This window comes from Parasteatoda tepidariorum, chromosome 1 (genome assembly GCF_982258835.1).
Source record: "Parasteatoda tepidariorum strain Cologne lab strain chromosome 1, Ptep-v5.0, whole genome shotgun sequence".
NCBI lineage: Eukaryota > Metazoa > Arthropoda > Arachnida > Araneae > Theridiidae > Parasteatoda > Parasteatoda tepidariorum.
In genome coordinates, this window is record NC_141755.1 from 48,899,053 (window position 1) to 49,475,768 (window position 576,716).

Genomic DNA, 576,716 nt, shown 5'->3' on the forward strand with positions numbered 1-576,716 from the left:
TAACAATATTTTTATAGCCGAAATAATATCATAAATAGATTCATAAATCCGACAGCATTACTCTTTTTGATTAATTTTCCATTGCCTGTATCATATTAAAACGTATTGTTTAAGTCAGTGGCATTAAACCAAGAGTGAGGCTAAATAATTTCAGATAGACCCTCTTTCCATTTTTTCCATACCATTTTTTAAAGCCACTGTTACCGTTAATTGAGTCTTAAAATAAGAGATTTTGTTATCAGGGAAGAAACGCATGGAGTTATCAGAAGGTAACGTCACGTAAAAAGAAAAAAAAAATGCTTTCAATTATTTTTACTTTTTGAATATCTCTCACTCATGCATGAATTTCTTCAAGACAACCTGAAAACTTAACAAAATATTCAGTGGATTGCCTCTTTCTTTTCAATCACTTCTTCAACGGGATAAAAACCAGAATCTACCACCTTTTGTAATACTTCTTTTTAAAAAGTACCTTTAATTTCTTACATAGCAAGTCTTTTAACATATTAACAATTGGAATTCTATAAATGACTTCAACAATTAATATTTTTCGACCTTAGTTGTGCTCATGTAGTTTTTTCAAAATAATGCATACTCGAAAATTTATCCGTATAATTTTTCTAATATCTTCTCAGAATTGCTTTTGTTAAAGGAAGCTGATTCCATTTTAATACTACGATGTTGAGCGCAATTATAGCTCTATGATAATTGATCAATGACATCAATATAAATGCTTTTTTTTTTTTTTTTTTTTACCAAAACAGGTTTAAAAATTTTGTTTTTTTTAATTCTAAGTCAGATGATGATTCTTAAAATAGCATGTCTTTTGGAATCTTTTTACTGTTTATTATGTATTCGCAGAATGCCCGTTCTTCGTACGGGGTGGGGGAAAAAACACATCAATAAATCTGTTCTGAACAAAACTACAAAATCATGTTCAAAATTTGCAGACAGATACCGTCACAAATAATAAAGTTAAAATAATTCCAATGTTTTTTATTTATTATTTGTTGACTTTCTCAGTTGCTTTACATTGTTAGATTAAGCAAAGCAATTTTTTAGTAGTTCATCTCATCAAAATAAAGGCTAACTGCATTCAGCATCATCTAGCAGCATAATGATATAAATAGAATTTAAAATTTGCCACAGTCAAGCTACTCTCTCCTGTACATATCTATCTGTATAATAAATCAATCATAAAAATGCACAGGATTGTTGTTGCTGTAATCAGCACCAAATTTTCTCTAAAATACATTGTACCTATATAAGAGTATATTTGGTATCGATCAAAACTTCACCTATTAATGCCAGTAGTGCCTATAACCGAAATTAAGCATCATTCGTGTAACAATAGTATGTCAACGGCAGCACGGCTTTTTACGGTACCCTGCAATGAATATTCTCCATTAATTTTTCTTTTTAGTCCATAGCATTTTTTTTGTCATTTAGTAATTATTATCAAAATTAATTAAGCATCATTGACATCAATAATAGTTTGCTGATTTTTTAAGCTCTCTTAAACGAACTGAGTAACATTTCTTCAAAAATTTTGCTTTTTAGTATATAGAGTATTATTATACTTTAATTAGTAATCTGCCAAAATCAATTTTTCTCGACGTCAATAATAATATTGATGTTTTTAATGCTTATTCCTCTGCGAATCAGTTCTATTTTCTAATAATTTCCAACAATTTTTCCTTTAATTTTGTCTTTCGGATCAAAACTTTTTTATTGCAATTACCGTCGATTTTAAATGATAATTTGATGGTGTAGTTTGCTTATGCGCAATAAACAACTTTTTTATTAGAGCTATAAGTATTCTTTAAAATATTTGAAAAAACTGAATCATCCATAGCTTATTTTAAAGCACGAGGCTTCCAGTAAGTCAGTGAGAAAATGTAATTTTTTAAATGTCTCTGAATTTAAAATATAATTGAAAAGAAAAATCAAAAACCGGGCAACGTAATTCGTTTATAATTTTACTTATTTAGATTCACTTTAAATCTCGTATTTTTAGAGTTTACGATAAATCCGCAATTTGGTATATAGACAGACACACACAAATTTTAAATTTTAATTTATGTATAGAATATTTGTTACCCTTCTTGGTGGCTTTAACATATTAGATTGATTAAAACGTATTTTTAATAGCTTATCCCACCAATATTACAACTGCATTATATATATATATATATATATATATATATATATATATATATATATATATATATATATAAATATATATATATATATATATGGGTCATTCTCACAAAAGCAGTCATTTTCATGTCCCCAGTATATTTTATGTTTGTTTTACAGCTTACGAAGAAAAAAAATTCAGGGAAAGTGTCCTTCAGAATGAAAAAGAATAAGAATAAAATTATCAATTTTTATTTTTTATTTATTTTAGGTAATCAAAATATACCAATATGTCATTCCCTCACTTGTCCCCACTGCTGATTTAAAAAAAGAAAAAAATTGTTTCAGAAATAAAAAAATTTTTTTTTACAAATTCGTATTTTTTATTTCAGAATACTGAAATATAGAATTCAGGAAATCAATTTTAAATTTAATTTCCGATAAAAATATTAACACAGCACTATTTTAAACTTTGTCCCCAGTGTTTCGCGTCATTCCCTCACAACAATGTTCTTATCACCTGCAATCTTCTTAGAATAAAAATATTTTAATAAAAACTTCAGAAGTTAACAACTGGCATCATAGAACAAAATTGCAGTATGTTTCCATTTTCAACTTAAAGAAGCTTTGCTGTGGAATAAATTTGAATGAATCAAACCAGGTAAAATTTTTTACATTCGTCATTCCCTCATGTCATTTTTTAGAGTAAAATAAAATACAACTTCATCGAGAAAGTGGATAATTATATGTTGCTTTCTTGTATGAATATAATTGTATGCGATTGACTTCAGAAATTAATTAGGCCTAACAGTTATTTTTAAATTTTATTGAATTCGTCATTCCCTCACTAGTGTATAAAGTGAGGGAATGACGCTGAAGTGAGGGAATGATTCAAGATGAGTATATTATCAATTTTTTTTTGTTCAATCGTGCCAGCCAATTTTATTTCCCAAACCTGTAAAAACTATTAAATATATAAGACTAAATTCTAATAAATATTAGATATACTTGGTATGTTATAATTTTCAAACTTTAGGTAGATGTAACTTAGATAAAAACATGTATTAAAATAAAATATCATTCCCTCACTTTTTAAATAGTGAAAATAATTAATTTACTTATTAATTAATTTGAAAAATGAATTAAAAAATTAATTAATTAAATTAAAATTAATTAATTAATTTATTTATTTAATTAATTTATTTATTAAATTAATTAATTATTAATTATTATAAATTAATTATTTAAAAAATTAATTAATTTAAATATTAAGTATAATTTATAGGATATATACTTTCTTTATAATGCCATTACATATTTCTATTAATATATATATATATATATATATATATATATATATATATATATATATACATATATATATATATATATATATATATATATATATATATATATATATATATATATATATATATATATATATATATATATATATATATATATATATATATATATATATATATATATGTGTGTGTGTGTGTGATGACAAAAGATGCAAATCTTGCACTAATATTGACAAAAAACATACTGCTCTTTATAACGTTAGCTCCAAATCTTTTTGCAAAATTAAAAATGTTATTTATATGTTAACCTGTGGTTTCTGTAATATGAAATATGTTGGACAAACTAGTAACTCACTTAACATTCGAATTAATCAACACCGTTCTGATATTAACAGTAATAAGACTATCAATAACCTGGAATTGAATCATTTTAGAGTACATAAATTTAACAGTGTCAAAATTAATATTTTAGATATTATAGAGGATTTAGATTTACGACTACAGAAAGAAAATTTACTACATGCTTTTATATAAAACAATTTTGCCGTATGGGCACCTTCCAACATACACAGATTAACTACAATAACTCATCAACTTATTCACTTTTTCATATTAAAGATAAGCGTACAAATCGAGGTAAACGGGGTTCAAGAAGTAATAGAAACTCTCTTAATAATGACAAATTAAATATAAAATTTCTTTCTAATATGGAAAAAGACTTTAATAAACAATATAGCATTAAACCAATTAAATATTTTGTCTTCTCCCTTAAGAATTATGAAGTATATAAGTTCTACGATCTAATTATTAACTTTTCTTTCATTAATTTGCATTTCAAAATTCTTTGTTTCGATCTTATAAAAGCCAAAATGAGCAAAATTTTGCCTAATAAAAAGAAAAGTTTAGATAATTTATATTTCGTTATTAACTTTCAAAATCCTATTTTCGATAAGATCAAATTTCACAACATTTTTGAAAATTTTAAAGCTTTATTTCCATTAAAAGATTTTAACATTATTAAAAGTTTTAAATATAACAAATCTCTTGGTAGAACCATATTTAACTATAATGATTTAAGCAAAAATTTAGGGAGTATTAATATATCCGATTATGAATGTCACTGTGAGGAGGATAAATATTTTGATTTTGTTGATAAACATCATAAACATATTATTACTGGTAATTTAAATATTATAGAAAACTTGGAACTTAGGAATTTAATGATAAAAGGCACAAAATTTAGACCCATTTACCATATATCAATCAATAAGATTCTAAAATACTTTCTTAATGATCTCAATAGTTTTTGTTTAAAGATATCAAATAGATTCTCTTTACCTTTAGGTATGCTAACAGAATTGAAATTGGGAGTTTATTATTACTTTAAAAACTTTATTTTCAATTATAAGGATAATTTAAATAAGTTAACAATTCAACAAATTTTTCTAATATTGCTCAATCAATTAAGCAACTTCAAAAAAATTTTGTAATTACTCCCATAGACAAAGCTAACAATAATTACGCTATATTGTGTAAAAAATTCTATGCTGAACTTTTAAATACGGAATTAAAAAATAGTAAAAATTTTGTACTTAGTAATTTCAATAGTAATATTGTCATTAAAAAAATTTTAGCTTTTTACAAGAGATTAAAAATTAAAATTAGCAATACAATTTCCTTACTTAATTATCAGTCCTAAATTTCATAAAATTCCAGTAAAATTTAGAACTATCACATGTGGGTCTAATACTTATTTAACTAAACCTGGCTCCATTTTCTCTAACTACTAAAATAAGATTATTAACTATATTACTAAAGAGGGTTTCTCTTGGATTATCACCAATAATCAACCGATTTTAGATTTCATTAAACATAATAAAATTAATTCTATTGCGACTTTTGATTTCCAGGATCTTTTCAATAGCATTCCCCTTTCTAAACTAAAAGATGTCCTTTTGAATTATTACTATGATTTTAAAAATATCCTTTGTTGCGATTTTGATTATTGGGAAATTCTGATCAATTTTTGTCTTTTTAGTAATTATCTTTACAATGGAAAGGATATTTTTCTTCAAATTAATGGAATACCACAAGGATCTAATTATTCATCTCTCTTAGCTAACTTATTTTTGCATTATTATGAAAAAAATTTTACTCTTAGTATTAAATTTGTTTTTAGATATATTGATGACTTAATTATCTTTAATTTCCAAGACTTTACTATTTTATTGAGTGATATATACCCTGAGGAATTAATCTTACTTCGTAATCATGATGATAATATTAATTTCAATTTTTTGGATTTGGGTATTATGAAAGTTGAAAATATCTGCTTTGTTGATTTATACGATAAAAGAAATGATTTTAATTTTAATATTAATAAACTAGTTACTTGGAATTCTAATGTTTCTAGGAGTATCTATTTAAATACCACTTTTAATGAAATGAACAGAATTAAAAGAATATGTAGTAATATTTATTTAACCAAAAAACAAATCGATAAACTATTTCAAAATTTGATAAAAAACAATGAATACCCAACTAAAATAATAAAATTTTATATAAAATCACTGAATTAATCGTATATTTTTGTGGATATATTTAATAAACATTTTTTTATTGTTAATTTTTATAATTTTCCCATGTGCAAATCCATTTCAGGTAAATCCATTGCCAAAATTATTTACTAAATAATTTCTTTGTTAATTTGTATAATTTTTCCATGTGCAAATCCATTTCGGGCAAATCCGTGGTTAGAATTATTTACTAAAATTTCCTTTACTAAATTATTTCCTTTGTTAATCTATGCAGTTTTTCCATGTGCAAATCCATTTCGGGCAAATCCGTTGTTAGAATTATTTACTAAAATTTCCTTTACTAAATTATTTCCTTTGTTAATCTATACAGTTTTTCCATGTGCAAATCAATTTCGGGCAAATCCGTGGGTAAAATTGATTGCTAAAAATTTCTTTATTAATTTATACAATTTTTCCATGTGCAAATCCATTTCGGGCAAATCCGTGGCTAAAATTATCTACTAAAGGGTTTTTCTTTGTTAATTTTTCCATGTGCAAATCCATTTCGGGCAAATCCGTGTTAAAATTATCTATTAAAAATTTTTTTCTTTGATAATTTAAATAATTTTTCTATGTGCTAATCCATATTGTGCAAATCCGCGACTAAAATTATTTGCAAAACAGGCAATTTATGTTTCTCTTTTCTTTTTAATATTTTTTCTTAAATAAACATCTATCTTTTAAAACTATTTATGATCAATTTTTAAAATTATCCAGTATAATATTACCTTGCGCACATCCATTTCGGGCCCATCCTTGGTAACTAACAAATCAAAGCTCAGAATAACAAATCACTTCAGCAGTGCAGTAAGAACGACACTTTAAAACCCTCTTGTTACACTCAATTTGCGCTTTTGCTTTCATCTTTTGTTTTCATATTTTGTAATCTGGCAATCTTTCTGCGAAAACATTTTTAAATCATTCTTGAAATATTTTCTGTCCTTGTAAGTTGATCTGATTTTGCTACTCGCTTTATAGTCCCTTTTAAATGTTTTTTTATTTTATTTTCTGTTTTTGCACGCTATTTTTACTTTTTGTGATCTTTTTTATTTGTTGTTATTTTTATAAAAAAAATTTTTGAGTGCTCCTCACACTATTGTATTAATATATTTTGCTTTGGCTTTATTGACACAATATCAGAAAGCACTCTGTTTTGCGGATATAATCGTGTGGGCTGAAGAAAAGATTATCTCTTTTTTTTCCCGGTTTTTTAAATAAAATTTCATCTTTTTTTTTTTCTTTTTTTTTTTTTTTCATTATATATATTATATAAACTGTTGTTTGTTATTTTTTACTTATTATTCCCCCCCCCCTTTTTTTCATATGTCTATAATTTTTCTTTGTTTTATTCTTCATTTTGAACTTATATATATATATATATATATATATATATATATATATATATATATATATATATATATATATATATATATATATATATATATATATATATATATATATATATATATATATATATATATATATATATATATATATATATATATTAAATTCAGAGAAAGTTTTCCACATTCGAAGTTTTTGTGTCTGATTTCATAACTTAATTAGCAGTTAGCGCCAATTAATTAGCATATTTGAAATCATCTTCAGGAACCATTAAAATTGACACTTAATACGTGAAAATTCAATCATTAGAACAAAAATTATTCAAGGTGATGTCTTTTTTATTTTTCTCACTATACATTTCATAGAAAGGTTATTGTGGCAGTAACAATTATGTTAAAATGCTAAATAGTAACGCGATTTTATTCAAACGCCCATTTTGTTATTTTTTAAAAAAGTTCGTTCCTTTTTTTTTTCTTTTTTCAAAGTGAATTTCGCCGTTACAAATACTTTTTTTTATGAAATAATTTTTTTATGTATCGAGCAGGGTTCACGACAGAGTGACCACATCGCGACAATTCTCGCCAAATTTCATACGAATACCGCTAAAATAATATGCATGGGTGGCAATATAGTCGCCTTGAAATATGTTTGGAAATTACAAAATAGTAACGAAAAATAGTTTTTATTCTGCCTTGAAATCCGTGCTTTTTTTTTTTTTTTTTTTTTTTTTTTTTTTTAAATTTGTTCTTATTTTATTCGACGCGTAGGTTAGATTTTAATTTTAAGATTTTTGAAATGGAATACCTATTATTTTTAATCTTTTATTATGTCGCTTATTGATATATGTGAGAATAACAATTATAATGTATATGCATACTTCTTTTATGTGGTACCATAAACTCGGGTATTTCCGCATGTACTGACGGCGTCATTCATTGTTTATCAATAAAACATAATTTTTTGCTCTTTTAAAATTTTACTTTATTTAGAATTCTTAATATAGTATTTTGTTAGTTTTTACTTCCTTTGTTTTTCTCATTTGTCTATTTATTTGGCTTCAGCATTTTGATCTGTTACTGAATGCATTTACTAACATTATTTCAGCTTTTTTTCACTTAATTTTTCACTGCACTAAATAAATTCTAATCATCGATCATTATGAGGTAATGAACCAAATTAATTTTAGGCATAGATGGCATGATTAATTTTAATAGATGGCAATTAATAACTTACCATACATGACCATAACATGAATCATACAATTGTAAAGTTTGATATTTTCTTTCTCAAGTTTGTCTACCATATTACTTTTTCAGACCTTTAAATGAATATCTAGGTGTCGTATTGGACCACTAAATTTACATTGCTGATGTAAATATTAACTTTTTTTTTATTGAAAATAAAGCAGAAATATTATTATTTTTTTTTTAAATTTTGCGTTCAGACTTCCTAACTATTGAGGGGGTCAGGATCCCTTGGACTCCCCCCCCCCCATTTCAACGCCCATGCAATGAAGTATTCGTGGAATTGGTGCTGTTTCTTCTATTCAGTAGATTATTCTCTCAGAAACTATTAAGATTATCCCGTTGAAGAGAGCCTGTTTACATCAAGTGCTCGCTTAATGCATGCCAAGCTCCAAACACGTACAAATATCAACATCGCTAACTCTTGAAACGACGGCGCGCGGCCTTCCATTTGCCTGTAAAAAACAGCACGGATTAAATTTCTGTCCGACGAATTTAACTTTAAAGAGCTTTTATAATTTTTTGAAAGCATAATTATATAATTTAATAGCTAAATAAAACGGAACTATATGCAGTCGCGGATTATTACATAAATCCTATACAGCAATGCTTTTTTCTTAACTTGCAGCAGAGGAGTAATTCTTTCCTTCGATATTTTTTTTTCGTGTCGAGTTAAACCAAAACTCAATCATTGTAAATAGACCTGAAAATGAAGCTATCTTTTTGTAATGAAAACAGCTGATGGACTGCTACTTTCGACAAAAGTATCTTGGAGACACTTAAAATGAAATAAAAGGTTATGAAATATTAAGCGCTAAATACAATTCATCAAATTAAATAGAAGAACTTCATCCTTCATCAGCTTTTCGTTTCATACCGGTAATTTCTTTCAAATTAAAAAGATACATATATACGTATGTTTATATACATGTATATATCTAAATTAACCTTGTTTAATAAGTTCACATGCGCACATCCAGTTTCGGATCTATCCAAGGTAGCTAACAAATCAAATGCACTTCTGTACTTCAGCAAGAACGCGCCATAAACTGCATCCCGCTATCCTCTATTTAAGCTTCTATTTTTATATTTTGTAATGTTGCGAACTTATTACAAAAATATTTTAAATCATTTCTTAAAAATGTCGTTAAATTTTGTGTTTCATTCGTAATTTTTCTTGAATTTTTAATTTTCTATTTTTGCTTGATATGTTTTATTTTGTATTTTTAGCTTAATATGCTCTTTTTCTATTAAATTTGCTTGGTGCTCCTCACCCCATTGTATTTATATATTTTACTTTAGCTGTATTAATACAATATTAGAAAGCACTTTTTTTGCTCATATAATTGTGTGAGCTGTTGACGAGATTATACCTTTTCCTCATTTTCTTTTCCAGTTTTTTTTTTTTTTTTTCAAATAATTTTTTAAAAAATTATTTTATTTATTAATAATTTTTCTTCTTTTCTTTAAAACTTATATATATATACTGCTTTTCTTGTTTTATTTGTATTTTTAACTTCTTTTAGGGGTTCTATGTACTTGCAGCTTATGCGCAGTAAATAAAACTTATTAATATTTTTCTTCATTATTCTCTTGTTCTTTATTCTTTTTTGTCTCTCTATTGTGATTATTATCTTTATTTGATTATTATCTTTGAGATTATTATCTTTTCATTTTGTCTATTTAATATATATTAAAGATCCAGAATAGATTGCGTGGTAAATTTATTTCTGATTGGTAGAAATTATATGGTGTTCCCTAACTGGTTCATCTTGCATAGGTAATCTTCCTCTTTTCAAACTGATTCAATGCTAAACATTGCACCTCTGGCGAGAAACTCAGAAAAATGAAAATGAAACTTAGCATCTCTAGCTGGGAAAAGCATCTCAATATAATGAAAAATATATATTGTTTTATTACCTTGTTAGTCATGACGACTGATTCATTTGCGAATAAATAATAATATGATGTTTTAACTCGCATATTTGTGGTCAATCAATTCGATCTGAGAGATTGAAAAAAAAATTACATTTCTAATTTAAAAAAACATTTAATTAAAAAATTAAATTTGAAATTTAAAAAAATATTAAAAAACGAAAGTCGAAAATTTTTTAAAGTCTTAAAAAAATGAAAAACCTATACGTTATAGTTGAAGGATTTCTTTTTTTTTTGGCGGGGGGGGGGGAGAAGGTCATGCTCTCTCTGACTGTACACCAACAAATTCTCTCATAATTCACAAAATACAAGGCATGATAACACCCTTTTGCTACGACTTACTTAAACTTACAATAACATTCGAACAAATTGGAATTTCAAAATGAAATTTGCGTTAAGTTCACAAATGAAAATGGCATTTTCAGTACATCAATTTTTGACTACGTAGTTGCATTTCATCAGGCTACAGATCAAGGCAGACTAGAAAGTCGGCCTTGCTACAGATAAACAAAGCAGATAGATCAGTTAATAAGAATCGAACTCATTGTTGAAAGTTAACTTTTTTTTATTGCCTTATATTTCATGTGTTTTTCTACAGCCCATCATAATTTCAAGCTTTTAAATCTTATAGTTTTTGCGCAGTTAAGAAAATTATAAGGGAAAACAAAAAAAAAATCGAAATAAAAGCACTTAAGATTGCAATTACTTTCAGTCAAATTAGAATTTATATCTGAGTTAAGTTTATAAACAAATATGGCCCTTTCAACATACCAAATTTCAAATTTAACAGCCAATAACTTCTCGCACCAATAATCGCATATTATATTTTTTTTTTATTCCCCGTATTCCCTGTACTCCCCTACTCTCCTTTGTAATCTAAAGTTACTAAGTTTTATAGTTTTTGCGCATCAAAAAAAAATGTAATACTAAGCCTTGTAATGCTATACCTAATGCTATTATGATTTTTAATATAGAGAGTGTAGGGGAGTCCTAGATTGAAGGTAATACCGAACTTGCAACCTGTCATCGAGCACATCCTGATTTTCTTTCTGCTGTCGCTGTCGGAAATTGACTGTAACCGACTGCAAAATACAGATATCATTTTTGTTATCGCACACTTTTCCTAGGATATATCTCTGATTCAAAACTAAAACGATACATCTGCAAGCATAATACGTGGCAGATGTGTCATTTTAGTTTTGAACCAGCGATATAACTCTGTAAAATCACGACGTATTTACTACTACTCAGTGTGTTATACACTTTTGTATTTTAATTTATTTTAAGTTAGCCACTCAGTTTTGTGACTGTACCTTTTTCCGGAAAATAAATCTTTTATTTTTATCCTCTGATTTTAGTCATGTTGTCTTTGGTTCCCTCAAAATGTTAGAACGTTATGGATGGTGTTTTCGACACGAGGGAGCGCTGCAAGTTGTATGCCGCTTATGCTTCGGGGTTACTGTTTCCGGTGTATTTTAAAGCCATTCGGCTCACAACGTGATCATTGTCTTTTAAGATTCTTGCAAACATGGTATTTGAATGTTTATTACTAAACTTAATCTTACTCCTCGAACAATATGCTAACACTAACGTTAGATGGTGCACAGCTTGCAACACGAACAAACAGTTATAAACAAATGGAAAGGGGCCAAATCAAGACTGACAAAAAAGCGAGTTATTCTAAATCTAGCAACCATGTCACCTTTTTAAACAATATATCACTAAATAACTAAAACAAATTTTCACTTCAAACTCACCCGAACTACATAATAACATTAATATCTTATGAAATACGGCAGATTTGAGATCAGAAATTATCTAATTTATTTCTTTTATTGAAAACAAAATTGTCAGTTTGAAAATATCGCCTCGCAGAATAAGCTGTAGTAAGCAGTTGCGAACTTTCGAACTGGAAGAGTATAGCAGGTATAGAGATCAGGAAGAGTATAGCACAGGGGCATACGCAAGGGGGGGTTTAGGGGCTCAACCCCCCCCCCCCCTTGAGCTCAGACAAAGTGATTTTACAAAATAATACAGACAAAAATAAAAATTTTAGTAGAAATTATGCGGGTTATTATTTTTTAAGACTATATATTTTTATTTGCCTTATGCCTACTTTTTTTTTTCTCACGGTATTTCTCAGAGTACTGATAAAACATTTACTATAATAGGGTTGTATTTTTGAAACCAAATTCACGTGATACTGTTACGGGCGAGCCCCGATCACTGGTTCCTTTCTGACCTGCCAGTCGCGATAGTTTTCGAGACTGGCTGGCATTCGTGAGGTCTGGAATCCTTGACGTTCTGTCGTCTTTGAGACAATTCGAGAATTTTGTAGATGCGGTTAAAAAAAATTATATGAAGGGGGGTTACATTTATTTTCGATTTTAGTCAGACAAAGAGTTATCTCTGCCGCTTGTCCTTCGGAGCTTGTTTCTAAATCTGTTTTGTTTTGGAGACTCTGTGCTCGTTGAAGTTATTCATTCCAGCTCGAAACTTTGAGATTGTAGCTTAGTGGATATTTCTGTGCCAATATATATGTATATATTTTTGCTGTTCTTGGATCTTTAGGATGTCTAAACGCAAGAATTTAACAATTTTTAATTACTTTGAGAAAAAATAACGACCTGAAATTAGTGAGGTGACAGCATCTAGTACCAATGTAAGTTTTTCTGTTGAACAGAAATGTGATACTTCCGTTGAAGAAAACGTTTCTAGCGTAGCAGAATCTGATGAATGTGAAAGCGGCCCTCAAAGTGTTACTTCCCACCCATATGACATTGGACTTTTTTCAGAAGATAATTCATGCGAGGATAAAAAACTGGATATACTTAAAAATGTTTGGGAACCCAATCCAGCATTTGTTTTTCCTGAAAAAGGAAAAAGAAAATTGAAATTTCAGTACAAATGGCTTTATCGCTGGAAATGGCTTGCATATTCAGAGGTTAAGGGTGGTGCTTTTTGCAAATTTTGTGTACTTTTCGCCCCAAGTGGTGCCGGTTCTGGAAAGCAACCTTTAGGCCAACTGTGCAATGTAAAATTTGACAACTGGAAAAATGCTGTAGAGCGATTTTCTGAACACGAGAAATGTCTTTATCACAAAAAATCGATCGAAACTGCTGGGACATTAAACGATATTTTATTTGGAAAGATGAAACCTGTGGATGAACAAGTTGACAGTGCAGCAAGCAGAAGAAAATTAGAAAATAGAACAAACATTACTCCAATCATTGAAACCATCCTATTTTGTGGAAATCAAGGTCTTGCTCTAAGAGGACATAAGGATTCGGGAATAATTGCTGAACAACCAGGTGAAGAGAACGACGGAAATTTTCGGGCATTGCTTCGCTTCCGGAGTAAGAACGATTCGACTCTTAAGAACATTTTAGAGTCAAGCAGAAAAAATGCTCAGTATACCAGCACTCGATTTCAGAACGAAGTTATTGAGGTTTGCAATATTTTAATCCTGCAAAAACTAGTCAGCAAGATTAATGATGCAACTTGCTTTTCCATTCTTGCAGATGAAACAACTGATATTGCAGGTATAGAGCAATTATCGTTATGCGTTCGATATGTCGATAAAGAAAATTTTAACATCACCGAACAGTTTTTGCAATTCATTCCGTCCGGTGCATGACTTAACCGGAAAAGCAATAGCAACAACAATATTAGACCAATTACAGTCTATGAAAGTTGATATAAAAAAGTTAAGTGGACAGGGGTACGATGGTGCTGCATCAATGAGTGGAAAAATTAATGGTGTACAAGCCCACGTAAGAAGTATTGTCCCATCAGCACTCTATGTACATTGCTCTGCTCATAGCCTCAATTTGGCTGTATCAAATGCATGCGAAATAACTGGCATTAGAAATTGCTTAGGGCAATTAAAACATTATACGACTTTTTAAATACGCCAAAAAGACAGTATGTCCTATCTTCAGCAATAGAGGAGATGGAAAGCAGCTCTAAGAGGGAGAAAATTAAACAGCTATGTGCAACCCGTTGGATGGAAAGATACGACTCAGTAACCGCTGTGGTAGAACTTTTCGAGCCTATCGCCGAAACACTACAAAAAATATCAGAATGGAAGGATAAGGAATCAGCTACCCAGGCTAATTCTTTACTGTGCACAGTATCTAATTGCCAGTTCGTAATATCTCTTTTGTGCATTTACAAAGTTTTCACCATAACAATCCATCTCTGTAGATACCTACAAAAAACAAGCATAGATTTGATAGAGGCAGTGAGTCTTGCAGAAGATGTCATTAAAGATCTAAAATTAATGCGTGAAAATGCCACTGAAACATTCTCTGAAATATTCAGCTCTTCTTCTCTTATGCTAACAAGCATTGGATCTTCCACTTCCATGCAAATCTCTAGAATAACAGGAAGACAGAAAAATCGCGATAATTTTCCCTCATCGACACCGGAAACATATTTCAGAGTTAGTGTTTTTATTCCATTTATAGAAAATTTTATAACACAATTAAACTTAAGATTTGTATCGCATCGTGATATTTTGAAAGGATTTCAGTGTCTTCTACCTGCCGATCCTTTCATTTGCCAACCTTCAAACATAAAGGCTTTTGAAGCATTAGTGGAATTTTACGCTGGAGATTTGGATACCTGTAAAGAAAGCCTTAAGTCTGAACTAAAACTCTGGTATAAAAGATTAAAAAGGATTAGTGAAGACGAAGGTAGTGTTCCAAAAACTGCGGCGGATGCTCTTGGAATGTGCAATAAAGATATAACACCAAACATTTTCAAACTCCTAAGAAATATTGGTCGTTCTACCTGTTTCAACGAGTGCAAACGAAAGATCCTTTTCGACTTTGCGCCGTTTGAAGACTTATTTACGCAACTCAACGGGAAATAATAGAATGAATGGATTGACGCTCTTAAGCATTCATAGAAAATTTACCCCAGCTGTCGAAGACATTTTAAACGAACTTGCAAAAAAAAACCCGTCGTTTAGATATTACAGTATAAATCAATAAATTTTTAGCGTGTTTGCATACTGGTTTAATTCCCTATTTGTTGGTAAGTCATTTTTTAGTTAAATTCATTGGTTTTCTATGGAATATTCACATTTATATGGTTATTATTTAGGTAGCTGTTACAGTACGAGTAGTTTTTTCTGGCTTGATTTATTCCTACTTTTTAATAAAAATAAAATATTTTACCTCTTATTATAAAAAAAATTATATTCGTAAACTTAAAAAATAAAAACAAAATTTAACTAAACAATGTTGTCGAAATAAAAAGTCAAAATTGTCTAGCTGTCTAAATTAGGGAAGTAATAGTGCTTTATTACATACTCGAATTTCTTTTAGTAATTTCTGAAAATTATGAAAAAAATTCTGCTTACGCCACTGGTATAGCAGGTATATATATTGCAGGTATAGAGATCAGGATTGTCATTGTTTACATTTATATTGAAAACACCATCAATTGAAGTTGTCTTAATGTTCAAATTATAGAAACAGAACTGATATTGTGATCGAATATAACTTTATGATTTTTCTCTTTCAATTTTGGTGAGCTAAAAATGATTTCAATTGTGAAATATTACTTTAAAAAATTTGATTAATTTATTAGATGTTATCCTCCAGTGTTTCCCAAACTAATAACTGTTGTCTACCCTTTCTAAATTTTTCGTAACGCTGTGTACCACTAATAAAAAAATAAAAAATTTTACTATAAAAAATTGCACAAAAGTTAAAAATCACAACTGGCTGTTGAAGCCACTAATTATTAACTGTTAACTCTGCAAAAAATAGCCAATAGAAAATTATGTAATCGTAAATTTTCATGGCTAGCTTTGCTTTTAAATAAAATGTTTTGAAATTTTCGTTTGTTGCAAGATATTTCGCATAAAAACGCGTACCCTCGGTAAACTGTTCCCATACCCTTTGGGGTACGCGCACCACACTTTGGGAAAAACACTGTCCTATACCAAACGCCACTTAACAGCTTTAAATTTCGGCAAAATGATTGTGTAGGCAAAAAAAAGGGGGGAAGGAAAGAAGGAAAAAAACATGGAGCTAGGAGTAGTTACTCCTAGCTCCATGGAAAAAAATTGCTGTTACGAAAAGCGGTGATGTGAGGAATTTGGGAGCATTCACACAGCATGCGATTACACAACAAGCTTGCGTGTGATTTTGTACCTTATAAATTACTTATTAAGATTTGGTATGCATGAATCGCATTGACGTACGATAGCGTATATGAACCACATACAGTTTGTTTGCTCCAGTATACGCGATGTAATTCTGATGCTAGAGATATGGTACCGCAGATACGGTTTGGAAAGTTTGCCTGGTTGGTTTTCAGAAATAAAGTCGGCTGACTTAGTTAGAACTAGTCTCTTATGATCTGATTGCTTTTTTGTTTGAGAGAAGTATTTTGTATATAAATTGCATAACATTATTAAAATTAAGCGCTTAGTGTTCCAATCTTTGATTTATAAAATCCACCGGAGCTGAAACACACTATCAAACATCTGATCAGGGTTCGCAAAATTTAACTGTGACTGCCACAAAAAAATATAAAAAAAATGAAGAAATAAAAAAAAACAACGGTATTTTGGAATTGGAATTATAATGTTGTTGATGCTTAAGATGCATTATATGTTATAAACTGACATTCCTCCTTTTAATATTAGTATTGCAACTGATGACATCTAATAAAGATCTGAATATTCCACCATTATTTGTGGAGTTCGTCCAAAATTTTGTGCAAGAGTATTTGGAGGTTTTAGAACAGGTAAGGCTTACTATTGTAAATAACGTTTTCGATGTTATCTATGAACTTTGACTTATGTTTTGACATTAAACATGCAAAAGATCTCCTACGAGTTAGGTGATTTGCTGATATTTAATTTTATTATTGAAAAGGTAAAGGGTGTCATATTTGACAGGTAATAATAGTTCTGTGCTTAACGTATGGTATATGTTCTTATGCATTATTTCAAATTTAAAATGAAAAAAATCTTCAAGAACCTAATGAATGATGATTACTCTTCAATTTTTTATTTATTTACAGTTCAGTTTTGTGTGCATTATATATATTGTAAACAAAATTTCTGTTCAAGCTAGGTGCTTTGGTTTAATGTCAATCTAAGTACCTCATGATTCATGTACTATATCTCCACCGTGTTGTTCATTGTTAGAAATGCTGTGTTAAACTTGCTAGAAGGTTGCATCAACTCATGGGAGGATTTCTGTTTTGTGATTTGCAGAGTAATCGCCAAGTGTTGGCAATTTCTGAGCAGTAGCTCATGAAAGACTTATAACAGAAGGGGACCAACTCCATGGGTATAACGTTGGTTGGGTAAAGCGTTCTTTGAGCAACCTGAAAGAGTTTTTGAGGTCACGTTCTGTTTGTTTTTTCAGACATCATAGAAGAAGAGCAATTTCTCTTAATGTATATGTATTATATAACAAAAGTTTTCTGTATTTTTTATTTTATTACCGTTGTTGAATAGCCGACCCAATTTTTGGGTTTACGACTTCTAATGCTCAACTCTGAGGCCTTGTAACTTTGAACCCAATCCAGAAGACAAGGGAACTCCTGGATCAAGTATTGGAAGAAATTTTTCCTTTGTGGAGGACTTTTTGAGGGAACTAACTAATGTTTGTGTTACATGGAAAGAAGACCTAGAACCTCCCACGGTTAGCCTGACGGCAAAGATACTCTAACGCATGATCCGTCTACCATTGAGGATATTTCATGTCAGCACTGTGGTCGGTGCAAGCTGGATGCGGATTCGTATCAAACAGCCATCGCCAGTTTCGAACCCGATTCACCTCATTGAAAGGTGACTGCTTTATCCCCTGAGCATGGGTGCAAGTCTTCCGTCCCTAGGACGGATTTCCGTCTTTCGAAAATGTCCGCGGACGGAAGTAAGACGGAAACAAAACTGACTCGAAGACAGAAATCTGAATTTTTTTTTTCTGTCCGTAAAAATATTTTTTAGGTCTACGTTATTGGTCTATTTTCTTATGTCCTGTTGTTATTTTATCAAAAGACAGATGAATAAATATTTTTTGTACAGTAGTTAATCTTGATGTATTATGGTAAAGCTTTCTTAGATAGTTTGCATATGTCGAGGGGGTATTGTATATGATAGGTATTACAGTCAAAAAATTTTCAGTCTTGGCCTTTTTTCCAACTTGCACCCATGCCCCTGAGCCATCGCAGCTCAAATTCTACTGTATGAATGAAAGCTACACATATTATCCTTTTTTCTCTATGCATATAAATCTAATTTATTTATCTTTGTTTTAAAGTGTACATTATTATGCCCATTATGTAATTAAGACAATCGATTTTTTTTTTTTTAAAGTTAATCAGCTTTTCAATAAGATAATTTTTTTAAAAATAGATCTATAGCTGATGAAGTTGTAATTTCAAAGTGTAAGTGGGGCAATTAAGTTATGTTCAAATCTGAATAAACTTATTTATTTGTTTGGTAATTAAGTATGAAGACTAGATGCTTGCAACAATTTTCCTGTTTACCAAACAAATTTGTCTTAAGGCTGTTTTATCATGCAATAATGCTCTCTTTTTAAATTCTAAGAATTGTTTTAGCTACTTATCCATGATTATCCTATGTAACTAAGTAAAAATGTTATTGTTATACTATCCATATCATTACCATACTAGCCACTGCCCTCTCAGCCACTGAGATTTTTCTTGTTCTGTTCTTTCGCTACTAGTTATGTTTCTCACCTTTATATTTCCATTTTTGGTTAGTAACTTTAAGTTTTTTTTTATTTCAAATCACTTTTGTTTCTTCTCATTCATGTATGGCAAATATGAAAATAGGCCTTTAGTTTTGAAGAGCTTGAAACCTGGTGACTGTTATTTTCTATTTGTTTAATTTTTAAGCGAATGAAGTTTTTAATTAGGCAGCTCTTACTATTCACAAATTTGTTTATCTTCATTATTGTTTCGTTATTGGAATAAACCCTTCCCAGGAAAGGGGGGGGGGAGACAGGTGTAAACTAACTAAATTTTGTCTTCAGCAGACGCTTCTTCCTTTATTCGTCCGAAATGAATATTTTGCGTTGAGCAGTATAGTCTAAATACCAAATATTTATATGTTGCATCGCTAATATAGTAGCTGCAATTGCTGCTTATTTTTTAAAATTAATTTTTTTTAATTATAATTTTACAGTGTTGAGCATAATCTTGTATGTCTTTACAATTTAAAACTCCTTGAAAAAGTTTTTTTTGCAATAACGGACCCTATTTGCACAAATTCACAAAAGCGGACCCTGGTTTAAAGAATGTGACTTAATGTTTATTTTATATTCACAAATTACGAGTAATTTTTTCACAATTTTACAGAAACGGACCTTTTACAAAATGTCCGGACAGACCCCTGCTATTATTTAAAAATAATAACATAGCTAAAATAATTGATATTTCTAACTAAAATGTTTCAAAGATTATTTTTTAATTATTACAAGGAAATCACTAAATAAATAAAATCACTGTTATTTTTCATCAAGCTAAATTTCCTAAAATTTTAAAGGCAGGGGCAAATTGCAGTTAGATATCCAATGAAGAATAAATTAGTTTACACCATTTAGAATTCGAAGCAGAAATAGTTTTTTTTTTTTTTTTTTTTTTCAAAGTTAGAAAAAAAATTGTGTCAGGTTACGAAAAATACTGTTTCAGGGCACAAATCTTTGCAGAGAATGTACATGAATATTTATGAACAGAAGATTCATGGGGAATTAAAAATGTGTCCATATTTAGAGATGTAAGTTTTGTAGGAGTGTCCATAACAAAAGGCCACTGATTTCTTTAATTTTGGATAACGTAGCAAGCTTTAATTATGTATTTTTCTTCAAGATTTCATGTGCTTGTATTTTTTTTAAAATTTTGCAATGATGGTGTTTCTATAACAGCATGTGCCATGATCACACGATGAAAAAAAATGATTTTTGATGGAATTTCATGTTTTTAATATGTCTGAACTACATAGTGTCAGAAAATGGTAATTCTTTTCAAGTCACCCTGTTAAAATTGTCAAAATGTGGAAAAAAGAGCCAAATCAGTACTCCCCATTCTCAAGTCAATACAACACACAGACTTTTGCCTTATATTCATAGAAGATGAAAAAATTGTGTTTAAAGCAAGAAAAGAATTTAGTTTAGGTGGTGAGTATCCCCGTCTGTCATGTGATAAACTGGAATTCGATTCCTCTCCGGAGAGGATTATATTATACTCCTGATAGATGCTTTTTGTGGGGCATAAATGGTGGGTCGTACGCTGGCCTTGTTGTTGGTCATCCGTATAATTTTAAACTTTTGCCACATTTTTTTTTCATAATTTATATTGCTCTACTTATTGAAAACAAAAGGGTACACTGTATCAACATAAAGTCTAAGTATTTTTAATTAATGATAAACTGCAACAAGCAGAAAAATTAAATATTTAAAAAAAGTTTCAAAAAAGGAACATAATTTTAAAAAATTTATTCTGCAATTTAAAAGATAAGATTTGAAATAGTTTCAATGTCTACTGTCATTTTGGAACTATTACAAATCAATCTTTCAATTTTTATTTATTTCTTGTCAGTGATAGAGTAGATAGATGAACCTACTGCCAAAGCAAACTGGTATTTATAGTAGCAGGGATGAGATTTTTCCGCTTTTTAGCGGATTTCCGCTTTTTTCACTTTTATCTCTTTCTTTTCAGCTTTTTTATCAAAAATTCAGATTTTCTAAAAATTTCATTTTTTTTTAAGTATTCCGCTTTTTCAGAAAATTCACCGATTTTCAAAGAGAAACAGAAAATTCAAACTACATAGCTACCAATCATTTCTCATTTTTACTTATTTTACCTATTATCTCCCCTTTTACGCGCAGCAGATAAGATTTTTCGAATTTTTTACCCGCTCTCCAGATAGATCCGATTTTCATAGTTAAAACGACGCTGCTTTTGACAAGCCTTTTAAGAGGTCCCAAGCCTGGAATCTGCTAATATCTTGATTCTTATTCACACGATTTTAATATCAAATTATCGCGATTCTTGTATGAAGTAATTTTTTTTTTAAATTAGTTACTATAAAGGTGACTGTTTTTCTAACAAAGATTATTAGTATATATAAGTGTTACAACATCAGAGAAACTGGAAGGGAATATATTCAGAACTTACATTCTGTGCTTGCAAAGAAGAAAAAATAGGACTTGTCACAAGATGTTTGAAGATGGACTAACGACTAAATATAGCAAACATAAAAGATATAGCAAACAAAAGCAATCACTTAGAAAGGGATTGAATTAAAAAAAAAATTTGGGGGGAAAAAGAGTTAATTAACTCATCAAAATTTTATTTATAATTGCTGTTATTTATGCTATAAAATGCAAAATTCTTATCAAATAAAAAAAACAATTATCTAAGCAGTTGCTGATTGTCATGTAATTTTTCATTTCGGCTGTAGTTAGATTAGACTATAATATGAACATAATGATATATGATGATGAACATAATGATAATGATTAGACTATAATATGAACATTATTTATGCTATAAAATGCAAAATTCTTATCAAATAAAAAAACAATTATCTAAGCAGTTGCTGATTGTCATGTAATTTATCATTTCGGCTGTAGTTAGATTAGACTATAATATGAACATAATGATTCGGTCCATTGTTAAAGTTTTTTTTCCCCAATATAATTTAAAAAGTAATATTACTGATATATTTGCTATAAATCACATAACAGTATTTATTAAAAGAAATGAAATATTAATATATATTCTCAGTAGTTTTAATTTGCTAAACCAGGTAGTTTTTCAAGTAGTAATTGTCTCTTATGTGAACTGAGGAAAAATATAATTTCCAGCTTTATATTTTCAATTTGTAATTTTTTTTCTTCACTAAATGTTATGTAATCGTTTTTATAATAATAGATCAGTACACAATTGTATGTCAACACATTATTTATTACCTTAAACTGTCTGGAATTTATTATTAAAGGGTTGCTGTTGCGTAAAATTTGCTATCGTGGAAATTCAGCTTTTTTGCGTTTTGGCTAATCTCATCCCTGTAGTAGGGCAGGTAAAGTATGTAATATTACACAGTAGTTAGTAAATGTATCCCTTTAATTAAGCTTTAATATTCTTCTAGTTAGTATAGTAATTGTATTTTATCAGTAAAGCATTATCTCAACAGCCCATTGTGGGCCTGGGAGGTCATGAAGGTTAAGGTTCCATAATTTTGTGGTTAGCTACATGATTGTGGCACTGTGGTCGACACTGCGGACATGACGTCTTTACTTCCCAGACAATGTAGTACCTATCGATCTAATTTATCATATAATGGAGCTAATGAAATTCAAAAAAATTTTATATTTTTCTGCCTGTGTTGAATTTGTTCATTTTTTAAGTTAATTATTTGTCCTCATGATGATGATTTGTAATTCCTTTTTATTTTATACAGTAGCACTTAAACGTCTTTATTTAGAATTTATTTAAAGTGTACCAAACTTAAATTATATTTTGCATATTACAAGTAATTACATCAAAAAACTACATTTGTTGCAGTACTTAGTCATAAGAACTGTTGGTTTATTTTAATTTTATCGAATCAAATTCTCTTTTGTGGAAATGTCCTTTATTCAGTGAAACTGCCTGACTTCTGTGGGATTTAGCATTATTGACAAAGCAAGATTTTCTTATTTTATGTGTAACATAACAAAATTTTTATCTGTAAAAAAAACTGTATTAGTCAATTTGTTTAATTATTTGTTTGAATTTTGATTTCTATTATTTTTACAGGGTGCGTAGCATTTGTAAAAAGTACTTAAAGGTGCTTTTTTGGGGATTTCGTTTTTAAAAGCTTTTAAAGGTGCTTTTTTCAGCTGGCGTTTTTAAAAAGTGCTTTTTTTCCGAATAATTTTTTTTCTTTCCTTCAGTGATATCTGGTGGATCCCATGCATTTCACGAAAAATGGGGAGTTTGCTACGCAATTATTGACGCGGACTTCATGTCGTACCCATGTTATGACTTGCGCATGCGCCCACTTGAAACCGAAACCCGAGTGCTCCAATTCGGATAGAGAATATCAGATCCTTATGAAATGTTTTTATTTTTAATTTAATTTATTTTTGTTCTTGTTTATTTTATTTTACTTCTAACACTTTTTTTGACGTTGGGGGTAAGGGTACTTTTATTCTGAGTTCAGGGTCAAGTTGAATTCACTCAGTGATGCGGGAAGGTACTGATTGTTTTGATTTACGCCCGTTTCTTTTTTGTTTTTTTTTAACGCTAAAACTGTTTATAAAAAGTTTTTGTTTTTCAATTATATCATTGATAGAATATGAATTTTTTGAGTGCTTGAAAATTTTTGTAAAGTGCTTGAAAAGTTTTTAAAAAGTGCTTATTTTTGATTCAAAGATTTGGCTACGCACCCTGTTTTAACACATATGTTAGCTTATTAAAAAAATTTGTGAAATCAAATGAATTTTTTTCTATTAAAGAAAAAATTATTAAAAATTTCTATCAATATATGAATTTAATTTTCTAACAATATTTTTAACTGAAAGGAAAAAGCGATATAGTTTTGGAGAAAATTTTTAACCAAATAAACTGTGTTCTGGGGAAATACTAAACTCACTCTTAGAAATCACTGTTCAGTGTTTAGCTATTTTTTACGAATGCATGAGAAAGCCATAAGTTGATTTTGATTGTTATAACAGCATTATGCTTAGTGGTATGATTAGGGAGTTTTGAGATCTTGTTTAGTGAGAGAAAATAACTCATGTAAAAATTTCTTCTTCTTTTTTTTAAACTATAAGTATAAGAGATAATCAGTGTTATAAGAGATAATCAGTTTAATTTAAAACAGACAAATATGTAAAATTTATAAGCTAATTGATGAAGATTATACAGTTTACCTTTTTTGAATGATTTCTCTAGTTGAAAGACTTTGTTTTGTCCTTGATTAAATTTTTTATTGATCATACTTTTAATCTAAACTAAATTTTCTAATTTTGGTAGCTGAAATAGCATAATATGCAAAATAATTAGCACACAAAGCGAGGTTTTCACGAAAGACTTTTAAGTGATACTGTTGTTTTTATTACTTTTCTTAAAAATTGTCGTATTACAGAAAAATTTGGGTGGTTATAGAGCTAGGCAGACTGCTTTAAGTATTTCTCCTACACGGTAAGACCCCATTTACCTACTTTTTTAAATTCTTCTGTTATTTTTATTTATTTTTTTTAATTTATTTTTTTTTTTCCCTGTAAATTTTTATCAAGGTTTAAAATTTTGAAAATAGCAATTTGTGCAGCTCATCATTTTGTAGTTAATTCTTTATTAATTTTTTCCCGGAAATATTTTATCATCCAAATGACATAATATAATAAGGGGGGGGACAAATATCTTTATATTTAGTTCAATGTCAGTTTTTTCCGAAAGTAATAATAATTTTTTCTTGGTCAATTAAAATTAATTTAGTATTATGTCTTATACAGATGAATATACATGGATGTCCTACACATTTTGATAATCGTTCAATATTTTTCTGGTATTTAAGATTTAACTATTATCCATAATTCTCATTGATCATTTTTTGTCGTTATATTATGTTTGTTTGTCAAAATGGTACAAAAAGACCTATGAAGCTGCCAAATTTATGTGAGCTTCAAGATTACAATTTTGTCTAATTAACAAAAAATGTATTAAAATCGGTATCAATGTTTGACATGTTGCTTGCAATAACATGACAATCCAATATCATGTTATTCCATGAAAAAATTATGCATGAGACAGTGTCAAAGAAATTCTATGCAAGCTGTTAAATTTTATTTCTAATAATAATAATATAACTGTATCTGAAACTCTTCCCCCTAAAAGTATTATTTGCTTGTATGGTTTCTTTTACTTCCAATAATTTATATTTTGGTATAATCCCTTCAAATTGGAAAGGTTAAAATCTCCAAAGAAAAACAATGTTGCTTGTGACAGCTTCTAAAATCATAATTGAGCATTTCCATACAACTCTTATTTCTTCATAAAAAGATAAATTCAGTTTTTTGTATTTGCAAAACACAAGAAACTGCTTGCAAAACACAACCCTTTTAAAGTACAAATTAAAGATATGTGCATTATGTGTCTTACATCATTTGTACATTAAATTTACAGCATAATTAAATTTTGAAATAGTTTTTTTTTTTAATGAGAAATCAAACTTTTTTAAAGACCCAGCTTTTAATGATTGTTATCCCCAGAGTTCACCCTAGAAATAAAAAAAGGGAGGAGTGCTTCCTCACAGAAAAGGGCACTCACCACTGTTAAAATTTATCAAAATGTATAAAATTATGTCATAACTGAATTTGATCCTCAACTTTTAAATTACCCTCTACTATTTTGTGTGTATATTTCACAAAGTAATTCTCACTCATCAAAATAACAGAAAATTTTGAAACTTTTTAAGAATAATTAAAGAATAATTAATAATTAAAAGACAATCCCTGTATAAAATTTTTTTTTAATAAGATATATTTATTTAAAAAAAATGGTAATATTTAAAAACACTAAAATAATCTTTAATATACCCCTAAATAAAAGATATAAATATCTCTGGGACAGAATATTATGCAAATTTTTAACTATATAACTAGACAACATAAAAAAATCTTATTAAAATAAAGGATAATAACTATCAATAACTTAATAAATCAGAAATCGACATTTCATTAAATTAGGTGGTTTAAAAAAGCAACGTTTTACTAAAAAAAATTAAATAAAAAGGCGGTGTTATTAAGAGATGATGGATTATTTTTATTTAAAAAACGGGGGGTGGACGCATTTATAGGGATCAAAGGGCAAGCCGCCTTTCTAAAAAAGCTCAAAACACTGTTATCCCATCACTAGATTTATTAAAGCTATGTAAAGAGTTGTGTAAAACAGTTAAAATGTTTTTATGTTTATATATTTTGCCAGCATAGGTTAATTAGATCTAAGTAAATAAGTAACTGTGAATCATTATAAGTTAATAAGTCATTGAAAATCATTTGTTAGCAAGTAAGTGCAAATATCTGTTCGCTCTAATGTTTATTAAAAAAATAATAAAGTTTAATTTATGAAATGATGTTTTAAAGTTAGATTTGTGGGATGGGGGACTTAGTCAGTTCAATGTTTTTATATAAAATATTTCAATCAATCCATTAGTTTTAAAGAGTATAAATTTTTTTTCTTCCAGTTTTCTTATAAAGTTTTTAGCATAAATAAATGAAAATGATAGATATTAAGCATTACTAATAAAAAGATAAATCTTTAGCTAGAATCATTAGTTAAATAAGTAATGTTAAAATGTAATTAATTTTAAATAAAAATATTTTTTAAGAACTGTCTTTTTCCATTTTCTTACTTAAATATTTGTTGAATGCAAGTAACTTAATTAATAAAATAATTAAACATACTTTTTGTTTCTTGTGTCATTAAAAAAAAAAAAAATTCCAGACTAAATTTTAAACAAAAGAAAACTATGTATATATATTTATATATATATATATATATATATATATATATATATATATATATATATATATATATATATATATATATATATATATATATATATATATATATAATCAACCAAACGCTTAATATGTGCTGCTGTTAATTAATTTCAATATAAATACATAACTCTTATATATATGATGCTAGAATTATACCTTATGATTGATGCATTTTTAGAAATTCCAACTAGCTGTGTGTGTGGCAACAAGTGTTCAAAAGCGCCTATGTTTATGCTGTTAAAAATGATGAAATCTATTCTTTGGGGATGAAAGATTCCAGACAGTTCTGGTTTTAACCTTTTCAAATTTATAAAAAAATTTAAAAAAATACTAACAGTAAAGTTTATAGTAAACAATCTGTAACTTGAATGATTCATTCGGTTTGAAATGAACCAAAATAGAAAGAGAAAAAATCTTATTGGTGCCATTCAGAGATTTTTATTAAATTTTTTTTACGAAAAAGGACTAATAATTAGTTTAAAAAAATTTTAACCAGAACCTTAATTAAGTAATCCTTTGGAATTTTGATACATTTTAGCATGGCTTAACTAGTGTAGGCGATTTGCATGTGCTAAATATCAATGGCCTATTTATTTATGAGCCATTTTGGTATCGGTTGAAGAAGAAAATGCCTTTAAATTTTGCAGTTAAGTATAAAGTTTCTCTATCTGAATTTTTTTTTTTTTTTTTTTTTTTTTTTTTTTTTTTTTCTTTTTTTTTTTTTTACACTGTGCTACACATTTCCACACGGGAAAAAAACCCATAGTCATGAAAATGTAGCTTTAAGCTCTTGACTGGCATGTGGATTTAGAATTTTTTTAAGTTTTTCACTCATTTCTGAACTGTCCTGTGACAAAATCTTTATTGAAAAATGTGAGTAATTGCTTTATTTTGACATGCCTAGAGTATTGGAATAATTTGTTCAGTATTTACTTGATTAATTTGAAAAGTTTCTCAACACAAAAGTGTACAATTACTTTAACATAGTGAATTTTTTTTATATGAAACACTCTTTACAATTGGAAGCTATAAAATTAGATTTAATGTTCAATGCTTGATGTAAAGTAATGTGGTCGGAGAACACCTAACTTTTGAATTTTTTAGAGATGCTTAAGTTGATTGTTTAAGGTAAGCTTTTGTGCCAATGCAAATGCTAATTTCAAATAATCATTTAAACTACCTTACGTGCTTAGACTATTTTACTTTCTTATAGGGGTGTTGCTAATAGGATGAAATCTGTGCTTCTTCCATCTTCAATGACGTTTGGTGGATTATTTAATAATATGGCTTACTCTGCCGAAGAATCTTCTCCCATACCTTACAGCACTGAATCATGCTGCATATGTGATGAAGAATTTTCTTCTGATAGTGATCTTGCAAACCACCTAGTAACTCATGCTGATGAAGAAGTTTTTAAAGCTGGTTTATTGGAGCTAGAGAAGAAAACTCCAACCAAGCATCCTCCTCCTCACAGTTCTACTCCTGTAATTTCCAGAACAGTTTCTCTTAAAGAACCTCTCAAAAGAACTGCATCACAACGCTCTAAATCTCCAGAAGTTTGGGAGATTATAAGTGATGATTCAGATGATGAGAGCAATAAGAATAAAAAATCTGCAAAACTGTCAAATAGTTTCAGACTGGTAAGTACTCCAAGTAAATCTGCTGAAAATACTCCAGTGCAAAATAACCAATCTAATAAACTTTCAGCAAACCAATCTAATAAACCACCTGGCAACCAAACTAATAAGCCCTCTGGCAACCAAACTAATAAGCCCGCTGGCAGCCAAACTAATAAGCCTGCTGGCAACCAAACTATTAAACCATCAGTCAATCAAACTGTTAAACCACCTGGCCACAAATCACATAAATTGCCAGTAAACCAATCTGATAAAAATCCTCTCAACCAAATTAAAAAACTTTCAGCTGTCAATAAAACTAATGGACCTCCAGGCAATGAATCGAATAGAGCAGTTAACATCAATCCATCTAATAAACCTCAGTCGCACAAGCTTTCGCAAGTTGCACAAACTTACAAATGCCATACATGCTCAGCAGAATTCAAAAACATTAACCTATTGAAAGAGCATGTTTTAACTCATGAAAATAAAGAGTCTTATACATGTCACATATGCAAAAAAGCATTTTTACACAAAGGAAGTTTAAGGCAGCATTTACATTTGCATATTGGTGACAAAAGTCACAGTTGCAAGGTTTGCAATAAAAAATTTACTGTTAAAAGCGTTCTTCGTAAACATGAGTTAGAAGAGCACATGCAACCAGCTTCGCAAACTGTTCAAACCAAGCGTCAAAAAAGTACATGATGATCATTGTTCAAAAATTTATTACATCATTATCATACTAATTCAACTTTTTTGCCCTGCATTTATTTTATTATTTTTTCAATTACACTAGCATTTCTTTGTCAGTCATTTTTATTTAAATATCTTGATTAAGGTTATTTATCTTAGTCAATTATTAAATCTGGTCAAGTCTTTTGTTTATTGAATGTTCATGTCTTGATTTTAGACAAACTAGTGAGCTTTTTTGCTGATTTGATTGTTTTAAGTTTTTCATGATCTGGCAAATGTTTTACAACGCTAAATAACTGCCTTGTATTTTAAACTGGTGGAAGTTTTTTTGATGTAATATTCCGCAATTTTGTAAATGAAAATGTTGCCTGATTCATTTCTTTAAAAGCAGCATTTAAAGTGCTGAAATTTATTATCACTATTTTTGCATTATTGTTTTTTTTTGTCTGATTATCAGTGAATAATTTATAAATTAGTTTTATTTTTTAAATATGCAATTCTACTTTAAGATTTTATATGACATTTTGAAGTTTCCATATTTTATTTAGATGCCCTTTTTAGTTGTGTACTTTTTCATTATTGGTTTTGGAATACAAATCAATAGGTGCACTAATAGCTTAAAACATTTCCAATTTTAATGATATGTTATCAATTGTTAAAAATCACTTAACAATTTAACGACATTCCTTTTGAAGTAATGAATTTCATAGTTTTTTTTCTATGCAATTAAAAATTCCATCAAGTGACAATGTTCAACAACTACCTGGGCAGCAGAACTGTCATGTCTCCAATATTTTCTTTTTTATATGAAAAAACTAGATGACATAAAATAGTTTTCCAAATACTTTTTTAAAAATAGAAGTAAAATTTGTGCTTCAATCAGTTTTGTTGAATAAGAAAGTGCATAAATATTTTTCACAACATTAGTGGACACTGGACATAATTTATTATTTTATTTTTGCTGTACAGGCAACTGTGTAGTTTTTACTTTTTCCATTGTTTATATCATTGCTTAAGTATAGTATAATGTTGCCTAAATATCTTTCCTATTGTTATATTATTACACATTTAACAAATAGCGAGTATTATAATTTTAAAATTAAAAATTTTCCCTTTCATCAAGTGTCTCTGTGTGTTTCTTTATGTGATGTTTTGTTTTTAGCTGTTTCTAAAAATTAGTTACTGCTTTGAAAAGTTGCCTTTTTAAAAGAAAAGTTCTTTTTTTTTTCGGTGGGGGGATTATATGTGCAGTGTATGTCTGGAAAAGACAATAAACTTTTAAAGTAATCATTACTGACATTATGCTTTTTATTTATCAGTCTTTATTTAATTTTTTCTGTTTAGTTCAGTCTTCTAAAACTGTAACTTCAAATGTATATTGTTTTTGATTTCCAAGCCTCTCATAAAACAATATAATCAACCAATTGCAATAAATTCCTCATAAGTTGAAGGATCTTTTAGATTTCTTAAACTATTATTCCCTACCGGTAAAGTTTCTTATACACATATTTATCTTATAATGGTTAAATGTTGGGAATTTTTTTAATAGCGAAAACTTAAAAATATCAAAGATACTGTTTGAGAGTCTCACTTTTTGTATATTAACAATATTTCATAAAATATTGTTTTACAAAAAATTATACAATTTGAAAAAAAAAAAGTTTTTTTTTTTTTTTTTTTTTTTTTTTTTTTTTTTTTTTTAAAGATTTGTTGACTTAGTGATTTTTCTGCTATCAAAACTTGCTTATAGCTATGAACCATATTAAACTTGGAATTAAGATACAGTCTACGATCTTCAATTGTGTTCCCTTATATTACAATGACTGCAGCATGAAGTCTCAATTGCTGTTCCGTAGGCGCAATGTTATTTTAGCACCCATTAGAGTGTCTGAACTGAACTGTTCGTTCCAGTATAGCGACCAAAATTTTGTTTCATTTTTTTTCTTTCTAATAAAATCACTGCAGTGTTATGACATTTTTGAGACTAATATTTCTTCATTCACTACAAAGTCAATAAGAAAAGTCTAGAGAAAACTAGTCTAACCTCTACCTCCCAATAAACATCAAACATCGTGGATGAAGAGAGGGTGACAGGATCACCTTATCTTAATGTATGATGTCCTGGGCATAATCTATTCTCAGGAAGATTGTGAAGTAACAATTACTTACCATCATTAAGAATTTGAAGTGTATATTGCACCGCCATTTGGAAATAGATGTTTCCAAAAAAAAACTGTTCCTTTCAAAATTTCAAAGCGTTCAATATATTCATTTATCATATTTGAAAATTGTATTACCTACCTGCCTATCCTCTTTCCTCCATGTTTGAAACTTTTATTCACTCTTTGTGTGAAATGTTGTAAAAGCTGGTTTATTTTGGAGTTAAAGCACATGGTATTCACATTCTTCTGGATTTTACTTATGCTTAATTTTCTGAACGTATGTTATTGAACTGAAGTGGCTGTCAAAACCAATACATAATATAGCGGGGAAATTAAACTTAAAACGGAAATAAAATTTTTTAAAGAAGGTGGATAAAAGAATTTGAAGAATAACATCAGAATCATAAATTGTTAAATTACTCAAGATCCCGAAAAGTACTTAGTTTACAATTATTATGTTTTTCTAAAGGTAAACAAATGAAGTTCCAATTTTGTAGCATAGTTTTCATTACTTAACATTTTTAAAAAAAGCATTAAATAACTAACTAAATTTTATGTGCAAAGATGTCATGTGAACGATTTTTTTAAAATCTTTTATATAATATATTATAATACTTGTACTTAAATGACGTAAAAAAAATTAGTATTTCTTATTTTCATAATTCTATTTAAAGTATAACATGTTTTTTGCTAAAATAAGTCCTGTTTATGAAAATATAAGTATGGTGACCTCACATTATAACGTCTGTTTTCGCTTGGACCACAGGGGTTTATATATCTAGTGCCGACTGTATTTCCTTTTTTTATTTTTTCCTCAGCCATTTTTTATTTATGTTAGTTATTGCTACTGTCTGTAGAAAGGTTTTCATTTGGTTTATCTGTTAAATGTGACATTTGAATTTCTCTAAGGAATTGCACCTTTAATAATTTATTGCATTTTTTTTCTCTGTTCTTGAATAAATTATTTAAATAAAAACTATTTTTCTTGTTATAAAAATTGACTTGAAATTGTGATTGACTCTTTCAAATAGTATTAGTTAAAATTTAATTTTGCAAACTTTAACTAATAATACTGTTGAATTAGTGTTTATTGAAAATGCCATTATTGCAATATTGGTTTTTCTTCCTATAAAAGCCTGCTTCTGTTACATCATTACAGGTTGATTTTTTTTCACTATCAAAATCTATGATTGCAAACTATATATCTAATGAAATAAATAATTTAAAATTAGCTTTCAACATTTACATTATATGCAAACTATGTAAAATAATGTTATCCAAAGTGAGGAAAATAACATCTTTTTTAAAACAAATACTCAATGTTTTTACCTTTTTTTAAAAAAAATTTATGTAAAAATGAGTATTGCAAAAATACTTAACATTTATTAATAAACTATACAATTGTCAAAAGTTATGACTGTGACTGACATCCATATTTAATTCCTTACATTCCTTTTTTCTTCTTCAACTTTACCTCTCTCGAGTTTTGAAGACTGTCCGTTTCATGGTTTCTTATTAGGCTGAATAGTCAAGATCTTACTGTACTGCGGAATTTAAAAGCTAATGTTTTAACATACTTTTTTTATTAAAAGTGTTAGTGTGAAATTTATATTTAACATTTAAAGATTAATGATCTAGTTTTTTTTTTTTTTCTTTTTGTCAAATTTTAAAATAACCAAATTAATTAAAGCACAATTATTTTACTTTTTTTTGAATATTATTTCAATATTGACCAAATGATAATTAAGTTTTATTCCTTTTTTTTTTTTTTAAGGTTTCATTCCCTTTTTAAATCTTTTACTTCAATATTTTGGTTGCCTATTGTTTTGACAGCATGTAAACTCAATGTTTTTAACTCTGTTTTTTTTTAAAATTAATTTATTTATTATCTTTATTTATATCTTTTTGTCATCATTATTAGCACATTTTAAAAAATCTTAACCTTATGTTACTCATAACTAAACATTGTTAATTCTGAACTTATTCATCAGTTAATGTTATTTAGAGTTGAAATAATTTTTCATTAACACAAATGTAACACTTCTCCTATTCTTAAATTTATTGATTTAACTTGGCAATGAAAAAAATATTTATTCTTGAAAGATAAAGCAATTGTTATTATTATTATTATTTTCAAAATGATTTCTTTATTGGATTTTCTTGCTTTTATTCTTCTTATTAATAAATGCACAAAATTTCTGTTAGCAGTTCCAAGCTACCTTAAATAGACTAAATTACTTTATTTGACCTATATAATTAAATTTACATTTAATTCTATTTTAATTCAATCTTATACATCTAAGAGTAGGTCTAGTTTAATATTAATTTTTGTTTAATTTTTAATAGGATCGCCCCACCTTATGATCAAAATGCTTAGAACTTTTAAGTCCTGAAGAAATTCTCTTTTAAGAAGCTGAGCTTTTTAGGAAGAGAACCAACTTTGTGATTTGGATATCTAACCACTGTTCTATTGTGCGCATCTGTAAATTTTTCATATATATTACTCTAATTGCTCCGTAATATGATGTAGGGATATTTTAATAAAAATGCTTCTTATTTTTAAAATTGTATTGTTTAAGAAATAATTACATATCAATACATGTGTGTAATTTTATATAAACTAAATTTAATAATGTGACCTAATATTTTCTGTTTTAATTTCCTAAGATATTGTAGCTTTTTGAAAATGCCTTGTAGTTATGCTAGTATAACACCTTAGATTTTTTTCTTATAATTAAAAGTGTTACTTCGAGAAAAGCTAATTTGCTTTTAATCTATGCATTGAAAGTAAAGATTTCTTTATCTTTTTTATTATTCATTGATATGGAGAATTAAATATTATTGATATAATAATGTGTTAAAAGTTCATTAAAAATTCAAAAAAGATGTTTAAATCTTATTTGATAAAAAAAATTATAATTGCTAGATAAAATTGTGATACCATAAAAATGATGTAAAAGATTTTATTTATATATATATAAGTTGAAATAAACGAAGATTAGATATAATCATTTATGCTAACCAATAAATCATTTTAATAGTATTGAGAAAAAGAATTGTAATAATTCAAAATTACCTGCTTTAAATATAAATGTTTGTTTTGTTTTCTATTGTTTAATATAAATATCATCAATAATTGGTTCAGTAGTTTACTATTATCAAATTTCTAAATGTTTCCTAAAATCATTTTTCTTTCAACTTGTGTGTTATATGCACATCTAAACTTGAGAATCAAATAAGGCATCAAATTTTATTCCAGTTTCTATTACTTAAATATACATTTCCCCCCCTTCTATATAATTAAACTATGTTGCTTATTTTGAGTTTATTTATGTTGATGAATATTTTTACTTTTATTATAAATGGTAATCAGCATGTAAAGAAGAATACTTATACATTAATATCTATTTTGCTGATGTTTCCATATTGTATTATTCATGTACTGCATTGTGAATGAATGTTGTTTCAACTGGCACAAATATGTATTGTTTTGTAATAAAATATATTGTTTTCAATGATAGTGTATCTTTAAAAAATAAATAAATAAATGGGTATAAACTCATATTTCTTCTTCTTTTTTTTTCTGAAAAATTTGAGTAAAGAGTGAAATTAAGTGTGTAACTTTTTTTCTGTAAGCAAACATAATTTTTTATTTTATTTTAACTTGCATAAGAGTAATCATCATTCATTATAGTGTGCGTTTGTTTTTTTAAAAAAGTGTTATTAATAACATTTCCAAAGCAAACCTTTGTAATTTTATTCGGGTTTACTTAAAATGAAGTAGCATTCTGCAATTTTTATATATAATGCAGAATTTGTTGTTCTTATTTTTCTGTTGAAAAATACTTTGTCCTGATTTTCAACTTTTGTATATGTGTCCCTATTTGCAAGCAGTCAGAAAAGCAAGTTATTGAATTGATTTTTTAATTGTTAATAACAATCATTCTATTTTTAATGCTTGCTAACTAAGATGAAAAATAAACTGAGGCATCTTCTTTGAGCAGAATGAAAGTTACTCTCACAAACAGAAGTGTGTTAACGATATTGGAAAACAATGAATGTGCTCTTCATGATTTATTATGTTGAAATAATATTCAACCAATAAGATGTATGCTTTGAACAACTAATGTAAGATCATTTTTCTTGTGCATTTAAGTCTGTAGTCTTGCTCGTTCTGCTCCGTGCCCCCCCCCCCCCCAGCTTCTTTATTAACCCCTTGGGGACGGGTGATTCAGAAAAGCATTCGTACAAAATCAGAATCAGGATGTAATTAAATAAAAAAACGGTAACTTTAATGTAGTCGTTTCTAATTTGACAGACTTACTTTGCTTTTATTTTAATTATTGTTAGTTTAATCATACATATAATCAATGTTAATTCAAAGTACAACTAAATAGTTTTATTTTGAACAAAGTAATGGTGAATAAAATAAATCAAGCAATTATAACTCCGCCCACAAATAAACTGCTAAAGAATTGCTTTGATTACCAGTTTTATCTTTTTACCCTGGTTGATACGGTTTCATGCTGTCACGTATTTGTGACAGTCGGCGTGAAAGGGTTAAGAAAAGCAGAACTTTTCCTAATCGAAAACGATAGCACAATTTAATTAGTAACCAACCAAGAAGTTAATTTCTCCTAGAAGATTATGTTATATTTGTTTCCTTTCTTCTCAGAGAATGAGTCATTTTCGTGTTTTAACATTTGTCTAGTTCTATCTTGTTTATCATTAAAAAATATATTTTTTAAAATTGCAATTCATCCAAAGGCAGTGCCTGATTTACCATAAGACCTACGAGGCCTGGGGTCCCTCATTTCTGGGGTACCCTAACCCCTTTCTTCACGTGATTTTATTGCAAATCCACACTGTTTTGTCCACCTTTTCTTTGCAGTTTTTAGTTTATGGCACAGATTTCGTGTAATTCCGTTTTTTATTTATTTATTAATGCGCTGATGAATTGTAAAAGGGGAAAAAATTTATAATTTTTTTCTTTCAAAATGCTGGAATACATCGCCCATAGTACTAGAATCTAGATTCCTTTGTGTGTTGACGAGAAAGATAATTATCCGAAAATATTTTATTATTTTATAAATTTTATTTTTATGTATAAATATGATAATCTTTTATGTAATATATTTTTTGCTTAATTGAACAGAAATAACCTGTATACAAAATAAATAAGTAAAGTAATTGAGAAAAATTGTTTCATTTGAAAATGAAACTATCTCGTAAGGTTTTTAAAAAAAATTTCGAATAATTTCTCCCAGCTTTCACATGTCTGTATGTGCTTACAACTATTTTATTTATTTATTTTTTTTTAAAGATTTCAGTTTCAAGGAATTTATTAACATAGATTAGTTGGATAAAATTTTAGTCACAATTTTCCTTGGGTAATAATGTTTTAATTTTAGTTATAAAGCTTGCATACATTTTTTATTATTGTTATTATAATGAATTAAACGAATAGTTCGTTATTTGCTATTATAAGATTTACAGATAAATGCATTTTTAACTTAAAAGGAATGGATTTTTCTCAGAAAATGAAAAATAAAATCTTATCGTGTTTTTTTGGTTGTTTTATCTTATTAAAAAAACAGTTTTTAACGGATCTTGAAAGGAATATTTTATTTACCATGAATTTGTGTCTACCTGCTACAAAGTTTTTAATTATTTTAAGCTACAAAACTTACTTTGTAAATGATACAAACTGAATTTTATGTGATACAAAATGAGTTTTTACCGATACAAAGCCTACATTTTTCCTGATTCGAAAACTGATGCAATTTTTCAAAAGTGAATGGGACCTCTGATATACTACTAATTAATCTGTTAAAACGATGTTTTAAGTTACGAGTTACAAAAAGATATTTTCCCTGAATAAACATAACCTTTTTTTTTCCTCCATGAATTCGGATTCTTGACTGTCACAATATTAGGGATAGCCTTGCCGCAATCTGGATGATAATGGTTTACAGAAGAGCGGATGGCTGACTCCATATCGTTAATTATACTTTTTGCGTATTTCGCCATATCTCTGGAACTACTGAAGCTAATCAAAAAAAATTGCATGCAATTATAAAAGTTGTCCATCTAACGATAATTTCATGTAACAAAAACTGCAATAATTAATTATTTAATTTACCAATGATCTAAGAAAATCGAAATTGTAAACAAATTTAATGTAGATAATTTTAAATGATAAAATCCCAACATTTAAAGGGAATCAGCTAAGTACATCAGAGCTATCTGCTGTTTTTAGCGATAGACCCCGAGCTATCATCAAAGGGGGCTCCAAAAAACTGTGAATTTGATAGCCTTTTTTTTCCCTTTAAATTTATACCGTAAATAATCTTTTAAAAATGAAGTGTGTCTGTGAGAGAGATTAAGATAACATATTACAAAAGAAAAAGCGCTCCATGTGCATATGTCTCGTCCGTGTTAAAAGATGCAAGTAGAATTTTGCGAAGGAGGAAATACTTTTTCAGTTAGTATTTAGTGTAGTAAATTTATTTAGATATTGAAGTTCTTTGCCAATTTAATATATTTTTTTTTTTTTCCTTAAATATTTTTTCAATTTAACCTGCAATTATTATAGTTAAAATTTTGGAAAATGTCTTCATGCTTTTTTTTAGGCGGAGGAAGTTTTATTTCTGCTTATTTTTTTAAATTTCAAATTAAGATTTTCAAAACAATAAAAAACGTAAATTCTGTTTTTTAGGCTTGAAAAAGTTTCCAAGTAATAATATCAGATCTGAAATTTTCATTTGTAGTACTAGTTAGCAAAGAACGAGGTGCAAAGTCTGAAAAATTGCACATCAACGCTTCTTTAACAAAGTACATTACAGTTTATTTCTGATCATTTTTTTGAGATTTTCAAAAAAAAAAAAAAAAAAAAATCACTCTTTTTCGTTTGGAAGAACAAAGTTTGAATTCTTAATAGTAGCGATCAGTTTTTAAAATTTTATTTGTAGTGTTAGTTTGCAAAGTTAGAGATTGAAAAATCTCACGTCAACACTTCTATTACAAAGTACATTTATGTTACGTTACACTTATCTTTTTGGGGAGGAGGGTTTATTTCTGACCATTTTTTGATATTTTTAAAATTAAGATTTAAAAAATATAAGTTCTCTTTTTTTAGGTCGAACTTTTTTATGTAAAAACAGAAAAAAATGACTTAACTTGTGAAAGTAATTTTGCAGAGAAATTTTTGAAACATGTTTTTAAATAGTATTAAAAACTGTTAAAAAAAATACTTAATCGGACGAAGGAAGTTCTTATAATAATTTAAAGACTTTTCTTTTAGGGAACGCTCTTCTATATCATCTTAAGAGCAATTATATTTTAATTTCATTTGTAATTGGTAAGTTAAAAGTGATTACTTTCATCATCCAAACTATAAAATCTCACAGGTTTGTGAATTTACATCCAAAAAAAAAAACTTTTCCTAATTATTAAGGGTAGTGCTGAGAATTCATATGATCTTATAAAATAAAGCTTATTTATTTAGTTTTTTTTTTTACTTTTTAAATAGTACATAAAACTCATTCATTTACTAAACTTTTGAAAAATGAATTTTTGAGTTTGAAAAATTTAAACTTAGAGATCTCTATTGACGGATGAAATTTTAAAGTAAATAAAAAGAATTTAAAGATTATTTCATGTTGCATATGCTTTTATATAATTTGCTTTTAAAATGAAGCTTTTTTTTTTTCTTTTTAAAAAGCGCATAGAAACATTCATTTACAAATTTTTTTGAATTGAAACATGAATTTCAGAGTTGGAAAAAAAGGTCACTTTATTTTTAAAATTTTCTTAAAAAGCAAAATAAAAAAATTAGCAAAGAAATTACTCAGGGGAAATTTTAAAATATGGAAAAAAGTTGAATTCGGGGAAAGAAAAAATTTCGTCGTCGAGAGTCAAAGGTCAACATTTTTGAACACAAAAAAAAGAGAAACACAGATTTTTTTTTTTTTTAAGGAATGTTCTAATTAAAATTTTATAAAATAAACTAAAGACGTAAACTTTGTTTAACGCAAAGTTACATATCTTTATTAGAATTTAATCCTAAAATTGTATTACTACAGTCAAAGTTAAAGCAAAAACTAACCTTTAATTTTTCTAAACGTAAATCATGATACTTTTTTTAATTAAGAAAATAGGTTTCAGACTCTAGTGAAAGATTTTTTACTTGGTTTTAATTGTCATTCACATGAGTAGTTCATACCTGCCAAGTCTCCTGTTTTTTAACGAAGACTCCTGTATTTTACGACTATCTCGTGTTTATTACTCAAATTTCTCCGTATTTGTTGAAGAATTTTAAAAGAATGGGTGGTAAAATATCCACTGGCAAAAATACTCAACAGATAGTGCTATTGCCAGTACTGCAGTATGTTTAGTGTTAATAGTTTAAGTACCTCTCGCGGTCAGGCAAACCGTGGGACGTTTTCGTGATTTTCCTCTCTGTATGACGAAAATGCGGTTGCATCAAAAATTCCTCAACTAAAGGCTTATTTCTCCTGATACTTGATCCAAGAGTTCCCTTGTCTTCTGGATTGGGTTCAAAATTACAAGGCTACGGAGTGTAACATTAGTAGCAGCGAACCCATAATTGGGTCAGCTGTTTAACAACGGTTATAAAATAGTTTAAATAATTATAAATAATGATTTAAAAAAATCTTCTTTAGATTAAGATTTATATACAAATTTTTTACTTCGCTAACTGATATTATTTCCAACTTTGAATTTCTCTTTTTGACTTACATGTTTATGCATGATGTATCAAAACTTTACGAGTAGCCTAAAATATGTGGCTAGTAAAATTTTCGTTATTTTATTTCCTCCAATGTTGGCAGGTATGGTAATTGACGAATAATTTTTACTTCATAAATATTTTATTTAGTCGGTTTTAATGCCATATTTAAATCAATATGCGATTAACAATCAATGAATCTTTAATTGTTAATCACATTGGTAGTTGACGAAAAAATTTTACTTCATAAATATTTTAATTATTCGGTTTTAATGCCAAATTTAAATCGGTATGCAAGAGCAGTAATGATTGACAAAAGTTAGTTGATTATAAAACTGAGCTCCTCATGTAATTGAAAAAAAAAAGAAAGAAAGAAAAATATTATCAATCTTCATAACACATTTTATTATCAATTAATTATTCAGTGAAATTGAAAACAAGCATTGAATTACGTTTAATTTAATCGATTTCTCCATTTCATGATTCCAACACAAATAACATAGCTTTAATTCCTATATCTTTAGCTACAGACACCGTTAAGACATCCATAACCACATCAGTTTTATTGTTAGAGCCGGATTGGGATGTCGTTATTTCTTGATCTGTAGCTTTCTGCATTTTTCACCACCTTATTCCGACTGGCGCGTTGCTTTAAAGATAAAAAGGTAAGAAAAGTGGAGTGAAATCTAATAATTGCGAATTCAAATGACGAAAGCCTGTGTACTATGTCACGGGGGGTCGCTTTTATCTATTTAAAGTCGAGTTCATTAAACTAATGAGACGCGATATATTCCCTTCTCTTTTAGCGTTCCGGTGGTGGCACGCCAGATAAAAGGGGTGGGGGTTTTATCAGTTAATTTCAGCACCTTTGCCCGGTCACGTGGCTAATTACGAGACGAAACTCATTAGTGGTGGCGGGGATCTTCGCACGATTGCTCTTCTGCATCTTTCCCGAGTCCGAAGCTGGATGCTTTAGAAGAAGCTTCTCGCTCGCATCTATACTTTTTTTTTATGTCTCTTTCGCTTTTTGACAAAAGATGAAGTCAAATTATTAGGTTTAATGTTAGTTTTTTTCTCCATGTATCTGAACTGGTTTATTCTTGTCTTAGTTTCGTTATTTTGAATATTATAACGAATGCGAACATTTTCTTTTAAAAAGATCTCTTATTTGCCTCCCTGTATGCGGTTTTATTAGTTTCGTCGATTGCGTGTCATATTGCAAATCATATGATAGTAATTGATCTGCGAGCAGTTATTCTTATTTATTTTAATTATATATTTTATTATAACTTATTTATTTTATTATACTTACTGAAAGGAAGAAAAAAAATTAAATTTTTATCTTTCTGCATGTGCCTAATCATAATTAGAAAAGTTACAAGTTATTTGTACACTGTAGGCTCCGTATACTTTTACTATTTCCTATATACAAACGCAGTTCCAGTATCTTTTATTCGATTGGAATATTCAATTATGTTAGAACCTTAATCTGTGAGATTCTAAAAATGCAATTGTAAAAAATAAACTTCCTTAAATGAACGAACAAAATGAAATAATGTGTCAAATTAAATTAGACCAATGGGTCTATGCAAGTAATCTCCTCGAGTAATCTAGTCTTTTTCAAGTACTCGAATAAAAACATTACTTTTTATAGTCACATTAGAATGGTCTTTATTGTACTATCCAAGTCAATCGGTCTATTAAGCCGGAATCTTGAACTTAACGTTGATAGTTTGGATCCTGAATATTTGATTTCAATAAGTGAGTTATATGCTTTTCAATTACCCGATTGTACAGAGAACAGAGATAGCAGTATTAACCCTTCTGAAAACTATTATTCTCCGACAATCAGCACGTGCAACATGCCTGCAAATAATTGCACATTCATAAAAATTTTAGGGACAGGAAAAAACAATCCCGGTCCTTAGAAATACACTTGTACTTTGTATTTAGAGGGTGCACGCCAGGCAGCACCGTGCTTTGTGTGCAATGTTTACTTAATTATTTTAAAGAAAAACGCAATTTATAATATAATAAATGAAGAGATAATAATATCGATATCGTTTTTCATAATTTAGCACACGGTGATCAAAACTGTTTTTAATTTGTAGCATTTATGCATCAAAAATTTCACTGTTCAAATAAAACACTTATATCACAGTCAAATATTAACACACTGATCTATCTATGTCAGACTATGTATCACTGATTAATAACAATAAGTCTAACGGTCCAATACCACAATTTCCGTGGTCTTCTTAATTAAATTATTTCTTGATAACATTTGTAGAGCATTTTTACTTCTAACTTAAGGATCTTTGAAGCTGTTTGACCAAGAAAAATGGTGAGGGAACAGTTTGTATGCCTCTTAACTCTGAGTAGGGTGCAAAGCTTTATGTTTAAATTGTGTACTATATTTCTTGAGAAAAAAAATCTTTATGAACTTTAAAACGAACAAATTACTTCAATATTTAAAAAATACTTTTAAAAAAACGGTCAAAATACTTTTTTGCCACACCAAAAATGTAGGGCGCGTCTCTTTCGAAGAAATTTTTAGTGGAGATTTAAGTTTCGTACAAAAAAGATACTCCCGATAAATCTGGCAAAAAAAGAATAATTTTTTCCTTTCTAGTGCTCCTAAAAATATAGTTCTTAAAATTCTTAGTGTAATTTTGTTTATGTCTGAAAGTGGTCGAAATTTCGATTAGCGAAAATTTTTATTTAATCATTTAGGAAATAGTTGAAACTTGTCGTGACAAGTTCAACCAGACCAGAGCTCCAGTTAAAATTCAAGCTCAATAGTTGCTCAAAAAACAGGCTAAACTTCGACCGAAGATAATTTTTATTTGGCGATAAATGGCAACATCAATTCCATTTGTAGCTCTCAAAAATCATCAAAACTTGTGTTATCATGTAGAAGTATAATACTCCAGTTAATATTTAAATTTGAATGAAATTGGCCAAAATGTCGGTTGACGATAATATCACTTTGGCGATAATATGACGATAAGTTCTGCTTGTAGGAGTGAAGAAACTATCTATACTTGTATTGCCATCTAGTAAGGGCGAAAATATTAGTGCATTAGCTGTTCGAAATTTTTATTTCAGGTAATATCATGCTAAATTCTGTTTGCAGCGGTCTTAAAATCGCAAATTCCTGAGACACATAGCTTCTATAGAATTTAAATGCTCCAGCTAATGGAAAGTGGTAGAAATGTCGTTTGTAAAATCGTTAGAAGCATGAAATCAAAGAAATAAAATATGGTAAAAAGTATTAAACTTTTCATAAAAATTTCCAGTTTTTGTGACATAAGTTGGCAACCTAAGTAAAAATCTGGAAATAGTTCTCTGTATTCGAGTATTGAGACACCAAACGGCGTAGCGTAGGGGCAATTTACTTCACAAAATTAAATCAATTGCGCTTTTTATTTCAATTAAAAAAATTGGATCACATTAGCCTTTTTATTTTTGCACAACTGGGGGTCTTCATTCATATTGACCAGGGTTGGCAAGTTTTCGACACGTGACGGTTTTTACCGGTTTATACCATGGTTTTTACCGTCATGTCAAAAACCCCACTGTCAAAAACGTCGAAAACTGTCAAAAACCCATAGATTTGGTAAAACTGTAGTTTTGAGTTTAACTGCTTATAATTTAAAATTAATTCATTTTTGGGCAATAAAAAGTTAAAAGATATTAGATAAAGTTGTTAAAAGATATTTAAGAACAGATTCTTGCATTTTCCCAACATGATTATATCAAAAACATACTATTTGAAGTAAAATATTAGGATACTAAGCAAAATTTTCAACATTTCCAAGCATCATTTTGTTTGGCATATTACATTACTGAAGAATGTCAAGTCATTCTTGGCTTAGAGTTTGTTAGTAGTTACAAGCTTTGAAAGTTTTGTTTAGCTTATTTCTAATATTTAAGAAATGCCAAATTTTAAATTCTTCTTTTTAGTTCTTGAATTTATTAGTAGTTCCAAGCTTTTTTGTTTGTTTGTTTATTTCTAACAATTAAGAAGTGCAAAATTTTGAATCCTTTGCAAATCAAGCTATAATGATAATTGTTTCTTTCTAACAATTAAGAAGTGCAAAATTTTGAATCCTTTGCAAATCAAGCTATAATGATAAAAGTAAGTATCACTATTTTCAATAAGTATATTACAATATTTCTATATGAATGTATATCCTTCTATAAGAATACATGTTTATAGTTGCAAAATCAATAGCAATCATTTACAACATTCATTTAACAAGGCAATTATGTGAAAATAATATATTGCCTGCTTTATGCCATAAATTAAAGAAAACAGTAGGTTTTTGACGGTTTTTACCGGTAAAAACACGGTTTTTACCACTGTCATGTCAAAAACCAGTTTTTGACGGCAAAAACCCAACCCTGATATTGACATTATGTACCATTTTCATAATTACCGTAAAAGGCTCTGTCTGAAGATAGAGAAAACCTTATATTTCTGAATAACTGTTACAATCAACTCACTTTAGTTATAAAAATAGTACATTATTTGCCGAAAAGGCTGATTTCATATGACGGCAGAGAGCTTAATGTATTAAATTTTTCATGTAAAATTACTAAGTGTCACTTTTAATCCATTTCTCCTCCATTAATGTTCTAGCTGAATGAATTTTACTATGTACGAGCCGCCTTTGGTGATCAGCTTACAAAATTATCTTGTACAACATATAAACTTTAAACTAAACCTAGCTGAATGCACATCACAACTGTATTTAAATATTTTAATTCTTCAATTCCTCCTCCCCAATCCTAACATTAATTAGTTTTAAACAATATATTAATGAAAATTTTTCACCTTCTAGCTGTTGCCTATGCGGAAGTATTTTATTTTCTCTGAACTATTTTCAAGAGATGCCCGCGATATTATCAAAAAATCACGTGAAACATATTAAGTATGAGTTCGGGACATTTCAGCATAGTATAGGCAGCAGAAATATTAAAATTATTTCCATCTCCGTCATGAGATAAGATAGAAAACTCATCTTAATGCTCCATTGCGTGCTGTACTACTTCCTCGCTCACCATTCGAGCCATAGCTTGAGTATCGTATAATATATCTATGTTATTGCTCGAAAAAGGCAAACTCTGCGACCATTAATTGCTTGCTACGGCAGTATGCGGCACCATAAGTAGCACTATTTATGTTTAAAATTTTTACAGTCAATTTAGTAAGAATAAAAAATAAATCTAAATAATTCTAATCTTTTATAAAAATACAAAATTATTGAAATTAAATACTTAACGTATAATTAACTATTCAACACTACTAATTCTTACTTAAGACGACCTAACAAAATGATTAAAAACTATAGTGTTGCCAATAGATAGAGAAATACCTCAGTTTATGGTGCCTTGTTAAAGAAATATATATATATAGTTAGATTAATGTGAACTTTATTATTTTTTTAGTTAAAAAATACTAAATTTTTATTCTTTTTTTTTCTGTTCACTTTAATTAAGTGTGTATTCATAGGTAATCATTACCTCCATTTTTTATGTGTTTATCAAACTATTTTCGACGCTTTTTTTACCATATCAGATCTCGCTCATTATTTCGCATGGCACAATTTTCAAGAACGTCAAATTAGCTCTTTCCAGAAACCGTGTAGAAAAGAGTGGATTTCCTCTTCAAAGTTAGAAAAGATCTTAAGATCTTCTGAAGTTTATAAAGCACCACTTTTCCTGTTTGATGTCCAGATCGAGTTTATAACTCTTTTACCTTTTTTATTCTTTTTTCTGTTCCACCTACCTCCTGCTACAATCTCACAAACAGCTCTCGACACTACCGTAAATTGCGATATCTTGTTTCCTTTGCAATGACAGGGCTCCCACTTCAGAAAGTACCCCTCCCACCGCTTAGTCTTTAAAGAGGGTGGACAATTTTGAAGTGGGCCACCAATCTCTCCTAAAGATTATTTTTCAAGAGACCCCACTTCTGGTGTGCGGCTTTGCGGGAAGAAGAGAATCTTCGAGAAAAAGTAATTCTGCCTTGTTCTCTAATCGCCCTCAAGTAGAAGGGGTAGTTGAGTTTCAAAAGGTAACCAGAAGGACCGCAACTGCAATTAAAAAGAAAGAGTGGGGCGCTAACTGCTGGAAAAATGGTTTCAGTCATTAATTGGCAACTTTAAGAAGGGACTTGGGGGAAAAGGTGGTTAAGGCTTTGTGTTTCAACCATATTCTGTGCCGTATCCAATGAGGACTTCCATTCCCCAAGGCTTGTCCTTTGATGAAATTTCCGTTAAGAGAATCGGTAAATGTGAAAAATTAAACCGATTTGAGCAGAATCTTTAATTAACATCATGCTCTAGTTACCAAACGTTTCAAGATGGAGTGTTTTCACTTATTAATTCGCCATTTTATTCAGTTTGAATTGGCATGGCATTATATTGTTTAAGAATGAATCCTTTTAAAGTTATAAAATGATTGAAATTTGTTTTATCCATAGAAATGTTTTCTAAATATATAACAGATAGAGAAGAATCTGTTTTATAATCAACAACAATTGTGGTGAACAATGTAATACTTAGATTAGATTGGTTAAAAGTCGTTTTTTCTCATTAATTCCTTGAGGAAATAGTTGTCAGCGTGAAAACTATTTTCCTTCCATTATATAGCTTCTGCTTTTTTGTTTTAACTTTTTGCACTCATATTAAGTTTATACATAGTTGCCATACTGACCGGTATTAATTTTTTTTGGGCGAATTCAATAGGCAGGAGGATAATCTTTTTTTAAGAAGGGAAAAAGTAACACACTTAAACACAATATCTAACATGCTATTTAGACTTTTATGCCTCTCTGAAACCTAACGAATTAACTGAACAATGCTATAGGAGCTGGATGATTCCTTGCTGCTATGGTTGAGGATAAACACACGAACACCTCCTAGAAGAATGAAAGTCTTCGCACGGACTACCATAATGAAAAAGTAGTTCCTATCCTTTAGTAGTTCGAACCTTGTAACATTTCTCTTATTTATTTCCTACTTCATAGTTTAGTGTCCGGACGCTGTGACATCTTTCTTTTCATGTTCCACCTCTAAGCAGTTTATGTTCTTTTCGTCAGGCCTTTTATCTTCTTGGAGGTGTACTGAAACGGAAGAATATTTGGTTGTTGAGAATAGATATACGACCTCAAAAAGCTTGTATATCATGAACTCAATTCAAATTATGTTATCCTTTTTTTTTCAATAATTCAAATACAAAAATTTAGGTAGATGTTTAAGCCGGCTAACTCTGGAACGAAATGTACACGCGTTTTCATGTTGCCTCACCTAAACAGCAAATTGATTGCATTTTTTTTTTATCTTAAACGCAAATCTTTCTCTCAAATATCAAATATTCCAATACAATTTTCCTCCAGTCCTGTCATTGCCCAAGCTTTAGAAGCGTATGTCGAGACTGGTCGGACAAGAGTTTTGTAGATTAAGAAATTAAAATGTGACCACTGGTATTGATTTTTGAATCACGAATAACTCTCTCATGTACAATATTAAATAGAAGACAGGAGAGAGAATCTCCCTGTCGAACACCTGTAAATGTGTCAAGATTTTCTGACAGAGACCCCAGAAACTTAATCTTACACTTTGTATCTTTCAATGTAAGTCGCGTCAATTTAATTTTTCTCGTTTTGAAGGTATTTTAAAAGTATTCATTGTTTCAACAACATAATTTCTATAAATACTATCAAAAGCAGCCTTGAAATCTATAAGAAGATTATGTGTTTCAATGTTAAATTCCATTGACTTCTATTCAAAAAGTCTGATCTTTAGTTGATTTTCCAGCTCGGAATCCACATTGATATTTTCCTATTTGTGAGTCAACGAATGGTAACAACCTGAGAAATAAAATTCTAGATGGAATTTTATAAGTTATACAAAGAAGATTAATGCCACGATAGTTGGCACAGGTCATAGGATCTCCTTTCTTGTGAATTGGACACAAAATGCTAGTATTCCAATCCGTTGGCATAATCTCAGAGTGCCAGATGTCAGTAATAAGTTCAAATAAATTCCTCAATAAGGTAGGATCACAATTTTTTAGTAGTTCTGCTGAAATAAGATCATGTCCTGAAGCCGTCTTATTCTTTAAGTTGTTAATTGCAGCCCTGATCTCCTCAATAGTTGGAGCCTCAACTTCTGTGTATTTCTGAATTCAGGTGCAATTATTTCAACATCCTCACAGTTATCTTTAAAACTAGTGGGCTGCGCCCCTTACTCGCTAACGAAAACCAACCCTAACGAAAGCCAACCCTCGAAAATTGCTACGCAATCTTATATGGTTTGTTTCGCAAACCAAGCTCGCTTCGCTCGCTACTAACTTAGGTACATTGCAAATGCACAAAATTCTAAGAATTCAAAACAATCATTCAAATCCATATAACAACTTTTTTTTTAAAAAAAAATTACATCTTTTTAGTAAATACTAAGTCATTAAAATAAATTTGAATTCAAATAAATGACATGTAATTCGTTAAACCTATTAGAAATGTGCTATAGTATGAAATCTTAAGATAAAATTTCTAAAACTGATATCTCTTTTAAAAGGTTAAATTTTGGCTATAATTAAGTATCATTAAAAAATGAAATAAGTGAATTGCAATGGAAAAACCGGCATGAACAAAACATGTTTTTTAAAAAATAATAACCATGAACGATTCACAACTTTGTTAAAAACATAAGTATAAGTCTTAGAACTTTGACATACAAAAGAAAAACTTGCAGAAACTAAACATTAATTTGCAATAAATGCGTCAATTAAATTCGTAATAAATCGTGAAAAAAAGCGCTTTCGACAAAATACTAAAATAGAGATCTATCGACAAAGACTACTCACTTCTGCCTAGCTTAATAGTATGAGATTGCCGCAGCTGATAGGGTGAATTTCGGACACATTTAGTGAGAATGCTCTCTCTGGTTATTTCAGTTTCCGTTTTTAAAAGCGCTATATGTTGAGCTACCTCAGCTAGATTTGGCATGTGACGTTTTTAGCGGCAATCATTGGTCGATTTTCTAACGTTGCCATTCGGGGAGTTGTAATGAAGCTTTTTTTTGTTGCCGTGTAAGAGAAATATATATATAGATGTTCATGCCATCATTTTAAAATGTCTTGTTTATCAGTAATAATTTCGCCAAATTTGTTTTTGCTTAGACTAGAGGTCTGTTTAAAGTCCAATCGACTGCGGTTAATTTTCCGATAGAATGCTCTGCATTCATTAATGGTTTTCAGATGTTCAACATCTTTAAACAATTCTTCATCAAAGACCCTTCTCTTTTGCCTAAAGAGTTTCTTCACTTCTTTTCTGCATCTATGGTACTCCTCTGCACTATTTCTTGTGTGTGCTTGTATCATATGTTTATATGCAACATTATTTTTATCATTAGCAATGGCACAATCAATATCATGCTAATACTTAGCATGTTTCTTAGTTACTTTACCAATCACGGTATTGGCAGCGTTACAGATACTATCTTTTATACATTTCCATTTATTTTCCACAGTACCGACACAATTCATTTAATTCAACTGTTCCTTTACTTTTTCGCAATATTCCATTTTTAAGTTTATTACAGTCATATTCTCTTAAGGTCTTTCCCTTGAACTTTTTTGCGTTTGATAATCTTGCTCTGACTTTAGCAATAATCAAGAAATGATCTGAATCCACATTAGCCCCACGATAAGTTCTCACGTCCATCAAGTCATGTCTTGCGTCAATTAGTACGTGATCAATTTGATTAGCATAAGTGCCACATGGGGCACGCCAGTAGCTTTATGAATATTTTTATGTGGAAAGGACGTGCTTCCTATAACCATATTATGTGAAGCGGCAAAATCAATTAATTTGTGTCTATTTTCATTGGTTGTATCATGTAAACTAAATTCAACAGTTACGAATTTAAATTCCCTTTCTTTACCTACTTTAGCATTTAGATCTCCCAAAAAAAAATTTTACATCATATTTTGCACAACTGTAGTAAATTTTGTCAAAATTTTCTTAGAAAATTTTCTTTTCTTTTATCTTCAATTGAAAGGGAATTTACTTTTATCTCCAACTGAAGAAAAATTTTTCTTTTATCTTCAGTTGGTGCATAAGAAAAGATAATACAGAAATTAAAGAACTTACCCTCAATTCTGAGCTTGCATAGTCTAGGAAAGATTGCCTCAAAATCCAAAATCAGGTGTCGTATTCTTTTGCTTATGATAAGGCCAGTGCTCTCAATATGTTTTTTGGAGTGACAACTGTAAAAAGCATGATTCCTTTTATTCAATGTCCCATTGCCAATCCGTCTAACCTCTAGAATGGCAATCAAATCAATATTGTATTGTTCCATCTATTCTAACACCAAATGCAAAGCATTGGCTCTATAGAGAGACAGAACTTTCCAGCTTCCAATTCTCATATCCAAATTTCGTTTTCCAAATCGTTTCCATGAAGTTCATCCGGGATTTTTCTTCTAAGGATTTCGAAACAAGAAGTTTTTACTGGATAGAGGTGTCAACCCTATGCCCAACCCCCAACCTGGAGGGCCAATCCCCTGATGTAATCCCCAGGGGCAAGGTGCCCGGTTATACCCCCAGACACTGGGTACCCATTTTAGTCACCTTTTACGACATGCATGAGCTGCATTGGGACTATTCTTTCACACCCGGTCACCACACGGATAGTATATATGTGCCATTATTATGGAAAGGCACATTTTTGAGTCAGTAAGCTATTAATATCTGAAAATTCCGGTAAACAACGTTAGATCGCGTGTTTTGCTCAAAAAATAAGTCCAGTCTTAAAATTTTTTTAAAGAAGCACACAGGAAAATTATACTCAGTATTTTACAGCTACTTTTTAAATAGAATGAAATTTAATGATATTTGTATTAAACATCATATGAATGATTTGATTTCTTTCAGAAGCGAGACCATGTTAGAGAAAGGAAAAAGCCACCTGCTTCCTTCACGAGGGAAATAAGATGCATTATGTAAGTACCTTTTGAATTTTTTAGTTTTATTCCTACAGAAATCTAACAAGTACTGTACATTTATTTTATTGTTTTATTAAAAATTTTATTATTTATTCGTAATCATTGCGCGTAATCTGTTGGAGGGTGTGTTGCTCAATCGAGCATATTGAATTATCAATGGCAACAGGTATATTTTCATATACTGATAACGTGAGTTATGTGTGCATGTAATTACTAAACTTGACGCCTCGGGGATTTGTAACCCCTTCCAGTGAGGTGAACCGGGTTCGAATCCCAGCAATGGCTGGGCGATACGAATTCCGCATCCGGCTTGCTCCAACCACAGTGCTGACGTGAAATCCTTTGTGGTAGACGGATCATGGGTTAGAGTCCCATTGCCGTCAGGTTGACCGTGAGAGGTTCTCGTGGTCTTCCTCTCCGTGTAACGCTAATGCGGGTTAGTTCCATCAAGAAGTCCTCCAAGAAGGCAAATGTCTCCCAATACTTGATCCAGGAGTTCTTTTGTCTTCTGGTTAGGGTTCAAAATTACGAGACTACGGAGTTGAACATTAGTAGTCGTAAACCCAAAAAACTTGGGTCGGCTGTTCAACGACGGTTATAAGTCATTGTTTTCTGATGATACGTGATGTCATTTTTCTATGTTTAAGCTGTATTATAGTTAATTATTTTTCAGTTGTTTGTTATCTCGAGATGGTACTGTATTTAATAAAAAAAAATTTTAAAACTTCACGTTTCATCCTACGACTATCTACACTCAATATCCACTCTGCGTGTTTTACCAATATAAAAGAACACTTATGAGCCACGCCCCCGCCAACCTTTGGAATATTGGCCAACCTTTGGTCTACAATATGGAATATTTAGTCACGAAGGTTAAGTGCAATTATATCTTCAATTTTCGATGTGACTGAATCTACTAGTGGAGCAGTGTTTTCATTTTCAAAGCTCAAAGATTTTAATTACGTAAGTTAGAAAATTAATACGAAAGTTATGCTAATGAATGAAAAAAAAGCTGGGATTTTATTGCTAATGAAGAAAAACCACTTGATGATAAACCAGCTAAGCGAGACAAATTGGCCTACCAACTCCGAAAACAACGATCGTTCACAACAGTCTAAATGGAAATTGAAAGAAAATATGAATCCCTTTGTTACTAAAGACGGTAAGACACGCTGAAAATGAACTTCGAACCTACGCCGAAAACTCTTTTGGCCAGTCAAGTGGACGACTTTTTAACACAAGAAGAAACCATCGGAATATAGAGCAAAAGAATTACAGAGAAAAATAAGCAAATCGAAGATATATATATATATATATACACCGAAGAGCCATTACATTATGACCACCCTGCTAATAACATGTAGGACCACCTTTAGCCCTCAAAAAACTGCTAGCACCCGCCGTGGCATTGATTCCACAAGGTGCTGATAGGTAGTCTGAGGTATCTGGTAGCAAGCGCTCACCAACTGGTCCTGCGATTCCCTCACATTGCGAGGGGATAGCGTGGCAGCACGCACCAGTCCATGACGATTCGACTCTTATGACATGGTGCGTTATCCTGTTGGTAAACATCATCCCCCGCAGGAAAAACTGTTGCCATGAATGGGTGAGCCTGATCTGCAACTATGTTCAAGTAGCTTACAAACGTCAGGGATTGTTCTATGAGGATTATGGATCCTGATGTGCCCCATGAAAACATTGAGGGTGGTTATAATGTAATGGCTCTTCGGTGTATGTCTATATATATATATATATACAGGGGTCTGTCCAGGCCGAATTTACTACCGTTTAGCGGTACCTTCACAAATTCAACTTGAGGAAAAACGGTAGTTTCACAAATTCAATTTTAGGAAAACCGGAAGTTTCACAAAATACTTTTTCTTAAAATTTTATTTTTGTATCCCTTAAGAAACGATAAATCCATATTTTTGTGTTGATTTTTTAATATAATTTTTAATTTTTCACAAATTATGTCTAAATTTTCACAAAATAGGTACCTCTCAGAAAAGCCTAGACAGACCCCTGATATATATATATATATATATATATATATATACACTATTTTTTAGTACTATTTCGCTCCCAGGTAATTAAAAAAGCATTACCATAGTGATAGTTTAGAGTTACCAATGATAGTTTAGAGATTTTTCAACGTTCCCCAAAACGGAATAAGTACCCTTTGTTTTATTAAAGAATGTAAAATATAAATTATTTATCTGAAGCAGTTTTTAAAATTAGAAGGTTAAAACAAAAAAAAACAAAGAAAAATTTTATATTGCAGAGAAACTTATATTAATACTTTGAAAAATTAATTCTTTATATATAGATATAGAATTGAATTCCACCCCTTCCCTAAAATAATCCCTAACACTATTATTTTTACGCTCGAAGGAATTTTTTAAATAACCGTGCAAAAACGTTAAATTCCCTCTCTTTGTTAAAGGTTAGAAATTTCCTTGGCTCAACGTTTCCATAATAAGACAAGATAACTGCTGCATGTTTCCCCCCTCTTATTTCCCTTTATTTAACTGACATATTGCAGTACGATTAGAAAATTTTAAATAAAATAAAGGCTGTTCTAAAGGGGGAAATGAGCGTAAAACCTTTACCCTATCCCCTCGGGTAGTGGGGGGAATTGTTTTCTTCAGCGTCAATTTTAAAAATAAAAAAAAATAAAAAATAAAAAAAACTGCCAAGGGATTGAAAAGTTCATCCTTATTATAGCTGGCAAGAGTGACATTTCTCACGTAATTTGAATAAAATAAGCTCAAGAAAGATTCGAGAAAATATATCGAACTTCGAAGGTGTTTTGGAAGAAATTTTGATTGAGTCGTTTGGGGCTTAAAATGGTTCAGCCCCCTTGTTATTAATGTACTTGACGCTTTCGGTTTTCCCTACAGCAGTTGCGTTTTTCGTGTTTAACCTTTCAAGATATTTCGTTTTTGTCAGTTCGAAGAGATTTTGGATTTTTCTGAGTTAAGGTGGTGCAAGTTACAAGAATGGTTTTATTTGTTTTTATGGATGATGTATTTCTGCAATATTAAATATTTATTATGCGATAGATAATTAAATTTATATGTATTAATCTCTTTTATATGTTTAACGCTTTGTAAAATTTCGTACGTTTAACGTTTTGACGAAGATGGGGTACCTGTGTCCCTTTAATATATTCTTTTCTGACATCTAAATGCAAACGAAAATGTATTTTGAAATTTTTAATTATAAAAAACAGTCTAATAGATAATTTTAAAAAAAATCCGTTAAAGTATCGGAATTGTATTTGTACTAAAATATAAAGTACCAAAAAAAAAAAATTTGGTTCGAATTTTTTCATTTGTATTCAAAAATTTATCAATAATTGATTTTGTAAATTAAACAAATTTCAATGATGAAGAGCTGTTTCTCTTAGATTTAAATAACTGCAAATTGGTGTTAATTTGAAAAATTACTTTTTGGAAGTGAGCCGTGTTTGGAAGATTTCTCTTTTAAAGCAGAAAGAGACTCCGGTGTTTCATGTTGCCTTTCATAACCATAAATTATGAAAATACTAAATATATAATTTTTTTTTTTGCTTTTTTTGACCTAAATTAAAATAAAATAATGAAAAAAGTGTGAAAAATATTTTTAATAAAAATTCTGCTCCCAGGGGTTATTAAGTAAAACTCTCATAGTTTTGAAAGGATTCGAAAAATGCATTGACAATTATATTTATCATTTTTAATAAATTGAATATGAAAACTCTTGTCGCATTGCAAAGTGTTAGTTCATTATTGACCTATGAAAATACTGCATGAGCGCAGTTAATATAAACTCCTATTTGTGAAAATTGCAACACCATGAAGGAATCGTCATAATTGAATGAAATTTAATGCACAGTTGAGTGGTAGTGGTATAAATAAATGATTAAACTTTCAAAGCAAACAAACAACAACAAGAGATCGAAATCAGTATTTTATGTAGCCACCACGCTCCGCAATAAGTGCTGCTACACGACGTGGCATGGAGTCAAGCAATTTTTGAATGTCTGTCTGAGGAAGAGAATTCCATACTGTTTGTATGCATTACCTGAAAATTTCAGCTCACTTGCGTAAGTCCTTCATGGTGTTGCAATTTTCACAAACATGAGTTTATAACTATGCACTTAATGACCTATACACGAAAATTAAATACAGCAACAGTTTGAAATAAATATTCTGAAGTTGATGCCGAACTTTCAATGCATGATAGCAAAAAACTTGAAAAACTATAATTGTTGTAAATGTATTACTTGAATCAATAAAAATGTTACGTTGTACAAATAAAAATATTGTAGTTACTTAATATTTACAAATTATAATAATGCCAATTATAAATACACAGTTATAATTAATTATATTAAACGTCAAAAACATCTGTTTAAGCTTTCCACTACTTTTTCAGTTATGCGATTTATGAATTTGTTGTTGTTGCTAATTCCCATCTGGTCTGACGGGGTCAGACCAGATCAATGAATCCGTTGACATTCAGAAAATCCGAAACCAGAATGGGAGAGGAATGAATGTCATTCCAGCCCTAAACAGTTCAAGATGTGCTCAGGTGATGCCTGGTTTTGTTGGCATTTAGGGCAAAGAGGAAAGATTTTTTGATTTGCAGAAAATGTGAGACTTTTTAGGTGTCCACTGGCCAGTCGGGATAAGCAGGTGTTGGTTTGCCTATCACCAGGGAGAGATAGAGAGAGTCCTGGTCTTTCTGCTTTATACCAGTAGTGAATAGGTGGAAGCAGCCACTTTTGTTTGTTCTGGATAGTTTGTTTGCGATTTATGAATTTAAATTTATTTAATATTATTAATTTTGCTTTTATTTCATAAATATAGATTTTTTGTATTATATTTATGTTTAAAAAATACTTTTAAAATAAATTATAAACATTGTACACTAACAAATTTCGCAAATGTTAGTAAACCCTTAAACCTTAATAAAGAAAAAAAATTATTAATTCGACAAATTCAAAATGATTGTAATAAAGCTTGGTAAGTTATTTAAATATGTTGCATGTTTAAACAAAATGATGAATACGCATTTCACAAAACTAAATTACCAAAATTGGTTATTTAATACCTTTATCTATCCAAAACATTTCAATATAAAATTAACGTTTCGTGAGATATGTCCATATAAAATTCGCAATACCACTTATATCATAGCGCATTATTTTTTAATTTAAAAGCTTGGAGATTATAACATGCAAAAATATGCGATAACTTTTTATGATTTCTTAACGATCATCAGCTATTACTGGTAATCGTTTTTTTATTATTTTAATTTTTTATCATAAAAAAATAAGAACCGTTAAAAATATCTTTTTCACATCAAAAATAAAATAATAATAATAAAATAAATCCTAAATAGAGTTATTTTTATGATACTTGTTAGCCATTCTTACTGTGATTCATTTATACATCGGCTTCCAATTTTAACGTTTTCCTGCTATACAAACGGAAAAAGAAAGAAGGGATCAAATGCACGGAAGAAAAGCAACAATACAAACCTGTACTAACTCTAGCTGTGCAGTGAAGCTCTTTCACATTTTCCTTTATTATTTTTCTCCGTCAAATCTTCTTGTAAATTAATTTTTAATTCGCCTAAATTAGTTTTCATTATAGTACTTATAGCTCACGAATCTAATTTTTGGATTTAATTTTAAGCTCAAAGAATATTATTTAAAACCAGCATTTCACTTGTTTGTTTACTAACACAAAGTAACACTGGTGCCGTTTTTAAGAAAAATGTCATTTGATCTGATATTGAGAGTGTGTTTGAGACGAATATTCTTAGTAGATAATTAGTCACTGAAATAATTCGGCAAACAAATTAGCCCGTATGTTTTAAGGAACTTTTAATGTTGCAACTTAAAATGTTGTGTCCTTATCATTTTAAGTTGCACATATTTCACACATTTTTTGCAAATTAGAATCAAATCAAAGTTGCCTATTTTTAATCAAAATAAACTTGGCCATCTAATAGCTTTGGTCCACGGTTATATAATAATTCCGTTTTCTTTCTTTTTACCTTAATCCTGTTCATGCGTTAAAAATTGATATTTCTTATAGATTTTATTGTAGAATGTGATTACTATGATCATACTTCTATGCATTTCGATGTAGAGTGTTTTCATTCAGCATATAATTTAGAGAAATGTTAAATAGTTGTTACAAGAAAAATCCCGTATTCATTTAATGATCTTTAATAATTGTTGGAATTGTAAAATTAGTTATATTAAACGAGAATTAATTATTAACTTTAGTTTTGTTAACAAAAATCTAATATTAATGATTTTCCTTTTCACCCACCTATTTCTGTTTTGGACAAAAACTATTACATATTCTGTTGGTTAATACTAAATAGTTACAATCATTTTTATATTCGGTGTCGCACGCAAACATAAGATTTATTCAATTGGATTTATTTTTGAGAAATAGTTATTTATCATGATAATATTATCAGGAAGTTTTTTTTTATTAAAAAGTAAATAATTTTTTTAACTAAAATGTAAATGTAAATTTTCTAAAAATTTTTTATAAAATATAAACATTGTACATTTTTATTATTTTTACATTGTAAATTTTAATTATTTAGAGTGCTTTTAAAAGTGTGTTACAAGTTATTTAGATAGAAAAATCATATTTTTAATTAAAAATTGTGAATTTTATAGATTTTTATAGAAACAAATTAATCTTCGCCGACTTTCTTTTCGACAGTTTTTTTCTTTAAATTTCCCTTTTCCGCACACATTTTTAATTATTTGTAAATAAAATTATATTATGCTTCATTTCTATATATTTGTATAAAAGATTCTTTAAATGATATTGCATAATTTTTGCTGTCACATCTTTACATATTTTTTAACGACTTATAGGAAATTTATTTTTACTCTCTATATACCGATCTATATTTGATTGCGACTAAATCATTCTTGCTGTGTGTATTACTGTAAATAATTTAGAAATGAGATAAATGTATGCGATTAATGAAATGTTAGATAATTTTCACATATTTTGTTTCAAATTTTTGTTTAAAAACCAAACTTTACGACCAACTTAATTCAAGAGTAATTTTCTTCTTTATTTTCTTCACTTCTAAAATAAATGGGAAAACAATGTTCCTAATTAAAATTGCTCTATCTATGTTAAAATGAGATGAAATAATATTTCAAAATGCTTTTAGATGCCTGCCATGAAAATTATATCAAATTTATCGTTAAGCATAAGATTGATACTTTAACACTAGAAAGACTGAAATTTAGTATATACCTATATTGCCCAAAAGCAGTCAAAATTACTGGATTGTAAAAGAATAAATAATGAGTAAAGAAATTTGTTTAAAATTAATTTTTAATATTTTTTATATTATTTGCAGTTATATAACAAGTTATTAGTGAATATTAACAATAAAAAAATTATGTCTTGTACAAAAGTCTAAGAAATTGTGTCATTATATACATCATTGTTTTTCGAATTGAAATTAAAAGCAGTCAAAATGACTTCCTTAGGCAATCTAGTGTTAAACAAGCTAATATTAAAAACCTTGCTAATATTTTTGCCTAAACCAATAGTTATGATAATTAGTGAACGAGCATGAAGTGATATAGATAAAATTGCAATTCCTAGTAGAAGCAAGTAGGAAACTTAGCCCTCTAGTCTTCTATAATTTATAAAAAATTTACAGTTATACAAGGGTTATAAATTAAATAGTGGCAACTTAACCTTGAAACTCACAAAAGGGCGCGCATGCGTAAATAGGGTATGGGTGCGGTGAGGTGGCGCTGTTGCCGATGTGTAGAGTGCAAAAAACAGTCGATTTGCTTAGAAGGGTAGTTGTTGCGTGGCGTTAAAGTGAGGAGTTTCGTTTCCATCGCTCTAAAGCATGTTGTGAAAAGGCTTAATGACGAAAAAAGACGAGATGCTTGAATCCATCGTGCTACTGTCCTATATGGTAAAGCATTTGCTCCAAAGGCTTCCACTAATCCTCGATAGCATTCTGTTGCATTTTTGCCACGGGCAACCTCGATTGTAAGCCACGACCGCTGATCACCTTTTGAAAAAATGCTTTAGAGCGATGGAAACAAAACTCCTCAATTTAACGCCACACAACAACTACCCCTCTACTAAGCTAATCGACTTTTTTTTGCACTCTACACATCGACAACAGCCCCACCTCACCGCTCCCATATCTAATTTGCGCATGCCCGTCCTTCTGTGAGTTTAAAGGTTAAGTTGCCACTATTTAATTTACAACCCTCATATTAAGGCTTCTAAAGCAAAGATCTTCTGAGATTTGTGATTTCGAATTTCTTTTACAGGTTTAACTCATCAACAATGGCATCTTTCAGATTCGACCAATATTAAACTTTAGAAAAATTGTAACTGGGATATTATTATTGTGCGACATTGCACCATTTTAGCACCAAAAATACCATGGCACATTATGCGCTCATTAAAGACCCGCATTTCCCAAAGATGCCGAGGTTTAGAATAAGAACATCATCTGTCTATAATGAGCTGTCAAATGTGCGGCCGGTCTTCATTAAGACGTGATGCTGAGAATCCCTTCACTGTAACCGTTCTTCGGACCTATTATATAAATGGGATGAGGGAGACCCCGACGCCCACTGGGAAGCCCATTAAGATCATTGCTTTCATCTTTTTCAAGTCAGAGTGGAAAATGTCTTTTTGGACTTTTTCGTTCCATTGTTCTGTGTTATGGAAGGCTGACAGTATAACGAGGAAAGTGGAATTGGTTTTGATGTGGTAAAGGGTAGGAAGTATGCTGAAAAATGAGGAGCCAACAACATTATTTTTTTTTCTTTCCTTCAACTTTTTAAGAGTCATTTTCTCTGATAATGTGTCACCAAAATCTTCTGAGAAGCTGATTGAATTTTTATTTTATTTATTTTTTTTAAATAAATGTTTGTTCTGCTCTTTCCTCGTTTATTGAGAATTCTGTCGAGGCAATTGATTTCGCCTGAAATTAAATCTTAATAAGTTGTAAATTTAAATTAATTGGTGTTTTGGAATTTATCAATGTTTAATTTAATTTGCTGCAAAAAATACGAAGGTTCATTCGAATTATCATAAAAGCAGAATGATACTATTGTTTCCGGATATAATAACTTAAAAGATAAGTCTGATTTATTAAAGAAGCAGTCATCGTGATATATTTTTTCGTCATCTAAATTAACGATCTAAATTTATTTTTGATTGTTGTGGGTGGATTCTTATTGGTCAGAAAAATCACAGGATTATACGCAGCTGGCACCATGCCACATTTTTGAGTGTCCAGCAATGAGTGCTAATCTGAGAGAAATAGGAGTCTTGCCGTCATTGATAGACCTTTATGACGATAATATCAAGCAAATCGCAGAAGCAGTAATCAAGACGCATGGAAACATTTAATTCGGCTATGTCATAGACACGACAAAAAAAAATTAAAAAAAACAATCACAGGATAAATGTCTCATGACTTTAACTAACAAAGAAGAGTATAACGCTGTCAGTTATTTATTTAAACTCATGTTTGTAAAAATTGCAACACCATGAAGGACTTCGGCGAGTGAGCTGAAATTTTCAGGAAATGCAAAGTAGAGCATAATATGCAAATGATTAGAATTTCTGACCCGTAGCGCATGCGTATGCTGAGCAGCGCCCTCTGAACGGCGGATGGATCCGAATAAATAGATGGCTGTAGCGAGGCGTTTATGGTTATCGGTGGTTATCTGCTAGTGGTAAACGTTAGCTCAGACGTTACTTATGCCTCTTTGACGAAAGAGAGCGAGATTTCAACAACTTACGGAGTTTGAAAGAGGGAGAATCATCGGCCTTTGTGAAACTGGATTGTCTTATCGTGCAGTAGCCGCTCGTGTGCAGCATAACAGAAGCACAGTGATGCGTGTTTGGAAGCAGTGGACGGACGAGTGTCAGACAACTCGGAAATCCGGGACATTAAGGTTAGGTAGGATTTTCGTTAGGTAATTGTCATCGGAGTAAAGTTGCTTTTTGTCAAGTGAACAGTAGAATGTGATATAATTAGTTAATCTAGTGGTGCCATCTAGCGTGAAAGATGTGAAATGCTAGATTTTTGTGTTAAGCAACTCTGTGGTCATATCATTTGTGCCTGAATGAGATTTTCGTATTCCTATTGTTCAGGTTCATTAATTAAGAAATAAAAAACAAGTAGTAGAAGTAGAAACTTCTCATGTGTTGATGGAATGGAGGAAATATTTGGTTTCGACCCCCATTCAGTCGGTAATGAGATAGATAGCCCTCTAGGCTTAAGTATGTACCCAACTGCAGGGAACTAAGGGGCTTTACAAGGTGTTCACCATACACTTATCATCATAAGATTATTACGCTACCAATTAAAGGAAATAAATGTATGCATTCGTAGTCCTTACCGTGTGGCTTAGCTTCAGCTTTCGAAGAACGTGCTTTCGATTCTCATTGACTGTGAGCCTAGTTGATACGGATAATATTTTAGTTGTTAAACCGTGTTCGGTGAAAACAGAAAATGAATGATTTTTCCCCAAGTTAACTGTTTGAATGGATGGTGTTTTCAATAGAAATGTAAACAATAACAATCTCGAGCTCGGCACCTACTCTAGTTCCGGTTAAAAAGTTTGCAGCTGCTTACTACATGTTATTCTGATAGGCGATGTTTTCAAACGGATAATTTTGTTTTCAATAAAAGAAATAAATTAGATAATTTCTGAGCTCAAATCTGCCATATTTCATAAGATATTAATGTTAATATGTAATTCTGGTGAGTTTAAAGTGAAAATTTGTTTTAGTTTTTTAGAGATATATTGTTAAAAAAGTCGACATGGTTGCTAGATTTTGAATAACTCGCTTTTTTGACAGTCTTGATATGGCCTCTTTCCTACTACTGTTTGTTCTTGTTGCAAGCTGTGCACCATCTTACGTTAGTATTCAACACTTTTAGCATTGTAAACACAAGTAATAAGTAATCAAATACATTGTTTGCAAGAATCTCAAAACACAATGATGCGAAATGGCTTTAAAATACAACGGAAACAGTAACCCGGAAATTTAGGCGGTACCGAGCTTGCAGCGTTCCCTAGTGTAGAAAACACCATCCATACCTTATTTTTTATGGTTATTCGACCGTTTTAGTTGAACATAGTAAAATCTAATATATATAATTCTCATACGTGGCTCCCAAATTTTGGCTGTATTTCATTTCCGCCGGTGGCAACGTTTGCTTTGTTTTGTTTACGTTACTATTTCTCTTACACAGCGAATCGACCAATGATTGCCGCTAAAAATGTCACATGCCAAATCTAGTTGAGGTGGCTCAACATAAAACGCTTTTAAAAACGAAAACTGAAATAACCAGATCCCGGCAATCTCATACTATTAAGCTAGGCAGAAGTGAGTAGTCTTTGTCGATAGATCTCTATTTTAGTATTTTGTCGAAAGCGCTTTTTTTCACGAATTTATGTATTACGAATTTATTTAACGACTTTTGATTTATATCACGAATTATACTATAGCACATTTCTAATAGGTTTAACGAATTTCATGTCATTTATTTGAATTCAAATTTATTTTAATGACTTAGTATTTACTAAAAAGATGTAATTTTTTTAAAAAAAGAAGTTTTTATATGGATTTGAATGATTGTTTTGAATTCCTAGAATTTTGTGCATTTGCAATGTACCTAAGTTAGTAGCGAGCGAAGCGAACTTGGTTTGCGAAGCAAACCATATAAGATTGCGTGGCAATTTTCGGGGGTTGGCGTGCAGGGGGCGCAGCGCACTAGTATCAAATAAATTGTTATTTAACTATTTTTTTTTTCGAGAAATTTCTAACCGTGCACTGCTTAATTTTAATTCGGGTCTAATAATGTATTTTAGTCGGTAGTTCTCATTAACTTGATGGTGTTATGCATTAGTATACATAGCTTAAATCTTTTAATGAATCTTTTTTTTTTGTATTCACGAAAGGTGTTAATTAAAAAAAAATCTTGCAGTGTTAAACCAAACGCCAATTTTTAAATAGCTGCAGACTAAAAATTTTAAGATTTTTCCTATGAAGAAAAACTCATGACTCCATCGCCTAAATTCCATCTTCCACCTCCACTAAAAGGTGATAATTAAAAAAGAAATAAATAAATGAACTATCTACTAGATAGAGTAAACCAACCAGTGAAGGAACACTACCCAGTGAATGAATATTTCATATATATTGATTAAAAATAAGAATTTGAAAGTTTTTCTTTAGATTGATTGGTACCAATAGCTTACTGCCAAACTATAGGAAGTCATCTAGCAATGTTTTGGATTACCTGGTCAAACAGACTTCTCTGTAAAAATTTTTGAATTTGTTATTATCTCTGCAACACCTTGTTTCTTCGAAAAAATTATATGGTGAGTGTTTGTATTTATATGTTTTAAGTGGAATTAATTACATGTAAGAATTTTATTTTTCTCACTGTGAAAAAGAGAATTCAAAATAAAGTTATTGAAGTTACGTTTTTTTTTTTTCTCAAGCATCATAGCATAATAAAGTACTGAGATAAGGGGGTGTTTAATCACTGGATCACCAAACGATGAAAAACCAGTGAAGGAGCAAGTGTTCCTTTACTGTTTTTTTTTCTAAGTTAATGAAAATAAGAGATAAACTTTAATTTTCTTGTACCTTTAGTGATGTTCCGCATCAAAAGAATGTTACAAATACGAAAAACAACTTCTAACCAGTGAGGGAACAGGCATGTTCCTTTGCTGGGCATAGATTTCCCAGTGAATGAACAGTATGTGTTAATATGTTGACACTTTAATTTTCAATTCATGATTACAAAAAAAAAAATTACATTTTCCAAGTATTTATATGTTATAATTTCAAGTATAGGCTTGTTTTTAAATATTTGTATGGCTTATAAATTCATAAAGAGCATTAAAAAATAACCAAAATTAAGTGTTCCTTTACTGGGTGTTCCTTCACTGGTATGAGCTGTTCCTTCACTTGGTCTTCTTACTACTTGTTATTTGAACCTCAAAAACTTTAAAACAATATTATGTAAGTTCTCTACAATTTTTTTTTACATAATTTGCAATTAGTAACAAATATGTTGACACTGTCATTTAACTAAAATTACGAATTTTGAAATTAATATGATTTTTTAATAGGCAAGCGAAGCTTAAGTGTTCCTTCACTGGTTAGTTTACCCTATTTTGCAGAAATCAAAATAAAACGTACTGGACGTGTTATTTGGATCGTGTTCCGCACTAGACGTAGTGCAAGTTTTAAGATTTTTGCACTATCTTACATTACTTGGTGAACTTACAGGTGACAATTGTTCTTTATAAATGTTTTCTAAAATTTAATGTAACAACAGGACATATAGTGTTTTACGTAATGTGTATTTTTGGAAAAAGAAATAAAATGATGTATTCGATTTTACTTAGCTGACTTGGAAAAGAAAATAGGTTTTTTAAAGTATTTCAATTGCATTATTGAGGAATTAAAGTATTTAAATCGTTTAAAATCACAGTTATTTCATTCTGTATATCTTTTTCATTGGTAACATTGTTCTAATGTTATTGTTTGTTTTCATGGATAATGTTTGTTTACTAAGAGCATTCATGCATTTTTTTTTATGCATAATTCTTGTTGCATATATTTCATTAAGCAATTTTAGCGTTTTAAAGCACTTGGAATATTTGAATTAAAAAAAATAAAGTCTCTTTGAAATCTATCTATTGCTTAGTAGTTACAAAAATTTCTTATGAAATCAAAGCATACAATTAGGCTTATAGCGTTCTTTTTTTTTTCCAGTGCTTTTGCAAATTTCCGCTTTTTTTCCCGTCTGCTTCCTTTCTTCCACAATCCGTTTCCATCATTCTATGTAATAAAAACCTCTACTTACTCGAATTTCGAACTTAATCCCGCTTCCGGTTTTAATTTTTCCAGGAAAAAAAAGTGGACTGCAAGCAAACGCAAAAAAATACACAAAGTAAGAATAAAAGATAAATGCTAAAACTTTTGAATTAAGAGGAAAAAATATACAAAGACACAAAGAATCTTAAAGTCGTATTTTTCAAAAGAGGTGGATAATGAGATGCATTAAAATAAATGCGAGCTCCAGAAAAAAAAAAGGTATTTAAACGCAAAAAATGGATATCCCGAAACAAAAGGATTACAGCAAAGTTAATTGTGCTTTTAACACGTTTCTCTTGTTTAATTTTTTTTTTCTTCTTTGGAGAGTTTTGATAAAAATAATATAATACCGAACTGAAGAATTAACTGTGAAAACCGCAACCGTAGCTCGGGGATTCTTTTTTCGAAATCACTGATGGTGATTAAGAAATTTGGACGGTAGTAATTGTCTGGCATTGTTTCTGTCGACAACTTTTATGCATGAAAAAGAGAGGAAAAAATATTTTCACAACAGATTAGGAAAAAACCTGAAAAAAAACCGAAATTAAAGGAGTTCTTTGTCTTAAGAAATGTTTGGTTGAGACAGAGAAAGAAATTTTTAACGTGATCAACTAAAGTAAAAATTACCACATTTTACGAACAGCTTTTTATGCTTTTCAAGTTCAAATGAGCTTCAAACAGGTATTGAAAAACGGTTTTTTTTTTATCCGCTTTGGCGATGATAATTTGTTATCTTTTAAGCTGTATTTAGGGTTCACGAATTTAATTAGGCCTTACTTAGTCTAATATAGCTTTTTTTTTCTATGCAAACTTTTTCGAATTATTGAATTTAAACTGGTCTTTAAAGAAAGTATTTGCATAAACTAATTTCAGCGTATCAAATTGAAAAAGAAAGCTAATACAAAGATCACTATCAGGAAAAAAGGCTACAAATTTGAGAAGAAAAAAGATTTTTGTAAATTATTTGAAAGAGCGTAATTTGTTAGGATTTTTCAAAACATCTGTAACTTTAAATTAAACGCTGCACGACACCATTGTTACAAAAGTTTTGAATTATTTTGAAATTGTGTACATGCGATATTCACGCTTATAAGAAGCTTATATTATTAAAAGTGCGGCTATGCAGTCTAAACAGACCACAGTTTCGATTTTTTTACTTTCTTCAACGAAATAAAATATCAGTTAAGAAAATATTTTTAATTCATTTGTTTTTAAAATAATTTAAACGTGCTTACCAAATTAATATTTAAAATTGTTTTTAAATTTATTTGGTGGTGAATAAACTAAAACAATCTAAATCGCCAAATTGACTATTTGTTTAATGTTACTCAAGCACCTTAGTGGATGGTATCCTATATGCTAATACGTATATTTCAGAGACAGTATTTAATCACAGTTGTTTTTTTAATGCCCACCCAGATCATGTTCGTTCCACATCTTTTGTAGTTTCTCACTTAAATTGCTCAATGTTGCTCACAAACATTTTTGTTCCATTTTTTTTCAGCATTAGTGACCTATTATCTGGGGTGTACGGGGGAGACCTTTATTCACATGACCACCTAGATCCCTAAGCCTTGCGCCATGAGATTTCTTTTTGTAAAGTTACGTCAAAGGCACTATTTATAAGCTATCATCGGTGCCTGAAACACTACAAGAACTTAAGAGGACGTTATACCACGGGAAAAAAACAAATTCTGTTTCACCTCCATGACTAATTTAAAGTATAGAAAAAGTGAGTTCAGGCAGAACTTGAGTAAGCCATTAAGTTTCAATTGCTGTAAAAAAATTAAAATATCAAAAAGGGCGAATAAATTATTGGAAGAAAACTTCCCTGCCTAATCCTAACTTATCCTCTCATAAGTTGTTTTCATTTTGATATTTTAAAATTTTCTTTTCAGTATTTGAAACTTCATGCTTTACTTTATGTTCACCTTCCCGTGGTATAGCATATTCTTAAGGAACACATTTTTGCAGTAGAAAGAATCATTGCCCGTGTGGTTAGATTAGAGATGAGCTGTTGGTGTTTAAAAAAGTTGATTTTCCTTTTTCGTATATCATTTATTGTATAAATAGTTTCGATATTATAAATACTGAAAAATCTGGTATTTCATTTGTTTTAACCTTGTATATCATTGCTAGATGGTAACAATATCTTTACTATTTAAATGAATGTTTTGCGTGAAGAAATCAAACCATCCTCCTGTCCTTTTTTCCCTTATAGTGGGAAAGATGAAGCACTCATGTGTGACCTTATCGTTACAGGACAAACATCTAATCTGTAATCAAGTTTGTTCCACGCCTTTTGTAGTTTCTCACTATCAATTGCTCAATGTTGCACAAAAGCATTCTTGTTCAATTTAGTTTTCAGTATCAGTAATCCATAAACACTGTCTGGGGCGTACGGGCGACAATATTTTCCTTTACTCATATGACCACCAAGGTCCCTCGACCTTGCGCCACGTGATTTCTTTTTATAAAGTTACGTCAAAGGCACTATTTATGAACTTGAGAAATTAAAAGAACTTAGCGCATTTTCGCAGCATTAGGAATCAGTGCCAGTGTGGAACGAACTTTATTGCAGATTAGGTGTTTGTCGTGGGGGAAAAAAAATTGATCTCACATCAAACTTTTGTAAATTAAAATTAACATATCATTTGAAAAAAGAAATTGTCACTCATCAAATCTTTTTTGTAAATGAAAAAATGACATATGATGTGTATCATTTATTTTAACATGTTAGTATAGTTTCGAAATTTTAAATATTTAAAATCGGGTTTTAACCTTGTATGTCATTCCTATATGGTAATTTTATCCTTAATATTTAATGTTTTTTTTCTTTCATTTAAGTAAAGAAATCCTGATCTCATTTTTACCCTTATGGTGACAGAGATGAAACTCTCATGTTAACTCTATTGGAAATAATACAAATTAGATTTATATATTCATTTTCCTTTCTTGTGTCTATTGACTAAGGAGAAAGGAAAGTATACTTTTTAAAACTACATACATCAAAAATCTTAGATATTTTTCGCAAAATTTATGTAAATTATACCCTTTTTTTTCTTTTTTTCGTTACAAATGTTTGATGATGATGATAATCATCTAATCTGTAATCAAAATCGTTCCGCATCTTTGGCAGTTTCACACTATCAATAATTCAATGCTGCATTGATCGTGAGTGGTTTAATGCTGCGTTTATGATCATTTTTTTTTTTTTGGCATATGTGGTCCATAAACAGTGTCTCTTGAGCGTGTGTGTGACAGTGATTTACCTTTAATCACTTGACCGCCTAGATCCCTGGACCTTATGTCATGTGATCGTTATTTCTTTTTATGGGGATACGTCAAAGTCTCACCGAAAACGGAGCCTGAAACACTGCAAAAAAAATTTTTGACAAAATTCTCTGTGTCAATTGGTAATAAAAATTCTAAAATATGCTGTCTAAAAAATATTTTCCGATGACGAAAAAAATCATGAATTTACTTTGAAATTTATATGAAAAATAAATCCCTGATAGTATTCTGATATAATTGTTCACAGCCTTGATAAATTGTTTAGAATAACGATTAAATCCTTAGTAGCTTTTAGATTAAGTGACTTGGCAATTCAACTAAGAAATTAAAGAGAATTGAGGGAGGAGAAAGTAAACTTTCTTAAGACTTAAAACTTTTAAGACTCAAAATTTCTTTTCGGTACAGAGCACATGTCGCATCTGTGGATCACCGAATTGCACTTAAGCCGGATATCAAACTTGGCAGTATTTGCAACAGAGAAAAGGAGCCTTTTTTTTTTTCAACTTTATAAAAAGCTTTTTCTTTCCCTCCTTTGACAATGAGAGTTGATGGTTTTAAAAACCACATTGCTTTTAATCGCGGTTATAAAAAGAAATAATTTTCTTACACACCAATGAATTTGGTGTATGTGATTGAATGCTCAAAGAAAAAAGTGCTGGGAGAACTTTTTCGCTTAATTGTGGAAATTTACTTGGCACTATTATTACATGCCACAAAGAAGTAAAAAAGGGATTAAAGGATTACAAAAGAAAAAACGGCAGGAGTACGATATTTAAGAAATTGGAAGGAATTTTTAAGGTTCTTCAGCGTACGAAGAGCAAACTGGCTATAAAAAGTTTAAAAATTCTATTTAAGAATCTTTGTATTTTTAAAAATAAATTGTCTGTAGAAGGTCATTAAAATTTAAATATTCTTAATTTATAATCTTTTTTTTAAAAAGAAACGTGCACCGAAAAGTATACCAACCAAGTTCTTTGGAAATTAACACTAGAAAGACTGAAATACCTATATTGCCCAAAATGACTGCATTGTGAAAGAATAATTAATGTGTAAAGAAATTTGTTTAAAATTAATTTTTAATATTTTTTACATTATTTACAGTCACACAACAAGTTGTTAATAAGTATAAACAGTAGAAAAAATTATATGTTGTACAAAAAGTCACAAAACTCTAAGAAATTATGCCATTATATACATCATTGTTTTTCTAATTGAAATTAAAAAAAACAATCAAAATGACTTTCTTAGGCAATCTAGTGTTAACGAAAAATTAATCGCCAAATCATGAAGTTGCGATGAAACAACAATTTCTGACAATAAATATTAATAAACATAAAATCAACTTAAAATTTAAATTATTTTGATAAATAAAAGTACGAATTCAAAAGCTCATGATCTAGGAATTCGTAATAAAGTTACTCACGTTAATACACTCATGGACAAAAAAATTAGCGCACCAAGAAGGAGTCATCAAAATGAAATGAAATTTTACATACGTAATGACTACTTAGATATAAGTAAATGATTAGAAAATCAAGGAAAAAGGATAATTTATTTCAGAGAAAAAGGCGAAAGAATGGAGGAGTTAATACCCCGTTGGACCCCTTCTAGCGCGAATGCACAATGCGATACGATCGGGCATTGAGGCACACAAATTCTGTATGATGTCTTGAGACATTTCGTTCCATATTTGCTGCAACCTTGCCTCTAGTTCGTTCAAACTCGTGGGATGCCCAACTCGCCGTCCCAAATGATCCCAGATATGCTCGATTGGAGACAAATCTGGGGATCGGGCAGGCCAAGGAAGGGTAGTAACAGTACGGAGACAGTCTTGTGACACCCTTACCGTATGAGGCTGAGCATTGTGTTGTTGAGAAATGGCTTCTGGGGGCCGTTGCATGAGTGGCAACACATGTGGTTGCAGGATTTCATGGACATACCGCTGGGCTGTCATGGTGCCACGGAACAATACTAGGGGTGACCGTGTATTGTAGGCAATGGCACCCCATACCATCACACCAGCTGTGCGGGCGATGTGTCGCTGTACAGCAAAGGCAGGATTGAGGCATTCACAGCTGGGTCTCCACACGCGAACACGATTGTCATCACTGCTGAGATTGAATCTGGATTCGTCGCTAAAGACGACCTGGTTCCATTCCGCTGCAGTCCAGTTTCCTCGTGCACGGCAAAACCCCAAACGGAGGCGTCGATGGGTGGGCGTCATGGGCAGCACACGTAATGAACTCCGCGATACCAACTGTCCTTCAACCAGGCGCCTTCGTATGGTTCGAGAAGACACAGGGGCCTCTAGTGAAGGTGCTACCTGTGCCTGGCGGCCGATGAGACACTTGGCCGTACGCGTGCATTTCTTACGATGTGGCGGTCTTCTCGACAACTGGTCTGTCGAGGGCGTCCTGAACCTGGTCTTCGTGTACATGACATCTCTCGGGTCCGCTGGTCCCAACACCTCCTAACAACACAATCAGAGCGGCCTAACTGACGAGCTACTCGCCTAGCTGACCACCCAGCTTCCATCATCCCGACGATTCTCCCTCTCTCAAACTGCGACAACTGCTCATATTGTCATCGAACACGGCGTAATGGCATGTTTACCTCAGCTTTTCCTTTGTAATTCAGCACACTCAAACAAGCTTTGGTTACCTCTTTTATACTCCACAGAGTACGACGTTCAACGCCCTCTACTGGCTATACGTATTGCGCAATCACGCTGTTTTTTTAATCATTTGCATATCTCCCCGACATGTACCTTCATTGCAAGTTTCGTTACGATCCCGTAATTATTTCTTGGTGTACTAATTTTTTTGTCCATGAGTGTATTTCCAGTCATGGTTTGCTATGCAATTCTTCTCAATACTTCTGTTGTATCATCACCCAATATATACAGTGTGCAAGAAAAAAAAATTAATAAATACGTAACATTCTGAATAACTTTTGATTTGATGATCGGATCTTCACTTTCTAGGACTCAGTCTTAATGGTTTTAGGGGTGCCCTCAAATATGCTAATTAATTAGTGCGAACGACATTTTAAGTTAAGAAATCAGACAGAAAAACGTACTCTCTCTCTAAATAAACAAACCTTTTTTTACGGCTGATCCGGATTCCAGATTCCCGAAATGTAGGGGGTAGCCGCAAACAACATTCTGATCTTCTGGGAAACATTCCCCTGATCAAACTGAGAAACGTTCTCCAGATCAAACTCTTGGTATTATATTTCCCAGATTGCTGCTATATATTTTGAAAGTCTAAAATCCGAACCCGTTCAAAAAAAAGATGTGTTTATTCAGAGAAAGTACGTTTTTATGTCTGATTTCAAAACTTAACTTTTTTTTTGTAAATTTTTAAGCCACATTGATATTGTTCTTTTCACACTTAGAAGCAATAAAGTTGTTATCGATTGGTATAAAAACTGAAACTGTTGATACTCGTGTCCAAAAACAATTGACGTATCCTTCATACGTAATCTTCAAAGTGTGTCACAACTTCTTCAATTGCTTTGGAATTAAAAGGTATTTATTTTATAGCTTGAATTCTAGCGTTTCGAACCCACTCTGTATTTTATTAAAAATCCGTTCCGATATCTTTCTTCGAATTTTGTTACACCGCAAATATTTTCCATCAGCCACAAAATCGATGAATAACTCCAAACCAACAGAACTGAGAACAACTCAAATATGCTGAAAAGACTCGTCAGATCATTAGATTATCGATCACCTTCTTGTAACAAACGTGGAACATTTTTAGAAAAATGGAATAATAAATAAAAGTGGACGCACAATAACCGCAAGCATCTTGATCGATGGAGGTAAAAAGAACGAGAATTTTAAGTGAAGTCCTGCCTCTCTTCATTAGTGTGTAGGAAATATTTTCCCCTTTTTATTTAGTTTAAATGGGTAAATCGATTATTGAACACATAATCAATATTCTTCAGTTTTAAAAATAGGTGGGGGTGGGGAGTTGTTCGGGATACTGTACGTTGTCAGGATAAAGATTTAGTTAGCAAAGAAATATACAATTTTTTTCCATACCATTCCAGCCACAGAATCAGACCTATAGTTTTTCAAGTAAATAACACTGACTTAAAATAATGATAGATTGAAAGACCAAAACTTCAACAATACGTGAATCATTTTCAGGCAATTCAAGCAAATAAAAGAGTTTTGTGCGGAGATTAAGTTAAATGCTGAGATAGAGTCGGTAGTTGAAATGTTCGACTCCGGATTTTTCTGAAAGACTAAAACTTAAACAATAAGTGTAATTTTTAAGCGAGTGAAAGAGCTTTGTGTGGAGACTAAGTTAAATGCTGAGATAGAGTCGGTAGTTGAAATGTTCGACTCCGGATTTTTCTGGGAGACTTACACTTGAACAATAAGTGTCATTTTCAAGCAGGCGAAGGAGTTTTGTGTGGAGAGTGTTGAATGCACTGCTATGGGGTCTGCAGTTGAAATGTTCGAAATCGGATATTTCTGTGAAGCTAGCTGTTTCACCAAATCCTTGGAGAAAAATTAAATATTGTTGCTAGATAAACGTTATTTTCAAATTATATACAATTCTATTTTTTTATGTACGATTGTAATTAAAATTATTCCTTCTGAAATTACATTTTATGCTGTAACAATACTGGCCTTGCGATAAGTTAAATTAATAAATGAAGTAGATCTAAGTAAGTTTGTAATTTAAGTAAAAGCTCTGTAATATTCATTCGAGAAATATTTTTGTTCACTTAATAATAAGTATTTGTCTAAATAATTTTCATAAGATTAAGAAATATTTTAAAATCTTTAAGACCTAACTTTTTTTTTTTAACCGGAGTTAGAATCGGAACAAATTTTTTCGACTCTGACTCCAGCTGTCTTCGATAACTCCTTGATCAAAAAGCTTTTAAAAACACTTAAATTTAGGAATTTACAGATACGTCATAACAAATTGTATATTTTGAACATAATTCTTTTTCGGAGAACGCTCTCTCTTAACTGCTACTTATGTTTCGATATATTATAAAAGTTTTTTTTTAATTCCCTAGTTTGTCTGTTAACAAGTTTTTCCATTCAGCTCTTCAATTACTTAAGCAAATAAGGTTTTGGAGGATTGGTTAAATACCATAAATCTCTCATTCATATAGATTGCGCCTTAGGTATTCAATTATTGTGAATATTCTTCCTTAAGTTTCTCTTGAAAAGTTGGCAACCGTTTCCAAATTTTCGTTCAATGTCGCCATTTGTGCCACTAATTCCCAAGAGCCAAGTGGAAGAGAACCGCGAAAATTTATTGTCTACCCTCCTCTCACTTGTGATGCGGTCTTGTCCGGTTTCCTAGGCAACCTAAATCCTTATTTTACTCCGGATTTCTTTTCGCTTTTTGACCGCTTTTCTGCACATTTCCAGACACAGTGCATCAAGTCAAACCTTTCAGATAATCGGTCTCTAATAGTTTTAAATTTTGCATTGATACTGCTTAAATTTTTTTTCGTGACATCTTATTTCTGCCGTATATCTTTCTGGTGCTCTTATATACACCACAATAAATGAAAAACTTGCTACATCTAAGAAAGTATCGGTGGTTAGTATTTGTTTTTAGTTCTGGCTTTTAGCAAACCATTCTCAGTTTCTAAGTTTAGAAAAAGTTATGTTTGAATATCTAAAACTATTAAGTGGCAACATTTGACAGAATTGTTTTGTTAACTTCTGACATATTACATATTCAGTTTATTCATCATTTTCTTCTTTTTTTTTCCAACTTTTTTTTGAAATTTATGTATAATTATAAAGAAAACACAAAGCAAAGCAAGGTTTGTTTGTAAAAGTGTGCTAGATTTTTTTCGACCTATAACACTTATGTAGCTTGCTTTGTTTTTAAGTAACTTTACCAAGCATGCATATTATCTGTAATAAGAGATTATTTCAGATGAATCACATCCCAACAATCCAGAGTAATAGTTTTTTTTTTTTTTTTTTTTTTTAATCCAAAGTTTTGAGTATTGCTATTGCCTGAATTCTTTTCTCATTCATTTTTTTTAAAATTACTTTATTACACATTTCATTTGTTAGGAGCAAAATCGAAGTTATCCAATTAAGGATTAAGGGGTCATGAAAGTTAATCTACACAATTTTGAGAAAAATGCCATGATTGTGCCAATGTGGTTAGAATGGCACTTCGGCTGCCTTCTCTTCTCAAGCAAGCTGCAACTAATCGATCTGATTGGGTAGGCTCCAAGCCACCCCTTGGTATAAAATTCTAGCTCTACACTTTGGTAACTGGTGCTATAATCACTGTGCCATCATAGACCGATTTCATTTATTAGATTATTATTGATAGTAAATTTTTTGCAAATACGCATAAGTGACCTAAAATTGTCAGTCATGCTTGAAATTTGTCAGAATCTCACCTAGTTCACTAACATATAAAAAAAAAACTATTTTAGTTTGTAATTCGTGTCAGATCGTAAAAAAGTTTAGAATATGGCAGCTTTAATGCTGGGCTAGCTTTACAACTGTTTACTTCAGCCCAGAATCCTTTAGCTATTCAATTCAATTTTCCGAAAATGCCTTTGTGGCCATTCAATTTTCCAAACGATACTGTTTCTCAAGATAGGCACATCATAACTAAAAACTGAAATTCTTAGAGAATTTATACAGTCTTGCAACATATAGGCTGTATATTTTAATGCTCCCTAATGAAAGTATAAAGTAGTGAAAATTTTCATCTTACTTGATCCTTAAACCATTCCAAACTTCTTAAATACCTATACATGTATAGTTTAGTGTATCCTTCTGTAAGATATCACCTGACTAAGCTATATATCAATCAAAATAGTTAAATGCAGTTTTATAAATACAATTTAAGCAACTTATTTTCTCAGAGATTTTTCTTTCCCCTCCTTTTTAAGGAATGTCATGTAGTTAGTCATTTTTCAAGGTTATGATCATTCTCTTCTAAGATGACGCGTACCATTCTTCAACTGAGTTATGGAAACGCATCAAAATGTGAGAAGGTGTGGTTCTGCTCCCATTTCCGCTTTACTTTATTTTATTTCCGCATTCCCCAATCCATGGGGGACGAAGGGATTTTGAGGTTTTCCTTCATTTCCGGAGATCTTTATCCCGTCCTGATGGGATCCAGAAGAGACGACGTCCCGCTGCGGTTTGCTCTTTTTTCCTTTTCCCTCCTTTTTTCTCTCTCTGTCCGTCTTCTTGTACCCTGATCGCTAAATTTACGAATACGGAGGAAACGTTAGGGATTTCCTCCCTTTATCTTACACTGCATCGAAAGGTTTCCGGAGCCTTGGGGAGGGAAAAGGAGCATAAAAAAGGGAAAAACTTTTTTTTTCTGGAGATTTGGAGCAAAAGAGTTCGGATTCTTTTTGAAACATTGTAAGATAGTCTAAATTGCATTTTATTTTCCTTAACGGTTGCTAGTGATTTTTACTTATAAGACATTAAATAGTAAATGCGAACATTCGTTAGTAAAGCAATACGGAAAATTGTACTTCAAATACAATTGTCATTTGAAATAATAAATTTTTGAGTTATTCAATTAACTAAAATTCTGTAGCAGCCGTCCGGACTGTGTACGGGTCAAGGAACTGACCTTGTATTAGAAAGGTTCTATGTTCGAATCCCGGACAAGACTTGGATGTTCTTTCATTCTCTGTACTATCTGTCCTTACTATGGGAGCAACCTTGGCCCACCTAATATGGTGCTTCTGAAAGAGTGGCTTTCAAATCTGCCCTAATATGCCTGAATTGACGAATGTCTACCCAGGTGGGTATTAGATAAAAAAAAATCTGCAGGATTTATGTTAGCCTTTATTTTCGTATAATTTAATTAATATTAAGGCATTCAAAAGATTATTATTTATTGATACTAATTTAAAGTAAGAACTTAGCTGAATCATTGTTTCAGCTTGAGTCTTTACAAACCTAAACTATACGCAGGGTGCGTAGCGTTTGTAAAAAGTACTTAAAGGTGCTTTTTTGGGGATTTCGTTTTTAAAAACTTTTAAAGGTGCTTTTTTCAGCTGGCGTTTTTAAAAAGTGCTTTTTTCCGAATAACTTTTTTTCTTTCCTTCAGTGATATCTGGTGGATCCCATGCATTTCACGAAAAATGGGGAGTTTGCTACGTAATCATTGACGCGGACTTCATGTCGTACCCATGTTATGACTTGCGCATGCGCACATTTGAAACCGAAACCCGAGTGCTCCAATTCGGATAGAGAATATCAGATCCTTATGAAATGTTTTTCTTTTTAATTTAATTTATTTTTGTTCTTGTTTATTTTATTTTACTTCTAACACTTTTTTTGACGTAGGGGATAGGGGTACTTTTATTCTGAGTTCAGGGTCAAGTTGAATTCACTCGGTGATGCGGGAAGGTACTGATTGTTTTGATTTACGCCCGTTTCTTTTTTGTTTTTTTTTTTAACGCTAAAACTGTTTATAAGAAGTTTTTGTTTTTCAATAATATCATTGATTGAATATGAATTTTTTGAGTGCTTGAAAATTTTTGTAAAGTGCTTGAAAAGTTTTTAAAAAGTGCTTATTTTTGATTCGAAGATTTGGCTATACACCCTGTATACGGTAAGCTTATTTTATTTTTGGTAAATCTTTTTGTTATTTATTAATGAGATGGATCATTGTGTGATAATTTATGACCCAAAAAGTAGTATCACATATTGATGTGGCTATTGGAGCAATAGCTAAGTGGTGAAAGATTCTTAGTTATAAGATACTCTCAAAGTGACTCAAGACGAGTTTTGATCCACTTTGGCTGCTGATAAATGCCAGATAAAGTCTCGGTGTAATGAATAATTCAATCAAGATGGTAGCGTTATTAATGTTTAATTGGATTGAGTTTGAGGAATTCAGAAACTAGAGAGAATCAGATAAATATTTGTCTTAGTTTTCTAATCATTCATGTCTACTTCTATCTGAGTTGGGCTTCAGATTCCATGCCGAAAGATTGCAATATGCGTACTAGTTTATGTGATCAGCAAAGATTGATAGATTCTAAAATTCTTAATTGCCCTTTACCATCTGAAAAGTGGGGAGGAACCACACCAACACTATAACAGTACGATAAATATTGAATTAGGTAATAAAATAATTAGTTACGGAGAATATGATCAGAAGTGCAAAGTGCACTCGAGTCAAAAAGTTAAGTGAACAGACACACTTTTACGGATAACTCAAGAAATAGTGTACTAAATCTAATTAAATTACATACAAAAACGAAAGAAATTATATTATCGAATGGAATTATATGCGATGGTACCTACTCAAAATCACGAGTTAATAGGCATTTCTTTAAGATAATCTAAAATGATGTCTCGAAATTGCACTTGTAGAGGATTTAATGCGAGAATCGACCCTCTCTCCTCTGACGGCAATACAGGTCACACCACGAACTCCTATGCTGTTAATGAGGTTCGCAAATGCTTTAAAACATCAAATCTAAAGTCTTGCAACAGTAAATCATACTTCTCCATTGACGCAATTTTTCTCCCAGGAAGTTTGCTTGAGGGGGTAAATAAAAGCATTCCTGCATCATCCTGTTGCAGACCAAGGGATCATGGAGCTTAAGGTTCTACAATTTCGTGACCAACGGCAAAATTGTGGCAATGGGTCGGCATTGTGCGCAAGGCGTTTTTACTTCTCAGATAAGCTAATACCCATCAGTCAGAAGCTGGGTAGCCGCTTCTGAGGATTGAACTGTAGTTCCTCACAATGAAACATCAGTGCTTTTAATCACTGAGTAATCGCGGCTCGTGAGAGTGGGTAGTTAACTTCGAATTCTCTCCCAAGGGCATCCCAGTCATGTTGGATGGGACATAGGTCTGAGGATCTGATTGCCGCCTCAATCCTTCGATAATATATTTGACTTCAAAGTATTCCTCGACCAGACCAGTACCACGTGGATGTGTGTTGTCATCCATAAAAATGAAGCATAACCAACGAACTCTGAGAAATCTTACATCGAAATTGAGATTTCATTCCTACATCTCAGAAAAATCTGAGGGTACCTTCTTGATGTAGTCATACTTGCCTGCATAGCGGCACTACATCATGCCGATTCACTCCATAACACCTCGTTTTACATAGTTTCCCACTTTCATCATGCTTCGGTTCCCTGGCTCTCTCCATTAGTGAACCTGTCGAGAATCATTCAGCAGACGCACGCATCAGTGAAGAAAACATAAGTCCTCTGTCCTATGTTGATGATACTGATATAATGTTGATGTTGTGAATTTCCCTTGTTGATTGGTCTTGATAATGGGCGTCTATATTGGACGCATGAAACATGTGATTTTTCTACCTTAATTTTTGAAGCTAATGAAATGTCTCAAGTACGTTTCTCCTCTTCAGTTTGGAATTGTTCATTTCATGATTTTGAATTCGTGCCATTAATTTTTATTATCATCGTTTGAAATATTTTGGTGTATTTCCTACAAAGTTTTAATAAAATTTTGATGTATTGATTGAATGTAATGTTTGTTCCATAACTTTTGAGCATGAGTGAATAAATAATACGAGGAAAATCGAGCTTACAATCTTCCTTGGATGAATTGTAAGTGCCTTCTCTATAAAAAATGGTTTATCTCCATTTTTTAAGGGCATTAAATTTGTATTCTTTGGGATGCGATTAAAAGAAATTAGGAATTGTATCGATTTACTTTTGTAAACAAATAATTTTATGTGTTATATTTTAGACAGTTTTAATGAAGAAAAATTCCTTCAATTTAGTTTGTTTAAAGTAGATTAAAATGGATTGAAACTTATTCGAAAGAAATATGTTTTAGCTTATAAAGTTTTTTTTTTCCTTTAACAACTGAAACAAAAGATTTCCAATGTATTTTTTTAAAATTAAAATGCAATTTTAAAAGATATAAGTAATTTTAACAAAATTCTAAATTGTTAATGATGGAAAGAGGTAATAATTATTTGTTATTTATCTAGAGCCAATTAATATTTTTGAAAAGATTATCAGATGGATAGTCTGAAAATAAACATGCAAGGTTCTCTAATATTATCAGCTATAGTCCACAGCATGTCCTATTTTCTCTTTTCTCTAAAATTGATTTCACACTTTCTTCCAAACAAAATGCAGTTTACGTTTTTTCTCACCTCTCTATTTTAAATTAATTTACTTATTTGGTGTCAAAACTTTGGTCCTGATATGTTTGTTAAATTCAGATAGTAATAGAATTAATTATTTTTAAATTCAAGTTTGATTTTTATAAATTTATTATTTTATGTTATTGTGTGTATAGATAATATTATTAAAATATTTTTTTTAATAACATTATTTCATTTATTACAAAGAAAATCTATACTGAATAATGCAAGAAAAAGTGTATTTTTCTTATTTATTTATTTATTTATTTTGTATATTAAAAATATACGTCTTTTTAATTATGATTATATGTCTTTTTGATTAAGAATTCTTAGAAATCATCGTCTCTTAAGGAAAATTTTAATTTCTTTTGGTAAATTATCCTGAATTTTTTAACTGTCTAATATACCAGAAAACTTTTTTTTTGCTTTTTTTTTAAATCCGTATGGAATCTACCCTTAATTTTTTTTTTTTATTTATCCCTGATAAGATTCCTAATTAATAACATCGAAAGCAAACTCCTGATTACTAGTTTTTTTTTTTTTTAGAACATCAAAAATTAATGTTTTATCATCCTTATTATTGTTAACATTTAGTATTTCTCTTTCCCCAACCGTTAATAATGTGTGTAAAATGCTGACATTTCAATTCTCATGTTAACTGCAAGTCTTTCTCCTTGAATTTTAACTTTTGGATAAATTATTGCAGTGTGTCATTTTGCTGATTATGGTAACTGCTGCCATCTGTCGCAATTATTAAACAGTTAAGACTGACCCTAACTATTCTACTTCTGAATTCGAATTCCGGAATTTATTAATTTTTTTCTTTTATTATTATTGTTCTAACTCTATTAAAACGTGTTTATATTCTTTTTTAAACAAACTCCAATAATATCCAAATAATATAAAGAAACGGTAATTTCTAGTTTTGAGTTCAGCTTTTTTATGCTTTTTATGGTGCATTTGTAATACTTTATATAAAATAAATTTTACATTTTAACACTTAAAGAAGTTCCTTTTACTAAGCAATTTTGTTTCAAAAATTTAAATGTCAATTTTAAAAAAGAAAAAATAATCCTGGAAAATTGTAAAACAGTTTGATTTTACACAAATGTAATAAACATCTAAAATAGTCCCCTATACAGTATAAGAAAGTTTTAAAGAGAGTTTTCTGTATATATTTATTAGCTGCTGGTCTTAACGAACAAATGATTTAATAAATTGATTTGTATTTCCCATTCATTTAACTTTCAGAGCATTATTACAACTTAGGTAAAAAATTTGGATCAAAGGATTTATTTCTTAGTAACAATTACAATTATATTATTTATAATCTTACACTATTTCTTATAGTTATGCAAAGTAAAGCTTACGTAAACACAATAATTTTTTAATTTTACAATAACACAATAATTTGTAACACTAGTTAGTTTTTAACTTATAACTAAGTAAAATTTTTCTATTTTTCATAATGTGTACATGTTTAAAACTTTTTTTAACCAATCCAGATTTCAAATTAATTATTTCGAAAAATATGATTCTAATTTTTTTTTTTTTTTTTTTTGTCGTTAAATGTTTAAACTGTAACTGTCTAAAACTCTATAATTAAATTTATCTAAAAATGATACAATTTTATAATTCATGGATATTTTGCTTCGACAAATACATATCTGTTAAAAAAATTTCATAATAAAAATTGTAAATAAAGTTTTATTGTAGTCATTGATAGGATTTTGATACGATAGCCCTTTGGTTAAATACCTGGTCTCACTATGCTACTGAATATTATACAAATCTATTCTAATTGCATAGATTTCATTTTTTTTTTTTTTTATTTATTTATTTTTTTTTTTATAGTTTTGTTGTCTGATTAAAGTATAAATCCACAAAAGTTTGGTTTTATCTTCAACGAATTTTATCATATTCAAGCTATCAATGTTCTCGGCTAAACTAATGGAGTAAGATATTTTGCTAAGAAATCTATACTTTTCTTTCCTCCAAATGTGATTTTCAGTAGAGAAAAATTTGAATAGCTTATCATTTTATTCTTATTTCTTTATAACCGGCGTTGAACAGCTGACCCAATTTTGAGTTTACATTTATTTATGTACAACTCTGTAAGCTTGTAATTTTGAACCTAACCCAGAAGACAAGGGAACTCCTGGATGAAGCATTGGGCAAACTGACCATCGTGAAGGACTTTATTGGTGGAACTAACTCGCATTTGCATTACACGAAGAGAAAAATAATTACGAAAAACTTCCAAAATTCATCCGACGGTGAGGGTATTCTGACTTATGGTCTGTCTACCACTTAGGATATATTATGTCAGCTCTGTGGTCGATACGAGCCTGGAACAGAATTCGTATCAACCAATCACGCTGGAAATCGAACCTGGGTCACCTAATTGTGAAGCGAAGGCTCTGTCTCCTGAGCCAACGCGTCTCTGAATAACTTATTGTTTTATTTTATAACCGGTGTTTTCGACCAAATTCTTAGTTTACGACTATCAATGTTCAAATCCGTTAGCTTGTAATTTTGGACCGGAAGATTAAAGAACTCTTTGATTAAATATTAGGTAAAAACGCCTTCGTGGAGGACTTTTTTAATGGAACTAACCCGCATTTGCTTTACCTGGAGAGGAGAACCTTCCAAATTTCGACGACCAGACGATTCTAACCTATGATCTGTTTTACGTAACCTAGGATGTTTTACGTCAGCACTGTATCGTGGCGAGCCTGGAGCAGAATTCATATCAACTAGTCACAGCTGGCATTTGAACCTGCGGCACCTCGTTGGGAGGCGAACGCTCTATCTCCGAGACTTTGAATATATTTGGATAATGACTTTATTTATGGTTCAAAAGCGTTTGAAATATTTGTTATATAGTTTGTCTAAGCTAAGAACTCCTCCCGCCACAAATTCTGAAGCCGTCTGGTGCTATGGAAACAAGAATGGCGCATTTTAGGGAGGGTAGTTTCACTCTAGGACTAACACAATAGACCGAAGAGATTCCAAAACAATGACCCAGCACCCCTACTTGAAATAGTCATATCTCGTTACCATGGTCCCTGCCACGGGTCCAGACTAATGTCTGGAAGAGTTCTTATTTTAGACAAACTATACTACTCATGAGAAGAGGATTCGATGCAGCTTTTTTTTTTTTTTTTTTAACAGTAAATGCTTACCCGGACGACATTTTGGACTGCTTGCAATTATCCCACAATGACTTAAATAGAGATCCTCTAATCAGGGCCGGATTAACCTATAGGCACACTAGGCACGTGCCTAGGGCCTACGAAATTCAGGGGCCTACGAAAAACTTGGGAGAAAAAAAATTGTTAACAAAAATAATTTAGTTTTAAAAACAATAAGTGTATTTTGCACAAAATTATGAAGATACAAATAAAAATATAATATTTTTCGGTAATAAATTATTTTGCAGAATCTTATGATATAATATATTACTTTTTTGGATTCAACGAAATCTTGTATTATGCTGTCGAATTCCAAACCACGCAAAATGTCGTATTCAATAGACATAAGGGCGAGCGATGCCAAACGATCTTGATTCATTGTTGAACGCAAATAATTTTTTATCAATTTTAATCTGGAGAAAGATCTTTCTCCTTCTGCATTTGATCCAGGAATCGACAAATATATTCTTAATGCAATGTGAACGTTAGGAAAAGTATTCACAAGTTTATCTTTAACATAGTTATCGATCGAACTAATCATAATGGTATTATCGAGATCAACTGCAATATCGGCAGTATGTCGGTATTGCAGATAAAGTTCGATAAACAGATTTGTAAATTAAAATCCATATTAATAAAAATGTTTAAAAAAAATATGCAAGAAAATTTTAGCATATATTTTGAAAAGAGGGAAGGAGTGGGGGAAGGAAGGGAGAGCCCAAAAACGGCTATGCCTAGGGCCCACGAAAGGTATAATCCGGCTCTGTGCCTAGGGCCTACGAAAGGTATAATCCGGCTCTGCCTCTAATGATTTTTGACTTTTTAGAAGTATATAATGTCATGGAACTAGTCTAACTATCACTAGACATAGAATATGTGACAACAAGCAACACGCGTTTTAAATGCATGAAGTTTACCTCAATGATACTTTGTTCATTTGAATTTATTTTTTATTGTTTGAACAAACACATTGTTTGTTTCGTTAGAACGTGTGTCTGTGTGCTTATCTTACACTAACCTTTGTTTCAGGCATTCTTTCGGAGATTGTAAGAAGCCTCTTTGGGAAACTGTTCTTTACGTAGAGAAAATTCTACGCCAGCAAATGAATCTTTTGGTAATTTATATTTTTTTTATTTGATAGAAAATTTCTGGTTTTGGTCACATGTTGCATGGATTATCAATAATCATTTAAATATCAATAGTTACTTTGACATAATACGCGTGATATACAGTCTAAAACAAAACTGCCTAATAGTGACCAAAAACCTATAATTTTGAAAATATCTAAAGCTGTTGCAACTTAAAATGTGCAATAAATGTGCACTTATTGTAATTAAAAATCATCGTTTTTGCTGATATTTACCTTCAAGTATTAGTTCAATATGAATTGAAATCCCACAATTCTCTATCTTTGTAAGATTATGTTGACAAGTTTTAAAATATATAAGTATGAAAAAAGTATATTGCATAAACTCAAATAATATCTTTAAAATTAAAACAAAACCAGGCAAGCAGCTATTTTTTTTTTAAATATATGTATCAAAGACAAAATTTTCTGTTAAATTACAGTATCATATTTTTTTTTTCACTGTTAGTTTTAGTTTTTGCCATTTTCTTAACACTTAAAACTACTCTATATTACTTAATTTTGGATGACTCAAGACATAAAAGATAAAACGATGGATTTTTTTAATAAATAAATTTTAATGACTTAGATTCACATTTCATAACAGTTTAATTAGTAACAGTTTATTTTGCGTTGTAGTTTGTTGCAAAATTTTTCCATTCTTTAAATGAAACTTCACCAAATCTAGCTGTGGACAGACGAGTTAGGGGAAATTAACAGAAAACTATTTAAAAGCCCTTTTTTCTCTCTATCTATTATTTTAGGTGTTCTTAACAGATGATTTATTATAGAGCATTCATGTTGTTGCATTATTGCACTGTATCTTTCAAAGTGACTTAGCTTTCTAAGATAGGGAGCAAAAATAGACCTTGAAAAATTCTATCTTCTTCTGTATAAAAAATTTAAAGCGATAAAAATTATGCGTTTAGTAATTGGGAATGTGTAATTTAATGCTGTGTATTTGGTTATAAGACTTAGTTGGTTATAAGACTTATGCCCCCCCCCCCCCCCAAAAAAAAAGTTTTTTTTTTTTTTTGCCCGCCAGTATCATACAGGGCTTTTAAGCTACTGAAAATAATTAATTTTAAAAGGATATAAACAAAGCGAAATGGTTTTGTCAGCTTCCTTCTCTTGTTTATTTAAATGTGAAATTATAAACTACCTAATGTTTAGATAATAAAATTTATTTTTATTTTGTTTCGTTTTATTTTAATTATTAGTTGACTAAATCCTCTGAAGTTAGTCATCTCAGAAAAGGTGAATGCATTTCCCATGAAGACCTTCTCTTTCTTCTTAGAAATAACAAAGTAAGCCTACTTATACATTCTTCAAATATTGAACAAATTTCAATTAAAACTGCATAAATTAATTGTTCCCCATATTTACATACAGCTATTGTCGTTATAAAGTTTTTTGGGTGATGTTTTGAAATTGATAGTTTTAATACCCATAAATATTTAATAAGGTATTTTAAATGAGAAAGCTTTTAAACAAATAAACTGCTTTTAGTTTTATAAATTAATATTCGCTTCTAATGATACATTTGAATTATTCTACTTAAAAAATTGCATCCAGAAGTGGTTCCAAGAAATGTGTCAAAGCTCATACTGAATTATTATTCTTTAGATGAATGTAACTTCTTGTGAATATACATGTGAGTTAAGCACTTTAATCTTTGCTTTTGATAATTGATACATTTGAATTACTCCACTTAGAGATTTCTTCAAATGCTTCTAGAAGTGTTTTTAATAAATGTATGAATCTTACTTAATCATTCTTCTTATTGGACTGAGTCTCTGCTCGCAATCATAGTGCTACTGTCGTATGTGTATCGGGACCTTGTGCCAATGAGTCCGCTATAGACAACTAGTCAAAATTTTCATTTTGTGACATAGCTAATTTGTTTGCCTACCGTAAGAACTCCCCCCGCCACGATGTCCGAGGCCGTCTGCTGCTATTGAAACAAAAATAGCGCATTTCAAGGATTGTAGCTTCTCTTCACTGTTAGGTTTGACACTATAGACCCTTTCTCTCAAGACCCGCGCCAAAACCTGTCCTAAACAATAACTCCACACCCCTATTTGAAATAGTTATATCTCGTTACCATAATCAGTGCCACAGGTCCAGACGAATGGCTAGGGGAGTTCTTACTTTAGACAAATTATTAAAACATTTTTTCTGCATCTAAACAAAAACCGGTTCGAAAGCGTGCAAAGAGGTTTTCCCTTTTTTGTAAATATACTAAAGTTGTTGCTCAATAGAGCTGGTCGAATCTCTTTCCTTACTCCGGAGATCACCTTACTTATGAGGCAAACAAACATACAAAACTAAACAGTTGAGAGGCTCCGATTTGCGTTGTGCTTTGCTTGGACCTTTTGTGCATTTACAGATGCTGTTATAACTGTGAGATATCTAATATTAGGGTATGGGCTTCACGAACTCGGGTTGCATAATTAATTAATCTCAATCATTCTTCTTCACATGCAGTTAATTCCTCGTGAATATACGTGAGATTTAAACAGTTTAATCTTTGTTTCTGATGAAGCATTTAAATCAATGCTTCTAGAAGTTTTTCTGATAAATGTATGAATGCTCTTACTGAATCATTCGTCTTCAAATAAATTTAGCTCTTCTTGAATAGACATGAGAGCTAAGCAATTTAATCTTTACTTCTGATGATAAATCAGAATGATTCCACTTAGAGTCTTCTTCGAGTTAATCTTTTCTTCTTTTTTTTTTCAAACAGCAGGCACTGAACTTCTCGTTCTTGGCCTCGGAAGATGCCGGAATAATTGCTCATTTAATTTTACCCGGTTGGTACTTGTAAATCTAAGTCACGGAGGCAAGTAACATTACCCACGACACTGCCACAGATCTGTTCATGCAACATACAGAGAGAAATATCCATGTCCTGAGCCAGATTAGAAGACACAATCATCGGCTTTGCCGTTGTGCACGCTGACCACTATCACCGCAGCACTTGGAGCTAGGAGTTAGTCTACTCCTAGCTCCATGCCACAGCGTGCACGCTGGCCGCCTTCTTTTTAATCTGGAAGTGCGATTCTAACAAATTTATTTATGCTCATTATATTATGTTATTCGACCTATTTAGACTGACATCTGGGCTTTATTTTTACATTTTTAGCAACATCACACTTTTCTATGTCTCTTCCTAAAGTTCTTTGTATTTTTGGATACTTAGCAAAATTGTATAATCTTTGTCATCATGCAGTTTACATAAGTACAAGTAAATGCAACTACTAGGTACATCAAGGCTGAGGCAAGAGACATTGAAAATACTCGTCTTTGTTTTTGCATATCTATCATCAGATTGGTGAAAAACTTTTGTCAGTTTGCAGTATTTTAATTTAAATTATTTTTTTATTGTGTTCCTTACTGAAATGAAATAACTTCTTATAAACTGAATCTTTTGTGTGATGTTCTAAAACGTAAATCGAGCAACTGATTTTATTCGTAGCAGTAATTTGTGATAATTATTTTTAAGAAACATTCATAAGAAAGGCATTTATAGATTTATATTAAACTTTTCCATTTTTTTTTTTAATTTCATTCTAAATAAACCTCTGTATTTTTGTTAATTGCAATGAAAATAATGTTTGTTTGATATTTTTTACGTCATTGTATACTATAATAATATTTATGCAGCTTTAATATCATTGCTGGTTTGCATAAATAAGACCAACTTCTTCTATCTGTCAATTTCATACCATATTTATCTATTTATTTGTTCAATTTTAGATAAAATTAAAGCGTTTGCTGCGATACCTTAATATCAAAGATGCTAAAGAAGTGATAAAACTACCTTCAAGACTCACAGGTTAGTTTTCCTATTATATTCTAATTTGTGCTATAATTTTGTTCTTATTTTATTTGCATTAGAAAAGTGGGGAAAAAATCCTATTTCATTCTCTTAATATTTTAACCAAGGTTTGCACAGTATTTGCTGTGATATGGTTTTCACCTTGATTTCTCATGATTTTTACCCCCCCCCCCACCAAAAGAAAAGACTTTTTTTTATTATTTTTATATTTTCTGTAAACAGCTATTAACTAAAATTAATTAAAAATTTAAAGCAGTATCAGGAAGATAAACTTGGACATTATTAGATTATTCTTATAAGTATTAGTAGTATTCACAACGCTTACCCATTACAATGCTCAATAATACTTATCTTAACTTGCAGTTAAAATTTGGACATTGACAGAAAAGGATAAAGAATTCTAGATTTGTATTGTAGATTGCAAGTCAATCTTATTTTATTGGTTTGTAGTTGTACTCTTTAGCTACTGCAATGAAAAAATACCTAATAACTGTGTTTAAATTATAGATTTGGTTAGAAACCCTGCCTGTGGTAAAAGAGTGAAGAAATGTATGAAATTCTTAAACTCAATCGATAATTTATTCATGTATGAAGACATATTAAATGAAGAAATTCCAGATCCAAAACTGGAATTCAGAAATAAGGTTTGTATTTTAAGTAGTGTAATTTTTATTGATATAACCCTGTATATTGTTATAAGCATAGTTAATGCTATTTTCAAAGATACATCATTTCTTTTTATTCCCTAATAAAATCTACTATTATTATCTAGGAGAAAATAAAACATGTTGTAGTAACACATTATTGAAAAATTTGCACTGAATTCCAATGTTGCTTCAATATTTCAATTTCATTAGGTTATTTACCTTTAAATTTGCATCTTTGTACATTGATGAAATCTAAGAAAGAGAATTTAAAAAATCTTAAGTAACATATAAATCTCTTACATTTATGTACTTTTTAAATACTTTGTGGAATTTTAAAGAAATGCAATATATAGTGTTTTTCACAACTATAGTAACAAACTTGAAGGTACAGTGGAGACAAAGACGAATAACTAGCACATAACATTGTAATGTCCAAACCGTGTCCATGTAATTGAGGGCACTGAACTGCAATTTCCAAAAGTAATAATTCTGTTAGAAGGCAGCATTTGCAAACTGGTTTCTAAGGCAGGAAGATGTATTGAAAGGGATGGGGATTTCATTAAAATGAAGTAAGATAAGATAAGTGTTTATTTTTCTTAGACTTTCTTATTATTCACAATTATGGTGAATTTCTCGCTGCTATACTACTGTTAATCAAAAACCATCTGCACTTTCAGTACCTTTCGTCTCATCCATTAAAAACACATTGACCTTCAAACTGTTAAATATGTATTTCTTTCTACTATCATTGATTACAACTATAGAAACATTTTTTACACACTCCAACTAACTCAATGTGAATATTTTATGAAAACTTCTGCACAGAAATTGTAGTTTTTTAATGTAAATTTTGCGTTCACATTTAGAAATAAAATAAAACAATTTCAAACTCAAAAATATCTTTTGAGTCATGATATAAAAATTTTCATCTTCATGTATGAAATGAAATTCTGCTTTTAATTTTTTAGAGGAAATTTGATATGGTATTTTCTATGAGTACTGAAGAATACTTAGAATTTAAAGATACCCAGCAAACCACGTTCTGTAAGTAAACAATTTTAAGGCCATTTTTTTTTAAACTTTACTCTGTGGTGTGCAAAGAGGCTAAGAGGGTTAAAACCCCAGACCTCCAGCCAAAGGGAGCATCAAAATAACCATCACAATGACTTAAAACATTATAACTTGAAATCAATTACAATAATTTTATTGTAGGATTAATTTTTTTACGAATAAATATTTGACTCTTTGAAAATATTTTATGAAGAAGTATATAATTTTCAGATAAGTTCCACTTTGAAGTTTTACGGCATTCACAATAAAATAACTCATCAAAATACTAAAAAGAAAGATCGCTTTTAATATTAGAATGTTCTTTACATGTGATGAAAACAATCAAGTGTACGATGTCCTTTAAAATACACGGTGAATTATTAAGCTGTACCACTTTAATGTAAAATAGAATAAACCTTTTTCTCAACTACTTTTTAAGCTAGAAAAATGTTTTCAAGAAGTATCATAATTTGTAAATTTCTTTTCTTGCTCAATCTCATTGGAGTTCTGTAAAATAAGTTTAAATTTCTGATAAACATTGTTGATGCTTGTTACTAATAGTATTTTGTACAAAATGTTTAATGTACAAGAAAAATGAATAAAAACTTGCTTATTTTTCTCCTTGTAAGGGTGAGTTTTTAATTGAAGAGAAATAACAGTCATTGAAAATGAAACTAAATTCTTTTTGATTTAAAGTTCTTTCTTTCGATATGCTAATTCATTGGATTAATTTTATTTCTGCTGTACATTTTTTTATAAATATTTCTTCTCAAAAAAATTATTTCTATGAAGCTAAATGCATTCATGTATCTTTCCCAAGACTGCTATTGTGTGGTGATGAAATAATCATGCTCAATAACAACAACTTTGTATTATCAGATGGTGTCAGAATAATGACTTTATATTACATCATTATCAGATTATATACCATTTTCAGATGGTATCAGGATAATAAGAGCTTCATATTACACCATTATCAGATGGTGTAATGTAAAATCCTTATTTGAATAGTGTGCCATGTCTATTTTGAGATACAGAGCCTTAAAGTCTGATGAGAGTATTGTTTTTACTATCTTATCTGTTTGTCTGGTGCCTCTATCCAGTTCTAAAGCTTTCAAAATTTATGATTGCACCATTATCAAATGGTATCAAGATAATAAGAACTTCATATTACACCATTACCAGATGGTGTAATGGAAAATCCTTATTTGAATGGTGTGCCATTTCTATTTTGAGATACAGAATATCGAAGTCTGATGAGTGGATTGTTTTTCCTATCTTATTTGTTCGTCTGAGGCCTCTAAAGCTTTCGAAATTCACCACTACACCATTATCAAAATAATAAGAACTTTGTATTGCACCATTATCAGATGGTGTAAAGAAAAATCCTTATTTGAATAGTTTGCCATTTCTATTTCGAGATACAGAACTACGAAGTCTAATGAGTGGATTGTTTTTCCTATGTTATCTGTTTGTCTGCTGTCTCTATCCAGTTCTAAAACTTTCAAAATTTTACATACCCTTCCAGGCATGCTAGTCTACAAAATGCATGCTTGGAAATTTTTTGGTGAGCATATCAACAAAATGCACTTATATTTAATCTGTTACCATTAACAATGCAGAATCTACACTGCACTCTTACTTTAATGATAAACTAGAAGCCTTAAGTATTATAAACAAAGAAGTGTTTGACAGAAATAAGGATTGATTGCATTTTTTGCACCATTGATAGAATAAATTCTGCAGAGCATTGTTTTTAACTATTACTATCAGAAGCATGTGCAATTATGATAGATGAATCAAAGTTTAAGTGTTTTACTCCATTAGTGTTTATTTGCATTGAAGTATTGCATATTCAAGCTGTGTCATTGTTATTTTGGCGATTTTCACCAAAATTTGAAGAGGTGCTTCGATAATTCTGATTAAATCTTTACATGTTAAGCCAGAGATGTAGTGGTTAAAATCCTCCAATGGCCCAATCAGAGTTTTTACCTGCCAAGAGCATGTCAAATAATAACATTTTTGAGCCCTGGCTGAAGATTTGGATTAAGAATTCCAAAATTTTAGTATATTCAATAGTCCTGATAGAAATTAACAAGCCTTGACACATATTTTAGGGGTTCCAACACAAAGTTTTTGCAGCCCTTACATTACAACACAAAAAGTCTTTTTTTTTCTTTCAGATCTTTGGAGAAGGAAAAAAAAATTTTAATTGTAGTTTCCACTTTGATTCTCGGAATATCTGTTTACATAAACATTCTACAATAACTTCTACTTGTTTTATTAGTACTTACTTCTGCTAAACAGTAAAAAGCTTACTGATTTATATTACATATTATTTTCTTTATGTGTGTATGAAGAATTTTTTGTTCAAATTTATTCAAAAAAGGGCTACAATTTTAGTAAAAAAAGAATGTTTCTGGAGGCATTTGTCTTAGTCTTTCCATTTTTGAGTGCAGCCTTAAGAATTGAGATCTTCTTGAGAATAAAGTTTGGAATCAATACATTTTTTGGACATGTATTTATATTAAAACATGCAAAAGTTTGTCATGGTAATGAACTTTATTTATACTTTTTTTATTTAGTTCCAAAGGGAGGAGCTGAGGAATTTACAGCCTGGCTGATGGAAGATGGCATCACAGACTTGACACCATCATCTTTTGCTTTGGAAATCATAAACTTCTTTGCCAGAGAAACAATTTGTGAAGTAAACTATTGGAGAGTTTTCTAAATGCTCTTTTTCATCCAACTTTTATTTTTAAATTTATATTTTTTATAGGCAGAAATAACCTGTCTGTATTCGAAAATTTTTGATAGAAGTGCAGAAAACTGTTTTTTATCAACTTAAATCATGGAATGATATTAAATTAATTCTTTATATAAGTTGAAATTTTGATTAATCTTAATTTTGTAATATCTTTTTAATGATAATAAATAAAATAATACTGTATTTATATTTATAAAAATATACTAAAATATAATACAAGGAGAATAGTATTGTAAAAGTGACTGAAAATGATACAGTGAATATTTTAATGAGCATGATATTATTCTATATCTTTATCTTCTACCACTAAATGTTTTTGAGAAAAGAGTTTTTCTTATACCCAATGGCTATACTTATCTTGCCAAATTTTTTATTGTCCTAGAAGCATTTTTATTGAATAAACGATTCACCTTAATAAATTAAAAGAATTAGTTTTAACTGTTACCAACACAATTGTAGAAATCATACCTTTATTCTATCACATTCTTATATAATCTTTGCATTATAATATTGTTTAGATCTGGTATTATTTTAAACTTTTTTTAATAAATAGCATTCTTTTTTTAATTATTTTCTAGTTGAGGTCTTTTCTGTTGAAGAATAGCATAATTTTATGACGCTGTCACAAAAATTGGATTCTATAATAACGGTTCTAGATACACAGTCAAATACCAAAATTAAGAATTTATAATTTATTTTATTAAGTTTATAAATAGTTTTTAACTCCAAATAATTGTATTAAAGTTTATACCAACGTTAATGATGGTTGTAACTAAAATAAGCATAATATTTTTTTTAATAAATTCTTCACTGTTTATTTATTTATTTTTTTTTTTTGTCTGAACTATACCAATAAAAATAATACATAACTGCATTACATTTCTGTTGGTGACATTATATTTTTTACACTCGTTTTTATTACATTTTTACAGATAATAGATTTAGTGATGATGCTGAGAGAAGATAAAATTTCTCAGACTGTTCACATTCCATCAGCACAAGAATCAATTGAAATGAAAGAAAGTGATTCAAATGTGGAAGAAAAATGCTCTACCAATGTAAGTATTATATTGAAAATGTAATAAATTTTCTTACTAAGCTATTTATATAATTTAATTTAAATATATTGTAATTGAAAGATGCAATGAAGTGCTTATGAGAGAACCAAGTGCAAAAAATATTTAGTGCATTTTTAATTGCAAACAATGTAACTGTTTTAATTAGTGCAAGAACCTTCAAAAACTTGACATCAGCTTCCTCTTATGCACGGCAGCAGGTATCGCAGATTATTACTACATCTGCACTTTATTTTTCCTATGTTTTTTTTTTAATTTTTAAAAAAAAAATTATCAAATTGTGAGGAAACTGCAAAGATTTCTTTTTAAAAATCTGTAAATTTATTTTTAATAAAAATTAAGACACCAAAATAACTATAATTTTTAAGAGCTATAATTTACTAAAAGAAAAAATTTAAATTACTTTAAAAAAATGTACTTATTATTTAAAATTACTAATAAAAATATAATTTTAAAAATAAACTGAAATTCGCAAGTTATATTACTAATTTTTCAACTCTTTCTCTATAAATTGTTTCTAACAGGATAGCAAAGATGCTATTACTGTGTTGGAAATACAAGAAGCTTTGCAGCGATATGTAAAGATTTCTGACAAGAATAAGTTCTTTTACAATGTAAGTAAATTTCTTTTTTTTTTTAATATTTATTTTTCCTGTTTCAGCAATTAATATCAGGTGTCTACAATAATGCATTCCTTCAAAATTTTTATTAGCTAATTTTCTTTAGAAATATGTGTTATATCTTGTGGGGAGAAATCTATAACCGATAGGAACTCTTTAATTCACTAACAGTATAAAACTTTTAAGTTGGTAAATGCAAAAAAGTGGGGAATTGTATTTTTTTTCACGAATCTTTTATAATTTTTAAACCTTTAAAAAACTGGAGTGTTCCTACCAATTGTTTAAAAAATACCTTGGGATCAATAGCTCACTTTTCCAGATATAGCACTGTCATGTGCATAAATATGTACGAGTCAGAAATTTTTCTCTATTTATTTAAAACTTAAATAACTTCTTAAATACTAGATATATTGCTTTGGGGGGGATTTCAGTGTAAAAAATTACATCGGTAATATATTTTTTACCCGCACTCCCTCGGTAAATTCCAGATAGAGACTAAACCTCACCTCGTTAGAGGGAGTTAAATTGAAATATTCATATTGGGCCTAAAGCACCAATTGACCATTCTAAGGTTTTTGAATGACCTTTGATGCATAGATTCACTGAAAGTATATATGTCTTAATAGTTAGTGTGGTAAGCAGTCAATGCCCAAAACTTTGGCACTGACATCACGCACATTGACATTAAAATAACGGTCAGTGCCACGATTCACTTGTTTCCTAAAAAGTATTGCCACATGTAAATAGATGTGTTTTTCTTATAATTCCTGAAGATCTTCAGCTTTGGCTCCCAAGCACGTTGAAAAAATAATTTATTCAAATATCCTAAAAATTTTAACAAAATCAAAATGTCAAGTATCCAACCTGCCTGACTCGTAAGAAAACTGGCTGTAAAAATTCAATTGACAAACTGTAGATTATTACCTAAAAATAAATTAAATACAATTTACATGGGAAAAATATTTCAAAAAATTTATTTAAGCAATGAAGTACTTCATTATTTAAATTGTCATATTAAATTATATCTGTCCAATTTTATTATTTAACTTCAAAAGCTTGGTTTTTATGACATTGAATATATTTTCAACCAACTTTTGTGTTCGTGAAGTTATATAGCAAAACCTTTTGTAGGCATAATTTTTTTTAACGTTTTGTTAGCACTTAAGGACAAAATTTTTCCAATTAAAATTAATTAAATACTAAAGAATAAATTTTGCTAACACTGGGAAAAATCTTTTATAGCAACTATAAGAAATGCCATCATTATATTAAAACAGTAAAATATTTATCACTCAAGATTTTACAATAACTCCTAGTAAACAATTTAGTCATTTACAAGTAAATGACTAAACCCAGTTCAGGTAAAACAAGTGAACATAAGCTTGAAAATTTTATGTTAGTAATTTTTTGCTTAACCGAGTCTGTTAAATCTTTCAAGAAAGCTATGGATTTTAGGATTGATAATTTCAGTCCCCAATGGATGGTTGATCTATATAGATTATTTTTACTAATGATCAGATTTTTAATACTGCCAAACTTAATCATTTGAAGTTATGACCTCTAATATGCAAATTATCAGTAATAACTAAGTAACAAAATCAGATATAAAAATCAATTTCTTAAGTTACTAATTCAGACATAAAAATGATTTTTTTCAATAGATTTGAGTTCTCTACCATCAAGATATGGGGAGGTATCTGAAATCGGAAAAATTAAGCTCTTTACTGATAATTTCTTTCACTTTTTACATATTTTGCTACATTTCGAGAGCTTTTTAGCGAATAAAAAACATTTTGCAGACAGCTATAAAATTTTGTTAATACAAAGATAATTGCACTTCCTTTTGGTAATTTATCAGTTAACTACTCAACTGCATTTGTCAAAAATATGTCATTTAAAATTACCTAGCTTAAAATTATTTAATTTTTAATAAAATTATATTTATTTTTTTGCTTGGTTACATCTTATTGTATCAATAACATCTTACTTTTTTTATAATTTGTTTTTGTTTTACAGTATAACAATGCCAGTGCACAACCTTGCACCCATGCTCCACAAAAAGCGTCATCAGAGAAATAGTCATGGCCAAAGCGACAAGTTACATATAAAAAAAATTTCATTCCCAATTTGCACGACATCCAACTATTAAACTCTAGCCCTAACTTTATCTTAGATGTACCTTATAAGAAAATTTACTTGAAACCTAATAACATTTACTGTTACTTGAAAATAATTAAAATGATAATTGTCAGGAAATCAAATGTATATAAGCATGTGACAATGTATGCATACAATGTGTACTGTATAACATTGATTCCTGTAAAAGCCAAAAATAATAATAATAAAAATTAGGAAAAAGAAAAAACCTCTCCAGGAAAATTTAATGTTTGTTCAGTTATTAATTTCTTATTGCACCTTTTTTTAAGGCATTTTTAGGGGAAAGGAAAGAGACTGCTTACCACTGAAAACTTGACTTTTTTAAAATAATAAAAGTGTAGGAATAGTGATCCCTCTTCTTTGAACCAAGATTTTTTATTAACTGTAATAAATGTACAGCAATAAAATAAAGATTTTTGATAGATTAAGCTCAAATTAATTGTACTGATAAATAAATACAACCTGTTTTACATTTCTTTCATCATCTTAAACTATTTTCTCTCTTTATTATAGGATAACTTGAATGTTTTGATTCCAGACGATCTTCTATGTTGCTAATATAGAAGTGGTTGTCATTGAAAATTTATTATTCATTTGTAAATTACGTTTCATCCTTATAGTAATAAAACACATTGTACATTTCTGTAGTTTTATTTCCTTTATCTGAGAAATCAATAATATAATTTATATAGTAAATAAAGAAAAGCAATAAATAACAAAATTTTTTAAATTTTCATTTTCTACTAGGTTGTTAATAGATATATTTATTATATAATCACTTATATATTAATATGTATTCTTATTTGAAGTTACTTTTTATATTTTAACAAGTTGAAACTATTAAAAAACATTATATTCTTTTTAAAGAACATTTATAAATTTGGTATATTCTTTTAAAAAATTTGATGGAAGAGAAATAAGAAAACTTAAGCATTTGTCTCTTAATAGAATGAGACTTTTTTTTGTTTTCATAATTAATTTTAAAAAAATTTTTGAATAGTGTTTTAGATAAAGCTTTTATACATTTTGCACTTTTTTTTTAGGAGCAGAAAAACAATTATACCTCATTTAAAATCACATAAAATGAAAGCTGGAGTAAAAATAAAATAAAAGTTGCACTAATTATTCCACAAAAAATTATCTTGGCCATTTTCTATTTTTTAGAATCTTTTCCCTTTGTCAGTATAATTTATCAGTTGTATCATGTTAACTTCAGTTTTGCATCCTTATCTCACTAATCTTTTGTATGCATTGTAATATTTTTAGTACATTGGGACTCTAGACCAGGTATCGCAAATTAGGCACTAAAAATTTTTAATCAAAAATTGTGCACATACAATGTATGAAAACATAATGAACTGATGTTTGAAATAATTTGCGAGACATTTTATGAGGAAAATAGAAGCACTGAAGTTTCCAGATTTGAACGGGATTCAAGTTTTTTAAAAATTGTTCATTACATCATTTTTCCACACATTATTTGCCTTGCATTTAAATATTCTGTCTATCAATATGTAATCGTAGATAAATATTTTTTTCTAAACCATAGCAATATTCAAAAGTTGTGTTGTCTGTGGTAGTAATAAAATAATATAAAAACAAACTATCAAACCTTTTCTGCTATCCATGTATTTTCAGTTAATTCTATGTTTGATCACTGACATAGAATATTGCTTATAGTTTTGAAATGGCAGTCTGCAACTCAAACTCTTTTATTTATGATTTATGCATTTTTACAACATTACTTATTATAATATAAACTTTTGGTAAAAATGATGCAACATTAGTCCTACTCATTTTTGATAAAATTATCTATTTTTCAAATCTTTTAACTAAATCTTTATTACTACTTTTATTTAGACATATTTCTAAAAGAGAATAACAGCTAATTATAACAACATGTTTCAACACAGACTAACTCTGCACGGGCATGTGATTTATAAAACTGAAAATATCGCTATGCCACTATCTATGACAAGAAAAGGCAGCTGAAAAATAAATACATTTCACAAATACGATTTATTGAACATTTACCTATATTACGTATTAAATTGTGTAATTGTAACCTAAAAGTGAAAACTAAAGACAATGTGTAGAAGTACTGCATAATAACTTTTATTTAAAACCTAAAAAAGGTATACAAATATAACAAAATGACTAATTATGCATTTACTAAATATGCACTTAATATTAAAACATAAAAGTCGATTGAAATATATGCTTCTTTCAAAAACAATAATAATCAAAAATTGGTCCAACACATTTTTTATATCTAATTAAGAAAACATAATTAAAATGTGTAAAGTAACAAGTATACATAATCATCAGTTAATCGTATTAAATTGTGGAACAGTTTATATCACAAAGAAAAGCAAATCAATTAACAGAGAAAAGTGATTACAACTTAAGGCAAGTTAAAATTATAAAAATAAAAAGGTAAATGCTTTATAAAATTATTTACAAACGATATAAAAAGTTAGTAAAAAAAAATGACACTGCTAAAGTTGGAATGCATGCCGACATAATATAAAATATAATAATTTTTTTTTTTACAAAAGCACTATAGCAAGCAGAAATATATTCTAATTTTTTTATTCATAAATTTTGAAATTTTTATTCTTATAAGAATTTTTAAAGTTGGTCATTATTTCAATTTCTGATTGAATCTCTACATAGCTTAAATATGTCCGAAATTTATTAAAAACATTATTCATCAGATAAAAATTCTGATTACCTTGTACCATTACAGGATAAATCTAAAATATGGGTAATATTTTTTTATTGAATAACTTTTATTCATTACCAAACAAAGCACATTACTATGTTTTTACTAAAACATGGCATTTATCAAAAGATTAAGGCAGTTCAAGTAATAGTTTGTACTTAATAAGTTCATTATTTTTTTACTATTCAAAAATTTTTATTTTTTAAAAAGTCAATATTTAACTTCTTTAGAAATCTATTTTGATAATATAAAAGTATGTGCTGTGGCACACGTTTTACGCACATATTACTGATCTGCATCCTTTCTACTCACTCCACTCTAAGAAAGTAATTTTAACACAGGGGTTTATAACATTACCAAAAAAGTAATTTTTTCAAATCAAAATCATTAAATTTTAAGAAACACATTGATTTAATACAATGCCTTATAAATAGCATACAAAAATGTATATGAAATTAGTAATTTCTAATATGAAGAAGTAAATGCATTTCACCGAAATTCAAGGAAGGCAAATTAAAATATAATGAAAGAGGGAATGTAATTTCCCACACATTATAACCATATAATAATTATTGTATAAAAACTTATTACTTATGCTTATATAAATCTAAAACTGGTAATAAAATAGGTTTAAAACACATGTGATTCCCTTACACATAAATAAAAATCAGATCAAAAATTACTAAATGCGTAAGTCAAATTGTTTAAATGCACAGCAATTGTTAAATTATAATAGTAATGATGAAATTTTATAACAAAACTTTTGCTTAAATAATTAATCCTCAACTCAAAAAAAATCAATTTAAAAAAGTTTAAGCAGGAAATTTTGCTAAGTGCCATGAAATGTCACACATCAGAATAAATAATCTATCTCTTAATTAATTACAATTATATTGTCATTTATAATTTCTACAATAGAAAAGCCTTATTAAATCAAAATTAATATGATTTATGTCAGTTAAGGAAAAATAAGGATGACTCCCATTTCTAAGAGTAAAATATTTAACTAAAAGATTAATTCATTTAAAATTTTCATGAAGTAAATGAAGGTCATATACTCAACAAATAAAAGTACAATAAAAAACAATCTGAAAAAAAAAATATTTAATAATTTTTATGATGCAACTAAAATAGGATTTTAACACACAAATTAAAGACTTTAAACGTTAAAAGAAGAGCTTTGAAAGGTTAAGTTGCAAATTATGATAGAGATATCTGTAATTATTTAATAAGATTTTAATATTTAGCAACATACCTAAATTCTGCTCAGACTATGTTTATTTATCCTACTATGTATATTTGTTATGTTATATTACTTTTTTAAAATAAAACTTATATCTCTCAGATTTGATTGATGAGCAAGTTTAGCCTATTTTGTGAATAATATTTCCAAAGCATTCACTTTTTAGAAATACTCAAACAAAACAGTAACAAAAACATAAATAACAATACAGACAAAGCTCGCAAGGATGAGCAGTTCTACCAATAGTAGTAATTGTGTATATACAAATTAAAATACTTAAAATAGAATAATAATATAAAAATCCTCACAGCTACCCTAATTTATAAAATAATCCATAGAAGCTATTCATGAGCTTCTGTCAGCATCCTTATATTTTTCACACTGAAAAAGAAAAAAATAATTTTTGATTGAAAAATAAAATCAACAATAAAAACTTAAGTTCAAGTTTTTCTCTTCAAATTACAGTATATTTTGAATGAATAAAGATAATAACTCTGAATAGCAATCATAATTATTTTCAATTATAATCATAGTTTTTTTATTCGTAATACTATTTTTCCATAGAAATAAGTAATATTATTTTATCAATCTAAATAATTTTACAAAATATACTGCAAATGTTAAAATATAGGGTATACATTGTATTCAAATTAAGTTCCTTTCAAGGACGTTTGTTTGCAACAACTATAAACTATTTTGTGAGCAATTACAAAGAATTTTTTAAAGGCAGACTTTTTGTAATTGAAAGAAACTGATAAAGGTAACATACGTGATACTATATTTATGCAATCCCTGATATAGTTTGTGTAAATTAGAGGCCTCCTGATGACATATTCCTGAGCAATTGAACATTGAAATCAGTATGAACATTAGAAGGGAATAAAAGAAAAATAAATGATGCAACTCTCTGTGATCTATTAAAATTAGATAAAGAACTCTTAATTGCTTCTTATCCCACAGTTGAAGAGAAAATGAACAGCCAGGGTGCATAGCTAAATTTTTTAACAAATTAAAAGCACCCAAAAAATAATTTTAAGCATTAACAACCGGCAAAATTATTTTCAAAGATTTTACAGAATCATGATAAATAACTTGTTTTTTTTTAGCAATTCTTAATTTCATTAGCTACTCTAAAAAACAAAGTGGCCCCTCAACTCAGGTTTCAAATTTTCCTGATTTTCCCAGGTAAAAATCTTTAAATTTCCAGGTCAGCATGTTCTTTTTTTTTTCTCACAAAGTGTAGATTGTGTACTAAACAGACAAGAAAAACGCCAATAAAATATTTTGTTTAAAATGTAATTTTTTTTTGTAAATATACTATTGAAGAAAATCATTAGATTTATTTTAACAACTTAGCAAGATTTCGTTTACAATTTTTTAATGTTTTGGTACAACATTAATTTTTACAAAATCAATATAGATATGGAGAAAATATGTTTAGCTTGAATATATCGTTTTTATTGAACGAAAAATATTTTAATGTGTTACCTTTAGTTTTTTTACAAAGGGTACCAAATGGCAAGTACAGGGTGACCCAAAATATCTTGAACAAGTATTGTTCAATGTTGTTTTATTAAGCAAAAATAATGATAATAATTACAATCCCAGGCAATCACACATTGATATATTATTAAATTTATTTCCGCTTTGAAATTTAACAATTTATTTATAGTTAAATATAGAGCCATTTTACTGTATTTTGTCTTTACAAAATTCTTTGATCATATTTTCTTTCACATTTTCTTCTTTCCAATATCTAAAGTCAAATGTTTAAATAATTTTGTTTGTCTAGAATCAGCACTATTCTTTACAAAGATATTCAGTACTTAAAAAGAAAGTAACAAATGCAAAATTGTCTAATTTCTTTTTGCATACTCTATAGAAAAAAGCTAAAAATTCATAAAATTTATTATTTTTCTAATTTAGGAGATTTTTTTTTAATTATTATTACTTGAAACCTATTTCTCTATAATGCAGAACAAAAAAAAATTTTTTTTTCTTTCCTTGTTCCTAAAAAGCACATATCAATAAAAAAAAATTCTATATTTATAAGTCATCCATACATTCCTTAGTTTTCTGCTTGCTTTTTAGTGGAAAGGGAGAAACAGTTTCGAAAATATCATCTCTGGAATGCAAGCAACAATTACAAACTTTCAATATTGTGATTGACTGCTCAATTTGAATTTTGTATCAAAAATCAAATATTTACCCGCAAAACAGTAAAATTAAATGTAATAAACATAGTTGGTTCTTAAAAGAACTTTTTTTTAAATTAAAATGTGCATTAAAAGGTTAAAATGAAATTTAAAAAATTAGCATCACTGCAACAATTATAACGATTGGTCTACAAAGATTGCTGTTAGCGATTCTAAAAAGATTTGGTATTGGTTGGCTCAGCAGAGAAGAAATAATTCAATGATTTCATTGGATGGGAGTAGCTTGCAGAAAAAGAGTGTGAAATAAAATCAACTGTTTTTAAATTATAATCTCATAATTTTTGAAGAAAAATATTGAATCATTTTGTCAAAAGAAAAAAATGCCTCAAAAGCATTGGAATGAACTTGAAAAGAAATGGATTTAGCTCCCAGATTAGATAACAAAAAAGAAAAATCCCTGCTTTTATAATCAGGATCCTAACCCCTTTTTTCACCCCCATCACATTCTTTGCCTTCTATGAACTGCATAGTCTCCAAAGAGGTCAAAGTTTTCAACCATTTATTTAGCAATCATGGAAGAATTTTAGATGGTGTTCGTATTTAGTTTAATATGGTTACAATGAACCAAGTTTTGATGCAAACGAAGTATTGCTAAGTTGATGATATTTGGACAATTTTTATCAATAAATTTCCATCTAAAAAAAAGTGGGTATAATAATTGGTAAAATTAAGAAAAATTGAGGAAAAATATTCCAGTTTCTCTTAAAAACAGATTTTTGCTAAATTTTATCAAATTTTCCAGGTTTTCTCAAGAATAAAAAAATTTCCTGATAATTTCAGGTATTCAAGTTTTCTAGGTTTTATGCCTTAATTTAACTATATTCAGTATGGAGTTGCTGATTCTAATTTTGCTAATTCTAGTTGTTAATTCTATATTTAATATATTATTATATAATTAGTTGCTAATTCTAATATTAATTCTATTTTCTAATATTTACTTTTTCCAATTATGCAAAAAAAATTACTTTTATTTAAAATAACTGAGTTACACCTGCATTTAAAAAAATATATTGAGGTATTTTTCAGTATTAAATAAAAATTATTTATAAAGTCATACAAAATAAAAGCATTTATAAAATTAATATTTTTGATCATACAGATTGATAAAAATGAGTAGACAATAAGCGAACAAAGAAAAAATATATTACAACTATAAATTATTGTATGGCACCCTATTAAATTATTTCAATCTGTAATTTCGTTCAAGGTTTAATGCTTTTTTAAAAAAATGATTAAAAATAGTTATAATAATTTTGAAATGAAAATTCAAAAAATATTGTAACTAAACAGTTTTGTCAAAAGAAATTTATTATGTGCTTCACATACATCATTATAGCAAAATATTATGCCATTGTATTTAACAAATCTGAGATTAGTGAACAATAAAAATCAAATGATAAAGAGATGAATGATTTTTTAAATTACATAATATTTTCTACAATGTTTTCTAACTATTAAATGTGTGAAGAGTCCCTCAATTCACACTTTTGCAAAATCTTGTCTCTTGTAATTTTTTTGCTCTGATTTTTTTTCTACATAAAATAACTCGAGTACTGAAATTTTAAATAACAAATCCAGTAAAAAAAGACCAAAATAAAAAGTCTAAAATACTTAATACAATTAGACAAAAAAAAATTTCAAAAATATCGGAGAATTATGAAATCTGAATCAGTAGATGTTCCATCAGAAAAAAATCAAGGACAATTTTGCTTTATCTACCTTCACCAAATTTCGGCCAATAGTGATAAATATTTCTTAGTTGCTCATACATAACTACATTATTATCTCTACCTTAAACCCAAGAAACAGAATTTAATTTCAGTTTCAGAATTTAGAAACAAAAAGTTTCTTTTTGTATAGAAGAAATACATATAAAAGTTTTTCAATTTTGTATTTACTTAACTTTATAACGATTTAACTTGAATTTTTTATATATCACAATAAATATTTATTATTTTAATGGATTAACACTAAATGACATCACATTTTACAGCTAAAATCTTTTAATTGCCTTCGTGCACTGGGCATTCAATTTTCACACCAAATGAAAAGCTCATTTTTCTTTTTAAAACAAAACTAAATAATCAATAAATCAACAATAATCAAAATTTCAATATCATGCACCCAATTAAAAAAACGCAATCAAAGGGCATAATTCTATTGCCCAAGACCAGTGTTTCTCAACGGGGGCGATAACGCCCCCCTGGGGGCGTTGGGAGTATGCTAAGGGGCGGTGGACTTGTTTTGGGCGGCAGGGGGGCGTTAGGTACGTTTTGGGCGGAAGGGGAGCGATGAGCAGGTTATGTTATTCAAATTTAATATTAATACTCCCAAATAAAATTATTAAATTAAGAATCATTTAGTAAATAAAATTAATCTAAAATTAATGATAAAGAAAAAAAAGATTAAATTAATATAATAAATTTAGAATATCTGATACAACATTAGTACCAGCAGTAAAACGAACTTATGCAACACATATTCTTCGATCCGAATCACCACAGCACAGCGCATGAGTCAGTAGTTTTTGCCTCTGACATTCAAGCCATTTGAGGAGAATTAAAGTGCATGTACTTTTTGTAAAAATGTTCGATTTGACCCGCGTTTCTTATGATGGTTTAGTTTGCTTCCTAGCAGTTTTTTACCCAGTTTCGATTCGATTTCATTGTTTATTTGTCCAGGTACGTTTGTGAATTAGTTCTTAATCGTAAATTATTTATTAATTTGAAAAAAACAGTTGATTTTCTTTCATTCGTATTTTGCTGCCACCAACAATGTCGGTTAATATAAAGAAGTATATTCCATACAGTGCCACGTACTTGAAGTTTAGATTTGTTCAATCGCTGTCGAATTCTCAACTACCCGTGTATTTATTTTATAACAAAGTTTAATATAATGAAACAATGGAGCCTTCGCGTTAGCAGAAGCATTTGCAAAATACTCATTCTCACAAACAAAACAAATATTTGTCATTTTTCGCGAACATCAAAGACAAGTTTCTGAAGGCACCTTTGGCCTCTGGCTTACTAACAACCTAATCACAAAAATGCGATGATGGTTTGATAAGTTCTTATAATATATCAAAATTAATTGCTAAATCTGGGAAATGTCATACCATCGGCAAAGAATTGAAGGAAGTTTTAAGAACAGTTTTACACTATCCAGCCTCATCCGATTTAATCAAAAATATCCCTTGCAATAGTGGGTCGACATGGTGGGTTTTTCGCCCTTTTGAAAAGGGTGGTACCAGATATTTTAGCAGTTCACTGCCTGATTCACAGACAGTATTTAGTAAGAAAAAATCTCAGCGACCGTTTGTATCAGTCATTGCAATATGTCATATCTGCTGCGAACAAAATTCGCAGTAATGTTCTCAACGATTGATTACTCAGACAGCTGTTTAAGAAAAACTATGAAGAATATCGCTTGCTACAACACCGTGTTTCACTGGCTTTCCAAAGGAGCCTTGTCTCAATGGGTTTTTGAATCGTTTCGACTCTGTGCTTGAGTTCCTCGAAGACAGAATGTAGCTTTGAGAGACAGATTGCTAGAATTTAAGATAGACGTTGGTGGATTTATTTGCAAAATTTAATGGCGTTAATTTGCAACTTCAAGGTGACAAACTCAAGTTGATCCCTACGAAATCAATTATTTCTACATTTCTAAAAAAAACTTATTTTTTGGAAGCAGAAATTTGGTAGGAATGAGTTCAACCAATTTCAAATCTTATCGTATCTTGCAAAGAATGGCGAAATTTCCTCTGATGATACACAAGAATATAGTTAACACCTTGACTCTTTGCACATGGACTTTTCTGACCGTTATAAATGTGTTTTGTTCTGTTTCCTTCAATGGGTTATTAACCCTTTTTTGAATGTTGAAACAGAAGAGGTTCAGATTCAGGAGGAATCGGGCAAACTTTCAACTAATGAAGCTTTGAAATGGTGATAACTCACAGAATTTTGGCTTTAAGGTAACATCAGTCGTCTCTACTCTGGACTGTCAAAATTCTTTTGTCAAAATTCATTCTTATTTTCAAAATTATTTTTAATTTCCTTCCCTTTCTCCTATTCGTCGAACGTGGATTCAGTGCTGTTATGGATCAAGTCACAAAAAAGAGAAATGGACTCGAAATCATGCAACGAGGGGACTTGCGTCTTCACCTCAGTAAAAATATTTAACCGAACATTAAGAAATTGGCTATGAACCATCAAGTACAATCATTCCACTGACATAGTAACTTGATTGTTTCGTTAATACTACTTTTATTTTTGGGTGTTTTTTTTAATTATCTAATTAAGAACAAGTTACTCTTTTTAAGCGTAGTTTTCTTCGTTGAACTTTTTTTTTCATTACCGTATTTATTTTTATTATGAAAAATAGACTGCAATTACCTGCCGGGAGAAAATTATACAGTTAGCGTAAACATAAAATTTTTTAAAGAAAAAAACATGCAAATTTAACGCTTAAAAAATTGCCTAAAAGTGCATCTTATAATTCAGCAACCCCCCCCCCCCGTCCTCATGCTCTAAATAACTGGATTATCACAAAGGGGGGCGTTGATATGTTTTTTGCTTATTAAGGGGGCGGCAACGTTAAAAAGGTTGAGAATCTATGCCCAAGACCAACTCCTGACAGTAAAAAAATAATCAGAATCAACAATTTTCTCCGGTGTAAACACCGGAGAAAATTGTTGATTCTGATGCTGAAAATTGTTGATTGTTGATGCTGTGTTGATTGTTGATGCTGTGTTTTGCAGCATACCAAATGGGATAAATCCCATTTGGTATGCTGCAAAAACCTATTTTACCAGTATAGTAGGTATCATGATATATTAGTAAAGAAGTAAAGTAAAGAAGTATCATAGTAAAGAAGTAACATTGTAAAGAACATAGTAAGATAAACATAGTAAAACAGCACCAATTAGCTAGTATTAGTACACTTATTAAAATAATGTTACAAAAATAATATAAGTTTTACCTTTAAGAGCCTCACTTTCTCCTGTTTCAACATTGCTCAACATCTAAAAAAAGATGGAATGCATTAATATATGAAGTCTAGTCTATTTTGAATATTTTTACTATAAAAACTTCATTTTTAAAACAAACTTCACATAAATATAAAACATAAACACATTGGTGCTAAATGAACTTATTAGCAAGTGTCTAAGGTCACATAATACAAACATTAATTTGAGAAAAAGCTGTGGTTTGAAACATAATGCCCTTTTAATATAAACATTTTTATAGTTCCAAAAAAAAGCAATTCATTAAAAAAAATTCCAAATATATTCCCACAGCCAAACTTATTCATTGCGAGCTCTGATTTAATGAGATCCTGTGTAAAATGAGAAACATTTTAAGAAATGGCTGACATAATATAAAAAAAAATTTACACAAAACAACTGTTATAATTAGATTAACTAAGGAACTTTCATTGGGGAAAATCAATTCATAGAAACAGATAGAAAGAAAGAATCTTGCTGTTTCAGAAAATTCCATTATGAAAACTTTTTACAACACACCTTCAAGTTAATTTGTTCAAAAATTAAATGAGCAGAGAAAATAAATAATGTATTGTTGTTGACGAGTGCCATTAAGGCAGAGGGGGTGCGATTGTTCTTGTTTTCAAACGGCGCCATCTATGGCCAAGAATTCGACTTTAGCCACACCCATACGTCACACCGTTTATAGGGCAGACCCATTCATTCATCCACAGATCGTAATTTTGACCTGAATCAGAAAACGATCAATCTCCAATTCAGTACTCCCAGAGGTATTGATCTGTTATGGGAACATAGAAGACTATGAGACTCGACAAATTTAATGTGCATCAGTCACCATTTACTACACAGGGCAAGCCACCATTTACACTTTGGCCAGCAGGGATCGAACCCACAACCTCTTGTACTTGGGTCCAGTGCCCTACCAACCAGGCTATCCCAGCGTGTACTTCCTTTTTCTCTCACACTATGAATTGCACAACCAATTGAAGCCACATGACTATAGCATGACAACAGTTGATAAAATACTGCAACATATAATATAGACTATGCAAGCCATGTGTCTATACTATAAGTTTCTGACCAAATGTTTTAAAATGACCAGACAGTTTTAAAAAAGAAATATATCTACATGGGGTTTGCCAAAAAAAAAAAAAATCAAAAGGTATTAGTTATACTCTATGTCATGCCTATGAACCATAATCAACAGGTAAAAAAAATAAAAAATCCCAATCATGTTTTTCCTCTTTCTTATAAAATCTATTATTTACTTAAATATTAGTTATCCTTTACCCTCTTGATACATTAAAAATGAGATGGAGTGTAAACAGACATCAGTGATGTACAGAAATCTATGTCAGCACAGTTTATGTATTTTTCTTTTATACAATAAATTATTTACTATTTACTTTAATATAATTATCTCTTACCCACTTGATACATTAGAAATGAGATAGAGTGCATAAACAGTATATAAATACAATCACAAATTATAAGTAATATAATTTTTGATTATTTCCTATATGAAACAGAAATACTTTAAAGTCTGTTATACATTTTTGATTGGGATGTAAGAGAAATGCTTAATTGTTTGTGATACAAAATATTGCGGGAAATTTGTTCAAGTACTGGGTATAATCTTGAAAATTTTACCTACCACCACTAAACCAAAATGCTTTAATAATTTGGTATTAATACAAGCATGAAAATTATATGGTTAAAAAAGTCTCTTTTTTATAACTCTTTTAACAAGATGAATTAAGCAAAGAAAGCAATAAAAGGTCTTTTACACATATTTAATGCTGAATCAGGGTGACCACTCAAATCACATTTCAAATTTCCCTGATTTTTCCAGGTTTTCCAGATAAAAATCTTAAAATTTCTAGGTTTTAGTTTCTTTATTCTAATAAAGTGTAGGATGTGGGTACAAGAAAAGTGTCTATATTATAAAATATTTTATTCAAAATGCTAATTTTTTTAGCATATCTTGAAAAAAATAATTTATTTTGACAATTTGGCAAGATTTTTTTATGCTTTGGTACAAAATTTTGAATCAAAAATCATATATTGACCAACAAAAGAGTAAAATTAAATATTAGTATATAGTTAGTTCTTAAAAAAAAACTTTTTTTAAAATTAAAATATGTTATATAAGGTTAAAATGAAATAGAAAAAATTAGCATTAATGCAACAATTGTAACAATTTGTCGACAAACATAGCTGTTAGCGATTGTAAAAGAAAATGTGTGATTGGTTGGTTTGCTGAGAAAAAATAATTTACAGATTTCTTTTAATGGGAATACAAAAACTTTCAGAAAAAGAGTGCAATATAAAATCTATTATTATTATTAAATTATAACCAACTAATTTTTGGAGAATTTTATAAAGTTAAAAATACAAAAACATTTTGTCAAAATGGAAAAAAATTACCACGGAAGCATTGGAACAAACTTAAGCCATAAATGGATTCAGCTCTAGGACAGAATTTAAAAGCAGAAGCTAATATCCTAATCCCTTCTTCCACCTCCACCACAATCTTTCCTAAATTGCACAGTCCATAGCTGGCAAAGGTTTCCACATTCGTTTAGCAACAGTGGGAGAATTTTATGTGGCATTCCAGCTTAACAGAGCTGAGATGGAGCAAATTTTGCTGCAAGCAAAGTATTGCAAAATTGATGATATTTCAACCGCTTGGAGATACATTTCCGTCTAAAAAAAGTGGGTATAATGGATGAAATAATTTAAATTAAGAAAATTAGTAAATAATTTAAATGAGTGAAATTAAAAAAATTTCCAGCTTTTCTTTAAAATTCCTGGATTTTTCCAGGTTTTTTCCAGTATAGAAAAAAATTCCCTGAAAATTCCAGGTTTTCAAGGTTTTCCAGGCGGGTGGCCACCCTGTGAATATTTTTGTCCAAGCTTTTTACAAAGGGAAAAAATTATTATCAATTTTGCATTAAATAATATGTAAATAAGAACATAATAAACACTTTTTAAGGATAAATAAATAACTAGCACAAAATAATATCTACTTGATTAGCGATATCTTCCAATTGTGGAGTTTCACTGGTAAGCTTTAAGAATTGTTTAAGCCGATCATCTTCATTGGCAGCTTCAAAATCTTCGAAATCCTATTTAAAAAATAATATAATTAATGACAAAATACGTAAGTACCTATAAAATAATTCTTCAACTCATATATATATATATACATAAAACAATTCAAAATCATCATCAAAAGCATTTTGCCATTTGTGCAGAGAATCCTCAAGACCTAATATTTACAGAGCCCATACGTTTTTGAGTATGAAATTTCCCCAAAAAGCATAATGCTTTTTTTTTTTACTGTGAAACCTCCAAGACAGACAACCTCTAAGTAACCGCATTCTCTATTTACGACTACTTTTGGAAGGCACAAAATTTCTTCCATAAACTTCGTATTGAAGAAAACCCTTAAAAGGAACCATCAAAACCTCTCTTAGCAACCGGGCAATCCTTCACAAAAAAGGCGGAAGAAACTAACTAAGGAAACCCGGAAAAATATCAAAACAAAAATATTAACTAAACAAATAAATAGATTAAAATGCATTCAAAATATTTCTGTGAGGCTCTTACTTAGAGAGCTTTATTTGAAGATCTTAAAAAAGAGATTTAAAACTTTATGATGCAGCTAGAGTGCACTAAAGATGATGCTAACAAAGATTTATTTTTTGAGTTGAAAGTTAAATTGGAAAAAAAAAGTTATTTTAGAAAAAAACTAAACATCACATATAAACAAGCATTAAAGTTAACAAATTTTTATGATATAAAATTAAATGCAGATTTAAAATACATGATTGTTTATTTATTTCAAATATCAATTATTTATTTCTTCCATCTTTCATATTTGGTAAATATGTTAATACACATAATCATATCAGTAGGGACCATTTTTATTGACACTAAAATGTATTCACCGATCTTGTTTTCACAACGAAAACAAAAGTGTAATTTCCGCACCAAGAAAATCACACTAAAATTAAAATGGCTTGAAAAAAATCCTGCACCTTTGATAACATTTTGAAGTCAATGGAGGTCACTCTTAAGAATGACCAAACTACATCAACAACCATTTACTGTGAAATAGAGAGTGGTCGTTTCCGAGAGGTTTCACTGTAGTTGCAATATTTTTAGAAAATAATATTGGTATTTTGTCAAAACTTCCTAATAGCAATTTTTCTTTAACAATAATTAATTCTACTTCACACGATCCATGAAAACTAACGTATATGTTATAAATAACAGAAATCGAAATACAAATCCATTATTGAAAAAGAAATAATTTATAAAATCAAATTCATGTCCCACTTATAAATTTAAAGACTTCAAACTGACTTGCTTCATATTTAACACAACAGAAAAAATTCCTTTTCTCTTTGAACAGTTAGTTAGTAAGACCTAAGGAATAAAATTTCCCCAGTGCTACCAGGCTTGAGTTTCTCTCTGGCATATTTTGAACCCTTGCAGCTAAACATATTTTAGTCATAATTGTCACTCAAAACCATCAATTTACCGAGGAAGAATTTACAAAATTAATTTATACTTTCAAATATATATAAAAAAATTTATGTTATAGTTTACAATTTACAGGGTATCTGCTACATTTTAGGTTTTCAAATTCATGACTGTCCATGACTAATTCCAAGAACTTTTCATGACCTAACGAAGTTACTATTCTCTCCCGACAAAAACAGAACAATAAATTTGAAAAGCAATATAATAACATTCATTGAAATGATAGGTATAACCAAAACTTTTATACTCTGCATCTTCATATTTATAGATTTTAAATTTAAAAAACAGAGTAAAAAAAGAGTTGAAACAATAAAATAGCTGGGAAAAAAAGCAAAAAAAATTTTTTTCAGCAGAATTATATTCCAAAGATTCTTTTCTCGTTCATCGGAAAGGAAAGAAATACTCCAGATTTTTCTGTTCTAATTTCGGAATAAAAAAATTCGCCAATCACTGGCTTGCTTTAGTTAGAATTTTAAATTGATAAAATAAAAAAATAAACAAAAATTTTGAAATCACGGAAGTTTAAAAGATAATTCATTCTAGAAATAATGTTTTTTCCCTCATTTTTTGAAAAAACATGATAAAAACATTTTATATTTTAATAAAATATGACTGTGAGTGGGGATTTTCATAGAAATTCAGATATTCGGAACACCATGACATTGGGGGGGGGGGAGGATTCCATTTTAAAAATTAGACCAATTTGGCGACCTAAATCCAGACTTTTTTTTAAAAAATAGTTAAAATCGTGACATTTTATGACTAATTTTGTTCAATACCGAAATTCATGACTTTTCAGGTGTGCGGATGCCCTGAATTTAACAGATGCTTTTAGAGGTAAATTATTATCAATAGAAAAACTATGAGCATTTTAAAAAAGACACTTTAAAAAATCATTTTGTACAACAAATAAAGGTACAAATAATTTAATAAAAATAAATAATCATAATAATTTACTCCGCAATAAACATCTTCATTGAAAATTTGAGGAGGTAAGGCATTAGATTTGTCATGAAGTTTGCACTGAGTCCTCATGAATTCTCGATCATTTTCTTTCCCAATTTCTGTAATATCAATTACTTCAAAATCTATTTTCAAGGAGGATAAGATGAACAAAACTCTTTGTTGCTGTTTTCTTATCTGAAAATACATATAATATAATAAATTCATAATATTTCTGAAATATAAAAATATATATATCCAAAATATTCTGGGATAACTATGTAAAAACATTATTAAAAATGAAACCTAAATTACTGTGAACAATACAACGAAAACTAGATTTCTATTAATCACCTAAGAAAGTAATTAATTTTTTTTTAAATACAGTATAAGTAGTTTTCTGGACACTTTTTTAATAACAAAACAAACAATTCTTTTTTCAAAAAAAAATCTTTTTTTACATGTGTGATCTTAAAAAAGAGATTAATAAAAAAATTTCTTTCTTCTTGTTGCTGTTCCATACCTAAATATTTATTCTGCTTTAATAAACAAACTAAAATAGTTGTTGAAAAGATGTGCTAAGAAAAACAAATTTGGATGAAAAGCATTCATTATGAATATTAATGAAGCTGAACATTAATAATGTTTGAAACAAACAGGAGCAAATCAGCTTAGCTTCCCTTTAAATTATAAATGTTTTTGATAACAAAATTTACTCAATTCTTCTGTTCCTTGCTTTATACCATGCTCATTTTATTAAATTGGATAAATTTTGTTTTGGAACGTAAAGCTTTTTTATAATGTTACTTTTATCTATCCAGCAAGTTTTTCACACAAATGGGGGGAAAAAAAGAAGAGAAATAGATATTCATAAAAGAGAGTTCATATATTATTTCTTTAACCTAAAAGAAAATAGAGTTGTATGAAATTGAGGTTAATTATCCAATTATTGTTTATTTGTCATCTTTTTATTGAATAATGCACATTATGATGCTTATTTATCTTAAAAACCGATAACCCAGAAATTTTTCGGACTTACCGAGCACCCACTCTACAATTCCGAACACAGAACTTTCCACTGTATTATTTTTAAAAGCCTGAGATTTGCTTCTGAATATCATTAAAAGAGAAGTATTATTTGCTGCGGTTACTTTAAAAAATTGTATAGAAATTCAGCAAAACATGTCTGAGATCATTTAATTAATGAAATGCTAGACTACTCTAAGAAGGTATAATTGATAAAGTGATATTCTCTTCTAAGCAAACAGCAGAATCTTTTAAGTAATAATTTCATGTTCATAGTGTTAATTTTATTAAAATAAGTGATTTTCTTATAATTTGAAAATTCAATATGATTTTAATTTTTTCTTTACTTCTTTCAAGTCAGAGATATCAAGATTAAGCTGTATATTTAATTTAATAAATTGAAATAGATATTATTTCTCTTTTAAAGGGATTGAAATTAAGAAAATGTAGTCACTGGTTCACAGGTCAGAGACTAAAATTTATTGCCATTCTGTACACATTTTCATTGATTCCTTCATACGTTAAAGGGCAAGAAGGAAAGTTTATCTCATGTCCACAGACCACTTAACTTATTGGTGGCCACTACTATTTTGTGAAGACAAAACAGACCTAAAAACACAATTGAAAATTTTAAAAAAAATATTAACAAAACCATCTCTTTATGTTGTCTGCTGGTCTAGGTAGGAGTCCACATATAATTATTTTTTAGTGGTCTAAGACAAATTTAAAGTGGTTACAGACCAACACACTCTACTGTTCATTTCAAGTGCTGTTTTCAAAATTCTATTTTTTGCCAATCTGAGAAAATTTTAAGTTAAAAAATGAAAGTAAAATAAACCTTTCTGCTCAAGTAGTATTATTTTTCAATCTTTTCAGTGCATTCTCAAAACTAAGAAAAGATACTAGTTAGTAATGAAATAAATAAGTACGGAAAGTATAAGTTTACTACTTGCAGTACATTGCTTTGGTATTAAACTTATAGGGCGGATTAGGTGATATATCATTACTCATATCATGTAAATCTTATAAGTGATCAAACAAAATAAAATATATATAATTAAATTTCCATTATGTGTAATGAAAGTTATATTACATGTAATAAAAATTATATTACATGTAATTAAATTTTTAATTATAACTTAAAGATTTTATTTATCAAATATCCCATTAATCTTTAAAAAAAAAGGATTATCATAATCATAATGAATGTTAAGTGTTGATTAGGTATGTTAGGTATTTGTTATTAATAATTTCTTAAAATATCAGTATGTATAACCTTATCTGTAATTAAGAAAACTTTAAATATTCAACTTCAACATTTTAAAATGTATTTAGTTATACATCCTGATAAACCTATTTGTTACTAAAGCACTCTACAATTTTCCCTTATGGTCAACTTGCAAAAAGATTTACTTTAATACAATTTCACCAATTTAGTGAAATTTTTTTATGTAACATAAGAGAAAATTTCCTAAAAAATAATTTCTTTAGAAAAATGTGGCAACTTATGAATGGCTTAGAGATAAAATTCAATAGCATTCCTAGATGTATTTGACTTATTCCAGTAATCAACATGTACAGTAGCCAACCAGTCTGTGTAGGGGCAGGGAACTGTCCTTGCATCACAAAGGTCCTGGGTTTGAATCCCGGGCAAGGTATGGATGTTTCTCTCTCTGTGTGTGTGTTCTATAGCCTTTCTCCTTTGGGTATGAATGTGACCCGCCCTATAAACAAATTGTGCTTGTGTGAATGGCGCGGCAGAAGTCAAATTCCTGGCCATAGATGGCGCCACTGAAAAACAGGAACAATCGCACCCCCACTGCCTAAACAGGCATACGACAAAAAAAGAAAAAAATAATAATACATGTACAGTATAACCATGCAATCAAATTTCAAAGGTTCACTTTAAAAAAAAACTTTTTTTATTCAGGATAATTACAGTTCTTTATAACTAAACTCAGTGGCATGACAGCCCATAGAGGGCCAAGGCCTACTGTGGCCATCTCAGTTTTCTTGACTTTGGGCTCTGGGGTGCTAGAGCAGATGTTGAGGTCAGGTGGTCAGCCGAACCCCCATTGTTTAGTTCCCAAGCATGCATGGTACTCATTTATCAACCAACTGAAGGGATGAAAGGTTGAGTCAACCCTGCCCGGCCTGAGGATCGAACCAGGGACCTGTGGCACAACAGCGCGAAGCGCTACCGCTCAGCCACCGGGTGTCACAGTTCTTTATAATAGAGTCCTAAGCAGGTGGTTAACTTGACAGGTTTGACTGTAGTATGTAGTCATATAATTTCAAAAAAAAATTAAAAATACTTACTAAAAACTATTTTGTTGAGCTTAAATAATTTTGTATTGATTTATTTAAATAATTTTTTTTTAAAAAAATAAATCAATTTAAATAACATAAATCTTTACAAACAGTAAATAAAAAGCTAGATAGATGAATTATTATTAAAATATTTTTAATTTATTGTTAACTATTAATAATAGTGTGTAACTATTAAAGGGAAATAGTTCGTAATTATCAAAATGAAAAAAATGCTAATAAAAAAAATAATTAGAAAATTGTATGCAGTTTGGTCAATATATTCCTCGCAATCAGTTTAATTAAAAACCAGTTGAAAAATAGTTCTCGTTTTCTTTTTTCTTTTGTGATTCTCCCAAGGGGGGGGGAGATTCTGTATCAGTACCTGTTTGCGCCCATTCGCCGCAAATTCCAATTCGTCACCCATATCTACGCCACTTCGTCAAATAGTTCTTTTAACTTGCAAAACTTTAACATTTGCCTATGCCTGGGGGTAGACACGTTATACCTCTCTAGTTGGCTCTCTTTAGTGATATTTTTTTCTTTTTCTTTACTTTCTTGCCGTAGATACCGATCTGAATCTTCTCATGTTTTATCGTAGGAACTCATGCCTAACATGATTCATTCCAGTTTGAAAGTCTATTCATTTTCATTCGATGATTAAATATGATATAATTATGTTTACCTATATATCGGTGAATAAAAGGGATACACATACTCAAATACCACTAGAAATTACAAAGGAAGCAATTGAAATGTAAAATATTACCTATCTATGAGTGCAAAATGTAAGAGAATAATTTTATATTACTAAACATTGCATCAGATTAGAATTTGAAATTCAACAAGGATTATTTAAAAAAAAAGAATTCAAAACAAATTCATACCTCATGATTTCCGGAAATACCAGATACATAAACTTTTATAGCCATAGCTGATGGCGATGTCGAAATAAATGAAAATATTAACGTTTAATAAATATTTCAATAACACAACCTGTCAAACTAAATCCAAACAACTTGAGCAAGTGGTAATCGGGTGTTGCTCTTCTTCCTTGATGTTTTTAACAAACATGCACATCAAGAATGTGTAACGTTTTAGTTTAATAAGTTCATTTGTAGCTGCTGTAACTTACACCTTTTCGACCATTTAAGAACGACAACGTACTCAACTTTTTCGAGCTATATTATAAAAGTGTGCAAAAGTAGACAGCAGGAAACGTACTAGAATTATCAAAACTGTGAATCGAGCAATGAATAATGCTACTGCTGCTGTTATAAATAGATGACACTTGTTGATATAAACTGGGGAAAAAATCGTTCTTACTACAACAAAGTCTAAAAGAAGAAATAAACGTGTAGAGATGACTTTAACTTATAAATATTCTGAAATATCTAAAATGGATAGCGGGAACATTTCCTTATCGGTATTTACATCAAAATAATCGTCAAATATGGGCAGTAGTCTTCGAGAAACTAAAAAAAAATAATAATAATAAACATCACAGATTTCTTTAGAGCGTTCTGTCGCGTTAACCAGCCCATAAATGTCACTTTTTTTTTCTTTGTGTCTTTCTTTAAGAATTATCTTTATAAAATTATAATTTAACAAAAACTGAAATAAAGAAAAGCACAAATTTAAAAACATATTATAATTTACTTATGTTATAAGAAGCATTTTATACCTGGGATTACTATGATCATCATAAAAATTCTAAATTGTTTTTACCATGTATTCCTTTTTATATGATTGAAAAATTGCATGTTCTTCTAACATGAGTTATCTGTTTTAAGGAAATTAATGCAGTCATTAAGAAATGGAATAATGAAATGAACACAGATGAATGATTTGAAATGTATTCATATTATGCTAAAGCAAATGGAAGATATTTTTGTATTGTGATCTCTGGTGCCAGCTACAATTGTCAAGGTACCAAATGGATTTTACTCTTGCAATTTAAAAAAGATATAGAGGGTAGCTACGAGTTAGTCCCCTTCTGTGATTTTTTTTTTTTTTTAGTTTTGTGGGCCACTGCCCAAAAGCAGTGCCGGATTACCAATTAGGCCAGACTAGGTCATGGCCTGGGCCCCCTTAAAATGGATTTTTTGAAAATAAATTTTAAACAATTAGGAAAAACAATGATTTTTTTTTTTAAATCAATTTCAAATATATATGTTATGATTATTTTTTTGTTCTAATTTAACAAAATAAAGTAAAATTTAATTTTTTATTTTAAATATGCTTCCTTAAATGAAAATATATATAAATACTTTTATATTTGAATAAATAAAAAATATACAAGAAAAAAAATTTAATCTAAGGGCCCCAAAAATTTTAATGACCTAGGGCCCCGCGTACGCTTAATCCAGCACTTCCCAGAAGTTCCCAAGACATGGAAATTATTTTTTCCATAGATCAGAATACTTAAATATTCCCTATTATTAAGATAATTTTTTCCTTTAAATTTTTAAGTTGAATTTTAAATTTTTAAGTCTAAAACAAAGATAAATCATATTAGTTATTGATCATGATATGTGTAAACTTACTTTACCTTGAATCTTAATGATTTATTCAGGGAAATTTATAGTTATTCCTACCACAAATTAACTTAATATGACACTAAGCCATAATTATGTAATTTTTAATGATCTCCTTAACATTTGATTAAATGGTAAATTTTACAAACAATCATTACAAAATAATGTAACAAAAGAGGATATTTCCATATTGGTATCTGTTCAGACCAACTACAATAACCAATATGGCAAAGGAATGTATAAAAAGTTTTTAGAAAATATGTTGAGGTTTACCCAGGGATGATGAGATTATACCATAAAAGTTGGTTCCTTTCTAGAATGTTTTTTTTTTTTTCAATATACATTCTTCTGTATCATGATATTTCCATATCATGATAAAAAATTAAAAAAAAGGCAAAATATTGGACATCCCAGAACTACCTGATATACCAAAGAAATCAAATAAATAAAAAGATCTCGCTTCTAAACGAAATTTCTAATAATTTGATTGCTATTGATTTTAAATAAAGTAGTAATATGATTGATATAAATGATAAAATTCATAATATCATTGAACTAATAATAATGATATGCATGATAATAATAAAATTGCTCATAACTATAAATAAATTTAATACTTAGGATTTTCATTTCCTCCTAAAAAAACTTCTTAAAAACTACAAATTATAAATTTTTAGAGATATTTTTATGCTTTTTTGTCTCTAATATATAAATCAGAAATTTGCTAAAATTCAATGTGCTTTAGTTGACTTTTAAGGAATAAGTTAGGTATCACAAAGTTATGCAACCCAAGGTGGTAACTCTTTGGCACAGAATTGTTTTTTAATTTCCTTACTACTTCGACTAAAGAACTTAATGGTAACTGCTGATTATCAAGATATTGTAGAAAGAATTTAACCAATGAAATTAACTTTTTTGTAATGATGAACTACTACTTCAATATTTAAATTATTTAAGCTTTATCACTTACAGTAGTTAAAAATTACTCAGATCTATAAAAAGGATATTCTTAAATCGCGAAAGAAAGTAAGGTAGTATCACTTTCCATAAGTAAAATGACAACTTCTTGTAGTTGTTTATTTTTTGTAGTTTTCATTGATACCATTACCAAATAGATCATCCATTTATTATAGTAACCATACAACTTTTTTAAATAAAGAATTTTAAAAAAGAATAACTAAGAATTTTAAAAAAGCATGAGTTTTATTAATTTGCATGTAATTAAAAATGCCAATAACTGTTAATTTTATGGTGTTGAATTATTGAAATAGTTTTTTAAAGTTTCTGTAGGCATACATAAATATTTTTAAAAAAATATATCTATTCAAATTTCTTAAAATATTTTAATGCAATTTTCCTAGTTGAACCCAGCAAACGTTTCTGTGACAGTCTGAGATAACATATGGAGATGAATCCAGAGAAGAATTTTTATACTTAAAACGAAACGCCTGTAATGAAAAGTGTAATATTTTACATCAATACAAAACAAATAAAAACAATCCAAAAAGAGCTCTTAAAAACATTGAATTTTTACTTTTTATTTAACAAACTTAAGTAAATAAATTTTCTTTGTAATATTTTTAAAAATAAATCCAAAAACAATTTTGCTGACTTAAAATAAACCCTAGTTAAAAACATCCTTAAAAATTTTTTTAAATTTGAAAATCTAATTTCAGAGAATTTTAATATAACTGCTTAACTATTAACATTCTGCTCTAATTTCATCTTATAATGGCATTAAGCGCTGCCGTCAGTTAAGGTTGTGCTTACACTGCTTTGGGAGAGCAAGGAGTCATGAGTTTGATCCTAGTAGCAGACATGTATGCAGCAAGCACATTAAAACTGTTGCAGCTTAAAGTACTTTCATTAGTTGTAGTACCTATAGAAGCTAGTAGAGTGGAGTACCAGCCCAAGTGCTGCCTATTAGCTCTATAATCAGAGCTAAGTGCTTACATAAAGATACTGAAACTTAATTGAGACTTAAAGCTACAATTTAAGAGACATGTAATTATAGATATTATGTTCAATACAATAAAAAATAAAAGCAATTAGGAAAAGCTTTAAAAAAAATATTAAAAGGGTTAAACTATAATGAAATGTACAAATTCAACAAAGATTTACAAGCATATTAAAGAAACAAGCATGTTAAGTAATAAAAAAATTACAGATTAAATATATTCTTGTATAAACAAATTTATTTTCATTTCATTACAAAATTATCTTTTATTTTTATGGAGAAATTTTTATTCAAAATGTTTCACAAGTAACTAATTTTTACAACAAATTTGAAACATAAAATAAATTTGTACAGACTTTTTTAACTGTTGACGACAAGTAATTATTCTTTGATGCTGTAAACAAGTCTAGCATTCTATTTGAGAGAGCTGACCATTGACATACTTTTTTTTCATGAAAATGATGGAAATGTATTTTTAATTGATGTTACCTATATTTTGTCACAAATATTGCATGCATAATTTGTTTTTCTGAATCTGAAGGTAAATATATGTTTTAATAAAAACTTTTACAACAAATTTAAAAAACAAAAGGTTTTTCACTTGAGTGATAATTGCTGTTACCTTTTTAGATTGCTACCTTTTGCAAACCTCCGAGGACAAATATTACAAGAATGAGGTTTTTTTCCTATATGAACATAATAAATTTTAAGATAATGGTTTTTACTAAATCTCATAAAACACAGATCACATGAGTATGGCTTTTCATCAATAATCACTTTTGTGGCTCTTAAGTTCAGATGTTCGATAGAAACTTACTACACGAATCAGTTTTTTTATTCAAATGTCAAAGAGAACGAGCTTTTACGTATATTTTTAAACGAAACGCTTCACCACAAGGAAATGATTTTACTCTCGCATGAACCAAGTAGTGTCGTTTACGATAGGTATTTGTTTTGTTTTTATCACATACAGTGCAAAAAGTTGAGTTTTTTACATGTTGGTTATTGTGTTTCCTTTCACTTCCATTTGATATTTTTATTTAAGGTGATAAGACATCAGATGTGGTTGTATCATTTGTGGAAGAAAGCAAGTTCCTTTTCAAATTTCCATGACTGCAAATATCACATGAAAAAGAATGCATATGATAATGATCTGCAAGTTTGTCAGCAGCTAAAACTATAGATATCACAGGGAAATTTCTTTTGGTCGAGGTGAATACCTGAATGTTTTTTCACCTCTTCTCTGGTTTTCAAACATTTTTCACAAACAGTGCTATAATGAGATCTATCAGATGAATGTCACTTGATATGCTGGTTAAAAATTCTTTATACGATTAAAGGTTTTAAAACAAATGCTACAGGAATAGCATTTCTCATTGTTAATATGTCGGTCCTTTGTGAGCTCTCTCCTTGTAGCGAATTTCTTCAAGCAAAAGAGAACATGAAATTTCTAACTTTTTCTGTTCATGAGTATCTAAATTTTTCCCCATTTTTGAAAGTTTCTGATTGCTGGTTTTACTCCGATCTAAAACTTTGTGCATGAGAAAAAATATTGTAACTTTAAGAGAAAATAAGTTATTTTGATTTCACTCAATATTACCAATTTAATTGCATTTAAACCAAACAAGAACAAAATTATTTTATTTTGAATTAATTACGTTTATGACAAACACGGACTAACATTTTGATTGAGAAGTAAAAGAGCTTTTAGCTCTTATTGCACTAGTCTAAAACTAGGTTTTACGATTTTAAGAGCCATTCTCACTGCAGTAAATTCTTCCGCATGTGAATGAGAAGCAACCCTCGATTGCGTCACCTGGAAGGAAAGCCGATTCCATGTCTTGCGCATTCTTTAAAAACTATTTTCAATACAGTTTTGAATTTCACGTAGTATACCACTTAAAAACTACTTCTTAATCTGTTTGAAAATCAAAATAGAAACTAACGCACTTCCGTGTCCTCTGACTATCCACACGTTAATGGTGAAAGCAAGCTCTACTCTGCACCACCTGTAACCCTTTTCAATCACCAATTCGATACGATATCCCACATATCGAAAAACAAATTATTTATTTAATGATTGGCAATATCGTTGAATACTGTATATAAATAAAATAAAAGCTTTAAAATGAAAATATAATAACAAATTACTCATAAACAAAAAATTTGTTTAAAATACATTTATTTGTCGAATTTAAAAAGTTAATAATAAAAGTAAATACAGATGTAGTAAATAAGATTTTATGACTAATTTTTCTAGTTACATATATTGCTCCGGAGCCGAAAAAAATTCGGAAACGCTGGATTAGAGCATAATTATTATTTTTTGGGGGGTGGGGGAAGAGAATCCTATATGTTTAAGTAATTTTATGAGTAATTTTTATTTTTTTGTTGCTGAAAATGTTGTTGACACGGAGAAATAGATGCATTTAATGATGAAATTGATGCGATTTTTTTTGTGTATATTATGTGGCTGTAAATCCTAGTCATATATATATATATATATATATATATATATATATATATATATATATATATATATATATATATATATATATATATATATATATATATATATATATAATGTCCTAGATGGGAGACTGTTTTATAATCCATATAAAAATAGGTTATTTGGAATATTTTTATATAATTTGGAACATTTTAGGAATATTTAAGGAGCATTTTAATATTAAAATATAAATGATATTTTTAAATAAAAATCTGAAATTCTTTTACTTAAATCTTAAGATTTTCATTAATTATTAAATAATTCTTCCAATTATTTATTGCATTTTTTTCCAGATTTCGTGATGTTAGGTAAAAATTAATAGTATTAATTATAAAAAACTAATTATATTTATTATATATATTAATTATATTTTATTCCAGCCCTTTCTCTTTCATTTAAATAAAAAAAGATCTTGTCAATTTTTTTTCCTAATTTGAATTAATTTTGGAAGTATTATCTTACAAAACTTGCTTTACCACTCTTTTTCATGAGATTCATTTATATAATTTAAAAGGTTTAAAGAAAAAATATTATTTTTTGTCCTACGTGGCATCAAGATGTCATTTAAATATTTTTTTTTTCTTTTTGATAATTTCAATTAATGGGCTGGGTGTTAACAGTTACGTAAATAAACATAGATTTTCAAAATTCTCTTGATTGTTCTCATTTAAAAGTGTTTTTGAAGTGTTTGCCAAGATGTTCATTCCTTTACTGGAGAGAAAGAGCGAAATTTTACGGATTAAAGCAGGAAGTGAAATTTCAGTTCTAAAGGTACTAGCATGATAAATATTTTTGTTTTCCACTATCATCACAATAATTATGAATAATTTTTCAAATGTAGGATAAAGATTTTCTTTAAGTAAAAAACCATAAAAGAAAGTAGAAACTAAAAAATTAAATCATATTTTTTGCAAAATAAAAACATTAATTTTAATTTAAAATTAGGTTGCCATAAAGTTTTAATAGTTCCATCATGAATAAGTCATAAGAAATCTTTAAAATAAGAAAATCACCAGAAAATTAAAATATCAGAAATGCTTTAAACACTTTGTGTTTGCATACTTCTGCCTTTGGGCTCTAAAATGCTATTTGTCAATTGCAGACTATTTCAAATTCTATTAAATTCTATTTTATCAAATTCTATTATACTAATTCTATATTATATTATTAGTATCTGTCCATTTATAGAAATTTTGAACGAATAATTAGATGTCTCAGTCTACATAGAGCTTCTGTATGCTGTCTTTAATCTATTGTTACATCCTGATCTATAGAGACTGAACGTAAACTTCTTAATTTTACTAAACAAAATTTACTCGTCAGCCATAATTATTCGATCACCGATAACGAACAGAAGCTGGAAAATTTTGCAACCTGGTTTGAAGTATAAAATGCCAATCGCATAAGCAATGACAGAAGCTGAATTTTCATGGAAATTCTCAAGTTTTAAATTCAAACGAAAGGAACAAATATCAATCCACTCCAATAACTTGATATTTCATTTATTTATTTATTGGACGCTTTATCGGTACTCCATCCCACTATGGGTCGAGTAGAAGAAATGAGGCATGGAAGTGATTTGAAAAGGACTTAACAAACAATTCCTTGGGTATGTGAACGATTGCGAGCACTGTTGAGTGAATTCTAATGCATTTAAAATAATGCACAAAGGAATTTTCAGTATAAAAGAGAAGTATTTAACAAAATTAAGAAACTTAATAAAAATGTGCCAGCAAAGCGACAACGCATCTCAAAGAACTGTGTAAGTAGTGGCGGGGGTTGATGAGCGAAAGCAGGCGAGGAGTTCAACCCACAAATTTTGAAGGAAAAAATTGTTTAATAGTAATCATGAAAAATTGTAATGCAAACTTTTTTGCTAATTTAAAATTATTAACATCTACACTGTATTTAATTAACTTAAAATTTAAAACAAAAGAAGTACAGACGCTAAAAACACTAAAGTGGCACTTTCTCTGTTGCAAAAGTGATAATAAGAAATAAAAATATATTTCCTTTATTTATTTAGAATGCTTTAAAAACCTTCTGCTTTTTTTTTTTCAAGCAGCCTCAGATTTTTTTCTTCTTTTTAATACAGGAGGCTGATTTTGTTCGCTTAATCAACCGATTCTAATGTTTTTCGAATTCGTTAACATTTTATTAGTTATTTACAACATTAACCGTTAACTGGTACAAATTGTTTTGCATAAAAGGCATTAGCTCTTTCAAACTTGTGTGAAACAGACTCCATGCCATGCTTGAGAATGTGCATTATCGGGTATAAATGGGAATTTAAGCACCCTAAAAAAACAATCTGAAAAATAAAGCGCAAAAAAGGTGAAAAAAGTACCGAAAAAAGAGTCTTTTTCGCAATGCGAAGAGCTCAACAACTCGAATTTATTTAAATATTGTTTCAAAAAATTCGTTTAGCTAACGGAAAAAAAACTTACACAAAGATTTTAATTAAATTATTAGGAATCTTAAGGAATTTAAAAATGTTCTAAATTCCAATAACTTCGCCTATCGTATTGTGAAATAATATTAATGTGCAAATAAAATTTTAAAAATTATCTCAAAATCAAATGCTTTTAATAATTTAATTTAAAAATTAAGTACAAAATTAATAATTTTAATTTAAAACACGATTAACCCTCTAAGAAACTAGGGTTTGGTTAAAAAATTAAATATTGCAAAATGAAATTTGCGAAATTTTTAAAACAAGCATATTAGTACTTTGTGGGTTAATTTTACATTGCAATCTTAAAAATACTTTTTTTGGGGGGACTTTTTTTTAAATTCTTTTTTACGATGTTAAATTTGTCTACTGAAAATAATACTTTACAAAGTATTATTCACAGTTAACAGTGAAGTAAACAAGGGATTAGCATTCTGTTCAGATTGCTGTTAAAATTAAAAAAATTGTCCCTATGTATTTGTGTTTGCTGGAATGGGAAGGCTTTTTCAATTTTTTTTCTTTGGATGTTTCCATCAGCTTTTGGGGTAGGGGGGGTGCTTAGCTTTATACGGTCAACCATCTATAAGCATATCAAACGCCAGGATATCCTTCAAGAAAATTTCCGGATGGAACGTCACTACTAGTTTGTTGTTTATTCTACGAGGGGATATTTTCGAACACATGATTTTGTTTTTATCTTTAATACTATTACATATTATGCTATTATATACATACATACATGAGTTAATAACATAAGCAGTAAAGAAAACTCCATGTTTTAAATAATTTCCCATGCATTTTTGAAAAAACTGAGTAGAACCCTTCATATCTAAATGTCTTATCGACGTCTTATATAGTAATGTTTTTCTCTCGTTGTCATGACAACAAAATGAAGGTGCATCACTTTAGCTGCCAGATTCCTGAAAGCTAACTGTAATGCATTTCTTTAGAGCTCTCCCAGATAAATGTGTATATAGATGTATAAAAGAATTTCACTCCATCCTACTTTCTTCTTCTTTATTTTATTTCGTTATTCTTATGTTCCATCCAACAGAATTCAGAAATAAAATAACATTAAATGATGCTTCAACGAATATTTTTTGATTAAGTTACGAAGTTTTACGCAGATAAATATTTTTATTAATTGTATTATTTTATAGAAGTTTTATTTTTTGTGAGAAATATAGTTGTATTTCATAAACTAAACTCATAATTATATTAGTATATTTCAGTTTAAATTAATTTTTAGTTACGTAGTTTTTTAAAAAGTTTTCACCTTATAACTATTTATTTATTTATAATTTATTGTATTTTGTAGTTTGCATAAACGTTCTTCTGACTATCAATTTTGAGATTTTTCCATAACAGTAGCACAAAGACATTTGACTTACTTAGCGCAATGACATGTTTCCATTGAGATTTGAAATTCTAGTAAATTTCTGTAGCTTAACAACCGTAGAGTTAATTACGTATCAATAGGGATGATCAAGAAAATTTGATAAAATTTCGGTTGAATAAAATATTATTTTATTTTATATTTTATAACCGTCGTTGAACAGCCGACCCAATTTTGTGTTTACGACTATGCTCAACTCCGTAGCCTTGTAATTTTGAAAACAATCCAGAAGTCGAGGGAACTTCTGAATGAAGTATTGATGGAAATTTGCTTTCATGGAAGGCTTTTGGTTGAAGCTAACCCGCATTTGCGTTACATGGAGAGGTAAAGCACGAAAACCTCTCATGGTTAGCCTGGCGGGTAGGGGACTCTAACCCATGAACCATCTACCGTCGGGGATATTTTACGTCAGTACTGTAGTCGGTGCAAGCCGGGTGAGGAATACTTATCTACCAGCCATCCCTGGGATTTGAACCCGGTTCAGCTCATTGGAAGGTGAACGCTCTAATCCAAGCCTCCACGACTCCATAGAATATTGTTTAACAAATTTTCCTCTAAATACTTTAGAGTGTTTGGGAATATTTGTGTCGGTAAGAGAGATACGTTTTTTTTAACAGAAAGCTGTCCGAAAAAGAAAGTTAAACATTTAAGTAAGTGATAATCGGTTAGGTAATTAAAAACGTTTACACACAGAAATCAAAATCAAATTAAAAATCTTTTCCAGACAAATATTCTTTTAACGTAAACAGTTTGAAAAAAGAAAGAAAAAACGTTCGCATTTTTATCATTTATTTACCTGCCTTTTCATGGTGATTGCAGAATTAACGTTTCAATAAAATGCTTGAAATACTTATAAATACTTCGCGCTATAACTCCCAGACTGAGGTAACGACATTGCTAGGTTGGTGCACAAGAAATGACGAATTTTCTTAACATGTGAAGGTTTGTCTTTTTTTCTTCTTTCTTTTTTGTGGGAGGGAGGTGGAGTATCACCTTATTCACAGTCATACGGACATTGTCAAAGTCACATTAACATCTGACAAAGAAGATTTTCTCAAACCGTGTCCCATTTTGTTTTGTTTGGCGGAGAAATAGTGTTAACGATCGAAAAATGCAGTGTTGTGGTTTGAAAAATTTCGGTCTTGTGATTTTCCTCAACAATATGAACCAAAACTCGAAATGTCTATTAAAAATGATGTACTGAAAGCAGTGGTGGAAAAGAATCTAAAAGTATCTGCAAAGAAACTTGGTACCAGAATGAAAGTTGTCCACAGAACAATACTGCGACACGTTTCTGAAGTTGGCAAAGTGAAGAAAAAAAAAGAAAGAAAAGAAAAAACAGCTATCACATGAACTAACCGAGCGAAATAAGCTGGTTTGGTTAAACGTATGTTCATTATTACCATTCCGATTTATTCGACAGACAATTTTCAATGAATTTTTGCAGAACCCAGCTTATTCACCGAATATTTCGCCAACCGTTTTTCATTTTTATAAACATTTAGAACTGTTTTTACTGACAATACAGAATCAAACTAAAGACAGTCTAAAAAATTTCCTGTTTATGTTTATGAGTTAATTGATTCTGAAGATCAGAATTTATTTAAGACATACATCCATGCATTAAATCTTATTGGGCACTGTGTATTAAAGCAAATGGAACATATTTTGATTCAATAAACCGTTTTGAAAGAAAGATAACCAGTTTTACTTATTCTTTTAAAAATCTAACTTTTCATGCGTACTAACCTAACATTTGTTTCGAAAAAATACTGCTATGTGAATTAAATAGCAATAGTTTAATTATTTGCGAATATTTAATGAGGATTAATAACAGTAGGGGAAAGTTGGACAAAACGGGATACCATTATTGTTTTTATTTACTACAGAAAATCTGTTAAAGAGAACTACACATTATTTTTTTTATAGCTACATCACTTATTGAAGCACAGAAAAAACATATTTTAAACTAATTTTAATGACTGTGAAATAGAAAAAAAAATCATTTTTCAAACTCTTACATATCCCGTTTTAGCATACCTGGGTCGGACAAAACGGGATAGGGTTTACAATGTTTAATTTTTTGTGTAAAACTAGCTAAAAACATAATTAATTGACAGAAAACTGTAAAGCAAAATTTCCAAAAATTGTATTTATGGGACTTTATTGTTTCTAACATTTTTATATAAACTGTTGTTTTATAATTAAGTACACAAAAATTCTGATGCTACATAAGTTTTTAAAGATTTTATGAGTTTTCTACCATGAACACCTATTCCATAATTTTCACTGTCGAGATGCGTCTGGTGCCCTTAAGAGGGATTTCTTAGCAGTCCTTCCTTCAATTCTCTTGGTTCATTCTTGTAGTTTTATCATCCTTTTTTTTCTTCCATTTATAGTTCACTTTTAAATGGAGATGATGTTATTACTACAGTTTTCTTCTTTCCCTTATCTGTCATTTTTTCTGGGAGTGGTCCTTTTACTTGAGGTACATGTACAACACACTTTGGAAGGATGGAAAAGGGTAGCTTAGGTCGATAACAAGAGAGTATAATCCTAAAACTGCACACATCAGCCTGGTGCTCAATGCCTGGAAGTTCCTGCTGTTAAATCCTGCTGCTGGGAAAACGTCAGGATTGTAAGGACTTATACCAGTTTTACTAAACCCTTTAATGGTAGTTTCTGCAACGGCTGCCCGTGAGTAGGCTGCGTTGAACAGTTTTGCAACCTCGTAAATTATAACACACCTACCTGGATTGTTGAACAGCCACTTTCGAACTTCTTGTTCATAATACGCGCTCAGTGGAGCCTTGAAACTGATATCCAGGGACTGAAAGCGATGAGTTGTTAGTGGGGAGAAGGCCATTTTTCCCCTATGTTAAAATTATGCTAAATATTGTTTCTCTCAGCTAACTCAAATGCTAGCACTCGTATGCCCGTTAGAATTATACCAAAATAATCTCTCTTCTAGAGCCAATACATGCTCACGCGTTTTTTCTTGCTCAGCATTGAATACTGTCTCTTATTTGTCCAACTTTTTCACTGCTGCCAATCCAGTGGTCAATGTATTTGTATGAGCCTTTTTTACCTTTCCTTTAATATAGTAATAATAATATAGTAAAAGTATTAGGCCAACAAATAAATAGGTGGATGAAACGGGATATAAAAAAACTCTATCCCGTTTTATCCAACTCATAAGTATCCCGTTTTGTCAGACTCAGACACTTTTCAAAGCAAACATGGCTGCTGCCTAAACGTGAAAGAAAAATTAGATTGACTAGACATGAGAATACTCGTTAAGAAATGCTTCATCAAATGTAATATTCAACGGAATTGTAATTCTATATATATAAGCAGTTCAATGTGAAAAACAACGTGCGTAACTGTGGAAAGTGGCAAAAAAATGGAGTAAAAAAGTTCTGACTCCTACAACTTTCTATCAACTAGTGATCTCGAGACTGTACGCACTGAAAATGATATAATCACAGTCAAATAACAAGTTTCTGTCGTCGTCCGCTAGATAGCTGCAATAGTCTGGTCTCTAGGCGAGATATCCCGTTTTGTCCGACTATCCCGTTTTATCCAACTCTCCCCTATATTATAAAGTTAACACTATATCAAGAGATTTCTCAACTCTGTACTGTGCTATATAAGTAAAAAAAAAGTAGCTGCTTACGATTTTCGCACAATCATAAAATAGTTAGTGTGTAAATGCTACATACAACTTTTGCTGGTTCTTGCACACGTAGCACAGCATTGCACAGTGGGCCAACATCCAAGGTTTCGTGGCCAAAATTAGTATTTCGATAAAATTTGTTTCAAAATTTGGGGTTTTATATGTGCAGGTGAATTGAATTCATAGTTGAAATTTTGAATTACACAAAAAATTAAATAAAATAAAAAAAATGACGGCTGAAATATGGCAAGCAAAAAAAATAAATAAATAAAAATTAGATAGTACGCTTAAATAATTAAATAAAACAATGAAAATATAATAATTTTCGTAATTTATATTAAAAATGAAAAGTAAATTTTATTTCCGAAGTAATATTACAAAATAACGCAAAAACATGAAAAAAAACATAATTTTTGCTTTCTGGTATATTTAGTCCACCTTTGCAATATGTGCAAAATGGGGCAGGTGTTTTCGAAAGAAGAAACATCATAGAAGACAACAAAAAAAAAGTTTAGCTAATTACCTCGTGGAACTTTTTGGAGATAAGTTTCGAAAGTGATTCAAACATTGTAAGATGTCAAATGATAAGATTTAAACTATAAGTTTGTCAAGAGTATTAACTAATCCAACAAATTGAAAAATTGTACTATTATTTCAGACTAATTACTCTGATAAAAATGCAACAGTAAGGTGAAATTCCTATATCTATTTCTGAAATATAAAGTTGAAAGTTACATTTAAAAAAAAATGTTACATATTTTTCACTGCATTGTACTCTTGTCGGTCCAAAATGTAAATTATAATGTTCGGAATGATTATAAATACTTAATTTGGGCGATATTAAAACTGCCTACACATGTTTTAGTTGAAAATTTAATTTTTACTTTTGGCCAAAGATCATGGTCTTCTGGCCCACTGTGCATTGATGAGAATTCCAGATGTCTTTCGTAGATTTCACAGCTGTTATGGTCATGAAAATTTATGTATAAAATTTCATGTATGGATAGATAGAGGAATAGTTTTTTTTTTTTTTTAACATTTTGATGAGAATAATACTGAAATTAAAAAATAATATTGTTGGCGCATGCGCGCCGTTCCCTAGCGTAACGAGAAAAAGAGGGAAAATTATTATTCTCCTGTCAGACTCGATAATCATTGGATGTGGATAATCACTTCAACCCTTTCGAAATCCACAATATCTCCAGCTGTTGTTGTTTTTATACCTAATGTTCTTGTTATTAATAAAAAACAAAAAGTGCAGCTGGTGGTCCGTCGTTATTTACTAAAATACCAAGCGTGTTGGTTTTAGGCCGACAAATATTATATTAAATAATATTAATTAAATACTAAATATTAATTAAATTATATACATAATAAATAATATTAACAATATCGGTGTATATGAGTAATATTGGAAATAAAAATATTATTGATATATATCGGTGTGGGTGGAGGCAGCCGTGGAGTCACAATTGTACAGAGAGTACATTTGAATAAAAAGCTTAACATTCGATAATTAGTTAGAGAATTACTAACAATTGAACTTGTTAGAAAAAATATCATACTGCCGGCTCTACAGGCCGCAGGAATGCAATTACAGAGTTTAAATTTAGTATACTGAAAAGGCCATATTTGTTTATGAATTTAACACAGAATTTTTTTTAATTTTTTTTTAAATTTCGATTTGTTCAAAGTTATTGAAATTTTAAGTGCTTTTTTGCGAGTCTTCCCTTTTTCGTTTTACTTATCTATGTATTTATTTTTTGTTGCACAAAAACTATAAAATTTAGAAACTTGAAATTATAGAAGCGTATGGAAAAAGTACAGGGAGTACAACGAAATAAAAAATTGAACATTCGACAATTAGTTCGAAAATTTTTAACTATTCGACACGTAGGGTGGAAATATCATGTTTGGTCGATCTGTAGCCCCCCCCCCCGTGTTAAAGGAACTAATTTTATTTCTGAACTTAAAGCAAATTTTGTCCCGAAACTGAAATTTGTTCGAAAGTTATAGCAAATTAAGAGCTTTTTTATTGATTTTCCCCCAGTTTTTTGCTTTAAATATTCACTATTTATCAGTTGTTGTAGAGCTTTCTTTTTTCCTCCCGAGATCTTTATTTCTTTACTTTATTAGCTCGCGCTCGAGTAGACGTCAATCAAAAGTAGCAAGAAGAAAAAAATACTAAATGTAAATCGCAAGCTGTATATTAAAATTTTTAAAAATGAAAAAATAATTAATAAAGAGAAATAAAAACCGTTGAGCAATTGATTTGATATAAGTCTCGTCAAAGAATAAAATTACTTATTATTCATTTTCTCCTATTGAGTCATTCAATCTGTATTCCTAAGGCTAATTTTTTATTTCAGTGCATTTGATTATTTTTCTAATCTAAATAATCGTCTATTTCGTTACGATTTAAGAATAATATATTTTTACACAAAGCTAGAATAATTTAGAATTTTGAAAACAAAATTTTCTGTGCTTTTTTCGAAAATATTCAAGGTTAATTAAAAAAAAAAAAAAAAAACATTAATGAAAGAGTTGTAATTACGAGGGTTGGCGAGTGGTGCACGCAGGGGGCGAAGCCTACTGGTAATTTAAAAAAAATTTTAAATAAAGATCGATACCGCTTATTGAATGGGATATATCTTGCTTAGAATTTCACAGTTTTGCTTGCTTTGGTACAGTTTAAAATTTTAATACACATAATTTATTCTGTTTTATTTAAATTAAATAAAAAATTATTTTTTCTCTGCATTGTAAGTTTTTTTCTGATCAAAGCTATCAGTTTTCTCCGCCAGTTCACCTCTATAAATTTTTATAGTTTTTAAATTTAATTTTTTTTTTAAAAACTAGTATGCATATTAAGACTGCAGAAATGAAAAGAAATGTAATTGCTTCGAACCAAATTTATTTGAGAAGTACACCGAACTAAATTGCTGAAAAGTGGTCAATTTAATCACATTACACTTAATAGATAATAAACAATACATTTTAAAATGAGAATTTGTCAATTCACGTAAGTAACATTTTAAATGGAAGATACCATACAAATCTTAAAACAGTTCAATTTTTTTAATTATGATTTTTTTAGCGTATTATTATCAACAGTCTATTTTTAGAGACGGCTGAAAAACTGCCTTATAAGCTCATAAGAATTATCTTTTCGGTTTAAATTATTTTCAAGTATTCTTTTCATTTAAATTTTATTGATGGCAGCATACAACTAGCATTTAATAATAATAATAATACTAAATTTTTAGTTGATAGCAAATTGTAAACATCCTGAAATCTTATTTAGAAGTTCATAATTTCGAAATTTAAAATTCAATTTAATTAAACTATAGAAAAAAATATTGAAATTTAATTGATAGAGTAAGAATAGTCGATGAAAATGATGAAAACGAAAATTGAAATAAGAGACATTGGATTATTAATAATCCATATGCAGGAAACACGATATATTTATTAATTACCCAGCAAAAAAGACCTCCCCAAAAGTTTTTGGTCCTGGGCACGTGTACCAGGCCAAATCGGTTTAAAAAATAAAGATTTCATATGTTATTTGAAAAGGGGTCCCTTAGAAGCTAATGGTCCTGGGCACGTGCACCAAATACCCTCAAATAAATCAGTTCCTACTAGCCATTTAAAATAAAATTCAAAAAATTATTAAAAAATTTGATTACTAATAAGCGGATTACTAATAATTCAACTGTGATAAGTGTTTTGGATTATCAATAAGTTAATCCATTTGTGCCTAACGTCCGTTTAAAGAGACGTCAAAAAAACAAAAAGTGGTACGACAAGTTATTGATAGTTAGGATTTATTTTATTTTATTTATTTATTTATAATTTTTTTCTTTCTTTTAAGGACATATTTACTCGGATATAAACAAATATGTTTAATCACTTTTTTCATCTAAGTGTTTTTCATTTACAGTTCACTTTCTGCGACTGAGGGCTAAAGGGTAAATTATTTCATTGTAGTGAATGTTCCACTTCTGAGTAAACGTTCCGAATTTCTGTTGAATCTTCTTTTTTAACTTTCATTTTTGAAATCAACAGATTATTCTCTAAACAAAATGTCTTGACCTGTGGATAAATCCTTGGAGCTTTCCCGGACAAAATACACTTCCCAGATCGATGCAGGCAAGAGCGACAGATGCCCCGCAACTTTCGCGCGCATGATTTGCGTAGGAGGAGACAGCAGGAGGTTATGTTGGAACATTTTGGGGGAGGGGATCGATTTTTAGGAGGACGAGGGAGGTGGAGACAGGATAAGTTTCGGGGTCGTCATTTGTGACAGAAACGTGATTGAAGTGCGCAAACCACATGCTCACGATTTTATCCGGGTTACTTTTCTGAAAAAAAATTGAAAATTTATTATGGCATCAAATGTAGTTTAAAGAATTTTTCTTGGAAGGACCATGAAAGTTTTTAATAACGAATTTTAAACATTAAATACGGGAGAAAAAAAACCCCGTCTTTTCTAAAAAATAATTTAAGATTATTCCTATTAAATTTGGAACATTAAATGCAGTGTAAAAAAAAATTTCTTGAAAAAATTTCATAGTTAGTTAGTTTATTCGGGTTATTTTTTGGAAAGAATTTGGGAATTTATCACAGCGCATATGGATACATTAAATGTAGATTAAAGAATTTTTCTTGGAAGGACCATGAAAGTTTTTAATAACGAATTTTAAACATTAAATACGGGATAAAAAAAAAACCCAACTTTTCTAAAAAATAATTTAAGATTATTCCTATTAAATTTGGAACATTAAATGCAGTGTAAAAAAAAATTTCTTGAAAAAATTTCATAGTTAGTTAGTTTATTCGGGTTATTTTTTGGAAAGAATTTGGGAATTTATCATAGCGTATACATTAAATGTAGTTTAAAGAATTTTTCTTGGAAGGACCATGAAAGTTTTTAATAACGAATTTTAAACATTAAATACAGGATAAAAACTCCCACTTTTCTGGAAAATAATTTAAGATTAATTCTATAACTTTGGAACATTAAAGGCAGTGTAATTTTTTTTTTTTTTAAAAAGTTTTAAAGTTTATAATAAGAAATTTAAAACATGAAATGCAGCGTAAAACATTTTATGTCTGAAATCTATAGTTATTTATAATACTTTTGCTTATCTTCGCAATTTTATTACTTTTTAAATAGTTCGTTTTCATGTTAAAAATAAATTTTTTTTATTAAAATATATATATATATATATATATGTATTTGTATTTTGAGTCTATAATTATAAATTGGACAAAGAAATGTACGAATTTAAATAAATTTACAAATGCGCAAACAAAATATACAAATCTTAAAGAAAGGTGCAAAGAAATCTTAATTTCTGATAGGGCAATAAAAATGCTCAGCGAGAAATTTACAGAATAGCGTAAGACAGGGTGTACTGTAATAACCACACTTAATACATACATTTAGAAACCTTGTCAAAAATGAAGTAAATAAAATAAGCATATTAGTATAAATAAGAAAATTAGTAATAGCATAAACAAAATACATAGTATTTTAAAGCAGGAAGTACTCTATACTCAATTGAAATCACTAGGAAGAAAGACGAGACGAAAAACCTGTAAATCACTTTGGTTGCTTTATGAAACTTGAAGGTGTTTTGTATATAAGTGCCTTTCAACCCTTTCCTGTTTCTTTGATCAATGAAACAGATTTTAAAATTTTTAGTCCTACTTTCCGCAGTAGTGATTCGTCAAATTTCGATATCATTTTACTTTTACTTTTTTCTTCTCTCTTTGAATACTAATTTGAGTAGACATTAATTGCGTGAGTGAATTATTTTTACTTCTTGTATTACAAGGACTCTATAAAATATATATTAAGAATGGCCCTTACGTAACACCCTGTACATAGAAAATTTGTTTATAACTCTAAGTGTATTTTGGTGCATCTTATTAATGAAATTTTTTTATCATTTGACCAAAAATATGCCTGTTTGTATTTATGTTGAAACTAAAATAAATTATCACTATAATCAGATGTTTAAACTGAAATCAATTAACAATATAGTCAGTTAAACGAAGTGTGTTTGGTAATTAATCATATTATTTCTTTAATTTAATTAATGAGAAACGTATTTTTAATGAAGAAAAGAGAAATTATAAAGTGTAATTCACCTGATATAGTTTTATAAAACAATCCTGTTATATTATAATTAATATTTTTTTTAGGTATTTTGCAAATACAGTTCGAAAATTTAATTCCTTAATCACCGAAATTTAGAATATGTTTTTAAAATCCTTATCAAAAATGAAGTCATTATTGAATAGTTGGGTTTGATAGTTAATATTTTTAAGTGAGAATAAACAAAAATGGGTTTTTGAAAATTGATCAATCATTATCTAGGTCAATCAGATAAAAATTGTAATTAAAAGCGACAAAACTCAATTAATTTATTTAATGCAGTCAAAATGTTCGATTTCCGTTAAGAAGTGCCCATGTGATTATTGATTTCGATAATAACTGTCTATTTTGATAGCATTCCTCTTTTTTGTTCTCATTTACTTTTGTTGTTGTTTTTATTGCCACTTGCAAATGCCAGCAAGCCTACTTGGGAAACCAAGCGAATTTAAGGCAGTGGGTGCGTTTCTTGTTTTTCAGTGGCGCCATCTATAAACAATAATATGATTTAAGCTGCATTTACACGGCACAGCTCGTTTAACAGGGCGGACTCATTCATACATCTATTCATTCTTCCACAGATCGTAGTTTTGTCCTGAGCTAGAGAATGATCAATCAATTCCGTACCCCCAGAGGTATTAATTTGTTGTAGGAACTTAAAGTACTTTGTGACCCCGACTGATTTAACGTGCACCAGTCACCGTTTAATACACGGGGTTTCTTCGACCGGCGAGATTCGAACTCCAGTTCTTACGAACACGAGTCCAACGTCCTACCAATCAGGCTATCCCAGCCTCGTTCTTATTTATTGAAGGGTCTAGAAGTTGTTCATAGAATCAAGAAGGAGCACCTTTTTTTTCTAACTGACCACAAAAATTAGCAAGTACTATGCTTGAGTCATCATGAGTTTCCGAGAAGTTATGTAATGTGTATTTAGAACGAAAAGGTTATAAATGAATTTAGACTTGTACTGAGACAATAAATCAGGTGTAGGATTATCAGTAAAAAATAACTAAATATCTAATGAAGTACGTACTCTTCAAATTCTTTAAAAAAAATTTAATTATTTTTTTTTTTTTTTTTTTTTTTTTGTAAACAGATATTTCAGACTATTTAAGCACCACATTATAAACATCGGGAGTCACTTTTTTCCCGTTCTCGTTTATATATCTCGTTTTTAGAGAGCTTAAATTGATGATTAATAGTTTAATTTATAAGTTTTTATTTACTTTTGCGAAATCTTCGATATATTTTTACTATTCTTTGAATATGTAATTCATACGAGTTATTATAATTTATATTTCCAAATGGGAATCTCATTTCAGTCAATGTACCTTTATATCAGGAGTGTAATTTTTAAAATATCAACCTGGAACTTTTTGTCAACTTTTATGTGAGAAAAGTTAATTGTATTAAAAATTTCAACTATTGCTGATTTGTGAGTGTGTGGAGGTGGAGGGCGATTCTTAAGAACTGAAAACAAAAAAAAAAAACTGGGTTGGAATTATTTAAAAATATTTAATTTAAAAAAATCATTGATTTGAATCACATAATTTTTGTTAAAATCACAGATTTATCTAAGAATTATTATTTATGCAATATTCTAATGTATTATACTTAAGGCAGTGATAATAAACCATTGGTATCAAATCTCATTGATAATAAATGTTTTATTCACAGAATCAAGAAATAAGCTAAGAAATTAAGAAACAAAATATCTCGTTTTTAGAGAGCTTAAATGTTGATAATAGTGTAACTTTTTAAATTATAATTTTTTATTATTCATTTCCTATTTTAATGAGTTCATTGCAGTATGCAAAACATACTGCAGTATGCAGTATGTTTTATTATTAATAAATATATTTCAATTATACCCATTTAATTTAATACACATTTATTACAATACAAGTGATTTTAAAACTTATTTAATATCTACTTTAAATAAGGAATAAAGACTTTTCTGCCAAAAATAATTTATTTTTGAAAATGTTTTCTGATCATTCGATCAGTTGTTTCGCTGTCTTTGTAATTTATTAATGCCTTCAGTTAGATAAAAAAATAATGACCTACTATATTTATTCAGTAATTAGTTTGCAATAATTAAATAATAATATTAACCCTTTTATTATTAGTGGTATTAAGAATTTTAGTTGCAGTATTATTGTTAAATAATATAAAGTATTATTTGTACATTTAAGAAAATCTGATTGTAATAAAAAAAATCCAATGTTTAATAGATACTTTGTTAAACGAAACATGATTTTTATTAACCATGATAAAATACTTCGCCCATGTAATGTGCACGCCCATGGGCGTAGTTGAACATTACGTTACTGTAAATGTCCAAAGTCTGATGAATTCTAGGATTTACCTGTAAAACTTAGTTTTCCAAAGCGGCTTGGTAATTCCTGGGTTTAACCGCAAAGGCTTTGTAAAAGGGTGAAACTGAATCATATTTAAACAATACAACGCACTTTTACGAAAGCCACTTTAGTAAAATCTACATTTTACCGGTAAAATCTAGGATTTACCAGATTTCGAGTTTTTACCGTAACAACTGTAGCCTGAAGACAGGTAAATTCTGGGTTTTTACCGGTAAAACTTTTCCAATGTGACTGGTTACTCCTATATGTTTTATCTCAAAAGCTGGGTAAAAGCTTGAAATTGAATCATATTAAAGCATATTTTAGACTACCACACCACTTCAATAAAAGCTACGTTTTACCAGATTCTGGGTGTTTGCCGTAACATATATTCCAATGTATGATTTTCTTTTCTTTGTTAGTGAAAAAGAACATAACGAGATATAAATAGAATGTCCCAACTTTCCGTCATTGCCGGTCTTTATATAATTAAATATTACGAATTCCTTGTCAAAAATAATGCAGAAAAGTCAAAACATTAGGGGCTGCTAATTAATATTTAATCGAGGAAAAATATTTAAAATTTTATCAAAATCTGGTGAATAAGAGTAGAGGTATTCGGGCTTTAAAATATCGAAACCAATCTGATTATCGGGCGAAATTCGAAGATGTTTTCAATAATTGCTCAATTTTCTCATTCAATAGCGGAGGTTTTGTATTTTTAATTTAGTCTTACTCGTTCATGATTCGTAGGTAGATTGATGATTATTGAAAACACTTTTTTATTTTTTTTTTATTTCATTAATTTTATTTAATTCTTTTTTCTTACTGTACAAAAAATGTTTTGTTATGCTAATGTTTATACTTATGCTTATATTCACGACTAAATATTACTTACTAATCGAGTGTTTTGCTTTCTAGAACTTATAATTCATTTTAGTCTTGATGTACTCGATCCTTGGTATTCACACCCATATGACCCAACACCATATAGGAATTTTCCTCATTATCTTTTAGTTATTGTGTTTTGTTTTGTTTTTTCTTAACCGTGGTTTAAATTTTGGCTCGAAAATATATTCCATTCATTTTAAATGAATAAATACCTAAGTCTAAACAAGCAAGTAATTTTCCTATCCACAATTTCAATTATAATTTATTCGAATAACCATATTCACACCAGATAAAAGGATAAATTCTAATTTCTAATTGCAACAAAATAAGGAAACAGTTGTTGATGTGTATAAAAAAAACTTTTAATTTGCTTAGATTAGGCCTACACAAAATATTAATAAATAAATAAAAATAATAATAAATAGTTAAAAATAATAACAGATAAATAATCAATTTTCTCAATAAAATTAATTACGTTATTTAATTATATTACTATTTATGAAACCTACGCATAGATGGCAGCACAGAGGATTTTTCTCACATTCCAATTTGCGATTAATTTTCATCTTGAACTTATTTTAAATCATTTATTATCATACGCTTATATTTATCGGGAATTGTGGATTAAATCATAGATACTGAGAGAATTCAGAGATTTAAAGAGATATTTTGAGTTTCATATCAAATTAATTTCTATGATTCTGAATAGTTTTTTTTTACAAAAAATAAATTTGTTTTTAATAAAACGTGTTTTTTTTTTAAAAAAAATCGAGCAAAATCTTTCAAACTTCTGTCTTGAGTGATTGTCTCATCATTCTTTGTTTGAAATAATTTTTAAAATAAAAAAAATTTGCGTTGTTTACAGTCACAGCATGGATTTATTAACAATTAAAACCTTTAATGCTAGGGGGGGGGGAATTCATTTGCATCCATTAATCTAGGTCTTAAATGTATGATAGATTTTTACTCTCACAATAATATTCTTTTTCAAAAATTTATAAACAAAAATTAATAAGCTCGAAGTGTCGAACTTTATTTTATGTGCTACAAAATTAGCATACATCTTATACATTTAAATATTGAGATTATTTTTATCATATACATTTTTTGTAACATTTTACTAAAGTTTTGCTAAATTAAATCAATTGACTACACATTAAATCTGCTTTTTGAAAAAGAAAATAATTAAACTCATTAATGTATTTAAACAATTGTTCTGCAGTTATTGCAAGCGTAAGGAAGCTTATGTATTTTAACATCTAAAAATTATTGATATTTTCTGTGATATTCTTAAATGCAGTTTGAGCTCGTGTGTCGAATCCAATTGTCCAACCAACTGCCAACATTTTCTTTTAATCATGCTTCTGACTATCTGACAACTTTCAATTAGATAAAAAAAAAAATTTACGGAATTTTCACCTTAACAAATTAAATTTGCGTTATATTGCATTTAAATGTGAAAGAGTTTTTTATTAATTCAATATTTATTGAATATCTTAAATTGAAAGAGTGGTAGGGTTCATAAATATTTGTAAGAGTTTTATTTTATTACTATTATGATTATTATTTTAAAATTTAAAACTGGTTCATGTAGATTGTTATATTATTTATTCTTTTAGTTTTTATATAAATCAAAATATTCTCTGCACTCAGGAATCTCACACTTGACATAGCATAGATATTTATTTCATTTTTACTGCTTCATCAGCATTGGCACGACAGCCCTTTGTGGGCCTGGGCCTTCCTCAGAAGCTTTTCCCATTCTGCCCTTCTCCCAGCAATTGTTTTCCAGTTCTTTACTTTTAGGATGGCAAAATCCTCATCTACACAGTCCTTCCATCTCTTTTTGGGCCTTCCTCTTGGCCTTTTATTGGAGGGGGTTGCATTAGAGACTTTCAATGCTGTTCGTTCTGGGCTCATTCTCACTACATGCCCGGCCCATCTCATTCTACTTAATTTAATAGATTTAATGATATCATCGCCATCAAAGATCCTATATATTTCAAAATTATATCTTTTCCTCCAGTTGTCTTTATCGAGTATAGGGCCAAAGATGGTTCGTAGGACCTTTCTTTCGAAGGTTGCTAATAACTTTTCTTCCCTTTTTGTTAAAGTCCATGTCTCTAAAGCATAAGTCAAAACTGACTTGATTAATACCTTATAAAGTAAGATCTTAGTCTTTCTTTTTATTAAGTGAGATTTCAATAATGATCTTAAACCATAGAAGCAGCGATTGGCTGCGATTATTCTTTTTCTAATTTCAGGATTGATGTCATTTTGATAGTTTATTTCTGATCCTAGATAAGTAAAATTTTTTACAGATTCAAATTTAAAAGAATCTATTTTAAACAATTTAGGGATGGTTTCCTTTGTACCACAATACATATATTTTGTTTTCTCTACATTCACTTTTAAGTTAATTTTTCTAGCTGATTTTTCCAGTGCCAAAAAATTTTCACTCAGTGCTGTCCTAGATCTTGCGATGATATCCACATCATCGGCGTATGCCAAAATCTGCACTGATTTATTAAATATAGTACCTGTAGTATTTATGCCAGCATCTCTAATAACTTTTTTTACTGCTTAATCTTACCTAATTCGGGGGTGAAAATTTCAAATCTGAAATCAGTTTTGTTCGAAAGTTAGATTTTTTTCACAATGATATTTTTAATTTATTTTTTGTCTGCATGTACAAGTTTATAAAGAACATATAAGTTAAAATACATACATATACACTTGTCTGCTTCTTTGAAATTATCACTGAAGACAAAAAATACATGACCTTAAAGTATCACATTATAAACTGAAATGCATTATCTTCCTCTTCCTATCACTCCATACGTAACAGAGAGACTGATTACTTAGTATTCACTCGTGTGAATTTTAAAAAATCTTAGTTAGGAATATATTATTAAATTACAACAAAAGCTGTAGCTTGTATATTTCAAGAAACTGAATATAAACTTGAAAACAAAATGTTAAGTACAGTTCCAACATCTCATGCAACAGAAAATAAAAATAAATAAGTATTTAAAAATATAAATTATTTCTCAGTGTTATGTATTTAAAAAATTACCAAATGAAAAATATATCTTTAAAGGTGGTGCTGCACACTGGAATTCTTGAAACTAAAATAATAATATTCCATGAAAATAATTTAGTGGGATTATCCAACAGTACATCGTATATTTAGCCCTTTAACCCTTTAACCCTGGGGTTCCTATTACATTAATTTTTTTCTGACGTTCTAATTACAAGAAAAAAATATAATTTGGTATATTTTAATTACATAAAACAGTCTATAAGCTACTAAAAACATGTATTAGATTATCAGACTTATCGTTAGACTAAAATATAAAATCAAAAAAAAAAATTTTAGTTTAAAAAAAATATTTATTTTCATTCATATTCAAAAATTTATCAATAATTGATTTTTTTAAAGCAAGGAAATTTCGCAAGCAAATAGCAAAATTAATAATTACTAATAAGTTTGATTTTTTATGTAAAAAAATGTATAAAAAATTTTGATGTAATGATTTCATGCTGTAAAAAATGTGATTTTTGAGGTAAAAAAAAAAAAAAAACTGTGTTATGCATGTTTTTAGTTTTTGTGCTTGTTTTTGTTTTTATGTGCCGCACAGTTTTATAAAAACATTTGCTTACACTATATTTTCAATTAATACTCTCATTGCAACTGCAAAAAAGCAAATTACGTAACGGTTGTGTTGACACCTATTTATTTCAAAATTTTACGTTAAAAATTTTTTTTATTCATTACAGGAAGAAAAAGAAGCTGTGTTTAAGAATCATTTTTCGAAAATATTTTTGTAGAGGAGAGGTAATATTTGCACAAATATGTCCACACACTTTGCATCACTTATGATTTTATATATATATATCGAACATTGAAATTAGGTTTTAAGATTTGAAATTTGAATAGAGGTTGGTTTTGTGATGAAGAAAGAATTATTACAGGTTTCATAGTCCTTAGAGCAGTCATGTCAAAGATACGGCCCGCGGGCCACATCCGGCCCCCGGTTCGTATCAATACGGCCCGCTATCGCGATGTGTCACAGAAAGAAGAATCGTGTTTTTTAGAGCTTTTACACTTCACTCGATTCCTCTACGGAAGTTTTAAAATGTGCACACTACATTTATAAGTAATTTCAAGGGCAGCGCGTGTCTAGACAAGCGAGAGAGATAGACAGTAACGCCATTTCTTAGCAACAAGCAGAATCTTCGACTGGAATATACTTAGCAGCACAACTACGGATGGCGCTCCGGCCATGGCTGACAAGCATTCGAGCGTTGTAACTAAATTAAAACAGAAAACATCAGGGAATTTTGTGGGATTTCCCTGTATAATTCATCAGGAATCATTGGCATCCAAACATTTAAAAATAGACCATGTCATGCTACCTATAATTAAAATAGTAAATTTTATAAGGAGCAGAGGACTAAATCACCGACAGTTCGGGCAGTTTTTACAAGATTTGGACGAAAATTTTTCTGATGTCCCTTATTTCACCGAAGTTCGTTGGCTCAGTCGAGGAGTAGTTTTAGAAAGATTTTTTCCTTACGTGACCCTATTCAAGCTTTCATGTTAGAAAAAGGCAACCCAATTGATTGTGACAATGACTGGTGGATTGATAGTGCCTTTTTGGTAGATATGAATTAACACTTGACTGATCTGAATGTAAAGTTACAGGGTAAAAATCTGATTGTCACTCAAATGTATTCATGTATTCAAGCCTTTGAAACAAAGTTGAGGCTGTAGGAAAATCAGGTAAAAAATCAAACTTTGGATCATTTCCCTCATTTAAAATCATTTGGCACGGTGAAACAAAAATAAATTGGATCAATATTCTCAACTTTTGCAAAATCTGATCACGAAATTCAGCAATCGTTTTGAAGACTTCCACAAAATGAATGAAACAGAATTCCCAATTTTCAATACATTCAATTTTGAAGCTTCACAGGCACCAGTTCATTTGCAAATGGAGTTGATAAATCTTCAATCGGACAGTATTTTGAGAGAAAAATTTAAAGAAGTTAACGCTCTTACATTTTATACACAATATTTCAAGAGTTTGGATAACTATACGGAATTAAAAAAGCATGCATGTTTGGTAGCACCTTTTTATGCGAGCAGATGCTTTCCGTCATGAAAATAAATGAGAACAAACATCGTGCAAAACTTACGAATAAACATCTCCAATCAATTCTTAAAATAATTGCTGACATCAATGAGCTTGTCAAAAACAAGAGAAGTCAGGTATTTATAACAGGTAGAGTTATAACTTTGATATGATTCTTAACAACCGTATATTATAAACTATATAATTAGATAAGTAAAATTTTATAATAATTCAGTACATTTTTTTATTTGCATCTGGCCCGCCTACATATTCTAAATTTAATATATGGCCCTCTGCGAAATTGAGTTTGACACCTCTGCCTTAGAGTCTTGTATAAATACAAATGTTATACAAGTTGAGCTCAAAAGATGTGTAAATTCGCAGTGTGATCCGGATGTTCGCCGACGGAGAAAAATACATTAAAAAGAGTACCCACTACCCATTAAAACTAAATTAATTTTTAAATCAAATGTAAGAAATAAGTAACAATAAAATCAAATTTTCAATCATTGAATTGGGTTCAGTGCAAGTAAATTATATTTTGTACATCTGATAACGAACTATGTTAAAATTATAATTAGGAAATAAGGAAAACCACTAAAAATTTCAAATTAAACTAAATAGCTAATTTTAGAAAGATATATTTACTAAATGAATTTAAGAATATGTTTAATAACTAATGAAGAAAAATCCTTAATGAATCAAAATTATGAATACACTTTAACATATATTTTAAAATATAAATATATTTTCTTGACAAAGACATATTTAAGATAATAGAATTAAATGCTAATTTTGTAAATATTTTTAGGATTAGATACTTAAGTACAATATGAATATTTTGCCTAATTTCCGTAATCAATTTTTGTTAAAATGATAGTTTGAACAGATAAAAATTTTTTTCACTAAAATTAAATTTAATAATTGTGCTTAATTTACTTGTAGCTCGTGCGTACATGAGATTGAACTAATATCAAATAACTAAATAAAAAAACGTATTTCCGTCGTTCATTTTTTTTTTTTTTTTTTTTTTTAATGGAGTACGAAATATTGTTGTTGGTGTTATTTTATTATAAGCACAGGACTACCATGAAACGTGGTCTAATTTAACTTGATCTAGCTTTCCGTGCGTAAAAACAAGAAAAGTGGTATATTGCCAGCATCCGATTTCATGAATTCAAAGGCTCCGGAAAAGGACCACCCTGATTCTTAACAACATATGGGTTGAAATAAGAAGTCAAATTCTGAGAAGAACTAATTTAAGGACATGACAAATGTAACCAATTGATTTTCCACAGAGAACATCCTTTCATCTCAGATATCTTTAAGCATCCTATAGGCAACTCTTCCCTCCCTCCCCCCGCTTCCTTTTTTTAGAGAAAAGGTCCATATCTCAAAAAATTCAAATTTTTTCTCTTTCGAGTGGGTGGGAGGAGAGTTAGCGATAAAGTAATAAGTGGTGACTTAGGATCTGTTATAAGAAAGTTTGATGTCTAGTGAAAGAAAAGTTTCTTGATTAATATAATTTTTAACCAATAACATGATTTAAGCTACAATCAGTAACTAATTTCCCGTATATATGTTACGGTGAAACACCGGAATCTGGAGAATGTCGACATTCACGTAGTCGCTTTGGTGAATGTCCGAAATATTTGCTATATCCATTTTTATATTAATTTATTCGTTAATATTATTATATTTATTTGATATATTTATATTTATTCTATATTTTAATACTTACTGACGATAGATTAGAAGAAACATCAGTGTAGGGTATACCGGGCAAATGTATACCGAGCAGTGGCACTTAACCTTAAAAAAACATCAGTGTAGGGTTAAAATATCGAATAAATGTAATTATATCCACGAATAAATTTATATCAAATCGAATGTAATAAATATTTCGGACATTCACCAAAGCATATCTGTGTTTGTCGACATTCACCGGTGAAAATCAACAACCACCGATTTCGGTCTTTCGCCGTGACATATACATACAATTAAACATTTTATTAAACACTTTACGCCTTTTAGCTTAAAATATTTTGTTTCAACTTCGTTCGTGCTTAGATTATTTTACTTTCATTATCTTACTTTTTTTCGCATTGTTTACTTTTTATTTTACTATTTGATTTTTGTGACTCTTTTAAAAAAAAGTTACGGACTACGATCTAGGAACGGTTCTAGGAAAAAAAGGTACCGGAAAAAAAGGTACGGAAAAAAAGGTCCCGGAAAAAAAGGTACCTGGAAAAAAAGGTCCCGGAAAAAAAGGTACGGAAAAAAAGGTCCCCGGAAAAAAAGGTCCCGGTAAAAAAGGTACCTGTGTAGGGAAAATTCTGCAGGGGAAAATATTTGAAATGAGAAGATTAGATTGAAGCGCATTTTGCTGTTCCGTGCATGTTTTTTTTTTTTTTTTTTCGTGTCGCGCGTTTTTAACTAATTAAAAAGGACCAATACTTTCACTTCCAATCACGAATAAACATCCAACACATAAATTCTCCAAACTTCCCCGATTGGCTACTTTAAGCCTCACATTAGCAACTTCTTTACAAAATATAATTTAAAATAGAAAATAACACATTTTTCACTTAAAAAATTAACAAAAAAAAAGTAAAACATTATTGAAAAATTTAAATAGTATCTTCCCGCTTTAAAAAATAATCAAAGAAGAATAAATAAATGAAATAAAACTTTAAAAAAAAAGCGTAATACCAGCCCATAACCCTTCTCCTTACCTCAATGATCTAATCTGAATTATTACAGATAAAAAGAATATTCATTGAAACAGCGAGAAGCATTCATGCTGCCCAGAAAGCGAGAGGGGAAATATCCCTACAGATTTTCCCTATGAAGGTACCTTTTTTACCGGGACCTTTTTTTCCAGGGACCCTTTTTTCCGTACCTTTTTTTCCAGGGACCTTTTTTACCGGGACCTTTTTTTCCGTACCTTTTTTTCCAGGACCTTTTTTTCCGTCTACCCTAGGAACAGGCCTATAAAGAGAATCATGCAGAGATTCATGCAGAAATTTTAGATTTGACCTAAGTAACCATTTATTTTATTTAAATTGGTTCCTCTTTTTTTTTTCCTATTGTTTATTGAAAATGAAAATGTTTTTATAAACAATACTTGGGGAATCTTCTTTTTCATTGGGCAGATAATTTTAATTATTAAATTTTGGAGGGTTTTTTAAAGGCGAATTAATGAAATATTATAAGTTAAATTTTGTTTTAACAAAATCACTAATTTGTTTTTAAGAAAAGCCGAAGTCAGGTGTGTGACAAATAGCCTGGTTAAAATGGTTAATTTTGATGTACCTTTACTTAGAAAACATTGATTTCTAAAATTTTCGTTTATTCCTTTTGTATGTATCGAAATTTTAAAAATCAAGAGATCTTTTTCTTCTTTTTTTTTAAAATGTAAAATGGATTAATGACGAATATTCAGTAGAAATTCGACTGAAAGAAAGAGATAAATTTCGTATCTCACCTTTTTATGAAATTGTAGATAAACACATTACTGAAATGAAACGAAGAGGCGTAACCTATGAGGAAACTTTTTTTAAATATTTTCTTTCCTGGGTGATACATCGCTGGCCACTGACTTACAAGGTTATTACCAATTCTGCGAAAAACTAATTAAATCTTACCCAGAAAACCTAAATACTGATTTAGCAGAAGAGCCAAAGCAATTCCATGCATATGTGCATCATGAATTCATGGAAACAAACTGCAAGAAAAAAGAAATTCAATCATGCCGAGCTTTATAAAAAATAAAAACATAGTAGAAGATAATGTTGAAAGTGCCTTCTCGAATGTGGACATAAACCTTCGTAAATTTTTAGTGTTTCTGGTTTCTGATTGTACAGCTAAGCGTTCATTTTCACAGTTAAAATACATTAAAACCCCCTTAAGAACCACAACAATGCAACAGGAAAGACTAGATGCCTTATCTTTGTGTATCGAAGCTGGTGTATTGCGACAAATTAACTACGAAGATATTAACCAAAGACTTCGTAATTAAAAAAAGTAGAAAAAACTATTTAGATATACATAGTGTAAACCAAAATAAATATTTTACGTGACACTTTTACACTTCTTACGAAATATTTTTTTCTATTGTAGGAGAGTGCCATGCATTTAATCTAATGAATCTCGATTATGTTTCGTTAAAGTTGGATTTTTTTTCATATAAGTATTAATTTACGACCTCTAACAAACCTATTTATACACTTAATTTTATACAAAGAATTTCGAAATATATATCGTCAGTAGTTACTATAGAAAACACTATGTGAATCTTGTAGTTTTAAGTGTCAGTGAAACTTCAATATAAAAAAAAAAAAAACGATTTTTTTTTCACAAAATTTGTAATTAGCAGTTATGATATATTTTGTTTATATTATTTTAATTTTTTTTAAAATTTGAATAAATATTTTCTTTTATAAAATGCTGCTTTTATATTTTGAAACAACACGCGACTTAATATGGGATATATTTTTAATTGTAAGATGGAGGCACCAAAATATTTTCAGTGCTTAGGGCCTCAAGAGGTCTTAATCCGGTCCTGCAGAGATATGACAAAATACTCAAAAAGTAAAAGAACCAAACTTTAGGCTGCTGTGTTGAGCATAGGACCATGTTTCCAGATTTGAGTCAGGGAAGAGGGGAATAAGGAATCAAAAGTTGATGGGAAAAAGATGTGTTTATTCAAAGAAAGTAAGTTTTTGTGACGATACTTTAAATATCGTCTGCGCAAACTATTTAACGTTTTTGTGATCCCACTCTTATCACACATTAAGATATTTAAAAAATTTAAAAGTCTGGAAGAAATACCTTGTTTTTAAGATTTTTGAATGAGCTTTGACCTTCGATGCATAGATCCATTTAAAGCATTTATGTCTTATTAGTTAGTGTGGTAAACGCTAATGTAAAGTAGGTCACTTGTGTCAAGTCACACGAAAAGTAATGTAGCATGTAAAAGTAATAAATTATTATAAATTAAAGTAGTAAATTATTAATTTTTAATTGAAATATTAATTAATTAATTATAAAAGTAATGAATTATCAATTTTTAAATAAATACGTGTTTATAAAAACGAGTTTTGTAATTGTTTGGAAAAATCTTTCGATTCGTTTAAATTAAATGGTTGCTATCATATGGCAAAATAGGCAAAAAGTAAAAGTAACATTAATGGAACTAATAATTGTGATCAATTTTTTTCAGATTGTGGCTGCCCCCCCCCACCCATAATTAGAGGGTCGAAAGTTCGAGATCTTTAAAAAATGAATAAAAGGTTTGTAAATTTTGACGTGCTGTTTAAAAATTTCACCATCATAATAATATAGTAGTTAATCAGACTAATTATTTCACTAATTGCATGAATTTCATTGACTGCATAAAAAAAAATTTTAATTTTAATTATTGCGTAAATACTTCAAATGTTTTTAGTTACTTTATCATTCAAACATAATTTTAAAATGTTTAGTATTATCAATACGTAAAATATAAAACCTTGTGCTATCTTCTTACTTTTCTCTGTTATTATAAAAGGAAGATGGGACATTATTATAATACAGCGTTATAGATTAATGTTTCGTCTTTCTGTTTCACATTCGTACAAAAAATATTCGATTATTTTTGTGAGAAAATTGGTGCTCGGGAAAAAAAATGGCTGTAGTTCATTACAACATTATATAAAAAAAAATAATTAAGAAATACAACAGATTTGCTTCCGGCCGGGATCGAACCGGCTATCTTTCGCGTGTGAAGCGCATGTAATAAGCACTACACTACGGAAACACCCGCTTTGTGGCAAAAAAATGAAATATAAAAATCTCATTCACCATTCAAAATTGTGTACAATACTTAACCAACATGATTATATTGCAGACAGCTCATACTGCTGATTTTGTACGATAACATTCTTTTCAACAGGTGAGTAACAACTTTACTAACATGACTCCTTAGGTCGTTTTTATTTTGAAAACATTCCGTGGTATGATAAAATTAAACTAAACCTTAATTAAATAAATAGAATTTTAGAGTAAATAAATATTTTCAGAATTTAGGTGGATTCAAGACAAGAAGTTAATTTTCTCCTATTTGTGATTATTAATTTTTTCCCTAGGGAAAACTGAATTTACAAAAAGCATACATTCAGAATACTTTTTCATTACTTTAAAATAGAGGCACGGTGGCTCAAAGGATAAGAAGTTCATCTCCCAATAAGGAGATCTAGGTTCGAATCCCAGCAATGGCTGGTTGATACAAGTTCTGCTTCCGGATTGCCCCGATCACAGTGCTGACGTAAAATATCCTTAGTGGTAGGTAAACATGGATCAGAATCCCCTTGACGTCGGGCTAAACGCGGGAGGTTTTCGTGGATTTCCTCTCCATTTAACGCAAATGCCAGTTAGTTGCATCAAAACGTCCTCCACGAAGACTAGTTTGTCCCAATGTTTGTTCCAGGAGTTTCCTTGATTTCTAGATTGTGTTCAAAATAACAAGGCTACGCCGTGGAATATTTATAGTCGTTAACTCAGAATTATGTCGTCTGTTCAACGCCGGCAGTAAAATATAAAATACTTTAAAATATTTTTTTCGAGTTAATCACTGAGCTTCACTAATATATCCGTTGTGCACGCAGGGGCGAAGCGAAATTGTATTTTTTTTTTTGGGGGGGGGGCAATATCATTTTGCCGAATAAAATTCATAATACGCGTTGCTAATACTTTCACTACATGCTATTTTCCACCAATATATTAGAGATTTAACTATTTATGCATAATTATTCTAATAAATGAACTACGATTGGTCAGTTATTAAGGCACTTAGCAGTTGTGAAAAACTGAGAATCGATATTTACTACGACATTTGAAGGGTTTTTTTTTCTTCATAAAAGAAGGCTGAGGGGATTATTGAAGATGAGCTAGTTGGTATCTTTCAATTTTAGATGAAACTGGCTCATTTGTATTCGAAAACAGGAGCTCCATGACCAGTGATTGGAGACTATAGCTCTTCAATGACAAGGAAGGGATCAGATTTGTAGAAAATTTAATAATTGCGAAATGGATACCTAAAGCGATGCTTATGCATTCTTTTTCGTTAAAAATAACAAAAAAAAGTGAACTTCTTAATAATTTCATTTGTGTTTTCTAAATAAAATATGAGAAATGCATTTTCGTTAATATGCCGAATGGCCAAGAATAATTTACCGATTAGTGAAAGGTCACAGCAACCTCTCATCCCGGGGCTCACCAGTTTTTTTATAAGCAGCACACCCATAACAATCCCATATAATATACTCCCATAATATGTGTAACCGTCCCATTTCAACTAAGTACTCGTCAAGCAGGTGTCCTTTTTGTAAGTAAAACTTCTTCTATACACGTTTTTAAGAATTATATGACATTAAAGAAATCGTGTGTGGTAAAATATTCCGTTGAGTCTAGTTGCAAAGCTTCTTTACTTTGTCAGTTTCCGACATAATGTTCATGTCAGGGTAGTTTTCAAGTACAGGAACAAAGAGAAATCTGAGGGAGGTGCCTGAGAAATCGGCTGGAGAAACGAGTTTTACACAAACACTTGGTTGCCCTGCAATTGAAAAACCAACGTAAACGACAAAAAAAATTCATAAGTCGGATTTTTTTTAAAAATATGCTTGTCATATTTGTTGAAAAGTATTGCAAGAAAGAAAAAGAAAAGAAAAAATTTTCTTTTCAAACATCAGTTTTTTTTAAACAATTTTTTTGAAATTCTGCTTCAGCGTAACTCCAATTAAATTTTCAATTTGCCGACAGGAAATGTAACCCCGAATTACAATTTAGAAAAAATAAATAAATAACGTTCAAGGTGACCTTTAAGAGCAGAAAAAAAATGGACTTAGGATGATTCTTGTATTAAAAGTAACTGACCGACCGATGGGAACAAACCTCGGCAACATATGTACTTATGTTCCCCCCCCCCCCTATCTGTTGCTTTATTTCTCTAGAATCTTGCGGAAAAATAATTTTTTTTTTCAAGTGTACCGCGAATTAAATAATTTCATGAATTTGCGAAAACTTCATCAAGTTTAATGCGATAATAATTTGCGATAATAAATCTGCCGTTGTAGAGTTAAAAAAGCACTATGTGAAATACGGATTCATTCTTCTGTTTTAATTTAAAATAATAACTTTAAAATTCAATATTTTTTTATCTATCATCAACTATTGATGATATATGATTGACCATTTTTGAAATCTGAAGTTTATAAATTTTTATATCGTTACAGAAGATGAATGAAAATATTTGTGAATGGATAACGGCTATTGTTAGCAATCGGATTAATCAAAGTGGTCATTGCCTGGTTTACCCTACATTGATGTTTTTTAAATTCAAGTGCCACTGCCTGGTACACATTTACTCACAGCCATTGCCTAGTATACATTGATACGGTATATCCTACGTATGCGTTTTTTTTTCAGGTTAAGTGCTTTAAAAAACGAAAAAAAAAGTAAATATAACCTAAAAGAATTAAAACCGTTTAGCTAGTACAAAGTATTCGTATGAACTGCGTGCGCAAATGGCGTGCGTCCACATCTTAGGTAAACAAAAAACTGACCATGTCTATCTGGTAGCGAGGGAAATTACTATTAAACATGCGCATTAGAAACTCTAGTCAAATGCGTTAAATATTATGACACTGACTAAACTTCATAAGTAATTATTATGCTAATAATCAGTAAATGTGATATATTCTAATAGATTATCTATATACATATATATTTCTCTTACACGGCGACAAAAAAAAAGTCTCATTACAACTCCCCGAATGGCAACGCTAGAAAATCGACCAATGATTGCCGTTAAAAATGTCACATGCCAAATCCAGCTAAGGTGGCTTGTAAGAGTTTAATAAAATTATTATTTGGTGCGTAATAAAGTAAAGTTATTTGTGTAATTGTAGTTAATAGATTGAAATATTTGGTATATGTACTAGTAATTGGATATAGTCATGATTAAAAAAAGTTAAATGATTGAAACGTCGTGATAAATAAAATTAAGGCCGAAAATATATATAGGTAATTAAATTAAATTAAGGGGGATGTGATCGTTAAGGAAAGTGGTTGTACAATGCAATTGTGGGATAACAATAACCCAATAGGTTCAAAGGGTCACAAAGTGTGAGGTTTGAACAAAATTGGATGATTTGGTATCACCAAATTTGGAAAAAGGGCGAAACTAAAATAAATTAAATATTAAAGATAAATAAGGTAAAGTCATGCTATATCCAAAATATATATATGATTTAATACAGTAAGCTGATGTTTCCAATAAGAAAAACTAATAAATTCACATATATGCATGCCCATAACAATAAAAAAAGTACTCACCACATACAGAAGGAAAAAAGGCGATAAATAATAGCTATAAAGGTAAAGCTAAAAATCACACAAAACTTTCTGTTCAACTAAACATTTATTTTTGTAAAACTACTTATTTTGATTATTGCGTAACAAACAAGCAATATGATTCCAACACATTTTGTCTCACAAAAAAAACAATATCTTTTAAAAGGAAATGGGTGACAAGGGAATTTAAAGAAACCAAAGGCGTCATGCAAAAAGTTAAATAGAAAGGAACGAGTAATTTAACCATTAAAATAAATATGAGAAGAAAACTTAAATTTGAGAGGGCTTTTAATGTTAAAGAAAATTAAAGGTATAAAATTTTGATTTTAAATTTACAGAATTTGATTAGAGATATAGATTTAATTTAAGATAAAGGTTAAGAAAAAAAATGTAAAAAGAAATCCCTCGATACGGACCGAAGTCCGCATCGCGGAGAATTTAAAAAAAGTTAACCTCCCGAAGGCTCGAGAAAAAGAGAAAGTATTAAAAAGACTTAAAAATTCCTTAACTGGTATAGGACCAGAAAAAATTACGGCCAATTAAATTTAAAGAGGCGGAGAGTTTGAAATTTAAAGGAAAGAGATTGGTTAGTTAGCCCCCCTAAAATTAAAAGAAGAAAATGAAAGGCGTGAATAGAGGGGTTGGTTGACTTTCCCCACAGGAAGTGTGATGACCGCAATGACCATGAGAAAGGTCAACAAGAAAGTTAAAAAAAATTGCTAAATTGGAAAAAGGAAAACGTTTAAAGAAAAATTAAAGGCTTAGATAAATTAGATAATTAAATTGTCACATTACATTAAGTGTAAATGTGACAATACCCGGACAGACCGGAAATTTTTATAAAATTTTCGAAGTCGTAAGAAAATTTTAATTCAAACGAAAATCAAGTAAAAATAAAAATATAAGAATTTTCCTCAAACAAAAAAAATTTTCCGAAAAGTTTGAAGACAAAAATTGCTTAAAAAACAAAGTAACGAAAAAGAAAAAAAATTTTTTTTTTTTTTTTTAAAAAACTTGTCTTAAATATAAGACCATAAAATAAAATTCAAAACTTGGCATTAAATGGTAAAAGTAGAAAAAGATATAAAATTGGAAAAGGAGTCACCCATTTCAGTACACAGCTCTGAATTTCTGTACATAGCTAACAACAATTGTTACAGGCAGAAAATCTCATGTTCACATAACTCTTTCGTGAACACTGGAAAGAAAAACACAGAAACAGCAGTAATAGTTCGTATAAGCACAAAAAATAAACAATTTAAATCAACACTAATATAAAATGATTATATGGTGAGCAAATATTGTTAAGGGCAACAAATTGGAAACATCAGTAAAAGTTTAAAAAAAATTTTAATACATGGATCTCAAACATATTGTGACTCAACTAAAGCGAGGAAGAAAAAAACGAATAAGGCCAAATAAAACAAAAAGTATGTAAATACAATTATTAATCATTGTCAATTAATATGACATAAAAGGAATAATAACATTAAATTGGAATCAAAAGTAAAATTCGATTGCATTTTGCAATAAATAAACAATTTGTCAATTAGTAATATCAACATAATTATGAAATTTTGATTGGAAACGTCGTTAAGAACGCACTATGTTTGAGATAATCATACATTGAATTCATTGATCATAAAATATGTGAACCAAAAAATACGCTAAACAGAATTAATGTTAACCATACACTCTAATAAAAATAAAAATTTATAAGACATTGTGATAAAAGGATTGAAGAAAAATATTTCATTAATTAGCAATATAATTTTCAAATTGCTGATACAAAACTAAGTGCTTAGAATGAGTAAAATAAATTAAGAATTATTCTCCTATTCATGAATATAAGGTTTAACAAATAACAATATAAAGAACATCTTATCTAAGAAACATCTCATTTACTGATAAAAATTTATCGCAATTAATTAAATTGCAAAGTTGAGAATAACAAGTATTGTACATTAAAGAGTCAAAGTTTATTGTGTGATAAGTCTATTTTTTCAACAAAAAAAAAGTCTTAGCTTGAAAAAAGAAGATGAGAGAAATATCTTTCACTTTTTTTTTAAGGAAGTGTGGGGGGGGGGGATTTTCTTGACACTGTTTTATTGAAGTCAACAAGCAGGGTTTTGATGGTCATTCCTTGAGGTTGGCCCACAGAAGTACAATCTTATCTCGTCATTCGATCCTTTCCTCCACAGGACTCTCCCTTTAACCTTCGACATTGTGGGGAAGGGTTCCCTTCTGCAGGTGTTTTCCCCAATTAACGAAATTGTCAAGATGTTGAAACAGGAATCGACCAGGATCTTTGCAACATCCTGTCAAAGAGGACATAAAAATCTGTCTATGCACTCCAGAGCAAGTGGTGGAATTTCATGCTGGATGGGAATTTAAATGGACAGTGTTTTCTCTTTCACCCCATGACCTTATCGTAAGGGACAGTGTCCTTGAACACTCGTCTTTGATTCCAAAAAAACGGGACTTGAAAATGGGGTTCAAAAGTTATTCATAAGAGGGGAGATTCTTCTTTTTGAAATTCTCAGAGCATGGAATGATGAGGAATAAAATAGGAAATTGTCCATTTTCACACAAATATGCTTAATAAGAAAACCTTTGTTTCATGATCAGGAATTGCGATAAAATGATAAATCATAAAAATACATTCATTGAATTATTGCAATTTATGCAAAATATAAAAATATTGATTATGATCAAACAAACAAAAAAATATAAAATGTCAAGTACTTTAAATTCTATACAACATAAAATTAAAGATAAATTGATTTGAAAGTATATTAAAAATTACATGTAAAGACAGAGTGTATGGCCAAGTACATTAAATATTATTCATAGCAATCACATTTACAAAGAATTCGCAAAATTCATGATAAACACAGTTAAAAAAATGATTCGTAGTGACATTAATTTATTAAATTTGAGATTATTCTTATTTTTATATGATGATGCATTTAAATATTTAGTTTACACAATTTGTGTATTAATTGAGTAGGAAAATGTATACAAAGAATCTTGTATAACAATTTTTTTTTTATAGTTCAACATGTGACCTTTAGTATATTTATTCGTTTAGACAAATAGTCATTAAATAATTAAAGCATCGTTAATTATAAAAGATTTTGTAAATAACGTACTATTATAACAACAATTTTAAAAAAAATGATGGTTACAAACAAAATTGTTTTACGAAAGAAAATATTCATATAATTCAAAAAATTTTTTTAAATACACTTAACAAATGAAATAATGTTCTCAAACAAAGCAAGAAAGTAGTTGTTTTACCTCAAAAGGTACTTAATTATTCTTTTAAAATAATGAAGGTAAATTATAAAAATCATTTACTTTAGTATATATATTTAAATTATTCAACAGGTTACGCAGATGATTTTTCCCATAGAGCATCAACACAATTCAATTTATTTAATAATTCACTTGAATCATTATTTTTTTTTCTATATATCATCTGGTTTCTTTAACCAGGAAATCATAATTTATCATCTGGTTTCTTTGACCAGGAATAACCTTCTGATACATTTTTGATCAGGAAAATAAAAATAAAAATTAACTTCTGGTTCTATTTTGACCAGGGAGAAATCAAAAAAAATTCTGGCTTAATTTACCAGCAAAAGAAAAGTAAAAAGTAAGAAGAAAATTCCTTAATGAATAAAACCTTAATTAACAGTGGACCAGGGTTTGAACCTGGGCTTTTGCAATGACGCAATGTACTTCATTTATACTATCGTATTAACTAAAGTTAAACATCAGGAAGAACCTCTTAAAAAAATCATTCCCGAAAAATCGTTGAGCTCAGGTATTACCCAGAGCAATCAGGACATATTTTATCCCAATTATATTAATAAAGTAATCCCAAATAAATTTTGAGGCATCTGTATTACCAGACACGATTCAGGAAATTCACTATCCCAAATATTTTTTTTTTGTAATACATAATTCAAATAAACACCAAATTATCAGATACTCCATTAGGGAAATGGTAACAAAACCAATCAAATAATCCTGCCAAATCTTACATCAAAACATTAATTCACAAATAATTGATAACATTAAATAATAAAAATTGGGAAAGACGAAAAAAAAAATTTTTTTTTTTGTTTGTAAAAAAAACTAAGAAAATTGACCAAAAGAATAGTTTAGCCAGTAGACAGTAGAACCAAAATAACCTAATCATGAAATTTTTTTAATTCGTAAAATAGATAAGATCACGCATAAATACAATTATGATAAGTATTTTTATTTATAATTACTAGAGGGCTCCGCCCCCTGCTCGCTGACGCTCGCCAACCCCCGGAGAATTGCTTCGCAATTCTTGCTTGGTTTGCTTCGCAAAACCAAGAATGCTTTGATTTCATATATTTCAATATTAAACTGAATATTAACTGTTATCATCGAAAAGAATTAATTTTCTTAAATGCAGAATAAGCAGTGTGTCAATATCAATGTCACTTTTTTTCGTTGACTACAGTTCCTTCTATGTCCTATTTGTTCTCTAAATGAGCCAAAATTGTCAGAAATTAACATCAATGTGCAGATATAATCTTAATATGAAACTTGTTTTAAAAAAATGATAATCACAATAATACAGACTTTGTCCCAAAGAAATGAATATATTTTTAACACATTTAATTCAATATATATATATATATATATATATATATATATATATATATATATATATATATATATATATATATATATATATATATATATATATATATATATATATATATATATATATATATATATATATATATATATATATATATATATATATATATATATATATATATATATATATATATATATATATATATATATATATATATATATATATATATATATATGCAAACACTATAATATTTTTCAATAAGCAATATTGTTAAGAACAGGGTAATTTTTAAAAAAATATTTTAATAATATTCAGCAAAATAACTATAAATGAAAGCATTAATTTTGCGGAATTAAAATAAACAATGCACCAATAGCATTTTCTTTACGCTAAATACATTTATAAATTTGACATTATATATATATGTTATAATATTTCTCTATATACAATATTGTTAATGACAGGATCATCTTTAATAAATATTTTAATGTTCTCCTTCGTTGTGCATCTTGACAATGCCACATATAATTGACCATGAGAAAAAATAGGCCGTTCAATATATAGCCCAACTTTATCGAAGGTTTGGCCCTGGGCCTTATTAATTGTTAAGGCATAAGCTAATCTAACAGGAAATTGTCGTCGATAAAGCACAAATGGTAAGGAAGAATTACTTGATAATGTATTTAATTCTATTCTTGGAAGATTGACAATACTACCATTTTTATTACCAGTAGCAATTTGGCAAGTCAATACTCTTTTCCCTATTTTAAGAACGGTCAATCGAGTTCCATTGCAAAGGCCATCAACAATAGATATGTTCCAGATCAGCATTACAATGCATCCAACTTTTAATTTGAGCTGATGAGGTGGCAGTCCCGGGAGATTTATGGAGTTTAAATATTCAATAGAATACCTTAAAGTAGCTTCTCTCCCGTCTGATTTATCTACTCCATATAGTGTGGCCTTATCAATACTATAACTTATAACCTCTTCACCTGGCACACGTGATAAAATATTTTCATTAACTTTGTTAACTTCATCATTTTGCGGTGATAATATGATGTGATTAATGAAGTTAGTATTAAGACAATCGATTTTTTCAAAAAACCAAGAAATGATATCTTTACAATAAAGATCAGGAGTGCTTGCATCAAGATGTAAAAGTTCTCCATTGCCAATTGTCAACAACCAATTGGCAAATTCTTGGTTACCAGCTTTAACTCTCATATTAATTGTCAAATGGAGGATTTCAAAAAATTACCAAAGAAAAGAGTATTTTATAGTTTCATTAATAACCTGCATATGTGTAGCTTTTTTAACGACAGGTAACACTTGTCGAAAATCTCCACCTAAAATGATTATCTTACCACCAAATGGTATCTCATTAGCTAGAAGATCACGAAAAGTTCTATCGATCATTTCTATTGCTTTTCTGGGAATCATACTTGCTTCGTCCCATATAATAACGTCAACATTTTTTAAGCGAATCTTATCACATTTTTTTAAAATACAAATCCCATCGTCACTTAGATCAATAGGCAGATTAAAAAATCTGTGTGAAGTAGTTCCAGATGGAAGTAACATTGACGCAATGCCAGTCCAAGCTACACAAGCAACTTTCATGCTCTTTGACACAAAATAATGATATAATCCTTTATATAGGAAGGTTTTGCCAGTTCTTCCTGGACCATCGATAAAAAACAAAGTTTGCTGATTTGATGATTCATCGGAGACAGACTTTATTATTCTTTGAAAAATGAACAGTTGATCTTCGTTAAACTTAGCATTTATCAGAGTAAACTTTTCAACTGATTCGTTTATATCCATAGCATAAACCAGTTCTTCATATAATGGGGGCTCGGGTAATCCAAAGTCCTTACAACTTCTATTTTCAGAATTCAACAACTGTTCAATGTGTATTAAAGCATCGTTGGCATCGGCATCTTTATCAATCATTTGTTCATGAAAAATATTGTATAATTTTACTGCATCTGATGGCTCATCACATATTAAATAGTACACGAAAAAGTGCCTTAATTGCTTAGGCATCATATTAGCTGCTGCCTCTTCCATAACTGCTGTAGATTCTTCACAGCATTCAGTTAAACCCATAGCAATTGCTGATTCTCTGAATGTTTTATACATCGTACCTTGTTCGCAGATCTTCATAGCTGAAAGCTCCAGGAACTCTACATAAAATGAGTTTCAAGAAAAACCTCTCAGAGTCTCTAGGAGAAACATTCATTAAACGTCCAACGACATGGACATTATTTTTCCTTGGCATCCATTTTTTCAATTTGTAATTACAAGAGTACTTTTCTGGTATATTACCGTACAAAGTAATACGTGCAGTTGGATCTTCTTTATTCAAATTAAACCACGCTAATAACATGGTAAGGGATGCTTTTTTATTTGAAACTGCAGCAGACTCACAACCTTCCTCAAATCTGATGTGTTGCTGGCCAGGAAGATGCACTTGAAGCCTAACAACAGTGTGACTTCTATTATGCAGTGGAATTTCGTTTAATCGCCATGCAGCCCAATATAGCGGCTATCTATATAGCTTGCAATTTCATTGTCCTCTTGAACAATAGCAATTCTGGCTCTATCATGGCCTTTATGAATATATTTATGTATATATTTAATAGCCATCACTGAGGAGCAATATTCAACATTTATATGGCAATTAAATTTGAGTAAAAGATACGGATTATGAGGTACAACCATGCGATTATCTACATACACAGTGGTGCCTTTTATTTTAGCAGGATATTGGTATAATTTATTGATGTTATTTCTTCTCCGATATCTTGGAAAACCATCACCTGTCATATCTGTTTCATTGATAAATTCTTTAGGAAATCCTTTTGAGCATTCTTTTTTTTCTTCATTCCAGCAAATAAGGCCTGCAATATGAGGTCCATGCATCATGTGTTTTAGTTGATGAGAGTGAAGATAGTTATCATCAGAAAGCTCAGCAGTTATAAATCTGTCAACATCTTCAGGCTTTAACAACTTACAGTCTGTTCGGAGTGAAGCAAGAATATGAACATGTGGGAGCCCTCTTTTTTGAAATTCTATCGTATAAACGTATGCCACAATAGGGCCTAAAACATGTTTTTTTGTTAAGTCATGAATTAATTCATCCACTTTAGCTTGGAAAATCTTTGTGACGATTATTGAAATGTCATTTACAGTAGTACCTTTAATGAAATGATCTTTTAAAGTTTCAGTAATTTCTGGCCACTGCGGATTACATGTCATCGTAATAAAAAAATCAGGCCTTCCAACCTTCCGACAAATAGCAATTGCATCTTGATACAGTTGTTGCATACTTCGAAGTGACCCAATATACGTAGCTGGTAGTATAACAGCTGTGCCCAACCTTACTCTGTCAGTTTCATTTAAAGAATTCCTTTCAACATGGTCAATTAACCCTTGATAGCATTCAGTGCGCAGGGTTCCTTGATTGTTTCTAATGAAATCTAATCGCTGACTTTCAACCAACAAATAGCAATTTATCACATACTGCTGAGATAATTTTCCAGCATGCAATAACGGGTTAAAAGGACCATTAGGTCGTAAGGCTAACCTATGCCCATAATATTGAATTGGACTTATTTGTTTTCCTTTTTGCGAAGGCATTTGATAAGTCCATCCTAAATCGCCTTTAGGAAAAAGTAAAGGAAAGACCATAGGATCAGCATGTTGAGATCTTTGGTTTATTATACTCGTTTCTCTTATTTCTTGTTTAGGATATACAGTTAAATCGCATACAGGAACAACACCATCTTTGGAAACAATAATGGCAGCTAATTCAGAAGAAGTAGGTTTATTGTATCTTCTTTTATCATCGAATATAAATCTTTGAAATTGTAAAACAAATTCACTATCATGAATAGTTAAATCTCTGAGCATCCGATATTTCTGTGCATATGGATTGACTTCCCTTAATAATTTTTCAATATGCCTTGTCAACTGAAGATTGTCTAAATTCATGCGTAGTTTAATAGCCTCCTCAACACTGTCATAAATATATATTTGTCCATTCCTTGGAGCATTGGTTGCTGAATTTAGGGATGTTGTCGCATGGTGATATACTTGTCCTTGAATTTTTATCAACGGTGGACCTCTGCTTTCATCTTGAAGAAATTTAGCACTAAAAGTGGCAAACGCAAATGATGAATTGTATACACGGATATTTTGCCTAAATAATTTTGCTTCTTGCTCATCAGAAAGAAGTAAGTTTTTCAAAAATAAAGGATATTCATGCAGCGGAGGTATATGTATGTTATCATTATGGCAGCAAGAATTAACAGAGCGCCCTTTTGCAGAAGCAAATCTCAAAGCTCCACAATAACTGCATTTTGAAAACATTTTGCCAAGACTATGTTTTGCCACTTTGATAGGTAACAATTTCGATAAATCACCAGCAAACTCATGTTGTTTTGATTTTAAAATAGGTGGATTAGGATTTTGGTCCATATCATTGTCAACATTGCGAAAGCGAATTGGTACAGTGTGCATTCCAACCACATTTTCTGTATTTACAGGTCTGGTTTGATGTGGGCAAATGAAAGTCGATGTTGTTGCGACTGTGTAGCAATCATATATGGCAGTACTTTTACTTTCGTTACTTGTACCGTCGGTACAAGTAAAAAGTACGTACTTTTACTTGTACTTCGTTACTTTTTAAATTTAGTACTTTTACTTGTACTTTCGTTACTTTTTTAGGGAAAAAGTACAAGTATTTGTAACGGAAATGTCGAATGAAATCGTTACTTTTTTCTAAAACTCGATAAGCTTTCTAAATTAAAAAAAATAAAAAAATTAAATTAAAAGAAAATGCTTGTTTTTTTAATTTATTGATTAATTAACGGATTTATTTTTAATTAACGGAAAGCATATCGATTTTGAATCGATATCCAATCGTAAAAAAATTATATGTGAAATATAATACTGCCGTACCTTCTAGTGCTCCAGTGGAGCGCTTATTCAGCGTGGCTAAGCACGTTCTGAGAAATTCTCAGTGACACCACTTTCGAAATGCAATTATTTTGCAAAATGAATAAAAATATTAATTAGCAAGTTATTTTCATTCATTTTCGAGTTTTATGCATTTATTTAATACATTTTAAATAAAAAATTTCGGATTTTGTTATTACGTTTTTCAATTTTCTTTTTGTACTCACTAATAATACATTTTTGTCTTAATACATTTTTTACTAAATACATTTTTACCTACTACATTTTATACTAAAATTATGTTTATGCCCGACTTTGTCAAACAACGCCCAGTCAAATCTCTAAGAACTTCAGAACTATTTGTGCTATTGAAAACTATTATAATTACTATTTTAACTCTTGAAAACTCGAAGGTATTAATTTAGCCGCTGATACTAAAATTCGTTTACAAATTTTAATTATTCCGTTAGGCAGAAATGTTCGGAAAATGATTTTCTCGTACGACTTCAGCATTAGCCATTGTTACGAATAAAACTGTAGACTGTTCTGTTTCAACTTATACTGCACATTCAATTATTTTTTACTAGCTCAAAGATCACAAAGCTATCAAAGCTATCCGTGTTTGCTTTGTTTATGTTTGTGCTTTTAAAACGCGCTTCTATAGAGTAAAACAATTTTAAATTAATGGTAATTTAAATAAATAAAAATAATAAACTAAAAATTAAAATAGATAAAATTTCTTTTTCATGCAAATCCATAAAAAGCTTGATATTAAAATTATATTTGATTTTAAAATCATATTATACGATTATATTATAAAATTATATTATAATATTCCTCCGAATTTAAAAATAAAGTAATGTCCATAACTTTCAAAATTAAGAATAATTAAATAAATAACAACAATTTTGCAAAAACATTAAAAAACATAAGAATATTATTCAATAAAATTTCATGTTACTTTGAATTTTCGATTTCATAGAAATGTACTTTTAAATCGTTACTTTTTTTGTTTAGTACTTGTACTTTTACTTGTACTTTTTACTCGTTACTTTTTAAAATACGAACTTTTTACTTTTTACTCGTTACTATTTTTAAAAATACTTGTACTTTTACTCGTTACTTTTTAAAAGTAACGTTGCCATATATGGTAGCAATTACACACATTCTCTTTTAGCTCAACCTTTGTTAGTTTAACTTTTTTTTTGTTAGTTGAATCATCATTAGGTTGTATAAGCAAAAGAGCATTATTTTCTTCTATACTATGAAGTTTACGTTTTTCCCGCTTTCGATTAGCTTTCGCATTGAGTTGCGACTTTTTAGTAATGTTAGGTCTTTTCTTTTTAGGCATTACTTGTAAATAAACAAATCGAATTAAGATTTAAAACCAGATTAAACTTACGAATTAACGTTTTAGAAAACAAATAATCAGATTAATCAATATATCAATACGAAATAAGTTGAGATGTTGTAAAACTGAAGAATGAAATTCTAACTATTTTGTGATTGGTTGCATCTCTGAAAAAGAAAATTCAGACTTGTAAATCGCTTTTTTAAGCTTGCCGTTTTCAGACATGTGATTGGCTGTTGTGAACGGCGGTTATTCTTCATTATTAACTGCAAAATCGTGCTTTAAAACTAAAATAAATAAAAATTTAAAATTATGTAAAAGATTTGAATGCCCTAAATGTCTTCCCTGAAAGATTCTGAATGAATTGATTCCTTAATCTTAGATTTTCATCACGTAGTTAAAAAGTTTTTCAGGGGACAAAATTAACTGCAAAAACTTTTTTTTAGAATAGAGAGATATCTTTTTCTTACTATCTAAAAAATCAAATTTACGTTTAGATAGGAAAACAATTAGAATAGTTTTTAAAAAAAATTTTAATTATTTTTTTTTTTTAAATGATCCAAATGATGGGTAAAATAGCAATCCTGAAAAATTACTGAAGACGTCTCTTCAGCTTGGTATGGCCAGCATACAACAAAACTTAAAACAAAATTGGGACTCAGTCCATCAATATGGAAACTTTGATTAATTTAGTTCAAAATCAAATATTTTTCATGTAGAATAATAGAGCAAAATACATAACTTATTAGATTGTGTAAAAAAATTATAACCAAAGCACCTTAATCTTATAAAATTAGCACTATTAATAAATATACATTAAAGTTGATAGAAGCTAAAAAAAATTTTTTTTGTATACCTCTTTTTTTTTAAAAAAAAAAAACATAAATACAAAATAAATTACTTTTGTAATATTATATTAGTATGCTTATTTAAATAGTTAGATACACAGTTAGATATAGTTCAATAAACAATTTGAGAATATTTTATGACATTTTTATAAATATATACTATATCAATTTTATCACTACCAAATCAAATAGAAAAAATTCAAATAATGTAATAAAAATGCTGTTCATTAATAAGTTTAATTAGTTACATCATTTCAAACCAAATAACCTCACAAAAATAATAAATACGGCACCATTTGTAAGAGTTTAATAATTTTATTATTTGGTGCGTAATAAAGTAAAGTAAAGTTATTTGTGTAATTGTAGTTAATAGATTGAAATATTTGGTATATGTACTAGTAATTGGATATAGTCATGATTAAAAAAAGTTAAATGATTGAAACGTCGTGATAAATAAAATTAAGGCCGAAAATATATATAGGTAATTAAATTAAATTAAGGGGGATGTGATCGTTAAGGAAAGTGGTTGTACAATGCAATTGTGGGATAACAATAACCCAATAGGTTCAAAGGGTCACAAAGTGTGAGGTTTGAACAAAATTGGATGATTTGGTATCACCAAATTTGGAAAAAGGGCGAAACTAAAATAAATTAAATATTAAAGATAAATAAGGTAAAGTCATGCTATCTCAACATATAGCGCTTTTAAAAACGGAAACTGAAATAACCAGAGAGAGCATTCTCACCAAATGCGATCTCTTCCGAAATTCACCCTATCAGCTACGGCAATCTCATACTATTAACCTAGGCAGAAGTGAGTAGTCTTTGTCGATAGATCTCTATTTTAGTATTTTGTCGAAGGCGCTTTTTTTCACGAATTTATATATTACGAATTTATTTGACGATTTTTGATTTATATCACGAATTTATTTGTTTTATTATTGTTATTAGTTATTTATTGAAAAATGAGTCTCAGTCGTGCTGTTACTCTTTAAGATTTTATACTATAGCACATTTCTAATAGGTTTAACGAATTACATGTCATTTATTTGAATTCAAATTTATTCTGACTTAGTATTTACTAAAAAGATGTAATTTTTTTAAAAAAAAAAAAGTTGTTACATGCATGATTGTTTTGAATTCTTAGAATTTTGTGCATTTGCAATGTACCTAAGTTAGTAGAGAGCGAAGCGAGCTTGGTTTGCGAAGCAAACCATATAAGATTGCGTAGCAATTTTCGGGGGTTGGCGAGCGTTAGCGAGCAGGTGGCGCAGCCCACTAGTTCATTTTAATCGCCTTGATCTTACTTGAGTGAAAGTATGTTCCAGTGAGGGATTAAAATTTCCTGATTCCGGATCCACAGTTATTATTTTGGAAAAATTTAACTGTTTGACGCAGACGGAACACCGGTGACCTCTTTCATATATTTTTTCTTCTCTCTCTAATTACAAGCAAAAATATATTTTGGTATTTTTTAACTTTATTGTTAGGAAATAAGCCGTGCCTGGAAGAGCTTGCTTTTAATGCAGAAAAAAACACCAGTGTTTCATGCTGTATTTCATAACTATAAATTATTAAAATGCTAAATATTATATTTTTCACTTTTATATATTATTCACTTTTATATATTTTCACTTTTATATTTTTCAATATTTTTTTAAAATCTAAATTATTACCAAATAATGAGAAAATTATAAAAAACATGTTTAATAAAAATTCTGCGTCGAAGGATTAAGGTTATCTTAATTGGGGTTTCCATAAAAAAATCCTATTTTATTTTGCATTTGAGGCAGAACACTTCTTAGAATTTTTGATAAAAAATCCGAATTTTTTCGTTTTTTTTATTGAAATATTTTAACTATTTATTTATTATTATGCTTTATATAAAATAAATATTTTTTTAAGAAAATTATTTGATTTATTGTGTTTTTTCTTGGGGTAGGGCTTTATTTAGTTTGACTGATATGTACAAAATCTTATACAAAATTGCAGTTGAGCTTTCTTTTTTTTTTAGCATAATTTTCTTTTTCTTTATAAATAAAAAAACTTCAGAAGCAGTGTTTGGAAGAGTTTATCTTTAACTCAAAAAAAGACACCGTGTTACATACTGTATTTCATAGCCATAAATTATTAAAATGAAAAATATTCTGTTCTTCACTTGTTTATTTAATACAAGATAATGAAAAAAAAGTATCAAAAGCAAGTTCAATAAAAATTTTGTGTCAAAGGAATCTGAAATATTTAATGATTTAATTGTTGACTGAATTTCCTACATATATATACAATATTGCCAGTATAATTAAATAAAATTGTTTCACCATACGTCCGTTTTTTTCTTTTTTCTTTAGATAATTTGAGGATGAAAATCTTAAAAATATTATTAAGAAGTGCAAAGGAAATAACAAAAACAATGGAAATAAATGCAAGAAAAGTATTAAAAAACTATTGATTCCAAGGATTAAAGATTAAATTACCCAAAAATAATTACATGCAATAAATTATTTTTAGTAAATATTTATTATTTTTTATTATTTTATTTAATAATGGTCGAAAAAGTTTCGAATTGTAAATTGTTAATTTTGAATATAATTTCACTTGGCAAAATACAAAATTTGAGCAAAATAGGTTCAATAATTCCGGAGAAATTGAATTTCAAAGAAGTAAGATATTTAAAATTCAATTTCTCGGCAACTATTCAATCGATTGTGCACAAATTTAGTACTTTGCCATTTAAAATTACATACTTTAAAATGGTGGAAAAAAAATTTTAGACCTTACAATTCAAAAATTTTCGACCATTATTAAATAAAATAATAATAAATACTTACTAAAAATTATTTTTTTTGCATGGAATTGTCTTTGGATAAACGAAATTTATAACGGTGTGCAAATATTTTTTTCAATTCGCTTAAAAAGTTCAAGAGGTATAGCGAAATATGCAAAAAGAAAAATGAACATAAAGAGGTTCAAAATTTGGAGCGCTTTCCTGACCAAATCTACTGAGACCATATTTCCCAGATTGCAGCTACCCCCTATATTTCGGGGGTCAGAAATCCGAATCCACGAAAAAGAGGTATGTCTATTCATTGAAAGTACGTTTTCGTCTCTGATTTCGTAACTTAAGATATTGTCTGTGCTAATTAGTTAGCATATTAGAGGCCACCCTCACGAGCCATTAAGATTGAGGCCTAGAACGTGAAGATCCGATCATTAGATCAAAAATTAGTCGGGATAGTCCGTATTTTTTTAAATTTTTTTTTGGCGCACTGTTTACCAATTTTGAAATATTTGGAATCGATAGTATTAAAATAAGGGGAAAAAAATAGCTGTTAAATCCTTTTAACGAAATTTTTCTCGAAGCACTAACGTTCTTTTTTTTTCAATTGCACGACAGTTGTCCCTACACACCCCGGATTGTCGGCTGGGATTCAGCAACTACGCTAGCAAAAACTGACCATCTCAGAAGTCTGAAATGCTTAGAACTTCTCTTTGTCTCTTCCAGCAATCTTACAGGTCTTTCATGAATTGACCTTCGTATTCCTCAATAGCGATTAGTTAAATTTTGAAAACTTTTTTTTTCTTTGTTCCTCATTTAAGTATTAATTGTCAACCTCTAAAACTTCGTTTTTTGAAAACGATTCTACGAAATCATGTTAAAGCGAATACATTACATTATAACCTGCATAATTGATGTTACTACACATCGATCGCTATTCTAAAATGTTTGAAAATATACAGTGAATAGAAAGGTATCTTTTTTCTTTTCTTCTCAAGTAAAACATTTGATATCACTCAGAAGGGATTTTCGTCCAAAAAATCTATTACAACCGAAATGTTTCGGGTAATAAATAAAACTATTTCTTATTTTGAATACGCTTCTCAGCTTGACAGTGTATATGCAGTTTTTTTTCTCTAAATTTTAATTCAATCGATTTTACAATTCTACTCAGAAAATGTACATTTGGTTTTCCTATAAATCTCACGGACTGATTACACTGGGAAAAAAATTTTTTTTTTGTTGCGTGGGATCTTCTAGCGGACCTTGAATATTTTCACGTTGCTGCTTTCAAATCTCCAATCGGTTCTCCTCTCTCCAAGTTTTCTTTTTAAAACACTACAGCTACAGTTTTCTATTTTAAAACGATATTTTAAGCCTATTTTTTGTCGAAATATCCAAGTTTTAAAACGTTATGTGTAAGAAATGATCGCGTAAATTTTCAAGCAAACTTCTAGGGGAGTTAGGGCACATCATCAGGATTTTATTTTATTTTATAACAGTCGTTGAACAGCCGACCCAATTTTCGGGTTTACCACTACTAATATTCAACTCCGTAGCCTTGTAATTTTGAACCCAATCCAGAAGACAAGGGAGAACTCCTGGATCGAGTATTGGGAGAAATTTGCCTTCGTGGAGGACTTTTTGATGGAACTAACCCGCATCTCGGTGCAAGCCGGATGCGGATTCGTATCGACCAGCCATCTTGGGATTCGAACTCGGTTCACCTCATTGGAACGTGGACTCTCTATCCCCTGAGCCATCGCGGCTCGCATCAGCAGGATTAAACGTCGACATACGCAGCTAGGAGCACTTCCCTAGTATGAACTGTTTATGTGTGTGATTCTGAACAGGTGATGATAGGGTAGTGGCCTTAGTGGCGTACTACGACTTTTCCACCTATGCTGTTTTAATCTCGATGATGAGTTCTAACTCGCCAAGGAATTTGTTTCAACATTTACGCCACCCCCTGTTATATATAAAGTTTTTAAACTTGCACATTTTGATAAAAAATAGACTAAAATTATTATTTTGAAGAGAAAACTGTAGCTTGAAGGGAGGAACCGCTTGCAGATTTGAAATCAGCAACCTGAAAATATCTAACATCAGTTAAAAGATCCCACGCAACGGATAAAAATAGCTTTTTCATCAGTGTAATCAGTCAATGGGATTTATACGAAAACCAAATGTACTCTTTCTCAGCAATAATTCTTACCAGAAAGCAGCAATAATTCTTACCAATTCATACTCAGCAATAATTCTTACCTATTCGAAATTAAAAAATTTATTTTTTATTCGACCCACTCTACTGGTGAAGCTTGCCATACTGGTTCATTCGATGTACCCTAACCTAGGATGAACCCCAACCGCAAGCAAAAGATTGATGGGGGGGGGGGGGACAAACAGAGAAAAGAAAATTTAAAAATATGGATGGCTTTCTATTTTTTTTTTTTTAATCGTAGACTTGTACATGACTCATTCTATTATTTAAAATGCACAGCTGTAATTTCCCCTTGAAAAATAAATAAGAAATTAAGAGTTGATAAATAAAGAAATAAATGTCACTATTATTTTCGGAATGGGGTATCATATGCATTATTATCTAATGCAGATCATTCCTATTGGTGTAAGTCTCTTGTAGATAAATTATATCTATTTCAAAGATGTGTATGACTCTCTTATCTGTCTATCACTTCTCTCTCAGTTAAAGCATAAGTATTTGCTTCACAGAGATTGTTTTATTTATATTAGAGCCTTTTCGTAGCTTACTATATCGCTCATGGGCTGCAATAGCGGCACAACTCAAAAAATCAAGTTTTGAGACAAGTGGGTTTAAAGTTTTCATTGCTAAGCAAAATGCGTAAGAAATGCTTTAGTTTGCTTAAACGAAGATTAACTTCAAGTTGAATTATGAGTTGTGCTAGTATTGCTGCTGAAAGAATGTGTATTTTCATACTTACACCTGTTCTTAGTCCAAAATGCGTGTTTTTTTAATTCTGCCACTATTGCAGCCCATGAGCGATATGCAGAGTTGATAATTCTGTCGTTTTAGAGCTTCACCGTATTTAAAATAGAAGTAACATAGCAATTAAGTCAGTTAACAATTTTTCGAATTTCACTGCCATTTGATACATTATCAGGTGTTCAATTTCATTTCGATTATTTCAATAAATCTGTTTTTACGCGTTACTAAAACTGAGAAATATCTAGGCGTAATCGTACTTAAACTTTTTTATTACAAAGACGCGAAGTAAAATTTTGCTTAGGCCACTTATTGCAATTTTCAGTTAGAACTTACAATATGCATAATGAAAAAGTATTAGACTTACTTAACCCGTATTAGGGTTACTCGAGTATCCTATTAGACTTACTCAAGTAAGTTTAAAAACTCATCGGTCAATAAAAAGATCTAAAAATCAGTATTTGATTTTTAAAAAAAATAAATTAATTAAAAAAATTAAACAAATCACCAAATCAATGAATGAGAGACAATCATCAACGTGTACATACGAGACAATAAATCAACGAGTAAAAAAACTAGAAAATAAAAAAATGAGAGAATATATGAATCTTGAAATCAATAAATGAGCTTTTCTATGAATGATTGAATCAACAAGTTTACAACGCTCCCATTGCTGAGTTTTTTATTTGCTCAAAGAACGAGTAAATAGATGAACCCGCTGAACAATGAATTAATAAAAGATCGAATCAATTTGCGGATCATCAAACTAATGTGGCTGACTCAAACAGCAAATCAACAAAGCAGGGATTCTGCTTTTTTCAATTATTTAGCTTTTATCAGTCGAGAATTCGCTGTATTATTGATTCACGGATCCGTTGATTCTTGAAGATATATATTGATTCGTTGATTTATTTATTTGATGATTTCTCTCATTCATTGATTTGCTCAATCCTCTTCAATTGCTCAATCCTCAATTATTGCTTCGCTCATTAATTCGTTGACATTCTAGGTCGTTTATTCGTTGATCAAGTGATTTATTCATCGTTTTGTTTATTCCTTTTATTCTATACACCTAAAAATAAAATTTCTGTGCATGGGTTCTAAAAACTCGTTCGTGAAAGTTACAGTAAAAAACCGTAAATAAAATTTTATTTCGCTTTTTTCCTAACCATTGTAATAAGAACGTGGAATAACGGCTCTTTTTTTGGTAATTTACTTAATCCAGATATCATTTATTGCGATGATGATCAAATTTTAAATTTTTAAAAGCCTAACAATCAAATCATCTGGAAGCTTTTTATTTTGGACATGGCTCTAAATGTACATTTAGAAAAATAAAAACAAAATAATTAAGAAATTGCGCATGAAAAAAAAGGGTGTACAATGTGACACAAAAATATGCATTCCATACTGAAATATGCAAACCAAACGCATACATAAGTTCAGCATAATTTATTATAATATTTTCCTAAAAATTGACTGAGTATCAAATTCTTTTTTTAAAATTTAGATTTCAGCAGCGGTAAATCAAACGCAAAATTTCAATTTAACATCAGGTCTCGATTGAACTCAAATAGTCTGAAGTCTGACAGTGACAAAGGTTAAATAACCGCGACTTCGAACATGGCTATGAGGGTATAAGTACGATTCAAAACTGAAAAATAGTTCAACTGATGCAATTCAGAATTTTTTTGACCAAATAACGTAATTTTGAGTTGAAAAAACGTATAGGACATTTTCTTAACAGGAAGAAAGAAAAACTATTAGAATGTCTGCAAATGAGTTCGATGAGAACTCAACATAGTGGTCTGAAAAGATAATAGTTCTTCAGTAATAAAGTGTAATTCTAACCCAGTGTTTCTTAAAAGGAAAAGTATTTTTTTAATCTGAAACATTTTATTTTATTTTATATCCGTCGTTGAACAGCCGACCTAATTTTGGGTTTACGACTACCAATGTTCAACTCCGTAGCCTTGTCATTTTGAACCCATCCAGAAGACTATGAAACTTCTGGATCAGTACCCCCAGAGGTATTGATTTTTTATGGCAACACGGGGGATTTTCCGACTCGACAGATTTAACGTGCATCAGTCACCATTTACTACACGGGGAGTCTTCGGCCGGCGAGGATCGAACCCTTGAACTCTTGGACATGGGTCCGTTGCTCTACCAACTAGGCTATTCCGGCCTAAGTCTGAAACATTGTCATTAAGTTGCAAAACTAAATCCCCCCCAAAACAAAAAATATTTTTAAAAAAAGGAAAAACTTTAATACCCACTGGGGTTAGGCAACAAAATATCCATGTTGTTGAAGCTAATGCCACTTGCCAATCCAGTGATCCTGTTTAATGAAACCAAGCGTATTTAAGGCAGAGTGTGCCCTTCTAGTTTTTCAGTGCCGCAATCTATGACCTACGACTTCAGCTACATACACGTCAAAACGCGTTTATAAAGTATACTCATTCATACATCCATAGATCGTAATTTTGACCTGAACGATCAATCTCCAATTCACGATCAATCTCCAAGAAGTATGATTTGTTATCGGAGCATGGAGGATTTAACGTGCACCAGTTACATTTAACAAATTATCCAATTCTTAAAAATAATTTTTCATTACAGTTTTCATTAATGAGTGTAATAAAATCATATGGATTTCTTTGATAAAACTTTGGCATTTGAAATATTTCTTCGTTCTTTTAAATAATTATAAAATGTAAATTAATGTTAATTTTTTGCATTTGGATATAAATTACCAATATATTTATATGCAAAATTTTTTATTAAATTGCATGCAAATTTTTTATAAAATTAAACGTGATATTTAATTTATGAATGGAAACAAAGCTATTAAAAAGTCCTAAAAAATCTAAGTCTTGATTTATAGTTTTACAAATTTAAACGTTACATTAATTTCATAAATATAAAATAAGAGCAAAATCCTTGCGTTAAATATAAATTTATGGCAAAAAATGAACGGTAAAATCATGAACTAATGTACTATATACATAAATTTGGTATATAAACTATAAAACATAAAACTCAGACAGTACATAAACAGACAATTATAATTGTATGACGTAATTTAATACAAGCATTAACTTACCTCCCAAGAAATAGATTTATTTAAATGAGTTCATGTAATCAAAAGATATATTTTAATAAATGGCTGGAAATCGCTAATTTAAATGATGGTGGAATAGAAATGTGAGCGTTTGTATGAGAAGATTTAGAATGTCAGAGAAAGTCTCTTGGCAAAATTACCAAAAAATAGAAAATGTCTCTCCCTACTTAGTTCCCCAAAAGCTTAATACATCTGTTTTCCTAGAAATTATAGATAATTGCCTGTTTGAGACAATTTATGAATAGATAGCCAACAAAGAGATGGTCCGACATTTTTAAAAGATGACACAGGATTCTCGAAATGCGATGAAGACTATTTCAAAATGCGAAGGACATTTTCCCATAACGTAAACTGAGGCAGCTATTTTTGAGGTATCAAATGACTCTTCTCTGGTGCTGTTTGTAAATTAAGCTATGCTTTAGAATCAATCCTAATCAGCTAAGTGCATGGAGAAAAATAATTGTGCTAAGAGAAGGATTATTGAAGGAAAGGCTAATAACACTGACAATTCTTGCAGTTTTTTAAACACTTTTTTTTAATTTTTTTAATGTATTTTAATTAATTAATTAAATTAATTTTCTTTTAATAATAATGTAATAAGTTGCACTATGTAAAAAAAGGGAGAGAAGAAAAGTAAAAGATATAGGTAAAGAGTAAAAGATATAGATATATTTTATTTTATAACCGTCGTTGAACATCCGAACTAATTGTTTTGAGTACACGACTTCTACTGTTCAACTCCGTAGCCTTGTAATTTTGAACCTAATCCAGAAGACAAGGGAACTCCTGAAACAAGCATTGGGAGAAATTTGCCTTCGTGAAAGACTTTTTGATGGAACTAACCCACATTTGCGATACATGGAGGGGGAAACCACGAAAACCTTCCACGGTTATCCTGACGGCAAGGGGACTCTAACCCATGATCTGTCCACTACAGAGGATGTTTTACGTCAGCACTGTGGGCGGTGCAAGCCGGATGCGGAATTCGTATCTACCAGCTATCGTTGGGATTCGAACCCGGCTCACCACATTGGGAGACGAGCGCTCCCCTGACCCATCACGGCTCAGATAAAGATGTAATCAAAGTAATCAAAGCAAAGAACCCTAATTTCGCAAGTACTGTGAGCGTAGGTGTATGTGGGGGGGGGGGGTCGGACCACTCGGAGATCACCTCCCTGGTTACGACGCCCGTGACCTAAATGAATGAAACTATTCATTTAAAGAAATTTATTGTTGCCTCTCCTCGAATTGGAAAAAAAAAAAAAAAAAAACAGTGGAAGGAAGTATGAAGTTGTAGTAGTAGAACTTTGTTAACAATGGGCTATTGGCGACAGTCTGGGAAACATCCTTGAGGATGATCCGAAGACATGCCATCACGAATTTGATTATCTGCTGAAGGGATGGTTTTCCCGTTCTGGAAGTCGGACACTTCACGGTTGAGCAATTTAACTAGGACCAATACCGTGCAACCCTGGTCCCTTCGCAGGCTGATTAAAGTGGTCACCTACTCGTTTTCTGATCTACTCTTCGGTGATCTACGATTAACCGTATCTTACGATCAGACAGTTCACTGGATTGAAAGAGAATATGAATATTAAGCAGTAATTTTACTTAAGTAGTAATTTTAAACAAATTAAAGAATCACATGCTTAACATAGTCAAATTTCTTTTTAAATTTTAAGCAGATGTTAAATTAGAGTATTTATAAAGGTCACTCTCTCTATTTCAATTTTTTCACTTACATTTTTTTTTCTTTTTATACACAGCAAGTGAGGTAATTTTTTTTAGTGAAAATAAGCATGATTTGTGGAATTTAAAAGAAAAAGTGAACTTTGTTTTATAAATTTTTCTCCATGAAAAACAAAGTATGAGGCATTGCTCAATTTGTAATTTTAGGATATTTCTAAATAAATAATTACATGCCCTGTCTGTCTGGCATGTAAAGGGAGAAAATACATACTTGATCAGAATCTTTCTTGCTACGGTCTATAATATTCGATTTTCAAAGTGTGACAAACGTAGAATTATTTTCTACTTTGTTGCCAATTTTAAAAACGATGTTTTAATTTTTATTTTATTTTATCATTATCCGATATACTTTTATGTTTAATAGTGCATTCTGTGTGTGAGCATAGAATTATTATTTTTTTAAACGATTTTTAACAGATCGTTTAATATCGATTAAAAAAAGCCATAAATTCAAGATATAACATAAAAATAAAAAAAAATATCTGAAAATACAGTAGAAAAATACTACTTGCAACGGAAACTACATTCTTTATATTGATCTGATTACATTTTTATGTAAATTGGATGAAAATTGAAGAAGTTATCGAGTTCGCGTGTGTGCAAACGCTATTTAAAATCTATCATTAATGCATATTACATCTGTACGCGGCAATGCAAAATGCGATATTTTTCTTCTTTTTTTTTTAAAAAAAAAAGAGAAGGAGAAATAAGAAAAGATTGTAACTATTTACACAATTTAGATTAACATTACAAATCACATGTTCTTATGAATTTTATCTTACAATCGACGTTATTGCGAAGAAATAAACACAATTCTTTTTAATCTCATGACTTAAGTACTTTTTTTAAAAACGATTTCGTACATTAAAACAAACCTGATTTTGTGACTTGACTATAGTTTTTTTCTCTTTAGTAACAACCAATTATTTAAATCTTTTATCTACATTTTTTAAATTCGGATCGTCTATGGTACAGCTTACGATAGTATTTTATGTATTTTTTAAAGAAAAAAAAATATTTTTTTTGTAAAAAAAAATTAATGTCTAGGTAATTAACTAACATCTTTTACGATAGTTCAAAAATCTGTGCATTTAGAATATTAAATTTTTCTAAATGTAAAAAAAAAAAAAAAAAAATCATCTCTCATAAGTTCTACATAAGGGCCAAACAATTGCAACAATATTTTATAAAAAATTACACCTTTTCGGCCTTCCAATTAAGCTAGATTTTGAGTGTTCTGTCATTTAATGGGTACTTTATTTAAGTCTTTTTAAGCATTAAATGGAAAAATCATGGAGTGATCGTTGTAAATTAATGGAGATATTTCATAGTATTGGAAAACTTTGGTTTTATTCTATTGTTTAAGGCGAAATTATATTGACCCACATCAGCTTCCCTTTCCTATTTAATTTTCAAGGCCAAATATTACCTCACGTGTTGACCTCTACTCATTTTGGCGAAGTTTTACTAGACCTCTTTTGGCGCGGCTAGTAGACAAAAGCTGCAGGGCAAGTAGTAGTATGAAAAGAAAAAAAATCAAAAACTAACAACCCCTAAATCTACCATAGGATTTCGTCTGCTGTTGCGCAGCGCCCTCTAACGATTACAAACCGAAACCAGTTCTCAAATCTTCATGGTTGTTTATAATTCAAATGCTCGCCGAATCCTAACTTTTGTGACAATTGAGAATTGTTATGTCAAGTTTCGTTGATAACTCTTTAAATCTAATTGAATGTATCGCGTTGCCGTGATATGAGACGCTTGGATTAATCTTCTTGGCGCGTTTATTTGGATTTCGCTTTAACCTATGTGTGATAGTACTTAATAATCACGCCGAGCTTCTGAACCGGTGGAATTAGCTGTCGTCATAAAATAATATTTTAGGTAAGTTAAGATTGATAATATATTTTATTGATCTGCTTGATTTGAATGCATGATTAAATATATTTTGCTTTTTTTCAAGAGTACTTTTTAATTTGGCGGGAAAAATCGCTCCGATTATATCATTGATAACTATCATTTAATCGCCAATTTAAAGAGGCCTGCTCTGGGACATGTTTCTATATTTAAACGCTGACTGGGGATTGTTTTTGTTTTGGAATCAGCTCTTGCTGTTCTTGCGCACGTGGGAGTTTTATTTACAGAATTTAATTCCGATGAACTATATTTTTATTGAGAGATTTGTTGTATATTAAAATAATTGTTTTGATTTAAAAAAAATTTATCAAACCTTATTAATTATGTTTTTAAAAATTTATATGTGAAATTATTATTTTTTCATTATTTATTTGTGTCATTTAAGTATATTTTATCGTTTTTTGATACTAATGTAATTTGGTCTTTCTCAATTAGAACTAAAAAAAAATTTTTTTTGAACGTGTTCGATTGATTTCCGTCTTAACATTATAAACATGATTCACAAGTAATTTTTAATTAAATTGCTTTAAAATGATATAAATGTCAACTATGATACTGTCATATTCTATGCATGCTGCATTTTTAAAATCTCAGTCTTGGTTATAAAATCTAATCTCATTTCTGAGTACTTTTAGGTGTTTTTAATATTTAAATCTAAGTTTGGTGCTTGGATTTCTTGACATTTGCAACTATATTTCATAAATAGGAAGGTTTTTAATTTTTTTTTTTTTAAATGAAAATTTTTATTGGTTCCCTAAAAATTGAACTAAGTAGATTTTTTCAGATTTTACAGTTAAGTGTTATTTTTATTGATTCTTTTTTTAAAAAAAGAAAAATACTTTTATGTATTAAAAATAATTTATAAGAAAAAATGTAACTAAACTGCATGGTGTAACAACATGACAATTGTTGTTGTTATCCTTATTGAGCATTATATCAAGATATGCTCATTTAAATTCTTGTACTGCCTCTGGTTAAAGATCATAAATTGTAATATTTATTTCATTTTATTATTAGTAAAAAAGAAGAAATTTCCATTATGATGAGAAATCTTGATTTTAAAAAGGAAAACAACAACAACAAAAATTATACATATAATTGATTTTCATGAAAATCAAAATTTATCTAATATGATCTATAATATATTATAGTTATAGTAATTGTTCATTTATATATAGCTTAAATAAGAACTAATTACTGTATTTATATTTACATATGGAATTTCTAATGATTTAAAACATATATGCTATAAAAATAAATTCGAAAAGCAACAGGTGTCATATTTAAAAATATTTTAACTATGTAATTAAAAATATTATATCTAATATAATAATTAAAAATATTATATCTATTAGTTTAACTAATAACTAATTATTTTTATAAATTGTAAATGTCTTTTAAGTAAAATGTATTAGTCTAATTCTATCAAGTGAAATATTTTGTTTGTAATCATCACCTTTAATTTATTTAGCCTACTTTTGTATAAATTTTAAATAATTATTTTTAATTTTTGTTGTACTTTTTTTCTCTAAAATTTGTTTACAATTCTTCAAAGGAAATGAACAGCTCTAAATGTTATGAGATGTAATGGGAGCTTATTATGCATAATATAGTTTTGTTGTTTGAATCAATTACTGGCTATAAATTCCTTTATCCATACATAAAAAAAGCGTTATTGAAATTTTTTAACTGCATAGATGATTTTTCTGTATCTCACTTTCACTGACTGTCATTTCTTAAAGGTAACTTTATTATAATTGGAAAATTTTGTATTAAACCACAATTTCAAACTATGTCTATCAGTTGAAATATTTTTATTGGTTTTAGAATAACAGAACAGCTAAATTTCATGAAGTTATTGAATATTTAATTTTACAAGTTCTTGGAATCTTCATCTGATAAATTGAATTACTTTTCTTTACTGAATTACTTTTTCAAAATACCATATATACTAGTTATAATTGTCAATAGAAATATTTTGATTTCCTCAAGTATAAATTGAAGCCTTGTGATTTCTTTTTTAAAGCTTGATTTTCTAACTCATTCTTCTTTATTTCTCGATAGTTCATATTTTGTGTATTTTAGTATTAAAGGTTAAATTTTAATATAATTTGTAGATGCAAAAATATAAAAAAAATTTCTCGCCCCCGGGTGGGCTCGAACCACCAACCTTTCGGTTAACAGCCGAACGCGCTAGCCAATTGCGCCACGGAGGCTTGTCGGTTAATGTGTTTTATATTTATATATCAAGTTTCATTAAGCCTTGTTTCTCTATTGTTTCATTAGATGAATTTAAATTATCTTAAATATTTTCTGTTTCTAATTTCGTTACTTAAGTTTGTTTTGTTATTAGTCACATAAAGTAATTCAAATTTTATAAATTTCTATGAAACGCTTAGAGTAAAAACAAAGAATATAACTATTTTATTTTGGAATAATTTTTCACTTACCAAAGTACAATTTCCGTTTTCTATTTGTGAATAAAACTCAGAACATATAAAGTTGCTACGTGAATTATAGGTTTTAAAACTGGATCTTACTAGTCGCATAAAATTTAATGACTTTATCAAACATGTTTCGTTTTAAAAATACGATCGTAGATTTTGTCCACAAACATGTGGTCTGCAGCAATGGACAAAATTTGATCAGAAGCAAATGGGTTTTTTCTTGTTTGTATTGTTTTTGTTTCTTTGTCTTAATTTTACAGCTAGTTTTTTTTTTATCCCAATGAATTAGTAAAGTCATGCATACAATTGAAAACCGAAATATGTAAAACTAAACTATAAAGACCAAAATATGAAAAAAAAATGTGAAAACCAAAATATGAAAATTTATTCACTTTAATGCAATTCGAGAATATCGTATGTAACAAAATATGTAAAAAACAAAGTTTTTTTAAAAAAGTTTATAATTGACGAAGTGATTTTTATCGATAATGAAATGTTTTTTTTTCATTCAATTCATCATAAAAACAAACAAACATATTTTTGAGTATTTTCTTTGAAATAGCATTTTATAATTCTTTATGGTCACTGTCAGCACATATTTCACTTAATCTTCGACAGAAAAAAAAAGAAAGAAAGAAAAGAATTAAATGCTGGACGAGTTAGTAAACAAATTAGTCAAAATGAAGTTACAAACATAGAAAACCACCACTGCTCCTACTCCCCTCCCCCCTCTATAAAAGTATGGATAATTACACTTTTAGGCAAATATTATAAATGTTAGCATAGAATTATAATTGTGTCTAGAAAGAACTATTGAAAATAATTAATAAAATTTACACAAATAAATTGATTCTTTAAAGAAATAGAAATGATTTTTAAAGATATATATATAAATTTTACTAAGAATGTTTTTTATTTGTTATTGATATTTATTTATTATTTTTTTACGAGGTAGGGAGTTGCATTCCAAATATTCTATCGGTCAAGAACTACCTTGTGCTTACCTTTTCTTTATATGTTTAACAATCTTTTGTTAATAAAAAATATTTATAAAAATATAAATAAAAATGCTTTATATTTATTTATTTATTTTTTAAATTGAAATCTAAATAAAATTGTATTTAATAATAGTTTAAGTAACTTTTAAAATATTAATTTATTTCTTAATAACATAATCATTGAGTTATTAGCCACTAAGTCATATACATTTTAAAGGTATGCGAATAAGTAATATGTGTATATAATATACATAATAATATTATATATAAGCAATCTTCTAAATCAAGTTATATTTCTTTCTTCAAAATGTTTTTTTTCTTCCGCTTTAATTAATTTTAGATTTATTTTCTGATAAAAGGAATTTAGCTTTTTATCTCTATAAGTTCTAATATTTTTTTATGATTACCTGAGAAATGATAAAAAAAAAAAAAGACTTTTACTTATGAATTTCAAGCCTACGGGGTAAGAGCCCTCAATTTTAAGTTAATTTAATGGAAAAGTTAGAAAACTACTTTGTAAGGGCCGCCATTTCTTTTCGAATGTATATATTGAATGTTAAAGCCATTTCTTTTAGATTATATGTATCAGTATGCATATATTTTGTGTTCATATATCCAGGGAATATCCTCCCACCGCCCTAGACTGTGGGTTACATCCACCTAAATTCAAATATCAAAATAAAAAATAAATTTTAAAAGTTTTAATAAATTGATAGCGAATTTAATAGTAAAACTTGTAAAATAAGGATAATAACGCCTACTCATCATAAGAGAAACCACGAGATAAATGCAGTAAAGTAGCATTTAATATGATTCTTTGAATTTTTAATATGTGGTGGTGGAAAAATTACGTAAAATGAAAAATATTAGACTAAAAATAACTTAAATTTCGTAAAATTAAAATGAAAAATTAAAAAATATTTTTGCAAAGCGCAGCCAATTGGCGACTCTGCTTATATGTGAAACTCGTGGTTCGAATTTGAGACTTCTATCTTGAAAAAACTTGTTATTTTGCCTTTCTGTCAATTAAAATATCCTAAAAAGTTCGATATTTATAAAATATCTAAATGGTTTATTTTATTTATTTATTAATTTTTTTTTAAAGTTTTTCTCTTTGTCTCATTATTATTATTATAAGGAACACATGTTCTACGTGTCAGCTTTTTTAACTTCATAGGAGGTGGAAGAATTAGTGATAAGTGGGTTTGTGATCGAGTGCTTTGAAATATATTGTTTATTATTTATTTAATAGGGAGATTTCACAAATTTCCGTTAGATTCCGTACGTTACGTTATGTTGGCGTGCGTTCACAAATCTACAAGCAAGCGGTAGAATATTTTCTGTTTAAGCCTACTTTTGAATTAAAAACATGGACATGTTATGGATAGGTCAAGAAGAACGCAAACGCAAAATGAGGATAAAGGATTCGTTATTACTAAATATTAAAATAAATCATAGGATAATTAAAAAGTTCTGATATTCATGAATATAAGGATTTACAAATGATATAAAAAAATAATAAAAAATATATAATAACACTACTATATCATGAGTGTAAAACATAAATTATTACGAAATATATATTATTTACAGTTATTAATTATAGCAATTAATTAAAGTGCAAGTTGAGAATTACAAGTATTGTACATTAAAGAAATCATAATTTAGTATTTCAAAAAACATTGTATGGCTACAAGATGCTTGGCAAAAGCAAATGAAACAATTATGAAATGTTCGTTCAACTATAGTGTGATAAAAGAGTTTTTAATTGTTGAAGTCTATTTTTCCAATTCAGCCAATGTCCGGATACTGTTTTTCTGATTGAAGGCAACAAACAGGAAACTGAAGGAAGTGTGATGAGGTATCTGCGTTGTCACACTTTGAGGTTGCAGGTGGTTTTGCAGAAATACCCCCTTTTGTCGTTATCAAACGCAAATTTATACACATTATCTTCACAAATTCATTTCCTCATTCCATCCACTTTCTCCCCAGGATACGTTCTTTAACTGTTGATTTTTTTGGGGAAGGGTTTTCTTCATCACCTGTTTTCCCCAATTAAAGAAACTGCCCAGCTGGGTGAAAAAACTGGAATCGATCACGAGCTTTACACCATTGACTTCCTGTTGTCCAAGAGGCAATAAATATTGGAGGACCGTTCTGGAGTGACATGAGGTAACACTGATGCAGTATGTGAGTTTAAAGAACGGCCACCCCCTGCAGCGGTTTCTTCTTCATGAGGTCTTCATCTTACAAAAGATATGAGTCAGTGTCCTTAACTGGAAAACGACGCTATTAAAAGATTAGATATAAATAAAGGAGTAAATTGTCACATTACCCAAAGTGCAAATGCTATGATAATCAAAATTTCCAAAATCAAGCAATTTTATCAAGTAAAAATTCTATTTCCAACGTATCTATATTAAAATACAGTATTGGTGCAGTTTTAATCGATGTCAAATATGCTAATATACTATGTATACATTAAATTTCTATTAAGACTAAACCAATTACTATAATAACAACAGTGCTTATTACCAATATTAATTAAGCATCATTAGCGTCAATAAGGGTATGACGACAAAAACTAATCAAGCATCATTGGTGCCAATAATAGTATGGCAATATTTTACTTTCGGTAAATATTGCTTCTAAACGGTTTAGTACTAATTTTCCATTGGTTTTGATTTTTAGTAAATAATATTTTTTATTTATTGTTTTTGTTGTTGTTAATTTCAATTGCCGTGGATTTTAAATTATTTTGTTTTATGGAAACACGTTACAGGTGAAAATTACAACGATAAATAAAATAAACACTTTTCAGAAAGTTTCAGAAATTCTAATTTGATGACTTAGTTCGCTTATGCTACCTTCGTCTCACGTTAGTCATTGAATTTGTTTGATATAACGATTGAAAAATAGTTACATTTAAAAGAACGTGCAGTAAACTCTTTTTTTTTTTTTATTAAATTGAAGAAAAGCCATCAAACGTCATTGATGTTATCTTTAAAATATTTGAATTAACAGAATTGTCTACTGTTTAAATTAAAAGAGTTACTACTCCAATGCTAAAACATGTAAAAAGGCGACTTTTTTTTTATCAATGCGCACCGAAATGGAAACACTCTGTCCATATCGTTTTTAGCGTCACGTTATGGCAAAAAGCTTTATTACTAGTTAGTTAGATGAGTTTATCGTTTTCTTTTATCATTTTAATCGAATTAATAAAGTTCATTGTAATCGTTTGGTTATTTGTTTCATTTTAGTTCTATGAAATGCTTAGATGTTAAATCTTTAAGGATGTCGTGTGTTTTTGAAGACAAAAGTTCATTTCGTAAAGTAAATTGCAATTTATTTTAAATATTTTAATTTCTCATCATATTTCTTGTTCTTATATCTACTTCAATGTTGAATTTAGTACGTATTTAACATGGATATCATTCAACATTAATTCTTTTAAACTAATTGAAGAATAAATACAAAAAAGCGTTATTAACGTAGATTTTTTCTCTGTTTATAGTAGAAATTATTATACGTCAGAATGGAAATAGACAGGAGTAAATAAAAATTTGAAAGAAATACTTTTTACATATAATCTTTCTCTCATTATCTTTCACGATTATAACAGTGGCTAATGCTAAAGCAATTTGAAAGTTATTCCATTATTTCAAAAAAGCTCTCGGGAACAAATTTAAATTTTCGAACGATTTTTAGGATCGAAGACTAAGATTGCCCTTTAGCCAGATAATTGCTGAATTTCAAGCGGTTCTAAACACTTAAATTAGACGCACAAACTCTTCATTTTATTATTTAAGATTATGATAATAATACTAATAATAATTATGATAAATGAGATACTGGAAAAAAGTATGGATAAAGCAAAGTGAAATATACACACACGCACAAAAAGTGGCTCAAATAAAAAATAATTTAAACGCTTCACAATAGATTTCAAGAAACGAGATTTGACAATTGTTTATCTACCCCTTGTAAAAATCATCAACTCTATAGTAAAATTTTAGAAAACTGGTAAAAAAAATTGATTTATGAAAAAAACATCTTATCATACAAATCGTAACTTATCATACAAAAATTCCAATTATATAAAAATCACTATTTTACACAATACAGCGTGCATTTTCAAGAATAAATGCATATTTTACCTATTGTTAAGAAGCTGTTGAAATTGCATGTTATTCCCTTCATACTTTTTTTTTTAAAGTTTGTGACGACCCAGCTTTTATGTTAAAATTTAAACAGAGAGCAAATTGAAAATGTACCAAAACAGTCTTGGTTTCTTCTGCATGGAGCAAGAACCTTACGCTAGGGTCTATTCCTCTGTTAAACAGTGTACATAATGGAACTAATTTGAGATGCTGCCATCAAAAATGGTATATGCATATTGAAAACACATTAAAAATGTAAAAAATAGAATTAAAAAAAATTAAAAAATAAACGAAAAACTGAATAAACTTTCCTGATTTTAAAATTATTGCCGGAAAATAAGCATAGACACTTCGGGGGGGGGGGGGAAGCGGTAGACCCCGAAGTTTCTATGTTTATTTTCCTTAATTATATCTGTTTCTAATATGAGACACGTTGAAAAAGCGGCCACTTTTTATAATTAATGAAATATGATTTGTGCTTAATTAATAGCAAATATATCATACAAATTACAAATATTTTCAGAAAGTGAAATAAAAATCTTTAAAAAATAAATATTACTTTGTGCAAGAAAAAAGGAATTTATTGCCCAATTTCAAAACCTATGCTTTGCAGTCCCGATTGACCCCATATCTTTTTCTTTTTTACAAACAAAGCTCTGTTATTATATAAACCAATAACAATTATAAAACTTTATCTAGTAATAGAATTAAATTAGTTAAGTATGTAATTAAATAACATCTTCAGTAGAAAATTTAACTAAAAAATTTTTACTCTTTGTTTCATTAAAGGAAGATCACACTAATTACATTTCCCCATGTTTATTTTCCCACCATAACGCTAAAATATAATTAATATTAACATTTGAGCGAACAATGCGCACTTTTTAGTAAAAATCCTTAATCTTTCCCTTGGATTTCATTATAACTTGAACTTTATCTGCCATAATTAGTCTCCAGGACCTTACATACTTTTTCCTTTACTACAGTATCATTAGTCACCATTTGGTTCCCGACTCCTCAGTGAGTTATTAAGGTATTCCAGGGATTAAGAATGTTCTCTAACATTTGCAAGTCTTTTTAATGATTGGTGGAACAATTCAATCTTCTGTTAATGAAGGAACCATGTCCTCCAGCGCTATTTTAATCCTTTATGAATTTGTTTGTTTCATATTCTAGGAGGGCCTTAAATTGGGGTAACCCAACGTTTCTGTAATTACGTCTCCTGAGGTACACTTTTAGCAACGCTTGGTAATTTTAAGCTGACTTAGCGGAATATAGTTTTAGATTATTTTGTTCGACTGACCCTTAAGCCGCCGCTGATGATGCCATAGAAAGTTAAAAATTCTAATAAAACTCCCGGGTGCAGTTTTAACACGTGTTAGAATTGTAGTGTCGATGCTGGCGCCTCCTGATAGCCTGGAGTGGAATTGATCTGGGATTTGAATCCGCGCATTTAGTGGTTGGATGTCTTTGTGGGAATATCAATAGTGTTAACTTCAATTATTCTAGTACATCGTTTTAGATATTTGTAAGGAACTTAAAAAAGGTAAGCGAGTTATAGTTAATTCGTTTTTAATTTTTTATGAAACATTGCATCAAAGAAATCTCTTTTGGTTCACTATCAGTAATTGCATTTTTTTTCCTTGGAAACATCAGATGTGTCGAAATTATTTCAGCAGCAAGTTTTAGCTCTTAAATTTAAGGGGTTATGAATTTTCAACGGAACAGAAAATTGCAGCGTAAAAAAAATTTAAATTTACAGTAGTTTATATAGTGGCACTATTCCGGAAGGAGCGATTTCCGGAATAGTGTTATTTTGAGTGCAAATGAGTTTTTCATATTCAAGTTCGTTAATTGAATTCTTTAATGACTCGATAGACACCCTCGCTAGCTTTCCTTTGTTTTTCTTTCAATTTTTGCACCAGATTTATTTCATAATGCTTATCAGTTCTGTTACATTTATTAATGTTGGTACGATTAAATCATCAGTATGTCTGATCCTGTATATCGCTCTCAGTAGTTTGTCATGAGAGATTGCCAGTTGTGGTGTAAGGGTGATTGACAAATAATTTTAATTTGCATGGTAATTTGAAATAGAAGAAATTCATATTATGATTTATAACAGCGTATTTTCTTATCTTTCAATAATAATTTTTTTACGAGCGTTATTTTTACAAATATGTAATAGAGGGATTTTGTATTATAGCGCGTTCTTACTGCGGTATTACTGAAACGCGTTTGATTAGTTGTTTTCGGGCCAAGGATTGGCCCGAAAATGGATGTGCGCAAGGTAATAATATTGTACTGCATATTTTAAAGAACTTTATAATTAATAAGGTTGATATTTAATTATATAATTTTAATGATTTTAGAAAATTTACAGTTATTTTTTGAAAAGAGAAAGAGAAAAATGATTGAACCGTTTTGTACAGATTTTTAGCCACGGATATGTATTATATGTTTGTTGTCAATATAAGGGTAAGTTTGTCAATATTAGGTCAAGTATATCAGGGCATTTTTATCACCACACGCTTTATAAAACTGACAAAATCAAATGAATAGAATTAAATGAATATGTAGTTTATTTATTGTAAAATAAATAGATAATCAAAATTTGATAAAAAAAAACAATGGATACCCAACTAAAGTAATTAAATTCTACATAAAATTATTGATATTAATAGTATGTTATTATTAATAAATGTACTAAAAACTTCGTTAATATATATTTTTACCATCTGAAAATCCATATCCGTCAAATCCATCTCTAAAAATCTGTGCAAAACATGCAATTCATGTTTATCTCTCTCTCTTTCTCTTTTTTAAATAAATGTTAATTTTTTAAAATCATTAAAATTGTATAATTAAATATCAACCTTATTAATTATAAACTTCTTTAAATTATCCAGTATAATATTCTTGCGTTTATCCGTTTTTGGACCAATCCTTGGTAACTAACAAATCAAACGAGGATTTTCACGTTCAATCTCAATGGTTTCTGACTTTAAATATGATAAATATTTATTGCTAACTATTAATTAAGTTTCGAAATCAGACACAAAAACGCACTTTCTCTGAATAAATTTTTTTTTTTTGCATATTTGGATTCTTGACCCTCAAAATAGGGGGTGGGTATACTTATAAGTTATATATATTTGGCGATAGTCCCAAAGAGCAGCAAAGTCGCCGCCGCAAGTGAATATTTTAAGATAACCCATTGACTAATTTAAGAGAGGAATACTTAATTTTAATCCGTTGCTAAGCAACCGTTGCTGAGCTACTAAAAAAAAATTTTTTTTTTTTGCTTCATTGTACAATTAACACCTCCTAGAAAAGATAAGGCCTTGAATGGAATTTAAAGGAAATGAATGTTAAGGGATCTGAATTTTTGATCGTTCTCTTGACCAAACTATGGGGACCATATTTTCCAGATTGCAGCTATATTTTGAAGGTTGAGAATCCAAATATGTATAAAAAAATATATGTTTATTCACAGAAAGTTCGTTTTTTTGTCCGATTAACTTAATTAATAGTTAGCACCAAATAAATAGCATATTTGAGGTTACCCCTACCCAGGAACCATCAAATTCACACTTATTACTGAAAATCTGATCATTTGATCAAAAGTTATTCTCAGTGAAATTTTTATTTTGTTTCACTGTACAATTAACACCTCCTAGAAAAGAGAAGGTCTTAGCATGGATCAATTTAGTAGTCCAAAGTTATTAACATAAACTGCTCAGTAGGGGAAAAAAGAAATATGTCACTACGTTCTGGCTATTTAGCTGCGCAGTGAAAGAAAATAAGAAAGATGTCATTACATTTTAACTACTAAAGAATCAAATTTCTTGTTTATGGTAAGTCGTGCTGAGGCCTTCTATCTTGTAGTAGGTATTGGACAGTGCAGGTATCTTTATTTTTATTACACACTCTTCTGGTGAAAAAGCAAATATCGAAACTCCTATTGGCCAAGATAGTTTTGTATTTCACAAGAGAACTGATTGTTATCAAAGAAGCTCTTTCATTTTACCTTCTACACTATTCTGAAGACTCAACAGAAAGACTGGTCATTTTCTCTGATTCAAAATTAGCACTATAAGCCATATGCAATAGAGAAACGAATTTAATCCTATCTTCTATGCCAGGGGTGGCGAACCTTTATACACCAACGTGCCATTTTCTCTAAAAAATTGCTTAATGAGGTCATAGACGTGCCGTGAGTATTGGGAAAAGAATAATACTAAATACTATCAACTCAAAACTCTTTATTTACATCGAAAAAAAAATACATTTTGCAATGTCTCAGTTATACAAGTAATTCAACTTAAAGTAACATCAGTGTGACTTCTGTTGTTGCAGATTAGATGACAAATAACTTATATTAGGTTGTAAGATGTTAGTTTAAGCAGGACTGTTGATTTTTTTTGCTAGTTATTTATTGTTAGCTTGTTTTTTACTGTTAATAATTGTTTTTTAGCATTAATTTTTAATTTTTTTCATTAATAATTGTTCATTATTTTGTTTGTTTTTTGTGAATTTTAATTTAATTGTTACATATGCTTTATAGCGTAATAGCATTTGTGTAATAACAATTCATAGTGTAACAACAATTGTGATCGGTGGAGTGCCCAAAATATTGTGACGGGTGCCATAAATGGCACGCGTGCCATTGGTTTGCCATCCCTGTTCTAGGAGGTATTGATGCAATCAGTAGAGTTCTAATCAAGTTTTTTTTAAACAATGGCGTTTTAAGAAGCAAATAGCGTACATAGTCTTTTATTTATATGCAAATAATAAAGCGACTGTTTGCACCTATGCATTTTCATGTGATTTCTGATTAGTAAATAAGGGCAGATCCCGATTTTATTCAACTATTCTATATAAGTTTATATGTATAAGTACTATACTAGTTCTTGGTACTAGAGCCTAGAGGGATTTTGACTTTCATTATGCTTGTTGCTTACGTCGATCATAACTTTTTTACATGTAAAGAATTCGCCTAACGTTTTTTTTCCCCTTAAACTTTTACCAAACACCATTTTAACCAGCCAATAATGCTTAAGATCCATCCTTTATGTCCGTACAGTGAGTAATTTTTCATGGGGTGTTAGTTTCAACTTTATGGGTGATATTGCCCTTGAGTGAGACTACTTTATACATGGTACGCAATTAACATATTATGCACTTATGCTATTAAACTATGCTTTCAATTAAAGCTATGCATTCAATCAAAACTGGTAGTCGCTTAACAAAAGTTGATTACAAATGCAACCGATTACAGATAATAATTACTTAGTACTAAATTACTTGTAATCGTAATTTCAGGTTAAATTTTACAATTGCTCTTGTAATCGTGATTACAAATAGTCATATTGAGTGATTGCAATGTACTGTAAATACAATTTATTACACGAATTACGATTACAAGCACTCATGATCATAGGATTACTTATAATGGTTGGTCATGATCACTTGTGATCATCATTAGATTAAATCACGATCTCTGCAATAATCGTATATGACATTCCATACGTTTTTATATTCTTCAATCACGATTTCAAATAAAGCTTATTAATACTTATAATCAATTATGTTTGTTCTACTTTTCATTCTCATAATCAGTTGAATCTTTAGGTCGGAAACCCATATTTACTTGTTTGTTTTATTCAAGCTGTTCTGTAATGACTGCCTTTTATATATACATATATATTTAGAATTCTTGTCAAAAGTGAATTAAAGAAATGATTTACACACGCGCATGCATTGACGGGAAAGAAATAAAACTCTTATATTTGTGGAAGGACTATGGAGGGGCGTGGAAAAAAATCACTGCTATAACGGATTTTACCTATAAATTATTTATTACTTCTTAAATGATATTTACTAGTAGTATTATTTATCATCTTATTAATTATAAGTATTTTGTTATTATTATATTTTTGATTTTTCGAAACTAAATGCTTAAAACTAAAAGTGTTGTCTTTTTATTACCATATAAACCACATATCACCTTATAAAGCAATATTTAAAGATAAAAAATAATTAGTTAGATTTTTACTATTAATAAATTGTAAAGTTATTTTTCAATAAATTATATTTACTTTTACAAGAGATTTTTTTTATGTAAAACTGTGTTAACATATCAGGGGTCTGTCCAGACATTTTGTGAAAGGTCCGTTTTTCGTTAAATTGTGAAAAAATTACTCACATTCTTTCAACCAGGGTCCGCTTTTATGTATTTGCGCAAATAGGGTCCGTTATTGCAAAAAAAATTTTTTTCAAGGAGTTTTTGAATTGTAAAGACATACAAGATTATGCTCACCACTGTAAAATTATAGTTAAAAAAATTAAATTTTTGAAAAATAAACAACAATTGCTGCTTCTAAATTAGAGATGCAACATACAAATATTTATATTTAGCCTATGCTGCTGAACGCAGAATATTCATTTCGGACGAATAATGGAAGAATCGTCTGCCGAAGACAAAACTTAATTCGTTTACATCCATCTTTCTTGTTTTCTGCCCTGGAAAGGGTTTATTCGATTAACAAAATAATAATGAAGATAAACAAATTTGTGAAGGGTCCGATTAAAAGAAAAATCATTTTGTGAAAGGTCCGTTTTTAAGTTAAAATATTTTGTGAAGGGTTCGTTTTTATGAAAAGATATTTTGTGAAGGGTCCGTTAACGGACCCAAATTTCTTCTAAACAGATCTCTGCATATGCAATTAATAGAATGAGTTAATCGAGAGATTAATGAATAGAAAGCAATTAATGAATAGAGAGAGAGAAAAGGTTGTGAAGTTCTATCGTTTTTAGCATATTTTCAAAAGTAATAACAATAATAGGAAAGAAAAAAAAGATATCTTAAAAACGGTTAAAGTCACAAACTTAATTTTAGTTTTATTTAAATAAGAACAGGAAATATAAAAAAACTTTCGAAATACAGGTTCAAAAAAGTATTTCCGAGTTGTAAATTTTTTTTTCATTTTAAAATCAAGATTTTTGAACCACTGTGCGGCGATCTTTAATGTCGACCAAACTTGCCGCCTAGGGCAGCTTAGTTCTTTATAATTATTTCCTCCTCTATAATTTTTCTCGCTCACCATTAAAACTCAAATCCCACAGATTTTAATTCTTATTATTTCGTCCTAGCTTAGGTTAATGATGTTGCAGGGATAAGATCTACGTAACCGAATCCTTAAATTATATCTTCCGCCAGCTATAATTATTATTCTTACTATCCAAATTATTTGTTTAGTTAATTTTCTTGCTGAAAAGATTGTAGTTTGTACATAGCAAAACCTAATAGCCAGTAATTTATAACAGCTAATAAAAACCCCTGTACGTTGAAAAAGGCAGTAAAAAAATATGATTATTACGGGTTAAATTTAGATTAGAAATAAATAGACTATTATTATTTTATAAAATAAATTTAGACTATTTGGGCAACCATATTTACCTCGGCCGCGAGTGAAATGCAATAAAACATTGGGGAACTTCGTTTTTTGCGGTCCTGCCAAACGCTCTGAATTGTGGAGGTGGATGTGATTCTTCCCCGGATTTCCGCTTTTTTTTCAGATTTTTCCATTTCTCCGCTAATTTCCGCGAATTTTTTAATTTTTTTTTTTGCACAAGTTAAAATATTTTGAGGAATTTAATTTTCCGCGGAGCAAAGGTATTGAAGTCCTCATTTCCTCCCTCTGAAGTTTCCCTAAAAATCATTTCCTTGGGATAAAACTGGTTGATCAGGGATGAGATTTTTCCGCTTTTTAGAGGATTTTCGCTTTTATCTCCCGAATTTCTGCCTTTTTATCAAAAACTCCGATTCTCTAAAAGTTAAGTTTTTTTTCTTTCTTTTTTTTAAATAAATATCCCACTTTTTTTGTGAAAATTCAGTCATAAACAGAAAACTCAAACTACGTCCTAGCTGCTAACCCTTCCACCTTTTACTTATTTTAGCTATTTTCTCCGATTTTAATCACAGAAAATAAGATTTTCCGTATTTTTATCCGTCTCCTGATAGTTCGTATTTTCGTAATTCAAACGTTTGCTGCTTCCTGTTTTTTGGTGCGAAAGCAAACGGGGGAAAAAATGAGGTGGGTTTGCGGTGAAAATATTTATTTGCTCATTCAATTAATTTCGTAAATTTGTATTTATTATGTCTAAACAAAAACAATACAAACAAGCCTTTTAGAAATCCCTAGTTCAAGCTCCGCAAATATCTCGATTCTTATTCACGCGATTTTAATATCAATCATCTATTTTCGTATTTACTTGATTTAAAAGTTGCGCATTGTGATTCTTATTTACGCTATTTAAATATCGTACATTATGATTCTTATTTACGAGATTTAAAAATCCAATATCGCGTTTTGTATTGAAGCATTTTTAAAATCGCGATTTTATTATCAAGCATCTATTTTCGTATTTATCTGATTTGAAAGTTGAACGTTGCGATTTTTATTCAGGTGATTTAAATATCGTACATCGCGATTCTTATTTACGAGATTTAAAAATCCAATATCGTGATTTGTATTTAAGCGCTTTTAAAAGCTTATGTAGCGATTCGTATTCACGCGAGCTTAAAATCCAATGTCGTGATTCGTTTTTGCAGTTGTAATATCAAACATCGATTTTCGTATTGAAGCGTGCTTTAAAAATTAGACATAAGGATTCATATTCGCGCAATTTAAAAATTATGCATCGTGATTCGTATTGACGTGATCTAAATATTACGCATCATGACTTATTCTCTTAATTTAAAATCATGCATGTGATGCATATTCATACAATTTTAAAATTAACCATCGGGATTTTTCATCACATTATTTACAAGTTTGAAAATCGCACTTTTTTGTCAAATTTTTGGATTTTGAATGTATATATTTTCTTGGATTTCCTCTTTTTCACTTTTTGTCTACTCTCATCCCTGGGAGGTAGCGGGCTCGAAACCCACCATAGGCTTGCCTTCTCTAATGTGTGCTATCTGTTCTCCTATTTCTCTTGTCTTTGATTAGAAGCCGTATTTTGTATTGAGAACAGTTGATACGAGTCTGTTTTTGTACATCAATAAAACAAGGTTTCGAATCCCACCTAAATCCTAGTTGTTTCTTTGTGTAGTCCTTTGATTTGTGTTATCAGTTCTGTAAATCGTTCTTTGTATTAAACATGATAGCCCGTATACTTATGTCAATAAATAAATAAATAAAATTAATAAATACATGAAACACTAAATTGTAATAGTGTTAATTTTTAACGTTCTTTTTAGTTACAAGAGCCCGTCTTCGATTTGAGTCAAGGTATACTTAGAAAGGTTGTATGATCTATATCAACTTTTTGTTTATTTGAAAACTAAAAAGGAAATCTGAATTTGGATCCGCTACACGAAAATTAGGAAGCGTATTAGTGCGTGTCACTTCATGCATTTGAGCTTGCAAAAATTTTCTTTTTTACCAAAGTATAAAAAGTTACAGCTTAAAAACAGGTTTCTGAACGCATTAAATTTTCATAAATATTGGTCGTGGTTAAATTTTCATATATAAAGCTTATTACCTGCCATAATCAATAAATTTCGGCCCTAACTTGGGACTTTCTCTATACTAATTCAGAAATAAGTTAACCCGTCCTTAGGTCTTATTGAAAATTTCATTTCAAATATCAATAAATCAAAGAAGCAACAATTGATATACAATCGTGAAAAGATTTTCGGGGTTCACATTGGTCGAAACTTGACCACGTGCCGATTTTTACCTTTACCATCAATAATTCTTGTGTTAACCATTTTTAATTTGAGCACACAAACAAATAAATGCATAAATGAATCGAGGCAACAATTAAATTTGCTTTATATTATTGGAAGGATAAGTTTCAAAATGTAGAGAGCTATAGCACAAAAAGATAAATTTCAAAACACGTTAATTTTTGTTAATTTATTCTTCTTTTGCGAACTGTAGTGATCGCGCGATAATTTCCAATTGTTTCACAAAAGTTTTAACTCCCCTTTAACTACAGTTATTTAGTCGACATGCTTATCCTCCTTAACTAATCGATGACACAGATTTGTATCTAGTTAAGGGGAGAAGTTTCGAAGTGCTACATAAATATTGATTTTACTTTTACTACCTTTATACGAGTCTAAAACTGAACTGTGGTTGATATGAAAAATAATAGCAACAAAATGACTATGTTTTAAAAAAAAGCTGTTTGTCTAACAAATTTTGTTTCAAATTTTTTCCGGAAAAAATGTTTCTAAAAACATCCAATCAATACCACTGTAAGTAATTAGCAACTCTAATGTTCTGATAACTAAATTTTAATGGATCCGGCTTTCGTTCTTTTTAACTGGTCTTTTTTTTTAGTGGTTTAAAGCAGAAAAAAAAAGGTCAGTTTTTTTTTTGGTTTTATTTTATTTTATAACAGTCGTTGAACAGCCGACCCAATTTTTGGGTTTGACTACTAATGTTCAAATCCGTAGCCTTCTAATTTTGAACCCAATCCAGAAGACAAGGGAACTCCTGGATCAAGTATTGGGAGAAATTTTGCCTTCGCGGAGGACATTTTGATGGAACTAACTCGCATTTGCGTTGCATGAGGAGGAAGACCACGAGAACCTCCCACGGTTAGTTAGCTTGACGGCAAGGGGACTCTACCCAATGATCCGTCTACCACTGAGGATATTTCACGTCAGCACTGTGTTCGGTGCAAGCTGGATGCGGAATTCGTATCGACCAGCCATCGCCGGGATCGAACCCCGGTTCACCTCATTGGAAGGCGAACGCTCTATTCCCTGAGCCATCGCGGCTCTCTTTTTGGTTTTTTTATTTTATTTTATGACCGTCGTTGAACAGCCGACCCAATTTAATGTGTTTACGACTACTAATGTTCAACTCCGTACCCTTGCAATTTTGAACCAATCCAGAAGACAAGGAAACTCCTGGATCAGTACCCCCAGAGGTATTGATTTGTTATGGGAACATGGAGGACTTTGAGACTCGACAGATTTAACGTGTATCAGTCACCATTTTCTACACGGGGTCAACGTATTCTCGACGTTGGATGTTTATCGCATACAATTATTAATGCATACAATCCAGATTAGCAACGAAAATTCTAAATCTGGATTCTAAATCTGGACTGGCCTGCTTCAAGTCCCCCCTCAATTCGGCACTTCCTTCCATTATCTAAACATTGGTATTTACTCATTTTTGCTGTTTGAAATTGAGTTAAAAGAATAGATTAAGATTTTTTTTTAAAAAAACCCCGGGAAATTCGGGAAAAAGTACGAGCGAATGAAATGCAGATGTTGCCATGCACGCTTATAATGTTTATGGTTTAAAATAGATCAATACAGTTGTTTAGTAATGATTATTATAAAAAGACAGCTTAACTTTCAATTAATTCAATTTAGTGAGTGCCATAAATTTGGCAGTTTTTCACATCAACTTATTTGAAAAAAAATATCTTTTTTCTTATTAGTTTCATACATTTCGTGGTAAAGAGCCGGTTTGACTATCCATACTTATAGAATTTGATGACAAAAATTAGAGTACTATTTGTCACTGTGAATTCATTTGTAGTACTGCACTGTGAATAACCTGAATATAATTTATTCTAATGATTGGATTTTCACGTGCAAGGACTTACGGGGCGACCTTAGATATGCTAATTAATTAGTAATGACGATATTTTAAGTTACGAAATCATGCTAAAAAAAAATATTTTCTATAAAACTACATCTATTTTTCTCTAGGGATTTAGATTCCTGTCCCTCATAATGTGGGGAGTAGCCGCAATCTTGGAAATATGGTTCTAATTGTTTGGGGAGGATATTGTTTGGACCCAACAGTTTAGACCTCTTAGTGTTAATTTTACTTTTTGCGTATTTCGCTACATCTTTTAAAGTGAATTGAAAATGTTTTGTACATAATAATAAAATTCGTTTATTCAAACATGATCCCATGCAAAAATAATTTTTAATAATTATTAATTATTATTTTTTTTAAAACTTATTTTTTATCGAAAATTTTTGAATTGTAAGGGGGAAAAATTTTACATCTTTTAAAAAGTGTAACCATATAAGGGGAATTACAAAACTTAAACGAAAACGGTCGGGAAATCGACTTTTTAAAATTTAATTTTGTTTATTATCCGTTTAGTCATTTGTAACAGTTAATGTTGTTAAAAACTAATTAAGTCCCCCCCCCCCCAAAAAAAAAAAATCTGGAAAGAAGAGAACTAGTTGAAAGTGGTTACATAAAGCCTTTCAAAATCCACAGGTCTTGTCCTCTTTTTTTTTTTTTTCCTTTTCGGGAAAATCTTTTTCCTTCTACCCTATTAAGAATCTTTACGTTATCAATGTGAGTATTATTTTCTAATTCGATGTGAAGAAATTTAATTCTTCTTACAGTAGTATACGTAAAATGTGTGAGTAATATAATGAAGTTTCTTAAAAACTATTTTTCGGATCTTTTTCGGATATAAACAATACAATAAAAACAATAAAAAAAATAACCCCGCCAAAATGTTTTAAAAATATTCCTCTTCACTAAATAAATTAAATAATTAACTAAATAAATAAATTAATTAATTAATTAAAATTGATTGTTCAACCAATTTACGGTTAGTAAATGTGCTTGTCTTACGTAGATTTTGAGTACCAGCTTCGCTGGAACATATTCTGGTTTGCTTTGGACTTTCTAAGGTGGATCTTAAATCAGGTCCCCTTTTTGCTGCGGATTTTCTTGCGATCAGCGGCGCCCTGGAGCTTATCTGAATCTGACATATTTCAGATTACGAGGATAAGCAATTGATTTTGAGTTGAAAATATAATGAACTTGACTAAACAAAATAAAATAGCCACTAAAAAAAGAGTTATCCCAAACTAAAAAAAAATTTTAAATTTGATTTACAACTCCCCCCCCCCCCCCTTAGAAAAAAAATTCTCGTTCCCTTCAAATCAAACCACTAATGCGCTTCTCTTACTTGTTATTTTATACTGATCATAAAGTTAAGCATTGATAATATATATTTGACTCTAAAATATCCCCAACCAAAAAAGGTTTAAAAATTCCCCCAAATATTAAAAAAGAGCCGGATTTTAATAGTTAAAAATATTCCTTATACACAATTCACAGTGTCCCCCTCACTCTTATATTAACTCCTGCGTTCGATCAAGAAACGTTGAAATCTTAGACAAAATTTTCCAATTCAGCGGCGTTTAGCGACCGTTCTCCGGTTTATCATTTTTTTAAATAAAAAAAAATTCATTTTTTTTAGTTTAGGTAACAAATTTATAAAGATATAAAAGCTTGCATTGCAATTAAAACCAACGTCAACCAAGAAAAAATCTCCAAAAAAAGAAGCAATCGTTAAAGGCCGCTGGATTGTAAGTTAGCATCCCGGACAGAAGTAGATATTTGTGATAGGAGTGTAGAATCATCTCCTGAAAAACAAACTTTGTGGATCTATTTAACAAGTCTTTTAGAGTTTGTGCATTCAGGAACTATTAGTGGTTGCCGATAAATATCAGGTTTTGTCTCTTAAGACATGGGTTTGTCCAGACATTTTATGAAAGGTCCGGTTTTTGTAAAATTGTGGGGAAAAAATACTCGTAATTTGTGAATATAAAGTAAGCGTTAAGTCGCATTCTTTCAACCAGGGTCCTGCTTTTATGAATTTGTGCAAATAGGGTCCGGTTATTGCAAAAAACTTTTTCAAGGAGATTTTAAATTGTAAATAGATACAAAATTATGCTCAGTACTGTAAAATTATAATAAAAAAAATTACATTTTCAAAAATAAACAGCAATTGCTGCTTCAAAATTAGAGATGCAACATACAAATATTTGGTATTTAGCCTATACTGCTGAACGCAGAATATTCATTTCAGACGAATAAAGGAAGAAGCGTCTGCCGAAGACAAAACTTGATTCGTTTACATCTGTCTTTCTTGTTTTCGCCCCTGGGAAGGGTTTATTCAATTAACAAAACAATAATGAAGATAAACAAATTTGTGAAGAGTCCGTTTTTAAGTTAAAATATTTTGTGAAGGGTCCGTTTTTATGAAAAAATATTTTGTGAACGGACCCAAATTTCTTCGAAACAGACCCCTGTAAGAGATTTGTCAGGAGATTACGTCGAAGAAATTGTTTGAAATTGTCGATTGTATAGGCTTAAAATTATGTTCAGCTGCTTTAGATTTTATAAAAACGTCTGAAAACACCAACCTTGGTATTTTTATTTTTTAAAAAAAGTATCAATTTTACCCAGATTGAAAATTGAATCTTAGAACAAGGCTTGGGATGTTAAATTTCCAATTTGAATTCAAACAATTTAACAATTTGCTACTCTTTATATATAGCTACAAGCTGAATGCACGGGGTAAATAAAACAAATAAATTAATCATTGCTAAACATAGACTACGAGATTACGCACAGATTTGATAGCACGACACGATTGAAGAGTTTAGCATGAGTACTCAACGTCAACATCACCTTTTTTAGGCATCTACCATCTCATCACAACGGAGGTGGCCTTTTTAACCAGGTACTCCCATGCACCCATCTTAGTTTCCGCAGAAGAGTTTAGTGGAAGAATCAAGTAAGCGACATTTTAGGGGTATTTATAAATTAGTGAAAATAATATAAAGTGGTTGCATCAATATGCGTATTTTTAATATAACATAATTGTTCTTGCTTTCACTTTAATCTTAACATAACTAATCCACATTAGTTTTTAGAATGTTAGCAGGATTTTTATTTTCAAATCAGGCAGTTGTAAATAAAATAAGACTAAAAATTATTTTAATCCCACTTTCTAACAAATCGGTTAATTTAATTGCTGGGAGACCACTTTTTTTTTCTTACCTTAATTATAGTCTTTCTGAAAATGTCACTTACCTGGTTTTTCCACTTAGCTGATTAATAAAGATAAATAATTTTAATTTTGTTTTATTTATTATTATTTGTTGCCCTTTCTCGTGGCTTTACATTATTATATGAAGCAGAACATGTTTTTTGTAGCTTATCCTATCAGAATATAGATTGGCTATATATAGCATCACTAGCGTGATGATATTGTTCGCGGTTAACTGATGTTAGTCAAAATTTACCACTATCAAGTAAACTTATCTAGTACATGTACAAGAGGCCGTAAGACACGTATTTCCACATTATCGGTATTAAAACTGCTTAGTATTGGTGCAGGTTTAATAATAAGCAAATATATCATACTTTATATCTATATTAGCATATTTGGTACATATTGCATAATCCTTCAACAATTTAGTTTTGTGCGAAATATACTTATTCATGGCAACGAACTAAAGCCAAAATTGTAAAAACAAACAGAATTCTTATGAGATCTTGATAAGGACTTTAGAGCCTAACAATTTCTCCATCTGGCCTTTAATTTACTTTTAAAACTATTTATAAGTAATGGCGGGAAAAAGTTTATTTCTAATTTATTAAAATATGAATGCACTATCTTTGCTGCCACTGGAAAAGTATTTTCTGAAACTACGGAAAAGCCGCTGCTGAATTCTTTTTAAAACTGTTCCAGTTGCCATAATACCAGTAATACATTATTACCAAAATTAAGCGTCATCTGCGTAAGGCGAGTTTCTTCTTCGGTTCCCTTTAACGCAGGGGTTTCCAACTTACATGAGGCCGGGGGCCATAATTAAAAACACAAATCAAATGGCGGGCAGCAACTTTACCAAAATTTTATGTAGGACTCTTTTATGTTTGAAGGAACATTAAATATTACTGTTAGATTTTTGCCAAGTTGTACAAAACTAAAGTATTGAATTACAAATTAAAAAAAGAAGTAAATTTTTAAAAATATTTAATTGCATATTAAAAAATTCGGGCTACAATAATTTTAATGTGTACCGTACCCATGTATTAAACAATTAATGTGTAACAAATATCTAATTGTTAAGATATAAAACTTTAAGAAGGTTGTTATTAAAACTTACATAGTAGCACACAAAATGTTCAATGACAAAATTGAGGTTTGTCTGCTGTAACCACCAGAGAATAGATATTTACATTTTAAATTTAAAATTTACAAATGTGTGTGTAAATATTTTCGTCCAAAATGAGTCGTTTCAAAAAGTTAAATCGGAGAATTTCTTCGAGAAAATTTCTGATACACACATGATAAATTATATTCCCAAAATACAAAAAAATGAAATAAAACAGAGCAACATACAAGATTATTTTTGTATTTGAATAAATAATTTCTTGGATGCAAAACCTGAGAAATAATTTTTTTTTTTGCACCGTTGGTATGATGAATTTCACAGAAACGAAGAAATGAGATTTTTATTAACGAGAAAAGTATTTTAAATCCATATAGATTTTTTACGAAAATTGTCAGCAAGAAAATGACAACTAATATATTTTAGTTTGCTGGTCGGATGTGGCCCCCGGGCCGCCAGTTAGAAACCTCTGCTTTAACACATTTCCCATTAACCTTGCTTTTTAGCACGCAGTATCCTCAAAACGATAACCATTTATTTTGCTTTTTTGTAAATAGGTTACTTTTTTCTTTCATCTAATACATATTATCAACAAAAATTCAACATCATTGTCATTAATAATAGTTAGGCAATTTTGTACAATTCCTTTAAACGAATACTCAATTAATACTCCCTACTCCATTCATTTTGCCTTTTAAGTACATAGCTTATTTCTATTATTTCAATATGCATATATTGAGCCGTGGTGGCTCAGGGGATAGAAGGTTCGGCTATAATGAGGTGAACCGGGTTCGAATCCCAGCGATTGTTGGTCGATACGAATTCCGCACCCTGCTTGATAGTGCTGACTTAAAATATACTCAGTGGTAGACGGATAAGAGTCCCCTTACCGTCAGGCTAACCGTGGGAGGTTTCCGTGGTTTGCCTCTCCTTGTAACGTAAGTGCTGGATAGTTTCATCAAAAAGTCCTCCATTAAGGCAAATTTCTCCACTTGATCCAGGTGTTTCCTTGTCTTCTGGATTGGGTTCAAAATTACAAGGCTACGGAGCTGAGCATTAGTAGTCGTAAAACCGAAAATTGGGTCAGCTGTTTAACGACGAATAAAATATGCATAGATTATTTAATCTAAATTAATTAACAATCACTGGTGTCAAAAATAGTCTGGTTTATTAACAATCCCTGGTGTCACCATTCTAGTCCTACTTATCACTCTATATTTTCTTAATTGTTTGAGAAATTTTTAAATCAGAGAATGGATGTTTATGTTGTCTACTTGTGTTTAAATTATAGAGCAAAAGGAAGAAAAAAAAATATTATGATAATAGTGATAATAAATAGGTAAAATTAGTAAATTTAAAAAAAAAAAAAATTTGTTATAAAAATAACAAATTTTCTTTTTTTTTTTTCGGTTGAATTATTTGTAGCCCAAAGAAGGGGAAAAAATAATATGAATAAAAATAATTTAAGAAATGAAATAAATATGTATTTTAACAATTAGATTTTAAAAGAAACATTGGAATTAAAAGATCGTCATTCCGAAAACTTAATGATTTATGTCAAGAATTCTGGAAACTATCTTTATAATTTATGATATTTACTGAAAGCCGTTGCTTTTCCCAGAAGTGGGAAACGAGAAGTTATAAAAGACGTTGTGCTTAAAATAGAATGGACAGTAGTGCTGATGACACATGGGGTAACAGTTATAACCCTCTTTGCACCTGCAACTTCTTCATTGCATTTTGATAGTAATTCTCCGATTTCCTTCGCATTCTAAACCACTCTACGCTTTTTTTATGATATCTGGGATCGAATGCTAGCAATTCAAGGTCAAATTTTGTCCGAAAGACAAGGTCGAAGTTTTTTTTTTTGGTTTGTTTTCATCGTGACATCGTCGCACGCGTGCTGATAGTATGAAGACTATTTGGTTGCTATTTTGTGTCTAAAGGCTATAGGTTAGTAGATTTTTTATATTTAATACTTTCAATTCCTTCGGTTGACTTTAAATAATCTATATTATTTTATATGAAATTTGAAAATAGATAACTTACATTCAGGCCGGTAAAATGTACACCAACGCCGTTGGCGGAGAATTTGTCACCTTCGCGGAAAATTTTTTACTTGTACTGAAAAAAGGTAAGAAGAAAAAAAAGAAAAGAAAAAAGAAGAAAAAAAACCGCCCCTTTTAAAAAAAGTTTGCCTTTTTCAAAATCAGTGAAAAAAAAATTCATTTTTTCGTCTTATCCTACCAAAGCAAACACTATTTAAAATTACATTCACATTATTTAAAATCACACATCGTGATTACTATTTACGTGATTTAAGATCGCGCATCGTATTTCGTATTTTTACTATTTTATATCAAATATCGCGTTTCGTATTCGTTCGTGATTTAAAAGCCACTATTATGATTCGTATTCAAATAACTTTAAAATAATGCATCGGAATTCATAATCACGATCGAGATTCGTTTTCACGCGATTTTAAAATGAAACATCGAAATCCGTGTTTACTCGATTTTAAAATTAATCATCGATATTCGCATTAACGCGATTTTAAAATCAAACATCTAGATTCGTACTCACGCAATTTTTTATATCAAATGTCGAAATTCGCATTCGTGTGATTTAAAAATCACCCATTGAGATTCATATTCACACGATTTAAAGAAATAAATGAAATCTCGCATCGGTATTCTTAATAAAACGTTGATAACATTTTGTGGATAAATGCTCCTTACATACACATTTTTCTTTCTCTAATTTAAGGTATTTTTTCAATTATTTAAAAAGTGTTTTTTTTTTTTTTTTTTTTTTTTTTGCACCTAACATTTTTGGTTTTCAGCTTCTATGGTTTTTTAAGAAACTCATCCCTATTGTATGGATCAATGGAGTTCTATAAAAATTTAACCTTTTTAAAAAATTCCGTGATTTTCTAGTTACAAGGAATAATCATTGTGTGAAGAAAGTTTTTAAATTGAGAATTTGTGTTCGCAGAGAGTTTTTCATTTTTTCTAAGTCTGCTTATTTTAGATCTTGTCTTTTTAACTTCTATAATGTTATTATTTCTTAACTGACTACCCAGAACGTTTTCCCCCCTACAATCGAATTCTATGAATTCTTGCAGTATGTATGATAAATCTTTAAAACCTTATAGCTGAAGGAAAAAAATCTCTAAAACTTCATAGCTGAGAAAAAGCGAAACGTATCAAACTATTACAACTTCTAAACCAAAGAAAAGACACCAAAATTATTTGTTAAAATATGAATTATTGATGAAGTTAAAACAATTAATATCAATTGTATTATAGACGACACTGACACATACAAATCTTAACATCAATAAAATCAAAAGATTCGTCCCACTGAGATCTCCGAAACTATTTGTGCGATTTTCCTTTATTCTTGTATTGTATATTTTCATTTTATTTAAAACGACAAAAACCAAGATTTCAAATAAATTTGTTGAATAAAGCCCACTGTAATAAAATTTTTAGAAATCGCACTTTCAAATTTTAATTATTTTGAAAATCAAACGACTATTCAAACAATTTGATGCAAAATTTTTATTAAACATATTTCTCAAACTTTTTTCATTATTTTGAAACCAAATTAATTACCAAAATAAGTGAAATATGTTATATTTAGCATTTTAATAATTTATGGTTATGAAATACACCATGAAACACCGGTGTTTTTTTCTGCGTTAAAGGTACTACCTTCTAAACACGACTCACTTCCGAACTATTAATTTTTTAAATTTTCACTTATTTGAAGTTATTTAGATCTAAGCGAAACAGTTATTCATCATTGAAATTTCTTTCATTTATAATATTAGTTATTGCTAAATTTATAAATTTGAATAATTTTTTTTAAAAATTTTAGGATTTAGTACAAATATAATTCCGATAATCTAACAGATTTTTAGTAACTATTAAGCTGTTTTTTATAATTAAAAATATATTTTTCTTTGTATCCAAATATATTTTCACCGTTTAAAAGAAACACTGGGACACCAGTTTCCCATCTGTGTTAAAGTGTTAAGCGTTACACACAAACGGAAAAACGAAAGGATTCCGTTTGCAAACGCAAGCATAAATCCCGTCCCTCACTAAAGTATCAAAGTGAACCCTACCGAAAAGCTATTCAGTCATCAAAAGAATTTACACAGAATGTGTCTGAGCTGTATTCAAATATGTCTGCGAAATTGTGTACCGAGCAGTTCAGGATTAACAATTAAAGATGTCCAAGATGAATACACAATAAAGGTGCTTTTCCAAAAAAAAAATTAGACGACAACCATTTTGCCAATGGGTAACGCTATCACAATTTTTTCAAAAATTGGTTTAAGTTTTGAAATAAAAATTTAATATATTTTTTATTGTTCTTAAATCTATCTATACCTTAATTTTTGCCCTTTAATAAAAGTAATAATAATAGAACAAACAGCGAGTACTAAAAATGAAATGTTTCAAAGAAGCTGGAGAGATTAAAAATTAGAATACTTCTTACTATTCGTGATCGCAACGAACTATAGGGAACGTTGTTGTATGAGACGAATACCTGCGATTTCTATAAGAACAGTCATTCAGTTGCTCTGGAGAGGTCTTTATTATAGCGTGTAGTATTATAACGTTCCTTCTTTATTGTGGTTTATTAAATTTAAAAGAAAAAAATGTTTAAAATTCTTTCTTGTTCAAGGCAAAACAAAATGGAATCTCTTTTTTTTAATTTTTATAGAAGGAACATCCAGAATATATCGAAAAAATATTTATAAATAAGCAAGGGGGGGGAAATATGTATCTTCATTATTGGAATCAAAGCCTAATGCCTGCGAAAAAGTTTTGCTAAATTTAGTGATGTAACATGAAAGGCTTATTTAAACTTTACATTCCATAGTTTTATGAATCATATTACTTCAAACATTAAAATGGGCAAAAAAATATACATAAGCCTATAATTTTATATAATTTAATTTTGCAAAAAAAAAAAAAAAAAAAAAAGCTTTTTTATTGATTTATGTTATTTTTATCAGTTTAAATAATTAAAAAAATAATGAAAATTGGAATTCATTTTTCCTTTTCTGATTTATCCAATAATTGTATCTTTCAAAAATTCATGTCCCATAGGGGACTCGTAAAGACACTGGTTCCAGTTGATCACCGAAGTCACTGGCTGCGGTTAGTAAGCGGGTGGGTGACCCCTTTGATCAGCCTGCATATGGATCGAGGGTGGCGGCATGGCCGTATTAAGCGTACTCGGGGCCCTAGCCTAGGCCATTCAAATTTTTGGGGCCCTTAGATTAAAATTTTTTTTCGTATATTTTTTATTTATACAAATATAAAAATATTTATGTATCTTTTCATTTAAGAAAGCATATTTAAAATAAAAATAGATAATGATAAATTAAATTTTACTTTATTTTATTAAATTAGAACTAAAAAATCATAACATTTTAAAAAATCATTGTTTTTCTTAATTTTTTAAAATTTATTTTCAAAAAATTCATTTTAAGGGGGCCCCTAGTCATTGGGGGTCCCAGGCCTTGGCCTAGTCTGCCCTAATGGGTAGTCCAGCCCTGGGTGGCGGGGTCGGTCCTTGTTAAATTGTTCCACCTTAAAGTGCTCGACATCGCGCTCATGTCGTCCTACCAAATCGGAGGAGCGATCTTCTCTGCAGAGGATCAAAATTTTGCTGGCATGTTTTCGAATCATCCTCGGGGATGTTTCCCAGACTGTTGCCGATTGTCCATTGTGCAGCTTTAGTGCGTCGTAAATAAAGTACATACCTACTCACTTCAAAAACTTATATGTAAAAGTTTTAAAAAAAATGTGTTTTAACTAATATTATACTGATTTGTTCGAGTGATAAGTCGTACGAAATTCGCTTGAAAACTTTACAGCACATTGTTATAAAGATTATTTGAAAACTTATAAGAATGCTGCTTTCTAACTGCTTGCTTGCTTTCATTCAGTTAAAAAATGACAAGAATGGATTTGTCTTAAATTTATCCAATAATTATCCAGTTTTTCAAAAGATTTTTTTGAAAAAAGTGTTTAATTTAGCTAGGATCTGAGTGATACCATATTGTTCAGTTGAAACTGTACTGCGCTGAACATATGTGCATAAACGTGCAGGATGTTGCATGAAAGTGTTAAACCACTATATTGTAATCATCTGGTGAAGAGCACTAAGGAATATGAAAAAAATAAATGTTAAAAAATCTACAGGAGGAAAGTTTTTAGAAAAAAAGTAATAAAATAATCAATCAGCATTGATGAAGTTTAATTAAAATTGAAATCTCGATAGATTATCTATTTATTTAGTTGAATTCATTTCTTTTTATTGTTCACCTTTTTAATGCAATATTTGCATTTAACTCAATATTTCTTGAAGGCAACATTTCAATTTACGAACAAATTTATTTTTCCCTACATAATTTTAAGGTCAAGTGACTCTTTTAGCTCTTAAAATCTTCAGCATTTTAACTGCAGAACTAATTCCCTGAAGTTGCAATGAGTAATGCATGGAAAATAGCTAGCTGATCGAAAAAAATAAACAAAAGAACTCGGGACTGGTTAAGATAATCAGATTTTATTGAAACTTCATACTATATCATCTTGCTGATAGCAACGCGTTGTCAATACCACTTTATGTCTTAAGAAAATTAAGTTTTATATTTAAACGAGATTATACGTTACAGAGCTGAAAGAGCAATTAATGGATAGCGCATAAATCCGGGAGATATTTTAACTAAGATCTAAAATTGAATTTGGTAAAATGTAATGGAGGCACTTAAAGTGCATTGACTACAGATAATGGAAAAGTTATGTTGATGGCGCATTTGCCTTAATCCGGCTGCGCTTGTGTGACGTTTGAGTTTTGAGATCATGTCATAGTTGCCTGCCGACGGCTATATATTGAAACCATCCACTTTAGAGAGCACTTCATCGACTTTTTATTACTGATGAAATATGATTTGAGTATGTGGTTTGCCAGTTTGGGGTTTTGGAATTGATCTGCGTTTAGTCCCTCGACACTTTGGTGAAACCCGTCTTCTAGATTGTTTCAGAATTTTTCAAATCCTGATGTAGTTGGGTCTTGGTCTTACCTTCGAACTGTAGACCATTTATTCGTAAGTAGTTTTTTTTAAAATCTAGTTTGATTGTATTTATTTAAATTTTTTAATTGAACGGTATATGCTTTTTAAGCGAAGTGTAGAAGTGTTTTTCTTGGTTAATTCTTTAACGCAGATGAAACATCGATTAAACTGACGCTCTAGTAATAAACAAAATATATGTTTTAATTATATAAAAAAAATAGTCTGGCATACTAAAAAGAAATCTGTTAGATTATCGAATTTATATTTGCACTAACATATAAATTCCAAAAAAATAAATAATAATTATTTTTTGCATTGATCTTATTTTCATTGTTTAACAGTTATTTTTATTTTTACATTTCGAAAACTTATTTGCTGTTACCGAATTTTTTTTTTCTGGATAAATTTTTATTTTCAGTGAATTGATTGTTTTGATTGGCATACAAAATGTTTGGAGAAATTATTTTCATATTTATTGTTTGTGTTACAATTTCTATGATTTATTGATTAGTAGAATTTAAATTTTTGTTTTACTTAAGTGTTTAGGGTTAGGAAAACTATCAAAATGTAAAATACGATTCACTGCAAAATAAAAAAAATTGTGATCGCCGGTTACTCATTGGCAAAATGGTTGTTGTCTAATTATTTTTTTGGAAAAGCAACTTTATTGTGTTTTCATCTTGGACATCTTTAATTGTTAATACTGAATTGCTCGGTACCCAATTTCGAAGACATATTTGAATGCAGCTCAGACACATTCTGTGTAAAATATATTGATTACTGAATAGACATAAATCAGCCAATCGAGATCAATGTTAACATTTTCGGATTGGTACAATGGTGTTTGATGGAGATTGTAAGCTGCTTCATACACCTGTTTCGGAGTCACAAGTTCATACATGAAATATGATTTGAAAGCTAAGCTTTTTTTTCTTTCAATTTTACATGAATAGTGGAATGAATAATTTATATAGCGTGGAAGACAGTTTACGATCTTGTGCAAGTTATTGGGTATGTTGACAATGGATCCTTTTATCCCTAACCTGGTGATCAACACCCAGTTCTCGTATTTGCATGAAAGGGGTTCGGAGAGTCACCATTCGCTCAACGGAGAGTTCAATTCTCTCAACCTACGCTCTTTGGCTTTTTCAGCCTCGGTAAGTTCAAGCCTTGGCATCGTTTTTTTCTTGCTACATTTTACAACTTTTGGGACCGTGTTAATCAGTTTGGACCCTCTTTATTTGTGATATTCACCTGAATTAGTATTGAAAATTACCCAGTTTGAACTGTCGGTTAGAGTTTCTGATTCTTCATTAAAACAATAAAAACGAAAATATCGTTCAAATGATGAAATTCTCCTTTATTCACAACTCAAGAAGTATTTATGGAATTTCTCTGGTTCCATTTCTCAAAAATAAACTCACCAACTTAATGCATAACAAAATTAAAAGTGAAAAAATAAAATTCTAAAAAAAACTATCTAACAGCAGCGGTTACCTTAGCAACGCATGCGCACTGTTTACTATTACTCTTGAAAAGTGAGGATGCCATGAAATCCAAACCAAGATTCATTTTGCCAATGGGTAAAACAAAAAGAGTAAAAAAAATAAAAAAAAGAATAAAAGAAAGAAGAAAAAAAAAATTTAAAAAAAGTCATCTTACCCAGAGTTCATTTTAATTCTGGAATCCTTCAAGTCCTTTAGGAAAAGGTTTGCAACATAAAAAGTTACTACAAAAATAGTCATCACATATGCTCTGACTTTAGGAGTGAGCCAATTGCTATCAATGTAGTAGAGAGTTTAGTGAATAATTGATTTTATCGGACCGAGGAACCCAGACTGTTTTGGCCAAATTAGCAAGTGACCGTCTTAAGTGCCTTACTTTTGAGGGAGGCAGAAAGATCTTCCCTTCTTACAGAAAATGCTGTTTTCAAGCACCCTCGCAAGCATATTCTGATTTGCCTTGGATTTTCTAAGGTGAATAGTGGATCTTACCTCAGATCCCCTTTTTGTTGCGGATTTCCTTGCGGCCAGCGAGCTTCTGAAGCTTATCTGACATATGCCAGATTTAAGAGGATAAGCAACAACAAATATAATTTTTTTTTATGAAATTGTTTTCACCACGAGAAACAAATATGATTGGAAAGGACAGTGTGCGTAGACAAGGTGATATGAGTGAATGAAGAAGTGACATAACTTGAGTAAAGAGGAAAATAGCATAAATCGTACTCCAAAATCCTTCTATCTCTGATTTCTTAAGGAGTATAGAGTAGAGAACAATATAGCGCAACGGTACCCAAATAGTATTCTATCTAAGGAATCCTGGGGTTTCCGGAAATCAGTACTTTTTATAAACCAGATATGAGTTTTGAAACCTCAGATTATATTTAAATCCAACCTATAATCGAAGTAAACCCTAACTTGACTTATTTCATTCATTTTCAGCTTATCTATGTAGGCCAGAAACGAATCATAACTAGACTAAATGTAGCACATGGATTGCTAATTTAACTGTCAGACATAGAGCTTAATTTAAGTTAAATGATGAAACGATTAAGAATCTTCATTCCTCTAATCAAGTATTTTAAATATAGTCTTATATAGGTTATAACGTTCGCAATTACCTTAAATTTTATTTATTAAGTTGGGATCTTAATTTTATTCGTAAAGTTTTTTCGCTCAGTAAGGTGAGCCGGGGGCGATGAATATTCCAAAGAAAATAAGAAAAATAATAACAATAAAAAGCTATCGAAAGTTAAGTATAATGTACGAACACCGCGGGAAATTCGTCTCAAACAATCGGGGGTGTTTTTAGTTTTACAAAAAAGAAGAAAAAACAATCAAAATTATACTCAATCTAACGCCCAGGTCTCTCTGACAGAGATTGATATGAGAATTTCTTTTACTGCTTCGTACAGCCATACTTTTCCCGCGATTTTTCTGCGTTTGATTTTCAGCCATGCTGGTTGAGTGTCTTCAGCTTTTTTTTTTTTCAATTAGGAAAAAAAAAGTAAATAAAAAAAAATCAGCTTTTTCGAAGAAAGTTAATCGTTTTCAAATACCCAAGAAAGAAAAATGATTCATTTTCATGCTTTATTCTACCTACCCAAACACGTTTTAAAATTACATTGATTTGACTTAAAATCCCACATCGTGTTTCGTATTTTTATGATATTACATCATATATCGCGTTAAAAAAAACCGATATTATTTGTGTTCAAATAACTTAAAAATTATGCAATGGAATTCGCATTCACGCGATTTTAAAGCCAAATATTTAATTTGCATTCACGCGATTTTAAAATCGCACATCGAGATTCCTATTCATGCGATTTCAAGATCAAATATCGAGATGCTTATTCGTGCGATTTTAAAATTGAATATCGAGATTCGTATTCGCGTGATTTAAAAACCACACATTTATATTCATGTTCACAAATTTTAAATAAATAAATAAAATCTCGCATTGATGCTTTTAGATAAACGTTGATAAAATTCTGTGGACAAATGCTTCCTACATACATTCCTGCTTAATTTTCCGGCATTTTTCTAATTATTTAAAAAGTGCTTTTACATATAGCAATTTTGGATTTCTATTTCTAGCTTCTTTTTTTTTCAAACTCACCCGTGTGATAGGAATCATTATATTCATAAAAATTAAATCATTTTTAAAAAAATAGGTAATTTTCAAACAAATTTCGCCAAATAGTTGGCGACAAAATGGTTAATTAATGGCTTTCAGAAAGTTTTTTAGTTGAGATTTTGTGTTCGCAGAAAGCTTTTCATTTTATGTCAATTTGGCAAGCGAATATTGAAATTGAAAACTTATACAAAACCGATCGTTCATGGCTGAAACAAAGAATCACGAGTTAAAAAAATAATTGAGTAAATAAAAAAAAATTTAAGTTTACGAATTTTCTCTACATACTTTGGGTTGATCAGAGATCTGTCTTCCAGATCCTCTCAGAACTAAGAAATAGGTTGAACATATGCTTGAAAGCTGACATTTGACGAACATTCTTGTATTCGGTTAATGTTGCATTCGTTAAAAACTGCTACAGCTTCATTGCAGATAAGACATACTGGTTTATCTTTTGCAACTGTAAAACAATATTTAATTTTTGCAACTCTCAAAATCTATCTATAAAAAGTCCATTCATCATTGAACGCACAACACTCTGAATCAATTTTGCGTTTTTTAGTAGCCATTTTGGGGTTAAAATGTTTTACAAATAACTCAAACAAGCATTAGCTATTTTATACATTTAATTATTTACAAAAACGTTACATGTGTGCAATCTTTCCATGCGCAATAAATAGTGTTAGAACTCACGTCAGCAGAAAAGTCCACTCAGTGGAGCTTAAAATACGCAGTCTGCCATATATTAGATTCCACATGTCTGCTCCTCGAGAAAGACAAACGCTCGTTGGTGCCAAGATACGGCTATTCTATAAAGAATTGCTACTTTCAATATTTTATCAATTGAAGCTGTCTGCGCTAGCTATTTCCATCAATGTTTTGTAGAACAAAAATAGAGAAAGTAAAAAGGTCATCAGTACTTTGTTAAAAAAGAAAGAACAAAACTTTAAACAAAGTAGACAAGAAAATGGATGTATAATGTATATTGTTTATATTCATATTCGCCACGGATCGGCAAGTTAAAATTCTATCCGCGGGCCACAGTTAGCTCGCGGGCCGTAGTTTGCCTATCCCTGGGTTATCCAATAGAGGCGAGCCTACGCTAACGTAAAAGTTTCAGTTCTGATTTTAACTTACCACATTTCCTCCCACATTGACTAGAACACCTGTAATTATACTCAAAATCAATCATTTAATGAAAGCTTACCTGCAATTCGAGCACTAGCATTGAATACAGGTCTTATTTTAGTACTTGAATTTTCTTGGACCATCTGACCTATGAGGCAAAAAATGAACACTTTCTAATTTATTCTCCGTCACGATTTCAATAATTTCCAGACAACCAACTATCAAAAACCTCACAATAAGCATTAAAATTTCCAGACTACATTAATTTCTTTTTGGAATTTTTCGCATTAAGTGCAATATTTTTATTGCTGGTTAAAAGCGAACTATTCGTAACCGAAGGGTAACTCGATTTGATATCTTCCCATAGAATTGACTTATAATTGTCTCCTCAAAATATTTAAGAGTTTCTTTTCTCGAATTTATTCTGACTCATAGTAGGATCGGAAATACCCTATAAATCAAGGCGCCTTTAAGTCTGCGATTTCTCTTTCGTTGACAAGAAGAGAACAAATAATAAGAGAAGCTTCATTCTTAATTTTATGCGTATCGCATAAATAATTTCCTAAAAAGCAATTTATGAGCTTCGTTTCTATACCCAACAGACCTGAACTTAAATGTATAATTTTCTTGTTAATATTATACTCGCTATATCTGCTCCGATTAATAATTTTATTTCTTTGTCAACACGGTATTTTATTTTTTCCGTTCTAAATCGCTTAAACTAATTTTAAAATTATTTTACTCTATGGAATTTGTTTAATATTAGAACAAATCGTATTTTGATTTAACACTTGAAATTTATTTTTACATTTATAAATGAAAAATTAAAATATTAAGTAAAAATATATATCTATTTTTTTTTTTTTTTTACTTTTTCGCAAAGTTTTAATTGGTGATGTGTTTAAATCCTTATTATTAAAATTGTTTCCCCATCTGTCGCATACTCATAGTTTTACTGTGCTGCCAAAAGGTAGGTTTTATTAATGTTATTTATCTGCTGTAATCTGATAACGTAACTTAGACCGTATTCCATTACAAAAAACCAAAAGTACCTCTACACATTGAGATCTTTGAAGTTTAAAGACGTGGCAAATTGTTCCATAGTTAAATAAGAGCGTTACTCAAAAATATCAGTTTTTTCAAAAATGTTTCTTAAAACTTTTATCCACTAGGTCTTTAACTCAGTTTTTGTTATAGTATGATGAAATTAGTGATTTTCAGAATATTTTTTTAGTTAAATAAAGCTGAAATAAGGTATTATTTCATTAGAAATCTCAAAAATTTCAAAAACGTTACTTAAAACTTTTATCTATTAAGGGATCCATTAACTTTTATCCATTGTAAAAAAATGGAAATCAATGTTTTCTGCTGCATGCCACAATGTTTCAATTGAATATTTGCACTGACGTCTGTTAACTTTGCTCTCAGATTACGGCACGTTGTTGGTGAAAATGTTAATTATTTTTAAAAAAATTGCTTTACAGTTTTCCCAATTAGGAGCGCCTTCTAGTGATGAACTTTGTAACTAATTTTGAATTTATATGAGTTAAAATAATCTTGTTTTCTGAGCAGAAAGCAGCAAACTGTACATCTCTTTCTTCCTCCTTTTTTTATATGAAGTTTCAATTCGCTGGTTATTTTTCATGCACTTTGTCAACTTACTCTCTCATTTAAAAAAAAGAAAATACGTAAAAATATTAAAATATTAGGAGACGCGGTCTGCATAAATTATTACCGACTTATCTATTCTCCTGACTTATCTATCCTCATGATAAGACTTGATACAAAACATGTGCGGAAGTTCTCAATTGAGTGCTTATCTAACAAGTGTTATATAAATGTGTAAATAAAAAAAATTATAGACTAAACATAAATTGATAAGTTTCCTTAATATTTTATTGTGATTATAATTTTGTTTGCTTATCATCATTTTGTATTCTTTTTTTGATTAAAATTTGCATACAAATGTGATAACATGATTGAAAAAAAATCTGTAGTCGGTGTTTCCGTTTGAAAGTATTGTTTAAAGTTTCATTCTCATTATGAATATTGTATAGCAATTTCTGAAAATTTCAAATCATTTAACCAAGTTAACAGTCGATTTTGCAATCAATTTTTGTTAATATGGAAATAAAATGTGTGGGTATTTTTGAATTCTTTGTATAATTTGTAAGTTGAAGCTTAGAATGTGCACTATATTTTTTAATGATTAATTACGTATTTGCTAATTTTATGCCTCCGTTGAACTAATTTTATTTATTAATTTTATTTTTGTTTATTTTTAGAATATGCTGATTGCCATTAAATACTAATCGTCAGGATATGTTGTTGCTGCGTGAAAATGGTATGTAAACATCTTTATGTTTATTATTTATTTATTTAATTTTTTTTTGTAATTTTTTATATCTTTGTAAAACAATACAAGTTGTTTCGCGATAATCGTTCTTGATACATGTTTTTTTAGAATCCGTGTAAAAAATTAAATAAAAAATGTATAATGTATATTAGGGCAGTGATTCCTATTCTTTTACGGGTATGGAAGCCTAAATGATCGAACATCTTTTGGAGGAATCCTTAGTTTATAAATATAATTAGTAGCTGTGAATTTACTAACAGAAAGAAAAACTATGTATTTTGATAAAATTTGATGTAAAGATTGAAATTTTTCATTCATCATTTTATCAATAATAGAATTAAAATTATAGGTTTTATCTCAAGTGAATGAATTCGTCGGAGCATAGTCATCTAGACTAATTCTGAATTTTTTTTTGGTGCATGCATAAACTGACTACGAATAAAATACGCTAATTAATATTTTTCGAAAAAGAACTGTTATTAATGTTGAAAATGATTATCAGAGAAACATAATTCTTTAATTTTGAATTTGGTTATTATATTTTTGATTGAAAAATTCGATGAGAAATACTAAAGCAAATTTTTTTTTTATAAATGCTTTCTATTTCTTAATTTGTTGAACATAAAATTATCTGAAGAATTTTTTTTTTTTTAAAGCTTGCTTTTTCTTTCTTTTATTTTAATTCATGTTTTACTTGAATAATTTCATAAAAATAACCAAACTATTAATGAATAATGGCTTATTGTCAAGATAAAAGCTTAATGACAAGTTTCAGAAGTCATTGCTGGTTTAAAAAAAATTATATATACCCATGGAATCCCTGAGAGCCTTTCACGTGTTTCGCGGAATACCATTTAGGAACTATTGTATTAGTGGACGCAAACTACTATTTAAGTGAGGGTAAAGTGCTTCTGAATTCCAACCAATTCTGGAACAGACCGAAATCAAAACCAATAATCAAAAACCAATTTACTTTTTTAGTGTGACTAGAATGCATCTTCCTTTCCCTGAAAAACACCTTTTAAGCATCATTCTCAGCTACATGGGATTTGAGATAATTATAATCTATCCCTAGCTCCTATTGACCTCAATAAGGATTGGTGAGAGTTTGAAAACCATTTTTTTTTTTTTTACTTTCGAGCTCTTAAAATGCTTGTTTTTTGATTTCTTATCTTACAAGAATTTGAAAAATGCATAGTTAGAGTGGTTATTACGGAACACCCTGTGTATGAAACATTGGGATATGAAACATCGATAGAAAAGGTATTGAATATCCCCCAGTCCCTTTTTATATTAGAGCTCTTATTTTGTATAGAGCAGGGAGGTGTTTTAGATATTTTTTTGTTTAATTAATAAAACTAGATTTTGATTTAGTTTCCGAACTATTTACTCCATTCGGCAATATCTCTTAAAAGACATAAAATACAAACAGGGTAGGTCTAGAGCTAGGTACCCGGAACCGGTTGTTGGTTGGGTTCGCTGTCTCCCGCCATTTTCTTCCTTTGTTCTATCTCAAAATGTGTTGACAGATGTATTCAACCTGAGCCATATAAAAGAGTTCTAAAAGAAATATCTTAATAATTAGTTCAATAATGCAGCAACCGACCTGCCATAAGTAAAAAGAGAAAACATTCCTCTGTTCAACCCTAGCAGTAGTTATGGGAGAGGTGGTAAATCCGTGTGAATTTTGAACCCAATCCAGAAGACAAGGGAACTCTTGAATAGAGTATTGGGAGAAATTTACCTTCGTGGAGGACTTTTTGATGGAGCTAACCCGCATTTGCGTTACATGGAGAGGAAGACGACGGGAGCCTCCTACGGTTAGCCTTAGGGCAAGGGGACTTTAACCCATGATCCGTCTACCACTGAGGATTGGCATTATACAGGGTGTTTATAAAGTCCCGGGCTCATTTTGATGTTTAATAACTCATAAAATAATAAAGATAGATTAAAATTAATAACATAAATGGTTAGATAGACTCAAAAAGTTTCATGACCCTTGTCAATGAACTTCCACGTGTGCCCCCTTCGTCGCACGGAGAATGTCAAGTCGATAGTCAATTTCACGCCAGGTAGCGGCAAGCATGTCGGCATCCACAGAGGCTATTGCGGTTGTAATTCTGGATTTTAGGTCATCAGTGTTTGACACGATCCTCCTGTAAACATTGTCCTTTATAAATCCCCAAAGAAAAAAAGTCCAGCGGCGTCATATCAGGTGATCTGCGTGGCCAAGGAATTGGACCTCCTCGTCCAATCCATCTTCCTGGAAAATGGTCATTCAAAGAACTACGAACGATGATACCCCAATGAGGTGGTGCACCATCTTGTTGCAAAAAGACATGTGACTGAAGCTCTTCTAGTTCTGGAAATACGAAGTTTTCCAACGTGTCTAAGTATACGACTGATGAGACCGTCTTTTCTGTAAAAAAGAAAGGCCCAATGACTCTGTCGTGCATTAGTCCACATCACACATTAACCTTTGGGGAATCCCTTTGTGTCTCACGGTATTCATGGGGGTTTTCAGATCCCCATATGCGCACATTATGGCGATTAACAATGCCAGAAACATGAAAGGATGCTGCTTCGTCGGAGAACATTATGTGCTTCCGAAAATCAGCAGCATCTTCTCTCCTTCATACTATATCTGTTGCGAACGCCATCCTCCTAGGCCTATCGTCCGGTTCCAAACCTTGAAAATTTGAACTTTGTATGCATGCAGTCTTAATTGTTTCTTAATTACCTTGTACACCGTTGAAATTGGCATATCTAATTCTCTTGCCGCTGAAGTCACAGATCTTCCAGGATTGTCTAAAAATGTCTGTCTGACACGCTCAACGTCAAAATTACTTGTGTAGGGACGTCCGGAACGTTTTCTATCTGCGATACTTCCAGTTTCTAGAAAATTCTTTTTCCATCGCAAGATGCTGCTTTTGGATGGAGGATCTTTTTGGTAAATTCTTCTGCAATTTCTCTGTGCTTGCACTATTGATTTCGTTTCTATGAACCACCATAAAATCTGTGCTTTCTCTTGTGGTGTATACATTCTCCTTAATATCCTCTCGAATAAAACATCACATAGAAAAGTACTGCATAGAACAAACACATCAAAAGTAAACATAACATTGCAATAGTTGCCAAAAATAAAAGAGAGAAAAATGCAATTAATAAGCAGACGATATTTAGAAAAGTACAAATATTTAGACTGGAAAATGAAATTATCTGAAATTAACCACACGCGCAGACGATATTTAGAAAAGTAAAGATATTCAAACCTGAAAAGAAAAATATATGAGTTATTCCATCAATAAATGCCATAAGTTTGTTTATATCTTCATTATTTTATGAGTTATTAAACATCAAAATGGGTCCGGGAATTTATAAACACCCTGTATATTGCTTTTTTCCTTTATACTTAAAGTGTACCAAATCTTGGGGTCAGGTCCACTCCCACGCATCTGAATGTCTCAAGGCTTAAATAGCATCCTATTTATGTAGGCTTGGCGACAAAGCCCCTAAACTTTCTACATGATTTTAGATGATTCTTGCATAATTTCGTAGTTATTGGTCCTATCGCTTTTAAACTCGAACTTTCCAGAACTATAATTTTGTTGCCAAACTGTCAATATTATCGCCAATTCGGCAAAATAATCGCCGAACTGTGCCTTCCATAAGAAATACCGTAGTCGTTGTTTTCAGTCTAAATTACATAAGAATTACGTGACTATCTTTCAAATTTTCGAATTACACTGTTTATTTAGGGTCTGTCTGAGATATCTAGCCTCATAACCAAAGAATATTCCTAAAATTATATACTCAATTACAAATTCGTAATAATACGTTTTTTCTAATTTTTAAGTTTTCATTACTTAAAAAAGTAATTAACTATATGTCAAAAATTTCGGGGTCTTCTGCATCCGGAAATCCAAACATCTTTCTTCCCTCCCTATTCGTAGGGACGGGGGGGGGGTAGCTAACCCGCAGAGAAATCTGTTTAGTAAAGGTGAAACATAAGAGGGAATGGGCACAAGGTATTTAGTGACATGAATCAACGTAGCTGAATCGCGGGAGGTGGCTATTATAGGATGCTAAGCGATTTCCGTAGATGAGGAGGTGGGATCTCTCGCTATAAACTATCGATCCGTATCCGTTGCTTAGGTAACGTTGGAGGTGAGAAGGCGGGGATAAAGCTAGAGAGCAAGTGGTCACCGGATCCCTCCTTCACACACCCTGATGGAGACCCTTTCACTGTAGGGGACCCCCATTACGCCCTTGTCGCATCTGTCTTCTTGATGAGAACACGATACACATGTATCTTCAGCTGTGGGTCGATTCTCGCACATCGACCGTCTTTTGAATATTAAATGAATAAAAGGCAGTTTGTGGTAGTGTTGGCATGCTTCTTGGAGATCTTGGCTACTTTTTTTTTCCTTCTCTTTTCTGTTCCGAGGCGGAAATTGCTTGTTTCTGAGCCAGCCGTGGAATCATCTGTGTGTAGTTTAATATTTTAGCTTAATATAAAATAAAAGTTTGCTACTTATAGTGAGATGTTTTACTTTATGACCCGTACACTGGGTAATTTGAAAATATTTATGTTTTTTTTTGGACAAATATAAATCACATTTTACCTCCAAAATTAAATAATGAGTAATATTTAGGGTACAGTTTCTGCTTTTAAATTTTAAAAACTAAGTTCGGGGTTTGATGAACGTAATGGTACTGTTGGGATGTTTTAGCTCAATGAGTTTTTTTAAAAATACCTTCATGAATTGAGAATCTTATGACGAGGTAGACTTAATCAGATTTAAGTTTTCCCTCACAGACCAGTATTTAGGAATTTAAATTCGGAAAAAACTACCGGTAAAGGCTTTCACGTTTTAGCTTCTTTGGTAATGACTCTATAGAACAATCCCTTCAAGGAGGTAAGGTCGGCTTTTAGGTCAAAAAACGTGACCTGAAATAAGGTGTTCTTGTGATTTATTCAAGCTATCTCACAAACAACTCTCTTTATCGAAAAAGTGTGAATAAAAAGAATGTAGATCGATAAATTTTGCATAGAATGAGGAATAATATGATGTGTTTTATTTCAAGTATGCTTACTTGACTTGACCTACTGTGAAAACTGACTTAAATTGTCAATTTTTTCAAGAATTTTTATTTATTTATTTTTGTTGCCACAACTAACAGTCGTCAGATTAATGCCAAGATATTTTGGTAACACTATTGTTTGAATAGCGGCTACTTCGTTAATGTTTTGATGACCTTTTTTTTTCGCTGATAAGTTATGCCACCATTCTAATTATTCGCAGTCTCTCTCCCCCACATTCCAATGTATATATAGATCGAAAAAACTTGACATGTGAAGATGTTTTGGTGGATTGATTAAAAGATCTAGTTGACAATATATATATATATATATAAAATGTGTGTGTGTGTGATCAAAGGATCAGAGTCGGAAGTCGTAGTGTCATGTTGAAAAGCCGCACGCATTAAATCCCATATAGGGTAAACCAACCAGTGAAGGAACACTACCCAGTAAAGGAACATTTCATATATATTGATTAAAAATAAGAATTTGAAAGTTTTTCTTTAGCTTGATTGATAACAATAGCTTACTGCCAAATAATAGGAAGTCATCTAGCAATGTTTTGGATTACCTGGTCAAATAGACTTCTCTGGAAAAAATTTTGAATTTGTTATTATCTCTGAAACACCTTGTTTCTTTGAAGAAATTATAAGATGAGTGTTTGCATGTATATGTTTGAAGTGGTATTAATTGAATGTAATAGTTTTATTTTTCTCACTGTGAAAAAGAGAATTCAAAATATAGTTATTGAAGTTACGTTTTATTTTTTTTAAAGCATCATAGCATAATAAAGTACTGAGATAAGGGGGTGTTTATTCACTGGATCACCAAACGATGAAAAACCAGTGGAGGAACAAATGTTACTTTACTGGTTTTTTTTTCTAAGTTAATGAAAATAAAAGATAAACTTTAATTTCCTTGTACCTTTAGTGATGTTCCGCATCAAAAATATGTTAAAAATACGAAAAACAACTTTTAACCAGTGAGGAAACAGGCATGTTCCTTTACTGGGCATAGATTTCCCAGTGAATGAACAGTATGTGTTAATATGTTGACACCTTAATTTTCAATTCATGATTACAAAAAAAAAGTTAACATTTTCCAAGTATTTATATGTTATAATTTCAAGAATAGGCTTGTTTTTAAATATTTGTATGGCTTATAAATTCATAAAGAGCATTAAAAAATAACCAAAATTAAGTGTTCCTTTACTGGGTGTTCATTCACTTGTAAGAGCTGTTACTTCACTGGGTCTTCTTACTACTTGTTATTTGTACCTCCAAAACTTAAAAACAATATTATGTAAGTTCTCTACAATTTTTTTTACATAATTTGCAATTAGTAACAAATATATTGACACTGTCATTTAACTAAAATTACGAATTTTGAAATTAATATGATTTTTTAAAAGGCAAGCGAAGCTTAAGTGTTCCTTCACTGGTTAGTTTACCCTATATTCCTTGAAAGAATGTATTCACAATCTGAAAATTTCTTTTCCAGGATTACAACAAAATCTATCAATTGTATTTATTTTGTATGAAAATTCTATTTTCTCCTCTTATAAAATCGTCATCTTCTTGGGTGGTTTATTTTTAAGTTAAAACCTGTGGTATTCACATCATTTTTCAAGCTACGTGTTGACGTTTCATCTTCTTTTTGTCTTTTAATTTATAATTAAAAATGGTATTTTTAGGTAAAAAATTACTATTTCACAAATAAAAATCACTTATTATTAACAATATTTATGTTCATGCCATAACCGGCCAAAGGACTGATTTTTTAACTTTTGCATTGAAAATGCTCTTATCATGTTATCGCTTTTGCGTATTTATATTCATGACTTTTTCTATTAATTATGTGCAGATATTTTATTTATTTTTTATTTGTATTTTGTTTATTTTGAGTAATACTTGTCGCATTCCGTTATCTAACCCAACCGGTCATTTGACCGCAAGAATAATGTATTGCGTTCTAAGGTCATCGGATTAGAAATTATGATGTATAATACATGTATATTCAGCGTATTGTATCTGTTAGTAGCCCATTTCTGCAAAGACTTGCGTTGTTAGTTCAATCATAACTGTGATTTAAAATTTCAAGAAAGTACCTAAAATTTTTGATTGGAAGTAGCATTTTAGTGTAAGAAAAGTTTTCTTTCTTTCTATGGAATGCCCACCTGGAGAATGATCATTCGTCATACAAGGCACCTGATAGGAAGATTTGTTGGCCACTCTTTCAGGGGCGCAATATTAGGTGGGCCAACGTGGGATTCCACAGAAAGGGCAGATAGTACAGAGAATGAAAAAACATACACGCCTTTCCCGCGATTCGAACCCCAAACCTTTCTGATGCAAGGCCAATTTCCTGACCCCTACACAGGCCGGTCGGCGTGTAAGAAAAGGTAACAAAAACTGAAAGTCTTTACAGGTAAAAGCCTATAAAAACTATGAAAAGACAGAATCTTGTCTATAGAGAGACAGAACTTGCACTGTCTTTTTATAGGCAAGAAAGTGCTAGTTCTTAGAAGATATAAATAATATAGGTGAAGGGTTTTCGGAAATGGATAAAGATGAAGTTTTCTGAAAATGAAGATTTTACTGGTTGGAAATGATAATCAATTTGACTCTACAGATTCTGATGATGAAGAAAATATTGTGAATACATGTCACGGACGAAAAATAATAAGATTACGCTCAAGTTCGGAAGAAGTGATAGAAAAAATTGAACAGCATGGTTCATGGATCTGTTTGGAACAAAATAAGTAGGCGGTGCACCTAGAAGATCACCACTTCATAACATTTTTAGACGAAGTAGGCCCAACAGGATATGCAAAACGTCATATTATGGACTTCATTTTTGTTAGTAATTGACCACCTTGTAATGAACCATATAAGAGCATGCACAATCGAAGAAGCAAAGAGAGTGTTAGTAACCGATTGGAATTTATTTCAAAGGGAATTAGATTTACTGTATTTTTGTATGCGCGAGGTGCACATAGAGCAAGTAGTTTGAAAGTTTCTTTTTTCTTGAATAACATATGGGGGCCTAAATTTTTCATAGAAACTATGAGCAGAAATAATTTTACCGAAATTCTCAAATTTATCCGTTTTGATAAAAAAAGAAGAAAAAAAATCAGAGGAACCAACGTTTATAAACAGGCAAATTTGTAATGTAATAGAAATTGACAATATACATTTTGTTTAATGAAAATTTATTTTTTATTTCCTTCTTAACATTCATATTTCATTAATTTAATCTGTGAGCATTAAGTCCGGACATTTGATTTGGCTATGGTAGAAATAGGTATATATTAAGTGATGATATGTTTAGTGTTAAATCATGCGTTATTCAATCATACTCCCATTTCCTTATTAATATTTTTAGTATTGCTTGGTTTGTCAAAATAAAATCGGTACTTATTATTTCAAAACATTTACCACGGATGATTGGGATTGTTACATTGAGCTTTTACTATATTAATGCAACCGAACCCGACAAAATTGACCCATCTACAACTTGTGTACTTACATTTTTATAATGGATAGCGTTTTTTTTTTTGTGAGATATCTCGAAAAAGAAAGAAACACAAAACATTCTATTTCAGGTCACGTTTATTGACCTAGGAGTCGACGCTCAACTCTCCGGAAAGGGAAAACTTAAGATGACATTTTAGGACATTACCAAAGCACTTAAAATAATAAAAAAAATCAGCATCTTCCTGCAATTTTTTTCTGAATTAGGCATATTTTTGTTCTTTAACGTTTTAATTGGACTATTGCATTTCCTGACAATTTTTAGAAGTGAGAAAAAGTCCCAATTAACGTGTTTCTTTAAACTTTGTCAAGTTTTTTTTTTAAACATAGTAGGTAGGAGGATGTAAAATCTCCCCTTTCTCGCTTTCGTTTGGAATACACATTTCATTAAAGGATGCCGGCAATTTTTTTCTAACTGGGCTTGTTTTTATTCTCTAGTTATTGGATTACTAAAAAGTTCAGCTCTTATAGGCTAGCACTGGTTAAATGACCAAGCAGCACCTCGTCTTTTCAAGGTGGAATGGTAAGTAGGTACTTTATTTACGTCGCACTAGAGCTTGCGCAATGGGCTATTGGCGACGGTCTGGGAAACATCCCTGAGGCTGTTCCGAAGACATGCCATCGCAATTTTGATTCTCTGCAGAGGGGATAGCTCCCCTGCTTTGGTAGCTCGACGACCTGCTCATAAAGTCGAGCACTTTACGCTAGAACAGTTAAACGAGTAGTAATACCGTACACCCTCGGTCCCTACGCTGGCTGATCAAAGTGGTCCCCCACCTGCTTACTGACCACAGCCAATGATGCTTGACATCGGTGTTCTACTTTAGAACCGTGTCTTTGCGATCAGTCCACTGCGGGACTCAAGATGGATGAAATAAACATTTAAAAGTTTTATTAATTGCTTGGAGGTTTCGTTTCCTGCTTGCTTCGCTCATCTACCCCCACGATTGCATCATTATCATTTTTGTATCGTGATGATAAACAGATTGTTAAAAACCTATTTTTTTATTGTATTAACGCAGATTTGACTCCCCAGATTTAGTTTATTATGATTCTATGTCGATAAAATTTAAACGTAACAATTTTTCTATAGCGTTAATAATTTTCAAACTTCTGTTATTTAGCAAAAACGCTATTAGTTATCCTTGCTTTAAATTTTTAATAGTTATTTTATATTCATACGTTTTCTGAACCCAGTTTTACTTTAAAATACTTTTATTATAAAAGTAAATACTACTTCTTTAACGTTTCTTTCTTTAACGTTTGCTATTTTTAAAACAGTAAATAGATATCTTTATCACAAATTGCTGCATAATACGTAAATATCATTCTTTTCTTTCTTTTTTTTTAATGGCGGGCACTTTAAACTACTGTCCATTGGCCACAGAAAGTGCCAGAACTGCTAATACTTTTTTCGTTACCCAGTGGGCACCTGTGGCGGAGCCACGGCGGTGGAGCAGCGTCACCCACGTCACACTACCACAACCCGTTTATTGGGCGGGTCACATTCACACACAGGAGGAGAAAGGACATAGAACACAGATAGAGAGAAAGAAACATCCATGCCTTGCCCGGGATTCGAACCCAGAACCTTTCTGATGCAAGGACAGTTCCCTGCCCCCTACACAGGCCGGTTGGCTTAAATATCATTCTATTACCTTATAAATTATAAGTTATAATATGATAATGGAACAACCCTTTTAGTTTTAAGTCTTTAATTTTGAATAATTACTAAAATTAAATGTGATATTAGCAGGAAGCATTAAGAGTTGATAAATAAATACTGGTAATATATCGCTAAATAAGGAATAAACTAAATATTACTGTGTATTAAAGATCAAAACACGTGATTTTTCATTTCAGTTAGAATGCACGAAACGGTATGACGAATTATCTTTTCATGATATATGGAAGAACGCTTTTTTTATAACTGGAGAACAGCTCAAATTTTAAGAAATATTATTGCTGCAAATTCATACGGAAGGATAAATTTTTTTCTTCTCCAGAAAGTTTAATCCCGCTGTGGACTGATCGTAAAGATACGGTTCCCAGTAGAACACCGAAGTCACTGGCTGCGGTTAGTAAGCGGGTGGGGAACTACTTTGATCATTCTTCGTAGAGACCGAGAGTGTGCGGTATCTGTCTTCGTTAAACCGTTTTACCAGAAAGTGCTCGACTTCGCGCGCAGGTCGTCGGGCTACCATCCCTTCTGTAGAAGATCAAAATTATGATGGCATATCTTCGGATCATCCTCAGGGATGTTTCCCAGATCGTCGTCAGTAGCCCATTGTAGGGCCGGGATAGTCTATATGGTAGGGTGTTAGACTTGTGTTCGTGAGAACGGGAGTTCGAACCTAGCCGACCGAAGAATCCCCGTGCTTTAAATGGTGACTGATGCACGTTAAATCTATCGGGGTCACAAAGTCCTTCAAGTTCCATAACAAATCAATACCTCTAGGGGAGCCTTGATGGATCGGGGAATAGAACGTTCGCCTTCCAATGAGGTGAACCCAGCGATGACTGGTTGATACGAATCTGCATCCGACTGGCACCGACCAAAATGCTGACGTGAAATATCCTTAGTGGTAGACGGATCATGGGTTAGAGTCCCTTCGCCGTCAGGCTAACCGTGCGAGGTTCTCGTGGTCTTCCTCACCGTGTAACGTAAATGCGGGTGAGTTCCATCAAAAAGTCCTCCACGAAGGCATATTTCTCCCAATACTTGATTTAAGAGTTCCCTTGTCTTCTGGGTTGGGTTCAAAATTATAAGGCTACGGAGTTGAACATTAGTAGTCGTAAACCCGAAAATTCGATCGGCTGTTCTACGACGGTTATAAAATATAAAATTAAGTACCTCTGGGGATACTGTCCAAGTGTTCCCTTGTCTTCTGGATTGGGTTCAAAATGAAAAGCCTACTGAGTCGGACTTTGGTAGTCGTTAAGTCAGATTTGGGCGGTTGTTCAACGACGGTTATAAAATAAAATGAAATAGCCCGTTGCGGAGCTCTAGTACGACGTAACCAAACCTACCTTTGGTAATACTTACCTACCCAAAAAGCTCAAAAATATTTAGATTAAAAGAAGGAAATACCCCCCCCCCCTTTTTTTTTTCTTCTTCCCCCGACCATCTTTTCGTTACATTCTACGATGCGTGATGGGTTATTTTTTATGCTACGCGAGTATTTAATATAATGGGTTCGAGGGCTGATCAAATGATTACGGGTTCGAGTATTAATGTATAGTTTAATATTTTGTTCGACTGCTTGGTCAAAAGAATATTGTTTGGTATGCGGATCATGGTGAATATTTCGAAAATTTTATTATATGATTTTCCTTCCTTTAAATATTTTAAAACTTCCAAATTTGTGAATTTCAAGTATTTTTCTTTGATTGAGGCATTAACTGTTTGCAGCTCCGTCTTTTGGAAAATTTTAAAGCTAAAATCAAACATTCTGGGTGAAAATATTTATGCCCTGCCACGTGATTTTTTTTTTTTTTTTTTTTGGTAGCCGTTTTGCTGTAATAAATTTTTGAAAAACCATCTGTCGGGCTCAAATATTGTTTATCGGAGTAAGATTTAAAAGGTTAGTAAGGTTTAATTTCGGATATCAATATCTTCTGTAACCTCTATAGTGCCGTTCACTTTGAGCTCCTTGCAATTGTATTCTCAACTTCTAAGTATTAAAAAAAAAATGCTAAATTTTAGCGTTATACTTTCGAAATAATTTTTACTCAGTTTCTCCTCGAAATCTATATGCTTTAGATATAAATATTTTTTACTAGGGATATTTTTGAAATGGTGCTAATCAGTTTAGAATTTAGCTGTATTTTTACAGCTAACATGTCAAGCTGTAGTGACAAAAAGATTATATTTTTACGTTATGAAAGACTTTTTAGAAATAATTTTGTACCGCGAAAGCATTTATGTTTGTTTACATCGATATTTTCTACTAGACTCAATTTTAAAATAGTGCCATAGCTTGACTTGAGCTTTAAATGCCAGTGGAAATCTCAATTGTTAAGTTTAAAAAGGTGACAGAATTTAAACTTTACAAATGACATTCTTAGAAACTAATTTATCACATTAGCACCGCGTAAACAATATTTTTACAGTTATTTTTCACAATAATGTCATACATTATGGAATTCGGCTAAAAGTTTGTTTAAAAACGGTATTTCAAATCTCAAATTCTAAAGGAAAAATGTAATTAATTGAATTTCAACTTTACAAAAGACCCTGGACATGAGTTAGACCTATTCTAACCCTAAGCCCAAATATTTTGGACATTTTTATTTTCCATAAGAGTCCTTTTTTAAAATGTTCCATCTTTGTTTAAAAATAATCGCCAGAATCTCAATTTTCATGTGAAACTGAGACTGAATTGTAATGTTTTAAAGGACACTTAATGACAAAATTAATTTCCTACACTTACCACCGAAACATAAATTTATTGCACATCGTCTATACATTTTTTGTATCAATATATTTTAAAGGAGTAACTTTTAAAATGGTATTAAAAGTTATTTTAATGGTTTGAAGTTGAGCTCAATGTTTAAGTGTAATAGTTTTAATATTATGAAGAACACTTTCGAAATTATTTTTCTCTCATTACGCTTGTAAAAACTTATCCTTTTTACTTCCGGATTAATGTATCCGTTTTAGTATGTCGTAGTTGTTGATTGTTAATTATGTAACTGTGTTATCTTTAAAAATAAAAAAAACTTGTTAAAAATACCAATACACTTATCATAACGCGTAGAAATAGAATTTCTAAGCACATTGGGTACAAAAATTAGCTCTTTGATATGAGACAATGCGTCCAAGTAATGAATGAATAAACAGCGATTTCTATCCAAATAAGGTTAACAATATTGAATAAATAAAAGAATGCATATTTTAATTTAAGAAATTACTTTCAGAAATTTTTTTTAACAATTTGCCTTTTTTTCTAGTATGTTAAGATTTTAACCAGATGACAATGTAAGTTTTAATCGTTTTCTCATAGCTTACGCAAGATTTATTGTGAATTAGGGAAAATTTAACATGAATTGAAATTTCTGCGACTTTCTGACTCTTTCGAATGTTTAAGCTCTTTGCGTGATACCAATGCAAGTTTGCATTGGCATGAGGCAAATGGACATTGCATTGACACTCTCTCGAATTGCAATACAATCTCCATATTGTTTCCTAAATAGTAGAAGCAAAATTTAATGGCATTCTCCAATCAAACTAACAGACAGGAAACTAAGAATAAAAAAGTTAGTATACAGCATCACTACTTAAAAATCCCCCAACGTTTTTCGAAAGAGATGTGCAAAATGTTTTTCCCTTTAGGTTTGATAAAAATTGAATTATTGTTTTTCCTTTTTAAGTGACCTAGTTTTTAAAAATACTTATTTAAATTTAATATTTTTATTGTTCTTCTGCTTGGATTCTTATTTTAACATAAAAAAAAAGACTTGCTAATTGAGGTGAATTAACTGTTCTTTGTAGCTGCCTCTGGTGAAGAAGGAACCACTTGATGAAGACAGCCTAGCTCTGGTGGATGGTATTCGAAGTAATTCAGATGTCACGAATAGGGGTGCTAATAACATGGCCAATGCAATGGAACGGCACATACAACAGACTAACGATCGTCTACACTGCATCAAAGAGGTACTTACCTAATCTTTATCTTATTTAGACACTTCTTTCGCAGTCCATTGACCTTTTGTTTGCAGCTTTGTTATTTGAAAGACACTATTGTGCTTTTATTTTGTGCTTTGGAATAGTAAAATCAAGGTATAAAAACTAAAATTGTGTATACTCACAAAGTATTTTTTTTTACCCCTTCGCAGGTGGTACGCCGGTGTCCCTTATATATATATATAATATATGTTACGGTGAAACACCGAAATCTGGAGAATGTCAACATTCACGTAGTCGCTTGGTGTATGTCCGAAATATTTGCTAAATACCCTTATTTCTGACTCTCACCGGTGAATGTCAACAATCACATAGTCGCTTTGGTGAATGCCCGAAATATTTGTTATATCCAATTTTATATTAATTAATTCGCTAATATTATTATATTTATTTGATATATTTATATTTATTCTATATTTTAATACTTTCTGACGCTAGATTAGAAGAAACATCAGTGTTTGGAGTATTGGGCTTATATATACCGGGGAATGGCACTTGACCTTAAAAAAACATCTGTGTAGGGTATACCGGGCAGTGGCACTTAACCTTAAAAAACATCAGTGTAGGGTATACCGGGCAGTGGCACTTAACCTTAAAAAAACATCAATGTAGGGTATACCGGGCAGTGGCACTTGACCTTAAAAAAACATCAGTGTAGGGTAAAAATATCGAATAAATGTAATTATATCCACGAATAAATTCATATCAAATCGAATGTAATAAATATTTCGGACATTCACCAAAGCATATCTGTGATTGTCGACATACACCGTTGAGGGTCCGAATGTACAAGAATGTAATGAAATATTCGATCTTTCACCGACGTATTTGGTGTTTGTCGACATTCACTGGTGGAAGTCAACAACCACCGATTTCGGTCTTTCACCGTGACATATATATATAAAAGAGGTAGAGGGGGAAAGAAAGTGTGATGGACAACATCACACTAAGTATATATATAGTATGTTTTATTATTCTTTTGAGATAGAATAAATTTTACTCAAGTTTGACTAAATTTTATGTTTTTTCCATGTTTTTTTTCTATATTATCGTATATATATACATACATATATATTTTATATTAGAGAGAAGAGGAAAAATTATTAAAAAATAAAATATTTTTAAAATAACACTTAAAAATTTATTAAATTGTTAAAACCCATACGTTAAAAAATTTTATTAAAAAACAAGGAATACCCAACTAAAGTAATTAATTTTTATATAAAATCATTGAGTTAATTGTATGTTATTTAAAAATTATTGAAAACTTCTTTGTTAATTTATATTTTTACCATGTGCAAATCTAATTCGGGCAGATGCATGGCTAAAAATCTTTGCAAAACGGGCAAATCATGTTTCTCTCTCTCTTTAATTGTTTAATTAAATATCAACCTTATTAATTATAAACTTCTGCCGGCAAGACGGTCGAGTGGTTAGCGTGCCTGACTGCGAAGCCAATGGCTGCGGGTTCGAATCCCGTTCAGGGCATGGATATTTCTCTCTGTGTGTTGCTCTCTATTGTGTAATGTGTGAATGTGGCCGACCCTATAAAACGGGTATCTGTGGCAGTGTGGCGTGGGTAATGTTGCTCGCCTCTGTGACTTAGGCTCACAGGTGCCCGCTGGGTAACGTTAAATGAGTAATACTTCCGGCATCTTCCTAGGCGAAGGACGTAAAAGTTCAGTGCCTGCCGTTAGAAAAAAAAAATTGTTAACTTCTTTAAATTATCCAGTATAAACATTATTACCAATTTTGGGCCAATCCTTGGTAACTAACTAGTCAAACGCACCTCAGTACTGCAGTAAGAACGTGCCTTAAAGTAAAATCCCTCTTTTAGCTCCATTTGAGCGTCTGTTTTCATATTTTGTAATCTGGCAATTTTATTACGAAAATATTTTGAATCATTCTTGAAAGCTTATTTTTATGTAATGTGTTCTTTTTTGCTTCAAAAAGTTTTTTTGAGTCCTCTTCACGCTATTGTATTGATATATTTTGCTTTGGATATATTGATACAATATTAGAAAGCACTCTTTTTTGCTGATATAATCGTGCAAGCTGATGAAGAGATTATCTTTTCATTTTTTTTTCTTTTGATTTTTTAATATTTATAATTTTTTAGTTTTAAACATTTCATTTCAACAATTTTTTTTCTTTTTCTCTTCATTAATCTTCAATTTTTTTTCCATGTTTTCAACTTATTTTATGAGTTCTATATAATTGTACAATTGCAGTTATTGCATATATATACTTTCCGTTTGCTTGCTATACTAGTCTGGTATATGAATACTGCATCAAAAAATATCTTGATTTTTTTTCTTTAGCCCAATACTTGGTCTACAGGTTTTACTAGTATTCTAAAAATCTAAAAATATATAAATAGTAGTCTCTGTGAAACTCCAGATATATTTAAAATATTCATTTTAAATATACCTGATCCAAATGTACCAGAATGTATTGAAACTAATTTTACGAGATATTTAACCAAAGATTCATGGATTGTGTTTATTTGTAGGCGCTAAGTTCCCCCAGTGCTTTTCAAGGAGCAGCGAGAGAACTCCTAGAGTGGTGTGGTGACCCTAGGGCCTTCCAAAATGCGTTTGAGCAAAACCTTATTGGATGCCTTACGGTGAGTATGCCCAATCAGAAAACACTTTTCTGTGACGTTTCTTAAGTATGGAAACTATCTCTAATCACATTTTTTTGCTTTTTAATTCATGAACTATTTTTTTTCCTTCTAAATTTGAAGAAAAAAATGTGCGTGCAATGACTGAAAAAAAAAAAAGATATTTGTTTTTCTAATGATCTTCTAGCGGAAAGAAAACTTAGAAATAAATTTAAGAATGATTGAAAAATTAAAAAAAGCTGCTAGAGAATTTTTTAATTAAAATATTTTATTTTGAAGATTTAACTCGCAGGTATTTCATTTTATTGTAATATTTCAGTCTCCTGTATTGACCTTAGCAAAGTTTAAATAAAACAAGTTCGTTGTGTTTGAATTTTAATGACTAGCTTACAATTACACAGAAGAGAATGTTTCAATAAATATTTCAATAAATACCTGGGATCGGAACGAGTAATTAATTCAAATAAATAATTTTCCTCTCTTAAGTCAAATACTTAAATGTTAAAAAAAAAAAAAAAAAAAAAAAAGTACGTAGCAATCACCAAATATTACGTTATAGCACGTAGTTACATCAATTCAATGCCAAAGCTTAGCTCGATAATTAACTCAAGAGTTGAGTTCGATTGTAGGCGTAAAAGAAGAGGTAAATTACTGATCTAGTCTTAACTTAATGTGGGCAATGAGAGAAATGCATAAAGTAACGCCGCTGGTTTAATATTTTTTAAGGAGTGATGATGTAATTACATAAGATTTTAGAGTAAAAAATTGTACTTTAGCTATTGCAATTTTTTAACTGATGCATGTATTTTATTTGAATAATTTAGATTATAATTACCGTAGAGGACATATAATTCGTTGCATTTATATAAATACTTGATCTTGTCTAATTCGGGTGTGAAGATTTCAAATCTAGAATTAATTTTGGGTCCTAAAGTTAAATTTTTTTTTTTTTAAATGACATTCTTAAAAACGTTTAAAAACGTTCCTTATAACAGTGTGTCGCCTGAAAGTTGCAGCAAACTTCTAGGTCAGTTACGGCACATCATCAGGATTAAAATTGAACCCATGACCGAAAACGTCGTTCTGCGCTACTAGGGGTGCTTCCTATTCAGAAGACTGTTTAGTATGACCTGTTCAGAAGCACACGAAGAAACAGTTCATAATTAAAGGCTCCCCTAGCCCCGTATGATGGTATATCCGGGCATGGGTTCTATGCAATTTTAATTCTGTTGTTCCCAATTCCCCTAGAAGTTTGTCACAACATTTATGCGATCCTCTATTATAAGTAACATTTCCAAACTTGTGTGTTTCGACAAAAGATGAACTAAAATTCTAGTTAATAATACTTAATAAATTACTAATAATTCTAGTTTGGTTAATAAACTGAATTTCGACAAAAGATAAACTAGATGTAATTTTAAAAAAAAAAAGAAACTTTGAGAAAAATAGCTATTTCAAATTTGAAATCAATGACCTAAAAATACCATCCATTAAAAAAAATGCCATGCAAAAAAAAATTTCCTCAGTGTTATTGAGATTGTGCCTTCAACTAAAAACACGGACTTGGAATTTCAAATTTGAAGAAATGTATTAATGAAATTTAATTGTTTTTAGTTTTTAATTGTTTTTAAAAACAATAAAAATAATTTCATTGTTTTTTTGTTTAACATTATGATTGTCTAATTGCACTAGTTTCGTAAGAAACTAAGTATATTTTCGCTATTTTAAAATTAAAAATTATATTTATATTTTAATTATACAATTTAGTTTAAAAAAAGTTAAATAATCGAGAATAGTCCAATAATATTTTTTTTAAAAATATTAATAATAATATGCTGATTTCTTTATCGCTGAATTTATCAAAATCTATAATCTACCAAATTTTTCTGCTCATAGAACCACAGTGTTACGTAGAATAAAGGATTTTGAATGGTATGCCACAGCTTTAAAGAGATTGTCTACGTTCATTATAAATGTTTGTTTCAATTTTGTGGTCGAAGTTAAAATGATATTCCACCACGTTAGCGTTTTTATGCACGAAACAATCGAAAAAATGAAATGAGTTAAAAAATTTAAATGTTAAAAGTAAATTTAAACTGAATACATAAACACTGTTATTCTAATTCAGGTGATCAGCCAGGTATCACAACAACCAGGATTCGATCTAGATCTTGGCTATCGACTTCTCGCTGTTTGTGCAGCTCAAAGGGAAAAGTTCTCTCCGAAATCTGCAGGTATTTTATTTTATTTTATTTTATTTTATAACCGTCGTTGAACAGCCAACTACCAATGTTCAACTCCGTAGCCCGTAGATCAAGAAATTTGCCTTCGTGAATGACTTTTTGATGGAACTAAACCGCCTTTCGGTTACATGGAGAGGAAAACCACGAAAACCTCTCACAATTAACTTGACTGCAAGGAAACTTTAACCCATGATCCGCCTACCATTGAGGATATTTTACGCCAGCACTGTGGTCGGTGCGATCCAGGTGCAAAATTTGAATCCCAATTGGGATTGAATTCCAGCTGGAATTCGTACCCGGGTCACTTCATTGGGAGGCGTATGCTCTATCCCCTGAGCCACCACGGCTCAAGTTTGCAGGTATGTGGAAAATGTGTATAAAATTTTAGTGTTAAAAAGTTTATTAATGTTTATGTAGATGCTGTTTTGTTGCGAAACTACATAAGCGTCATCAAGATTTTTTCTTCTTTTTTTTTAACAATGGTATACGTATACTTATGAGTTTATTGTTCGGAATGCTCAAGTCAGAACTCGTATAAATACTAAACAGTGCCTCTGTAGTAAAGCTTCTCCTCGTAGATAAGCTTTTTTCAAACACGCAACCACTTTAATTTTCATAAGCCAAACTACATAAACTACTTTAATTGTCATAAGCCAAACTACATAAGCGTCATCAAGATTTTTTCTTCTTTCTTTAACTACGGTATACGTATACTTGTGAGTTTATTGTTCGGAATGCTCAAGCCAGAACTCGTATAAATACTAAACAGTGCTTTTGTAGTAAAGCTTCTCCTCGTAGATAAGTTTTTTTCAAACACGCAACCCCTTTAATTTTCATTCGAGATTTTTTTGAAAATTTCACATTATGTGAACAAATAATAGAGTTTCGGTCGCACGTATTGTTATTTTCAATTGCTTTTAAAAGTTTCTGAATAGTTAAACACGAAACCCCTTCGTATACTTTATTTTTGTTTTATATACCACAGTTTTGCTTTAGTGTTTTTAAAATTCTTATTTGTAGTGCCCAAAATAAAGTACGGTTAACCTAAATAATTTGTGATCTGGTGGTCAGATTTTCATGTACCGAAATGTAATTTTAATGGTTCGTATGACTAACCGTGTGTATGTTAACTAATTTAAAGTTAAGAAATCAGATTCCAATGCGTACTTCATCTGTCTCATATGTTTCTTTAAAAAGATCTTTCTTTCAACGGATTTTTGACATTCAAAAAAATGGTAGTAGCCGTAGTCTGGAAAATATATTTCCAATTGTTCAGACAGAAGTCGAAAGTTTGGTTTCGTTATTGTTAACTTCGCTTTTTTGTGTATTTCGTAATTATTAAGAATTAATTAGGTGCATAGAAAATTTTCAATGTCCAATTTCGTAACTTATAATATCACCAGTACTAATTAGCATATTTTGAATCGCAAAGAATGTTTGACTGTGTTTACGTGAAAATCTGAACAGTAGATCAAAAGTTATTTAAGTATCCTGTTTTTTATTTTGTGAACCGCATAACATATCAAATGTATATAATTTGAGATGGATTACTTTTTAGTAAATCTTATCTTATTTGCTTTTAAAATGTAATTATTTCTTAATTCACTACTCTTCACTACTACTCTTCGCTTTTTAAATGTCTTCTTTTGCTTTTTAGTATTTTCTGAAAGAGCTTATATAGATTAAGACATTATGTATATGCGAGTTTTTGAAATTTATAATTTGAGAATGGACTACTTTTAAATAAATCTTTTCTTATTTGCTTTTAAAATGTAATTATTTCTTATTTGCTTTTAAAATGTAATTATTTCTTAATTCACTACTCTTAAACTTACTTCACTACTTTACTCTTACTTATTGCTTACTTCACTACTTTTTCGTTATTTGAAACTCGTGTATTGCTTTTTATCATTTTCTGAAAGAGTTTATATTGTTTAAGACATTGTGTGAATGCGTTTTGGAAGAATTACAGTAACCAATGCCAGGTTTTTAAAGGGGAAGACATACAAATCCAATTTAACAAGAAAAAAACAACTTTAGTGAAACCGTGGTGTACTGATTTCACGCTGAAGAAACTGTTTGTGTAATTTCCATTTTTTAATAGTTATAAATAATAAAATCAAAAATTCAAAAGAAATTTAAGCAGTTTCTTAAGAATAAAATTTTTAAATGTTTCTATAAAACTATTCAGTTGTTCCAGTTCAAATTTTTTCATTACCAAAGCACAATAATTCTTAAATTGCATTTGAATTGTGCTTCATATTTCTTGTTTACATACCAGTTTTAAAAGATTGTTGAAAGTGTAAGCATTACTATATTTTTCAAGGGAGTAAGATCCATTGTAAAGTTTTTGTAAAATCCCTTATGTTCTAGACTCTTTTTAAGCTTAAATTTTACAAAAATTCTTTTAAGATTTCTCTCTAATATTTAATTTTTGAATTTACTATATTTAATTAGTAAAATTTGATGATTGATGACTTGTTCGTAAAAGTCAGAGGTCATAAATATTAGTTTTAAAAATAAAATAAATATTGTAAACTAAAAAATTCAATATTTTTATGTTTGTTAATTCAAGTTAATCTTTATTTAAACTTATTATTTTGACTATGTAAAGTAATATAATTTTTTTTTTGATGTGAACTTTTGAAAGTAATTTATTACAATTGTTTAAAAAAATAAACATACTGAGGAAAGAAAATTCCAAATTATCTTAAACGATTTTTTATCAAAAAAATATTTTATTTTTTAAATTTAAAACATCAAAATATGTATTCAATCCTTATTTTTTGGTGTATTTAAAAAAAAAAGTTTTACGAAATCAACTTTATAATTCTACTTAAACGAGTCTAAAATAGAAGGAATCATGACAAAAAAGTTCTCCTATTCTCTTGTTCTATTTTTCTGGTGACAATAATCGATAAAAAATAACATATTTTTACTTAAATTTTTTTTTAAAATTTAATTTAAGAAAGTTAATTTTATTCTAAACATTAAAACAAATTAATATTTAATTATTCGTTGATTCCAATGAACTAAGAAGATTAAACAACTTAAAAAATTTCTTCATAATATGGCGCCATCTAGGGTTTAAAAAAGAAGGTAGAAATATTTATACAAATCATGTAGATAAATATTTAACTTGACGGTGCAGTACAATTCCCTTTCATTTCTATATTAGAATGACGATGTAACTTTTTTGCTTCGAAATATTATCAAAATATTTTTAAAAATAATTAGGAGAAAAAAAAAGCACTGAATTAACATATATTTATAATGGTTTTGTTCTGTTACAAAATAGAATGACAAGACAAAGTTAAAGAAATAATAAATGAAAACTTATTAATTGAAATAAAATTTTAATATTTAATTTTCATTGCATAATCAATTATTTTTTATTTATTTAATTCATTATTAATTACTATTTGATGTACTAATATGTAATTATGAAGTAAATGTTTTAATGTTTGTGTTATAAATATTAATTTTTCATTTAAAATTTACGCTTTTATTCATTTATAATTGTTTAATATATTGTTATTTTTAGTGCTCCTCACACTATTGTATTGATATGTTTTGCTTTAGCTATATTGATACAATATTAGAAAGCACTCCTTTTCGCTGATATAATCGTGTGAGCTGATGAAGAGATTATACCCTTTCCCCCCGGATTTTTATTGAATTTTTTTTTATTTATTGTTATTATTTTTTTTAATAATTTTTTTCTTGTCTTTTTTCATTATTCTGTAATAATTTTTTCAATGTTTACTGTACATTTTGAACTTTTATATATATATATATATATATATATATATATATATATATATATATATATATATATATATATATATATATATATATATATATATATATTTATATATATATATATATTTATATATATATATATATATATATATTTATATATATTTATATATATATATATATATATATATTTATATATATTTATATATATATATATATATTTATATATATATATATATATATATATATATATATATATATATTTATATATATATATATATATTTATATATATTTATATATATATATATATATTTATATATATTTATATATATATATATATATATATTTATATATATTTATATATATATATATATATATATATTTATATATATTTATATATATATATATATATTTATATATATATATATATATATATATATATATATTTATATATATATATATATATATATATATATATATTTATATATATTTATATATATATATATATATTTATATATATTTATATATATATATATATATTTATATATATATATATATATTTATATATATTTATATATATATATATTTATACATATATATATATATTTATATAGTAGTCTAATCTGTGTAAAAAAAACTATGTTTGTTTAGAGAAAGTAAGTTTTTGTGTCTGATTTCGTAACTTAAAATGTAGTCTGCACTAATTAACAAGCTTATTTGAGGTCGCTCCCTTGAACCATTAAAAATGAGTCCGTGTTCTTAAAGATTCGGTTATTAGATCTAAAGTTGTTTAGTGTAATTGGTTTCACCCCCCCCCCCTCTTTTTCTGCTCATTCTGCACACTCAGTGCTTTTTTTCGGACGTTTTAACTTAAGTTATACTATTTTGCACTGTCTTGCCTTTTTGGAGAATTTTTATCATAAAATATTACAATTATCTATAACGACTTTTAGTGTCTCTGCTCTTAAGTGCTAAAAAATACAAAATTAAGAAAAAATTCGTACTGCTAATTACTTATTCCTAGTGGACAAATATTTCACATAGGGTCAAGAGAGTTTTATCACAAATCTTTTAACTTGACTAAAAATTCAAGTATTTTTTTAAATCATCAAAAATGAATTTAATTTTTAATTCATTAACAGTATTGGAAATTCTCGACTTTATTATGGAATTATTTTTTATTAGCTATGAAGCAATTTGAAATGAATTCAGAAACCAGAAATTTACATGAAAAACCATACTCTCAATCAAATTTTCGTAAAATGTTTGCGCCAGTTTTTATTTTGTCCTATTGTTTGACTCAAAACCATGTGTTTTATTAAGGGAAAGAAAACATGACCATATATTACTAAATAATTGTACATATAACATTAGTAGTTTAGCTAGAAATTAAAAAAAAATAGTGAAAACTTAGTCTTGTCGATAAAAAATAACCGTTCTTCGTCAAAACAACTCTCACAAAATAACAAAACAATCTTTTTTACTTAGTTAATCTAGTAAGAGAAATTTCTCATAATCATAATTATTTACTAAGTCTGTATAACCTTCTATTCTCCCAAAGAAAATTCGTGAAATCTTATTATACAAACTAAAAAAAAAAGAAGAAAAAAAAAAGAAATCACAATCACCTACTTCTCTAACCCTCTCCCCCGCATCCGTGATAACACTCTCTCCACCCATCTATGCGGGACATGGAAGAATTTTCATCCTCACCTCTCGTCTTCCCTCATCCCATCAGACATTAAGGTACTCTCACCCGCTCGATCCACCCCCAAACCCCTCTCATCGCTATACTCTCAGATACTCAACGAAACCCCGGAATCCATCCCCAGCATCACCACCCCCTCTTGGTTAAGTGAACAGCCAAAGGTCTGCCAAGATCCCCCCTTCCTTCTCCAGAAAATACTTTTCCTCCATACACCGTTGCCATGACGACAAGAGGAAAGTTGCACCTTGGTCCGCAGTTGGCGATCGCCCATCTGCTGAAGATGCCAATGAGAGAACGAAAGAATGAATAAAAAAAAAGAGTGAAGAATAACCGTTCCAACTTTCTCTTCGAAATACTCTGATACGTTCGGATGCTTTATTTAGTTGATTTGTAGCTTCTTTCACATAGATATATGTATACATACTTGCACTGTGGGGGAAAGGGGTGGAGTCTAGAAGATGAGTAAATCGATAGATTTTTTTTACCCCCTTTTTTTATCTAGATGTTTTTTTTTCTCTTCCTGAATTCCTGGCATACACACCCGCGGGCATTTAACGTACTGACAAGAATGCCGACTATCGCGCTTTCAATCAGAGCAATAGCAATTCGATGTTCTATTTGGCACGTTTCTCGTTTGTTTATTTACTCTTTTAATTTTTATGTCTCCCACGCGACTTGGAGTTGATATGTAAATATTTTTTTTCTGCGTAAATTCTCTTAAGATGGCAGTTTATTTCTTTCGTTGTGGGAATTAAATGTCGTAAAATCGAAAAAGAAAGAATGAAGCTATAAAAATGAAAATGTCTGTTTCTGTTTTCTTCTGTTAAAATTATCTAAATAACTTGCATGAACATATTAAATTTTTAAGCGTTGCTTAACATGATGTGTATATAATATTCACTCTGAAAAAAATCTATGTATTTTAATATAAAACTAGAACCCTCCAAATCTTACAGATTAAAGTCATCTAGTTACTATTGCTTAGTGAGCTTAAGCAAATGTTACTGATTGTTGCAGTTATTTGTTTATCGAACTGTGGTTGCTCAAAGCATTGTTTTAACATTTAACATATTTCTTAATGAAAGTAAAGTAAAGAAAGTAGTAAAGATTTATTGCCTTATAAAATTATTTTTGCTTTGTAAAAAAGGAATGTCACAATTTAGAAACTGCCTTATCTAAAGCACTTGTACAATAATTAGAATGCATTATGTGGGATACAGAAGGATAAATAATCTGAGTTATTTTTAGTTAGTATTTTTAGTTAGTATTTTTAGTTTACTACTTTATTTAAAATCTTGGATTAGAGTGGCCACGGAACAGGAACTTTTATCGATTTGGAAAATCAGGAAATTTGACTAAAGTACTCAAAGGTTTGAAAAGGAATAAATTTATGTTTGAAATTCGCTTGAGAAGTCCTTTTTTCATTTATGGCACGTTATTATAATTTTTTAACACATTTATTATAGTTATAATATACATTTATTATAGTTTTATAACACCTTTCATGCTTAAGAATGAGGCATAACTGAAAAATTAATAATTAAAATTTATGCAACCAGTTACAAAAAGTAAGCAAATTCAGCTTGGAAAAGTCAAGGATTTATTTTTCTTTTGAGGTATTCGACCACCCTAAAAAAATTATTAATTATAATATTATCAACTCTAGTTCCACAGTAGTCTAATCGTAAGACACAGTTTCCAGTAAATCACCGAAGTCAAGGATCACTGTCTGCTATCAGTGGGCGGGTGATTGACCACTTTGATCACCCTGCGAAAGGCTCCAGGGTAGGCGGTATCGGTCCTCGTTTAACTGTTCTACCTTAAAGTGATCGACTTCGGGCACAAATCGATGGGCTACCCCAGCGGAGGATTCATCTCCTTTGCAGAGGATCAAAATTGTGATGCAAATAAAATTTTACATGCTTTTTGCGAAAGGCGATGCTTTGTGCAAATTGATAGACAAGTGAAACTGCTTCCTGCGAGACTTTATTTGCGCAATATATTTTTAAAAAATCCGCATTATTTAACTGGCCATTTCTCCTTGTTGGCCATATATGCTTGACCTACCCTAATAGTTGAAATTGTTTTAACTGTACCGTGTAAAATTCTTTGGCCACCATTTTAGAGTTATGGATTTGGAGAAGTAAGTTTCAATAGTTGGAGTGGTTCTAGCTTGTAATTTTTTTGATACTTTACCCTTCGTATTAAGATTCTGAGAATCTTCAGGTTCGAGTTTGTAATTTGTTTAGTTCTTCGCTATTAAATTCCTTAAAAAATATTTTTACATTCCTAATGGTAAGTTTTAATAGTTGTATTGGTTCTAATTCGTACTTTCTTTTGTTCTACACTGCACTGCAACTATTTTTTAACCAACTGAGCGCCAATTCACCACTTTTCGCCATTGTTATTGAATGTGAAACTTACGCGTTGAGAAATTTCCATGCTAACTTGGACAAATGCAATCTGTTTTAAGTTTCTTTAGTAAGGATTTTAGTTTTTTAAATCAAGAAGTTTTTAACTTTAGAATAGTTGGTTTCGATAATTGGAATGATTCTTGTAATTTTTTTCTTCGACCCTATTAAATATTTTAAGGAAATTTTTGGTTTCCAAATAAATATTATATTTCAATAGTAAAGATTGTTAACTAGCTTGCAGTTTTTATCGTTTATTAATTTTTCTTGGGAAATCGTTTATATTCCAAATAATAAATTTTAATTTCCATAGTTTTTACTGTTACCAAATTTTTTCTAACCAATCCAGCGTTTGCGAAGACCGAAGACGTCATGTCACCTGTTGTGTTTTCTTCCAATACAATAATTTTCCTCGATAAGAAAGCTTTGTAATAAGGGGAAATTTCAATCCAAACATGTTTAAATGCAAAACACTTTGTCTGTTTTTTAGAAATCTATAAATTTTTTAATAGTAAAGGATTTGGTTTGCATTTTTTTAAATTTAAATTTTTAAGGAAGGTTTTTAGATTTCGAATAGCAAGTTTCAATAGTTGGAATGTCTTTTATTAATTGTCGTTTATTAATTTTTCTTGAGAAATTATTTAAATTCCAAATAGTAAGTTCTAGTAGTCAGCATGGGCTAACATTTAGTTGAAAGGGTTCTTGGTTATTGTTTTTATTTTTTCTTCGTTGTTATCAAATTGTTAATGAAATTCTTAGGTTATGAATAGTTAGTTTCTATAATAGTTGAAAATTTCGTAATTTCGTTCTTCACTGTCATCAAATTTTTAAAGGAAGTTTTTAGAATCCGATCAGTTAGTTTCAATAGTAGAAATGGCACCTATAATTAATTATTTTTTTTTGTACCGTTATTAAATATTTTAAGGTAGTTTTGAGATTCCGAATAGTATATTCAATAGTAGAAATAGTTGTTGTGATTAAGTTTTTTCTTTTGCGGAAATTTTAAGAATCCGATTTTTTTCAATAGTTGAATTGGTTCTTGTAATTCATTTTTTTCTTCACTGTTATTAATTATTTGAAAGAAGTTTTTAGAATCTGATTAGGAAGTTTCACTAGTTGAAATGACCCTTATAATAATTTTTTTATTCTGTTACAGTTACTAAATTTAAGGAACTAATTATGTTTTAAAAAATTAGTTGAAATTAGGCTTGGAATTTTTCGTTTTTCGCTGTTATTACATATTTTAAGGAAGTGTTTAGAATACGAACAGTAAATTTCCAGAATTGAATTGAGCATTTTAATTTTTTTCGTCCTCTTTCGTTATTGAAATTTTTAGAAGCGTTTTTAAGTTCTGAAACTGTTGGAGTTGGTTGTATAATTTCTCCGTGTCGTTTGGATAGTTGAATTAAAACTCTTGTAAATATTTTTGTTGTTATTTTCAACGTATTTTTATTTACATTCCGAAAAGTAAGTTAAAATATAAAAAAGGAGCTAGATCTAATTGGGTGTGTTTCATTTTAATTCAGTCAATTTTTAACGTAAATGTGTGGTAAACAACAGCTGAAACCCAGTGATTTTCTCCCTTCCAACCGCTAGCTTATCTGACGGAGTGAAATATTGAATGCGCATTGGAAAAGAGCTGGCCTTCTGTAAATTTATGTACTTGATCTCCGCTCTCCAGGCATCGAACTCGTATCACTCAATCTGCCACCGACATCTTTTAGTCCGGAGCATTAATGGCCCCATTAAGTTCGTTACGGTAGCTGACACTGAATCCCAGTTCAGTCGAAATACGTAATCGACTCGAGATGCGTCCTCCCGGTCGTCACGCGCATCTCCATGGTAACGGGGACCCCTCGGTTCTAATTACGGACATTGCTGATGGGTGTGCGGCACAAACACGCTAATCTAATTAGAATCCCGCCGAGCAAAATAATGCGAGGAGCGCCGAATCCTCATTCTCTTGTTGCAGAAATATTGTAACAAACGATTTTGACTTGAGGTGGGCCACGCCAATATTAATAGGTTACGTCGCCAAATGAGTTTCACTATTTTGTTTTATTTGTTTATCTTTATTTCGTCCCCATTTTTTTTTTTTAATCGTTGCTCTATTTATCTTGTCCCTTGGCATTATTGCTCTCTTGATGAGTCTGTTTATGGAGTGTTGATTTGAATTATGAATATTCTTTTGCTGTTTGAGAAATTAATACACAAACAAGTGTGAGTGGTTCGTGCTCTTTTAATTAGTTAAGTATATAGCTCTTATATGTAGGTCCTTTTTTTTACATTCCTTTTCCAAAATATTGCTGTTTTCAAGGTCTGAAAAGTGCACCCACAACATTTGTTTGATGCCTTGTCCTATGGGATTAAGGGCTACATGTTATTCTTTTACTAGAGTTGTACAAATGTTTAAAATATATATATTATTCAGTAATAAATATATCAGAACTGGCACTGTCTGATTATTATTCATGACTAAATTTAGAGGATGCAGCTGTATAATATATAGACGATGAAAATAACTATAACTTATTATTGCTGGATTGTAGGTTACAAGATTAAGCAAAAGAGTAAAGCAAAACAACGGGTATGAAGCACAAATATAAGTACAGAAAATGGACATACTATAGTTTCGGTTCTACAAACAAGCTTGTTCCCCTTCCCTTACTTTTCAACCCCTTTTTTTATTATTGCAACCCTTTTGTTTATTGTCGCTATTTTTCTATCATTTTGTGTTTAGACAAAAAACCATTTTTATAAAATAATACAAAATGATTTTATAGCATGTATAATTTATAGTATATATCATATAGTATGTACAATTACAAATTTAAATAATATGCATATTATATACATATTATCCAAATTTCTAATTATACATACATAGTATGTATCGTTATATGTGCTTCATTCATGTTGTTTTGCTTTAAGCATTCGTAGCATAAATTATGCCCTATCTTCATTGGAATCCTGGATTGAGTATCTTAATTTTTTTTCCTTTTTATGATGTGTTTAAGTAAAGAATAATTAAACTGTAAAATTGAGTTTTCATACAAGCGAAAATCAATCCATTACAGCAACTTGATTTTTTGCTAATCTATTGGTACTCCGTCCCATTGTGGATAATAAAAATACGACAAAAGAATTAAAATTATTAAGCAACAATACAAAGTACGTAGAAAAAAATAATTAAAATCTGCAATATAATTTTTTTTACGTACATTTGATTGTTAATATATAAACTTGAGGAAAAACGTATTAATGAAATGAGCTAAATGATATAAAATGGATTGCTTCGGCAGTATCTAGGGTAAGCGAGAAATCGGAGGCTCCAACTTTTTTTTTTTTTTAAAGCTATTTAACTTTAGTACGCAGAGTAGTGACATGCATTTTTAATTTAATAATTCTTAATAATAAGAGTAATACAAAAATAACAAAGCTTTAACCATGTTCCATTTATTGTACTTTAAGTTAATTTTACAGGCATACATTCAGTTTTAATAAATAAAGGAACATTTCGCAATCAAAGGTGGTAAAATTCGGTAGTCATACAGTTGGTAATGTCATATATTTTAGGAGTCATACAGTTTGGTAATCTCTAATTTAGAAATCAGAGAGTCAGAAAATGAAAGCTTTGAAAAGTCACTTATTTCATTTTCATTTTCAGGCTGTGTCGTCTAAATCGGGAAATGTCGTCACAGTCACGAAAAGTCACACAATCAGAAAATTTGTTTTCGAAGAGTCACCCAATTGTGCATTGTCCATTTAAAAATCACACAACTGTGCAGTGTCTATTTAAAGAAGTCACACAATTGCGCATAGTCTATTTTAAAATTCACACAATTGGGGCAATATAGTCCATTTTAAGAGTATCACATTTGGGCAATGCATTCTACGTTCATAGTCACAGATGCAGATGAAGTCGCCTACTTTTAAAGTCACACAATCGGGAAATGTCTAAAAATTTCGATTTCTTACAGTCAGTACTTTTACAGTTACTACTTCATACTTTTATAGTCACATATTCGAGAAATTTCGTCTAGTTTAGGTAAGTCTTGATTCGGGTAATATCTAGGTTTTGAGTCACAGAGTCGGGAAATGTCACAGTCTCGAAATGTCACAGTCGGGAAATGTCACAGTCGGGATATGTCACAGTCGGGATATGTCACAGTCGGGATATGTCACAGTCGGGAAATGTCACAGTCGGTAAATGTCACAGTCGGTAAATGTCACAGTTGGGATATATCGAGACGAGAAAAAGTCACAAGGTCAGGAATTGCATACTTTTAAGTCACGAAAGGGTGTTTCTGGAGTCACAAAATCGGGAAATATCGTCTAGTTTGGTAGTCTTAAATCGGTGTATCTTTAATTTTGGGTACACGCAGTTTATTTCCGTTTGAAACACCCAGAAAATAGGCGTCTCACGATGTAACAGAAACCTTTATTGGACTTGGCCAGAAGTTTCTTCTCTCTCAAATCAATCTTGAAGTACCAGCATTGGCCACTTCTGTCACTACTGAAATTAAAGAAGAAATTTTAACTAAATAAGTAGATCATGACAGTATCGATGATGACAGTCGATTATTGTTTTGAAAGTTAATTATTAAAAATGATGAACCGTTAATTATTAAAAGTAATGAACCGTTAATTATTAAAAATGATGAACAAGGGGAAAAAAAGTAAGAATTTAAAAGAAGCGGAACACCTCATCAATTTTTGATTTCGTGTTTTGATTTTCATTGCACAATTTTAATCTATAAAATTTTAAAAGGCAAAGCACAAACATTGAAAGAGTTTTATCAAATAGTTCTTGAGAAATAAAAGTTTAAAAATGTGGAGTCTTCAAGATAGTAAAATTAAACATCAGGTGGCAGAACTTTCACCGCTCATTTTACCGACATAAATTTAAACTGTTCCAGCTTGCGGTTCACACCTCCTTTTTTCTTTATATTTTATTCATTAATATTAAATTTTTGTCTAAATAGTATAAATTCATGAAACGAGATTTCTTTCCGGAAAGAAACCCTTACACAAATTTTAAGTTATTTGTCAACGTTGATCAATAGTAAAAGGAGGTACATAATAATGCGCGATAAGGGTATAAAATTGGATTTCAGCATTTCTGATTAAAATGCTGCTACTATTTAACTGAAACCCCATAAAAATTGTTGCAACAAATCTCCATTTGATTTGGAGATGAATAGAATAGAATGTAGGCTATTTGCTTGCCAAAGCCAGTGTTTTGAAGGATTTGAATATAAAAGTTACGATATTGATTCATCCTAAATTGACTCTGTCGTCTTTATTAATTGAAGACTATTTTAGGTTAGTTTAAAATATGATTTAAATTACCCTTCTATAAGAACCTTTTCTTTATCAAGAATCATGTTTGACTCTATTGGTTCTACTTCAGTATGCAATTCTCCAACTTCTCCGCTAAAAAAAAAATGAAATTAGTGCATGAAATAGTAGTTAAAAGTTAGCTTCTCTTTTAAAAAGGGTTTCTTGGATGCATAAATGTGTAATCATCAATGCGAAAATCATCGCTCCCGCATTTAAATACTAACAGGCATGGAGGTGAAAAGGCTCTTAATACAAAAGCATTCATAATTTTTGTATGCATTTTGTACACATTATTACACAAAAATTATTATGAAAATAAAATTAACTTAAATACTAATACATATGTTTCAAAAATTATTTAATCTATAGATGTTGTTTAAAATACTTAATTTGATCTTAAAAAATAAAATAAAAAATGTTCAAATTACCTATCCACGATAGCAACATCTACAACATCAACAACATCAGATGAAGATGACTCTTTCATCTCCATTTCAGCGCTCAACTCAACCGAGTCATCGCTAAAGATGAAAAAAGAATTTTTCAAATCATATAGTTAACACCTCAAGCTTATTATATGTCTTTGTTTAACATATTTTATTCATCAAAAAATATAGTAGCAAAAATTTAATTATTAAAAATAGAAGCACATTTTCTTGCACCTGTGTACATTTATTCCTCATTCCAATTTCTTTAATTTCTGTTTAAAATAAGTTAAATTAATTTGTACTTTTTAAAAAAATATTCCCAATTATTTTATAACGATACCACAATGAAAATCATCAAGCGAAAATAGCAGTATAAATAATATATATATATATATATATATATATATATATATATATATATATATATATATATATATATATATATATATATATATATATATATATATATATATATATATATATATATATATTCAATATACTATATAGAAAATTATTATATATTTATAATCGCACTAAAAAATTAATACAATGACAATAAGATAAAAGATAAACAGATTACCTATTCAACATATCAACATCTTCCTCATCAGTTGTTGATGACTCAGAATGCTGTATTTCAGCACTCAGCTCTTCCATTTCATCGCTAAAGGTAAAAAAAGGACATTATTGCATTATATAGTTGCTTTAAGTTAGACATATTTTCTTGTAAAAAATAAAGTATCAATAGTCTTTTTTTTATTCTGAAGCATATTTTGACTAATATTGAAGCATATTAGCACTGAATTGAAGCATATTTTTATGCATTGTACGTTTATGATAGTATTAAATTCCAATAATTAATCTACTTGAGCGAATTATTTTAATTTACTAATTTTACATATTATTTTTAATGATTCCGGTGGGACATTAAACAAAAATGGCAAATGCATTAAAATCTTAATTTCAAAAATTTTTTTTTTTTTGCTCTCGTTTTCTTTTGCATAGCTATGATGTATGTACTAATATGCAATAACTTTCATTAAATATTTAAAGTAGTTTTAAACTCAGATATTATGATCTCTTTATGATAATGACTCTTTAAATTACCTATCAGTAGCATTCTCATCATCAGAAGTCACATGTGACTCCTCACACACAATCTCACCATCACCTCCCAGCATTTCGTAGCTAAAAAAGAAATAAAACTATTACATTATTTAGTTATCTCAAGATGGTCGTCTTTCATCAGTTTTTTGCTTAATTCATACTTGAGGTATTATAAAGATTAATTCTTGTTTAAGCCCTTAACGATCGGTTAATTTTCGAGAAAACGGTCATAAAAGTGCCTACTTTGCCGAATACAAGTATTTGATTAGTGCTGACATCTAGTTTAAAATAAACTAACTAGCTACAATTACCTTAAAAATATCCTGATACTGCCATCTGGTGTGAAAAATGAGAAATAAAATGTTTTCCAGGCAAAAGAACTGAATTAGTTTTATTCTTATTGGAGCGTTACTACTAAACACTCCAGCCCGGAAATTTCACGGGAGCAAGAAATAAAGGGCGAAACCTCACCCGGTCATTTTCACGGGAGCGAGAAGGAAGGGGTTAATAAAAAAATTATTCTAATATTAAGTAATAAATATTGTTAAAAGAATCTATTTTAAACATATTTTACTTTAACAATTCTTATTAACATTTACATTTAAAATGTTCGCTACATATGACATGTTCTAAATAAAATATATATTGAAATAATTTAATTCAAAAAGTTATATTTTATCTTAATTGTTTAAATGTCGTAGTATTTAATAATATGAAACTCTAATACCCATTCTGCCACAAAATATATCAAATTTAATTTTTTTTTTTTCGTGCTGGAAATGTAAAGCAGAAGAAAAAACTGAGGTAAAAGTTGGGAGAAAATTAAAGAAGTCATTTAAAAATTAAAAGTTCTCCATTTTAAGTTTCATTATGAACCTTTTTTTATGCAGGTAATATTTTAAATTAGAGCTATGTTTAAGTTTTAATAAAGCGCAAGAAACGAAGAAGAGAGATGCTTTTTGTAAACCAAAATTAAGCAGAATTAAATAAGTTCAACCATTTTTTTTTTTCTGCCTTCTGCGTAAAGAAAAAAAAATATTAATGAGTGAAAAAATCTAGGTAAGAAACCACAGCTAACTACCAACCTAAGTAGGTAGGTTAACCTAGGTAGTCTAAAGTCTTAAGTTAAAGACAATAAATATAGGAAAATAACATCTCTGTAAGTATAAAAAAAAAATTTTACTTTCATTCAGTTGTTATATAACGATTCAGAATGCTAAATACGAATAGTTAAGTTATACCAGTTTTAAATTCAGTCTCTCTAAATGTTGAAAATTGAAATTAATGGATGTTTTTATTTACCGGTCTAAATTAACCTGTATAATGCAAACATAAAGTTGATAAAAATTATTAAGACACTATTTATGAAATTGGTATGTAACTGAAAAAACCACAAAACTATCCAACGATCTAACAGATTATTTTAAGTTAGCATTGGACAATTTAATTTATGCTAATATTTCAGATTTCAAATAATTTGACCTTCGAGTCTGTCTTTTTTTTAAAGTTATTATTTTTTTATGTTAACATTTCTCTATGTTAACATTGGATAATTTAATTTATGCTGATATATATATTTTGGATTTCAAATAATTTGACAGTGAGTCTGTTTCTTTTGAGAAGGATTTTTTACTTTGCATTAATGTTTTGATTACTTTCAAATCATACCATTTTTCCTAAAAGCAATCACATTATTTCACAATCTAAATCATGTACTTACCCATCTATATCAGATGAACTACTACTGGTGTCCTCAGCAAAGAATCCAGGCGCTAAAAATAGATTAACAATTATATTTCAATTTACCTTGTTCTTGATTGAACTTAAATTTGATTTCAAATGTGGCTAGCAATATTTTTATAATTAATAAACATTTAGTAACTGTATACAAGCACAGACTGAATAATAGCTATGGAGCAACATAGCTCATTTTATAAATTAAATAAATAATTAGTATAGATTGTGGTAATCTTTTTTTTAGTTTTGCGTTTCAGAATTGTTGCTAGGAACAGAATGAATTGTTAAAAAGATTATAATTTTAAGTTAATATTTAATTACTTCAAAGTACAAGAGAAACTGAAAAAAATTTAATTAAGACGCGTAGTAAGGTATCGATTTATCATATTTATTCAAATGCGAAAAGTCTTTTACGTAATAGTACAAGCAACAGTATTTACTTTCTCGATTTGAAAAATTTAGTTTTGTATAGAAATTGCAATTCGCCAAAAAAAAACAACTTTTTAATATAGAATAAATTAAATTTTTTTCGAATAAAAGAAATTCGAAATATATCTAATGTTTCATTACGGAATACTGTAAAAATATCACTAAATTATTATTTATATCAATGAGGTTTGATCAATGACTAAGTAATTCACTTATATTGTTGTGATTGGTACCTAATATACAAATCTATGTACAAATTATGGATACTATGCAGGGTTCTGTCTAGGTTTTTCTGAGAGGTACCTATTTTGTGAAAATTTAGACATAATTTGTGAAAAATTAAAATTTATATTAAAAAAATCAACACAAAAATATGGATTTATCGTTTCTTAAGGGATAAAAAAAAATTTAAGAAAAAGTATTGTGAAGCTACTGTTTTTCCTGAAGTTGAAAATGTGAAACTACCGTTTTTCCTAAAATTGAATTTGTGAACGTACCGCTAAACGGTAGTAAATTCGGCGTGGACAGACCCCTGCTACAGTAACATGTTTTTTACTGTCCCCCTCGAAATGGTATAACTCCGAATTGTTCCCGAAATTATAATTCCCATAAATTGACGCATTTTCTCACACAAAACAATATAACAATCTTTATTATGCTCCACCAAACTCTAACAGGACTTAAATTCGCTATATTCTTGATAATTTTAATAGTGTATTTAAAATACCAGAATAAAAAGTTAAATTTTTTTACTTACGAAAAGGTCTAGGATATTCCTCTAACCCTTTTTGCCAGTTGTTGAATAAAGCAAAAATATAAAGTTCACTCATTTTAGCAAATAGTAAGAAAGTTGTCAGAAAAAACTTTTTTCTCTTACAAGAGCTCAAATAAGAATGAGAAAAAAATATTTTCAATGCTTTGTTGGTGTGGTTAAACAAAAGTGTTTTTTTAGCAACAATGCTCAATAAAAGTAATTATAACAATGTATAGGAATCTAATTTTAAAATCAGTGTTCTTAAGTATTGTTGTAAACGTTTCAAATACTCAGTTATTTCAATTTAAACCAAAAAAGGAGACGCAACAATGTATAAAGAAACTGAAATAGAAGATTACAAAATGACGCTTCATTCTTCAAATGTAATTAATTGTTAAGTATGCAACTGACACTGATTTAATTTCATATTTTTTATAGAGTTTAGTGCAAAACGTGTGACTATTAATCTGAAATCTTATGCATAAAGGATTATTCGGGACAGACATGATAAACAAAGTTTATAGATATTATTTGAAATACTGAACCAAAAGGAAAAAAAAACATGTTCATTGTATCTAAACTTATTTTGTTTTTGAAAATATGTAAATTAATATATAAATGTCAAATTTACACAAAGTAAATATATATGTTGAAAAAATACAAATAAAATTTCAAATATAATGCTAGAAATATCTAATTCCATCTCCCTGAATATTTTATTTTTATAAATGTCGTTGAACAGCCGACCCAATTTTTTGTGTTTTCGACTACTAATGCTCAACTGCGCAGCCTTGTAATTTTGAACCCAATCCAGATGACCAGGGAACTCCTGGATCAAGTATTGGGAGAAATTTGCCTTCATGAGGACTTTTTGATTGAACTAACCCACATTTACGTTATAGGGAGAGGAAAACACGAATACCTCCCATGATTAGCCTGATGACAAGGGGACTCTAACCCATGATCAGTCTACCACCTTAGATATTTAACTTCAGCACTGCGGTCGGCGCAACCCGGATGCGGAATTCGTGTCGTGAATTATATATATATTATATATATATAATTCTATGTATTGTACGCAAAAATAAAAATTTTTACTGCCATCAAAAAGTTGTTTAAATTGGGCAAAAAATACACTGTAATTCTGTTTTTTTTTTAAACCTTTTGCAGAAAAAGAATTAAGTAATTCAAATTACCTACTTTGATGCATTAAAGATTTGCGTATAGAAAAAGCCTCACCTAATAAATTTTTACCTTAACTTTTGTTTGAATGTTGTTTTCATTGCAATGTTTCGAATCGCTTTGCTTGTATGTTTTAATTAAAGTTTTCTTTGCAGTAAGAAGAAAAAAAACTTTTTTCCCTCATAAAAAGGAGAGGTAGATTATTTAGTAGAAAATGAAAATTCTAGGTAGTTTTTATTTCTTTCTGTCGTTTAACTAAAATACGCTGAAGATAGGTAGTTAATTTCTTTTTACTTAGAAATCCGCTAAAGTTAGGTAGCTAATTTCTTTTTTTCTTAGAAATCCGCTAAAGTTAGGTAGCTAATTTCTTTTTACTTAGAAATCCGCTAAAGTTAGGTAACTCGTTTCTTTTTTCTTAGAAATCCGCTAAAGTTAGGTAGCTAATTTATTTTTACTTAGAAATTAGCTAAAGTTAGTTAGCTTAGTAAAGTCTTCTTAGTTAAGTCTCTTTCGGTATAAATATTTATTGCGTCTGGCATTGGTGGTTTTAATTAGAATGTCTTACACCTAACTTCGTAGATCCTTTGCGAAAATCACAAGATAAAGAAAATACAATTGCAATTCTGAGATATTATTCTGAATCCAAATATAGCTTAAAAGTCAGCTTATTTATATTAAAAATATTATTTGTTTTTAAAGAATACATATGTAATAAGGAATCTAATTCAAACATCTAAATCTTATTCCTGAATATTTTCCCTTATTTCATATTTGTTTATACTTTCATGCGCCATTCGCCTAAGAATTATCATAACTATTTAATTTCAATGATTTTAAAATAAGGATAGCTTAAAAACTTTTTTTTATGCAATGAAACTACAGATATATTTCATGTTTTCCTTTTCTATTTCAGTTTGAAGATTTTCCATTTATTTTAATACTTCTGCTTGCCGTTTGCCAAAGAATTATCATAATTTAATGCAATTAAATTTCAGTTATTGTTAATAAGAATAATTTAAGACATTTTATACGAAATAAATTTATAAATTACAGAAATTTGTAGTTGTCTCACACAAAACAATATAGACATCTAATATTATTTTACACCAAATCCTGTTTATCTCCAAACATTCTTAGTTTGACCCTAGTTGTGATTTGGTCAGGTTTTGAAATTTATTTTTAACTTAAAAAACTATAAAATAAATTGTTTTCATAATTACGATAAGGCCTTGGATTCCTTTTTAACTCTTTTTGCCAGTGATTAAGCACAGCAAAACGAAAAAGTTCACTCATTTTCACAATTAATAAGTCACTCGCCAAAAAAGACGTTATTCACTTATAAAAGCTCAAATAAGAATGAGGAATTAATATTTTCTGTTATATTGTTGGTGTGAATAACAAAGACATATTGTTAGCAACAATGTTTTAAGAACCATTAAAACAATGTACTAAAATTAAAAGTTTTATTAAATTCTCTGAAGTATTGTTGCTTATAAGTAATTAAAAGGAAAGAAAACTTAACAACAATTAAAAAAAATTCAAACCTCACACGGCAGTAACAATAGAAGTTTAAGAAATTATATTTTTATGAAAAATCACAATGAGTCAACTAATTTTTACGAAATTTTAGATAAAACATATTGACATTAAGCTAAAATTTTTGATATTAAGCTAAGCTGTATTACTTGGATCTCACATAAGGATATTTAATTTTTATTACTGAGGGGAAAAAAACAGTGACAAAAATAAAATTACATTTGTATGGTAAAATTATTTTCGATATAAAATGAAAACAATAACAGGTTTTCATCATCAAAGTTTTAAATATTTAAATAATTTATTTGATAATTCTTTTTGTTCGTTATTTATGGGAATTTCTCGGTTTAAAATTATAATTCTCATTGTCACACATTAATTATTTTATTTTATAACCGTCGTTGAACAGCTGACCCAATTTTTGGGTTTACGACTACTAATGTTCAACTCCGTAGCCTTGTCATTTTGAACCCGAGCCGTAAGACAAGGGAACTCCTAGATCAAACATTGGCAAAAATTGCCTTCGTGGAAGATTTTTGATGGAATTAACCGCATTTGCGTTACACGGAGAGGAAAACTACGAAAATCTACCACGATTAGCCTGACGGCAAGGGGACTCGAACCCATGATCCGTCTACCACTGAGGATATTTTACGTCAGCACTATATTCCGTACAAGTCGGATGCGGAATTCGTATCGGCCAGCCATCGCTGGGATTCGAAAACGGTTCATCTCGTTGGAAAGCGAAAGCTATATCACGAGACAACACGGCTGAGTTTCATAAGTTAAGAAATTTGACCTCTGTAGAAAAATACGCACATTTTAAGCAAAATGTTGTACTATGAACTAAAATGTGCATTTCTTATAGTTCCAAGTGACATCTTAGATTTAAATTTAAACCTAAGATTAAATTATTATAGTAACAGTCAAAATTAAAGAAAATAAACAGAGGCTCTCTGCTGAAAATCTGATTCAACTTTCTTACGTAAGCATGTGTGAAGGATTAGATGGACATAAGCAATATTACAAAAAACATATTAACGATTATTTGAACTGCAGCATATCTCGAAAATTTGTAAATCTACTCTATCTGAATATATATATATATCTGAAAATCTATACTCGATAAAAGGTTTTATCAATCAGTTTTAAAATTATTTTCGTTGTCTAAATACATGTGTGACAGATTAGTTAGTTTTTCTGAGTTTTTTTGTTTTATTTACATAAATCTGCTGATTGAAAAGTGAAAACTCTGTACACTTCCTGCATTATAAAAAATTCCGTATCAAATTACGGAATAAAGTAGTGACACTTAGGGTGCATAAACCAAAAAATCTATTTTTACCGTACTATATTATACCGTAATGTTTAGAGCAATATTTAGTTAATTAGTATAATTCAGTTAATTTAAGGTAATTACTATAAAATTGCGGTATTTAAGATTTTTTTTTCTTCATAAAATATTCTCTACAATTCCATTTAACTTTTACAGTAAACAATAAATGCAGACAAGGTTAATATTAAAATGTCGAGGTAACATTTTTTTCCAACTGATATGACGACAATTTCGGAAATGAAAATTTGTATAAATCATTTTTCATTTATTATATTTTTCCTGAATTATTCAACAAGTGTTTAAATTTTATATTTTTCGAGTAACTAATGCATTTTTTTCTGAAAAATATAGACCTTGCAAAACTTTATAATTCAAACCTTTTTTTATATCATTTCTAAATTAAATTATGAAACTTTTTTTGTAATGATTAGAAATTATATTTTGTTTAAATTTCCTTGAAGTACAAGAGTTTAAATGGCGGGTACTCAACTTTTTTGATTTGGGTAATTAATTTGGGAGATATACTGACAAACTTTTACGATATAGCAAGTTAAGCTTATTTCAAGCGCCCACTAGAGATCAAACCCATGCTCTTCGCAACAGCAGTTTAGTGCCTTAACCACTTAGCCATCGTGACTTCTTATTATGTTACTAAGTGATGTTTATGGCCACTTTAAAAATCCCGAGTCTAAGTGTATCTTTAATAGATCTCTGTTTCTATTCGAAAAGGTCCCGCAGTGGACTGATCATAAAGACGTGGTTCCCAGTAAAACACTGAAGTCTAGCATCACTGGTTACTGTCAGTAAGCTGGTGAGTGACCACTTTGATCAGGCTGCGTCGGCACCCAGGGTGCGTGGTATCGGTTCTCGACAAACTGTTCTACCGTAAAGTGCTCGAATTCGCTCACAGGTCGTCGGCTACCAAAGCAGGGGAGCCATTCCCTCTGCAAAGGATCAAAACTGCGATGGCATGTCTTCAGATCATCATCAGGGAAGTTTCCCAGACCGTCGCCAATAGCCCACTGTGAAGCTGTAGTGCGACGTAAATACCTGCCTTCCAAAAAAAAATCTATTTATTCAGTCTGCAATTTCTCAAGTTATATTTAAATGTTAATAGTCGTTGTGGCTATTGTCTGGACTAAAACTAAAAAATTCATATTTCTTAGGTTAAAATATTTTGGTGGATTAAAATTAAGTTTTTCACTTTTTATCTAGATACAAATTGGCACAGAATTGCCACTGACCCCAGTTCCCAGTTGCTGGAGGGACCCAACTCCAGAACAGTCCCATTTTTCATTTACAAACCCTGCTAGTGCGTTTGCAACTGCATTCGATCGGGAATTGCTGTCGATCATTGCTGCTCTTCCTCGGCTGACCTGCCACTTAAATAAGTCCTCCGAAGCTGTCATATTTAGAGACATCCAGGCCGCATTGCGATCTCTGATGTCAACCTCAAGTTCTTCGTGGTTCTTGGCTGTTCACTGACAAAGCTTATCTGTCAACGAAAAGGATGTTGTATGACAGTGCCTGGACATTGTGGAATCCATGACAATGAGATTTTATTTTATATTCGTCGTTGAACAGCCGTTCCAATTTTGGATTTACGACCAATAATATTCAATTTCGTGGTCTTGTAATTTTGAACCCATCCAGAAGTCAAGGAAACTCCTGGATCAGTACCTACACAGGTATGATTTGTTATGGGAACATGGAGGAATTTGTAACTTGACAAATTTAACGTGCATCAGTCACCATTTACTACACGGGGAGTCTTCGGCCGGAGGGATCGAACCCAAAACATGAGCCCAGTGCCCTACCATCCAGGCTATCCCGGCCGATTATTGATTCACTGGTTGCCTTGACTCTACAAACATCTTCAAGTATACTTTTTTTTGTGGGGGCAACGAAAAATATCATTCCTGAGGAGTTCTAAACGACCTTACCATTCCAAAGTCTTGGAAAGACGAATCTATCTCTTGTGTCTAAATGGTCCAGGCATAAAACGGAGGCTGAGTTTAAGCTTGCCACTGGCCATGATTGTCTCCCGAAACACTTGCACTGTTTCCGTCTAGTTTCAAGTCTGTAGTCTCTGTAATCTGGGACGGGTCATGGATGGTGACCATCTCATCTTTTGCGGAGCTTTAATGAAACGTTCTCTTGTGGACCGCTGCTGGAAGGTCAAGAGCCTTTTAGATTCTTAGTCTATCGTTCCAGCTGTTTTTTCTGGTACAACCATGAAAAATTATTTAAAATACATCGATGTAATTCGGGTTATAGCATTTTTGCTGATTGCAATATTTTTTTCTTCTTAATCGAGTTCTTGCATAGGGAATGATGGAATTTTTGGGATTCGGATTTTCTGGGACTAGGTTATACTTACATTTAAAAATGAAATGGCTTAAGATCATTCATTCCATGGATCTATAAATTATTAGTGTTTTACATTTGAATCATTATTTCAAATTAAAATAACTAAGTATAAGTGCCAATTATAACAAATTAATTTAAAGGTATAATTATATTACAACGTTTTGGGAGCATTTCTTTACCAATCCTGTTCTGAAAATAATAACGATTTTTTTTAAATTTCTCTTGAATAACAATCCTAAATAGGATTATAATTTATTCTTTATTTAATATACGTCTTCCTTATCCACCAATAGCCTATAGATATTAGCTCTATTTCGACCTTAACTATCGAATCATAACTTCATTCATAGTTTATTACCTTTTTATTCATTTTCTTTTGTATCTGTGATGTTGGAATCTGGCAATCGAAATTTTGACAGCTTTTTGACAAGCTGGAGCACTTACACTTCATCTGTGCTTGGTGATAATACAAGTGTCAATCGTTTCCTGACCTAGAATTGGAATTTAATGTTTAACATAAGTTAGAGTCAATCGAAATTTTAGAACACTTTTTGACTAGATATATTTGGTCATATTTCAACTTGAGCATTGTACTTGATAACAATGCGTGTTAAAACTGTTTTCTAAATGTTACAAGTAAACTTTTGTCACCATTTTCTTATACCTATGAAAGATACTTTCCGCATGAAAGCAAACAATACTGAAAAAGAATAAAAAATGGAATAAAAATGAGAGAATCATTTTTGTTGGACATGAAGCAAAAAAATAGAATATATGACTATTGTAATAAAAGTTTCGTTTTAGGTCTGAAAAAAATAAAATAGCTTACTTGAAAGTGTAGTTTTTAAAATTTTTATTTCAATAGTTAATTTGAATCAAATTTCATTAAACGATATTATTAACTAAACAGCTCGATGACATAATGATTGATTATCGAAATAAAGCATAATGTAAATGTGATTATAATTTTAAGCTAAGATCTTCGCTTTTTTTTAAAAAAAAATCGTTAGTTATGTTTATATTTCAGACGATTTTTTCATAAATCGATAATAAGACGATTTAATAAGATTTAATAAGACGATTTTTTTCATGAATCGTTATTTATGCTTATATTTCAGACGATTTTTTTTCATAAATCGATACTGTGAAGTTAAATTTTTTTCCCAAACGATTTTCTAAAATATTTACTCAAATGTTAGTTACGGTTTGAATTACACCTCCCCATTCTTTTAACGTGTCTGTCTTCTGACTTGATTGGCATAAAACGCAGGCGATTTCTTTAAATAAACTTCTGCCTTTCGTCACTAAAGCGAAAGGGATAATTTATCATTTTCTAACGGCAACATCGCGTGTGATGCTGCCGTACGTATTTTGTTAAAACAAAGTAGTACTGCGATTCAAGCACGGTCTCTTCACAGTTTTCTCAAATTAAAATGCACAAATTTCTTTCTTTCCTTTTTTTTTTAAAGAAAGCAAAGCAAAAATAACACTGACCTTGGAAAAAATGTTTTTTTCTTTATACTTATAATTAATAACCTAGTAAGTAATAAAAATGAAAATATTGGTGAGTTGTTTTTTTTTTCTTTTTTGGTGGGGTATGGGATATTCGTGACGATTTTGATCTTCACCGTCTTGTGTGTACAGTTAGTAGCCATAGTGACCTAGGGGGGAAAGGGACTGTTCAATTTATTATTTTTATTTTGAGATTTCGCCTGTTTCTGTGCTGCTTGCTCACTTGCGTGATCCCTAACATATGTGTAACTTACGATTTTTCGAAATATCCGTCAGTGATCAGGGTTACGATTTCTAGGGAACGACTTTTAACCTTTAAACATTCAATAGAACAGGTGCATTCTGAGATAATAAAAATGAAGCGCGGTTGAAGGACGTATGAAGGTTTTTTCTCTGAAAAACAACTTTAATTCTGTGCTTTATAAACTAAAAAACATCGAACTTTACTTCAATTGAAATTTTTTCTTCTATAATTTCCCCGGTGTCATTGGTTGCTTTAACTTTATCTCGAATGTTTGTGTGGTTTCAGATAAAAGCTTTTATTTCTTGTATCAGTTATCATTTCTGTCTGTTTTTGTGTCGATAATTTTTGCTAAAATTGCGTTCGATTTCGTAGGCATTTAAATAAATAAATAAAGATGTTCTATTTTTGATGTCAAAAAACTTTTTTCGTTATTTTAAATTAAAATCATGAAAATATAAGGAATTTAAACAATTAATGCGATTAGTAAAAATAAATTTCCGGAAATGTATTGATCTCGTTATGAAATAAATTTGAAAATCGAATAACTTTCTTCGTCTCTGCCTTGACCCTTTAAGAGCGAATTGAGTGTTGAGTTTAATGTTACCAGAGCCAGATGCGGCTACAATGCACTTAACTCTAAATAAAAGTTTACGCTATGACAAAAAAACAAAACTTTTAAAAAAAAGTTTTAATTTTTTTTTTCTTCAAATTTTGTATCGTTTATTTTTGAATAGAAAAATAAAATAAGTTTTCAGTTTTTTAGGTTTGTATTGGTAAAAAAGTTCTTTTTAATCCTTGTGGAATTTAGGAACTACTATGCAAATTACTGGAATAAACCTCAATTCAAAATACCTTAAAAAATACCAGAGACACTGTTCACTCAACCATATAAACTTGTTAATTTATTAATGCACAAAAATTTGATTTTTAAAAGAAAAAAAAGAATACAACGAAAGGCATTTAAATATCTGTTTCCAATTATGATCTTTTTTTTCTATTCCATTAACTGTAAAAAAGTATAATACCTGCCACATTAAGTATTACATTGTACCAGAAGCATTTTTTTTCATTTGAAAGAAATAATCTGTTAAGTACTTGACTGCATTAACTTTTTTAACGTATTCTACTGAATCAAGTCAATTTTGATGGATTGCACACTAAGCTGAGAGCAAATAACTGAAAGAGTTCAATAAGTTAATTAAATTTTAGATTCGCTGAATGAAATTGAATTTTAATGTAATCAAGTACCAGCGTTTGCATGGTGCCAGTTTAAGATGCCTATCACAATATTCATAACATAATTTAGGGTTTGAAAGTGGAAGCATTTCTCTGCGGTCTTCATTTTTCAAGTGATGCATCTTCATCAAACTCTCTTGAAAGATGGTGTCTCATCTTTGACATCGTTCCATCAAACAACGATCATTCATCCCCAGAGAATAAAAATGAATTTAAAATATTTCAATTTTCTACACTTTGTGTCTTTTTGCGGTGTTGAAATTTCACATGGCGTGTCAGTGTATTTTTCTCTTTTGTTTTTGTATATTTATTTCATTTTTCTGATAAGTCATTTTGAAATTATTATTAAATCTTATTATACAACGTTAATTCTTCATATTTTTTTTTTCTTATTCTATATACTTTTACATTGATTCACGTGGAATTTTAAGCCGACTTCTTTCAAAATCTATGTTAATGAATGAAAAAAAGAAATAATAGACAGTAAATGGATGAAATAAAAATCTTGCTTATAAAATGTGAGTAGGGAAGAGTCGGGTAGCTCCGCCCACTTAAGGAGTATTGCTTATATTTCTGTATAATATTAAGTAATAATCAATATTTTTGTATGCTTCTATTGTTTTATCATCTAATTAAATAATGCAAAAAGAATAACCAAAAAAGAATAGTTTAACTTAAAAAAATAGAAATTTAAAAAAAAAACATGTTTTTCAGCTCTTTTCAAAATGTGTCGGGTAACCCCGACCAGTTACAAAAATTATGTTTTTTGACTGTTTTTTTTAGGTGTAAATGAAAATGACCAATGTATTGACAATAGATAAACCTTACTTATCATTTTTATCACAAAATTCAACCGACTTTTCTTAATTTCATGACTACTGTATTCAACATATTTTCAAAACTATTGTTTACCATGTTACCAGCTGCATAAATACTTGAAACTTTGAAAATAATATTTTTTTTAATATAAAAATTAATGTCCGATGGCCCATTGACTTGAAAAAATATTCTATACATATGAAATCGACAGTAAGCGGGGGTACCCGACACTCCCCTTATTATTAAAAATCAGAAATTTAAAAATAATAAATTAATGATACATATTAATCAGTTTTGCAATTTGCAAAATGGATTCGACCATTACCATTTGCAAAATGGATTCGACTTTTTGTTAAATGCTATAATGCAAGTAGGATTTTGTTGGCTCTCGACAAGGATTTCAGTTCTCTTTAAGTCTTTTTTAACTCTTAAAACTCATGTCTATCAATGACCAGGATCAATTTGGCAATCTGGAAAACATGATTCACTTGGTGTAACAAGCCAAAAATTGGTGGTCACAAGATTCAAGGACTCATTACCTTCTTGCTTATCTAAAATGAATTCGATATATAATTTATAATAACGAACGTTGGATTTTGTTGGCTCTCATAGGGATTTCTGTTCTCATTATATATTTTTTAACTCTCAAAATTCACGCCAATCTATGACCCCCGATTTACAATTCGGCAACTGACCCATGACATTTTGTAAATTATGGTTCGCTTGGTGGGTAACTCTGTGGTTGTAAGATTCAAGAACTCATTACCTTCTTGCGTATCTGCTCAATGGATTTGACATATAGTTGACAATAATAAAGGTAGGATTCCGTTGGCTGTAGACAGGAGTTTCTTTTCTCCTTAAATCTTTAACACTTAAAACTCCACACAATTCAGCTTCGATTCAAGAACTCAATACCTTTTTGCGTATTTGGATAATGAATTCGACATATAATTAATAGTAATGAACGTAGGATTGTGTTTCTATCAATAGGGGTACATAATCAATCTCATTGAATCTCTTGTAACTCATAAAATTGACGTGCAAGTATCTTGGTAGTGCTTATACAATTATCCAGCAAGGTATTTTCTTTTAATTGAAAACAACTAAACTGAAGCGAATTTATCTGAATTTGTAGAAAAACCTAAATTTAAAGATAGGTATTTATATGTACAGTTTCGATAACATAAGATAGCTCCAATAAGTTAGGCGTCTTCAAGACTCCCCTGAAACATTAAGTTTACAAAATCTGAAGACGGGGAATCAAATTCTGATTGCTAGATCAAAAGTTTTCTTGGTTTCCTTTCCTTCTCTTTGTTATTGTACAGAGCTTATTTTCTTCAATCGTTTATGAGAATTGGAAAAAATCAAATGGTGTTCTGTAATTAATTCCCTAAATATTTATTTTTAAAGTTCTTCTCAAAAATGGAGTATAAGAATATACATAAATGTCGCCATTTAATATTTAAGCCAAGAAAACAAATGAACGCAACCGAAATCTAGCGAATAACTACTGAGGAAGGTAGGACTTAAGAGTATAAACCTGTTTGTTTTCTGGAGGGAAAAAAGGGGACGTTGAATGGTGACAAGTTTAAACAGACAATCTGCTTCAGATCTTTTCACCCTGCTTACTCCACTAGTGATTCATCAGACTTCGATAACGTTTATGTTTTATTTTTTCTTAAATATCAATTTGTAACCTTTTAATTATTATATTTGTTTCGTTAATTTTTTAAAATGGTTTTAGCAAACATGTGTTAATAAAGATGATCATTATATATGTATTAATTTCAATTTTTTCCCCGGACGTAATTAAAAGTAACTACTTATATTTTTGTATTAGCGTATTATGATTGTAAGGATATTTTTGCTTCAGAAAATATAACACTCAATCAATAACCCTTTATTTGTAATGTTGAAAGTTCTAAAAGGGCATAATTAATTGACGCTATTAGACAGAAGAGCTGTAAAAGATTGCCAATAAATTCGGCTCGAAGAATTCTCCTGCCAGATAAGCAGCAAACTCTTTTGAACTGTCTTTCCATCGAATTTTATTAACTTCACAATCCGCTCAGTTAAGCATCTGAACGATAGTCTTAAATGGTTCTTGATTTCGTAAAACTGCTCGCGAATAAACCTTGATACTTAATCGATTCCGGGTGAATCTGTATCGATTGTATGAAAAGGGAATAAATGTGCAGAAGGAAGAACTAACTTCCCTTTTTCGGGGACGCATTCCCCTCCATTTAGGGGAAGACACAAATTCCGCCATAGCCACTCACAGGAGCCGCTATGGGGGCGCCCCGGTGTACAGTACGGATGGGAAAACAGAGCTTGGCCAAATAAAATCAATAGCTATGCTTCTTGGGTCCACAGTGACGAAAGCGTTCCCACCACCTATAGCCTTTAGTCTCTAGTTACCGCAAGGGAAGGGGGCTCTTAGCTAGGGGGAGGTAGGGACGAGCGTGTGGAGGCCACCGGAAAGAATCGATTTTTAGCTCAGCCCAGGCACATTCTACAACCGAAGGGTTTTGCTAAACCCTTCTGGTCCCCATATATAAATATGGGCAAAGAAGCTCATTACGAGGAAAAATATTTTCTTATCATTCCTTTCGAGTTTTGTGTTGGCGATATTTATGGAAGAAAAACGGGTACATTGAGATGAAATGCTGCGTAGAAAGGAAATGATGAGTTTGAAATTAGCGGCTGAGTTTTTAGCTGGCGCATGCGCACTCGCGTATCATTTGGCACGTTTTGAATATTGAATAAAGTGGATTCTTTCTTTCGTACTTGTCAAAGTTATTTTTTGTTTTGGCATGGTTTATATTATTCTTTTTGATAAGATTACGTTAGTAATGATTATATTGAATCACGTGTGAATGGTTTAATCAGTGTGGTGTTTTTTTTTCTATAAATGATTAGGTCATAAATGAAGTCTATTCATAATATGTTTTTTTTTAAAAAAAACAGGATGTATTTAAAGCAATATTAAAAGTTTTAATTTTTGAATAATATTTTTTGAGTTATGATTAAAATTATGGATTGAATAAAAAAATATTTTACTCATAAATACTGAATTTTTAATTTTATAATCATCGTTTTCTTTCTTTCAAATCAATTATCATATTAATATGGCGTAATTCAATTTATGAGCCCTGTGTTCTTTATACAAAGAGTATTTTAAATCGTTATCTTTTCATAATACAAAGATTTGCAGTGATATATAGCTCAGATGTCTTTGTTTGTTATCATCTATTACTTTTACAAAAAGAGTAACCATGTCATTTGAATTTATGGTGGAAGCATATATTATTTTTTACTTATTCATTGTTATAATCTAGTTATTTTACGTATTAGATAAATATAATTATACATTTTGCTTTTTAAATTACGAAGCAATCTTTTAAAAATATCACTTTCAAGCTATTATACATAGAAAATATTTTTTTAAAATCCCCTTATAGTTACTTCTGTTAAAATTAAGTTGACAAAAAACACGTTACTTCATCTGTTTATTAAGATTGTATGACGAATTATCTAGTTATTCGCTGATTGCATTTTTTAATAATCTCCACCAGATGGCAGCAGAGCAACCGATGTTTTATTTAGACCTCCCAAAGAACTGGGAGTTTTAAAAACTTAATAACTTGTTACACTTGATTGAAAGGGAGGAAAAACTTGCGATATCAGATCTCTTACTTTTTCCTGTTTGTGGCGCATCCGTCTCGTTTGACCGTCCTGCGAAATTCCTGTATTTGTCCTTGATGTTGTACCTCCGTTGATGCGTGTTGTTCAAAATGAAAAGGTCAAACTGCGCCTGAATGTTGTTTTCTTTTCTGCTCTACTATCGTTGCAGGAATTCAATTCTACAGGGGTAGATTGAACTGCAGCGGCGCGTTTTTGTTTAACGTGCTCAATTATAATTTTTTTCATTTATTTATTTATTTATTTTTTAAATTTAGTAACTTAGTGGAAATATTTAAAATTACTTTCGAGTAGTTCTTATGATTTGTAATTTATTGATGGTTGAAGATATGAATAATTAGGGCGAAATTTACGTTGAATTACAAATTTAAAAAAAAAAAACAGAGTGGGTAGCGTTTTTAAAAAATGCTGAAAGGTGCTTATTTTTGGTATTCGTTTTTTAAAATCTCTAAAAGGTGCTTATTTTTTGTTTTCGATTTTTAAAATGCCTCAAAGGTGCTTAGTTTTAGTTTTGGTTTCAAAAAGCCTTTAAAGGTGCTGTTTTCTCTTTTTCATTTTTTAAAAGTCCTTAAATGTGCTTTTTTTTTATTTTGAATGTAGGTCCTTAAAAAACGTTTTTTTTAAAAAAAACGTTTTTACGTTTCTTAAAGGCTCGTATTTTTGGTTTTCGTTTCAAATAGTCCTTAAAGATGCCGTTTTATGGTTTTCGTTTTCTAAAAAACCCCTAAAGGTGCTTATTTCTAACTTTCGATTTTTTAAATCCCTTAATGATGATTATTTTTGGTTTTCGTTTTTTAAAAGTGCTTTGAGTTTGTAAAAAGTGCTTAATTTTTCTTTTCCAAAAATAATTTTTTTCTTTGCCAAAATCATGATTTTCACAATGATGTCATTGAAACACAATCCGTTTCAGAGTACGGAGGCCTCAATCGTGTTACATGTTAGACGTAAGAAAAGTAATTGCGTACAGGAAATCGGAAATCTCTGGAAATTTTGTTGAACTTAGGGCTAACTACACATTACCAAGTGTTTCTATAATAGCAAAGTAAAACTCTGTTTTCTTTTCTCAATATTTTTTTCGCTGTTGAAGGGCCATTGTTTTTCTTGCAGAAAAACCCGTGATATTCTCGTAGTGTTTTACTTTTAAATCAGTACCACAATAACTTGGGGATCGTTTACTAACTAAATATTTTCATGTGGGTCCAAAGCAGTTAATAATCACAGAACTTTATCATTCCTAAATTTTCCTTTCTCCATTATTTAATAATTTAAAAAATTAATTGCAATTTTAATTTTTATGAGATTTGCTAGTTAAGGGACAGTCTATTAATTATATAAAGTGTTTTAGGCTTTTTATTGTTGGCTTATTTTACTGGATTTGTTAAAATTGTCAATAATCTTGAGTTATATTTTATGAAGAAAAAAAGAGAGCACGATAGTATTATGGGGCAAGATTTTTAAAAAAAAGTATAAATTGAGGGACCTTTCACTTAACTAATATTAAGCAAATATAGTAAGAAATCTTACGTGGGTCAAATTGGCCATTTTAAGAAACTACTACTAGCAATAATAATTAATCATCCCTTTATATCTCGAGTAAAAATATTTGAAATTAATCAATTATTCATTAACTTCTCAATAGTTTCATATTTGTTAACTATACTGAGTACAGGTACCATATACTAACTTGCCTTTAACAAAAATATTTAGTTATAATAGTCACTGCATTTTCATTTCAAAATTCTTGAACCTATTTTTTAATCATTTGGGGAAAGTATTAAACAGAATCGCATTTTTTAATAAAATTTAAATACACACACCCTTCACAATTTTACAATTGTTTACACGTCTTTGATTAAAAATATTAATCTTAAAAATGCATTTGTTTAGTTTACGTATATAAATTTTTTTTATTTAAATCTAAAAATGCACTCAATATTTTGTTTCTAAATTGAAGCGAAACTAAAAGCAATTTTAAATTAAATATTATATATAATCTATGCGATTTCATTGAAATATTCATTGTCTAGTTGTGTACAATATATTATTCCTGAAAAGTTGTGGATGTATTACCTTTTTTATAAATGATAATTTACTAGATTAAGTTAAATTCATTCAATTTCGCTATATTTAATTTTATAGGAAATTTCGAAATACTAGAACATTTCTGTTTATATGACAATTTCAGATACATTCAAAATAATTTCAGAAAATTAAGCTTTTTACATGAGATGCAGTCAAAGGTGTACTCAAGGGGGGGGGGGGAGTAATTGTCCCGGTGACTAGGACTGCGAAACTCCTTAATTATATATTTTTTTAAAAAAAACTGTAGAAAATTTCTTTATATCTATAGAAAATCTACAATTTTGTATAAAGAAACTTTAAAAATTCCATTAAATATGAAAATATGGTTATCTTTGTGCCTTGAGGAGGAGACCTGGCATAAATTTTTCCCTAGGACCCGTAAAACCTTTGTTCATCCTTGGATGTAGGTATCTTCTTCCTCCGCTGCACTACAGCTTACTTGAGGTCAGCAGAGACACATCAAATAGGAGGAAGGAGACCTGCTAGCACTCAGTCTTACTCCGAGATCAGAGGTTATCGAAACGAAACAGAACAGTGCTACTTATCCAGCTAAATCCGTATTGTTTGTTAGGGTCTGGATTTTTAGAAAATGTATTATAAAATGTAATAAAAATTATTTTTGTAACTGTAATGACCAATAAACAAGGCTAGTTTAAATGACTTAAGAACATTAGAGTTGCAAAACAAACCTATTTACTCAGATGCCGTGAATTAATCAACAATAGCACGCCAATATGGTATATCCTCCTTTTTTTTACTAAAAAATGTATAATTCAGAGTTAAGTATCTCAGTGTTCGCTGGAAAACAGAAATATATATATATATATATATATATATATATATATATATATATATAAATTTGAAAATTTTGGTTACGTGCCCTGTAAAATCTTTAAATTTTATTATTTATAATTTTCTAGTTTTTTTTCCCTCTTTAATAGCTTTGTGGTATTTTTTCTTTCGATTCACCCCATTAAAACTTTGTTAATTGATCTTCATTTTTAAAATTTTATATTTTTGTAAATAAATGATATTAATAATAATTTACTGAATACTTAAAAGTTCTAATGCGAAAAAAAAATTCTTAAAATTTCAAAAAAACGATTGTTTAAATTTAAGTGAATTTGCATGTAAAGTAAATTTTACTATTCCTTATGCAAAAAAGATTTTCTTTTTGTTTGCATGAAAAAATTATGTTCGTTATTATGCATTACTATTTAATTAAGGAAACAAGAAATTAATTTCTTATTAAATTTCTCCAAAATTAAATAATCGATTATAGTTGTTATTGGTAGAGCAATTATGAAAATTATTATTCGTATAATTTACATAAAAACAGAATTTTATTTGAAAATGATAAACACTGATGATAAGTACAATCGATAATATGGAGATTTTTTTCAGCCATCTGAAACGAACCAGCATCGTCCAATTCGAAGCGTATTAAGGAAATAAAGTTTTGCTTGCTTATCCCTGCTGTTGCTTATAAAAAAGAAATTGATATGCAGTTAGTGCATTACGAAATAAAATTTTTTGGTTTTGTTTCATAAGTTTTATTTAATTGGTTCGATTATATGGCATTTATGTAACTTTGGTGGAAATGTTTGAACTATTTTAGGAAAGTTTATTAAGTTCTGATATGTCTGCTTTCCATTATTGTCAGGTTTGAAACTGTGATTGGCAAATACGTCTTGCATTCATCGATTTGGTTGGCAGCTAGAGTTTTATAAGGAAATTATTTCACACTGCGTAAATTATATTTAAAGTTGCTAATATATCTTGTTTTTATTAATATCTTTTTCCAGATTATAATATATTCAGCTCTCGAAATGAATGTGGTTTGTACGTTTGTAATCACTAAAACGTGATTCGGGTTATCATTAAATAATTACCAGTGGTCTTCATGTAAAAAACGTTATTCTGTTTTGGTCAGTGTTGTTGTCACAAAAAAGTGCATTTTATAATAACTTTTAACATTTTTGTAATTTTTTTGTTAAATTTACTTTATTAACATTTTTTAAGAAAAATAATAATAAGTATAAAAATACATACAAACAAACCATTAAAAACCTGTACGGACTAACTATACCTTTTAGTTTCTGGACGTGTAGACCATGTTCTAAATTTTTCATTTCTACCCCTAAATAAATTTAACTGGATGTAATAAAGATTAATAAGGTAATCAATCAGACCGAACAATAACTTAGTAAATATATTGGTGTAAATTCTAAAAGTTTATCATTTATGAGCCAAGGGTTAACCCCATAAAATTCGCTGATCTGGGGGCTTTAAAAATGCCTTAAAGGGTTGTATTTATGCCCTTTCTTCGAATTGTCATTCCGCAGTATTATCTTACTCTTGAAACTTGCGTCAGAATAAGATTTGGACAAAGTTTCTGCGATTACCGAAAGAGGGCGTAGTATGTATCGAACGATCCATTCCAAAAAGACTCCCGCGTCGTTTTCTGTGTTCGTCTGCTTCCGAAAAATGGAAGCGGGCGAAATAGCGAATCCAGATTTCTTCTAGAAAGATCATCGCCTTCCAAATATTTTTCTTTATCTTCTTCAACTGCTCAGATCTGAGTCGCGGTGGATATTTATTCTCGAATATTATTTTTTACGTCTTTCCCCCCTCTTTTTGGATGACTGACAAGTATCGGATGGGGGAATAGTCCGAAGTGCGGACGAAACTGAAAAAGTGTGCTTGAAGATTGTAAAAAGAAAAGCAAAAACAAAAAAGAGATTTGCGTGGTACCTGTGTAGTTTGGCGAGAAATTTGGAGGATGCGGCGCATGGCGGGATCTGCAAGATGGTTACGATGCTCTGTCAAGATGAATCCTTCGGATTTTCCCGCGTGCAGGTATGTGTGTTCTAAATAAGAGACAAACATATATCGTGACATACATTTTTAGGATTTGCGTTTTGGCAACATTTGGAGTGCTTTCTTATTACTTATTTTTTTTCTATGTTTTTATCTACTTGGGTTATATAAAAATGTGCAGTATACAATTCTTATCTAATGCTTTTTTTTTATTCTTAGAAGAATTTAAAATTAGGTTGTGCTTTTCCTTACAATTTATGGTTGTACTACATAAAGCATACACAGCCAAACTTCACTTTTTTTGTAGTTGAAATTTTACGCAACTTATACAAATTACTTATTTAAAATAGAACTGAAAAATGTAAATTTTAGTATCCAGTTATGTTAGTAGCCAGTTAGTAGCAGCTTTTTTCCCACAAACCTAACGATTGGGTGACCGGTTTTCGATATATCGATAGATACCATTTATTTATTAGCCACTTTTTGCAAACTTTTTTTTCCCGCTTGGATTTAATTTTATTTAAAAAAAAATTCGTATTAGAAATAATCCGCGGCTATAAAAAGTTAATTCAGCAAACAAAAAAAAAATAATAAAATAAAAAAAAGAGTAAATAAGAGACAAAATTTAGTTAAACATACTTACTTTAAAGATTTTTATAAATGTTTGGGGATTCAAAATAAATTTTATGTATACATTACAACCTTGGACATGAATCTTACTACTACAAATTGATGGATTTTGAAGAATCAAAAGGGTGACATTGACATTGGGTATTTTATTGAAAATTCTTTTTTCTAGAGTCTTTCTACGTTGATATACTATTATCATTAAACAACTTTTTAAAAAAGCGTCGGGAAAAGGTGACCGGTTATTTATTTAATTTGAGTCGCCACTGTTTTTTGTTGACTGGCTACGTGGTTATTTTCAGGTCTAATTTAAAACTATTTATACCCCAAAACGGGTATAGATTTATTTAATGTATGTAGGGAAAAAAAACAGAAAAAGGCAGATTGGCAGGAAGTATATCGGAATATATACCAATAGTTAGCACAGCCAATTGCATTCCACTTGGCCAAAGGATGCCAAGACATTCCATCTTCCGTTGTAGTTTTTTGTTTAGAATATTTTTGCTCTTGTTCATTTTTTCACTCTTGTTCGTAGTTTATCAAATCTGACATTTTAAATATGTGATATGTTAAGTTTGTTACATTTAACATTTAAAATACATAATTCACACTTCATTGCTTTTCGAATTTAAATAAATCTGTAATGCAACTTTGCAAGGCTATATTGCCTGGTTGTCTTATGGTCACTTAGCTCGATTTAATACTACTATAAAATGTGGCCTAGATACTAGCATAATGTAGTGTTTTGAAACATATTTTATTTTGAGTTCTAAATGACTTTTGATCTAGTGATCGGATCTTCACGTTCTACAACACAGTCTTAATGGTTCGAAGGGATGACTTCAAAAATGCTAATTAATTAGAGCAGACCATATTTTAAATTACGAAATCAGACTCAAAAACGTACTTTTTTCTGAATAAACGTATTTTTTATTCCGACGGATTTGGATTTCTAACCCCCAAAATATAGGTACCCGCATCTAGGAAATATGGTCCCCATGGTTCGGCCAGGAAAATAAAAATAAACTCCCTTGTATGTAGTTTAAAATAAAGTATGAGATGAAATATTTGTAAGAAAAGTCAATTATTTAAACTTAATAAAATATTTTTTAGTTATTTTTAATTATTGGGTAAAAGTATAATTTATTTTTATTTTTTTCCCTTTTTTTCGAATATTGTGCATATTTTTTTCGAATTATATTCGCAATTAATAGCAAACAAAAAATTAAGCAGTAGCATATTTATGTGTCATAAAATCCTTCTAAAAGCTTACTCGTATCAAATTTTTTACCTTTCTCATACTTTTTCAAAAATGTTGAGTAGCTTAATTAGATTAAATCCAATTGTATTTTTTTATCGACAGCCGCTTTGTAAACTTAAAAAATAATCTTAAAACAATAAGTTATAAAACTTTATCAAATGATGTCCAGTGTATTGGATGCTGAGCTTCAAGTATTGAAGTACTAATTACGGAAATTAGTGCTAATAATTTTCTTGCACCCACTTATAGAACTTTTTTACATAAAGCAAAATGAATAAATAATTCACTATTTTAAGTATTAAATTTAGTCATAAACGAAGACAATTTTAAACAAAAAGACAATTTGTAGGAAATTTTTACATTGAATGGAACAAAATAATCTTTAATCGTAAAATAAAATAAATTTGAACAAAATCGGTAAATTAGTTCTCGAGAAACAAAAAATTACTTCATGTCATATGTTTTATTTTTAATTCATGGGAACTGTTCATCTGATTTTTTTTATTTTTAAATTTCGTATTTTGCTAAAAAAATAAGTAAATAATTATTGTTTCAAAATTTATTGTTGTGGACTCATTTTTCCCGAAAATAATAATTATCTTCCGAATTATTAAAAGTTATTATTTTTTTGCATCATATTTTTGAGTATATGATTTTGCGAGTAATTTGAAAAATTCCTTTGATTTGTGTTTTCAGTTCAAAAGATATAAGGAAAAAAGCAAAATCTAAGAATAACATTGAGGTGATCAAACTTTTGTCCATTCTCCTTATTAAACTACTACGGTTAAAAATTCAAAATTAGAACCGAATATCAAAATTAGAAAAATAATTAGTCTTCTCTTTTCCCTTCCTATCTACTTATTTAAGTGCCGGTATAGCATGGTTGGTAGGGCGTTGGACTCGTGTTCATGAGAACGGGAGTTCTAATCCAGACGGCCGAAGAATCCCCGTGTATTAAATAGTGCATGTTAAAACTACGAAGGTCACAAAGTCCATTTAAGTTTCCGTAGCAAATTAATATCTTCAAGAATACTGATCCCAGAGTTTCCTTGTCTTCTGAATTGGATTCAAAATTACAAGGCTACGGAGTTGAACATTGGTTGTCGTGAACTCAAATTTGGGTCAGCTGTTCAACGGCGGTTTTGTAAAATATATCCTTATTTCGGTAATGAATGTTGATACAACCTGTAAAATAACATTTTGAGAAGATACAAGATTTGAAAATATTTTATCTTCTCAATGGAATTATTGAATTCTACATTAATTTTTCTTATGATTTTCAAAAATCAAAATTTTTTTTCTTTAAAAAAAAGTTTTTTAAGATCTTAAAACTAATCGTAGTTTAAAGTTGAAAAAGAAAAGAAATTTTTTTTTCTCTTGAGAAACTCTTTCTAACAAATAACTAAACCCCAAGTTCTTTTTACTATTTTCACGTTCAAAGAAACGAAATTTCACACTTAAGCCATCTAATTCACACGGCTACCAGTTTATACTTCATTTCCTTTCAAAGGAATTAAAAATCTATGCACGTAGATTTTTGTCAAGAATTTTATATTTATTTTCAAATTTAAATTTTTTTCTTTTACATCTGATCCCCTCCCCATCGCCTAGGAAAATGTTATATCAGTCAGAGCTCCAACCTCCACCTTAAAAAATATATTGAATTATGAATTATTTAAAAATTGGAGTCACAACATCCAATTGCTTTGATACAGGATTTTGGATATTTTTTTCTTCTTTTAAACTTTGAATTATAAAATAGGGTTTTGAAATTTTGTTGATCATACTACACCGAAGTAATATGACCAGTTTTCTTCCTCATTTGTGCCATTCAGGATATGCAAAAAATTATTCCGATCGAAATGTTTTTTGGAGATCTCTCTACCTGTACGTTCAAGAATTCACTTAATCCTCTCCTCAGTATACCTACACAGAGCCTGACTAAGGCTGGGGCATACGGTGCAGTTGCCTCATCAGAAGGGGGGGAGGGTCCCCAAATCGAATATAAAGTTTATTTTACGTTTCCTTCTTTAATGAACTTTTTTTTTAAAACAAAATATCAGTACAGTGTGAAATCCGTTTTATGTGAGCTTCTTCATTAATCTATTATATGAACACAAAAATTCTATATTTTGTAAATCTAGGGCGGAATTCAGCTAATTTTTAGCTAAATTCAGCTAAATGATGGATTCAGCGGATGGATGGCGGAATTCAGCTAAATGATGGACAAATTTGGCTGAACAAAAGCGTGTATTTTTGCATATCGAAAAATGAGATATGTGTACAAAAATACGGGATTTTGATTGACTTAATTGAGCCATTGTAATTGCGAAAATTCAGCTGAATTCCACCCTAATGTCAGCAAAGATCTGAATTTTTCGGCAGCTAGATGACAATCAGTTATCCCATTGTTGACCGTTTTATACTTCTTTAATTCAGTTAATTTAAGGAAATTAATAATTTATTTAAATAACATTGCGTTACATTTTCTAATTATAAATTTAAATAGCATTTTTGTCAAATTTTGGCTCTTCAGATGTGCTATATCCTTTTAATGATGGACATAGAATTGTCAGAAAATCAATACAATGGATAGAACAATATATCGGCAGATCATTGAAGGGGAGAGGGCTTTATAGCTATTTTAGGTTCTAGTCAATTTTCTTGTTATGTATCTATAATGAGGGGGAAAATTTAAATACAGTACAGAACCCGTTATCCGGAAATCGGAAAACCAAAAAAACCGGAACGAAATTCTAAATTTTCCCGCCATTTTTTTAAAAAAAATTTTTTTTCCTCATAAGATTTTAGGATTTTTCTTTCTTTTTTGAAAAATGTTCGCCTTACCATCATTTTGGAAATAATCATTAGTGTATTACTTCATCGTTTTTTCTTCTTTTTAAGATTATTTCCAAATATTTTTTTTTTAGTGGGGTTTAACAATAAAAAACGGCTTTTTGTAGCGATTCAGAAAACCGGAAAAATCAGATATCCGGAATAGCGATGATCCCGATCGTTCCGGATAATCGTTTCCCTACTGTACCTCCATAAAGTTCGGTTTCTCATTATTGAAGCAGTAAAGCAGAGGGGGCCCCCAAAAAGTAAATGCCCCGTTCCCCACTTAGGCTAAGTTGGGCCCTGAGTATACGAGAACCAAATAACCAATGTTTATAATTTCACTCAGATATCCAAACTGTCCTTTATCTTTTGTTTTTGAAAGTTTCTCTTTCGAACTATTTATGTTAATGTCAGATATTGCAGACTCGTCACCTACAAGTTAAGTTCCATTTCTTTAAAATAATGTTTCTGACTCAGATAGCGCTTTGAATTAAACCAGAGTTCAGTGTTGTGAATTGTGCCAGTTGAAAGACTGAGTAGTATTTAATTTTTAGCAGTATTTTTTAAGATTCCATTTCTATCAGCAATACAACCAGTTTCCAGTCTTGATTGTCTAAAGCAGCTTTATTCAATAGTGATCTATCCGATACGAGTACTCTCCATCGTTATACACCTTACTACACAACTCAGTCGCTTTTCTATCTTAACATCTAGTACATGATCTGCATTTCTTTCTTTTTACTTCAGGCTTGTGGAAAGTAGTTTTTTTGATAGGGTTAATATCGTTATACATATAGATATGACGAAACAGTCTTATCTGTGATATTCATATGACTTATCTGCCAGGTTCTTTAAATTTGTTGTATAATTCAAAGCTGCATGTTATTCCCCCTACTTCAATCTCCCTAACTGTTTCAAAAATTCTTTAAGTTCTTTTGTTTGCAAATAAGTAGTCTATTTTCTTCTGATTTATGCAAAAAAATATTTAGCTAGCAATTTTTATTTCATTTTTTAATCTTGATCTCTTTTTTTAAATTTTCATTTTAAACTTTTTTTGTATGAGCTTTTCATCTATAATTAAAATCTTACAGCTCTGTTCATATTATTTAAAGGCCAAAAACGGGATTTATCTGGTGACATGGCAAATGGAAATAGCCCACATTTCAAACATTGGAAGCAGAATTATGTTTAATATTTTGCGACGAGACGTTTGATAAGTTCAAATATTCTGCGAGTATATCCAAAAATAAATATCTCTCACTGGTAAAATTGTTCCTGTTCGTTTTAATAAGTAACAATTTTATTTTGCGAAATAAATTGCAAAATGAAAATAGGAGCCTTATTTAGTTAAATATCAAACATGATATACTTGCTTGAATAATAAAACAAAAATTGCATAAATTTCCTTATCGAGTAGGACATAAACTGTTCTGTAAAGATGTAGATGTAAAATTTATATGCTGAGGATATAGTGCGTCTGCCTCCCCAATGAGATGACCCAGGTTCGAATCCCAGCGGTGGCTGATTGATACGAATTCTGCTCCATGTTTGCACCGACCACTATGCTGAAATAAACTAATCTCGGTGGTGGACGGATGCTGGGTTTTTTAAAAAAAAGAAAACCTCGCCATCTGGCTAACCGTAGGAGATTCTTGTGGTTTTCCTCTCCATGAAATGAAAATGTTGGCTATTTCCATCAAAAAGTCCTGCACGAAAGGCTAGTTTGTCCCAATGCTTGATCGAGGAGCGTCCTTGTCTTTGTCCTTGTCACTGCTCCATGCTCGCACCGATCATCTGGCTAACCGTAGGAGATTCTTGTGGTTTTCCTCTCCATGGAACGCAAATGTTGGCTATTTCCATCAAAAAGTCCTGCTTGAAAGGCTAGGTTATCCCAATGCTTGATCGAGGAGCGTCCTTGTCTTTGTCATTGTCACTGCTCCATGCTCGCACCGACCACTATGCTGAAATAAAATATCATTGATGGTAGACGGATGCTGGGTTTAAAAAAAAACCTTACTATCAGGCTAACCGTATGAGGTTCTTGTGGTTTTCCTCTCCATGGAACGCAAATGTTGTTATTTCCATCATAACATCCTGCACGAAAGTCTAGTTTGTCCCAATGCTTGATCGAGGAGCGTCATTGTCTTTTGGGTTGGGTTCAGAATTACAAGGCTACTGAGTTGATCATTGATAGTCTTAAACTCAGAATTGAGCCTTCTAACGCATTGATGAGAATTCTAGTCTCGAAAATATTTATGTAGCAAAAATCAACTCTAATGGAGAGTGGCTTGTTAGATGAACCTTGAAAGCTGCAACTTAGTACTTGAAAATTCGATCTTTAGGTCAAAAGTTATTTAGAGTGACTTCTTTTTTTATTATTTAAGACTGTATATGTAATACAGATTTCTTATTCGTGTATAAAATGAAAATAAGATTTCTGTTCCCAACCGTTCTTTGTCTAATGATAACTGAATCAATTCAGTTATCAGATACCGATAATCTTTTAGAGTTTGCGAACGGATTCTTCTTTCTTCGACTGTTTTCAAAATATTTACGTATTGTAAGCAACAGTGTATTTATCCATTACGCAATATTTTCTTTAGTGCAGAATTGATATCCTATTAACAGGAACTTAAAATGGAAAGCTATCGACAAACTTTAGATCCTGTTTGCTTAGAAGTTTTTATTGTTTATATAAAAGAATATTGTCTAGTTTACATTGAGCATTACATGCAACTATGTGTTTTAAATATTTAATAAAATAATAAGCCATAAAATTGGAGATTTTATATATTAAATCCTACCTTTTTTATATTTTTTATTATTATTTTATTTTTTTCAAGTTTAAATAAATTCCCAGTATTTTTATCTTGCTTGATTGTAAACAGTTACACCCTCATTCTTTGTTTGTTTGTTTGTTTTTAAGCCGTCGTTGAACAGCCGACCCAATTTTTGGGTTTACGACTACTGTTCAACTCCGTAGTCTTGTAATTTTGAATCCAATCCAGAAGACAAGGGAACTCCTGGACCAAGTATTGGGAGAAATTTGCCTTCGTGGAGAATTTTTTGATGGAACGAACCCGCATTTACGTTACACGGAGAGGAAAACCACGAGAACCTCCCATGGTTACACAGATGGCAAGAGGACTCTAACCCATGATCCGTCTACCACTGAGGATATTTCACGTCAGCACTGTGGTCAGTGCAAGTCGGATGCGGTATTCGTATCGACCAGCAATCGCCGGGATCGAACCCCGGTTCACCTCATTGGAAGGCGAACGCTCTGTCCCCTAAGCCATCGCGGCTCTCATTTTGTGTATATATATATATATATATATATATATATATATATATATATATATATATATATATATATATATATATATATATATATATATATATATATATATATATATATATATATATATATATATATATATATATATATATATATATATATATATATATATATATATATATATATATATATATATATATATATATATATATATATATATATATATATATATATATATAAAATTTTCTGACTTTTAACTAATCACTTAAAAATTTGCTATTTTAAAATATTTACGCCTTTTGGTATGTTAAATTTTTTTCCACCCATCTTTCGAGTTATATAATGCTAGTTAAATTGTTTTTGTCTAAATGGATTCCTTAGGTTCATATACGTACCTCATGGTTATGAGACGGAATTTTATGATATTTAAGAGTCAATTTATCTCTCATATCATGGTAAATTAAGGATATTTTTAAATTAAGTTGTTATTTAAATCAGTATTAACTTATCATTATAACAGTATTTTTTGCGTTAATAATGGAAACAAGTAATTTGGTAGTTTTAATATGAAACTTTTTTCCCGGAATTTTTACAAAAGCTTAGGCAATAACCATAAATTTCTTTCTAAGAATCTACTTTAAAATTTTTGTATTTTCTTAAATCTTGTAGTATACAGTGAGCAAAAAATAAATGAATAAACGGACCACCATGAATAACTTTTGACCTAATGATCAGACCTTCACGTTCTATGACTCAATCTTAATAGATCGAGAGGGTGTTTTCAAATATGGTAATTAATTAGTGCAGGCGATGTTTTGAATTACATAATCAGACTAAAAAATGTACTATACTTTTTTTCCCGACGGATTCAGATTTCTGACACCCAAAATATAGTGGTTGCCTCAATCTAGAAAATATAGTCCTAATAGTTTGGCCAGGAGCGCTCCAAAGTTTGGACCCCTTAATGGCAATTTTACTTTTCGCATATTTTGCCATATTTTGGAAATTTTTAAACGAATTAAAAAAATATTGCACACAATTATAAACTTTATTTATTCAAAGATGCATTAAGAAATTAACTTTTAGTAAATATTTATAATTTACTACTATTTTATTTAGATGAAAAGATTTTGAATTGTAAGGTGTACAATTTTTTCCATCATTTTAAAGAATATAATTTAACATGACAAAATACAAAATATGAATGTAATCGCTCGAATAGTTTCTGAGAAATTGAATTTTTGCGAAGTCTTATTTTAAAAAGTCCTAGAACGTGAAGATTCCATCATTAGATATGAAGTTAATACTTTCATATTCTTATAGACTGCAATAAAAATTCGAATATAGTATTTGATTTTTTTAATAAATTACATTAATTTATGAAAATTTTCGGAAACGTAAAAAACCCTTGAAATCTGCTTTCTTTCTTTTAAGAGCAACTTCCACTAATAAAGTATTTATTTTATTTATTTACTTAAATTATTTATATCTTTCATAGAAAAAGTAGTTTTTTTCGGTGTGTATAAAGTTATAGTTCTCATAAAGTCTTCATTAAGTCATTATATCTGCAATAGTTCAGAGCAATGTTCCTATAAACCTCTCCTGAGAAAGTTTGTTCAATCTTTTGTTAAGGTGCTCAAAGCTATAACCTGCGTAGGTTTGAAGAGCGAGGGAAAATATAGATATTGGTATCACCTGCCTCGATCCGACCGAATTAAATCGATTAGAAAACATCACTGTGTGTCTCTACTTTCCGATAGGTGGCGATGTAAGCAAGTCTTTCTGCGGACATCATTCATTCACTGTGTAGTAAACTTTTCCGCACGATTTAATAAAGTACTTTGGGAGAAAATTCATAGTCTATTTGAGTGAAATATTTGTTTGCGAAACCTGCTCAAGATTTTGGATGTTTGATTGCTTGAGTTTGGACAAATATGTATCCAAGATCGTTACCTATTTTCTCTCATTTGTCGTTAGTCTGATTTCAACGACGTGTAATTTTGTTTACTTTACTTTAATACTTTATATATATGTACGTGTGTATGATGTTTATTGCCAACTTATGGCCCTTGGTTTATCAACACATGTTGTTCTTAAGTATTGAATAAAATTTTGAATAAATGTATTTGTGCAAGGTATGCGTTCTAATATTTGCTCTAGAATTTTTGTTTAAAAAGATTACATTGGGGAAATAATTTTTTGTTGCATTTGTACAAATGCTTGATTTTGTCTAATTCGGGTGTGGAAATTTTAAATCTAAAATTAGTTTTGCGTCTGAAGTTACAGTTTTTTTTCAATGACATTTTAAGTATTTTGGTGTCGAAATTTACTTGCATAGAAACGTTATATATTATAGGGGTTCGCATAAATGTGGAGACACACTTAATTAAGAAATATCATCAGAATTAAAATGGTACAGGAACCTATGCCCAGATACTGTTTGTCTACGATAGGTACTCTGTCCGCCATTCGTCTGGAGGGGTGGCGGGGACTATGGTAACGAGGTATGATTATTTCAAGTAGGGGTGCGGGGTCCCTCTTTAAGACTGGTTTCGGTGGGAGAAAAGGAGACTTCTTTCTTCGATCTATTTATTGTATTAGTCCTAGAGTTAAGAGAAATGAGCATTCGCGCCTGAAACATCGTTTAGAGCGTGTGATTCCTTTTTTTTTTTAATCTTTTCTCTTTTTCAAAAGCTTCTGTTTTAGAAAAAAAATTAAAAAAATTTATATGTATGTATGGAATATGTATGGAAATTGTATAAAATTGGTTAAAGCAGCTCAATGTTTTATTAATAAATAACTAATCTATAAATTTATCATACAAAATTGGTTATTAAGAAAAAAATAAATTTGCTAATAAAAACTGTTTTTAATAAATAGTGAAAAAAAACTGTACAGGTTACAATAAAATATGAATAAGAAAACGTAATTTAAGCAAAAAAAACTTCAGATAATTTCAGATGGTTTGATGGGTGCTGATAAAAATCATTGTTGATAGTTTTAGATTTCATCCTAGTTGCGGTCACTTGCTTTCAGTTTCAAAAAAAAAATAATAATAAATAAATAAATAAAATATTTAAAAATTAATAATCAAAACAAAGATATTTAATATTTCTCCGGCATATATAACGTGAACTATTTTTATTTTCAGCAAAAGTTTTATCTCCTTTTAAAATCAGAGTTATTAAGTTTAAGCTCTTCACTTTTTCCAGAAAATTCAAGTAATAAAAGAAATTAACTGCTTTAAAAAATGTGCAAGTTTAGAAATTAAACCGTCTAACAATCAATGAACATTCATAATAAATATCGTAAAATTAAAAAGTATATTAAAAAAAACCTGTACTACCCTTAGTGTCAGAATTTGTTCACTTTTTTTCCTTTGTATTTAAAAAATAGCAACTGATTGAATCGAGAGAATTATTTTAAGTAAGAAAGAAATATTCATGCGAATCTTAAAAAAGTTCTTGAATCAGATTAAATAAGTCTCCTACTGGTGGCTGAGTCAGCCAATCTGGTATACTCCCCATACAAGCTATCATCGAAGGCGAAAGAAAAGGAGACCTCTTCATCGAAGCCACCCTCCCTAAAATGCTCTCTTCTTGTTTCCATAGCACCAGACTGCCGCAGACTTTGTGGCGGACAGAGTACCTATCGTAGACAAACAGTATGTCGTTGTACGTGGTTAGGGGCGCTTCCCTATTATAACCTGAACAGAAGCACACGCGAAAAAAAAGTTGATATACGTTAGCCCAACTAGCGGTGTATGAGATTTCGGGGCATGGGTTCCTTTGCAATTTTAATTGTGATGCTGTGCGATAACTCCTAGAAGTTCGTTGCGACTTTTATGCAACCTCTTGCTATATATAAGGTTCTTAAGCTTGTACATTTCGGTAAAAATAAACTGAAACTGCTATTTAAAACAACTGTAGCTTGGAAAGAAAAACCATTTGCAGATTTGAAATCAGCGTTACGAAAGTAATTAAAATCTGTTGAAAAAATCTGGTGCAACAAAAAAAAAAATTGTTCCCTAGTATTATCTTTCTATCTTGATTATCGTTTTTTTTCCTTTCAAAAAACAACGCAAACTTGCTCTTCTCAGTAAAAAACTTCAATAGTTTTTGGGACGACGCTAGACAGAGATGAAGAGAGCGAGGAGCTAGAGGCAGTATACAAATCACAGTGCTTTCTTCTTCCATTTCGTTGGTGTGGGAGCTTTTAATAGTGTTGAATTACTGACACGTCTGGATAGTTTAAAATACTTTGTTTCTCTGTTTCATTCTGCCATTTACATTCCAAAAATACTGTCCTAACTCGTTATTAATTTTTTACTATATACACTCTATAACAAAAAAATATCGACGCACCAAGAAGAAGTTATCCGATTGAAACGAAAATTGGTGGATAGGAAGAAAATGTACAGAATAGTAAATGATTAAAATTTCAGAACAATTGAATAATTTATTGCAGAGTTACAGTAACAAGTTCAATAAGGTGTTGATCCGCCTCTAGCCTGGATCCAAGCTGCCACACTGCGTGGCATAGATAAAGCTCCCGGGTGGTCTCTTGCAGTATTTCCTGCCAAACTCGATCCAATTGTCGAACGAGGTCATCAACATTCCGTGCCAGATACAATCGCCTTCCCATCATATCCCAGACATGCTCGATGGGAGAGAGATCTGGTGATCTGGCAGGCCAAGGAAGAGTTTGACAAGCTTGCAGACAGTTCATATGTGGTCTGGCATTGTCCTGCTGAAAAACCAGCCCAGGGCGCTGCAAAAGGAACTGTAGTAAAACAGGTCTTAGGATGTCGTCGACGTTCCGCTGTGCAGTAAGTGTACCTCTAATGACGACCAAAGGGGTCCGGCTGTCAAAGGAAATGGCACCCCAGACCATAATGCCTTGTTGAGGGCCGGTGTGGCGTGCAATAGTGAAGGCAGGATCCCCCCTCTGCCCTGTGCGTCTCCAAACTCGATGATCGTCAGGACACAGTTGGAAGCGGGATTCGTCGCTAAAGACTATACGTCCCCAGTCGGCATCATTCCAGCCATATCTGTTCAAAACTTTCATGCATACGAAATTTCAAAGCAATCGGATGATTGCTTCTTGGTGCGTCGATTTTTTTGTTATAGAGTGTATAAGGATTACTTTTCTATGAAAAAAAGTTGTTATGCTATTAGAAAATTGGAAATTCTGCCACTTTAACCTCGAGAATTAGATAATCGTTCTTAACACTGTATTCTTTAGCGTACACCCACCTTAATAAAATGCCTTTATACCAACGTTTATCTCATTCTCTTAAAAATATCACTTTCCCAGCAATCGGTATATTTTAAAAGAGAACCAGCTAGTTGCCTAGGTAAGATTGCGCGTAAAATAAACATTTTAAAATCGTGGCTTGTTTTAACTGATCTTCTAGGGTTTTCTGACCAAGATTGTGTTGGGAGAGGCAACCATTTAGTTTTCATGTAATTTTGAAAAAAAAAAAAAATAGAAAGTCAATTAGTTAAATGAGCATTTAGTATTTTATTTAAAAACCCGATTTTTATTGAGCATTCCAGAAGAATGTTTGCATTCATAACAAAAAACTTAAATCATTAATTTATAAGGAAGAAGCTGTAAAAAATATAAAACAATTAATATATCAAATCATTTTGAAAAACACAAGTAACAATTGAATATTGTTCCAGAAATTTAATGACATTTAAACCTGGTTCATATAAATTAAATTTCTCGTTTATTTTCTAGCAGTTGACATTTAAAATAAAATACAACGTATATTTTTTGTGTTTTTTTATGCTGCCGTTAACCTCAGTATAAGTCATTTTAGTTAAGACTAGTTGTACCTGTTATACAAAAAGAAAAGAAAAAAAAATTCTTAATGTATTAATGTTAATATTTATTTACAAAATAATGTCGAGCTCTTTCTTGATAGAAGGTCTTTGGACACTATTATCACAAGCCATACTTTTTTCAGAAGTGTCATTTTTACATTTCACATTGTTCTTTAGTATTTTTTTCAGAAAGATTCTTTACAAGTTTTTTGGAATTTGATCTATATAAATAACAGAACAATACACACAAATATCTTATTACCTATCTAGGGAATGTGCTGTTTTTCATCCAAAACTTCTCTTCTGAACAGTTTGCAAGTATGGCTTATCATTATATTGCCCCAAGACTTTTGAACTAGAAAACAGCTTTTCATGAAAGATATTAGCGAGATCTTGCATAGCTCGTCTTACATTAACCGCAACTGTAACTTAATATTCTACCTCTTAGCAAAGTTTTGATTTGTTGGGAAATTTTCACGCATGCGCTGAGAGGCTCATATAGCTTCATTGCTGGAGTTATGGTAAACCGTAACGCTACGCAAAATCTCTGTCCAATCCAGAATAACGTAACCAAAACTTGCTATGTGTTTACGTTTTGATTATATTATTGTTTATAATTAATGTAATTTATTTCTCTTACATCTAACTCGTTTCTGAAAAGTGTACTCAGACATTGATTCAAACTTAGCGCCATTTTTCTACTTTCTCTCCTCCACTCATAAATTTCCTCGTCTGCCTGAGAATGATAAACGAATCAATCACTATCACTGTCCTTGTTAACGCCAAGATGGCGATCTTGTGAGGACCTTGTTGGCCAAACAAAAGAGCCAATAGCTTCATCCATCGCTGTCTGTTGGGATCATCTCTCCGCATCTCTGGCTTCTCTAAATTGATGATCCTCATCCACCCCCACTTCTTGGAGAGATAATAGCTTGGAGGAGTTAATTTTTCGGTCACCTCTCTCCGTGGCAGAAAAAGAGAAACACCCGGAAAATTTGAGCTGATTTTCCGCGCGATTCTCCAGAAGAAGTCGTTTATTTTGGTTGTATTCTGCTGGGAATAAGATCTTCTGAGGCGATTTTAAGAAGATAAAAATGGTTAAATGATAAATTGGAGTGTCAGCAATTAAAAAGTGCTTTGAGCGCTTGTAGGATTTGTTTACTTTTCTGTCTGCTGTGATTTATGTTTCAATTCTTCATCATTTTTGGTAAAAGTTGTTCAGTTAAGATGCTTTCGTTTCCACATTATTTTAAAACTTTTTTTTATGCTTTACGTTAGTTGTATTATGGTTGTTAGTGAATTTTACTGAAGTGATACAATTATGTGGCCTATTTGGACTCGCAATGATGGCACTTATGACAAAGAAAATTGTTACATTATGTTGCTTGTGTATGTTACAACAGTATGTGTAATTTCTCGTGAAAACATATAGACCATGAATTACCCCTAACATTTTTTCATCATAAACCAACACAAATTTGAAGTATTTCATAGTAGCTCTGACCAACGCAGGAAAATAGAAGTAACGTTGTAGGTAAACATAGCGTATAAATAATCATCATATCGCTTATTTGGTGAAACAGTGATGTAACTGCGAAATCAAGTTACGTCATTGTTTCAACAAATGAGCGATATAAAAAATATTATTTTTCCTTTGAAAAACAGCGATCAATGGCAAAAAAAGGATAAATACGGATTAATTTTTTATTTATTTATTTTATTTTTTATTAATTTTTTAACATCTCTTTCGATATTTTAGCGGGAATAGGGTGTTCTATATATCGCTCATTTGGTGAATCAATGACTTAACTTGATTTTGCAATTACGTCATTGTTTCACCATATGAGCGATATATACTTTTGGTGCTAATATAAATCGCGTGAATTTTTTAACTGTAACCACGTGACCTTTTTTAATCGTTTACTCATCCATAAGCCTTCTTCGTGGACTTCACCGCAGTTTTCAAATGAAAAACTCTTTTGTTCGGTAAGTCTCGGTAAAAAGGAGCGTTCGGTAAAAGAGCTCTCTTGTGATAAAAGAGCTAGGTGGTAAAATGAACGATAACCCGGAGGAGCTAACTTTTAGTGCCTTAAAAATCAGTTTAATTTAAGATTTAGTTAACTTAGATTACATTCAGTTTTTTTTTTTACAATTTAAAATATTTTATACATTTCAAATTTTATATTTTTTCAATTATATTTATTATTGTTACAAGTAAGATGCAACATTTTTATTTGCAACAAGTATCACTTCCTTTTTCGAGATTTTAGGGTATTTCGTAGTAAGACTTTGAAAAGGCAGCTGATGTTCTTTGTTTTTTCCAAGTTCACCAAAAACCTAAGTACTACCTGATCGTAATTTTCCAATCTATCTAACGGCCTTTAATGACCTGCTCTTCTGTTTAAAATTTTCTTGACCTAAAAAAATATTTTATTTTTGACTTTTTTTTTTAGTTCATGTGATAAATTTTAATAGAAATGAAAGCTTGCATAATAATTGCTACCAACTGCAGCTAAGAGGGAAATCTTCGAAACAGAGATAGCTTGTTGTTAAACGCCTTTGGATTGTAAACTAGCGACTAAAATGCCTTTTTGATAAAAGAACTTGATAAAATAGAAATACTTGAAAATGAGAAATACTTGATAAAAGAACATGCAAGTTTAAAGCTGGTTTCTTTCTCCCCTTTTTTAAAAAAAAGAAAGAAATTACTGAAATGTCATTTATACATTCTATTAAGATCTTTGATAAAAACTTGTTTATAATCGAGACTGGAAAAATATTTTTATTACTTTAAAAAAAGAAAGAAAGATTTATTTTCGTCGAACTTTTGAAAATAAAATACCAAAAGAAGCTAATTGTTACGTCTTATATTTTTAAAGCTTGAACATTTACACAGCTGCGTCTGTGCTTAGCTCAGTTACAAAATACCAACACAAGTAGCTTCCGACTGAGTTCGTAAATTGAGACGCCTTTTGACGTCGCTACCGAAGTTGACATTTTAAAACAAAAGAAATCGAAACACACGGTCCATTATGTCACCTCGAAAATTAAATTGTTTGCATCACTAAATACGCGAAGAAGGAACGACGTAACTAGTGCACGTGAGTGCTGCCGTGTACCCCAAACAAAAGGACGAAATTGACGTCTTGCAGAAATAAATAACCTTAAGCATAAAAATGAAAGGAACAAAAGGAAGAAATAAGAAAAAAATGAAAAAGAGATATTTTCAAGGTTACGTCTCTGCGGATGAAGTATAGACGCGAGTGTTTTATGTTTTGTGATCTTAAATGAATTTACTTTTGAATGCATATTCATTATAGTAAAACAGTTTTTTTCTTAAAAAATCTTTTTTAATAATTGTAAGATCAATATTAGTCAACATTTCCAATTAGGTTGCTGTTTAAAGATTATTTAAATGTTTTAGTATCAAGTTTATCATTTAAGAAATTTTTTAAGTAAAGAATAATTTTAATTATTAAAATTAATTAAATTTAACAAGTTGTAGGCTTATTAATTATTTTATATATTTTTATATGTAATTTTTTTAGAAATATTATTTTCGATTTTTTTTAAACGATTTTTGTTTCTAATTTATATTGGCTTCTAATATTAATATATAATATTTGTGTGTACAGTGCGCAAAAAAAAATAAATAAAAAAAGAGACCAACCCGAATAACTTTTGATCTAATCTATCTGATCTTCACGTTCTAGGACTCAATGTTAATGGTTCAATGGGTTAAAAAAGGCATATATTTAAGATTCGATTTCGATTCAGGATCTAATCGATGGTTTCGCTCAAATTTTGTATTTCGCCATGTAAAATTATATTCTTCAAAATGTTGAAAAAATTGTTTACCAATTAAAATTTTTTTGACTATTACTAAATAAAATAATAAAAAATTTCGAAACGTTATAATTTGCACGAAATTATCTTTGGATAAACGAATTTTTAAATTTTGGGCAGCATTTTTTCAGCTAATTCACTGAAATTGTCAAAATTTCTACTTACTTGCTTTGAAATTTTTTTTTCTTCTGAAATATATGTATCAGCAACCTAAGATATGCCAAAATGGCTTGGTAACTCTTAGGTTTCACTGCAAAGAATTGGTAAAAGGCCAAAATGAACTCATATGATCACATACTTTGGATTTTTACCAAACCACTTTGATAAAAGCTGGGTTTTGCCGGTAAAACCTAAAATGTACCAGACTTCGGGTTTTTCCGTTAATATACAGGGTGTTTATAAAGTCCCGGACCCATTTTGATGTTTAATAACTCATAAAATAATAAAGATAGATTAAAATTAATAACATAAATGGTTAGATAGACTCAAAAAGTTTCATGACCCTTGTCAATGAACTTCCACGTGTGCCCCCTTCGTCGCACGGAGAAATAATCAAGTCGATAGTCAATTTCACGCCAGGTAGCGGCAAGCATGTCGGTGTATGCATTCTCCTTAATATCCGCTCGAATAAAACATCACATAGAAAAGTACTACATAGAACAAGCACATCAAAAGCAAACATAACATTGCAATAGTTGCCAAAAACAAAAGAGAGAAAATGCAATTAATAAGCAGACGATATTTAGAAAAGTACAGATATTTAGACTGGAAAATGAAAATCTGAAATTAACCACACGCGCAGACGATATTTAAAAAAGTAAAGATATTCAAATCTGAAAAGGAAAATGTATGAATTATTCCATCAATAAATATCATAAGTTTGTTTATATCTTCATTATTTTATAAACATCAAAATGGGTCCGGGAATTTATAAACACCCTGTATATAAAAATTAAACACTAAGTATGTTTGTTCCATTTACTAATATGCAATTCTCAATCGATACGTTCCAAATTTAGTGTAAATACACTCAAAAGCATAGCGATCGTTACTTTTCATAACTCCTTCCCATCACCAATTCATTCGGTACAGTATGAAAAGTTTTCCATCGGATTAACATGGCGGTTATTGTTGCAATTAAACTGCAAACAATAGTTATACAGTTAGTGGTCAAGTTAAAAATTACTAAATCTTTTATACATACTCATATCTGTAGAGGGTGTTAAAAATTTTCTGCTGATAAAATATTGAAAATATTTTATTCTATTCAAAATTTTCGCCCAGTAAGGTATGAAAAACAAAATGGGCAACTTTTGTCCTATTTCAACTGAACATTTAATAAAGACAGCAATAATTTATTAGTTCATGCATCACTTTCTAAAGACTCTTTATGTTTCGATGTTTTGTCCATTGAAGTCTTGAGATTTAGCAGACTTGCAATTTATCGTAATAAATTTGTTTTGTAGTACCGCGATCCGTTAACTATGGAGAACAGGTCATTAGTTTTAGAACTTAATTGCTTCGGTTAAGAATCTTTAATGGCGATAAATTCATATTTTGAGTCGCAGTAGCTTAAGGGACAGAGCGATCCCAATAAAGTTATCCAAGCTCGAATTTCAGCGTTGTCTGGTTGATACGAATTCTGCTCCCCACATTTCTGCATTGACCACAGTGTTGACGTAAAATGTCCTCGAAAGCCACATCTTGGATAGAATCTTCTTACCGTCGAGCTAACGGTAGAAGGTTTTCATAGTTTTTCTCCCCGTGTAATGCAAGTGCGGGTTAGTTCCATCAAGAAGTTCTCCACGAAAGCTAGTTTGTACCAATTCTTGATCCAGCAGTTCCCTTGTCTTCTGGGTTGGGTTAAAAATAAAATACAATTACACGTGTTGTATTGTACGGCTTTAGGTGACGTCACTCAGCTCCCGGTTAACCTCTCGTCCATGGAGAGTCGAACAAACCCCAGAGAAACACGCCACAGTAAATAAAATGGATATAATTTACTGTTCCTTGGATGGTCCGGTTCCATTTGACCCTCGGACCGGTACCGATCCGCGGCCCTCACGTTAGAAGAGACCACTATCTTAAAGTTTTCAAAATCTATTAAAATCGTTAGGGTTTACGTTAAAATTGAAGAAGGAAAAAAAAACGTCTTAATTTTTTTGTTACAAATTTGTTTTCTGTGCTACTGAAAATAAGATTTTTATTTCTGTGAAAAATAATTATAACTAATTATGGGAAAAATTCACCTAAAAATTCATCATATGGGTGAATCACTTAAAAAAAAAATTGTAGTTGATTTAAGATAAAGTTTTGAACTGATACTAAGTGAACGTCTTAAATTAAATACACAATATGCCTTAACATTTCGGTGGTTTTACCCCACCAATTCTCAATAAATACTAATTAAAATTTAAATAGTTTTTTCCATTCAATGGATAATGATTAAATTTAAATAGTTTTTTCCATTCAATGGATCATGTTTACATCTGACATTTAGTTTGAATGAACAAAAATTCAAAAGTTAGCCTTGTGTGGAATACAATCAGATTCATTATCTAACTTGCGGTTGAAGGCTTATGATATTATAAAACGCTAAATTTTCGAAACGTTCTATTTATTTATTGAAAACTGAACGAGACGAGGCAAAATTCTACGAAAACTGTTTTGTCATCCTATTGTTGAGACAGGTGGCGAATTCGGAAGGTATCTTCCGCTTTTACCTGTTGCTCTTTTTCCATGACGTTCTTTTGATAATTTCAAAAGAAAATAAAGAAGAAGAAGAGAGAGAAAACAACGGAAAGATAACGATATCGTACGAGGTCATAAATATGTTCGAGAATTGCTCAAGAAATGGAATGGTGGTTGGGTGAGCGTTCTCAGCTGTAACAGCTTAAATGTCACATCGAACTGTTGATGACAAGCCTCGAAGATGGCATTGCTTTTACGAATTGTTTGAAAAGTGACCTTTTTTATCTATTTTCACACCTGTATATAAAAAAAAGTGAAAACTACCACCTTGTTTTATATCTTTTCTTGAAAATAATAAATTTCGGACGTTTAATAACGTTGAGTAGTTCGCTATATAGGAAAACTGAAATCAAGTGTTGTCTACATTAACTTAGGCTGAAAAAAAAAGTGAAAACTATGTTTTTATTTCCCCTTTCAATTTTCAGACGATTTATAGCATTGTAGTTCTTTTATTCGATAAAAAGTTAAAAAGTAACGATTATGTTATGAGCAAATCCCCTGAAAAAATATGAAAAACTACAACACTCATGTTTTTTTCCTTTAAAATATTAAAATGTAGACTTCGGAATGTATTGTTGCTCGCTATATTGGAAAAAATAAAATGTAAAGATCATGTATTAAAAAAATTTATGTAGTTTAATCTATGTAGTATTTAGTGTATAATGTAGCGTAATAAATTGAATTAAAATCTAATAAAATTTTCTGTATAGTTTTGATTATGCATATTGTTCTGTTATAACCGCCTTTAAAATATATTTTTTAAATCCTTGTCGAAAACAAATTCTTATCAAAATTTAAGCTAGGAAGTCACAAACGCCATTGAAATATGTATAATCACTAGTGAGGAAAGGGAGATGAAAACATTAAAACTTTGATAACTTGAGGAATTAGAAACTTTTTCCTACCCGCTTTCCATAGTAGTGATTCGTAAGATTTCAATAGCGTTTTTGTATAAATATAAATTCGTGGCCCGCCTACATGAATGAAACGGTTCGCGGGTCCACGCAGGCCTGCTGTCTTTAGCAGAAATGCTCTAAATTGATGACTATAGTATTTTGAGTACATATTAAAGGGATTTAAGGAAAGGAGTTTTAAAAAAAAGTAGTTTTTAATTAAAAACTTTATTTATTTTTCTTGGTATGTGAAGTATAGAGTGTGGCATACTCTCTGAAATGGCTCCTCTCTGCAACCGCAAATAAATGGCGTTGCTGACACGCTTTCTTATGCCGAAATTTCTATGACTACCTTGCTTAAATGCAGCTGAATTTCATTCACAGTTCTTAATTTCCTCCTTCAATTAGCTCCAGTGGCTGTAGATTTGTTAGCATTCACCTTAGACTAAAAAAAAAAGTCCATACGTCGTTGAATTGAATGATCTGGGGCTCTGGATAGTGGATTTTCAACCACCGAAACAAGAAATTACACAACCAGGGTCTGTCTCAACATTTCTCAACAATGAAAATGTGTTATTTTTTCGCGTTATGATTCATTTTTTTTAAACACTCTACTGTCTGCTGCCTTTTGCTTTCGTTTGCAGTATTTTATTGTATGTATGATGCTGAGTTTAAATCTTTCGTGAATTTTGAAATTCCATATATATACTTCTATATTAAAAACCATATAATTAAATGGTTTTTAATATAGAAGTATATATATGGAATTTCAAATTCAATTCATTCAATTACCATATAATTAAAAATTTGAATTGTTTTATTATTACAGTACATTTATTTAAAAGTGCGATATATTTGACATTATGTTAAGTGATGTATTTAATTTATGTAAAATATCATGTCCTTTTAATTTTTATTATTTAAGCGTACAGTGTAAGGAAAATAACTCGAGTCATTTATTCTATTTTTAAAGAATAAATAACTGTTCCTTTTTTATATGTACCGCATTTTTTTCCTTAAAAACTGCAGAACTAGGGAAAGTCATTAATCACTGTCCAACTGTTTGTTAAGTTCAATGGGGGATTGGAAGCTTCAAAAAATGGCTATTTCATTGTTATTTAAAACTAAACATTAATATTATCTAGTTTAGCTAAGTCATGGTTTCGACTGATGTATTTTTGCTAAATGATGTAAATATTTTTTTCCCCTTTAACTTTTCAACTATTTATTTTAAACTCTCAATGCATTATTATTATTTATTTTGGCTTAAAAAAAGTCATTTGCATTAGATTATGTTAAGAATAACCAATACATCCATCATATTTATGTCATCCTCTGTATTTTATTTAATTTTCGTTCATAATTAGCGCTAGGCAGCCGATCCAATTTTGAATTTACGTCTACTTATGTTCAACTCCTTAAGCCTTGTAATTTTGAATCCGATCCAGAAGACAAGGGAATTTCTGGATCAAGTATCGGGAGAAATTCGCCTTCGCGGAGGACTTTTTGATGGAACTAATCCGCATTTGCGTTACGTGGAGAGAGGAAAAGCACCAAAATCTCCCACGGTTAGCCTGACGGCAAGGGAACTCTTACCCATGATCCGTCTACCACTGACGGTATTAAGTCACCACTGTGGTCGGTGCGAGTTGGGTGCGGAATTTGTGTCTACCAGCCATCGCTGGGATTCAAATCCAGTTCACCTTATTGGAGGCGAACGCTATGTCCCCTTAGCCACAGCGGCTGTATTAATCTTTTTTCTAGCTATTGTGTTTGTTTGGTGGTAGTACCAATGTGGGTAGTAAAACCTTGCGTGTCATACTCGAATAATCATACATTTTGTACAGAAAATAGTATCGCAAGTTGAAAGATAATTAAAAATCGGAAATCAATGTCAAAACCAAAACCTTCCCTACCTACTGATATGAAGTGCTTTTCTCCCTTAAAGTGACACCCACTAAAATCCGTATCTATCTTCGAACGATGCAGCTAAGTGGTGTCTAGGTGTAGTCGAGTGGCTATGAGTTTGAAGGAAAGATGGGATCTTTTACAGTACCATTTAGTAAAAAACAACGGGGTTATAGCGTTTCGATCTCGAAAGAGATTCGAGAAATGGGAGGAGAAAAAAGAAATTACAGAAATATTAAGCAGAATCGATTTAGTCCTAATAGATACCAAGAACATCTATGCCTGGAAATGAACACTGTAAAACAGTGATTTGTTTATTCGCTGATTCAGGAAGAAGAAAAAACTAGTTATCCTAAGATACTTTATTTTTAATATACAAAGCTTAGGAAGATGATTATTCAACTCGGAACTGATTTCTCATAGTTATATGTTCGTTTTCGAGATGTGAATGTTAACTCCAAAAAATTTCCGCAGCGTGGCGCTGTCATCGATCTAATCTTGTCCCCAGCCTATTTTGACCCATTCTCTCCCTTTCATTTTTGCTACTTTCTCCTTCAAAAATTAATCTATGCTATATTTATTCTGAGTTTGATTATTTCTAAATCCGATTATATATTAAATTATGTAATATCAAATAATAATCGGTCAAATATATACTATTTGACCGATTTCGCTCAGATATTTTACCATTTAAAATTGCATTCTTTAAAATTATGTAAAATTTGTTTACTAAAAGTAATTGTACAATTTTTTTTCGACTATTATTGAATAAAATAATAAACACTTACTAAATTTTTTTTCATTGTTTATCTTTAGATAAACGAATTTTATAATAGCTTGCAAAAATTTATATTCGCTTAAAATTTTCTCGAGACATGGCGAAATACGCAAAAAATAAAATTAACATTAATGTGTTCAAACTTTGGACCCCTTTCTGACATAACTATTGTGACCAAATTTAGCGGCTACCCCCTATATTTTTGGAGCTAGAAAGCAGTATATTTATTTAGAGAAAGTATGTTTTAGTGTCGATTCTCATCTTAAAATATTGTCTGCATTTTTTTAACAACGTATTTTAAGTCAACTTCTTGAACCATTAAGATTGAGTCTTAAAACGTGAAAAATCCGATTATTGGATCCATTGTTGTGCAGGGTGATCCGTTTATTTTTTTGCGCACTGTGCAGTTCTTTGTGGACACAGTTCTTAAATCCTATTTTTACAGATGGCTCCTATTATAAAGAAAATGATCTTGCATAACCATTTTGTTTATTTCCGTTGGTTTTTTCTCATGGCGAATAAAATTGTCTTTTGGAGAAATGATTTTTTCCACTGGAAAGAAAGACGTTTATTAAAAAATTGTTAAGATTTGCATTTGGCGTAGACTTTCGAAAATTGGCGAATACCTTTATAATTTGGTTAATTTACTGTTTTACTGTCTAATAATTTGAAATCCTTAGAGCGAGTCCTGTATATATATATATATATATATATATATATAATGGTAATGTCTATATTCTTGGGTTATTAGGTATCCTCGTTATCTCTTGATGATAAATAACTATTTTACAATAGATATCAACAACGATAATAACGTGATTATTATCAACAACAATAGATAATGAATACGATACGTTTTGAATGCGATATTATCGTGAATTTTGATATATTTAATTTGGGAAACTAAAATATTGATCCTTGTAAAAGTAATATAAAAAATTAAATTTGAAAAATATAGCGATTCATCGTAAAATAGTGATATTTCTGGACGATATTGTATGGCCGCTCCGATATTGCCCACCACAAATCAATAGTTCACTAATTCCTACAATATTCAAGAAATTATTCAAATTACATAAAAAAAACTTTGTTTTATAGTGGAGTAATACTGAAATTGCAATATTTATTGCGTTGGGAGTTTTTTTTAAATATTTTTTAATTAATAGAGTAATAGTGAAATGTCTATAATATAAATTACATAAGTGTTTATAGTAAGTGAAGTAATAGTGAAAATGCAATAATATAAATTACGTAGAGCTTTTATTAGATGAATTGATAATGAAATGGCAATAATATAAATAACATAAAAGAGCTTTTCATCAAGTGAAGTTGCAATAATATGAATTACATAAAAGAGTTTTTCCTTAAGTGGAGCAATGGTAAAATTACAATAAAATTTATTCCATGAAAAAGTTTTTTTTAAGTGGTGTAATAGTTAAATTGCTATAGTATAAATTACATAGGAGTTTTTTTTATGAAGGGAGTAATAGTGGAATGGCAATAATATAAATTACGTAAAAGAGTTTTTATTTAAGTGGAGTAATAGAAAAATTGCAATAATATAAATTACATAGGAGTTTTTCATTCAATGGAATAATCTTGAAATAGAAATAACTAATATAAATTATAAAAGAGTTTTTTATTAAGTGGAGTAATAGTGGAATGGCAATGATATAAAATACCTAGAAGAGTTTTTATTTAAGTGGAATAATAGGAAAATAACATTAATATAAATTACATAAGGATTTTTCATTCAATAGAATAATCGTGAAATAGCAATAATATAAATTACGTTGAAGAGTTTTTATTTAAGTTGAGTAATAGAAAAATTGCAATAATATAAATTACATAGGAGTTTTTCATTCAATGGAATAATCGTGAAATAGCAATAATATAAATTACATAGGATTTTTTTATTATGGGAGTAGTAGTAGAATGGCACTAATATAAATTACGTAGAAAAGTTTTTTATTTAAGTGGAGTAATAGGAAAATTGCAATAATATAAATTACATAGGAGTTTTTAATAAGTGGAGTAATAGTGGAATGGCAATGATATAAAATACGTAGAAGAGTTTTTATTTAAGTGGAATAATAGGAAAATTACAATAATATAAATTACATAGGAGTTTTTCATTCAATGGAATAATCTTGAAATAGCAATAATATAAATTACATAGGAATTTTTTATTAAGTGGAGTGATAGAAAAATTGCAATAATATAAATTACATAGAAGTTTTCTTATTATGGGAGTAATAGTGGAATGGCAATAATATAAATTACGTAAAAGATTTTTTATTTCAGTGGAGTAATAGAAAAATTGCAATAATATAAATTACATAGGAGTTTTTCATTCAGTGGAATAATCGTGAAATAGCAATAATATAAATTACATAGAAGTGTTTTATTAAGGGAGTAATAGAAAAATTGCAATAATATAAATTACATAGGAGTTTTATCATTCAGTGGAATAATCGTGAAATAACAATAATATGAATTACATGGGAGTTTTTTAATTGAGTGGAGTAGTGGCGGAGTTGTAAATCTTAATACAATTTAAGAAGCATAACATTCCCTGTTTATTCGGTTGGCGTCTTAGGGGTATATTTTATTTTAGCACTCTGATTACGTGCTCCACTTCTATAAATAAAGCTGGAGACTACTTCAAAACATACACGCTCAAAGGGTTAAGGAACAACTCCCGCAATTTTGAATGTGTGATCTCATTTAAAGACGTCATTTCCTATGATGTCACATTTGCCCGGAAATCCTTGGAGAATGCAATGAAGCAGGTGGAACTTTAAAATTATGCGTATCAGTTTTCTCCATTTTATTTATTCCCTTTTTTTTATACCCTGTATTTTGAAATACCATGAAGTTAGCCATTTACGATTTAAGGCGTGCGCAGTTGTTTGCGTCTTTAAACACCTGCAACTGAGGTCTCCTCACCCCCTCACTTGATATCTTTCAGGAACCTTTCTTTAATATGATTAGTTTACATAAATGGACGTGAATTGATTTTATTTGTTATTAAGTTGATAGGGCTTAAATGCAGGGAATACTGAATCGAATAAATAATTATTTTAATAGAGTAATTATGTATTAAATTTTTATTAATACAAAGATCTAGGTTAATATACAACCACAGATCTAGGCTTTGAATTTTATTTTATTTAATTTAATTCATGAAAATTTATTTCTCTTACAGTCAGCGAGGGGAAGGTGATCCACTTAGTGGATGTACAGTTTTCATTGTTTTAACTCCTTGGTGGTATTGTTTTAATATGAACACAATCTGAAAGCGGGCGACTTAGGTTTTCGAATAGATTATTGATATAAATATGATTTTTTTTTTCGAATTTTATTTCTGAAACTTAATAACTTGACATTTTTTAAAAATTTTGTCCACTATTGGTTCATATCTATATTTTATATGCACAACAATAGTTGCCTTTAAAAGTATGGAATTTCGCATTTGAGCAATGATCATCTTAATTCATTCGATTCGTCAATTAAATAATTCTATTCTAATTCTATAATTTTTTCATTTACATTAATTTTTTACTCTAAAAACGTCTCGCTATTGCCATTTTTATTATTCTGTTACTATATTAAATAATAATTTTTTTATAAAGAATAAAATTTTCATAATTAAAACAATTTTTTTTCTCAAATATCATTGGCGAGAGGACCTGGTGCTTGTCCAATCTTTCGCCCTACCCTTGCCCCACCCTTTCGACGGCTCTGTCAAAATACATTTGTGCCAAATATCGGCACAAATTGGCCTGAATGATGGATATTTTTTTACTGAAACTTTTCTATTAATTGCAACTGTCAAGAAATATCATTGGTATTATATTTTCCGACGAAGCACCCTTTCTTTGCTACAATTACTAGACCCTTCATCGAAACCTCAAGAAATAGTGCTCACGCCAAATTGTAACAGCGACCAGGAGTTGTGCCAGTGATGTATTGTAATCGCGGCGAATTGTGACCTCGGTGAATTGTAGCCACTACGTATGTGTTCACGGCTATTTGTTACCTCGATTAATTGTTTTTGCGACGAATTGTGCACACCATGAATTGTCGCTACGACGAATTGTGCTCACAACGAATTGCTCGTTCCCTTACTCATCACTTCCCAGGAAGCTAGAATTTGGAACAAAGATTATGGATGAGCAGAAAAAAACTAAAAAAAGTTTCATTTCGATATTATGTAATTATCGGGATAATTTGAGGGAAATTATACTATTCGCCAGTAATGCTAAATAATAAGTTTTTACCAAGATAGAAGCCTCAGATTTGGATAGTGAGTTCTTTATGGTATAAAAGGAAGATTACAACATATGCTTTTCGATATTTTATATTTATTTGCGTAATTAGCCTAATTAACAGTAACGCTCAATAACATGTTCTAATAAAAAGACAGAAGCCTCAAATTTGAACTACGTGTTTTTTATGCGATAAATGGAAAAACCAAAAAAAGTTTCATTTATCAGGGTAATTAGCTTAATTAAAAGTAGTACTAAATAGCACGTTTTTACCAAGTTGTAAGTCTCAAACTAGATCATGTTTTCTTAGTGGGATAACTATAAAAGATTCATTTCGAGACTTTGCAGTTATCGGTGTAATTAGGGGTAATTAATCTAACTGACAGTTCTGCTAAAATAGCATGTTTTTACCATGACAGAAGCCTCAAATTTGGACCATTTTGTTCTTTATGAGTTAAATAGAAAAATTGAAGAAGTTTTGTTTTGATATTTTGCATTTATCAGAGTAATTATCTTAATTGACAGTAACGCTTTAACACGTTTTTACCAATAAAGAACTCCTAAAATTGCGCCACGTATTCCTTATCAGCCATTAGGAAGAACTAAAAATAGTTTTACTTCGGTATTATTAGGGGTACCTGGGATTAATTAGGGGGTAAGTTATCGAAAACTGACGACAGTACTAAATAACACGTTTTTACCTAGATGAATGTTTCAGATTTGAATCATGTGTTTTTTATGAAACGAAAGAATGATATCGAAATTGAAAGAAGATTTCTAACCCTCCAATTTGCCCTTAAAATACTAATGCCAAAAAGAGAAGTAACAAATGGGGATCTGTAAAGCGCTGAGTTCGTGCAGATGGACAATAAAGAACTGCAAAGTGGTGAGTTCTTACAAGAAAAGGTCTATTAAGAACCGTGAAGCACTGAGTTCGAAGGACAATGTGGATCCGCAAAGGTGTGAGTTGATGCTAGTGAACGACAATGTGGATTCGCAGAACTGTGAGTTAGCGCTAGTGAAAGACAAGGTGGAACTGCGAAACCATGAAATTGTGTGACTTTTATAAAATATTTAATTTTAATTAGAGTTAAATGGTCGTACCGCAAAATTCTCGCCAGATTCGAATTTTGCATTTTAAATTGTTGCACTGACGAAAATAAAAAAATAGAACGCTGTCAGTTCATTACTATTAAAAAATGTAACTCTATACGAGAAATTGAAACTTTGTCATTAATGAGCAATGTTTTAAGCATTGTGGAATTATTTCCTGATTACATTTTGATGATCAGAAATGTCCATCTAGATAAAGTGATGTTTATGCTAACGTTTATGACGGCAAGCTTTGAACCACATAGGGTCCACAACCTTAGATCTGCTGATCGTTTTGCGTTTACCGGTCGCTGTGCAACTGTGGCATAACTACCACTGCAATTATTAAACATCAATTCACTAGAATATAAGACATGCTAACTTGAGATACCTTTTGATAGATGAAGGTTGGCATTGTCTAATGGTCTTTCCCCACGCAACCACGTCTCAGTTTTCAACAAAATGCTTGGTAAAAGTGTAATTTCCAATTATCAATTCATATTGAAAATATAATTGATACCTGTTGTTTGACTGATATTTTACCATGTCCGCTTTGAAAAAAAAGGAGAGATTCCAACTATAGACCATGCGGCAATTCGAATCAGTTCATGGATCATAGAAAGATCTTTTTTATCTTCACAGCTGCAGTGGATATAACTTTAAATGCCTAAATAATTCTTCTTTATGTGTCGTTATAAATCAAGAAACTGAACTATCGATTGATCTCTTCTGACCTAGACAAAAATGTAAAGAAAGAAGTATCTTCATTGATAGTTGTCTTTATGAAATAATGGAGTTGCCAACAGGTTGAGGGAGAATAGAAAAGGGCGAAGAAAAATTGTCGTGGGCTGTGTCATTTTTGTCAAACTTATCTTCTTTTTAGAAAGTTTTTCTTATTTTTTTTGTTGGCGTGTGACGTAACCGTTTGGCTATAAAACGTAACGTGACGTCAATGCAGCTGCCGGCATATCGAGCGATGCCACTTCAAAGGAAAGAAAAGATTTAAGTTTTTCTTGAGAAGTAGTAAGAATAAAAAGACTGAAGGGGTAAAAGAAGATAGAAGAAAAAATACCTGGCACCTGACCTCTCCAAATTGTTCTTGCTTTCTTTTAGAAGGAAGAAGAATTAAATTGCTTTCCTTTGCGATTTTTAGGAATTGACCCGTAGAAGTGTTTTTTCTTCACTTCAGGGGTAAAAGCTGCCAAAAAGTTTATTTAAGATACATATAGAGTTATAGAGTAGAGGTGACTTTCTGAGCTTCGAATTTACTAACGTAAAGCTTTTTAATGTGAATGATGAATTAATGTCTAAAAAAAACTTAAAAAATATAAATTTTAAATGTATTTAAAATGTCATATTGATTTTTTATGCTGGAGGTAAAATCAGTCGCTTGAACTGAGACTTGTTCAAATTGCTGGCAAACATACCTCTACAACAGATCATATCGCTGACACAATCACTTCGTTGGTACGATCATTTCACCAACGCGATCATTTGCTTGTTGAAAAAAATATATGTGGGCCATAAATTAAAACAAAAAAGTTCAAAAGACTACTCTTTCTCATTTAATATCTTAATAAAAGCATTCAGATTTGCGGATCAAAGAAGAAATTTAAAATTCACAAAATATATAGCACTTTTTTTTAAATCTTTTTGTCGCTATTACGTTCTAACTATCAAAGTTTATAACCCGAACGCGACAATTCTCAAAAAATAACAAGAAAGAATTTTGTTTCCCCTTTTTGCTGGTTAGCAGCCAGCTTTGAATTTAAAAAAGCCTTGACTTACGCTCGAAGGATTAGAACAGTTGCATGTAGGCTTTCGATCGTAGCTTTAATCAAATAGATTCATAAACTGAATTGATTGGTATTATAGTAAAGAATGAATCCAATCCCAGAATATTATTTACTCTAAAAGGGTACTTATTCTTGATCAAGCGTAATCATTGCGCATGTTTCTTTTAAACCTAAAGTTAATTTTGAACCATAAGCAAAAACTAGAGAGTTAGTATGATTGCTAATTGTCATATTGAGCTGGTCATGGAAGTGTGTAGTATAAAGAGTAACTTAATAGATAATATTAAATGAGATATGATTAGGGCTAGAGTAAAAAGTGTGGCATTTCCTTTCAGTTTTCCAATTAAGAACTAATTATTATTTTTTTTTACAAGTGTTAACGTTTAAGTTTTGTTATAACTTACTCACAAAGAACTTCAAAAGCAGTTTAAAAATTTAAAAAAAATGAATTATTGTTGTTAAAAATTTAAATTAGCATCTGTTTAACTCGAAACATATGTTAATTAACTTTTGTAGTATTTTTTTTCGGTTGTAATAATAATATTTTCATTTTTAAGGACTCGTTTATTCCTTTTAAATAAATTAGCTAAAGTATAAATGATTTAAAGTACTGTTCTAAATAACAAAAAATTATTTTTTCAAATTAGAGTTAATTATATATATTTAAATTATATGTCTTAAATTCTAACAATAATTTATAACACAACTAAATTACTAACTACTTAACCACTACTGTACTGTCTATAATATCAGTGTACGTTTGTAGTATATTAGAAATTTAATTAATTATTATTAATATTTTTAAATTTGTTTCTTATTCGCTATGGCTGATTCTGTTAAAATATGATGTTTTAACTTTTAACTTCATGGAAAATAAAATCAAGATCCCTAATGTAAAAAACAAAGTTTAAAAAGAGAACCTGAAACATAATTTTTTATTTTATCATTGTTTTTTAATATTTAAGTTAGCACTTCAAATGCTTATCTCCAAATGAAATAATGTTTTTAGATATTTTTTAATAATAGTTGTAAGTTTTCTACAATTATTCATGACTATCAGTTTAAATTTTGTGAATCTTTATCTATCGTTCTCTTTGCCCATGGGATGCCTGCAAGTGACGTAGTGTGGGTATCTGGACCCTGATTGGTTGTTAAAACGCGGTATTTGTTTACGTTATCAACCGTTCTTTCCATTCTATTTGAAGTAAGCCAAGCCTGTCAAGTATCAATTCTCTTAAGTGAGACATTCTAATTACTTTCACAAAGATTTCAATTCTTTCGCCGAATGTTTCTCACTCAACACAAAGGCAGTCATGAACCATGTAGAACATAAACTAATTATGCAACAAAGTTGCCAGGTACACAAAACAGAAATATATGATGACTACAATAAAATACATAAACAAATAATAATTCTGAGTTGCGTAAAAGACGTAGATGAGAAATAATTATATTTTAACAAATTCGATGTGCGATACGGCGTTGTATTTGATTAATTTCAGATTAATTAACATTCTAACTTATGTGACGAGATATAGTTTGACTTTAACACGCCATCTTGTTTATTAATGATCAGCTGGCGCTGAGGTCAGGTCAAGTGTCTGTGTATCAATAATCTTCTTGAAGTGCAAGTACCTAATTATGAAAATGGTTCAAAATGTCAATATCAATTAAACACTACATAGTTGTACCTCATAAAAATATAATGAAATTTAGAATTATTTATTGATTTTTACTATTTACATATAGGTGGAAAAACCTCCCAAATTGACAATTTTATTTTTTGAAAAATGTTTAATGATTTCTGAAAAAAAAATTTTTTTTTTAATCCATATGTCCGTTTTAAAGCCCAGACCAAATGTTCTAAATTTTATTCGGCTGTAAAACCCTAAATGATCGACATTCGTTTGGCGGAAACCCGACTTAGTCAGTTAAATTCATTAGCATTAACGAACATACTGGCCAAAGAAAGACTACTAATCATTCTGAAAGTGTAAAGAATCGAATCTTATTTTTATTTTGAATTAGAAAAGTTCGATAGGAAATACTAACGCAATTTTTCATGAAAGCATATCCTTTTCATTCTTTATTCAAATATATTGCTTTTTTTTCTTTTGTATTTTATTAAATCATTTCGTAAAAATAACTAAATTATTAAAGAAATAATAGATTATTGACGAAATGTAAACATAATTACAGGTTTCACAAATCATAATTGTAACTTTTCTGCGGAACCCTAGACTTCGGCGGAATACCTTGTGAGAACCATTGGTTCAGAGAATTTATTTCAGCCATATATAGTTTTATACGTTGTAAGAACAATATATTGTAATCATATTTCAATATGTTGCAAGATCACCTTTTCGCATTTCTATTTATTATTTATTGCAAAATCGAATTTCTGTTGATTGAATAAAGTCGTGTAACGGCTCTAAGATAGTCCTCCGAAGTTAACTTGTTGCAAGAAAGGCGTTATCAATTAATTAAGAGGCTATACCCTATCGTTGAAAATAACATCCACACCCTCAATTTACTCATCCTGTCTAGTAATTCTAGAGTAACTAATTGTTCAGTTAGGCACTAACAGTTAACTTGCCTCGTTACCATGTGTTTATTCCAAAGATTTATGTCCCATTGGGATTTGAATGAGTGCTTTTCTCTTTTAGTAATGTGTCGATAAGCATGCTATATATTATAAGGCGGTAACATTTTTTGCTTGTTTACACTAGTTTTATGTTTTAAAAACCTTTTTAATGGATTCATTGCATAAATAGGTAGAACAAAAATTTATATTATTATTCAATAAATTAAAAATCGAATAATCGTTCATATACAAGCTGATTTTCTATTTCAATAACTTGAGAAAAAAAATTATTTTATAGTTGTACCAAGAAATCGGTGTAAATTAAGTAGTACTCAATTAAAGTCTTTTCATCAAAATAAAACTTGTTTTTAAATTAAAGCAAAAATTAAATGAATAAGTTTCATTAATATTTTTTTAACATTTGTTCTTTATAATAAGGCTTGTTCTTTAGGTTAATAGTATTCCAGGTAGGGTCCAATGCAGCTCTTGGTAATCTTGATAAAATATAATTTTTTAAAAAAAAGGTTCATTTTTCAGATATTATCGTCTTTGAGTACTAATATTTATCATATTGCTATTTAATCTGCGGGAGAAAATATGGATTAAAATTTGATTTCAAAGCCTATTTGATTTACTTTTTTCTAATAAGAATTCCATTAGTTTATTCTTTAACTCCTAGCAACTTCAATATAAATGTTCCCAATTTGATGTTCTTTTAAATTAAATCTAAATTTAGAAAGATTTTTTCATTTTTTAAAGGTGTTTAAAAGACAAAATAAATAATAATGCTTTAAAAACATAAATAAAAATTTGATTTCATTAATGTTATTCATTTATTTTATCTATTTATATATTTTATCTATTTATTTTTTATTAATTATTATTGAAGACACGCTATTGAAACAGAAACTAGCTTTTATCAATTTTCCAAACTAGTTTTTTTCTACCAAAATTTATGCATTGTAATAATTAAATAAATATAATAAATTACAAGAAATCTTTCCAAAAACATTTAAGTAAATTCACATACTAGTATATGAATATGATTTATTTTTTGAAACAGGATCGAGCTGGTTTTGAAGAAAAAAAAAAGCTTCTTTACTTAACATTATTAACAGCTAGTTAAGATACTAACGCGTACGACGAGCATACTATTACGAGTAACTTATAACGAGTTAACTATTTTTATCATATTTTTGTGACATAGTGCCTCTTTTATGTTTCATTACAACTTCTATAAATTCTAAAACTTTCATATTACATTATTATTTAGAATTGGATAAATCGAATCACCATTTTGATTCAAATAAAACAAATTTGTTCAGTAGGGCAATTTGACTTATCCAGTTCTGAATGATTAAAATTAACAGTTTCTGTTCAAATCCGCAGTAATTACGGATTCATAATCTAGTGTATGGATTCAATATTGTTTTGTGATCTAAATGAAATTTTTAAATTAAAAAATAAGTTCAAATCAACGAATTCAAATAAGTAATAGAAATAGAAATGATTAGTCAATGTTATTGATCAGTATATCCAATTTTTGCAGGGCTATACGCATTAATTCAAATCACTTTGCTATGTCGTATTAAAATATTTCAGTCAAAGAATTAAAACCAACTAATCCAAAGTACCGATATAAATTAATGTGTATCGAATAAAACTATTCGATTTCAGTTATGGACTAATTAATCAAGTATTTTGTATAATTTGGATCGAATGGGCAGATTTATTGGAAACAATCGTTAAAATCGAAGGATTCGAATCGGCCTTAAAATGGTAAACATAGATTCAAATCCAGATTGATGATTCTAATATCTAGTTCAGTTCTGCATGTGTACTTGACTCGATTTTCAGTTAATTATTCCGTTTACTTTTTTTTTTCAACATTAACAACCGGGTTATTTAGAAATGAAAAAAAAAATTCTCTTATTGTACCCTAATAAATACTTAATTTAGTGTGAATTATAGAACAAAAGAACTGCAAAAATATTCTCGAATTTCTTTCATAAAATTAAATCGACATCTAATGAAATATCTTAAGGTGTCGCTTTTCAAGGTGAGGGGGAAAAATCAACCCAAAAAAGAATTCTTGTTAAAGGTATTTCGATATTTGATATTTGTAAAGGAATGAAGAAAAAAAAAAGTAGGATATTTGGCGTGGAGCCAATTTCTCACACAGATCTGCGGCGTAATTTTACGAATTTCGTAAATAAAAAAAGGCCTTCGGTATCGTATTTTGAGGAAAAATTGAATGTAGATTTCCTTTCCTCCACACCTCTCCCTCCTCCCTTTTCAGTGTGTTCATTTCTATTGTGCAATAACTCCGCTATTGGGTAACACAAGTTAAAAAACAGGTGTCTCGTCCTTGATGGAAAGTGATGTACCATTTCTATCGTATGTCTTCTTCAGTACATGTCGTGAAGTGTCCTCAAACGATTTTGTTTCTCCCCACACCCCCGCAACTTTCTTAACTGGATCGAATTCAGCCTTCGCTTCAAAGAAAAACGTATACATGAATTTATTTTATTTGCATTCAATACTCATTGCAAGTATTATTATTTTTTTTTAATTCATTTACAAATATACCTTTGCGTTATATTTCTTGCTAACTGTGCAAGAGGAAATAGTTCTTTTTTTGGTGAGGATTAAGAGCATTGAATTGCGTTGAGCTGCTATTAAATTACAAGGTATTAATTTATTTGAAGTGGTTAATCCCTCTTCATGGCGCCAAGAAATATGTGCATTTAGAAGTGGTTGCCTATTGTGACACTCTTACAAATGACATTTTATCTGTGCCACCCCCACCCCATATTCTTGAGTGGAAAAAAAAAACATTTTTGTTTGTTGTCCTAGTGTTGCTACACTTTGATCTATTGTTCTCCTTTTTGTTGTTATAAAAATAGGTTTGATAATCATCATCCAACAATGCCCAAGTCCCTTTTTTAGGTGTATACTAGACGATTGTTTCGTCATCCACCAGGATCGGACCACCACTACCACTAGCTCTCCAACTAGCCTTGTGAGCGACGCCTTTCCCGACTGCGCCACTAGGTTTGATCATTAGTGATCAATAAAGTATTTAGATCATCATTAGTGATCGAAAGTTTAATGCGAAATAATCACTCGGTTAGTCATGATCGGATAAATGGATAGAAATAAATAAGTTATCTGATGAACAAGAATACATTTATTAAGACTAACACGAACTACAACAATGTATTTTCATATTCGAAAACCATCCGCGCCATCACGCATATGCCAGGTGAACTTTGATTTCATCAAAATAGGAAAAGACGATAAGTTGTTTGTTTTAAGTGGTTAAAAAGCCAGCGTTTCCCAATCTTTTCCGCCAGTGGAACCCTAAATAATCAACCTTCTTTCGGCGGTACCCTGACTTTATAAATGAAGTTTATTAAGGTTACAATGAACGTTATACTTCATAAAAGATTATTTTTAAGTTATTAAAACAGAGTAATGAAGATTTTTCATCGTTTGATCACTATTGTAAATAGCATTATTAAAAGTTTTTTGTTATAAACCAAAGCATGCTTGCAAGAATTTCGCAACATCAAATGAATGACAGAAATAATAACATATCCTTGTACTACTGGAATACTTAGAAGGAAAAAAAAGTTCGAACAAGAATTTATCTCATACCTCTTCTTCAAAGAGACAGAGTTTGTTTTATGTATTTGCTTAGTAGGTACTAATCATTACGTTGATATAAGTAAAGAAAATATTTTGTTGGGAATTGGATGTTATTCTTAACTTTTTGAAAATAAGTAGAGAAAAAAAAAAATTTTTTTTTGGTTAAGTTACTGATGAGGTTAAATATCGGAAATGTCAGTGATCGGAAGTGCCACTGGAAAATCTTGTGCTGTTTGAGACACACAATTTGCTGTTTAATTTTCCGCAATTTCTGCAGATTTTAATTAATGACGACAGAAAATTAATTTGATGTTTTTTTCGATTTCCCCTTATTATTAAAAAAACTTTTTTTTCAATTATAGAGATCTTAATTTTGACGTCGAGCCGATTTTTACCCTTCTCGGCAATTTAATTCGAATTAAACAGTTCAATATTCTTATAGACTCTTTTAATCTCTTTAACATTAGACACGTATTCAAGATTTATTTTGTTTTTAAAAATAAAAGTTTATAAATGAAATGTTCTGTTTTACTGCTTTATATTTTAATAATAATATGGAAATTACTACGGAATTACGCTCTGAGATTTGAGAAAAGCTTTACTATTTGTTGGTATCAAGATTTACTAGTTGTTGGTATCAAGCTTTACTATTTGTTGGTATCAAGATTTACTAGTTGTTGGTATCAAGCTTTACTGTTTGTTGGTATCCCAGAAGAGCTAACTTTTGATCCCACACGTGATTACAGGGCGAACTCTCCCAATATCTGACTCGTCGCATTTTAATTTGTTTCTAATTTGAAATTTACAACATGAGCAAATCTTACAAAATAATAATCCGAAGTAACTTTTTAATGCCATCGATCATTTTAATTGTAATTGATGATGTAAAATTAGTCCTAGAAACCAAAAGAAACGTAGCATACTTATGCGTTCTGTAGGTCTCACTTGCTGGGATGTTTGAAAGCGAAAATTTGCACTCGATTCAAAATTACGGCATATTGGCCAACTGAATCGTTAGACTTATCAAGCGAAGGCAAGATGATCAAAATCCTTGAAAAATGTTCAAAATAGTCAATATTCCTTGAAGAAATTACTAATTTCTCTTAAATTTCTAAGTATAGGAGTGAGTGGGACAAGATTATCCCCTGTATAACGCCCCTGCTAAATCAAATCTTGAGGTGTAAGAGTCGGTATACTTCTGGATACAGTGGAGCAGTCAGAATACAGTGAAGTCTGTAAACACCTCTGGATACAGTGGAGAAGTCGGTGTATCGCTGGATACAGTGGATGAGTTAGTATACCCCTGGATACAGTGAAGCAGTCAGAAGACCCCTGGATGCAGTGATGAAGTCTGTATGGACCTCTAGACATATTGGAGAAGTCAGCATGCTATTGAATACAGTGGATGAGTCAGTATACCCCAGATTACAATAGAGCAGTCAGCATACCCCTGGATACAGTAGAGAAGTCGGCAAACACCTCTGAATACAGTAGAGAAGTCGGTGTATCACTGGATACAGTGGATGAGTTAGTATACCAATGGATACAGTGAAGCAGTCGGTATACCCCTTTATACAGTGGAGCAGGCAGTATACCCTTGGATACAGTGGAGCAATCAGCATAACCGTGTATACAGTAGAGAAGTCGGTATACCTCTGGTTACAGTGGAGGAGTCTGTATATCTCTGGATACAGTAGGGAGTCGATAAACCTCTGGAGACAGTAAGGGGTTCAGTATACCCCTAGATATAGTGAAACGGTCAATATATTTCTTAAGCTTAAAAGCTTGGAGACCCCTGTTATGAACTGAAATGGTGTGACAGAGAAGAAAAAAAAGAATTTTCCCTAAAAGTGAACGACTTACTGATGTAGTTCATTGATTTATTATAATTTATTTGTAATGCTGCTCTTCCTTTTTATCTAAAGAAAAATATTGCATAAAGACGGCAAAAAGCTTCTTAAAGTAGGTGTTATGGTTTCGTGATGCGCCCAGAACTATCACTATGTTTGAACATCTGGTTTTACGCAGACCTTGGAAACGGATTTCCATCGCCTAATGGTATTCAACTTCGTAAGATATGCACATAAAATAACGAGACATTTTTATTTCATTAAATTTGTGCTCATATTTTTGAAGTTTTTTTTTATTAATCGAATTGTGTTTAAATCCTTAGGTAACAGTTCTGCCTATATTATGGTACACCAAATTCATGTATAAGTCATATGATTGACAAACGGTATTAAGAAACTATAATATTGTTGAACTGATGAATTTAAAATTAGGTCATCAACCGTTGAGATGATTTTAGGACTCGTTGACTCTTTTGATTTATACTAAAAAAGAATTATTAATAAATTTCACATTTTGAATTGCATAATCTACATACTGATTATTCTTTAAATAAATGTATTGAGTAGTTATACTCTCTGTTATACATCAAATTGGAATGCAAATTTCAAAAACAACATTAACAAGATTAAAAAGAATTATATTTTCATTGATATTAGTCACCGTAACAAAATTTTGTTAACTTCCAAAGTTGTAGCTCGTTTTTATTATTATTATTATTATTATTGTTAAAGCCACTATTACCACTGTAAAAAGTAAATGACCATATTAGTTATCAACATAAAATCCTTTTCCAGGATAAATGCATACTTTTAAATGTCTTTTATAAACAAAAATTATTGCCGAATCCATTAAAAATGTGAAAGATTCAATATGTGAATGATTCAATAATTATTTACGATTCAAGACACAATACCAATAAAATGAAAACAAATAATTTACAAGTTCAATTTATTTCTTGAAATAAATTATAAGGCATCTAACAAATAAAATTTTTTTGCATCATAATCGTTTTTTTTTTTTTTTTTTTTTTTTTTTTTTTAAGTATTAAGAACTTAAAAAGACATGTTTGTATCGTTTTTTTTAAATTTTATCTATTTATTTGTTTGAAGAAAAAAACTGAGACGTTCTTATTTATTTATTTTCAATCTGATGAGTCTGGGCCCTGGGGATACTACCATTTTAAACAGTTTTGTACCCTGCTTTAATTTTTCTCGATCTCAGCGCCATCTGTGAAGCAAATAAGATTATTTTTTGTGAGGAATCCTAATCTGGAATAAAAAATAGGCGTTGATATTTAAAATTTCAAAGTTGCCCGAAGAGGGTGAAAAATCTAGTTTGGAATTGGCTAGTTTGGGTAGCTTTTTAAAAAAATATATTGAATGCGTCGATTTACCATTTTTCGTTCCACTGTATATTCCACTGTTGACAGTTTTCAAATTCTTTTTACACCCTGTATATTTAGAATATGATTTTTGTGTATTAATAATGTTTTTGTTTGTTCCTTGCAGCTTTGTTGTCTGTGTGGTGCGAAGAGCACGGTAGGTTACTTCTTTTACGTCATCAAAAGACGCGGGACGGAGACGTTGCGGCTACTGTCAAAACCGAACCATCTGACAATATGCACCAAACACTTCAAAAGCCGCCACCTCCCACCGCACCTCAAAGGTTAGTTTAATAATCACGTTTTTTTATTTTGTATGATTTTGTGCATAAGCTTGGTTTTTGCGAAGGCTCCATCTTAATATGAAATGATGCTTTTTTGCAAAGAAAATGTTATTTTTAGAACTGCTGTGAGCTTGCAACTGTTACTCATGGCTGTTAGGTCGAGTTCAGCTATGTAAAGCCAGCGCTTTCTACTGTAGGTCAAGTTCAGCTATGTAAAGCCAGCGCTTTCTACTGTAGGTCGAGTTCAGCTATGTAAAGCCAGCGCTTTCTACTGTAGGTCAAGTTCAGCTATGTAAAGCCAGCGCTTTCTACTGTTATTTTGTAAATGGCGCAAAACTTCAATATAGAGGAAAGCAACAGTTTTGTAAAAATGAAAAGCCTTTGCGGTCTTATTTTTTAATATTTAAAAACTTACTCCAATACTGCATTGCTTGGATTCATATAAATTTGCAAAAGCTGAGTATACTGCAGAGATTTTGATAATTTTCATCTACGTGAAAAAGTTTAATAACTTTTAAAATATTTAAGTTACTTGTCTGTTCTAAAGCCCAGATAATTCTTCACGGAAAAATTATATATATTTAGTTTAAAATCATCGCATTGCTTCAAGTGTAAGGCTATAACTATAGGCTTATTTTCCTTAGCGGCAGAGCCTCGGGGGAAAAAAAAAAACTTTTTTTTTAAAAAAAAAAAAGTTTAATATTTTGCATGTTTCAGTCTTAAACAGTCTTAAAATAGGTCAGTAAAAACAAGATTCGATCACAGATTTGAAAAAAATAAGAAATAGATGTTGGTGATGAAGCTGCGCTTAATTGGAGGAGTAAATTTATTCAGAACTTTCAAAGGTTTTAACTAAAGGTCTAACTTAAGCCTGTGACATGTAATTTTATTAAACATATTATATTTAGCTTTTTAATAATTTATAGTTATGAAATATAGCATAAAATGCCTGCATCTTTTTCTTTGTTGAAGGTAAACATCTTCTAATGAAAGTTCACTTCCAAACAAATAATTTTTTCAATTTGCATTCATTTGTAGATCTGACATGAACGATTATACGGCCTTGAAATTTCTTTAATTTACAAAATCAGTTATTGATAAATTTTTGAACTTACTTGAATATTATATTTTAGTACGAATATAATTCCGATAATCGAAGAGATTTTTTTAGTAACTATTAGACTGTTTTTTTAAAATTAAAGAAATCCAAAGATATATTTTTGCTTGTTATTAGAACGTCAGAAAAAAATATATAAACGGGACACTGCTGTCCCATATGCGTCAAGGAGTTTAAAACGTTTTCAAAATCGGTCATTACCAATAAATAATTCAATAAAATACCGATCAATTAATTTATTGCTATTTTTTGTGCTTCTATTGCGTTATTTCTTCATTTATAACTAATCTCCTTTTTTATTTACTGATGGTTTTCAATAGTTTTGTGTGCATTTTTAATTAAAATTCGCCATCGAGAATATTTCAGATCCTTTTTATACCTTTCGAATTTTTATTTGTTAACTTTTTGACGAACATTGTGAGCTATTTTATCAGGACCACAAACTTCCTGCTTCGTTGTCAGCTTTTTTTGCGCAGGCAGTTAGGTTAAGCAAGGCTCGCTTCGGTAGGAATGAAATTGGTCAGCTAAAAATTAATTTCAAATTACGTTAAAAAAATAATAAATCTTTCGCTATTTCACATTCGCTTTCACACTTTTCTTTTAAAAACAAATGAATGCTCAAAGCAATTTGAAGGTTGATAAAATTTTTGCTGCAATAATTCCGACTTTAACCCTTTCTTGCCGAGTGTCACAAATACGTGCCAGCGTGAAACGTTATCAATCGGGGTAAAAATGTAAAACTGGCAACCAACCTAATTTATGCTCAGTTAATTTGTGGGCTGGATTACAATAGTTTGATTTATTTAATTCATCACTGTTTTGTTCAAAATAAATAATTGTCTTATTTATACTGATTTTGATTTTATAAGAATGCTTTTATGAATCTCCCATTCCGAAGGAGTTTAATAGATTTGTGTCGGCTGTTTTAAGATGCGAAATATGTTTAAAAATTTGGAAAACTTTTTTACTGAGTACCAGAATGCGTTTGAAAAATTATTTATTGACGTATTTACAGTAGTTGAGAAAATGAAGTGTCATAAAATGGCTGCTTTATTGTTATTTCAAACTAATATTCATAATGAGCGATTATTCGTGTAAATCATCTCATTTAATGATATTATTCTGGGTACTTATTAATAATGATATTCAAATTGTGGTATATTGCTTATTCACTCATTAAGAAATCTAGGATCAGCATTTTTTCCCTTTTATCAACAAATTGTATTATTAAAAAGAAAACTTTATTGAGAAACAGATGCCTTTTTTTTTTTTTTTTTTTTTTTTTTTTTTTGGAGGAAGTGTTTAGCTAAATGGTGAGTTGGAAAATTTTCACGAGTTGAAAAAGTTCTAGCACTAACTTTTGCCCAAATGTAATTTTTGGGTGCAAAATTTCGTTCTAATTTGTAAATAGGAAACGCTATTTTACTAAAAGTGGTATCACACTCTAATCAACATTCTTCACTTTCAATACATAATACAGGGTATCCTAAATTCGACTAAATATTTTCAAAAATATTTTGTCTATAAGAATTTGTGTATGAGATTTTGTCTTTGCGATGCTTTGTCAGAGTTATATTTCTTTCTTGAAATTCTGCCCGCATAATATTTCGTCTGCAGGAGAATCTGCCCTCATGAAATTAAGTCTGTAGGAGATTCTGCCCTTATAATATTTAGTCTGTAGGAGATTCTGCCCGCAAGATATTTCGTCTGTAGGAGATTCTGCCACATGATATTTCATCTATAGGAGATTCTGGCATCGTGATATTAAGTCTGTAGGAGATTCTGCCCGCATGATATTTAGTCTGTAGGAGTTTCTGCCCGCAAGATATTTCGTCTGTAGGAAATTCTGTCCGCGTGATATTTCGTCTGTAGGAGATTCTGCCACATGATATTTCGTCTATAGGAGATTCTGGCAGCGTGATATTAAGTCTGTAGGAGATTCTGCCCGCATGATACTTAGTCTGTAGGAGATTCTGTCAGCTTGATATTAAGTCTGTAGGAGATTCTGCCACATGATATTTCGTCTGTAGGAGATTCTGGCAGCGTGATATTAAGTCTGTAGGAGATTCTGCCCGCATGATATTTAGTCTGTAGGTGATTCTGCCCGCAAGATATTTCGTCTATAGGAAATTCTGTCCGCTTGATATTAAGTCTGTAGGAGATTCTGCCCTCATGATATTTTATCCATAGAAAGTAACTGCATTATATTTGATCCCTAAAACAAAGTGTGCGCGATATGCATAATTTGTCTATGAAAGAACTCCCCTCTCCACGAAGTTTAAAGCCGTCTGCTGCTATGGAAGGAAGAAAAAGCGCATTTCAAAGAGGGGAGCTTCTTTCTCCCGATTTCCTTTTTCTCGCCAACCGGAGCCAAAACTTGTCGTAAATAATTATCCATCTCTTTGAAAAAATAGTTAAACATCGTCGCCAAACTCTCCGCTACTGCTCCAGGCTGATGGTTAGGGCTGTTCTTTACGTAGATAAACTATATTTGCGTGAGATTGTAGGCGTGTTTTTCATATTTTTTTATTGGTATTTTCTTGTTGCAATGTCAAAATGTGGTTCAAGATGTCGATTATAAACATCAAATATTAGTTGCATTGCTATACAAATTATGTGAGTTATTGAGAATTTGATGTATTGTTTACTAAGGATAAGTTATTGACGAAAAAAGGTCCTTGGAGTTTATGCTGTTCAAACTAATTAATAATTAGGTTGGTACGGAGGATTCATATCTCCAAGCAGAAAGGGATTTGTTCTTGGACTGAAGTTTTTTTGTAGTCAATACCTGAAGAAGTCTACTAGATTGCTGCTTTATGTTCTAGCTTCTATTATTTTACACAATATCCTCAATTTATATTGTAGTAACTAACATCGTTTCCTGACAATTGTGTAGAGTGACTTAAAAAAACTGCTTTTCAAGATTCTTGTTACATTTCTCAGATTCTGATTTATTTAAAAAAAAAAAATTAAGAATGGCTATTTATATCTTCCTTGCAATAGGGACTTTACATTGGTCAATGCAAAGGATTGTGGAGTCTCTTAATACAATTTAAAGTCTATGGTAGATATTGCTGACTGAGTTTAGGATAGATACATAGAGAGGGAAAATTTGATACGAAAGTATTTGGAGCTAAGGATGTGATAGAGATTTTAAATGCTGGTTGGCAAAATTATCGTACAAAGACATGTTTATTTCAAGACAATTCGGTTCGGGCAGTTAGCAGAGAAGAGAAGATCTGTTGTGGCAAAGTTACTTTATGCATCATGAAAGCAGAAGGAAATTAAGAGATGTATCAATTGCTATGTCGATTTTTTGACATTATTGCATGCAAACCTAATCAAGATACTTTTAGGAAAAAGTGAAAATAAATTCTTAAAAAATAGTACAGCTGAAAGATATACTTAAAGTTCCTACAGAATATCAACTATTTTACAAGGAAATAGTTTATTATTTACTACAAAGCTGTAAAAGTGTAAATGGTTTAGCTTTTAGACAATTCTTCAATAAACTTAGAAGATTTGAAAGTGAAACTATTTTTTTTTTTATTTCCTCAGAATTAAGTATGAAAAAAATGCGGTAGTGTTTTTTAATTACTTCTACTACGAACAAATAATGGTTTATATACTATATTTCTGATTGGATCAATGAAAATTAATAGAATTCCATAGTTTTTATAAATATGAGGAAAAAGGGCTTCATTCCATGTTTTTATTATTTTCTGCAAAGCTTAAATTTTGTAGAGTTAATTTTAAAAAAATGTCATAGAAAACTTTTTTATTCATAAATGTAAATGTTTTCTTTCAGATTTTTTGTATAAAAAGAAAAAGCCAAAATTGTCTTTTATTTTTATTTTTTTTAAATTTTTCTCAAAGAGCAGTTTGAAGGACTGCAGTCTTTTTGGCATGTTGCGATTCAATTATTATTATAATATGGCAGAATTTGTAATATGGCAGAGTTTGTAATATGGCAAAATTATTGTAATATGGCAGAGGGAATCTTTTTTATGCATCAACTTCGATTGTGCCCTCTCGTTTGGAAATATCTAATTCTCCTACGAGATAAGTTACATTTTCAATAATAGTAAAACAATTTCATTTAAAACAATTTTATTATTTATTATTAACTTAAAATTGTAAAAAAAAATATTTATAAATTTAGAAAAAATATTATAAAATAAATATTTATTTATCACCAGGTAAATGTCGAAAAAAAATAAACGTTGTGGAAAAGTTTATCTAAAAAGGAAGAACCAATGGCTCACGAAAAAATGTGCACTGATTCAATTTCCTTTATTGATAGATTAGATTAAAGACAGGAAAATATTAATAGTATCAAACGTTCTTTTTACTTTGTTTAAAAATAAAATAAATCATTTTTCTGTCTGGATAAGCAAACGATTGTTAAAGCAAATTTCGTTAGAAAAAAATTCTGTATAGCAGATCCTAAAATTGTTATGAATTCTAATTTTGTGTTCTTGTTCTGTATGTAGAGGTGCGATTTCAAATTTTATTCGAAATGCATTTTTAGCTAAGATAAAAATTTAATCCATTATAATAATTATTATAGAACTTCGATTATCCGAAGAAACTGAGACAATACTAAAATAGGTAAAAAGATATCTTAACATTTACCTGCAGTGTTACTCTTTTAATTGAATAAACCATCTATACAAAGCAGCGTCTGACATTGAACCGTTATCTGATTTTATTATTTTTCGATTTGATTTCAATGGTTTAAATTCTTTTGCTAAGATTTTTAAGTTTTCAATCGATTTCATTAACATAGGATGATTTATTTTTCTTACACAGATAAACATAACACACATCCTTTCATTAGAAGTGGAAGCCCGTGATCATAAAACTAAACTGCTTTAGAAATAGTGATAAGACTGCTCAAATAGCAAAAATTGTAACTTATAGATTTAAACCAAAGCAGTCAATATCACCGAATAAAAAAACGTTTAATTTTTTTTTATTTATTTAAAATGATCATCTCTTTACATAAATTATCTAGAGATGATTTTAATTTTGGAGGCCTCATGTGTAGCTGAATTATAGCAGCCTGTAGTTGAAATAATAAATAAATCGAACTAAACAAAAATATTAATTAGCATAGATTACATAAGTATTCAGAAAGAGTTACGGATGATCGAGATTCTTCTGTTTTTATTTATTTATTGATGAAATTTAGGGGTACCCACCAAGTCCGTATTCTCTGAAGAAAGTCGTTTTTTTATATTAATCGTTAAAAGTTCTTGTTTTGGTTTTAAAAAAAATTTAAAAAGTTACAAATGGATAGAAAAAATTTTAAAAAGTTACAAATGGATAAAAAAATTTTCAAAACACCCATATGTATGTAAAAAAATATATATTCCTTTCTTTTAAATTAAGTCGCTACACGAGAAAGTTCACGTTATTTAATTCTTCTATGGTCAGCAAGCAAAAACAAACATTATTAATACTGCATTTCATTGTTACTATTATTATTATTATTACTTCATTGTTATTGTTGTTTCTGATGCTATAACTTTTTTAAAAAACACTTTAAGTCGTAGATAAAACACTTATTTAAAAGATATTTTTGGCGTACGATTCTTAAAAAAATTGAAAATTCTTTTACAAAAGGAAGTTTCCCGTAAAAAAAAAGAAAATTTTTTTTATGGAAATGTATACTTGATTACGCTAATTGGTCACTTTTTTTCTTTTTTTTTGGTCACGTTTTTTTTTTAGATCAATATTTTCTGTATTATCATTTTTTTCCAGTTTAAAGTGAGAAACTTAAACTTGTGTTCCAAAATAATAAAAAATATTAAAGATATCTTGGGAATTTTTCTTAGGATAACTACAAAAAGTGTTACCTTTTTCAAGAAAAGAGAAACTGTACCAATAAAAGAGAAAACTATACCAATTTGTTTCCATTTATCCCAGATATGTGAGAAATCGGTAATTTCAGTTAAGCTTATTAATGCAATAATAATGACGATAAAAATTTCGTACTGATGTAAAATATCCTCAGTGGTAAACGAATCATGGGTTAGTGTCTCCTTGCCGTCAGTCTAACGGTGGAGGGTTTTCGTTGTTTTCCTGTCTACGTAAAGCAAAGGCGAGTTAGTCCCATCATAAAGTTCTTCACCAGTACTTGATCCAGGAGTTCCTTGTCTTCTGGGTTGGATTCAAAATTGCGAGGATGTGGAGTTGAGAGTAGATAGTCGTAAACTCAGAATTGGATCGGCTGTTCAACGACGGTAATAAAAAAACTGTGATGTGGTTTCAAATACAATTTGCCAATATCAGCATGCCGGCTAGGGGAAAAAAACTCCAAATTATCATATTCGACATTGACTTTTAATTTCATGACGAATATTGCTCATCATTGTGCTTTACGGTATGAAAAATCAATGACCAGGTAACCCCGTCATTTTACCGGAAGGTGATAGTCATAATAATGTGTACTGTATGCGTTTGCATTACCTTTTTTCACTTAACCTTTCTTTTTTTTCTTACCGTTTTAATTCTGCATTTATATTAAATTTATTTTATTGACATTTTCGTTCCAAATGATAATTTAATTTTTGAATTATAAAATTTCCTTTTTTTTAAATTTTAAATTGAATTTTTAGAAATCAAATTATAATTTTTCTGAATTTATGAAATGGATTTTTCGTTTAGATTTTAATCAATACATTGAACTTGAACAAGAATTAACTTTGATAGAAAATTCAAATTTTCATTTATAAAAACGAAAATTTTTTATTGATTATTGATGAAGTATGTAGTAAGGAGTTCAAACAGAACCGCATATCAGGTAATGAGTGATAGGACATTTGTCTGTCGCATACGCAGTTCTTTGGCGAAATTTTCAACGGTCATTTTGCAACAATGTAACTGAATTTGTTGACAGAGCACTCATTTTCAACATTTTAAAGCGTGGGTAGTTGTGGACTTTATTCGTAAACTTTAAACTTGATGTAATTAAACAAATAAATTAAAAATCAAGATGTGAACTTTGTTAGTAAACCTTAGACTTAAGAAAAAAATTATTTAATAAATAAATAAAGCGTGAGTGATAGTGGATTTTGTAAACCTTAGACTTAAAAAAAGAGTCTTGGGTGATCGTGGACTTTGTTAGTAAACCTTAGATTTTTTTTAAAAAAGTCATGCTCTGGGTTACTTATTCAATATCCGAATAAAATAAAAAATTACACGTAATTAAAAAATCCACCGAAATAAAAAATTACACGTCAAAGAACTCTAATACTCGAAGTGTTGCTTAACCATTGCAATCCATCTGTATCTGTTCACGATTCTGTATCCAAGTTTTCAAATTTTCAGTTTTTGGAAAGATTGGTTCAGCATTGAACCATAATATCGATATATTTTAAACCATAATACAGTGCAAATTTACCTTAACCTTAATCTTTCTATAATAGTGCTCAACTTAGCAATATATTGATGTTGCATCAAATTGGAACATTATGACGGTTCACAATACTTCAAATGTTCTAATAGTGTAAGAGTTTGAAAAATTATTGAAGCAAGTTATATAATTAATTAAATCTAAATATGGTTTTTTTTTCAATCTATTTTCTTTATACAAATTTTTTCTTGGAAAAGAAGTTTCTCTCTGATATATACACTTTAGTATTCTTCACTTTATCATTCCAACCTTCATTATTCCAAACTTCAATTAGATTTTATTTCCTTACCTATTAATTTTATATTTTCCTTCCGAATAATAGAAACTTCAATAACTTTTAAAATCTTTTTCTTTTTTCCGAAGTGTTGAAATCAGAGTTCTTATCATTTAAACAAGTTGTGTGTCAAAGCGGTACGTGTACACATACATATCTTTGTGTTGCATGCATGTATAGATGGATTACGTGTGCTTTTGTTAAAAGCCTCGCGTCGACACCAGGTGAATATATATTTGCCCTGATGACAATGCCACCGGTCGAGCAATAAAAATATAGTAAAAAAAGCGCCATTTTTCGTAATGTTCGGTAGGATTGTTATGGTGATGTTTCACATTTAAAATAAGGAAAGAAAATCCCTTTTTAATTGGTTGCAATGACTGTTGGCCAAGCTGTCATAGATTATTCAAAACATTACCAGCCATTTACAGTTCTATTTTCAAAACAATTTCGAGAATATTTCCTCCTCATATTTTGAATAAATTTTTTATCTATTTGTAATTAAGCATAATTAAAAAATATTTATTTAATATCAGGTTTTAAAAAAAAGGATATCTTTACTTTTGAGGTTTTTGAGAAATATTTTTTCTAAAGCAGAAATATTTAAAACAAATGAAATTGAATTTTTGTGAAACTTTTTTCAGAACATTGCTGTTAGTTTATACGACCTGTTATACATCTGTTTTTATTATTCATATGTAGTGGTGGTAAAATTTCTTCCAAATATAATTTATTAAAATATGAATGCATTAACTTTGCTACCACTAAGAAAAATATTTTCTAAAGCTACGGAAATTATGTTGTCGATGTGTTTAACTCTATATGTTACTGTGAAAGATCGGAATCGATGATAGTTATTTTTCGCCGGTGAATGTTTACAATCACTTAGTCACTTTGGTAAATGTTCGAAATATATTAATTTGATAATTACACTTGCCCGGTATTCCCTACACCGATGTTTTTCCTTATCTATCCCAATCGGATATTAAAATATCGAATAAATATTAAAATATTTCCACCAGAGCCGGAGATACATAGGATTTGTTAGAGCTCGAATCCTCTCAGTATACATCGGATAAAGGCTAAATTTTACGGACCCTTTATAAGACCCTTGATACCTAAACAAGGAAATTAGTCATTAAAACATTTTATCACAATTAATTAATAAATTTTACATATTTTATACTTATAACTGTACCAAATGTTTGTTAAAAAATAGTTAAAAAGTAAGTTTATCAAAATTTCATGAATCCGGGTCTGTCTAGAATGGATTTTTTTTAAAACTAGCCCATCTTATCTCTAATTGTATAAAGGAACTGTTAATTTTAAAATTCTTAACTAAAATAAAAATATTAGTGATAAAAAGATTATAAAACAGCCTTTTGTTAAATAACATTCCCTAATCCCTTGACGAGAAATTTTTATTAAACATATTTTTCACACTTTTTTCATTATTTTGTATTAATTTATCTCAAAATAAGTGAAAAATATTATATTTAGTATTTTAATAATTTGTGATTATGAAATATAGCCTGAAACATCGGTATCTTTTTTTTCGCTAAAGTCTAAATCTTCCAAATACGGCTTAATTGTAATTTAAGTTTCTTTAATTTACAAAATGAATTATTAGTAAATTTTTGAACAAAACTGAAAAGAAATTAAAACATTTTTTGGATTTTATATTTTAGTACAGATATAATTCCTAAAATATAACAGGTCCCCCCCCCCCAATTATTAGACTGTTTATTACAATTAAGAAGAAATTGTTTTGCTTACAAATACAGCTTTAGAAAAATTTATATATAAAATTAACACTGCTGCCCCATCTGCGTCAAAGGGTTAAAGTCTTTTTTTTTTTTTAAAAATTTTCCGCATGATTAAAATACCGAATGCTTCAATATTTAACTATTAACCATTTAATTTCGTTTTATCTATGAATGCATTTTTTTTCTTTAAAATATCCATTAATGGTATTTTTATCCTTTGCGCGACATCCTTGTAGAACTTGTGCAACTCAGCGCGGAAGTTTCCCGAAAGAGTTGAATCGAAGCCTCCTTTATTTTTCCTCCCTTTTTTTCTCTCCAAAAATCAAGCACCATAGCACCCAATCTCCTACAGAATACACCACAGAACGTTTCCCTTCTTTCAACGACTTCCTTGAAGAAAAAGAAGAAAAAAAGTTCTTCGCCTGAGCGATCGTTCGTTCAGGTGTGCAAGAATTCTTCAGGTCCACACAGGAGGTTACGGAGAAGTGTTTGTGGCGGCACAGAAATTGTTTAGCCGAGGGAGATGCTGCAATGGCAGACGTAATGATAGGTGATCGGACCACAAAAACAACTCCCGCGTAACGATGTTATTGACATGATTATCGCTTCTTACAACGACGACGCTTACCAGAGGCACAAGATGAGCGTGTGAACTTTTTTATCAGCAAAAATTTTAAAAAAAGCTGCTTCACACACTAAAAGAGTGTGTTGTGTTACCTGTCAAACAAAATGTTCTGGGACAAATTACAGGGTTAGTCTAAAGATTCCATCCGGTTTCGAAAGATTATTTTAACGAGTATCCGATGTTCAAAGACGGGTGATATTTAAAAATATATATTCTCTTACAAAGTTACTGCTAAACTGCACGACAGCCCATAGAAGGCCTACTGTGTCCATCTCAGTTTTCTTGATCTTGGGCTCTGGGGTGCAGGAGCAGATGTTCCGGTTAGGTGGTCAGCCGAGCGCGTAACCCCCAGTGTTTAGTTCCCAAGCATGCTTGGTACTCATTAATCGACCCACTGAAGGGATGAAAGGCTGAATCAACCTTGCCCACCCCGAGGATCGAACCCAGGACCTGTGGCACGGGAGCGTGAAGCGTTACCAAGCAGCCACCGGACGTTCAAAGTTACTGCTGCATACTATAAATGTCCTATGTTTGCCTCTTGGTCAGCCGGCACACGCCCTAACGGCAAACCAGTTTCGTCCCTATGGTCACTAATGTTCAACGTGCGCACCTTTGGTCTTTCTTCCATGCATCCCAGCTGTGATCCAGTGTCCTTCCTACGTTCACTAATGTTCAGTGTGTACACCTATGGTCTCCCGGTACAAATCCCAACTATAATCTAGTTTCGTCCCTGCGTACACTAATGTTCAATGTGTACACCTTTGGTCACCCGGTACACACCCCGAAAGGTTTCCGTCCATACCATTAATAATATTCTATGTGTTCACCTTGCACGCATCCCAACTATAATCCAATACTGCTCATACGTTCAGCATATAATAGAAGCAAATATTACTGAACTTGTGGATGAAACTGAATTGCCGTTGGGTTGTGTGCTACCGATTGACCAAAGGGACATGCTGTAAAGATATGTTGTGTATAATAAAAACTTTGTAAATAATGTTCTATGCATTACCTGCCTTTGTTCTAATAGCTTATACTTGTGAATAAACTGTCCTTTGAAACTGGATAAATGATATAGGCCAATATGGTCTTGCAAGTGGAAAATCTTGAAAAATCAAGATGCCGTGGGAACAAAATTTATCTGTTCATGCGATGGACCTAATAGTTGGTAACTATTTACATTGTCCGGTGCATGTTGACTCATAGACTGGCGGATGTCCCATATGAAAGATTTGTTGAATATCTTGACTTACATCAACAAATGCCGACAATCAGTGAGCATCGTCAAGTTATATGCTTAAAGTTTTTTTTTTCGTTATATTTTTACACAAATTAACAAATGTCAAATATCAATCTGCAGTAACAGTGAATTTTAAAACTGTATTTTTCTTAAACATCATTATTTCCCAATCACATCAGAAAATGTTGACATCCAGCATGCACTAAAGGTGAATGTTAAATAATTATTATTCTTTAATATCCTTATTTCTCAATCACACCAAAAAATATCGTAATTTAGTTGAAGTTGAATATTGAATTTAAAAAAAAATTGTTACTCATTTACGTCAATCATTTGCATAATCACTATGTAACAGTCGAAATTTACCGGACAATGTCGACATTCACTTTCAGGATAACATGTCAACAAAATATTGCACACAAAACCTTGTATCTGTACTATGTTAAACATTTCACCGCTGTTAAAAACACTCGGTTGACAGTTCTTAACTTTGAATCTGAGACAGAAATCAAAAGAATTGTTTTGTCGGATTTAGATGAGCTCGTCTTCGTGGAGACGAGCTCATACAATAACAGAACTAACTAACTTGTAATGCGTATAATTTCTACATTTAGCCCAGTATAACAATAGGAATTTTGACTACTGGTATAATATTTGTCAGCATTGATCCAGCCCGAAGCAGTATAATCAACTATACCCAACTCCATTGTTCTTGTCGGAAATGAGCCGTTTACTCTCCAAGCCAGCTACTATTAAGTTCAAAAACTGTATTTTGCAGATACTGCTTACGTGATTTACGTGATACTGCTTAACAAGATCATTTCTTATCCACAAAAAAAAAAAAAAAAAAAAAAAAAAAAAAAAAAAAAAATTAATGCATGCCATGTTTACTAGACAATTCAGGACTTGATCCTGGTAGCTTTGTTAAGCAAATATATGATACACTTATTGCCATTTTATAGTGGTAATGAACATAAAAGGGATTAATGTGGGAGTGGGACAGGTTGTAGATGTTTCTAATATTAACATATAACATTTGATCCAATTTTTACAAAACGTAAAACCGTTGGTCTCGAAACTGTGGAGTCCAAACCTCCATGACCCACTTTTACCGATGACTGGTTGTGGCGGGATTAGTTTTTACAAATTGATTTCTGTGGCTTTCAACGAATTGCATTAATTTAATTAAAATTTTCATCATTTTATAATAGCCAAGCTGTCTTTGGCGACCAGTTTGGTCAACTTTTATTTTGTGCACCAAATTATCAAATATTCCAACCAAATTATCTTGTATAATAAACTTCAATGGAAACCAAGCCGAATGCTCAGCACAACTGAATTTTAATATTCAAATTTTTCAACCCTACCTCCAATCCTAACACCTTAACTAATTTTTAGCACTATATTAATCAAGCTTTTTTCATTGTTTAGGTGTTGCCCGTGGTTTTGCCCAGCAGAAGTACTTTTAATTTCAATTTTAACAATTTTAAAGATATGTCTACTAAATTGTAAACGTTCTTGTATTGAATTTCAGTAAAAATTTAACATCTGTTTGGTAGCCATTAAATCACACAAACCACCATAGTTATGAGTTCGGAACATTTGAGCATAGAAGTATTGCAGAAGTATCTATATGTATATATATATATTTCTCTTACACGTCGACAAAAAAAAGCCTCATTACAACTCCCCGAATGGCAACGCTAGAAAATCGACCAATGATTGCCGCTAAAAATGTCGCATGCCAAATCTAACTGAGATGGCTCAACATATAGCGCTTTTAAAAACGAAAACTGAAATAACCAGACAGAGCATAAGCTAGGCAGGAGTGAGTAGTCTTTGTCGATAGATCTCTATTTTAGTATTTTGTCGAAAGCGCTTTTTTTCACGAACTTATATATTACGAATTTATTTGACGATTTTTGATTTATATCACGAATTTATTTGTTTTACTAGAATTTATTTGTTTATGCAGGTTTTTCCATTGCAATTCACTTATTTCAATTTTTAATAGACTTAATTATAGACAAAATAACGATTCAAAATAATAAAACGATTCATAAAAGATCAGACACCGATAAAAATAACTTTATCTTAAAATGTAACGTAAATTTGCATTATTCTAGTAATAATAATAATAAAAACAATCCCCCTAAACTCTTAATTTAGAAATCAAGCAAAATCAAAAATGTAATAATAACAATACAGGTAATTTTAACCTTTAAATTAAGGAAATAAAAATATTTATATAAAAACATTAACTTTATGACTTATATCAATTTTATGCTGATGACAACCAAACCAATATTAAAATTACGGTGGGAAAATCGGATCCTACCATGTGATTTTTCCAGCCAATAAAAATGTATTGACAAGAATGGAAAACTGCGACACCATCATTTTATATATAGTAAGATAACTAACTATAACTAACTAACTATTCAACAACACTACATAAATTATTACTTAAAAGACAATCTAACAAATTATATCTAAATAAATTTTTAGCGTATAACTAATTTTTTAACCCTCCTTAAATTATTACTTTTTTTTAAAAATATTTTTTAACCGTCGTTGAATAGCCGACCCAATTTTATGGGTTTACGACTACTAATGTTCAACTCCGTAGCCTTGTAATTTTTAACCCAATCCAGAAGACAAGGGAACTCCTGGATCGAGTATTGGGAGAAATTTGCCTTCGTGGAGGACTTTTTGATGGAGCTAACCCGCATTTGCGTTACATGGAGAGGAAGACCACGAGAACCTCACATGTTTAACCTGAGAGGCAAGGTGACTCTTACCCATGACCACTACCACTGAGGATATTTCACATCAGCATTGTGGCCGGTGCAAGCCGGATGCGGAATCCGTATCGACTGGGATTCGAACCCGGTTCGCCTCATTGGAAGGCGAACGCTATGCTATGTAATCAAACGATGTAATGAATTAACTTTGACACGAAAACAAATAAGGATGCTAATAAAAAAAAGCCTTCTGTAGCCCAACCTAACTCAAATAAATGGAATATCCTTTAATTTCACTTTATGTAACAGATTTACATAGAAGTAATATTAAAAAATAAAGATATGCATTTAATTGCTGTAGCAATATAAAATTCACTGCATTTAAACCTAGATTTTAACCTGAGTTTTTATCAATTAATAATTAATAAATAATTTGAAAATATTAAGTTTGTCGGATGGAAGTGTTTTATTTATATTTTTCTTTTTTTCTTCTTCTTTACTTTTTGAGTGATGCTTGGGCATAATCCTTCCTTGTGAATAAGGGGGTAAAAGAGCAAAGTATTAAACCCGGTATTGTTCCAATGCAATTCTATACATATCCCATTCAGTCGGATACAATGATAATTCTCAAGAAAATGTCACTGCTGACCACTTAAATGTGACCTTTAACCTTCCCACCCACAAGATCTTAGATGTTGCACTTCATCTCTCTTGGGGGGGAAAGAAAGTCCACCTACCTCTGACGCGAGAGAGAATCAGGTGACGTGTGGAGATGCGCCAAATCACCCCTCACCCGACTTTGATTGCCCCTACTATGCCCACGCGATAGATCTGGAATGGGCCCTGAAGAGATAGAAAGGACCAAGACATTGATCGGCTCTCTTGCTATTCCTTTATCTCAAGTTATAAATCCCAGATTTGGCGATTACTTGCTCTTTTTGGCTACTTTTGATATAAAAATTGTGGAATCTAAATTTATTTGATGGATGACATTTGAATCTGTCAAGATTAAAACTGATAACCTTCTGGATCATATCATGTTTTAAGAGTAAAAGCAGATACCACCGGTTCTTTTTAAAATGATTATCGCATGTTTTGTTTTTGAGTAATCTGAACTATTTGACTATTTACTTTTCAAATCCTAATCAAACCTTTTTAGTGGAGTTTTAATTTTAAAAGTGATACTGAAACACGTAAGCAAGTTTTTTTTTTTTTTTTTTTGAATCGCATTTTTCTAAAGAAAGAATCACTCAAGTTTGTCTTTAACATAATTTCTTTAGAAAAATGCGATTAGAATTTTTTTTTTTTTTTTTTTTTTTTTTTTTTGCAGAAATGAGTACAATTAATGAGTCCTGTAGTACATAGATTTACGCAGAGTCAAATTTTGTTTAGATTTTCAACTGAAAGTTTAGTTAAAAATCAAAATTATTTGTATTATCTACTCTCCAAATTAGTTATACAAAAAGTAATTCTGCAAAATCAAACAATTCGCAACGTTATAAATTTGATGCAAACATGAATTAGATGCTATGTTGAGCTATATTTAACGTTTGAGAAGAATCACAGTATCATATAATTAAGTTAATAAATGAACGTTTAACTACAAAGAAACATAAAAGAATAAGTACAATTCAAGGATAGAGCGTTCGCCTTCCAATAAGGTAACACAGGTTCGAATCCCAGCTGTGGCCGGTTGATACGAATTCTGCTTCTGGCTCGTACTGACCACAGCACTAACGTAAAAAATCGTCAGTGGTAGACGGTTTGTGAGTTAGAATCCCCTTGTCTGCCGTTAGACTAACCGTGAGAGTTTTTCGTGGTTTTTTCCCCATGTAACGCAAATGCGGGTTTGTTCCATCAAAAAGTTTTCCGCGAAGGCTTGCCTGTCCCAATGCTTGGTCTAAGAGTTCTCTTGTCTTTTGGATTGGGTTTGAAATTACATGGCTACGGAATTGAACATTGAGATAGTCTTTTTAATTCAGAATTGGGTCCGCTGTTCTACGCTTATTTTAAAATTAAATAAAATTTACCTGATAGAAAATATTCGCATAGTTTTTACCAATTGAAAAGGGTAATTGTCTAGTTGTTCTAAAGAAAGACGGATATTCAATACTATTTTCAAAATTGCTAACTTTAATGTAGTTTACATTCAGCCGAATTTTAAATTAATTTCCTATTTCTGTAAAAATTGATTATAATGCTTTCAACAATAACTATAAAACCATAAAAGTATAAACTTGTTAAAGTATTTTATAAGAGTAAAGGAGTAAAAAAATACTTCAAAACTAGCTTTAGTTATTTATAATGAGAAGAATATCGCAATCGGTCATGAGGACTAAAAAGGATCAGACGTATTTTCGTATTTATTGTTAAATTTTAAAGAGATATATTTTAAAAACGGATAACTTTTAAAACGAGCAACTTTTTTTTTCAATTAGAGCAATAATTATTTATTTAAAAAAGATCAATACATGTTGCCGCATTGATGTTGATAAATTTTGCTGAAAACTGAAATTTGTTTGTTCTTAATATTTAAAACAGAAAACATAGTGATTAGGATTACCAGAAGCAAAAATATTTTTTCGAGAAAATGGAACAATATTTTAAATAAAATACTTTGGGAGGCGACTCGAGCAATTTTTCCCCTTTAAATGTAATGCAATGAAAATTTTCTTTGGAGTTTAAATACAAGTATCCTTTTTTATTTTATTCTTATTTATTATTTTATTAGTATTTATTTTTTTTTATTTCGTCGTTGAACAGCCGACCCAATTTTGGGTTTACGACTACTATTGTTCAACTCCGTAGCCCTTGTAATTTTGAACCCAATCCAGGAGACAAGGGAACTCCTGGATCAAGTATAAGGAGAAGTTTGCCTTCGTGGAGGACTTTTTGATGGATCTAACCCGCATTTGCGTTACATGGAGATCAAAACTACGAAAATCTCTCACGGTTAGCCTGACGGTAAGAGGACTCTAACTCATGACCCATCTACCACTGAGAATATTTTTGCGTCAGCACTGTGGTCGGTGCGAGCTAAGTGCGGAATTCATAGCGACCAGCCAATGCTGGGATTCGAACCCGGTTCACCTCATTAGAAGGCTCTATCCCCTAAGCAACCTCGGCTCAAAATATCCTTTTAGCAAAATAGATGTGTTGTAAACTTTAAAACTCGTTTAAACTTTTTTTTTTATCTCAGTTAAAAATTTCGACGTCAAATATTTTTTCTCTGTTAATGATTCAACAGAATAAAAAGCTGTCTCCTGTCAAAAAAATATCAAAAAATTGCACTTTTAGTAGTAAAAAAATTTTTTTAACTGTTCAATAAAGTATGTTTCGTCAGTGCTCGTATCATTTAAACCTATTAATTCATACGGGTCTGCAAATGTGAACAAACAAACAACCAGAATTAGATATGAAGTCCAAATTCCGATTTCACTCTCGACTTCCTGATGCCGTTTTTTCTTCTTTATATTATTTTATTTTATACTTTTCACCTCTCTCTCTCTAACGTTGAGAGATGTCGAAGTTAGTTCCTGTTGGATGATTGCCAATAAAGCTTTAAACATAGCATGGAATGATGAATCCCATGCTAATAAACCCAAGAGCATTCATGTGTAGGAAAATTAGTCGGAAGTAAATGATTTCTCTCTCCCTGGGATTTATTGGCTTCTAAAATATATTCTCACCTCACTTTTAGCTTCATTTTGTGTAATATCTTCTTGTTGTTCTTCTTATAGGTTTTCTATGACAAATGTATATTCTGTGTGTGTGGCGTTTTTAAAAAGTACTTATTTTTGACTTTCGTTTTTTAAAAGTGCTAATTTAGGGTTTAAGTGCTTATTTATGTTTTTTAAAACTTCTTAAAAGTGCTTGTTTTTTGTTTTCATTATTTTAAAAGCACATAAAGGTACTTTTTTTTGGGGGGGGGGTTGTTGGATGTTTGTAAAAACTGGTTCATTTTCTTAGTTTGAAACTTTAAACTTTTTGAAACTTTTTAATTAGTTCCAACCTTATGTTCGTTTTGTAATCGCTTGTTGCAGTTGTTCATACAGATGTAAAGAGTAATTTTAAAAATTGCAGCACAAATTGAAAACTTTAAACAAATTTGTTGTTCAATTTTTTTTAAATGCCCCTTTAAATTATTTCTTGCTAGAATCGAATCATGTTCGTCTGTGTATATTTTATAACATGGCGATGTATCAGAATTCTTATGTATTTTTCTTATTACTCTTTTTGGTTTGTGAGTTATTTTACTTATTTATTTATTAACTAGTATGACAAAATAATGTTTCCTCTCTATTAATCTTTTTTCCTGAAGATTTTGTCTATCCTTGCTAATAAAGAAATATTCTTCTAAAATTGCAGTCTAAAAGTTAGTTTTATTATTTATTTTTTAATTTTGTGACTTAGTAATTTTTTGTTTATTTATATATATTTTTAAAAAAATAATAATAATTTCTGAAAAGAATAGAGTGGAAATTTAAAAAAAATTTTTTATATTGTTATGTAATATTTGACCATGAAAGCAAATATTTCGCATTCTAAAAGTAATTCAAGAAAAAAAAATTCTAAAAGAATCGGCTATTTTCTTCCCTTCAATAAATTAATAAATCCCTTTAATAAATTTCCAATTAATAAATCGTTTTCTAAAAAAAATTAAAAATAAAAACCTTATTTTAAACGTTGTAATGCTATGAAATTATTAATTTTAAATCCTCGTATAGCAATAGTTTGTATGTTCTACAAAATTTGAAACTAATTTTAACTTCATTTTTCCACCGGAAAAATGTATCCTGAATCAACCTTTATTTTTACATTAGGATACATTGATAGCCTTTACTGTTAAATTTCCTTTAACATAAATTATATTGTATAATATTTCGTTAGTATAACAACTTGTTATTCACAGCTTATACTGTGTTTCCGCAACTTATTCAGCTAAACAGCCTACTTTTGAAAGTTAAAATTGCATCGATGATGGAGCTTTTTACTCGGTGATTTAAAAGTTTATTTAGCTGATCGACTATTTAGTATCAAAAGTTGTATTTTAAATTCTTTTCTGTTATCTAGTTTACTTTTTAAAAAAATTCTTATTATTAATTCAGTATTGAATCTTTTAATTCAAAGCGTTTGTACTAAGCATTTCTTTATAAAATCCATAAAATTACATAGAAATTTAAAATTGTAAGTTTTTTAAGTGTACTTAAAATTTTTTTTTTTTTTTTTTTTTTTTTTTTTTTTGTTTATTTAAAACGAAAAACACGGCGAACGAAACACATCCTTTCCGAAAGACATGGGAGTAATTTTCGGTGGTTATAAATGTTATTACGAAAGTGATGTCAAATAATATTCATAGACAATTCGCATGAATATTCATACATTTTCCTTTCTATATTCTTTGGTGGTACGTCTCTTTTCGTTTTAGATGTAAGTATTTTTCTCCTTCTTAGTCAACATAAAAAACATATGTTCGTAATTTTTTATGTTTGTCAGTGTGTGTCGAAAAAGTGTTTTTAATACTTGCACCAGTAAAACAACAACTGTGGCACGTATTTTCAGCAGGCGCAGAGCTTCAGTTGAAATGCGAGCATTTCAGCTAGCTGGAAAGTGGTTGAAATTTCAATGGCTGTTTAGAGAATAATTATGATTGACGCAGTCAAGAAACTACTGCAATTCGTATTGTTAGCTGGAACAAAAATCCAGTTGTAACTTGCACTCTAGTGAGTCAGTATTAGTTCGAAATATTTATTGACGCTTAATACCATTTGCGATAATATTGTTATAAATTCAGCTTATAGTGATCAAAAACAATTGAGACTTGAATTATCATCAAACACAAAACATCAGTAGAGTTTAAGTACTCTTGCTAGTCCCAAAAAGTTGAGATTTCGATAGCAACAAGAATTTAACTCCGCACGCATGGTAACGAAATAGTAAAAACAAAGAGATAAACTTCCTTCAAACATACTTTAAAACTACGCCACTGGTAAGACATTAATAATAATTAATGTCTTACAATTAATAATTAAAATAAGCAGAAAATAAAACATTAAGTCATCATTGGTATCACCTCCTGAAAATCTAATAAAAATCTTACAAATCATAAATATTTCTGCTAAAGGCACACACGTAAGTATTTAAACAAGAAAATATACTATACAATCATCGGTATCAGAACCAGTAAATCTACCAACATTTAGTTCCGGTTAACGAGATTTTTGTTCTAATTCAATTTGTTTAGTGATTAATATTATTATTTTTTTTTAATATCGTGAACCCAACGATCATGAAATATCTTTGTTGATAAACCGTTTGCCGTTTAATCGGTATCTTTATGTTGTCATTCCTCTCAACATTTCTTCGTTGGCTACTTTGTTGATATTCGCAGCTGCTATGTGTGTTGATTTTGTCGTTAAAAGATATATTACCGTTTCCCCCAATCTGCCCATAATAATCGTTTGCACTCTTTTCTTTTCTTTTTTCTTCTTTTTTTAATGTTTACTACACCATTGGCTATCTGGAAAATGACTCCCTCCCCATTGCAGCTTATTTTTATATTGACCTTCAAAATACACAAGGAAAATAACGAATAAAATAATATGGTCATCGATCTTTGTACCACAATATATGTATAAGTATATAAACTTATTCACACTTTAATTGATACAAGTATTTTTAGATTTACTTATTCACTTCCTTTCCTTCCTGCTCACTCCCATATCCTTTCCTACCATATCCCTACATCAAGAATTATTCATAGTAGTGCTTTTTATGATGACTTGTTATTCATAAATGCTTTGTTTTAAAAAATTAAAAGAATAAATTTTTATAAGGTACAGAAAGGAAAAGCGATTGGTAGTCATAGTACTGGGCCACTAATACGCGGATTTATCCATTCGTTGATTTGCTTTCGTTCTTTTCAAGTCTTTTTCTTTTTTTAGTTACTACCTACATTTACAGTAGTTTCGGTTGCTATAGCAACACGCTATGTGTGACTAATATGCTTTATAACTGTCTTAAAAATAATCAAGCATTTAAAATAAACTCGTATAAAACTCGTGTAAAAATAAACTATTAAACAAGTTAGGAATGGTTTTTACAGTGGAAAATATTGTATGAAATGAATGATTTTCAAATTTCAATGAATGATTTTCAAATTAGGGGCATTTTTTTAAACAGAAATCGTTTTAAAAGTAAAATTAAAATTGATCATTGTTGGCGATTTACATTGACTCTTGTACCTGTCAGTATCAATATTAAATTAACACACAGACCTTCGGGGAAGAATATTTTTCGAAGTCTCCGTGGTGATATGAAATTATGCTTTTTAAGAAAAATTTTTGTTTTCTTAACTGCTGTTATTTTGCAACAGTTACTCATAACTGCTAGGTCAAGTAAGCCTATCTATAACCAGCTCTATCTATGCTTATTCTGCGTATTGAATTCCGTAATAAAAAATATTTTTTAGTCGGACATCAAAAATCTCTCAAATTTGAAATCCACCATTTTAATTAATTATTTGTTATTTATATTTATCATACATTTTTGAAGTTTTAGCAATTTATTACTTTAAATGTATAAATGTGTTCAATAGAAGTATGAATAATTTGCGTAAATTTCTTTCAAAATTATAATTAGAAATTTAAATAATTCCGTTTTATATTATATTCCCCTTATACTCATTTTTTTTTCTATTTACATTTATATATTAAACATCGCGAAATCATTTGAAGAGCTAATAAAAAGGTTTGGCCAACGTCAAACATCCTAAAGGTAGAAACACAATCGTTAATTAGTAGTTATTAAATCAAAATTATTTTTTAAATGAAGAGTTGAGGTAATATGAAATTGTAACATAATTAGCTATAAAAGGGTTGGGAAAGGAAAATTAGCGAGAAAAAAAAGTCTGAATTATTTTCTACTGCTAAAAATTTAAAAAAAGTAAATGCCTAAAAATATTTTGTAGCAAGTTTGTCCAAAAAAAATAATATTTATGAGAATTTTTTATCTTTTTTATATCCTTTTAGGCATTATTATGTTGAAATGATTTATTAAACTTAGTAATTTAAATAAATACTAAAAATAATGAATAAAAAATGCTTTTTTTCTTAATACTTTTTTTGTCTTTAATAACTGAGTAGAAAATGTTTTTGATAGATGGCGCTGACGGCTATTAAGTTGACTCCCCACAAGCTCTTAGGTGTTTAGATCACTTTTGATAGTCGATATTTTTATTATTTAATATTGTTGATTTGAATATATTCGATTAGAATGCGCAAGCATTAAAATGGTTGCCACGGGAAAAAATGAACAATATAGTTGCTTTTAGTAGCCTAAAGCATGAAAATAGTTGCCGAAAAATGGTTGCCTAAATGAGAAAAAAGATAAGACTAAAATTTTATTAAATGACTTAATTGTCATATACCATGATCCATTTAGTCAAGTTGGTGGCAAATATGATAATTTTTATGTAAACATTAGGATTCTAGCACTAAATTTTTATATCAAAAAAAAATTTTATATCTGCTCAAAATTAAATACTTTTAAATACTAAAAAATATTTTTTCATTAACAAAAAAAAACATGCTTTTTCTAAAAAGTTTTTAGTGTAACCAATAATTGATTTAGAAAATATATATTGTGAAAAGTGATTATTTAAATTAGAAATTCACTCAGTGTAATATCGTATTAAAAATTGAGTTTTTTAAAATCATGCAGAATTTCGAAGCAATAACTGTTGAAAAGGTGATTAAGAAACAAACTAGATTCACAATGGAATCTGTGCAAATTGAGCGCATTAAAAGTGATGACTCAAATTTGCAATTCAACATTTTTTTATTCTTTAAGAAAAAAATTCATTGTGTTCAGAAGCTACCGTATGCCCTGGTTGTCAACCCAATTTATGCTTAAAAAAACATTGCTAGGATCACAGAAAAGTCTACCAATAGTCTCCTTTGCCAGAAAATAGTTGCTTTTTTAGACTTCTCAGGCAAAAAAAGTTGCCATGGTTGCCTCGGGTCGAAAATAGTTGCAAACAGTCGCATTTTAGTCGTCTGTGGTAACACTGCATTAAGTAAATTTGATTCTTTATATAATCTTAAAGATCCATATACTTTTTATTTGCTATAATTAAAAGTTTGTTTTTGTTAGTTTGTTATGATCTATTTTTTACGAATCCCCGAGCCGTTTCGATTGCACTCAACAAGTGCCCGTTTTAGACAAACCTCAAATATTTTATTTTTCACAACACAGTTAACCGATGAAGTCATCACCTGTTACTTAAGGTTAAGGAACTTACTGACATTTATTTTAAAACCACTTACCATCACTGAAAGAAAAAAAAAACTTAGTTGATATTTTAAATTTTTTAACTATTGCGGGTTTGTTAGTTAAAGAAGCTTTTTAAAAAACCAGTTAGTGATTGTGAAAAAGAGCGTAGCGGACATAGTCGCTCAACTGTTTTCTATTTTTTAGCTCCCCTGAACCGCGTCTCCTCGTTCTCGCCTTATCTACGCATCTTCTATTAGCACGATTAAATGCTTGTTCCGACAATTTTTAAACTAAAAAATCCACTATAATTCAATATTGCTAGTGATAATACTCTCCAAAGCAAGACATTTCTAAAATAGTCCCCAAAAAAAACATTTCTTGACCAAAACGATTTGAATACCATAAAAACTTTTAAGAGTATCTTTCAGTATAGAGAAAGGTTGCCTAAATCGTACCATTTTTCACATTTAAATATTTATCAGGCACAAATCACTGACAATTATATAAAATATATTAATAATAAAATATAGTTATTAAGCTACTTCATTATTTTTTTGGTAATAATATTTATGCAGTAAGCACTGAAAATTGTTTTCGCAAAGTGGGCAAATGGTACGATTTAGGAAACTGTCTACATAATTCGTACCGCCTGTTCCTTAAATCGTACAACCTTAAAAATTTTTAGTATATATGAATAAACGAATAAGTAGACCACGTGTAACTCAAAACAATTTTTAATAGTATAATTAAAAATGTGATATAAATTTTTTGAACTGTTACAAGCATAGTAGCATTATAAGTCTATGAAATGTTTATGGAACATGAGGTTCTGTGCTTACAAAGTTCAAGCATAACTTTTATATATGTTGCTTTTAAGACTTCATCTTTTTGGTATTTAACCAACTTAGTTATTAGTTATTAGAAATGGAAATTAATTAGTTATATTGAAGTGCAACTTAAAAGGTACCGGGACAGATCAAATCACATTTTTAATGGAATTTTTATTTTGTTCAATTAATTAATAAGTATGAAAAAAACAATTTTTTTTTAAATTCAAAATTTTAAAATAAAATTATCTTTCTTTATTATGTTTGAACATATTACGCTTAATTACTATAAATTTATAAATAATACATATGTATGCATTAACCAAACTTTGATTTGTCTTCAGTTCAAACTATTCAATTTTCATAATAGACAAATAAAATAAAATTCAAATATCTACATTAATTATTAAAGCAATTCTCTAAATTTTTTTTTAAAAAAAATGTGACCCACTTAAAAAATTAACATATATTACTTTCATTTCAAACTTTTAGTAGATCGGGAAAATTTAGAGGGTATTACACTATAGAAAAAATACATTTCTACAATATAATTAATAATGTGAAAAAAAGCGTTTAGTAATTTTTTGTCCTTACTTATAAATTAAAAACTATGAAGGATTGCTAATTCTAAAAGCGAAATAAAAATATTATATTAATAGAAATTATTTCGAGGTAGCAATTTCGTCCAGCAATTTAAGGTTATTCGAAATACATATTGTAGTTTGTGTAAAAAAATTGTAAAAGAATTTTAAATACTGGTCTCTATTTGTGACTCCCCAGTTTCTTTCTAAGTAATGATGATAATTTTTTTAAAATCAATTATGATGATTTGTAGTTAAATTCGTTACCCTTTTTACCAATATCACATATAAAATCGTTATGGTTGCCATTCAGCTGTTTTATTTTTGATTATAGTTTATAAACAGTTTTTTTTTAAAATTTACTAGCATAAATTACTTTAAAAAGAAAACTTTAATGCTCCTGGTACTTTTTTCCTTAAATATAAATCAACGAAAAAACTTAAGCTCAGAAAATATATATTAACAGTATTAAAAAATGTTTCAGCTTGATAACCTTTAAAAAATAAATGTTTGCTAAGAATTGCTACTTTTTATAAATTTTTTTTTTAATAACTGAGTATGCATAAAAAGAACGTTAATTACAGACTTAATTTTTTTTTTAACTTAGACTGTTTTTATACTTAAAAGGATAAAATATTTTAAGTAAAAAAAATATACTTAAAATTAAAAAAATTACATTTTAAATTTTAAAAAATACTGTTTGATCTTAATGTATATACCGCTAGATGATAATTTTTTTTTAAAAAATTAAGTCCTTTGGCGGTGATTAATATTAGAAAAGTGCTCTGGGGGTTGGAAAACTGAACTAAAAAACTGAAATAATATTTTTTTTATATAATCTGAGTTATTTAAGATACAACATATTTTTATTTTTGAAAGGCATTGTTATTGAATTTAATATCGTTCAATAAATATTTTGCACTTCAACGCTTTGATATTATTAGTTTCTTGGAACTAATAATTTCATTTAAAAATAGATATTATGATTAAAATCTCCTAAATTATTTTAACTGATGATTACTTCAGGTACAATTGTTGATTTTTTTTATGGAAATAATAATTTTAACCTACAATTTTCTTCGTTCAATTGAATATTTATTCCTGGAATATATTTTAACAGAGGCTATTTCAAATTCACTATGTGTAAAATAGTACATAAGGTTACAGCCATGCTTTGTATTAACATTTTTATTAATGATTTGCACACAATGAAAAAGGTTACACTTATTTTATTAGTCATTTTCATGACATTGCGATTTATTACATTGTATGTACGAGGGCAATTCCAAAACAAGGGTCTCATTTTCTTTCTTTTAATTTATTCTTCAGATTGTATAAACCCCGTTTATTTTTTAAAAATATTAAATTTTTCTATAATCAATAGCCCCTTTGTCTATACATTTTCGTTGACTCTATGACAGTTTTTTAAATAGTCATGTCATACCAGCTACCCATCACGTTTTTACATTGAGACATATCTTTCACGTCATCAACGGAGACTATAAATTGCCTTCCCACCCAATATTCTTTGAACTAACAGGTTGTAATCTTTGAGTGTTCGGACCTATAGGCTAGGTGTTTGTTATTACAATTATTACAGGATAACGATAAAGGTCAATGTTTTCTTAAGGATTTGGAAAAGAGCTGGTTTGTTTCGGGTATAGAAAAACTGAAAGAGCGTTAACAAAATTTGCGGTGACAAATAATCAAATTTTTACAAAATGATTTAATATAAACTAAAGGATTTTTTCCTCTAAAATATGGATATTATTTCATGAATCTCTTTCGTATGCATTGAACTTATCAAGTAATTGAGAAATTGTAAAAATGTTTTAAAAAAAAGAAGAAAAAAGCAGGTTAAGTATTATTTTTGTAGATTTTAGAAAATGGCCTTTAAATAGAATTACCAAATCAAACGATAATTTTTTTTCAGTATCTTATAGACCACGATAAAGAAAAATTAATTTATGAATTTAGGTAGTTTATATTACTTTTTTTATACTATAACAGGTACTGTGTTGTGAAAATGTAAGAATCTATGTTAATCTAGAAACATGCGGAAATGAACTTAAAAATAAAATAATTAAAATATTTCGTGCTATCAAAAAGGATTTTACATACTTTCAAGGCAATTCTTAAGTCCTATTAACCAATCATATGAACCTAATTGGTAAAAAAAAGAAGAGAATCTTGCTACAGATGCAAATTTTATTATGTAATTTTTCCTCTAATTTTTACTAACCTTCTACATCAAACGGAAAAGTTAACACATCGTGTTTTTTCCTCCTCGGTCATTTTTCCTCTTAATAAATCCGCATTGAGAAAATTATGTTTACACTTCAGTAGTATTTTCCAGAAGGCTTTTGAGTATTTAAGTTGTTTTGATTATTTTATATAATAGTTTAATATAAATTTTATGTTTAAAAATCAATTTCTCATAAACTATTCAACCGATTTTGCTCAAATTTTTGTATTTTGCCATTTTAAATTACATACTTTAAAATGATGCAGAAAAAAAAATTTAATATCTTTCAATTTAAAATTTTCTCGACTATCATCAAGGAAAATGATTTAAAAAAAAAATATATATATATATATATTTGCTAAAAGATATTTTTTGCATCTTTGGTTAAGCGAATTTTATAATTGTGTGCAAAAATGTTTCAATTTCTTAAAAAAAATTTTGAGATGAGGCGAAATTTCGGATCGCTCTCCTGACCAAACTAATGGAACCATATTTCCCAGATTGCGGGGGTATTCAGAGAAAATTCGTTTTTTTTTTTTTTTTTTTTTTTTTTTTTTTTTTTTTTTTTTCTGATTTTGTATCTTAAAATATTGTATACACTAATTAATTAACATATTTGAGGTCACCCCCTCGAACTTTTAGATTTGAGTCCTAGAACGTAAAAATCCGATCATTAAAATCAAAAATTTATTCTTTGTGGTCCATTTTTTTTTACTTTGCACACTGTACTGCCTGTTTTTCTCTGTCCCGCAGTGGACTGATCGTTAAGACACGGTTCCCAGCAGATCACCGAAGTCCAGCATCACTGGCTGCGGTTAGTGTGCGGGTGGGTGACCCACTTGGATCAGTCTGCGTAGGGACCGAGGGTGTGCGGTATTGGTCCTCGTTAAACTGTGCTACCGTAAAGTGCTCGACTTCGCGTGCAGGTCGTTGGGCTACCGAAGCGGGGGTGCCACCCTCTCTGCAGAGGATCAAAATTGTGATGGCATGTCTTCGGATCATCCTCAGGGATGCTTCCCAAACCGTCGCCAATAGCCCATTGTGCAGCTCTAGTGCGACGTAAATGAAACTACAACTACAACAACTAAGCCTGTTTTTCTCTGTACTGTAGATCTGTTAACTTTTTAAGTTTTGGATTTTGTCTTACTAGATTGATTGAAAAGAATAAAAAAATAGAAAATGTTTTGACAGTTATTATAATTTTTTGTATCATAATATATTATTATTATTTATTATAATTTTGCCGAATCCAATTTACCAATAATATTTTGTGTATTGATATTAAATCCCAAAAATGATTTGGAAAATTCCTAAATAAAATAAAGCTTATAATTTCCTTTTTTATTAAAAAAACAAACAAAAAGAAAGCAGTTAAATCTTAAAATGTGAAGAATAAAAAATTAATGTCTAGAAAATTAGTTTTTTTTTCTCTCTATTTTCTAATATTGGAATTTGAAGTAAAAAAAGTAGTTTTAAATTTCATAACTCTCTACAAATTCTATGGTTATGGTGATTTATTTTTTATTCACTTATTTTTGTTCGAGTTTCGTGTTATTAAAAGATGGGAACTAAGAAAAATAAGAAACTTAGTTTGACTCTCTACGATTCCTGTAGTCGTAGCAATTTCTTTATTTATTTTTGTACAAAATTTGCCTTGACATTGATTTTGCGAATTGAAAAGCTAAATAGAAACTTTTTGTGACTTTCTATTATTTATTGCTACAACGATTTTATCTATTTAATCATTTATTTTGTATTAGAATATTATTTAAATACTAGCGGAACAATGTATTAAAAAAAATTTTTTTTACATTATTTTTATAGATAATCACATAATGTTAATCATAAATTTAATCAAAAGGCATATTTTTCTTATAATAATTATATTAGTCTAAATATCTTGATTTAAATCTTGTATCTTGAAATCTAAATATCTTGAAATTAAAATAAAATTCTTCTTTTTAATAAAGTTGAAACCAACGTAGCGATGTAATAAGAAAAATTTTTTAACAATATTTCTGTATACATATTCATCATTTAAAGCGTAATTCAAGTTTATATATATATTCACATAAATATATCAGTAAACAGTTTGACTATAATAATTAACATTGTTAATTTTTATTAATATAAAATAATAATAAAATTGAAGCAAATGAAGCAGTGTTGTCAGTCTCTTAGCAATATTATGTCTATTATATTCATTTGATGTTAACATTAGCTTATAATTTACAAAGCCATCGCCAACAACATTTTAAAATTAGAGATTTTATTACGATTGCCATTTATACCGTCCTCTAATCGTTTTCACCGCAATGCTCGCGAATTCAGGGAAAAGCTAGAAAAAGGATAAAATCCCTTCTAGTATGTTGCACAGTGAAAGCAACTTTTTTTCCATTGCTGTCTTGCTCAGCGAGTACATTATTAAAATAATTAGACGGATTCATTTTTTTTTTAAGTATCTACCAGTTTTTATTGGAAAAGCTATTATTCTATAAATATATTTAGTAGTTTAATTGGTATAAAGTAATCGATAAGAAGAAAAAAAGAAAAGGAAAAATTAGGAATTAAGATAAATATGATCTTTTATTTTATTTATTTATTTTATTATTATTATTATTTTTTTGAAAAACTTTTGAACTCCAAGTTTAAAAATGAGGAAAAGGAAACAATTTGAAAATAAATTTGGTTTTGTTAGCGTTTGGAAAATGCTGCAATAATGTCAGGTTATATAACTATTACTTAATAATAATTAGGAAAACCTAAAAATATTATTTTGTTGAATACATTTCGTATAGAAAAGCTTTTTGTTTTTGTGAAAATTTGTTAATTTTGTTAAATTTGAAGTAAATCATATTCAATTAGGTAAGCATAAGTCCCTTACATTTTGAAATTTCCCATTAAAAGCCGTGTTTTATTGATTTAATAATGGTGTATTCTCAAGACAATGAATTTTGATCATTTTTTTTACTGCGATGTTGTTTTTTTTTGTAAGAAATTTATAACAATGACAACTTTTCAAATCTGTGTTTCCGTCTATTAACTTTTGTTAATAAAAGTTTTTTGATGGATTTTGCTAGAAGTATAGTTCAAAAGATTTGGATGGTCAAAATTAAACACAAATCAACAACAGGCTGCAACTACACTCTAAAACAATTCGTTTTAATTCAGTTTCGGTTCCACTATTAAAAAAAAAAATTTCGTAATAACGTCACCTTAAACCATAAAACGGTTCAAAATTGCAGCACTCGTCCATAAAATGTTAATTTGAACCCATTTGACTCACAGTATCGTCCAATCGAGTTTAAAGAATACGATAATACGGTTCAAATTAACGCCATATTAAGGTTGTATGATATCATGGTTCAACACGTTCGTGAATTTCTAATAGTGTAGCTACTTTTTCTAAGTGAAATATCAATGCTCCTACTTTTTCGAAATTGTTTGGTTGACAAATGTTTTGCTGTTCTCGATTTATCTCTTCGAGCCTAGAGTGTTAGCGACTTTGATAAGTAATAATTAATGTGCCATCTGCTACGATGCGTGGCAGCAAATACGTTTCAAACATACATCATGCTGTTACCCGGGGTTTCTTCTACAAATAATGTTGTCTGCTTTACTATCGGTTGTGATAAAAACATTGCGCAATATCACCCTTGGCGACGATCATGCAAATTGTTAACGAAGAGGTTACGTGGAATGATGCCATCTCTGTGGTCTTAAATATTTTCTTTTTTTAGTTCAGCCCAAAACAAAGAGACTCAATGGCTTCTTAGTGCTTTTTCATAACTATTTCGAATTTTAAAATATTTTTTCGTTTATCTCATTAAAATTAGCCTCTTCTCCTATTGCAAATAAATATAACCGATACTTTTATTAAAATTCATTTTTATCTTTTGCTAGTAATATTTATTTCTGCCGTAATAATTATTTTTTGAATCGATTTTCTAACTTATTTAATTTAAACTAACCATCTTCGGTGACCAGCTTGTGCAAAATGTTCGTGTACAACACTTAACTATTATAACTGTAATGGTAACTAAACCGAATGCTATATAACTGTATTAAGTATTCTAATTCTACAATACCTCTTCCAATCCTAACACCTTAGTTAGTTATAAACAAAATATTAAACACTTTTTTTTCACCGTCTTGGTGTTGTTCGCGGCTTTGCCTGCGCAAAAGTATTTAGATTTCAATTTTAACTATTTTCAAGAGATGTCCGCGATATATTTAAAGTTTTTTACTGGATTCATTATCACTGGAGATTCATTATCATTGACTTCTGTGCCAGAGTCGCTCTTCTTTGTTTTCTATAAATCTACTTCATAAAATTCGTTAAATCACGAAATTCGGTAAATAGGGGTTCGTTAAACCGGAGCTCGACTGTAGTAGGCAGCTAATTCCATCATGAGAAAAGATAGAAAAGTCATCCAAATGCTCATAAAGTGTTGTACTTTTTCAAGCGCCTTTCGAACCATATAGTATAATTATAATATATATTACTATTGCTCGATAAAGACAAGGTTTGTCACCAATAATTGATGTGACAATATGCGACACCATAGCACCGTTAAATTTTAAAATTTTCCTATCCATTCTAGAAAAGGTCAAAAATAAATCTAAATAATTACTTCATTATTAAGTTTTTATTTCTATAAAAATGCAAAACTTATTCTGAAAATATTTCTAGATACTCAATGTATTACTAACTATTCAACACCGCTTGAATTATTAAGTATACTTATGATTACAAAATAAATAATAACTATAGTGTTGCCAATAGATGGTTTCTGGAGCTACATAAGAGTTATATAGAGAGATTATAAGTTAAAAATTTATGAAGTTATATAATTAAACACAATGTTCTGTTCTAAACATGGGACAATTTATATCTAGTTATTATAAGCCTATATATAAACGTTTCTTGTTTTCTCAACTTTAAACTTTGGATCGTTAGTTCTTTGGTTTTCTCAACATTAAGAGACTATGCTTTCAATTAATCATTTAAATATGATTCAAATTTTCTAAAAAAAAATATATATATATTTGGTAGCTAACAAATGTCTTCTCGGATAAAATCTAATTTCATAATTTTAAAAAAAATATGTTTGAGAAGAATATTATTATCAAGAAGAAGAAGAAAAAAAACGAATTTAAGCCAATACATTTAAAAAGGATAAAAAAATCAAGGAATCAGAACATTTTATTATGTTTTCAAACAGCTTTTAGTTTGGTTCTAAGCTCTGGTATAATGAAAGATATCAGTATTTTTGCGTAACGTTTTAAAGAATCATTCATTGTTAGATAAATACATTAAAACCTATGCTTTTAACTGAAATAGTATTCAAAAACCCATCACGGTTGTGTGTGAACATGTTTTGATCAAATCATATGCTGAGAACTTATTTTTAATTTTATTTCAAAGAATTTATCGAGTTAATAAATTATTTAAGCTAATAAAACTGAAAAATAAATATTATTTCTTCTAAAAGCAAAAATTTTAAAAATTACAAAATTAGTTTTCCTAGATGGTTGTATTGGTTCTGTTTTTTTTTTTTTTTTTTTTTTTTTTTCCTTGTGTAAAACAGAAATTTAGTCCAGGGTTTCTTAACCTGTGGTTCATGGACCCCTAAGGAGTCCATGAGTCATATTTTGGGGGTCCGCTGACTACTCCTAATTTTTAAAATGTTTGGAAGCCTACCCATTGCTTGTAAAGCGAGCTATGGCAGCTATAATTCCGTTTGCTACAGTGAATCTTTGCGAAGCGGGATTTTCCACACTTGTGACAAAAAAAATCAAAAAATCGAAATCGATTGAATGTTGAACAGGATATGCGCGTTGCTTTGTCGAATACCATCCCCCAATCCAATTTATTAATTAAGGAAAAGCAGCAGCAACCTTCACATTAAAAATTTAAATTTTAAAAATTTTGAATACTATTAAAATTATAAAATTAAATGTTTTCTAATAATTGATGTTTTTTGCAATAATTTTTTTCACAGGGGGTGGTCCGTGACTTCTTAAAGAATTTTAAAAGGGGTCCATTATACCAAAAAGGTTAAGAAACACTGATTTAGTCCGATGATAATCGAATAGTTACCGACGCTTCTAGCTTACTCCAGCAAATGTCGAAAATCAGAATGAACCAACAGGCGAAAGTTTTTTTGATATGTATTTCTAAGTACACTGGCAAGATTCGACATGCAGTAAACATTGATGGTGAAAAAAGAATAAAAATTTATTTTAAAAATCAATTTTTCTCATTTACATCAATAAATGTTGACATTTTAGCCTGCTCTTATGGAGAGAAATGAATAAAACTCTTTGTTAAATATCAAATTTTCTTTTTTACATCAGTAAATGCCGACTTTATAGTATGCATTGATAAAGAAAAATGAATTAAAATTTTTGTTAAATATCAAGTTTTTCTTATTTGCATCAGAAAATGTCTAGATTTCAATAGGTATTGATGGTGAAAAATGAATATTAATCAATCAATTTCTTTGAAATAATATTTTGTTAAATATCAATTAAATATCGACGTTAAGCATGGTGAAAAATTAATAAACATTTTTGTTAAAGACTAATTTTTCTTAATTACATCAGCAAATATTTCAGTATGCATTCATTGATGAAGAAAAATTGTTAAAATTTTTGCTTAATATCAATTTTTTTTAATTTACATTACAATAGATGTCAACATTCAGCATGCATTGATAATGAAAATTTTTTGTTAAAAACAATTTTTCTCAATTGAAACAATAGATGTCGATATTCAGCATGCATTGAGTAAGAAAAATTTTAATTTTTTGTTAAATATCAATTTTTCTTATTTACGTTAGCAGAGGCCATTTATAAGAATATGGAGGCATTTCATTGATGTTTTGGTAAATTAGAAACAGATGTAATGTGAAAACGAAAATTGTTTTATACTTTCAAAGCTTATTTTAGTATTTTAAAAGTGTATATTACAATGATATAATGGAAACCAAATAGTTTATTATTTCTCCGATTCATATTAGACTCGATAAATGAAATAGTTCATTCAAAAAGTCTCAACTGCCTCGACTAAAAGAATGAGCTGAGCGGCCAAGCGTTGCTAACCTACAAAACCGAGACGAAAACATTTTCACCCCTTCACTCACGCTAGCTAAAAATACACTTCTTTCAATGTGTATAACTTTTCCTTAGCGCCGATGCGCTTAAAGGCAGTCGCCAAAATGGCTTCCTTTGGCGGCCTGCCTGTCAATTCGTTACAATGTGGTAGTCCTAAAAAGTAGCCGGCTCCTTTTCTCTCTCTACATTTATACTACGCCTATCATTTTATGTTAGGGCCGGTCTAGCACATTAGCGACGGAGGCCGCACATGGCGCGGCACCGCCGTGGTTATCCCGGGTTTCAAGACTTCACCTATTCTTGACAGGGGGATGCTGTCTCTTTCTGTGTACGTTTTCAGTTCAATGGGAGAGTCCATTTAATCGGCGAATCATCTGTGATTTCTTTTTTTAAAAATTTTTGTGTTTATATTTTTTTTCGGTGTGTGCATGTGTAATGTCCACCTACGAGAAGTGGGAATCGCAAAGTGATTTTGTGCGGACGCAGGGTACTTACAGTCCCTTGTCGGGAACTGATAACAATTCTACAAATGTGAACAGTGAGTTCATTAACAACGAATTGGCCGATGTGGCCTGGCAAACGGAGTGCAAGATTGGATATGGAAGAGAGCCGTCCGGATTTCCCTATAATGTTTACAGTGAAAAGGACACTCTGTATAGGTGCGTATCCTATAAACACTTCACCTCACACATAAATAAAATCGTTTGCATTTCTAATGTTATAAATAATATCGTTTGCATTTCTAATGTTATAAATAAATTGCTTGCATTTCTAATGTTATAAATAAATCGCTTGCGTTTTTGAGAAACAGTCTTACAGAAAGTTTCCAGATAAATTTATTAAATAGTCAATGCTTAATTAGTTATCCTTCATAAACGACGAATTTAAAAAACAGAATTTCTAAATTAGCTTAAGGGGAATTCTCTGAAATTTTTATTTCAATATAGTGAAATGCTAAAATGTAACATTTGCAATCCTTGAATGTTTAAGCGTTGCAATTAGAATCTCAAATGCTCAAAACTGTTAGAAGTCTGTAGTATCTTAAACGAATGTTTGTTTATTTAGGAATTATAGGTTTATTTAGGATTGCTGGCACATTATCTTAACTAATTGTTTTAATTTACAATTAGCTAGTACGGTTTTCTGGCTAATTGTTCTAATTTAAAATTTATAGGAAGAGTGTATGGTCCGCATCCAAAGTATATTCCATCTTTGCTGCTTTATGTAAAATAAAAGCATTCTCATATTTTAAAATCTGGCGCTCAAAAAGTGTGTTTACAAATTTAATAAATAGCCGGTGCTTCGTTACTTGTCCATATGTTCTCCTCTTTGAGACTTTTATAAATATTAATCTTAGGTTAAATCAGTGTAACCCTGTAGTTAATCATTCGATGTCGGAATAAACGGAACTATTTTTATATTTTCTTTATTAAATTAGCTTAGCTTATAGGGAAATATTCTTAAATTTTTATTGTAATACAGATAGTTATAAAAGGTAACATTTGCAAACTTTGAATGTTGATGTGATACGGCAGCATCTCAAATACCCAAAACTGACGCAAATCGATTGTCTATTAAACGAATGTTTAGTTATCCTGGGTTTAATTGTTTTAATTTACAATTAGATAGTACTCTATCCGGCTAATTTTTCTTATTTATAATTGGAAAGCACTGTAGATAGGTGCGTGTATTTAAAATACCAGCTCTAACGACCATATGTTAAATAGAATTATTCATATTTTTTAAGATCTGGCTTACAAAAAATTTTCAGTTTGGTTTAATAAATAGCCGGTGCTTAATTAGCTATCCATATGTTCACCTTCTTAGGTTTAATCGATTTTTAAATGTATTGAATTTTTTTAATTTTCAATAGTAGAGCATCCTTCTCTTGAATTTACGCTGATAAATTGTTTGGAACATATTGATGCAAAATATCGTTCAAATTTGCTACTATCGTACTAATTTAAACCATGTTATTGTACGTTTTAGATTAAATCACGTGAGATTATTAATGAATAAATGGTTCAACCTAAACGTTAATATACCACAATTTATTACTTTATGAAACAAATTTGCAATCTTAATAAGATATGTCTTAAGATGCAAATTTGCACTTCGTTCTGGTTCAGGGTACAATTAATATGGTTTAAGGCTTTACCAATTTTCTGAAAGTGTATAATTATGTAATAATTCTTTCCTTTATCGAAATGTGTATTTATAATTCCTTTATAAAATACAATAGCGGTAAAGAATCATCAATCACGCACTTTGATAAAAATAAAAATAAATTTTTTTCTTCTTATAGCGTTGAATATTTTACAATATTACTTTAGTAACACGTATAGTTGCTTAATTTTTTCCTGAAACCTTTATTTTAAATTTGTACTTTACTTAATGAATTTTTAAAAATTCCATATTGTATTTTGCACTACCAATTTTTAAAATTTTTTTGACATGAAAATAAATAATTTTCAAGTGCATTAACAGACAATAATAATAATAAAAATATTAAAAATTGTATAGTACTCTGAAATATGCACACACAAACTGCATGATATCAAAATGACAAATGGTACCTAAATATTTATATATTTATCACCCGAATTTTTATTATTATTGCGTTATTTTTTATCACACTATATATTTCTAGTACATAATTTGATTTAAAAAAAAAATAACCTATATTTAATATATATTTAAAATACAATCTACAAAAATATCGAATTTATTTTTGCATATATTTTTTCCCCTTCGTTATATTCCTATCAATGCAGCGTTTATCTAGAAATAGTTATTGATTTTCATTGTCAGTAATACTTTTAATAAAAGCGAATTTTATTTGCAACCTGTAAACAATGAAGTTTAAAGAGATTTTTTAATAATAAATAAATTATTTTACTAATGAATTTAACTTAAATTCCATTTTTATTTAACATAAATCTAATTTTTTTTTTTTTTCAATGTGTTTCATTATCACTGTTATGAAGGAAAAAAATTGCTTTAGTTTATCTTTTTACTACCCAGTATTTTGCAAAAAAGTATGGACTGACTTATTATAAAGACGATTATATACACGATTATTATATACACGATTGAAAATTATTACGGATTTTTATCCAGAAAGACATACAAACTCGAGGAGGTCTGCAGTTTTAAAGGGACTTCCAATATAATGTTTAAAGAAATTCAGGAGTACTTTCAATCCATTCATCTTTGACGTAAACCAACCTGTTGATAAATTTTTTTGTTCGTAATGCTAACTTTTTTACACAGTAGTAAAGAACAGTAAAACGATAATTAAATCTTTTGAATATATATTGTAGTTTATTTATATTTATTATTACTATTTTGCTATTGTCCATATTTTTTAAAAGATAAATTTCTTATATTTTTTTACTAAAAAAATATCAATTTTGCCATTACTCAATTTAAAAGAATAATAATAATAAATAAAAAACAACAACAACAATGCATCATTATTATATTTTTGCACGGATCGAAAAAAGAACAATTATCTCCCTCATTCACACGATTTAAGAATGCTGATGTAGGCTACACGATTGGAACCGTATCTTATCTCTTTAAGTACCAAGTCCAAGGCCACACCTTTGTAAGTTAAATTTATTTACCTTAAAACAGTAATTTCTCGATTTTTGTTCGAATTTACACATTCCATAAAGTAATCGGAAACTTATTAAATGAAAATAAACATAATTCCTTTTTTTTTTTCAATATGATCAGACCAAAATGCAGGATAAATCGAGCTTACGTTTTATTACGTTCGAATTAGTAATTCTTGACAATAATCGGAAACTTGTTGTAATATGTAAATAATAAACAATAACTACTAACTATTATTATTATCATCAGAGTTTGAAACTTGTAAGAAACTTACTTTCAATGATGTTTAAATTACTCAAGTCCTGACAGCAACCGGAAACTTATTATAAAATGTAAATAATCAATAACTACTGCTAACTTTTTTATTGTTGTCGGACAGGAGAACTTGAAAATAAGAACTTTCAAATTAGCATTTAATTGCTTTCAAATTACAGTACAGAACCCGTTATCCGGAAATCAGAAAACCGGAAAACCAAAAAACCGGAACGAAATTCGATCAATTTTCCCCGCCTATTTTTTAAAAAAAAAAATTTTTTCCTCATAAGATTTTAGGATATTTCTTTCTTTTTTGAAAGATCTTTACCGTACCATCATTTTGGAAATATTCATTACTGTATTACTTCATCGTTTTTTCTTCTTTTTAAGATTATTTCCTAATATTTTTTTTTTTTTTTTTTTTAGTTGGGTTTAACAATAAAAAAAATGGCTTTTTGTAGCGATTCTGAAAACCGGAAAAATCTGTTATCCGGAATAGCGATGGTCCCGATCGTTCCGGATAATCGGTCCCCTACTGAATTCTACCCAGAGAGTTATCGGAAATTATTACAAAATGGAAATAAACAATACAAATTAATTAAAGCTAGCTTTTTCTTATTATTATCCAAGAGAAGAATTTGTGGAAAAATTAAATCGTGGGTAAAATGGAGGTTACTCAAAACAACAGATAGACTTGTAAACCTGTCTCCGTATTTGTTTACCTTGATGAACGATGTGACGGCCTGCTTGACAGGTTGATTGTAATTCCGTGACCCCGTAGCACCCAAAACGAGCATTCGTCGTCTCCTTACAGGGTCATATTTATGTGGTTATAGCTGTCAGATCTCAAGATCTTAAACGCATGAATTATGCTTCCAAATTTTTTATTTTATTATTATTTGTTATCTGTTATATTTTAATTATTTGTTGCTGAACATTTGTTTATTTTTGGAATTTTTTTTTTTAGTTCACTTTATACAGAGCAGTTATTAAACTTGTTCCTTTTTTTTATTTGTATGCTACGACGCACTTATAAAAAGAAAACTATATATTTTTTTTAATTATACGCAAAATAGTGACTCTTTTAACCTTGCTTTTGTTTCTCTATTTAATCTTTAACAAAGCGTAACTAAATTTTTTTTACCGTTCCTCTTGTGTTCTGTTAGAACGTTGCCTTAATTTTTGTTTTTTGCCTGTTGTTTTATGTATTTTTAGGTACAGAAGAGTATCAGTATAAGTACTAATCTAGCATACTTACCTGTTTTCTGATAGTTTTCTTAATACAAAATAATGTGTTATGAACCTCTGCTAATATTTCGTTTAATAATGTATAATCCGTTAGAAAGTTTTTTTTGTCATAAAAGTTTTAAAAATAAATTAATCTTTTGTTCTTAGAGTTTCTATATTGTGCATCATAAATTCCCAGGAATTATTTTTAAAAATTCATTTCTTTTAAGTTATATTATTGGTCTCTCGTATAAGCATTTAATTGGTAATATGGCCCTTTTATTTTTATTCAATATCTGATTTTAAAAAAAAGTTATATGTGTTAAATTTTTCTAATTTAATTTTTTGGATTTAGCTAATACAGTTGGGATACTTTTTTTGGAAAGGATTGCGATAGGTTTTTTTACACTATGTATTTAAATTTTATGTTTTCTTTCACTTTTTTTTTGGACGAGGATTTTTATTTAGGAATTTTCAAAGCAATTTTATATTTTTAATATTTGTTTACCAAATATTATTAGTAATTGATGCGTTGGTAACGCTTGCAAAATTAATTAAACTGTAATTTTCTCATATTTCTGTACGTAGATATAAGTTTCAATTATGCATCATTGACCAAGCATCCTTCATACCTACCTCCACCTTTTCATCTGTCCTTTTTACTCTTTTTAACAACAGTAATCTCTCACGTGGTTATTTTATTTCGAAAAAGCGCATCCTTACATTTATAGAAAGTAACGCCAAAGGAAAATTGTTCTTACAACCCTAGTGGCGTTTGAGGGCTGACGTCACGTTACCATAGCAATCAGCTGTTCCGGTTAGGGCTTATTCAGATATTGACTAAATTCTAGTCGAAGCCCCCCTCCTTCACCCCCTTCTCTATGGCGGTTGCTATTTTATGAACTGTGATCGCCTCCAATCGAAAGTCAATTCTGATCATTGGTCAATTCTTCCCTACAGTTTCGTTTTTTATCAGACTTATTTTTCTTTGCTATTAACGTTTCTGAGCAATCTATTGTTCTTTAGATAAACATTTTGTTGTGAAAACGATATTTTATTTTTGTCGGTTACGAATGGTTTCAGATATGAATGAAATTGCGCCAATACGTTATTACCTAATCTCTAAAAAAAGGCGTGATTCGACTTGAGTAAAATTTTTTGTATGGCATCAGTGGCATTTCCTGGCGATCCAGATGCCCCCCCCCTCCCCTCTTAAAATGTGCATAGTTTTTATTAAGAATTTCTTATTCTTAGAATAAGTTCTACTGTAACTGTATTGATGTTCGTGATTGTATTGGTATCTTAATTTATTTTTTCAATTAAAACATTATTAGCTACATTTCATACATTTCATACAATTAAAACATTATTAGCTAAGTCCCTTTTATTTCCCAGACAAGCTGATACCAATTAATCAGAAGCTGGGTGTACTTAAAGAATTCACTGAGGATCGAACCCCGGTCAGCGCAGTGCCTTAACCACTGTGCCATCTTAACTTTTTGTATTTGTTTCAATGGCTTTTCCAGGTAATCCAGATCCCTCCGCCCCTCCCTCAAAGAATGCACTTCGATTTTATTATGATCTTTATGTTAACAGAATAAGTCCTAAAATTATAACAGTATTAATATTTATAATTGTATTGAAATATTAATTTATTACATTTTTTTGAATTAAAGCATTGTTAGTAATATTTTTAAATTTTCGACTAATAAAATCAGTAAAAAATTTAGATAGTTCCAAAAAATTAAGACCTGAAAATTTAAATTTTCAGTCGGTAGCCAGTCGCTGGTAGATCTCTAATAACTTAGTAGCCACTTTTTCCTCAAACTTAATGAGTCGATGACTGATATCGGTAGGTCCTTTTAATTTTATAGCCACTTTATGCAAACTTTTTTTTTTCCCTTGGATTAAATTTTTTTTAAGAAGTTCATATTAGTCTACTGCTATAAAAAGTTAATTCAACAATAAAAATAATTTTAATATTGGACAAAATTTAGTAAACATACTTACTTTAAAGAATTTTATTTAAAAATATTTGGGGAAGCAAAATGCATGCATTACAACTTTGAAATACGAAAATTATTAAAGATCTTTCCATCACAAATTGATTGATTATGAATGATCAAAATTTTGAATGGAGATATTAGAGACTTTTATCATTAAATAATTTTCAAAAAAAAGAAAAAAAAATTAAAAGATATATAACTGCGCGACAAAGTGTCCGGTTGCTTATTTAATTTAAATCCCCTCTTTTTTGTTGTTGTTCACTTCGCCATGTAACACGTGGTTATTTTTCAGGTCTACTACATACAGTTAGGATTATGTGACCATCAAGTAGCGCCTCTTAAATAATCTAATTTTTTTCCCTTAATATTTTGTTTAAAGAATTTTCCTACTCGCATTTTGAGGCAACAAAAATTTTAAACAAATCTAAGCATTAACTCTCTTTATGTATTATACTTTTCTTGTCGTAGAAGTATTTTTTTTTATTGCTTTATAACGTAAAAGAATTTTGAATTCAAGCAAGATTTGCATTTGGTTAAAAATGACTTTCAGTTAGGCACTCTATAGTAAGCCTTTATATTTCTATAGCAGGCACCGCATGTCATTTTTGCTTAAAAGTAGGTCATTTGCAATTAAGTTATGGATTATGCAAGGCATGTGCAATCAATAACCAAAGCTGGGCTTAAGTTTAATGGCATATTTAAAAGGGATTTGCTGTGTTGTAGACCTCCACTTGAAATTATTACTATTATTTAACTTTAATTGAAATTTCAAAAATAAAATTTCCCATTCCTCTGATTTTTTTTTATATTACCAAATATTGTTTAAAGTAAACCTGTACTTTTTTAAAAAGTGTCTTATTTTTGTCGTTCTCATAATAATCTGTCAAGACATTTGTTGGTTTATGATTCTCGAACAACAATGAACGTATTACACGTGCCAAGTAAAAAAATTTTATTTATTCGATTTTTAGATAACTATTCTAAAAAAGTAGCTTTTGTAAACACCTCTCTCTGTATCTTTCTAAGTTTCGAATACACACGAGGATGTGCTCACAAAAAGTATTACCTAGTAGTATCAAACAAGGTTGGATGCTTGATTTAGATCGTCAAAATCTTCTTGTGCCAACGGTGAACCACAAGTGTATATGTTTTTCTGAATACATACCTAATGAATAGTACCTAAAAAATTCACATTGGTGTACAACATTTGGTGTGATCTTAAGATAGGAAGAAACTGTAATTTTGCCCACATTAAGGTCATTAACTGCCTTTGTCAAAATTAGGGAAGTGTAAAATTTACTGTAAAACGAATCCTTAAATATAGCAGAAACAAAATCAATTCGCCCCTCTACTGTTACTGATTCAACTTTAAATAAAGCTCTAAACTTTGAGTCCCGTGTCTGAGTGATTGAGTACAGAAATAGTAATGGGAAAGCTGAAAATTTTTGAATGACCTTTGATGCAAAAAGTTCTCTGAAAAGTATTTATGTCTTTAGTTAGTCTGAAAATAATCGAGCATAAAATAATGATCAGTGATCCTGGTTCACTTATTTTTTAAAAAAAAAAAGTATTTCTGCTTGTATGATAAACATATGTGTTTTTCTCAAAAATAAAAGAACACGTGTTTATTAGTTTTATATAGAAAACACATTCTGAAAATTTCAACAAAATAAAAAATTTCCAACCTTGATTGACTATTAAGGTTCTGCTGAAAGCTCTCAAAATTGTGAAATATATTTGCCTACCTATTTTTTTTTTTTTTTTTTTTTTTTTTTTACCTAGTTATCAAAGACGGAAAATCATTGTTGTTGCTTTAAACTGCATGATGATTAAACATAAAGACAGTGTCAACTTATGTTATCATTGCGTGATCTCATACTAAGATGTGGAAAACGTAGTTCACAATTATTCTACAATATCTCCTGATATTTTTATTCGTTTTTGATCACTTTTTGACATTATTACTTAGTGTAGTGTATATCTATAAAATTGCTTTGTGATTAATATGCTGTTCACTCAAGCATTTGTAAGTACAACAAAGCCTGTTATCAGAACGTCATCCCCTTTAAATTATATGTTATTGACTATTTACCATAAATCAAACAATTGAAATCATATTATTCTTACATTATTTAAATAAACATATTTAGCTACCTTTAAGTGTAAAAGGTTTCATAATAAGTCAGTTTTTAGTGATCCTATATAATTTGTGGTAGATAGAACTTGAAAAATAAGGAAAAATTTTCGACTCTTGAAAAACCTAGGATTTTTCCAGTTCTTGTATAAAAATTAAGTAATTATTTAATTTTAAAGTCGGAAAAATGTTAAATTCTCGTGGAACAGATTGAATTGCCATTTTAAATAATAAATTTTCCCTAAAATGGTTAATTTGGTGTGCATAAGAAAAACACTCTTAAAAACTTAAATTTGTGTCCATACTTTTTACCTATAGTAATGAAGAGTATTAAACTTGACCATGTGATAAATATTAAGTTCAATGTCTACAATTTTCCTTTAGTATTCATAAAATATGTATTTTTTTATTAAGTGTAAATTTTAGTTGATATCTTGAAATTCCTATTTTTGTGAAAGTGTAAGAAAACTTTTACTATTGTTTTATCGTGTGTTCTGAAAGTTTAGTTTTAATTTGTGTGGATGATTTTATATCCTTTAATATTGTACTACATTGGAAATTTGAGAATTAAGTGTGAAAAAAGAATGCTAGTAATTTATAAACAGTAAAAAAATATATTTAATTATTTTTTCATTGAAAAAAGTTAAAAGCTTACTTAAATTTAAATTATTAAAGAAATCATTGTTTTAACTACATGCAGTGTTGACAAAAGTGTCAAAATTGTTAATTTTTTTATAAACATAATATTGCACCTGCATCTCGCATCTACAGGTATTTTTACATGCTCAATTCTCACTCAATATTTTTATAAAAGTTTATATTGTCCGTTTCAGGGGGTCCGGGACACATTTTTGGAACTTTTTTGAAAGTATATATATATTTTTATTGAATTTTGTCTTATAATTATTGTGCTGTCTTATCATATAATAAGTATATGAAAAATATTTTCAAAGCTATTGAGAAATATTTTTTAAAAAAATGTCTTGTTTTTAACTTTGATATAACTTTTAACGAAATAACTGCTTTAAAATGACCAATTTTTTAGTTATTTTATATAAAAATAACCATTGTTAAATTTGTCTTCCGCATTTTTAATTTTTTTAATAAAAATTTCAGTTTTTTTCGCCTGCATTATTTTTTTAAAAATTTGTGCACACAAATCTAAATTAATTTATTCAGATTAAACGTAAACCAATCAAATAAACAAATCAGTGTAAATTATCTGAAAAAAGTGTGTTCCAAATTTAATTTAATTATCTTAAACAGTTCTTGAATGATATCGATTTAAATTTTAAAAAAATGCATTTAAAGTTTCAACATCAATTATGTTGATAAAAACACAATATTACAACTTCTAAAATAGATCGTAAAAGCATAAATTTTGCATCGTTGAAAAAGAGAAATAATACTGTAATTTTTAGAGCAATAATAAAAATCGGAAATTTGAATGATTTTCCTTTCTTAGATCCCCTTAAATATTTAATTTTTTGCCAGTTAACATTGAAGACAAATTTCTCGCTTCCATATGAAACTGATTTATTTTTTCTGCAGCCCTCTTCCAAAAATGTGCATCCCTATTTTAAACATGTTTTCCCTCTGCCCTGATACTAGGCTGTCTCTATGACCGCAACATGTTTCCTCATGTTCTGTTTCCTGAAATCCTTCAACTGAAATAGCTCAGAAACGTGTGTGTGTGATCCCTCAAAACTTCCTCGAACTCTTGCACTCTTTTTCTAATCTGAGAATTTATTGGTGTATCCCACTTATGGAAAGCCGATTAATACTCTTTCTCTGAACCTTGGTCGCTGCCGATTAAATCCTCTGAAAAGAAAAAGGATAAGAATATTCGCGTGTCGCAATCCTTTCGAATGAAATTTCTGCTCAATAGGGTGTCCGAACATGCGGGTTCATTATGCCATTTACTCTAGTTTCATCATTCCAGATGTTTCTGGAACATTTGTTTTAAATGAAAGTTTGTGATATTCTTCATTTTGAAATAGATTAATCTCTTGAGACCTAAGCTTTAAATAATGTCAGAATGCGATTTTCGCTAAGAAATATATAGCTTATAGACGAAAATTAACTTTTAAATGCGATAAAATATTTGCTGTGTTTTTTTAATTATTCCTTAAAAATGATACATTTTAATTTTTATCAATTTTGTTCGCTTGTTATCGAATATTTTTTAAATTTATTTCTCCACATTTTGGTCATGGAACAAAATCCACTAAACTCAAGTAATGAGATATTTTAAGGTCATAAAACTATCTAAAAATTTAGCTGAACCACCTTTATTACCCTTTTTTTAAATAATTTTTCATTGTAATTAAAAACAGACCAACTAGGGGATAAATCAAATTATAATTTATTAAAAAAACGCTTTGTGAAAGCAAAAAAAAAAAAACTGAAATATTAATTCTTAAAATATTTTAGGTGTTAAAATCGTACCAAATATTCAATATATTGAATGCTGGGTTTCAGGAGATTAAGACGATTTCCAAACATGTGAGTTTGAGTAAGCAAGTACCATGTTAAAATTGTACAAAATATCCAATAGATATAATAGATCGGATGGTGGGTTTCAGGAGATTAAGACGATTTCCAAACATATGAGTTTGAGTAAGAAAGTACCATGTTAAAATTGTACAAAATATCCAATAGATCGGATGCTAGGTTTCAAGAGATTAAGACGATTTCCAACCATATGAGTTTGAGTAAGCAAGCATCATGTTAAAATTGTACAAAATATCCAATGGATATAATAGATCGGATGGTGGGTTTTAGGAGATTAAGACGATTTCCAACCATATGAGTTTGAATAAGCAAGTATCATGTTAAAATTGTACAAAATATCCAATAGATATAATAGATCGGATGGTGGGTTTCGGGAGATTAAGACGATTTCCAACCATATGAGTTTGAATAAGCAAGTATCATGTTAAAATTGTACAAAATATCCAATAGATATAATAGATCGGATGGTGGGTTTCGGGAGATTAAGACGATTTCCAACCATATGAGTTTGAATAAGCAAGTATCATGTTAAAATTGTACAAAATATCCAATAGATATAATAGATCGGATGGTGGGTTTCGGGAGATTAAGACGATTTCCAACCATATGAGTTTGAATAAGCAAGTATCATGTTAAAATTGTACAAAATATCCAACAGATATAATAGATCGGATGGTGGGTTTCGGGAGATTAAGACGATTTCCAAACATATGAGTTTGAGTAAGAAAGTACCATGTTAAAATTGTACAAAATATCCAATAGATCGGATGCTAGGTTTCAAGAGATTAAGACGATTTCCAACCATATGAGTTTGAGTAAGCAAGCATCATGTTAAAATTGTACAAAATATCCAATGGATATAATAGATCGGATGGTGGGTTTTAGGAGATTAAGACGATTTCCAACCATATGAGTTTGAATAAGCAAGTATCATGTTAAAATTGTACAAAATATCCAATAGATATAATAGATCGGATGGTGGGTTTCGGGAGATTAAGACGATTTCCAACCATATGAGTTTGAATAAGCAAGTATCATGTTAAAATTGTACAAAATATCCAATAGATATAATAGATCGGATGGTGGGTTTCGGGAGATTAAGACGATTTCCAACCATATGAGTTTGAATAAGCAAGTATCATGTTAAAATTGTACAAAATATCCAATAGATATAATAGATCGGATGGTGGGTTTCGGGAGATTAAGACGATTTCCAACCATATGAGTTTGAATAAGCAAGTATCATGTTAAAATTGTACAAAATATCCAACAGATATAATAGATCGGATGGTGGGTTTCGGGAGATTAAGACGATTTCCAAACATATGAGTTTGAGTAAGAAAGTACCATGTTAAAATTGTACAAAATATCCAATAGATCGGATGCTAGGTTTCAAGAGATTAAGACGATTTCCAACCATATGAGTTTGAGTAAGCAAGCATCATGTTAAAATTGTACAAAATATCCAATGGATATAATAGATCGGATGGTGGGTTTTAGGAGATTAAGACGATTTCCAACCATATGAGTTTGAATAAGCAAGTATCATGTTAAAATTGTACAAAATATCCAATAGATATAATAGATCGGATGGTGGGTTTCGGGAGATTAAGACGATTTCCAACCATATGAGTTTGAATAAGCAAGTATCATGTTAAAATTGTACAAAATATCCAATAGATATAATAGATCGGATGGTGGGTTTCGGGAGATTAAGACGATTTCCAACCATATGAGTTTGAATAAGCAAGTATCATGTTAAAATTGTACAAAATATCCAACAGATATAATAGATCGGATGGTGGGTTTCGGGAGATTAAGACGATTTCCAAACATATGAGTTTGAGTAAGAAAGTACCATGTTAAAATTGTACAAAATATCCAATAGATCGGATGCTAGGTTTCAAGAGATTAAGACGATTTCCAACCATATGAGTTTGAGTAAGCAAGCATCATGTTAAAATTGTACAAAATATCCAATGGATATAATAGATCGGATGGTGGGTTTTAGGAGATTAAGACGATTTCCAACCATATGAGTTTGAATAAGCAAGTATCATGTTAAAATTGTACAAAATATCCAATAGATATAATAGATCGGATGGTGGGTTTCGGGAGATTAAGACGATTTCCAAACCTATGAGTTCGAGTAAGAAAGTACCATTTAAATTTTATACGTGTATAATAATTTTTAACAACTATAAGTCGTTTTAAATTACTATTTTTTAACTGTGCATTCTTACTAAAACTCGTATTTTTATTAAGTAAATATATTAACACGATGGTCAAAATGAAAGTTAGAGTAAAAACCCACGTATAAAAATATAAATTTATGTGTGTAAAAATATAGGGCTCACATGAATTTTTATTACTTTATTTAATTTGATATTCATACTATAATTGAACGTGTGTGTAGTAGTTTATCATAAAAGATTTATAGAAATGAAAATAGTTCATTTTTAATAGTTAATAGAAATCGAACTTGAAAAATATAATAGAAAATTTAAGTTTCAGGCGTTTTTTTTTTTTTTTCTCCTTCCAAAGCAAATATTGTTTTGTTTATAGTTATTTCTCTTAAATAAATAATATATAAAATGATACTTGAAGTATTAAATGCCATTTTTATGGTTAAATTTTTTTTTTTATGAAAAATTTGTTACGATGCTTGAAGTTAACAGTAGGTTTTAAACGAAATGAGTGGTTTTATATTTTGAAAGTGTTTTGATTAATTCTTTTATAACGGATAGTTTTGATTATTTAAAATCAGTGTTTCTTTTAGAAGTTTCTAGATATACATAAAAAATGTATTTATTTCTTTTAGAATAATGTTTTATTTGTAGAAAGTATACTTTTGAATTCAACATACCAAATAATAAGTTTTCATAAAATAGATATGAGAATCGTAAATATTCAGAAATACTAGTTTCTGGATATTTTATATAAAAGACAGAGAAAAAAATTCTTTTGTTACATAACAAATGTTTTACAATTATAATTTTATTTTTGCCAAGTTTTCCTATTGGAATTGTTCCAAATACGTATATTTAAACAGTTTCCTTCTCTTTTTCTTTTTTCTTTTTTTTAAATGTATGCAGACAGTTTCTATTCGTCATGCTGTGCGTAGTTAAAGCTAGGTTTAGGTATTAAAAAAAATTAACTTTCATTTATGAAATGAGCTTACAGATATTCTACGATTTGTTTTGTAAAAAAGTCATGATCTGCCTTCATTTTCGAAAACGGTCTGTTAAAAATAAAGTTGTGTTTTTATTTTTTTAAAAAGGCGATATCTTTTACATACATTTGAGTAACTTTTAGAAAACGTTATATTCTTTATTTTTTGTCTTTAAAAAATATTATCTTTTTTCTTTTACCCCTTTTGGTCTAAATCGCATCACTCAAAGCTTTTACCTAGTTGTTAGAGCATTAAACTGTAAACAAAGAGGTAGCCTAGAATGATATAAATAGCAAAATAGATAGGGGAGGGGGGCTTACAAAAGAAGAATTGTGCTCGTGCGCTACGAACGTAGCAGATGATTATTAAGAAAGAGAACCAATGAGCCATAATATTGCTATTGAGCTAGCCTTCATTTGTCATAAAATTTAACGCAAAAAAAGGGGTCAATATACATTTTAAGATTTTTAATAGCAGAATTATGACGATATAAAATTGGTTGATATTTTTTTAAAAACAATATGAAACAAAAATTGCTAAGAAAAGGGTTTTTACCCCTTTCATTCACTCCCGCAACAGCCCGTTGTTAGCCAGGATGACCATAGAAGTTAAAACTCAACATTTCGTGACCAACGGCATGATTGTGGTAATGCGGTGGGTGAAAATAGCATCCAGACTTAATAGTCAAAATCATCCGTGGTGGCTCAGGGAATAAATAGATCTCTCGCCTCGAGGTGCCATGGGTTAGAATTCTAGTGATGGCTGGTCGATACGAATTTCGCACTTGGCTCGCACTGACCACAGTACTGATGTAAAATATCCTCAGTGGTCGATGGATCATGGGTTAGAGTCCCCTTGCCGCCTGACTAACTGTGATATTTTTTCCTCCCCATGTAACGCAAATGCTCGTTAATTCCAACAAAACAATCCTCCATGAAGGCAAATTTCTCCAGATACTTGATCCAAGAGTTCCCTTGTCTTCTGGATTGGGTTCAAAAGTGCTAGTCTACGGAGTTGAGCATTGATAGTCGTAATCTCCAATCTGACTCTTCAACTCACAGTGAGATGACATGTATGCAGGATGCTCATATTCTGAATTCGTGACAAAATTCTATTTTAAGTTTTTAAATTACTGTATTATTTTCACTATCTTAATAAATTTCATATCCTACCTTCCTTTTTTTTAATTTTCATTCACTTACGTTTTTTCATTGTTAGAAGTGATAGCAAAAATTTTAAATTGCTGCTCATATTCTTAATTTCTTTTCCAAACTCTTACCCCTCCCACGATTCCCACCATGGCTTTACTAAGTTGGGCAATCCCATGGTGATTGATGCATTTTGATGTTTTCTAATTTTCTTTTTTTTATTAATAAATATTTAATGATTTTTTTAAAAAAATTATTTGGATTGTTTTTTTAATATCCTATTATTATTATGCATATAAGATAAGGAATGAAAATTCTAAATGTTTTATCTAGACTAAAAATATAAAATTTGACTGACGTCACATAGAAAGGACACAAAGTAAAGCTTCATATTTTTACGTAGAAATTTTCTTTTTCTAAGCAATAATAGGATGATATTGATTATTTTTTTTTTAATTCATTGAAAAACATTAAATTAAACATTCAGAATATGCTTGACATATTCTTCTTGATATCTCAAACTACGCATTATTGTTAAATAAATAAATTACTCTTTACCTGTTTCCTGGATATATTTTCATTTTAAAAATATTTTATGTACAGTTTTCAATTTAATGTTGATGTCTCTCTGAAGAGTTCTATCTCAGAAACTGGTTAATGTTTTATGATCATTTAAAATCTTTGGAAATTATTTTGCATTTTCTTAGTGTATTTAGTGCTTAAAAATATTTTTTGAGTGCCTAAAAATTACTTAAAAGGTGCTTATTTTTTGTAGAAAAATTTGACCACGCACCCCTATAGTGGTTTTTATATTGATATGAATTCATGTGAATTAATATTTTCGAATAGAAATTAGAGTTCAATGGTTTACGGTTTTTTTCATTAAAACGTGATTTTAGCATTACAGTTGCTAACCTTAATTTTTTTTTTCCGTCTGTTGCTGCCTGTGGCACAAGCTGACAAAAGTTTGTCTCATGAATAAGATTTAAAGAAAGCAAAATAAATATCGGCTACTCAGGTTTTTGTCGCTCTCCATAGGTTAAGAATTTTTACAGAAACAATTTTTCATTTTATATTTCTGTTGTGTTGTTGAAACATTGAGAAAGTGTGATTTCAAATATCCAATCCTAATTTTTCTCCCCGCCGCCTGTGACACTAGTTGACATGAATTACATTTTATGAATCAGGTTGAAAAATTGCAAAATAAATATCAAACGAGGGATAACCTTCTTTATTCGATGTTCATTAAGCTGGAGTGATTTTGTCCATGAAGGAAGCAATTATTTCGGTGTTTAACCTACTTTAAAACCTTTAATGAAAAACAATTGCTCAATCTAAGGATGATTCGCACATATACTTACCTTACTGAAATGCTTCGCTGGGAAATGTTAACAAACATAGCTTTCTTCCAAATATTTCTATTTGTTTTAAATAGTTTGAATTGTAAACAACTTAAATTTTATTTTTGTTTCTTGCTATGTACACATTAGTTTAAGTAGCGTTTCTAGAGCACTTCGTATAGACCTTCAAACAAATTATCAATAGAGATCTCAATTAGGTATCAATTGTTTTAAGCCTAATTACGAGAATATTTAGTTTGCTGAACAATCGCTTCCCGATTCTTCGATTTATTTTGCCTATTAGTGTTATTTTTTTAATTAAGACAAAGTTTGATCTAAAAAAAAGTCGGTGTATCCAAATTAAAGTTTAAAAATACAATTTTTAAATAAACTGACGTCATCATTTTATTCTGTAATTTTTTCTTTGGAGATGTAAGCAGCATATGGGCTAGTGTTGCCTATTTCTTTTTATCGAGAAATTGAGAGTTTTTGGGGAGAAAAGTAGTAACTCTTAGTATTTAAATTCTATTTTTTTATGTAAAAAAAAAGTGAACTAAAAATGAGATTTGTTGTAAAATGATATTTAAAAAAAATAATAAATATTTATGATTATGTGGATTTTATGCAAATAATTTGTATGAATCTGGGTGGAGTATAATTTAACTTTTGGAACAATCTGCAAGGTGTTAAAGAAATGTTGTTGTTGACGTGTGCCTGTTTAGGCAGAGGGGGGCGATTGTTCTAGTTTTCCAGTGGCGCCATCTATGGCCAAGAATTCGACTTCTGCCACACCATACGTCGCACCCGTTTTTAGGGCGGACCCATTCATACATGCATTCATTCATCCACAGATCGTAATTTTGACCTGAATCAGAGAACGATCGATCTCCAATCCAGTACCCCCAGAGGTATTGATTTGTTATGGGAATCCCTACCGTCCAGGCTATCCCGGGATATTGAAATGTTTAACATCATGAGAAAAAAAATTAAAGCTTTTGGAATAGTTAGATTTTTGCCCTGATAAATTAAAAAACCTTAACTGCTACTTTTTTTTCTAAATGTTACTTTTTTTTTTTTTTTTTTTTTTTTTTTTTTTTTTTAGCTTTTTCGAATAAATGCACTTATACACAACTCTTTTTATACACTTATGAGAACTGCAATTAATACAGTGATATTGAAATTTATATTAACTCTTATCGAATGCTGATGATGAAATCTGCTTTTCGTATTTCATTTCCTTCTTCTAAAAATTTGTCTGAGATACGACTTTCTATGTTTTTCTATGCAGATTCACGTTAAAAATTCTCTAAAATATGTCAATTAGTACAGAATATAATTCAAGACAAGTAATGTAAAACATTGTATTAATAGTGCCAAAGAAGGATTTTTGGCTTGTTAAAAAAGCAACTCCATATAAAATAAACACACAAAATAAAAACCACTACTCCACATAAAAAAGCAAACCAAAGAATGGCAATTCTCGAATCAGCCACGGTTGATGTTATGTAGGTAAATGTTCCTTACCACTCAACCACCCCCAACATTCTGGAATCTGGGAAAACAGAAAACTGACCCTTTCCATTTGCGCAGGATTCGAGTTCTTGCAATAACAGATAAAAAAAAAAGAGAGAGATACTCTGGGGCACTAATGGAGAGAAAGGCAGATTTTTCTCTATCGATACACACAGAAAATGATGTCTCTGTCCTGAGTAAAAGGAAAGGCAGCATTCGTCCTCATCGATCCAGGAGGATGCACTCGATTCCAAAAAAGAACAAACGCTTCCTTTACTGTGGAACGCCTCACTAAAGACAAAGAAGAAAGAAGAAAAAAAAAAGATTCGGATCATGCAACAACAGCACTGCAGTAAGAATAAAAGGGAGAAAAAAGGCTTATTCCTGGCAAGTGTAATAGTAAAAGGAGGAAAAAGTCTTATTCGTTTATTTGGAGCCAACTGGTTTCAAGACATTTCTTTTTTGGAATATGTGTAGATATATTTTGCTTTTATCCAGATTTGGAAAGAAGTAATAAGGTCTAGATATCTTTCAACGATTTAGATTGTTTTCTTGAATTTTTCACCTGTTCTGCTAATTATAAGCGTTTTCTAGGGCTTTTTCTCTTGTTCTGCTAATTATACGCGTTTTCTAGGACTTTTTCTCTTGTTCTGCTAATTATACGCGTTTTCTAGGACTCTTTCTCTTGTTCTGCTAATTAAACGCGTTTTCTAGGACTTTTTCTCTTGTTCTGCTAAATATACGCGTTTTCTATGACTTTTTCGCTTGTTCTGCTAATTATACACTTTTTATTGAATTTTCGCCTGCTCTGCTAATTATTAGCATTTTCTTGGACTTTTCACCTGTTCTGCTAATTATACGCTTTTTCTTGAATTTTTCCGCATGATCTGTTCCTTGACCAAAGAATACGTGCTCTTTGTTCGCCAAGTTCTGTTCATTATACGCGCTTTTTTTCCCTCCTTTTTCTTTTTGGAGACATAGTCTTGTTCTGTTAATCACACACAAATTTGACTTATTCTTTATAGATAAATCATCAGTTCATGTGGTGATTTATTGTTAGGGAAACAACATTTAAATTTACTAAGTACCAGAGTAATAGGAGATAAATTTCTAGCCTCAATCTCACAACTTACAAATAAGCATTGAGCTAACAGATAGCCAATCCATAGTTTACTGTCATTTGCAAACTGAAATGGATTATAAATAACTGTTTTCTGTTTGATATACAGTTTCTATCTGATATTCAAATAAGCATGCGTGTTTGAATCGGTAAACTGTGCTTGTGTGTAAATGTTGACAAAACCAATGTATAATTTCCTCAGCAAATCATGTAGAATTCATAGTAAGATATTTCCATTGACTAAAAAGTAGCGTGTTGTTCACACATTTTACGACATTTGGTAGTATTTGCATATTTTCGTAAAATAAATAACTTTTTTTTTTTACCGTTACTTGTAATTTTAATTATAACGTTCAATGACATTATAATTATCCGGAATAGTAAATATATTTCCTTAAATTAATCCAATAAAACTAGTTAAATATTTTTAGAAGTTTTTTTAAGCATCCTTTGCTTAACCTGGTAATTTAAATAACATTTTTTTTCTGTTTTAATTTCGTAGAAAGAGAGGAAAGAAAACAGTATTCATTCATAAAAACAGTTTACAACTGTAAAATTCTTTTTCAGATTTTTTTTTTAATTAATTTTTTCTCATTGCAAAGTCTTATGGAAATATTTCTCGCAGTCTTTTTATCAATATCTTCTAAAACTTAGTCTAAGCAACTTCCTAAAACAAAGAGTAAAAAAAAATTATTTCATAAAATTTGGAATATGTTAATTGATTGAATTCTGACTCCATGGTTACTTACGAGCCAGATTTCAGATTCTTGAATTGCATTGCTTCAATTGATGTATAATGATCTAGTTTTTTATTAAAAACCCACTCTTTTTTTCAATTTTTTTTCTAAGATAAATACTTGCTTATCGATTTCTTATCACCATTTACAGTGTGTCCCAATTAAAAAGAATTATCTCTCCTGTCTCAACAACTTGAGATGTTGGTTGTCTTGATCTTTATCAGATTAATGAGACTTTGGTAAAGATTAGGTGGATTTAAAAATCTTACCTTAAGATGGTATTACATTAACATTTATGAAGACTGATTGAGCTTTATATTCTTCATCGCTTTGGAAAATGAAATTAGTGTCCTTTCATCAAAATTTTTGATGCCATTACTAATTCATGTTGTTATTACAAATTGCCAAATCTTCTTGTTATTATAATTTTTCAATTGCTTTTTCAAATTTTTGTTATTATTTCAGATTTTTGTTAGTTGTCTTTTTAGAATTTTTGCTTTCTTAAAATTGAAATTCTTCTAATCCTCCTTATTTAACTTTCATGAGTAAACCGATGAGGGATATTTACTGTATTCGGTAGTATCATTCGATATATGTGAAATACAAGTTGGTCACCTAATCAGAAATTGAGATTTTGCGGTAATTTAGATTATCTTTTAAATTTTTTCTGACAAAATTATACCAATACAGTTCAGCAAATCAGTAGTTTTTGAGAGGTAGTTGTATACATTTGTTTGTTTTACAAATTTATGATTAATATCTTAGTTTTCGGGCAATTTACTTTATAAGAATCATCGAAATCATTTTTAATCAGTTTAAACTGAAATAAAATTAAACTTTTAAAGATCTAAAAGCTGACAAATGTGTTGTTATGAATTACTGATTCAAAGCCACTAATTGCAGATTTTTATTGCTTTAAAGTTTTGAGAAAAATTTCATAGATGTAATGAAGCTACCCCTTTATTTGCCACCTTTTTTTTAAAGATGTTATACTGCCTAATAGTACTATATCATCAAAAGTTTGATAAGTACAAAAACAGAGGAAGAAAAAACATTAATTTAAAAATTTAACTTTAAATCAAAAATGGCGCCTATGGAGGCCTCTTAAGTGGTAAACTGCACGGCAAATTAAACAAATTTAATTAATTTAATTGTTTGAAAATGTTATTTTTAGCTTGATTTTCAGAAAATTATCGAAATTTCTTGAGTCTTGATGAATAACAACGTTCCTTTATTTTGGAATGGACTAAGGATGTTTTTAAATTGTAGGTGTGCGTCAGTTAGTAAAATTTTTACAGAAAAAATTAACATTGCATATCTACTCTTCGAACGGACTAATAGATATTTTAATGCAGCTAAATCATTTACTTCGATCTTAAAAAATTTAAAATAATGAATTAAAATAACCATTTTAGTATTTCAAATTATGTCAGTCTTGTTTTTTTTTTCTTTCTTAAAAAATGCAATAAGATATTTGATATTTAAAATTTTGAAGATTCATCAAATTTACGTGTAGCTTATTTCAGCAATAAATAGAATAGGGTATAGCGGAATAAATGATATTTAAAACAGCTAAATCATTTACTTCGGTCGATAAAAATTTAAAATAATTAATTAAAATAAACATTACACTATTTTGAATTACGTCAGTTTTTGAATTTTTTTTTTTTTTTTATTCGTGAAAAATGAAATAAGACATTTCAAATTTCGTCTGTAAAATTTTGAAGATTCAAACTTTTATCACAGCAATAAATTTTTTATTCAGCAATAAACAGAATAAAGAAAATTTATCGCGAAATAAATGATATTTAAATCAGCTAACTCGTTTCCTTCGATCTTAAATTTTTTTTAAATAATTAATTAAAATAAACACTTCAATTATATGAATTATGTTCTTGTCTTTGGTTTCTTTTATTCATAAAAAATTAAATATTTGAAGATTCAAACATTCGTGTAATTTAATTCAGCAATAAATAGAAAAGGGAAATATATATATATAGCGGAATAAATGATATTTAAATCAGCTAAATTGTTTCCTTCGAAACCTCTAAACCAGTTTGCTTAAATAACCACAGTGATACCTTACGCAAATGTTTCAGTTCGTGATCTCTATTCTTTTTATTCCTCTCTTTTTTTACTCTCGCGTGGAACGTTGGCGTAATGAAAAAACAAAACAAAAAAAGAATCAAGAATTTAGAGGTGAATAATATAACCAAAGCTGCGAAGTTCATCGGTTCGTTGTTTATGGTTCATGGACTCCGTCGACTGTGGAGTTTGTGTACGCGTACAATGTGTGTGTATTCGACAAAACACTTTTATACTTACTAGGAATGCCGTCCCGCCATTTGGACGGCAATAACCCTTCCGCGAAAGAGAGAAAAAGAATAACGAAGTGAAGTGAAGGGAAGGGGTGATTTTATTGTCACGTTTTGTCGTCTGGTTTTTTGGTTGTTTGGGTGAGTAGAGAGGAGGGTGCACGTTACACGGTTAGCCATGCATAGTAAAGGAAAAACGCGTTGATGGTTTTTGCTTACAGGGCTTTTGTATTCGGCATATTGGCCGAGTGTTTTGGAATCGTGTCTTTCTTTGGTGTGTGGAAGACGATGTATATTCATGGAGAACTTGAAGCCTCACTCCATCAATTTTGATGGATGGGTCGTTCGATTTGCCAGCTTCATCGTATTCATTAGTTGTTTATATTGGAAGTCATTGGCGACTTATATTGAATTCTGTTGGCTGTATTGCTAATTTTAGGCGTTGCCTTTTTTCATTCCATGTATTATTTATTCCTATTTATTGTATTTATAAACATCACGACAGAATATGTAAAGATATATGTCCGAATATTAAAATTGTAAGCGATACACAACCTTTTTTTTATGCCAATTTACAAAAAGTTGATATAAGGTAGAGTGCAGTATGTATGTGTGTTCATCAAGTATACGTATAGGTGTTTTCAAGAAAAAATTCTGCGAAAAAATAATTCGATTAGTTTTTCACGTGTACAGAACATGATATGCAATAGTATATATACTTTATATGTTTTTAACAGTATATAAACAACTTAAATCTCATTTTTTAAATAAATTCTTGCACGACGCATATGTTTTTTTAACGTGTTGTGGATAAAATTACATTTCTTTTTTAAAAAAATAGACAAGACGAAAAATCTGAATTCTTTGATACTTTAATGGTGTTTTCTACATTTTAAAATATTATTGCTCTAGTTTCTGAGTTAGCTTAATTATAAATGGCCAACGTACATTGGCTATTCAGGAGCAGCAGGTTGTGCACTAGCACCACAGTGGTGATAATGAATTGGGCAAAACTCTTATATGTGTTTTTTTACTAAATATAAACGTTCTAAAAAAGCTATTTTCTAAAAAAAATAATAATAAATTAATTAATTTATTGTCGATACAGTTTTTTTTTAACTTATCACATTTTTTTTCACGTTATGTGTTAAACGCAACACCAAATTACATTATAAGTAATAATCAAAATGCATCCTACATATTTCCAATTGATGTATCGATAATTTAAACTCGAGTGATTTGATATCGTATATGAAATCTCAATCATGAAACAATCTCTTATAACATAAGTTTGAATTCCAAGCATGGCTGATGTTTGCTTGCGTAATAAACTATCCTTACCTGAAGATACGGCCATGGCAAAATAATTGTAAAGGAGTATCATTGCCGTCGTCTTATTATCTGAAAATATTGTTTTCCCTTATACAAATTAAACAAATTTGTCGGAATGTAATACACTACCAATAATCTAGTATTTAGTGCCTGAAAATCTATGTCTTAACCCCTCCCCCAATAGTATAGTCGCGTAATCGAACGTACAAATATTTATCAATGAGTACAAAGTCAATGAATGGGCTGAAAATCGATTTTATCAAATCAATTGCATGTAATCAAAAAAGCTGCGCTCTTTTGCCGCAACTCACACCACTGGTTTGAGAGCCGATGGTTTAGAGTTCGATCCTGGCAATCACAAAACAACCGGCATGTATATGGAGCAAGGTGCATTCAGCCACACGACGTTAAATTTGTCGTGGCTGAAAGCCCTCTCGTTGGTTGTAATAGAAGTTGTAGTATGGAGATATGAGTATCCGATCAGGCGCTGTCCTCGTCATCTGGCTAGGGTTGAAATTAGGTGGCGTCCCTATCATGGCCGTTAAAAGGTACATCCCTGATAAACGGGGCTAGAAGCTTGACCGTTGTGTTGCGTGTGTAATCCTAAAAGCGCTTATTGATGTTAGAACGTTTCAAAAAATTTTAAACCTGAATTCCCATTATTTTGGAAAGATTTATTTTTCATTATTGTACGTTAGTTGTTCTTGCATTAGGGGGTGGATATAGTGTTATTTATGTGTGTGTACAAATCGTAACGTGTGTACAACTTTCCAAACAATAATAGAAGCAGATTTATGTGTTTTTTATGTATTATGATATGGCATCATATATTTGTTATTTATGCTATTTTTTTTTCTTCTTTTTTACGAGGTTGATATAAATTTAATAATAATTATCACTTTATAGTTTTGATGAGAAAGTTCTTTTTTTTTCCCCCCAAATAAACGCGAATGTAACAAAATACTATTTTATTTTTATGCTGCAAAAAATAAACAGACTATCTCCTGCTATCTGTTCACTTATTCTGCGGAGAGACGGGGGAAAAATCAAAAAGTATTCTTTTGATACAGGGAAAGGTTTGATATGGCGAAAAAGAGTAAGGTGTTGCGCTTGCGCTCGGTGTTGTCAATAAGATATCTCGGCTAGCCGTCGCCCAGGGCAACCACGAGGGAAAGTAAAGCAGCTTTTCCTGCGAGTCGTCTGCCACTTGACCCGATTATGACCGAAGAAAGCTACTCGCGAACAGCTGCCAAGGTTTTGATGGGGAGTGCGCGGGTTTGGCACACGCTGCTTACATCTGTTCCCTCAGAACTCCCCCCTCCCCCTTTCGCTGATATGAAAGTTTTGTTAAAAATTAACCACCTAACATATGGATAATAAAATTAGATTATGTTTAGAACCTAAATATTTCGGAGATAGCGCATCTAATTCTGTCATTAGTTTAGCATATTATCAAGTTACTGACGTATTTAAAATGTATGCTCTTTTTTTATTTTATTTTATAACCGTCGTTGAACAGTCGACCCAATTTTATGGGTTTACGACTATTAATGTTCAACTCCGTTGCCTTGTAATTTTTAACCCGATCCTGAAGACAAGGGAACTCCTGGATCAAGCATTGGCATTGGGAGAAATTTGGTTTCTTTGAGGACTTTTTGATGGAGCTGACCCGCAATTGCGTTACATGGAGAGGAAGACTTAGAGAACCTCCCACGATTAGCCTGACAGCATAGGTGATTGTGCTCCAGAAAAAATCCTGATTTCCGGATTTTTTGCTAACAATGATCCAGAAGTTTCCGGAAATCCAAGGTCTAGAAGTTTCAAGAAATCAACGATCACATTTATGTATAAAAATTCTAGAAATTTTTGTTTAAAAATAATAGAACAAGAATTTATCTTAGCATCTCTTTCATTTGTGAATTTTTTTTTTCTGGTAGTATAATAAATGTGATTAGAGATAAAAGTGAACTTATAAGTAATTATTCATTCAAATTATACTACATATAATTTATTTAGAATTTCATGTTTGAAAATATCAACTATGATTTAAATTTATAAAGATATTTTGTATATATCTTTTGAAATGCGTTATTACTGATTTTACTCAAGTAATTTTCCGGATTTTTGAGTTGGGCTCACAATTACCCCTGCTGACGGCAAGGGGACTCTAACCTATGATCTGTCTACCACTGAGGATATTTCACGTCAGCACTGTGGTCGGTGCAAGCCGAATGCGGAATTCGTATCGAGCAGCCATCGCCGGGATCGAACCCCGGTTGACCTCATTGGAAAGCTAACGCTCTATCCCCTGAAACATCACGGCTCCTCTTATTTTATTTGTAAACATCTAGCGACTATTTAAAAAAATAATTATAAATAAATTATTAAAAAATAAGAAATATATAAATAATTAGACTTGTATTGGCTCAGTTAACATCATGCAAGTACTAAATTGGTCGTTTTTGTACAAAAAATTTTTTTTCGATGCACTTAATGAAAACTTTTGTATTAATTCTTGTCACTAGACAGAATTAGAAATTTATTTTAAAATTTTTACCGTAAATTTAATTTGAACTTAATTGTTGCAAAACTTAAAGTTTAAATCTATGTAATGCTTTGGTTATGTAATACACCTTTTTCGAACTGCTTATGTAAGAAAAATCTGGAATAAGAGGAACAGAACCTAGGTGACCATTTTTTATTGAAATGTTTGAATTTTAAAATTCAAACATTTCAATAAAAAATTTGTATAATTTAGATATGAAAAGATTTTTAATGTAATTTTTTAGTTATTTATTTGTTATTTCATCCCTTCATCTAAATTCATAATTTTTACTTTATTTCTTATCATTCTAAGATTAAATAATAACCATCCACCAATAATAACAAATTTTGTATCCTTCATAGTAACCCCTTGACATATCATTAAACAAACTCTAACGAAATTATTAATTTCTTGATATAGAAATGATTTTTGATTGCACTGTAAACAACAGCTCGCAACGGAATGTTGACAGAGATGCAAACTGCTCCGGACACGCCAAAATAATTTTAAAAAGAACGGTAAATAACAACAAACTAAATTTTGCAAATATTTGACTATTTTTGCTTGCTTTTTTTAAAGGCATGACATAATGACCGTAAAGTGGTGTAAGCCTACGAATTATTTAGAAATCGTGGTGGATAAAAATCTATTAAATTAAATTTATTAAACCAAGAATCACAATTGATAAACTACCACTTTAAAATATTTATTTGCTGTCCGGAGCAAGTTGGCATCTCCGTGTTGAAGACGTCTGAGACACGTTTTGGCATAAGAAACAAATGACGTCTCCCAAACGTCTTCGTATGCCAAGGAGTTAATAAACATGTGCAACTATTTTTTTCCCTATTGAACCTCATTCTATCTGCAAAAATAAACGATCTCTTTTATTAATAAAGAGCATGTTTTATTCTTCTAATTTTTATTTCATGTGGTTTATTTCGAATCATTCGTTTTCTTTTTTCCCCATTAATAAGTGAATTTCATTTTTTATTAAGAAAAGTAGTTTATTTATTTATTTTTAAAATAGTTTACGAGAAAATGATAATATCAATAAAAAATTTATTTACTACTTAGGCCTTAAACCAACCTGTGAAAATACAGTTTCTGGAAAGAATTTATTCATTAACGAATGTACACGAAATCCACCCTTGAAAAGGTAGCTAACAGAATAACAGTGTAGCTAATATCAATCAATTGTAGTGATTAGAAGTATTACCAGGAATAAAAAATAAAGATTTGATTCTGTAGTTTGAAAATTATTTCCAAAGGCGATTAACTGATGAGAAATGAACATTTTATGAAAATCCAAAACAACTTGGAAAACCAAATCGAAAATACTCTCAATAGATCAACAGATCATGGGTCCTGTTGTGGGCTAACCATGAGATGTTTGGTTCTCCATGTAATTTAGCATAGGTAATTGATTATATGCCAGTGTTTCCCTATCCTTTGAGTTGGGTTCAAACAAAAGGATACTTGGGTAAATGTTTAATGCAATTCGCTGATTATCTGTACTTAAATTTCATATATTGTATTCAGTCTACTAGCAGGATTTAAATTGTATAAATTCATGCATACGTAGATTGAGATTATCACTATTACGTAGCACTTTTATTCATACCGAAATAAGCGGGGGAATCTATAGTTTAATGCCAAATAGATTTAAGTCTCGCTGAGTTTATTATCTTTTAGAATTGAGTCTCTCTTAATATAGTGTCTTTTAGAATTGAGTCTCACTGAAAAGAATGTATGCTGAAATTAAGAAGGAAAAAAAAAACGTCTGGAGGGGAAAAAAATAAACTCTGATATTAATTTAACGGTACAGAGAAAGAAAGAAATACCCAACAGAATGTAATAATTTCCTGAACACATTTTGTAAATATGTATATAAATCTTTATTAAGCCAATAAATAATACAAAAGAAACAGCGATAATACATCAAATAATTTTTTTAAATATATTTGCCGTATACCCGCTCTTTTTTCTATATTAAAAGCTGTCATTCAGTTTCTAATGCAAGATAGTAACATTTCTTTCTTTTTTTTCTTACAGTGATCCTGCCATGTCTCTTGGAGGCTGGCAGCAGTCACCGTCATCCGGCCCTGCGAGCGGTGGTGCCCCTCCCCAAGGGCCACAACAGCAGCTGTCCGTGGTCACCACTGTGTGGGGCGTCACCACAACGACGCAGAGCGGGCCTCTCGCACACAGTTCCTTTGGTGCGAACACTAGCACCACGATCGCCCCGATGCCTTACACCCAAGGGGCGCCTCCACAAAACAGCGGTTACCCTCCCGCAAATGGGGCTTCATCCAAAACACCCTACCAAACACAATCTATGAATTCGCGGCAAACTGGAGGACCTCCCGGTTACAAGTATGTCTTTTATGAACATCTTTTTCCATAGAATAATAATAAAGACTTATATTTTTGCGAACCATTGTTCTCTTTATAATATTTAAACGACCCCTTATTATTTTGAACACGTTAAGGTCGACAGCTCAAATGTTTACACAAGGTGCCCAGTAAAGTCCCCCTCAATCCTCTTAACTTTTAAACGACCACAGCTGTAGTTATTAAAGTGATGTTTAGGTATAGTAAAGTGGCTAGGCCGCTACAGCGCCACCTGATGGAAAATGGCAATGTTAGCGTTCTTATCTCGGGAAAAAGGGAGTTACAAAATTGTTGAGCATTCTAGATTTTTTATGTCTAGTGACAATTACTCCTTCACCTCCATCGTTCCTCTTCGAAAATCATTTTGTCACATCACAGTGTTAGAAATCGTAAGCTAACAAATGCGTGTTTTAAGCATCCTTATTAAGCATAGTTACATTTATATTGAATGGATGATATTTTCAATATAAATGTAAACAACAACAATCTCGACTCGCTTTACTTCCGGTTAGAAAGTATACAGCTGCTAATTATAGCTTATTCTGCGAGGCGATGCAGATAATTTGTTTTTAATAGAAGAAATAAATTATATAATTTCTGAGTATATAATATATGCAACAGATTTATAATAATTATATAAATCGGCTGCATTTCATAAGATAATTAATTCTGGTGAATTTGAAGTGAAAATTTGTTTTAATTATTTATTGATGTATTGTTAAAAAAAAAATTGACATGGTTGCTAGATTTAGAAAGAACTCACTTTTTGGCAGTCCTAAACTGGCTTCTTTTTACTTGTTTATTACTGTTAGTTCCTTTTGCAAGCCGTGCACCATCATATATTAGTGTTAGCATATTGTTCGAGCAGCGAAGTTCATTTTACAAATTACCATTTAGGTTTAAATTTCGAAGTTGGTATATTGTTGACAAGGTAAGAAGTGTTTTACAGCGGTTCTTTTTTTCAAATGACAATTCTTACGTCTTGAAATGACAGGTCTTCAAATGACGATTCTTATAAGCGATTCTTTTTTTTTTTTCTTTTTCAAATGACAATTCTTACGTCTTGAAATGACAGGTCTTCAAATGACGATTCTTATAAGCGATTCTTTTTTTTTTTTCTTTTTCAAATGACAATTCTTACGTCTTGAAATGACAGGTCTTCAGATGACGATTCTTATAAGCGATTCTTTTTTTTTTCTTTTTCAAATGACAATTCTTCTGAGGCATGATCGCGAAATTTGCAGAACTCCGCTAAGGCTGCCTCGTAGATGTACTCGTCTTGTAACGCATCACCACTTTATTTAAGTTAAGACAGTGGAAACGGATTCAATTGGCACTCTGTATACAATAATTATCATTTATTTAATCCTTAAAGTTTAAAGTAGTGATTCAGTATGTTTTATACTACTATTGACTTAACAATATTATTATCTCAGTGCCTTTTTTTCCCGGATGGTATTTTATCATCTCTGAACTTTTTTGAGAACTCAAATTTTTTTCAAGACTTAAATTTTTGTTTTTCTCTAAATGTTCATTGAAAAAAAACAAGTGTTTTTCTTTAAGAATGTGAACGTAAAATATTTCATAGTACAAATTTATTAAACAATTTCTGTTAGATTATTTATAAAGCAAACGAGTTTTTAATTATCATTCCTTCCTTCATTCAAAAAATTGGATATGCATTCAAGTTGTCATTTTATTTATTTATTTTCATTTGCGTAAGTTTTATTTTTTACTTGGACCCAAGGCTTAACTCAGCAAGTGGCGTATTAATTATTAATGTTGCTATTTATTTATTACTTATTAATTTTATTAATGTCGGGATGAAAATATTTTTTATGTATAAAATAATTTTTAGTCCACTTTATAAACAATAATAACCCTTAACTAAACTCTGAATATAATTGCTATAAGATAGTGAGTTATTTTCTCCTATTATTTAACACAAAAAAACTTCAATATGGTAAATGTATTCTGTATTTCACTTAAGTAACTTAATTCTAACCTTATTTGCCTTTATTTACTTAAAGTAAAGTAAAATGAATGATATCTGAATCACACATTTCTTCACCACAGTATTTTGTTTCATATTATAATTTTTTATGATAAGTCTAAGGGCGCAATTATAAATCTTGCAGGAGGGCGCACCTAAGTTACGTATGCTTCTGTAACTCAGCAATTAAAATATGTTCCATGAAATAAATATGTAACTGCATTAAGCGATGTTCGAATCAGGAATATTATTTGTCGAATTAAAAGAAAACATAAATATTTAGTTTTGCATTTTATATTCCTTTTCTATTATGGCAGCTTGAATTTAGTTTCAATAACTACTGACTGCAAAATAGTAGATATCTAATTACATTATAGTAAATGCAAGTTTTTTTTAAGATTCGAACAGTGAAACGTATAATTAGGTCACTCTAACCAGATTTAACTACTGGTTATAAAATACCAAGTGAAAAAAAAAGTGGATGGAATTAAATAATCTCGTCTGATCACTCATAACAATCTTCTCATTTTACCATCGAATAACCTTTACCAAGGCCACCTACTTTTTTTAGCTCTCGATGTGTAGAGTGCTGGGGCGTGACTGAAGGACGGTTGCAAAAAAATGTCACTTGAGAATATTTTCGTCCGGTCATTCAGGAGTGGATTCAGTCAGAAATTCTGTAATTCGTTTGTTATTTATCATTAACTTAAAATCGAAAGTGTCAAATATTAAATTGAAATGTTTATTGTTGACGCGATGTTCGATTAAGATTGTTTTCTCGTGTAACAATAACCTTTAAGATAAATGAATTTTTTAGACACTAATGTGAGGTTTTCGATTTTATGGTGAAATTATTGTTAACATCAACAAGCATCCTAAAACTGGATCGAACCTAAGAATGCCGGTGTATCCCTCCGCCGATGTTATCGTTACTTGGCGAAGTGTAAACAGGCTTGCTATTCTAGAATCCAATTATGATGAAATTTCTTTCAAGTTTAATTGGATTGCAAGATTTAAATGAACTGAAAATATCAAAAGCAATTAATAAATAAAATTAATGAGTTGCAATCTTCTGATTTCATTACATTTTGGCTATTTATTTCGACATCGAATTATTTCTTTGGGAAATTATTTTGTTTTATGCTCAAAATCTATCTAAATGTTGAAAAAATAAAACAATTGTTCGCAAAGAATAATTCCACAATAGATTGCTACAACTGCAACTCTTTAAAATTTTCACTATTACATTAAGTCTGGGTTTTGACTTAAAAATTCAATCGGAAAGAGTACCTAATTTTTTATGCCTCAAGTCCCACCTACTTTTACATAGTGCGTAGCGTTTTTTAAAGGTGCTTATTTCGTTTTTTAAAAGCCCTTTTAGGTGCTTTTTTTGGGTGTTTTTAAGAAGTGCGTAATTTACCCTTTTCGAAAAGTAGATTTTTTCTTTACCGTATCGATTTTCGCCACATATTATGCAAAAGTGTGGTTTTCACATTGTTCTATTCAACTTTTTCACAATTCATTCAAACACAATAGATTTCGGCGTGCCGTCAGTACGTAGAGTATGATAGCGACAGTCATTTTATATATTTGATGAAATAATTGCAGGTCCACATGTTCGTTTACTGAGCTGGGTTCCGTGAGATTCTTGCACTCTCATGTGCAACTCTGCTGCATTTTGCAAGATATTCTCATTTTCAGGCTTCATTTTTCACCCACTGTAATAAAACTGAAAAATCTCTCGATCTTTTTGTGGTGACTAATATAATCTAGAAAAGGGTCCTGTATGTCCGAAACTAATTATTTTATCAGGATCATGTAAAGTCTTAAAAAATTATTTTTCATTTTGTTAATGTATATAGTGCTTAAGTACTTAAAGGTGCTTATTTTTGTTGAAAGATTTGGCTATGCACACTGTTTTAGTTTTATACAATTAACCATCCATAAGACCAGTGTACACAACTACTAAATCTTAAAAGCTAAAAAAACTCATATAAATAACATGGATACAATACAGGTTAATGCAGTGTTTGCACATGAACCAAATGAGCTTTCATTTTAGTAAAATAAATATCCTCACAATAAAATATTAAGTACCTACGAATAGAGAAAATGAAAGACAACATGATGCTATTCCAGCGTTTACAATTTTTAAATCTCATTCATTTTGATATTTTTTCTTATGATTATTTTCTTATTATGATTTTTTCTTATCAACAAATAAGCTTATCCAAATTTAAATTGGATTTGTTTGTTTTTTTTTCACTAAATTTCCTATATTGTCAAAAATCCCTCATAAATTGCAAAAACATTTTAGCGAGAAAAAAATAGGCTGAATAATTTTATTTTTTCTCATCCCATTTGTACAACCACACTGTTTTTTTAATCTTAAAAACAGTTTAGATTGCTAAGTAATTCCAAAACAAAAAAAATTAAGTAAGTTAATTAAATTTATGTTTTTTCTGACATGTATTTATTCAATAGATTTTACTTACTGCTTTTTTTTTTCAGTTATAGTTCAAATTCAAATCAAATGAGCAGTACAATAGGACCCAATGCAATAGGAAATCAAGGACACAACAATGGTTCAGAATTTCAGTCTTCATCATCTGCGCTAAGTGCTGCTGCCTTGGTTGCTGCTGCAGCAACTGCTACAGCCACTGCAACTGCAAGTGTAGTTGCTCTTCAAGAAAGACAACAACAAGAAGCTGTTCTCAATAATCAGTATAATCAAGTATGTTTTTTTTTCTTCCAACTATCTTCGGATAAGCTTTTTTTGTCATGTTTTACGGCGACGGTTCACGGTTTTGAAAATATTTTATCTTTCAGTTCAGGGTTTTTGGAAGAGAAATATGATTTTTTAAAAAAAAGAAAAATTGTAAATTCTTTGAATTCTTCAGTCAGACTTGTTAAAAACGAACCCTGACTAAGCAAGAACTCTTATTATTTAATTAAGACATGAGAAATATATAGTTGGTATACTAATATAAGTCTATAGGAGCGTAGCAAGCTTTCAACTTTAGTTTTAGCGAATCACACTTTTGTAACTTTGTCGTACTTTCACCTTTCCAGCATAAGTGATTCCTTATTGGGAAAATTTGTTTTACATTCGGATGACAACTAAACTTGGTGATGAGTCATAAATCTAGCAAACATGTGAACTTTTGTCAAAGGCAGAGTTGCAAGTGATGTTTTTTGGGCCACGAATCTTATCCAACGAAAAATAGTATAACAGGGAGACTCTAGGGCAGTTTAAAGCAAATTAACTAACTCTTCCTTTTGCTCTGTACGGAAATAAAAAATTTATAGAATAATGATTATATTTATAATTCAGTAAGTTCGACTGAATTTTTGTAATTCAATTAATGAGGCAATTTATCTATTACTTTATTAATTTAAGATCGCTTATGTCAATTCTTAAAACCATTTATAATTCTTTTTTTAAACTTAAATGGGTTTATTTTCATAGACTGATCTTCGTAGATAACAGAATTTATCTTCTTAACTTAACCAATATTTATATTTTTAGGGTATTCCAGGCCAACAGTTTCAACCAGGTTACAATTCTCATCATTCAAGAGTTTCATCCAATACTGATGTGTCCAGTCCTTTGGGGACTCATATGAATAATCCAATGAACAGTCATATGGGCAACAGTGCTTTGATGAATATGCCCAACAACATGCCTTCAGTGAATTCTATGAACTCTGGCATGGGAATGAATGGTCCCATGGGCATGAACAAAAGTATAGGAATGGGCGGTCAGCCTCACCCTTCCATGTATTCTGGAAACAATCCTGGAATGGCACCACAGAGTCGGTCACGAGCTTCTCCTTATCCTAATCCCCAACAGCATATGGCACAAAAGAGGCCAAATCATTATAACATGATGTCTCAACATTATGGTCCTGGAATGCATCCATATAATTCTAATCCTCCTCAGAATTACAATTCTGGACAGGTAATATACCAATCGGTTTAAACTTTTATGGATGGTTGACTGAATGTAAACAATAATAAACTCCCTAAAACCGGAACAAATTTAGAAAACTTACGGTGTATCCTTCCACTTATGTTATGCTTACGAGGCAATGTGTGAATAAGCTAAATATTCTAGGAAGTTTAATTATTGTGTTTAAATTTATGCATAATTTTACCATTCATAAGAGTTTTCTGTAATTTTTAAATATTAACAAGTCGTGAGCGTAAAACAAATTTGACAAAATTAATATCACAATAAATAAAGTGTAAAGTTAGCTATGTTTTGATAGTCATCCCTTATTTGGCTATATTTGTGTATATTGTCCCCTGAGCCACGATGGCTCAGAGGATAGAGTGTTCACCTTCCAATGAAGTGAATCGGGGTTCGATCTCGGCGATGGCTGGTCGATATGAATTCCGCATCTGGCTTGCACCGACCACAGTGCTGACGTGAAATATCCTCAGTGGTAGACAGATCATGGGTTAGAGTCCCCTTGCCGTCAGGCTAACCGTGGGAGGTTCTCGTGGTCTTCCTCTCCATGTAACGCAAATGCGGGTTAGTTCCATTAAAAGGTCCTTCACGCAGGCAAATTTTTCCCAATGCTTGATCCAGGAGTTCCCTTGTCTTCTGGATTGGGTTCAAAATTGCAAGGCTGCGGAGTTGAACATTAGTGGTTGTAAACCCAAAAATTGGGTCGACTGTTCAACGACGGTTATAAAATAAAATATATTTGTTTAAAATAGCACTGTTTTTTATTTTTTGGGTAGTTTCATAACAAGCTTACGGAGTCTTCAGAATTCATTTGTTGTTTGTTTGGTTGAAAGTTAGAATGAAAGAATTTGTTATATTGAAAACACTACAAGTATAATAGTATTGGACGGTGCGTTTTTTCAAGCTTAAGCATAAAAATTTGTCGGAAGTAGTAGTCCGTAAGTTTTTTACACTTAACTTTACACAATCAACCATCCATAGCAACTATATGTTTTAAGATATTATTTCAAGTAAGCAAACTGGGGTTTGTTTCGTAAAAATATTAAAATGAAATAAGCAATAAGTTGAGGTATATTTGACGATAATCAAATGCTGTGCCCTCCACTATAAACAAATATGTATGTTATTTAATTTTTTAACGATGTTTGTCAATAATAATAATCTTATTTATATTGGTTTGTTTTTCCTCTCTTTTTACAGGGTTGTGTATGTTGTTCACAGTATCCTGGTAACCCACCGCCATCTCAGTATGGAAAACAGCAACCCTATACACCACCACAGCATATGCCGACTGGGGCCTATCCATCCCAGCAGCACATGCGGTCCTCACTAAGGCCTCAGGCTCCTCCTTATTCCAGTCAACCCAGTCATTATTATCATCAGTCACAAATGAATGGGGCACCACCTCCACAAACACAATATGATCCTCATTACACAAACCAATTCACACAACCCAACATTCAGGTACTAAACTCTCCTGTTGTACCTTCCCCACTTCATTCTTCAACCAAATATGCATTGCATGATGTCAAGAAGCCCTAGTACCCCTACACATTTTAATTTGTTTTTTTTAATATTTATTTTAATGTTCAATAACTTGGTCACATAATTAGATATTTCAATTCTAAGCATGCATTAATGTTGTGTTTTATTTCTTAAGTTATCACGTGTTACTGATTTAAAATTTAATTGCCAAATAAATAACCGAGTATTTTCTCCAGTAAATCAATGTAATTTGTATAAATTTGTAAATCTATATTTGTGCTATTGTATTTTCTATTTCGAATTATTAGTGTAACATCATAAATTCACCAATGTAAATCTTAAGGTAATAAATTTAAAAAGATAGCTTAGCAATTATGCAAATAATTTTCAAAAGTTGTAGAAGAATAATATGTAATCATTTTAAATCTTCATTTTCTGTTTTTTAAAATATTATTATTTTGCATTTTACTCTTCTTCTAATAAATAAATACATATTTATTTTTAAAAGCTACACAGAATTTTTTAACGTTTAAGTTATGAATTTTAAAATAAAAATTTTGATTTTAAACTTAATGTAATTTTATCTAAATTTATGAACTTGTTACATGTTTTACGAATTCAAAAAAAAAAACTTGAGCCAAATTTTTATTGATCTTTTTCAAGAAAATAATTAGCTTCTCACTGTACATTATAACAATTTTTTAAATATTTCTTTTTAACCAAGAAATTAGAATGTACATTATAAAAATTTTTTAAATATTTCTTTTAACCAAGAAATTAGAATGTACATTATAACAATTTTTTAGATATTTTTTTTTAACCAAGAAATTAATCTTTTTAACCAAGAAATTAATCTTTTTAACCAAGAAATTAAAGAATATCAGTTTGTGCTTCAAATCTTCTTATTTTTATAAGAAATAAGAACTACTAATTACTAATTAATCTTACACTAGTATAAAAAGAATTTATAAAAATTTGATTTGATGTGGAGGTCCTGAGGATTAGAAGAGGACCTTCAGCTACAAGCATTCTAAATCTGTTCCTGTTCCGTAGAGTTTTTCAAACCTTTGCCTTTTTTTAATAATCAAGTTACCATCTCATGAGTTTTCCAGAATAATATTTTTTGTTCCATTTCACTGAAGATTGTTCTGAAGAAGTTTTGGTTTTCAGATGCAAGATTGGATTTCATTTTTACCCGGTAACATATTTTGATATAAGGACATCATTAATTTTCCTTCATCACTAACTAGAAAATGAGTTGGCTGTTTGTCTTGAGCACAGTTCCCTTGCTTAATAACTTTCATGTCGTTGTATAAGTTATCTTTGTCTGTCTCTCCTCAATTTTTATAAACTTTGTATAAATTTTCATTTGTTACTAATTCATATTGAACACAGCTGTCTTTATGTATAACTTTTACATAATCATGTAAATCTTAACTTCTTGTTTATTATCTTTGCTCTTACACATCATCTATACTTTAGTTCACCTCTTAATAGAAACTAGGTTTACTTAACTTAAATGCAATTTTCTTATTTGATATCTTTTACATCGCATATGAATCTTTCTACTTATATCATAGTATATATCTTTGTTTCTATTTCATCATGTTTTCTATAAATCCTGTTTAAATTTTTATTCCTTATTAATTTGTCTAGTACGCAGTGATCTTTATTGGTATCTTTTACTATGCCTGCAAATATTCTTTATTTTTTGTTTCATCGTTTTCTTAAAAGCCTTCATTCATCACTATTTTGAAACTGAATTTACTTTTTATCTGGAATCTAGTTATTTTTCTTGATATTTTTCATCACCTTCATATCATTTTTTTGTTAGTTTGTTTCCTGTTAGATTTACAACTTTTATTTATAATTAGTTTGAAGACTAGTTTGTTTACTTGTCATGACTACAGTTCTTCTTTTTTTTTGTTGATATATTTTATATTATTGTTTTCATCTCTTTTTTTTTCTTTTCTCATCTTATTTTTGTGTACTTAATACTTGTTTATTTTGTTTTCATTAAAATAAATGTATGTCAAATTTGTTATCGTCAGATAATCTGCCTGATATGTTGCATGTAAGAAAGCAAACCTATTGCCCTTTGTATGATTTTAACCATTTAAATTCATAAATATATTTAGAATTCTTAAACCAAACTCAGTAATTTCATAATTCAATGTCTTATAGAATTATCTCAATTAATTATCCCATAAACTTTAGGAAACAATTAAAAGTCTTCATTTCTCTGATAACTTTCTGTATATAATTTATATAATAATGGTAATTTTCTTATTTTAAATAATTTTTTTAATTAAACTAAGACTCAATTATTTTCGATGTGTAAAATGTTAAATAAAAAAAATTAACGGACAATTTTTAAAACTTAATGATAATGTAAAAGTTAATAAAAATTTATAGAAAGTATCGATAGCTCCATTAGTATATATATTGTATCTAATTAAATTATAAAATGCAATTGTCTTGCATTACAAAGGTTGCAATATTTAACTTTCCTTTTAATTAAGATAAAAGCTTGTTACAAAATAAATAGGTTCCTATAAATTTATAAAACATTAAATTTATGTTTTTAATACTCTGTCTCAAATGTACGATATATGAAGTATTTTAAAATATTTTACTTTTTAAGGTAAAAGTAGAAAATAAAGACCAATTAATGCCTAAAAATCTATGTGATAAACGATAATTCCTTTTGCGATAAATGTGTTTTTTTTTCTAGAATAAAATTTTTCATAATCGTTTTTTTATTAGTGCAATATATTTTTTAAGGCAAAAATAAATAAGAAAAACAAGTTGTAATATAAAACTCAAAGTATAAAAAAGCATAATTTTTCTACATTATTTTTTCTAAGATAAAATTTTCCAGTACCTAGTTAGTGTAATAATATGTGTGTATTTATATCTATATTTGTAACTCTTTTAGAGGAACATGAATTATCAGCCAATGTCAATTCCTGGAAACCCTACTCCACCTCTCACCCCTGCATCTGTTGTTCCACCATATCTATCACCAAATGCTGACATGAAGCCCACTTTTCCAGATACTAAACCAAATGTACCTCCACCCATCAGTAAGCAGTTTTCAGCTTTAGATTTAATTGTCATTTTTCTTATTCTTAATGATATAGATGGATTACTATGGACTTTCTTGTATCTTACCTTCTCTTTACTTTCATTACCTTTCATCGGTGATTTGAAAATATACGATTATAGTATATAACAGTATAAGATCTTCAAACATTTGAAACATGTGACTTTTTACTTGTTTCGAATGTTTGCTTTTTATAAAGATCTTATACTTTTTAATAATATGGAATTTTGTGTTATATAGATCAATTTGAAATATGATTAAATTCATGTAATAAACATGGCATCTGGTTTCTTTAAAATAATGCTTTAAAATAATATTTAACTAAAAAATTTTTAAAACACATAAATATGCCTTTAAGTATTTATTAAAAAAAAAATTAATTCATGAAGAGCATTAGAAATAATGTTCGAAAAATTTATTAATTTTGACTCGCTTTAAGGATAGTTTTCAATGCAGAGTTGTGGTTTATGGAATTGCTTTACATAGATCTTCTATTAAAGCAACTTCAGGGATCTTCCAATCTGATACTTAAGTTAATATTTTCTGCTGTAAAATATGAGGAAAGCAGAATTCATTTCTTTGATTATTTTTCTTGCATAATAAACGATTTAATGATAATAAAAATTCTCCCTTAATGTCACTTATGTTTCTTCCCAATAAATCTATTACATTATATACCCAGTTGCCAAAATAACAGAAGCAGATTTCGGTGATCTCACTTGAAAGTAACGAAAATCTAAGCATTTGCTCTAATTGTACAAAAACTTTAATGTTCTGGTCCAGTCTAATATAATCTATATATATTGTTATACAGCATATACTTGTTCTAAATAAAAAAACATATTTCTCTAAGCATTAGTCTTAACTTTTCTGTATCATTTTTTTTCTTCTTCGTTTTGATGGAAAAATAATTAGTAGCAGCAAGGCCCTACTCAAGGAAGGAATCGAAGGCCATTGTCCAAGAGAAGGCCTGGTCAGAATTCCTTACTAAAATTTAGTTTTTTTTTTCTTTTTAAAGAAAAACAACACAACTGTATAAAAACTACTCTTTTTAATGAAGAGTTTTCGAAAATTCTGCAAAATATGAAAATAAGATTTTTTGTACTTCTATGAAGTGGCCGCACTATGAGTTTCGTCCTTGGCCTTTAAAACTTGTCTTTTACCTTGTGTAGCAGTACAATTTTATTATAATTTTGCTTAGAGGCTCATATATAAAGAGTTAATAAGCATTTCAATTTTTTAATAATCTTTTTTATTTTGCAGAAGATGATGAGTTACGCTTGACTTTCCCCGTTCGTGATGGCATCATTTTAGCTCCATTCAGACTGGAACATAACTTAGCTGTAAGTAATCATGTCTTCCATCTAAAGCCATCTGTGCACCAGACACTCATGTGGCGGACAGATCTGGAGTTACAGTTAAAATGCTTCCACCATGAAGACCGACAGATGAACACCAATTGGCCAGCTTCAGTTCAAGTTTCTGTAAATGCAACTCCACTGAGTATTGACCGTGGGGAAAACAAAGCTTCCCACAAACCTCTTTACCTGAAAGAGGTTTGTCAACCTGGTAGAAATACAATACAGATAACTGTTACTGCATGTTGTTGTGTAAGTTTTCAATCATTTTTTTTTTCATTTCAAACAAAATGCTGCTGTAATAGAATTTTTTTTTATATAAAAGTTAAAATAAATTGCTTAACATCTGAGCCAATAACCATAATTGTATTAGGTAAGACATAGATAATTCAAATACAAGAATCCGCCTCTTTTTAGCTCATGTGTGGTCGGTTGTATAGGGCGACAAAAGAAAAAATTTACTGTTCGCCAGTAAACAGTTATAGCATTTTTAACAGGAGCCACTTTTTAAAACACGTACGAATTTTTTCAAAAGTATAACATTTTAAGCGATTAGAAAATTGCTGATAATTAAAAGGCATTTCATTACAAGCATTTCTCAGTATAAGAAAACATTACAAGATTCATTTCTTATTTGAAGAAATAAGTATGAGATAAAGAAATTTCAGAATATTTTTAAATATTCATGATGATGGCATTTTTGGCAAAAAATTAGCAGCTGGCAGACATTGCTATTTGTTACATTTAGTCAGTGTATACTTATCTATATATTGCTAGTTTAATCTTTTTCTATCCCAATATAATTCCGATGCTTATGAATTAGTTGCAAAAGTATAAGTAATCTACAAAATGTTTATAAGTATATCTGACGCTTGATATACAACACATTTTTATAAATTGTTTTATCAGTAATTTTGTAATTAGTAATTTTCAGTGTAAGATATATCTTAAATATGGAAAAGTTAAAATGATACAAATTTTAATGCATTTAGCACTTGTTCTTATTCTGTTTTTAACTAAATATATATTTTTATAGTCTCATCTATTTTTGCTACAACTTGTCCATCGTCCGACTGTTCGATCGGTACTTCAAGGTCTCCTTCGAAAGCGTCTCCTACCAGCTGACCACTGTGTGGCTAAAATCAAACGAAACTTTTCCAGTGCAGCTGCTTCCAACAATGCTCTTAATATGGAGGATGGCGTAGAACAAACTGCAATCAAAGTGTCATTAAAGTGTCCCATCACTTTCAAGAGGATAACTCTGCCAGCTCGAGGTCAAGAATGCAAACATATACAGGTATATAATATACACTGTTTCTTCTTTGCTAGAACTACAGCCAGTTGCTGACCTTGGCTGTTCATCTTATTCCATCTTAATCTATTACTCGCCAGTTCTTATGTTTCACATGTTCTTTAAATTAATGTGTGCAGAAATAATTAATTTAAACATAATTTATCGCATTGAATTATGTTTTATAAAACCTTCCCTTTACTGCTCGTTATGAGCCAAGGTAGCTCTGGTGTCAAGGCTCCACGATTTCATGATAAGCAGTATGCTAGTAGTAATGTGTTTAGCATTGTGCCCAGAATATATTTGTATCATTGTATTTTAAAAGATGAAAAATTTTCAGTATTGGCAAAATAAATTTTGATGCGAGTGAAGAATATCAACTACTATAAAAAAGAATGATCCTGTTTCAAAAGAGAGTTTTGATACTTTTTCAATCATGCTCTTAACGGATATATTAAATTAATAATAGATTAAATTAATATGTTTCATAAAAAATTTAATGTATAGTTGGAAATTTGTTTTTTCCTTTAGAAGTAAAAATTATTTTTTTAAAAGCACATTGTATGTATTTATATAGTTATTTATATTAGTCTTGTTCTATTTTTTTCAACTTATTTTTCTAAAAAGAAATCATTTATGAGTTAATAAAGCTTAAATTGTAGCGGGTAGTTTATTGGTAGCACGAGATGGGGCTACCTCTCTATCCCAAAAAACGATAACTATTTTTTTCTGACTTAATATGAGATGACGCAGGACGAGCTCTGTGAACCATCCTGGTTCCCCTTTTCCTACTCATCTTGAGTAAAAACTTTCTAGTTCTTTTTGTTAGTTAATGTTATGTTTTTTTACTCTTTATTGTTAAATGTTTAATGTGATTTTATAATTAAAAATATTGAGCTCATAGTGATAATATTTTTATTTCTTATGTTTTTTATTTATATGTGTTGTGTTAGGAAATAGTAATTTAGGAAATCAAGCTGTAGTATCTATGATTTTATTTCATAAGCATAAATTTAATAGTGAGATACTGTAATTTTTTGTGTATGTCTTTATAAATTGTTTGGCTGCTTAAAGTATTAAATTTTTAACTTTATTGAACAGATCGTCAATATTCAGTTTAACTCTTTTTACAATATATCAGAATTTATCGGAAATTTAAAGTTAACCAAAAAATAAGGTACATTCTGATGAAAACATTAAAAGATCTTCTTTATTTACATCTCAGCTTTGTTTTAACAATAATATTTTTCTTATAAAGAAGAAATTTTTAAACAATTGAACTAAAGTTGTCAAATGTGTTTATTTGGTTACGTATGATAAAAGACTGAAAACTGTATGAAGGTACTTAAAGCTTTACAAAAACAAAATTTGCTCATTAAACTCAAATTTAAAAATAGGATCTCTAATGATCTACGAATATCTTCATTATTATTATTTGTATTTGAAAACATGAAATAACTTCTAAAGTCTTGTGTATATTTTTTATATGTAATGTGTTAGAAAATACTATTTTTAAAGAAATTAAAGTGAAGTATCTTTTAGTTTAATTTTTAAGCATAAATTTATATTAAGCTTTGTATTAGCACTGAGATACTGTAGTTTTTTCTGCAAATATTTATTTTGTTATTACTTGCAGTGCTTTGACCTTGAATCTTATCTACAACTTAATTGTGAGAGAGGTGCTTGGAGATGTCCTGTTTGCAAGTATGTCAATTTTATAAATATTGTATTTATTTTGTTGTTTGACCTTTCCTATTCTTGACCTTCTATTTTCAATTATAATATATATTCAATTTTTAAGCATTGTATAACAGAATATTTTTTTGTTTTTCAAATAAATATCTTATGCAGGATGTTCTACAATGACTACCCTTAATAGATAATTTTAGAACTTTTGCAAAAATGAAGATAAATTATACACAATGGGGGGTCGTAAATTAATATTTATGTGAGGGAGGGAAGCAAAAATTGTATAATCTCTATTGAGAAAGGCAGATGTTCGAAATATCTGAACCTGGTTGATTGCTGGAGGAAACAGTAAGAAGTTAAAAGAACATTGTTTGAAACACCTTCAATTTAGTAACTGGCAATTGAATAACCTTTGATGTTTTCTACTCCGGCTATATCAGATTTCAAAAATGTTTTCTATATATTAATTTGAAACCTTTAAAGTGTATACTTTTTAGTTGTATTGTCTGCAAGAATTCTTATGTAGTAAGGGTCATTATGAAACACCATGTATTTAGTATTTTATAATCTTTTTTTTTATTAATTGTAAACTATGCCAATTCCTGGAATATGTTGTATAGTATAACATGAAGTTTTTCTAGACATGAGCCAAATTTATTTTTATATTTTTTAATAAATTTTAAATGTTTGAATAAAACTTTCAATCACAGAAGATTAAAGTATCAATAAATTGATTCATATTTTTAAAACATGACCTAATTTAAAATTTTGCTGAAATGTTGTTTTATGAATTATTATGATGTTAATTTTCCTTTATTTATTATTATTTTTTTTAAATTTTTTATCTTTTCATTTATTTTGTGTTTCCAAATTATTTTTTATATTTCTTTTGAGATATTTAAGTTATTTCTTCAAGTAAAAAAAAATCTTTTTTTTTATTTATTTAAATTTGTTTATTTCTAAATGGACAATAACTCATAAGTCTCGTAAATAAAAAATCAAGTTCTCACCAATTTTTATCCCACTAGAAAAACATATTTACAAAATAGCACGGCATTTTCTTCATATGCTTCAATATGACTGACATATTGCTGTTTAGAATTATTATATTTGCATTTTCAAGTAAACAAATTTTAAATAACAAAGATGTTTACAAATGAAATGAACTTTGACACATTTTGATATATTGGGATTAATTTCGGTAAACATTAAATATAATTTTCCTGAAAAATCTCCTTTTCAGCAAACCGGCTCTTCTTGAAGGTTTAGAGGTTGACCAATACATTTGGGGTATACTAACTAATCTGAGTAATTCTGATGTGGAAGAAGTAACTATTGATTCTACAGCAAGTTGGAAACCAGTGCCTGTTAAAGCTGTCAAAGAGGAAACAGATGGGGGTAAATAGCACTTTAAATAATTAACTATCCTAATTATTAGTGTATATATGTTTTGAAATGACTTAACTCTAAAGAATGTGTATTGTAATTTGGCTCTTTCTTTTGGAAGTTATACTTTAGGAATAACAACTAAAAAAATTTATAATTAACCCTTTCTATGTCAGATTCTTTTTTCCTTTTGAATTTTCTCCCAAAAAAAGCATTTTTTCATTAATATATATGTCCTATTCCAAATTCGAAAATGCATAATTATTTTTTTCAGCGTGCAGTTTTTTGCTTGACCAATTGGTGGTGAAATACATGATGTCCCGTCTAGTGATCTCGATATTTCCTTGTAATGCACTGATACTACATATTTATTGAGATTTTAAAGATAAATATCTGCGTGAAATAATTACGTATTAAAATTGGGTAAAAAATATATTTTGGAAAATAATTTTCCAACCTAACTATTAAAACAGCTTGATAAATCAGAACTATCATCTTAAGATCGAGAGATGATAAGTTCACTGTCCTGGAACTCACTCTTTAAATACATCATAACTATTTTGACTTGCAACTGTTACACTAATGAAAGCGAAATTACAAAAAGTACAAAATTATTTTGATTTCAATTCAAGGTGAAAAATCTCACTCCGAAAATTGTGGGGAAAGTGGGACTAGATGCGCAGTCACTTAGCAATGTTCAGAAATACAAAAATAATCACGGATTAAAAGAGACATGCAAGTAGCAGAAAACTCAGTTTCAATGATGCAATACCTACCATGCGGGCACAAAAAGTCAAATGTATGAAATGCGATGCTAACAAGGAAGGAGTTAATCAGGGTTTTTTTTAAAACAAAATAATTTTATAGAAAAATGTAAATTTATTGTTTTCAAACAATTTTGATCCTTATTATTTCTTACCAAAAAATAGAACACTTAAAAGAAAATCTTTGAGTTTGTCATTTAATATTACATGTATGCATTGTATAATATTTCATGTGTATATAATAAAAAATAACATCACTTTCTTCTTGAGTTTTATAAATCTGTTCATTTCGTTAAAAGAAATAAAATAAAAAAATTTTAAAAATTGTTTTTTAGAAGGTTGAACTTCATTAATAGTATTATGTTTTAAACATTACACGAATTTCTTTATTCTTAAAATTTTTTTGTTTTAATTAACTTTTGACTTTTAGTTTTCCTTCATATGAATAAAAGCATTTTTTTAATGAATTTATAATTTTATTTGTTAATGATCGGTTATGTTTTTATGAACAGAATATATTTTTAGAGATAAAGTAAGCAACAATGCATTGCTGTATCGAACTAAAACCTACAAAATAAAAAATATTTGTATCGTAAGATTCAAATATTTTTTATTAGTATAATTAATTAGTATAAGCAATGTTTTTGAAGGAAATATGTTAATATTTTTTTTTTAAGATTTAGATACAAAAAGTATTCTGACTATAACTAAAATTGACTCTTAAGTAATTATTAAAATGATTTTGATCTCTTCACGTTTTTATATTACAATACTTAAACAAATATTAACTTTGAACATTTGTAAAACATTAAATGTAACTCTAGTATATTTGATGCTAATGTTTTTAGTGTCTATCATGTGATATCAATGTTTAACGAACATTTTTAAGACTAAAAATATATATATTCATAAAAATCACTCAGGAAGAAAGCTCTTTCTTTTGTCTAACTAACACCTTGCCAGAACATTGTCAATGATTAAACAATTTTAAGTAGGAGTACGGGATAATCATTTTCGACAAGTTTTGATACAGATCATTGCAAGAAGTATCCAAATCTCCCTTCTTTAAAATATGCTTTGTCTTGTTTCAGATACAGTACAGGTTTCTAGTCTTTATTTTTTAAAAATAGCAATTTTAATGCCTTGAAATATTTTACAATATCAGTTGTATAATATAAATGTTTGTCTGTAGTTGAATTTAATAATATTAATAACTAATTAGTTGAATTTATAATATAAATAATTGCATATAGTTGAATTTTAAAACATTAATTATATGTAGTTGAAGCATGTGGTGCTCAGAAACGTTTCAAAGCCATGTCGCCAAGTAGCATGACGATGCCAACAACTTCAGCATGGGAAATGGGACAAGGCCTCTCTCCCTACTCTTCCCTACCTCCTCCCGATATGCAATGTAAGCAAGCCTTACTTAAATACTCTTAACACCCTGCCTTTACTTTATTCTAATATTAATCATTTTAACTTAAAGTTCACCTATTTGTTTACCTCAAAAAATTAAAAAGGATAAAAAATAAAATTATTTTTAGAATTCTTATAATACAAATATAGTTTTATTTCTATTTAAAATGAAGCAAATATTTACTTGTATTTGTTTATAATTTGATAGTGTTACTAAGAAAATGCTGTATGTTAATATTAATAATTTTGGAAAACTGATTCAAATAAAATAGAAGTTTTTTTTTTATTGTCTGATGTTTTGTATAAATATCTTGCAACCAATATTTATAATGTTTTATTGCTTTCAGTGCAATTTTATTAATTATAACAATTAATATTGGATTTAAAAATATACGAAGCAAATTTGATGGTTTACAAAAAAATTTTGAATTAATTAAATTAATAACAATTTAATTGTTTGCTTAATTAAAGTTTGAAATTATTTAAGCGTCAAACTATTTTCATAAAGAATTAAAATTCTGCTTTAATTTTTCTGATTATTGGAAATTTTATTTTCAGTTGGAGGAACAATTTTGTTTTTACGCTGACATCTGCTTGTTTTTTTATTTTTTACTACATTTATCAATTTATTATTGCATTTTACAGATATCTAATTATTTACCATTGTCAAAGTGTTTCTTTTAAAGTGTGTTACACTTGTTTAATTATTTTTTGCAGCTATTGCAAATGGTCCTGTCCCCAATGGCCCTATGATGTTAAATGGCTCTGGGTATGGAAGCAACAGTGGCTATGAATTTCAGTCCCAAGCAACTGATTTCAGTAGCCCTTTGTCTCACCTGAATGAAAGTGTCTCCTCATTAGATCCTCTTGCAGCCATGGAAAAATCATTAAATCACCATGAACAAGTAAATTCAATTCTTTAACTTCAATTTGTGTTTGCATTATTTATTTTTATGCCTTGCACATGCCTCGTAATTTGCTGTACTAAAAGATTTTTTTTAAAAATAAATATGTATTAACAGCTGGATGTATTTTAGTAATACAATTTTTCAGACGATACATAGTCAACAGTCTTCAGTGAAATGCATTTGCTTTTAAACAAATTTAGAGTCTTTTTTAGTTTTAATATTTTTCTTAAATTGGTTTTCAGTGATTTTATGAATTAACTAATTGGTAAACAACACAAAACATGTAATAGAATACTAAGTATACATATCAGCAGAAAAACATACGCAAAATAAACTTTACTTTTTAAGTTGTTACAGTTATTTAAATTTTTAGGAAAATACAGCTAATGTTTTTTAAGACACATACCATAAATTTGTTACTACTCAATATTTTGTGATAAATAATACATTAAACTTTAAGTTGAAGCTTTTAAGTTCTAATTTTATTAACTTCAAAAGCTAGACTTTTTTTCTGTTGCATACAAGAAACTCGCAAAATTTGTTAATTATTATTCAAACATTTAAACTTTTACTTTTTTTTAGTACTTTTACTTAATTTAGTATTTTTAACTTTATTTAGTACTTTAACTTAATTTAGTACTTTTACTTTATTTAGTACTTTTTCTCTCTATAGCAAATGGGACTTCCCAGTCTCCACGATCAAGGCAACCAGTCTCTACGGCAGCCTTCCACCACATCCACTACAAGCACAAATCAATCATCCTTGCATCAAACCAGCACCGGTACCCCTGGTACACCTTCATCCAGCCAAAGTCTTCTGCAACATGGTCCAAACACACCACACACACCTCATACCCCACACACACCTGGTAATTCAGGCAGCGGTGGTCCACCCAGTGTACCACCACCCTCTAATCCCTCCCAAACAACAGAAAATAGCAGTAGTGGTACAAATAGTGGAAATGCCATCGTTAGTCAGCCTAGTAGTCAAGCATCAACTAACAGCGATTCATCTCTCTCACATGCTCCTGATCTAGGGGACTTAAATTTTGATCCAGCTGCAGTCATAGAAGGAGAAGGTCAGGGCCAAGAAGCTCTAAATGTAAATATTCTTAATGTGCGTCCACTTTTTTAATCTATTTTATTCATTAAGAGTGCATTTTTATAAATATGTATGAACTATGTTTTGTATATTGTTTTCAAAGAAACATTTCCAATGTCTTATATTTTATTTTGTAATTTTTAATTTTTCTTATAGTGAAGCTGTTTTGTTATTTACTTATTTAAATATTTTTTTATGTAAATCACTAAAATAATTGTTTACCTCTTTTGTTTAACAAAACAAAAACACTTAAACATATAGTTCCGAACGGAGTGAAAATTTCATTGCTGGAATTGAATTTAAAATTGTGATACAGATGACAAAACATTTTAATGTCTTCGGAAATTATAAAAGAATTAGCTACTACAGCATGAAAAATGGTATAAAAATTTTTTAAAAATGAACTAAATTGCTGAACGATATAGTTAGCCCTCTATTGAAGTGTCCCCTCCATAATAATGATAAGAAATTAAGGAATTTTTTGCACTTACTCACTGAGTAGGTTTTGCTTTCTATGTTAAAGATTATGATCATCTTTTTAAATGCAAATATTAGAGCCACTACCAGCTGTAAAATTTAATTTGAATTTGATGAGTTTTGTTTGAAAATGTTTCTTTGTTGCTATTTTTTTATTTATTAATTTAAACGTATATTATGATAATTATTATTACTTGATTATACCTTTACAACTCAGAATTTGGCTGTTTTTTTTACCCTAGAGAGATTTCATACATATAAAATCTTTGAAATATGATGTAAGATTTATATATTTTATCATATTTTTAAAACTAATTCATTTTCAATTCCTCCTATATTTCTTTCTAATTTGATCAAGCCAGTGCGAAATATTAACTTAATATAATTACAGATATCATTAAATTTTTTTATACTTAGCATTTCATATCATATTTCCTCCAAACAATTTCACAAAAACTTCCTTAAATTGAAACACTGCCTTTTTAAATTATTAACAATGGATAGTAAATTTGTAATGAATTAATTTATTATCAGTAGTATTGCTTATTTCTCTATTTTATGAAAAGTGCATGCTTGATCAAAGTGAAATTTTTCTTAAGGACTTTGCATCACTTTCTATTAAAATTTCTCAACAATGTATTTTGTGTTTGCAAATATCTATATTTAAGAATTTTAAAGCCCTACCATTTTAACAATTATTAATATTTAATTTTAATAAAAAAAAAAATTATGCAATTTTCTTTTAAAACAAAATTACTTCTATATGTAATTATAACATTATTACTTATAATTTTAAGGTTCTTGTTTCTTTTTTCAGTTAATGAATAAACTTAGATCTAAGAACTTCATTTTTGAGAGAAATAAACTTGTCTCAAATAGCATTCATTTTATTTCTGATTGAACAAGAATGTAGATTTTTATATAGAATGTAATTAAATAATACTGGTCTTTTATAGATGCCAGAAACTTAATTCTCATACTCAATTGTGCTAGAAATGTTACGAATTTATAAGTAAAATCTCTAACTTTGACTATTACTTTTTTTGTATTATGTTCTTAAAGTTATTCATTTATAATTAAAATCTTACACGTCATTCCTATGAAAGGAAAACAATATTTTTATTTATCTCAACTTTCAGAAAAGCGCTTTGTTTAACAAGGGAAATGTAATAACAAGGTTAACTTTGAATTCAATTCAAACAGTTTGTTTTTTATTATATTGACTAAGCTTCATTTTAAAAGATGTTTAAGATAATTATTTTAAGTTTTAATTGCTAAAAATATTTTTTTTTAATTTACACCAAAATGTTTAATAGATTTTAAGCTGAGTTTAATATGACATTACAGCATTAGTTTTTAATCCATTTTTGCAGTTTAAATTTTTATTGCAGTTAATTAAAAAAAAATAAATATGCATATTAGTTCAAAACCAAGTTTGCTCCAAAATATTTTTTTCTGTTTTACGTAATGCTGAAAGTCAATAAACATTTATTCAGCAAATGCGAAAAAACATATTTAATTTACATATAAGAAAGCATATATTTTATTTTGAAATTTTTAATTATCCTTATAATGAAACTATTTTGTTATTTACTTATTTAAATATTTTTTTTACATAAATCATTAAAATAGTTTTTGACCTCTTTCGTTTAACAAAGCTTAAACATATAGTTCCTAAGGGGGGCAAAAATTTCAATACTGGAATTGAATCTGAAATTGTCGATTATAATTTCTTAAGAAAAAGAAATTTTTATGGCTGGTGATAACTGGAGATGATATTTTTGTCACCAGAAAATGCATTAGTCTAAATATGCTCTTTACATTTTATAGCTTTTACCTGAAAGTGTTGATCCTATGGAACTCTTGTCATACCTCGATACACCAGATCCTGTTACAAATGTCTCATCAGGTACATCCACTTCAACAACGGCTACAAGTACAAGTGGTAACACATCAGGTGGTAATGATGATCTTTTAGCCTTGTTTGAGCCATGAATCAACTTTATTAAACTCTGTATTCATTCCTTAAAAGAACATCTTTATTAAGTGTTCAAAGACCTGTGCCAGTATATTCTCATTTTTTTTTCTTTTAAAATTGTACATTCATCATTATCTTTTAAACATTTTCAACAATATGCAGAAAATAATATCATTTCAGCTTTTTTTTTTAAAATTCTTCGAACGTTTTTATGTGTTGTGATCATATTCATTTTCATCAGACAAGAACACTGATAGAACTCGAACCTGGCACAATATTCTTCAAATGAAGTGGTTGAAACCAAACTGTGATTAAATGGCGTCTCCAGATACTTCTGGTTGTGTACTTTTGCCGGGTTTGTAAGCGCCGGATGGAAACCTTTGCTTTGCATGTTGCACAAACTGAAATGAACAACATCCACGTTTACATTGTTGAAGAGTATTTTCTTCTTGTAGATTAACACCTTGTAATAAATGTACAGTTTCAATTTACTTCAACAAATATATATAGAAAAATGCTACCTTGTAGTCATTGTTAAAAATAATGCACTTCAATAAGAGCAACAGTTTATAAGAACAGGAGAAATCTGTAACTGTATCTTTAACTGTTCTTGTCAATATTCAAATTTCAGTCTGTTGAAAAGTGTGTAAAAATGCTAGCTGACCTGCTTTATTGTAGTATTTAGATTTTTAAAAATCTGTATCTTTCATGGCATCCTACCAGATATGAGGCTTTTATCTTCATAGCTGTATTCGAGCTACAAAAACAAATTCAACTCGAGAATATTTTACAAATGGAATATTTGATATGTATTGATACCATTTAGAATTAAAAAACACCACCTATTAGATCAAAGTTTTTAAAACTCAAAGCTTTTTGATACACCATTTTTAAAATTTTTAACCTCTAAAGTTTATTTTATTTGTTTAAATACCATAAAACACTTTTTTGGTTTTAATTCATAATACGAGATTTTTTACCAAATGTATTAGAGATAATAAATTCTTTCTTATACCTCTATATAAATATTTGATTTTAATAAGAGGTTTAACTATTATGTTTATGTGTTGCAATCGAAACTAAGACATATTAAAATTTAACGAACTACAAAACATTCAATGTTGTCACTCACATAATTTTGAAATTTCTCTAAATTATTACCTAAAAAAATTTTTTTTCATCTTGAAATAAATTGTTTAGTAGATAAATTTTTATTGATTGATAGCAGTATAAATAAAGTATTGTCATTTTAAATATATTCTTACATCACAAAATATTTAAAAAAAATTATGATAGTTTTTCCTGTTAAAGTATGATAACTATACAAATTGCATACTATCAGAATTGTGACAAAAATTAACAATGATAATAATTTATTATATAGATTATAAAACAATACAATGTTAGTCACATAAGTGAAAATCAATCCTTTAAGAGTTAACTCCAATTTGAGGTCAGAGCATAACTTATTCTTTAATTATTATAATTATTAAGTTTCTGTGTTGCTTATTTTTTATCTATGTTATGTAAACTAAACTGGGCAGAAAATGTTCTTAAGATTTACGGCAGTTAAATTAATATGTAATAATAAATGTTACAGAAAAACTTAGATAAAAGTTTTAACTTTATTAAATAATATATGATTAATCTTATATGATTGTGAATAGTGATTGAAATCATTTTAAATATATAATAATTAAGGCAATAAAAATAATAAGGATAACAAAAATTATAATGCAATAATTAAAGTTACTTACTATATTTAGTATTCCTATTCTAATGTAATGTTAGAAAGGATTTGCAATATTTTTGCTGAATAGGGAAGATATTCATGATCATTGCTTATATAAGACACTTAATTTACTTTCATTAGGTAAAAAAATCGATAAAAATAAAAATGTATAAATCGAAGAAAAAAAATCTTTTTTTGGGGGGGGTACATAAAAACATATAGATATTACATAAACCAGTTAGAGTTGTTATTTTCTTCTTCTTTTTTTTTTTTTTTTTTTTGATGGGAAAGTCGGTCAAAAGTATCTTTGCATTATATTTGAATGGCTTCTTATAATAAATTATTAATCATTTTACTCACATATACTTTGATGCTAGATTTTTAAAATGACTCTACTTTAGTCTGTTTTCTTTTTATTTGACTTGGGATTAAAATTATTAAAAAAATTCTCATAATTTATCGGTAACTATTTTTTATGAATGCTTTTATATTGTAGTTTTTGTTCGGGATAAGTAAGTATTATGAGATTATCATTAACAGACCCATTCATTCCATTGTATTGTGTAGCCCAAAGAAGCAATAATGTTCTTGTTCACAAATCTCCAACAATTTTAGATAACTTTTCAAAGCTCTAGTCGGAGACACAAGCGCAAGAGCATTAACAACTGTTCCTACAACTGTTACTGTTTCTAAATACGTATCAAACGATAGAAGAACTGTATTACTTGTACCTGGATCAGGCGTCCGTACTGTACATAATATTAATATAGTTATGAAATTGTTTAGAAATGATGAAAATTGTATAAATAAAAGTTAAAGATGTGTTTTTCTGCGATAAGGTCTGTGAGATGCTGTATTTTCTGTACATTAAATTCATGTCCTGAGTGTTGTGTATAATCAAAATGAAGAGAGGTTGAAGCGATTGTTATTAATTTCTTTTTTAAACGAATTTAGTTACTGTGATAAATGCAATTATTTACTTATTTTAAGTGTAATCTTATTCATCTATGAGCTCTCTGTTGTCTATGATTGTATTAGCCTCATACGATTTTGAAATTCTCTATACTTATTATAATTATATAGTTTGCTAAAAAAAAAAAAAATTGTGAGATGGTATTATAATACGTTTCAATTAATCATCTGCTTGTCCTGAACTTAAACAAAAAGTTGTTGAATGAGTGAGTTCTGTGATACTGAGCTTGTGAAGTGCGTTTGAAATTGTTAACATCATTACCATAACGAGTTGAAAAAGTTTAATTGGTTTAAGCACCAGAGAAGGGAAATTTTATTTGGCAATTAGCAGTGAAATAAAATTTTATGGGACATATGCATTGAGAAATTGAGCATCTGATTGGTGCCATTTTGTTCGATTAGTGTTGAGAAAGGTCCCTAAGTTTCTAAAAATTATGAATTATAAATTATTTTTAATATGTTTAACTATTGTTTGTTTTTTTTTTAAAATAATTTTAAACATAGAATTTTTTTCTAAATAAAGGACTATGAAATCATTAGAAAACTCTGAACTGATCCTGTTCCAAAAGTCTGCAGTTAGCGAATGTTTACTATTTGGAAGTTTAAAATGCTTTGAAGTGCACTACACTTGATCTTGCTAGTATCATATAACTCACCCAGAATAAATCGATATTCAGTATTAGTGATATCATTGTTCGGCCCAATTTACTTCTGAATAATTGCTATGCTGTTATCACATATATTATCTCATTTGATAGAATGCATTGTCATGCTATGAATATACATACGGGAGCAATTTAAGGAAATGCAATATATATTTGTGACTATAATTTCTTCAATATTTTTCTGAATAATTTTTATGCTTTCATTTATTAAACGTATGACATAACTGCTTGTTAATTAAATTCTTTACTTAATCTAATTTAATCTTTTTTTGCCCTTTCCCAAAAAAAAGACAATAAAAACATCTTGATAACTATTGTATTGATTTTAGTTTTTTAAAAAAATAACTTTTTAATGTATATTATTCAATATTAATTATCTAATATATTCAGTTAAAGTAACATTTTAAATAAAAATTTCCATCGATTGAGCTTTTCTTCATTTGTGGCAACAATATAATTATGTACCTTTTAATGCTGTAATGAATGTACATTAGCTATTCTAAGAAAAGGTTTAGAAAATTGATTTGCATGTTCTTGTCTCATTATTTTAACCTACTTTGAATCAAATAATTTTGTTTAAACTGTTATATTGGAAAATAGTTATGTTGTGTAAATTAATATAATTATAAAGTGTTAGTTATTATTTTTTGATATGGATAACAGAGAGTGTCCCATTTAATCACTAAATTAATTTAAAAACAGCATACACAAGCAACTACTAAGTTTTAAATACTGTTGAATTTATTTTAGTTACAATACACTTAATAAAGACAAAACAGTGCTTGAGGTAATTTTATCTCTGGTTATAATAGATGGTAATTATCTGTATAGATGAAATTTATAGCAATAAATTTATAATAAACACTGAATAATTTACGATAAAACTGAATAATTTATAATAAAACTGAATAATTTAATTAGTTTTAATACTATTTTTTTTAAAAATATATATTATAATGCTTTTGCATGTGCATTTTTAAAATAATGTTTCATTTTGTACATATTGAAATATTTGTATTTTAATTCAAACTTAAAATAATTTTAATGCTAACTGTAAATTTATTCCTTATGAGGCTAATTATAAACCAAACAAAAAATTTGAATGAATAAAAAGGAAAACTTGTGATAATTGAACCTGTCTTACCTCTAAAACAACCTTAAATATATCATTATAAAATACCTCTTTGTCATTATTACTGTATGCTTTTTTTCCTTCCTGTCACGATACCCCATAAATTCTTTTTGTTAATAATTACAAGTTTGGAAAAAAAATATATTTTGGGGAAAGATTTTTATATAAAAGATAAAATTTAATGTTGAATTAATGATGTGGACGGACACTTTTTAACTATTGAGGTGACTACTCAATATTGATTGTACAATGTTTGGCAATTTTAATTCTATTACCTGTTAGAAGTGGTGGGGTGAACAAAAATAAGCCCCAAGATGAACACTTTGCTGTACAAAGCTTTGCCCAATCAGTATTTGTGCTGTGCTGTTTTGTGGTAACATTGTATTAGTAGATATAGAAGAAATATTTATACAAATAAAAAGAAACTTGTATTATTGTTTGTCTTTTTCTTTTTTTTTAATACTGAGTTTAAATTTATTTAAGTATCTAGTTTTAATTGCAAATCCAGAACCACCAGTCAAGAAGAACCGGAAAATCCTACCTGGCAAAATCTCTTTCACCTACCTAAGTAATTTAAAGTATTAAAAAAGTGAGTTCAGGTTTTTTTAATTCATTCGCTATTAAGTCAATGAGAGTAGAATCTTGCAACGACCATTCCCAATGTTGCAATAACCTTTCGAGCATTTTCTGGTTAGCTAAAGCAACGATCCCCAAATGGTGCTCTGTTGAAGAGTTAATGGGGTTCCAGGGTGAAAAAGGACACTTTAAAATCGTTTACTTTTTTCGAACAAATCTCAATTATATGTTTATTTTTTTGAATGATTTTCACCTATTGTCAATCTCCCCATTTTGTAAATTTAAACTTTTACACAAATTATTATTTGCATTTTAAATTACGGATCAATTGAGAAACCTAAAAGTGTCTGAACCTAATATGTTCTTCAATGCAAAGCTCTTCATATTCTGTTGAATATTTGTCTTCATCTTTTGACTGAAAATAAATCTTTGAAGTGCAAACATTATCAATTTCCAAATGTACACAACATAGATAAAAGCATTTTATTCAAAATTAAAAGATTACAAAAAAGCTTAGTTTACGATTTTGTTCGCTCAAAAACTTTATTTTTCTACCTCTGCAGAATAAAAAAAATATCAAGGTTTGTATCTAAAGCAGTTGCGTAAAATTTAAAATTTTTAGCATGAATCCTTAAGAAAATGTAAGTGCGTTCATCTACTTTAAAAACAGAAAGAAAAGATAATATTAAAATACATTTATTTAAATATTGTTCGGTAATTTGGAGAAGGGGTATATTTACTTTTAAAATATTTTTCCTGACATTGTGAGTGTACGGCATCAATTTTTCCATTTTTTAAACAAACACGTTTACGGAAACAATTTTTTTCAAAATCATATTGAGAGGTCTTTGAAGCCATATAAAAAAGATCACACATGATTGTAATTGTTGTGACCATTCATTACTCTATTGCAATTCACATATTTAATTTTAAGAGATTGCAAAAAACTGCTTTCAAAACTTCCAAGTGACTGATCTAACTTTAGTGACACAAGTCGCAAGAAATACCTCTATAACTTCAGAAAGACAAGTCGCAAGAAATGCCTCTATAACTTCAGAAAGACAAGTCGCAAGAAATACCTCTATAACTTCAGAAAGACAAGTCGCAAGAAATACCTCTATAACTTCAGAAAGACAAGTCGCTAGAAATAATCCTATAACTTTAGAAAGACAAGTCGTAAAATGGTCCTTATAGGACTTTCAAAAAATCAAAGTTTCTTACAGACTTTATTCCAGTCAAGCATATTTGTGAGTACCAAGTGACGTAAGTCGCAAGTAAGTAGTCGTGGAGGATTTTCTCAGGATATCACAAAGCAGAGTAACATCAAAGTCACATTATGACCTCCTTGGGACAATTGAAAACGGCCACACTAGACTGTGACTGCTGTGACCATTTTCGATTTTCTTATGACTTCTCTGTGGCTATCTGCCTTCAAAATGAACATGTATCACCAATCGATTAATGTAAGACACAAAACTAAAATGATGGAAATAAAATAAGAATTTCAATAACTATGTCTTTCAAAAAAAGAAAAAAATAATTTATGTCAGTACTAAAGAAAAACAATTGAATCATGACGCTAGTAGCAAAATAACTTGGGGCCAATATTTATGAACCTTGGATCAGTAAGGGTTCAAAAGGCCTTTATTTTTCCGATATTGGCCCTATATAGAATTTTCCGATTCACCTGATTTACACCCACTTTACAATTAATATCGTTCCTATATAAAATTGTCAGATTCACTGGATATTTTCTATCCATTATTTAGCCAATGAAGGTTCTATATAGGCCATTCTAGGACCCATATTCAAAAATCTAGGCATCCCAATATTGTTCCTCTGGTGCAAGTTCTTATAGGAACCCATATCGAGCCAATTTTGAACCGAACTTGAGCCAAGATAAAATTGTTGCTAGCTTTTGTAATAAATTTCTATTACCACCGAAAGTTCTCGTGATTTTCAAAAAGTGATGAACCTTACTTTGTGTTAAAACTGATAGTAAAAAAAAAAAAAAAAAAGAGTTTCTCATTTTTTAATCTGCATAAATAATGCAATATTTAAGATCTTTGATAATGTAAAGTTGCAAAAATTATTCCAAATTCCACTTAGAATATCTGGGAAATGTAAGGCAAAATAAAAAAATGAGTCTAAAAACATATCATATTGAATTAGGATCTATTTCTGAATGGAGAAAAAAGAAATCCTCTGCAGTAACTCCTCATCTTATTGAAGGTAGTAATTCAATCACTTTGACAAGCCTCGTGCCAGCGTGAAGCGGACGCGTGCAAGAAGGGCGAACTTTTTAAACTCCCCGTCAAAACAAAGCCGGTAGCTTAAAAAAATAAATAAAAGTTGTAGTTGAGGATCTTGCTCTCTCTCTTATTTTGTTATTAATAGAAGGTTTACATGCTGCAATCTCTTTCAAACGTCTCTATATATCCTCTTCCAAACAAATTTACATGGCGTTCTACTGCATGATTTGATTATTTCTGCCGAAACCAGCATAAATAATACACTCAGTAGGGATGTAGTGCAGGGAAATGGAAGAGAAAGCGTTTTCCATTGCTATTTTTTTCTCAAAAATAAAAATTTCAAGAAGAAAAAAAAGAATTAAAAACTTAGTTATTTCGATACTTTTATCGTTGTTTCAGTAGGGCTCAAAATTGCCGCAACTATGTAGCTAGAAGGGATTTTCTTCCCCTTATGAGGCCTTAGACGAGCCCCTATTTCATGGTACATAATTACAAATGAATTCCATATTAAATCGTATCGAAATACACAAAAAATTCATAGAAGCAAATGAATTCTAGATTACAATGTATCCAAATGCATTTCGATATCATTTCCCATTTCATATCTATCACCATTCTAAAACTTTCTCATGTTAATGGATAAAACATATGTATAACATATTATAAACATATATATTTATTATCAATTTAATATTGGCCATAAGTAAGTGGTGACTGAAAATACTCCTTTTATCTCTTTACGCTCCTTTAATTCTGACTTAATTCCTATTTTTAATCGCTGTAATACTTATTTACCATCCTTTTCTTAATATTCTTTTTTATTATTACTTTCTTTTTTTATTGTTTTCCAAATTAAGGGTTTAAAATGAAAAGCGGTGTTTTTTTTTAATTTTTATTAAAAGGTGATGCGTTGGTTTTACCTTACTATAGTTGAGTACCCGTTTCTGAGTTTATGACTACTAATGTTCAACTCTGTAGCCTTGTAATTTTGAACCAATCCAGAAGACAAGGAAACTCCTGGATCAGTACCCCCAGAGTTGTTGATTTGTTATGGGAACATGGAGGACTTCACGACTAGACAGATTTAACGTGCATCAGTCACCATTTACTACACAGGGAGTCTTTGGCCGGCCTGGGATCGAACCCACGACCTCTTGGACATGGGCCCATGCTCTACCAAGCAGGCTATCCCGGCTCTACGTTCTTAGATTCAGCAAAGCACGTTTTAGCAGTTCAAGCCATCAAAATAAAAACCAACTGTGTCCAGAGTCATTCGTTATGATTTTGCTCCCCTAGGCCAACGCATGGCAGTAAAAAAAATTTATTTCTTCTTCTGTTTTAATAATGTTTAAATTTATGTCTTCTTCCGTCTGTAATTTTCTTCTGTTCTTATTCCATTCCAGGAAAGAAAAAAAACTTTTCGCAGTGTCTATACTGAAATTGATCCCGCAGTGCGCTGAGCTTAAAAGACACGGTTCCCAGTAGTAGAACACCGAAATCAAGCATCACTGACTGCGGTTAGTAAGCGAGTGGGTGATCACTTTGATCTGCCTGCGTAGGGACCTAGGGTGCGTGGTATCGGTTTTCGTTGAACTGTTCTACCGTAAAGTGCCCGACTTCGCGCGCAGGTCGTCAGGCTACAAAAACAGAGGAGTCGTCCCCTCTACAGAGAATCAAAATTGCTACGGCATATCTTCTGATCATCAACAGGGATGTTTTCAGGACCATCGCCAATAGCCCATTGTGCAGCTCTAGTGTGACGTAAATAAAATACCTACCTATATTAAAACTGCGCAGTTTTACAATTTTAAGAGTTAAAAAATACACTAATATAATACTTTATACCTATATAAATATATTTGGTACCTATTAAAATTGGACTTCCAATTCAACCATAATAACAGTAGTGCTTATTGCTTTAATTAGTTAAGCAGCATTGGCGTCAATAATTAATCTTACGTTTCTCCTAAGCGAATCGCTATCATTTCTCTATAAATTTAGCTCTTAAGTACGCAGCTTATTATTTTTTTTCTTAATTTCAACTAGTACCTATTGCCATAATCAATTAAACATGATAATTGCGTCAATAAAAGCTTAGTGATTTTTTTCGGATAAGTATCAATTAATTTTAGGTATTTTTCATCAAGTACTTTAGATTTCAAAATGTAAAAAAATAAATTTAATAATTAATTAATTGGTTACTATTTTCGCAGGGTATTTATCACTACAAAATTAGAACTACAATTCACTAGTATATAAGACATATATAAGACTAGTATATAAGACAATCTAGAGAAAGAAAATTTTAAAAATATGACTTTTTACAAAAATATGCATTTTTGCAATCGTATTTTTTATACGATTTCAATCTAGGCTTTTTTTCTTCTTTCAATTATAAACATTCCAATACTAATGGGTTTTATTCCCTGGGAAAGAAAGAGATTTAATTTTCATTCCCTGAGAAATTTTGTCCCTCACTTCGGAAACTCTGCAATTCACATTTGAGTAAGGACTATAGGTTAGGAACCTCTGGCATTAAACATTAATCCAATCTATAATAGTGTCAATAAATTTAGGTTTAAATTAAGTGGATAAATTTTTTTTCATCATCTTATTCCGATTTACAAACTATTAAACATTATCACACTTATGCGCTTTACATAACTTTCTTAAATACTAATAACGAATGAAAATGATATTTATAAATATTTTTTTTTAACTTTTTGGTATGGGTTTAAGTAAAACAGGGAATTTCAAATAAATTCAGATTGTATAGATTAAAAAATGGAGATAATTTCTTTTAAAAACTTCAGTTAATTTAGATGCACTCCATAGAAGATCATTTTAAATTTTGGACAATATTTTCACCGTGTAACTTCATGCGTTACTGGGAAATTAAAGCGAGAGGAACATCTTACTTAATAGCTTATTATATTATTTTTGCACTGTTCTAATATTTTAAAATAATACATTGATTTTTTTTATCATAGAAATTTTAAAACTGAAACAATTAGAGATGAAATGTGAGTCTATGAATTAGTGGTAGACATGTAACCATATTTTAAAATGATTTTGCCTATAAATTAAAATTAAAAACAATTAACTTCTTAGCGCATTCCCGACTAATTTTCTGAATTCAACTTCCACCGATCCTAATGATGACGCAAAAAAAAAGGTTCCTATAAGTAGTTTCATTATACGAAATAGTTTCATTATGTACTCATTTTGTAGTTTTATTTAAAAACTATTGCATATTATCACAATTATGTGCTTTACATAGCGTTCTTAAATGAAAGAAATAACGATGAAGGAAAATAACATTTCTAATTATTATTTATTCATTTATTTTGGTATAGGTTTGAGCAAAATAGGGAATTTCAAATAAATTCAGATTGTAAAGGTAGAAAAATTGGGAAAATTTTTTTAAAAAGACTTAAGTTAAAATTCAATATTTATTCGATAAAAAATAACTTAAGAATTTGGATTTTAAATATTTTCACCGGAACTTTGTATATCACTGTGAAGGGAAATCAAAAGGAACATCTAACTTAATAATTTATTGTTATTATTTGCTTCGAAAATATTTTGTATTATTATAGTTAAAACAGATCCAACATCCTAGTAACATAATCTCTCAAAACATAACTCGTAACATTGTTTTGTTTAGATAACATACATTTGCCACGAGTCTTCGAAAGTTATTTTTGAACCAGGGAGCATTTCAGAACTTCCTTCGAATTTTTTGAGCTAAAAAATTCTTTCCTTTTGTATATTCTAAATATATAAGTTGTATTTTACCTTAGAATGCTTAGTGAAAGTCATTTTCTTTTATTTCTAATTAAAATGAATTAGCATGAAATACCAGTGTCTTTTTCTTTGTTAAAGGTAAAAGTCTTCCAAACAATAATTTTCCCAATTTGCACTTATTTATGATCTAAGAGAAACAGTTAACCATCATTGAAGTTTCTTCTTCTTCTTCTCATTGGCACGACAGCCCAGGATAGGCCTTGGCCTTCTCAACAAGCCTATGCCAAGACATTCTTCCCTTAGCCAAGGTTTTCCAGCTTAATATCTCTATAATTTGTAGGTCCTTTTCAAGGCAGTCTAAAAATCTTAGGTTTGGTCATCCTCTTCTTCTTGTACATTGAAGTTTATTTCATTTATTAAATCAATTATCGTTAAATTTTTGAAAGTGAATGAAAAAAAAAATTTCAATCTGCTTTTTTATTTGAATTTTATATTTTGGTAACAAATATAATTCTGATAATCTAACAGATTTTTTTAGTAAATATTAGACTGTTTTTTTATAATTAAAAAATACCAAAATATATTTTTGCTTGTAGTTAGAGGGTTAGAAAAAATATACAGAAAAATATACATCGTTGCCCCATCTGCGTCGAAGGTTTAAGAACTCTAGCTAGTCCAGTAGTGGTCTAAATTTGGATTCATATAAAAAATTTACTCTGTGATAAAATGTCAATAAATTCTAAAATTTCATTGTTATCAAGCACTGAGCTTCGGCAGAGTTATAAAGCCCCATAGCGTCAAAGGATAACGAACGATACCATTTACTAATTCGAAAAATTTGTTTAGTTTAGGGATGTGAGTTACCAGAATAAAGTTTCCAAACTTGAGGCAAGAGACTAAGCTATATCACTTGAGTACTATCATTCAATCAATAGCAGAAATATTGTGGTTATTAATGGTAACCAGCTGTTTATACTAATCTACTTATTCAAATTGGTTTTTACTAATTGATTATTATTTTTCTCATTTAGGTAAGTGAAATGACGTCAGCTTAGACATCTCTATTCAATCCTAATAAAATATCTTACTTATAGCCACAGAGAGTCAGTCATAAAAGGATAAAAGTTATCTCATTTAATAAAGGAAAATTACAGCGCAAATGAAATGGTATATTTAAAATATCTTAATGAACATAATTTTTATCGTTAAAAATTTAAAATTTAAAAAAAATAGGATTCTTTCGTTTAATTTATGAAACATTTGGGGAAAAAAATATTTAGATGCAACAAACTGTTAACCCACACTGTTAACTTTTTAAGGTCATTCAGATGAAAATTTAGAGAGTTATCAACAACAAAAAAAAATCCCCCTTAAATTTACACTGAAGTTACCCATTAAATGAAATATGAGTTTAATTAAAATTAATTAAACTCATTATTAATGAAATGTAATAATAAGCTTTTAATAAAAAAAATAGGATTCTTTCATTTAATTTATGAAGCATTTGGAAAAAAAATATTTACATGCAACAAACTGTTAACCCACACTGTTAACTTTTTTAGGTCATTCAGATGAAAATTTAGAGAGTTATTAAAGAATTAAAAAAAAATCCCCTTAAATTTACACTGAAGTTACCCATTAAATGAAATATGAGTTACCTATTAAATGATTATGACAAAAAAGAAATAGGAATGCGAGAAATCAAACTACTAATGCTGAAAAGATTCTAAATTGAAAAATCAATTCAGTTAAAAAAAAAAAAATTATGAAGCATTTGGAAAAAAATATTTACATGCAACAAACTGTTAACTTTTTAAGGTCATTCAGATGAAAATTTAGAGAGTTATCAAAAAAATAAAAAATAAATAAATAAATCTCCCTTAAATTTACACTGGAGTTACCCATTAAATGAAATATGAGTTACCCATTAAATGAATATGAAAAAAAATATAGGAATGCAAGAAATCAAACTATTAATGATGAACAGATTCTAAATTAAAAAATGAATTCTGTTCAAAAAAAAAAAAAAAAAAAAAAAAATGCGAGTGTCCTCCTTTCTAGAAATTGTTCTCAGAAAGTCACTGAAGAATGATGATGACCAATAAAACGAAATAATCTCCATTGACCATTGACCTCTTTATCGTTTGTTATAGTCAGTCACGAAAGAATAGTTTTTGTTACATCGAATTCTCACTCCTACTCTTTAGAATAGTATATTTAAAGAACAATATATTGTATGATGAATGCGGGAGTCATTTGAAACTTCAAAGTTTTTTTCTTTTAAATCCTCTATGGAAAATATAATATGTTAAGTATACTATTGTATACTTAACAGTATGTCCCTTTAGTTTGGTCCGGACAGCGGTCGGAAGTTGGAGTTCTTTAATGTTAATTTCACTCTTCGCTCATTTCGCCGTAACTTAATAACTGTAAAAGAAATCGAAACATTTTTGTACACACCTTCTATAAAATGTATTTATCCCAATAATTTTAAATTATTGTTATTTTTTACTATTTTATTTAAGACTGGTCGGTAAAGTTTTGAATTGTAAGGATTATACACTTTTACATAATTTCGAACTATATAATATTAAATTAAAAAATTTAAATGAAATCGGACGTAGTTCTTAGTTTATAAGGTTTCAAAAAAAAAAAAAAAAGGAAGAAGAAGAAACCGTACTTTTAAATTTTCAACCAACTGGACTGAATTATTTCAAGTTTATTAGTAAATTTTGTCTTCTAAAATAATAAAAGTTAAAGCAATGTAAAAAAAAATTTACGTTACAAGTCAAATTTTTTTCGAACAATCTCTATATATATTTCTCTTACACGGCGACAAAAAAAAACCTCATTACAACTCCCCGAATGGCAACGCTAGAAAGTCGACCAATGATTGCCGCTAAAAATGTCACATGCCAAATCTAGCTGAGGTGTCTCAACATATAGCGCTTTTAAAAACGGAAACTGAATCTCTTCCGAAATTCACCCTATCAGCTGCGGCAATCTCATACTATTAAGCTAGGCAGAAGTGTCTTTGTCGATAAATCTCTATTTTAGTATTTTGTCGAAAGTGCTTTTTTTCACGAATTTATTTGACGAGAATTTATTTGACGATTTTTGATAAATTTATTTTAATGACTTAGTATTTACTAAAAAGATGTAATTTTTTTTTTAAAAAAAGTTGTTAGATGGATTTGAATGATTGTTTTGAATTCTTAGAATTTTGTGCATTTGCATTGGACCTAAGTTAGTAGCGAGCGAAGCGAGCTTGGTTTGCGAAGCAAACCATATAAGATTGCGTAGCAATTTTCGAGGGTTGGCGAGCGTTAGCGAGCAGGAGGGGCAGCCCACTAGTATTAAATAAAATAATAAGCGATTATTAAAAATTATTTTTATAATTATAACTAAGCTAATTGTTATGATTGAGCTAACTGTTCTACCCAGAAACTGTCAGATTTAATCGACATAATATTTGTTCAATTGTATATAATATATAATCCTTGAAAAAGTCATAGACGCACCACTCTTTTCATAACTTAATTTTTTTTTTCAGAAAAAGTCAAATCTCTCGATCATGCTCCATTAGTGGGGTAAGATTGGATGCTGTTGTGATAATCAATTTAGGCAGACATAATAACTTAATAAAGCTTTAATTAGCAAAATTAGGCTAGCCGCTGAGGACTACATACTTATAAACATAAATAGTAAAACAATTGAAAATCAAGCACAGTTACAGTTAAAACAAGATGTTAATAAATATCACCACATTCACCCCGAGCTATTTTAAGAGTTCAGGGAGTAAATTGAATCAGTCAGTAACAAAGTCTGAAAGATAAGCAGGTGGTCTTCGTATTCTGGATGTAGTAGGAGGCAAAGTCTCTTCCTGTTTTGGTCTCAAAAATGAGTCAGTGTTTTCCGAAGAACAGGTCTCATCAAGTGAGGATTCCAAAAGTTGATCATCAGTAGCCTCGTGGGAGCTGTCAGCAAGTGGGTTTTTTAGTAGAGGGGTTGCTAGCATATCTGCATCAAGGGCCTTTTCAGGAAGTAACCCTCTAGGAGCCAGGTGACGGACATTAACAGTAGTTTCCCTGCCGTCAGGTAACCTGACATGAGCATATCCCGGATTAGCCTCCAACAGCTCCACTTCTTGAACCATGGGCTGATACTTATTACTACGATTGTGGTTTTTCATTAGAATTGGGCCAGGAATGGTGAGCCATGTAGGTAGAGAGCAGCCAGTGTGGGAGCGTCTCGGATGTGCAAACATTCTTTCATGAGGGGTCTCATTAGTGGCAGTACATAGTAATGATCTAATCGAGTGGAGAGCAGGTTGTAGCATGGCTTGCCATTGATTTGTTGGAAGCCCTTCAGATTTAAGAGCCAGCTCAATAGTTTTCCAAATTATGCCATTGTATCTCTCGACCTGGCCATTACCCGCTGGATTATAGGCTGTTGTTCGGCTGGTAGCAATTCCTTGAGCTGTCAGGTATGATTTTAGTTCGTGAGACATGAAAGAAGTGCCCCTGTCTGAGTGGATATATGCAGGCATTCCAAAAAGATAGAAGAGAGTCTGCAAACAGGAGATGACAGTTGAAGTTGAGATATCGGAGCACGGAAAAGCAAATGGGAATCTGGAGTATTCATCAACAATTGTCAAAAGAAATCGATGTTTAGAAGAGGATGGTAAGGGGCCTTTAAAATCTAAGTTGAGTCTTTCAAACGCTGAGGTTGCTTTGATGAGGACTCCAGAGTTTTTGATAAATTTTGGTTTCAGTTCTCTGCAGATGTGGCAATTGTTGACAGTAGCTCTCACATCAGTGATTGAGTAAGGTAAATTTTTAGAACGGATCCAGGGGAACATTCTGGTAACACCTGGGTGACAAAGAGAAAAGTGGAGGTCTTTAAGGTCAGAAACCTGAGGGACAATAGATGCGGACACTCTGGACAAAGCCTCAGCAGTCGAATTCTTGCTTCCTGGGCGGTAGACAATATCAAATTTGAAGCAGGCAAGCTCAAGACGCCATCGCAGTATCTTCTCATTTTTTATTTTGCTATTGTGTTGTTGATTAAACATAAAAGAGACTGAGCGTTGGTCGGTAAACACCTCAAAGTGTCTCCCTATAAGGTAATGCCGCCAATACTTCAGAGATTCCACTATGGCATATGCTTCTTTTTCAATAGATGAATGTCTTTGCTCTGATTGATTTAGGGTACGTGAAAAAAAGGCTATAGGGCGACCAGCTTGGCTCAATGTTGCCCCAATGGCAAAGTCAGAAGCATCAGTTTCTACACGAAATGGAATGTCATTTTCTATTGCGGCAAGAGATGCATTGGCTACATCATCTTTTACTGACTGGAAGGCTGTGGTAGCTTCCTGAGATAAAGGGAAAGAGTTGCAAGCCAAGAGGGGACGAATTTTTTTTGAGAAAGAAGGGATCCACCTTCCATGATGGGCGAACATTCCCAGAGCACGTTGCAATGAAGCAGTATCTTTAGGGACAGGTAGACTTAAGAGCGGCTTCAGACGTTCTGGATCAGGTTTAATATTTTTATTCTCAATTATGTAACCAAGTAGGGATATAGATTGAGAAGAGTAGTTACATTTTTCTTCATTTAGTGTAAGATTAAACTTGATTGCAGCAGATTTGAACCTTGCAAGATTTTCATCATGTTCCTGTTGGTTTGTACCACAAACAGTCACATCATCTAAGTAAGGGTAGGTATCTGTAAGACCTTCTTCTTGTACAATTTTATCAATTGTTCTTTGAAAGCATGCCACACCATTGGTAACTCCAAAAGGGACACGTTTAAACTGAAAAAGCTTTCCGTCTGCCTCAAAAGCAGTCATGTGTTTTTCAGAATCCAAAATCGGGAGCTGATGATATGCATTTCTTAAGTCTATTTTACTAAACACTTGGTAGGTAGCAACCTTAGATATGAGTTCCTCAATTTTAGGTAGAGGATAAGCATCTAACATTGTAAATCTGTTGATTGTTTGAGAGTAATCGATGACCATCCTAGATTTTTTGTTTTCACCTTTCACCACAAAAGCTTGTGCTCTCCAAGGAGAGTTGCTGGGCTCGATGACCTCTTCTTCAATGAGTTTTTGTATCTCTGAGGTAATAAACCCTTGATCTTCTAGAGGGAGACGTCTTGACTTAGTTTGCACTGGTTTGCAATCAGGCGTCAGGTTAGAAAACAATGATACAGGTTGAATTTTAGCAACAGCTAATGAGCAAATTTGGAGGGGCGACTTGCTGCCGTCAAAATTGATGACTAAGGAGGAATGGAGTTTAAGAATGTCATGACCAATCAGAAAGTCAGCACATAAATTCTTCATAACCAGTACTTCAATCTGTTCATACTTGTGATCTAGAAGGTCAAGAGTTACAGTTGCACGCCCAACCACACTTGAGGTAACAGCAGAGTTGGCCATAGTGATAGTACCAGAGTATGACTTCAGTTGAAGATTGCATTTCTCAACATGTTTATAGTTTAAGAAACTGAGTGAACTCCCAGTGTCTATTAGAGCAACCAATTTTACACTATTTACTGTAACAAATGTGAGGGATTTTTGGAGACAACCAGGGGCTGGCGACACAGAAGCAATTAGATGAGCAGAGGCAGTAGTATTTATTTTATGCCGAGTTTTCGCTCTACACACACGTTGATAGTGACCTTTTTTTCCACACGAATGACAAACACTGTTTCTAGCCGGACAGTTACTTCGTATATGATTATCGCTATTACCACAGAAAAAACATGATCCACGAGGAATTGCTGCAAGGGTTTCTTTTTCAAAAGCATCATCAGTACAGTCTAGTGCAGCAGAAGGCATAGGTTGTGAGTTAGTGAGATATGAAGCAGAATGAGCTTCAGCCAGTTCAAGAGCACGGGCTTGGTTGACTGCATTGTCTAAAGTGATTGTTGTATTTTCGAGCAGACGCTCTCTAATGCGGGTATTCCGCAACCCTCTAATGAAAGCATCACGTATATACTCATTTTTATAAGTTTCAGCCGAGACTTGTGTGAAGTTACAGTTTTTACTTAGTTGCTTTAAAACTTGAAGAAATTCGTTAACAGTTTCATTAGATAGTTGGTTTCTTGAGGCCAAGCAATGACGAGCGAAAATTTCATTCCTCTTTACTACGTAGAGTGCATCCAAAGCAGAGATAGCGGCCGAGTAGCTGGTGGCTTCACTTATTGATTGGAAAACATTTGCAGATACATAATTAATTAGGAGTGGGAGTTTATTATCTTCAGCAAGATTAGGCACCTTTGACAAAAAGTTTTCGAAAGTTTTCTTCCAATGTAGCCACTTATTTTCAGCGTTAGCACACGTGGGGTCGAAGTCGAAACGTTCCGGTTTCAGAAAATTTTCCATGACGATGAATACCAGTACTCACATTTATCAGAATATAATTTTGCTAATTAAATTGTTGTGATAATCAATTTAGGCAGACATAATAACTTAATAAAGCTTAAATTAGCAAAATTAGGCTAGCCGCTGAGGACTACATACTTATAAACATAAATAGTAAAACAATTGAAAATCAAGCACAGTTACAGTTAAAACAAGATGTTAATAAATATCACCACAGATGCATATCTAAAGTTTATGGAGAATTTAAGAATATTATAATTTCCCTAAAAAATACCAGACATTTTTATTTTATGAGACAATGGAATACCTGAAAGTGACGTAATATCTCGATCCTGAATGGTTGTTGAAACGGTGCATTTGTTTACGTTAGCAACTGCTCTTTCCATTCTATTTGAGCAAGTCTAGCCCGTCAAGTATCGATTCTCAATTCTAGCCCGTCAAGTGACACATTTTTTATTCTTACACAAAGATTTCAACACTTTCACTATATATTTCTTACTTAACTAAAAGACAGGCAGGCATTAAGTCATGTAGAACATAAACAAACAAATCATGCATCGAAGTCGCCAGGTGCACAAAATAAAAATATATCACGATTACAATAAATCAATAAAATATACATAAACAAGAATAAATCTAAGTTAAGTGAAAGATGTAGACGAGAAAGAATTATATTACAACGAATTCGATGTGCGATACGGCACTGCATTTAATTAACTTCACGTTAATTAACATTCTAACTTATGTGAAGAAACTTTGCTCAACTTTAATACGCCATATTGCTTATAAACGATCAGCTGACGCTGTCGTCATAAGTCACATGTAAGGGTATCCTTGATCTTGTGGAGTAATTATTCACTTTTGAATTAATTATCTTCTTCCATCGCTTTACTTGCTTAGTGGAGCCAGCAAAAACACTTTCCATAATGGATCCACCTCTCTCCTTTCTTCCTACCTCCAAACTGACCATAAACCTCTCACATTTAGAGTAGTAACATTACAAGTTGTTTTTTTTAAAATTAATTATGGGCTCTGTGGGATTGAATTGAAACTAGTTTTTTATCAGCGCTCGTGTGTTATTATTCACAAAATATATACAGGCAGTCCGATAGTTTATATAGAAAAATTTTAAGAAAGTATTACTTAGTCTAAAACGTGCGAAGTCTAGACCATACCCAGCTCTCATGTAAGGGTGGACACTTTTACAATTTTGTAAAAATTTTCGTTATGGTGGGATTTATGCTGTATACTAACGTAATTATTTCACAGAATACCCATATGGATGATGTTTTCTACACTAGGGAACGCTGCAAGCTCCATATACCTCCTATATTTCCGGGTTACGATTTCCGGTGTATCTTAAAGCCATTTGGCTCAAAACGTGATCATGGACTGTGTTTTGAGATTCTTGCAAACGTGGTGTTTGATTACTTATTACTTGTGTTTAAAATGCTAACAATACTTGTGTTTACAGTGCTAGCAGTACTTGTATTTACAATGCTAAAAGTGCTAACACTAACGTAAGATGTTGCGCAGCTTGCAACTAGAACAAACAGTAATAAACAAATGGAAGGAGGCCAAATCTGGACTGCCAAAGAAACGAGTTATTCAAAATCTAGCAACCATGTCACCTTTTTAACAATATATCTATAAGTAATAAAAGCAAAGTTTTACTTCAAACTCACCAGAATTACTTAATAACAATAATATTTTATGAAATAAGGCAGATTTGAACTCAATAAAATTATTTAATTTACTTCTTTTATTGAAAACAAAATTATCCGTTTGAAAATATCGCCTCGCAGAATAACTTGTAGTAAGCAGCTGCGAACTTTCTAACCGGAACTAGAGCAGGCATACAGCTCGAGATTGTTATTGTTTACATTTCTACTGAAAACACCATCCATTGTCTTCGTACTTCGTACAAATGAATTTTATAGTTGTGAGCAAGAATGTTTGAATTCGCTTAAAAAATTATCGTGGTATAAGCAGGAAATTAACACTAAAATTAAGATTAAAATTTATCATACCCTTGAGAAATCTAATTTTAAATCTCGGATTTTTTTAAAACTTAATTTCTCAGGAACTATTCAACCGATTTTGCTCATATTTTGTATTTTGGCTTGTAAAATTATGCAAAAATTGTATACCTTAAAATTCAAAAACTTTTCGACCATTTTTAAATAAAATAATAAATATTTACTGAAAGTTATTTTTTGAATGGAATTATCTTCGGATAAACAAGCTTCATAATTGAGGGCAAACATTTTTCAATTCTCCTAAAAAGTTCTCGAGATATAGCGAGATACGCAAAAAGTAAATTTAACATTAAGGAGTCCAAACTTTGGAGCACTTTTCTGACCAGACTATTGGGACCATATTTTCCAGATTGCAGCCACTCCCTATATTTGGGAGGTCAGAAGAGGAGGTCAGAGTCCGTTGAAAAAGAGAAAAAGGTATGTTCATTCAGAGAAAGTACGTTTTTATGGCTGATTTCGTAACTTAAAATATCGTCTGCATTTATTAATTAGCATAATTGAGGTCACCCCTTCGAGCCATTATGATTGAGTTCTAGAACGTGAAGATCCGATCAAAAGGGTGATCAGTTTTGCTTTTGGCGCACTGTACATGACTTCAGAGCTTATTAATACGAACATTTAGGAATTTATTCTTGTTTGTACTCGCTTCCTACAAGTATTCCTGCGAGTATGGCCCATTTAAAGGACATAAAATGGCTCGTCCGACTGGCGTAGATCAGTTAAGTGATTTCTAATGGAATCAATGGATTCCCACAGTGATTATTCTTTGCAATGATCGTTCTCACTGCTTGTGAGAGTCACGTATGGGAATTTAGAGATGCTAAATGGAACCCCATTGGTCAGTTTTTTGCAGTTAAATGTATTTTTACCATTAGATTCGCATTTGCGTCACCAAATTCACGCAAGCGATTCTTTCATATCCAGTATGAATAATCTCAAGCCATCTATACTTGATGCAGCTCATGCACTTCAGATCATCGTAGAGAAAAATGAAGATCTTGAGTGGAGAGTTTTTTCTCGGAAAACTTTTTTACAAAAATCTGGCTCTCTTTCTCTAATGTCGCTATCAGAATTTCGTGAACCGTATGCAGTGAAAATGATCTTTTAAGCCACATTTGAACCATCTGTGTGAATACGTCCCATTGGTTAGATTTGATCACATGACTATGCAAAAATGAAACTTTAGGACGGTTCTGAATTTTAACTAATTTTTAAATTTCGATTTTAATTTTGACACATAAATAACAGCTTATTTAATATATAAATTAAGACATTTGCATAATTTTCGAGGGCAGGATTAGTGGAAAAGTTAGTTATTCAGGCAAAAAATTAGTTTTTGAGTCAATCGTTGTTGATTAAGAGAGTTATAATTTTTCTTCGAAATTAATTGCGTTTGTTTCTTCATCATGTTTTCTTGGTAGAGTTTTTAATGTATTTGACACTATCGCTACATTAAAATTATAAAAAATATATATTTTTCATATCCGGAACCTCTGTTACGTCACCATTTACGGAAGTGAAGTAGCCATCGCCCATCTACTGAGGTTGATAATCGTATTGAATTTTTTTTAGGGTTTTTTACTTCTCGTGGGTAAGTTCATATAATTGAAAGCTTTCAGTTTATACAACTCCTTTTTACATATTTCCCTCTCACCGCAATTAAGTTTGTATTCTTATTTTCGAATTAGATGCTGTAATGCTTTCGGCGAATACCGATTATTACAGCTGACTAATAAGCATGAGTGGCACCCTAAAACATTTTTACAATAAAACTGACAGACCTACCGGCCGCGAGTTTAATTACTCTTGTTTGTAATTTTATTGCTTAGCCATTATTTGTTGTTAGTTCTAATTTGCGTTTGTAATTGATTATAATATTTCCGTATAAGTACTTGAGTGAGCGAATCTGGGTAAAGCTCAAGAGATAAGCACTGACTAGTGGGCAAAAAGTTTTGTTTGTAATTTCTGCACGAGTGTCAGTTGACTTAAGTTGGTGTTTTCATTAAAAAGTTTTATTATTTTTTATATTATTATGATTTGTTATGCATTAATTATTAATCTATTTTATCTATATCCAAACCACACCTACCTTTTGTAGGAAAATTGTCGACTTAATGTGTTAGGAGTATGCTTCACATATATGCATGAAACTATTAACTGTATTTTTATTTTGATTTCAAATTTTATTCTTATTCTTTTGCTTTTTTAAAATTTAATTTGTTTGACAGAATATTGTTTTACTAAAGCAGTCATGATTAAAAAAAGTTCTAATACCATTTAATTGTAGTTTATAAGACTGGTATACCTTTTATATAGCACATTTTATTAGTTTTCATATTTATATTGTGTTAGTACTTTCAGAAATATTTATAGTTATTATTTTCATTATAATGTCAATTCAGTTACTATCTGGTTTTGTAAATGATTATGCCTCATGTAGAGCTGCCTTTGCAGCTAGAGGAAAAATGGGCATATGGAAATATAATATGAAAAAACAGGATTCAATTTGTATAAAACAATTTGTGAAAATAAACCTGTGATAAAACTGTCTACGCTTGATATAATTGAAACTTTTTCTATGAACTTTTTAGGTACTGAAAATTAATTTTCACCACGCCCACAATGCGAGAATATAAAATCGTAGTTTTAGGCAGTGGAGGTGTCGGAAAAAGTGCTTTGGTAAGTTTTGTTTTCGTTATATGTGCCAGTTTTTCCTATTGTCAAATTTATTATGAAATACTTTTTTTCCGTAAAGCTTACACTGCTAATGCATTGTTGCTTGTTTTATGTGTGGCGTCATAATAATTAAAAAAATTTGTAGTATCTTGAGTTACTTATATCTATTTTTTTTATTTTCTTTCTGTTTTAAGTTTTTCACTGTAACTGGTAGAAAAAACTTTGCACTGGGTAGCAGCTGTTACCAATTACTGTGATTTCTTTGAGATATCTTTTCATTGCAGATTTTTTTTAAAAGGTGATAAGCACATTGTCCTGAGAAAATAGATATTTCTTTTTTTGTAATGAATGTAAAATTTATTTCCATTCTTTTGAGATAGACTGTAAAGAAACTAATACTAATTAAGGAGAAGATATTCCCATACTTTGATCTGTCACACAAACTACAATCGCCAAGGCGCAAAATAGATCCTAAACTTCTAGAATTTTTAAAAAAATATCTAGAGGTTTGTCCGAGGGTGGTAATTTGTCGTATGGTAGTTTTCTGTGATATTTTTAATTTTATTTTCTCGTTGCCTGATGTTTGAGAATTACCAAGACTGGCAGATCACGATACGGAAATCTTTCTATTACCAAAAAAAAAAATTTAGTGGCTATAGCTTACATTGAAAAACAAACTTCTCATTGTACGTAATACATACTTTTCAATGCTGTTCACTGTATTTTTGCATGTAATGTTTTCATAAGAAATAAAATTTCCCATAAAATATATATTTAAAAATTGAGAATATGATTGGTGCATTAAGAGAGTAAGAGAATCTAACCAGGCTCAATAAATTTCTTAAAATTTTCAATAGTCTTTTTTTAAATTTTGAAATTTTTATTATAGTTTGTTTTTCTGACAGAATCACTTAAGATTCTAATTAAATAATTATTATTTAATAAGGAATTTCACATAAAATCTAAGTACTGCATCATACAAAAGGCAGACTGTGGAGCATTTGTTTGCTTTTCAAAAGCTGAACTAATTTGGGAGTATGCTCTAAAAGCTCTTTTGTAGATTTTACCAATTATTATCATAGGGCTGCATAGTTAGAAACTGTGTATTTGGGTAGGAAGTTTCTTAAATATAGTCTTACTACTTATATATCTCAATATCTTAATCATAAAAATGAATATATTTTTAAAAACTCTAGAGGTAAAGTAAAAGCAAATATAGCGAGTAAAAAAATTTAAGTAACATTTTATAAGAAAAGTTCTCAAATAAGAAATAAGTTTGAAAAAAAAAAATTTAAGAGAAATTTTCTTAAATATCAAATTGTCATTATTTTGTTTTAGCATTTTTTAAATGTAGACTGCTTTTATCATTTAATTATACCTCTAATCTTTAATTCTGGATTTTTTTTAAACTTCATTTATAAGTATCAATAAGCCGGTTTTCTCCATGTTATTCAATAATGCTTAATGCAGTTTACAACAAGGAAATTTCAGTACAATTTTGCTTATAGGCTCAATGATTGCAGGATAATTTCATGTGCCCGGTGCTTTTTCAATTTCAAATAGAAACTGTATTGTTTTTGTAACATTCTATGTGAGATTGTTCTTATTTCATTAGCTTTTGTTTATTGAAACTATTTTCAATATTTTGTTTAATTATCAACAAAATTTATTAAATTATTCATTAATATTTGGTGCTCTATTTTGTTTAAATAATTCATTTAAATCTTAAAAATATTTTATAAATGAATAGCATTTATTGAAAAAAAAAGGCTTTATCTTTATTCCTAGTTTATTTTAGAACTGATTTGTTATGTGTCCTCACTTAATTTTTTTTTCTAAATATTTTACTTGCCAACATTGGCAATAATGACTGCCGAAGGGAGTAACAGTATGTTTTCAGTGTTTATTATTGTATCTTTTTTGTGATATGCCTATTTAGCGCCATTCAATAATAGTATGTGTGATTATTTTTATGAAACTTACAGCGCAGAGTCTTTTAACTGTTGCAGTCAAACCTGTTGTTATGGAGTTAAAATTTGATATAGATCTGCGTTTTTTATTTATTAAATGGATGATTTATGCTTAGAAAATGCTGTTTTTTCAAGTGAGCTTTGAATATATTAGGATTGTATTTATTGATGGCATTAACCGGGATGGCACTACCGGGATGGCATTTTAGGATATAGTGAGGCTGAAATGTGAGACCTTATTCTTTTTCTTGAAGCGTAATGAACACAGTTTGATGTTTCTGTTTCCACTGCTTTATTGAATATTCATAAATCTGTTATCCTTTACGGATTATAAATTGTTTTTTGTAAAAATAAATAAGGAGATAAAATATTGAGAATTGTTTTTTGGTAAGTGGAGAAAAATATTTGAGGTAATAACAAAAGATAAATAGCGAAATGTAAGTTAGAATATTAGATTCCAATGTTCCCCTATGTGGTGGTTTGCATAGTGGTAATTTTTTTGACTGATTCGTAGTTAAAAATATTTTATTGGTTTTTAATAATTATTTAAGCAGACAATGATTAGGAGACAATGATTTGGAGTTTTTCATTATTTTCTTATCTACGTATAATTTAAAAAACAGGAACTGTGATAAATTTTGCTCTTAAGCAAAAAATCTAAGTTTTCAAAAATTAACACTAAACAGAGGGACAAAACCAAGAAGCCTGCTTTATTATGCCTATTGGAAATGCTTTTTATCAACATTGTCCAAAACTGCAGAAATCAAATTCAGACCTTTGAGAACATTTATTTTTGCTTTCAAAGCATCTGTAAGGTTGCTGGACTCGAGAAAAAAAAATTCCTAACCAGATGTATTATTTAATGTTCTTTAAGTGATTGGATTATTCAAAAATAAGTTTGCTAAAAAAACTATTTGCACTCTTTATTTTAAGTTGACACAATCCCTTCACTAGTGTATGCTCGGTCCTGTGGTTTGCCCATCCTTTCTGATTTCGACTCTGGAAAAGGAACCTTATCACACAGAAGATGAATCAGAAAGAGTAAAGAATGTCTTCAAACAGCTTAGAGAAAAAGCCACTCTTTTTTTTTTAAAAAAAAAAAAAAAAAAAAAAAAAGCTTTGTAGAGAAAAAATACATAGCTGCCAACTCTGTTGGATTTTGCCAGTTTCACCTAGTCTCCTGATTCAATAAAATTCTCCTGTTTTTTTTTTTACATTTTAGAAAATTCCCTAAAATTGAGTAAGTCTCCTAAAAAATCGCTATCGAAATAAAATTTTTGCACAGATTATTGCTTGCTTGAATATTTAAATAAGTATTGGTGATATATAATGAAGCAAGCCTCATTAGATAATTTTACAAACTGATAAATTTTAGAATATTTCCACAGTGTTGAAGATCAACAGATTTCTGCTTCTAGTGATGTTTTTAGTTTTAAACTATTTCTATATGTTTTTGTCAATATCGAGGAGAGAATTACTTTGAGGGAATGTTTTCTACAAAATAGTTGTTTATGTGAGTGTATCATAAGATTCGTTCAATTACAATTGAAGATATGATTTGTTAATGACCCATTATTTAAGAATTTAATTTTATGAAAATTCTTTCAAAATATGTTAGAAACTCCAAAATTAAGCTGATTTGTAAGGTCTTAAAATTTAAGAAGGTATTATGTGGTTTTATGACAGAAAAGGCAATAAATATCAAGCTAGCTTATTTTTTAATGGGCCTAAAAATTGAGTGTAAAGTTGAATCTGTATACTAATCTTATAAATAAGATTCATAATTATAGCAATAGACTATATCTGTTTCTCTAAGTGTGTGCTGTTAAATTGCCTATAAAATAATCAAATTTGCATTATTATATGAAGTGTACACAAAATTCCTGATTTTTTATTTATTTATTTAAAACTAGTATTTTTTTAACAAATAAGGCAAAACTAATGCTTTTTTAAGACTTTTGAAACTTTAAATCACAAGGGACTATTTAGTTGCATATAATCACACCAAGATAATGAATTTTTGTTTATTAATAATTAAAAATTTTAATTTTCTAGACAGTGCAGTTCGTACAAGGCATATTTGTAGAAAAGTATGATCCAACTATAGAAGATAGCTATCGTAAGGTGAGAAAATATATTTAAATTTTTTAATTGAACTTATTTCTGTCATTTTATAAATTGTTTGCTTTAGGTCAATAGGTTTGGTATTTTATATTTCCAAGATAAGGATTTGTATAAAATTGTGAATATATAGATTAATTAGATTGTAAAATTTTTTCCCACTAGAAATAGGAATTTGAATGAATTTCTGGTTTTTCGTGTCATTCTTCCGGGTCTAAAAACTAGAAGCAGGACAATCGATTTTTGCTCGAATATTGCAATATTCTGCATATCTCTAGAACACTGGGGGTTCTCAGACTTCCGTGAATTGAGACCTATCAAGAATTTTAAGACCTATAACCCGACAAAATTTTGAAGCTTTTTCTAAATCCTGTTTATGAGACATTTACATACATTCTTTCGCCAATTATGCAAAGAACTAATCTAACATGATTCTTTTTGTTTAGCATCTTTTTCCCATTTTGAATATTTGGAACTGTGCCAACTCTACTAATATTGTGGTTCTTATTCACACTATTTTAATATCTATCAATTTTTGTATTTATCTGATTTAAAAACTACACTTTGCGATTAGTATTCGCACGATTTAAAAATCCAATATCACGATTTGTATTTACGTATTTTTGAAACCAAATATCACTGTGTTCACACGTTTGTAATATCAAACATAAATTTTTGCATTAATATGTGGTTTAAGAACTGTGCATTGTGATTCGTATTGATGCAATCCAAGCAGTATGCAGAGTAGAATTATTTGCTCGGTTTAAAAATTCAATATTGCAATTTGTACATTAACTTTTTTAAAATCCAATATCTCGATTCATATTCACATGATTTTAAAATGCAATATCTTTATTTTTGTAAAAAGTAGGTTTTTTCTTGAATGTGTGATATTTTGCATTGGCAGGTAATTTAATTTTAAATGTTAGTTCAAAAAGTTATGTTAGATATAAAACGCATATGGTATGTAAATTTATATAATTTTTTTTACATATAAAATTTTCAGGCCAATATTACCCCTGAGAAATGGTGTAATTTATATGTAAAAAATTCCTCTTTATATTTTATGGATATAGGGTTATATCTAATTTTAATATTTTTGAATTTAAGTAATGTATGCATTTTTTTTAATCAGATTACTTAGTTATCCCATTTAAGTTTGATAATATCATAACTTTACAAGAAACTATGTGGCAAATAGTTGTCAAAATAAACAATGGAACAGACAACAAAACATTTCATTTCAAATCTTGCCACTTTACTGGCTTTTGCATTAGACTTTTATTAGCATTAGACTTTTATTAGATTAGATTAGGCCTCTCCCCCCTCCCCAGGTTTTTTGTTTTGTATATTTAGAAAATTTTCTAAAATTAAGAATGTTTTTTTTTTAAAAACATATCCTTAGTCTGAATTTTCTATTTGTAAAGAATGTCATAAACCGTGTATTTAAAATAAAATTAAGTATCTGGTATTATTAAATCATGAATTTTAAAATATAATATATTAGTCAGAACTTACGCACTATTAACGAAACTACTGTACTCTTTTTTTTTTTTTGTAATATGTTGTTTTATCTAAGTAAAGTACTAAATAGCGTAATAAAAAAATGCTGAAGAAATTAGTTCAATGGCTATTAATTTTGAAGTAGGTAAAGCAATAATTAGTGCTATTAATTATTTGAATCTGTTAGGTGAAAATCTCACGCAAGACAATCGGAAGAATGTCAATGCGGCAGATAATTTTAGATTTTATTTAGTCATTATGACTTATAACTAATTATTTCTTTTGTAACATATTGACCTGAAATGCATATACACACATGTTTAAAATTAAAAGAATGTGTGTTACTTCAATGAATATCATTTTGTTCTGTATTTGTCTATGTAATTGATTAAAAATATTTAATAATTTTCAAGCATTTATTCTAAATTGCCTCAGAAAGTTTTTAAGCAAACACTTTCATTCAGTGTTTCAAGTCTAAGAAATTTTCTCAATCTCATTTATGAATCCTTTAAAATATCTTCCAGAATTTCTTATCTTAATTAAATATTAAATTCTGTCAAATTGCCTTGTATTTTATTCTTTTTATTTTAAATATAGAATTTTTACATGTTTTTTTTTCATGTTTCTACTATAGCAAGTAGAAGTAGATGGACAACAGTGCATGCTAGAAATTTTGGATACTGCTGGCACAGTGAGTGTTTTTCAGTATTTATTATTTATTTTTAATGTTTCTTGTGGTGAGATTTTCTCACATATATAATTTCTATTAGTAATATATTTTTTTTATAAAAGTTTGTTTTCCAAGCTGTAAGACTATCTTGTGTAGTCTATATTACTTATTATATTTTATATGTGTACTGAGTTCTCCCTGAGAATAAAGCAGGACAAGATACTTCTTCTCTGACTTTGAGTTTTGAAAGGGTAACATCGTAAATATTTATCAAAATGTGTAATAACTGAATTTTATCTTCAATTTCTAAATTATCCTCTCATACTATTTTATGAGTATAATTCAAAAAGTAATTCTCTCTAATTTGTAGCTCTAGAAAAATTTGTAGCAAATAAATATAACTAAAGGCAATCTATATGAATATTTTTTTCAGAAGGTATAACAAAAAATTATTAATTAATAAACAACTTGGAAAGTTTATTTCTATAATTGAAACTGAAAATTATAAGAAAATGAACATTTAAAGGTGGATTTTTTTAAGAAAAATTATTTATTTAAAAAATAGTTTTAAAATTTAAAATCATTATTAATACAGTCAGACCTCGATGTAAGGTAACCCTAAGGGGCATCACAAAATTGACCTTATAAGCGGGGTGACCTTTTAACCGATTCATTGGCAGTTCGTAACTAAGCACGTAAATAGTACACATTATGACTTTATAAAAATGGCAATGCAAACAAAAACGATCGGCCATAAATTAAATATTTAAGTCCATAAATTTTAACAGAATTAGTGAAGAATTAAAGAAAGTTAAATTTTTAAAATTTTTTTTAGTTTAAAATAAAGCTTTTTACAAATTTTCTCAAAGTGTGTATACAAATATTACATCTTACCTTATTTAAAATAATCATTTATGCAGGTCTGTCTTGTTTTTGGTTTAATTTTTTGAACAATGTTCTCTAGATTTTGTAACTTCGCAAAATGTTCCTCAGCTCCCTCATGGTTTGCAAAAAAATTTCGTATGACATTTATTGCATTGAAGGCTTCCGCTTGGGTTACAGCTATAGTCTCAGGATCGCTGTCATTGTCCTCACTGTCCACAACTTGTGAAACAATTTCAGAAATTGTAGCTTGTTCGCTTCCTTCGCCTCAGATAAAAAAGACCTTATAAGCGATAACAATTTTTAAAACTTGACCATATATCCGATAATCTGTAACAAAGAATTCCTATTCAGTGAGCCGGGACTTTGGAAAAGTGACCTTATATCGAGGTCTGACTGTATATATTAATGACCACCCGAAGAAAGATACTTATAAAAATGTAACCAGTTTATAATAATTCTAACAAAATAAATATTTGTAATAGTAATCAGAATTAAACCCAGAAACACAGATAATTCATGTGTATTAGTCACAAATTTTGATTTAAGCAAGTAAGGTACTACGAGCTCTGCTAGACATCATATTTGTTTTGGATTTGCTGCTAGTTTTTTTTATTTCTTTTTCACAAGAGCTCCAATGCTCTTCTTACACCAGGTAGATTGTTTGAATTGATTCTGAGGAGCCTCGTTATCTAAAGTGAATTTTGATAAAATTTTCAAAAAAGGGATTTTTTACTAACGAAAATTAACATAGCTTTTGATTGGCTACCAAATTATTCATTTGTTGCTACGAATATTATATCCCATGTATTAAATATTTCGTAAATAACTTTATCTACTATTATATACTTTGAATAATATTAGACTGAAATAAAATATAGACAATATACTTAATCTTTTTCATATGGTACTTTTTTTTTTGTTTTTGTTTCAGAAGGTTTTGATTAATATGAGCTGCATTTTCAAGATATTGATATGATGCTAATAAAATTGTCATTACTTAATTATTTTAAGAGCTTGATTTTTTAGCTTTTTTTTTAAAATACAGAATTTACATGGATAATGGTGAAATTTCTCATTAATTTTTTTAAATTTTTTTAGTGTATGGTGTTATAAAACAGCATTTAAAAAAAAATTCATTAAAAAGTATATATAATTAATCAAATTGACTGCACAACAATATTTTTATATTACAACGTCTCAAAGTGTAACATTTCAGTAATTGTTTTTTTACAAAATAAAGTTATTAAAAGTGTCAAGATACTTGTCATCACTAGATATGCAACAATTCATTTGATTCATGCTCAAATTGATCAATTTTAACATCAGAACGCTTTTGTCATTGGTATCTAACAAAAGCGGCCAACAACACTTGTTTTAGATAATGTTTGCATCATTCGCATTTCAATTGGCTTATAAGAGTTTTTTAAAACTACAGTAGATTCCTGATTATCTGCGGAATTGAGTGGCCCATGAAGAGCAGATAAGCTAATTCTCAGATAATCCACAAAACCCTTAAAAAAGACACCCATCAATTAAAAAAAATATATATAAATGATAAATTAAATTACATTTCAATTTCAAAATCTATTTCAATATCAATAGCAGTTTTCTTCATATTTTCTGTTTATACATTTTTTAAAATTTCTGTGTGAAAAATGTTGGTGTTAGAGAGCAGGAAGCTAAAATAGAACAGGCACAAGCAGACTTTTAACTTGAGAGTTCATACACTATTGAAAAAGAAACGCGCAAGGCAATGTTCAAACCAGGTGAATTAGTTCTTATCAAGAGTTACTGCACATACAAGATTTTTAGAAACTTTAAACAGTAACAAAGCTTAAAATAAACAGACTACAACTCTGAAATCATGCATATGTCACATAAATTATTCAAGGCTCTGGTTTATTCTTTTATGGGTATAAGTGTCATGTGGGGTCCACCCTCATTTCTTATTTATCAATTTTATAACTGATAAAAGTTCCAAAAACGTGTTGCATGCCCCGTGGCAGAATTGTTTTGGGCTTTCTGCGACAAACGTCTCTAGCACTGATATCTTTCTGCAAGTTGCTTTTAATAATAACAAATTTACATGCTACTAATTTAAAGTAACAGAAATGTTGTTTACAAAAAGAAACCTATTTGGATAAAATAGAATTGTATAGAATTTTTTTTAATAAATATGTAATATTTTTTTCTTTCATTCTTGTATCATGGACGATATTCTCACATTTTGTAAGGGAAAAACACTCTCCTTTTTTGGCGTCCGTGAATCATCGCATAAAAAAAAAACTTTAAAAATCGTGAAATTCGTAGCAATAAAAACCCGAAAAAGATAAAGGACAAAATCATGTGAATCGGACTCTTAAAAAGGAGGTAACAAATGTAATGGGGTTAAATAATGTATTAAAAATATAGGATTCAAAAAACTGTGTGAAAATAAATGACCCCCTTCCCTCCTCTCTTAAGTAAAACTCTTAAAATAGTTCCATCTCTTTGAATTAATTTCAATTCTAAATGCTATATTTATCATTGAAAAAAAAGGTGAAGCTTGGATGATCTGCAAATCGGATGATCGGGACTTTACTGCACACAGTTTTTGCAATAACCGAAAATATTATCTTAATCTCTCTTGAAAACTATGTTAATATTCAGAGATACCATAAAATAATGATTAAGAGTCCTTCAAATTTTGCCGGATGGGGCGAATTAATAAGACCAAAGGACTAAATATTATTGAACTTGATTATATAAATAAATAATTTTGATAGTTTCATTTTTTTCTGAATAATGTTCTGCATTTGCTTCATCAACTCTTTATTTTGCTTAGTACTTTATTTGTTACTACTTTATTTGTTAATACTTAATACTTTGTTAAAAATGCTTAATGTTTCTGATTTATTCTAAAAACAAAAGTACTGCTTTAAAGTTGAAATCATTTTTAAGAGATTTATAATAGGTTCATAAAATTTTTTGTTGTAAAAAGCAATAAATTTTTTTTAAGGCATGTAATACTTTATTTCAGCAGATAAAAATGTTGAGATTTTTTGAGCTCTGCTATACATGTGTTAATAAAATCTCTTAATTTCTATTTAATCTTGCCATATAGTTTTGTTTCCTTTTGGACTGTATTTTCCTTCCTAATCTTATATTAATCATCTCACTGACACCAAAAACTTGAGATTCCTAACCAATATTGGACTAATGAGATTATATTTATGCATATCTCTTTTGAATTTTTAAAATTTTCTTATGGATTAAATACAAAGTAATCAAGGAAGAAACCCTTATACAGAATTAGACTTCATATGTACTTAATGTAATTATATAAATTTAAAATAAAATATTGGCATGGAGAGTATTTGAATTTTTAAAAACATAAGTTTTAGTATTGTGTATTAACATTATCTAATTTTCTTAAAGATATTTTATAGTATAATTTCTCTATTGTTTTTTTATCTTTAATAAGTTAGCTCTTTACATTTTTAAGTTTTAATTGCTTTAATACACATGAATAATAAATAACATTAATTGCTTTCAAATTTAGATTTAGTTATCTGTGTTCAATTTTTTTACTATAACAGAATTTTATAGATTTATTTTGGTACTAAAAAGGTGTTATTTTTCAGGAACAATTCACTGCCATGCGCGATCTTTATATGAAAAATGGCCAAGGGTTTGTTCTTGTATATTCCATAACAGCTCAATCCACATTCAATGATTTGCAAGATTTAAGGGAACAAATATTAAGAGTCAAGGACACAGATGATGTAAGTTGAAGATTTTTTATTCATGAGTTAGTCAGAATGATTTAAAAACGTCCTATAGACTTAATATTTGTTACATATAGGCAATGCATCTTGAAGCTACTCTTGAGCTCAGGCTGTAAAATTTCTATTAATTTATTGCATTCATAATTAGTTAGGTCCAATATTCCCTTTTCAATTTTACAAATAGGCCTTATATTTTAATAGTGTTCTTATTTGTTCTGTGTTTGCTATAAAATTTTCTTTTTTGTTTGCAAAATACTGATTATTTTAAGTGCTTTGAAGTTTTGCTATAAATTTAGATATTAAGCTGGTCTCAAACTGTTTAAATAACATATAAAATATAAATAAAATACATAAAATGTAAATAAAATATATAAAATAAAAATAAAATATGTAAAATAAAAATATAAAATAAAAATAAAATATATGAAATAAAAATAAAATATATAATAAGTTCATCAGTAAGTAACAAGGAAACTTATACTCGATGCATACAAATAGATTTTATAATCCATGTGAATTTCACTCAGAAATTTGTAAGTAAATGTTGCATCACATAATTTTTTTTTTCTAACATAAAACTTTTCACAATTTATAATATTTCGGAAAAATACCTAAGAAATTTCTTCATTAGGTGAAAAATAATACTTTGCTGAATATTTGACCAAATATTCAGCCGGATATTTGGCAAAAGGGCTGAATATTTGTTATATTCTTATTCAGGGCTCCCTAAACTCTAAAAAGCAGGAAAAATTGCAATTTTTTACAAAAAACCTGGAAAATTCTTATCATACCTGGAAAATAATGAGTCTCAGAATTGTCAGTAACTGTAATAAGTTATTGATATTCAAGTTATATAACTCTAACATCTATTATAATTATTTTATGAAATTCCGCTTCATTCTCATTTTATGTTTTTGCTCACAATATCTAATGTTTGATGAATGTTAAATGTTAATACCAAATGTTTTTTGATGAAAAATTGTATGACATGGATAAAAAATAGGATGGATTTTCATTGAAATTTACCTGCCTGGAAAAGTTGGAATTTTTTTTCTGAAATTAAGTGTGAACCCTGTTACTTTTTATAACCTATTGTAGCATTATTTAACCTTTGGCAGGTTTCTGCAATTGAGCCTTTTAACGTAAATTTAAGTAAACTCTCATTTTGATGGGTAGTTATGTAATGTTATGTATTTTATGAGATTTAATTTTTTTCTACAAAAATAATTTAATTTAAAATGCATTTGATTTGCAGGTGCCTATGATTTTAGTGGGCAACAAATGTGACTTGGAAGATGAACGTGTGGTTGGTAAAGATCAAGGTGCTAACCTAGCAAGGTCGTTTAATAACTGTGCTTTCTTGGAATCATCTGCTAAAGCCAAGATTAATGTCAGTGAGGTATGTGTTAATTATGGGTAACAGATGTTTTTTAAAAAAATAGTGAGGTATGTGTTAATTATTAGTAACAGATATTAAAAAACTGAACGATAATTTAATTTTTCATTTGAGACTTGATATGTGTTTTGAACTTGGTAAAAGAAAGCTTCATTGACTCGCATGCTTTTCTCAGTTCTTTTAAATAAGTGGATCTAAGATTTCTTATTGTTTATTGATAGATTGTTGATCATTGATTTTTTTTCTGATTTTTAACAATAACCCACGTTATTTAGTTTATTTCTGAAAGCTTTTTTGTCCTCTTACTATTGAAATTTGTTTCTTCACTTATTCATAAGTTTCAGTTTTTTTTTTTTTTCGAAAAAGAATTTTCTGCATACTGTTTCTATTTTATCCATTTTTCTATTTCCTTATGCAGGGCTGATTGTGCTCCGGAAAAAATCCGGATTTCTGGATTTTTCGCTAACAGTGATCCGGAAGTTTCCGGAGATCGAAGGTCCAGACTTTTAAAAAAATTATTGATCACAGAATTTCCGGAAATCAAATTTTCAAAGGTGGAACTTAAAAACACAGTTTATTTGTTTGTAAGGGAGAGCCAGATACTTTATAAGCTTATATTCATGATTAATATTTATTTTTTTATCAGTAAATAATTATTATAATCATAAACTCAAGAAAGAAAGACATATTTGTAAATTTTAATTACTTCTCCAGGTCATCATAGGTATGTGTAAATGGTATAGGTATGTGTAACTCAAGAAATTTTCCGGAATTTTGACTTGGGCGCACAATCACCCCTGCTTATGGTTAATGATTGAAATGAAATCCTGAATGAAAACAACTCTCAGAAAACTTATTTAAATCAGTATTCTTGGTGTTTGGGCTTCAGGAAAATTTTTACGACATTTTATTAAGTTATTAGGTGAAAAATTAAGTTATTAAGTGTTAAAATGTAATGTTTTCAATCTTAGAAGATGTTACAGTTAAATCTAGTTTTGTCTACTTTATATTATGCTTCATTTTCTCGGGTTAACTTTGAAATGTTCCAAATCAAAAAGATAAACATAAGTTTTTTTTTGTAAGACTTTTTATTCTTATTTTTTACTTTTAAAAAATTATGAGTTGTGAAATATTTCTTCATGCTGTGGATACTGGCATATGATAAGATATCTATGTATTTTAGGAGTACTAAGTTTTATTTGCCCTACTTCCAGTTCTTTAATTCTGAGTGATTATTGAGAAATTTTCTAAATTTAAATGTTGGTTGATCTAGAAAACTTATTTCTGTAGTTTTCAAGAGCCACCACAACTGTATATAATTGTGCACCTAGCTCCAAAGGAAAATCTATTGGCTTGTAACTAATAAAATAGTTGCTATTTTTCTAATGAGAAATGTAAAGTTGTTTCATAACTTTCAAATTTTGCATTCATTATATTTTCTGGAAAACTTTTTGATAATTATGTTTAAGTCTTACGTTAAAAATAGTAGGAAATTTTTATTACAAAAAAAAGTTTATCTTCAGTTTTGATGTACAAATGTTTCGCTATTTTTAATTTATGAACATTGAGCAAAAATATCACCTTTTCATTGTAATGATCAGATTTTTATGTACAGGGATGAGATAGGGCAAAAAAGCTGAATTTCCAGTGAGTAAATTCTACGCATGTGCAATTGTTTAATAATAAATTGCTGGCAATTTAAGATAATAAATAACTATGTATTGACATAAAATTGTGTACTAATTTAATAATAAATGACTGATTACATCAATACTTAACATTTAGTAAAAAGTAAAATTAACAATTGAAAAAATTAAGCTAGAAATTATATGTTTGTTCAGTTCACATAAAGGAGACAATTATTACTTGAACTGCCTGATTTAGCAAATAAAAACTTCTGAGAACATACATTGAACGTCCCTTTCTTTTAATAAATACTGTTACGTGATTTATAACAAATATATCAGAAACATGACTTTTTAAATTATTTAGAAAAGAAAATAAACTTTTACAATTAGAATTACTATGTTCATATAATCTGATCTAACTAGAGCCCTGTGAAACAAGTCAATAACTGTGAAGTAGAAACATATAGTAACTCCTTAACATACAAAAATTGCTATTTTAGTTTGAAAAAATAACATATAATCAGAAACTGTTTATATAATTATTTTTCATATGATAAAAATTTCGCATTTTATACCATAAATAACAGCAGCATTGTTTTTTTAATTTTTGATTTTGGTGCTGAGTTAATAAACTTTTTTTTCCACAAAAAATTGAATCACTTTGTAAGTGATTGCTTTTGTTTGCTATATCTTTTTTTAAAATTTTTGTTTTATTTGCTGCAAATGCTTCATGTTTTACAAAACAAGCAAAAAAAAACCTTTAACAAGGTCAAATTGCTTGTAATGCAGCTTGTGAATGAGGGGAAACAGATTGGTGAGTAATTAAGTCGTTAGCCCAACTTCAAACATCTTTTGACAAATCTTATTTTTTCTTTCTTTACCTGCCTTTGTCACATTCTTCTTAACAAGCACAGCATGTAAGTTTTGAATATGCCTACATATAATAATAATTGTCGATAGAAAAAGTCACATTTATAGTGACTAATTAAAGAAAAGCTTACTATTACAAGAATCATGATAATTGATTTTATTCGCGATAATCACGTAAATACAAATAGCGATCTTGGATTTTAAAATCGCTTGAATATGAATCGCGATAATGGATTTTAAAACCACATGAATATAAAACTCTATATTTGATTTTAAAAATGAAAAAATATAAATTACGCCATAAAATTTTTAAATCTAGTAGATAAAGTCATGATGCATAATTTTTAGATTGCGTGAATGTGAATCCCAATGTCTTATATTAAAATCACATATAAATACGAAAATCAAAGTTTGATATTATGACCGCATGAACAAATCACGACATTGGATTTTAAACTCACATGAATACGAATCGCTACATAGAGTTTTTAAAAACGTGTAAATACAAATTGTGTTATTGGATTTTTAAGTCTTGTAAATAAGAATCGAAATGTTATCAAATTCCGGGCTTGTAAAAGGCTCGTTTGAAGCAACGACGTCTGAATTATGAAAATACGAACTATCTGGCGGGCGGGTAAAAATGCGGAAAATCTTATCTTCTCCGCATAAACGCGGAGAAAATAGCTAAAATAAGTAAAAATGTGGAAGGATTGTCAGCTATGTAGTTTGAATTTTCTGTTCATATTTGAAAATCAGAAATAAATATTATTTTATTTCAACGGCTGATTTTTTCGAAAAAGTAGGATATTTATAAAAAAAAGTGCAACTTTGAGATAATTGGAGTTTTCGATAAAAAGACTGAAATTCGAGAGGCAAAAGTAAAAAAAGCGGAAATTTGCTAACAAGCGGAAAAATGTCATCCTTGTTATGTAATAACTGTTATTACTAATCTTAATGCTTGAGTTCTAAGGGTTGACTGTTAGTTACTATTCTATTTAATGAGTATTATGTAATTAAGTTAAGAATCAAACACAAAAGCATACTTTAATAAACATACCTTTTTCCTCAATTAGTTTGGAATTCCGACTATCTAAATATGAGAGAAGCCCTATAGTCGAGAGCAGTCAGAAATTTAGCTCCCTTAATGTTAGCAGGGCTGATTGTGCTCCGGAAAAAATCTGGATTTCCGGAATTTTCTCTAACAGTGATCCAGAAGTTTCCGGAGATCGAAGGTCCAGACGTTTAAAAAAATCATTGATCACAGAAGTTTCCGGAATTAAAATTTTCAAAGGTGGAACTTCAAAACACAGTTTATTTTATTTGTTTGCAAGGGAGAGGCAGAGAGATACTTTATAAGCTTATATTCATGATTAATATTAATTTTTTATCAGTAAATAGTTGTTATCATCATAAACTCAAGAAAGAAAGACATATTTGTAAATTTTAATTACTTCTCCAGGTCATCATAGGTATGTGTAAAGCTTTAAATATATTTTAAGTACCTAAACTAAGAAATATTGAGAGAACCTTGTTTAAATTTTTTTCAATTAAAATTTTTTTTTAAGTCAAGAAATTTTTCGGAATTTTGACTTGGGCTCACAATTACTCCTGTGTTAGTGTCTTTTTTTTTCTTGAGTACTTCATAATGTCTCGTAAACTTATTTACCGAATCAGAAAAATTTTGCTCACAGTTGTAAGATTCATTTGTCAGAAGATTTAAAAAATATTTATTTTAAAATTTTTTTTCTCACTGGATGTAATAGTTTATAAGTGAACGTAGTTATAGTTACCTAGGGCTTACATTAGTTTAAAAATGTATTAAGTAAAGGTTTCATAAAGTAATTGTGACAGAATTTCATATTATATTTTCATTACCAGTAAAAAAGCTAACTTTTTTTTATTGATTTTGGTATTGTTTTGTAATAGTTCATCCGTTTGTTGCATTTTGATTATATCCAGTTAAGTTGTAATTTGTTTTCAACTTGTTATTGTTTTAAATATCTATGTGCAGTGTTTTTAAATTCATAATTTTTGTTAATGTGTTTTACATTCTTTCTAAGAATAAATTTTTTCTAGATTTTTTATGATCTTGTCCGGCAAATTAATAGAAAAAACCCTGAAAAAAAGCCGCATTTAAAAAAGAAAAAGACATGTTCAATTTTGTAAATATGTAAGTATTTTTCTATTTTAACAAATTTGTACTAAATCGCCATTACGTTTTACTTGTAATTTTACAATAAATTTGCATTATTTATGTAATTTGTATTATATCAATTATAATCTCCAGTAAATTTTTCTTTATTATAATGTTATTTCATTAATAAATAAAACCAAAAGTTGTCTTTAATTATAAAGTTTCCAAGCATAGTTGTGTGATAAAATTTGTTTTCTTATATTAATTGGCAAAAATTTTTAAAAAAATGTTCTATCCACCATGACTATTAACAATTAGTCCTTACTAAATGGTGGTAGCAATGTGGTCAACATCACATGATGTCCTTCTTTACTTCCAATACTTAATTGCTTTAAATATTTTGAATTCTTTTCTTAACTTGTGGAGAGCTTCTTGTTTCACGAATGTACAATGATATTCTGCTTCTCTGTACCAAAAAGGTTAAGTAAAATTTTTTAGTTATAGTTGCTAGCTATGCAAAGCTTCTAATTATTTCATTGCTAATAATATTTTGTAAAATAAATGTCTGCTCTAGCATAATGCATACTATTTTCTGCGCAATGCATTCCGCAATCTTATATGGTTTGCTTCGTTCGCTACTAACTTAGATACATTGCAAATGCACAAAATTCTAAGAATTCAAAACAATCATTCAAATCCATATAACAACTTTTTTTTGAAAAAAAATTACATCTTTTTAGTAAATACTAAGTCATTAAAATAAATTTGAATTCAAATAAATGACATGTAATTCGTTAAACTTATGAGAAATGTGCTATAGTATAAAATCTTAAGATAAAATTTCTAAAACTGATATCTCTTTAAAAAGGTTAAAATTTTGGCTATAATTAAGTCTATTAAAAATTAAAATAAGTGAATTTTAATAGAAAACCTGCATAAACAAAAAAATTCTAGTAAAAAAAATAAATTCGTGATATAAATCAAAAATCGTCAATTAAATTCGTAATATATAAATTCGTGGAAAAAAAAGCGCTTTCGACAAAATACTAAAATAGAGATCTATCGACAAAGACTATCACTTCTGCCTTGCTTATGCTCTCTCTGGTTATTTCAGTTTCCGTTTTTAAAAGCACTATATGTTGAGCCATTTCAGCTAGATTTGGCATGTGACATTTTTAGCTGCAATCATTGGTCGATTTTCTAGCGTTGCCATTTGGGAAGTTGTAATGAGGCTTTTTTTTTATCGCCGTGTAAGAGAAATATATATATAGATTGAAGTGTCGTGACATAAGAGCGGACATGACATTGTGAGAGTGAACAAACATAATCACTATAACATAATAACACTATCACCTAACTATCACATAAAACATAATAACTATGACTCAAAGTTGCAATTTCTTCAGGAAGTAACAGATTTCTTCCCGGCACTAAAAAAAAAAACTCGAAACTGGACTAATTTGAAATAAAAGTATTTAACTACGATATAATTTTTATGATTGTTTAATTATAAAAATGTCTAATAAAATTATTAAATGATAATCCAAATGCAAAAGAAATAAAATTAAACACATTATAAAAGGAAAAAAGAATTTAATTTTTTTAAAAATAAAGCAATTTTCATATTTTAGTTATATACTAAATGTTAAAATCTACTTTAAAACTACTATTTTAAATACTACTACCTTTTAAAATGATTTCTTTGAATTTGGATCTATGTTTCTTATTTTCCTAAATAAATATGTACTCTCACAATTATATAAATGTACTTAAACTGTTTAAACATAAAAATATAGAAGAATATTAAAAAATTTTCACTGTAGTTTTTTAATGCTAATGTATTTTTAGATTTTTTTAAATTTCTTTTAAAAGAATAACATTATATATGAGAAACAATTAGTTTTATTTTAGAAAATCCTAAGGATATATTGTAAATTATAAAGCTATCAGAGTGTTAAAAAAAAAAAACTTCGCTGTGATATTTATATTTGAAAGCTTACAAACTTTACTTTTTAAAATTAAATTAATTGCTCGAGCACTTTAAAATATTAGATTTTTTTGATGATTTTCAGTTCAAATATGAAAATGATGTAAAAGCTTTTAAGTTGCAGAGCTCATTCTAGGCAGAAAAAAGGGCAGGGTGCAAAAGTTTAAAAAAGGGCATTATTTTCTAAAAAGGCAATAATTTCTTTCTATGGGCTTTACACGTTCTATTAAATAACATTGTCAATTAGTAAAAGAAATTTTTCTTAAAACTTTACTAAAAGTAGCAAAGCAATCATATTAATTACTAATTTTTATTAATAAATCAACATACATATTGAATTAATGAGCTAATTAGCTTAGTAATTTATTTAAAATTCATGCATAGATTAATAAAATAATAAATGTATGTTTTTGAGTATCTGTAGTTATGATTTTATAATTAAAATGATTAATAATAATTATGATTTAATGATAGTGGAAGTAGCTGCAAACTTTCTAAGACAAGTGCATCAAGGGGGTGTGATGGCTATTTTTCCTTTCCCATATAAATCTATGTATTGACAGCAATGACAAACTAAATAAAAAAAACAATAAAAGTTTAAGAAATCTATTGTAGAGTTTGGGGAAAAAATAAAGAAGGGCTTAGGACAGAAAGGACAAAAAGGGTATGGACTCTATTACATCAGGGCACTAATTTACTTCAGGGGCAACAGGGTGGATTCTTTAAACTAAAAGGGCAGCAGGGTGCTGCGCCCTGTTTACCCTGCCTAGAATGAGCTCTGAAGTTGTTTAATAACGTCGCATTTTAAGAAAGTTTTTATAATTAATCATTGCTCTAAAAAGTGAGCAATTTATAAATAAAAATATCTAAGTAATTTGTGAATTTGGTTATAGTTACATTATTTTTGATTTGTATATAATACTACAGACAATTTGATTATGATATTTTAAGTTAACTTAAAGGAACTTAATAATAACTTAAACTTAACTAACTTAAAGGAGAAAAATAAATTAATAAGTTTTATTCTATTCTTTTATGCAAAAATACTTATTTATTTTTCTTTAAAATTTTATGCTTTTTTATTTTCACTAATTTAAAAAGGATTTATTAAATAAACTTGGATATTAACACTCTTAGGCATTTAACTTTCTATAAACTTTTAAAAATTTAACTCCTAATATTTAAATAAAAAAACTTTTTCCCACTTAGGTTGGAAGAAACTTTCCCCTTCTTGCAACTTTTATATAGAAAAAATAATTAACCGGATTCACATTATCGCAAAAACTCACCTAATGTAGAAACACTATTACTAGGTATTCTAGTCCAATTTGCCCTCATATTAAATTATATACTTAGAAGATTAAAATGATTGAAAAAGTTAAATACCCTCCCAAATAAAATAAAAATCTTATTATAAATATTTTTGTGATTGTGACATTTTGAATTGATATTAAATTTGTCTTAATCAATTTTTTTTAAATCAAAAAATGAGTTTAAGAAAAGTATGCATATCCTGATATTAAAAGATATCCCCCACAACTGTTTTCTGTTAATGAAACTAGAAAAAGTCTTCTATATATTGAAAAACTCTCCTTCAAAATTAAAGGTAATTTATTCCCCTTGTAGGGTAACTATGTTTTGAAACAGGTAACCAGGGTTGGGTTTTTGTCGTCAAAAACTGGTTTTTGACATGACAGTGGTAAAAACCCTACTGTTTTCTTTAATTTATGGCATATAGCAGACAATATATTATTTTCACAAAATTGCCTTTATAAATGAATGTTGTAAATGATTGCTATTGATTTTGCAACTATATACAAGTATTCTTATAGAAGGATATACATTCACATAGAAATATTGTAATATACTTATTGAAAATAGTGATACTTACTTTTATCATTGTAGCTTGATTTGCAAAGGATTCAAAATTTTGAACTTCTTAATTGTTAAAAATAAGCAAACAAAAAAGCTTGGAAATATTAATAAATTCAAGAGCTAAAAAGAAGAGTTTAAAATTTGGCATTTCTTAAATATTAGAAATAAGCTAAACAAAACTTGTAACTATACTAACAAACTCTAAGTCAAGAATGACTTGACATTCTTCAGTAATGTAATATGCCAAACAAAATGATGCTTGGAAATGTGGAAAATTTTGTTTATTATCCTAATAATTTACTTCAAATAGTATGTTTTGATATAATCATGTTGGGAAAATGCAAGTATCTGTTCTTAAATATCTTTTAACAACTTTTTTTCTAATTTTATTGCCCAAAAATGAATTAATTTTAAATTATAAGCAGTTAAACTCAAATAAAAATACAGTTTTACCAAAACTATGGGTTTTTGACAGAGGGTTTTTTGACATGACGGTAAAAACCATGGTATAAACGGAAAAAACCGGTTTTTGACAGAGGGGTTTTTGACACGACAGTAAAAACCATGGTATAAACCGGTAAAAAACCGTCGTGTGTCAAAAACTTGCCAACCCTGCTTCTAACCAACATTGAAATATAGCTTGCTAATTATATTCTGTTCAGTCGACGACTCGCTACATTCGAAATGGTGCGAGGAATTGTACTTAAATTTAAAAAAAAAAAAAAATGTGTACCTAAAAAGTTTGAAAAGATTTTGGATTATTATTGTTTTAGCATTAAGTAAATCTCTTATTTTTTTTTTTCAGGTAGTGATTAACTGGTAGTGATGCTGTACAGAGGCCCCCTTCAATTTGTCTTGAAAAAAAAAGTGACTTTGCTACAGAAAATTGATCACTGTGGAGCATGTGTATTGTGACAGAATTATGTTCAAGCATTATAACTTAAATAATGGGGTCCAGGCTGCAATATTACTATAATTAATATGAATACCATGTTCCTTCAACCGCAGCACTTCCACATTGTTGTGTTCTTTAAGGATTCTTCAATCTGATCTATTTTCCTTCCCCTTCCTTAATTTTTTTTAAAAAACAAATATTCTCTATTGATTAAAGAAACTAATTGTACAAGAGTGTTGAATCAGTGTCCCATTTAACGGTCTTTGTATAATTTGGGTTGAAGCGCGGGCCGGAGTGACACTTTGTACAATGGAGGCGACAATAAAAGTGTAATTTTTTCTGTAGGGTTAGTTCCAAAAGTTGTTTCGTATTTTCATATAAATTTTAAAAATCACACTTATTAGATTGAGCGTTTATTCGAGGGGGGCAGACCGCAATCATCCTCAAAATAGTAGCGGAGATTCCATTTTTATTAGCTATAATGAATGTATGTTTATGTGTTTAGGAATCTAAAAGAAGGGTATGACCTACAATCACTCGCTTGAATGAAGTTTATTGGTGAAATTTTCTTCCTCAGTGAAAAGTCCTTTCCTAATGTTTTGAAACTTGTTGCCGTTTCCCCCCCTCTGAATCTTCATGTCTTTGTGCACAGCGTTTTGTAACTTATTTTATTTCATCTTCTATCATTATATATTAATTATTTTTGTTTTTGTTTTTTTCAATCTAGCATAGTAGTTTTAAAAATGAAATATATATGTATATTATGTAAATTGCAGTGTTATTTTGGCCAATGCTTCCAAAATAATTAAGATAAAAAGTTTTTAACCTGTCCTCACATTGTCAAGCAGAGCTTTTAAACTGACGTATAACTTTTTTACATCTGTATTTCTAATTGTGTTTAAGGTGCCTATGCTTGTCAAGTCCAAAAGGAAAAAAAAAAAAAAAAAAAATCTTACCATACAGGAATTACCTTCAAAGTTGGACATTATTATCCCAAGCAAAGTGACATTGATAAATATTAATTTGAAAAATTTAAGTAATTGAATTTTATTTAAGAAAATGTTTTCAATGTTTACCCTTATTCAGTTGTATGTAATGAATGAAATTTATCTTGTTGGATGTCTTCATTTTAAAATAAATGTGTTAAATTAACATTGAAATTCATTCAGTGTGTCAGTATCTTTGTCTGTTTTGATCCATACTTTTCTATGTAATATCTTGATTGTCTCAATGATTTGTGATTCTTTTTCAAAGTTGTTCCGTGTTCTTACTGGGTAGTTATAAATGAAGGGAATTGTGAAACAATGACCAGCCACATTTTTAAGTACCGTTTTGATTTTTTCTTCTGCAGGTTTTTCTTTTAAAAATTTTTATCAAATGGTTATGTTCTGTCAAGAATATAGCCACTGCAGTGTAATGTTTATTAAAAGTACTAGTTATAGAGATACTACTGCCGATACTATATTACATTTTGGGTTATTTGCTGTTGTCCGATTTTAAACTGGAACATGGTACAAGTTCTTAAATTCCTAAAAAAGAAAGTGTCCTTAAATGTTCTGAAATTTTTATGATTTTTTAGATTTTTTTACAGTTAAGAGAAATATAATTCTTAAAAAAATGAAATTTTACATTAAGAAAAAAATTATAAATTTTATTTTGTACCATGAGGCATGGGACGAGGTGCGCAACTAGTATTCATTGCTAATTGCGAGTTATATTACAATTCATTTTAGCGCAATTTACGAAGTAGACAGCATGATTTGCTTCGTTAAAGTGGTTTACGAATTACACATCACTATTCGGATAAGTGATTTGCGAATCATCGTTGCGAATAATGTGAGGCTAATCAAGGCATTTGCTACTTATTGCTTCACGTCTTTCGAATAGGTTTGTTTCTCTATTATATTGACCTGATTTACAAATTACACATTGCAATTTAATCTCTTTGCTAGTAACATTTGCGATCTGAGAAATCCCACACTGACCGCATTTAATGTACGCATCACTATCCGTATTAACGCTAATTTAATATGAAGCGCCACGATTCATATTTAAGTGATTTAAAGACTGCACATCATGATTCGTATTCAAACAATTTAAAAATGAAGAAAGCCAAAAGTTGCTACGTAGATTAAGACTAAAAACAGTTTAATTGGAAAAGAAAATTCTGCATATTAATTGCTTGGAGATTTTAATGAAATATCAAATCTACTAATTAAGTATTTTCAAGCAATCGATAGGAACACATCAGATCATTTACTCTTAAAATATTATTAGAGTTTTGAAGTAGGTAAGAGCAAAAATGTTCCAAACTGTGTACACCTTCTATAAGCATGGGTCTGTTTAGAAGAAATTTGGATCAGTTTACGGACCCTTCACAAAATATCTTTTCATGAAAACGGACCCTTCGCAAAATTATCTTTTAATCGGACCCTTTACAAATTTGTTTATCTTAGTTATTGTTTTGTTAATTGAATAAAGCCTTCCCGGGTTTATTCGCTTCCTGAACCTAACCATTGTGTTATTCAAAATATGTCAATTGAAATTATTAAAAATGTGAGTGATTTTATTTCCATTACTTGTCCGAAATGAATATTCTGTCTGAGTAGTACAGGCTAAATACCAAATATTTGTATGTTGCACCTCTAATTTAGTAGCAGCAATTATTGAGCTGAATCTTGTATCAATACACAATTTAAAAAACTAGTTTAAAAGGTTTTTAGCAATTTTTGCAATAACAGGACCCTGTTGCACAAATTCACAAAAGCAGGACCCTGGTTGAAAGAATGTGACTGACGCTTATTTTATAGTCACAAATTATGAGTAGTTTTTTCACAATTTTACAAAAACAGGACCTTTCTAGAAATGTCTGGACAGACCCCTGATGACTTAAAAGCTATTGAACTGAAGTGCTCTTATAGGTTGCTAATACATCACTTGCCTGGATAGCACCCGCATAAAATCTATGAGTCACAATTTGCTCTCTTTCTATATAAAATTTAACTATTAGAGATATAGACTTGGGTATGATTTCATTCGATTCAGCGTAAAAATTAAACTGGATACATATCACTTGCTTAAATATCAACGATAGTGTTCCGCTTCCCCATAGTAAATTCTAGGTAGTCTCATGTTAACTTTAGATAGTCATATTGATCCTTAATTATATTTTTTAAAAACAATTTACAGCTTTCCCGTAACTATTTTTTTATTCATTCACACAGGTTCGTATCTCAAAGCTTAGGGCCAAATTGTATAAAAATTGAATCAGTAACCAAAAATCTGTAAATTGATTTTGTTTCTGCTATAGTTAAGGCTTCTTTTTCTACAAATTTCATGTTTTGCAAAGGCAGTTAATGATCTTATAGCCATATGACCTTATATTTTTACCCTTATAGGGTTATTTTTTTTTAGTAAATGGAAGGCTTCACTTTCTGCTCACTAACCTCCGTGATGGTCCCCATTCATCATAAAAATAAAAAAAAAAAGAAACTAAGATAATTTATTTATAAAATATATGGTTATTAAAATTTTATGTCTGAACATTTTGTTAATCTCAATGAAAGTAACAAATATCTGAATTTAAAAAAACAAACAAACTATTCTTGGAAAAAAATATTTAAACTATAGGAATATAGAACGTTCAACTCAATAAGTAACACTAATTGAGGAGTTATTATACTTGTTAAAAATAAATATCCTTGTATCATATTGCAGTTCAAGTTGGAAATGCGTTTTAGTCGTTCATATTTTTAAAGATGTTGGTATGAATGTTAAGATTTATACCTGGCAACATCTAATCTCTTTCTCTTACCGTACTGTTTGACCACTTTCTAATTTGGACCTTGTGCCACTAAACCCTACATTCAATCAATCATCAAATCTCTTCCCCCCCCCCCCCTATTTTTTATACAAAAAAGCACTTTAAATTGCAATATCATTTAAATAAACTGAAATTTGCGAAAGAAAAAAAAAACTAGAGATAATTTTGAGCGGAGTTCATAAATGAAAAGATTGCCCATTTTCAACTCTGTTGCAATTCAGTGAACTTGATGGTCTTGCATGTTTTCTTCTTCTTCTTTTTTTTAAAACTAAGTTAAACAGTTGATAATTCCTGAAATATTTTTTTAATTTTGATCGTTCTCCTTTATTTTTTATTACATTATTTTTTGCATTCTTTTAAATTGCTCGAATATTTTTTAAAATTTTAATCGTACTCCTTGTACATTTTTCTTCACAGTTTCGAAATTTCGAAACAAAAAGCAACGTACAGCAAAAAAAAAAAAAAGTACTTAAATTATAACTTTCTAACAAATTAGAATATTGGGAAAATATTTTTTATTTATATATATTTTTTACTGTATGTTAAACAGTTGATAATTCCTGAACTGATAATCGAATATTATTTTTATTTTATTTTGGTCGTACTCCTTGTACATTTTTCTACTCAGTTTCGAAATTTAAAAACAAAAAGTTACGTAAAGTAAAAAAAAAAAAAAAAAAAAAAAAGTACTTAAATTATAACTTCCTAACAAATTAGAATTTTGAAAAAAGAGAAAAAAAAAATACTGACTCTAGTTTATCTATAAAAGTTTATCAAGTTTATCATGTCAAATATTACTCTGTAGTTACATTTCTGCGGCCTGCAAAGTGGCTCGCATGGTTATTTTTACCCCAAGTTAAATCGTTCTCGAACTATAATCGAATGTTAATTTCTTTTTATTCCATCGTACTCCCTGAAAATTTTTTACATATTTTCGTAATTTCAAGTCTCATAGTTTTTGAGTACGTTAAAACAAAATGAAATGTAAAGTTTACTATACATAGTTTTCCTTAAAATAAGTTTTAAAAATAAATATAACTTATCAAAAAGTACATGTAACTTATCTGCTGTTTTACGATTGTAAAACGGTGCATGTCTGGAAACTTAATTAGGCAATATCATAGAATTATAGTAAAGGAATACAACTTTTTGTTTTAAGATTTTAATTCGGAATAATATTGTTACGTAGAATGGGATTGTTACGACTCTTTTTCTCACATTTTAATTTAAATAATGGAACAAAAAAAAAAAAAGCTGAAATGGCAAAATAAGTTGTACATAAGTATCATAATATGTTAACTAAAAAATTTTAATACAGCTTAAACAATTATATCTTAAATATTTCAGTAATAGAAATAGAACAGAATTAAAATACCTTTAAATAAAGGAAAAATAAATCATTATAAATTTTATTAGCTTTATGTTGATGGCCACTGAGTATTTTTGGATCTTCTGTGATAATGAAGGATTCCGTCATAGATTTTTCTGTCCAATAAGAATGAACCGATAAAGATAAAAAGACGAAGTTCTTTTTTTTTTTTTTTTTTTAAATGTTATACGGAGAAAAAATGATTACACTTGCTTTCAAAACTCTGATTCTAAATTTATTTTTATGTTTTGTTAAATTTTTATAAGTGTTTAAGTTTGACAATGATATCAACGAAATCCAGTGCAATATTTTAACAGCACCTAGCATCAACAGAGATTTGTATTTAAATTTATTGATTTCAGAGATTCCACAGGTGGTTGTGTTTAATAGACCATTCACACTTTCATTCTTCAATTTTTTTTAAAACCTGATGTAAGAAAAAAATTATAAATATCACCAATACTAATAAAATAATAATAATAAAAAAATGCCCAACCAATAGCAAACTAATTACAAGCAAATAAATGTGTAAGAGAAGAAAGTGAAAGAAATCCCTAAACTTTCTGTGTTTTCCCTTCGGAGAGAGATTTCTCCCTCTAATAAATGCCACTGATTGTTTTTGTGTATCTGCGCATGCCTTACTGCGCTGGTGCATTTTCTAAGTTCTTGTATCAAACGGTTCGTATTTTCTTGGGGTGTTGATTCTATTGTCCTGATTATATTTAGTGCAATAGTGAGTAATTAGCTTTTATTTATTACTAACTGAGTGGATAGTGACGTATCTTATAATCGCAAGATGAAATGGGAGAGAGGGCAAGGGCCTTAAAAACTTTGAATTAATAAAATAAATTCCCAAATAATGGGCTTTGCTTAGTTGCAAACTAAAGTTGTAGTAAAGTTTTACGTGCTGATTGTTTAAGATCTAAAACTTATAATTTGTTCCGAAATTTTAGAAATAATAATAAATATATAAAATTAAAAAAGTGTTAATAATAATAAAAAAAGGAATCAAAAAGAAATAAATTTAAAAGGTAACAATCTGATTTCTGAAATTTTTTCTCTCAATATGGTAGATAGGGGAAAGGCCTTAAAAACTTAGAATAAAATAAAATAAATTCCCATATAATGGGCTTTGCTTAGTTGAAAACTAAAGTTGTAGTAAAGTTTTACGTGCTCTTTGTTTAAGGTCTAAAACTTATATTTTGTCCCGAAATTGTAGTAATAATAAATATGTAAAATTAAAAAAAAAAAAGCGTTAATAATAATAAAAAAAGGAATAAAAAAGAAATAAATTTAAAAGGTAACAATCTAATTTCTGAAATTTTTTCTCAATAATTTGAATTAATGAAAGTCTAAAAGAAACAATAAAAACTAAATTCTCAAAATACTTTTGAAATTTTTTTATTTAATTTATTTTTCATATTATTTTTGCACTTCAAGTATAAAATATTTTTATTTCGTAATAAATTCAGAAAAAAAAATCTTATTTTAAATCCGGGCAACTTTCAGACTTTTTTTTTTTATTAATAAAATCAGTCACGGGAGCTTTAGATAACGAAACAGTTTATGATGGAATTTACAATAATGTGACACATATACAAGGTTTTCCAAAACTGAGATCAAGTGATTACCATCATTAAGTTAAATATAAATTATATTCAGTCTTAAATTAATTATTCCAACTAACTGAAGGGGATAGATATATTTCATATAAAAACTTCATTTATTTATAACAATATGAAAAAGGTTATAGCAGTCGACATGTTTCGGCATATTTTGAAAGCTCGAAGCATGTCGACTTACGTACCATCGTCATAATTTTTGAAGCAAATGAAGTTTTCATATCATTAAGTATAATTTTGTTTTAAAAATAAAATCTGTAATTAAAAATGAAATGCAAATTAATTTTGAGCGCTCGGCAGAAACCATATTTTTATTATACAGACATTGTTATAAGTATAAGCAATCATAATAACTATTTGTTATAACTGTAGAATAAAATTATTCGTATTACGCTGGGGGTTTTCATAGTTCCTTCCCTTAACATATTTTTTTCTGTTATACCAAGAAAGAAAAGCTAATTAATATTTAAATGAGAAAGTAACAAAAAAAAAGTAATTAAACAATGTGAAAAATTATTGTGGAGGTCAATTATAGCAAAGGGTGGAGCTAGAAGTCGTCGTAACTATTTCATTAGATTAGTTGAAATAGTATGTGTTTATTTTATACCCAAAAGTTCAATCATTTTAGAGATTTTAATTCCAACTTATTAATTTTAATTGATCTCCGTAATGATTCGTCATATCTTTATTTTTTTCTGAATTACTTTGACCTGCTTTATTTTCTATAAGATAACGATAAACAAACGAAACAAAATTTTATAATAATTCCCAGAATTCAAATGTATAAAAATATTTTAAAACAATTAAAAGGCTAATATTACAATTTCATTTCTGTTGAGGATGATATTTTATTATAACATTCATGATGATATATTAGCTCGCTGACCTAAACCTTTGTTTATCTTGTCCATTTCTCTCAAATTCATTTCTCAATAAACTCAACCTATGATCTTCACATTATCAATGCATATTTCATGATTTATTCAAGTAGGATAGGAGGGAAATAAAAAAGTCAATTAAACTTTTGACGAAGATTAATTCGGAAGGTTGGTAATCTAGATAATACATTTTTTTTCTCTATATTTCCAATGGCTAGGCAATATTTATCGAAGAATAGAACATAGGACAATATAACCTAGTACAGTATGACATAAAACAATTGAATATAAAAGAATCGAGCATGGAACAATAGAACATTGTATAGTAGAACATAAAAGAATATCACATTGATCATAGAACAATAAAACATAAAACAATTAAACATGGAATAACGAATATCAGACAATAGAGCAATTAAAGATAAAACAGTAGAAAAAAACAACATTTATAGAGCAAAGCATAGGACATAGAACAATAAAACCGAATAATAGAACATAGAACACAGTCATTGCTCAAGGAGGGCCCTTCTTCCTAATATCTTCAGACTTTAGTAGGTTCACAAGGAGTTCCCACATTGGTGAACGTGGTTACTTATTTCGATTACTTCTCCAGAATCACATATTGGACCAATAGGAATGGTTGTAAAGGCTATGCAATGAAGATGGGTGAATTGATCCTTAATCATCTCCTTTAAACAGGTGGAAGGTAAACGCAAATAATCGAAAACTTAAATAACAGAACATTAAGCAATAGAACATATAGCAATATCTCATTGAATATAGAACAATAAAGCATAGAACAAAACAGAACAATTAATCATAGAATAACAAACATACGACAATAGGGCAATTGAACATAAAACAGTAGAAAAAAAACAATATTTGTAGAACAATAAACATGGAGCAAAGCGCAGAACACTGGAATATAAAACAATAAAACTTAGAACACAGAACACGGTCATAGCTCAAGGAGAGCTCTAGCTTCCTAATATCTTGACACCTTAGTAGGTTCACAAAGAGCTTCACATCGGAGAACGTAGTAACTTATTTCGATTATTTCTCCAGAATCACTTATTGAACCAATAGGCTATGCGGTGAAGAGGGGTGATCGTCTCCTTGAAACAGGAGGAAGGTAAACGCAACTGCATTTCATCTTGATTTATCAGGTATAAGTGAAGAGATTTACATAGTAAATAAAAATATCTTTATTAAAAATCAAGATTTGAGTTTTTTTCTTCTTTTTTTTTCTTCACTGCAACGAAAAAGAATCATTATAACATAAGGTCTGCAACTATTAATGACAATAACGATTGAACAGAAGGTGAAAAGAGATCAAACATAATACTTGATCCATCAGAATGTTTCTAAATACTTACCTATGAAATTATAGAAAAGTCTTGGAATATTTCCTTAAAAAAAGATAAAAATTAAATATTAAACTTTTTCTTAAAAGTAACAAGTTGTTTTTTCTCAAAACCTATTAAACCAATTGATGAATATAATTACTCTGTTTTATTTGTTATTGCCGTTAGCGCCTGAATTTTTAATATTTTTTTTTAATTCATTAATGGATAAAGAGACATAGATTCTTTTTTTTTTAAACCAAAATGTTTTTGGTTTAATTTTCCAAAATTGTGTTTTGAGTATCAAAATTATATTTTAAAAATATAGTTAAAAATTCGAGGGATGTTTCAAAAAAGGCATATTTTTTTGTCAATTATATAAAGTTAAAAATTCAAATTAGACGAAAAATTCTTGATTGATTCACAGAAATAATTTTGTGTGTGTTTTGTTTCGTTACTTAATTAGAATATACAAATGCAAAACATATTTCTCCAATCATATTCACTTTAGGCTATTAAGTAAATAAATAAAAAAAATCAGTCAAGACAAATTTTAAACAAAGGTTCAGTTAAGCTTTATCAGTTTATTTTCTTTCTCGTTTCCTTAATTTGGACAAAGGTCCAATATTAATAGCTGAAAGAATGTAAATTAAATTCAAATTAAAGTGTTTAATTTTAAACATTCTTTCTCGTCGAAACGAAGTCGACACATTACATTACACTAAATTTCTTTTGGAGATAATATGACGCTGAATTCTGTTGGGAGCAATCAGTAAATTAGTTATGTCATAGAGTTTCATTAGTACTCAAGATAGTCTTAAAGTAATCAATTACAGTGACTGGTTGGTTTATAGAGTAATAAGATACGCTTCTTTTCAGGAAAAAAAAATCTCACCTCAAAAAAATAAGCGAATAAAATATTTTAAATTTCAGTTCGAATAATCTTTGTCTCAAAATGTCATTGTTTCAACTCACATATACCTGCCCTTTGACTGCTGCAAGTTGAAGCACTTCACTCTGAGCGAAGTGCTGTCAGTATCACTGATGACTGAATACTTTTTCATGCACCCTTTAACTCAGAATTTATAATAAACATACTTTTCATTCTTTTTTCATTATTTTGTATTAATTAAGGCTAAAATAAGTAAAAAATATTATATTTATTTTATAATTTATGATAATGAAATACAGTACGAAACGCCGGTGACTTTTTTTGCTTTGAAGGTAAAACACGGCTCAATTCGAATCAATAATTTTTTTATATTTCCAGTTATTTAGACCTAAGAGCTATTCATCATTGAAATTTCTTTATTTTATAAAATCAATTATTGATAAATTTTTAATTATGAATGGAAAAAAAAAGTTGTTTTTTTTTTCGCACTTCTTTTTTTTTTTTATTTTTTTTTTTTTAATGTTTTACTACAAATATAATTCCGATAATCTCACCGATTCTTTTTAATAACCATTGGACTGCTTTTTATAATCAGAAAATACCAAAATGTATTTTTCCTGGTAACTAAAGCGTCAGAATATATGCGCAATATAGAATGCCTCATACGAGTCTTTCTATAATAAATCATAAGCTTAGAATAGATTTCTCGTATTAATTTTAAGACGTAGAAATCGCTCTTTCACAGAGAGCCATAAAAAGTCAAATTAAAAGATTATTTTCTGAAGTTAATGGACAATAATTTTTTAGAAAAATACTCATTAAGAAAATCCCAAAAATTCCCTATTGTCAAAAGGGTCTTTAGAACGCATCAAAATCTCTAAATTTTCCCATTTGAATGACGTTTGATTAAGATAAGGATATTCTTACAACCAATTCCCTTTCAGAATCCATGTTTTAAAAGCAGGAGCCCATCTAGCCATTTTTTTCATGGCTAGATAAATCTGTGTCAAATCCCAACATTCCTGCCCCATGAAAACCCTCATTGTAATCCATGCAAAAATTCAATTTAAGCTCTAAAATTAACTTAATATAAATTAATAAGATGCATATTTATTTGAATTAGCCAAAGTGTCTTGGATTAACTAGCCTTTAGGCATATTATATATATATATATATATATATATATATATATATATATATATATATATATATATATATATATATATATATATATATATATATATATATATATATATATATATATATATATATATATATATATATATATATATATATATATATATATATATATATATATATATATATATATATATATATATATATATATAACCAGCCACCGCTGGGATATGAACCTAGCTGTTCCATTGGGAGGCGGAAGCTCTACCCTCTGAGCCACCGCGACTCTTTGTGTGTTTTCGACAAATACAAGAGAAACAATTTCCGAACATATAAATGAGAAAACAAATAAACAGACAAAGCCTTCGCCAAGTGCGCATTTCCTGCGCAATAATCTGCACAGACAGCCGTTCCGGTGATGATTAGAGCTGAGCATTTTCATGGAAAAAAAGTGGCGAATTAACAAACCAAGTTTTAAACGCCCTCTTTCATATTTAGTCGTCTTACGACTGGTAGTGGTCGTTAATTTTGCCTCATGTATTGCTGACATAGTAATAAAAGTAAATTAAAATAGTAAATGCTTTTCATTGCTTAAGCAGATTAAATAAAAAAAATTCTCCTTTGTAAAATTTAAGGAATGCATGAATTATGAAATGCAACAAAAATGAATTTTATCGTTTTTTATTCAAACCTAACCAGCACAAAAAAAGAGAATTAAATTAATCTTTTTGTATTTGATCTGATTGCACTTAATTCTCTTAACTATTTCAGGTACTGAGCGATAATTTTCATTCCTCTAACAAATGCGAACACAACATAAAATCGCGATTTTCGGCAGTGACGGTGTTGGAAAATCTTCTATTGTGAGTAATAAGCAAATTTAATTGTTTATAATATTTTAGTTAGTTAGGTGTTATAATTCTTGATGTTTGTTTCATATTTTAGATATGACAATGTGATCAAATATGTATTACAGGGGTTATCTCAGTATTTTAGGGCATGCAGTGATTATAGACATATTTTTTATTTTAAAATTACTCTTTTACTGCAACCTTTAATGTGCGTTTTCTTTTCATTTAATTTTCAACAAGGATTCTAAAAATATACGCGGGCAATGATTACGGAGAACAGAGTATATATCTCAAGTTTATTGCCTAGGGATAGTAATAATAATAGAAAAATCCGGGATCTATTTTACTTATTATACGTTAACCTTCCTCTTATATCTCATATTTGCTACAATGTGAATAGAGGAATGGTATGTGTTGATTTTTATATGCATTTTAAATTTTAAAATGATATTTAGTTGGGGCAATTATGGTAGAAGTTAGTTCACATTGCCCTTCAGGTCACTAAATTTACTGTCTAATTATCTCTATCGCACTAAAAACTTACATAAAATTTAAAAATGAAAAAGAAAAGAATTCGATTGAAGGGAAATATTTTACGTTTTTGTTCAGTTTGTGGGTATTGCAGTTTATAAATATATTTATTAATTATTTTATTAATAATTTATATAGTACGAGTAAATGTAATTTTTACAATTTCCCTTCATTTTTCAGACACTACATTTTACATAGGGTGTTCAAAAAGTCTGTATCTGTAAAGTAAAAGCATAATATCTAGAAATATACACACAGGATCAAAAATCTAAAAATATTTTTGTCAAAATTTTTTAATACAGTAATTCAATGATATTAAACTTGACTACCCAACCTTACCCTTTGTGGGTTCAACTTCAAAATCTTAAGTTGGAATCATCCCCCCTTTTCTTGAAGACTTCGGTTCGCTTGAAAAGTTTCTCGATCAATAAGTTTTGAATTTTGGTTCACAGATAGTACAGTAATCGCCAAATGTAAATGCGTCACGAAAAGTTTTTAAAGGGCAATATTTCAAGAAATACACGTCAGATCGGTGAAATAAAAATGGACGCATTTAACATTTCGAAATAAAAAGTAAATCTTTTGCTCATCAGCCCGTTTTGGGTCAGGGGGTCATGGAGGTTAAGGCTCCTCAATTTCATGATCAACGGCATGATTGTGGCAATATGCCGAAGTAAAGTAGCATTGCTACTTTACTTCCTAGATAGGCTAGTACCCATCGATGTCATCGATGATTTGATTATGAAAAACTTCTTTAATAACTTCAAACTTGAACCTTGTTCCACCCCATGTAAGTTCTAAGGGGTTTGCCTGATTGTGGATGAGGGGGTTGTTTATGTAGTAATCTGTGAAATAAAATGTTAAACCTTGTGGATCAAATGGAGGTACTTCTTCCTGGTGAATCTAAATCTGTAATAAAAGAATTCAGGCACCAGATACAAACTTGTAGATCAAATGTAGGTACTTTTTCCTGGTGAATCTAAATCTGTAATAAAAGAATTCAGGCACCAGATACAAACTTGTGGATCAAATGGAGGTACTTTTTCCTGGGGAGTTTAAATCTGTAATAAAAGAATTCAGGCACCAGATACAAACTTGTAGATCAAATGTAGGTACTTTTTCCTAGTGAATCTAAATCTGTAATAAAAGAATTCAGGCACCAGATACAAACTTGTGGATCAAATGGAGGCACTTTTTCCTGGTGAATCTAAATCTGTAATAAAAGAATTCAGGCACCAGATACAAACTTGTGGATCAAATGGAGGTACTTTTTCCTGGTGAATCTAAATCTGTAATAAAAGAATTCAGGCACCAGATACAAACTTGTAGATCAAATGGAGGTACTTTTTCCTGGGGAATCTAAATCTGTAATAAAACAATTCAGGCACCAGATACAAACTTGTGGATCAAATGGAGGTACTTTTTCCTGGGGAATCTAAATCTGTAATAAAAGAATTCAGGCACCAGATACAAACTTGTGGATCAAATGGAGGTACTTTTTCCTGGTCAATCTAAATCTGTAATAAAAGAATTCAGGCACCAGATACAAACTTGTAGATCAAATGGAGGTACTTTTTCCTGGTGAATCTAAATCTGTAATAAAAGAATTCAGGCACCAGATACAAACTTGTAGATCAAATGGAGGTACTTTTTCCTGGGGATTCTAAATCTGTAATAAAAGAATTCAGGCACCAGATACAAACTTGTAGATCAAATGTAGGTACTTTTTCCTGGTGAATCTAAATCTGTAATAAAAGAATTCAGGCACCAGATACAAACTTGTAGATCAAATGTAGGTACTTTTTCCTGGTGAATCTAAATCTGTAATAAAAGAATTCAGGCACCAGATACAAACTTGTAGATCAAATGGAGGTACTTTTTCCTGGGGATTCTAAATCTGTAATAAAAGAATTCAGGCACCAGATACAAACTTGTAGATCAAATGGAGGTACTTTTTCCTGGTGAATCCACATCTGTACTAAAAAATGCGGGCATCCATTCTAGTTTTAAAGTGTCCCCCTTCATTCCTGAGAGGTGGGATTGAGTGGTGGAGTTTAATCTGTCATTGCATGCATTTTTTGAAAATATTTCCACTCATATTTTTAGATCCTTGATCCAGTGCATATTTTCCGAAACATTCAGCAACTTTCCTACCTTTCGGACATTCTGTATACTACTATCATGATTTTTCAAACAATTTTTGCAATCTGATTTAATATTACTTTAAAACTTTTTAGGTGATTCGGTATGGGTATCAAGAGTTTCATGAAAAACTTGCTCGAGATTTGGAAGATGACTACAATCTGGTGAGAAAATTAAATTTTCATTTTGAGGTGTTTTATTAAATTTTTTGTTAATTATTCGCATAAAATATTTATTATTATAATCGAGTTGAATTTTCAGAATCTCCGTTGGCATTAATTGTTTCGTGATCATTCACGAAGCATCAAGGTGTCTTTTACGAAAAAAAGAAAGAAAAAAAAAATAGCGAAAGTTTGAGCTTTTGGGATATATATGCAGTCGCAAATGCCTTGCATATGCAGTCGCAAATGATAAAGCAGACGAGACAGTGTTGGGTGGATCGTAGTGATCCTGTTTGGCCTGGGAGATCTTCGGACCTCGCATGTTAGGACTGCTCCTACAGGGATCAAGGCTTTGATGTTCGAGACGCCGTAGATTCAGCTGAGGAACATATTGCTGTATGTCTGTAGTTGTTAGAAGTGGCGAAACATGTCACCAGGAATCTTTCAGAACATTAGGAGTTTAATGTAGCGCCATTGAGAAGCTAATGTGACTGCTTCTGGCTTGAATTATAAACATTTTTTGTAGTACGCAGTTGCTTGCCAAAGTAAAACTTGTCATTAAAGTGATTTCTGTCACGCTATTATTTTGTTGTGTCTGATATTTTTTTCATTTCTTCTTTTAACTGTGCTTCGCATAGAAAGCAATCTATAACTTATCAATGCTATCTGATTTTGATTTGTCTCTGTGTCCCCTACATTTTCTGCAAGCTTGTAGCACTGGTACTCAAACATCCAGAGCAATTAATTTCTGCGATTTTTCATAAAATACAAAGTAGGTGAATAAGAAACATACAAAATTGTGAAAGAAATTATATTCAGATATTACTGATTATTGATTGAAACTTAATTAATTTAACATTTTAGATTCAAATTTGTTATTTTTCATCAGTAAACAAATGTATGATTTTTTTTGGACAGTTATAACTTTAACGCATCTTCATTTTTAGACACTCAATTATTTATCTCTACATTTTAATAACTCAGTTTATCCCTTTGGTCACACCATTTCCAAATAAGGAGGCTTGAAGAGATTTTACTTTTTAAAAAATTATAAATAAAAAGGGTAGTTTATAGTTCAAGTAAAGTATGTTTGGTATCATAGCGGCTCAAACCTCTAACTTTGAGACAAAAAGTATTATTAGAAAAACCAGAATATGATAAAATTTATCGTATTTTTGGTTGTATGATGGTAACACCAAAAAAGCTCGGTACTTTTTTCCGAAGTGCTTTGGTAATGATTTTGGTAAAATTAATAGTAAAATATAATTTTATAATAATTGATAAAATTTGGTAAATGGGAAAAGAAATCTGGTTATTTTATCATGATGCTTTAGAACCTGGCACAAAAAACATTTATTCGCTTTTTTTTTTTTTTTAAGTCTTAAATGTCATTACCATAGAGTACGATAATATACATTTTGATACACCGTGTATTCTTATATTTTGATATGATATACATTTTGATACACTGTGTATTAAACCATTTTTATATGACATACACTTTGATGCATGATGCATACCTTTTGATACACCGTGTATTTAACTATTTTGATATGACATACATTTTGATACATTATAGACATTTTGATACACAGTGTATTCAGACATTTCAATATGACATACATTTTGATACACCGTGTATTTAATCATTTTGATATGACATATATTTTGATACATTATTATAGACATTTTGATACACAGTGTATCCATACATTTTGTTATGACATAAATTTTGATACAAAGTTGATACATGTATTCATAACAAAGATAACTGTTACGCTACTGGAAAATATTTGTTCACTGAGTTCCCTGCTGTGCTATGATTGTTGTAGAGCGAAAAACTGGTTTTCTGAGGGAAAAGTAATCAGATCCGATTCTCAGTTAAATTCATTGTCGGTGAGTTAAAAGATTAATTCGGTTAAAGAAATCAAAATTAGAAAAAAAAATTACGGCCCAAATATTTTATGTAATTGTTATATTTTATGCAGAATGTTTGAAGATAAAGAACTATTGTACTGTTATTTATAAATTTTATTTGTTTACGTAACTCAATTACTATTTTTTGTTGTTGATATTTACAGCTAAGAGACATAGATGGAAAACAATACCTGCTAAGTATTCTGGATGCTGTTGGCAATGTGAGTTATTGTGACTATCAGTATTTTACTTCCTCAGATTCTCAAGCGGAAACGATGTTTAGGGGAAATTTCTTCTTAGAAATGTACTTTGTTTATTAACCATGGGTAAATATCTGGTATCTCAGAAGGGATAAACCAAAATCTTCAAATTCTATTCAATTGCCTAAAAATGGAGAGCAACATGAAAAAATTTCCTCTGATTATTTCACTAAATCTCCTCAAATAGTGGATTCTTTGAGAAAATATCATCTGTTTAGTTTTTTGTTCAATGAAATTTCCCTCATATAGTGAATTATTTGACAAACTGTACCCAGGACAGCAGATTATTCAATCAAATTTGTCCTATATATCACGAAAAAAAATTTCCCTTTATAGCGAATTATTTGAGAAAATTCATCCGGGTTAGCGGATTATTCAACCAAATTTCCTTCCTACGGAATGTTCTATTTGTTAGAATTTTTTTTTTATCAACACATAAGTTTAGATCAATACATATGTTTAGAATTTTTACTTAAAGATAAGAAATTAATATATAATAAAAAAAGAAGAAAAGAAGACGTTAACATTATAAAAAGTATATTTAATTATCAACGAGGAAAGCAAGATTGAAGACATCGAAGACTTTCAATTTTACAACAATACAATGCAACTGTAGTTTTTCTGCAGATTCATCAGAAAATATACTTCTGAAAGAATGACTGCTCCAAATTTGTTGCAAAATAATCACAGATTTAAAGTTTCAGTTTTTTTTTGAATTTATGGTTTTAAAGTAACTTCACTTAAACTATAGTAATTTTGCAGACAATAGCTAAAAGTTTTTTTTAAGAAACAAATTACTGATAAATTATTTCACATTATCTGCAAAATAACTGCAGTGTTTTTACAGTTAAGATTGCACTATAGAAAATCTGCAGTTCACTGAAAAAATAACTACAAAACTAATTCAGTTCTGAAGAAAAACTGCAGTGCCCCACTACACGGGGCTGGTGTGGGCGAGCTATGGGGCTAGGATGGACCAACTTGACAACTTGTTAAGTAAGCTCAGAAAGGTGTATTTAAGCCAAATTAAAACTCATTTTAATCTAAGCCTTATTGGAGAATAAATATTGCCTTATATTGATGAAAATGCGACTTCGTAATAGAGCATTTTGCTATACTAAGAAAGACATTTTAAACGTAAATCATCGAATTTAGAAACCATTATTTGATAAATATTTTGAATTTTTCTTAATTTATGAAAAAAAAATTAAAATGCCAACTTAAAATGTGTATCGAGATGCAGTACTTTTAGTTTTGCTTATTGGTAATGGCAGTTTGTTAACTAGTTACTCATTTGAGATTTGAGAAATGTTATTTTCTTCCTCAAAAACGAAAGATTCATCATTAGAAGAACTATATCCATCTTCTTTTCTTAAGAATTGAGCATCATAATCTGCAAATATATAAACAACTTCCATTTTGCCAGAACAATGCACAACACCGTTTTTAAATTTTTTTAATAAAAAAACTTGACTAGCACAAAATCATTAACCCTTATTTAGTCAAAGAAGTTTCAATTCATTTATTTTGATAAGATATCATTGCATTTTAAGACTAACTTTTAAATGAAAAATTCACTTGTTCGCAGCCCTACCACCATGCATCTACGAAGACATATATTGCTGTTTATTTGAAATTATGCAGAGCAAAAGTTAATATTAAAATAGGTAAAAAACAGTATTATTTATAACATATTATCACCCTCAATTGAAATTCAGAAAATAAATACGTTATTAAAATTGTAAAGAGAAATTTTTAAAGTTACTTTTGCACTTTAGAAGTTTTCTATTGCTTGCTTGCTTACTTATGCCTGTTTAGGCAGAGGGGTACGATTGCTTTTGTTTTCCAGTGGCGCCATCTACGGCCAAGAATTCGATTTCTGCCACACCATACGTCACACCCGTATTTAGGGCGGACCCATTCATACATCCATTCATTCATTCATCCACAGATCGTACTTTTGGCATGAATCAGAGAACGATCGATCTCCAATCCAGTACCCCCAGAGGTATTGATTTGTTATGGGAACATGGAGGACTTTGCGACTCGACAGATTTAACGTACATCAGTCACCATTTACTACACGGGGCCGGTGGGGTTATAAACCCACGAACTCTCGGACATGGGCCCAGCGCCCTACCGACCTGGCTATCCGTGATCAAAAAAGAAAATTTCTTTTAAAATATTTACAGCGTGATTAAGCAACTGTTCATGGAAGTGTTCCCCATTGTTACAAATTCACGCATATTGTAATTCGAAAAATTATTGAATATGTCCCTTTTAGCCCCATATCAACACTATCCCACATTCTCCCTTTCTAATACTTTTTTTCCTTAACTAATCATTTGGGTTTTCAATTTATAGCAGTTTCTTTAAGATTGTTTTATAATAAACTAGTTAGTAATTTTCGACCAATTATATTTTAGTTGAATGCAAAAAATTCTCATAATTAGACTTTTGAATTTAATATTGCTTTTATTCCGATGGTAATCATAAAATATGATGTTTGCATATTGTTTTCATAAGCTTGTAATTTTGAATATTTTAATCGGAATTTTTCTTGAAAATTATTTAGCTATATTTGTTTAATTTTCTAAATTCGTAACGATAAAAATGTTAGCTTTGATATAAATATAAGGCAGACTATTTTGTTTTTGAAATATGTTATTTTTTTCAGAGAAATTTCAGTGAAAATTGCAAAGAATTTACCAAAGAATGTGGGGGATTTGTTCTCGTGTATTCCTTAACAGATAAGTCCACTTTCAATGATTTGCAAGATTTAAGGGAACAGGTATTAAGAATGAAATGCAGAGATGATGTAAGTGTAAAGGTGGTTTAGTTTTGAAAATATATATTTGGATATGACTGCTTGAAAAAATTTAATTTCGTTTGCTTCCTTAATTTATTGATTTCCTATTGTTCTAAACTAACTGGATAACTCAAAATTAACCAATGATTTGAAAAAAAAAATGAAAGGAATATACGGTTTACTGTGCTCTGCTTAGAAAGCTAATTACTTTATTATTACCAATTTTCGAAATAATGAAACATTTCTCACCAGATGGCTATGCTAATTGAAAAAAACTGTAAAATAATGTTTTTTTTTTGCGGCTTGAGAGACCGTTCCAATTGAAATATTTGGGCAAACAACTGTTAATTATTTTCAGACTTAATAAAAATAACGATTCTTTTGAAAAAAGTTCTTAATAGTTTTTCTGAGTAACCAGCGCTATCTGTTGAAGAACTTTGGAGATAATTTTGAAACTTTAGGAGAACAAAATAACTGGCTTCCGAAGCTAAACGAAACAATCTACTTAAAAAAAAAAAAAAAAAAAAAAAAAAAAAATTAGGATTAAATTACGGTAAAAAGTACCGACATTCAGAGTGCCGATACTTTTTACCGTAAAATCCATTTTACTGAAACATGTTACGGAATAAAAAATCTAATATATAGTAAGTTTTACAGTAATAATAACCTTAAAGTCACTGAATGACTCTAATTAAATAAAGATTGCTGTAAAAATTACGGTATAACATTTTATGGTAAAATTATTTCACCCCCCCCCCCCAAAAAAAAAAGAAAAGTGGCAGAAGGGAAAAACTGACTAGTCGCCACGATAGTCACCTCTGGAAAGGAGGCGCAGGTTCCCATTGGCGCAGGACGGTCGAGCTTTCCAGTGTGGCATTTATTTAGAAACCAAACAGCAAAATACATGAAAGCCCAAAGATGGCTACACAATACAAAGCTTTACATCTCCTATTATAGTTATATGTTTGTATTTTCATTTCATAAGACAACATTTTATGATAAAAATAGACTTCGGAAGAAAATGATTTTATGGTAAAAATGGATTTTACGGTAAAAATGGATTTTACGGATGACGTACCCAAAGTGTCGGTACTTTATACCGTGATTTAATCCGGATTTTCTTTAAATGCACTATTTTTTCTCCTTTTTTTCTTTTCTATATTTTTAAAAATCGATTTGCATAAGGCATTTTTAAGACATCCGGTATTTTCCATAGCTCTTGGTTTTGTTCATAAAGAAGTCTTACATTCCTTTATTTACCCACATACTCAGAAATATTTAATTAATAAAAACAAAGATTGTCCAGGTCGCTTTTAAAATCTGATACGAATCATCGAAGCACTCTTATAAATTTTTGCCAAGGCCCAATTTTTTTTTTAAATGTCGGGTAAATGTATTTGTTCTATAATGTGTGTCAGTTTTATAAAATTTTATGCGTAACGTTTTGAATTATGGTCATTTCTGGGATTTTTTCTTAATTATGATAGTCAGCGTATTTATTGATTCAGGTGCGTATGTATTGTAGGTACCAATAATTTTAGTGGGCAACAAATGTGACTTCGAAGATGAACGGGAGATCAGCCAAGATGAAGCTGCTAACTTAGCTAAGTTATTTAACAATTGTACTTTTTCTAATTTTTTTGAATGCGTAAGTAATTTTCTCTAAAAGAAAATTGATAAAGGAAAAATTCCACTGTAAATTTTCAGAAAAAAGTTACATTATCTTGTGTAATTAGTTTTTGTGTAGATAGTTTTAGAGAATTAGTGAAATTCAAAAACGCCAAAATTAGGACTAAAGGGGACAAACTTTTGATTATTTTGATTAAATTACTGGGACTATATTTTCTATATCGTGTGCGAGTGCCCGTACTTAGACAGTCAAAAACCTGAACTCATCGAAAAAAGGCATATTTATTCAGATAAAGTCGTAAAGTCATTTCATAACTTTAAATATTATCTGTACTAATAAATTGGCATATTTAAGGTCTATAACCATTAGGATTTCATTTAGTATGTAAAATTCCTATCATTAAATCAAAAGTTAACATTCCGTGAGTTAACTAAAGTGACTAAGTCTATTTCATTTTATATTTTGCGCACTATATAGACATAGTAATATAAATCATGTAATGCAAGGTCTAGAATATATGGTCAGTTTAAAAACTATTCCAGAAATTTTTTAGTCTACAAGCAAAGCCAGAGAAGCGTGGTTTAACCTATCATATACACTCAACAAATAGTTTTTTGGCGCTGAACTCAATAGCTAGTGCACCAAATTGAATTAAATTTTATAGCAATATATAACATCAAAAAGCAATCTATTTCATTTTATATTTTGCGCACTATATAGACATAGTAATATAAATCATGTAATGCAAGGTCTAGAATATATGGTCAGTTTAAAAACTATTCCAGAAATTTTTTAGTCTACAAGCAAAGCCAGAGAAGCGTGGTTTAACCTATCATATACACTCAACAAATAGTTTTTTGGCGCTGAACTCAATAGCTAGTGCACCAAATTGAATTAAATTTTATAGCAATATATAACATCAAAAAGCAATCTATTTCATTTTATATTTTGCGCACTATATAGACATAGTAATATAAATCATGTAATGCAAGGTCTAGAATATATGGTCAGTTTAAAAACTATTCCAGAAATTTTTTAGTCTACAAGCAAAGCCAGAGAAGCGTGGCTTAACCTATCATATACACTCAACAAATAGTTTTTTGGCGCTGAACTCAATAGCTAGTGCACTAAATTGAATTAAATTTTATAGCAATATATAACATCAAAAAGCAATCTATTTCATTTTATATTTTGCGCACTATATAGACATAGTAATATAAATCATGTAATGCAAGGTCTAGAATATATGGTCAGTTTAAAAACTATTCCAGAAATTTTTTAGTCTACAAGCAAAGCCAGAGAAGCGTGGTTTAACCTATCATATACACTCAACAAATAGTTTTTTTGGCGCTGAACTCAATAGCTAGTGCACCAAATTGAATTAAATTTTATAGCAATATATAACATCAAAAAGCAATCTATTTCATTTTATATTTTGCGCACTATATAGACATAGTAATATAAATCATGTAATGCAAGGTCTAGAATATATGGTCAGTTTAAAAACTATTCCAGAAATTTTTTAGTCTACAAGCAAAGCCAGAGAAGCGTGGTTTAACCTATCATATACACTCAACAAATAGTTTTTTGGCGCTGAACTCAATAGCTAGTGCACCAAATTGAATTAAATTTTATAGCAATATATAACATCAAAAAGCAATCTATTTCATTTTATATTTTGCTCACTATATAGACATAGTAATATAAATCATGTAATGCAAGGTCTAGAATATATGGTCAGTTTAAAAACTATTCCAGAAATTTTTTAGTCTACAAGCAAAGCCAGAGAAGCGTGGTTTAACCTATCATATACACTCAACAAATAGTTTTTTGGCGCTGAACTCAATAGCTAGTGCACCAAATTGAATTAAATTTTATAGCAATATATAACATCAAAAAATAACAAAAATGACGATACTCGTGGATAACTTAAAAACTAGTGCACCAAATAAAACGGAATTGTGTGTAAAAATACACTGATCGACAAAATTAAGAGATAAAAGACATTTTCCCAAATATCTCAAAAAATACTGAATATAAATAAATGAAATTTGGTATGGATATAGCTTATTCCATGATAATAAAGTATGCAAAGCAAAAATGAAAGTGCCATTCACTGGCAAAACCTATTGCCAATAAATCCAATGTAGTCTGAACTTAAGGAGAAAAGATGACAATAAAAGTGAGGCTTGTACAGTGTGTACAGTCAGTGTCCACTATTTAGCAAAGAACATAACTAACAAGTTTATAAGTGATCAAGCTATTAATTTTTGTTCTCTATTTATATAAAAGCAGCAAATGAAACGATCCAAGAATATGAACAGAATAATTCTTTTACCAGATAGAGAGAAATTTCAGCTATATATTTTTCGTCTGAATGACGTACCACACAAAAAAAAAATCTTGAAAAATAGCTAATACACGTCACTTACGTCATTAAAATTTTTATCGTCTAGCTAGGAAACTGCACTATAAAAAATTTCGGATCAAATAACGGGACAAAGTATCAGCACTCAAGGTGCCGTTACTTTTACCGCAAAATCCATTTTTACCGGAGCATGTAAAGGAACAAAAAATCTGATATCCCGTAATTTTTACAGTAATATTTATCGTAGAATCACTGAATCACTCGAATTATATAAATATTCTTACGTTTAATCACTAAATAACTCTTTGTATATGAATATTACAGTAAAAATAAATATTACCGTAATTTTTACAGTAATATTTATCGTAGAATCACTGAATCACTCGAATTATATAAATATTCTTACGTTTAATCACTAAATAACTCTTTGTATATGAATATTACAGTAAAAATAAATATTACCGTAATTTTTACAGTAATATTTATCGTAGAATCACTGAATCACACGAATTATATAAATATTCTTACGTTTAATCACTAAATAACTCTTTGTATTTGAATATTACTGTAAAAATTACGGTATACTATTTTACAGTAAAAAGGAATGCTAAAATGAATTTTATGGATGATGCACTCAAAGAGTCGGTACTTCATACCTTAATATGATACGCAATTTTTACAGTGCTTTGTTAGTTTTTTTCACTCATTATAATAGAAAACTATTTTTTGTGTATTTTTATAATTCTATAGATTCTTTATTTCTTTTCCTAATTCGCTTATACTTTTTGCAATAATTGATTAAATTTCCTTATAAAACAATCATAATGTCGTCTTTAAATAAAAATTAGTATATAGTGGCTTAATATTTTTTTCTCTTACTTATCGCATTTAATTGAAAAGTCCAGAAGATACTAGAAAAAAAACTTGAAATAACTTAAAAATTATGTTGTTTAAGCTTTTCCATTAATATTTTTTTCAGGTAGTGATTAACTGGTAGTAATGCTGTACAGAGGCCCCTTCAATTTTTCTCGAAAAAAAAGTGACATTGCTACAGAAAATTGTTCACTGTGGAGCATGTATATTACGACAGAATGATGCTCAACACATTATAACAATTTAACAGCGGGGTCCAGTCTGCAATATTACGTTTATTAATATGAACACATTGTTGCTAAATCCACACTGTTAACTAATTTTTGTTTGCACAGTGAGCAAAAAAGTTTAAAACTAAGACATTTTTAAAATCTGATTTCTCAGGAACTATTCGACAAATTTTGCTGAATTTAGAATTTTGATATGTAAAATTACATTCTTTAAAATGATGTAAAAATTATAGACCTTGAAATTCAAATTTTTGTACTATAATTAAAATATTAATAAAGTACAGTAAATATTTACTAAAACTTATTTTTTTAATGGAATTATCATTGGATAAATGAATTTTATATTTGTGAAATTTTGTTTTCAATTCGCTTAAAAAATTCTCGAGATATAGTGATTAATGTAAATAAAATTAACGTTAAGTATTATATAAATAAAGTTAACCTTAATTAACTCTGTAATGTAAACAAAATTAACATTAAGCTGCCCGAACTCTGAACCACCTTCCTGACTTAACTATTAGCACCATATTTCCTAGATTGCGGCTATATTTAGGGAATCAGAAATCTGAATCTGTTGTATAAAAAGTATGTCTATTTAGAAAAAGTTAGTTTTTGTGTCTGATTTCGTAACTTAAAATATCGTTTGCTCTAATTAAGTAGCATATTTGAGGTCACTCCCTCGAAATATTAAGATTGAGTTGTAGAACGTGAAGATCCGATCATTAGATCAAAAGTTATTCAGGGTGGTTCATTTTTTTTGCACTGTTCAATTTCACTAAGTTGTCAAAAGTCATTGAAGAAAAAAAATGGATTCACTATAATAAAAAATAATCTGTCTAACTTTTTATAAAAATTTCCTATAAATATTTTTAATAAATCATCATTTGAAAAAAAATCGGATAACATGAACTTGCAAGTGATGCATAGGAAAAAACGTGCAATTATTATAAAAATATTTAGTGAAAATATAGTATTTATTTAATTTTAATTGAAATGGAGAAGCAATAACTTATAACATGACCAGACGCTAACATTTCTATAACAGACTGATGTTATTTTGTTTGACAGTTATTTTGCAATCTTACATTAAAATGTTAAAAAAAGTTTAAATAATGAACAAAATTCACTAAATGGTGTTGAAATATGATGTTTATAGTTGTATCAAATATTACAAAAACTATAATTTAATACATTTAAAATTTATAAAATATAGTATTAAAAATTGGTACTTTTTGGTTATAGCCAGGCTCAAGGAAATTCGAATAATTAAAAAAAAAATCTTTTTTAAAAAACCTTTTTATTTAATTTTGCTTGTTTCCGAACTTCCTTTCTTTACCATTTAAAAAAAAATAAAGAAGCTAAAAGAATTATAAAAACAATAAAAAAAGTGGTTGATATCTAAATTTTTGTGACAACTTTTCGCTTGTGCCCGACTAACCAAAAATTACTGATAGCAGGTAGCATTTTAGTCTTATTTACTTACATAATTTATCAATCATAATTGATCGTAAGTAAAAAAAGAGAAAAGAAAGAAAAGCGGAGGTATTTCAACTTGAAATAATGAATCCAAATGTTTCTTATAATTCTTTTACTATACATTGAAATGATTTTCTTATCTCAACTGGCTTGAGGAAATAGTCACTTAAAGAATAAGTTAAAAATCAACGTTAGGAGATTTTCATATTTTAAAATGTCTCAAATAAAATTTTATTCAGTATTAATTTTCTTTTGCAAAATTATGTCATTCCATGTCTTAAGTGCAAAGGTTTTATACTTCCTAGTTTGTTTTGTGATATCCACTTTTAAGACTAGTTTCCTAAAATATTTTATTTTATTTTATGACAGCCGTTGAACATCAGACCCAATTTTTGGGTTTACGACTACTAATGTTCAACGCCGTAGCCTTGTAATTTTGAACCAATCCAGAAGACAAGGAAACTCCTGGATCGGTACCCCCAGAGGTATTGATTTGTTATGGGAACATGGAGGACTTTGTGACTCGACAGATTTAACGTGCATCAGTCACCATGTCTTCTACCGGCTACTACACGGGGAGTCTTCTACCGGCGGGGACCGAACCCACGAACTTTCCTAAAATATTGGTGCTTTATAAACTGTAATTTGTGACACTATATATATGTAATTTGCACCAAAAAAAAAGAAAAAAATATTTGTAAAACGGTAAATAAATTTTTTTTTGATGCAGACTTACATAAGTTTTTCTTTTGTAGAGTATTACGGTTATGTCATAGAATTACATTAAAATAATAAAAGAACTCTTTTAGTTTTAAACTCTTAATTTAGAAAACAATTAAAATCAAAAACGTAACGGAGCAAAATAAGAAAAATTGATATTACAGGTTAAACCTTTAAATCAGGGATACAAATTTTTTTTTATTGGAAAACGATAACTTTGGCCTGAAGACAACCAAAAATATATGGACATTAATATGGGAAAATTGGATAGTATCATTTGATTTTCCGACTAGTAAAAATGCACCGAAAACAATGGAAAACTGTGTTAGACCATTCTGTTTTTATGTTATATAGACATTAATACAATATATAGCATATTATTCAGAATAAAGCTAAGTGTTAGTTTCACGGTGATTCTTATTCCTATCTTTTATTATTATCATTATATTAGCAATAAATATGGGTTTCTATTTACTGTAATATGCTTGATGTTTATGAATCTATTATCATTGGCATATAAATATTAACGATAAAGGATGATAAACACTATAATTCTTTATCCACATATTCTGAACATTTATTGCTGCGATTAAAACTTGTTTCGGTAGTGATGTGTTTTCAAATTTATTTATGCTATTGACGTATTATAAATTTCATCATACTATTCATATTATAGATAATTGTTAATTGTAGTACAATAAGCGTAGAGTTTATTGGTTACATTGGTTACAATATATTGATTACAATAAGCGTAGAGTTTATTGGTTACATTGGTTACAATATATTGGTTACAATAAGCGTAGAGTTTATTGGTTACATTGGTTACAATATATTGGTTACAATAAGCGTAGAGTTTATTGGTTACATTGGTTACAATATATTGGTTACAATAAGCGTAGAGTTTATTGGTTACATTGGTTACAATATATTGGTTACAATAAGCGTAGAGTTTAAGAATAAATATTAATTGTTAGCAATGTTTTACCTTGATTTAATTAGATATGAGAGATTAAGAAAATGTCAATTCCCTATTTCCATTTTATTGTTTACGATGATAAAAAAAATTCTGTTATAATTTTTTTTTAGTTTGTTAATAAAAAATAATCCACAAATTTTTTTCTTCAGGAAACTCAATTGTTTAATATTTTGAAATTTGTTGTCGTTTTTCTTTGCTGAAATCGTTTTTGCTTACAGTGTGTTTTAATTTCTATTTCATCTTATGTTGTTAATTATTACTGCACACTGTTAATTGCTTATTCTTTTACTCATTACTAAATCTATCAAGCCTTTTTTGTTTGATATAATAGTTTTATTTAACATAATAACGACTTCTAGATTCCAGTGGTGGTTATTAAAGGAAAGAAAATGAAGGAAATTTCCAATTTCTTTTAACATTGTCGAAATTTTTAAATTGACGTGTATATGGCACCTATAGCTATAACATATAGCTTAAGTACATATATAGTGCGATATATACCATACCACATATCATACTTATATAGATATATGTAGCACCCTATGTGTGCATTTACTTGTGCATAGAAACTAAACCTATAAAATTAATATTAAAATCCATTAAGAGTATCATTTTCTATAATTTGTTCAAAAGCTATATAGATTTCATATAAACTTTAGGCTTTTGAAAGAGTTTGCGATTGCCTTCAATAGGAAATTTCAGTGTAGAAGTAAATGTGCCTACCGTTTAATGTGATCGCATTGACATGTGAAAGTTTTGATTACAATAAACGACTGATTCCATTAATCCGTTGAAGCAAAATTTTTCTTAAACATATTTTTAATACTTTTTTTTTTTAATTTTATATTAATTTAGGTCAAAATAAGTGAAAAATATTATATTTAGCATTTTAATGATTATTGGTTATAAAATATAGCCTGAAACACCGGTGTCTTTTTGCACGTTAAAGGTAAAATCTTCCAAGCACACCTCCCTTCCAAACAATAACTTATTAAATTTGCAGTTATTTAGATCTAAAAGGAGGAGTTATTTACCATTGAAACTTCTTTAATTTACAAAATCAGTCACTCAAAAACTTTTGAATATGGAGTAATTTTTCTTCCAAACTACTTATTTTAGTGCAAACATAATTCCGATAATTTAGCATATATTTTTTAGTAACTATTAAACAGATTCTTTTGTAGTTAAAAAAGGTCAAAATATATTTTTACTTGTAATTAGAGAGTCAGAAAAAATATGTAAAAAACGGACACCGGTGTTTAATCTGCGTCAAAGTGTTAACTGACCATCTACCTATGAGTTTTTAAGGGCATTACGAAAATAATGATATAATAGGACTCATCAATGCAAATTTACGTGAATTTATTTCAATTCGAAATATTTTAATTATAAGTTTATGTAAATAAGATTAAAGATACAAAAATTAAAGGAGCTAATAATGGTGAAATAAAACCCCTGCTGTTTACATGAGATTCATGCATATTTTATAACCGTCGTTGAACAGCCGACCCAAATTTGTTGGGAGAAGACTACCAATGTTCAACTCGGTAGCCTTGTAATTTTGAACCCAATCCAGAAAACAAGGGAACTCCTGGATCAAATATTGGGAGAAATATGCCTTTGTGGAAGACTTTTTGATGGAACTAACCCGTATTTGCATAGTTATATGGAGAGGAAAAACCACAAAAAAGGTGTTAAGACTGATGGCAAGGGGACTCTAACCCATGATCCCTCAACCACTGAGGATATTTTAAGTCAGCACAGAGGTCTGAGCGAACCGGGTACGGAATTCGTGTAGATCAGAAATCGTTGGGGTTCGAACCCGATTCACCTCATTGGAAGGCTAACGCTCAATCCATCCAGTCACCACGGCTCTAACTAATCATATTAAGACCTTATTTTCATTAGTAGAAAATACTTCTTCCTCGCTGTAACCACCTGACTCTGACCCTTTTATGTTCTAACAAATACCGCCTCCTAGTTGCGTGATGAAAAATAAATATTTAAGTAAATGCAATAAAAAACATGATTTCATTGTACGACATAGAGAACTTTTTTTAGGAACATTTCTGCTGGGCCTTTCTGACCGATTCGAAAGCTATTCTTAGCTTTAGAAAATGAGTGACCATTTAGACTTGATTGTGTTATCCAACAGTCTTGACTCAGAAAATTGAAAAAATTATAAACTTATAGACACATCTAAGCCAGAGGCTGAACTACATCCTTGATTAAAATAAATCAATCAATCGACGTAGTTTTGAGAATACGAATGGCAACTAGCTTCCTAATGGACGATACGTATTTCCATCCCAATAGAAAGGTATTCCTAACTCATTTATCAGTGATGGATTTCCAGTGGATAGGTAAGTGAAGTGACGTCATCTTAGACATCTCTACAAATAAATGATTCCGTTCTTGGAAATTTGATGACATAAAGTAGTTGATTACACTAGCCAGTAACTTTGCAAACTGGTTTGCACTGTGCTATCGAAATATTTAAAGTTTATCAACAAACAACTATTTAAACAATAAATTTCTTGATTGAAAATATTCCTTTATTAAAGGACTTGGTAGAATAAATTGATGTTCAAAACAATGGTGTACAGGGATGTTTGGATGCTGCGGACAGGGGTGTTTGGATGCTCCTCAATTAGAGGTCTCAAAAATAAAGGTGTAATAATGTGACCAATCTATAAAAAATCATATTTAGTTAAAATAAAAAATATAGCGATATTCTTGAAAATGTTAATCAATATTTTAAATTTATTTTTATGATAATGAATGCTCATTCAATGTTAACTAATTTATTATTTCCAACAACAAAGTCTTTACATATTATAGATATAAAAAATACTTAAATTTTAATTACTTAAAGTTTCATTGTTAAATTTGTTTGAAAATAATTTTATTTCTTATAAAACTTCTTGATTAAGCCAAATGTTTACCTAATAAAGCATTTAATTTCATAATAAAAATAATGCCGGTGACTTTTAAAATTTAGTTTCTTAGTCCTCGATTAATTGCCCCTCTTGGTTGGATGCCCGGGCCCGTTGCCCTTGTCTCCTTCCTCACTGCATACCATGCATTCTATATTCATAGCTACTTAAAGACGACCAGTATAGTTTTAATCCCAGGTTTCCGATTGTTTTAAAACTGCCATATTATATAACCTTTTAATAAATGATTAATATAAAAGAAAATTGCATTTCATACCAAAAAGCAAACAAAAAAAAATCTAAATTTCAAAGAATAAAAATTTAATTGCTTTAAAAAATTTCAAAAAATGAAATTAATTTAATTATCTGCAAAAATAACATATTGTTTTGTTTTAAAATGGTTTAAAAAACAAGCTAATACTTTGAAAATAAAAATCTATAACTAAATAAACGATTGTTTAAATTGCTCTTGATAAACCTTAAAATGAGTTATTTTTCTTCGTTCGTTAAGTGTATAGTAAATGCTCTTTTTGCATGGACATAAATGAAATGAATTGTTATATTTGCCCTACATACGTGATACTGTTATGGATCGGAAAATATATCCTGGCAAAGAGTTTAAAAGTAATAAGATTTGATTAAAGATACAGAAGGAGTTTCTTCATAATTCTTCTGTTCCTCCCTTTATCAGTCCCTGGTGGAACATTAGTATCGGACATGACTCCCTTTGAAGAATGGTCTGAACATTTTTTTTGATCATCTCTCTTACAAAAAAGGAAGGAAAATTGAGAGAATTATTTTCTTCATATTGAAGGCATAGACTCTAAATTGGGGGGAATTTGTCTCTAAATTCCAGAATTCTTTTTGTTTTGAAAATACACTTAAAAAAAAAATTTTTTTTTTAACAATATTTAGCTCCTAGAAAAATCAGTTTATTGTACAATGAAACTTATTAGCGTACAAATCTGCTCCACCATGTGGTGATTAATACAACTACCTTTCCTTCATGTTAAATGATAGTATAGAGTAATTAAGTTTCAAAAGGTTTAAGTTTCAAATTTCCAATTAATTTTGCCTGATATTATGGTATAACTTAGTACCATATTGAGTGTTCATCAAATTTAATCATAGTTACTATTCAATATGCACGAGAATGTTTAACAGCAATAGTTCTTCGTTGGCACTAGAAACTAAGGGAAAAAAGTACCGTACGGGATATTGACGTGTTGAATTCGTGCCAAATCTGGACAAAGTACTAGAGTTTATGCTAGCTCAAAAAGTCAAGATATTTAACCCATTCGAATAACGTCAACAATCCGATTAAAGTCAATATTTTTCTTTTCTTCCATGCTAATCATAAATTGTATATTTTTGGAAATCATATTCCTCAAGACTTTAATGATGAGATAATTAAAAGGATTACTTAGAATTATGATGAATGGTTAATTAGAATTAAGTAAAGAATAGTCTAAATTGCAACATAAATTTCTCACCATATAAGGACAATTTAATGCTCACGTATGTGAGGAATCCGTTTAATCATTTCATAGAACACACAAGTATTTATTTACTTACAGGCTTTAATAACTCATTTAAACTGTTCTTAAAAATTGAGATTTTAAAAGGAAATACGTTTATCACCATTTTTGTTTCACAGTAAAGAAGCTTAATACAGTTTTAAAATAACGTCAGCTGAGGTATTGATTAAAAGTACTACTTAGCCAAATTTTTGGTACTTATTCTTTAAATTCATATCTCTACACTTACGACATAATTCATAGTAGTTTTTTTACAGTGATTAAAGTATTCAATAACATGTGTTTCCTATAATCGGAAACTGAGATATTACTATTTTTGAGCTTTATCAAAGAACGCGCTGCATATTTAAGAGAGGATTTAAAAATATAAACATGATGAAAAGGTAGTCACTGCAATAAATTCAAAACCTTAACCAGGATCATGGCAAAATGTTTCATCATAAAATAGGGGAAAAAATGTCCGGTATAAAAAAATAATAACTTTTCCTAGACTATTTCGTTGAAACGAGAAGAGTATATAACCTCTTCATGGTATTGGATGCCCTGCGGGAGCCATTTCAAATCCTAAACAGCGTTTCGCTACAAATTTTGTCCCTTCATGTTGTTGGGACATCCATCATTATTCTGTGAAGTCATCTGAAGAGAAATCGTAGCCTTCTCCCCCAGTCTGTGTGAACTGTTGCCATTCGTAGAATGTGAATCTCTCTCTCTGGGTAATTGTCGAAAACTGAGTTGAGCTGTCGGTGTTTGGCCTCCAGCAGAAAACCTTTTCGTCTGGAATAAAATATCGTTTGGCGTAGAAAAGTGGTTAAAGAGGAGGATCATGTGAAAAAAAATATATTGGAATTAAACTGGAGCACGGTCTAGTAATGTGATTTACCTGTGTTTAATAGATTTCGGTAGATGATGATTTAATTATCCTTCGTGGAAAGACTGTCTCTCTCCCTGTAAATTAAAGAAGATCAAAATAAAAGTGAGCTCCAAGTCTGCAAAGCAGACGACTTTGCTTAGAGCAAATCATTACCGACGAATGAAACTCGATGCAAGTTTAATTACAATTAAGCTCATCTAAATCGCTTTCCGAGAAATCTAAAGAAACGAGAAGATGTTAGAAGATTTCTTGATTAGTGTTTTTAATAGAATTGATACAAGCGGAAAGAATAATTATCGTCTGAGTTAACACTATATTTTTTTAGTCATTTATTTCTTGCAAATCATTCTGTAATAATATTATTCATTGTTCTCCTTTATATGTAGTAGATAATTAAGATATATTTTAGTAATTAATATACAGAGTATAACATATTTATTTTCTACATATTTAGTTGACATACAAAGCATAGAGTATTTATTTTCATTCTTCAAGCTAACAAATCACTGATAGGGATGAGCTTATCTAAGATTTAGTAAAGCAAATAACTTTTGATTTACTAATTGAAATTTTCTTTCCATTTTTCACTGTTTTAAGTTCATCAGTAATCATTGTATGTGTATGTTTTAAATCTTCCTGAAAAATGGAGCAATTGGAATGTACATCTAAAGCATCATTAAATAAGGAAAAAAGGAGCCATATTATCAAACACTGGTGAATTATTACCAAAGCCTATTGCAGTGAATAAAGGATTAATATCATCAAAACCAGCTTATTTACCCTATGAAATTTCAGTTTAATTGTCTTATTAAAATATAAACTTGAGGTGTATCTTTCATTTAAGTTTCTAAAATAATTGAATCATTCAATATGAAATTACTTTTATTACTAAAACTAACTCTAATAAAACGGTTTTAGTTTCAAGTAAGATTACTGAAATCAGGATCCGAGCTAAACAAATCATAGAAATATGGCTCACAGACTACTTAATTATGCTATTAATACACTGCTAATTAGAGGCGTAAAATAAGCTGGTAACGCCTTATGTCTTGGCAACTATCCCTAGTGCCTTCCAGAATTAATTGTTCTTAATTTGCCAACATCGGACTATGTTGGATTATCCAAAAAATTACTGATATTTAACTATAATATTTGCTTTTGTGATAGTTTTTATTTAACTCAACATTTCTCAAAGCTAATTATTAATAAATCAAAAACCACTAATACAACGAGTCCCACCGAACATAAGGTTCAGTTTATATTTCAGAAGCATTTTAATTTATCAAAAACATATAGTATTTTTTCTTATTTAAAAAAATATTTCTACGATATAATTTGTGAAATACGTAATATTCTTTTAGTTGTGGTTGTTTTATTTAAAATATTTCCTCTTAGATACAAAGTATTATTTTTTCAAGTCTGTTACAGCGAATGTTAAAATAACAATAAAGAGTATTTAAGATAAATTTGTTGTTGTATCATTCAAGCATTGTTAAAGAAAAGTAGTGCTGTTTATTTCTTGAGTACAAATACAGTTAATAACTAAGGCATTAATAAATTAATGATATTCATGCGTTATTGTAGGGGAGAGTTGGACAAAACGGGATACCATTATTGTTTTTATTTACTACGGAATATCTGTTAAGAAAAACCATACATTGTTTTTTTTGTAGCTACAACATTTATTGAAGCACACAAAAAACATATTTTAAACTAATTTTTATGACAGTGAAATAGAAAAAAAAATCAATTTCCAAGCTCTTGCATATCCCGTTTTAGCATACCTGGGTTGGATAAAACGGGATAGGGCTTACAATGTTTAATTTTTTGCATGAAACTAAAACAGCATAATTAACTGACAGAGAACTGCAAAGCAAAATTTCTATAAATTATATTCATGGGATTTTACTGTTCTAACACTTTTATATAGATTGTTGTTTTATAAGTAAATACACAAAAATATGATGCTACATTTGTTTTTAAAGACTATGAATTTTCAAATATGAAAACTTATTTCCGCAATTTTCGTTCTCGAGATGTGCCTCGTGATCTTAAGAGAGATTTCTTAGCAGCCTTTTCTTCAATTCTCTAGGTTCTTTTTTGTAGTTTAATCATCCTTTCCTTTTCTTCCATTTCTAATTCACTTTTATTTCAAATTCTCTCCATTGATGTCGCAACATCTCTGAAAGACTCTTTAATAATCAAGTATTTAAATTCTTCAGTAAACAATGAAAGGAATTCTTTTTAGAATTGAATGTAGATTGAATTGAGCAATCCAGAAAATTAAGAGGTTTATATATAAAAAAGCTCAAGTCTTCATCAGAGAAATACATTACAATTAGTTCTAAAGAAAGATGTGAAATCCTAGAGTCAAAAATAAAATGCTTAATATTGAACGTTAATAAACAAATTTTGCATTACTATATAAAGAGACTAAATTTTCCAGAAATATCTATATCTAATATAAATAAGTTGTTCAAAAATCCTAGGCCTACATTAATATATACGGCTATTTCAAAATGTAATAATCCAACAAATAAGTAGGTGGATAAAACGGGACATAAAAAACTCTATCCCGTTTTATCCAACTCATAAGTGTCCCGTTTTGTCCGACTCCGACACTTTTTGAAACAAACACGGCTGCTGCCTAAATGTGAAAAGAAAATTAGATAGACTGCACATAAAAATATTGGTAAATAAATGGTTAATCGAATGTAATACTCACCGGAATTTTATTCCCATATATGTAGGCAGTACAATGTAAAAAACAGCGCATATAAATGTAGAAAGTGGCAAGAAAATAGAATAAAAAAGTTCTGAGACCTACAACTTTCTATCAAATAATGATCTCGAGACGGGACACACCAAGAATGATATGATCACTGTCGAATAACACGTTTCTGTCGTTGTCCACTACATAGCTGCAATAGTCTAGACCCTAGGCTACGTATCCCGTTTTGTCCGACTATCCCGTTTTATCCAACTCTCCCCTACCTGTTGAAAACCATTGCAGTATTTAATAGCTAATTTTACGCAGTTTCTGTTTACTACATCTATTTATTAGTTTGATATTTAATAAATAGATGGAAGCACACTATTTGAAAATTTTTACTGTGCTGTAAGGAAGGCATTTAAAATATGCGAATAAAAAGTTATGAAAGCGGATATTTCTATATTTCAGAGATGCGAACATGTTTCTGGGATATTTTGTAACGTTTTCATGTATTGCGAAAGTTTCAATTATGCTATATTTTTTTTCAAATCTGTAGTTCTTTCATTATATTGTTTATTTAATTGTTATATAGGTAAACCAGACATAAAATTTTTGACATTGTAGAGGGACAAATAAACACGTGTACTTCTTTGCTGAGCATTGATGAGAAATGTTATGAAATTGATAACGTACTCAGTTCATAATATTGTAAAATAGATATTTTTCAATAATTATTTTAAGTGATTAGTTTCAATAATTTCTACTTTCTAGTATTTCTTCTTTATACGGTTAGAAATATAATCATTTCTTATACTTCGTTGACAAAGATTATAACATGCGAAACGTGCAATCAAATTTTTAAAAAAAATGTTAAATAAATGTGTTTTAAAATATTAAATTATCAACTATAAAAGAAGGTTTTTTTTATCATCAGATTTAAAAGATATTGTTGTAAATTACTTCATAAACAGTTTTCTTTAATCAAAACGATTTAATTATTTGGATTAAAATCCTTTTGTATAAATGACTAATTTGACTGATTTAAACAATTGAAATTATAATAAAAATGGTGAAAGTTTTGCTCTCTAATTAACGTTCGTAAAAGAATAAAACCACTCTTTAATAATTAATAAATTTTTTCCCTAAGCAACAAATTGTTTTTCACAAAACATAGATTTTAAGTCAAATTCGTCAATAAATTGTCTTGTTTAAAACGTTTTTTTTTTAAATAATAAGCAACTTATTAAAGAAAATTAATTAATCAATTCATAATATATTCCAAAAGAAAGTTTTTAATTTTTTTAATGAATTTTTTATAAGTTTTTTTTAGAAGAATAGGAGGCATCTAAATAATTTTCAGATAAAAAGTTTGTCCAGTTTCTTTATAAACACGCAAATCAAATTATTTTTAAATTAATCACAAATTACTTTTTTTAGCCACAAGAAAAAACAGCATATGTAAATTAGAATCTAAAAAACAGCCCCACTAAATATTCATTTTAGGATTAAAAAATATATTTATTACTTTCTAGAAAAAAATAGCCGGGAGGGTAGAATATTAATTTAGAATTTTGTGCCGTGATTTTGCTGAAGGAAAAAGATCAACGTTCTTTTTGTACTTTTCGCTTGGTCCTGTTTCTAAAAAACTAATTTAATTCGAGTATTTTATAGATACTATTTAATAGCATTTGATAAAATGTTCTACAAAAAAACTAGAAAAATAAATATTTTAACAAGAAATTTTAAATTTATAGTGCTGAATTAGTACACTATTTAATAATTAAAATCAATTGTCTTAAAAATTTAAATTCTTATTCTTCTCTTATTAAAAAAATTTTTAAAAGCAAAATATTTTTTATTTTAAATTTTTCATCAGGAAATAAAGTTAAAAAGCTTTAAGAGCCAGATTTTTTAAGAGTCTAACAAACAAAATCCAATTTAAGTTTCTGAAAGATCCTATTAGCTTTGATAATCGCTGGGGCATTTATCGCATTCTTTGCTACACCAGACAAGCTTGACGCGCTTTAAAATTTAGACTTAAGAAACACAATAGATGTGTAATTTATTAGGAATATGAGAAATCATCAATTGCTGCACATTGTTGGAATCTTGCGCATAAATTCAACTTCGACAGTGCCAAAATTATTTCCACTTTAGTCATATCAGCTCATCTTGATGCCCTGGAAATTCATATGAATGATGATTCCTTTGTTAACGACATTAGTTTTTTACAGCCTTTCCATAGCGCGTGGAAATGCATTTTACCCTGATTTGTCCCTCTCGGCCACTGTTGTTTTTCTTGTTCTGCTGTTCATCCTTTTTCCTTCTTGGCTACTGTATTTTTTTCATTTCTCTTCTTTATTTTTCCCTTTCTTCGTTGGCAACTTTATGTTTTATATTTCATTTTCGTCTGGCAAGTCGTAAATTGGGCACCTGTTTTTGAGCGCATGAAATATGTTGACCGTTATTTCCTATTTACGTATTTTTGAAACGAATGACGTTTTTAATCAAATAATTAAACATGCTTTTTTTGTGAAAATTTTCTTTTCAAAGTGTTTTTCTTTTTAGGGTAGAAGTCACCTCTCCCTTAGAATTTCGAGAAAAACACATCAATATGCATGTGGCTACTGACCGTTATTTTTTTTTATTTTTCACAACTTCCATACTAACTATTAAAACAAATACTTTCAGTGGACATTGCATTAGAGGTCAGAAATCATTGAACAATATTCGAAATATGACTATTTTTTAGACTTGTACCATCAAAATATACTTATACCAACAATGAATCACAAAGGTAAGTATTTCTGTAAGTATATACTAATGAATTGTGCCTAAAAATCAACATGTGCGTAGTGTACGTTTAGCGTGACCTTTAAATTGACAATGACGCAAGGTGTGTGGTAGAGCTTCGCGTTGTCGTGCCACAGGTCCTTGGTTCGATCCTCGGGCCGGGCAAGGTTGAATCAGCCTTTCATCCTTTCAGTGGGTTGATAAAATGAGTATTAAGCATGCTTGGGAACTAAACACCAGAGATTCCGCGTTGGGCTGGCCACCCAACCGGAATATCTGTTCTTGCACAATAGAGCCCAAAGGTCAAGAAAACTGAGATGGGCATTGGCCTTCGATGGGCTGTCATGCCACTGAGTTTAATTTAGTTTCAAATTGACATTAAAGTAGGAAGAGACAGAAATTTTGTAAAATTGTCACCTCATTAATTAATTGTCCTTGTCAAGACTAATCAAGTAGGAAATTTTCCGGAAAAGAAACATTAAGTGTGTCAGAAAAAAAAAAAAAACAATCCATAGATTTGTGATTACTGATTCAACTCTTATATTATATGACTCTTAACTTAGAGGTCCTTACCTGTGAAATTGGATACACAAATAGTTATGGGAAAGCTGCAAATTAAAAAGGTCCATTATGAATAGGAGTATGTAGGTTTATGCCTGAAGGTATAAACCTACATACTCCTCCAATATGAATACCTATTCCTCAGAGGTGAGCTTTGGTCTCTATCCAGAATTTACTGAGGGGGAGGGCATGAAAATTGTAAAACGTACTATCTAGTTGTAGTTGTTATCTAGGCAAGTGATATAAATAATCCCGATGTAATTTTTTCCTGAAAGTTTGAATAAAATCAAAAATTTCCCGTATCCTAACTTGACTGACTTTAAAAATAACTGTCTCTTAATTATTACTTTTCAGTTTCTACTTGTTAATTATGTTAATCTACTTTTTTTATTTATTATATTTTAAATTCGGATTGTGTAAGTTGGTCATAAAATAAGCAGAAATATTTTTTTTTAAAAAAAAGGTCATAATATTTTCAATCTTATGCATTTCTAATCAATATTCAGCATTTTCCAATCAATGACTATTGATTATCTATCAGTAATATTGACATAAGGTGTAGGTCTTATTTTTAATCAATAATTTTCCATTTCTTTTTCTAATTACATATCTAAAAAAAATGTTTGGGCCTTCTTAAGTACATTAAGATGCGGATAAGTGTTAGGCTGATTCTTTTTGCAAATAGTCGAAGTCAATTTGCAATAGGTTATAGGTAAGTTGTAAGTCTTCAATATTCAGTTCTATATTATACGCACTAAATTCTATGTTTATTATTATCTTTTTAAACTTTTTATTCGAAATATGTTTAAGCACAGCTGAATTATTTATGGAAATGAAAGAAACTCATTTCCCTTTTATATTAGTTTATAAGTGGAGTAAATATCTTTTTTAAAACAACATATTTGGACAGAACAATAAAAACGGAAATATTTTAATGAATGAAATGGGTAAACTTTGATATTTGAGCAATTAAATGAATAATTCAAACAATGAATGAGATATTTAAGAAAATAAAATAGGGAGAATACTTTTTATTGAAATATCACACAATTTGAGATTTCGTTAGCTCTTTTGAGATTTTACCTTTGTCTTAAAACTTATAGAATTTTCCAAATGAAATTAAAAGTCACCAGATAAGGCTGTTTTATTTATCTGTTATTTTTAAATCCGACCATAACGTAATATTTCGTGATCGCCAGAGGAAAAAATGAGTTCTTTTTTAAATTTCTATTTATTTAATTATTTAACAATCAGAAAATATATCTGAAACTAAATAAAAATTTGGAGAATGTTTTTTTCTTAGAATCTTACATAACTTGAGATTTGATAGTTCTTTGACATTTTGCACTGCGTCTCAAAATTTTATAAATGTTTTAAATTTTTCAGAAAAAATTTTGAACTTTTTCAAACGGTAGGATAGGATTTTTTTTAAATTTTCAAATCCTACTCAAGTGTAATTTCTGCGATGTCTAAGAAAAGGAATAAATGCTTTTACTTTTAAAAAATATTTTTAAAAATCTCTTTACTTATTAATTGCAGTTCCGTTGTTGTTGAAAATAATAGTAAAGAGAATAATAATTGAAAATAATAGTAAAAAGAGAAAATGGATAAATTTTTGGAAATTTATGTTTTTTTTTAAATTTATTTTCTGGTTTTTAATTTTAAATTTTGTCATTGAATAAAGAGTACATTAAGACATAGTTTACACATTAGATAATAGAAGTAATTTGTAAATGTAGTGTATATTTTGAAAACTACTTTGCACATTTTTAAGCGAATTTGAAAGCATATAAATGCTATATGTTAGTGCAGTGTTTCCCAACGTGGGGCCCACGCCCCACCAGGGGGCAATTTAATTGCAAAGGGGGGCAATTCAAAAATGGACTCGACATGAGTTTAAACCTTTTGCTCTGGGTCATTTAAATGCAATGCGAGATTTCGGTGACAAAATCGAAAGAAAAAAGCAAATTCTTAAATAATTGCGATCAATAAATATTATGTGACTGAGGGGTTTTTTAAGTGACAAACCTGAAAGGAAGTATCTGTTTACAGTCGATGGTAAAGCATTTGTGAGTTATTTAGTCAATATCTTTGAAAAACTGAATATGTTAAATAAGAAGCTTCAAGGAACAAATAAAACCTTGTTGATGCAAAAGCGAAGATATATGGCTTCATTACCCTTATTGAGTTATGTCAGAAATATATTAACAACAAAAACTTTGAACAGTTTCATTGTCTCCAAAAATGTGAAGTAAATGATACCCCTTTACTTGTTATTGTCTATCATCTGAAAATTCTATCGGCTGATTTAAAAGAAAGATATTCTGATTTAAAACAAATTTATTTTCCAACATGGATGTTGCAGTCCATGTTAGTGGATTTGTCTGATATATCAAGCATATCAAGAAGAACTTGCAGAAATGCAAAATGATGAGCCAGTTAAAACCTTATTTAATATGAAAGGAGTGATGGCATGGCTTCGTGAGGAAACAGAAAACAAATACCCAAATTCAATCAAATGTGCAAGAAAACTATTGTTACCGATTCCATCTTCATATTTAGCTGAATGTGGATTTAGTGCTGTAAATGATTTTATTGGTAAAAAAAAAAATCGTCTAGATATAACACAACGGGGTGACTTGAGACTGAGGCTAACCAAATTGAAACCTAAGATAAAATCTACGTGCAGCAAGCATCAAAGGCAAGAATCTCACTTAATTAAAATATTAAATTATTATAGAAAAATATTTATTAAAATTATTTCGAATTTGAATTTTAGTTCTTCATTATATGTTCTGAAAATTTACTTACTTTATTTCGCTAACAATTTCCTAAGTTTCTTAAGTGAACAATTCGATTTTTTAATATTAAAAATTATGTACTATATGTTACATAGGGGGGCATAAGAATTTTAGAAAGGCTTAGGTGGGGCATGGTACAAAAAAGGTTGGGAAACACTGTGTTAGTGTATATATGTTCTTATGTCAGTTTATATGCGTTATACATTAAGTGCATATATGTTGGGAACCAATTCTGTATTATAAAAAATAAAAAGTTATGCCATCAGTTGAATTCTTCTAATAAATAAATAATTATTCTAATTAGAAAAACATATACATAATTGATCCATTCAAGTAAATTTAATTCGAATATGTAAGCTTTATTGTAATAAAATGAAATTGTTTCGAACTAGTAAATGCGAAATTTGTTCAGCATAAGCTTTTTAGAACTTGAATAAAATTCGAGAAAAAGTATATGAATGAATGAATTTTATTTTATAATCAAGTTTAAAAAATAATATTCAAAATGAATATTGTTTTTAAAGTGAATTTTCCACAACAGATGGCGCTTTTATTTGACAATGGAGACGCACGGACAACATAATTTATGGGGAATTGATTACTAACATTTGTTTTCCTTTCTTGTTTAAAGCTTGAGTAATGAGAAAGGTTCAACAGTTCTAAATTTTTAATTCGATTGTGGTAATTGCTGAGTATTAAAAGATTTTTCGATGATAGTTTGATTTAAGAGAAGTTGAATCGATTCTTGCAAGCCTATTTAAGGTTTGAAAATGATCGCGAAAAAATTCTAGTGAATAATTTTAAAAGAAAGTTTTATTTTATTTTATTAAATAGATTTATAAGCCCATGTTAGTCAGGAGTTAAAGCATTCTTGACTTCTGCATGCATCATTTTATTACGGGATTTATTTAATGTTTTCATTACTGCAGAAAATGTACAAATCAATGATCAGGTAATCAGTGAATCGTAAAATTTGCAAACGGATGTATTAGTGAATCATGAAATGTGTAGAATAAAGAATCAGCTTATAATGAATCAGTGAATTGGTGTAGTAGCAAATAAACGAAATAAGTAAGGAAAGATAATCAAAGAAATTAGCCATAGGAAATTTTTATGTTAGGGAATCAGTGAATCGGAGAATCAGCGAAAAGAGCTAAGAGCGAATCAGAATACGAGTAAATTACCTAATAGGTTAACAATCAGTTTATCAACCAATAAATAATAATAATAAAAAATTACAAATCTAAAAAAAATTATGGTTGGGCAGTATATGGCTTTTTTTTCTCTTTCTCTTTTTTTTTTTTTTTTTTTTTTTGAATTGGATGTTTACATTCGCGCAATGCAATTTAAATTAAATCAATAATGATTTCACGCATTGCGGCATCGGGTTCATATCTGTGTTTGTATGGTTATGTTTCATAAGTTTTAATGTAGTTCTGTTTAAGGGATCTGGAAGACAGAATTTGTTAATTTAAAGCAATTAAAATTTCATTAGTGCCTATTGTATGGGTTGCTATATTAATGTATACTATAATATAAAATCTATACTTCTGTGAGAAAATTAATTGACAAAAATAAGAGTTAAAAATTCCTTAGTAAATTTAAAAAATGTTCGATGAAATGTTGAGAAGACCTGAAGAAAACGGAAGTTCAAGCTCTGAGACAGCGAACTCAAAGATACTATCGTTTATTTTGAGTAATAATATAATGCAAATTTACTGACATCTTATTTAATCAGAAACTAAAGTGAGCCATGTTTAAGTTCAAGTTGAACTATAGAATCGTGTAACTAAATTTAAGAAATACGAAAATGCGGTTCAATTTATACCATTTTATAGATGCAGCAAATTTAAACGTTTTTATTGTTTACGTTATCATTATTTTGAACAATTATTGAGGTACAACATGTTCTGACTTTTCTCACAGTGTACTAATATGGTTCAAAATTCTTATTATCTGCCATTTCTCGTAATACTCTTCTTCCGACAATTACAGACACTTAGAAATTCATTATGAAATAAAATTCAGCAGGTGCAAAGGCGAAACTTCAATATGCGTTCCATGACTTTTTGTAATCTTAGTCCTTTATATATAGTATTAATTTATTTATAACTCATACATTTTTTATTCGAAATATATCTGACTTATATATTTGTGCCGTGGGGGCTCAGGGGATAGAGCGCTCACCTCCCGATGGCTGGTCGTTACGAATTCCGCACCCGGCTCGCATTGACGAAAAATATCCTTAGTGGTATACGGATTATGGGTCAGAGTCTCCTTGTCCTCAGAATAACAGTGAGTGGTTTTCGTGGTTTTCTTCTCCATGTAACGCAAATGCGGGTTAGTTTAATCAGTATGTCCTCCACGAAGGAAAATTTCTCTCAATATTTAATCCAGGAGTTCTCTTGTCTTCTAAATTGGGATTAAAATTACAAGGCTACGAAGTTGAAAATTGGTAGTCGTAAATTCAAAATTAAATCGGCTGTTCAAGGATAGTTATAAAATAAACTAACTTATATATTTTGAATATGAGTTTTTATTTTAATAATTGTTATTATTCGGTAATTAATATTATCAACATTCGGTCAGTATCATTGTACTTATTTTCACAATAATTATTATAATTATGTTATTATTATTAATGCTATTATTCACTTATTATTATTATTTAATATTATTTTGTGTTGACTTGGTCATATTTTATATAGAAATATTTTTTGAGATTTTTTTTGTAGCTTTTTTGTATAGCAGTTGTTTTTTCTAGTTTCAGTTAGTTTTTTTTCGTAAAGCATTAATTTAAAAAAAGCGAAAACTACTATTAGTAATTTTAAAGCCAATATATTTCTTAAACGAAGGTTATTTTCTTTATTTTCATTCATTTATTTTTAATTTTTAACAAAAAGAGCTCGATTATTCCTAAATATTAGCTGTTTGAGGAATAGTTTGATATTTTTTGGACAAGCGTAATTGAAAACAAAATTTAACAGAGCCAAAATGTCCCTCTATTTTTATCCTATGCTTTCATATTTTTATCCTCTATTCAATTGACAAAAATGATTTGAAGTCTGGGATAAAATTTAAAAACGACAGAAGAGGCTTCCAATTATTCATTCTTGAGCTCGTCTCAATCAATGTTCTCTTTCTCTAGGGCTCATTAAAATAAGATCATTACAACTGATTCCGGCCTGGCCTAATGAGGGCGGGCCTGTCAGAAACAGTTCTGGAACAAAAACCACCAATGGAGAAAAAGAAAAAAATCTTTATAGATTAAAAAAGAAATTTTAACAATAGAAACTCTCTTTTTAATTAATAATTGCTCCGCTTATTATGAGCTATATATTTTTAACGGTATAACTCGGAACTTTTATGTCCAACACAGAGTCTGTGTTTTTGTCGAAGTTGTTGGTGACATTTTATTTTGCATTCTTTGATATTTTAAAGGGAGTCTGTAGGACATATACCAATAATGGTAAAACTGATCTTTTTCTATGCATTTGTTCTTAGCATCGAAACTAGATATTGCTTCAATTTTTTCACAGATTATTTACATATACATGTTTACACTGTAATAACTGTTAATACATGTTAATTTCATGTGTTAATACATGTTAATACTTTTAATTTCTTAAATTTTTTTTTATCAAAAATCATTCATAACTCCAAAAGTATTCCTGTAAACGCTAAAACATCATCACAGCATACAACTGATATAATCTCAAATATCCCCCAAACTTTTTGAAGCGATTTCATTAAAAGTTTCTGGGAAAAAGTACATCGTTAAAGGTCAGTTTCAGCATTATTGTTATATGCACTGCCACTCCGCTTAATTTTGAATTTCTTTGACATTTCGGATGTTCTGCAACTCAAACTTCGAGATAGGATGGTTAATATACATTTAAATGAAAACGTATACATTTTAATGTTTACCGTATTAACTATGGCCCTATAAATTTTGAAATATACGGTTATAATATATATGGTTAATTTATAATCATCCGCATAATCTTAATTTTTTAGTAAAAATGCTTCAGATATGAGATAAATTTGTCTTTACATTTATTTTCCGCATGCAGCTTCGCTTTCTTCCTCCAATCTAACAATTCTTTAGCAACTTATTAATGACTAAAATATTTAACTAGGGTTTAAACAGACTAGAATTTAGAGTAAAAAGAGAGATCTTAAAAACCTACTAGAAAAATAAAGGCAAGTTCTCTCTGTGATGCCTGATTCGGTAAACTGGGAAAACCCCATATCCTGCTGCATGGAGAAAAAAATTATGGTAAAATTACCACACTGTATGGTAATGACATTGCAGGTAAAAAAAAACATAATTCTAGTTAATAAAATCAAATTATACCTTATTTAAATAATTCATTTGGTCATTTTCCCATTATATGGCAACAGCTTGCCGTAAATTTTGATTTTCAAAATTACATTTCTTATTATCACACATTTAGTCAAATATACGAAACTGAAAAGTAAAATTTAACCGAATAAATGGTTTTTATGCCATGCTTTAAAGTATCATGATCAATTACCGAATTTTATCACATTTACCAAATTTTAACACAAATTATAAAACTATATTTCATTGTTAATTTTACGAAAATCATTACAGAAGCACTTCGGTAAAAATTGCTTCGCTATTTGGCGTTCTCATAGAGCTATAAACACGGGAAATTTTAGAATTTTTCCACATTCTGGTAGTTTTGATCAAAATTTTTGTTCAAGTGTATTATGGGCAAATTTATTTTCTACAAAAATTGAAGAAATGTTTAGTTTCCGTTTGCTTAAATTGCTGTGATTTTTAATATGAAAACATAATTTAGTTGAAATATTTACTGCAACAATAAGAAAAGTGTATTTAAGGCAATGAGAAAAAAGTAGAAAAGTGAATTTTTTTCTAATTGAATTATTTTTTCTAGGACATTCACAATTTGTCTGCATAATTTTAAAAAATTACCACATGCTTATCGTGTGATTTTCCAAATGTACAATTTATAGGACACTAACAAAATTTGAAATACCGTCTTTGAAATCGTTAAATTTCATTAGGTTAAATACCATAATTTAACAAATTTTTATTATTAAGGAATTGCATTGCGAAAAATCTATCATTTGTGTGAAAAAAGTAAACTATTTTAGAATTATAGTAATTTTTTTGTTTCGTTCTAAAAAAAATTTCCCCAAACAAACTCAATTATGTAAAATTTATGAGAAATTTTGCAAAGTAAATACAATGAAACATTTTAGACTATTTTTTGAAAATGATTATTACTAATTGAAGCAGATCTACTTTTTTTCCTAGCAAGTATTTTCAACAATTCTCCAATTTGTTAAAATAAAAAAAATATAAAACAGATAAATTTTTAACAAATTAATTTTTATATTAAATTCACATTAATTTTTCATACACTACGCGTTTGATGATCATTATTTTATTGGTTTTTATTCTGTGCTCCAAAATCAATAGCACGGGTTCGAATTTGGACATGGAAATAGAGTGTGGTAAATTTCCAAGTAAGCAGTATGAGAAAGGTGAATAAAAATATTATTAATTAATAAATTTTTGACATTTGTTAGAAATAAAAGTTTAATAAATTATAAAGTATTAGAACTAAATTAAAACTTAAAATTTGAAAGGGCTGGGGTCGTAATTTAATTTTGTATAAGAGAGCATTTTAGATATAAAGCATAACGATCTTCATGTTGAGAAAAAGTAGTTACATAACTTGACAAAATTCTAGACACTGTAAAATATCAAACAATGCTAACATGAATTATGAAATATTGTGATAGTATATAAGCATTATCAAGTATAATCGAGGGAAGTAGTGCAATATAATGCTAAGTAACATTTTTATAATGATCAGGAGAGTGTTTTTAATAGAAAGTGTAACGATTTTCGTGTTGGCAATAAAGTGTGCTTGTGTATTGCGCTGTCATCTTGTGAAAAGTTCAGAAGCTTTATAAAATATATATCTGGAAAAAAAACTAAGAAAAAGTTTTTGAAAATGCTTGCTTTAGAAAAGAGATGGGATATCACTTATTATATATTACACTAAACCTTTTATTATACTATGTATATATAATTATACGTCACATAATTAAACTGTAAGGAATCATAAAAAATAATCTAGTACATATCTAGCACACATACATTAAAAAAAACATAACTTTTTCCCTACTTGACTTTTGCTTTGGACTATCTGCTATAGCTTCCTTCTTGCATGACTCTTGTGTATGACTTTTGTGTATGACTATCTTTCATGTCTTCTTCCTTACATGACTTTTGTATAAGCTATCTTTTATCTTCTCTTCCTTGTTTAGATTTAGTATAAGACTATCTTTTATTTTTTTCTTCCTTTCTTGATTTTTGCATTAGACTATCTGCTACATCTTCTTCCTTACTTGACTTTTGCATAGGAATATATTTTACGTCTTCTTCTTTACATGACTTTTGTATAAGCTATCTTTTACTTTCTCTTCCTTACTTGGCTTTAGTATAAAACTGTCTTTTATTTTTTTCTTCCTGTCTTGACTTTTGCATTAGACTATCTGCTACATCTTCTTCCTTACCTGACTTTTGCATAAGAATATATTTTATGTCCTCTTCCTTACATGACTTTTGTATAAAATCTTTTATGTCCTCTTCATTACGGGACTTTTTGTGTATGACTATCTCTTATATCTTCTTTCCTACTAGACTTTTGCATACAGCTATCTTTTATATCTTCATCCTTACTTGGTTCTTCTATAAGACTATCTTTTATGTCTTTTTCCTTACTTGATTTTTAAATAAGACTGTCTTTTATTATGTCTTCTTACTTGATTTTTGCATTGGACTATCTGATGTACTTTCTTCTTTGTTTTGCTTTTTCATGGAGCTATTAGTAATATTTTCTTTCTTACTAGACATAGCTAACTCGACTTTGCATTTTATATCTAACTAGGTGACATCAAATTTAACAACCTTTTTTGGAATCCTTTTTGAACATTTACTACGGTTTTATTTTCATCGTAGTTAATTTTTTAAAAAAATAATTTCTCAAGTACCACGCTAGTTAACAAAGGATATTATCCTACATTTAGGTACGTACAGATAAAAAGTCAAGAAACTTGTCCTTGTTCTAAACTGTCATGCCTTCTCTGGGTAAACTATTCTTTTATGGTCATTTCATCAAAAATCTTCAAAAATGCACTTTACTAACTACTATCATGAGAAATGTTATAGGAGCTGCATTAAGCAATTATTTTGATTATCGATCGCGAAGTAATCGAGATGCAAGCTATTATGTAACAAAATATCAAATTATACTATAATACTTGTGTCAAAGTGCTCTACTCAATACCGATCACTGACCACTACGATTGGTAGGCAATTACCTTTTTGTTTGCTTTGTTTTAGCATAGTTCAAAACCTCTCAATAATTGCTATACAGTTGCACAATTATTTTCCTCTAGCTGCAGAAAAAAAAACTTGAAGCAATCTATAATAGGTCATCGGGTGGCTATTCCATTTATGTTTCCTAAACTTGTGTAGCAGTTAATTTTAGAAAATCATTCAGGAACTAATTGTGAGTGATGGTGTTTTATTATTTACTCCTGTTTATTTAAGGTAGAGTTAGATAAAGATCCCTATAAGCTATTGAAAAATCCTTTTAAATGATATTACATAAAAAATAAACTTTTAGTTAAGTCTAAAGAAAATAAGTAATATTAGACTACGATTATAGGGCATTGAATTAATTTTTATTTTCGAAGCACTCGAAGCAGAGGATTAAATTTATTTTGAACATTCCAGGTTATACCCAATATGGGGCTTATTTTTGTTTAAACTAGTTGAAAAGCAATAATAGCTTTGTACGGGGTACAGTGCGCAAAATAATGTATGGAACAGTTGCATAATTTTTGATATAGTGGTTGGATATTTGTGTTCTAAGATGCATTCTAAATTGTTCGAGAGGTAAACTTTAACTTCTAATTCATTTGTACAAATATACGTACAAACAGAGGTACAAATATTTGTACAAACGATAATTTTAGTTTCGAAATCAGGCACAAAATCCTACTTTCACGGAATTAAAATATTTTTGTTTTGACAAACATAATTCTTGACCTTTAAATAATGAAAAAAAATTTTTTTTGTATGGAATTATCTTTGAATTTATAATTGTGAGAAAAAGTTTAAGAGGCATGGAGAAATACGAAGAAACTGAAATTAACGTAAAAAGATCGAAAATTTTGTCAGCTTTCCAATTGAGTCATAAGGATCGTATTTTACAGTTTGCTGTTGCTTCCTATATTTCGAAAGTCAAGAATCTTAACACAGCGAGTAAAAGGTATACAATGCAGATCCTAGTCAATTATGAAGACAAAATGTTGGATTAAGTAAGGAAAAAGAGCAAAATCGTAATCAAAATTTCAGATGTCACTTCCAAAAAAAACATTTCGAAAGCAAAATAAATAGAAATACTCATTGATTTCTAAAGAAACACTGCAAAATAAATAAATAAATGAATGAAATATGATAGATAAAGTGAAATAAAAATTCGTGCTATTTCAAGATATTGTTATTTCTTTTTTTTTCCATACTTTTTTTTTAAACAAAAATAAATAGTTAGTCAAAATTTAAATGTTCATGGTAATTACAACTATCTTATAGAAATCGAATACTTATGCTATTTTCAAAAATTCTGAAAAAAATGTTACAAGCCTGCTGCCTCGTTGAAGGATAGTTTTAATCCCTCCAACAAGTTTCTGAAAAATATCCAAGTCGATTGCTGCTTTTAATTTCTAATGTTGAGAAATTAGAAAGCTAAATTCGCGAGGAGCAGCTATTTTTCCAAAATTTCACTCATTTCTGCTAACCTTTTTCATTTCTACACTTTTTTACTATCCGAACCCTATCGACACTATAAAGAAAATTGCAAAATATATACCTTTCATATCCGATCGTTCAAAATTCGACCATACAATTCCCCCCTCTTTTTTTTTTGTCCCAACGGTAGCAATAAGTTTCAGAGGAACATACGACCCAAACGATAAAATGAAGAATATAAATAAATAAAGTAAAAGAGAAGTAGCGTTCGAGAAAGAAGGAAAGACAAAAAAGAAACCAGGTAGTCTGCTTTTTACTCTCCTTTTTTCTTTCTTCTTTTTTTCTTCGTGAAACGTGATTTTTGCCACTTCGTTTCTTTTCGTCGTCCGTCATCTTTCCATCGGTGATTGACAGAAATTTCTCTTTTGATGCAATTACCCTTTCGCTTTACTCTTTCTTTTTTCTTTTATTTCCCCCCCCTTTTTTTTCTTTGCATCTTTCCCTTAGGAGTGCCGTTTTTAGAGTGGGCATAAAAAACAAAGAAAAAAAGAAGTAAAGATTGGGGGAAGTAGATATGAAAGAACGTTAAAATCAATAGGCTGTGTGGCTTTTTGGTCAGCGACCTACTATTTTCTTCACCTAGGCAACCAACGTATACCGAATGGTATTATGGGTATTGCGTGCATTTCATATCCTGCCACTCAATTTTTGTCACACTGATTATTTATTTATATTCTCATGCAAAAGATGTCCAAACAATGTCTTTAGTTGCAAAAAATGTTTTGTTCCAGTTTCTAGGCTAATTTTAAATGTCTGGAAATCCTAAAAAAAAATCTAATTTTTGTTTATCAAGTGTAGTTAAATGAAATATATTGGCTATATTTTTAATGAAATATATTGGCTTCTTTTCTAAGTAATATCAATGTTTATATTGCTTTTCGATATTTTTTCGGATTTGCAGTATAATGAAAAATATTCTATTAAGAGTCTAAGCATTTGATTAAAAAGAAAATAAATAAATAAATAAATAAAAATTGGGCGATATTTTTTAAACTGGTGATTCTGTATAATAGCAAAAAATTTAATTCCGTTGTTCCCATTAAGTTATGATTTGCAATTTCTCTGGCAATTTATCAATTGCATGTAGATTTATATTGTCTCTTTAAAACAAGTAAATAAATAAAAATTATTTTCATTTTATAAACATTTGCTTCATCTCCTAAAAAAATATTTTTTTGATAGTGAGCCAGAAATGTTTTTTCCCCTGAATAAGAAAATACTCCAAAAAAATTCTTATCCAATGAGCGGATTTTCGCATACTAAAAACCATTAATGATTCGAAATGTTGATCTTAAATATCTAATTAACTAAAGTTCTAACTATTAATTAAGTTACGTCATCAAGCGCAAAATCATACTTTTTCTGAATAAACCTAATTTTTTTTTGTCAAATTTAGATTTCTGATCTTATAAAAGGTTTTGCCGAAATCTAGAAAATATGAATTTTTCAGTTCAGTCAAGAGAACGATTGACAGGTTAGAATGTTCATTTAATTTCTTTTGTGAATTCATTTAAATCACGAGAACTTTTTAAATGAGTCAAACATTTTATGCACAAAATTTAAAAAATTCGTACATCAAAAGACAGTTTAATATACAATAAATAAATTTTGATAATTTTTTATTATTTTATATTATTTTATTTAATAAAATTTGCCAAAAAATATAGAATTTTTAATACGTGAAATTTTATTATTTTAAACAATATAAATCTTAAAGGTAAATTATAAAATTTAAATCAAATAGTTCTTGAGAAATGAAAATTTAAAAATATTTTATTTCTCAAAAACAATTTGATTGATTTCGCTAAATTTGACATGACTTTAAGAAACTGATCAAATAATCTGCGAGCATGATGTATATTTCAAAAAATTTTTCTTTTTGAATTTCACTTTCCCAAGAATTATTTGCACGGTGTTATTCAACCTTATATTTAGTTGTTTAAAATTATATAGTTTAGATTTTATATAACTTACAATTCTAAGAGTTTCAACCATTATTAAATAAAATAATAAAAAAATGATAAAATATTGTTAAAAAAATATTTTCAGTCTTTTATTACCTGTGGATAAACGAATTATACGGTATAATATAAAAAGATTTTGATTCCTCTGGAAAGTTTCGGAGACGTCCTAAAATATACAAAAAGGAATATTAACTTTGAAGGTTCTTAACTTTCCACCGTTTTCCTGACTAACTTTTTGAAATCACTTTGTCTTAATTGCCGCTACTTCCCATATTTTATGTTCTGAAATCCAATTTTTCCGAAAAAAATATTTGTTAACTCGTAGAAAGCATAATTTTTTTTTTCTGATTTCGTTATTTAATTAGAAGTTAAGACCATTATGATTGACACTTTAGTACATGAAAGTCCGATCATTAGAACTGAAGTTATTCAGGAGAATATCTTTTTTCCTTTTTCTTTTCAGAAAAAAAACCTTACGATTATTATGACCAATTACGATCACTACTACCATTTTCATTTATTACCATTTAGAAATGGCATCGATGGTAAAGATATTTGTCACATGGAAGTCTAGTCTATAGCGTGTTGTCTTGCAAAATTTTCTTTCACTTAATGGAGATAATTTTAAAGATTTACTTCCAAACGAAAAGATTTGATGTCGCGAATTTAAAGTCTTATAAAATATATAAATTTCGCCAGGTAAAATTCTAAATTTGACAACGAAAGTATCCGTTGTATCGTTGCCATTTGTTCACATTGCATCTAGGAGGAAACATATTTTCATTTAAAACGTAAAGAATCACAGCCATTTTCTGACGAATCTCTTGTTCCAGATGCTACAAGAGTAAACTTTGTGTTATATCGTAGATGAATAAAGCGTGAAAAAAACATGAAAAAAAGCATGAACAATAAATCACATGAAAACATACAATAGTCTATAGTGAACAATTTAAATCAGATGATTCTAACCATAGAAGGAAAATAAAAGCTTTAAAATTTTTTGTATAATTCCTTGATAAAGGTCATTTAGCACGATGTTTGTTCATCAAATATTGATTATGTGCCGTTCTTATGGTTTTTTAGCGTTTTGATTTATTCAGAGTTACAGACTCCAATTGTAAAGTGTAAAGAACCATTTTAAAAAAACTTCGCTTTTAGAAAATAATAAATTCATAGAACAAAGGTCTCATGGTAAAAAATTAGTGATATTAATTTCTAAACTCTCTTTTTTCTGAAGGCAAAATTCAATCATATTTTCTCCTACAACTTGAATAGTCCTAGCCATTTTTTTGAAAAGCCTCCTGTTCCAGTTGGAGAAAGTAGAAATTTTGTGTTATATATGACTAGTGTTAAACAACGCGATGTAATATTACATAAAAACATACTATAATAAAGTTATGAATGAAAGTAATGAAGAATTTTCAACACAGCCAGGTTCTGCATTTCAAAACCTGACTTACATTGTTTGTTTATTTGGTAAACTTAGATTTTTTCCCATGCTGTTTAGCTTTATTAAAAGCTACAGTCTCCAATTCTAAGGTGTAAAAAACCATTTAAAAAAATTTCTGCTTCAGAAGATAATAAATTCATAGAACATAGGTCTCATGGTAAAAAATTAGTGATATTAATTTCTAAACTCTCTTTTTTCTGAAGGCAAAATTCAATCATATTTTCTCCTACAACTTGAATAGTCCTAGTCATTTTTTTGAAAAGCCTCCTGTTCCAGTTGGAGAAAGTAGAAACTCTGTGTTATGTATATGACTAGTGTTAAACAACGCGAAGTAATATTACATAAAAACATACTGTAATAAAGTTATGAATGAAAGTAATGAAGAATTTTCAACACAGCCAGGTTCTGCATTTCAAAACCTGACTTACATTGTTTGTTTATTTGGTAAACTTAGGTTTTTTTCCATGCTGTTTAGCTTTATTAAAGGCTACAGTCTCCAATTCTAAAGTGTAAAAAACCATTTTGAAAAATTTCTCTTTTAGAAAGTAATAAATTCATAGAACAAAAGTCTCATGGTAAAAAATTAGTAATATTAATTTCTAAACTCTCTTTTTTTTGAAAGCAAAATTCAATCATATTTTCTCCTACAACTTGAATAGTCCTAGCCATTTTTTTGAAAAGCCTCCTGTTCCAGTTGGAGAAAGTAGAAATTTTGTGTTATATATGACTAGTGTTAAACAACGCGAAGTAATATTACATAAAAACATACTATAATAAAGTTATGAGTGAAAGTAATGAAGAATTTTCAACACAGCCAGGTTCTGCATTTCAAAACCTGACTTATATTGTTTGTTTATTTGGTAAACTTAGGTTTTTTTCCCCATGCTGTTTAGCTTTATTAAAAGCTACAGTCTCCAATTCTAAAGTGTAAAAAACCATTTTAAGAAATTTCTGCTTTAGAAAATAATAAATTCATAGAACATAGGTTTCGTGGTAGAAATTAGTGAAATTAATTTATAATATACCTTAATAACGGTGAAATTTAATCATACTTACACCTGAAAGATAAAAATTCAATTTTTCTCGTGATATTTTCAGACAAAACCACTGCTCAGTACTAAAGTACAAATTAATATTTAATAAAATGACTCTATTTTAAAACATGAAGTTTAAGGTTTACATTAAAAATGTGAGAAATTAATTTCTAAAAGCTCATTTTGTAACGGTAAGACTAAATCTCATTTTTACTTTAAAATTGAAGATTCAGCTACAAGTTTTCAGACAAAACTGCAGCTACATTCTAAAGTGTAAAGAGCTATTTAAAAAAATGGCTCGTCAAAAGCGTAATAATATATAGAGCGTTAAGAAAATATAGGCCTCACGATACAAAAATGTGGGACATTAATTTCTGAAGTTTTCTTTTATATCGGTAAAATTAAATATAATTTTTCTTTTTCAATTAAGAATTGAAGACTTGATCTTCAGACAAAGCTATTGTTCATTTCCAAACAGCAAAGCATCATTTTAAATTACACATTTAAAAAACACTATTATTTTTTAAAAAATTAGGAAGCTCCGCAAACCAGCCTCCGTAATTGCTTCTCATTAATCATTTTTTGTTTTCTTAAACGTCAATATTTTCCATAAAAACGCAAGAAATTTTGTTTTTAAAACATATAATTATTGTAGCTTTATGTAAGAACATTTTGTTAATGTGTTTATCGTAGTGAAATGGATGATTACCTGCATTTGAAAAATAGTCAACAGAAAAAAAAATTAAACTAAAGAATACACATTTTGTCTCATTAAAATGAGGTAAAGTAGAAGTAATTTTACACGTTAGCGAGTCTTATTACAATTCAAGTATAAAGAATGTTTTTTTTATCGTTCCTTATTAAGTTTTTTTAAATTAAATTTCAATATTATTTTATGTAATTACAATTAAGACTTGTATCGCTGACCGACCTGTGTAGGGGGCAGGGAAATGTCCTTGCATCAGAAAGGTCTTGGGTTCGAATCCCGGGCAAGGCATGGATGTTTCTTTCTCTCTCTGTGTGTTCTATGTGCTTTCTCCTTTGTGTGTGAATGTGACCCGCCCCATAAACGAGTTGTGGTTGAGTGAATGGCGTGGCAGAAGTCAAATTCCTGGCCGTAGATGGAGCCACTGAAAAACAAGAGCAATCCGCACCCCCACTGCCTAAACAGGAATACGACAAAAAAAAAAAAAAAAAAAAGACTTGTATCTAGAAATCTCTTTCTCCTTCTCAACATTTTTTTACTCTTGATTGATATATATTACAACACGAGCTTATAAAATAAAGAAATTAAAAACTGAAGATGGAAAAATAAATATTCTGCATGACTAGATAACATTTAATATTTAAAGAAAAAAAAAATAACGACTAAGGTCTTAAATATGCAGTAACATTCAAACAAATTGGACTTATGAAACAAAATTTGCGTGAAGTTCTCAATTTATATTTCAGTGCGTCAAGTTTTAACTCCGTAGTTGCATGCCATCTGGCTGTAGATCAACGAAACATGGTATTTTTTTCTTACAACTTCATCAGTTAATGGTGGCTGAGGGGATAGAGCATTCGCCTCCCAATGAGGTGAACAGGGTGCGAATACCAGCGATGGCTGGTCGATACGAATTCCGCACCGGGCCAACACCGACCACAGTGCTGACATAAAATATCCTCAGTAGTAGACGGATCATGGGTTTGAGTCTCCTTGCCGTCAGGCTAACCATGGGTGGTTTTCGTGATTTTCTTCTCCATGTATTGCAAACGCGGGTTAGTTCCAAAATTTCTCCCAATACTTGATCTTGAAGTTTCCTTCTGAATTGGGTTCAAAATTATAAGGCTACGGCGTTGAGCATTGGTAGACGTAAACTCAATATTAGGTCAGCTGTTTAACGACGGTTATAAAATGAAATAAAATAATTCATGATATATATATGAAATATATATATATATATATATATATATATATATATATATATATATATATATATATATATATATATATATATATATATATATATATATATATATATATATATATATATATATATATATATATATATATATATATATATATATGAAATGAAAAATAAATAAGTATTGAGAATTCGTGAACCATTTTCGGAGAAAGTAACGGTACAATTCTTAAGTGTTAAGTACTATATTAATAAATGATATTTTATGCAATATATTCATGTTTAAAAAATAAATATTTCGTGGAAGAAGCTCATGAAATGAATTTTTCAAGTGTGCTTATTATATTATCAGCAAATCTCAGTTGCACTTGCACCTGAAACTGGAGAACTGGAATGCCATTTGCACACAAAGGTTGCAAATGTTAAAGCATGTTGAGATGTTATACGTTGTTTTTTCACTGTTTCAACTCAAGTTCTTATGAAACAACTACGTTAAAATATGCTTATTTTTTAAAAATTTCAATTGGAAAAAAAAGCAAACAGAATTCGAGGAAGGAGACTAACAATTTAGTAAAAACAATCAATTTAGAATATACAAAAATAAATTTAAAGATGAGAGAAAGGGCAAAGAATATGGGACACTTTCTTTAATAGTGACTGGACAAATTTTGCTAAAATTTCTCCCTCTTGTTTCATTTCGTAAACCTGAAAATGTCAGTTACCTCATTATTCTAAAAATACACAGATGATAGTGCTTTTCTTTGTACCAACAAGATCGTTGGTTTCTGGTAGTTATTTTTTTGTGTTTTTAAACGCTATGTTCTGTTTATAATGAGTCATCGATTTCAGAATTCACTTCAATGTTTATAGCACTAATATTTTTAAATTCAGTTTATAATTTGAAACAATTTACTTCAGTCAAGATATTTTAAAACGGAATTGATTTTTTTTCCCTTTTATGATATTGTCATATGTGATCCAGTAAACCTCTAATTACTAATTGAATACCAAAGAAAGAGATTGCTAAATTTATAAATTTCCATTTTTAGGAATTTGGTATGATGGGTTGTAAATATAGAATACTAATTTGGTCTATCTTTTCACTTTTTAGAGCCATCTTGACATTGGGCTAACAATGCCCGGTTTTCGCTATTATCCCTACCGCGCATTGTATATGTGGGTAATAACAAATCTGCACATCCGTGTGTACAGATTCGTCAGCTATCTGCACACACGGGTACCACTGTTTCAATTCAAACCGTGTACAGACATTTGGGAAATATTGGTCTATATGATCGAAAGCCTGTCAGTTGTGCTCCACTCTCGGCAATTGTCGCCTACAATTATTTTACTGTTTTCCTCTCTGTGCAATATATACGTGGGTTATTTTCTCTAAAAAAATACTCGATCAATGAAAGGAATAGAGTATTAATGTTTAGTTTTATTGCTACATACTTTTAATGACTCTCATATGATGACATTGTTCAGATTTTTCCTGCGATAAATTAAAATGGTTAATTTGTATAATCTATTTATCTTTGTGAGTCAAAAGTCAGACACCATATTATAATTTCATTTTGTAAAATCACCATAGCTTATATATTTATTGTGACATATTTTGAATGGTGTAATTTCAGAAGCATTCATTTTACTAATTGTCAAGTGTTCAAAGTTTAACAACTTATTTTGATCTTAAAGTTGCACAAGTTATAAAAAAAAATTGAGTTCGTAAGTTATAGACAGAAAATCGTAGGAATAACATAAAAGCTGGGTCAACAAAGCTATGGTCTAGCTATGGTCAGCACAATAGAACCTCTCTTTACCTTAACAATTGGCGCAACAATCAGCGATTGAAGAAAAGCAGTCCATTCAGTCATGCAGAACTTCTGCATTTGCCTTCTGAAGAAGTTGAGCCCCACTCCTTAAAATCTTGTCTGAATCCTTCAGAGGGAATCCCCAGAGTCCACTTCCACATCGGCTTTTTTGCTCCGGTCACAAAGAAAGATCATATTCCAGCTGAACTTAGGCAGCTAGCTTTGGAAATTTTAGGCGAGATTCCCATTGACGCCGTAAAAATTTACACAGACGGTAGTGGACTGGGAGACCTAGCTGGTAGCGGCGTCTTCATTGAAAAATCTGGGAAAAAATTACTCTATCTGTCTCCGTAATCCTGATTTCACTTCAGTCTTTAGAAGTGAATTAATCGCAATTGAACAGGGCATCGACGCTGTAATCAACGAGAGTGACTTTGGAGATCTTTGGATCCTGTCGGACAGTCGCAGCTCCCTTCAACACCTACACAATTGGACTAAAGTTGGAGACAAAACAAGCATCTACATCCTTCTTAAACTTCAACTTATTTCAAAGTACCACGACATTCATCTTCACTGGATACCATCCCACGTTGACATCTTTGGCAATAAGCAAGCGGATCGCTTGGCCAAGGAGGGCTGTAGTCATTCAGCACTTTCGTCCTCAGACCTTACCTACTCAGAGAATCAGTCCAAAATCAAAAGTCATCTATAAAAAAAGTGGAGGATAGGAAGGAAGGCTTCGAAGGAAGAAAGGCTTATGCAATCTGCTCCAAATGTGAAGCCCAGCAGGCCTCTGCTGAACATATCCTTGACTGCCTGTGCCTTTCCAAGGAGGACTTATACGCTACTTCACTTCTTGTCATGGACTTTTTGAGGGTCAACAACCTATTGGATCTTGTCTGACTTCGTCAGACAATTGGAGGATAAGGAACAACAACAACAACAACATAAAAGCTTGATTAACTTTTGCGAAATATTTTAAATTGGTTATGTAGTAAATATAATTGATTAGATACGAAATCTATATTTCTTTTTTAAAAAAGTGCGTTATTTCGCCCTAGTTAGCAATTTTGTTAAATATAAAGAAAACACTCACTGATCAGAAGTTTACATCCACAGTTAAATAAATAAATAACAACAAATAAAAGCGAATATTTAATCAATTATAGCAAACGTAATCGTGAAAATAAAGGACGGATTGAACATTATTCAATTTAAGCATATTCATTATTAGAAAAACCTTATCGTTCACTTATTATCAAATTACAATATAAAAGAGCAGTAAAGGTGCTTAATTTATTTTTAAAACCTTTGCTTTCTTTCGTATTTGATAGTTTTTTTTTAAAATTCAAAGTGACCAAGCACTGATCTAGAGTTTGCATCGACAGTTAAATAAACAAATCACATCAAATAAAAGTCCTTATTTTTGCCAATTACAGAAAATGTAATCTAGGAAATAAGGGATGAATTGAATATTTTTCAATTCAAACATATTCATTAAAAAACCATATTGTTCACTCAATTTCAAATTACAACATGAAAGAGCATTAAGGGGGCTTCAGTTATTTAAATTTAAGATTATGCGAGCTTAAAGATTTTTGCCAAACGTCCAATTTATCTCTATATTCAGGTTAGATTGGACACTCCAAAGGAATGAAAGGGACGTGTGTCGTTTTACCCTTTCTAATCAATGTTAATGATGTAAAACTCATATTTAAACCCTCTAAAGATTCCTTTACTAATTTGACTTCCATTTGGGTAATTTTACTATTTTAATTAAATAGAATTTAACTCAAATGTTTAATTTAACTTTGACCAGAAATTTAATTTTAAAGTCTGATTTAATTCAAGATGTTTTTTGAGAGCTGGTAGGGTTTTAAGAAAAAAGAAAGAAAAAATAAGGGATCATAAGCATCAAGAGTTTATTAATTTACCTATTATTATTATTTTGAGATACTGTTTGTTATTATTTTAAGATATTGTTAGCTATTTTTATAACAATTATTTGTATTAAAATATTTAATTTTTTCAAAAATTATTTTTTATAGGCTCCCAGCCTTTTCTGGATAACTTTGCTTAGCAAATACGTTCCAACAGCCTCTTGCAAAAAAAATGGTTGCTTCTTAAATCCTTCATAAAGTTGTTTAATAATTTTGATAAGAAGTTTTTTTTTATCTACTGAAAAATCTTACTGAACAATAGATTCATGTTCAAAAGAATTGTAGTTATAAACTCTCAGAAATAAAACTCTCACATTTGATGATTCAGAATAATTTCGTAATGAAATCACGCGACTCGAACTCTTAAATGTATGGAGAAAATGTTCCGCCAAAATGGAACATCATCGTAATGCAGTGTGGGAGATTGCTAAGTAAAATGACAAAACTGGAATAAAGACTAGACGATCGAAAAAACGGGGCGAAAAAGATAACTGACCTGTGTGGTGGTCAAGGAGTTCAAATCCCACTTCGGGCATTGGTGTAATTTATTTCTCTGTTTTATAAGTCTTTCTTGTGTTGTTTGGGTGACATTGATCGAACTATATGTTGCCTACTATAAAATGATGGCTAGAAAATTTAGGTACATTAGGTACTACGTGCTATTTTAATTCTTTTTTTAAAAGCAGAATGACGAAGTATATATATATTTTTTTATATGGACGAATTTCATTTCTTTGAAGAAGTGACGATAGTTATTTCGTCATTTTGACGAAATTTTTGTTCGGAGCATATATTACGAAACGGTTTCGTCTAAAACGGAAAAAGTTTCGTGAAATTTGAGTATCCATTTTAACAGTGTAATGCTAAAAGTTACATAAATTTCACAAAGTAACAATTGTTTGAAAGAATTAGTGCGCATAATACTATAAATGGGCATATTTTTTAAATAAAATGATTTTGCAAAGAAGCCATAAATTGATTCTAGCATAAAAATATGTGTTGTCAATAAAAGGAATAATTAAAAATGAATAAATAAATAAATAAAATTATAACATTGAAAAGTAAATAAAAAATGTGACTAAATGCGCTGTATAAATTTTTAATCTACCTTAATACCAAAAATGGTTGCAACTATACACCAGAATTTTTTACTGTTCAGTAAATAGCTAAAATACAGATAAATATTTAATATAGGTTATTATATAGGATTTATATAGGTTATGCCGGATTTTAAAGAAAGTTCGAATGGGCTCAATTTTGATTTCACAAAAATGTCACGGGCATTTAAACCGAAACTGTAGATACTAAAGAATTCTAAAAGAAACTATAAAAAGTTTAAGTAAATAGTTTAAAGATTAATTTAATGAGAGTTTATATTACAATAAGAAGTTTAAATATTCATTTAATAAGATTTTATATTATAACAAAAAGTTTAAATAAATAGTTTACATATTCATTTAATAAGAATTTATATTATAATAAAAAGCTTAAATAAAAGTTTATTTTGTCTTACAATGATTTTTAACAAGTTATGAATAGTTAATGTTTACGGCTTATTGTATCAATTTTACAAAAAAAAGAGGAAAAAAAAACATAAAAAGAGTGTGTTATACATTAAAAATTCAGTGTAAAAGAAAATAAAGTGAAAAGTAAATTACTATTACAGGGAAAACCACGAAAACCTCACACAGTTAGTCTGACGGCAAGGGGACTCTGAACCATGATACATCTATAAAAGAAAAGGATATTTCACGTCAGCACTGTGGTTGGAGCTAGTCGGATGAGAAATTGGCATCTACATGCCATTGCTGGGATTCGAACTCAGCTCTCCTCATTGGGAGGCGAACGCTCTATTCTTCGAGCCACCACGGCTTATTAATTCACGATTACTGATGAGATTTGTTCATTAAGTCTCCGGGTTCCGCCAAAAGAAGCTTAATCATTTGGGATTCTACAGTCGAAAAAGATTAGGAACCACTGATCTAATTTATATGCAATGGCTATTGAAGCTATGGATGCAGTGATCGCTATATCTTAAAAAGTATTGATCTTGAAAGCATTAAATCTTGGTAAAATTTTGACTCTTGACACTTTTGATCATAATTACATGTCCACAAACTATGTATTTAGTGAAATCCATAACGTCCATTAAATATGGAAATATGTGCAAAGGATTTTTTAACTTAAGTCTTTTAATCAGTAATAATTTAATTGAATGATATAGCCGGTAAAAATAGATAAAAAATAAAATAATTTTTATATTACAAAAGCGTTTTCGAACGACGAAGATCATGATTTAATGACGCTTTGTGACTCATCATTTCATTGTAATATGAAAATGTTAACTTTATTAAAGCAAAGAGTTCCCTTTTAGTTTCTAAGGAAAAATGTAAAATAAATTATTATAATAACTTCAGCAAACTTTAATATCACTATGTATATATTGAATGAAAGAAAAATAATTAAATGAAAATTAAAAAAATGCTTGAATTTTGAAAGGGAAATAAAATTGTTTCTAACTTTCAACTGTTAAATTTTCTTTTGTGTGTGGAGCTGAGTAGAAGTCATTTTCACTATTCAATTGAAAACAAAACCCTTTTATTTTATAAATTGCTATATTAATAACTTGCTTAATAACATGTAGAGTTAAATATGCAAATAATTTTCTGATAGAAAGCGAAAAATATTTATTTTGAAGTATACTGCAAATTTATTAAAAAATTTCTCTTGTAAGTTGTTATTGATCTTCTTAAACAGCGCCAACTGGAGGCGCTAGCATCCACAAATTCTGAACATGCCATTCAATATGATATTTTATTAATGTATGATTATGGTAAAACAATACTTAAAAAAATATTTATGAGCAAAAATGAAATAAAGAGTTTGTCTGAATAATTTTCTCTCATTTCAGAGCTATTTTTTTGCTAGCATTATTAAATTTGAATTGTGTGTAATTGAGACTATTTTAGTCCCTGATCCTAAAAATCGTTCATAAATTTGAATTAGATCTTGGTGTAAGACGTTTTAAAATGGAATTTAGAATTAGCCATTGATATAGATTAAACTACAGATGGTTAGATTTTAATCAGACATTTTAAAGATAACATCAGTGATGTTTACTAGCTTATAGCTGTCATCAATAAAAAAGGAGTTAATTCAACATTCTTTAATATTTAATTATTTTTTATTCGTTAAACATCTAAAGCTCAGTGAGAAAAGTGAACGTGGCAGCATAAGTGGAGTATGGCACCAAATTAGTATTTCCAAAGTTATCTAAAGCCACGTGTTTATTTTGTTTGTTGTTATGTTCTTAAACCGTGTTCCTAAATAACTAAATAATTTAAAATCTGCTGCAATTGAAATTTAAAAAAAAGTGTTCTTTCAGGAGAATTGTAAAAAAATCGCTATACTATTATTGACGCTAATGATGCGTGATTATTGATTTTAAGCACTAATTGAAATTAAAAAAATACTACGTACTAAAAAGTAAAATTAATGTAGAAATGGTATTAATTCGTTTAAGAGGAACATAAAGTATCACCATGCTGTTACTAATGCTATTGATACTTAATTAATTTTGGTAATACGCTTTACTGCATTATGGCAATTGGCGAAATTTTAATAGGTACTAAATTACTAATAAGGAAACATTTAGTATATTTAGTTTAGTATTAAAACTGCATCAATGCTGTTCAATTTGAATATTTATATTGTGGAAAGTGGTTTATATTGTGGAAAGTAGTTTTCCTTGAAAGGGATATGTACAAAGGAAAATCGCTTGATGGGAACTGATGCCTGGAAATGTCGTGATACGCCTCTAGGGGCGGTTCTCTCTGTTATGATCTGTTCAGAAGCACTCGAAGAAGCTGTTCATAATAGTGAAAAGCTCTTAGCGGTGTATGACGACATTTGCGGAGATGGGTTTCTATACAATTTTATTCCTGAGGATGCGCCCTAGCTTCCCTAGAAGTTTATCGCAACATTTACGCGATTTGCTGTTATATGTATAATGCTTTTAAACCTGTACATTTTGACAAAATTAGACTAAATAGAATAAGAAATAGACTAAAAAAAAATAGACTAAAAATGAGATTTAGAAGCAAATTTGCAGCTCAGAGAGAGAAACTGATTGTTGATTTGAATTTAGCGATACGAATGTTTCTAAGATTTGTAGAAAAATCTTAAGCAACGGAAAAAAATGCCCCAGTGTTAATAAGCTAAAACCGGTAAAACAATAAACAATTACTAAAAAAAAGCATAAAACAATATAAGTAAGTAAGATAAAACCACAAACAACTTTTATTTAATTATTTTTCCTTATTTGCTTTGATTAAAGCGTTTTTAAAGAATAGAAGAAAAAAAAATATTGAAAAAATTATACGTGGTTAAAAAAGCACATATTTTTCCTTGCAAGAGAAATAAATACTTTTATCGAGGAAGCTAAGTGAAGGACTTTTTGTTTCTATATATTTAGTAAAGATATCAATAGAGCTTAGAATATTTCTTCTAAGTTTATTGTATATTAAAAATTTGAATAAAATTTATGCATCATAAAATTATGCCTTTCTCTCATTGAATCCAAGGCATTGCTAAATAGAAAAAAAATATTTAATAATTCTATGCTCTTTAGAAAAAAGTTAAGAAACATTTGAAACTATTAAAAATTGAGGGAGAAAATAATGATAAGATTTTGATTATGTTTTTTAACTTTCAAATGATATATAAAATTGTTTTTAACACAATTAGCTCCATATTTCCTTACTTGAAATAAATAAACTATAAAATAATACAAACATAAATTTTTAACGGAATAATTTTTTTTTCCTGTTCAGGAGGAAAAAAAAATTATTCACGACATTTTATGAACCAATGCGAAACAGAAACTTTCTTTTGAAAACGAAACTATTCTTTATCAGACACGAAACCCATATCTTGTCTTATAGATGGCGCTATAGTAGTTAACACCACTGCGTCATAGGAGAACCTAGAAGTGGGCATCTCAGAAGGCCAGACGCCGTCGATGGCGATATGTGTGAAGCTGTGGACGGAACTGAAATTGTTTATTATTTTTTATTATTATTTCTTCCCAGTAATAAGAGCGTTTGATAGTTTCGGAACTTTTTTATTCTCCCGATATAAGTTTTTCCATAGGAATTTTTCTCTCGTTCTTCTCCTATAATATCGTCTGCGCAACTCTGACGAAAAAAGAACATTTACGGAACATATTGTTGTCAAGGCCGTATTTGAGAAAGTGATGACAATTGCACGTGTGCACAGGCATAAATACAGGTGGAAAAAAAATGATCGAACTATTGACATGCTGGAAAGAACAAAAAATAAGATTAAAACGAATGACGTGCCAGTTTTTCCCGTCTCCAACAACTAGCTCTTGATTTAAAAACAATTCAGGTGAGCTAATTGTTAATATATTTACAATGAAATAAAATTCCGAAAAAAAAATTCCTCTAAATTAAGTTACAAGAAATATATATGTCTCTGACTTCATAGTTCAAAATGTTTAACAAAACCTGAAACGATGTTTTTTACGTTTTAAATTTTTTGTTTTTAAAATTATAATAATGCAATTGTGCATTATTATAATTTCAAAATACACTCATAAGTTCAAAATCATAAATGCAATTCTTTTATGTAATCACTCAACTAGAAATAATGTTTATCTTAATGGAAATAAAATTAAACTTTTCACACTTTTTAAAGCATTGATAGTACATTTAGAATAAGTAGTGTTCGAAATTTAAAGATAAATTTGGCAAAATCACCTATCTCAAACCAGTGAAGATGCATTTGGAAGAAATCACACAACTTGAAACATTAAGGAGTTGTAGAATTTTAGATAAAGTTAATGGAAGAAAAAAATCTGACGGTTTTTATCATTTATAAATAAAATTATATGAAAGTAGAATGAATTAATCTTATTGAATCTAAACTTAACTAGTCCTTAGTATATGGTAGTCAAGGAAAACTAGTAGCATACTAAATGTGCACTGCTAGTACTTACAATATAACTAATAATTTATTTTTAAAATTCTGTAATTTGGCTGTTAAAGTAACGTCATAAATTTGTCGCAATAATGTCCAAATTGAAGGGCTTATATATTATGATAAGTCACATTTTTAAGCTGTTCCTCGATTTCTATATTGACATTAATGTTATCTAATGGAATTTCCGGATCTGATGAAAAAGTAGCTATCTAGAAACAGTACTGAGGAACAGTTTTTATTTAAACTTAACCTTTGTATCTCTAAAACTCTTTGTAAAGTATACCAAGAAAAATAAGCGTTACCTACCTTTGGAAAAGTGTGGCTTATTACTTTATTTTGTCCCAAGGCCTTCAGCTATAAGGTTAAAAATATGTTAAAAAAAGATGTAAAATTCGCGAAGTTGCACTTAAGTTTTTTTTTAAATTGATGCATTATTCTAATGTTTCAGTTATTATAAACTGAAGTTTGACCTTATAGCGATAGTTTTAAAATATTATTAAGGGGTAAAGAAGTAAAATCGTAAAGATCTTTTAAAAGTCAAACAGAAGTCGAGGTGTAAATAAAATTAAAGAAATTATGTACGGTCTGTTTTCTAGAACTAAAACTGTTTTTTATTTCTCATTTTCTGACTATGAAATTAATTTTAATCAAATGAAATCGATTTTTAACATACGAGAATTATAACTTTCAAATTTATTTTATTGGTTTTCTTATAATTATCCAATTGAGTTTTTGGCCAAATTTTATAACAAAATGAGCGATGAAACATGTTTATATATTTTTGACTTTCAAATACATCTATAAGACATATATATCATTTGTCTTATACATTTTAAAATGTATGACTAAATACATACTAAATATTCATCATACAACTCTATGTATATCCTTTTCTTTTAATATTCTAGAATTGTAGAATTATTTAAGCTTATATATTTGATGTAGCTTATATAGTTTAAAAAATCAGTTCTATTTTAATTGAGCTTAAATTGTTATGTATTATAATCATAAATAATTTGAATTATTCATTTTTAAGACAAAATAAAAAAATTTATAATTGTGGAATGTCATAATGTACAAAAATTGAAAAGTACAAATATTAGAAAATCGATAAAATATAGGCAACATAGTGATAAGCCACACTTTACCCAAAGATGAGTCTTATCCTTTGCTTTCTTTTATCCTTATTTACTATTATTTATAAACTATTACCAAGCTTTGTTTTCTAATAGGAACTTTATTAGTTACCACAATTTTTACAAGGATATAACACAAGGCACTGAAGCCTTTTGTTATCTATGGCCGAATATCGTTAAATCTTCTATTAAAAAAAAACCTCTTTTGATCAATTAAAATTTTTTTTTATTACTATTATCATTATTAATTTATTCAAATACCAAATGAATACTAATTTATCAAATGAAGGGATACCAAACCCCTTCAACTTATCGAGACAAACATCAAGATAGCACTAAATTAGACATTTAGATAGTCCCACCATTTACGAATGTCCTATTGGCAAACTTATGTTTCAGTTAAATATATTTTAGCAGTTCTAATAATTTTTGTAAAAATGAGTATTGGTGTGATTTACTTTTATTCCAATTTTTAGAAACTTTTATATGTTTGAAATTTTTCTAAAAAATTAAAAATTTTCTGTTACGGGCGTAATATATTGTGTAACGTTCGTAACAACCAATTTTTAATTTTAAGAGAAAATTGCGGAGAAAATTACTTAAAATTGGAGTAAAAGTAAATGACACTAAGAATTGTTTTTTAATAAAGATATTTGAAGTGCTAGTTTTTTTAAATTGTGTTGTATGATTTTAAAGTTTGTAAATATGACACTCCAAAATAGTGAAACTGACCCGTACTTAAAATTAGCTAAATAAAACATTTAATTAACAGTACATTTTTAAATAAAAAAAAATGAAATACCTTAAATATTTTTGACTCAATAATCGGATATTTACGTACTAAATTACGATCTTGATTATTCAAGAGGCTAATCTTAAATATTTAAAAAGTTAGTGAAGATATTTTAAAATATGAAATAGACACACAAAATATAAGTTCTCTAAAAATACATAAATTGTTTTCGTTGGATAAAAATCGGATTGGATAGTTAACTATTTAAATATGAAAGGGGGGAGGAACCGTTAATCTGGTCAATATGGTCCTAAAAATTTAGATGGGCGAGCGGTTGAATGATAATTTAATGATAATTTCCTCTTAATGATAATTTCCTCTTAATGATAATTTCAAATTTAATATATTTCTCTATATCTGTGGATTTATTTAGCGAATTTAAAGAATTTTGCTCACAATTTTAAAGCTTGTTTATCCAAAAAGAATTTTTTGTAAAATATAATTTTTTAAAACTTATATATTATATATTTTATTGGTCAAAGAAATTTTGAATTGTCTGGAACTGGAAAATGGAAAAATACGAAATTTAGTCGAAACTGACCAAATTTAAATTTAATTACTCAGAACTGAATAATGAAATTTGAAAATGTTCGTATTTTTAAGTTTCACTTCTTTAGAATTATTTTACCGATTCCGTTCTAATTTTAGATTTTGTCAGATAAGTCAGATAAGAGATAAAAATTATGTAAATATATGTGAATATTGAAATGCAAATGTTTTCAATCATTGTTAAATTAAACTACAAAAAATACTAAATAAGTATAAACTTAAATTTGTTTACATTGAATTATGCTTTGGATAAACGAGTATGTTTAAAATTCGTGTTGAAAATGTGACTTATCATTGATCTCCACAAGCCTTTCTTCTCATCAAGGCAAAATGTTCTCACTTAACTAGAAATACTTTAAAATTAACCTCTTAACTTTGAATGTAAAATCAAATCTTTTTTTCTTTCCAATTCGATGCAACATTTCCTGAAAAAAAAATCAGATTAATCTGCATCTTCGTCCAAATTTATTGATGTCTTAGAAAAGTTCCAAAATTTTGTGCTATTAAATTTATATTTAATTCATTAAATCAGAATGGTACTTAAACATTTAAATGAACTCCAGAAAAATTACAGCTTCGAAATTTTAGAATGTAATAGCATGTAAATTTAAAATCAAAATTGTCAAAAAAAGTATTCTTTAAACTTTAATATCGCAGCTTTTATATGTTGCAAACCAAAAGAACTCAAACGTGTACTTCAAATAATCAAACATTTAAAATGAATAGTCGAAGAGAAACAATTTTCCGGTTTGAAATATGTTAATTTTAACGCACTGAACATATTTTTACAATAAAAGTTCAAAAATTTATAACGTGATACATCAAATTAAATAAAGGTTACTGTTAAATTATTTTCTTAACTAAAGATTTATACTGAAGTATTTTTAATTATTATTTGCATATTTAAATTTTATTAAAGATAAAAATAAACAAGTTCTGCATTCAAACGATAAATAAAGTGTTTGATCTATATACATAATAGTTGTGAAAATATATTGCTATATATATAGTGCTTTTCTATTGAAAGAAATAGCTTGGAAATGTTATTTTACTAATAAAAAGTTATTATTTTAAAAGATGTCCTGAATTTTCTCGAATTTAGCTTTTATTATGCATTTGAAATGCATTTTTATCTTTTAACTAAGAGCTATGATTTTTCTTTTTTCTTTGAACTTCGTTCATTAAATTAAGGGTTAAAAAACATAGAACATAATAATTTAAGGGATTGAGTAATAATTTTGGTGACAATTTTAATTCTTGATTTGTTTTAAAATGTGGAATTTTTATGTAACTGTGATTTCTGTGAGGGAAATATTTTTTAAGAAAGAAATTTTTTTTTACCTATTTAATATTATAAATTATATTTGAGAATAATAAATTTATGAAGTTTAATGTTGAAATTTAAAGAGGTCTTATTATAGTTGCTTACAACAGCGGGAAATTTTTTTAGATTTAGAATTGACTCTAAAACTACTTTTTTTTAATTTTTTTAAATATTATCCTATAAAACTAATAAATAGAATTTTATGTAATATTTTTTTTAAAAAATATGCTTACATTTAAATTTATTTTTAGGACGGAGAAAAAATTTGGTAAAATTACCTTATTGTGTAGTAATGACATTTTTGGTAAAAAAAAATGCTTCTGGTTAAAAATCAAAATATACGGTATTTTACCATTCGTTTGGTAATTTTTCCATTCATATTTCATTTCGTTTAGCAATTTTTCCATAAAGATAAGTTTACCAGAAATTCTGGTTTTAAAAAATGGCAGTTCATAATTAGTAAAAATTACAAAACTGAAAAATAAATTTAACCGAATAAATGTTTAAGCATGATAAAATTACCAAATTTGATCACATATATCAAATTTTATTGTTAATTTTCCCAATCTTATTACCAAAGTGCTTCTATGCAAATTTCTGAACTTTTTGGTGTTCAATTAGAGCCAGAAACACGGTAAATGTTTAAATATTCTGGCAGTTTTGACGATATTTTTTTTCTCAGTTGGAAATAAAAGTCAGTCGCACTCGTGAGATTTTGAGAAATTTGATAATACTTTCCTGTTAAATAAGCATGCCTAATTTTTTAATTGCATGTCTCATTTTTTCCCAATGCTCACCTGTTTGTCGCTTGCCATTTAGGTAAATTTGTTGGCCACTCTTTCAGGTGGGCCAACGTTACTCTCACAATGAAGATAGATAGAATAGAGAATGAAAGAACATCCTAGCCTTGTCCGGGTATCGACCCCAAGACCTTCTTCAGCTCCCCGATCACTACACAGTCCGATCGGCATTGCATGTAACATGGAAGATTAAGTTTACTCATTATTTAAACTCGATTGATTTAAGTGTAAAAGCTTTAAGAAAAAACGGGTTGTTTTTCCTTAAAGGTTGCTTGTGGTTGCCGCTTAAATAGAGATAGATAATCCCCACTTTTTGCAAAAAAGATATTTTTATATACACATGTCCCTTTGTATTGTTTTCAGATAGGTATCATACAAGTTAGCTGAATTAACAATTCAATTATTAGATCGTTTTTTACAATTAAAAAAAAAACAAAATATATTTTTGTTTGCTATTAGAGAGTCAGCAAAAAAAAATATAAAATGGGCACCGGTGAATCATCAAAATGCATCAAAATTTTGATACAAATTTGCATCAAAAGGATAAGAATTGAGTTCTGAGAGTAACATTCTGCCATGTCAATTGCGTCGGTTTTTCAGTTTGCTTTCAGGGGTGAAGCAAGCAATATGACAGGAGAGGTTCAAATTAAATTTCAAATGTTCTTGCATTCAACATAAAACATAGACTAGTTAAAAATTCTTTTAACTAGTCTCAATAGACTTTGCATATTTAGTTTGTAACAATATAGAAATAAACCCCATTTTTCAAACAGAGATATTTTTGTGTCAAAAGGTTCCATCGTAATGTTTTGAGATAGGTACTATGCAAATTATCTGAAGTTAATAGCAGCACAACTTGTCCCTTATTTCGAAATGGTTTTTTCAATAAGAACATTTTCCTAAATAAGTAGAAAATTTGCCTTATTTGTTTATTTACGTATCATAAATACTTATTGTACCTTTTAAATTTTTAAATTATAATATTACTTCCTGTTTTTTTAAAAAATAAAGTGTAGGAATGGATGTCTATTATGTACTGAATCGTTTCGATGCATTTTCTTGGCATTCTGTAGTTGTATGTAATAAATATCAGGATTTAACTATTCGTTTGCTGATATTGCAATTTATAATTATTTTAAAGGTAGGACTTTTCTGATGAAGACTTTATAAATAGGGAAAGGCTAATCTATTTTCAAAATCTAATTTGCTTACTGCTTTATTTATTTATTATGCTAAATTTATTATTTATTAATGTATATTAGAAATATATAAGCTATATGTGTGCATAATATATATGTTATTAATAATAATGTTATTAATATATTAGGTATATTTGCATTAGGATTTACGCTCCATATTTTTTGTAAAAAAACTTTTTTAGAACTTCTAATTAATTATTCTTTATTTTTTTTTATAATACTCTAACTTACACAAAAGGCATTACCAATTTTTCAACTGAAGTAAAATGATTCTATTTATTACTAGGGGCCCACGCCAGGCCTTAATTCTTATATATTTTAGTCTCGCTTTGTATGTATGCCGTTTTCTTTTCAAAATGGAATTTATAAAATGGAACAAGCAGCATACAAAGTACATTCTGTGAAACCTTTGGTTTCGGATTCAGACTGGAAGATTTTGAATTTCGATATCAGACTGGATTTGGAATTCGATCATCGAATTTGTACACATTTTTAAATTTGTACAGAATGAATTATTATGTTCAACTTTTGTATTAAATTCAGAATTTTATTTTTGAAGAATTAATTATGTCGTGAAAAATGCTGTTCCGAACAAATATCGTTTGCTGTTTAAATAAAAAAGCAGAAATATCGTTTGCAGTTAGCAATATAAAATATTGTTTGCAATTCAGAGTGGCAGACGATATTTTAATCTTTAACTCAGTCAGTAGTCTGTTGAATCTGGACTAGTCATAAGACAGGTAAGAAAGTAACGGGTAAATATACGTGCACGTGAGATAAATTCGGATGCCGGCAAATCAAATAGCGTGTTGAACGATTAACACAGTATCAAAGAGGAAGTCAAGGTCAACAGGCATGGATGGAGTCCTACACTGCCTTGACCTTTCCCAACAACCGATCAAATAATAGATGTACTTATTGTTTTTTATTTCATTATTTTCCCGTCCTTTTTTTATTTTAATATCGCGCGAACTACCTTTACTTTATTCCGTTCATTTGCATTTAGTTTTCTTTCTTTTCCACTTTATTACGTTACATCAGTGCATTACGTTCGTTTTTTATTACGATCGTGCCATCTCCGCTGCGTCACTTTGGCATTCTTTCATTCCATTTTTACACCTCTCCTTCCTCCTATTTCACCCTTTACTTTCATATTTTAGGGGACGTGCAATTTTCGTAAATGCTGGAGTATTTTGTTCTTTTGGCTTAGTTAACATTAGTTGCAGGTTTATTTACGAAATTTGTGGACTTTCTTTTTACAGACTTTAATATGCATCAAAATTTTGTTGAATATTTATTAAATAGATTTTTTTATAAGAATAGTATAAAAAAGAAAAGGATATAATTATTGGAATTTTTAAATTGAAGTGTTCATCAAAATCTCTTAATCGTCCTAGTTCTAACTTTCTTCCCCAGAAAATTAATGTTAAGTAGGAAATGCACTTCAGTTTTTTTATATTATTTAATTTTATTTAACTTTCTCATTGAGTTCTTATTAAAAAAATTTATTTTAAAATCTATAATTTACTAAAATCTAGAGACTTACTTCTTCTTTTCAAAAAATTCACCTTTTTCAGTGAAATTGAATGTTAATGAGAATTTTTTTTTTGCCTCAGGAATTATTTTTAAGCAGATGTTGCATTCCGATAAATCCCTTCGAATTTATGTACCATGTAATCAATAATAATTTAAAGCTCTAAATACTCACTACATGTATATAACATTTTCGCTCAAATGGTGATGATTTGATTTGTATCATGATTTACTGTTTCAATATAAATAACTATAATTGTAAACATTACAAACTAAAACATTCTTTTATTTTATAAAATACACACAAATTGTACGCAGTACGCAAGTACTGTATGCAATACGCAAGTACTGTAGGGTGTATTCTTATAGTACTAAAATCAGTGGTTGTAGTGGACATTTATTAACTGTAGTCGACAGGAAAAGATCAAGGAAAAATTACGTCAGGAAACATTTAAAAAAGTGATATTTCCCACTCATAATACAATGCTTTTCACATCATATAAAACTTTTTTAATTTCGGGAGCGGTTCACGGGCTTTGCCCATTTACTTGACTGCACAGAAGTTTTTCCTCGGTACACTTTTCCTCCATTAAGGATTGCAATGCAGGAAAACATATAATTCACATTCTGAAATGATTTTTTGATACGTCTGTTAGGGACCGTTTCTTTCATGCATATAGTTAAATCTTTAAGATATGGAAGGGGTTAGGATAATTGATAATAGTTTATTATCGATTATCAAAAGATTGGGAGGAGGGGAGAAAGGTTTTTGATATCAATATGTGTATTGCTACTTTTTTAATTATTGAAAACTGTTTCTAAATATCCAAAACCTTTAGTGCAAAATATTTAAAAATAATTTTAATTGATTTATGTATAAAAATTATATGCTTAGAGTTATGCATTCTTAAATATCTTATAGTTGGTAGGCTCTCTAAAATTACCGAAAACATATTTGCGAAAATTTTACTATTGTTCATTTATAATTTATAATGATATCAATAAAGGGATATTATAATGGTTGGAGGGCCCCCAAAATATTAGAAAATATTTAAGAAAATTACTTTTGGTAATGATTTGATAATGATATAAAAAGGAAAGGGGTATCTATCTATCTATCTATCTATCTATCTATATATATATATATATATATATATATATATATATATATATATATATATATATATATATATATATATCTATATATATATATCTATATATATATTTATATATATATATATTTATTTATTTATTTATATATATATATATATATATATATATATATATATATATATATATATATATATATATATATATATATATATATATATATATATATATATATATATATATATATATACCAAAGTTACAAAATGCAAGATAAGATCATTGCTAGTTAAATAAAGTTTTAAAATATTGTAAATATTTCGGATTTTTCAAATAAATAATTGCTAATTTCTGAGTTCCTTGTTGTTTTTGAATTTAATATAATAATATTTAGAAATGAAAAAAGATGTTAAAAATAAGTTTGTGGCTTGCAAGTTTGACTGTTTTTATTTCGACTGTAATCAGTGGGTTTTCTTAAAAAATAACTGCAACAGATGTGCACCAAAAATCTTGTTCTTATACTTTTGAAAAAGCACATCCAATTACATAGGACGGATTAAACTCTAAAGTTGAAATTATTTTATGTGTAATTTTTGGAACCACTTTTTATGAGTGAACCCAGTATCCCTTACATAAATTATGTTTGTGCGAAAGAATAAATTATGAAAGACTTTTAATGGATTTATGATGAAAATTAGGTTTTGTTTTCAAATTAAAATTTAATTTATAATGCTTTTTGTAATTTTTTTTCGTATTTTCGATAAAAAGTTTTTGACAATCAACTAAACTGGTTTTAAAACCAAACCTTTTAATTTTTTTAAAACAAATATAATACTTTAAATTGAAAACAACTGCATTGTTAATTTATTTAATTTCGGTCAATAAACGGTTTTTAATGAAAGGCATGCATTTTTTTAAAATTTTTCTCGAGAAAAAATAGCCACATTTGTTTCAAACTTGTTAAAATAATTTTTAAGATGTGATTTTTTCCTTGTAAAATAATATTAACTAAAAATATAACGGAACGAAAAAAAATGAATAATTTAATTGACAAAACGTTTTTTGTTTTACCGCTGATAATATTTTTTCAAACCTTTGTTGGATTTGTAAAGTAGTTTTAAATTGGGCTTTTGTTATTTCACAAAAACACAAAAATTTCTAAACGTTGTGTTTAATTATTGATAGTAATTTCTAGCTATACTTTAAACAATAAATGAACAAAAATATTTCAAATTTTATTGTTTACTATTTTTTTAAATTTTTTTCCATCGTGACAGAGTTTATTTTAAAATTTGTTTGTTTAATATTAGATACATTGTTTGTTCTCTAATTATTATGGGAACGTTTAACATTTGAATGAGTCTAATAACATAAATAAAGGAGACATCTTCTTTTCCCTTTTTTTAATGAAGCTTAATTATGCTAATTTTTTTGTTGTGAAGTTAGTGTGTTGATTAAACATACTTGGTATTTTATTTATTTTAATCATAATTAGGTTTTATTGAGTATGATTCTCTTATCTCCTCATATGCAGGCTTAAAAATAAATTAATACGGTGTTTTTAATTTACTGTTTTAAAAAGAACATTAAATAAAGTTGAATACATTACGGAAAAGTTAATAAATCGTAGTTTTTACTTATTTTTGCTTCATAGATTATGAAGCCAATTACCAGTTTACCAGTAATTAGTCTTAATTTAATCTTTTAATAGATAAAGTAAAAATCTGTAAAATGTTAATTTTTATGATTTTCATTTATGATATATATATATATATATATATATATATATATATATATATATATATATATATATATATATATATATATATATATATATATATATATATATATATATATATATTAAAAATTGGCAAAAGTATACTTGGAAAATGATATAAATATTAAAGGATACATATTATTATTGCTTTTCTCAAGAAAAATGATATAATTAAAATAAAGACATAAATTATTATTATTTTTTCTTAAATATTTCATAGTAATACAAATCTATAAATACTTGTAGAAATTATAAGACAATATAGATTTTATAAGAAAGGTATAAATTATTACTGATTTTCTTAAGAAAAAGCATATAATTATTCCAAAATGTTAATTGCTATTATTTCTCAAACAATTGTTAATGCTGTATGATGAATATATTTGAATAATATTTTATATATATATTGAAATATAATTGATTCAGTAATAGAATACTGGGGAACACTAATGATGGATTGCAAGTTGACTAGATTACATTACTTGAATCATATCACCTTTTTTTCACAGACCCATATAAAATATTAAATTGATCTTTAAAAATAATATTTAATCTATTATTTTAATTGCAAAGTGATAATTTGAATTTATTTATTATGAAAGCACTTTTAAGTCAATCACTTTTAAGTATTTTTATCAATTTTTTACTTTCGTAAAAAATTGATAAAAATAATATTTCTGATTTAAAAGCTTTAGTCAATGAGAATTGTTTATTAGTTAAGGATATGATTAAAAAAATTATTTTAACTAATTCGTTAAACTATTTTAAAGTTTTTTTTTCGGAGCTGTGTTGAAAATTTTTTATCACTTAAGTGGGCGGAGATTCACCAGAGGTTGGGAATTTGTGGTCTTGTGGAACTGAGATACATTTACCCTTCGCTTGGAACCTCTTTTAAATTTTATCTTCAAACGGTTACTTTGCCTTCAGTATCAAGTATCAAATTTCAAGATTGAATTAAGATATTTTTCTTATTTCTTGGAAGAGAATCGTTAAATATCGAGCCTTAAATACACACTGTAAAATAATTCCAGATCAAGTTAAGATAAAAAGTACTAGCAGACTGAGTGCAGCATCCGTAATATCCATTTTATCGCAAATTATATTTTATCGTAAAATTTATTTTTTTTAAATCGTAAAATCCTTTTTTATCACAAAGTTTTGAACTGTAAATTTTACGCTAATCTTTATAATATTGCAGCGATTCAGTGATTTTACAGTAAATATGACTATAAAAATTATGGTTCTGTTTTGTTCTGTAAAACTTGGCGGTGCAAATGAATTTTACGGTAGAAAGTAATGACATCCTGAGTGCCGATATTTTTTTTACCGTAATTTGATCCTCACTCTTTTACAGTACGGGCGATACGATGAAGTCTCATGCCATTTCATAATGGCACTAAAATTTATTCCTAACTGTTGCTTCTAAGTGCTTTCATTTTAAATGATTTCATATTCTATTAATTCAACATGGGTGCTCATCTGTGTCTCGTGTTGCTCGGTAAAGTTACCTGTACATTTCCTATAAAGTTAACAGTGCCGGTGAAATTACAAATCTGCAGAATTATATTCTAGGATCAACGTGAAATTTCAATCTGCAGAGAAAACCTTTGGATTTAAGATATAATAAATATAATGCTTCATATTTCATGGAATATAACTATAATATTGTGCGTTAAGAATGAAATTATAACTTAATGAAGTTTTTTTATTTATTACATAACGTTTGGGGTAGCTGAATTTATAAAAAACTTTTGCTTCGCCATGCTTTTATTCCAAGATATCTCGTTGATAAATCAACATGAATATGGATGTTCGGCGTCGCATGCCACTCTTTAGAGTGATTAGCTCATTTCAGAAGCTGACAGTACCAGTGGAATTACATATCTATAGAATAACATTCAGGATTTAAATTGGAATTTCAAATCTGCAGAGCAAAATTTCGATTTTAGGATATAATAAATAGAATGTTTCATAAATCATAAAATAAAATTATCAACTTTTGAGCGTCAAGTGTAAAACTTTAAACTGATGAAGTTTTATCACATTTCATACTGGTATTAAAATTTATTCAAAATCGTTGTTTCCTAATGCTTTCTTTTCAAGAGATGCCATCGATGAAGCAGAATGAATATGAATATTTATTCATTGGTGTCGCGTGCTACTTAGCAGAGTAATTAGTACATTTCCTGTTAAGTTAACAGTACCAGTGGAATTACAAAACCATAGAATTACATTCAGGATTTAACTTGGAATTTCAATCTGCAGAGCAAAATTACGATTTTAGGATATAACTAATATAATGTTTCATTAATCATAGAATATAATTATCAACTATTGAGCGTCAAATGTAAAACTATAAACTTATGAAGTTTTATCATATTATTTCTTACTGGTATTAAACTTTATTCACAACTGTTGCTTCCTGATGTTTTCATTTCAAGATATGCCATTGATGAAGCAACATGAATATGGACGTTCGTTCATCTGTGTCGCGTGCTACTCAGCAGAGTAATTGGTACATTTCCTATTAAATTAACAGTACAAGTGGAATTACAAATCCATAGAATTACATTCAGGATTCAAATTGGAATTTCAATCTGCTGAGCAAAATTTTGATTTTAGGATATAATAAATATAATGTTTCATAAATCATAGAATATAGTTATCAACTATTGAGTGTCAAGTGTAAAATTATAAACTTATGAAGTTTTATCATATTATTTCTTACTGGTATTAAACTTTATTCACAACTGTTGCTTCCTGATGTTTTCATTTCAAGATATGCCATTGATGAAGCAACATGAATATGGACGTTCGTTCATCTGTGTCGCGTGCTACTCAGCAGAGTAATTAGTACATTTCCTATTAAATTAACAGTACAAGTGGAATTACAAATCCATAGAATTACATTCAGGATTCAAATTGGAATTTCAATCTGCTGAGCAAAATTTTGATTTTAGGATATAATAAATATAATGTTTCATAAATCATAGAATATAGTTATCAACTATTGAGTGTCAAGTGTAAAATTATAAACTTATGAAGTTTTATCATATTATTTCTTACTGGTATTAAACTTTATTCACAACTGTTGCTTCCTGATGTTTTCATTTCAAGATATGCCATTGATGAAGCAACATGAATATGGACGTTCGTTCATCTGTGTCGCGTGCTACTCAGCAGAGTAATTGGTACATTTCCTATTAAATTAACAGTACAAGTGGAATTACAAATCCATAGAATTACATTCAGGATTCAAATTGGAATTTCAATCTGCTGAGCAAAATTTTGATTTTAGGATATAATAAATATAATGTTTCATAAATCATAGAATATAGTTATCAACTATTGAGTGTCAAGTGTAAAATTATAAACTTATGAAGTTTTATCATATTATTTCTTACTGGTATTAAACTTTATTCACAACTGTTGCTTCCTGATGTTTTCATTTCAAGATATGCCATTGATGAAGCAACATGAATATGGACGTTCGTTCATCTGTGTCGCGTGCTACTCAGCAGAGTAATTAGTACATTTCCTATTAAATTAACAGTACCAGTGGAATTACAAATCCATAGAATTACATTCAGGATTCAACGTGGAATTTCAATCCGAGAGTGCATTAGATATCGACATAATTCGAAGTCTCTATCGAATGTAAACATAATTGAAGGAACAATTGACAACACGAAATCAGATATCGTGCTGTAGGGGGGGGATGAGTGGTGGGTTCCACTTCCATAATGTATTCCCCTATATATATATATGTCTGGCCCGCCGGCAGTCCGAATCAATACATGTCCGGCTCCGTGCCAGATTGGAGGCCTTGGGTCTAGAAGTGCATCGTTGCCAGGACGATGTCCGGCTGCCACTTTATTTTTTTGAATGAATTAAGGAAATAGAAGCGAGCGTTAAACGAATATTTCTCATTTGTTGAGTTCTACAAAATTAAAAGAAAGATTTTGTCGAAATTTTTGGGGAGAATCTAAAAATAAATACGAAAACTTCTTTAGAAAAATCTGATTATTATTAAGGAACATCCAATAGAAGTAATACTAAAAATTAAAAAAAAAGGTCAAAACTTCTGTAACTATATTTAAGTTAATCAGGGAGCGTAGCGTTTTTAAAAAGTGCTTAAAGGTGCTTATTTTTGATTTTTGTTTTTTAAAGGCCCTTAAAGATGCTTTTTTCATTTGGTGTTTTTAAAAAGTGCTTAATTTTCCCTTTTTCAAAATGAGATTTTTCCTTTACTGTGTTGATTTTCGCTTCGAATTATGCAAAAAGATACAGTTCAGATTGTTCATGATTTTTGACAACTATCAAAAACAATGCCAAAAGGTTTTTTTTACATGACGGTTAAAACAAGTTAAAACCGTCAATTGTCAAAAACTTTCCAACCCTGCCTAATTATGATGTTTTTTTAAAGTGCTTAAAAATATTTTTGAGTGCTTGAAAAGTGCTTAAAAGGTGCTTATTTTTTGTTGAATAATTTGGTTACGCACCCTGGTTAATTCCATGAACTTTAGTAAAAAAGTAAAGGAAAAAAAAGTATTTAAAATTAAAAATTATAATAATACTTTGATAAAGTGTTATTTCTTTATGGAACTGTTAAATATTCTAAGTATATTATGCACTTACATAAAAGAGAAGTAACAATAAAAGTAATAATTTTTTTTATATTTCGTTACTAGGTATAAAAATATAAATTACTTCTGGTTTATACTGTGATTTTTCAAAATAAAGAGTTTTGGTAAAATAATTAGAAAAGAATAAGAATTAAAGTTATGAAAAGTTCTTAATGCATCCACGAAGAATATCTTTTTTTTTCTCAATTGAGGACTCTACAAATTATAGTTAAAAAAATTATAGTTAGAATTAAAATTATAGTTAGACTTAAAATTATAGTTAGAATTGTAAACTGTGATGAAAATGAAACTGATAAGCAGAATAGTTCTAAATTTTATACGACCTGTAAAAACAACCCATTTTGTAACGTAGAATTAAGAAAATTGAAGAAATTTAAATAAAAAAAGTGTTTCTAGCATAGGTATATTTCATACAAACGAGAAAATTTTGAAGTTTATTAAAAATTTTAAGCTAGAGATATCAATACCACATCTTTTCCTGCATTGTAATGAATTTGATTATCTTATGATATTATAAAAACAAATTAAAATCAAATTATTAGTTTTTCACAAAACCAAAAACATTAAGATACTCAATTATACGCGAATTTCACAAAATCCGAAAATTTTGAGTAGATTTTTCACAATTTGATAAAACTGGTATACCCTGCTCTATTTTTTTATGGTTAAGTGTCATTGCCGGGTATATACTTACCCCATATTCCCTGTTTCTTAAACAGGGTGCGTAGCGTTTTTAAAAAGTGCTTAAAGGTCTTATTTTTGATTTACGTTTTTTAAAAACCCTTAAAAGTGCTTTTTTTGTTTAGTGTTTGTTAAAAGTGCTTAATTTTTTATCTTTTAAGAAGAGATTTTTTCTTTGCCGTATCGATTGTCGTTCTAAATTACAAAAAATTCATGATTTTTATAATTTTCTCTGCAATATTTATCAGAAACTAGTTATTTTATCATGATTATGTAAAGTTTTTGAATGTTATTAATTTTATGTTTATAAATTAAGTACTTTAAGAGGATAGAAAAAATAATTTTTGTTACATCACAGATCCTAGTTATATTGTTTTTTTTGGAAAGTGATTAAAAATATTTTTTGAGTGCTTAAAAAGTACTTAAAAGGTGCTTATTTTTTGATGAAAAATCTGGCTGCGCACCCTGTTAAAGTAAAGGGCCACTCCTCAATTTGCACTTGCTGGTATTTCCTACACTAAGGTTTATCCTAATATACCTTAATTGGGTATTGTTATAATGATAACCATTTATTACTAATAAGAATATGCTTGCATTGCTGCCTCAAATGGGAACACTTCAAATGGTGTTTATTCTAAAATTGAGGGCAAAGCTTATGGGAAATCAAAGTAAGGGCGTCGGAGTATTTCAATTTTAATCTACACGGAGAAAAAGTTCTGGTAAAACTACCGTACTGTACTGTTTTGATATTTCTGGTAAAAAAAATTATTCTTTTAAAAAAAAAATTATATATGGTATTTAAAACTTTCGTTTGGTAATTTTTCCGTTTATATAGTTACGGTTTACCAGAAATTCTTCTTTTAAAAGATAAATTTTTTATTCCCACATATTTGGGGAAAAAATCCACAACTAAAAAGTAAATTTAACCGAATAAATGGTTTTTATGCCATACTTTAAAGCAGTGGTTTATCTCCCACCACCCCCTTCTAGAAATGGGCTGACAGTTATCACATCCTTTTTCTTTTTGATCGAAAAAAAAAACATTGTTGCAAGTGAGCATTAATAAATTTGAATACATTTAACCTGAATGCATTTAACCTGAATACATTTAACCTGAATACATTTAACCTGAATACATTTAACCTAATTTATTTGAATACATTTAAACTAAATTATACCTGATTTTAATTTAAATTAAAATGTAAATAATGAAGCAATTTTTTCCCTATATCACTTATTATGCAACTATAGTTTTTACCAAAATCACTACTAAAGTGCTTCGGTAAGAACTACGAGTTTTTTTAGTGCTATCATATAGACAGAAACACAGTAAATTTTACGGTACCGAAAATATTTTTCTCAGTGCGATACAAAATAGTTCAGTAGGCCTATTTTTGAGAATAAATTTTTCTAAGTGAAATACATGTTTAATTAATTTTTGATCTACAGAAGGAATAGAAATTCGTTTCGTTTTATTGTTTGTTGTATTTAGAAATACGACTGTATTTTATTTTATTTTATAACCGTCGTGGAAACAGCCGATCCAAATTTTTGGGTTTAGGGTTACTAGTGTTCAAGTCCGTAGTCTTGTAATTTTGAACCCAATCCAGAAGACAAGGGTGCGCCTGGATCAAGTATTGGGAGACATTTGCCTTCGTGGAGAATTTTTTGATGGAACTAACCGCGTTTGCGTTACATGGAGAGGAAAACCTCCCACGGTTAGCCTGACGGCAAGGGGAGTCTAACCCATGATCTGTATACCACTTAGGATATTTTACGTCAGCACTGTGGTCGGTGCAAGCCGGATGCGGAATTCGTATTGAACAGCCATCGCTTGGATTCGAACCCGCTTCACCTCATTAGAATTCGAACGCTCTATCCCCTGAGCCATCACGACTCAAAATGTGACTATATGTAAAAATTAGTAGTGGTAGTAACAGAAATTAAACTAAATAAATATTTTTTTCAGTTATAGCTATAAATTAAGTTTTTAATTATCACAATCTTATCATCTCAAAAACTTTTCATCTTGTATCATCTCAAAAACTTTTATTATTATTACATTATAAAGGAAGCGAACGATTTATTTCTATAAAAATATAATTAATTTATCAATTTTATTTAGTTATTATTTTTTTCGCATAAAGAGATCGTGGTTAAAATATGGGTTAAAATAATTTGTGACAATTTAAATATATTTAAAATTTTACATTTAAATTGCTATGAAGATGTATAATTATATTCCAGAATATTTAATTCTGAAAATATTAAATAAAATTTTCACGTCACGGTGCTTTCCATCAATAGAGTTAGTGAACTCTAATTTGAAATAACCAAGCCTATTCGATTCCATAAAAGAGATTGCGAACGGACTACTTTATCGGCTGGCTTTAACTCATTAAACTGATGCAGTTATCAATCGCCATGTGTTATCGATGCTGTGGTTTAACTTCGACCGTGATTACCGCAAAAACACACAGAAATCCTTCATGAATATCGAGAATCAATACCTGTACGCCAATGGAGATGGCATAAAGATTGAACAACAGGGAATGTGACGTTGTGGCTTATAGAATTATGAATTTTAAACTCGTAAGGAAATTTCGATCGAATTATGCATTGAGATAAGGCAATGTTGTTGATAAAAAGAAGCACTAAAATTTATTGTTTGGCTTAAAAGAATTTAAATGGTTTACTCGACCGAAATTTTTAAGATAAGTTGACGTTATTTTTTCGTTATGTAAGCGTGGAAAAACCATACTTTTTAAGTAAGGCTTAAAAGGGCAACTTTAGAACGTTTTATTGTAATGACTAAATTACTCAATATGACGCTCTTAATTTTTAAACCAGTTCAATTCACGTTGTTTACCTCCGGAAAGTTCAAATAGGTTATTCAATCTACAAATTACGGTGTATGTTTTTATCTGAATATAACTGAATTGGGTTTAAAAAATTCGAATCCGTCGAAAAAAAGGCATGTTTATTCAGAGAAAGCGCATTTTTGTGTTTATTTTCGCAACTTAAAATATCGTTTGCACAAATTACTTAGCAAATTTGAGTCATCTCTCCGATAAAGATTGAGCCCAAAGACGTAAAGATCGGATCTTTAGATCAAAATATATTATGTGCTATATATTACACATAAAATAATTTTTACAACTAGATGGTTTAAAATTATTTACAATAAACAGTTTGTTTAACTGCTGTTAAATAATAGGAAAAGAAAGCTGGGGGAATTTATTTGTTTCTGTAGTGATAAAAAGGCACTACGCAGGTATTGTTTTCAAAATATTAATTTCTAATGATCTACATTTACTGAAAACATATAGTAAAATAATTTCAATTGTAATTATTAATTATTAAATTATTAAAATTAATGTAATTATTAAAATTAATGTTATTATGTAATTATTAAAATTAATTGCAATAATTTTTTATTTGGAATTTTATTTCAGTAATTAGAATTACTTAGAGTCATGGAACGTGAAAAGTGCAAGTTTTTGAAAATGACTCATTATCTGAAAATCAGGAGAATGATGAAAATATAAATGCATTTTGCAGCTGATTGAATAAGCATTCTCACAGTTTCTGAAAACTGTATTTTTCTTAGAAGGACTAGAAAGCTTTGTCGAATTCCACGTGATTTACTTAAAACATTTATTCAGTCATGAACTATTTTTAGGACTTTACTTATATATTTATTAGTGAAAAACTAGAACTGATTTATTATTCGTTTATTTACTTTAAATAATTACGCATTTAGAGCTTTGTCTGTTTTCGTAAACATGCATTTCTAGCTACGTCTGAATTCAAAATCTCGCCGACGCAATGCGCACCAAGAAAAAAAGTACGATCAAAACTACAAGACTATGGTAAAATTTACCGTTTATCTGGCTATAGGGGAGCACCCAAACGCTCAGTAATTTTTACCAAAGCGATTTGGTACTGATTTTGCTAAAATTAACAATAAAATATGGTTTTATAATATGCGATAAAGCTTGGTAAATTTGCTAAAATTTGGTAATTTTATTATGATACCTTAGAGTGGCATAAAAACCATTTATTCCGTTAAATTTATTTTTCAGTTTTATTTTTATCACTAAATGTGTGGTAATAAGAATTATAGTTTTGAAATCCGGTAAAGTGTTACCACATAAACATACCATATAATGGTTTAAATACGATACTATTTGGTTATATTTCCAAATGTATGTTGCTTTTTTTGCAAAAGTGTCATGGCTATACAGTTCGGTAATTTAAACAGAATGTTTTTCTCCGTGAATTCCTATTACTATTATTTGGTTACTACAGAAACGTGTTAAATGTTTTTGCTAAAGAAATTATATAGTAACAGTGCTAAAAAGTTTATTCTCAATAATAGTTAACCATTTATTTCCTTTCTTATTTATTTTCCTGTCTCAGCAAGGTTTTACGTAAAGCTTATTGTATAAGTAAGCTAAAATTTATTGTTTAATAATTGTGAGATGGTTAATACGTTAAATTCCATTTTCAAATAAGTTAAACATAAAATTGGCATAACAGGGTAATATCATGGGATTATTTCATGATAAGAAATAACGCTTTTACTATAAGCCTTTATTTTGTAACAGTAGCCAAAATCAAAAACAAAATGGCACTAAAGTATAATACTAAGAAGATCCTTCTTAGTATTTACCTTTAATAAATAATTATTAAAGGTAAATGAGGTTAAATACGGGATAAAGCAATATATTACTGGTAACACAAGATACCTTTATAACTTTGATTAATTTATGCTATTAGCAATTATCCCAGATTATATCCAGATTTTCTTTAAGGTTACCAGACCATGATATCTTCTGGACAACATGAATGCGCCGACAACAATGAGATAGGAAATGGTTTTAGTTCATTATGGCTTTATGTTATGTAGAACATGAATATAAAGCTTTTTTTTTAGGTAAGGTAAAGAAACATATTTCATTTAAATCTGTATAACTTAAGATTATTAAAATTTAAAGCTATGCCACATATCAAGAACTCCTTTTGAGCATTTTCGCAAAGTCATAAACAACTTTATCAGTCATTGTAGCAAGTCATTGCAACCTTTGACCAGAGACGAAATGGAAGTTTAAATTTTTGAAGTGGCAAAAGATATGTTTCTTTACTTTTTTTTTTTTTTAAGGAAAAAGAAGCTTTTCTAAAGTGGTACCATCACAAAGAAAAATGTTCTTTTTTTTTCTTCTTCTTTTTCCTTTTTGGTTTTTATTCTTGTGCGTTAAATAGAGAAAAACTCTTTTTGACAGTTGAAGACTAAAACCGAAAGCCATCAGATTTTGAACTGTCTTTTTGAGTTTTGCGTTCTTTTTTCTCTTTAGTTTGCGGGAGATGTATTTATTTTTAGAACTTTTTTCGTTATTATTGTTTTTCGAGAAATGGATACTGAAAAATTGTTAACGATTCTTCTATTTCTTCATCCTTGGATCAAAAAATGTTTTTTTTTGTTTTTTTTTTTTGTATAAAAGCAGTCCATCGCTTTCAAAGTTCAAATTGTAAATGGTGCGTAAAGTTGGGAAATAGAAGAAAAACGATGTGATAACTTCGCTGAGAACTTTACATTTGGCTTTAAATTATTTTGGCACTTTTCAAGATTTTTATGTACACCTGAGAAATATGAACCTCTTTTTTAAAATTTTTCTGAGAATGTCAATATTTATAAAAAAAACTAACCATAAAGTATTTTTCATCACAAAATATTATTTTGTTGGAATCTAACTTCTCTATACAAACTGTATAATGTAAATGTAGTATTAGATACGCAATATATTGTAAAATATCGATATTATTAAACTAAGTGATAACGATATTTTAAAAAGTATTCTCTTAATAAGAAGTGAACAACATCATTTGCAAGGAATAATTATTAATGAATAATATTTCTACTATATCGCGATTGTTAGCTATAACAATAATATCGTAATAATTATCTACTATAATATCGCGATAGTTTTCTACTTTATCGCGATTTGATGGATACCGTAAGTGTCAATGCTATGAGTTATATCGATATCAATTAAACTGGGGCACAAATTTTTTGTTGCATTTATACAAATAATTGATCTTGCCTAATTCGGTTGTGGGGATTTCAAATCTAAAATTAATTTAGCTCCCAAAGCTAAAGAGTTTTTTAAATGATATTTTTAGTCTATTTTTTGTCGAAATGTACCAAGATAAAACGTTATATCTAACCCGGGAGTCGTGTAAATGTTGAGACAAACTTCTAAGGGTGTTTGGGCACATCATCAAGATTAAAATTGCATAAGAACCTATGACGGAAATGTCGTCATGCGCGGCTTGAGGCGCTTCCAGTTATGACCTATTCAGAAGTACACGAAACAAATATTCATAATAGGAAAGCATATAAAGCGGTATATGTGCATGGGGCTCTAAGTAATTTTTATCTTGATTCTGTGCCCTAATTCCTCTATAAATTCGTCACAACATTTATGCGATCCGTTGTTATCTATAACGTTTTTAAACTCGAAATAACAAAATATAGGCTAAAACTGTCGTTGAAAAAAGAACTAAATCTTGGAGAGAGAAACTAGTTGCAGATTTGAAATTAGGGGCGTGAAAATATCCAAGATTTCCAAGTAAAAATCTCATGCATATGAAAAAAAGATTTCTCAATGTTATTCTCGAATACATTGAGGAAATTATCGACAACGATAAGTGTCGAATACGATTATGAGGCGTAATATCTCGATCGACATCGTCAAATACGATATAAATTTATTTTTTAAAAATAATTCCTTTATAACCGATCAAAATGTTATTTAACACACTATTTTATTCTATACGCTAGAAATAAATTGAAAAACCTATGTAGAAATTTAACGAAAAAAAAAATTTTAAGTTTATTTTAAGCGAATAAATCGTAAATTATCTAAATGCTAAAATACTTACCAAAATATATCGTAAGATGTTTGTATTTATCTAACAAAAGAGCATAATTTAATTGAAATTGGCATTTATAGTTCTATAACAGTACCATAAATAGTTATATTTAAAACCAACGTCAAATCAATGCTATATACTGCTTAATTTGTATATTTGCATTACCATCTCTTATAATTACGATAATTCGCATAGATTGTTTTGTATGAGTTTTTTTTAAGTGATGCAGAAAAGTTTGAAACAATATAAACTGAGCAGTTTGCAGTTATAAACAATAAAATAAGGTTTAAATCAATTATTTACATTAATTTATGTACATTTCATGTACATTTTTAACAAATTTGCGATGATTCTTTACATTTATTATCTTTGATTACAGACCGTTGTCAAATTACTTAGCAAAGTTTGGTTTCCAATAAATCTATGAAACCGGTTTTTAAGATTATGTATTAAAAGTAATAAATCAATTCAAATGTATGCCTTATAATTTAATTTGTGTATTTATTGCCAGTTTCAAAAATTTTGTAACGAAATAAAACGGAGCTATGCAGAAGTGCGGATGAACCCTTACATGTTTACCAGATATGGATTTTTCTTAACTTGTTTAAGTGTTTTAGTATCTATCTTGTAGCTAATAAGTTAAAATATACTTAAGCGTTTAAGTGTTTCTTAATTTAATAACAAATTGTATCTCACGTACAACCCTCTGTAACTATTTATTTTCGTCTTTAATTTTATTGATTTCGTTATTGTAATTCAATATTGTAAATATTATTAATATTATTTAAAATTATTGTAAATATTATTTAAAAAATCGTTATTGTAAAAATTATTTAAAAAATCGTTATTGTAAATATTATTTAAAAAATCGTTTGTCATAGTGAATGAAAAATAACTTTACATGCAACGATTGTATGCTTAATAAAACATGGGTGGTCAAACCATTGTTAACCCGCCAAATGTATCGTGCATTGGACGATTACATGTAGCACTACATTGTCAGTTTTGAAAATACAAAAATTCATTCTTTTGCTTTGTCCTGATTAACTTTATTTTATTTCTACGTCTAGATAATTGTTGAATTCCATTTCCTCATTCAAGGGAAAGGAGACAAAATGTAGTCCAAAAAAATTAGTCAACTACATTCATACATACATATGAAGCTCGAGTTCTATGGCGCATCTGAATTCGTGTGGCGAAAAATTGGCACATTTTGTGCAAGCAGTAGGGCCAAGCCTGTACTGTAAAAAATTACGATAAAAAGTACCGGCATTCAGGGTGTCGGTACTTTTTACCGTAAAATCTTTTTTTTTTTACCGAAATGTGTTACGAAACAAAAAACTTTGATAGACCATAATTTTCACAGTAATAATTTCTGTAAAATCGTTGAATCACTGGAATTCTATTATATATAATTCTCTTACGTGGCTCCCAAAATTTGGCTGTATTTCTTTTCCGCCGGTGGCAACGTTTGCTTTGTTTTGAAAACACCAAAGCATTCTGCCTTTTAATGATGTGTTTCTGATCTAATATATATAATTCTCTTGCATGGCTCCCAAATTTTAGCTGAAGTACTTTGTACAACTAAATAAGATTCTTTTCACAACAGTTAAATATTTACTTTATTTTCTTCATTTATAGAGAAAACAGACGGCAAAGAATTCTGTTAGGTTAAAAAACATTTCGCTAAAAATATAACGAATTCTAAAAGAAATAAAAATAAACAACTTGAAAAATAAAAATGCTCTTGCCAGCCATAGAATTTTTGGAAAGTTAACTTAGCAACATAAATCAAAATGACATAGAAGCGCAACTAGATCAAAATTATGATACCTGAGCGCTTGACATAACAAATCCTTCAATTCTAAAAGTGTTGTATCGCCAAATGCCCAAATTAACAATTGTGTTCTTAAAGAAATTCTATAAAAAGTTTTAAATAAACAACCTACTTCTACAACTGCTTCTTGAAGAACTTGGCTCATTGATTAAAAATATTGTTTTAATTTTGCAGTACTAACTTTACTTCTACTTTCATTATTGCTATGACCCTCTTTCGTTACATTTTACAACTTCATGCTAAATTTGAGGACTTTAAGTTGTTTTGTGGTTGAATACTGACATTTAGAAATGTGTACATAAAAAGAAATAATAATATTTAGAGGTTAAGAGTTGCCTCAGAAAAATTTTAATTGTTGACATTGAACTTAACAATGGAAACAATCGTTTTTGTGAAAAATTGAATTGTATTGTTGACATCAAAACTAAAAATATTGTGTTTCAACTTAAAAATACTACTTTAATTTATACTTTAGAATTGCCTGGGAGAAATTTGAATTGTTAGCAATGACTTAAACAAAAAGTTTTATTTTAACTGACAAATACTATATTATAATTTTAACTTTTTCTATGACTATACTAATTTTCTTACTCTTTTCTTTGTTTTTTATACATTTTATATTTTTGTGATAAAATAAAAAAAACTTATAGTTGTTCTGCTTCTGAACACTGATGAAAACACAAAATGATGGGCTTCATCAACAATCAAAAATATATACATTTATTTTACAAATTCCATATTATTAAGGTGGCGCCCTTCAGAGAATTAAAAATACAAAATTATCTTCAGCAAAGCCGATGCTTTACATCCGGCGTTCAGTGGCAGACTACTATTTCATATTGTTTTACAACACATGGCTTTAGCCCTCTGGTGGGAAAGACTTTAAAACAAAACTTGCAACAGTTACTTTTCTCAACAACTGAAATTTAGAATAGTGTGATTAAGAAAAATATGTGAACTGTTTGCAATTTCAAATTAATATTGGAATGTACAGGTTTAGAATTTTCTACAGTGAAAAGTTTTCGGAACTTCATTATTCAAAAAAGTATACAAAAACTAGACGTTAAGAACGTATCCAATGAGCGAGCAAAGCGAGCATTGGATTGCGAAGCAATCCGAAATGAACTGCGAAAGCAGTTCCGGGGGTTGGTGAGCGCCAGTGAGCAGGGGGCGAAGCCTCCTAGTAAATAAATATTACTGTAATAATTGTTACAGAAATAACTACTATGAAATCATTGAACCACTCGAATTAAATAAATATTGCAGTAAAGATTACGGTATAATATTTTACGTAAAAATGGATTTTACGGTTAAATAGATTTTATGGATATTGCACTCGAAGCCCTCGATAATTCATACAGTAATTCGACCCGGGAGTTTTTACAATGCGGTGTAAAACAAAAAACACAAAATAGTTATTTTCCGCATATTTGATAAACATAAATTAGACTTTGACAGCTTGTAATTAAATTATATATCAACCAAAACTAAATTAAATTATAAAACTAGTGGTTAAATCTCAGTTAATAGCATGTGATTTTAATGAATTCTGGTAGCTCTTTCCTATGAATGTCATTGAATAGAAATTGGATGGTCAATAAATAACATGCTTTTTAGTTGGTTAAATCTAAAACTTCATTTACATCTCGTTTGTATGCATAGAGACGTGGCTGGGTGATAGCGAGCAATTTTACCAGGAAACGTTAAGTGCTCTCGTCTTGTGACATTCTGATAAGAATTATTAATCACGGAGTATAGAAATATCGATTTGTGTCTTCTTGGGTTTAAATAACAATTTACAATTCAGATATTAAATAGTATAGCATTTTTGTAGTTGATTATTTTTAAACGTTTAGATTCGCTATAGTTTTAGCTGAATTATATTAGATCACCAGAATAAAATATTCAGTTTAAGCAATCAATTGTCACCAAGTTACTTAGAGATTCAGATTTTAGTAATAATTATATGACATTGAAAAAAAATATGGTTAAAACTACAAGAATATGGATGAATTTATAGTGTTTCTGGCTCTATTAGAACACCAAAAATGTCGGCAGTTATTAGATCACCAGAATAAAATATTCAGTTTGTTAAATGATTTGTCACCAAGTTACTTAGAGATTCAGATTTTAGTAAAAATTATAAGACGCTGAAAAGAAAAATGGTAAGAACTACCAGAATATGGATGAATTTATAGTGTTTCTGGCTCTATGGAAGCACCAAAAACGCCGGCAATTATTAGATCAACAGAATACAATATTCAGTTTAAGCAATCATTTGTCACCAAGTTACTTAGAGATTCAGATTTTTCTCCTTGTTCGCTTCGTTTTAGTATTGTTTAGATATACTTGAAACGTTTGACTATTTGTATTTAAATTTTTATTGGTTTATAAACTTATATAAGTTGCTAGCCATCGTTATTTACCACTTTCTTTTATAATTACATGTCGCTATGGGAACCGTTAATGTAAATGAGGGTTGAAATAGCGAATGAATTTAGGAATGATTGCATAAATTTATGAAACTAATGAAAAAGTGATTCAGATCAGTGAATGAGTAAATCCGTGAATAAGCTAATCTGTTTGTAAATAATGACTAACTAGTAAATATACTTATCACTTTGTAAACGAATAAAAAAGTTATAATTTGTAATATAGCAGTTAACAAATGCATTTTTAAATTACTGTCTGTGTTGTTTAAAATTACTTTTAAGTGTGTAGAACCTTTCTTTATAAGAATACTAACTTTAAAAGGGAATGATCATCTAATGCGTAAATACAGGACAAACATTCATGTTTACTTGCGAAGTAATGTTAATATAGGTTATATTAATATAGTGATATATTATGTGTTAAAATGATATACTAATATAGTGATATGTTTATGTAGGTTAATTTAATTCGAAAGTAATAGTTTTTCGATAGAAAAAGGACATAATGTTTGAGAAAACAATTCCATAAATGACTCAATTATGGAATCGCTTTAAAACGTTCTTTTTAAAATTTTCATTGATAAATAAATAATTCCAGTATATACTTTTTGGGGGTGTTTTAACAAATTATTATTTTTGTGTGCATATTACTTGATTAATACTTAATTTAATTCAGTTTTTATAAATGAGCTTAAAACATGCATGTTTTAACGCAAATATTAGAAATATATAAACATAAAATGTACTTAATTTAATGAAATTTATTATTTATTAACAAAAACTATGGAAATATTCTTTACAATAGGCGGAACATATTGAAAAACGCATCAATGCCATTGTAAGATAATTCACTATATAATATAATCGTATAATATTACTAGCCTGCATTTTCCAATTGCTACAAATTTAAACACAGCTTTGTCTATGTTCAGCTAATTTAAAATAGAATAAAGCTCCAAGTGGGAGGAGTTGTATTCATTGAGATTAAATGAGAAATCATCTTAGAGCTATAATCTCCATGCTTTTTAATGACATTAGAAACGTTTACATAAGCCTATCGCGCAATTAGGATATTGTATTAAGTATTTAATGCGATGCAATTACTACGGACCTTTAAAATTAATATTTTCATGCTATACAAAATTATGCATATCATATTACCGTACTGTGCTTAATTAATGTAGTTGACGTTATGCATGGTTATAATGATAATAGTTCAAATATTGCATATTGGTGTATCGAGTGCATTAAATGCATACATTATATTTTGCCTTTGTAGAGTTGTATGTTTCATATTTGTATTTTATAACCGTCGTTGAACAGCCGACCCAATTTTATGGGTTTACGACTACTAATGTTCAACTCCGTAACCTCATAATTTTGAAACCTATTCAGAAGACAAGGGAACTCCTGGATGGAGTATTGGGAGAAATTTGATTTCGCGGAGGACTTGTTGATGGAGCTAACCCGCATTTGCGTTACATGGAGAGGAAGACCACGAGAACCTCCCACGGTTAGCCTGACGGCAAGGGAACTCTAACCCATGATCCGTCTACCACTGAGGAAATTTCACGTCAGCACTGTGGTCGGTGCAAGCCGGATGTGGATTTCGTATCGACTGGGATTCGAACCCGGTTCGCCTCATTAGAAGGCGAGCGCTCTATCCCCTGAACCATCGCGGCTCAGAGTTGTATATTGCTGAATCGATGAGAACCTGTATTTAAAGTGTCGAATTACCACATTTTTATAATTTTTATTTGTTTTTATAACCGGCTTTGAAAAGCCGACATAATTCTGAGTTTAGGACTATTAATGTACTCTGTAGCCTTGTAATTTTGAACTGAACCTAGATGACGAAGTATCAAGCATTAGGACAAACTGGCCTTCCTGGAGGACTTTTTGATGGAACAAACCCGCATTTGCGTTACACGGAGAATAAAACTACGAAAACCATCCACCGGACGGCAAGAGAATTATAACCCATGATCCCCTTTCCATTGAGGATATTTTACGTTGCGCAGTAGTCGGTGCGAGACGGGAACGGGAATTCGTATCAAGCAGTCACTGATGGGAATTGAACCTGGGTCGCCTCATTAGATTACTTAAACCACCGCTGCAACTTTTAATAATTGGCATTTATTTATGTTCATGAATTCTCAATAATTGAAATGACACATTAATAGTTGGCATTTAAAGTGTGCAATCGCCAAATAAAATGGAACGCTCTGAATAACTTATTATCTAACAATTGGAATATCACGCACGCAAAATTGCGATGCATTGATTTTTTGCAAATCATTTAACAAATCTCTTTAACTGCTGAACTATATGCAACTATTTGGCTATTATTATATGGCAAACTATTTATCTGTAACTATATTAACTGTAATTTATGTAATTATATTTATGTAATTTGCACCAAAAATAATAGTTGTGAAACAGAGGTAATATTGAGGTAATATTAATTGAGGTAATATTATAGAATTACATTATAATATCGAAACAACTCTTTTAGTTTTTTACTCTTAATTTAGAAAACAATTAAAATCAAAAACGTTATAATAGCAGAATAAAATAAGGAAAAATAAATATTAACGGTAAACACCTTTAAATTAGGGATACAAAAATATTTTTTATGAAAACGATACTTCTATGACTTCCATTAATTTAATCGTGTTGACAACCAAAAAAAAAAAAATGGAAATTAATATGGGAAAACTGGATTTTAACATGTTTTTTTTTGAAAATGAAATGCACCGATAACAAGTAAAAATAATTCCTCATTATAACTGATAATCCTGATATAATTGAGAATAACGTTCCCGTTTCTGATTGGTTGACTGATGCATTTGAAGCGTTAAACTTTCAACGATTTCTTTTTTATTCTGCGACACCATCATTCGAATTTTTATCTATAGTTAGAAACAAAATATCAACCACTCATTTAGCAAGGTCTATAACCATGCTTGCATTAAATAATTTCTCAATGATTAATCTTATCCTTTTTTTAAAATAGAAAATAAAATATCTTTTAAATTTAAGTACTGCACTTATTACTTCGAATTTCAGAAAGTTATATTATTTTGTTTCACATAGATTAACGAGGAGTTGTTTTCTTTTTCATGCTTATGACTTCTCATTTGTTTGTTATCTTGGTTTTCACTTTTTTATTGTTGCCTACTAGTAAAAGAAATTTCACCGGTTTGGTAGCAATGCGCATGCGCATTAGTGTTTCATGTTATTTGGGTCCAAAGTTCGATCTTAAAATAAAAGGTCAATATTACCACGAATGGTCTACTTTGATTGGTTTGAGTTATTGTAGTAATTAAGAAGAAAATATCCGTTCTAAAATTTAATTCAACTTGAGTTAAAAAGATCGATTTCTATAACTCAATTTATATACATGTGTCACTCAATCTTTTAGATCTGTATTTCTTGTTGCTACCAAGTCAGTGGTGTTGCCAAATTGAATTACTAAACTATTTCCCAAATCACCGAAATTAATCTTGAACGGTCGTGTTTTCTGCACATTTCTTACATGCTCTCTTTCAGGCCAGGCCTTCAGTCTAATCGGTCAATGCTACAACCAAATAATCCAATGCTGTAGTTAAAGGGGTGCTTGACGCATAAACACAGGGTAGACCTTTCACCCTAATTAAAAGACCCTAACCCAGCGCAACGGCACGACACCTCAGGGAATACTCAAATAAATTGCCATGGAAACGGCATCCTCTCTTCCAAGACTTTTCCACCTCTTTAGCATCTCTCGTAAGAGGGATGCTCTCATCTTTAGAAATGAAGTCCGGAAAATCTCCTGATGGTCAGTGAGTCGCCCATTCTATTATCTGGGGATAAATCTCGAAAAGTGGGGGAAATCTTTGGAATGACTTTTTTTTCCTCTTTCAAGTCTAAAATCTCTTCAATCTAAGCTGTTTATTATTAGTTTACGAGATTTAATTTTTTACACAATTTACAATTACAAGATTTAATTCCACAGCATATAATATTATGCTGTGGAGTAATGGAGTATTTATACTCTAGGTAAGCCAGATGAAAATATTCTAATTATACGAGAATTAATATTTTAGTGTAAATTTATATCATACAATACTACGCTTTGCAGTTATGGGATAGTTATACTTTAGGTTACCTCGAAGAAAATATTCTGATTATTAGATAACAAGATTAAATATTTTAGTGTGCTTTTATATCATATAATATTATGCTATGGAGTTATAGAGTATTTATACTCTAGGTAAGCTAGATTAAAATAATCTAATTATACGAGATTTAATATTTTATTGTAAATTTATATCATGCAATACTATGCTTTGCAGTTATGGGATAGTTATACTTTAGGTTACCTCGAAGAAAATATTCTAATTATTAGCTAACAAGATTAAATATTTTAGTGTGCTTTTATATCATATAATATTATGCTATGGAGTAATGGAGTATTTATACTCTAGGTAAGCCAGATGAAAATATTCTAATTATACGAGAATTAATATTTTAGTGTAAATTTATATCATACAATACTACGCTTTGCAGTTATGGGATAGTTATACTTTAGGTTACCTCGAAGAAAATATTCTGATTATTAGCTAACAAGATTAAATATTTTAGTGTGCTTTTATATCATATAATATTATGCTATGGAGTTATAGAGTATTTATACTCTAGGTAAGCTAGATTAAAATAATCTAATTATACGAGATTTAATATTTTATTGTAAATTTATATCATGCAATACTATGCTTTGCAGTTATGGGATAGTTATACTTTAGGTTACCTCGAAGAAAATATTCTAATTATTAGCTAACAAGATTAAATATTTTAGTGTGCTTTTATATCATATAATATTATGCTATGGAGTAATGGAGTATTTATACTCTAGGTAAGCCAGATGAAAATATTCTAATTATACGAGAATTAATATTTTAGTGTAAATTTATATCATACAATACTATGCTTTGCAGTTATGGGATAGTTATACTTTAGGTTACCTCGAAGAAAATATTCTGATTATTAGCTAACAAGATTAAATATTTTAGTGTGCTTTTATATCATATAATATTATGCTATGGAGTTATAGAGTATTTATACTCTAGGTAAGCTAGATTAAAATAATCTAATTATACGAGATTTAATATTTTATTGTAAATTTATATCATGCAATACTATGCTTTGCAGTTATGGGATAGTTATACTTTAGGTTACCTCGAAGAAAATATTCTAATTATTAGCTAACAAGATTAAATATTTTAGTGTGCTTTTATATCATATAATATTATGCTATGGAGTAATGGAGTATTTATACTCTAGGTAAGCCAGATGAAAATATTCTAATTATACGAGAATTAATATTTTAGTGTAAATTTATATCATACAATACTATGCTTTGCAGTTATGGGATAGTTATACTTTAGGTTACCTCGAAGAAAATATTCTGATTATTAGCTAACAAGATTAAATATTTTAGTGTGCTTTTATATCATATAATATTATGCTATGGAGTTATAGAGTATTTATACTCTAGGTAAGCTAGATGAAAATATTCGAATTATACGAGATTTAATATTTTATTGTAAATTTATATCATGCAATACTATGCTTTGCAGTTATGGGATAGTTATACTTTAGGTTACCTCGAAGAAATATTCTAATTATTAGCTAACAAGATTAAATATTTTAGTGTGCTTTTATATCATATAATATTATGCTATGGAGTAATGGAGTATTTATACTCTAGGTAAGCCTGATGAAAATATTCTAATTATACGAGAATTAATATTTTAGTGTAAATTTATATCATACAATACTATGCTTTGCAGTTATGGGATAGTTATACTTTAGGTTACCTCGAAGAAAATATTCTGATTATTAGCTAACAAGATTAAATATTTTAGTGTGCTTTTATATCATATAATATTATGCTATGGAGTTATAGAGTATTTATACTCTAGGTAAGCTAGATGAAAATATTCGAATTATACGAGATTTAATATTTTATTGTAAATTTATATCATGCAATACTATGCTTTGCAGTTATGGGATAGTTATACTTTAGGTTACCTCGAAGAAAATATTCTAATTATTAGCTAACAAGATTAAATATTTTAGTGTGCTTTTATATCATATAATATTATGCTATGGAGTAATGGAGTATTTATACTCTAGGTAAGCCAGATGAAAATATTCTAATTATACGAGAATTAATATTTTAGTGTAAATTTATATCATACAATACTATGCTTTGCAGTTATGGGATAGTTATACTTTAGGTTACCTCGAAGAAAATATTCTGATTATTAGCTAACAAGATTAAATATTTTAGTGTGCTTTTATATCATATAATATTATGCTATGGAGTTATAGAGTATTTATACTCTAGGTAAGCTAGATTAAAATAATCTAATTATACGAGATTTAATATTTTATTGTAAATTTATATCATGCAATACTATGCTTTGCAGTTATGGGATAGTTATACTTTAGGTTACCTCGAAGAAAATATTCTGATTATTAGCTAACAAGATTAAATATTTTAGTGTGCTTTTATATCATATAATATTATGCTATGGAGTTATAGAGTATTTATACTCTAGGTAAGCTAGATGAAAATATTCGAATTATACGAGATTTAATATTTTATTGTAAATTTATATCATACAATACTATGCTTTGCAGTTGTGGGATAGTTATTCTTTAGGTTACCCCGAAGAAAATATTCTAATTATTAGCTTACAAGATTTAATATTTTAGTGTGGATTTATATCATATAATACTATGTAATGCTGTTATGGATATTTATATTGTAGATAAGCTCTATGAAAACATTTTAGTTATTAATTTGCAAGATTATACTAATAGTTTACAATATTTACAGGGGTCTGTCCAGACATTTTGTGAAGGTCCTGTTTTTGTAAAATTGTGAAAGAATTACTCGTAATTTGTGAATATTAAAAAGAATTAAGTCACATTCTTTCAACAAGGGTCCTGTTTTGTGAATTTGTGCAAGTAGGGTCTTGTTATTGCAAAAAATAAAACAAAAAATTATTTTTTCAAAAATAAACAGCTATTGCTGCTATTAAATTAGAGATGCAACATATAAATATTTGATATTTAACCTATACTGCACAACACAGAATATTCATTTCGGACGAATAATGGAAGCAAAATCACTCACATTTTTAATAATTTCAATTGACATATTTTAAATAACTTAGTTATGTATCACTTCTAATGTGTTACACGTTAAGTGAATTTAAACAATTCTTAAATTTATAGTATTTTTTTTAAAAACAATTGGCATAAGTTAATTTTTATTTACATAATATTTTATCAATTAATTTTATAAATAATATATTGCTCAATTACTTATTTACAAAAAAATATCATTTAATATCAATAAGAATGTACAGACGATGCTTGTAGAAGTAGAAATATTTTCTTAGAATACTACATTTGGAATTTAAATTTTTTTTTTTACTTCGAAGAGTTTACAGGTACATAATAGAAATGAAATGAGATCAAACTTAGTCTTAGAATTAAAGCAGAAAAACATGATTAACAAAATATTAGAGCAATATACGTCGATTGCCAGTAGATTTGAAAATAACTATAATAGCTGAACACTCAGCATGAGCATTCAGAATTTTATAAAAAAATATTTTGTGAATGGTCCATTTTTATGTAAAGATATTTTGTGAAGGGTCCGTTAGCGGACCCAAATTTCTTCTAAACAGACCCCTGATTTAGTACAATAAAAGAAGTGGCATTACAAAAAACGGGTATTGTATAATGTTGTTATAATGCTTTGTGGTGCAAACATAAGTAAAGTATCAAATTGCTTTTCTAAGTCAGATATGGCAACATTACTAAATTATTTGGCTTTAAAAATATCAATATTTAGATATCTTTCAATTATTTAAGATATTTCGAATACTATATAGATATGATCTCGGAATAATTAAATATGACACTTTTAAAGGATTGGCGTTACGATAAGCCATATTGTATAGTGTCGTTAAAATATTTTGTGACACGTGCAAAAGTAACGTGACAAATTATTTTCCTTCGGTCAAGTTTGGAAGCATTAATAAATAATTTATTGTTTCAAAAAAAAAATACTTACAGTTAGCTTTATTTTTCTTTTTCGAATCTATACAATAAGCGTTGGTAGTCTATTATTCGAGATAAGATCTAATGTACTTTTTATTTGCTTTCATATTGATGGAGAAAATGCGAAAGTTCGCCGAAACATACTCTCGCCTCGATAAAACTTGCTTATTAACTTTTTTCAACCGTAAATAATGCATTCTTTTAAAAGTTTCAACAAAATGGCGCGAGCTCGGAAAAACATTTTTCTTCGCGTGATAATAAATTATTTCCCTCATCTACTGTCACATACCTTAGAGATATATATTTATATATATACTTTTATCAAAAGATACACACTGAGAGAAAGGGGGGGGGGGGTTAGTGTATGGGGGGTGGGGGTGTCTGCGAAAGGAAATATCTGAAATAATCCGCTTTTACAGATTACGTTATAAAGTAGTTCTGGAGAAAAGGCCACGTTAATCTTATGTAAGCCTCTTTTGTGCGCTGCAATAAGAGCTAATATTTGTATTTTTGCCCATTCTCTTTTCCTGTTGTGGTCTGTACCACATAATTCTCTCCTTTTTGTGTTAAAGCAGCATTTTTCAAAGAAAAAAAGGGGAAATGTGTATGTGTTTTGCTTATTTACTTATGTTTTGTGGCTTGTTTCGGCGGATTTTGTCACAAAAAAGGTTATAAAAAAGGATTTGGATGTAATTTTCCGGATAGGAAGCATTTCTGGTCGAAATTGTGTTATATTTTTAGATATTTTTAATAGGTTTACTTTTAGATGACTGTTTAAGTTGAAGGGTTAAATTCATCTACCTAAAGGTTTCTTTTAGTTTAGTATTTAAGTAATTGTATGTGTCTTATAACAATTTTTTTCATTTCATTTGCATTCCACCACCTCGTCGAAATAAGTCTAAGACCAAGCTCTTGATGAATGGGAAAAGGGCCGCAAGCGGCCTCAGGCTCCCAGTTATCTTATACAATACAATGTAACAAAAAATAAAATATCACTTCCTTAAAATGTTTCGATTTTTATTCTGAAAAAATTGGAAGAACAAAATTTTTTTTTGATGAGATATGTTTATCTATTCAATATTATGAATTAATTTTATTTGTGACAAATTTCTAGAACATTTCTGATTTAAATGTTCGTTCATCTCTACAGAGGATGGCTCATTAGGAGTAATTTCAGAATTTTTTCTTGTAAACCACCCTGCTTTTGCAAATTAGGGAAAAATCTACTCATAATTTTGTGATTTATCTACCAGTGGTCTGTTTATAACTTTTGTGAAAGGTCTGCTTTTCGTTAATTTGAGGAAAAATATACTCATAATTTTGTGAACATGTGAAAATATGGTTCTGATTTATCAACCATTGGTGTGTTCAAACTTTCTCCGAAATTTTTGTTTTCATGAAAAATTTAACCACAATTTTGTGGATTTGTGAGCATATGGTTCTGGTTTATCAACCAGTGGTCTGTCCAAATTTTTTGTAAAATTTTCTGATGTTGCGTTGGGGTAAACCTACTCATAAATTTCTGATTCTAAAATCGTCCTAAAATCAGGTTATATTTGTCAGAAACCTTTCTTGAGAATATGGGAAAATGAATTCCTGGTTTTGAGAAAAAATACAAAAACCATACTTGGCATGGAATTATTGTTTAAAATAATAATTTCAAGGCTAATCGACCCCGTTTTTTAGAAGATATTTTTTGAATGGAATTAGTAAAAGATTACATATTTTACAGTAAAATGTTTTGTGAAAGGTAAGTCAACGGATCTAAATTTCTTCTAAAATGGAAACTATTAAAAACTAGTGTAAAAAAACATAAAATGTTAGTTATATTTTTTTTAGGTTTCATCTAACCTAAACTAACGATAAATTATAAATCAAAAGATAAACTTGTTAAAAAATAAGCGAGAAAATTTTTCCATTTACTCGTTTTTAAATAATAATAATTATTATTTTCAGCTTTAGCTATATACAACAACACTATGCTATTTTCCCGAGATGATTATATTTTCGCTACGTTAACTTAATATTAGTTTTCTTTTTATCCCAGTTGCTACTACTGTACGAATCTTGTCAACAAATTCTTTCTTACGACCATTAGGTGATGGTTTTTTGCACGATTTTAGAATATTCGAATAATTATTTTGCTTTTCTCCATAATGAGGGCTTGCTGAATTCTTCTGCTCTTTCTCAACACCTCCAGTCCTTGTTTTTTCTCACTTCTAATCAATGCTATGCTGACTCTTTAATGCACCATGGGGGTGTTTTAAGTGGGGGTGGGTGGTTCTCCTTATTTTCTACCTCAGCCTGAGGGAAATAACTCATTTGTGTTAATAAATCACGAGCATAGACAGTGCATTAAGAATTCTTTGTAATTAAATTTTATTCAAATGTGGAGGAATGATGAAAAAAAAAACATCTTTTTTATTTATTTGTTTTTTTATATGTATGTTTTACTTACGATGTCTTTCTTTTACGCCTGCATCTTTTGATAATGGATTTAGAGCAAAGAGTTTTTTGAGTTGCACTTTTTTAATTGACTAGACATTTTTCTAAGTGGTATTAGTTATGAATTGTAAATTTTAGTTTATGTATTTATGAACTTGAAGTTTGTTTTTTACATTAATTTTTTATTTTTAATAGTCATAATTTTTTTAAGAAAAAGTTATGTAAATTATTCAGAATGTCTTGTTTTTTTCTAGTTTTTATTTTTATTTTTAATACAGTGCATGTGTAGTTTGTCGGAAAAAAAACATGCAGTGGTTTTTATGCGTATTAACATTTGAGAAACCTAATACTTATTCGTTAACTACACTCTATAACAAAAAAATCGACGCACCAAGAAAGCACTAAGACGTACAAAATCGACGCTCGATCAGGCTGGAATGATGCCGACTGGGGATGTATAGTCTTTAGCGACGAATCTCGCTTCCAACTGTGTCCTGACGATCATCGAAGACGTGTTTGGAGACGCACAGGGCTGAGGGGAGATCCTGCCTTCACTATTGCAGGCCACACCAGCCCTCAACAAGGCATTATGGTCTGGGGTGCCATTTCCTTTCACAGCCGGACCCCTTTGGTCGTCATTAGAGGTACACTTACTGCACAGCGGTACGTTGACGACATCCTAAGACCTGTTTTGTTACCGTTCCTTTTGCAGCGCCCTGGGCTGGTTTTTCAGCAGGGCAATGCCAGACCACATACGGCACGTGTTGCTATAAACTGTCTGCAAGCTTGTCAAACTCTTCCTTGGCTTGCCAGATCACCAGATCTCTCTCCCATCGAGCATGTCTGGGATATGATGGGAAGGCGATTGCATCTGGCACGGAATGTTGATGACCTCTTTCGACAATTGGATCGAATTGGGCAGGAAATACCGCAAGAGACCATCCGGGAGCTTTATTGGTCTATGCCACGGCGTGTGGCAGCTTGTATCCAGGCTAGAGGCGGGTCAACACCTTATTGAACTTGTTACTGCAACTCTGCAATAAATTATTCAATTGTTCTGAAATTTTAATCATTTACTATTCTGTACATTGTCCTCCTATCCACCAATTTTCGTTTCAATCGGACAACTCCTTCTTGGTGCGTCGTTTTTTTTTGTTATAGAGTGTATTTCATAAATAAACAGATTTTACATCTTTTTTCTCGCTCTTAAATTCTTTAGAAAATTTGTATGTAATATTGTCTTAACTAGATGTGTACCGGGTTCTAAAATTCTTCCGGATCCGTGTCCTGGGAATCCGGTTAAAATGGAATCTTTTACACGGCTGATTCCGGTATATATTGAAATTCTGATTTCGATAAATTTTTTATTTATTAATCGGCCAGGTCTTATAATATTTATGAATAACAATATAATGATTGTGTGATTTTTATCGAACAAATATTTTACAAGATATATTTCAAGGAAATTTATTGTGAACCGATATAAATAAAAGCATATGTTTTTATTTTTAGATTTTAATAAAATAAATAAAGAAAAAAGGTTTTTGAAGGAAATTTGGATTGGTTTAACGGTTTCAAAGTAGAATGGTTAACGTAAAACTTTGCTATTTAGTGCGATATGGAGGAATTAATAGTTAATTAAATTTTTAATAATCATTTATCAGTTTAGTTTCTATTAAGCGTGCTGCAGTTTAAAAATATTTTTATTAAAATTATTTCATTAAAATTATTTTATTAAAATGAGGGTATATTAAATAAAAAAATTTTTTTTTACTATCAGGTATTATTTTTTGATCATCCAATAGTTATTAACTATCGTGAACTAACTATTTAACTATTAACGTGATTACTATTAACTATTAACGTGATTTATGTGCAATGAGATTTGAGTGATTTTCTAGCTTTAGATAGAAATCCAGCTTAGCTTATCTTAGCTTTAGATTAGAGTTCTTTAGCTCTTCGATACTCAGTGAGAAATTTGACCTTTTTACCATTGTTGATCCGAAGATAAATGATAATTGGACAGAAGATAAGCGGTTTTTCTGTCCTAAATGTTGCTTTTCAATCTCATTATCTTAGTAATTTAGAACTCCCAAAAGGTATAGTAACTTCTAGATCTGGATAGATAGCTTGGAGTAATATAGTGATAAGTCACAATTTTTCGAAAGATAATATTTTTGCATCAAAATAATACTCAGTATTGTTTCTCGGTGGGTATTTCTTGGAATTTTTTATAGATAACAGTACTATGCATAAAAATACAACTCAAGATGTATTTTACCAAAATTGCTCTCCTGATCTCATTATTTCATCGTTGCTTAGTCATATTTTTCTTTGGAATATAATAAGATAAGTAGATGCGTTCCATTGTAAATACTTATGCGGCTAAAATAAAAAATAATGTCTTTTTATTTTGAAACCGTTTACAACGGACACGGTTAAGAAACCGTGAATACAAAACAATATGGTTGTATAACCATTTACCAACAACATAGTTTCTAAACCATAAAAACAAAATTAAACGGATATCGAAGCTTTATGAGTGCTGCGCCATTTATGCGGGAGTGATAGTTTTGCATTTTAATAGTCTAGGGTTCACTGATTGAAGAGTGCATGACAATAAAAACTCTTCATGTATTGAATAGGGTTCTTATGATCTGGAAAAAATAAATAAGTGGTAGCTAAGAATTTTTCAGGACTACTGAAAAATACTTAAATTTATCTTTCATTTGTGAATTACGAAATTTTTTGCACCCATATATATTTCCTTAAAATCAAATATTTATTGATAGCTTAAAACATCTAGATGTACATAAGTTTTGCTACCACTTTAAAAAAATTGCCAGACCTTGGGAACCCTGATTGAAAGAATGAAGGATCTGTTCAGCCGGTCTTGAGATTGATCTATTAGCCTTCTCAGCTACAGTATGTACCCAGTTGCACGGAGCAAAACTGCTTCGTAAGGTGAGACTAGTTGGCGCGGATAGAATTCTGGTTGTTAAATCGTACTAGGTAAAAACAGTCAATAAACGTTTTTTCTCACACTTAACAGTTTAATAACATCTTTTTTATGGTTATTTGACTGTTTCGGTTGAATATGGTAAAACAACAGTTAAATAAATTGCTATTTAACCATTTGTAACAAGAAAATTTGAAGTGCCTGCGTAAGAAAGCACATTAAATAGTATGACTGCAGTTAGAATAAAATCTAACATCCTATTCACCTTCATTTTTTTGCGAATAAAATTAACACTTTAAGTTTAAAAAATCAGGTTAAGCGTAACAAAACATTTTTTTTATTTGAATTTAAAAGTGATTTCGAGTTGAAGAGTTTAAAAATGATTGAGGCTTATATAGCCTTTCTAATTACTGGCCACAACAAGAAAACTTTGAAGACATCGAACATAACACTTTTTTTAATGTATGTTATTCATTCCATTAAAATAAAACTTTAAATGGCTATAAACATGAATAGTAGTCACATAGAAGACCACTTGTAAGCCAACCACACGAAGTTGTGAACTTTATAATTGAGAAGTAATTAGATTAAATATTTAAAAAGAAAAATCTAGTTCCTTTAATTAAGGGGAACCCTGAATGCGAGTTAAGTTTTCCGAAACCTAATTTTAAATTTCCTCACTCTCTTTAGAACCTGAAGTAATCTGATTTTTCTTAAAAGCGACAGATTTATCTCATTATGCCAGGTATATAAAAAAAGTGCATTTCATGTCTAGACAGGAAATTAACCGGAATATCGCCAAGATTTCTCAGACTGGCTGGCCAAGCAGCTGCGATAGGTGAGCCCTCATATCGGATAAAATGTATCTAAATTTAAAATTTATTATACCATCTACCGCAAATATATTCCTTAAAAAAGGAGGCAGTTAGTTATTTTGATATCGCCATATTCTTTCGGTCAGGATTTAAGGAATGATGGATGAATATTTTCTATAGTTAAGAAAATTTCCTAAAACTATAACTTATATTTTTAGTTCTTTTTTTTTCGAAATTTTGTGCCATAAATTATTTAGTCAGAGCAATAATGTTTTAAAAAGATTTACGTGGATATAACATGAATTGATTATAAAAGGAGCATGACTAACTCTCTTTTATTTTTTATAGCTAATTTCTCCCCAAAAATAAATGGATATTTAGTACTAATCTTTCAGATAATAGGTTTTTTAAATAAATTTTTTAAACAAGAAAAAGAATACATCTCTGCATGGAGGAAAAAATTCTGGAAGAATTACCGCACTGGATGGTGGTGATATTTTTGGTTAAAAAAATAACAAAATTCTGATTTATAAAACCAAAATATATGATATTTAAATCATTAATTTGGTAATTTTATCTTTCGTCTTTTAATGGTTTACCAGAAATTCTGGTTTTCAAATTACAGTTTCTATTAGCACACATTTTGTAAAAAATTCAAAAGAAAAGTAAATTTAATGGAATAAAATGATTTTTATGATATAGCATCAATATAAAATTACCAAATTTTGTCACCTCTACCACATTTTATTACATATAAAACCATATTTCATTGTTAATTTTTCCAAAATCATTACCAAAGCTCTTTGGTAGAAATTACCGAGCTTTTTAGAGTTCCCATAGATGCAGAAACACGATAAATTGAACCACAATCTGGTAATTTTGACAATACTTTTTTTTCTGAGTGTATTATTTTGAGATTCAACCGAATTAAGATACCTTGTCGAACTCCTTGTTAAGTCTAAGAGGACTTTTTATTTAGTCTCCTTTAGGTAAATTTAGCTGATAAGAGTTTGTTACCCATATATCTTAATTCTAGACTGTAAAACCTGATCTATGCTAAACTTTGGTACACATTATGAAATGATATTTTATTGTTGGTTTAACGGAAATCATTACCAAAGCACGTAGAAAAAATTTATTATAAAAATTATCCCTTGCTTTTTGGTGTTCCCATAGAGTCAGAAATATGATAAATTTTATCATATTCTGCTAGTTTTGACCATGCTTTTTTTCTCAGTGCAACCATGTTGGCCAAAAGAGCAAGTTCTTGAACAAAATGTTTCCCTGTGTATCAGAGAGCGATCTCTTATTTGAGTAAATTGCATAAATCTTTCATGAATGTATTATAAAAATTATTCCGTGCTTTTTGGTGTTCCCATAGAGTCCGAAATGTGATAAATTTTATCATATTCTGCTAGTTTTGACCATGCTTTTCTCCTCAGTGCAACCATGTTGGCCAAAAGAGCAAGTTCTTGAACAAAATGTTTCCCTGTGTACTAGAGAGCGATCTCTTATTTGTGTAAATTGCAAAAATCTTTCATAAATTTAGTGTAAAAATTATTCCGTGTTTTTTGGTGTTGTCATAGAGCCAGAAATATTATAAATTTTATCATGTAGTAAAATGGCAAAAAGAGCAAGTTCTTGAGCAAAAGTTTTCCCTGTGTACCTGAGAGCAATCACTTATTAGTGTAAATTGCGTAAATCTTTCATAAAGTTGGGTTGTTTCAAATCAAGTACATATTATTCGCGATTTTATTAACACAAATAAAGCTACTTTTTTTAAATTGTTTTTTTTATTTTTTATTTATGGACGTATTATAGCAGGATAAAATGTAAGAATTTTCCCGATATATTAACATTGCAAGAAAACGAAACACATAATTGATTTATACGAAATGTGATCCCAGTTAATTATCTAGAAATCTGTTTTCTATCTCAAATTGCATATTTTTTTTCCGAACCCTTTGCTTCATTAAATATTATGAACAAGTTTAGACACGCTTCGATTTAACCGAAAAAAGGGAAAGAAAAATTCCTTGACATTAAAAGCGTTTTGTTGTTTTTCGTTTAATCTTATACAGTGTAATGACAAGATATAAATTATGGCGCGATGATCATTTATTTTTCCCGCGTTTTTTTTCCATCGATTTCGGAGACTAATTGCTGTTGGGGTTACATTCCAGCTCAATGTCGTATAATCGATCAAAAAAAGAGAAAAAAGTACATTTTTGTCTAGATAATATCCGTTAGAAAGAAGTGAGTTTTTTTCGTTGCTAATTCGTAAAACTAGAGCAAATTATCGCTTGATACTCAATTTGCAATAACTGGGTGCAATCAAGATTTGTAAACGACCAAAACGGCCATCTTATAAGATTGCTACAGTGATTTTCTTTTGTAATAGTTCTTAGGGTATAATGTAAGCAATTTTGTGAGAGAAAAAAATTCATCCAACTGATTGTATGAAGACTTAGTTTCTTAAGATTTAAATGATAGTTTTAGCTTTAACTTATGCTTAGTAATTTATTTACAAAATTTAGTGTTATTTGATAGTATATGATTTCTTTTCATTAAAACGAAGTATTTCTGTATTGAAAATATATTAGCCTGAGATTTAAAATTTCGATAGTTGTTAGAAACATAAATATTATATTTGCCTTAATTTCTCATGGTTTACTTACATTAAACTTTTTCGTAAGCGTACATGAGCTGAAATAAAGTTTTTCTTTCCTTTATTTTTCACATTTTTAGCCATAGGAATGTGAAGATTTAATTATGAAAATCCGTCATTAAACAATCTATTTTAATGTTTTAAAATAGATAAATTGAAGGAAAGAAAAATCTTAAATCTTTCTTAAAATAGATTTTTAAAAAATTTTCACATTATATTTCACATTATATAACTTTTTAAATTGCATTTAAAATAATGCTATAGTTAAGACAATTTTTGAAAAGTGCCTGGATTCAACATTATTTTTAATATGCCATATTTTTAACCAAAAAATTATATTTTTAATACGTTTATAAGCCCACGTCTTTCTTAATGAGTTGTAGTAAAAAAAAATTGGAAGAGGAAAAATAGGGCAAAAATTATGTTGTGCATAACAAAAATAAATGTTTTTGCATTTACTACAAAAATAATCGGCACAGTTTTAGTTCTAAGATTTTATTTTTTTTCTATTGATAGTTTCCTAAATTTATAATGTTTTCGAAAAGCTAATAATTAATGTAGACAATGGTAATTTTAACAATTTTAGCTAATTTTAAGTTTTTTTTAATATACTATCTCTCACTGTGAATTTACACGAAGAATATAGTAATAAAGATGTACATATTTACATATTTTATTCCAAATGCGTTATTTTCTAACACAATTATTAGTCTACTGAAGGATTTCATTTTACTGCTTCATAATCTCAGAACCAGTGGTAAGTTGTTTATTGTCGTTAGTCGCTGAATGTAGCTTCTTCAATGCTTCTTCAGCTTCTTCATTTGTTGTCTTTTTCCGAGCTGATAAGTCTTCGCGAACACTGTTCTTTTTCTTGTTCGAATTTCGAAAATGCAAACAATAAGCCAATTCAATAACAATAACAACGAATTATACACGAAAAGGATTTGCTCTCTTAAATTTATTACAGTACCGTAAATATTTAGACAGTTGTTCTGAAAGAGATAAAGAGTGAAAGAATCTTGAGTCAACCCCCATCTCTAGCACTCAGGACGCAAATTCGAACAAAATATTCCATTCCAACTATTCCTCTATTCGAGATGGATCCGCAAGTAGATGGTGCAACGAAATAGATTTTCTTCACAATTTTTCCGGTTCCCAAGATAACCGAGGAAAAATTTGGCATCCACAAGCGCCCGAGGACGATTCCAGAGAAAACTAAGCATCGGCTGGAATTATGACACTGCCGGAGAACAAGTTTTCGCCATTTTCGGGAGCGGCGGAGTTTTCTGGATTCGATTTGGGCATCAAATTTATCGACATCCTAAAACGAAATGTTTTGCGTCATTTGCTTTTATAAATTACTGGTAACAAGCAGTGCCCTTAGGGTTGGGTAAAAGAGAACTTTATATATATATATTTTAACTTTGCGTACAGAAATCGAAAATTAAACATAAATATATTATATAAATTGGAGCTTTACACGTTAGGGATGGAACTTGTAAATTTATTTTTTTCTTATTAACTCTAATTTTATTCATTGAAAAATAATAAAGGCATATGTAATTAAATATTGAATTGAATCGTATTGAATTAGCATTGCATATTCGTTTACATTTATTCTACTTTCGTATAACTGTGTAAAAAATATATATATAAAGAGTTAAAACTTGAAAGCTAACATCATTTACTTTAACAGTTTTCTAAGTCTACAACGTATTTCAACTATTATATAATTATTAAAGGTGGGAATGGTATAAATAACAAGTTATTCTGATTTATTAGAAAAGAAATTCAAAAGAGCAATTTTACCACAGTGACATTGTTAACCTTAACCAATTTAGTACGCAAGTTGTTAACCTCAACCAAATTAGGTTAGTAAGCAGCAAATTTGCGCGGTTCAAATTTGTTTGCAAAATTGTAATTTTGTTTGGTTCAGCATTGACTGACGTATAACTTAACAGTTCCCTTTTAATTAATAATTATAAAACTTTGCAGTTATATAATTATTAAAAGCGGAAATGTTAAATAACAAGTCATTCTGATTTATTAGAAAGCGAATTGAAAAAGGGAAATTTTACCATTATTTAACTTAACTAATTTAGTAACACTGCAGCAAATTTGTGAGGTTTAAATTTATTTGCAATATTACGATTTTGTTTGGTTCAGCATTGCCTGTGGTTCAACGCTATATTCAAACACGAAACAACATTATACAGTCAGTTATATAGTCTTTCTACTATTTGATATAGATTTGAAAGGTATGATTTAACATAATCTATAGTTTGCAAGTCTGTCATTAAGTAATTTTGGCTAGTAAAATGGATAAATTAACCGCAATGCTCGAAACACTGTTAACATAAATAAAATAAAAATAATTCGTGTCTGACAAACCACTGAATTGAAAACGCGCCACTTAGATATTCAGTATTTTCATTAAATGACGTTTTACAAGAAGCGAAATTGGATATCGAGTTAAATACTCTTTTAAATAAAGCAATTCTATTAATTATAATCATAGGTTTGAAATGAACTAGTTTTGATTATTTATTATTGAATAAATAGAAATACTTTTAAAACGTTGTATTTCAATATCAAATTCAATTTGTGCATCGAATATCAATTTTCGGTTTCACCTAAATCTATATGACGGCGATTTTATTGACTATGTAGGTTTTATTACCACTCGTAGATCAAAAAGCTATGATCCATACTCTTCTCCCTAAGCAATGGATGTGTGTATATATGATGGTGAAAATAAAAATTCAGAACTACATTTCGAACAAATAAAAATAAAATCGCATGACACGAGCTGTTGCAACTTGCGTCAAACAAAATACATCGAACAGTCCATCACTCAGAAATTTTAGGGATTTTTATGGAGCCATAACAACTTTTTCTAGAGGTAACGGGGAAAAAGGACACCAAACCATAATAAAAATATCCCGCGTTCCATGGGGCGACAAATCGTGGAGCTGTTTATGCATAATTCAGATCGCATTTCCAACAAGATTTTACCGTTTGTAGGGGGAAAAAATTCCTTTTTTTATTTTTCAAGCAACACAATGTGACATTTATCTTCTACTCGTATTTGACTTCGAAAAAAATAATGATGGAAAAATATGCCCGAAACCAACGACACGTTAAGCAGAAATCGATACGGTGCGGTTCAACTAGCTGTAAATCTTTGACCCGTCTTCCCGATGGGAGATGGGAAAGTTAGATTATGGGCGCGGGGCTTCAGCCACTCCCCGCTGGTTGTGGAATCGTTTGGATTAAGTAGGGGATAAATGAGAGTTCTGCGATTAGAGGAATGGAATGCCACATTTCAGAGGCGGAGGAGTTAGTATTCATCCTGATATGTGAGCTTTTGTAAACTTGCTAATTGTTTTAGAGTAAGTAATTCTTTCATTGTAAAAGAATTTAACTTTTGTGATACACGTTATAATCAAGGAACATAATTAAAAAGAACCTGTTTACTTTGTGTTGCATCACCATAATAAAGTACAAATATAAAAGTACTTTTAACAAATTGTTTTGCAAAAACGTCAACTGGTGTATCTTTCTTTTATATAATAACTATTCAAACTTTACTTTCTACCATTCTGAAAGGAAAGAAAAAGAAAAAATTAAATCTTTTGCGATACTCTTTATAATTGAAGAGCATTATCTAAAATAACTGTTTATTTTCTTTTGCACCACCATAATAAAGTACAATTATAAAAGAACTTTTAACAAATTGTTTCCCAAAAATGACATCTGGTGTATATTTCTTTTAATTAATAACTATTTAAAATTTTAATTAAAACGGCAAAAATGACATTTATAAAAGTTTGAAATTAAAAAAATCAAATTATAGAACTTTACTGCAATTGCTGATAAATAAAATACTATAAAGTAAAAACACCTGATGTATAATAAACTTTTAAAAAAAAATTAACGTAGAATGATAAAAAAAATGGAAACTTGCTATGTATGAAAGCATTTTCTGAAATAAATAAATAAAAATTATTATTCACTTATTAATTCACTTATTAATTCGCTTTATGATGTTTTACTGCATCATCCTTACTCCCCAGACATAGATCTTAGAATCATCTGTCATTAGTCATCGATATCCATTTAAATATGCGTAAATATTTCGATGATACTATGCAAGCTGTAGGATTGATATTGGTTTTGGTGTTAAGAACTAGAACTTTCATAAGGTTGCATATTTTTGGAAACGTGAGCTTTGCTAAGTTGAATATTTGCATCGGAAATAATAATTTATTACTAAGAAATTCGACCTAAGCTAATGTGAATATTGTAGAACATTCATGAAGACAAAAATTGAATTAAGTAAATTAGAAAAAAAAACATTTATTTACTGATATGTTATTTAAATAGTAAGAATTACAATTCTTTAATTTGGTCTTTGTAAAAAAGATATCTTATACGCTAAGCTATTAAATTATTTAATACTTATTTAAATTCGAGTTATTTATACTGAAAAAATCTTACAAATATTCTTTAAAAATTAAATGAGGAAACTTCATTTATATGACTCACCTCGTAAATACAGAAATGAGAATTAATTAACCAGTATGAATAATTAATTCAATAAATATTTTATCAGCTCATTAACGTACTTATGCATTAATGTGATTATTACGTAAAATTTAAAAATTTTGTAACAGAATTTCCTATTAAATTGGCTGGTAAATATTGCGATAGAATATGAACTTAGATTAATTAATTTAATAATTTATTTTCGAGTATATTTACATTTGGAACTCAAATAATGTTCTTTTTTTAGTTTTGAAACAGATTTTTTATTTAAAAAAAGAGTGATGAAGTAGTCATGGAAAGAAAATGATATTGTAGAATGATTAAAAAATTGTAATTTAACATAAAATGCTCGATATAACTTAGCATATACTAACAAATGAGAATTTTATTTTGAAAGTACAACTGAGAATTTTATTTCATTACTTTTGTCTTTGATTTTTAATAATTTGAAAATTGTTACATAAATATCTCTGCACGAAATACACAAATTTTAAATGAGGAACAATAAACCAAGAGGAGAACTATGCCGTGAGAAAAACTCTTTTTGACAAATTCTATTTTAACTTCAATTCTATTTTTAAGCTAAAATTTAAAGTAAAGAAGAAAAATATGGTTTTCGATGTACCAAGCGTAACTAACGATGGAGTTTAAACTGTTAAAAATTTTTTTTTATTCCCCAAAATGGCAAATTGCAAACAAATAAGGGCAGGATTAGCTGCTGTTATGAAGAAGGGAGGCATTTTGGTCTGAACTCGTTATGCTTTTTACAAAATGGCAGATAGGAAAAAACAATGGCAGGATTAACTGCTGTTATGAAGAAGGGAAGAATTTTGGCCTGAACTCGTTATGTTTTTTACAAAATGGCAGATAGGAAAAAAATAATGGCAGGATTAACTGCTGTTATGAAGAAGGGAAGTATTTTTGTCAGAACTCGTTACGTTTTTTACAAAATGGCAACTTGCAAAAAAGCAATGGCAGGATTAACTGTTGTTAAGAAGAGGGGAAGTATTTTTGTCAGAACTCGTTACGTTTTTTACAAAATGGCAAATTGTTAACAAATAATGGCAGGTTTAGCTGCTGTTATGAAGAAGGGAAGTATTTTTGTCAGAACTCGTTTGCAATTTGTTGTTTGGAAAATTAAATTTTTGCAATTTGAAATTTCATAGTTTACTCTCAATTCATATGAACTTTTTTTTCCTAACTTTAAATTTTGAAATACTAATGTTGTTAAAAAAGAATTTGTCTTGAAGAGTTATAAAGTAACTCTCAAGTATTTAATAAGTTGTTAATAATTTTCTATTCAGCATTTTTATTTATTTTTATCAAATGAATTTGTCTGTCAAAAGTTTTTGAAAAGATGGAAGTTGGACTCATATTTTATTAGTCTTGAGAGTAATAATTCATTTTACGTAAAAATTTAAATACTTGGTAAAAAATATTGTAAAAATACGTCACACCCTAAATAAACTGTAGAAAATAATGAAAAATTTTATTCCCTGTATTTTAAAATTGAAAACTACACTGTAAGAAATTCCGGATCAAATTACGGTATAAAATACCTGCATCATCCCTAAAACCTATTTTACCGTAAAATATCATACCTCAATTTTTAAATTAATATTTATTTAATTAGAATGATTTAGAAATTTTGCGGTAATTATTACTGTAAAATTTACGATTGAACAAATTTTTAGAAGTAAGAATGTACACCGAAACAAATTAAACATTTACGCTTTCATTAAAAATGTTTTATTAACTTAATTACATTTAAAAAAAAAAGTATATTCTCAAAATCGTTTTATTAAATTGGTTATGAAATTTATGCTCTTGTTAGACTTGAATAAATTCTAAATGACGTACTCAAACTAAGAATTCGTTTAACATTGTTGACGAATGAATTTTTCTGTAAGTAATTAGATTAAACTGCAGCAGTGGCAGCAATTTATTTTGTGCGCTTAATGGTAGTTTAACCAGTTTGGCTTACTAATGTTGTGTTTGCAATTCTAACTACTTACTTTCTCACATAAACTTTGCAGGCAGTTAAATGAATATTCTTAAGTTTAGTTAGAGTTAGTTTAACAGGTAGACTTGAAAAAGGCTAGAATATTTGAATTTTTACTTTAATCATCACAGTAAGTTAGTATCATATGAATGATAACTAATTTTTACAAATTTTATTTTTTTTATATTAATATAGACGTGGGTTATAGTGAGGAATAAAACTTATTTCAACATTTTTATTAATATAGTTTCTTTACTTTAAAATTGTATTTTTTTGAATTTTACTTGATAAGTTAAAGAGAGGTATTGTGCAAAATGTTTCAGTACCATGTTGGTTGGTAGTAAATGCGGTAAAACTTGGTAATTTCATGATTATAACTTAGATCATAGCATACAAACTGTTTATTCAGTTAAATTTTCTTTTCAGTTTTGTATTTCCACTATATGGATGGTAATAAGAAGTATAATTTTGAAAACCAGAATTTTCGGAAAACAGTATCATATACTTTGGTTTTATCTCTAGAAATCTGATTCTTTTACCAATTTTTTTTAATGTTTTCTTTTGGAATGGTAGCAAATGTACACTGAAACAATGTATTTGTACAATCCTGTATCAACTTTTCTCATTGATTGAAAAGTAACAGAATAACACATTATCTCTGTCAGCATTTTTATTCAGTATAAATGTGTATGATGGAAACAAGCTACATTTTGCAAGTTATCCCTAATATTTATGATACAAAACCTTGTTTTAATTTCAGTATATATTTACAACGTTTAGACATCATCGAATTTTTTTTAAAATTAGCTTTTTCTAGCAAAATTGAATCGCATCGGTTGGATGTTTTTGCAACATACCTTTGAAAATGATATTTCTAACTGATTATTTGCTGTAACAGATACAAAATATCTGTTGCATAAATTATTTGCCTGCTTAATTGTATGGCGGACTACATCCACTGTTATTTTAAATAAACCAATTTTATTAAAAAAATTTATATTATTATTTTAATTAAGAAAATTTAATTATCCGTTTAAATAAGCCAATTCTGGCATTGTGTGTTACAGTATTCAGATTAACCGAGTTATTTAAAATAAAAAAGTAAATTTGTTTTTATAGACCTTTTTACAACGTTTTCTCCCATTTTGACTGATTATAAACCGCTTTATGTTTTGTAAACAGTTGTAGTGGGAAAACAAAGACACCACATTACTAACGGTTCAAGAATTATTTCCTAAAATTTGTAACAATTTTTTTTGTAGTCGACAAAAAAAAGAAAAAAAAGTCGAGAATCAGTCTTACGGAAATTCCAATTTTCTACTTACGTACTAAAGTACTATATAGAGAGAGGGAAAAAATGGTAAAAAAAAAAAATTATAGAATTAGTAAAGAAAAAGAAACAAAGTGGAATGTATTCGACCGTAGATCTTGTAACTCATTGTCGCCTGAGGATACAATGAGTTGCTTTTCCCTAATTTTATCCCCAAAAATCTAGCTCCCTTTTCCCTTTTTCTGATGGGAAGATATTTTCTCCTTTCCCTTCCTAAATCCCAGCCTAGGTGGACGACTAACTATTCTCCAAAGATTTTTTTTTTTGTTTCCTAATTTTATTTTGGGGAAAAATTTTAAATGAACCACGCTTGAGTGCTTAAATGTTTTAAAATGAATTTCTGCAGCCTTTTATTTTTCGACTATTTAAAGGAAGCGTAAACTTTAGAGTGAATATTCGGCGCATTTTATGCAGAGTTCGTTAGAGCCCCTTGATGGTTGGTAATTTATCAGTGTTTCGTAAAACAAAATAAACTAAAACATTTTTCACTCATTTAAAATGATAAGTTTTATTTTTAGAAGGAAATATTAGAAAAATCAATGTGGAATATATTATACACTGCAGTAAATTATTTTTTTTCGTGGCTTCGTGATATTACTTTTAAATCTCTTCGCAGATTTAAAAATTTTAAAAAGAGTTAAAATCGCAAATTTTGTTTATAAGAATTTAATTAATAGTAATTTGTACATTTACTTCAATGACAATAAATTTAATGAAAAATGCTAAAAAATATTTTGTTGCATGATAAAAAGTATCACTCTGTAGTTAAATTCATTCAAGAGGAAAAAAATTGCATTACAAAAAACAAGCATAATATAAAAAATTAACACATAATTACTTTTCTTGAAAAGGTTTATAAATCAACCTAACGTTAACAAACGTAAATTTCCAAAATTGGCTACTTTTGAAACAAGTGGTGTCACAAAGGTGGCGCATCCGATGATGGATGACATCTGAGGTTGACCAATCTCCATAGTCTGTATTCTCTATTATGGATAGCTATTAGCTTATTTTATTTAAAAATGTTTCCAAAAAACAAATGAATGAATTAACTGCTAATTAATGTTTAATTGTAAATTTTTAATTATATGAATAAAAATATTATTATCGATGCATAGCGTATTCACCCTCAAATACAAATGGAATGTCTTAACACAAGTTTGACATGTGTGTATTTCGGCCTCGTTATTCAGCTCAAAAAATTAAGTATAAAGTGTTTAACACAAGATTGATACGTATGTATTACAACCTCGTTATTCAGCTCAACAAATTAAGCATAAAGTGTTTAACACAAGATTGATATGTGTGTATTACAACCTCGTTATTCAGCTCAACAAATTAAGCATAAAGTATATAATACAAGTTTGACATATTTACAGCTAAAAGTTTTTGATGGTTTATAACATAGTATATTTCAAATAGATCTGGTCAAGAATATGCATCTAAGGATATGTCACACAGTGGGTTATTCCGTTGATTCCTACAAGGTGAAAAAAATGCTCGTAAAATTACCATTCTGTATGGCAATGATATTTCTGGTTAAATATGAAATGACATTTCTTTTTACCGTAATTCTGATTAATAAAGGCAAAATTTACGATATTTAAACTATTTATTTGGTAATTTTTCGGTTCATATGGTAACTGTTTACCGAATATTCTGTTGAGTTTTAAAATTATAGTTCTTATTATCACACATTTAGTAAAAAATAAAAAAACTGAAACTCAATTTAATGGAATAAATAGTTTCTATACCATACTTTAAGGTATCATGATGAAATTACCAAAATTTACCACATTTACCAAATTTTATCGCTTCGGAAAAAATTACCGAGTGTTGTAGTGTTCCCACAGAACCAGAAACACGGTAAATTTTACTGTATTTTGATAATTTTTACTAAATTTTTTCTCAGTGTAGCTTCGTACTTACATTCTTTCGTATGCTTTCATTTACTTTCTCCATCGTATGTTAAAAGGCCTTAAAGAAAGCAATGATTGCATGTTTTCTCATGCTTTGCAATTGAAAATTCTCCTTAAAAAATTTGTTCTTTTCATTTGTTTAGTTTGTATATAAATAATAATGCTGTTTTGCTTAGCAATTCAAAATTCTAAGCCTAATAAAGGTGATGGTATTAGATTAAGTTTGAATTAGCCTACTAGAAATAATATTAACTGATTTAGCTTGTTTGATTCACTTATAATCGAAATACTTCGCTTTAAACACCGGGTATATCATTTATGTGAATTAAACATGATACAGAAGAGATTTAAAAATACTAGTTTACTAGTATGATTAACCCTTTCAGGACCAGCAGATGAAGAACTTAGGCCCCCAGGCCTAGTTCCCCAGGCCCGCAAACTCCAAGTTTATATGTACTAATACAAGAGTACCCTATTGACATCACGCCCTTGTGACCGTTAGAGTCTGTAAGGCTTGTTTTACATATGATATTGCAGAATCGCGTAATCACATATAAATAATCAAGGTCCGGAAAGGGTTCAATATGCTACAGGTATATAGTGTACCTATATGGTGCATGGTACAAATATATAACTTACTTAGAGGATTAATCATTTTGAAACGTTAATTAGATTAAAGGCTTCATGCTACAACCAAATTAACCATGTTACGGTTTAACTAATTTATTAAAAGAATCAAACATACTACAACAATATTAATTTAACAAGAGAATTAAACATTCTTCGCACAATCAACTAAAAGGCTTACGCATGCTACAGTCATATAAGTTTACCAAATGGATTATACATTCTGCAGACACGTTAATTAACTAAAAGGTTTAAATATGCAATAGCTGCATAAATTTATCAAGAAGATTAATTTTTTTTTAATTTACTAAAATTGAACATTAGTTTTCATTATGTTTCTGTGATCTGGAAAAACAATCATTCTACTATTTTCGTGGGTCGTGGTAGCTCAGTTGTTAGAGCATTGGACCTCGTCTATGAGTGTCCGGTATTTCGATCCTCAAAGCCGCGATAACACTTACCGAATACATGAGATATACGTGCTCGTAAAATCTGTGGAATTGAAAGTCATGTGGTCAGTCGCTGTGTAGTAGCCGGGGCATAGGGATCTAGAGAAAATTTCCACCCCCTAAAGTTCGATGTCTAAATTGTTGAAGTGGCCTCACGAAAAGTTGTGTTCCCATCTATCCGTGGGGTTTTGAAATAAATCACACTTTCACCTTGGCTGTGCTCTCTTGTCAAACGAAAGGCACTCTTTCCAGACTTAAATTGACCAGGCCAATTTGCTGGCGAGTTTGGCTTGTCCATGTGTCATTAAAAACAAACAACAACAACAGCACTATTTTCATTATGTTGTATCGATCTAGCTGCATCATTTATTCGTCTGCGTTTAAACTTTCTAATCAACTGGTGTATGCAAGGTTTACTGCCTATTCTGTGCTTAAAGCATGTTTAGATTCTAAATTTTTTAATGTATTTTAATGATTTAATTCTCAGATCCTAGATTGCAAAACTGGAGGAAGTACACATATTTTGTATAACTTTTTTTAGAATTGAATATTATAAAATCTCTATATTGTTTGATATATTTTTATTCGCATTGAAAATTTTTTCATTGATATTTTATTAAATTTTATTGTACATTAAATATTTGTTTTATTTCTTATATAGGTATGTATTCAACAGCTTTAAATCTCCTGAAAGTGATTATTTTTATGCCAGGTATTTTTATTTATTTATTCAACTATTTATTTATAACTGTTTTCCATAAAAAAAATAAAAGGATGTTAAGGAATAACAAACTATGCATTGAAAACACTACCGAAAGTCGATTGCAATTTATTAAACGCAGCTGGTTTTGTAACTATATGTCTTAAATAATAATGATAAATATACGAAAATTTTATGGTAAATATAAAAATCGTTTTTTTTTAACACGTTTTTCTTTCTATAATATTGTTTTTATATTAATACGCGCTCATTTGATCTTTCCCGCATAAATGTGAAACACAAAAAAACCTTTGGAATATAATCGGTTTTCTGTAACATTAATGAAATTAATCAAAAATAAACGTAATGACATAAGGGCAGTAGAAAAACCAATTTAACGGCATTAACTTGTCACTTTTCCTCTAATTTACAAAAAAATAACACGTTACAAATTAATTCACATTAATTAATTTAGGATGAAAATCTCAAATTTATTTAAACTGAAATATCGCAGTCACGTTTTTTCTTTCTTTTGTTAATCTCTAAAGTAATTTTTATTTATGTTGAAGGTTGATTAATTTGCAGAAGAAACAAAAATTTGTTTAATCTGATTATTGTATTGCCAGAGAGAAAAGGATGAGTTTTGTAGTAATTAAGATAGTTAATTGCTTTTTTAAATTTATTGTAATTTTGAAATCTCTTATGAGGATTTGAATATATTTCGTCAATTTAAAGTTTTGATATTTTGTCATTAGTTAATTTAATATGTGTAACTACTACTGAGTATTGATTTTAATTTTAAACTAAATGTTTTAACTTTTTTTTATAGTTTTAATTAAGCTTTGCTTATATTTCAAACATTTTGATACCTGCGTAATTATTCTTATTTTAAGTTAAAAAAAATTGTGATTAATGTGTAAATGCGAAAATTAAATCATACAGGCGCTAAAAAGGAATAAAAAAGGATTTTTGATCGCGAACAATGAAAGAAATAATTGTTTCGTGATAAACCGTTTTAAAGGATGAGAAAAAAGTAGCTAAAATGTTTCTACATTTGTTGTATTTCGAATAATTCTAGCTTCTCATTTATTAATTTAGTTATCTGTGAACGTATAGATTAAAATTAAACGTTTGAAAGTTTTTATGACTTTAATAAGTGGGAAATTTTTAATTTTGTTACAAATCCCATGTTCTTGAAGTTCACAGTTGGGAATTTGAATTTTTATTAAAAGTCTTATGTTCTTAACGTTTGGGAATTTTCAAATTTATTACGTGTCCCGTGTTCTTAGCAATTGGGTTATTTCAATTATTATTTAAATTCTCTTATGCTTGACAGTTGAAAATTTGAACTTTTATTATATATCTCAGTTTCTTAATAGTTGGGAATTTTAATTTTTATTAAACGCCTAAAAGAAGTTGTATAAAAGATATCCAGAAACGCAGAGAAAATTAAAAAACGAGGTTATTATTAAAAAAAAATTGTATTTAGCGTTTTGGCAAACTTTAAGTGCTTAGTTATGAATCTTAATTTCACTTATTAATTTAAATGCTGTAATTATTAATGTTTTCACTAACTCACTAATGTCCCACTAATTTTCGTTATTCAGTAATATGGACAAATACTGTGAATATAATTTTTACTATTATTTGTGGTTGTCCTATTATATTATAGGTGTAACTTTATACTATTATTAGTAAATGTGAAATTATGTTTTGATCATATCACAGTTTAAGAATTACGATTGTACTACTTTTCCTATTTATGAGTATATCAGATATATTCAGATTTTTTTTTCTCATTGAGAAAAATAAGCGAAATAACCTGTATGATTTTTTCACTATCTTGAATAAATTTTTTCGTATGTTCACGTGGTTTGTTATTTGATTGATATGCATGTTCATGTGCTTTGATGTCCTGGAAAACATGAAGAAGCCATATTCTTTACTAGCTACTTACACACTACTACTCTTTATCTGAACCTAACGTAAAAAAGTTTGAGAGATCTATATAGTTCGAAGGGTCCACCTGAGTTGTTCTAATAAATCTCTGAAGTAAATGACAAAATTAAATTTTCTCTTAGTGGACTTAACTTTATTGACAGATTTAACATCAATTCCGCTAAAAAAAAACGTGATTAGGCGAAGTTTAAGAAACACACCACGGTTAAATAAATAACCCCAAGAAACTGAAGCGGTAATAAATTACTTGACTAAAAACTTCATTCGCTTCAAAAATACAAAAATAGTAATAACCCTGACATGGTTCGTAGCGTTTTTAAAAAGTTCTTATTTTCGCTTTTCATTTTTTAAAAGCCCTTAAAGGTGCTTTTTTTTATTGGGTGTTTTTAAAAAGTGTTTAATTTTTTCTTTTCAAAAATGAGAAAATTAGATTTTCGTCATGTATTATGCAAAAGCGTGGTTTTCACATTGTTTTATTCAACGTTTTAACAATTCATTTGAACACAATGCGGCGTACCGTCGATCCGTAGCGTATGAAAACGCCAATCATTTTACATGTTTGATAAAATACTTGCGGGTCCGCATCTGCTTATACTGAGTAGGGTTCGGTGAGATTCTTGCACTCTCGTGTGCAACTCTGCTGTATTTTGCAAGACATTCTCAATTTCCGACTTCATTTTCCTCCCTCTGAAATCGAACCGAAAAAATCTCTCCATCTTTTTAAGATGCCTAATATAGTTAAGAAAAGAGTTCTTTGTCAGAAGAGTTCAATTTTATCATGATCATGCAAAGTCTTTGAAAATTATTTTGCATTATGCTAAAAATATATTGTGCGTAAAAATATTTTTAGTGCTTAAAAAGTATTTAAAAGGTGCTTATTTTTTGTTAAAATATTTGGCTACGCACCCTGCATGACCAGTTTCAAGCGCTCAAAAACAGACGCCCAAAGATAAAAAATAGAACAAGAAAAACCACAGTGGACGAGAGAGGCAAATTAGGTAAAAATGTTAATGAATGAAGCCTTTAATCAAGTCATACCACGGTTAGTTCACGGTTAGTGCATTTTTTACCAAAAGAATGGTAAAAAATGCACACACTCTTGTTGATTTTAAGTTTTGTCTTTTGTCATATCCGAAACGAAATGCATGGATTGAATTTTAGCACCCAGCCATATAATTTGCTCACCCAAAGCATCAAACTTATTTTGTCATTGAACATTTGATTTAATTGTTTTAAATATATAAAATCTAGTCACGTGCGCAAATTGAATATAGTTATCATCATTTTTTTAAACACATTAGAAGTGAGCACAAGGTATCATAGTAGGTACATAAAACACCAACCTTTACACGGAAGTTATCAAGAACTTCCTAAAACTTTACACCAATGCAAGATGCTTTTACATCTGAATCAATGGTACAAGAACTATTTTAAATATTAAAATGAACCTTAAGGTGCCATATTCTTTTCTTGCCTATATATACCTCAACGTGACTTATTTTTAATGGCAGTAATAGCTTTATTTTCTCCACTTACATAGTTTATTATTGGGTCCAACCTGAACTATATTCAATCTCATTATAAATAGAACTTTCATTCCCTTCAATAATAATCATCCGATCTAATAGCGCAGATAACTATATATAATCGTCCTATTTCTTCTGACGTCATGGATTTCTCCTAGATCATAAGTTCCAACGTAAAAATATTTTTTCTTCATCTTCTATTGATGCGGTTATCATTAAATATTTTATCATCTTTCTCGACAGACAATATTTGGGGCTCAAGGGCGCTCTCCATGTATCATCTCTTATATTAAAATGACATTTTTTCATCCCCTGAAAAAAAATTTTATTCCTTTTTTTTCAACTTTTCGGGGAAGATAAGAAACATATTTAAAAAATTTATCTGTGGCATTACTCGTTGAGTAATGATACGAAAAATGAGGGGTTTTGTATGGTTAATTAGGTTTTTGATTGGTTTGTTTCCTGATCTTAATTTTGTAGAAATATATGTATTTATTCCTTTTATTCTTTATTTTTTTTTCTATGATTTAATTTTTTTCTAGAATGATTAGTTGAGTAGTTTATTACTTTAATGTAGAACATACAGTATTTAAATAAAAAATATCCTTTTGTATTGGTATAATGGTAAATATTAGTTAATAGCAAATGATAAAATACAATATGTAAATTGAAGATTTATGTATTTTGTTAACTTCTTTGATTGGTTGGTCTCCAGATCTCGATTTTGTATTTTCTCCATTTTTTAAAAAAAAATTTATTATTTATTTTTGAATCTTGAATATTTATTATTTAAATCTAGAACAGGTTAGACGATCTAGAACAGTTATCAAGAACAGTTATTATTAGTTATTAGAATTCTATCTGACATTCTTGCATCTAACACGGAAAAGTTATTAAGGATTTATGTGTGACTGATTAGGATTTGGATCTATAGCAAATGTTTTTCAGTTAAAATATATGATGATAATAATATATATGATGATAATAATATACATGATAATAATAATATATATTTTTAAATTAAAGGCAATATTAATTTTGTGATCAATTAATCTATCTTTACACCGTGCGGATAATAATGCCTTTGTGCTGTTTTCTCATTTAAAATAATAATTTTGCTAAAACTCACTTTATGAAATAATAATCTTATCAGACTATCTCTTTTACATTGTTTTTCATGAATAATTTATAAGGACTTGATTATTTGTCCACTCTTTATTGTGAAAAAAAAATCGCCTCAAACTTGGAGAAAATTAAATATTTCATTTAAATGATTTAATGGATTATTATCCATATCAATATATTTATTTTATTATTGTTTATTATACTAAAAAATTAATTAAATACAATCTGATATTTTAACTAATGACACTGCTAGATAATACGACAAACCTACAAAACAGGCAGCCTTAGCTTTTTCAAATGTAATTACGTATTTTTGCAATTAAAGGTCTTTTTTTCCTGTTACGTAGAACATAACAACCTTAAATCATCCCCATTCTTTTGTTATTTCCCTTTTACAGCAAAATATTTCATTTTTGTCTCGTATTTAACTAATAAAAAGCCATTCACAGAAATATTTTCAAATTTATAAATGCGATCAGAGTGATTTGTTAAATTATTTCAATTTACTCTCTAAGTTCTTTTCTTAAGTTTTCATTCCAGAAAAAAAACAAGAAAAATAGAAAATGAAAATGCAATTTTCTCTTCCGATTAAATACGAAGAGTGAGAGAGAGGTCGAATACCCCCAATCGCGAGCTGTGTATAAAAAAAAATAATCTCGAAGGTGCTGGGCAACGTACAGAAAGCCCATTTCATGCCCTGGTGCACACGCATTTTTTTCGAGGGCAGGCTTGCTTTTAGCTCCCTTTGACAATAGCCTGATATTGTTTATGATGCTGTTGCAGTGGCGAACACCCCGTGGCCATTGATACGAGCCTTGGTTACGAAAGAAGGTACATCGGAATGTGTCATTTTTATGAAGTGAAGGTATACATACAATTTATAGACACTGCTTGTTTTGGGGATGAAACGGATAAGAAGAAACCTTATAATTATGATGATTGAATTCACATTGAAAATGATGGATTATGTACTTTTTCTATACGTTTAATTTCAGACCGTATTAATAAAATTTTTTGTATGTTTAATATTTTGTAAGAACTAATATTAATTAAAAAAATGAACGAAAATTCTATTGAGAATGGAAAAACACTATCTTACATAGTCAGGGTGCGTAGCGTTTTTAAAAAGTGCTTAAAGGTGCTTATTTTCGATTTTCGTTTTTTAAAAGCCCTTAAAGGTGCTTATTTTCGATTTTCGTTTTTTAAAAGCCCTTAAAGGTGCTTTTTTCATTAAGTGTTTTTAAAAAGTGCTTAATTTTCCCTTTTTCTAAATGAGATTTTTCCTTTACTATGTTGGTTTTCGCTTCGAATTCTGCAAAAAGACGCAGTTCACATTGTTCTATTCAACGTTTTCTCAATTAATTTAACCCCAATCTATTTCGGCCTATTGTCAGTTCGTAGCGTATGAAAACGCCATTCATTTTACACGATTCAAAATTTCATGATTTTTGACAATTGTCAAAAACAATGGTAAAAGGTTTTTTTTTGACATGACGGTTAAAACAAGATAGAACTGTCAGTTATCAAAAACTTTCCAACCCTGCCTAATTATAATATTTTTTTAAAGTGCTTAAAAATATTTTTTGAGTGCTTGAAAAGTGCTTAAAAGGTGCTTATTTTTTGTTGAATAATTTGGCTATGCACCCTGACAGTAAAAGATGTTTTGATTTAATTCACTTCTATAATGCTGGTAAAATTATTATAATTGATTTTTTTCCCTGTAATTTCAAGTTCACTATGAAAATTGTGAGGAAATAGTAGTTTTAAAAATGATAAATTATTTATAAATGGTTCAGGTATATGTTTGAAGAACATTTGTTATCGTTTAACATGACGAAAAATGTACCAAAGTTCACTTTATGACAGTTTTTAATCAATATATAGTATATATAAAATTTTGACGAAATTTCCAGTTGTTTCCAGAAATTTCCAGTTAAAAACGTTCTGCTGAGTTTGAATTAGCTTTAGAAAAGTAAATATGTATGAAAGAATTTTGAACTAGTCAAGAGGTCTTGTTTGATTCTATCAAATCTTAAAATGCCCAAATATCTAATAAGAGAAAAATATTAAGAATACATGTTTAAAATAATGATTTTTCGTTTTTGGCTATATTATTAAATAACTGGAAAAGATCACATTGGTATACCAATTCGGCCAGTATTTTATGTATGGGTCATTTTCAGAAATTGGTATCATTAGATTTAAGATTCGGTGCCATTAGATTAGAAAAAAATATTTTTTTTGATATTTGATAATATGTGCTTTAAAAAAAAATAACTACGCTCTTGTACTTTTGTACGATTTGAAAGTCTTTTTTTTAATACAGTTTTTTCTTTTTCAAATTTTTTTATTCATAATTTTTGGGCTAATTATAATGAAAATTGCCATTATATTTGTTGCCATAATTCTTATTATTTTAAAAAATTCTATTTAAAGATCTGAAGTAGCTATTTTATTATTAATGGAAGGTAAATTGTAATCGAAAGTTAGTGATTTTGTCATGTCTGTTGCCAGATTGGGTAACCTGTATGACCGATAAAAAACATCACATTCTAAAGAACAAAAATTCAGAAAACCTATATAATTCTTAAAAAAAAATGTTAAAATTCCTTTTGATTAGCTTACAAATCCAATAAGTTAAATTATCCAAGTGTATATTTTTTGATATCTATAAAAATTTTTAAATTTTGATAATATTTATAAGTATTTTTTTTAAATTGTAATAATATTGTAAGTTAAATATTTATATAATAGTAACAATATTATATAAATATTTTTTTTATATAATTTATTTTTGATATAAGGAATTATGATAACAGGTATGACATAGTAAAAGAGCTCTTACCTCTAAAATGTTTCTGTCTTCTCAGCCACACTTAGAATATTCAAAATATCTGATAATATAAGTGTTTCTTTTCTAATCAGTCATTAATGATAAATAATTACCATTTATAAATCCCAATTGTTTAAATTCAAAAAGAAATTTAAAAACTGTATTGTAACTCGCTTGGCTTCAGTCAGCGGACAGTGGTTATTCAGTTATGTAATAACTTATGTTTATATTATTTGTTAATCGTTTTTTGTAGGCTTTTAGAATGCAATACAATTTAAAATATTTTTTACAAGTATTTAACACGACTATTGAACATGAACGTATTGAATTTTTCCTTTCCCGAAAGAAATTATGAGAAAAACATTTTAGCTTTTAGGGAGAGTCCTATTTTCAGTTATCTATAATTTTTCTCGAACAGCATTTCATGTTTTTTACTTTTAAAGGAGTCTATTTATCCACATTTTTTAAAGGAAATGACGTGTTTTTTACGAAATATTTTTCGGGCAAATATCAAATGACACCGAATTGTGAAAACAACCTTTGCATTGCATATTAACCATACCTCTCGTTTTTTGTTAATATCATGTATGCATTAAAGTTAAATGGCTTCAGTTTTGATAATAATATCTCGTGATATTAGTGATAGTAATATTTAGACCTGAAAATAGCCACTCTCCACACGCAACATGGCAGATCAACAAAAAAAGTGGCGACTTAAATTAAATAAGCAACCGGTCACTTTTTTTTCATCGTTTTTTTTACACACATTGGAGAAATAGGTCTTGTTTTGGGTTTGATGGCGTGCGCACCTTATTTGGACGTCATCACACTTTTCAACTGTGTTCAAGAGGAATAGTAAACAGCACGTATGCGTCTTCATTGCATG

At 29.5% G+C, this 576,716-nt stretch overlaps 7 protein-coding genes, 1 long non-coding RNA gene and 1 other non-coding gene across 24 annotated transcripts in view; 5 read left to right on the forward strand and 4 right to left on the reverse strand.

The window, feature by feature from the left end:
• Window positions 1-16,565: 16,565 nt before the first annotated feature.
• Window positions 16,566-96,801, forward strand: LOC107449411 (transcription initiation protein SPT3 homolog). Of its 4 annotated transcripts, none has more exons than XM_043055304.3 (11): window positions 16,566-17,307; window positions 51,257-51,324; window positions 83,908-83,992; window positions 85,225-85,311; window positions 87,764-87,842; window positions 88,353-88,489; window positions 89,461-89,536; window positions 92,128-92,249; window positions 93,242-93,367; window positions 93,910-93,999; window positions 96,676-96,801. In XM_043055304.3, the coding sequence occupies exons 1-11, from the start codon at window positions 17,218-17,220 to the stop codon at window positions 96,718-96,720; spliced, it is 1,005 nt and encodes a 334-aa protein (XP_042911238.1). In that variant the 5' UTR covers window positions 16,566-17,217; the 3' UTR covers window positions 96,721-96,801. The 4 variants fall into 4 exon arrangements, with proteins under 4 accessions (XP_042911238.1, XP_042911237.1, XP_042911236.1 ...); XM_043055303.3 differs by lacking the exon at window positions 96,676-96,801 and adding an exon at window positions 96,022-96,370 and having other exon boundaries at window positions 17,073-17,307; XM_043055301.3 differs by lacking the exons at window positions 51,257-51,324; window positions 83,908-83,992; window positions 85,225-85,311; ... (5 more) ...; window positions 93,910-93,999; window positions 96,676-96,801 and adding exons at window positions 24,674-24,729; window positions 28,303-29,591 and having other exon boundaries at window positions 17,083-17,307.
• Window positions 96,802-98,261: 1,460 nt separating this feature from the next.
• Window positions 98,262-117,346, reverse strand: LOC107449412 (SH3 domain-binding glutamic acid-rich protein homolog). Its single transcript, XM_016064932.4, has 5 exons — window positions 117,065-117,346; window positions 112,860-113,042; window positions 110,381-110,479; window positions 107,327-107,369; window positions 98,262-100,511 (listed from the first exon to the last, which is right to left on the reverse strand). Exons 1-5 carry the CDS (start codon window positions 117,107-117,109, stop codon window positions 100,507-100,509), a joined length of 375 nt encoding a protein of 124 aa, XP_015920418.1. The 5' UTR covers window positions 117,110-117,346; the 3' UTR covers window positions 98,262-100,506.
• A 44,474-nt stretch (window positions 117,347-161,820) lies between these two features.
• Window positions 161,821-163,824, reverse strand: LOC147816441 (uncharacterized). Its single transcript, XM_087155331.1, has one exon. The coding sequence runs from the start codon at window positions 163,822-163,824 to the stop codon at window positions 161,821-161,823; it is 2,004 nt and encodes a 667-aa protein (XP_087011457.1).
• A 14,717-nt stretch (window positions 163,825-178,541) lies between these two features.
• Window positions 178,542-403,717, forward strand: LOC107449406 (zinc finger MIZ domain-containing protein 1). 9 transcript variants are annotated; one of them, XM_016064918.5, is made up of 19 exons: window positions 178,542-178,956; window positions 216,734-216,792; window positions 230,915-231,076; window positions 233,619-233,732; window positions 235,858-235,963; window positions 313,273-313,429; window positions 377,694-378,014; window positions 382,537-382,759; window positions 383,555-383,986; window positions 385,199-385,462; window positions 388,422-388,569; window positions 389,853-390,199; window positions 390,984-391,244; window positions 392,875-392,942; window positions 394,171-394,325; window positions 396,360-396,491; window positions 397,214-397,401; window positions 398,078-398,521; window positions 400,814-403,717. In XM_016064918.5, the coding sequence occupies exons 2-19, from the start codon at window positions 216,790-216,792 to the stop codon at window positions 400,976-400,978; spliced, it is 3,690 nt and encodes a 1,229-aa protein (XP_015920404.1). In that variant the 5' UTR covers window positions 178,542-178,956; window positions 216,734-216,789; the 3' UTR covers window positions 400,979-403,717. The 9 variants fall into 9 exon arrangements, with proteins under 9 accessions (XP_015920404.1, XP_015920405.1, XP_042908671.1 ...); XM_016064919.5 differs by having other exon boundaries at window positions 398,078-398,506; window positions 400,814-402,881; XM_071179880.2 differs by lacking the exon at window positions 178,542-178,956 and adding an exon at window positions 188,123-188,143.
• On the reverse strand, window positions 181,132-181,205 carry TRNAN-GUU (transfer RNA asparagine (anticodon GUU)). Its single transcript has one exon. It is a non-coding gene; the product is annotated as a tRNA-Asn (tRNA).
• Window positions 247,292-341,519, reverse strand: LOC107449407 (uncharacterized). The gene is made up of 8 exons (XM_043052895.3): window positions 341,421-341,519; window positions 260,432-260,564; window positions 252,450-252,501; window positions 250,730-250,810; window positions 250,203-250,286; window positions 249,623-249,715; window positions 249,204-249,287; window positions 247,292-248,367 (listed from the first exon to the last, which is right to left on the reverse strand). The coding sequence occupies exons 4-8, from the start codon at window positions 250,801-250,803 to the stop codon at window positions 248,238-248,240; spliced, it is 465 nt and encodes a 154-aa protein (XP_042908829.1). The 5' UTR covers window positions 250,804-250,810; window positions 252,450-252,501; window positions 260,432-260,564; window positions 341,421-341,519; the 3' UTR covers window positions 247,292-248,237.
• An 18,849-nt stretch (window positions 403,718-422,566) lies between the features above and the next one.
• Window positions 422,567-447,001, forward strand: LOC107449408 (ras-related protein Rap-1b). Of its 4 annotated transcripts, none has more exons than XM_021146108.4 (8): window positions 422,567-423,051; window positions 424,052-424,139; window positions 428,162-428,230; window positions 430,365-430,421; window positions 434,909-435,049; window positions 436,308-436,451; window positions 441,023-441,116; window positions 445,748-447,001. In XM_021146108.4, the coding sequence occupies exons 2-7, from the start codon at window positions 424,083-424,085 to the stop codon at window positions 441,110-441,112; spliced, it is 558 nt and encodes a 185-aa protein (XP_021001767.1). In that variant the 5' UTR covers window positions 422,567-423,051; window positions 424,052-424,082; the 3' UTR covers window positions 441,113-441,116; window positions 445,748-447,001. The 4 variants fall into 4 exon arrangements, with proteins under 4 accessions (XP_021001767.1, XP_021001768.1, XP_021001769.1 ...); XM_021146109.4 differs by having other exon boundaries at window positions 423,046-423,449; XM_021146110.4 differs by lacking the exon at window positions 422,567-423,051 and adding an exon at window positions 423,053-423,123.
• A 4,676-nt stretch (window positions 447,002-451,677) lies between these two features.
• On the forward strand, window positions 451,678-472,694 carry LOC107449405 (ras-related protein Rap-1b). Of its 2 annotated transcripts, none has more exons than XM_087163328.1 (6): window positions 451,678-451,762; window positions 457,673-457,764; window positions 460,521-460,589; window positions 462,668-462,724; window positions 465,441-465,581; window positions 472,519-472,694. In XM_087163328.1, exons 2-6 carry the CDS (start codon window positions 457,705-457,707, stop codon window positions 472,558-472,560), a joined length of 369 nt encoding a protein of 122 aa, XP_087019454.1. In that variant the 5' UTR covers window positions 451,678-451,762; window positions 457,673-457,704; the 3' UTR covers window positions 472,561-472,694. The 2 variants fall into 2 exon arrangements, with proteins under 2 accessions (XP_087019454.1, XP_087019443.1); XM_087163317.1 differs by lacking the exon at window positions 472,519-472,694 and adding an exon at window positions 467,098-469,111.
• Window positions 472,695-512,034: 39,340 nt separating this feature from the next.
• The window catches only part of LOC147816442 (uncharacterized), a 419,310-nt gene continuing 354,628 nt past the window's right edge, over window positions 512,035-576,716 (forward strand). The window contains exon 1 of the long non-coding RNA XR_015433603.1: window positions 512,035-512,457. This is a non-coding gene — a long non-coding RNA (uncharacterized LOC147816442). The remainder of the gene's footprint in view (window positions 512,458-576,716) is intronic.

What these genes read in the sequence shown, in the direction of transcription:
- LOC107449411 (XM_043055301.3), top strand. Translation starts at nt 17,218, where the DNA reads ATGACATCTAATAAAGATCTGAATATTCCACCATTATTTGTGGAGTTC. An exon ending in ATTTGGAGGTTTTAGAACAG is followed by an intron (nt 17,308 to 24,673) that starts GTAAGGCTTACT and finishes GTCGTATTACAG; the next exon opens with AAAAATTTGGGTGGTTATAG. An exon ending in TTAAGTATTTCTCCTACACG is followed by an intron (nt 24,730 to 28,302) that starts GTAAGACCCCAT and finishes ACTTTCTTATAG; the next exon opens with GGGTGTTGCTAATAGGATGA.
- LOC107449412 (XM_016064932.4), bottom strand. Translation starts at nt 117,109, where the DNA reads ATGGCTATAAAAGTTTATGTATCTGGTATTTCCGGAAATCATGAG. An exon ending in GTATTTCCGGAAATCATGAG is followed by an intron (nt 113,043 to 117,064) that starts GTATGAATTTGT and finishes ATGTATTTTCAG; the next exon opens with ATAAGAAAACAGCAACAAAG. An exon ending in TGGAAGATATCGCTAATCAA is followed by an intron (nt 107,370 to 110,380) that starts GTAGATATTATT and finishes ATCTTTTTTTAG; the next exon opens with ATGTTGAGCAATGTTGAAAC.
- LOC147816441 (XM_087155331.1), bottom strand. Translation starts at nt 163,824, where the DNA reads ATGCACACTGTACCAATTCGCTTTCGCAATGTTGACAATGATATGGAC.
- LOC107449406 (XM_016064918.5), top strand. An exon ending in GTCTACACTGCATCAAAGAG is followed by an intron (nt 231,077 to 233,618) that starts GTACTTACCTAA and finishes GTTTATTTGTAG; the next exon opens with GCGCTAAGTTCCCCCAGTGC. An exon ending in AGAATTACAATTCTGGACAG is followed by an intron (nt 383,987 to 385,198) that starts GTAATATACCAA and finishes CTCTTTTTACAG; the next exon opens with GGTTGTGTATGTTGTTCACA.
- LOC107449407 (XM_043052895.3), bottom strand. Translation starts at nt 250,803, where the DNA reads ATGCTGGGAGGTGATGGTGAGATTGTGTGTGAGGAGTCACATGTGACT. An exon ending in GATGTTGCTATCGTGGATAG is followed by an intron (nt 249,288 to 249,622) that starts GTAATTTGAACA and finishes TTTTTTTTTTAG; the next exon opens with CGGAGAAGTTGGAGAATTGC. An exon ending in GAAAAGGTTCTTATAGAAGG is followed by an intron (nt 248,368 to 249,203) that starts GTAATTTAAATC and finishes CTTTAATTTCAG; the next exon opens with TAGTGACAGAAGTGGCCAAT.
- LOC107449408 (XM_021146108.4), top strand. Translation starts at nt 424,083, where the DNA reads ATGCGAGAATATAAAATCGTAGTTTTAGGCAGTGGAGGTGTCGGAAAA. An exon ending in GAGTCAAGGACACAGATGAT is followed by an intron (nt 435,050 to 436,307) that starts GTAAGTTGAAGA and finishes TTTGATTTGCAG; the next exon opens with GTGCCTATGATTTTAGTGGG. An exon ending in CCAAGATTAATGTCAGTGAG is followed by an intron (nt 436,452 to 441,022) that starts GTATGTGTTAAT and finishes AATTTTTTCTAG; the next exon opens with ATTTTTTATGATCTTGTCCG.
- LOC107449405 (XM_087163317.1), top strand. Translation starts at nt 457,705, where the DNA reads ATGCGAACACAACATAAAATCGCGATTTTCGGCAGTGACGGTGTTGGA. An exon ending in TGGAAGATGACTACAATCTG is followed by an intron (nt 460,590 to 462,667) that starts GTGAGAAAATTA and finishes TGATATTTACAG; the next exon opens with CTAAGAGACATAGATGGAAA. An exon ending in TTCTGGATGCTGTTGGCAAT is followed by an intron (nt 462,725 to 465,440) that starts GTGAGTTATTGT and finishes TATTTTTTTCAG; the next exon opens with AGAAATTTCAGTGAAAATTG.